The sequence below is a fragment of the Tenebrio molitor genome, chromosome 2, assembly GCF_963966145.1.
Source record: "Tenebrio molitor chromosome 2, icTenMoli1.1, whole genome shotgun sequence".
Classification (NCBI taxonomy): Eukaryota; Metazoa; Arthropoda; class Insecta; order Coleoptera; family Tenebrionidae; genus Tenebrio; species Tenebrio molitor.
Genome location: NC_091047.1, coordinates 7679354 through 8256069, shown reverse-complemented (window position 1 = coordinate 8256069; position 576716 = coordinate 7679354). Strand labels below are relative to the sequence as shown.

The 576716-nt window shown below is 35.8% G+C and overlaps 40 protein-coding genes and 5 long non-coding RNA genes across 65 annotated transcripts in view; 20 read left to right on the top strand and 25 right to left on the bottom strand.

Moving 5' to 3' along the window:
* LOC138123535 (general transcription factor 3C polypeptide 1) overlaps positions 1-2266 on the bottom strand; it is an 8610-nt gene extending 6344 nt beyond the window's left edge. The window contains exons 1-5 of the mRNA XM_069038287.1: positions 1549-2266; positions 931-1118; positions 749-882; positions 216-696; positions 1-162 (exon numbers count right to left, since the gene is read on the bottom strand). The exon at positions 1-162 is cut by the window's left edge and continues 7 nt beyond it. Of these exons, the coding sequence (XP_068894388.1) occupies positions 1-162; positions 216-696; positions 749-882; positions 931-1118; positions 1549-2122 (1539 nt within the window). The 5' untranslated portion in view covers positions 2123-2266. The remainder of the gene's footprint in view (positions 163-215; positions 697-748; positions 883-930; positions 1119-1548) is intronic.
* Positions 2267-2460: 194 nt separating this feature from the next.
* Positions 2461-4919, top strand: LOC138123539 (reticulon-4-interacting protein 1, mitochondrial-like). Its single transcript, XM_069038295.1, has 7 exons — positions 2461-2743; positions 2796-3033; positions 3086-3231; positions 3284-3442; positions 3492-3781; positions 3833-4247; positions 4480-4919. The coding sequence occupies exons 1-7, from the start codon at positions 2696-2698 to the stop codon at positions 4678-4680; spliced, it is 1497 nt and encodes a 498-aa protein (XP_068894396.1). The 5' UTR covers positions 2461-2695; the 3' UTR covers positions 4681-4919.
* A 112-nt stretch (positions 4920-5031) lies between these two features.
* Positions 5032-24708, bottom strand: LOC138123534 (protein 4.1 homolog). Of its 3 annotated transcripts, XM_069038284.1 has the most exons (15): positions 24358-24705; positions 17148-17302; positions 16944-17091; positions 16597-16891; positions 16209-16547; positions 15981-16153; positions 15782-15930; positions 15600-15692; positions 14791-14976; positions 8829-14606; positions 7295-7516; positions 6954-7061; positions 6424-6633; positions 6172-6366; positions 5032-6121 (listed from the first exon to the last, which is right to left on the bottom strand). In XM_069038284.1, exons 2-14 carry the CDS (start codon positions 17286-17288, stop codon positions 6178-6180), a joined length of 8031 nt encoding a protein of 2676 aa, XP_068894385.1. In that variant the 5' UTR covers positions 17289-17302; positions 24358-24705; the 3' UTR covers positions 5032-6121; positions 6172-6177. The 3 variants fall into 3 exon arrangements, with proteins under 3 accessions (XP_068894385.1, XP_068894387.1, XP_068894386.1); XM_069038286.1 differs by lacking the exon at positions 6954-7061 and having other exon boundaries at positions 24358-24708; XM_069038285.1 differs by lacking the exon at positions 15600-15692 and having other exon boundaries at positions 24358-24703.
* Positions 22329-23163, top strand: LOC138123547 (uncharacterized). The gene is made up of 2 exons (XR_011156850.1): positions 22329-22687; positions 22800-23163. It is a non-coding gene; the product is annotated as an uncharacterized lncRNA (long non-coding RNA).
* Positions 23906-25844, top strand: LOC138123546 (uncharacterized). Its single transcript, XR_011156849.1, has 2 exons — positions 23906-24229; positions 24294-25844. It is a non-coding gene; the product is annotated as an uncharacterized lncRNA (long non-coding RNA).
* A 570-nt stretch (positions 25845-26414) lies between these two features.
* LOC138123538 (protein DEK-like) lies at positions 26415-30976 on the bottom strand. 2 transcript variants are annotated; one of them, XM_069038294.1, is made up of 6 exons: positions 30633-30973; positions 29976-30392; positions 29274-29918; positions 27087-27341; positions 26880-27032; positions 26415-26821 (listed from the first exon to the last, which is right to left on the bottom strand). In XM_069038294.1, the coding sequence occupies exons 1-6, from the start codon at positions 30684-30686 to the stop codon at positions 26807-26809; spliced, it is 1539 nt and encodes a 512-aa protein (XP_068894395.1). In that variant the 5' UTR covers positions 30687-30973; the 3' UTR covers positions 26415-26806. The 2 variants fall into 2 exon arrangements, with proteins under 2 accessions (XP_068894395.1, XP_068894394.1); XM_069038293.1 differs by having other exon boundaries at positions 29274-30392; positions 30633-30976.
* Positions 30977-31213: 237 nt separating this feature from the next.
* eIF2alpha (eukaryotic translation initiation factor 2 subunit alpha) lies at positions 31214-32753 on the top strand. 2 transcript variants are annotated; one of them, XM_069038296.1, is made up of 5 exons: positions 31214-31367; positions 31482-31957; positions 32009-32241; positions 32289-32404; positions 32461-32753. In XM_069038296.1, the coding sequence occupies exons 2-5, from the start codon at positions 31488-31490 to the stop codon at positions 32632-32634; spliced, it is 993 nt and encodes a 330-aa protein (XP_068894397.1). In that variant the 5' UTR covers positions 31214-31367; positions 31482-31487; the 3' UTR covers positions 32635-32753. The 2 variants fall into 2 exon arrangements, with proteins under 2 accessions (XP_068894397.1, XP_068894398.1); XM_069038297.1 differs by having other exon boundaries at positions 31261-31424.
* Positions 32754-32770: 17 nt separating this feature from the next.
* On the bottom strand, positions 32771-33793 carry Prosbeta1 (proteasome beta1 subunit). The gene is made up of 5 exons (XM_069038299.1): positions 33612-33793; positions 33481-33548; positions 33298-33429; positions 32971-33245; positions 32771-32914 (listed from the first exon to the last, which is right to left on the bottom strand). Exons 1-5 carry the CDS (start codon positions 33681-33683, stop codon positions 32787-32789), a joined length of 675 nt encoding a protein of 224 aa, XP_068894400.1. The 5' UTR covers positions 33684-33793; the 3' UTR covers positions 32771-32786.
* A 1383-nt stretch (positions 33794-35176) lies between these two features.
* On the bottom strand, positions 35177-37889 carry LOC138123536 (dymeclin). Of its 3 annotated transcripts, none has more exons than XM_069038289.1 (8): positions 37731-37889; positions 37532-37673; positions 37339-37485; positions 36678-37285; positions 36442-36623; positions 36262-36387; positions 35580-36206; positions 35177-35530 (listed from the first exon to the last, which is right to left on the bottom strand). In XM_069038289.1, exons 2-8 carry the CDS (start codon positions 37669-37671, stop codon positions 35387-35389), a joined length of 1974 nt encoding a protein of 657 aa, XP_068894390.1. In that variant the 5' UTR covers positions 37672-37673; positions 37731-37889; the 3' UTR covers positions 35177-35386. The 3 variants fall into 3 exon arrangements, with proteins under 3 accessions (XP_068894390.1, XP_068894392.1, XP_068894391.1); XM_069038291.1 differs by having other exon boundaries at positions 36678-37282; XM_069038290.1 differs by having other exon boundaries at positions 37828-37846.
* Positions 37890-38646: 757 nt separating this feature from the next.
* Positions 38647-45841, top strand: Smox (Smad on X). 2 transcript variants are annotated; one of them, XM_069037268.1, is made up of 8 exons: positions 38650-39041; positions 39346-39548; positions 43161-43290; positions 43347-43691; positions 43742-43836; positions 43887-43997; positions 44110-44254; positions 44317-45841. In XM_069037268.1, exons 1-8 carry the CDS (start codon positions 38833-38835, stop codon positions 44438-44440), a joined length of 1362 nt encoding a protein of 453 aa, XP_068893369.1. In that variant the 5' UTR covers positions 38650-38832; the 3' UTR covers positions 44441-45841. The 2 variants fall into 2 exon arrangements, with proteins under 2 accessions (XP_068893370.1, XP_068893369.1); XM_069037269.1 differs by lacking the exon at positions 44317-45841 and having other exon boundaries at positions 38647-39041; positions 44048-44158.
* HINT1 (histidine triad nucleotide binding protein 1) lies at positions 45833-46429 on the bottom strand. Its single transcript, XM_069037273.1, has 2 exons — positions 46268-46429; positions 45833-46214 (listed from the first exon to the last, which is right to left on the bottom strand). The coding sequence occupies exons 1-2, from the start codon at positions 46376-46378 to the stop codon at positions 45945-45947; spliced, it is 381 nt and encodes a 126-aa protein (XP_068893374.1). The 5' UTR covers positions 46379-46429; the 3' UTR covers positions 45833-45944.
* A 196-nt stretch (positions 46430-46625) lies between these two features.
* On the bottom strand, positions 46626-47715 carry dUTPase (Deoxyuridine triphosphatase). The gene is made up of 3 exons (XM_069037270.1): positions 47041-47715; positions 46841-46986; positions 46626-46785 (listed from the first exon to the last, which is right to left on the bottom strand). Exons 1-3 carry the CDS (start codon positions 47423-47425, stop codon positions 46729-46731), a joined length of 588 nt encoding a protein of 195 aa, XP_068893371.1. The 5' UTR covers positions 47426-47715; the 3' UTR covers positions 46626-46728.
* An 87-nt stretch (positions 47716-47802) lies between these two features.
* Mlc-c (Myosin light chain cytoplasmic) lies at positions 47803-49167 on the bottom strand. Of its 2 annotated transcripts, XM_069037272.1 has the most exons (3): positions 49042-49167; positions 48922-48949; positions 47803-48487 (listed from the first exon to the last, which is right to left on the bottom strand). In XM_069037272.1, exons 1-3 carry the CDS (start codon positions 49042-49044, stop codon positions 48075-48077), a joined length of 444 nt encoding a protein of 147 aa, XP_068893373.1. In that variant the 5' UTR covers positions 49045-49167; the 3' UTR covers positions 47803-48074. The 2 variants fall into 2 exon arrangements, with proteins under 2 accessions (XP_068893373.1, XP_068893372.1); XM_069037271.1 differs by lacking the exons at positions 48922-48949; positions 49042-49167 and adding an exon at positions 48534-48823.
* Positions 49168-58311: 9144 nt separating this feature from the next.
* LOC138124266 (uncharacterized) lies at positions 58312-59228 on the top strand. Its single transcript, XM_069039253.1, has 3 exons — positions 58312-58471; positions 58526-58901; positions 58948-59228. Exons 1-3 carry the CDS (start codon positions 58457-58459, stop codon positions 59100-59102), a joined length of 546 nt encoding a protein of 181 aa, XP_068895354.1. The 5' UTR covers positions 58312-58456; the 3' UTR covers positions 59103-59228.
* Positions 59229-59561: 333 nt separating this feature from the next.
* LOC138124242 (uncharacterized) lies at positions 59562-61126 on the top strand. The gene is made up of 3 exons (XM_069039218.1): positions 59562-59714; positions 60388-60736; positions 60787-61126. The coding sequence occupies exons 1-3, from the start codon at positions 59616-59618 to the stop codon at positions 60924-60926; spliced, it is 588 nt and encodes a 195-aa protein (XP_068895319.1). The 5' UTR covers positions 59562-59615; the 3' UTR covers positions 60927-61126.
* A 3001-nt stretch (positions 61127-64127) lies between these two features.
* Positions 64128-74555, bottom strand: spab (space blanket). 2 transcript variants are annotated; one of them, XM_069038681.1, is made up of 5 exons: positions 74405-74555; positions 69383-69524; positions 68999-69131; positions 65087-65328; positions 64128-64976 (listed from the first exon to the last, which is right to left on the bottom strand). In XM_069038681.1, exons 2-5 carry the CDS (start codon positions 69515-69517, stop codon positions 64842-64844), a joined length of 645 nt encoding a protein of 214 aa, XP_068894782.1. In that variant the 5' UTR covers positions 69518-69524; positions 74405-74555; the 3' UTR covers positions 64128-64841. The 2 variants fall into 2 exon arrangements, with proteins under 2 accessions (XP_068894782.1, XP_068894783.1); XM_069038682.1 differs by having other exon boundaries at positions 65087-65325.
* A 7506-nt stretch (positions 74556-82061) lies between these two features.
* On the bottom strand, positions 82062-104883 carry flz (filzig). The gene is made up of 5 exons (XM_069037812.1): positions 104552-104883; positions 87435-89462; positions 83475-83846; positions 82542-82777; positions 82062-82490 (listed from the first exon to the last, which is right to left on the bottom strand). The coding sequence occupies exons 1-5, from the start codon at positions 104634-104636 to the stop codon at positions 82320-82322; spliced, it is 2892 nt and encodes a 963-aa protein (XP_068893913.1). The 5' UTR covers positions 104637-104883; the 3' UTR covers positions 82062-82319.
* A 10604-nt stretch (positions 104884-115487) lies between these two features.
* Np (serine protease notopleural) lies at positions 115488-131274 on the bottom strand. The gene is made up of 7 exons (XM_069037813.1): positions 130983-131274; positions 130365-130467; positions 126604-127842; positions 126127-126429; positions 121919-122096; positions 118503-118771; positions 115488-116366 (listed from the first exon to the last, which is right to left on the bottom strand). Exons 2-7 carry the CDS (start codon positions 130465-130467, stop codon positions 116050-116052), a joined length of 2409 nt encoding a protein of 802 aa, XP_068893914.1. The 5' UTR covers positions 130983-131274; the 3' UTR covers positions 115488-116049.
* Positions 131275-135198: 3924 nt separating this feature from the next.
* Positions 135199-157657, bottom strand: LOC138123855 (serine proteinase stubble). Of its 2 annotated transcripts, XM_069038691.1 has the most exons (7): positions 157411-157657; positions 151638-151715; positions 141802-141984; positions 136291-136468; positions 136026-136239; positions 135782-135973; positions 135199-135728 (listed from the first exon to the last, which is right to left on the bottom strand). In XM_069038691.1, exons 1-7 carry the CDS (start codon positions 157493-157495, stop codon positions 135552-135554), a joined length of 1107 nt encoding a protein of 368 aa, XP_068894792.1. In that variant the 5' UTR covers positions 157496-157657; the 3' UTR covers positions 135199-135551. The 2 variants fall into 2 exon arrangements, with proteins under 2 accessions (XP_068894792.1, XP_068894791.1); XM_069038690.1 differs by lacking the exons at positions 151638-151715; positions 157411-157657 and adding an exon at positions 148057-148401.
* Positions 157658-159029: 1372 nt separating this feature from the next.
* LOC138123256 (uncharacterized) lies at positions 159030-163534 on the top strand. 3 transcript variants are annotated; one of them, XR_011156753.1, is made up of 4 exons: positions 159030-159108; positions 159671-159896; positions 159961-160138; positions 163403-163534. It is a non-coding gene; the product is annotated as an uncharacterized lncRNA (long non-coding RNA). The 3 variants fall into 3 exon arrangements; XR_011156752.1 differs by having other exon boundaries at positions 159964-160225; positions 163403-163524; XR_011156751.1 differs by having other exon boundaries at positions 159961-160225; positions 163403-163524.
* Positions 163168-176867, bottom strand: LOC138123254 (trypsin-3). 2 transcript variants are annotated; one of them, XM_069037875.1, is made up of 5 exons: positions 176522-176649; positions 176262-176456; positions 170747-170934; positions 170554-170690; positions 163168-164271 (listed from the first exon to the last, which is right to left on the bottom strand). In XM_069037875.1, exons 2-5 carry the CDS (start codon positions 176453-176455, stop codon positions 163756-163758), a joined length of 1035 nt encoding a protein of 344 aa, XP_068893976.1. In that variant the 5' UTR covers position 176456; positions 176522-176649; the 3' UTR covers positions 163168-163755. The 2 variants fall into 2 exon arrangements, with proteins under 2 accessions (XP_068893976.1, XP_068893975.1); XM_069037874.1 differs by having other exon boundaries at positions 163169-164271; positions 176262-176460; positions 176522-176867.
* Positions 176868-177055: 188 nt separating this feature from the next.
* LOC138123255 (uncharacterized) lies at positions 177056-177753 on the bottom strand. Its single transcript, XM_069037876.1, has 3 exons — positions 177651-177753; positions 177298-177600; positions 177056-177242 (listed from the first exon to the last, which is right to left on the bottom strand). The coding sequence occupies exons 1-3, from the start codon at positions 177702-177704 to the stop codon at positions 177156-177158; spliced, it is 444 nt and encodes a 147-aa protein (XP_068893977.1). The 5' UTR covers positions 177705-177753; the 3' UTR covers positions 177056-177155.
* Positions 177754-179937: 2184 nt separating this feature from the next.
* Positions 179938-192786, bottom strand: LOC138123253 (uncharacterized). Of its 2 annotated transcripts, XM_069037871.1 has the most exons (5): positions 191313-192786; positions 190519-190731; positions 190096-190207; positions 186112-186271; positions 179938-182554 (listed from the first exon to the last, which is right to left on the bottom strand). In XM_069037871.1, the coding sequence occupies exons 1-5, from the start codon at positions 192415-192417 to the stop codon at positions 182063-182065; spliced, it is 2082 nt and encodes a 693-aa protein (XP_068893972.1). In that variant the 5' UTR covers positions 192418-192786; the 3' UTR covers positions 179938-182062. The 2 variants fall into 2 exon arrangements, with proteins under 2 accessions (XP_068893972.1, XP_068893973.1); XM_069037872.1 differs by lacking the exon at positions 190519-190731 and having other exon boundaries at positions 191313-192747.
* A 15083-nt stretch (positions 192787-207869) lies between these two features.
* On the top strand, positions 207870-210794 carry LOC138123289 (SH3 domain-binding protein 5-like). Of its 3 annotated transcripts, none has more exons than XM_069037926.1 (6): positions 207870-208555; positions 208608-208779; positions 208850-208915; positions 209011-209624; positions 210062-210305; positions 210360-210794. In XM_069037926.1, the coding sequence occupies exons 1-6, from the start codon at positions 208198-208200 to the stop codon at positions 210502-210504; spliced, it is 1599 nt and encodes a 532-aa protein (XP_068894027.1). In that variant the 5' UTR covers positions 207870-208197; the 3' UTR covers positions 210505-210794. The 3 variants fall into 3 exon arrangements, with proteins under 3 accessions (XP_068894027.1, XP_068894028.1, XP_068894026.1); XM_069037925.1 differs by having other exon boundaries at positions 207872-208555; positions 209011-209639; XM_069037927.1 differs by lacking the exon at positions 208850-208915 and having other exon boundaries at positions 209011-209639.
* A 1559-nt stretch (positions 210795-212353) lies between these two features.
* Positions 212354-225729, top strand: ced-6 (PTB domain-containing adapter protein ced-6). Of its 2 annotated transcripts, none has more exons than XM_069037931.1 (7): positions 212354-212511; positions 223586-223998; positions 224049-224450; positions 224499-224672; positions 224723-224858; positions 224909-225032; positions 225258-225729. In XM_069037931.1, the coding sequence occupies exons 2-7, from the start codon at positions 223587-223589 to the stop codon at positions 225330-225332; spliced, it is 1323 nt and encodes a 440-aa protein (XP_068894032.1). In that variant the 5' UTR covers positions 212354-212511; position 223586; the 3' UTR covers positions 225333-225729. The 2 variants fall into 2 exon arrangements, with proteins under 2 accessions (XP_068894032.1, XP_068894033.1); XM_069037932.1 differs by lacking the exon at positions 212354-212511 and adding an exon at positions 212838-212861 and having other exon boundaries at positions 225258-225572.
* A 930-nt stretch (positions 225730-226659) lies between these two features.
* On the top strand, positions 226660-230019 carry LOC138123283 (presequence protease, mitochondrial). The gene is made up of 3 exons (XM_069037918.1): positions 226660-226783; positions 226835-229191; positions 229242-230019. Exons 2-3 carry the CDS (start codon positions 226853-226855, stop codon positions 229972-229974), a joined length of 3072 nt encoding a protein of 1023 aa, XP_068894019.1. The 5' UTR covers positions 226660-226783; positions 226835-226852; the 3' UTR covers positions 229975-230019.
* Positions 230020-230402: 383 nt separating this feature from the next.
* LOC138123296 (probable methyltransferase-like protein 25) lies at positions 230403-240221 on the top strand. The gene is made up of 2 exons (XM_069037935.1): positions 230403-231139; positions 239636-240221. The coding sequence occupies exons 1-2, from the start codon at positions 230797-230799 to the stop codon at positions 239998-240000; spliced, it is 708 nt and encodes a 235-aa protein (XP_068894036.1). The 5' UTR covers positions 230403-230796; the 3' UTR covers positions 240001-240221.
* Positions 234715-239419, bottom strand: LOC138123295 (alpha-(1,3)-fucosyltransferase C-like). Its single transcript, XM_069037934.1, has 2 exons — positions 239303-239419; positions 234715-236341 (listed from the first exon to the last, which is right to left on the bottom strand). Exon 2 carries the CDS (start codon positions 235848-235850, stop codon positions 234735-234737), a length of 1116 nt encoding a protein of 371 aa, XP_068894035.1. The 5' UTR covers positions 235851-236341; positions 239303-239419; the 3' UTR covers positions 234715-234734.
* Positions 235490-283085, top strand: nmdyn-D7 (nucleoside diphosphate kinase homolog 7). The gene is made up of 2 exons (XM_069037933.1): positions 235490-235616; positions 281879-283085. Exon 2 carries the CDS (start codon positions 281889-281891, stop codon positions 283050-283052), a length of 1164 nt encoding a protein of 387 aa, XP_068894034.1. The 5' UTR covers positions 235490-235616; positions 281879-281888; the 3' UTR covers positions 283053-283085.
* Positions 240879-271156, bottom strand: LOC138123299 (RYamide neuropeptides). The gene is made up of 5 exons (XM_069037939.1): positions 271015-271156; positions 245540-245639; positions 245372-245486; positions 244535-244666; positions 240879-241102 (listed from the first exon to the last, which is right to left on the bottom strand). Exons 2-5 carry the CDS (start codon positions 245637-245639, stop codon positions 241063-241065), a joined length of 387 nt encoding a protein of 128 aa, XP_068894040.1. The 5' UTR covers positions 271015-271156; the 3' UTR covers positions 240879-241062.
* On the top strand, positions 271045-296814 carry LOC138123284 (beta-mannosidase-like). The gene is made up of 12 exons (XM_069037919.1): positions 271045-271182; positions 292342-292619; positions 292675-292824; positions 292882-293030; positions 293082-293281; positions 293329-293590; positions 293637-293781; positions 294563-294848; positions 294900-295198; positions 295249-295671; positions 295722-295942; positions 296353-296814. Exons 2-12 carry the CDS (start codon positions 292511-292513, stop codon positions 296794-296796), a joined length of 2688 nt encoding a protein of 895 aa, XP_068894020.1. The 5' UTR covers positions 271045-271182; positions 292342-292510; the 3' UTR covers positions 296797-296814.
* Positions 296815-296827: 13 nt separating this feature from the next.
* LOC138123285 (beta-mannosidase-like) lies at positions 296828-300523 on the top strand. Its single transcript, XM_069037920.1, has 11 exons — positions 296828-296979; positions 297026-297324; positions 297376-297581; positions 298030-298282; positions 298335-298479; positions 298532-298820; positions 298875-299173; positions 299221-299498; positions 299547-299909; positions 299958-300158; positions 300244-300523. Exons 1-11 carry the CDS (start codon positions 296874-296876, stop codon positions 300487-300489), a joined length of 2685 nt encoding a protein of 894 aa, XP_068894021.1. The 5' UTR covers positions 296828-296873; the 3' UTR covers positions 300490-300523.
* LOC138123297 (BAG family molecular chaperone regulator 2) lies at positions 300519-301641 on the bottom strand. Its single transcript, XM_069037937.1, has 3 exons — positions 301464-301641; positions 301149-301373; positions 300519-301097 (listed from the first exon to the last, which is right to left on the bottom strand). Exons 1-3 carry the CDS (start codon positions 301495-301497, stop codon positions 300748-300750), a joined length of 609 nt encoding a protein of 202 aa, XP_068894038.1. The 5' UTR covers positions 301498-301641; the 3' UTR covers positions 300519-300747.
* On the top strand, positions 301632-301971 carry LOC138123301 (uncharacterized). Its single transcript, XR_011156755.1, has 2 exons — positions 301632-301766; positions 301822-301971. It is a non-coding gene; the product is annotated as an uncharacterized lncRNA (long non-coding RNA).
* Positions 301972-302587: 616 nt separating this feature from the next.
* hop (tyrosine-protein kinase hopscotch) lies at positions 302588-323460 on the bottom strand. The gene is made up of 13 exons (XM_069037917.1): positions 322738-323460; positions 322431-322687; positions 322259-322378; positions 322039-322205; positions 321854-321985; positions 317311-317438; positions 317046-317258; positions 316869-316993; positions 305293-305443; positions 304370-305230; positions 304147-304316; positions 303051-303233; positions 302588-302994 (listed from the first exon to the last, which is right to left on the bottom strand). Exons 1-13 carry the CDS (start codon positions 323458-323460, stop codon positions 302859-302861), a joined length of 3366 nt encoding a protein of 1121 aa, XP_068894018.1. The 3' UTR covers positions 302588-302858.
* Positions 307413-309649, bottom strand: LOC138123286 (heat shock protein 68-like). The gene has a single exon (XM_069037921.1). It carries the CDS (start codon positions 309500-309502, stop codon positions 307568-307570), a length of 1935 nt encoding a protein of 644 aa, XP_068894022.1. The 5' UTR covers positions 309503-309649; the 3' UTR covers positions 307413-307567.
* On the top strand, positions 313743-315984 carry LOC138123287 (major heat shock 70 kDa protein Ba-like). The gene has a single exon (XM_069037922.1). The coding sequence runs from the start codon at positions 313890-313892 to the stop codon at positions 315816-315818; it is 1929 nt and encodes a 642-aa protein (XP_068894023.1). The 5' UTR covers positions 313743-313889; the 3' UTR covers positions 315819-315984.
* Positions 317445-321847, bottom strand: LOC138123281 (uncharacterized). Its single transcript, XM_069037915.1, has 2 exons — positions 321084-321847; positions 317445-321030 (listed from the first exon to the last, which is right to left on the bottom strand). Exons 1-2 carry the CDS (start codon positions 321502-321504, stop codon positions 317480-317482), a joined length of 3972 nt encoding a protein of 1323 aa, XP_068894016.1. The 5' UTR covers positions 321505-321847; the 3' UTR covers positions 317445-317479.
* A 197-nt stretch (positions 323461-323657) lies between the features above and the next one.
* LOC138123288 (potassium/sodium hyperpolarization-activated cyclic nucleotide-gated channel 2-like) lies at positions 323658-325945 on the top strand. Its single transcript, XM_069037923.1, has 8 exons — positions 323658-323794; positions 323859-323978; positions 324028-324266; positions 324318-324554; positions 324607-324790; positions 324838-324962; positions 325011-325183; positions 325233-325945. Exons 2-8 carry the CDS (start codon positions 323952-323954, stop codon positions 325901-325903), a joined length of 1656 nt encoding a protein of 551 aa, XP_068894024.1. The 5' UTR covers positions 323658-323794; positions 323859-323951; the 3' UTR covers positions 325904-325945.
* On the bottom strand, positions 325881-328653 carry AMPKalpha (AMP-activated protein kinase alpha subunit). Of its 2 annotated transcripts, none has more exons than XM_069037928.1 (3): positions 327311-328653; positions 327073-327260; positions 325881-326400 (listed from the first exon to the last, which is right to left on the bottom strand). In XM_069037928.1, the coding sequence occupies exons 1-3, from the start codon at positions 328500-328502 to the stop codon at positions 326200-326202; spliced, it is 1581 nt and encodes a 526-aa protein (XP_068894029.1). In that variant the 5' UTR covers positions 328503-328653; the 3' UTR covers positions 325881-326199. The 2 variants fall into 2 exon arrangements, with proteins under 2 accessions (XP_068894029.1, XP_068894030.1); XM_069037929.1 differs by having other exon boundaries at positions 327326-328653.
* Positions 328654-328879: 226 nt separating this feature from the next.
* Start1 (Steroidogenic acute regulatory protein-like) lies at positions 328880-331665 on the top strand. Its single transcript, XM_069037930.1, has 9 exons — positions 328880-329359; positions 329500-329675; positions 329725-329883; positions 329936-329989; positions 330040-330172; positions 330250-330431; positions 330482-330631; positions 330681-330961; positions 331072-331665. The coding sequence occupies exons 1-9, from the start codon at positions 329278-329280 to the stop codon at positions 331274-331276; spliced, it is 1422 nt and encodes a 473-aa protein (XP_068894031.1). The 5' UTR covers positions 328880-329277; the 3' UTR covers positions 331277-331665.
* Positions 331666-331693: 28 nt separating this feature from the next.
* SIFa (SIFamide) lies at positions 331694-332120 on the bottom strand. The gene is made up of 2 exons (XM_069037940.1): positions 331935-332120; positions 331694-331886 (listed from the first exon to the last, which is right to left on the bottom strand). The coding sequence occupies exons 1-2, from the start codon at positions 332071-332073 to the stop codon at positions 331798-331800; spliced, it is 228 nt and encodes a 75-aa protein (XP_068894041.1). The 5' UTR covers positions 332074-332120; the 3' UTR covers positions 331694-331797.
* A 519-nt stretch (positions 332121-332639) lies between these two features.
* Positions 332640-333424, bottom strand: ND-19 (NADH dehydrogenase [ubiquinone] 1 alpha subcomplex subunit 8). Its single transcript, XM_069037938.1, has 3 exons — positions 333243-333424; positions 333018-333193; positions 332640-332968 (listed from the first exon to the last, which is right to left on the bottom strand). Exons 1-3 carry the CDS (start codon positions 333369-333371, stop codon positions 332746-332748), a joined length of 528 nt encoding a protein of 175 aa, XP_068894039.1. The 5' UTR covers positions 333372-333424; the 3' UTR covers positions 332640-332745.
* Positions 333425-336196: 2772 nt separating this feature from the next.
* LOC138123104 (nephrin-like) lies at positions 336197-562523 on the bottom strand. 3 transcript variants are annotated; one of them, XM_069037632.1, is made up of 11 exons: positions 562356-562523; positions 528988-529516; positions 455532-455659; positions 450292-450600; positions 402154-402435; positions 373771-373863; positions 369838-370011; positions 347680-347980; positions 343807-344153; positions 338599-338734; positions 336197-336536 (listed from the first exon to the last, which is right to left on the bottom strand). In XM_069037632.1, the coding sequence occupies exons 2-11, from the start codon at positions 529388-529390 to the stop codon at positions 336361-336363; spliced, it is 2349 nt and encodes a 782-aa protein (XP_068893733.1). In that variant the 5' UTR covers positions 529391-529516; positions 562356-562523; the 3' UTR covers positions 336197-336360. The 3 variants fall into 3 exon arrangements, with proteins under 3 accessions (XP_068893733.1, XP_068893734.1, XP_068893735.1); XM_069037633.1 differs by lacking the exon at positions 562356-562523 and adding an exon at positions 559236-559573; XM_069037634.1 differs by lacking the exons at positions 528988-529516; positions 562356-562523 and adding an exon at positions 455795-457434.
* LOC138123105 (uncharacterized) lies at positions 396593-412046 on the top strand. Its single transcript, XR_011156721.1, has 4 exons — positions 396593-396801; positions 404640-404769; positions 404824-405546; positions 410649-412046. It is a non-coding gene; the product is annotated as an uncharacterized lncRNA (long non-coding RNA).
* Positions 562524-576716: the final 14193 nt, after the last annotated feature.

Genomic DNA, 576716 nt, shown 5'->3' with positions numbered 1-576716 from the left:
CTCTTGGCGCACTTCTTTGGCATCTTTGGCCTCCATAATCGCTGTTACGTTTGCACACGGATCCAGCATGCGTAAAACTTTGATTTGTTTTTCTTTTTGTTTATTTTTATGCAAATACTCGTGCTTGCTAGCATTTGGGTACAACTTTCTGTAGGGAAAAGCCTGCAAAAATATACCGAGTGAAAAAAAAAACAACAAAGACGGTAGTTTATTACGCAGATTTTAAAAAACTTTCGAAAATCCGCCGTCTTCACCAACTTGATGATGGACACATTTCTGCCAAAAATTTTTCTGAACTCGGACAATTCAACCTGGTAGTTCGGTTTCGTTCTGAGCAAGTTAGCAATTCGTTCCATGATGACGATGTGTTTGGTTTTTCTTTTGTTGTAAAATCGGGACAAGTGAACTAAACCACCGGAAATGTTTTGTTGCAAGGCGAGAGATTTTAAACAGAAATTTTGATGGACTATTAGAAAATGCTGGGTCAACACTTTTCTGTGGTGGTAAACTTTTTTATTATCGTTAACTAGTGACATTCTGCCTTGGGTGATTTCACCCTGGTCTCGAGACCGTCCTATTTTCTCTAGCATGCAGTATTCGAGATCTAACAGGTCAATGTTTGGATCGGTTTCTTCGTTTATTAACGTTTTATTGCGCACGGCTTGGTCAGCAACAAATACAAGTTTCTGGTCGTACCTACAATTTCACGTTAAAATAAAACAAACGGCAAGAATAAAAGAAAACAAACAATTTTATGGCCTTTTCCATGGAAAATTTTCTTACGCCATTATTTTCTTTTCTTGTATTGAAAGTTGAACAGGAGCCTTTGACTTCACTACCATTGACGGAAGCCAAAGGATAAATATCCTTGAACTCTATAAACTACAAAACATGTTACTTAAATGTGTAAATGGAGAAAAAAATACTCACAGGTTCAACAAACATTCCTGAATCTATATCTAAATATTTGCAACGATCAAAAAATATTAACTCCTCACGAGGTTCTTTCAGAATGTAAAAATTGATACGTTTGTTGTTGCAAATCATTCTCCATATGCGGTCGGCCACAGTTTTGTTTATGTTATTTGGAAATACATTTCTAAGACGTTTCCAAAAAGCTGAGAAATATGTTCACATGTTAGGTAATAGTTATTTATGTAACAAGTGAGTAAAGTAATACTTTTTTCCGAGAAGGAAAATTTGCCGGACGAGCGGACGGCAAATCCGCCGAGTAAAAAATAAGTTACTTTACTAACGAGTTATATAAAAAAATTTTTGGCGCCCGTAAGTTTAAATTTAATTTGACAACATCTGTATCACAATTTATGAATGACAAATTTTATAATTGCGTTAAAAAATTACACGCTACAGTACTTTTTTTAACACAAATGCGTGAAAAAATGAACGCAAATGAATGAAAAAACCTGTGCATTAATTTAATAACGAACGCCAAAAAAAATTATAAATCAAATGATAAAGTGCGTATTACTTATTTCCGCTAATCCAAATGATAAAAAATAAAATTAAAATAAAACATTTGAAACAAACCTTCAAGAGTGATTCCATCCAAGCCCTCAAGGGCAATCTCATCTACCACATGAAAACTCAAATCCAGCTTTTTAAAAGATTCATAATTACACTTTTTCTCATCATTAAAAAATAAATCGGTCTTGAGATAAGAGCGATGCACCAAATACGCGTTACCCCTGTCATCCACTTTAGCAAAATGCAATTTATGTTTCTTTCCAGCGACATTCTCCTGTTTCTTCTCTTCCACATCCATGGGTTTCACAATTTTGGGCTTACGCGGCTTTATCATGAATTTATTTAGAAAATAAAACTTCTTACATTTTTTGGGAGCGACGGACTCGGTTTTAAACACATACTTTCGTTTTCTTGTAGCAGTTTTGTCTGCTGGTTTCGCGGCAGGTTCATCGTCCGTTTTGGTATTAGAATTTTTGGATTTAGCTTGATCGTAGCCTTCGACAAAATACTTCGAATATAATTCGTATTCGGCCTCTTCTGGATCAGAACTCTCTTCACTCGAAGAGTCTTTCTCAGCACCTCTTTTTCTCTTCTGACTACGCGATTCTTCAATCGGTTCTTCATTTGTACTAGCCATTCTATCACCAATTAATTAAATAAAATTCAACAATTTAAAACTGTTCACGGACACATCACATAATAAAACAATCCAACTACAAATTACCAAAGATAATAAATGTGAGGTTATGATCATTGATATGAAAATATGGAAGACGAAAACAAAATATGTGGCGACGTTGCCAATTGCTGAGAATACCAAGGAATATTTTTGTAGGCTTTCCTAAACTCTAATACAAATAAATGATACACTAAAAAAACACATAATCATGCTGTTTTAATAACAGAATGTTTATAACAATCTCTAATGATCTTATTTATTTATTTTTTGACTCCCCCAGAAGCATTCTGGCAACGCTTTTTATATCCTGTCAAACTTGAAACGTCAAAAAGTCAATTATTAAAATTTTTACAATTTAATTTCCTTGACAATAAATACGACTGATTGTTGGGGCATTATTTGCTACAAAATTATGTGGAAATTACGCATTTGTTTTTGATTTTGTTTTTACTTCGTGCCACTGAGATGGCGGTTATGTAACACAAAAAAAATCATGTTTTTTATTTTTTAATTTCAGAAAAATGCTCTAAAATGGACGAGGTTCTGTTTAGAAGCTCACAAAGACTCGAAAATTTTCAGGTACGACTGATTTAATTAAAGCGCAAAGTATAAACTGTCTGTCATCTTGTAGGTACAATTGAGTCTCGCCGCATCTCAAAGTAAAGACATTTTACACCAGTATTCGGAACAAAGTAAGTCTGCAATTATACAAGCGTGGAATAGCTCACATACAACGCAGTTAAAATCACATGTAAATGAACTGTGGAATTATATTGTAAAATTGGGACTAAAACTGCGAGAAGAACTGTGGTGTCGTCTTGACCCCCAGGCACTCTACTACAATTTAGTCAAAGTTTTTTGGAAAAAATGTAAAATGGGTGATACATTTATAAAAGTAGAGACACTGTATGTGATTTGTAGGGACAAAGCGCGACGTTTGTTTTTTAAGTGCAGGATTCATTTGTGGGAGCATTGTAGGAGTCATTTTCGCGCTTTCAATAAAGAAAAAAGGTTCAGTAATCCGATACATGCAAGCAGTGCAATGTGTCAATTACTTGGGGACAGAGGTATAATTAATTTGTTAACAATATCTTCTGGTAACAGCATTTTTGTTAATAGTCGGCGATGGTTGTGGAAAACGCGCAAGCTCCCGACGTGTGTAGCGAAAATGACGTCATAGTCACTGTAAAAGCAGCCTCAGTTCACGTAATTGACGCTGAGATTTGTAGTGGATATGGTAAGACTTTACGTAAAATCCTCCAGAGAATATACAACAAGGTGTGTCTCATGACTAATGAATTTTTGCGAGACTGACCACATTTTTAAGCGTTCGAAATACGCCTTACCGGTGACTTTGGGGCGGGACTGCACTGGAATTATCACTGACGCAGGCTCAAACGTCAAACGGTTAGAAGTAGGCGACGAGGTCTGGTTAACGGTTCCGTTTTGGTACGAGGGTACTCTGTCTCAAAGCGTCATCGTACCGGAGTTTAGGATAGGGCGAAAGCCAAAAAACATCGGATTTGAAGGCGCTTGCAGTCTTCCATACGCGGGGACTTTGGCCCTGAGCGCTCTCAGGGAGATCGAAACCACTCAGGAAAACGCACAAGACAAAAAGTATTTTTAATTACCAAGCTTTTGTTATTCAGTATAATTTCTCATTGCAAGGTTTTTGGTGTTGGGGGGTTGTACTCCCGTGGGATGTGTCTTGATACAAGTTTTGAAACACTGGAAGGCTCACGTCACCACAACCAGTACCAAACGCGCGATGCCTGTTGTCAAAGCTCTAGGTGCTGACGAGGTCATAATCTTCCCTGAACCGGTCAAAACTGACGGAAAGTCGATTCTTAGCTTAGAACTACCCCAAGAATGCTTGAACGCGTTTCAGAAAGAACTCGAATTAAAAGAGAGATTTGATTTTATAATAGTCACGAAAAACTGTGCTTTGACAACGAAGAAATTGGAAGATTTTTGCAACGGGAAAATGGTCTCGACGGTGCCCAAGCAGCGGTATTCAGACAACTGTGGATTTTTGGGCGCACTTGTCATCAGAGGATACATTTATCTGAAGTCCTTATTTGAAGTGAGTAGGTACAGTCGGAACGTTATGGATGTGGATTGGGGACTTGTCGTTAAGTTGGCACTACCAGCAAAAGTAACTAGGCGCGCCAATAAGGTTATTGGAATTTATGACAGATCTCAGTAATGTACAGTACAATCATAAGTTTTAAGCGACCTTAAGTTTGACAATCCATATCCAAAACATTTCGAGTATAGCATTTTTGTTTGCTTTTTTTTTAATCACGTCGTTGTAGAAAGTATCCGGAATTGCTTTTAACGATTTTGATGAAGGCCACATGTGTTTCGTAACTCTGGACGAGTTAGCAGATCTAGTCGAAAACGGCAGTCTTCAGACAGTTGTGGACAAAGTGTTTCAACCCCAAGATATCGAAATAGCCTTGAACCACATCCAATCATATGACTCTATTGGGAGCACTGTCATAACGTTTAGATGATCTTTAGCGCAATAAAAGCGACAAACTAGTACAAAAGTAATTTTTTAATAAAAAAGAAACGCCAAAAACTATTTTAACATTAACGGAACGGTAATAATTGAATGTCTAGAATTAGTATATACAACAATTTTGACTTAACGTTTCCTATTAAAACTGTGCCTTTTTGTACTGCCAGTAACGTTATTTATTTCATAAATCCTATTGTTTACAAGTGAATGTTAATAAATAATTTGTTAGTAGTACTTTGATAACTTGCCTGATCCCGGTGACACCACCAGAAACGTGACGTTTAGGCTTCCAAATTGTGTTACAAGAGGGCGTCCAAGGCAGCGTTTTAAATAGCACACTGTGTTTTTGTTTTTAAAACATATTTATTAATTAAATAAAAAATTTAAAACAATACGTAAAAACAACTATCATATGTAACTGCTAGAGCTGCAATAGAGTAAATTAAAGCGATCGTTAAGATTCATACTCAGCTTAGAAGTCACTTAATATTTACAATACGGTTGAGATTTTATAATCGAGTTGACGCGAGAATGTTTGAGAAGCTAAGTATAAATCATAAAAATTCAATTAAAATAATAATACCACATAATAATATGATGCTATATCATAGAAAAATCTAAGAAACTAAAATAATAGACAAGCTAACTCTGACATAAAAATGCAAGGCAAATGTTCCCAGCTGATTCATCGGAAGAGAAAAGGGACCAAGTAATAAATTAATCGAACATTTAATGTCATGGAATATACATTTAATAATTGTTAGTAAAAGCAACATACAATATAGTGACTTTCTGATATATCCGTGATTATTGTCACTAAAACGGACAGTATTTGGGCCCCTTCATTACAGTGTAGCTTGCGTGTTTAAAACAATACATAAAATTTGTTAATACACAACAAATACATTTCTCAATATAATATCCACAATTTATTTATACTCAATGCATCAGCTCTTATATATTTTAAATATACAACATTATGGAATGTGATGGCTAATTTTTCATAATTTCTTTTTCTGATGAACACATTTGAATTTAGTTCAATTTCTTGAAATCCTTAAAATTTTGTTTTAACCTGAAAAGCACTTTTTTATTGCAGTTTTATCCACTTTAAGTTTACATTACATTCACTAAATAAATAAAACAAAACAAGTGAAATAAAGTTAGACTAATAAAATAGTGACCACACCAAGCATATGAGAATATTCGAATGACTTAAATAAAAAGTTAAAAAGAAACGTGATGTGAGGACAACTCACGGAGAAAATAAAAATAAAACAATCTTATCCCTAAATTATAAATATTTTATAATACACAAGAGGCCAGCTTCAGATAATTTTGTTGAATGCAAACACTAATAAATATTGATCGTGAAGCAAAGCTAATTCAAATTCAAAAAATTTCGGCAGTTTTCAAAGCCATTACGACAAAACCTGAAAATTCCAAATGAATCATTCAGAACTCAAATTGGTGGCTCGCTCACATTATCTTATTGTGGTTGCTGCGCTGTTTGCTGTTGAATCTCGATCTTTTCCACTGTCATGTCCGGATTCATGGCTGTGGCTTCTTGGATGGCTTCCGCCAGAGCTCTATCATGATCGATCGGATCTCCATCTGATTGAATGGTGATCTTCTGTTCGACTCGGGTCTCCACTACGCCATCGCGTTCCGTCTTATACTGCACAAAACAATTCCAACTTGTACCGATCCCACACGACCAACAAAACAAACTTACGGTAATTGTTTCGACAGTTCTAGTCTTGGAACTGATGGTCTGAGAGCTAACTATCTCGCCAGTCGCGCTGTAGTTACCGTCGTCTGAGGTCAAATGCACTTTTCTGGCTTCGGTCGCCACCACTGGCACGTTTGTGGTGCTAGTGTGATGGATGGTCGGATCGCCACTGTAGACCACGCTTTCGGTCTGAACAATACCGCCAGGAAGATCCTGAATCAGAGAGTAAGATGAATATGGGGTCGGCTTCGCATTCAGTGGAGTGTGTAAGCGGTGTTGAATAAAGGAAAAAAATAAAAAGTAAAGTGTGTGTTAGTGAGTGGTGTTTGTCGTATGACGGTGTGACAAATTGTGAAATAAAAATGGTGGATTCGAATGATTAAGCAATTTGTCCCATTTTTGAGCTGTTTCATGCCTACATTTATCAAATTTCCAAACAACTACACATCAATTATTAATCTACGTGTCACGTGCCTACTTACTTAAGTCAAAAATTTTAATCTAATAGGAGTTTTCTTTTGTTTGAGACGTACCTTGTAGACTTTATTGTTGTAATATGGGTGATTTGGATCGTCTGGTGGATCAATGGGTGTGCCTGAATCACCTGAACTAGTCGAGCTAACACTATCTCGTCTGCCCAGCTAAAAGCCATGCAAGTTAAGAAAAAGGTGAAGAAAGCGAACACAAATAAAAGTTAAAGACCCGAAATGGATGGCAAATCAAAAAATAAAAACAAAACAAAAAAATCCTCGTACTGAAAAAGATGAATCGTGATTGTCTCTTTAATGGCCACACTGATTAATTCGTTAAATAGCCATAAGTGAAAAAATAAAAAAAAATAAAACAAATAAAGAAACGAAAAAGGGATAATAACCTGATCTGCACCAACAACAGTACTGGTGGTTTTTACTTCCTGGGTAACTGTTCGCTGTTCTTGTCTCGTGGCGCTCGATGTCATCGAATGGGCCACGGTTTTCTCTTCGAGTTGTTGGGTGCGTGCGTTAGTGCCTAGATCTTCGTGCGTAGTAGCGGTACGTGTCGTTACAGCACGGGCGGTAACGAAAGGTGATTTACCATCGTCAATCGGTGCATCGGCCTTCGTACGTAAAATTAAAACAAAATAATATGAAACAAAAAAATTAAATGAAACAAAGGAAAATAACGGGAAACACGCACAAACAAACGAAACTGTCAAATTATTCGAAAATGAACACAGGAGTGACAATTGTGGGAAAATATCGTTAGATCATTTCGTGGTTTCCCACACCACACTTACGTAACACTAAAAATCGTAATACATAATGAAATTGTCAAGCACACATTATTAATTTGTGGTATTAAAAATTACAAGACTCTGGAATTCGGTGTTACATTTTTTGTAAATTTATTTGTTCATCGCTAATGCAGGGCCAAATATGGATTGTCTTTATTTGTCAACCATTTTGATTCGAGATTGCTTTTTACCTTCATTACAGTACTGAACTTGCATTTGCCTTGAATTTTGAAATCCGAACCCTGGTGGCAGCACCAGTACTAATTAAAGTCAGTAATTAGCGAACACACTTGTTTTTAAATACATATGTAATTATTTTTTCTTAATTTAGTTACGAAAAGCAACCATTGTGATGTCATTTTAGTTGTCAAACATGCTTCATTTAATAACTAGTGAAAAAAAGTGACATTAGTAGTATTATCCGGGAAAATTATTGAAATAGCAGATTTAAACAGAATTTTAATCAGAATGAGTGCTTTTCGTAACTAAATTAGAAAAAATCTTGTATGAAACACGTATCAAAATGGCTATTTTTTTGCACACGACATGTTGGACCCCTCGTTCACACTCGTGGTCCAATTGTCATGTCTAGTGCAAAAAGGGCATTCATTTTGCAACTCGTTGCATAAATAGCTATTTTAAATTTTAAACCGTCACTTTATGTAACTTATAAACCCAAGGACATTTTCCACCACGATTCAAAGTCTTCGATTTATATAAAAATATGGTTTTGCTTTATTTTATGCGACTTGGGTATTATTCAAAACTAGAACTGTACAAAAAGTGATTACGAGAAGTGTTTTTGATTGGTATCAGCCAGACGTGAACGAATACGAAATAAAAAAACAAATAAAAAACAGAAGCACTGCAATTGCATGTAACTGTAATAAAAATGAAAGAATATCATTAATTCACTTGTTACCAACATACAGGGCGTTTCAATTCACCCGCGTCCGGTCCGAACTGTCAGGAGCAACGTTTCGATCAAAACACCCTGAACATGTCCAAAATAAAATAACCAAAAAAAAATTACAAGAATTCCAGATTGTAAAGAGCAAGCGATTTTTCTTTTTTCTTTCTTTTTTTTTTTAGCTGAATATCGACTGAAACAGACTAGAAACTTAACATTTCTTACCTTGTTAACATGTGTTGAAACAATGACCTCTCCGGTGCGTCCGTCTTCAACTCGTTCTTCGATGTTCTGGACGACCCCATCCTTGTCTTTGGTGACGATTTGTTTCGTCGTCGTCTTGACGATGACCGGTGTCGTCGGCGATTTGGTCGTCTTCACCGAGAGACTCGGGAGGTCCTTGAGATTCTCGGTGGCGTATTCGTTCAGGTCGTCGTCGCTGGAAGCGTTCGAATCGTCGTCTTTGTACGTTTTCACTTTGATCTTGGTGTCTTTCAGGTCGGGGAAGTGGCTCAGGTCGATCTGGGCGTAGTTCAAGATCAGCTGGTTGGTCACTGGATCTCTTCTGGCCGTCTTCGGGTCGATGTCCAGAGTGTCTGGATCGATGTCGCCCCACTCGGTGTGGATCTTCCCGGTGACGGGATCGATTTCTCCCGACAGCGTCAACACTTGGGACACTTTCGTGTTCGAGCTCTTCACCATCGGGTCGTTGGGATTAACTTGGATTATCTTGCCGGTTTTGGGATCGAGCATGGTGTAAATGTACACGGTCTGAGTTGTCACGCTGACGATTCTTCCGGTGTTCTCGTCGAACTGGCAATCTTTCGGGTCGATTTCTTTGACCTTTCCGGTGGGATCCGACTCGGTCACCATGTATATCCTGATGATCACCAACTTTCCTGTCTTCGGGTCGATCTTGCCGTACTTGGTGTAGATGGTACCGGTTTTCTTGTCGATTTCTGACGCCGAGTACAGAGGAGCACCGGTCTCGTCGGTTTCGCCCGTTTTGGTGAAGACCTGGTTGGTCTCTGGATCGATCTTGGCGTTGCTCGGATCAACCTTGACAACTTTCGATATAGCACCGCTCTTGGGATCGATTGTACCGTAGACCGTTACAATATACCCAGTGACTGGATCGATGTGTCCAGTAGAGTACACGTCTTGCTTGCTGACGTTATCGTGATGGTCAAACACCCAAACTTGATTGGTCTTGGGATCGATCTTCAGATTTTCTACTGTCCTCGGCACAATCTCGCCGTTCTGATTGACCTGAGGATCGTTGACGATCACGCTCATGAGCCTGCCGAAATACGGGTCAGGCTTGCCAGTCTTGGGGTTGATGTAACCGCCCTTGAACAAGATCTGACCAGTAGCGGGATCGATGTGGCCCTGCTTGACCTCTTGGCGTCCAGTTTTGGGATCGACGAAAGTCAAAGTGCCCTTGACAGGGTCGAGCTGGCCATATTTGGTGTCGACTTTATGGGTGGTCGGATTGTACAGACCGTTCGAAATTTCTGGAGTGATGTTTTTAGTATCTATGGTATTCTTCTTGGGATCGAATTTCCCCACGAAAGTGACCACGTGCACTTCTGGTTCAACTTCGGAACCGACCTTGATGACTTGTCCCAAATCGGGATTCACGCTGTCGGTTTTTGGATCTTTCACGTTGGTAGTTATGATTATGTTGCCTTCTGGATCGACTTGTATCGGCCTCGACTCGCTCTTTCCAGTCTTGGGATCTGTGGTTGTGATCGTGAGCAATCTCAAGTCAACGGTGCCATACTTGGTCACCAGTTCTCCAGTCGCCGAGATTTTCTTCGCCTTGGAGCTCTCCATCTGCCCGTTGTTCACATCAATCTCACCAGTCAACGGATTTTTCCTCGCCGTGATTGTGGTAATCTCCACAACCGGATCGTTCTGTCCGGCGATGCTGATAACCTGTCCCAAGGAACTATCCACTTTTCCGGTCTTAGGATCAACGATTCCGCCAATAACCACGACTTGTCCGTTGTTTTCGTTGACTTGTGCCGTCTTGGCATCGATTTTTCCCGATTTCGGATCGTTCACGATCAGTTTGCCGTTCTTGGGGTCGATCAAACCGTACTTGGACTCGATGAGACCAGTTTCAGGATTCAGCAAAGCAGTCGACTGTTCGATCTGACCCTTTTCTGTGTCGACCTTCCCAGTCTTCGGATCAATCTTTGTAGTGATGACCGTAATCTTGATGGTGCGCTTTTTGGGTGTTGGGGCAGCGTTGGGATCTTGAGCTTGTTTCAAACCAACCACCGAGAAGACTTGACCCAAAGTATCATCGGGCTTGCCAGTCTTGGGATCGATCACTGGACCCCCGTTGACAGTGATCTGACCAGTCACTGGATCAACTTTTCCTGGAACCTTCTCTGTATTCCCAGTGGCGGTGTCACGCGCTATTAGCGATCCCGTCTTGGGATCGATCTGTCCATACTTGGTTTCGATCAGACCACTGGCGGGGTCTACTATACCGGTCAAATGCTCAACTTGTCCGTTCTCCGTATCGACAATACCAGTCTTGGGATCTTTCTTGGACGTTATCACCATGATTTTCACAATGCGGTGTTTGGGTATCAAGCCCACTCTACCAGCAGGAGCTGCTCTGACCGGGCTGACGGTACTGGGCTCTTTAGCCGCGACTGTTTCCGCAGGCTTGGGCTGAATTGTCGTCGCCACCTTCTGCAACTCCTTCTCTGAAGGTTGCTGCGAAGTGACGGGATCAATCGCTGGCTCTGTTATGTGAATGGAAACAGCACGACCCAGATCCTTCTCGACTTTGCCAGTCTTGGGATTAACAAATCCACCCTTGAAGATCAATTCGCCTGTGTTTGAGTCCAATTGGCCCGGTCTCGTGTCGAGCTTTCCAGATTTTGGATCGATGACCGTCAAGGTCTCCTCGACAGGATCCAAGTGACCATATTTGGTGTAGATCTTGTTCTTATCTGGATCGTACAGACCCGGTGTGGTGTCGGGAATAGCGTTCTTCGAATCGATTGTATTCTTCTTCGAATCGATTTTACCCACGTATGTGGTGATTTGAATCTCCGGATCGACTTCGTTGCCAACTTGTACCACTTGAACCAAGTTCGGATCGACTGTTTTTGTCTTTGGATCGACAACACCCACTGGAATTATGATGTTATCATCCTTATCCACCTGAACTGGTCTTTCTTTTGTCTGACCGGTCTTGGGATCGCGCGTGGTGATTCTCATCAGTTTCAAATTGATCGTTCCTTGCTTGGTGACGATTTCTCCAGTTTCTGGAATAATCTTTCCATTCGTGGTCTCCACGCGTCCATTTGCCAAATCAATTGCACCAGTCTTGGGGTCCTTTCTCGTCGTTATAGTTGTAATAACAACAGCCGGGTGTTGCGGATCGACAACGTTGATAACTTGGGACAAATTCGGATCAACTCTGCCAGTCTTGCTGTCAACAATATTGTCGTTGACATAAATCTGTCCCGTATTTTCGTCGATTTTAATCGGGGTGACAATCACTTTACCTGATTTATCTTTCTGAACGATCTTATTATTCTGTGGATCGATTTTACCATATTTAGACTCGATAATTCCACTGACTGGATCCACTGTAGCTGTCAACTTCTCGACTGTACCTTTCTCGGTATCAACTCTACCAGTCTTGGGGTCCTTCTTGCTCGTGATAACCAGAATTTTAATTACTCGCCTCTTGGGGACGGGATGAGACGCTAGAGAATTCTTGACAGGTTGTTTCGGCTCTTTCGCCACTTCCTCACCTGCACCCACAACAGTTATAAGCTGTCCCAGATTGTTGTCTTTCTTTCCAGATTTCGGATCCAGGACTGGACCGCTGACTATCTGGATTTGACCGGAGACTGGATCGACTTGTCCTTGAACCGTTTCTTGCTTGCCTGTGGCAGGATCGGTGAACGTGATCGTACCCTTTTTAGGATCGATCAAGCCATATTTTGAGTCGATCTCGCCAGTCGGGTGCAAAATACCAGCAGACTGGTCGACGTGACCGTTTTCTAGATCCAGATGACCCGTTTTCGGATCTTTCTTCGTCGTAATAACCAGCAACTTGATCACTCTGTTTTTGCCCAACGGAGCGACTGGGGGCGGTGTTGGTAATTTAACTGGAGAGACAGGAATCGATTTCTTAACGTCCTCCACTGATGTCGGTTGATTGACAACACCGGGATCAGCTTTCTCTCCCTTAACATCGACTTTAATCGTCCTTCCGAAGTTGTTATCGACTTTTCCAGTCTTCGGATTGACCAACCCTCTGAAAAGGATCTCACCAGAGGTAGGGTCACGCTGCCCTTGCTTAGTCTCAGTTTTACCCGTCTTGGGATCGAAATAACTCAAAGTCTCATTGATTGGATCAAAAACGCCGTATTTCGTGTAAACCTTGTTGGTGTCTGGATCGTACAACCCTGTAGATTCTTCAGCAGGCGACAAATTCTTAGGATCGAGACCTTTCTTATCGACCTTTCCACAAACCGAAACGATCTTCACTTCTGGATCACACTCGGCACCAACCTGAAGAATCTGGCTGAGATTATCATCCTTCACTCCCGTCTTGGGGTGAATCACTCCCGTCAAAATAATCACATTGTCCTGAGCATCAAACTGAACCGGTCTCTCTTCAACTTTTCCGGTTTTGGGATCGCGAGACAATATTTTTTTATTCCTGACATCAACCGACCCATATTTTGTCACAATCAAGTTGTGCTTGTTGTCAATTTTACCATTAGAGATTTCGTTGTGGGCTTGAGCGGGATCCAACTGTCCCGTCTTGGGATCCCGCTTAGCTGTGACCGCGGTGATGGGAACGATCGCATCTCCTTGTTCGGCAATCGTAATCAACTGACCCAAGCTGTTATCAACTTTGCCCGACTTGGGATCAACTACTCCCTCTTTCACGATGATCTGCCCCAGATTCGAATCAATCTCGATGGGACGAATGTCGCTTTTGCCAGTTTTGGGATCTCTGTGCGCCATCTTCTGATTGACTGGATCGATGGTTCCGTATTTGGTGTCGATGTGACCTGTCATTGGATCCAAAATGGCGTCCAAATTCTCTGTCGTACCTTTCTCCGCTTCAACTCTGCCAGTTTTGGGATCTTTCTTTGCAGTTATCACGGTGATCTTGACCACACGCTTCTTGGGCGCTATCACCAGCGGACTGGTGACTGGATGGTTCTGTTGTCCCGAAATAGAAATGATCTGGCCGAGACTCGAATCCTTCTTTCCTGACTTGGGATCAATCACTGACCCCGAAGTAATGATGATCTGTTTTGTTGTGGGGTCGATGTGACCTTGGACCACTTCCTTCTGTCCATTTGTCGGATCCGTGATGATGACGGTACCATTGGAAGGGTCAACCAGTCCATATTTGGAATCGATCAGTCCGGTTTCGATATTCTGCTGAGCCTCGGTGATGTCGACGCTCGCACTGTCCAAGTCAATCCTTCCGCTCTTGGGATCCTTCTTTCCTGTGATGACAAACAACTTGACAACTCTGGTCCTTTTGGCGCCAGGAACGGCGGGCACCGGAGTGGCTGCGGCCGCTCCAGGTTTCGCCGTCTTCTCGAGTGGGGCTTCGTGCATGTACTGTTCTCCGGCCAAAAAGGCTGCCGTGTCGTCCTTCGGGTCTTTAAAACCTGGACTCTTCTTCTTGAGCCTGTCCTCCTCCCCTGGGGCGTAGTTGAAGGCCACACCCGTTGCTCTCTTCGTCGAGGGGGACTGCTGCGACTCCAGATCGCCCTTGGGACTCGACGGGGATTGCTGCTCGTAATTGAACCCGATGGGAGTGAAAGGCTTCTTCGGGCTGCCCGGTTCGTCGTCATAATCGTACTCGCGGGTGTATCCGGGGAGTTGGGGAGAACCTAGAGGAGGACCACCTGGTTCCGCCTTTTCGGCGAGCGCTACTTTCTCCTTCTTCTCTTTCGGGGATTTGTCGCGTTTAGAACCGAAAAGGAAACCGGGACTCTGATTTGGCAAAGCAAACATGCAAAAAATTAATCTGGGACATGCAACAAAGTTCCTAAAATATACGAAATGTTCTCGACTACGTCTAAGTCGTCAATAATTCTACCATCGATACACAAAGCAAAATACTACTCAAATTGCAAATCGATATTACGGCAACTTCGGAATGAGACACGAAACTCACCTTAGACTTCTCTTTCTTGTCCTTGCCGGGCGTCTCGCCTTCGCCGCTCGAGTTGAGGTCGACGTCGGTGCCATTCTGGTCGGGGGCGGCGTTGACATCCTTGTTTTCTTTATCCTTATCGTCCTTGTCTTTTTTCTTGCCGAACAAGCTGCCCGTGGGTAGGACAGCGACGCCTCCAATCGGTTTCTGTTCGCAAAAGGCAACACAACACGTGAGGAAAAAATGTACGTTCGAGAATAGGAGTGGAAGCAGCAAAATTTATATGAAGCAAAGACAAAGCTACGGTCAAATGTACGAGAGTTCTTTAATTACTATACGGACAATATAAAAAAGCGAAATAAATACATGAGACTGAAGACTGTAATAGATTATAGAATGTTCTTCTACTCAAAACAGCGTTCATTAGACCCTTGCAGGAAATTATGCAATCATTTCAGTTTTCCTAACCTAAAATCTTGTACCAAGAACAAACCAACAACGGCTCAGGACTCCCAACACTTGCAGAAGACAATGAAATTCTAGACGGTCGTGCAACAATGTCTAAAACTGATTAAATAAAAATCTAATCTTGCTGGCACTTTAGCAACTTTGAACTGGAAGTCCTGATAATTTTACATTTGCAGCCACACGTTGACTTTAACGCACTGATTGTTTTTAACGACAAATAAAACATTTTATGGAGTCTTTGAATGGCTGCAAATTTGAAATGTATTACAGTTCTACTAGCAATCAAATTATATAAATAGCACCAAGACAAGGCGTCAGCAAAACACTGCTGAAAAATCATGAAAAATAAAATGTGAAAACACCTTCTGATTTTTCTCGGCTTCGTACTCTCCTTCCACAGAACTGCCGGAACTAACCGAAGCCGCCGATCCGGCGCCACTGCCTTTCCGAGCAAGCTAATTGTTTTGACGCCAAAATTAAATCAATTTTGCCAATTTGATTATTGTGAGATGACAATGAACACAAAACACGACACACAACTCACCTTCTCTTTCTTTTCCTTTTTCTCTTTCGGCGACTTTACTTTAGCAGGACTTTGACTGTCGATATCGGGGATGTGCTCCGGCGGGTGCGACATAGTATGGCGCTTATTGGCCTCATTATAATCATCTTCGGGTTGAGTTCCTCCGAGGGCTGCAAAACACAAATGCAAAACCAATAACGCGGAAGAAAAACCTCCTTACGGTCCATGCTGCGTGAAGCTAACCGTTTGCCGGTCAGAGACCTTTCGAAATGTGGAGCTGGTCTCTCGATAGGCGTCTTTTTGGTCTCGTAGTGTGTGCGACCCGAATACCTGAACTTGGAGCCGAGCTTCGGGAATAAAGAAGACTTCTGGTTGGTCTCTGGCGACATCAATCTTCAAACAAACAACAAAATTCACTAAAACGTCTTTAAAACACGTCCGACAGTACCTGAAGAAAGTGTGATGCTCCACACACGTCTTCCATAATTTTTTCGCGGCTCTGTGATTGGCCAACTTGAACCCGATGGTGGATTCGAACTGTTCGAACTCTCCGGGGCGAATCTTGATATAAAAATTATGCCTCTTGTAACTAATTTTAAGGATTTTGGGCCATGCAAATCGATTGATCCTAAGTCTGTCTCTGTAAACTAGGAGACCAGAGGCGCAAACACCCAACATGATGTCGACACCTTCGGAGTCCTTAGCCGGGTGCAGGTCCACTCCGTACATCGCCAACTTCTTAGCGTTCTCTAGGTAGTGCAGTTCGGCTTCTGCTGGAGTTTGTCCTCTGCAATTGTCAACTGTGAAACGGTAACGTTTGTTTGTTGTTCGCTTACTTGTGAGTTCGGTGAAGCTCGATGACTTTGTCCTCGAGGTCCTGAGTGTGATTTGGTGCAAATTTAAACTCTTTAAGATAGTTGCGGCCCATGGTCTCGGGGTCGTAATCGCCCAATTCAGACTGGACGAGGTAAGAACCGAGCAAGGCGTGAGTAACGAAAGAACAAGGCAAACGATTGGACAAAATATCGTTGCGGATTTGAAGACAGAGTTGGTAACGAGTGATGTCTTCTTGAAGCTGCGCGGGGTCTGGAGGGTAGAATTTAACTTCGAACGTAAACTTCCAAGGCTCCGCTGCAAACATCCGATTTAGTTAAAATTAAAACGCGGTGTTTCCGTCACGTACATTTTAGGAATTTCGAAATTCTCTTGTCGAGGTCCAGCCAGTTTCTAGGGTCGTGTCGGTCGGGATAAACGAGACCGAAATAATCCTTCTCGATCAAATTAATCGCTTCGCAAACTTTATCGAGTAAATCTCTTCCTTTGGCTTTCCGCTGCAATTGCACAAAACTCTCGGAATATTTTTCGATTTAAGCGGGTCGTGTTTTACCTCGATGCTGACGTCCAAGACGCTTCCATCCAGCATCGTCACGTGAGCCACGGTATTGCCAGTGCTTCGACCCAGGGTCGAGGTCTTGCTTTTGGCAGGAGATGAGTCGTTATCTACGGCCATTTTCTTCTCGCCAGGCATCGTCGCCTTCTAGTCTGTCGAAAGAATCAAAACGAAACGGTTTTACTCATAAAAGACAATTAGACCGCTGAGAAGATGCTTTATGCAATCGTAAACCTGCACACGCCAGATCGCGTGTGGAGCAGACATTTTATGTAGACAGACCGTCGCCTGTTCCCTTTATCGAGTCAAGAATTTTAGATTTAAGATAAGGTCTTGTCTCGTTTTCTTTTTCGGCATCGGGGGAAATCCGTGCCTTTTAAATGTCGCATCTCTCTCGTGCTTTGAACGCCAAATATTTTTCGCATGAAAATTAGCTTGCATATTTCAGGAATGTAATGTAAGATAAGACGCGTTTTGTCGAAAAACTCACGCAATATTCTACTTTTCTAATTTTTCTAAAAGGCCTGCATCCAAGTTTACTCCGGTCATGTCTCTGCTGAAAGACTTTTTATCATTTTGTTAACGCTTCGCAATACGTGTACCGCACAATTAAAATACATATTATTTTTAGATCTAAAAGAACTATCAAAATGTAATTAAATTAATCTATTGTTGTCGTAACAGCTGGCAATAAGAAACAAAAATTCCATTCATACAATAACTTCGCTCCTGTAGTAGTTACTTTGGACGTTTACGTCTCTTTGTTTTGCTTCTAAGTATACTAAAGATAGTTTTTTTGTTTACTTTTCGTTGTACATACTGCGAAATTGATCGAAACGAAAGCAAAATAACAAGACCTAATTTTTTTAGCGGATACATTTTTCAATTTTACGAAAACTTTTTGCTTTGACAATTTTACGAGTTGAATTTGGGCATTTTTGTTCTGGTTAGGCGCGAGAGCTTTAGCTCGAGGGTTTTATCTTTGAATAAAAATGTCCAAATATCAACGAGTAAAACTGTCTAAAGCAAAATTGGGTAATTGTTCACTTTAACTACTTCTGCAATTTTCGCGTTTTTTCTGGCTAGACAGCCTCAGGACGTCCTCCTACATCGTTTCCCACCAGTCAAACCTTGTGCAAATGAAAATTTTCCTTACCCTTTAGTTATACTAAGACTTGGCGTGACCTTGACGCGACCTTGAAACACAACAAGAGAAAAAGAGGCATTTGCACAAGGTTTGAATGGTGCGACACGATCTAGGAGGACGCCCTGAGACTGTCTAGTCAGAAAAAACGCAAAAATTCCAGAAGTAGTTAAAGTGAACAATTACCCAAAATTGTTTAAGTGAAAACTGGGAGATTTATCAGATATAAAAATTTAAGTCGTGTTATTTTTGGCAAGATTAATTATTTATTTATAATATAATTATTAAAAACACAATTATTAAAAACAATCTGAGAATCTGACAGGAGTAGCATGCAACAGGAGTAGTAGGACGTTTTTATCGAGATAAACATTTTTGATTGGATGAAAGCAAGCGCTCTGATTGGCTGAACACGCACGTTTGATGTATGTTGGAATTAATCACGGTAAAATCTAACATCTTTATTCAAGATATAAAAAAGATTTTTTCTAAAAACTATATTTATTGAAGATTATGACATAATAAACAAAATTTACAATTTTATGTAAGTAAATATATTTGAAAAAATTAGACTTTTCGATACACAGCACTTTAGTAATCTACTTGTTTGGTAATGTTTTCTAAAGAATGTTGTTCTGCAATATTATCTTTTGTCGCAGATGACAAAATTATCGATCAGAGGAGTGGTTTCGACAAAAACATTTGCGTCAAGTGCTACATAAATAAAACCAAATTCTGTTTGATAAATCTGGATTTACATTTAAACGTGTTTGGTTTTAAACTCGGTCAAAATGAAAACACCGTTTATGATATTTACTCGATGGTCCCAGAATTTCACAATTATATAAAATGAAACTATTGTAGGTACTGATTTTGGAAAAATGAAACAAGAATAATTAAAAGTTGAAACAATAGGCACTATCCGTTGCACCGTTTCATGACACTATTTGTTATAATTCTTGATGACTCTATGTGAGATTACTAATGTCACTAATAATGACCACAAAACACATTACTCATTATTGCAGTGATGAAACATTCCTGATTTGAAATGATGTAATTTTCAAAGAAGAAAGTCTATCTGAAAATTATATTTATTATTTCTTTCATATTACAGATTACCGCTTGTCAGAGGTGATTAATAAAACCACATAAATACATTTCGTGTCTTTTTCATCACTTAGGTAATACATATCCTATGATTCTTAACACGTTGCATTCACGAGAAGGATTTACATTTTCTCAAAAATCAACCAGAAATTAGTTAAGACATGATTTTTTTCTGTACAATGAGATATTGATATACACTTGGCCTGGATTTTTTTTTATAAGCAAGGGCAAAATCAAATGGGGTTATACAACGGAAACGAGTGCTATGTTTGACAAATAGTTACATCAAGTTTTGTAATTTGTGACTGTTTACTATGAATTCTTAAGAAAACCTGACAGTTAAAATTTTGAGTATCTATTTTTAAAAAGATTATCCGACAAGTAAATTTATGCGAATATGCTGAATTCATTGAAGGATCAATGCCAGTCAGAGGTGAACTCTGTGTGGGTAGACCCATTTCAGAAAATATATACGCTGTGCAGGGCGGATTTTGGAGGATCAATAAATAAAATACAGCAGATACTTTGGACATTCCGTATGAACGTGTCCTCCACGTTATGCGTTGTGAAAAAATTATCCGTGGTTTCCTAAATATTTCAACCCTGACCAAAAGCCGCTGACTCACCCAAGTCACTTTGCAGCCGTTTTGAGAATTTTTTACTCCTATGGTAACTACCGATGAACCGTGGGTGGATCCATTATTAATCAGAAATAAAATAATAATTCTCCAGGCCTAAACAAGTCTGTTATTTGGACAAAAACGGGATAACTGTGTTGCAAAAAAATTTAGAACTTGAACTCCCATTCGCCAGATTTGGCACCTTCGGATTACACTGGTCAATAGTTAAAATGTTTCCTAGACGCGATAAGCTAAAAAGTCTCTTTTTTCACTCATTTGCTTGATTAACTCGGGCTCTGCCCTCGTTAATCAAACTGCAAATTCATGAAAAAAGTATGACTTTCGTAACTAGTTGTACAATATATTATTTCGAATGTAAATGATAATAAGTGCTGGAGAAGTGTTTGGCTGACCAAGACGAACAGCCTTTTTTAAAAGCTCTAAAACTACTTTATGATCGGTGTGATGAACGAATTATTATTGACGATTTTAATTACAGGAGAGGATATTCGTAATGGTATTTTCACTTCATTTCATCATATTAGATGGTGTAGGAAGATCAAAGAGGGAATTGTTGCAAATTTTTATTTCAGATGAAGATTTCCGTATAAAATAAAAAATTTATAATAAAATTGTCTCATCAATCATATTTACGGGCTTTAATTCTTTCGATTCTTATTCCTGGTAACACAGCAAACTAATACATATTTGGAAATTAAAATCTGGATGCAATCAACACGCACATTCATAAACCTAATAATAAAAAAACTTGATTGTTAAAACATGAACAGAGAAGTTGTGAATATAAACACCGTATAATGGGAGGTCATGATTTATTTTGGACACACTGTTTGACTTCCGTCACTAAAGTGCCTAACATGCGAACCTATCAAAATAAACATAACCGTGATGTCCGAGTATTCTTCTATTGCAAACATGTAAAACTGACAACAATGCGCTAAACATTGACGCTATTTATAACCTTAAATTTAGAAAAACATAACCTAATTCAACAGACAACTTTACTAACCAAAATTTCCATGGCCCCTCATTATGCCAAAACAATGTGAATGCATTTTATTTTAAATTTTATTTGATATTTCCCTCTATTTCTTTCGCTTCTCTGACTATACCAGTTCGGCGTACCAATCTAATTTGGCACTTTCAATTTTCTGAATTAATTAATGAAAGCTTTTCAGTTCTGAAGAAAAACCTAAACTCCATAAAAAATTGTATATTTGACGATAATAACAAACTGCCAACCGAAGAGCGATGTGAAAATGTTTGTTTACATAAAAAAGTAAACAGAAGTAACGAAAGCTGCTATTTGTATCTATTAGTTCGCTAAATAAAAAAGAAAAGTACTTATTCCACTTCATTGGGGATTCATCAACCAATCGCAAAACTTTTCCTTCTTAACATGCGAACATTAACTTTCACTAATAATACAAATGACTAATATTTTTGACAAATCGATAAGTTTTTGCGTAGCAAATATTTACGGCGTCTTGCCTTCAAAAAATTATCTTTTAACTTCAACAAATCTAAAAATATTAAACGCGTACACGAACCCACTTTTATTAATATTTAACAATAATATCCGACTTGAATCTCTTGTCTACCCAGCCTCCCACATAAACATTCAGCAGAAAAGGACGCCAAATTGATTACGCCACATTTACAAACGCGACTGTGTAGGTAATTGTTAACAATCTCGTAATCCTGAACCGTCGGAACAGTATGCTTAAATAAATAGGTATATCCCTGCCTATTACGTAGAATGTGATCCGTGCAATAAATTCCTTCGTCTCCCCCAGCAATTACTTCCATTGTCAACGTTACCTGACCGGCGATCAAATTACTTTTAATGATAACCTGTCTCGGGTTGGCAAACAAACGATCATAAATCATCTGCATCTATATCACTCCATTCTGCAGAGCTCTAGCAATCACATACATACATGTGTACACACAATTCATGCGAAAATTTATGCCAGCGACTATCACCACCGCTACAATAACAAATTGAAGAAAACAGTTGCTTGTCTGGTATCAAAATGACCCCCATTTGTATCAAGACTTGTGTTCGATTCCCCTGATGATTGTATTAAATGAGTTAATTAATTTGCAATGTATGTAAAAGCACACACACCTTTAATTAAAATATGACGAGGACGGTGTCACGCATCTCGTGTGCATTATTACAAAAATTTGGGTCATCTTTTTATGTCAGTCATTAACAAACAACACTGATCATTATGGAATTTCACGAGTAAGGCGGTTTAAATCTGTGCAGAATGCATTTTTGCAGGTGTTGTTCGCATCTATTGTCTCAACTCGTGCTTTTGACTGCATTGTAACGGTTGGAAATAAATTCGCGTTCTTGTCCCCCCCAAACACCCAACAACAATGCCTGTTGCGTGTGAATTTTTCCAAATTCACGCATGAGGTGGCTACCTTTGTACGTCAACCATGAAACAACACTAGGTACGCCGAATTACAATATTTGGAAAGTAATTACCAAATCGGCATAAGTTTAGAACCCTCGCCGGACCCACCCCGGTCTAAAAATACATCGCTATCATCAACCAATAAATAATGGGTGAGTCGTCACGGTCATTGACCATCAACTTGTTAAGCTACGTTCCTATTAGAATCTACAGGTGAGTGTGATCGTTAAAACATAGGTACACACCTGTAGTCGCTATTCCCCAGTGATCCCACCCATCAACAAGATAGTAGATACGCTCGTTTGTTTTAACTTTTTTTTTTCAGTTTTCCATTAGAAAAGTCGGGTGTGGTGCGCATTTTCACCCATTTCCTCGACATTGTCGTCCATTAAATCATCACGACTTGCTTTAATTAACGCGCCAGCGCGACATGTTCTTTTGATCTTCGATGTAAAGCAAGAAAGTGGATATTTTAATCTAGTGCTCAATTATCCAGAAAATTATATTTTTAGTCAGTGAGCAATTTGAGGATGACCTTTCGTGAAATGGATATTATGTCACTGTGTTCAATCGTTAAAATAAAATTACTTAGTGATGGCATGGTATTCTGCTTGTCGAATGTTTATTAATAGAATAGAAAGTTGATCTGCACAAATTTTTATCTTAACATTAAATGCACATTTGCAAGTTATTAATGTTTTTTCTGTCAAAAAATTCTTGAACTAAATGCAGAAATAATAACCGTTCGTGGAAAGTGAAGCAACGATAATGAATAGTTTCAACGATTCTTATAAATTAGTCACTAAATACCTCAAATGCTCGCTGTTATCTTTTAGTTTAACGTGACTGTTGTTCAATTGGAAATATGTGTAAGAGACATTTGAAAAGAATTTCACACAAGTATCTTCTTAAATGATGAGGTCGTGAGGTCATGCGGCTATATATAACAATTTCTAACGATTTGTAAGTGGCTGTAATTCAGAAGCAGATTTTAAATGTCTTTGCAAGAGCATAATAATACGATTGAAACCGGTTGCTCTTGCATTAATTTAACATTTTTATCATTATTTGTTTTTGATCAACAAAACTGACGCAAATCCCAATTATTCACATCCTCTGTTAAAAGTTAATACAGAAATGACCCCAATGACATCATGCAGAATGGCTCTACCCCGTAAGTGACTTATCTGAAAATAAATTACTAGGATATTAATTTCGCAATCGGTAATTTCAAAATCTGAAGCTACACATTAGAAATAAATAAACTGATATATGGAACGGAAACGTCTCTATGGAAACGTCAAATATCGTGAACAGGAACAGGAAGTGATGTGGGTGAATCACCCCGTATATTTTCGAAAAGGGCAATGTTTCTAATTGTGCGATTTTCAAAACAATATTGGCAGAATCGATCAGTGGTAATCAAGAGCAGTAAATATTTGGAAAGAAATGCAAACAACATGGCAATTTACGCTGTGCCAACATTTCGAATTCAAACAATTTCTCGATCGATTTTCGTGCCAAGTATAAAATAATATCATATTTTGTAATCCCGACACAATATTTTGGGATTTTCAACGTACAACAAAGTATATTTTTGTAACAACCATAAACCGATTTCAAAACATGTTCTATTTAAAACAGTGCAAAAACAGAGTTGGCAGTTATAAACAAAATCGTGGTGAAACGCAATTTTCGAAAAATCGTCCTTTAACGACGAAACCAGTCCTGTAGATACGAATTTTTGATCTAACCGTAAATATTTTGACGTACCATCATAACAACAGACAATCGCCTTTTAATGGGCCCTGTATTTTAGGAGTTGGGCTCGTGCCGGGTCGATTTTGTCGAAAATCGTTACCAGGGAATCGAAAGGAACTTACTTTATCAGCAACAGATGTTATCCATTAATTTTTAATAAAGAATTTTCTTATGGAAACGGCACACACATTCACAGCGAACTGGGATGGGCCACACCATAAACAACAAACGATCAACGCTGCTGAATCGACTAAACTACTCTAACCTGCAAATGACACCTTGTTCTACATTTATATTCGCGAAGTGAACGTCATTTTTTAGATAAGAACACGTAATCTAGAGATAAATCGGCGTATTCCGCACACGAACTTCTTCCAACTGTCCCGAAACAAATCTTATCGATCGATTATCAATCCGTGCTACTTTTTTGGTTGCTCCCATTCCGCGGAGGAATACAAAATGGCGGGCAAACATTTAAAACATTACGTCATTTTATATACATAGCAATGAGTGCTATCGTCACGCCCCACAAATAATAAGATGGTCAACGTTATTAATTATTATAGTGTTGCATTTTCCTGGAATTGCAGAGTAAACCTGTACTTTGAAAATGGGTATGCTGTCATGCAGGATGGGGTGGTCTGACTTCTGAGTCAAACACACTTGTTAAAATATCTGTTCATGAGTTCATGTTCCAATTTTTTTTGTGTTAAGTGATTGCTTTACAGGAAAAGTTAAATAAGCATGTGTTGCCTGAATAAAAATAATAAATCATGTTTTTGTGCTGTGATTGAATTATATTAAAAAAAAAAACTTTTTTCTGATCCAGTCTGACAAAATATTCCTCAATATAATTGATTAACTGGTGACAGACGTTCACTGCAGAGAGCATGTTGTAACAAGTTCACAAGTTGTATACAAAAATATTAGATTTTTCATAGTTTTTATTGATACCACAGACGCACGTCGAGGCAGACTAAATAAAAAAACGTAAATATTTTTTAGATATATTTTTTGTTCTTGTACAAAAATTATGTCATCATTCACGCATCTGCTATGGTGACTTCAACCTCTACTCCAGGCTCGATATTGATAGAGGTGATTTGTTTGACAATTTCAGATGGTGAATGTAAATCAATAACCCTCTTGTGGATCCTCATCTGGAACCTATCCCACGACTTCGAACCCTCTCCGCATGGTGTTTTACGGGTGGTAATACGTAAGATTTTCGTTGGCATACGTACAGGCCCCTTAACGCGTAACTTTTGCTTTTTCGCGGCGTCGATCAAATCCGAGCATACTTTTTCCAGGGACTTGACGTTCCGGGAGGTCAAAGTGATTCTGATGTGATGAACTGGAGGGCTATCTTGGCCTGGTTTTTCAGGATTTCCTTCTTTAACAGATGCCTGTAAACAAACACGTGGTAACATAACCTATACTCGACGCAGCACATGTTTCTGATATTATAAATTAAAATAGAACTCTCATGGAATTAAGATTATATTTACCATATTCTGAATTATATTCTGGCCGAGATAATCAACTTTATTTCAAACAAGCTGACCAGCGCTGAACCAGAATGGTCAAAGCAACGCCGCGTTGATCGAAAGAGGTATTTAGGGAATTTTGTTTTACGAAAGAGAACCAAACGATAAATCCATGGCGGCCTGTTTAAGTTCGCTTCACACTGTAACAACATTTTGAAAAACGACAACAACTATAGTAAAGATTGTATTTTTGAAATTAATACAATTTAGATCTCTATTGTTAATTTCTAAGAACTACTAGCATAGACATTTTGATAATAAGACAACAAAGCATTCTTCTAAAACTGTAGGAAACTGAAACACTATAAACCTTACATATTTTCATCATAGAAGCAATAGATAATGAAAAAAGTACATTACTATAATTAATAATAAAGAAAACAATAACTGGTCATTTAAGAAATGTTACAAATACAAAAAATATATAATTTATTTTTGACACAATTTGTACAATCTTAATTTTTCACTTTACAATTTTTGTAAGACTTCTTGAAGGACCAATTTAAACAGACTGATTCTTATCTTTGACATCAAAAAAACGCAACTTTTTTGGCTACACTTTCATAAGTTTATATCGCACACACTTAAGTTTAAAAAAATCAAATAAAACTATGTAAATAATGAAAACAATAGATAATTAACAAATTTTATTTAGGTTCTCTCCAACAAAAAAAGGTGTTTATCTATAATAAACTCTAGTGTTAAGATCTCAAAGATAATCATAAACTATCAAACACATAAATACTATACTTTAATGCATGTGGAATATACAATAATAAACTTCAAGAAAACGCTTTCAGCAAACAAATTCTGAGAAAAATATGGCTCGGAACTTGGTTGCATAGATTCTTTTCCCAGATACGTTAAAAACTAACTTACTTATTAGTTTGCCAAAAAAAATTATCTGATAAAATGCATAGTGTAAAATATGAAAAAAACGAAATACAAACTTTGTACTCGGACATACACATGAAGGTTTTTTGTATTTTACAATATGTTTTTAACCTCTATCGCTTGCACAAGTTCACGTTGATATAAGCTGCAAGTAAAAAAAAATAAATAAAAGTCCGGCTAAATCATAATTAAAAAACACTTACAGATTTGACAGTGGATTTGATGAAATCCTTTTTGTGTGCGAGATCAAAATCTGGATAGTGCGCGTAAACTTGTTGACAAACAGTCTTCATGGTGATCTGTTCCAAATTCGCGCCTTCCAAGATTTCCTTCACGTAACTTTTAATCTCGTCGTCCTAAAATTACAAATTCATTTTCACGACTGACAAAATCGAAAAAAAAAGACGTACTGTAGGAGGTTGGGCACTTTTCGTCGCCTTTTTCACCAAAGGCTCATCTTCAGAAGAACTGCTCGCTTCTTCTTTGTGTTCGCTCTCTTCCTCCTCCTCCTCTTCTTCAGAACTCTCTTTGTTCTTTTTCTTTCCACCTTTGACAGGTTTTTTCGCAGCTGCTGGTTTTCTCCCTCGTTTGCCGGTTCCCTTACCCTTCGATTTGTTGTTGGCTTTCACGGTCTTCTTGCGCTTGGTTTTCGGCTCGTCTTGGAACTGAAATAAAAAACGAATCATGCATCAAAAACGTGAACCTTTGATGGATTACATCCTTTCCCATGTTCTTTCTGTTGTGTTTAACAAGTGCTCTAGTGTCAAACGGTCATAAGCTAGGATATGTTGTGACACTGTCTGTCATTTTTTCTTTGATTATGAACAATTTCGAAGAAAAAAACCTTGACCTTGAATGGACATAATGAACCAGGACAAATTTTGAACTTGTGACGGCCAACTCAAAATAAAGCGACCAATCAAAATGTTTGCATTTCTAACCAGTCAACCGATAGCCGTCTTTATTTTTTTCACTTTCGCAAGATTTACGTCAAAAATTCTTATAATGACAATATTAACGTTAAAGTACAGGACCATCATCTAATTTGTATTTCAAATAAAGTTATATTTTTAAACTTATTTGGTGTAATAATTCTCGTGAAATACACAATTGTTATAAATTACTTCGTTTGCTTCACTAGAGGGACCCGACCGCGGCCCTTAGACCGTATCGTTTTTGACATTTGGTCTTTGTTTAACAAATAATTTCAGCAATCATGGTAACGTCAAAATAAGATCACTTTTTCATTAGACTGTCTTGCTGAATACAATTCGTAATGTGATTATTTCTTCAATATTTGTCGCTCAGACCTTACTCGTGCAGATTTTCGTCACATTAGCTATTCTTGCTCTGAATTGCAAATGGTTACCACTTTATCTAGTTAAAAATAGGACAATTATTATCTGTTTTGAAATTATTACAAAGATCTTGTTAGTTTTTTTATCTGTCACTGTTAACCAGATACTGAAACATGTCTGTGTCCTGTTTAGGCTTTGAGTAGGTACTTTATTCATTTGTTTTCACCGCTCTAACCAAGTTACCTGATTTTTTTAATAAACAAAAAATTCAAAAAAAAATAAAAAAGATAAAAAATTCAAATTTATAACATGCAAAGTCGAATATCTCGAAAACTTTCCCTTGCAACCTATCACTTTTTTCACACAAACGTCCTCTTTCACAGTCCGTCATTAAAAATGTAGGGTGTCATTTAAAATTATGTGGATTTGGGTGCCGTGCAATGACAATTATACTAAATTCCATCTCCTTATGGGCTAAATCATCCTAAAATTTTAAGGTGGTAACGTTAAAGACACCAGAGCTTAACCCATCTGAACTTTTCACGCGGTATCGATGATGATGCATTATTTTTGTCAAATGTAAAACAAAGAATTCAATTATGTACTACACACTAGATGTACAAGTCGTATTAATTACGTAAAACATGATTTTCCAACAGAATAAAAAAATATTTTTTGTCGACATGCTGCACATCTTGATGGAAAATTTATTCAATTACACCTTCAGTATTGAGTACGATTTTTATTTGTGTGTATCAGTTCAAACAACTTTCCTTTTTCGCAGTTTCGTCCTTTTACTTCTTTAACCAGAAACACACAACCCACTTTGCTTGTTACAGGATAGCGACATCTAGTGAGAAAGACTCAACACAAACAAAACTTGCGACAAAGAACAAGCGTGGTCCTTCAACACAAATATACTCGTATTACTATTCTTAGTTGTCTGATTTAAATTAATATTCGCCAAATAAGATATTCCGTTATTTATAGACTTAACGAATCCTGATCGATTTCATAGTTTTTGCATGACAAAACTTTTGCATAAAAATCCGAGTTGAACCGACCAGTTCCGAGTTCAACCGATCTGAGCTAGTCTGGAACTGTAACTGTAGTCAGTCGTAGAACAACGCAGAATTGATCTCTCTTCAAAAACGTCATCAGAATAATGAATTTTTTCACTGCAATGCGCAAAAAATATGTTCTAATTTACATAAATTAATTGAGTGATGTTATTTTTATATGTCTTATTTATATTTTAACAAGAGCTGAAGTTAAGTCGTCGAGGCAACAAATACTTACGTCACTGTCGTCCGAGCTGGCGCTTTCCATGTCGCTGGCGTCTTCGTCGTCTGATTCGACTTTCTTGCGATCAACGCGTTTACGCTTATTGACTCGAGGTTTCTCGTCACTACCTTCGTCTGACGGTTCAAAATCTTCGTCACTAGCGCTAGAACTGTCATCTTTCAGATTGGAACGTCTACCTTTGTCTCTACCTGAACGCCCACTATGCCTCTCATCGCTTGAGTAATTATCATGGGACGAATATCCTCGATTGTTGGCTCTAACAGCGGCCGTTCTCTTCGGTCTACCGCCTCCTACAGGTTTACCTGAATCTTTGGGCTCCAAGAGGAAATCAAGTATCCTTTCGATGATGTCATCTTTGGTTCCCGTTTTCTGGAGGTCTAGCATTTCACAAATGCTTTTTACTTGCTTCAATTCACATTTATGCATTAACGCCACTTTTTTTGTGTACTCGTCAGAGTCTTTTTTAAACTCGAAACCGTTGAATTTCTTGATGTTTTTCTTGATCATTGTGCTCTTCCCTTGATTTCTGAACAAAATTTTGTGGAACAACTTCATGTCGTCGTTTTTGAACCGAGAAATTGAAGCATCAATGCGCGGTATGTTACCCAAAGCGATACCAGACCCATTAGGAAATTCAATCTTAAACATTTTTTTACACATTAACGCTGATACATCGTTACTTAATAAATTACTTACATCTTTTGTTTCTGCAGGATACTCGTCGTTGAAGCGTTGAACATTCTTGCGCTCCCTTTTCCCAGATTTTTCTAGTGGCTGGTCAAGTAATGGCACTTCTTTGTCTTCATCACCTCCTTTGTCGCTTCCCTCGTCCTCTTGTTCGCTGTTTTCATCATCATCCTCTTCTTTAGCTTTCGATTTGTCTTCTTTCTTGTCCGAAGTTTTCACATCGCTTTTTGAGTTTTCCGCTTTGTCTGTCGCTGTTTTACTGCTATCGGCTTTTTTGTCTGGCTCATCTGAAGCCTCTTTAGAACCCTCTTTAGCTTTGGAATTCTCTTCTTTCTTATCAACGCTGTTTTCTACTGAAGCGTCGGTCTTGGCGTCTTTTACGTCTTGGGAAGAATCTGTATTTTCAGCTTCGCTCTTCTCATTAGACTGCAATTAAATTCGATTAATTTAAATTTATTTTTCGATTATTTCGCAGTTTTTGTTGTAATTTTCGATTTCCCGCTTTTTCAAATATCAACATACGCCATGTTGAAATTTCTTTCACTAACATGTTGTTTTTTACGTGAAAAACCTCCTAAAGCAATAAAATAAAATTGTGAATTTAACCTTGAACGGCCTCCACGCGGTGAACTTTTTATTGGTAATTAAATAAATACGAGTACTTACCTCTGAAGAGAGATTTTTAGAAGAATCACCTTCACTAGACATCTTAACTGTCATATACCGCGTCTAGAAATGTCCAATAAGAAGTCACACGCATTGCATAATCAACCAATGCAAATGTTGGAGATGATTGTACAAGCAACTGGTTCAATGATTAACATGACTTACTGAAATTTTTCCAAAAATATGAGAATACAACTAATTTTCCAGTAAAATTATCATCGCAGTTTTACTTTCCCGCAATAGAAAATATTTCAATCGTTGTTCTTTGTTGTTAGAGTTTCTTTCTTAAAAATTTTCAAACAAACCATAGCAACAAATCTTTGGTTGACTCGGAAGTGGTTGAAGTATCAAATGTGCGTCGAGTTTCATATTTTTTCTTACATCCCTTCACAGCCTTGCGTGTACGTCCACCCTTATCAGAAATCTTTCTTAACCTCTTAAAATTAAAATCAACCGAGGTCTATTTTATATATATCATTTTCATATTAATAATGGTTGGTAACTCTCAACACACCTTTCCCTATTTTTTCTGAAATTGCCCTACGTCGTAAAGAGTAAGAGAACTGATCCCAACGTGCACAATACCGACAAGGATAGAAGCATTTACGTGTTGATGAATGAATAATGAATCAACAGTATAGCGAAAAAAGCTGTGTTGAGTTGAACTTCTACTGTCACACGTGAAAATTTTTCAACATTTCATCACTTTTTTTCTGCATAAACAACGTAAAATAGGTACTTAACCCTTGGGTACTAGTTTTCGATTAATTTAATTTACATTTGACGTCACCTGTAATAGAATTTTTGAAATTATTGTAACATAACCTCATGGTGGTTCCCATATTTCAGGTAAAAATGCCTCTCTCGTGTCGATTTTATCGGGAAAAATACCCTAAAATAGACGATGTCGTCATGGTTAACGTCCGAGCGATTGCCGAAATGGGGGCCTACGTCCATTTATTAGAATACAATAATATTGAAGGCATGATATTGCTTTCTGAGTTGTCGAGAAGGCGTATTCGATCAATAAACAAGTTAATTAGGGTAGGCAAAACGGAACCCGTCGTTGTCATAAGAGTAGATGAAGACAAGGGGTACATTGATTTGTCAAAGCGACGTGTCAGTGCAGAAGATGTTGAAAAGTGCACTGAAAGATATGCTAAAGCAAAGGCAGTCAATTCCATTCTCAGACATGTTGCAGAGCTGCTCAAATTTGAGTCTGACGAACAGTTGGAAGAATTATATCAAAAAACTGCATGGTATTTTGAAGAGAAATACAAAAAGAATAAATCCAGTGCTTATGACTTTTTTAAGCAAGCTGTTGTGTAATTATTGTGAAACATTTTTTTTTTCAAAATTTAATTTTGTGTTTGTAGTGATCCTGGTATATTAGCAGAATGTCAGTTGGATGAAAGAACTAAGGAAGTATTGTTGAGCAATATAAAAAGAAAATTGACATCTCAAGCAGTAAAAATTCGAGCTGACATTGAGTGTGCTTGTTATGGTTATGAAGGCATTGATGCTGTAAAAACTGCCTTGAAAGCAGGCTTGTCCCTTTCAAGTGAGGAGCTACCCATTAAAATCAATTTAATTGCACCCCCTCTTTATGGTAAGAATGTGCAATTGAGTGAACAATTTTTTAATATTTAATTCCAGTCATGACAACTTCCACACCTGAGAAACAAGATGGTTTAAAAATTTTAAATATTGCTATCGACAAAATTCGAACCACAATTGCAGAATTAGGAGGTGTTTTTAATGTCCAAATGGCTGTAAAGTTTCACAAATATAAAAAAAAAAGGAATTATGTTGACAATATTTTTTTTAGCCCAAAGTTGTAACAGCCACAGATGAAGCTGAATTACAGAGGCAGATGGAGAGAGCTGAACTAGAAAACACAGAAGTAGCTGGAGATGATGATGAGGAAGAGGAAGATGAAGGACAAATTTACAATGAGAATGATGAAGACAATGAATCTGAAGAGGAAGAAGAAATAAAATAACTGAAACCACTTTTACTAAACAAATTTTATGAATACCATGTGTATTAAGTATAAGTTTTTATATTGAAGTTTGTGGTTTAATTCAATATTTTAAACCAATAAAATATTGTAATGGTGAATGTATCTTTTATTTAAAAAAAATTGTAAAAAAATTATCCCTCAAAAAATGTCGGCAACTTGTCGCCCAGAACTACGCGACGCTCAATGCCATCTTCTGTAATAATCCCTAACCTGACGACGCCTCCTGAAGAACCATCTCTTGACATCGCAAGTGACAAAGCTGTAATGTTGCAATTAAACTATGTAGTGCGTTTTTTATTTAAAAAATCCTCTTACTTTCAGTGATAAACTTGACGCATTCTTCTTTTGTCATGCCAGGTTTATAGTTGGCATCGACAAACCCATAAACATAACTGGAACCTGAACCACCAATTGAAACTTGCTGTCTCACACACATTCCACCAATGGGAATTGAATACACCTGGCCACCTTTACGTTTATCCCAGCCTGCCACAAGGATGCCAGCCATTAGAGAATCTCTATAATTGTAGCACAACTCCTGAAAAACTGAGGCCCCTGTTTCCACAATAGGTTCCTCACCTAGCTCCATGCTGCAAACAAAAATCTTAAACCTTATAAATTAAATAGCCACAAAAAAAATACCCATGAAAATTCAGATGGTAAGCAACAATATCTGCAATAGCTTGGGTGTCTGCTGCAGATCCTGAACGACAACAGTAAATATGATCTGTGACTTTGGTCAGCTTGTCAGTGACTCGATTAGCTATGTAGGCCCTACAAAATATACGTATGCAGATTGGGACATGAGTAAATTTCATTTATTACCCTGTGGTGGTCCTTGAATCAGCTCCAATAACTACACCCCCATCAAATTCTGCTGCCATTATAGAAGTCTAAAATGAAGAGTCATGAAGCTTTTCTAACCTCAATGCATCTTTTTGTGTTAAAAAACTTACACCGGTACTATGGGCAGCATTCATCCAGTCACTTTCTGTATTCATGCCGTATTCGCTACGTACCGAGAGCATTTTGTGCTTTAAAATTACACAATTTACAAAACTGACTCCACACCAGAAAATCAGAAAATTGTAATAATATTTGATGACAGATGATGTTGCTGTGCAATGATCCTAACCTCAAATCAAAACTGCTTGGCGCAAAAATTTAAAATTAAATCGAAGTTACGTGATTCAAAAACTACACAGGTGTCTTTTTTCAGAATTTCAGAATTAAGATGTGGTTGATTAACTGCCGTTGTGTTACTACATAGTTGTGTCGTTACATAATTCAATGTTTAATAAAAAATTATGTTTTTTTTTTAATTTACATGATTTACAATCTTTTTTGGAATTTCGTTCAAAATTACTAGTTTTTTACATTTTCTAGTGTCCAGGAACGCATTATTTCAGACCTTAACTGGCAAAAATTCATTGTCTATCATCTTGTGCAACATGCAACAATCTAACAAAATTTTACAAATCTTTGAACTCACTCAGTTTATCAAAGCTGTATAATGAAATGACTATATGGGTCGTCCACGAAATAACATGAAACAAAAGGCCCACCGATAAACACAAAAAAAAAAGAAAGAAAAAGCGAGTACCTACTTCTGTCAGTTGCTTGCTGGCAAGGCCACGGGCCAGAAAGATAACAAAACCAAGTACAAAAAAAAAACGAGAAACTAAAATTAACAATTCTTAAAGACTAAAGCGTAAAACCATTAAAACAAACAAAGAGCGCGAAATAGGTCTTAATTTTATATAGATGAGAACTGCATCGAAGACGTCGGTATCCTTGGGCGACTCCTCGGGCCTTGGGGGACGGTATCCGTACGACTGGGGTGAAAGGTGAAATGAAATCCGCCACCAGGGCGTTCGACTTTCTTCAAACGTTCCACGGAGGGGTCTTCGATCCGCACCACGGCGCAAAGGGGGAGAATCTTTCTCTTGACACTCCTCTCGATCGAACCCTCTTTTTCAAGATCCCACTGCGTCTTCACTTCCAGTCCCCCGTCTTTCCAGAATTTGACTGTCTCGATTCGGATTTGGGCTTTCCTTTCCCTCACCTCGAGATTTTTAACAAAAACTCTTTTTCTTGGTCGTGCGCGCGGTGTTTGAAAATTGCAGATGTGTGGCCACTTGAGGCAAAAACTACATCTGATCCATTTTTCTCCCGCTTTGTCTTTAGTAAAAGGTTCGTCACAAAAAATGCACGGAGCATCAACCACTGAAAGGTGAATCATCACCTGAATCTTGAAAAACCATATCTACTTCAGATTCGGATGACGAGTCAAGGGTCATGATTCGTTTCAATCTTTTTTGTCGCTCTTTTTAACACTTTTTCTTTTCTTTAGGTTTCATTTTTCTTAGGTATCATTAGATTTCGTTTCACTCCTGAGGTAGATGGAGTGCCAGTTACGACAGATTTTCCTGTTCTAGCCTTTTTTCGTTGAACAATATGAGTGATTTAAAAAAGAAATGAATTGAAGATATAATTGTATGATTAAAAATAAACCAAAAAATTAAATAAGTAACAAATTATATTCAGATTTATTATACAAGATTATTCTGTTACAAAACTGGTGTACATACAATATGGAACAAATAAAATATTAAACATTTAACACACAGGTAATGAATATTTGAAATAATTTAACTCGAAATTATCAAACGTCTAACTCAAATTTAAACAATATAATAATAATAATAATAAATTGTGTTAAATAAAACTGTTAGCAAACGGTTGCTAGGAGCGGCGAGCTATCATTAGTCCAATGTAATATTGACTGTTGACTAACTAAGGTCCACACGTAAGGTATAAAAAATTCTTCTGGTTGATCTTCTTCTACATATTTAAACTTCAAATCGGGAAATTTCTGCCAAAAAAAAGGTACAAAATCTTTGCAACAAAACATCACAACGTACCTTTAATTTGTCTTTAGGCCAGCGTTTAGCACCTTGCTGAATGACGTTAAGAACCTGGTACGCGTCGACCTCATTTTGTTGCGTTTTATTATCCAGCAAGTTTGAAAAGTAATTGATGATGATCGCGATATTTTGTATGATATCTTGAAACGCCGCATTTTCCTTGAATGGTTCGAATATATGTTTATTGTACAAAAGTGTGTAGACCAAGTTTGGATTATTGACCAACTGGCTGGAAAGACATGAATTAAATATTTCTAAAACCATCCGTAACACCTCTTCTAAAACGGTAATATCCTGTTCCATATCATCACCATCTTGTACTACAGTTATGGCTAGTTCGGCGTGTTTAGCACTTTTCCCGTTCAATAATTTTGTGGATAGCTTTTGATATCGTTTTGCTAACGTCTCAAATAATGAAACTAAACGCTGACTAACGTACGGATGCAAGTCTCTAAACTGTGCGGACATATTCGCCAGCGCCGCCAGACAGTTCGTATGCAAATATTTATCACGCATTTTTAACATGTTGTACTGTACTGTTCTTATCACCACCAACACCAACAAGCCACCTAGTGACACTTCCGTAAGGTTCCGTTCCGTGTACCAGACGATGTTCTTCAACTTCTGCAAATATGAAGAAATATCAAGACAAGTCGAGATGATGAGCTGAAACTGTTACAATCTCGTGAATAGCCTTGTTGAAGGAATCGTCTTCGCTCAAAATCAGGAGGATAATCAATGACATATAAATATGGTGTGAATTACTGTTGGGAGCATTATATAAAGTCTTTAATATTGGGATTATCTAAAAAAATGTGACGAATTAATTTTTTATCAATAAATAATCGCGGAAATGTACCAAGTGATCTAAGTCCGGCCTACTTAAAAGAAACGCTTTGAAATAATCATTTCTGTGTAACAATAAATAAAGCAATAACGTAGTCACGTCCCCTGACGCCTTCTTACATATTGTTGTATACAAGTTTGTGTAATCTATTCTAGAAAAAATGTGAACTTGGGTTGGCCCTATCGGATTATTGTCTGAAAAAAAAAAAAACAGTTTTATTTTGTCAGCAGACCAGTACTCCATAATACCTGCACTATTCATACACAAAAATAGACTATTCCTATATGGATTATTTTTTGTGGTCCAATGATGCACTAAAACTAAAACCAGAAGCAAGCTTTGTGTAGCCAAGGGTACCTCCTGGTAGTCACTGCTTTCAGAAACAGACACTTCATCGGATTTCCTGCTGAACGTGAGAATAGACCACAGTTCAGCAGCAATCCCCAAGACAACGCTGTGCCCTGTATTAGCCCCATATCCCGCAGGAACTTTCTCCTGGTTCATATAATTAATCAAAAGACTTTTGATGAGTACAGGCGCATGTGTGGTGTGCCTACCCCTCATTATAAGTCTGTAAATATTGCTTTGGTCTGACTTTTGACCTGAATGTAATTGCACTGAGAGAAAAACTAATAATGTGGTAACAGCCTCTAAATGAATGCCATAAGTGGAGTCTTTAACTTCAACATCAACAATAATTTTAACAAGTGAATCGATGAAACTTTCAAGTCTTGTCCCATTTCCATTGTATTCCACTTGTTCCATCAACTGTTCCTCTGTCACAGTCTCGGTGAGGAATTTCAAAACGCACCGAATTATGAACAAAATATTAAACAGTTGCCATATAAATAAACTTCTAGAAGAAAATTGTTGGAAACAGAGTTGTACAATCAAACTGTGTGTTCTTACGCGTCAGTATTTGTGGCCGCCAATAGCTCCGAACTGCGTGCAAGGAAAACGTCAATTATTGAGCCAAAGTTTCCTGAGGTTTGGTTGTTTTTAAGTAATAATTGGCAAAGGTTTTCGATTTTTGACTCCAACGCAAGTTGATCATTACTAAAATGAATGCATGACGGGTTGTCTTAATAACTCGAATACCCACCTGGTCATCGGCGGAGAAATGTTGAAAGCCACAAATCTGTTCCAAAACGGATCATTTTGCGATATCGGCTGGCTGCTTACAAATTTCAGTAAATAATCGTTGGTTGATAAATCCAAATTCTTGCTAACTGCGGTACCCATTTCTAAAATTTAACGTACTGCGTACACGAGCCACTTAACAGTAACTGCAGTAAACTCACGTATTTACAAGTTATTTTAATTTACAACAAACACAATTATCATTTTTCAATAAATTTATACGACATAACCTTATCACTAAAAAAGTAAACACGTCACCTGTCAGTTGACACTCGATGACCGACGCCACTGCAAAATCACGGACCTCAAAATGTTGGATGGCCGATTTTCACTTCTCTCTATCAAAGACGACGCTATCAACAAACCAAAATAAATACAAATGTATTTTTTTTATCTTATCTACAGAGTAACCAGTTTGTAAAATTTAATGACCGATTTTGGCAAAAAAACCGAAAAGAAATACCACAAGTGACAGCAATGTTTGAAGAATAATTTTAAAGACCTCGTTAAAATAAATATATTACTCTTGTTAGTGTTTATTAGAAAATAAACAGAAATAAGTAAAAAAATGCGTAGTTTTTCTAGAGTCCTTTACTATATTTTAAAGAGACTAGAAATTACAAAGTATTTTTTAAATAAATGATACAATGTGTATAAAATTACAATAATATCTGTAGGAATTGTAATAAAAACAAATTGGAATCATGGAAATTAGATTCAAAATAGAATGAACACCTTATAGAAATAGCGTAGATAAGCTGCATCTTTGTATTTTGACTAAAAAAGGAAAAATTTAAAACTAATTTTAATTTTTTGTGGTTAATTGTTACAAAACAGCTTTAAGATCACTCGTGATTAGTGTTTTTCCTATTGTCTATTGTTTAGTTTAGAACAAGAAATAAAGGTTACGTAAATGATGGGAATAATTAAAAGTATAAAGTTTTCAATGTAAACATTGCTCCTTGAGGTTACCTTGTTGCGCCGACACTGTGTTGTTAATTATTGGAGAAAAGCGCATGCGCATTATGTTATCTCAGAAGTACGTGGGCACTTTTTTTCTTTTATTTTTGGCAAAGGTCGAAAAGAGACGGAAGCTGCGGATGAATCTGTGCTTGTAGCTCGATCGAGGACAATCATCGTCCGCCTGTCAAAGAACAATATGGCAGTGGCAAAGCAATAATTTTTGTAAAATTTTTGGCGATTTGTGGACGAGTAAATTTGTGATAGACGTGCGCGTGAAATTTTCCGAATAGTGTCTGTTTGATGGTGATGAGTGGGATGTTACCGTCGTTCACGCCGCCCGTCGTTAAACGATTATTGGGATGGAAAAAAGGCACTGACGCCGATGACAAATGGTGTGAGAAGGCCGTGAAGAGTTTGGTGAAGAAACTGAAAAAATCCGGCGCTTTAGAAGAATTGGAAAGAGCCATTTCATCGCAGAACCATAACACGAAATGCGTCACAATTCCTAGGTAAGTTTTGGGCCTCGCTGTCTGCTCATGCACCAAGTTTAAGGTCATAGGTATTATGGATTTGTTTAGACCCCTCTCACCGCGCCACGTCTGGCTTGCGACCTACCCTAAATGTCTGCAAAATGTGCTGGTTGGACCCACTCATACCACTTTTGCCTAAATTGCGCAATTTTCACATCAATTACCAACCCCATAAATCACTCACAGATTACTCTGTTAAATCGCTGCCATCAAGCAGATTCTGCTTTTTTTATTTTTTAATTGCTCGATCGTAATTATCGCGATTTATTGGTAATTGTTGCAGAATTCGCCCGGCTGCTGAATTGGGGAATGTCCAACAACAGAGGAAAGGGTTGCCCCACGTGATTTACTGCCGGTTATGGAGATGGCCAGAACTGCAATCGCACCATGAGCTCAGACCCCTCGATAACTGTGAATATGCATATACCTTGAAAAAAGAGGAAGTCTGTGTTAATCCATACCACTACACCAGAATCGAAAGTCCAGGTATTATAATCACTCATTAAGAATAAAATATAATTCAATAAATTTATCAAACACTGGCTAGATACTACATTCCTTTATCAAAAATTAACGATTTATTTCTGAAACTGGGATATGAAGTCTCAAAGATGTTGAAAATTCATTAAAATCATTTTTAAAGAAATCATGTAATTTAATGTATTACCATAGGTCTGTTTTTCTTTAATAATTGTTTTTATGGTGTACATACCAAATGTAGTCATTAAAAAATTAATAATTACATGATTGGTCTGAAAATTATAGAAGGATTTAATAATATGTATTTAAACCTTCAGCGTTTAATTTTTTTTTGATTTTTTTTAATTAAAAAATCTATCAACACAACGGAATAGAAAATTTCACATCTCTAATTAAATTTTTAATTTGGCGGATGGTTGCTGATAACGGTAGACCTTCGGAATCAATACTTTCATCGTTGTAAAGGTTAGTTAATTCAGAAAGACGAGCGAGTGACGAGCAAAATTTGTTCTGTGTCAGTTAATATTAAAAACGTGCATTACGTGTAATGTCTCGCTTGTAATTAATCTTACTCTCGGTCTCATGATTAAGCAAAGGAAGAGGTGTTCACAATCCACAGGCATTTTTAAATAATTACAAAAGTAATAAATAACCAATTTAATATTAACAAAAAAAAAGGGGAAGATGGCGTTAATTTAAAAGGCGGTGTCAGCTTTTATTTTTATGTATTGCAGTAATAAGTTCTTGTTTGCCATTTTTTAAATTTTTAGTACAAGTTGCCTGAACGTTTTAACACTTTGTAGTGCATATTTTCTGCCCGCTGGTAATATTTTTCTTGAAGCTTTTTAATTGCTGTATATGTTACATAAACCCGCAAAGATCCCGTCTTGAAATCGAATGGTTTTTGTGAAATGCAAGATAAAAATTTTGGATTAGAAAAAAAATACATTTCAAAATCTGGTATGTTGTGTGTCAAATGAAATTCGTAAGCTATATCAGATCCGTAGTTATAACGGTCGATTGATTTTTTACCAATTTATATGATTTTAAAAATTAAAAAAATCAAAATATGTGTAACAATTTTATGGTACATTATAAATACATACATTTTCATAACATCAAGGTTTTATGCATTATAGTTGATCTCTTGTGGAATAACGTAATAGAAAAAAAATCGTTTGCTGTTTGGATTGTTTAAGAATCGATTGTTTTCGATGTAGAATCTGTTACAGTCGGACGAGCAATGGATAATACATTATCGTTGTTATTTTTTTATGATTCTTTTAACATTGACTTCGAGAGAGAAACATTTATAAAAGAGCGGAAGGAATAATTTCAAATGTTGCTTTCGCAGAAATCGAGTATGACACCAATTACAAAATTTGATTATTGATTAATTAACAACAAAAGTTAGTAGATCGTGGTGTTTTCCTTCGTTCAAGAATAGACGGAGACGCCGAAGAAAGACGAAGAGTTTAACCGACGAACAAGTTCTTTTTTTTTGTTCGTTGATGTGGCGTAACATCAAAGTGCGAATTTGCGATGTCGGAACACGTTTTAATTAATTTTTTGTTCTTTGACTGTAACACTTGATATTAATTATAGATGCTATCTTCGTCTTTATATTAATATAGGCCGCAGTATTAACAATGATCGCAGATAAACTGAAAACGGTCACAGTTGAAGCTTTTAAATTAAATTCAATCGTTTTTCCTTTGGCGGCATGTGGAGATAATAAGTATATTTCTTTTTTTCTTATTCGAGTAAATCCCATTTCCCAAAGCCACAAGTCTCAGATGATTACGTAATGGTTCAGAAATTTTTATAACCCAATTGTTTTAGCGCCTGACCAAGTCGTCCACTTAATTATTTAAATTGCAACGATGTTTTAGCATATCATTGCACAAACTTGCACTGAGGAGAGTCTGGAAATATATAGTACACTCACCACTTGCTTTTGTATAAAACAAAAAAACGCATAAATCGATAATTGCTTTATTCCAACATGGATTGTTAAGTTCTTTCTTTTTTTATAATGTGGGGCGGGGGATTTGGTAATTGAAAGAAGATTTTGTGGAACGTGAATAATAGTTAGATGGTCTATTTGATTTTGAAATTATAACGAAAAAACAACGGGTATTATCTGCGGCAATCAGATGAAAGTACAATTAAAACAAACTACATTATCTAATCTCAATTATTGGGATTTATTCGATTTGAAACAAAAGTTACGGTTAACGATAAACTTTTATTCAATGATCATTTTCCTTGTGAAGCAACTGCCAGAAACTACATAAAATTGATTGTTTATGACGAAGAATTATTGTTCAATCAATCATTTAAAATTGACCATGCGAGCATTCTCCAGGAGATTAGAAATTACACACTATGGAAACCCGCTCCAGTCTTTTTGAACTTGGTTCAGAGGTCCAAGTTTTCCTTTTTAAATCAAAATGTGCATTAAGAGATGATTTCTTTGTTGAATTATATCGTGCGATCCATTAAATTTGTTATTAGAGTTGGCGCTGGAAATGCCAACGCATGTCTAGTTTTGAACTATCGCGACAAGCGTCACATTTAATGACAATTGTAAAACAGAAAATGGCGAATTAAGATTCGAGGAATTAAGAAAAAAGTTACAATAGTAATATTACAACAGAGTGGGGCACTTGGGTTTCTAATATTTTGATTAATCAGAATATAACTTTACAAGGATCTTTTTACTATTGGAGACAAAATAAATGTAATAATAAAAAACTTGTCTATTGTAAAAATGTCAAGATTCTTACCAAATTAATTTCTTAAAAAAAACTAACAATGAGATAAAAATGAATGAGTATCAAATTTTAAAAGTCTTTTTTAGTCGATGAACATCTAATTTTAAGGTACTATTGGGAGCATGGAATTTCGGGCAGCAACTTAAATGTCATTTAAAAAAACCCAATGTAGTCTAAGCTTTATTGTCATAAATGTCATAATTAATTTTGACTGGACTTCAAAATAAACTGTCACAAATATTATGCACAATTATTTTACATTTTGGCTATTGATTTCCAAAATTTAATAAAACACTGTTCAGTTTTTGGAAAATCACATCTAAGCACCTGCAACTTTTCAGGATTGATGAATGCAATTTGTGAAAATGATGTGTGACAATAGTGGATATTAAAATGAGGTTATTAATACGTCTAGCACCTAAAGTCTATTTCACATTTTATATCAGTCAAATTTCAAGTCTGCCCGAAATTCCGTGCTCGCAATAGTACATTTCCCAAGAGATTAGAAAAATGAAAATTTGATAAGGATTCCATTTTCTTGCCGGAACACTCTTCTTTTGAAGAAAAAACTAATTGAAATACTCTGTAACACTAATGCGATGAATAATTTCGGACACAACACACGAGTAAAATTTTGGATTTCATTTTTAGTGCCATTTTGACGACGTGTTTGTGTGAAAGTACCGTATTTAAAAATCAAAAATAAATCAGCAGTCACTCCGGAGCCAAGTTTATGTTGGAAATTATGTAAGGCAGAACTAAAGATTGAGACTAAAAATAAAAAATGAAAAAATAACTTGTGGCCGTCAATGTCGATTGAGATTTTTGCTCTTGATTCCAGCCCTCCCCGCAATTTTAGTCCCCCGTCACACGTTAAGCGACGAAAACAACCTCTTTCCGCACTCTCTCGAAGACCTCAGCACGTCGGTACCGGAAAACACCTCATTTCCCCACAACACAAACAGCCTAGGGTAATCTGCCACCTCGTCCGTTCAATATTTAACACCCTAATTATGAAAAATTGCAGTTTGCACATGCAACATTCGGGGGGTTACATGGACGCCGTCGGTCTGTGTCCGAACGGTGCGCCAGCAAACATGGAATCTCCCCACAACGCCGCACCACCAACCGAAACACCCCCTCCCGGCTACATGTCCGAAGACGGCGATCCCATCGACCCCAACGATAACATGAGCATGTCCAGGATAACGCCTAGTCCTCCCGTCGATGCGCAACCCGTACTTTACTGCGAACCCGCCTTCTGGTGTAGCATCAGCTACTACGAACTGAACACCAGAGTAGGAGAGACGTTTCACGCCAGCCAACCTTCGATCACGGTGGACGGGTTCACCGACCCCAGCAATTCGGAAAGGTAACCGAGCGCGAATCAGAATTCTGAAACAGTGTAAAGTTGTTCCGTAGGTTTTGCTTAGGGCTGCTGTCCAACGTAAATCGCAACACAGTCGTAGAGCAAACTCGACGGCACATAGGAAAAGGTGTAAGACTGTACTACATAGGTAATTATGGACGGACAGGGTAAAAAAGTGCGTTCATGTGATTTTTGAAGGTGGGGAAGTTTTCGCCGAGTGCTTGAGCGACTCGAGCATTTTTGTCCAATCGCCGAATTGCAATCAGCGCTACGGATGGCATCCGGCGACGGTATGCAAGATACCACCAGGTACGTTGGACTCGTTGAATAATAAATAACAAAACCCTACCAAATTCCAGTTGTTAACAGAACTGCAACATTATTTGAAAGGTTAATGTGAGATCGCTGCGTTCGATTTCAGGTTGCAATTTGAAAATATTCAACAATCAGGAATTCGCAGCTCTTTTGTCGCAATCTGTCAGCCAGGGGTTCGAGGCCGTGTACCAGTTGACCAGGATGTGCACGATAAGAATGTCGTTCGTTAAGGGTTGGGGGGCGGAGTATAGGTATTGTGAAAAGCAAAAAAGATAAAATTGTCGCTTTTGAGCGTGTATTTTTTTGATATCAGGAGACAGACAGTGACGTCGACGCCCTGTTGGATCGAGCTCCACCTCAACGGACCGCTCCAGTGGTTAGATCGGGTCCTAACCCAAATGGGCTCGCCGCGGTTACCATGCAGTTCGATGTCGTAAAGTACTGAGTGAAAGGAGTGACAAATACGATACGTGTCCAATTTTTCAGTCGCAACTCAGCCATTATTTTCGTTGGAAAAAATTGTTACAGAATCAAATTACGTCGTTTTGGGTGATATAAAAAAAAGTGTGGCGATTTTTTTACATATAGTTACTATTTAGCTTTACCAAAAGTTTTATTTTAAATTTAGAGAGATTTATTTTATATTGCTGAGTTTTTAAAATGTTGATGTTGTTAGTGTTGCAAATTGGGGGATGGTACGAGAGAAGGTGCCCTCTGGTGACGACTTCAAGTTTAATGCACTGTTTTAGCCATTTTGAAGTCGAGGAATTTATTCGTAAGGAAAACGTCTACCGATCGACGAGTTATATCGAGAGAATATATTCAAATTTACAGTCCCGGGGTCGATCTATTTGATTTTTCCAATTGTGCAATCTATTGCGAATTATTGGCGTCTCCACGTGCGCACAATATACGAGTATTTATCTAATTTGTAATTTATCTAAACGTGTCGCACGCACAAACACTATAAATCTTATTTTTGAGATTACATAAAACAAAAAAATATTCACTTTTGTTCTGAATGGAATGTTATATTCAACCAATCAATTGTTACGATTTTAAATTCGGAATTTCCATAATTAATTGAAGAAAAGTGTTGAAAATTCCCGACCTAGCCCAATGATAAATCTATATTTATGCTAATAAAGTTTAAATTTTACTACAAGGTTGAATTCATGTTGAATTTAGATGTTCTTCAGACTGAAATGTGTGTTAAGCTACCTGGTGTGTCAGATTTGAAGGCGATCGTTATCCAGGTAACGTCGAATTTTTAGTAAATTTTTTTGGCCACCTGGGACAATAAATATTTTATGAATGGCACGTTTTGAGAAGTTTTAAAAGTTTAAAGGATGGTTTGTGATAGAGCAATGTACATGCTGGGCGGGCCTTGCACGTGCATTAATGTAATTATATTTTTAACTTCAGAACATGTTGTGGACCTTGAATAAAACAAGTCCAAAGTATATTGCGAGTTAATATGGCCCATAACACTTGAAACGAACAAAGGCGGTGCTGTAATAAAAATGATTGCAATCTTTAGAAATATGTAGTTAAAATTTTGTGAATTTGCAGCAGTAACAACAGTTGTTTTCATACTGTATTGATGGAGTTGTTTTCTTATTGTGTGAAGTCAGTGTCACATGTGTGACATTTAGGTTTTATTTAGTAGTGTTTGTTACAAGTTTTTTAGCTTACCCATCTTGTGAATCACAATTGATGTTGAGCTCATCTTTGTACTATATTACTTTGTTTATTGCATAAGTATAGTTTGTATCTGGCAATTACCAAATTATATGCATTTTAATTGACAAAAAATATATAGCCGTTAATTTACTAAATTTTGGTTTTATTCTCCCACAAATTAAAACAATACCGATACATACATATTAACCAGAAAGAATCACAAAGCTACAAGTTTGATAAGTATAAACATGTTGGAGTTTAACCTGGAGGCCATTGGAGCTGTCTGCCCGATAGGACATGCACGTGTAAGTGATAAACGGATTGAGCTCCAATGGGGCCGTCATTAATTACGATACGAAATCCATTCTTCAAGTTTCGTTTTTGGGCTATTTTTCGAGCGACGACCAACAAATGTCCGAGTAACGGGCCGTCGTTGTCCTCGGCTTTGGACAGCTGAGGAATGGGCTTACGAGGAATTACCAAAAAGTGGACGGGGGCCTGCGGATTAATATCGTCGAAGGCTACGCACTAGAAAAAACACCAGTTAACCTCAAAAAATACGTACCTCGAAGGATACCAACCAAATTGTCTTCGTAAATAAAATTACAAGGAAGCTCCTTGCGAAGGATTTTACCGAAAATGGTATCGCCCCCAGAGAGGGCTGTTTGGGCCAACTGCACTTCGTTCGCCATGTTCCGACTGACAACCGGTGTCGGTAACTGAACAAACTGCAATACCCACCCAGCCAACAACTACTTACTTATTTTTAAACGATTATTTAATTTAAACTTTTAAACCAGAATTGCGATTCTGCACAAACTTAAAACTTCAAACCTGGCCAATAGTCCAGATATATTGAAAAAAAATTATGGGAATTAAATGTTCAAAGATAAGTGCATGTATGGTTATGTTAAAAATATGTATTCAAAAAATTTAGAATTATGAGTAAAAAAGCACAATCTCTTTATTTGAACTTAAGTAGGAACAACATAAAGTAACAAGAACAATGTTAAGCAAAAATAAACACCATAATACTGACAAACTAATTTTTTCCAGTTGATCCAAAGCCACCTTCTCCTCGCTCAGTTTCAGTTAGTTCCTGTAAAAACAGTACAATTGGAGCTTGAAAGTTTAATTTTAAACCAATAACTTGCCTTAACTTCCTCAAGGTCAGGATAATAAATTCGTTCACAAATAAATTGGGCAATGCGGTCACCACTCTTGACTTCAAAAGCACTATCTGAATGATTAAACAGTACGACTTTGATGACTCCTCTGTAGTCTTCATCAACTACCCCAGCTACATGCAAGGTCAAATTAACAAAAAAATCTGTTAAACGGCAAAAGTTCTCACCTCCAACGTCGATAAAATTCTTCACAGCCAAGCCCGATCTAGGGGCGATTCTTCCATAGCAGCCTTCTGGGAGTTGTACTTTAATGCCGGTATCCACTAGGGCTTTGCCCCGAGCGGGCACGGTGCAGTCGTAGGCGCTCTTGAGGTCGTAGCCGGCAGCTTTAACGGAGCCTTTGGTTGGAGGGTAGGCCTCTGGGACCACTTTGGTATATTTCATCACGATACTCGAGGAAGGCATTTTGGTTCGTTTTTCTAGTTTTGAAAACTCCGAGCAAATGTACCTGACGGACGCCACACACGAAATGCCGAATAACGCGGGAATTTGGGGTAGTAACATCAAGTTTTTACCGCCAATTCTTAACACCTGTCGCAGTGGTGCCGGCATCTTGCGAAAACTTGGCGAGTAACATCAAAAGAAGCGCTAATTGCTCGATTTGAACGTTCCATGTGTTTTTTTACAAATTAAAATCAATAACAAGAAAAGAATCCAAGGGTACTGAACTTTTTACTAACCTTATCAGCAACACGGGGCTTAAAATTTTACTTGCCTAATGCTACAAAAAAACTTTGCATAAAACTATTTCTTTCATAAACTAACCCCTAATGTATTATTAGCTTGAAAAGAACTGTACTGTAACAAGATTACTTTAAGCAATTTTTGAGGTTAGAATCGTAGCATATTGATTGATGTCACACAATAGCAATTGCGCAATAATTTATTTATGAGTGGAAAGCGATTCATATCTTATCAATAAGTAGTCACTCATTCAATATTAATATATTTTTATGGTTATTATGAACACACATGCTCTGTAACAACCTGGTAGTGAAAAATACATTAATCAACTTACAAATATTTTTGATCTCTAAGTACAATGACTAATACAAAATGCCTCTATAATATAATAAATTGGAATGAAGGCACTATAAAACACAAAATAAAAACAATAGTCAAACATAGTCATATGGATAAACTATAATAAATTACTTTAAATGCACCCGGTAATAAGCTACATTAGCCTCAACACTTAACATTAACCGGACATAATCAACTTGACAAACTCTTCATAGTTGACATTCCCTTGGGAATCCTCTTGTCCCTGGAGCAGCTGCTCCACTTCATCATCTGTCAACTTCTCACCCAGCGTCGTGAGTAGGTGGCGCAACTCCGCTGAGCTGATGTAACCATTTCCATCCTTGTCAAAGTGGCGCAGCCCCTCGATAAAATCGTCAGCGGTGTCCGCACTTCTCGACTTGGAAATTTGCTGGTAGATTGGCAGAAACACTTCAAATGACACTCGCTCATCAGGCTTGTGCTGATGGGTGTACTTCTTCACATCAGATTCAGTCGGATTTTGCCCCAAGGCCCTGAGAGCATCGCCAATCTGGGCCACGTGGATTTTTCCATCCCCCCGGTTATCGAAGAGCTGGAATGCCTCTTGGAATTCTAAAAACGGACAAAATGTATGTTAGTTGCGCGACAGTGCGATTACCTTCGACTGAAGTCAGGGTGAGTTTGCTAGGTGGTTCGTAAAGGTACATGGTGAGTTGGTGCACAGACTGCTGAAGAACATCTGCGCTTCTCACCAATTGGGACTGATGAAATAGTGGCAACTTTCAAAACAGTACCAAATATGGATAAAATCAACAGGATGAATCATTGCGGGCGCGCTCGTTCCCTACTATTTTTCTACATTGGGCCACATACGTACTAATTCGGCCTTAGAATTGAATGTGCGTGTTCACATGAATAAAAAATATTATTATTTGAAAAATAATTGGAGGAAATAGAGCGAAACTGAACAAATAAGACCGTGATATGTGTAAGGAAGAATGTAAGGCGGGGCTACATAGCCTAGTTACGCGTTTCTCTTTACTTACCGGCCATCTGGTCTTCTGTGTAGTTTGCCTAAAAGAAAGCAAAGCATTGTCAATTTAATTGTGCACGAATTATACCAATATCAGGTGAAATTAACGGTTTTTAGTGATAAAACTACTCACCATGGTCGTTTTGCATTCACTTGAATAACTGTCAAATTTTACCAGTTGATTGTACTTTGGCTAGTGTAGGCAACCAGTTATACATAAAAGCGGTAAATTCGAATTTAAACTCAACAAACGGGTCAGTTTTATCTGCTATCGCACGTACTAGGTTGCGGCTGCTTTGATAATTATTTAAAAATGATGTGCGAAAGTAAATAATTATTACTATTGCAATAAAGTGAAAAATATTTTAGAAAATTTAAACCTCTGACTGGAGTTATTTCGGTGCTATCAGCAAGGCTGCTAATGACGATACCATTTACAGAGCCGTTAAGACGGGGTGATGCAACAGGCGACTTAGTTTTGAAACCAAATTAGTGTAAAGACTGTTAATTACTTAATTAATTAGTCCCATTCTGTATTTGGCTTTGTTTGTGGATTTCATGGACATGCGGAAGACTGCGAAACGTCTAAATGATGCTAAATTCAACGAGCTACATTTTCAACGTAATTAAATCCATCATAAAGATATTTACAAGGTGAACACAGTGTGTAATGAATTCGTGATTAGCCACGTGACTTCTTTGAAATGCCGTGCCAAAGCATCGCACAGTGCACTCTAAAACCCACCCGGAGCTGAATAAACATAAACCGTCGCATTATTTTGAATAATTACAGAAACTAGATGACTTTTACCCACACTCACTATTCCCAGTTAATCAGCCATTGCAATGCTAATCGTTCACAACAATTTACATTAGGCTTGTAAATGTAGTAATTTTCGATAATTGGATTAGCCGAATGGAACCAAGGCAAAATTCCTGAAAACAATGTCAGAATGTGATTTAATTTTCGGCTTAATTAAATGATTTCGGAGGCATAGCCGAACGCGAGGAGTTACATGTGTCATGTGTGTTATTATGTAAATGAAGTTTCCTGAATGCGTGTACCAGTAGTTGTCGCGTCGAAGTAAGCCATGGTCTTATGACCTTGATATTTCAATCAAAGCTGGCCGAGACGGTTAGAATGTGACCATTTACCACGACGGAGGAGGCGCCCGATAATCGAAATCGTGCTCGGCCGTCTATTGCCATCCAAGAATGGAAATCTTGTCCGCCACTCCAAGTGAAATTGAAATTTTGACAAGATTAAAAATTCAATTAAAAAATATTTCATTCAAAATTCAAAGGTTTTAAACCGTTTAAATAAATAAATCAAAGAACTGGATCTGTGAGGAGTGAAACAGTAGTCATTTTCCTTCACTCATTAAGGGATTATTGTGGTAATTTCGGACACCGAGTAGAGATTCCAACGACTTTCCTTGCCCCGTCGCATATTCAAACCAGAACCACTAATTCCAATAAATTATCATTGCCGATAACTTAATGACAGTATCTAATTTCAGGCATTTAGCGTTTATTGGTACCTCTAACCCATAAAATCCTGAATCGATTAATCATCGATCAATTAAACTCAAATTGACTTGATTGAGATAAACACCGCGTGCCCCGTACAGATTATAATTTTCTTAAAGTGTTAATTTCTGCCTGACCATATTTACTACAAATTAGTAAATATTAACAGCCATTACGGATTAACAACAGGCACAGTACCTGTGCAACGGCCGCTTACTTAATTGTAAAAGCATAGGATACGACCCTGAACTGTCTCAATTGATTGTACCATTTGATCAACCATGCTGGGCGTAGGAATTTTGTACTTTTTAAAATTACTTTTACTTTTTATCGGTCCGAATTGAAATAAATATTTCAGTACTAATAATAATCTAAATCAGATCATAAATCATTCCAGTTGAAATAACTGTTTATTTTTTGGAGTAATTGTGGGTAGCAGGTCCAAGACCACGACTCAATGACGCGCTTCTGGGCAAATGCTGAAGAATGAAATATAGGACAATTTCTATCTGCGAACAGATAATATCTTAATCTGCATCACTCACGAGACGTAAACAAAAAGTCTAAAGGGTTTGGTCCAGCATGTTAAGATTTATAATTAAAAGTCTTGACCCTGAAATACTTTCTACACAACAAGTTTTTTTTCTCACATATTTTATTTGGTCGTTACAATACAATCCAGGTGCTGAGGCGCCTTCATTAGCACCACTGTTGGCACTTCTCCTGTAGGTCCGAGCAAGGCTATCGAAATTAATTTATTACCTGTATTGCGGCAAGAATGATAATTTACAGTCCACGCAAAGTGCAACAGTGATTGACTTTCTCGCCACCGGAGAAAATATAAGTGCAGGGCCGCGGAAAGGACACCCGCAATTTTTTCCTTTTATTTCGAAAATTGCAGCCGATACGGTTCTGGCGGAGATTGTTACGTTTTATTATCCGGTTAAACTTGACTCGGCCGTTTAAAGTACCGTCGGTAATAATGATTTTATCGGACATGTCATAATGGGAATCGGTACTTGTCGTTTGACATTTGTCGTTGGAAATTTAATGTATGTCTAGGTTTTACATAAATATGGAACGCACCCGTCGGTGGAGCGTGCAGGAGGGATGGGCGCGGAGTATACAAAAATTAAAATTAAAACAGTGATGAATAAATTTATCGTGGAAAATTCTGACCGTTCGCACCGCAAACCTGATAAGGCACTGTTATATAATGGCACTTATTAATATTTATCCAAATTTATGCGTTTTGTCTAATGTGTTATCAAAGTTTTTACTGCAAACAGGTGGGTGTGTCGGTCGTTATTCATTTATTTATTGGCCATACAGGTTCATGAGATGAATCGATTAATTAGTAGCTTTGTGGGAGGAATTGAGACAATGAGGAAATTTTGGTGGAGTTTTTAAGGCGAGAGTGTTCCAGATGCCGTGAAAATATCACGTTTTATCAATCTGCAACAATAAAAAAAAACATGACATAAAGTGTGTTTTAATTTCCTATGCATTTTCCACATTGCGCTGTAAATATGAAGGTATGTTCATTATTATAATATTCATTACGAATATTTTACATATTTACAATAGAAAAAAACACAAGGTACTGTTAAATATCTCTATTTAAAATTTTAGCAATTTGTAGGATTTGAATAGCATACATTATGTATGAGGTGTGAAGTGTTAAAACTGGTCTATTGTATGTATTGACGTTATTTATCTATTATCTTCACAATAATTAAGTCTAAAGTTAGATTTGAAGGCAAAGGCTACAAATTGTAACTGTAAAATTCACATCTATAGTACTGTATAAGTTGTAGGTTTGTGATTATGTATGTGGGAACTCTGTCTGTATTTTTAGCCTAAAATTATGCCAATAAAAATTAGTTTGAAAATATTGTTGATCTTGTATTGTAATTGTTATAAACTACTTTTCTTCTAATTATTATATCAGGTAAATTATTTACTTAGAGTCGATTTGGGACCATGTTTAGATGAAGACGTCGTAAAAGGAATGTTTTTTGTCTGTTTTATTAGTTAATGGTAAGAGCTGGGATAATAAAAAAATATAGTTATGGACACAGACTCTCTACCACGCAACACCTTTCACAATTTACTGTTTCATACATTTAAAAATAGCAACTGGTTGGTAAAAGAAATACATACGTTTGAATGTGTTTACGATTAGCTTGATCATACATTCTAATTCAAAATTCAAAATAATATTCAATTATTATGTCTTTGCAACAATCAAATTTGTTTCGATAGTTACTAATATAATTTTTTAAGGTAATATTATATCTACACGCGATTGGTCAATTAACAACGTTCTTATTTTAAAATCCAATGAGGATGGATTTTTTTAAATATTTTTCCTATTATTCCCAGAAGATGATGAATTCACCGTATTATTTTGATCCGCCAGTTCTGATAGACCCTGTATTTCTACGAATAGAATTGTATTTTTTTTTAAATTAAATCGCGTAACAAAATATAACAAAAAGTACTATAACCAGTATATTAAAAAAAAAATAACAAGTTGTTTTTAATCTGAGCTCTAGCTCCAGTGTCTTTGGGCAGAATTCTTTCTTTCGTCCTGTTTGTTCCTGTTTCACGAAATATTTGACAGAGCTATGAAATGTATCAGGTATTCATCAGCTCTGATGAAGCTACGCCACACGTTAATAGAAACAATAAAGCAAGTAGAGTTGATGGATTTTCTCACGGGCTGTGACCTTGGAAATATCTGCGCGAAGACGGGGCGATAAACCAGTGAAAAATCTATAAATGAAAACTGAAAACGTCGACTACTTTACATGCAAATAGACGATAGCGAGACGACAATAACATAACGAATGAACGAAATTTTCCGGTCGGTTTGTAGCGCCTACTTGAGACCGATATTCTTCATTTGCGCAGATATGGCTCACAGCCCATGAGAAAATCCAAGACGTTTATTAGGCCACTTGAGTACAAATCTTTTGGAAGACACGTTAGTTAACTAATCGTTTCCCAATCATTTTTCGCTTTTTTAAAATGTTGGTTTAAATTGTTGTAAATGACCTTTAATTAAATAATCAACACTATCCCACATGTCTTTTATCTGGTTTAAATTAGAGGCTATGAGAGCCCACGCATGCCATCAACTCTTTTCCTCTGGACAAATTTAAACAAATTTCGATCAATATCTTGGGTTACGTATTATTTTTCTCAAACAAATAGCGGCAATTACCTACTATATACCTTTGGTTCAGAAACCAATTTGTTTTATCTTATTGTTAGATTGGTCCATACCAAATGATTAATAACAACAAAACCATATAAACGCTAATGGATCCGCCTGCATATTAAATTCTATTGAAGTTTTTATATTTATAGATTGTACGGTTGGTTTAAAAAAAAAACGGGAACTGTCAGAAAAAGTTCTGTCAGATTTTATTAAATTTTTATAGTTTGAAACGACCTTTTAGAATTTAGGTTAAAAAACTGCACTTATGTGTCAGAAATACTACTGTCAAACAGACAAAAATTGACATAAATTGACAAATTAAATTTCCAATTCACATTAGGTCAAAATTCATTTCCCGTTTTTTTTGAAGCCAACTGTAATACATATCGTGTCCCATCTTCTTCGAAAGTCTAATGACCACGTGTCCTTAGACAAAATAAAATACTTAACGAAGAATCTACTGACTTTTCGTCAGCATGACAACCAAATAAATTCATTATTATTAGTTTTCATTTTAAAAGCATTTTTCAAATTTCTTGGCAAAATTAAATTACCTCTCCGATTGTCTTAAATATTGTTTTGGCACTACTCATTTCCAAATATGTACCCAATTAAAAATGTCATCGTCACCAATAACTGATGTTAAACTGAAAAGCTAAAAAGCTGAAGTGTTGCCACCTATTTGTTTTGCGATAACAGAAGTGATTTTAAATGGAAAGCAAGGAAGAAGAAATATAAAAATACACACTTAATCTATTTTTTTCCGGTAAATTTATGCTGCTCCGGTTCATTCACGCAAAGTTGTCTTTTTTTACCACAGCTCGGAGCTGATTTAATGGGGTATGATCTAAACCGCGTAATCGCACTTGTGATCATCGATTACTTCATACAAAATGGGTGTCGTCGAGCTCAAAATATCCCGTTAAAACGTCATTATCGACAACATCAAAGCGAGAACGAGTGCACGGAATTTAAAAAAAGGACGGTGGTTAAAATTAGAACTCCAAATATTTATTTTTAACAAAGTTTATTAAAAGACCCAATTACACGACTTGACCTAACAAAATAATAATGATCCAGGTGTTAAGTAGTGTGCTACAGGAGATATTTTCATATTTGATGGCGGAAACAAAAGACTGAGAAATGTCACAAATTTGTATTGTCAGTGTCAAATTTCTCAAAGACGTTCGTGATTTAGGCGCAGAAATGCAGCAAATTGGCAATAAGAAAGTTATTTATCGTCGAACTAGAGACATAATTTGTAATACGTTTGATTATATGAGAATAACTTTTCCTTTTGAACCATTGACAAAAATTGGTTTCTTTAGAATTTATTTTTTCAATCAATTTAGCGAAAATTTAAATTTACCTAGACATTTCTTTTTACGGCGTTTATGAGAAATTTGACACTGACAATACATTTTTGTGACATTTCTCAGTCTTTTGTTTCCGCCACCAAATATGAAAATACATACCTCTGGAAAATATTTTTCAGAGGTGACAAAAATGGAACCATCAAGTTAGCTGCATTTAAAAAAAACGGGAAATGTAAAAAAAATACACGTTTTTTTTTCATTTTTGCCATAGTTTGAAAATGGCTTTTAGAAATAGGTTAGAATTATTTGACGGTATGTCAGTTTATAAATAAATAATTCAATGACATTTAAAAAAATTATTTGATAGGTACTGTCAAGTAGACAATTAAAGTCCATTCAAAAATCAAAAAACCACGACCTGTTGCTTTAGGTTGGTAAAATTAAAAAAACCCTATGTAGATATTTTTTCATACTATGTTGGTAACTATAAATTATGACATGTATTTGATTCAAAATAAAATTCAATTGCTTTGAATTTCGTTCATATTGTTTATATAGCAGCACGTTTAATTTATTTATCGATTCTTATTATTTTTACTTAAACATGCCCAGAAAAACAAGACTCTTAATAAACATTTAACCTCAAAATTACAAGTCTCACCAAATTTTACACTAGACAGCGTTGTCAATCGTAATTATCGAGGAAAATGGGACGTTAGTGGTTTTTTGATTTTTGAATGGACTTTACATATTATGTAATTGACAAATATTTAAATCAAATTTACATTAGGAAAAATTTTATTTTCCGTTTTTTTTTTCAATTCAGCTGTATGTTTATAGAAATAACAAGTGATATTTATTTTAAAGCATTAGATCAAGTACATATCGGGTGTTCATTTAAATTTCCGGTCAAAGTTGGCGTTGAAGAGTCGATTGTGAACGCACCACGGATTACGAATCACGGATCAGTTGTCTTACCGTAGTTTGTGTTGAGTGGTGCGTTCACAATCGACTCTTCAACGCCAACTTTAACCGGAAATTTAAATGAACACCCGATACATTAAGAGCCGGTTTCACCAACGTCAGTTAAATTTAACTACAGATTAAAATGTACGAAAACATTGTTGTAACAATAGGTAACCAAAGTAACGAAGCATTTTAACCTACAGTTAACTTTATCTAACGTTGGTGAAACCGGCCCTAAGTAAATTAAATTAAATTAAAATAAATAAATACATAAATTGGGAGAAGACTGAAGCTGAGACATTAAACTAAAACTGAACCGTTATTTAATAGTGTTTAATGTTTCATTTGTAACATAATATTTTTCTAAAATACAATAACATGAGATACTCGTACAACCAACACATTTATTTGCATTACATTCAAAAAGCTCCACTTCCATCAAGTCTAATTTACGTGACTGCATTATTTTTGTTAATTTTTTAAATGTAACATTATTAGTGTCATAACCATAATTATGTACCTCATAAAGCCGTGCTTTTTCATTCCAACACAATTAATTCTGACTTGGTTTTTAGATGAAATCATCTACATATTTGCACGCAAATGGAATATTCATCACGTATTTTTCATAGATTTTGTCATTTATTGAACCACGTTTTAATGTATGAATTTGGCGTTGGTACTAAATTTATTAGTCATGCTCTGAACTACACAAATCATGGACGCGAATTGATGTTGCCCTTCATATTTACGCTTTGAGCCAATGCATTTTAAACACGATGCAAATCAATTTATCCTGATAAATTGTTCACATGCACTTTACCATTCGTATATTTAACGAAAATAAATGCAATACAATACCAACATATTCTATTTAGAAATTTTCTAATCTACATAATGTAATCTTCAGCCGCGACATTATAATAATGATTGTCTTGTAATTAGTTTTTTCCACATTACAAAAAGGATAGTTACTAATTCAGTTAGAAGTTTTTTTAAGTTGATACATTTAAATTTGTGCACTTATCATCAAGATTCTCTGGTTTAGTTAACAAGATTGTAGTCGAAACAAACTAGCAAGAACATTTGTTGTGTCTTGTGTAATTTATGACTACGAATTTCGTTTCAATGTCATTAGTAAATTTTCGTTTTATTGCAATTAGAAGATAAGAAATATGCCGGTATTGACGAAATTTCAAAGTTAATTGGCACAGGAAATGAGTTGTCGTTAAAATTGAAAAGGACACCACTTTCGAAAAAATATTTTTGATTCTAAATTGCTCAGGGAAGCATATTCGAAAGAAGTCCGATAAATAATACGTCAGACACAAGTGTTTAACATAATTCCTATGTTAATTCATTATTAACAGTTATAAAATTATGTAACGCCTAAAATGCATAATTGATTTTCGCATTAATAATTTTGAAAGAATGTTTTGTAATGTTTTCGTATTCCTTGAAACGTCAGTACCCATATTCGGCCTGATTCAAATTTCCCGTAATTTATTGCAGGATGTGGCATTAAGACGATAACACTATTAATATTTCGACAGTTAGTAACTAATAAACTAGCATTAACTAGGTGATTTTTATTAAAATTTTAACTCTGCATCTGGGTTATTGTCAAACTAACCTTGCCTTTACAGTAGTTGTTACACATTTCGACATTCTTTTAGTGCATTCGGTGACTTCCACTGCTAAAATATGCGCAAAGAATGTGCAGAGTCGAATTCTTTTCTTGAGACTCGCGAACGAGTTTCTCAGGAAAGTTACATTTCTGCACAGGTTAAAAGTGTCCGTTTATATGGTCAACGTAATCAATCAAGGACAAAAATAAAAAGTAAAACCACTTTTTATTTTGAAAAAATGCAAATCATTTTCCATTGCACCCATTGCCGTTTTAAGAAATCACAGTCATGAGTTATTTCATGGAGACGATCGATAAGTAGGAAATTGGAAAAAGAGTTCCGGTTTCCGCATAGCTCTTGGTTTCCTCCAGCGGACGCTGTCTGCAGCGATTGTTGTAACAACTCAATAAAGTTTCCGAACTAATGAGTAGGTCTTTTGCATAATTCAAATCAATCTTTAATTACACATACTGGAGGCTACACTTGAGGTCAGGTCTGAATTCAATACACGTCGCAAAGGTCATAAGTGGGCGCAATCCCTTTGAGTCAAAAGGCCTGAAGTGTCCGACAGTAAGAAAGACGCGCCTACTCCGACGCTCCGGTGCTCTTTCGAAAGGGCATCCGAGGCGCGGTTGGTCAATTTCGTTAAAATATTCTCCGATTTGAAATTGTCGGAACAATTACTAAATCCGTTACAAAAGCACATTTTACGAACTCTTACAGAAATTCCTTTAAAACTGTTCTCGTCAAGGTGGTGGTGGGCCATTGTTAATGTCCCATCTCGTAAGTTCATGGTTATCCCATGGGTAGGGTGTGGTACCGCTATAAATAGAGCAGATTTCGGCTGATTGTCATTATAAATTCGAACAGCAAATTACCAACATGTTTGTAAAACTGGTAAGTAAAATGTGCCGACAGTGAACAGTGGTCGCAGTGGTGTCTAAATTTCAGGCCGTATTAGCTTGCTCCCTCGCCGCCGCCCTGGCGGTGTACAACGGGCCCCTCGCCGGAGGTCTCCCCGCCGCCCAGTTCCCCGCCGGAGTGAACCCTCAGGCTTGCCCCAACTACCCCAACTGCGCCAACCCCTCCGTCGCCGTCAACCAGTCCCCCGTCTCCCAGTACAACGCCGCTCCCCAGTACAATCCCGCTCCTCAGTACAACCAGTACAACCAACAGCCCCAGTACGCCCCTCAACCCCAGTACAACCAGGCCCCGGCTCCCCAGTACAACCCCAGCGTGCAGAACGCTCTCGACAGAGGCGAATACATCGGGGACGGTGACTACCACGGTGAAGGTCTCGCCGAAGCTCTCGCTCCAGGATACCAAGGTAATTGGCGGTGACTGCCGAAAGTTGCGTTACAGATCTGTTTCAGGACAAGCCCAAGCGTACAACCCTGCTCCGGCGTACAACCCTGCTGCCTACGCCCAACCCCAGGCCTACCAGCAGCCCGCTGGTGTGGGACAACCCGCCCAGATCCCCGCCGGAGTGGACGCCCGCTCCTGTCCCAACTACCCGTTCTGTCACTAAAAAGAAGAAGATCAAGCTAGACTGCCAGCTGACAACATGTTGTTGCATTAATATATTTACAAAATTGTAAATCACCTGTAATATAGTCTAAATTAATTTAATTTAATAAAAGTTACAAAAAAATCATATTGTACGAGCTTTGTTGGCGTGATGTCATTACCCAGATGAGAAAGGCAAGTGCTGAAACAATCGCACGTTCTTGAAAAATGCTTTGTTTCACCGGTAAGGTCACAGTCTCATTATGAGACAGAATAAGGAAAGCCTCACCTAATAGAGGTATTTCAACTTTTTATCGGATATCTACAATTTTTTTTTGTTTAATGCTTGAATATTTACCATGGCAATGAAGCATGAAACCTTGGACACAATGTGACAGAAAGCAAAGGAACAAAGTTTAGATCTAATCAGGTTGATTAAGGCGAGGATCGTACCCTCCATTATTGCTCTACTTCTATATTTTATTCCACTTACGTGTGGGATCGGTATTAAAAATGCTGGACTGTTACATTTTCTATGCAACGGGTGGATAGGTGTGGTACTTATATAAATAGAGCACATTTACCTCCTTGTTCAGTTCATATCCAGCAAAATAGCAACATGTTTGTAAAACTGGTAAGTCACCACCCACCCCACTGACAATCTCAGTGACATCCTTTAAAAGTGCCAAAATGGATTATCTAGTGGTAGTGGTCAAGTGCATCGTGAGTGGGGGAGTACCCCAAACACGCTCGGGGACTCACCAGATTTCACCTAAATCTAAACACGTAGCAGTATCGCGCGTTCAAATGAAATCCTGGGCTGATTAGGCGTTGGAAAAATTAAACCGTTTAGAACAGTGTAAAGTTTGAATTTCCCGCCGTTTGACACGAATGTGTTTATGTTTAATCGGGACATAATTAAACATGTTTGTTTTCAGCAAAGGGTGGCCTTAGATAATAGGAATCTTTAAGTTATTCTATTTTAATGTAAAACATTGCAAAGAAAGAAAAAAACAAAGATTTTTTTGGCTCTAAATATTAGGTTAGCTGTCAACATGCTCCAATTAATCTACGCTTTAAAAAAGCACATCAATTGACAGCGGATTGTATAGTCACCAGTGCCTCTTGTCGCCTAGAATATATTATGTTCCTACCTGTTTTCTTAATTTCTTAAAAATATATTTGTTGTGAATTTAATTCCGGAAGTTGCGGGACATGTATGAAAATGTTACTTGTTGCGTCCAAAACCGGAATAGAATGTCGCTACAAAACCTGTAGGCTCGAACTGAAACCACGCTGTTTTGCAGACCGTGTTGGCTTGTTCGGTAGCAGTAGCCTGCGGAGTGTGGAACGGGCCCTTGGCTGGAGGATCGCCCGCCTCTCAGTTTCCCGCAGGAATAAGCCCGCAAGCCTGTCCCAACTTCCCTCACTGCTCCAACCCGGCTGTGGCCGCGAACCCGAACGCTCCCGCCCCTTACAATCCTGCCCCTCAATACAATGGGTACAATCCTGCCCCACAATACAACGCATACAATCCCGCACCTGTTCCACAGTACAACCCAGGTCTTCAGAGCGCTCTGGACAGAGGTGAGTACACTGGAGATGGTGACTACCGCGGTGAGGGACTCGCTGAATCCGGCGCTTATGGAAATAATGGTAAGGTGTGACGGGTTGGCGGAGTTTGGTTTGATTCGGACGTTTTGCAGGACAACACGGTGGATACAATCCTGCACCAGCGTACAATCCCGCTCCTGCTTACAATCCTGGGCTGCCTGCTGGAGTGCCAGCCCAGATTCCGGCGGGCGTGGACGCCAGGTCTTGCCCTAATTATCCATTCTGCCACTAGAGCAAGGTGGACAGTCAGCTGACAACATGTTGTCTTAGATTTAATTTACTCAATATCAATGCTGTGTTCGAAAGTTTCCTGTACGAAAAGGGTGTATTTTTTTTGACGCTAACTGTAATCCTTGAAGACTATTTTTTTGCATACACCTGCAATCAGACGCTGTAAATTATACAAGACATAAATAAATATATTTTCCTAAATATTCGCCTGTTTTTTCCCACAAAAAATCACAAGAACCGTTGAAAAATATTTGGAAATGTCAATGCATTAAAAAATGTGTAAAGAAAAAAATAAAAAATGGGAAGACAAAAAATGAAAATGGGAATTTTTCTAAACATGTACTTATGTGTATGTAAGAATTAGATTTTCCATAATATCGATTAACAAGTCTGGCTTAAGAACATTGTTTTTAAGCTGCTAAGACCTGACCTGACTTGACCTGACCTGATCCTTCAGATAACTTCAAATGAAAAATTGCTGCCAAATGCTGTGAAATTAGGCAGATGTAAAGGCCAATTGAAATCTGCATTTAGAAAAATTATTTGTTCTCCAAAAATCTACCTTAACAGCTGCTTGTGGTTTTAGTCATATGGGGAGCCGGCAAGTCGCCATATCTTGCTGCCACGTCTGTTTTTCACTGCATGATCAATGATCATGATGCACAACATTTTCCAGCATTTTTAAATTTCAAGTTTGATTTAAGTTTATGTAAGAAGAATAATTTATGAAAATTAATTTACATGCACGTAGGAGATTCTATAAGAAAATCGCAACACCAACTAATTACTAACTATTTATTTTAAATGTCAAACCTGAAATGTTCGATTTTTCATGATAACAGTCATTCAAATAATGTTCTGACCAATGATATGCAAGGAAATAGTTCCATTTATACGTTTTTTAAAATGCCCAAAAATTTCAGGTAAGTCAAGTAAGTCTTAACTATTTATAGTATTATTAGTTGTGTAATATAATGGAGGTGTAAACCAATATTCTAAAGCCTAAGGCGGGAAAATAAATTAGCCATAATTGTTTTACTGTGTAGGCGGAAATCAAGCGTCACGAAAGATAGATTTAAATGGAGAAAGTGTTACCTGGGTGAAAAACATCTGAAGGAGCTAAAAACGTTGAGAACGACTCGACGGAAGGATCAAAGAATCTCACGAAAATGTGAAAAAGTTTCAGAGAAACTCAGCAAAGCTCATTAATGCCGTGAACCATCAAGCAAAAATAATCTATTCCAAAGTGTATTTTTTAGTGTACGATGTGCAACCATTTTTATGAAATTTGTCTTTATTATACCATTCCTGGGGTAAAAATAAACTGATAATAAATTAGATACTGATAGGTGTTATTGTTACGTATGGATTGCTTAGTAAAATTTAGTAAGTGGATCACAGCAAGAAATAGATTGCTTGGTATAAGAAAGCACTTTACGAAATAAGACCGGCTAGAGAGAAGTCCAAGCCAGAATCAATTTGAATATTTATGGAATGCTCTCTGAAGACATCTCAAAGTTTCGGTACTTTCTCTAGCTGACTTATGGTATTAGAGTAGAATGTTCGTTGTTTTATTGAGAAAGTTAAAATCCAAGCAATAAAGAAGCTCCAAAGCGAGCCCGAAGGTAATTTGAAAAAAAAGTTGTAGGCGACAAGACAACAGTGTTTATTTCTTTATAACAATATTCAATAAATTAAACAAGAGTTAAATGGATCTCCATGAATGTAAAAAATGTCTCGAGTTCGGTAGAAACTCAAATATTTTTTTATTAAAATAACTAACCAAACAATATGATTTCAGTGATGAATATTTATTTACGTAAAACACAATGGTTGCGAATTTAGCAAGCAGAAGATTCTGAAAAAGCTTTTAAGATAAATTCTTGAAATTGTTTAAGATCTGTCTACCTTTATTGGACATTTTTCGTTTAATGGATTGTGTTGACAGAAAATATTTTTGTTTCTAGTTTAAATGTTATTAAATTTCGTTTTTGTTGTTATTTATGGAAGTAATAGTACTGTAATACACTCCTGAATATTTACGAAATTAAGCTCATCGAACGAAAATTTTTTATGAATTATAACAATGTTTTAGTTTATACAGGGTATAATATAAAAAACGGACATTATCATAGCCACGTTAAATTTCTCATGGAGATAAAATGGTTCTAAAAAGAATATAAACAAAAGTAGTAATTTATACTTTTTACTGTAAACCCATTGATGGGCAATGGTTTACTTAATTTTTTCAAATAGTGGTATACAGGGTTAGTCACGAGAGACGATGAAAATTTCTTTATATGCAACCGAAACTACAATTTCCACTGGTTTCTATTAGCTGCCTAAATTTATAAAAAGTAATCAATGATTGCTGGCCCTTATTTTCTGTCATGTCAGTTTTCACATTTATATTAACTTTTGCTCATAACCTCAATAAAGAGAAGGTGTCATGATTAATCTTATTTGCCAAGCTACTTGGATTGCAACTTTTTTCGAATTAAACAAAATATCAAGTTCTAGGGGTTTCTTGTATTTTGGGTTGCATATAACGAAATTTTCATCGGAAATCTCTCGTGAATAACCCTGTATGTTTATTTTAACTGATTCTGATAGACCCCTTTTTCTCTTTATAGTAACGTAAAAAGTGGACTTTACGATGAGAAACTTTACGAGAAAAAATTCTAAAAGTTTAAAATTATGTATTGGATAATTGACAAAAAAAAGAAGTTACCATTAACAAATTAAAAATTGGAATTCTTTCGAGCCTTTTTATCATAACTCAGTTTAAAATAGTGCCATTTAAAAACAGAAAATAAACCACTACCCATCAATGGGTCCTTGGTAAAAAGTTAATATTTGTTTATATTGAATCTGTTGTTTATACAGGGTTATTATAAATGTTTCTAACATCTAGTTGGCGTAGCGGCGCACCTAAAGCATAGCGCACAGCCACCTACGATGTTAGAAACATTTGTAATAACCCTGTAATATTTATATCTAGTATTTTAGAATAATTTTGTTGCTGTGTCTTTTTTTAAATTCGAATGAGGAACAACGTCGCCATGTTGGTGTACACTCTTTATATTACACCCTGTATATATTATTGTATTGTAATTTTTTAAAGTAAATTTTGTCCCAGACTAATAATAACGTCAGTTTTTATTTTAGTGGTGGGGAGTTGGGGTCGGGGCAATGAAAGATGTTTGCTGTAGACATTTATTTAATATTTCGTATATGTTTGTTTCACAGTAAAGTAATATAACATCAATATAATTATATGATATGTATATTATGATATGTATCAATCTCGTTCCATCGAGAAGTTTGCGCTCAAATATGTGAAGCAGTAGTCGAAAGCCTTCGTCGCGATTAATTCATCACTGCTGCCTTTTGTTTTCTGCCATTATTCATAAAGTTGAAAATTAAGTGATTAATCGCGAAAGGTTTCCCGGCGCAAATTATAATAAATCATCACAGTTAGACGGTTAAAAGTTTTGAAATATTATTCTGTAAAATATAACTCTCGTGCGTTCTACGAGAAGCACATTGAATAAAATCTTCCTTACAACTATTAAGTACCAACTACGATATGTATTTTTTATCTTCTCAATACTATATCTAGGCCAGATTTAAAATTTGATTGGAAACACCTTAAACACTATAAATACCTCAGCCAATACGTAAAATTGAAATCAATACGCTTACGGATGTTATGTTTTGCGATAATCGAGAACTTACGTTGTACGCTTTTGTTGGAGGGCTCGAAATAATAACGTTCTTGAAAGTTTTGAAATCAATGTGACCTTTACAGTATTGTTAGTGTACAACAAATAAACGCAAAATCGATGAAACCGTACGACGTAATTTCCGACGTGACGTAGAAATGTACAGGGTGTTTACGGGAAAAGGGTGCGATTTAGTGCATTGGTCTCTTGAAACTGGCCAGACCCGTGAGCCTCTTCTCCCCAGCCGTGTGCTGTATGGTGTTCTTGATCTGGTCGGACGCCACCGGGCCTATGCACACCAGAGGATCCTTGAAGTAGGAGCAGACCTGGAAAAATAGCCGCGTCTATATCGACCCGATTCCAGCTCGAATTTGGGTCGCGACCCCAATTCCGGATCCTGGAGGACCGCGGGTCAGTGGCAAGGACACGTGCTCACCTTCCTCGGCGCCTGTCGGTGGCGTCTCTGCAGCTGGCAGCACAGTCCTCTGGAGATGTCGCACTCGCTCGACATGTTGCAAGGTTCGGAGTATTGCTTGTCCTGGTGAACCGGAGGTCTGCACACTCGAGTGGATACGCCGGGCTCCGCTTCCGCACACACCAATCCGGATTCGCAGTCGCTGTCTCTTCTGCATAACTCACCCACTCTGCGCCCATAGGCGAATAAACACGATCCGACTACTGCAACAAGTTGGGGGGATTATTTCGGGCAGCTTGGTGGGTTGCACTTGCAAGCGAGAATTACTGCAGCTTTGATGCATCATTTTAAGAAATTAACAAAAATGCACGACAGGAAGGACTTGTATTGAAAAAAAATGTTAAGACAGTAAAGTTTTCATCCAGTTTGTCTGGTTTGATAGAGTTTTGGCAAAAACGAAATATTTTTAGAAAATAAAAATTTCATTAAAAAAGCGGACAAAAATAAAATGAAATTTAATTATAATTGCTAAATATTGGTCAAAATGGAGTACTTGACAGTAAAACTTAACTTGAAAAAGTTCTTTAGATTTTATTGAATTAACTTGACTGGATTGTTTCTATCCAAGAAAATCATCTCTAGAGGTTGTAAAATACAGACTCGAACCAGTGATATTTTAAGAAATAAGATTCCTTCGTGCATTGAAGGAATAAGTTTGCCTAAGAAGAAATTCAGGTCTGAATCAATTTGAATATTCATGGACTACTCTCTTTGGATTTACAAGTTTCTCTATTCTGTCTAGATAACTTTGGCACTATCTGAGAAATTTAATAAAACCGATGAAGAATACATGAAATTAGTTTAAAAGTAAAATTAAAACTCTATTCAGCTTAACCATTTTTTTTTTTAGTTTAGTTAGAACTTAAGACCGTTCATAGTTATTTACATAAAAGTCAGGAAAATCTCACGTTACTGAAGAGGAGCTAAATTGTGCCGAGTATTTTAAAGCTCCGAGTCAAGTAAGACATTTTACTGACGTATTTTGTATTAAATTTTTCCGAAAATCGTAAAAAAGACGAAATTTACAAGTTTTAGAAATTTTTTTTACAAATTCCACAAAAATCTAGTTTGTCAATTTTGTTGGCAACTATAGTTACAAAGTAAAAAACATCGAAAACATTTATTTTGCGTCTTGTAAAGTCTTTACAGTACTAGTCCGGAAAACTCAATTTTCCTGCGCGTAAATAAGCAGGAAAATGTTGTTTCCAAGACTTTTTCCGGAAAAATGTATTAAAAGAATTGAGATCATTTTTTCAGTTATTACATGTTAAGATCATTTTGAAGTTTTTCCACGAACTCTAATTATTTTTAAAAACTATAATTTTAAGATTTCTTTTAATAAATAAATAAAAGATAAGGGGCCGTATCACGACACCGTTATTAAAGTTGCCGATAATTAAAATCGTGATTAAATTAAACAAAAACGATATAGATTTATGCAATTATAACCTGCCAGAAAGAGATGAATTCGTCGCCAAGGTAATTAGAGTCATGATTAAATTTAATAAGGGTGTTGTGACACGGCCCATAGTTGTTTTCCACGACATCCGTGCTGTCAATTGTTGGCATCACTTGCTGTTTCAGTGTAGTAATTTTGAATTTCCTAATTTGGCAATTTACCGCGGCAAATTGATAAATTCAAATTATATGGATTTTGAAAGGCCTGCAAGGGTTTTACTCTTCAGTTATTGAAAAAAATCCAATAATGAAAAACGTTATATTTTACACGAGTATTTAGATAAAACATTTTATTTTGCAAAAAATATTTTTCAATTTGTATTTCAACATATGAAGGGTATTTTTTTTAAATTTGACGTTGAAGAGTCGATTGTGAATGAACCACCTGTATTAAAAAAGACTGATTTTTCAAACTGGACGCAAAAAGTGAGGTTAGATTTAAATAGCTGATCAGAGTTGTAATCTCCGGTGGTGCGTTCACAATCGACTCTTCAACGCCAACTTTGACGCCAAATTTAAAAAAACACCGGTTATTCCATTATGACGATACAAAATGCTTTAAAAATAAAGCCAAAAAGGATTTGCTAATCAACATACATATTTGACTAAGATAAAAATTGCTCAAACAGGAAGTCATATCTTGTATTTTGGGATTTCAAAAATTATCAAATATTTTTCTTTAATAAAGATTTATTAAAAGTTTCTTTGTGTTAACGTCAAAATTATCATAAACATGAAGAGAGTTTTAAATCGAGATTTGAAAAAAAGGAAACAATATTTTGATAAATCGTCGACTTGCTGCAAAAATTCAGTAATTTATTTTTAATTTAAATTCCCAGTTGATGCAACTGTGACATTTTTTACTCGAAATATTTCGCAGCTTGCAAGGCTCATCATCTCACTTGTTAATTAATCTTATGCGGTTTAAATGTGCTTGAGAGTTTTTACGACTCAGCGAGCCGACGAAATGTTTCAACAACGTTATTCTAGAGAAGGTACTTTAAGACGATTTCAAATATTTACTAAAGTTTCCGAACAAACTTTCCAAACAAACCTGAAGTTTTCATCAAATTGTTAAATAAATACAACAATAGAATTTTTATAAATGTAAAACTGCTGATCAGAAAAGAGTTTTCAAACTCATAATTTATTCATTAATTAGATGAGCAAATTGTTTCAAGGAAGTGAAGAGTCTATTTAACTTTAATCGATTATGTACTTTATTAATGAAATGTTTTGCAAACATTTCAAAATCATAAACTTGATGAATAATGGTATATTATACAACGAGCGTATAATGATGGCCATTGCCGATGAGAATGAAGTTTGCAGGCGAATACTGTATCGTACCATTACACGCGAGTAACATACGTTACTTTTTCTGTGATGTACAGATATCATCATTTTCACTATCAGAATTAATTTATTTTCAAAATAGAATGATGTAGTTAGATTAGTTACAATCCATGGAGTAATGAGTCGTTACTCACCGCCGTGGGTAATGAATATTATTATTTAACAATAAACACAATAAACAAAATAGGTATAATCATAATATTATTTTTCTTCAAACGTCCGTAAATTATGACATTATCCTGCTGCATTGATAATGCTAAAGTGTCACTTCATTGTCATGACATCTAACGAGCTGACGAGCGGCAGATAAAGTTATTATCTCCGCTGAGGGCGTCCGTGAAGTTATTATCTCCGCTGATGAGCGGCAGTAAAGAAAACTAGCTAAATCATTTGAAATTCCTACCTGGTTTCTTAACATGTCTTAAATAATTAAATAATTTGTTATGAAGGTTTGAAGAAAAAATAGTACATATATGTTATTAACAGGTGTGGAGAAAATAATCATAAAATACGAAAAACATTTAAAAAATATAAACTGAAAAATTTCTTAATTCGTGATATAATTTGCTCTTGTTCAGGTAATGTTTAAATCTTGGTTTAAATTTTTATATAGAAATTGAGTATTTTTATTTTTACCAAAATATAAATATATACAGTTTCCTTGAAATTGTTTGTCTCACTGAAAGACTTTTTACAATTTGTTCTGAAAGCATTATTTAAATTGTTCACGTCCACAAAGACATTAGCATTTTGTCAAATTAAAAAAATATTTTTAAGCTGAAAAAGCGAACCCTTTTGCATCAATTAGTTAACAAGACACGAAAGATTTCTCGGGGGCACCGAATAATTAACTCCCCAGTTGGAAATTGTTTCCTCTTTAATTCAGCAAGTGCGAAAAAGTCTAAGTTGTGAAACTTCCAAAATGAGCCATCATTTCCGCACACGCTCCCATTCACAAACCACCACACATTCCCGCCTTTTCGAGATTTCTCGCGCTTTCTTCGCCGCAGTTGCATTATTAGAGGGTGAAACGGAAACGACATAATTCAATGACATTACCTCCATCTACGTCGACACAGACCGAGCCTGGGCAGCAGTGCTCGTTTGCAGTGCAGCGCTTTCCGTAGCAGGGCTCTTCGTCACCCTCGCTCGCGTACTCCTCCAGTATCCCTTCGTCTCCTTCGCCGGTCCTCTGAAACACATTTTACATAATTTCCACGCTTCCAGACCGCGGAAGAAAGCTGCTTCGCAGTTAAAAGAATGACATTACCGGCGACAAAGGAAACGAACTCCGCGGTTTGAATATTTACGTTTGAGGGAAAGACGCAATATCCTGGCTTCTTGAGGCACAGGATCGATAATCCTGTGAAAACAACGGCGCTTCTCGCCGTGTTTTCCTCGGACTGATCGATTATTTACAGAATTATTTGTGTTGTCTCTGACCTGGATGAAGCCGCCGTGTCCTCCGTAGCCCATGTTTGCGAGCATCTCGGGGGAGAACCTATTGAAGAGGCCGCCCCAGCCATGTGCTTTATGACCCAAAAGGCAAGCCATAAACAATATGATGAGGGCACGCATTTTTTGTCTGAAAACAAGAAAACAACCCCTCAGTCGATTATCAACTCGCATGCTGGCGAGGGAAACAACCCTTCAATGCCCCCAGTGAGTATTGTGCAATTAGGGAAAAATGCAATTACTTTAAAAATAAACTGTTTGTTGTCTCACTGACAGGTGAAACATGACATGAATGAACACCTTTGAGTGTAAATCAATAATCGAGCTTTCCCTTGTCATTATTTTTGTGCCGAAGACAAGCGGATCCATTCTTCTTTCATGTTTTGCTTCTCCATCAATTTTGTGTCAATTCAAGGCTTATTTCATTTTGATTTATCACCCCAAGCCCTTGCTGCTTATACAACTGCGCCCTCTCATTGTTGCTGTGCCTTTCAATAATTTACTAGATTACACAGTGCCCGTAACATTATCCATTGTTCGACATTGTAATCTCCTTTGTAATCTGACAATAGCATTCCTCCCGATCCCCTTTTAATCGAATTTGTACAAATAAATTGTTCAGAGTGTTTCGCATTTATCTCATGCTACAGCCTTCTGTTTTATCTCCATTTTGCACAATTACCTAACAAGTGAGTGGCGTGAGCTGGCTCAAGTTGATTTTCTCATCAGATCTTGGGCGATAAAATTTTTCGAGGGGTGTGAAGCACCCTATTAAATTTTTACGTGTCTAAAATACAAATCTGCGGAACCAGATACGTAATTCTAATCTTTGTCAGAAAGGTCAGAGTAGAAAGAGAAATGCAAGAAATTGTTCGGCGTCAGTAGATGTTAAATATTTTGGCAGGCTTGTTCGAATCGAGACAAAGAACCACGAGATAATTCGAAGAGGTTTCAGGATAAAATAAACGTCTCAAGGATAGCAAAAAATTAAAGGTTTCGGATGCCTAAACTCAATTTCATTTGTAATTATAGGTTTGTTATGTTGGCATGACATTTGGTGTGTGTAATTGAAGTGTTTATAGTTACAATTAGAGTTTTTAGGAATATTTATTACTATCATTACAACAATTTAGTGTAATTATTTTCCATTGCTACAAAAATAAATGCTAGAGCTATTCCGTTTTTATTTTTGTTTCATTGTTTGTTTAGCCTTTCACATTTGAGACAATCGATGCTCTTTACTGCTTTGTCGAATTAATTGAGACTTTTGTAGATCAATATTGATAAATGGTAACAATGGAACATATTCATTACTATTATCACAAATTATGACGGGAGGGTATAAATCAAATAAATGCAGGTTAATTTAACGAATTTATTATTCAAAGAGTAGTGCGGAGTATTTCTGGTAAAATTAGTGCAATTCCATTTCAGCTTCTAGAGTATTTTGAGTCGCGTTTATGAAGATTTTAAATGTACGGAAGGATAACAAGAACTAGTTTTTCAATTCATAAGTAAAGTTTGAATTTGTTTAATTTTGAATAAATTATCTAGGTATGAAAAGGTCACTGATACAATTTATTTTTGTTCGACAAATGTCAAAACATTGAAAACAGACATATTTTGCTGTCTGTCGTTTTTGTTGTGGTTTAAGTTCTCAAGATCTCAAAATCTGAAGAATGATCTTTGCTTTAGAACTATCCAATCATACATTGTGAAATAATGATTTACGGCTTTTATTAATAATTAAGAATGACAACAAGAGGTGATTTGTGTATTTTTATTTCTACGCATGTTTTAGTATTGCTAAAATAAATACTTTGATTTAAAAAAACTATCAATGCGAAATGCTGATTTGTCAGACTTTTGCTGATATCTAGAAAATGTTAATAATTAATTTTGTCGTAAAACTTGTAATCATAAAATGTGAAATATGCTGTTCTGTCTAAAAAAATGTATACTGTAGGTAGCAAGGACCCATTTATTTTATTTCTTTATTATTCAAATGATAATATGAGCAAACTTACACTGTAAAGGAGGAATTTACGAGTTCGAAGATTTATAGTGTCACTTTTGAATTAAACAAGAAATGGAAATCTTTTCAAATGAGAACTGACTTTCTTTTTGTTGTAATAATAATTCATTTTAATTTAATTCTACTACGTTAAAATGTATACATACAGGGTGATTTACGAGGAATAATGAGCCTGACGGAATAGAAAATGCAACCCACAATACATTGCAACAAAAAGCCGGACATCGAAGCGGTAAATGTCCGGGTTTTTCTTCTGATGAATTGCGGGTTGCATTTTCTATTCCGTCGGGCTCATTATTCCTCGTAAATCACCCTGTATATGTTAACCTCGACCACATACAACGTAATCCGTTATTAAACATGTACTAAACAATGAAATTAAGGGGGTCTTCTACCCTTTGAACCCCGTTTTTCATGCGTTCGTGTTTTAGTTTTTATCGTATAAAGTTATCAAAATATGTAAGTACGATCTTTTCATTTTATTATCAAAGTAATGGTAAATGTAAACAATATTTTTTACATAAAAATAAAAGAAAATGGCGGCTCCCACAAGCTGCCCAAAATGGCCATGCGGGGCAAGATTGCGACACGTTTTCCGGGAACTCTGTTCGTCTGACAGAAAAAGTAAATTAATTTCGAACAGAATCCTCTTCGTTATCGTTGTACGGAGGCTTTTTTTGGTAAGCGCGAAATTTTCAAAATGAAGACGATTTAAAAGAAAAATTGCAATTATTGCCATTTTTTTTAAATAAAGGATTCAAATCGCAAAAATTATTTTCTCCACGACTTTTAAAGAATGAATGCATTCTTGTTGGATATTCATTGAAGAATGATATCAATTCCACGCCCCGTGTTAGAATATGCTGAAATCCACGGCTGTCGGCCAATCACATCCTTCGTAATATCATTTTACAACGGCAGATCGCCAATTGGATGCGTTTGTAAACTATAAGTCGCAGATCGCGTAGCAACCGCTAAACGAGGCACAATTTTAATTGTCAAATATTAAAAATGAAATTAAATTCAATTTTCAAAGATTGATTTTTCTTGGTATAGTGGTGGAGAAAGTATAGTCTTCAATTCGCGTATAATGGCTATTATTCACTCGGATGATTCCACCACTCGCCTACGGATCGTGTTGGAATTTTCATCCTCTTGAATAATAGCAGGCAACTTCGGACCCTTCAAAAGTACCGAAAATGAATTAATCGCAGAAAATCCTTCTAGATTAGAAATATGCAAAAAAAAATTAAACCGACAAAGGTAGAACTCCCTTAACGGAGTAAAAACATTTCAACAGTTTTCGAGACTCTTTGCAAAAAAAAAACAGTGCTCGAGTAACTAGAACAGAAAATTAGTATCTGGAGAAGAAGTTCGAGTGCAATTCGGCGAGATAATTTTGTGACTAGATTAAAAATCACAAAATAATAATTTTATTTTACAATATTTGTTACAGTTATTTATCATACCGTGTGAGCAACAAAAGTACTGATTGAGTTGGCAATAAATTCTGGTGATTTTTGGTGACTTTTATGTCATGTTCCAACGAGAAAACCATTTTATTAATAAAAGATTACAAAAACCAAGAAGTTTAAATTTGAAATGTATACCAGGTGTCAATATTGTCAATAAAACAAACCGAAATAGGTACAATTCACAGTCTTGAAAATTTTATGTAAAATTTTTTTTTTGCCAACTGTAACAGTTATTGTTGCTCACCCTGTATTTATTACAGTTAGTTTTTTATCATAATAAAAGCATTGATTTGCTAATAACGCAATTTAATAGTGGACTAAACCATTAAAATGTTTCAATTGTAAATTGATGTTTTCTGTTATTATTTCCATTATTTGCTGATATTAAAGTCTCTTTTCAAAAGCATTGTACCAGTTAGATCTTTTTCAACTATCATAATTTATTAAAAATTATAAAAAACTCTTCTAATTTTTTTTTTTTGTGAAAATACTTGAATAATGACAAACTAATACAGCATTAAGCTCACTTATTTTTTATTGATCAGTAAAGAATTTTTTTAAACCACTATAAACACACAAATGTCAAGTTTAATTTTTTTTATTTCCGCTTTTTTATGATGTAGACCCGGAGTTTCGTAATTTAATAGACATTACTTTGAACCGTACTCAAAGATAAAGTGTCAGCCCAGAGCTACAACATCTCAAATTAGTTTACAGCAAATTAAACTTGCCATCGCCAGCACATAATTTTCACCAATTTGTATGAAAACTCTGGTGGACTAGCCATACAGCTCCAAACTTACCACTAACTCAAATTATGACTTCCCCAACTCATCGCAAGCTTGTGCCTCACAGATACATTTCGTTAGTTTTCTTGTGGCAGTCGATTAAAACTTAGTTTTGTGCTTTTGTAATATAAATTAGTTTCCTGGGATTCTCTTTCCATAAATAATCAGGAACCAACATTTAGCCCTCAAATTAGCAATTAGTTTCTTTACGCCTGGGGACTACACACTGGAAGATGTTAACTCCCTCTTCGCGCATAAACGTGCATGCAAGTTGGGTTGTAATGAAGCGGCAAGAAGTATGGGGTTGCTCACCTCCCTTGATGAACCCGGAACGCCACATATTTTTGCTAAGTTATGACCCCCAGATTAATTTAATGAAGAGAAGACTTAATTAAATCTGAGTGGAAAGTGACTAATCCTCCCCCAGCGGACCCTACCACTTACCCCATCCATTCAACCCTTCGTGAATTTTACAACAGGTTCATTATTAAAATTTACGATTTTTAGAGTAAAACGCACTTTTTTCAGAGCGCGTCGGACATCTCCATTAGGCGCCAACACAGTTGAAAAATGTTGGAGAGTTAACAAAGAGGACGCTCGGAAGAGAGACATAAATAACGAACGCGTTATACTATGTTACTATAACTACCCCTTCAGTTTCATTCATGGCGTTGTTCTTAGCTAATACAGGAAACTTGACTAGCCTACTTACCCTTAGAGTTTACCGAGTGAAGGTCTAGCTAAAGAATAAGATTTTCACCCTCGAACTAAACTTTACGTTTCCGCTCGCAACCCTGGTACTATTTAAGGGTGACTGTTTCGGCACGCTACTGCAGTCTGGATCCATACAGAACTTTCAGTTATATGCCCTGACCTCGGGCGGCGTCGTGCAGGATCGGGTAGGATCACGGCGTGGGTGGCCATGTTGAATAAGGAAGCTTTTAAGCTCGCTATTTGGAATAATGATTTTTGCCAACTATTCTATTAATAATAATTATACGGTGGTGGATTTTTAGAGTTAATTTTCAAAGTGCACCTGGAACCCTCCCCTAGGCAGGCTTACAACTTGGACACAATTTGTCACGGAAATCCTTATTAATCCTCTTTTCTTTGTTGTTTGTCTTCGTGCCGAAAGGACCGCAATTTACAAATTGTGTGTTTTGGGATTAAATTAATGTGTTTAATTAATTTTTATGTTGGCAAATGGCATCATTAGTACCGGGACAATTAGTAAACGTTAAATTACTCGGAAGATACATTTTTCTGCGAGAGGGTTTGGCCCAAAGAGCCGCAATTCCTTCTGGTTTAATTCTGTCGACGATGTAGATAAATCACCTTTGAGATTCAATTCCACCCAAAGTATTACGAGGATATAGCGTCGCGGTGGTTATAAAATAAAAATAAAACTTTGCGGATTTATTTGTTGATAAACATAATTTTTGTCCCAGTATTTATCTTTTCACACGTAGATTCATAAAAAATAACGGCTTTTAATAATTCACACAATTTTATGGCCGTCGTGAGCTTCTAGATTTCTCTATGAATTTAATGAAAAATAAGGATACAAAGTCCTGGCATTTTTTAAAAGGTCAGGTCAGGATAAATCCGTCATTTTTATGTTCACCGTGTGAATGTTACATTTTTCATGGTTGAAAGAGCTCGACCAAGATTATTCGTAAAACGCTTTATTGATTTTCCTTGATGTTTATTTTATTCCGGTCAGGTCCTTAAGTTGAAGTTTGTTTTTGAAAAAGAGCAACATTTGGACGGGTTCGGGAGAATGGGAGACTTGCAATTTGGGGTTGAAACTCGAAATTTCACAGTGCTTTCAAAGCACTTTGACTGAACTTTGGCTCTGAAATATCGCTTTGCGAAAGTAATAAAATTGTATAGACGAGCTCTGGCACAAAAACAATAAAGTGAGCAAGTTAAGTGTGGCCATAACAACAGCAATGGAAAATATTAAAAGATTTCCCGTGGGGGTTTACTAAGATTGTAGGTTAAAAGTGCAGGAAGATAAATGTAAGAAAGAATTCTCGAGTGGGCTTTATACTGATGAAAGTAAGTCTCAACTTAAAATGTCATGATTCGTTCAACTGCTACAAGTTTAAAGCGGAGCAAATATCGAACAAAAAGCAACTAATAAATTTTGGATTTTGGATTTCATTTAGAAATCATTATCTCAATTAAAAATTGATCACGAGCGACAGTAGAGACAAGTATATCATCGTTACTTTTTTGTGCTGCCATTGTTGTAATTGACATTTTACGTTGACGATTACCGTGCGGCAATGGAAATGAGAAAACTCTAGTGCTGAAAAAGACATACGGGAAACCTAAGCCAAGAAAAATAAACTAATTGTGACAAATCAATTATTACTGAAAGACAATTATGTTTAAAATGTTAAAAAAAAACAAATGGTGCTTTGTAAATATTGAAACGATGCTAAACTGTGTTTTAGGTTAGGGGAGTTTATTTATAGAAATTTCGGTTGGTAAGGCTGCAAGCTCTGCAAAGTTGAATGATCTATTGACATTGATGAATTTTTGATATTCTGCTTCATATCGGCTTGCGGATTTTACAGGTAGTAAATTTGCAGTGGCTTTGTCTGCAAAATTTTTGATATCAGAGGGAATTTCCATTTTTTAAATACGAGTTTGAAATTGAAATTCGACCACTGACAGATTGACATTTGACATATTTAGCGATAAATTGAATACCAACTTAATTTTGTTTAAGTAATATTTATTATTTTAATGATTAAAACATTTTTTTTTTGTTACAAAAGGCACCACAAAAAATATTGTATGATACTCTTGTGAAAACTCCATTGCTTTACTCACTCACATCAGCACTCGACGGCGTCTCGTGCCATATTACCGTTCGTAAAAATGGATCATTTTCAACACTTGTAACATAAACAAAAATAACTATGACATTGCTGTTAATCTACTGTAACTTGAAACACTGTTCATTACAGAGTTATAAATTACAAATAAAAAAAATTATATTTTACATCATACCATTAAGGCAGTATCTTGAAATTTGAAGAAAATATTTAGAAAATGAAGACCATTATGTGTGAATTTTTTGACAATTTTTTGGAAACGGTTTCTAAAATATACTGATGGTCGTCCACTTCCACTTTTTCATCCTTCACTTCCTGTTCGCGAAATATTTGACAGCTTATGAAGATACGCCCTACGTTGACGGAAACAAAAGCAAGCACCAGGCCACTTGACCACATATTTTTTTGAACACATGTTACACTTAAAATACACATCTTCGTTCCAAATAATGTTTGTAACCAAAAAATTGCCAAGACAAAAACGTTGAGAATTGATGTACGATGTAACGAGCGTTCAAAAAATGTATTACATATTAAACAAACCGTGGTGTTCTCTCTCTTTTACAAACATAGGTCGTCATTTTAGTTGGTATGCTTCGACATTTCCTTCAGATACATAACCTCACTTTGTTCATCATTTTACCGTATAGAAATAATTAGGAAGAACAATCACGTTGGACAAGATAACCAGCAAAAATCTAGAAAGAAATGTTTTTTTGCAAAAGTTACAGGGCTTTTATAAATGATTTATGCATTAGGTGTGCTATGACTCCATTTATTAAAATGGGGACACAGGACTCTTGTGACACGAATTATTTATGAAAGCCCGGTATAACTCACATTATTGCTTGATCGCTGAACAAATTTCTTTACTTTGACGAATATAATGATAATTTTATGATAAACTACAACTTAGAGATTTTATACATTAGTCGGCTGAATATGGAGTGATCCTTATTTAATGTAATATTGTATACAAATACATACTGTAAAAATTTTTTTTAATACTTGAATTTATTTATCTGTAAACAAATTTTCGTTTTGAATCACCATTAAAAAAGTAGTTGTTTATTTTATTTTACACTTTAGTCACCAAATTTTGCCTGATTTGCAAGAAAAATAAAGAAAATCAAACTTTTGTTAAAATACTCGGTAGTGCACTATTTCCACCGTAACAAGCTTAGGTAAGTTAGTAAAGTAGTTTCCTTTACGTGCTGGATTCCAACTTCTACAAAAAGTAGTGCTTTACACCACTAGTTGTATAATTGGCAATTTTTTTCTTTTCATCAATTCGAAAATGCGGATAATTTCCATTTTGATTTATTTCATCTGTTACGACCCAAAGCGTTTATTTGAATATGGTAATTTGTTTTATTTCATAACAAAAATTAATTATAAAATAGAATAAATTTTAGAATTTATTTTTTTTATTATCGTTTATTATCATTTTATGTGGAACAGCATAAACAAATGAGATGTTTTTGACTAATAATGTATACACACATAAATACGCTGGGAAGAGGGAACAACAAACGGAAGGAATTTCATCCGGTTTTACATGACATACCATATTAGCTCCAGAGATACATACATGTCACCACTAAAACAGCATGAACAATGTATGTACATCGCACAGAGAATAATCTAGTTAACAAAGCTAATTATATTCACACTTGGGTCTTTTGTCACTACGCAACATTTTAGTTTAAATAAATTAAATTTAGACTGGAGGTTGCAACAATTTTGCTAACATTTATACAAGAAACTAGGAAAGTCACAAAATCAACACCAAAGGAATTTATAAAACGTGGAACCTGAGGATTATTAAAAACAAATGCGAGCAGTGATAATAAAACTTGTCGTCGTGCGCTTTCAATTAATCTATATGTATAAAACTGAATGTCTGTTTGTTTGTATATTTTGTATGCAAATCTACAGTTTTACTCCGATCTTGATGAAATTTTGTACACTTGATCTTCAAAACAAGAAGAAAATTACTGTCTACTTTAATTTTACAAAAACCAACCCCTACTATCATTTTCAACCCTGTTAAGAAAAAAAGACAGTTTTTTCGAGTTGGAAATACCCTCACCTCCGCCGCTTCACCCCTATTTCATCCTCTGAGTATATCGTCACCTTCGCCGCTTGACACCCACAAAAAGCAACCCCTATTATCATTTTTAAGCCTGTTAAGCACAAAAAAGTTTTTTCGAGTTGGAAATCGCGTTTGCATGATATGTTCAGGTGTCATAGTTACATTTGGTTGTTTATAAAAGTAGCAATTTCGCAAAATGTGTTTGAATGATTGTGTTTTACCGGAAGATGTCTTAAATGAAACAGAACAAGCTTCAAATAGCTTAATACCGGAAAAATCAAAAGGCAGGTATCTGAAATCAAACGAGACAATCAAACAATAGGAGGATCTAAATAAGGTTACAACTGATAATAAAAGTGTTATGTTGGCGTATTTTCATGAATTGGTATGTGATCATAGTGTTAGTTTCTTATCGTATTGATCTTTTTGTTTATACAGGGTGTCCCAGAACTCGCGGATCAAACTTACAGTGCGTTTTCCTTGGTGATAACTGAAAGCAATAGCGTTTAAAAAAAAGGACAGGGTATAATCGATTCTTTGTAATGAATAATTAAAGTTGACCAATCAGAAGGACGCTGTTAATTTGAATTTCACGTAAATTTAACCAACAGTTTGATTTGCCTAGCAACATAATTCTAGTAAGAGTGGTATGGAATTTCAAGAAAATGTTTGGGTAACTGTAAAGATTTTGACAACGTCAAGTTATAATTTGATTCGAAATTGTCAAACTTCATATTGAAATCATGAATACAGCTGCAGAGTATGCCGAAATGCTCATACTTTTTGGAGAGTGCGGGCGCAATGCACGTGAGGATGCAAGGGAATATGTAATACGTTTCCCACGACGTTTGCCACATCCAAATTATAACGTATTTCTACGGTTGGTGGATCGTGCTCGAGGCACTGGGTCCTTGGTGCCTACCTGACAAGAAATTGGTGGTCCCCCGCAAGAAGTTAGAACGCCAGAGACTGAAGATGCTGTTTTTCAGTCCTTTGATGACGACGGTAGATGTAGTATATTTGAAGAACTATATTTACCGCGAACTTATCAATATTTTAGAAGAACTAAATGACCAAATTCACGAATATGCTTAGACTGGCAAGGGAAAGTTTAATAAAACGAGCTCGCCTATTCCTTCAGATGAAAGGTGGTCATTTTGAACACTTGTTATAAATTATTCTTTTTATTTTGCATGTTTTTTATTTCATTTGTTGCATTCTACATCGTTTAAGTTATAAAATTTGATCTTAAATTTTTACTAATAATGATGCTAAAATAAATAGGTTAGTTCAATTCAGTTTTGTCTTCTTTCTTTCAGAACTGCCACTATGCTTGATCTGTTGTTCAAAACCTACGTGTAACTCCAGCTTTTTTGCAATGTCAAGAATGTTCCTAAAAGTCTTTTCTTTCATTTCGACGATGACGAGTCCCGCTCGTGTAGTTCCGCTAGTGCGCTAATACGTTGCAAATGTAGAGTGTATGCACAGGAATCAGGATAAATTTCTTGTGACTCCAATTCACTTCACAGGCCCTGCATATTTCACTTTTTACTAAGATTTTTAAGGTAGTAATATTACTCACTTGACGCTACGTCGCCATTTTACCTTCCATCAACAAAGGTTCAATTCATCATATCCCTCCCGTCAATTTCCCATGCCCCTCAAGGTTACAATTGCTCTGGAAATTTTCACTCATAACAAACCATATTTCACTCCTTGCCGGAAGAAGAAACTTCTTGCGTTCCCTGATTTAGATTCTATACATTTGTTATCCTGCCTTTGGCGAAATTATCCCATTTTGGTTATTTCAAAAGTAGCTGTCACTTTTGACGTTTGCTCCGACAAGTCGACCAGATAAATATTGAAAATAATTTTATGATTCGTCGAATTATACGTTGCTTGGCAATTGAGGGAAGGAACTCAATTTTCTCATAAAGGGAAAATTAGATCGAGGTCTATTGGTCAATTTGATTAATTCATAACTAAAAAGCTGTTGCACCCTGAATATTTTTCTAAACGTTTTTTACCTTCATTACCATCAAGGAATATACAGTTTAAATTTGACCCGCGATTTCTGGGACACCCTGTATAGTTGAAGAAAAAAGTAGTCTACAGTAAAGTTTTAATTATTCTTCGTAAAAAGACAAACTTCATATTGAAATTATTGCGTTTATCACAATACATGAAAGTAGAAACATAATTTTAAAACATTCTGAAATTTGCGGGCGAAGCCGCGGGTAAAAGCTAGTTAATAAATGAATTAAATAAATTGATATTAATTTAATTTTTATCGCATTGGAAATACAAATAGATGCAAAACATCCCCAGGGTGTCTCGGTTGCAATTTTTTATGTGAAACCAATCGAGACCAAAATGAAATTTTAAAGCGTCAGTCGACAACCGAAGCAACAATTTGTAAATAATAATCTCGTCAAACCCAATCATGACGGACACGAAATGTCGATCCATTCGTGTGCAATTAGGAATGTATTGAACGTCCTGTGAAAAAATTAATTAGAATTATGAAATTATTGCGGAAGCCTGTCTCTAAAGCAGAACCAGATAGGGCGTCAAATTGCTTTATTGATCGCAGACACATTGAATTCGTGCCGTGTAAATTAATTCCAGCCGGGAATACAGCTTAAAAAATGTCTAATTTTGGGCGAAGATGCACACTTTACAACGTTATCGACCCGCAAATTTGCCATGATGCTCGATCAAAGGCTGAAAGCTGCGTGGGGTGAGTGATTAATTAATTTTAATGTCAGCAAACCTGTGCCGTTGTTATTTACAGCATCTATCTAATGCGGGTAAGTAATTACTTTAGCGGGAATCGTTGTTGTTAAAGTAATATCGTGCGGCCCTGCATTAGAAATTCATGATGTGTTTGAAATTTCCTGGCGCTGATGGAAGGTGATTTCCGCTCCTCCTGATTGGTAATTTGGAGGCCGCCACGTGGAGTGCAGTTGCGAGACCCTATCAGATCTAGATTATTTGATTATTTGTCAAACACCACTTAGGGAATGACGATTTTCTCCATGCGAATGTTATTTGTTTCGCCACCTTCATCTGCACACCTGAAAAATCAATGATCATAAATTACCATTGCAACTGAACTGAGCTTCTCTCAGGTGACTTTTATGGTTGAAGCTGTGAAATGTCATTCGCCCCACCCACCATTATTTGCCACGAGCGGAGAGAGCTTCTGGCTCTTATTAGCAGAAAAGGTTGGCTAACGACCTTTCGGCTCACCTGAAATAATGGAACGGTCTTCATTTCCCATAAAAATAATTCCAATTTATTCCTGTATTGAAACGGATTTATCTGGAGAATTTGGAAGCACTACGAGTATTTATCATTTATTACTTTTGACGAAGTCGTTGACATTTGTTATTAAAAAAGAATATATAAGAATAAAAAACAAATTCATCGATGTAGCCTTTTTATTGTAATTAGTTTATGTACAAAGTTCGGTAAAAATCTTGGTATGTTTATAATTTGTGAATTACTGTAGAAATAGAATTTTGGTAAAAACAAAGAACTTTAAGATAAATTATTATGTTTCTTAAATAATAAATAAATAAATAAATACATACATAATTACAAAACGTACACATTAACAAGATTTCTATAAATATCTTTAAACACATTAAAGTCCATCACATGGGCACTTAAAAGCTCGGTTAGCTAGAGTCTATGCCAGTAATAGCGACGATCCAAGGCTTGAAAAACGTCGTCCTCATGTAAACCCCCGGTAGATACGGTGCGGCGCACTTGATGCCGTGGGAGACGGTCCCCGCTAATTGGTACCTTCCGTCGGGCCTCTGGAGCACGAGGGGTCCCCCGGAGTCGCCCTACAAGTTTACCAAATAACGCAACAAACAAAAACAGGAATGCGTGTTTACCTCGCAGGAGTCCTTTTGCCCATTTGCATATCCCGCACACAAGAAGGAATCCATGATAACTTTGGAGTGGCCAGCTGTGCGGAACATCTCCTGGCACACGTGGTTTTCCATGATCGGGACTTGCACTTCCTGCAGGACTGATGGGACTCCGCCGCCGTACTTGAGCCGGCCCCACCCCGTCACGGTGGCCATCCGCCCGGTGAAGTCTTCGCCATCTCGCGGCAGACAAATCGGAACTGAAAATATGTGTCGTGGAATTTGGACTTTTTTATTATACAGGGTGGCTTAAGATCATTTAATGCTTTTTCTGGAAAGGGTGTTAAGGTATTGGTCATTATGTTTAATTATTATTAATATTATCATTAACCAAATTCAAATTAGATTTTTTTGTTTGGAATTCAACGTAGATTCACGTGACATAAATAATATGCGGCATTTTGGATACACCCTGTATAGTGTACTTTACAAAATTCTGCTGACAGTTTCTTCTCTTTTAATTCATTTGAAATGTTTGGAAACTTTAACCTAGATTCTGATTGTTCTCTCTTCTTTACTTTAATATTCCAAAATTCCTTCATTTCAATTTTAGATAAAAATGTCACCACAGATTCATCCTTTTTGATCACATTCCAAAAAAGTACTTTTTGTGATTAAGGCTACATTTGAGTGTTGGCCCTGAACCAGATCTGTTCCACTTCGACTTTTGCGTGATGGTCGAGGAAATGAATGTTAATTGGCAAGTTTTGGGCGACCGCGCCGGCAACTTCGCCATGGATCAACGACCGTTCCATCCACGATCATAATAGAAAGTAGCCTGATCGCGCCCAAGCACAAACACACACTGAATCGTAATTGACCGTCTACCTACTTTCCGAATCAATTTGCAGAAATACCGTTTGTTGGGCAAACAACAAGAAAAAAATTGAAACTTACTGATGTGTGCGTCGAATTTGACCGGCGCTTCTAGTTCGAGCAGTGCCAAGTCGTTCTCGAAGGTGGCGGGGTCGTACTTCCTGTGGACCACGACTCTCCTCACGTTCCTGGTGATGGGCCTGCGGCTCTCCAGGTCTCCGGAGATGTCGAACTCGCCGAAGACGGCGACGAGGGAGGCGAGGAATCCGGGCTGGCAGTGGGCGGCGGTCATCACGTATTTATTACTGATCAGCACGCCCCCGCACTTGTTCTTCGTGAAGAGTCCCAGCCACGTGGACTCGCGGACCAGAACCTGCCAAGGGAACTCGCCGAAGCTCGCGCCCTTGCCACCGACTATTCTTCCGGATTTCAATAAAGGTCTTATGCCACATTCTGGAAAAATTATACCATTAATATACAGAGCGAAGGCCAATCAGTAAAACTCTTTTCGGGTAATTTTGTTTGCTGTTTTGTATAGTAATTATATAATTTGTCGCAGAATGTGGAGTAAACACTCGTTGTTGTGGACAAGATTCTTTATTAAAAAAATACAAAGACACAGGTACCTTTTACCCACATTGCGCGTAACAGTAACATTACATGTTAATAAGTAACAATAGCTCATTTACAAACATTAAACAAAATTACCTAAAAATTAGAATTGGCATCGTTACAAGTTAATAAATAAATAAATAAACAAATTAATAAATACATAACAATAATAGCCAAGTCGATTAACTCTACAAATATCTAAAGTGTATTCAATGAGAATTGCCCTTTCTTGTTATCACAATCGATATATAGGAATGGGGTGACGACCTCTTCGACTACCTAATGCCGCCGCTTGAAGGTTATTACTCGTCTCGTAGTCTTATCTGTGAATAATTAATTATTTAATTTGTTGAATTATTCCAGGCTAGATTTATGATGGGAGACACGTGACTCTCTGCAAATTCAGATGTGCATTTCTGAATATGCAGACTCAATTTACCGGAAAATGAAAGATGTTTTATTCAGGTTGCATAGACAACTTCAGAGGGAAAGCTCGCCGCAATAAAAATACAAAAGTTGAGTTAGGATATAACTTTATACATTTGTTAACAACGTGGAAATGAGAGAGTTGGCAAAAAAGCGAAATGCTTTATAAAAGTTTCAGGAGGGTGTTAGGACTGCTCTTCAGCACATATATTGTAGTCGGACAAAGCTAATTTTTTCGTAAAGTGACAAGTATGATCTTGCAAAACAGAAAACAACAGCTTTGACCTTTTGCATCTGAAGCTCAAGTGAAATTAGAATCCCGATTCCTTTTTTGCAACTGGATTATTAAAACATTTACTCCTATTTAATAATTTTTTTCTGTTTCTACTTTGCTGTCTTGGCACTAGATAATTATTTCTGAAGTCTTTTTGTAATATTTATTGTCTTTAGCGCTTTTCGTCAATTTGTTCTCGTTAAATTGCCAATGCTCATAAATATTAATTTGTTCCGACAAGAATTGAGCGGTCCTGATTTTACTGTTGAGAAGAAATCAAGGATGAGTTTTTTGGTAATATAAAACAAATGATCTGGTAGGACTTAAATCTGTCTCGAGCAAATTAAAGTAACTGGAGCAAAATATAAAAGTTTGTTAATGAAGCCATTAAAGAACTTGTTAAATATTTAAACCATGCTGATCCCATTTCTAAAAGCAAAATAAAAGCAAACATTTTTCAATAAATAATATAAAACGACATTTCCGTGTAATGGGTTTTTATTGTCATTATTTGTGAAAACATGTCTCAATGGTTCTTGTGTCGAAATAGAACTGTTCATTATTTCGGTTTAAATATACCTATTTAGGTATGTTCGGAAAATTGTATTTTTCCGTGCAAGAAATAGGTTTTGTTAATCAAATAAGTAAATTCAAACCATGTTTCCTTTGTTTTAGTGTGACTAGTCAGAATTTAACTGTAGTTTTTGTTGTTTTATATTATTTGCTAGTCACACCTAAATTCAGTTCTGAATAGTTATTAAGATAATTCGCCTAAGTCAACGATAATTAAAATACACTTAGATTTGTATTTACAAAAAATGTTATACAGGGTGATTTTGAAAGTTGTGCAGATATTTTAATCACGAGCTACTGGTTTCATGTAGAATTCGGAAAAAATATTTAAAAAATTCTATGTCAAAAAATAAAATGACATTTATTTTTTAAGCTACAATTTTTTTAAATTGCTTTTAGTCTTCTACGTTGTCAAACAACCTCGCAGGTAAAATTTCGGCACATTTTAAAAATACACCCTCTATATTATATTTTATAAAACGTCAGTGCCAATTATGAGACAAAAAACACCAGTACTTTTCAATTGTTTCATTGCCAACAGACTGAGTGTCTTTGTTGATCACGCTGTATAAAGTTGAAAAGTTTTTGTAGAAATGAAGAATTTTGGCGTAATTAAAAATTTCCAAATAAAAATATTCGAGTGGTAAAACAAAATACGTGAACCCAATAAGAAAAGAAAAGAAAAGATTTTCTCCCGTTGAGACTGAATGCAACGTTGCCAAACTTTCAGGTTGTATAGCTCATCCATCGTAGACGTGAATTGTCAAATTCAAGGTTGGCCAAAATTTAGTACTGTACCGTTCATTTAATGCATGATTGAACAAAAGAACAAAAATGTTGCTCATAGAAGTTTTTTACAGTAACAACCCAACAAATTATTCATAATTATATTATGAAAGAGGATTGTCTGCAATTTTGATGTAAAAAAATAATTGCAACAATTAAGAACGAAAGGAGAAGTTCATTCAGAATCTGATAATTCGTCACAAATGACGTAAAGGAGCTGTCAAAAGTTGACATTTTCATTTGATTTAAATTGCCGCTTGGAACAAAAAATTAAATACCCATTGGCGTAGCTAGTAATTTTATCACTAGTGCCAATCTAACGGCACTTTGACAATTCAGGTTTATAATGAGGATGGACGTTAATAATTGGAAATCGATATTCACGGCAAAGAGAACGATAACATCATTTTCAATAAATTGTTACGTAATGTACCTACGAGAGTTAAATAATGTAATTTTCACAATTTTTGAAAATTTTATGTTGCGTTTATTGTGGCTTAATTTTGTAATAATATGAATTTCTGTAAATTTTTCATTAACTGTTTATTAAAAGTTTCCTTCTACTGATTTATTACTCAAGAATTTTTTTGGATATTGCCTATCTAATAAAAATTCAGATCTTTTCTTGAGGTAATGGATTCACTTTAAAAAATGTTTTTACTGAAAAATTCATATTTAACAAATTTTAAACATTTTACAGTGTTATTTTTTTGCCGCAACCCATTATACATATTACAACAATTTCTTGATTTAAAATTTTGAAAACAATTGTAAGTGAATCTATCTTTGATATTAAAGCAAAAAATCTGAAAAAAGACTGACATGATCCTCATTTATGGAAAGTGTGGAAAGAATGCTGCTGCCGGTGTGGATGTTTACAAGCCGATAGTACACACTTCGAACACTTTTTACATTAAGTATTTGATTTAGTAGTTAGAGGGATTGGTATTGCTGGTTGCGGCAAAAAAAATCAGAAGTACCCCTCTCGTGAATAACCCTGTATATTTTTCTTTATTATACTTGTATAAAGCTTAAAAAATTTGTTTGTATGTTTTTGCACATTATTGATTCACAATTTTTAAAACCTCACATAATTTGTAATAGTGTGCAAAACTTTACGCTAAGTAATATGTTAAAGAAAATGATAACTGTTCTTTAAAGCTACCAGTTATTCAAAACACTTTCACCTTTTCAGATAACTGTATCCTGCTTTATACTTCTGCAAGTTTACTTGAGATATTTTCGTCTTTAACTCGTCACTTTTCTAATTTGTTTACTAACAGTAATGCAACTAAAGATGGTGGTTAAAATGTTAATGTATCTGTACAAAGATTAACTTGGCAAATTATAAAAAAAACAAAACTACTTACGATCTCTGAACTGCTCAGCATCCGGTAGCGTATTATCCTCCTCGATGTACGACTGCGTCGTAGTCTGCGGCCTCTTCGTCGTCTTAGGCTTCTTCGTGGTAGTGGTGGGCCTCCTCGTGGGCGCACCCGAAGCAGGCCTCCTCGTCGTAGACCTCCTCACCGTCGGCTTCGTAGTGGCGGGCCTCGACGTAACAGGCCTGACAGAACTCGGTTTCGAAGTAGGCTTCGCCGCCGGCTTCTTAGTAGTCGTACCTTGCTTCTTAACTGGTTTCTTCGTGGTCGTAGTCGACGTAGAATTCCTGTTATACACCACATCTTTCAAACCTTCGAACGGTTCTTGCAATCCTTGAATGATCTTGTTGACGAACGACTCGACTTTGCCGTTCAAAGCGTCGTCTTCTATGAACGCTGGAGTTGTAATGTCTTCATCCCCGAGAACCGGATTCGACATGTTCAAGTTGGGATTGCGCACCGGAGGGAAGTTGATCAACTGGTCGGGGTTTGTTTCTGATTCTACCGCAGCGGTGTTGTAGTCGAAGGGTGCATAAGAACTGGAGATGCTGGGTTTCGGGGTGATCAGAACGGTGGGTTGCGGCCGCTCGCTGGTACTGTATATGTTTTGAGTGACGTGGTTGTTGATGGTGACGCTGTTGATGGGTTTGTTGTTTGAGTTCAAGCTGGGTCTCGGGTAGGGTGGTCTTGGGGAAGTGTAAATAGATCCGGAAGAGACATACTCTGGGTCTGGTCGCTTCGTTACCAATTCGTCTTCAGTGGCAGGACTCAGTACTATCAGAGTCGGTGCCGGACTGGGATACGTCGAGAACTGACCAGGATTGGAAGTCACTGAAAAACCAGGACCTGCCACGTGGGTGTTGACAGTTGAACCAGGTCTTCTTGTAGGAATACTGCTGTACACGTAAGAGGTAGATGGTTTTGTTGAAAGAAAAGCTAAAGGCGAATTTGCCACAGTACTATGTCCAGAAGGTCTGAAAGTACTGCTGCTGACGTAGGGACTCGATATTCTCACTGGAGTAGTTTTCTTCGTCGAATTCTTCGTCGGTTTACTCTTCTTCTTGGTCGTGGTTGTCAATGGAGTTGTTGTTCTTCTTGGTTTGAAAGTAGTACTGTAGACGTACGAAGTTGAGGGAGGTTTTTTGGTTGTCGAGGGAGTATATCCTGGTCTTCTAGTAGGTGTAGCACTGAAAACGTAAGAAGTTGATGGTGGCTTCTTAGAAGTGTACCCGTAGTACGGATTGTTAGTAGAACTCTCATTCAACATTTGCAAAATGTTGACAATAGAATCGACTTCTTGTGTCTTGTTTGGTCGAGTCGTGTGCGAAATGGTTGGTACTAGAACGTACTTGTCTGCGTCCGATGGTTTCGATGGTTTTGGTCTGAAACCCGGTTTCTGGAAGCCCGGTGATGGAGTATAATGGGATGGAGCATTCGATATGGAAATATGAATGGTTGGAGTTTGCGAATATGGCACTGTTGTATCTTCGAATCTCATGGTAGTCTTCCTGTCCTCCATAATGGGCGCCTTCGTGGTGACTCTGAAGTCATTCGGACTAATACTGTTGCTGATTCCGTGCAGAATCATGGTTTCGGGAGCCGTGGTGTGCGTCACTCCTGTCGTAGTAAAGAGAGGTTGGTCTCCACTGATCTGCACCATCGCGTTATCCTGCGCCGTGGGTAAAATCCCCGGGTTTAATAGAGCTTGGGTGATTTGTGAGACTCCGTTCGACATAATATCCATCGTGGGAAGCGTAGGAGTTGCGACGTCATTACTGATGCTAGTGACGGGATTAATGTCGCTTTCTACAAGCTCTCCTGTCTCTCCTGCTGGTAACTGGCAGCAGGCGCCGAAAAGGAACCCGTCCATACAAGCTCCAACAACTTGTCCGTTTCTCTGACTGCATTCATGATTAAACATGCAAATGCTGGGACCCCCGAGAGATTGCGTCGACTTCCGTGTAGGTTTGCAGAAGCGGGGAGTTATCCTGTATCCTCCGAAGAGCTTTCGTGATTCTGAAACAAAAATTAATTTCAGACAAACAGAAACTCCGGATGTCATTAAGGCGTCCCAAACGGATTCGCCCTTTCACAGAAGAAAAAAACAAGTTGTAAATGTTTTAGGGACCCTCGTTTAAAGGGATAAAATGGACTAAAAGAGGACAAGAGTTAACGAATGAAGGGCCAGTAAAACGTCCGTCCGAACCGGAATTGCCCCGTTTCGTTACTTTCATCTTCCAAGGACAACATAACGGATGTGTTTGTGAAACATTTATGTCGATATTATTTAAATAGTTGGCAGTCGACGGCGACACATTTAAAATTTCACTTCCTCTGTTTCCGGGACGTGAGCCATTTCAGTTTACTATTATTTTCAGTTGAATTGCTTCGACAAACAGGTGCATTAAAACTGAAGCTTCATGGTTCAGTTGTCACCCCCGGCTAAATCCTCGATCCTTGTTTTTCTTTAAGGACCGAGCCGAAAAATTCAATTCAGGGTAAATAAATAACGCAGAAATGAACAATGTTTGTACAGTTTTATGATTTGGAAGGAAACATCCCCTAAACCGTCGCATCAGGTGTGTAAACGTTGAATTTGGCTCCGAATCGATCGCTATATTTATTCGAAAATATATACAGAGCACTATTTGGGAAGGAAATGGGGTTGTAAAACGTTGCGATACAAGCGTTAAATTGCTTTCGCCACTGGGTTCTCGCAGAGAGGTCGTATAAAAAATAACAGCCTGTTCACACCTAAGTTGAGTCATTTTTTGAATTTTGTTGTTACAAGCTTGTCCCGTCCCAAACCTGCAGCAACAGTAACGAAAGTAATTATTTTCAACGGTTATTTATCGAATATCGTTATAGAAAAAAGGTAATCCCAAGAATGGATAATAATTGGATCAAATACTTAATTAATGTTGCTATATTGCAAAAACCACTGTTTATTATTTATGTGTTAAGAAATAACACATTTTGTACCACAAAGTTATTCGATTGTGCTGACAAATACTAGCAAAAGAAATTGATACGAAATGTGATGATAAAATGTATCAATAGTCGGTCTAGAATTAGTAATCCTGTTGTCTTTTCTGTTTGGGAACAATGACTAAAAAAATCCTCAGGATGAAATAGTTATTTACGAGTAAATTACGTATGCGGTAGGTAAGCTACATTTTACAGCGCGAGGTTTTTAGTTTGAAACACGACCGCGAAGCGGATGTGTTTAAAAAAACCTAGCGATTTAAATTCCTAGCGCATTAGTAATCTTTTTGGCCGACGACCCATTACCCGTTTTATCAAATTTGAAATTTGTTATATGCAAGAATTTTGCAAAACCCGTCAACAGACTGACATTTGATAAATGAAATGGCAGAAAGTTATTCTATTATACCGATGGACTGACATGCTTAGGATTTATAATCACAAGATGGCGCCATCCGACTTCAGACGCAAGGTTGGTAGAACTGAAATGCGTTTAGGAGGTTGCCTCGTTCGCATTTAAAACAATAGTTTGAATTTTTTCCCCCTGAAAAAGTTACTCGTGGCGTTATAATGCACTAAACTTTTACGACAGTCTATCGATCACGCATTAGGTGTTCCCTCATTAGAATAAAACCTAAAAAACCACCCAATAAACCCCACGGAGCTTATAAACCTTGGGTTCTATTCGAACACTCAAAATTTCTGGATTGATTTTACGTCATGAGTTACTTTTCCCCCCGCCCTCCAAATTTTAACGAGACAACCTACTATACGCATTCCAGTTCTACCAACCTTGTTCAGACGAAAACAATTAAATCATGTTAATTTTTGAAAACTGAACGGATCAATGATCTTGTTTTAGTTTGGGCTTTATTTATGATAAGGTAACAATTTTTTTGGAGACATCTGAAAGCTTAAAATGTTCGTGTTAGTTTATACACTCCGTGCGGTAAAGTGACAGATATTGTGTAAAAATCAAGATACTGTAGGTGTTCAAAATGTGTAAACATGTTAATTATATCGCGCGTTCAAATGAAATCCTGGGTTGAGTAGGCGTTGCAAAAATTAAACCGTTTAGAACAGTGTAAAGTTTGAATTTCCCGCCGTTTGACACGAATGACATTTGTTTATGTTTAATCGGGACATAATTGAACATGTTTGTTTTCAGCAAATGGTGGCCTTAAATATTTGCTTCGAGAATAGGAATCGTTAAGTTATTCTATTTTTAATGTAAAACATTGCAAAAAAAGAAGGAATTTTTTGGCTCTAAATTTTAGGTTAGCTGCCAACATGCTCCAATTAATCTACGCTTTAAAAAAACATAACAATTGACGGTTTCCAACGCCTCCCCAGCCCAGGATTTCATTTGAACGCGCGATAATTGAGGAGGCCAAAATAGCAGTTTTTGTAATTTGCCTCCATTTTGATTCTCTAATAGACATATTAACGAACGCGACCTCATCATCTGGGATGTCCTTATAGCCATTATTTCACGGAACATTTTACGAAAATTTTTAGGTTGGCATAGCTTGATCCGTCATGCGTGTCAGTTTAAATTACAAAATGTGCAAAGAATTATTTATCAGGATTTATCAGGCAACAAATTCGCGACCGTATTTTTGGCAATTTCACGTATTTCAGCGGGCGTACATGACAGATTATCTTCCATATTCGTGTTTTGTGACAGAATTTGGATAAAACAAAAGGCGACTTTGAAGACTTGATCAAATTTTCACTTTTAAAATTAAGACATTACCAACCGCCACAAAATTCCCTAAATTGAGGAAAGGAAACATTTTTGTTTAAAAACGACTTAAAAAGGGCAAATTACAAAAAATAGTATAAAAAAACTCGTTTCATAAGACCTTGAAGCACTCATTCTTTAAAATAACTCGTGGTTATGCCACTCGTTTTTTAATTTTGAATTCGTGCTTCAAGACTGGTCTTATGAAACTTGTCTTTTAGTATACATACTATTATTTAACGAGTTCGTGTGTATTTTGGGATTTTTTTGACATGAGTGGGCCAGTTTCACTCGCGTTTTAAAGGCCCACGAGTGCCAAAAAAGGCCCAATTTACACACGAACGAGTTGAATACAACGTTTTTTGTTCGAAGAACCCCTTAAAGGCTCCAAATCGCTTAAAATCTTTAAAATTAGCTTGACGTTTCGTTTTGACAAGTTGTGACATTTATCAAAATCTGTTCACAGAGGAGAAAATTCTCAAATTCTGACAGTGTCGAACAAAAAAGTTCTTTATCATATGATTTACCAAGTGACTACAAAAGATTGTAACTTTTTTTAAATATGTTGACAATACAGACGTTGGCCATCCTGATGAAGTGACTACAATTGCGTATTTGACAATAAATCTAGAAATACTTGTTTAGAATAAGGGCATAAATCCCTTGAATTAACTGAAAAAACAAAAAAACGAATATTTTAATAAACATGTAAAAGTAAGTAGAGAAAATGATGCCCACCCTGCTGCAAACAACAATGATCACTCTCTTCTATTTAAATAATCAAAAACATTGGTCAGCATGCACATTTGCTATGGGATCTTCAATTGCTTCCTGCAGTTCTAGCAAATTGTTAATCATTACGTTTCTTAAAAGGGGAACCATGAAGAAATCAAGAGGGGTCGAGTCAGGTGAATGGCTTGACCGCAATCCTATAATGATCCATCCGCTTGGGAAGAACCCCTCGTGTCATGTGAGCAGCAACTGAATCTTGTTGTAAATAGCCGCTTGTTAGTTCCACATCAACCAGTTGATTTATAAATGGTTCAAGAAGAAGTCTTTGGTATCTTTGATCGTTAATACATAGTTTCATTATAGCCTTCGAGACGTTACAACCCAAAAACCAATCTTAACTGGATCCAATGGCAAATCAATAAGATTTTGGGAATTATGTGTTGACCAAGTTGTATAATTTTGAGAGTTAACGAAACCAGAAAGGTGAAACCAAGCCTCATCAGTAAATTGGTGCTGGACCAATGGCAAAATTGTATCACGAGGTAGGAGTTGTTGAATCAAAGAATATCCTGCGAATTCTTTCGTTACTCACTTTACTTGTCTGAAGGGCTCTGGCACTAATTGTGGTTTTCGTGAGGGGCCAAAGTACACTTGGTGCGAAGGTGAGGAGATACAATTTTAGGGGTGTTCCCTCGAACGCAATAATGTGATAAGTACCAACCTGTGGGTGATTGTGGCGAGATGAAAGCAATACGCTGCAGATTAAAATTTGCACATTGTGAGAAACAACAGCAACAAGTTTGTGTGTACGTCTCACTTAACACAGTTCGATTAGGCGTAAAAAATCAAACTTGTCACACTTTCTACGACATTAATCTATTGGTTTAATTAAATAATATTGCAGGACTAGTGTCAGCGCCATTAACCGTAGCAACATATGGTCTTGTGGAAAGCAGGACACGGAAGCGTTTTGTTCCGTTTGATTTTGGGCAGGTCTCGTTGGTCAAGATAGGATAACGATGACGTCACTCTTTGTTAATATTTCTGTAGGTTTATGATGTTGTTTTGTTTTGACCCAGAAATACCGGAAGCCCGATGAGTCGTTCAAGAATGTAACTGACTCACCTGAAAATATCTCTGCGGGGCCAAATTTAATCTCGCATGTTCACATTTTGGAACAGACTGACTCGCCACAAATCATCCTTGATCCTTCATGCGTTTTTAATTTTCATCGAGTCGTTCGAGCCTTTGATCTTCGAATTGTGGCCGGCAGGGGTGTGCGTGTTTTAATTAATTATCCGTTTTGGGTTTTGATTTTTTTCTTTTTGAACTGTCTGCGGTAAATATGTGTTTTTCGAGCGTAAATTCCTGTCCAGTTGAAATTTCAGGTTAGTGTTTTAGATTTAATCAGTTAACAGATTGGTTTTGAAAGTGGCTTCATGTTTTCAAATATCGTAGCCGAGCAGCGTGGTCTCTTTCACTTGGTCATTTGAAACTGCTGTTTCAGCCTGTTACACGCCCTCCAGGTGAAAGATAATTCGAGCAGATCGCTATCGTCCTTTAATCCGATTTTATCTGACCGACAAAGTATTTCGATCAGTATTCAAATCACGGTTTGATTTATGGAAAAGTGAGTGCCATTTGCAATTCCGAACGGGGCAATAAATCGAATCGTCCTGATTTCTAAACAGACCTACTTCACGAAAAGGAAACTGAAAAACCACCCACTGGCTTTTCGAGTGGCTCCCCGAAACCGGTGCAGCGAAAGTAAACGCTCCAATTTATTGTTATCGACGATCGGAAATAAAAAAGTGTCGTCCGTGGCGATTTATAGATGAACCGTAATAACGCGTCTCGTTTACCGGTTCGTTTTATTTTTTTCCGGTAAACATCCAGTTTACTTTTATTTATTTACTGTAAACTGACCGTGCCTGTTCGCAGAAGCCGGTTTCAGCCTCCGGAGCGTCCCGGAGCGATTCTTCCTGGCCAGGACCACGGTTTTGATGGTGTCCTTCACGGCGGCGGAGCTTTTTCGGGTCAGCTGCACTTACTTTCCTGCAGCTGATGCGGTCACGTAGTAGGCCAAGAGAAGTCGGAATCCGGCACACATCTCAGGAAAGGGAAGTCCCGAGAGTTGCGGTTTTGATTTTTACTATTATTAAAATGCGACTTACTGACCCAAACGCGCGTTTTCTGTGTCGTATGGTTTTTTGCCGGCCGCCGCTATCGCCCGACCTGGCACCCATCGGTTCCTCGTGGCGGTAATTTCGCGGTTCGGTAATTGGCGTACGGTTTAATTATCGAGCGGACTCTCGTTTTCAGTGTTGGTGCTGGCCGCACAAACGAACGGAACCTCGACTAGCTAATTTGAAACAGTTATTTTCACTGCTGGTGCTAAAAACAGAGCTAATGCCTACGATAAACGAATGCTAATGGAGGAAACAGAGGTTCAGGTGTCTCGCCGGGTCTGAGTGTTGTGTGTGTGGTCACTTTATTTACGATGGGAGAATTGGTAGAATGAGTAGCTACGAGATATTTCGTACACGAGCCAAATAGACCGTGGAAGGTGCTCTCAAAGCCTAAAAACGTGGAGTAGTGACTAGACAATTTAATCCGATGCGCTTGTTGAATGAAATTCCGGATTCACTTGGCCTTTGAAGATCGCATAAAAAATAAACTCAATTTACTGTCGATTCTAGTCGAGGTCTACAACAAAGGAAATTTGATGATCCTCATTTTTTCATCAAATTTAATTACTGAATCTTTTTGAAGCGATTTTGTTGTTTGTTACCTGATAGCTTTTTCAATTACTGTAACAAAATACAATTAATACATTACAGAGTACTTTTGCAACATTTCTTGTTGAATAAAATATAATTAAATTGATATTAAAGACAACATCACTTGGATTTTAAATTATCTAGCATCAACAAAATTAACAATGTACATAAACTATCTCATTATTTCAAACATGTTATTCAAACAATTATTAATTGCATGTCGTGGGTTTACACAAGTTTCTACTTAAAAAAATGTCACAGTGATCTTAAATGAAATTACTTAAGTAGTTTCACCTTCCAGTTCAAATTATTTAAAGTAATTTCATTTTTTCAACTTTAAAATTAAGTATGTTGCCTATTTTGTTTGTGTATCAAGCCCAAAAAGTGCATCATTTCCGTTCGAGTCCGAGTTTTCTGGCCGAGGCGCAGCCGAGGCTTGACACAGGCGAGAACAAAAGACACTATTCGACACAGGTGCACATAAATTTTTTAGGCAACTGCACGAACTATAAAGCAAAAGACATCATTGCCAACAAAACTAGAAGTTTACTATTTGCAACACAATTACCTATTTAGATGATTTATGGTGACAGAACAATTATTTTTTTTATCGGTATCGTTGCTAACTTACTAAACAGACCAACAGTCAGCGTCCGAAAAAATGCGCCCGAAAAAGTGCGTCCGAAAAAAGTTACTTTTCGTCCGCTTGTGAGTACGTCCAAAGCGTACAATCTGACCTAATGAGCGCTTACCTTAAGACTTCCAAATTATTAATGAATTAATTTAATCTGAGTTTATTTTAAGTGAGAGAAAATGTAACAAAATCCATCATATTTATTTGAATTCTCAAATTTAAGAAATGCTTGTTGATGATAAAAAAATGACATCAGTTTCCGATTTAAAACACTTTATGCAAGCGTCACGTGCAAAACTTGTTGATCACGGAATAAATCTCAAGAAAATGTAATGTTTTCAGAGAATGTCTTTATTAAAAGCTCACAAATGTACACCTATCTGAACAAAAGCAGATAAAAATTTTCATGTACGTGCGTGAAATTCTCTTGCCATCCATAAATCATACCCTTTTTATCTTATACCACCATTAAAGCCCATCAGGCAGTTAAAGTTAATGGAAAGGTCGTTTTATCGCAATGCCGATACTTCCAGTACAAAAGCTCAGGACACAAACTTGATAAAACTTACAAGGAGCCAGTAAAATTTTGCTCGTTTCTAATTCTTCAGAGAGCAGCTTAACCCTCCTTTGGTACATTTTTCAGCACATTTCCGGACCCTTCACAACCCGACTGCGCAGTTGATCATTTCCTCCCCCGTAATTCCACCCACCCTTGTTCTCCGAATTTTTGATTTACGAGCCTGAAATTCAGGGTCGACGAACTTGAAACATCTCCCGGCCCGTGAACTTTAAGCTCCAGCAGGAGGGGTTCAAAGCAGCCGGGTCCGAGTAATGTACCCCCAGCGCTATTTAAAATCGAGTGGAAGTAGAGAAAAGACGCAAAGTGTACTGTATTATTTATACATCACACATAATAGGACCACCGTTAACGAGCCATCGGCAATGTATGCCAGGAGGTCACCATCTAAACGGGTGTCCTTCACTCGTCTGCCGCTTTCAGACACGTTGTTATCAAATCGTTCGATTGCTGCACCAGGACTAAACGAATTATCAGGGCCGGATTGAGCCCCAGACAGGACAAAATGCACAAAACGAATTGTTGGCTCGAGGTAATTCGGTTAAGCGTCCTACGCTGACAAAATGCACCGGATTAAATTTAAATGAATATTCATTTCGCCATGGTGGTGACAGACGGCGGAGTCTCAAGTAATTCGGAGCTGTTCATGCATATTTCATCCGGTCATTTTTGTATTCGCGAACATTTTGCTTTCGATTCTGCGGTATCGTGGGATGAGTTCGTTAGCAACAAACCTTTCAACCACCCACCTGTCACGCGGATGGTCTTTTTTCGAAGCAAACCTGGAAATACGCTCTTTGTGACTCGACTTTTTAATTAACCCGTGAGGCGATTTTTTTAAATAAATTAAACAGTCCCTCCAAACGCACCACATATTTTGTGTTATCTCGCTCGTTCGTACAAGACCAAAATCGGTGAATTATCTCGGTGCAGGAAGCAGGTTAATTATGACATTTTTTCTACTACAATTAGCTCCAGTGGTGAATTTAGTGTTTTGATAAAACACGAGACCCGTAATTATTGTAAACTATATATTCATGGCACGTAAAGTAGTCTTAAATTTTAACACACGCTGGTTCTGATGAATTGATAACTAAATACCGTGGCTAATTGAGACTGCAGATTCCTTGTTGTTATGTAGTGTAGAACAGTGTAACACTTATGATAACGTGGTGCAGTCTACAAACCAGGGTTTCGATTTATCAACTTGTTAAATTATCGTTGAGAAGTCGGAGCAATTCCGCCCGAAACCCACGTTTTCGTTCCAAGGGTTTCGCTAATTGAGTCTGTTTTTATGGCAGTTCGTAAATAATAAATTACATATTTTCCCGGTCTGGCTGCGTCTAAAGGACGAACTGATGGAATTTTCCGATCCCTTGGACACGAATGAAATCAGCGGTTTGGTCCGCAATTAAAGACTTTTCATCCACATGATTCCGTTTTGTTGATCCACACGAAAAATGAAATTTGTCAAAGTTGACGTTAAGTTATGCATTAATACAAATTTTAATTCGAAATGCCGCGGTTTAATTAATTTTGCATTTGCATCGATGCAATATTGGATACACCTGTTCGATTTGACGGTTCGTGGTTTCGTCACGCACGTTTAAACATTGTTAATGTTAATATTGATGGGAGTGTTTATTAAGCTAGCAGCATCGTGGTCTGCTGGTAAGTGGTTGTAGTAATAATAGCAGCCTAATTTTTACGACGATCAGTTTTGCCGTCACTCGATCATAATCAATTTGCATAAAGTTGATGGAATTGTTCCATAATTGATTTAAAATTCAAAATATGCAGAGGAGATAGTAATTAAATTGGATGTAATTAGATGAATGAAAAGAACGAGCACCAATTAATATTAATTACTGCTAATTGGAAAAGTCAATCAACTTCTTTTCTCCTAAATCATTTAAGAGTTCATATTGTGTCGGAAAAGTGTACTTAACTGTCAAAACGTCTGGATATTTAATCAATCAAAAATGATAAATGATTTGCAGACTTGTTGAGAGATATTTCAAAAAGTAATTCAAATTATTATTTTTTTAAATTAAATACTTTTTTCTATAATTGATTCAAAAAATTGAAATTCACGCATAGTTATCTGTGCCTGAAGGGGGTCATTTTCTGACGTGTATTTTTTTTTTTGCATTGTTAGTAAGCTCGAAACCATAGAAACCATACAAAACAGTGTGTGAAATGCAATTTGTTTTTCATTTCACGCACTGTTCGTCTCGGCGTTAAAGACCTTTTCATGCACAAAAAACACTCTCTTCGCGCACTTAATATAAAAATAACTAATTACTCATACATTTTTACTAAAAATGATCATTTTCAAACATGGTTTTAAATTAAATGATTAATTATTATTTATTGAAAACAGTAATTGTGATTTTCAGGTAGAACAAATAACGAGCTTTGTAACATTTTTGGGTAGTCTGTTTAGATAAGGTCAAAAATGTTATTTCAGATTTTTTAATCAAAAGAAGTGACATTTTTAATCTCCTAATAGCTCTTGTTAATTACCTTTTCGAAATTGATAAAATAAAAGAAAGTATGTAATTGAAATCATATTTTGTGGAAGTTTGTTTCGTCACCATTATCAGGAAATACCTGATATCGTGATGACTCTTTGATGACTTTATCTCTATCCGCTCGTGAATTACTAATAGGGTTCAACGACTGTACCTTCGAAATCGATGTTATTTAAAAATTTAAGTCTTGAAATAATTTGTCGTGTAAAATAAATTTAGGTACAGTCGCGAGCAATTGATTTTGATCGTCAATGTCATTTCAGAATTTGGTTAGATTAGAGTGGTATATAAGAGAAAGTAGGCTCGATCCTGGTTCCTAGAGGAGTGTTTGAGAGTTAGATTTGAGTTGGCAGCCTGGTTTTCACAAAATTTGTGAAATTAATGCAAGCAAATCTAAATAGTTCACATAATATTTATATTTTATTTTCACTCCAGAAACATTTTGTTAACTAGCAATTTTATTTAAACGCAGATAACGACAATTTTGACAATAAAAGTGCAGCCAATTATCTGAATTATCAATCGAAAAACGCCCCTAGGAACCAGGATGGAGCCAACTCTCTTTAATATACTAATTTTAGGTTAGATTGCCACAAATTAAACATTTTTCCCTGCCTGATTATACCCATGTTAATAAAGTGTCAGAAAAATTAGAAAAAAAAATGACAATTAATGTCATACAACATGATGATAGGTTATGATATTTACAATGGAACATTTTCCATTGCCTCAAAGAATGACATTGTCGACAAAAATTTATTGCTCGCTACTGTACGTTACTAGAATTTCATAACTAAATGTATTTTTTACTTTTAACTATTATATTAGAGAAGGTTAAATAATTTTTTTTTCTAATTTGACATGTAATGTGTTACTTTTCACGATTGACTTACGTCACTCGCGTTACTCTTCGCAACTAGTGATGAAAAATATTTTTCAACTGATAAAAGAAATCATATTTTGTTTTTTTTTTGGAATTACTAATGATATTGCATTTTCTGCGGCCGCCTCTACATCAGGATTTAATCAAATATTTTTTATATACATACATACAAATTACAAATGACAGACGTGTCAAACTGACTGTATAAACTACTATACAGTTTAGAGTTTAAAGAACCCTTTCTGTCAAAATTAGAAAAAATATTGTATGAAAGGCGTTAGGATATGTCATTTTGTGTTTCTTGTGTGACTTAACATCCCATTCGTTACATAAAATGAGGCATTTCCTAACTGTTACATAAATAGCTGTTAACAACATTATACAGGGTTATTATAAATGATTGTAGTCGAAGCAGGACATGCCCATGTCATGAAATTTTTGCTTTCATGTGAACTGTCGCTGCCACTGTCATTTTTTAGGTGAAAAGTGCTGTGATGAGATTTTTTTTTTTAATTAACCATTGAATAAAAAAATATTGAGTTGTTTTGCACCCAATTTAACTCCTGTGTGAACGGTGTGTACTCTTATTCTTATCATATTCATATCATTTTATTTTTTTTTATATGGAGCGGCATCCAAAAATTTTGCATTCAGTTTTTACGCTTACTTGGACTACAATCATTTATAATAACAACCCTATATATAAGAATAGGTACATATTTCGTAAAGGTCCTCCTACACTTTGATTTTTAATTTTAATTGGGTATAATCTACCCTTTTTTTTTGCCATGATGTCTTCGCCATACGGGTTATGACTTCATCGACCTCTTTAAATGGAACACACTTATATTTTTTTCATTGTTAGGCTCTCCACGAAGAGATGATTTCTAAAATCTCACCTAATGGTTTGAAATCCACAACTTATAGTCCGTTTTTTTTAATAATCAATTGTCACTGTCAAAATTCAGAAAAAGACCAAACTGTATATTAAAAATCATTGACATTTGGTCCAGTTCTATCTCAATTTCCCCTAGATTTCCCCTAGATCATTATTGAGGTTATGTTGCATATGTTTATGAGTGTGAGACACGTGTTTAATTTAAATTTAAATTGTCAAATGTGATAAACGGTGACAATTTCAAAAATCATTGTTTCAAACTTTATTCACGCATTGTATATTTTATAAACTCTGAATTTTATAAAAAAACATCTAGTTTAAATATATTTTGCAACCAATCGTGTAAACTCACGTTTTAAGCTTTATGAAAAATTTTGAGTCATATCTACAGAGCGGCCAGAAATGCGGTAGCAAGTTTTTCGATTGGTCCCGCAAGATGACACTTTTTTACAGAGACTTTTTTTATGCATGGCAACGGCGCTATCTAAATTGAGATAAATAAATGTCAAGAATTGTCAAATGTAAAACATTCAAATTTAAATTTTATTGAAAATGTTCAAATTGACCACCATTATGCTCAATGCATAACTGAACCCTTCGAGCAACATCTCGACAAACTTTAGTGCACAAATTGGGGGTAAAAATTGTTCGGAAAACCTCCTTAATATATTTTTTTGAAAATATTCAAAAATTGAATGTTGCAAGATTGAACAAATTTGGGTTTTCGAAAGTGCCATCGTGTAAAAGTTGCTACCACATTTCTGGGCGCACTGTACATTAAGTTTTTAGTTAAATTTCTACCTTTGCATTATTCAAAAAAGATCTTCCTTTGTGTAATAATTTGTTTTGCAAACCTTCATATATTAACACGCAGACTAAGTACTAAACTGTAGTGTTATAGCTGCGTCTTCTTAAAAGAGTTCTGTTCGAAAATATTTTTAAACGTTACATCTATTTTGACAACGATTGTTGTACAGTAAATGGTCAAGAATGAAACATTTCATTAAGAAAACATTCCAGTTATTACAAATGTTAAATATACTGGGTGCTCAAATGAAAAGTTCATCAAGTTGGCTATTTTTTTGATGAAAGAAGATAAAGCGAAAAAGGGATGATGTCTTTTTTGACAGATGTCAGTTGTGTTTTGCGAGTGTAACGTCCTTTTTGAGTTGAGTTTCGTTTTCTGTGGAATTGGAATTCAATTAAATTTAATTTCAATTTAATTAATGCACCAAAAACATCTATCCGACAATTGAGTCAGCAAATCTGTTGGAACAAGCACCCAATGTTATACAAGAATTTACATCTTTATCCCTACCGTGTCACAGCACTGCCGAAATTGACGCCAGCAGATTATCCAAGATTACATCTTTGCAATTAGCTTGTCGACAAAGTAGGTATGTAATAATGTCTTGGTGTGCATTTAATGCTTTCAACATAAAAAACACAACTAACCTAAAATTTTGCAGATAACACATCGCTGCTACTTTCGTCAAATTAAGAGGTTTTGAATTTAATGTTACCAAACATGTGGTCAGAGACCTGCTCTAATTATAAACCTTTCTGATAACCTGGCATTCATATTACATATAAAATAAATTTAGTCAAAAATGTCACTTCATGTTGTGAAAAAATCAAAGGCTACTTGATGAATTTTCCAATTGAACACTCGATAATTTTGCAATAAATGCAACCTTACATTTTCCACCAATGAAGGTATTACTTAGCGATCCATTTATAACAACTATTTTAGCTCGTAGAAAGCAATTATTTTGAAATTTTAGGAAACACAATATGTACTAATAATTCGCGTGCATATTATGTTGTGGATAATTTTCTTGAATGCACGAATCTGCATGAGTGAAATGATTGACAGTTTGATATGCACAAGGGATATCTTGGCAGATTATTTCCTGAAACAAATTTACAACTCGCAAAAAATAAATTTATGAATAGGAAAATACATTATTTAATACATTTTTCTGTAGTGTTTTTATTTTCTTTCTACTAAAGTCTACCACTAGTGCACTAGTCCATTAGTCCATTAATTATCACCGTCATTTACTTGTTACTGGCTGAAATTCAAATTCAGCAACAATGTGATTGGATTAATTTTTTTGAAGAGGGTAGTCAAGTCTTTCAAAAAATAAACGAATATTAATTAAGTTTTATGTTTTCATAAAAGCCTTTTTGGTATTTTTGCATTGGTATTTTTGGTATGTACCGTCGCGAGCAAAAAATTCTGGTTGTCGTTGTCATTTCAAAATTTGGTTAGACTGTCATAAATTAAGAAAATTTGCCTGCCTGATTATACCCATGTCAACAAAATGTCAAAAAAATTAATTACTAATGTCAATTAATGTCATACAACATGATGATAGGTTATGATTCTTACGACCGTTTTACAATGGAGCATTTTCCATTGTGTCAAATCATGCTTTTGACGACCAGTTTTTTTTGCTCGAGACAGTACAATAAATTTAATAGTAAACAACTGACTGTGTGTAACAGTCCAGATTTGGATGAAGCATCTGATAACATCTCGAATTTTTCCACACGATGCACACGACTCGCCATAAAAAATGTCAGAACTGAAAGAACATTCCGTGCACCCATTTCGAGACAATTTTGAAACCGTACCGAGACCTGTCATCTCCACTTCTCTTCGACGTTTACAATAATTCGCGTTCGGTTACAAACCACCGTAATCATGTTGACGCACTTTTCCTGGCAACTGTTCGCTCGTGTTTGCTTTTAATTTGTTCGCAATAATTACAAGTTGCCTGTTTGTCTCCGTAAAAAAAACTTTCCATTTGGTGGTTGTGTCAGGAGAGTTTTCAGTCAATATGCATAAATTGACAGCTGCACCTGTCTAATCTCACGCGATCTTTGCGTTTGTACTACAAATGATACGTAGACGCTAATTTAGAAACATCGGTTGCGAGGTGGACCCATGATGGGTCCGCATCACGACATCGCTGGAATTAAGCTCGGGCCTAATTAATATAATGAATTCAACACGGAATAGAATTTAAATAATTTATTAAATTCTGGATCGGTTTTGGCAGCGACCGAGAATGTTAACCGTAATATCGACGTATCCGAATGACCATTAGCCTCGTTTCCGGCAACAAAACGTGTGTTTCCCTTTGTTGCAAGTTGCTGGAGACTTCCTGCAGGTTGAAACATGCGGGTTGAGATAGAGAGTTGAGAGATTAATTGTTCGAGTGCCGGTACCGGTCTGGTTCTGCAATCGCGATACCTCAGATTGCAGCGTAAGTGCAGTTATCGCTTGTTTCCTGGAAAAAGGCTCCTGGAAGGGCCTGGTCGAGACTTACCTCGTCGATCTCTACCTCCGAACTGAATTTCCACTGCCAACACACAATGCAACAGACACAAACACACGAAAACGCTATACTTCATTTTGGCAAAATCGAACAACAGATTAGACCGATTTGAAGCTAATTGACATGTTGTGTAGGACGTCGGCACTCATCGGCGAGGAGGCTCTTCGTGTGTTAAGGCCCGTGGTGGTGTGGAGCCGGTAGATGACTGAAGACTTGCTGCTGGTCTGTCGGCCACCAGAGCATCCCAAGTGGGTCACTGGGACAGCGTAGCGGTCTTCCTAGGCCGCCTCCTGCCCCTCTGGTATCGTGCTACACCTGCCACAAGACGATGTCAATTGTACGAAATTATAAGGCTCGAGCCTCTTCGGTGGAATGGAGCGCTTTCGCTAAACCGGCATTTTTGCATAACGTCGTCACACTTGTGTGGTGGAGGGTGCGAATTTGCGGTCCAAGCTCAGACAACGGATTGGTTCGGCGCGGACTAAAAACGCCAAAAACTGATATCATCTCCTGGCAGGACGGTGCTTTCCGAGAAAGTCGCGCAATTTTTGACCACTTTTGGGTCAATAGGCTCAAGGGTCTGCCTCCATAACGTGCCATTTGCGAAATTCCGCGCATAGCTGCATGATTTTGTGTCACTTTCTTCGCCCGGAATGACTAAGATTTATTGAAGTGGACACGGAGTCGTTCTTCTGATCGACAGGTACTCCATGAACACAAAAAGATGAACAATAGTGAAACCACTAGTGTTTTGTTCTTGAGAAAGTCGCTTTGAAAGTCAGTTTTTGAAACCAGATCGAAAAATCTTTTACTTCGACATTAATTGTTCATTTTAGGTGTCAGAGTCGTTGTCACCTCATAACTAATTCAACTTGGGAGCAACAGCGGCTGCATCTTGTCCCACTCCGGAGGAGTTTCTCTGACATCTTGAATAGCGACTGGAGCGAAATTAAATGAAAAGTGCGTTCTTTATGTCGGAATTCTGCGATTGTTGTGAGTGGGTCAGTGCGTGGTGAATACCTCAACTGATTTTGTTGATTATTCTCTAATTAATTGAGAAAGGAATAAATTTGTCGGTGAGAGAAAATTGAATTAGGGCGTTTGCAATTAACCGTGTTGCGTCAGAGCGTCGGTCCTGGAGGCATTCAGGAAGTAATCGATCTTAGCATAAAGGATATCCCGAAGCGTTAGAGAAGTTGTGTGTGTCTGGTGATCATTAATAATATTGGGGTCAGGAGTGGCCACTGCGTATCAACAGGTCAAGGAGTTAATGGGGACCATTATTCCGACTCTAAGTTTTCTTTTGGTAAACATTTTTCGAAGAGAGTTGCCGTAAGGAAACCTTAATTGACCGTTACTTGTCCAACATCGTTTCATTATCTTGCTTTCTTCAGTTTTCAGAAGAAAACAATCTTGTTTTAAATGTAGTATAGTTAAAATGATTCATTTGTCCAGCTCTAGGTGTTTTTTGACAAATATTAAATAAAACTTATTCTTGTAGAATAATGTTGTAAGTTATTTTATTACAACTAGATGCGGGTGCGGTCCGACAAGTTCCAAAATGACAGCCAAATATTTTTTACTGTGGGTGCGGTCAGTAGAATATCTACAAACTTTTTAATTAAACGAGAAATAAATAATGACATTAGTCATCGGAAATTAATTTAAATAATGATAGTTATTTTATGTGATTTTAAATTTGATTCTAACATTCCCATGAATAATTTAAATTTGTAATGCGAGGTTAAAAGAAGAAATATGAGGATCGTTCATGTTTTAAATGTTAGACAAATAAAAAAAAAATAAAAACAAAAAAAGTGTTTCCGTTACAATTCCATGGAAGAAAACGACTATTTTTCAGGGTCAATAGCCACATGTTCAAAATTTAACAAAATCTTTGTAGTAAATTAAATATTTGAAGATTAACAAAAAAATTGTTATTGTAGTTGAGACCAAAAAATAAATTGCTAAAATAATTTAGCTACTATGAATACATAATGATATTCATTTGAATGTCATGACATACTTTACCGCACTAGTGTGGGAAAGTGACTCTTTATCGTGGGCGCCAGCGTTGCTCTCAACATGGTATTTGATTTGATCTTTTCACTTTGCTTGAAAAAGAAGTCAAATTGATATCTCTCATAATATCTTTGCATTTCTTTTCGTCAGTTAGGATAAAATAAACTGTATACAAAATGTAATGTAACGGTAAGTTAAAAATGAATTTTGCATTATGTGATATATTTGAAATTAAAGAACAAGAGAATTAAGATCGGTCACGCTGTATATGCGTTCTCAAAAAGTGAAATAAATGTTTTTCTACTCTTATGCTTTAATTGGTTTATTAGACATTTACTCTCTGTACTGAGATTCATTAAGATACAGATTTTTGATTAAGATACAAGTTTATAACCAATAGAAATGCAACATCACGACAATATCAAATATTGCCATAAGCATATGACAGATCTAAAATTTATCAATTTTGACAGCTCATAGTTACTGTTTATCCTATCGTAGAAAAAATAGTGCATGCAACTCACACTCGTATTCATTCGACACTCGCCTACGGCTCGTGCCGTAATTGTCATACTCGTGTCTTAATAGCCATCATTAAATGCTCGTTGCATAATATACTATTTCGAATCAGACAACAAACTATTTTTCAAAACGGCTGCCAAAACAACTCAACTCTTGCACTGGTTAATTAATAGGCTGAACTGAAATTGTTACTATCCATGTCAAATTGATACAGAACGTGACTCACTCAGTATTTAGCCACGAATATTTTTCATGATGACCCAGATCCCGATTTCTTTGATCTAACGATTTCAGTGGGTATCTATTAATTAATAGTTGACACTGCGTAATGTAAAGTTAAAAGCAAACGTAACTAAGATATTCCAAACATCTACTTCTACTACTCCATGAATAAAACAATTTAGACCGTATTACCTCGTTTCACGAGCATTATGATATTTTATTAAACAGATGCAATGATGTCATATGTAAATCAAATATTATCTCGTGCTTATAATATGCGTTTCACCAATTAGAATTTTTTTATCCCAGCACATTAGCAAGACAATAACTTAAGAATATATTTATAACAGTTATTCGTAACTAACCTAACCTCTTTTAAATTTACTTATGTACTTCTGAGTAACTAATGCACTGTACTAAAAATAGTGTCAGTAACTTAAGATAATGACTTATCTGGAGTGTGCTCAAGTCCGATACACTGGATTATATAAAAAAAATTCACACAACTTATACATGGTGCTTAGTTTGCTCACTCTTGTCTTGATAACAATAAAAATCGTTGTTTTTACTTCACATCAGTAGTGTAAAGATAACTGATTCGCTTATACAGTGAGCGGCAAAAGTATGGAATAAATTCCTTAAAAATTAAACACAATTTTTTTCAAAAAAATCTTTGGACAGGTCAATTTTAGTTTATAAAAATACATGTTTTAGTACCAAAGAAAATTCCAAGCAGTTATTTGTTTTCGAGTGATGACGTCATCCATACTTTTTTTAAATGAAAACCCCCTATTTTTTTTCTTGATTCTGATAGCCCTTTTAATTGTCTAAATGACAGTATAAAAAATTTGTTATCTTACATAAGGAGATTTTTGAGGAAAAAAAAATAAAGTTGGAAAAAATAAATTTTATAACGAATAAAAACAAGTCAAAAAATCAAGTAGGTAAATGAAACAGTTAAATGTTACTGTCAATTTCATTCGTATGTGTTATTTGTTTTACAAAACGTTTTCGACAATGACTCATTTAACAGAAACACAACGTATAGAAATTTTAATTTTGATTGTGCTGGGATAAAACTAAAACAGGGGGAATTTCTTCATAAACTTGCTTATTGTCAACAAGCGGGAGGATGGCAATTCAAACATTTAATTCCATAATTTTAAGTACTTACTAACACAGTTTTTGATTTGTTTTTGTTCGTTATAAAATTTATTTTTTCCAACTTTATTATTGTTTTTTCTCAAAAATTTCCTTATGTAAGGTAACAAAATTTTTATACTGGCGTTTAGACAATTAAAAGGGCTATCAGAATCAAGAAAAAAAATAGGAGGTTTCTATTTAAAAAAAGTATCGATTACGTCATAACTCGAAAACAAATGACTGCTTGGAATTTTATTTTGTACTAAAATATGTATTTTTATAAACTAAAATTGACCTGTCCAAAGATTTTTTTGGAAAACATTTTGTTTAATTTTTAAGAAATTTATTCCATACTTTTGCTGCTCACTGTATAAAAATATACATACAGTAAAAACGTTTTAGATGTGGATTCCAAATACCTTGTAAGCGTGCCTAGTTACTTTTTCTGGTAGTGCCAACTTAACGACAAGTCTCCAATCCACATCTATAACGTTCCGACCATATCTTATTGTAAATACTTTCGAAATCCTACCCACTTACCAATTAATTTGGTAATGATCGATTAAACAACAAAATTAGAAGAAAGTAGTTTTCTCGTTTTGTTGATGACGATTAATTTTAAATCTTCCTCACTTATTATCTATAAATATAAAAGCAAAAGGTGAGGGTTGAAATAATTTTATATTTCAACATAGTCACTTAAGTCACTTAGATATATCTCCATATCTACTTAGTGTAGTGTAGCTGTAGTCCTGTAGTGCATTAATTCTCTGAAAGAAATGTTTCATTTGTGTCTGGAGTCAATTTATGTCCATATGTACATCTTACACTTGTACCTACATTTTAAACATATTTAAATTTAAATTTAGATTTATTGTGTGAGCATCGCATGTTTATTCAATTAATTCCACAGTTTAGACCGTTTTTTATAAATTTTAATTTAGCGTAAAAATCTGTTTAATTTCAATTTCAAATTAAAGTGCTAACAAAAGTAAAAGCTGTTAAATTGTCTGTGCTCCATTTGGCATAAAATTGTAATATAAAGTTCTAGAATTCCACTTATGAAAAGTCGATTAAACGAAGACGTAAAATATGGGCAAATACATTGTTTTCTTAATTAAAGCCAACCCCAATTTATAAAATACAATGACTTTTATCGCACAATAATTCACAATTAATTAGCAGCACAACTCCAAACGAATTCTGCTTTAACCCTGAACTCGCTTCCAAAATTGCATTGCTCCTAATAGCACAAAAAAATACCAACATTTGCATTCATAATTACAATTTATTTAGCATCCCGTCTGGTGCTCTAGTTTACAATTTCACGAAGAAGCAACCTTCAGAGTACCGAATAGAGCACAAAATTTGCTCTGAATTACTTCCACGCTTTATCATTTGTAATGAGAGAAAAACAGTCTTTAAAATGTTTATTCGTCCAAAAACAAGGCGACTGCAGTTATTTCTACGAAGAAAGTAAAACTGAATGACGAAGAAAATGAATAAGATTTTAGGGTTTTATTTTTATGGCACGAGCCTGTTGGTTTAGCGATTCAAGGCGAGAAAATAGATAAGTATAAAGTGTGGAAGCGGTTTTGGATAAATTGGTGTAATCAAAGAAACGAGACACAAATAGAGATACGAGGACAAATATTCTGTTTTCGCCAACCCACGCTTTTTCCGTTCAAAAGCAAATTAAACAGAACACGGACAATGTCATTAAGCCTGTGGTTCCCCGGAGAAAAAATAATGAATGTAAATATTAACAGCGTTTTTAGTTCAGTGATTAATGGTGCTGGGGTGCGAAATTTGGCACAATGTATCATTATTAGAAATTATGTTGCACAATGAGATTCAAAAACTGTAAAAAGTAATTAACAAAAATTTCCGTATAAAAATTTACCTCAAAGAAGAAATGTTGAGTTATCAGTTTTTAAATAACTAAATAAATGTTGTACTTATGACTAGATGAGAAGTTCATTGTTGTCAATAACATATTGTGTGTTATAAAAAACCAATAGAAAGTATGACAGTTGTAAAGCTAGAAAATGGAGAATAGTGGATGTACAAATACTTAAATATGTCTACTGTAAAGGCTGGAAAATTTTATAAAAATAATAATACAGAAGGCATTTGCCTTTTATTTAAATATTTCTCACGATTAAAGTACCTTTTCATCCCTCGTGTAATTATCGCCTTTGCGGCCCTCGTGCAATAAACTTACACTCAGGAAGGATAAAAAGATGGACTTTAGTTCCTTCTCGTATAATATACAGTGTGGAATAAAATGATTTACATCTAGTTACCTTTGGAATTTTTGCACATGTAAATTTTCCTGTACCGCTCTACTTTTTTTTTTTTGAAGTGCCGAACTATTAGTTCTGTCAATAAATGTCATCAATCGAATTGACAATTGTTACAATTTACGAAATTGAATTAACAAACGTTGGTGGCCACTTTCAACACTAGCTGTGACTTGCTTTTGTTAGCTCCTTTTTAATTTCAATCTCTACTTTGCATTCATATCATCCCTTCGCAATAAATCACATTTGGAATTTTGGAATATTTTGAGGTTAGGCTTTCTTTTTTTTGTAGAGCGGCATTTCGTATTTTTACAAGGGTAATGCAAAGGTAACTAGATGTAAATCATTTTATTCCACACTGTACATCTATTATTTATTTAAAACAACTTAGAAATACAAACAAAAAAATACAAATACTCGTATAGTTCAGTTCTGCTGTTGTGTTTTTATATATTTTTAAAACATTGTTACAAAACCGAAATAATTCTTGGCATGAAGATTTGATAGGCTCTTTTTGTGCAAAAAGTTAATCTGTTCTTAATTTGATATTCTTTTTCCTGAACTACTTTTAGTTGCATTGTTGAATGAATGAATTAGACTTTTATTTGATTGCTTTTAAGAAGGCAAGAAGAAAGAATGTTAACAAGCAAATTGTGCAGCCGACGTCGTTTCTCACACTATAAACCACTGCACACTATCATTATGATAATTTTTAATACCATTATTGAAAATGAGATGGGAAGTGGGCTTAATTGCTGCCTAAATGTAGACCAGCGGTCGACTTACTTACATTGGAACTCATAAGTATATTACAATCTTGATTTGCGTTTCGATCTTCTTAAAACAATAAGAGAAATAGGTACCTAACATGTCGTGGTCAATAACAAGCTGCACGGCAGACATTGACCTTCATCAGCCTAAGGGTAAGTCATGCGAACAATTTCCCTTATCTCCGTTACGTATTCAGACAGGATAACGAAATCGTTTTACCTTGTTACAACGTGATGCTAGGAATTTTTCAATATCACCCAAGCATTTAGGGGAGGCTAAGGGCTGGAATTAAATGAACAGTGCACCGGCGAAATTGGACCAAATAAAGATAAATTCTGGTTATTACGGATGGTGTCGTAAATTTTACATAATATTTCGGGATTTTATCGCGATCAGCTTTTCCATTTTGATGCTGGAATGAAATTTAATGTGCGTGGACTAACGATTTATGAAACAGGATGATTGCGTAACTTTATTATTGGTTGCCTATCTTTCAGATATGAGTGATCACTGATCGCTAATCACGATCAGTGAGGCAATAACGTCTTATGACGTGTACACAGAGATAGTTCTGCACAAATAATGAGACGAACCTTTGTATAAGATCTAAATCAAACTTGTGATGTAGCTCTATGTTGACACTAATCCCTCCAGCCAACGGAAATTGGATACTTCAGAGCGGAGCTTTCGGATTAATCAAAAATTATTCGAGTCTTTGTTACTTTAAACAAAATAGTGAGATTATAAATCCAGGAAGTAAAAAGGGTTTGATTTCAGAATTCAACATAAAAAATCCTAAACAAATTTGAAATTCTATCAATGGCAATGTTGAAAAAGACGTTACTTATTTTTTGTTGGAAGGTCTACGCAAACTGCCTCAGGTATTTTAAAATATGTATAAGAAAATTCCGCATGTTTGTTTGTTTTTGTTGCTTTCCATTCATGCAAATTTATTCGAACGTTTATCTGGAAATGTAAGCTCACGTTTGGAATAGCCTTTCATGTTTTACAAAGAGCCTGTGGCGTCATTTGGTTCTGGTTTCTGATTTCAGTCAAAAGCTTCCTAAAGTAATTTTATAAAAAATATAATGTTGCGAATAAATTGAGCTAATCAGCAGCCACGTTGAATTTCGCAACGTTTTCATCCCCGTTTCTGATTCTTCTTTTTTTTTTGTTGTTGGTACCTGTTTGTAACAAAGCAAATATGTATATGATACAGCTTGTCACAAGCAGGAAAAACGTGAAGCGAAAATAAGATTTTATTATTCCAAAATTCTTCTTGTTTGGATAGAGTGACATTAAATAAATAGCAAGTAGTTATATTTTATTGCTGCTGATTATTTGTAGCTGTTGGAGATCTCATTATCTGATATTGCAGCAACTATTGAAACAAATTCAAACAGCAATTTCAAACAAACGGTAACACAGGTCGTTCAGCTTTTATTAAAATTTTAATATTCCACACATTATGTTTTATCGATAGTACAATAGTTATAACTGTTTTGGTGTTAGTTTTTTGTGTAGTAAATCACAAAAACAAAGACGGGCTGTTCTATAAGGCTCCAATTATGTTATACGAGTACCATTAACTCCAGTTTAAAATTATTTCGGCAATCCTGCTCGACAGATTTAGTCTCAAGTGATTAGGTACTCCTTATTCTTAAAATTAAAGGAGTTTAATAAGTAAGCAAGAATATAATTTATTGAGAGCAATAAAGCACTCTACTAGCGTCCCACCTAAAGTGTCAATTAGTGTCATATAATTATACTTATTAGGAAATAAAGATATTTGATGAAGATCAACTTCAATTGCCGCCTTGAGCAATACTTTTCTTAAATGATTTTTTGTGTAAGTATGTTTCGTATGATTTATTTCTGCTTGAAATGACGTGACTGTCAAAAATCAAATATGACAGTTCAAAAGTAAAAATAAATCGAATTATCATTATTTATTTCTAGTCCAAGTGCCTAGGCGTAGAAATTGAATGTAAAATTTATGGTTACCGCTCCATATAAATAACCCTGTAGAATCTTAACCTAGAAAGCGAATCAAAGTAGAAAAAACAATATATTACACTAGTTTTATAGGACGCACTGACATTCGTTCTTTTGAAGCACTGCTCATTGCGTTCGTGTCACAATCAAGCGTCTTATAAAACTCGTATAATAATATACTATTTTCTCTTTCAGTGTCATAACTCATAATAGTATATTAAAGAACGAGTTTTATAACGCACGAGTCCCAAGTGTAGAAAACGAGCCGTAGAGAAGTTTTCTATGGTTCTATAATGGTTCTATGGTTTTTTATATTATTTTTTCGAATTTGCACCCCAAATTCTAGGGAATTTTGTATTAATTGGTAATTCAAGGTAACGGATGCAACTACATCTGCAACAGATGTTAAAAAGTAGAGTTTGAACATTAATATTGGAAGTTTTTTGGTGTAAATGACAATAATACACTGAAATATTGATATACATTTTCTTAGAGATCTATTAAACCACGAGTGCTTTAATAGATAGCCATAAACGACTTCAAATTGAATACAATAATAGACCTATTAGAGAGGCAAATTCTAAAAAGAGCATTGTGTGTAACTGAACACAGTTGCACAAAGTACAATTTTATATCACCGTTTCTAGTTATTATTGAATATGGGGTTGGTATTCATAGAAGAATTACTGAAACAATGGCAGTGTTAAATTAGATTAAACTATTAAGGGGGTAGATTATTATTGTAACCAAATTTAATTTTCATGAAATGCCATTGCTTGATAAATACCAACCCAATGCCATTAAAATAAAAGTCACTAGATAATTATTTTACATTTTAAATTACCAGACATGTTGTGGAACTCGTTCTTTTAAAGCATCGTTCGACAATAGACTGTCTTGTGCAAGTCGTATAACAATATTCTGTTAATTAGTCCAAAACATTTAAAGGAATTTCTTGATAGTTTATTTTAAAAATTCTTTAATAATCCTGGCCATTATACGTACTTTCTATCCATAAGTATTATCCGTTCACTTGACATCCGCACTGTCAGGTTGACAAGCTGTTGGTAATATTTAAAATCCCTATTATACTAACTTGGTAATTTACGTAAAATAATGTTGCCATATTAGAAAGGCATATGAGTCATTTATCTACTGCTGATGTTCCTCCAACAATTATTTCTCTTGCCGTGTCCGATTCAGGATCAGAATTGGAGTTCTATTCTGAGGAAGATTTAGATGCAATACCTTAAATAGCGTTAAATAAAATAATTTGAAACACCAGTTTATAACCCAACTTCTTCTATCTGACAGTAACAATTTATTTATCACTAGATTTAATGTACACTCAAAAGAAATGTCGAAATTTTGATGTACATTCGACCAATTTGAATAAAAAATGACACTGACAGTGCGGATGTCAGGTGAACGGATAATAGGTAGATGAAAAAAAATGCGTTTTTTTTTTGGTGTTATTAACATATCAAGACGGTGTTTTTAAACGAGACTTATCATTCAACATTCAAGGTTAATTTTTACCCTTGAAAAAATTCCAGCTCAGACCCCTTAGATTCGTAAAAGATTTGTAACGAGATTAGTCAACACCAAACCAATCTAAAATTGTTTACAAGGGCCAGAACTTATTTATTATAAGCATAAATTACAGATATTTAACGCACAACTCGTTTTTCAGAGCTATTTATATTTAGAAAAAAAAATCACAGTATCGCATATTATGTGGGTAGTAATTATATTCCATAAATTTGGTTCTCAATTAATTTTGAATGTACGACCAGTGGAAAATGTCAAAAGTCAATGTTTGCTGAAAATACAAACTCCTGCAATGAGTCGTGAGCAAACCAAATAACAAAAAATTAAATTTTGACTGGAAATTAAATTCGGACGTCCATCAAAGGAGTCCGCTTAGGGGATAATTAATTACACAAAAGAATAAATAAATATTTATTTTTTATAGTACAAAATTAAATTCACGCACCTCTATTTACATAAATATAAAAAATAACAATATCGTTCGTACATTGCATAATTACAGAGATGATCGACCAAAAAAGTTAAAGCGCACAAAAGTACTCTATTTAACTCTTTTTATCAATTTTTGTATAAATAAGTTATTACTGTATAATATATTACTGATTATAGTTTTATTTTTTACACAATCACTTTTACTTAAGCTACTCTTTTCTGTTGAAAGTTTGTTCCCTTAGTCGAAAAACAGCATTGTAGAAAAATTCGTTTTAATTATATTCCACAAGGTAAAAGTCTCACTACATCACAAAATCATTTACTTTATTATTTACTAGAAACCTCGGAGAGCGTGGACAGGCTGTTGCATGCATTCCTATTTATAGACCTAGAGGAAAATCGATATCGTCCAATTTGCTCTGCCGTGTAAATACAGATTGAGGGAGTTTGATTAGGAAAACCCGCACTGTAAACCATCATAACCCTCCGATTTCGGTTCAATTTCGTTCTACTTTCGAAATCACTACGTTAAAACTGCAGAATTTGGTTTATCCAGTCTCTGAATTCGCTGATTCTGGTGTAGACCCCGGGCTGGTTGGGCTCAGCGCAGCCGATTCCCCACGAGATGACCCCCGCGAGGAGGAATCTCTTGTCGTCGCGCTGGATCACCATGGGTCCCCCGGAGTCTCCCTCGCAGGAGTCAAACCCACCCCGTCGCCACCCGGCGCAGATGAAGATGTGGGGGATGTGCTCGATGTAGCCCGCCGAGCGGTACATCGACTCGCAGACCGAGTTGTTGATTACAGGGACGGACACTTCTTGGAGGATGCTCGGCAGGGGGCCGTCTGCAATCAGAATGTATGTTTCCTGTTATAGGTGGAAATTTCGTATTCCGGGAAAAGCTACAAGGGCGGATGTGTCCCGGGGCTTCCAGATAAGCTTAATGGTGCACTTAGGTAAAGGGTTATCTGTTTTTATTTTGTTGGGGTCTTTTGACGCAGATAAAATTATCGAATTTTCAAGTAAGTAGCTCTTATATGACTTTGCTAAAATGCCAAAGATATTTATTGTCCTTTTAGACGTAGGCACGAAGTCACTTTAGATAAAGAGAGTTGTAAATTTTCCACTCTTTTATTTTTTTTGTGGTAGGTACAGTTGCGGAATTAAAATTTCGGACACTATTGTCAATGTCATGATATAAACTCTAAAACAACCTTTACGTTAATATCCTTATTTTTTACTCTTGTCATGTTTTTGTATTTTTGGCATTCAAAAATTGTCATTTGTGGCATAATAACGGGTAGGCAACATATCAAAGCGATGATTACACTCAGTGCAACTAATTGAAATCTCAAAATTCAAAATTGATTGGGTGACTGACACACAAAAGTTTAATTTTTGAATGTCAGTCATGACGACAGTAGAAGGTGCTTTATAGAGATTTTGTTGAAATGACAGAAAAATAGTGCCCGAAATTTTAATTCCTCAACTGTACTTCTGTATGACTGTTATAAATGTTTTTTAACATCCTGTTGGCTGTGACTGATATATACAGCGTGTGGCATTTAAGTTAGTCTTTTCGTTATTATTAGGAATAGATATAGGGATTTTTCACAGTCATAGAACTTCATGAGATAGAGGGATATCCTTTGAGATACTCAATTCATGTGTTGAGTAACCATAGCCTCTTCTAAAAAAACGAAAATATCATGCTGACTGCGCCTTAAAAATGCGACACACTGTGTATATGTATGGATTTGCCGCTTTTAAATTTGTGGATTTGTGAATGCTAAATGTCAAATGTCAAATTTGGCATTTGTCAGTCTTTTGTAAAGTGTAAATTGAGGTGTTCTGAGTTGGTTAAAACAGCAAAAGAATGTTTTCAAGACTACCCCGTGCAGCATATTAGTTGTTAAGAGTAAGAAATAAACATTTTGTTTTCACCTAAACATAAACTCTCTTGATTTGGTCTTTAGTGGCTCATATTGAAGACGTAGGCAACAGATTTGTTCGAACTTGTGATTAAAGTAAAAAAGAACGCATTTTACAAGATTTGGACATTTGAACTACCATATACAGTGTGGAACAAAATGATTGTCATCTAGTTAGCTTTGGAATTTTTTCACATGTAAATTTTCCTGCACTGCTCTCTGTTTTCGAAGTGACCTTGAAGTTCTGTCAATAAATGTCATGAATCAAATTGACAATTATTAGGATTTATTGAATTGATATAACAAACGATTAAAATGTGTACCATGCAAGAAAACGCTTTCATTATTGAGGCGTATTTCCGATCTCATCCCTTTGGAATAAATCATATTTGGAATTTTGATGTATATTTTGAGGTTGGGGTACTGCGTGTAGAACGGCACATTGAATTTTTACAAGGGTAATGCAAAGGTAACTGGACGAAGATCACTTTGTTCCACACTGTATTTTAATAACAATTTAATGACGCAGAAGAGCTGTAGGAACAAATTACACTTTGCTGTTATAATATTGATCAAACGATATTACAAAACATTTTTGAACAAGAAAAGTAATAAAATGTCTGAAACATAACACTTTTAGTATTTTCTTTTGAAAAAAAATTCATTTGTTTTTGAGTTATGTGTACAATTTTCTAATTTTCAGTGAAATTTCAATGAACCAAACAGTCGAAATCAGTTGAGGGGTGATTTGCTTTTAGTTATTTATGACAATTGTTGTTAATTATTTAAAAGCCCCTTGTTTTTAGGCAACCAAATAATCACAGTAATTTATCAGATTTATAGAAGGTTCCCACAACACAGTGGCATGTTGGGTAGTTCTGATTCTGTCGTGCAGCAAATATCAAATTTAGCCTGTTATTTCATTTGCACGAGTGGTATTACTGTGATTATTAGATTCGATTCTGCGAAAATTTTCCCGTTGATAACATAATTAGCTTAAAAGAAGTCCGGGCTAATGATGTCGTTGGTGTCAGTTGTTTTTTTTTTTACCCTCGTATAGGCGTCCCCATCCCGTGACGTAAGCGGTCCTTCCTACGAAGTTCTCGTCGGTTTGGGGAACGCATACTGGCAAGATGTTCGGCTGGAACGTGACAGGTTCGTAGAAGCGTAACAGGGCTAGATCATACTCGAAAGTCCTGGGATCAAACTGGGGATGCGATGCAACGATTTGCACTCGACGTTCTTGGTGCAAGTAGGGCTCGGATTCCGTAGATAGGTCGTGTTCGCCCAGTCGCAGAAGTAGGTCACTAGGTGGAACGCTGGACAATCAATAAAATGATTAATGGCGACATTGTTTACTCAATTGGGGTTATAATTAATTTGATGGTTTTGGTAATGCATAGGTTTGTCATGGATTTGGCCATCAGGGACCAAGAGATAAATGGTAAATGCGCCAGTAGAAAATTTATTTTACGCTTCACTCACTTCAACTGTGTTTTCTTTTCAATTAAGAAAATCATAGCTAGAGTTTGTGCAAGAGAAATATTTTCATGGCGAATCTGCATAATTCGTTTATGGAATGGTATAAATAAAAAAATATTAATGTAGACTAAATTAAAAAGCGTCGCGTTTTTGTCCTCCATTTACGAAATGAAACGTTCATTTCCTTTTCCAGCCTATTCTTTTATTTCTCATTCATAATGGTAAACTTCTCATGAGTAAAATTCTCAACAAAAGCTGTGTCTTATCTTGAAGTCCACGACTTCATCTTAGTTTTCTTAAGTAATAAATAAAGAAATTGATTCCACAATAATGAATTTACTATTAATCCTGTGGCGAAAAGTAAATGAAAATTCAGCAATTCACTGAAATACAACGGGAAGTGAATAGCATCTACATTAGGATTTTAATTAAAAAAAAAAACAACTCATAAAATATAATTATGTTACTTGTGTTAATCTCGTTAAAAATGTGTTTTGTTTTACCAAATAAAAATGCGAATCCTGCAGTTTTATAATTAAATTAAAACCAAGGTAAATTACGAACGGTGATTACCTCTTTTAGCCGACTCTTTATTTTTGTTTAGCCTACTGTATAATTGAACTTGAAGATCGCTTTTTTAGAAGAAGGTAAACTTACCTACTTTAAAACATTTGGAAAATTACAGTATGGAATATTCTAATTATATTCACTTTGGTAATAACAGAGGAAGAGTAGTTTTGGGACAATGTCACAACTTCCTGACAGAACAAGGCGATTATAAAAGAGTTAGGACAATAATGGGAGACACAAAAATTAGAAAAATGTATTCAGAAGTTTATCTAATCGGTGCTTCGACAGTTTCAACTTTGACATCATTAGAAATTTATAACGAAACGAGCAAACGATTGGCTATAACGCTAAACGTAGCAGAAATTACTTTCATCAAAATAAGAGCAAAAGTATATGTTCATAAATATGAATTTGAAATTGCTCCCAACGGGGCTGTAAAAAGCTCTCCACTGGCGCCCATAAAAATTAATTTACTCAACATATCTGTTAACTGTCCTAAACGCAGCCAAAGAGTTTAATTAAAAATTTTTGAACGAAGGAATCGAACTGAGATTAAGATTTTAACTAATTCAGCTTCGCTCACGCGTCGAGCACTTCAGAATGTAAATTGTTTTCCTGCAACATAAAAATACTTGAGAGCTTTCTTGAGCGTGAAATTTCTTAAACAAATATGGGTTTTTATTATTTAATTTAAGCAAACTATTTGAATTTGCTCTTAAACATTCCATCTGCCGAGCGGTCGAAGCCTTAACCAGGAAGAAAATTAATAATGATTTAGTAAATGATCGCTAATTTGCATTTTTAACATGGTGGAAAAACGTTTCGTTTGTTTGTTCAAGGTGTCGTGTTCCGGTTGGTTTCTGAGATACAAGTGCAAACGATACTGCAAAGGATAACGGTGTTCGGCAGACTTCCTCTACGATACAAAATAAATATTCACACATGATAAAACAGAAGTAGGACTGCACCGGTGGTATTTTCGTTCCTCACCACACAATAAATTTTCACTGGATTGGACGTGGATATTGAAGGTGAGCTGTTTTACTGCCACGAAGTCACGCCACCACAAAAGGAAATTTTACGTTTCCTTTTTGTTGGCTTTATTCCAGCCCAGGCTTTTACATTTCTCACTTCCTCGAAAACAGATTAATTTTGCATCGGATGCAACCAGAAGAGAGCTTTCGCAATGATTCACTGACCCTTGTTGCTCTTGAAATTATTGTTTCATTCTCAAAAAACACAAATGATTATTTTTAGAGTATTGCCTAGACCCCGGGTCAACACGAGATTCTAATAACAAACATCTGCGTTTCCAGAAAAAGATGGGGAACATTCACTTGGAGCTCCATTGTAATCTCCGATTTCCGTCGCGTGACAATATTGCCTCCGACTAAACTCAATTTTGTTAGTAGACATTTTTGCCTCCTAAAGCAACCAATTGAATTACAAAAATAGTGGGAATTATATTATGCAAGACTGATTTAAACCTTTACAAGTAACATTCTATTCAAATAATTTCTCAGTCGTGTGTCTATAAATTATTACCGCGGCAGTAATCCTCAAGTTCACTCGAATGTCGCTGATGACCATTTGCATGTTACACTTCGGAATTTTAATCCGTTTAATCCTTTCACCTCAACAACTGGGTTTCTAGTTTTCCGTATTTTTGATCGCCTTTTATCAACATCGACATGCACCTGACGATTTAATAGCCCCACTGGTTAATTAAAATGTAAATTGAACAATAGTAGATGGGATAAAACAGCGAACTGCGAATAGAGTTTCATGAAAAGGAGATATGGCCAAAGGCAGTTATATAAATGTAAATGTTAAAACTACGTCAAAAGGAATATCGGAGGAACGGACGAATATTGCATTTGACTGCGAGCAGATACCTACATGTTTTAAATTTTCATTAAAATCTCCGTCGGAGGGCTTTAACCACCCGTGCAATTTTTAATTAACTGGCGCCACTCTTTGTTTGGATTTCATCTTGTTTGCATGAATTTTTTCGGAAATTCACAAATTACAGCCACCTCGAGCGACTGAACCCAGGAAGATGCTCAGTTGAGTTGGCAGAAAAGTCTTTGTAGTAAGTCGAGAACGGAAATGATTAGCACAAAGTAAAATATTTTAATAGCTAGAGGACATTAACCATTAACTGATAGGAGCGTAGCTCGGGGCGCAGGATGAGGAAGGCGGTAATAAAGTATCCTGGATGCAAAAAACACGATTAGACCAATCACGATCACAGCTTTTCAGAAAATCTATTTTCCGAATCCTGCGAGAAGATTTGATTTTGTTTGGACCTGAGCCGCGGTTCAATGACCACCGCTCGACGCTATTATGCAATTGTAATTGGGCTCTGATTTGGACAAAATGAATGCTTTACAAGATTCATAAATTTTACTCACTTGTCAACGCAGTGGGCCGCAGTTATGGCCCAGTTCTCGTTCAGCAGCGCCGCCCCACACTTGTGCAGGTACGTGGAAGTCCTCCATTGTCTCAAGGATATCTGCCAGGGCCATTTTCCGAAAGACGCTTTCTCACCACCGACGATCCTGCCTTCAGGATACATCCTTCGACCGCACACTGTCGCCAACAACAAAGCCGAACTTAGCATCACCATCGTGGATTGGACACATTAATGGTTCTTAATGCGAATTAAGTGCACCAACTCGTAAAACCACTCGTAAACTTCAGTATTTACGCTAATACGCGCTTATTAACGTTTTTTAAGCGATAAACTCGACTCTCTAGTGGAGTTTAATTAACCGTTTTGCAGGACGAGCATCACTTTAATTTTCTATGGCACTTATTGGCGACCAAATGCAAGCTTGTTTTGTATTGTCTTATTTTTAAGTGTCGAGGTTGTAGACCAACCAATGGTTGAGGCTTCAACTTACCTTGAAAGTTCAAGAACCATTTCATATGACAGGGACTGACTTTAATCGTTTCCTCTACAGCATCGCGAAATTTACTGCCACTAAATTCTTGGCTTTGTCTAGTTGCAGGTTCTTACAACTCGAGGACTCAACACCTGAAGGTCTAGCCAAGGTAAGGCCTTCGAGTTTTTCGCTGTGCAAAAATCGAAACGCGGGGATTTCGCAGTCCGGTCCTGTGCTTTAATAAAGCGAATATTTCATCTTTCACGCTCATTAACGTTAGTAATTGTCGCTCGGTGGTTGCTGTTCTTGTTTCAGTCTAGTGTCGGAAAAAATATGGAAGTACTTAATATGGAAATGGTCGTTTCCTTAATGGCGATAACACACCAGAGCGCGTTAATATTCCTACTTGTAGACAAACAAAATCCCTTTGCCCTTGATTCTATTCCCGTCCGCTATAATTTTGTCGATAACTTTGAAGTTTAATTGTTTGTCTAAATCACGGTTTAAAGTGTAATTAAAATAATAGGACGATTAACGACAAAATATGCAAATTATCATATCACACGCTTGGAAGGTTTAACGGAGCTGAGGTGCCAATAAATAACTGCACCGAGCTTGTTATGATGAATTTTGCTCTTTTTGGTTTATGTCGTTGGGAAAGTTTTCCAAGATACATTATTGATCCATCGGGATAAAATTTGCATTAGACGGGTGCCTTTGACACGACGAGATTATAAATGAGGACACTGTTATGTGCAGAAAACTTTTTAAAATGTCGTTAGGTAAAGTGGCAACAATATTTTTAAATTATCTGGCTCCTCTCGACTAGAAAATGCTGCCCAAAACTAGCGTATTTTTTCGTTTTTACGCAACTTTTGGTTTTTGATTGAAATTAAAGAATGGTGTGTAAAAAACAAAAGCATAAAGGAATCGATTTTGTGTCAGAACTTTGCGGATAAATTTCCACGTATTTATGGCAAATTATATTAGCGAAGTTTACACGTTACGTGTATCGTGATCTACCAAGTAATTTGTCACAGAACAGAGTAGAAAATTAAGTTTATTAAAATGTGGGAAAGATTAAAATGCGTAATATGGAAAATTTCTGTTTAAAAATTGCACGTATTTTTTGTCACTTCCTTAACACGAGTACTTGGCATTTTCGGCGTTGTATCTGATTAATTAAAATCAGAAATAAATAAATAAAATGTCAAAAGGGTGCTGACAATATAGAGAAAGATGTAAATTGTTAAAATGTAAATTGAACAATGGTAGATGGGATAAAACAGGGAAGAGTGTCATTTAAAAAATGGGTAGGACGTCATTCCACGAAAACGGAAAGGAGAAGAAAAATAACAGTTATAGGAAAGATTTATTTTTGAAAAGATATTTCCATTATTTCAAACTTTTGCCACCCTTTGTATGTTAAAAAGCAGATACACTATAAAAGAACTAAAGTGGTGATGAGTAATATGAAAATATTTGTATTGTTACTCATCCATTTTAATTAGTAAATACACCAAAGATAAAAATGTGGCAGATAGTATCGGGTGTTCATTAACATTTTCAGTCAAAGTTGGCGTTGAAGACTCGGTTGTGAACGCACCACGGATTACGGATCACGAATCATAAACCATCGTTTTGTTTTAAAAACCGAAACCACTGAAATAGCCACCGACTTGACTTTGCTCAGTTCAGACAATTCGCACCAGATGTCTCACTAATAAATTAATTTGCGAATAAGAATTTGATTAAACAGATGATTATTATTTACTGTTCAACTTCTGGAGTTTCACAAGGTCAAACCAAGGTTCCATACACGTTTTAGTGTTTATTAATCATATATATGATATTTTGCGTTTTAAGAAACAGCTATATTGAGATAATCTCAAATTTTTCTTTAAAATAAGGAATTCAGATTGTTATAAAGGAATGCCGATCAGGTTGTTGAATGGTGCTGTAAGAATCGTCTCAAGCTTCATGCTGGAAAATGCAATATTGTAACATACTGTACTAATAAAAATATCATATTATAATTATTATATCGAGATGTATCACACGAATTCTTTTGAATCACAGCAATAATAGGAAGATATCTCAGTGAGAATATAAAACAAAACAATCGATCACCTTATTTTGGTCGGTTTCTAACGGCAACGACATTTGTCAAATTTGACAGATATAAATGTTTCTTCAAATTGTGCCATTATAAGGTAAAAAAAGTGTGCTAGTCGTGAGGTCGCTGATATAAGGAAGCAATCGGTAAATTGATCTTAAAAAATACAGTTCTCACAAAGCAAAGCTAATGGCGTGGGTTTATGGATTTTAATTATCCTCATTTATTCATTCATTATATTCACTCATCAAATAAACGCGTGATATGACTCGTAACACCGGAGCAGCATCCTGCTGACTCATCGGTGTCACTCGTAGATTTCATCGATGATATACCAAATGTTGAGAGGGATTGCAGTCGAATCGTTAAAAACTAGAAGTATAGTGTCAATAACTTTTATAAATACATACACTAATTAATTGGCATGTGCTTTGTCGCTTTCAACATGTCATTGTTATTGCATCGAGAACTAATAATAATAGGTACCCCAATACTTTTCTCAGCCTCTAGAAGTTTTGGTAAAATTTCCACAGAGCGCGTTCTCTTCTCAAATACTCGTACATATTTATAGATATTCAAATTTTGTTAAATACTTCTCTGTGTATTCTTTTACATCAAATTAATGTGTTTTCATCTTGTAATGAATTCATCATTCTGTTATTGTTATTATTTTGCATAGAATCAAAATCGTTCTGTAAAAATGTTCTAAAATAATTGAATGCAAATTTTCAACTTATATCGCGCGTTCAAATGAAATCCTGGGCTGGAGAGGCGTTGGAAACCGTCAATTGTTGTGCTTTTTTAAAGCGTAGATTAATTGGAGCATGTTGACAGCTAACCTAAAATTTACAGCCAAAAAATCTTTCTTTTTTCTTTCTTTGCAATGTTTTACATTAAAAATAGAATAACTTAACCATTCCTATTCTCTAAGGCCACCTTTGCTGAAAACAAACATGTTCAATTATGTCCCGATTAAACATAAACAAATGTCATTCGTGTCAAACGGCAGGTGGCGGGAAATTCAAACTTTACACTATTCTAAACGGTTTAATTTTTCCAACGCCTACTCAGCCCAGGATTTCATTTGAACGCACGATATAATCATAAGAGTGGGAAGATATAATAAAAAATGTGTCACTAGAACATGAACTTCAACCAAAAATGGTAACGTTAGTGAAATCGTTTAATAATTCCTTAGTGGTGCATATTTTATATTTTTATTTTATAATTTGGATTAAAGAATCAGATCCAAAAAATGTGTCTGTTAATTGTTAACCACTTTGATTCCTACAGACTAAAAGTGCACACAACTGCGCAGTTTGTCCGATCGATCGTCAGTTTGATATTGAATTTTCGTTTGCAAAAACATAAGTTTCTAATCAAGGTTGCATTTGGTTTTTAAAAATTTTCGTCTCCTTGCAATATCGTGATCAGAACTAATTCAACTATGTGGTCAAAAATGATGATGTAATGGCAGTGAAGTTATACCTGAGCTGGTTTTACGACGGTGTATCGAATTTTGTGGGAAAACTACCAAATCGCACATTTTCAGCGAGCGATTAAAATTAACGACCGCGAAGTGCTCCGATCACGCTGACAATCTTTCCGATTCGCTTACCATCCGTGAAGTCGCTCATGTTGACCGGCCGGATTTCGGAGTCCGTCGTGGTCGGCGGAGGCGCTCCTGTGGCGGGCGTCGACGCCGACGTGATGATTTCTTCGGCGGTGGACGCATTCGGGGCTGGCGAAGACGACGTCGTAGGTACCAATGGTATGTAGGTGATGGACGGCTTGCCAGAGCTTTCGGTCGTGGCCGCACCGGTCGACGGAGGGGCCGACGACGACGACGTCCCCTGTGCGGGACTCGGCTGGACGCTGGGTAAAGGAACCCAATTATCCGGAGTCGTAATCGGCACCCATTCTTTAAAACCATCGCAACGTCAAAGCCACAAGAAAGTAGAGCAATGCCGAGTAAAAATAAACAGGAGACGTGTGGACATTTAACGGAATTTGTACAACAGTTAGCCAGTTACTACGCGAAAATTATCGATAAAGTCGAGGATGTAATTGGCTATTAAAAGGTATAATTACCTACCTTCACTTGTACTGTTACTGGGGCTGGAAGTCGTTGCTACCGAGACGTTTCTGTCGCTGATGGTCCAGGTTACGATCGTACCGCTGGTGGTACTCGACGGTTTCACGGTCGAAGACGCAGTTTCGATTTCGTTGCTCACTAAATTCCCACCAGTCACCGATTCTTCAGTACTATTCCTATCTAGGACGGTGCTCGGCTTAACAGTTGTAGTCGTCGTACTACTAGGTTTTCTCGTTGTAGCAGCTGTAATTTTTACGGGACGAGTTGTTGGCACCTTCGTAGTAGGTCTCGGAGTAGTCACCGGCTTTCTCGTCGTCACAGTACTAGGCTTCTTGGTTACAATTGTGCTAGGCTTACGAGTCGTACTTGTACTAGGTTTGCGCGTACCACTCGTACTAGGTTTGCGTGTGGCACTGGTACTAGGTTTGTGTGCAGCACTCGTACTGGGTTTCCGAGTGGCAGTCGTACTAGGTTTCCGAGTGGCATTTGTACTAGGTTTGCTAGTGACACTCGTACTAGGTTTCCGAGTGGCACTCGTACTAGGCTTGCGAGTGGCACTCGTACTAGGCCTTCGTACTGCTGTCGTGGTCGGCGTACGTGTCGTACTACTAGGTTTGCGCGTCGTCGTAGTCGTACTAGGTTTTCTAGTTGTACTCACGACCAATTTGTGCGTCGTACTTACAGGTTTTTTTGTAGTTGTGGTGGCTCTGGTAGGTTTGGGAGTCGCTTTCGTCGGTTTGGTCGTTGTTTTAGTTGGTTTAGGTTTAGATGTGGATTTGGGAGTTGTGGGTTTAGGTTTAGGCGTCGTACTAGGTTTCGTCGTCGTTTCAGGAGGAATGCTCCCATCGACTGATTGAAAAGTGGTCAGTTTGTAACTCACAGTCGTCGTTTCATCTTGCTTCACAGGTTTAGGCTTCTCCGTAGATATTTTGGTGGCGGAAGTTGTCTTCTTGGTGGGAGTAGTTTCAGTCTTTGTTGACGTCGTAGGAATGGGTCTGATGGTGCTCGAGAGTCGTTGTGGTGGTTCCCGCGCCGGAATTATGTCAATGTCTATCGTGTTTTCTATTATGTCGTGGACTGGCTCGGTATGGCAACAAGAACCAAAATAAAATCTGTCTATGCAGGTTCCCAGATGGGTACCGTTCGCTTTTAGACAGTCTATGGCGAACATGCAGACACCACTTTGGTTGGTCTTTCTCGATATGCAAGGCAGGTTCCGTATGTTCCTGCCTGCAGTACCTGGAAAAACAAGAATACTTAATGACTGTGGCGAAAAGTGTGTCAGTAATAAATTCCCAGTCATTACGAAAAACTAGTGATGGTATCTGATAGAGAACTCGAGCGACTATAACTGTTGTCATTGTTCCACTGTTCCAATTCCGTGGTCAATTTTAATTTTCGTTGCGTATGGGTCAGCCTTAACGGAACTCTCTGACCCAAATTCTAACAATCGCCTTACCTATAACAATAATGGAGTCTTTATTATGTAAGATTGAGGATTTTTGTGCATTCCGAAAACTGGTCAACTCTCCCATCAGGATGATGTTTGCTGCTGGTTAACGGTGCATGCATTCCGTACTAAACAGCTGACTGTCTCTTTCTAACCATGACGTTACTGGTCCCGTTACCTTGGCCCAGTGGTACCCACTGGTCGCCAGATTAATCCCGCCGAAATTGACACAATTACACGCTGGGGGTGGTACCACTTCCAAAACTTCCAAAATAGTCGAACCGAGGAATTCCGGCAGAACACCGGAGCGCATCGAAACGTCTTAATTAATTTAATCGGACGGGTCCAGGTTCTCAAAGGAAGAATGTCGCACAGTCGAGCGGACTGTTAAAATCGCAATTAACCGCTGGAATTTGGACAAAATCTACCGGAAACGCGGTCTCTCTGAAAAACTCCGCGAAGCGCTCCGAACTGTAAGAAAATATCAGTTCTGGTGCTTGCCGAGGTGGATAAATTCCGGTTGAGGATCAATAATCTGTCGAAATGTAACAAGACGGGAAAATATTCATCGTCTTTGCGAAATCTCATTTGCCGCCGTTCCGTTAGCTCTCCTATCTGAGCTGAATCGAATTATTTATGTGCAGACCATTAAGGAAGTTCACACAGGAGCCATCCGCTCCGGCGTCCATTATAAGCCATTTCCTTGCAATAATTCTGTCAATTCTGGTAATTAATGCAGTCGACCGTCCATTTCCCAAAGCGTGCATTACGCCGACATATTGGTAATGGCGGCACGTATCGCTGAATGCAACTGCGAGACCAGAATCGGCAATAACTGTGTCGTAATATTATGGAAATATCAACAACAATCGCCTTGATCCTGATTTACAAATGAAAGGTCGAGGCGATTGACAGCGATACCGCTAGGCTCACACCCATGTTATGATTCAGTGGGTGAAACCCAACTCTTCCCCTTTTGGCACCGCTGACCCACTAACAATAGGATCTGAAAGAATTTAACGACTCATTTTATCAGTAATGGTAAACAGGGGAAAGTTGGACCCAGATTGATATTGTTAATAATTTCCAGAAGGAAAGTTTGAGTCAGGGCGCCGGAATTCCAACACCGCGAGACGGAATCCAAGAAAAAAGTGATCAATCATCCAATTTAGTTAATCCCTCGTGGGACTGAACGGCGATTATGTAAAGAGCGCCGAAAAAAGGCATTAACTGTTTTTCCTTTTCTCCTAATGACTTTCCGAAGGAGATGGACAGTGCCAATTACAACAGTGGGCTTCCGCGTCACGTTGAAAAATATGATCGAACAAAATCTATAAAAGGATCGGAAAAAACTTATTTTAATTGGGACCAGTTTTTGTCAAATTGTATTTGCATCTCTTCGTACGGGTGGTTAATCTGCGAAGAGCTGTTATAACAGATAAAAAACAGTCTGGTATTTTGCCCTGAGACAATTAATTACGTTGGTAATCTCCAGTCATTAGGAAAATTTCCAGGAAAAAATAGCGTCGATCAGACTGTTGACACCTTGGCTTGGGTCTCCCAGTAGATTCGGATTTCTCTCTAAATCCGGAATTTTTTCAGGATGAGTTGAAAGCGAAGTTTGAAAACATTCCCGAAATTGATTTTACACAAACACGAGCTCGAATCTGACAAAGGGAAAATATTCCATCGTTGACGCCATTTCACAAGTGAAAGTCCCCCTTTTGAAAGGCATTACTCCAGTATAAGGGTACCGACATTCGATCAGATAAAGCTTTTAATTAAGAAAGTGATTTGAAACGGTGTCAAGTTGAAAGCTCACCGGAGCCGACCCCAACTCCCGGAGCACTAACAGAACTTCATGAATTTCTCGATTGCCCGTTTACGACTGTCCCGACTGTCTTTGAGATCGCTTAATAAAATCTCCGTGCATCTTCGACTTCCTGGTAAATTTACAATTTCACACCACGTTCTCGATGATCCACGTTTCACTGAATCATTCTTCCTCCTTTCTCGGTCAGGGTCTTTCATCGCCCCGGCCCAAGCACCGCCTTACATAACCTGGACCAGTAATTATCGACATCTAGACCTAGCCCAGCTAATTTTGCTTTTGTGCCACTGGAGCTAGGGTAAGCGGTATCGAGGTCGGAGTATCTCAAACATGTGTAGGCGAATGTGTGTCAACAATGCCAATTTCCGACTTGCCGCCAACGCAAATACCCATCGCGGTCGCTCAAACCGGGGAAACACCCATTTTGGACAGCCACGTGTCTGGTCGGGGGAACACCCCTGCATTCTTATTCGCACTCACCTATATTGGCGGTGATGAACGCTGGTTGCATGTTGTACACGGGGGATGTTGCACATAGCTCCAACAGGAAAGTGGCAAAAGTAACTAAAGTTGCTGGCAGCATCTGCAAAAGAGCGACGTTCAGGACCGGCTCGGAAGATTTAACCCGCACTACCCGTAGGTAATGGACCTCGCAATGATTGTGCAAGAGAGGGCCAATGCTCCACCAGGAGGTCACTGACTGCTCGGACACGCTGCCCAATCTCTTTTCGGAAAAAAATATTTGTCACTGAATTACAATAATTAGTAGCACATTTTGAAAGGTGAGATGTGGCTAATTGTTTCGGTTGTTGTTGTCACTGTGTAATGGGAACAAGAGTGTTAAATAATGACACCAGATTTGTTATTTGGTGGAGTTTACATCAATAAGAACAGTGATATGCCACTAATTTATGTAATACACACAAGCACAGGTTGATGGTTTATTAATTATGTATTCTAACGGAATGAATCGTTTCAAGAAGGTTTAGAGATGCCGTAAAACAAACCCCGGGAACCTGTTATTGTGATTATTCATGCATAAAATATGGGTCAATTGAAAAAAATTACAAAAAAAAATATTTCGCAGTCGCGACTTACCTTGTATTCGACTAGAAGACAAACAGACAGTTCGATAAACTCTACTTTAATAACTAAAGAAAATGAATCGATTAACACGTTAGCACAAATGCACCGGCATCATTAGGGATCATGACATTTTTGTCTTAGCTGAATCGGTGGTAGCGGTGTATGTCATAGTACTAAAGCGATGCGTCTTTGTGGGTTTAAATATTCGCGCGCTAGTTGGACACCATCCCCATGACTATACGCTCATCACCTGTCCGACGTTGAGTTGGGACTGGCTAAAGAAGAGTTCTGCCATCCTGAAGAGCAGGAGGGTCGTCGACCTCTTCGGTAGCGCAGCACTAGTGCTGGTGCAGGTACTCAAGGAGGGGATGTACCGTTAGTACTTTACTTTGGTGATCGAATTGTTAAAGAATAACGAGAGCTCAGGTGCTAACGTAATGGTGGTTAATGAGGATTCTGTGCGGCGCCTGCGATCAGGCAACAATCAATTCGCTCAGAAAAGAAGCGGTTCCGGTTGAGGGAATGGAGCGCATCCTGGAGAAACTGAGACACCGGCTGGAAATTTGGATGAGGCTGGGTTTGGTGCGGCTCTGGGTAGAGAGTGAGTCAAAGATAAACGTCAGAGCGGGCGAAATTGAGTTGTTTATTGACAGTTGCGGAAGGAATGAAGGAGCTTCTTGGAATTTTTGGTTACGCTTTGTGACCAGCGAGACACAAACATTCAATTTCCATTTGTTCGGTGAAGTAGCAAAATTAGAGTGCATTTAAGTATGGCAGGGTCGGCCGGAGCTAAAAGCACCTGTGGAGTTTCTGCTCGATAAAATTATTATTATCAAAGAAACTGAACGATGCTTCCATGTTAAAGATGTTGAAGGTTCAAGACAATTTTAACTATTTAAATTAACATGGCATTGACATTTAATAAGTAAATAAATAAAGTTTCAATTTAATTTCACATTTCGATGCGATATAAACAATTTTTTCAATTTCCGAAAAACAGTGTTTTTATTTCTGTACGCTATAATTACGTGTTTACTGAAGTTGTTAAAAATTGCTTTGTTGCTGGCAAGCGTGTTTTCACTTTGCTTTTACCACGCTGACAAAGAACTCTCATTAAACACATTTTTTGTCGACAATTAAAAAAATACTACAATTAAATTACAAAGAGCACATTTCTTGAAAAAAATATCAAATTAGTGAAACCTGTCTTGATAATTATTTTGTTGCTATTACCTACTATCTCCCGACACATTAGTCTAATAACATGCACCATAAAAATCTATTTATAATTAATATTCACGGGAATTAAATACGAGGGTGGTGAATTTATTATTTATCACTCCTGACAGGACACAGATAGGAGTGATTGGATCGAATGACCATTTTAAGAAAGGTCTGGTCAACTGTTCAGTGAAATCTGCGTGTTTCTAAATATGGCTTCAAGAAACCTAAAAGGATATTGTTAAAGTGTTAATCAAGCAATTAAAAATAATTGATCAAGGGCTATTGTTATAGAAGGAAATGTTGATGTAGTCCATGATGAAGAGTAAGCTGTATGATTCTTCACGTACGCAAGTCTCAAAAAATTTACAAGAACTTTTTTCCAGATACCTAACAGGGAAAAAAGTATCGTAAACCGAAGCTTTTAGACAAAAAAAATTGACTGCTTGCCGCTACAGAAAATATCAGTCTCAAATCAGAAGTACGACTTCTGAGATAAAATTAATCATTGACATACTTGTGCAGTTCTAAAAAGATTTATTTTAGCGGATGGAAATTGATTTAATCACTTTGGGCAGATTCAAAATACTGAATAATGGCGTGCAGATCTATGAATCCACCACATACTGGAATATTTTGTGCAACTACGTCAGCAGGAAAAGCCAACAAATTTTTGGAATTTTGATTATTTGTTATGCGAACAGTTTGTAAATCACTTCCAAAGTGTGCAACGCTATCAAGAAAAAAGAAGGAAAACGTGTTTGCGTTATGTAATCGGGTATCCGTATAACAATGTGGTTTTAGAATGTCGACGCAACCCTCATGTAGTATGTTTAAAAAATCAAAAAATGTCTAATCAAAGTCGCCTTTAGCATGTCTTGGTGTTAACTACAGGTTCTTTCGATTTTATCTGACAGATGTCACATATTTATCGTAAGAAAGTTGATATCAGTGTTAAACCACTTCAGTTTGACTTATAAATTCACATTAAACGATAAAGATGGTGTTGACCAATGAACAGAAAGTATTTGTGAGCAAGCAGTACTTGACAGAACCTTGCTTCAAAGAATTTAGAAGATGTTTTGCAAAGGTGTCCATTCTGCAAAATGTTTTTTACAATGCACTTGTCGCACCACGATGTTATCGAATACCTATGTGTGATAACAATTGGAGGAAAATTTGAAGAAATGTTAGTCCCTTACACTTTTTTTTCGTTCGGACATTTAAAATAATACCATCTTTAAAACCACAGTGGACACTTTGGAAGAATTGCAAGTACAGACCGTACAACAATTCCTTTAACCTTTGAACTCAAGTTTTAATTTAGATCTGTACATTCAAAGTAACATTCATTTTCTTTTCAAAATGTGTCTAACCTCAAAATTCACAAAAAGCGGATTAACTTGGAATTTGACATGTATGCAACCAGCCTTGCGAATACTCCACTAACTGCTGGCGGTTTCTCTAACTGTGAGCAAGTGCCTTGGAAAATGTATTTCCTCTAAATTTATACAGGGTGACTTAAGTTTTACCGCCCGATCGATTTAAAATTTTGAAAAAAATTAGAAATGATTGTGTATCGTAGAGTATTGTAAAAATTTTATAATTTTTAATGAAACAGGTAAATATTTCATTGCAATTCAATAACCGCCACATTAATTTACATTATTTTTAACTGAGAGTCCTCTCAAATATTTAGGAAAACATTACCGGTTTTTGAAATAAATGGATTTTGATATTAAAGTGCAAAATTTAGCTATGATTTATTATTAAATTGGGAGGTCACTTCCACAAAAGAGGTTGAGATGGATTGTTTATGGTACCCTTTACGGACTTAAGAATTATGTACTATTGCGATCAAAAAATTTTGGACACTAATGTCATCGTGCTGTCATACATTCTAAAACGACCCTTATGTATTAATAACCTCAATTTTGATTGTGTCAATTTTGAAAATGTGAATGTAAAATTTAGCGAGAAAATATTCAAAAAGTTGTAAAAATCAGACAAATGGAATAGAACGAGGTTTTAATTAATAAAAAATATAAAACAAATACCCAAATGTACTGGCATATTAAAAAAAAATATATTTTAAACCGGTGTCAAATTGACAACAGTTTCATCTTTCATGTGACAGTTTGACAATAAAGCATGATTTAGAGTAATTTTTTTAATGTGACAGAAGTTTGTTGTCCAAAATGTTATGATCGTAATAGTACTAGAAAAGTTCTCAACAGACGTTTGTTGGCTGTTTACCAACAATTAGGTATTTTTATGACATAGTTGTAAATCTTGATCATTTTTCGCTGTTAATGTTAAAATTGGAATAATTCAAAAAATAATAATTTTCTTTTGATGCGAATTTTTGTTTTTCACTAAACAGCCGTGGCTGTTGTAATGTTGGGTTAGAATGCAGTGTTGATGGTTCTTTGATTTTAGTATAAACTATAATGATAAATTCAAATGCAACTTTAAACAGAATTTTTTTAGACATTTAATAAAGAAAGCCAGATATAGATATAACATTAACTCTTAGCCATGAATTTTTGTGTGTGTATTTTTTGCGTAAAATCTATAACCAATAAGTGTGTAAAAGGTAATCCATTTGCTGCAACTGAAAATTACAAGAATTACTCTGCGGAGATGTTTAAATTCACTGGTAAATTTAATTTTTCCAAATATAAACCCATTAAAATATTTACTAATTGCAATTTCCAACTTTCAGTTTCTATTTTTGTAGTAACGAAGAGCTTGAACTGGTCGTTGCGATAACGACCCTTTGTAATTTTTTACATTCATTACGATACAAGTTAAAATTAAATTTAGGTTGAAAGGGTCCCTGACAGCGCCTAATATGGAATACGAAGCTTATTAGGACGTTCAAAGCGCTGAACTTAATTTTCATCCGAGAATACCAATAACGATAATTATATCCTGAAAGCAAGTTTCGTCTTTTCCTGCTTTTATCATTAAATCTTGTTAGGAGTTTTTTAAGAGAAAGGCCTCGCATTACAAAACTTTTAATGTTAATAATCATATTATAAAATTCCTTAATAACACCTTAGAAATTACGCTACCTACAATCTGATACAGACTTACAGCTTATTAGCACTATTCTGTTTCAATCCCTGCCGAATTGCACAATCGATCACAGGGGTTAAGTACAACAATAGTAATGGGAACATCGCTAAATTAGACTTGCCAGACAATCTCCTAATAAATACTTAACACAATCGAATCTACTTAAGTAAGCTGTTTTGGTATTTTCTTTAATGCTAAACAATAAATAATTTCGTTAATCACTCTACCCACCCATTACGAATAATTTACTATTCTTGATCACACTGGCACGCTCTATTCTCAACCCATTACTTTGTCTATCCAAGGCACGAATTTCTGGATGTTGGTGTACACTCCTGGCAGGTGCTCTCTGCCGCAGCCTATCCCCCAGGAAACTAGACCTATTAGAGTTCTTCTGCCCTCCACCGTGAGGGTCAAAGGTCCACCGGAGTCGCCTTGGCAGGAGTCTCTTCCTCCCTGTTGAAAACTCTTTTAATGTAAAATGTTGCAAAAGAATTGTCAGTACTGACTTCCTTGTAGCCCGCACATAAGAACACATCGTGGATGGTCTCTCTTCGACCAGCGGCGCGGAACCATCTTTGGCATCGATCATTGGTAATTACTTCGACGTCGACTTCTTGCAACACCGAGGGAACAGTCGCTTGGCCGTGGCGGGTCCGCCCCCAGCCTGCCACAGTGGCCATTTTCCCGGGCAACTTCAACTGAAATCATTCCACAAAAATATTTTTCATTCACTTTTCAGACAAGAATTACCGCTGGCGAGGGAAGACAGACCGGAATAATGTGCTGCTTGAATCTCACATTTCTATCCAGCTTCACCAAAGCCACGTCGTTCTTGAAATCCGATGGAGAGTACGCCGGATGGACCTCCTTCCTCTCCACCGTATACTCCTCGTGGGCCAGCTTCTCGTCTTGATCTCTGACATCCCACTCGCCCAGTCTCACTCGAATGTTCCCGTTCGCTGTCCTGCAGGATCGTTCAAAGGATTACAGGATTCAAACTAGTCTCACGACTCACGTTGCAACACAGTGTGCAGCTGTGATAATCCAGCGTTCGTTGAGCAAAGCTCCACCGCAGGCGAGTTTCTTTGTGAGGAAGCCCGTTTTGATGAGGGCCACTTGCCAAGGATGCGAACCAAAGCCTGTGGAATGCCCTCCCACGATCCTGTTGCTTCGCGTATACAACTCACCGCAACCTAAAATAATCATTGGGTGAGATTTGCATTTTAAACCTACCTAGTTGGAGGGTGCTGCAGGAACGTGAAACGAAATGCCGAGCTGAGGTTCAGGATTTATACATGAATAGGGGAGGATCTGTATAAATTTAAAGGGAGTTAACATTGATCTTTTATTACCCTTGGTGTAAAATTTTGTGTTCTCGCCTCCCAAATTATACAGCCAGAACAGTATCTTCTAATTATCTCACTCACAAGCAAAATAACAAAGACTCATTTTTAAACTTGTATTAATCAGTGGTTTCGTTGTAACAGCATTCTTATCTCACGAATGAAATTTCCCCGGAAAAAGATTCTATCAGGGTGGACGGACATTTTTGTAAATAAAAATACATATCAGTCATTGACCTCATTGTTTCCTTCACTAAAGAGGTTTTTAGCCTTTGATTTTGATTCATGTTCAAACGTAGTATCAAAATTGTTACTCCGAGGTGCAATTCATTAGCTAAATCTTTTATGAAATGTTTAATTGCTTTCGTCCAAGTTAAGCTTTTGCACCATTTTAATATGCAGATTAAGATAAGTTAAGTGAAAATTTAAAGAAAACATGAATAATACAACACTCTCGTTTGTCGTAAATTATTCGTTAAACCCTTAAGTAAATGAAATCTGCAGTACGACAATAAATTAACATAATAATTTAACCTTGTTATTATTGTTTTTACAGTATAAAATTGTTGCTTCACATTATACATTGCTGCTAGTTTAAACTGTAATGAACAAATATTTGTTTCATTAGTTTGGTAGTTTTGTCTGAAATATTTTAATAAGAGTTATTTATATTTGATGGTCTCACTGATGTCTCTAATAACGTACAGTTTTTTAAACAGAAAGTAGAATTTTGTTACTAAACTAAACACAAGTAAATATAAAAGGCAAACAGAATTGTTTTAATTAAAATCCTTTATGTAAAGAGATCTTTCCTTTAGTTACTGATATCATTCAGATTTTTTTTTGTGAGATTCTTGTATACAGAGTGTCCCAAAAATGGCGTACTAACGGTACACTACGGTGTAGAAGAGATTATCGTAAACATCAGAAAAATGTTAAAAAAATTCTATTGAACTTATTTGCTGATTTGGCGGTCTTTGAAAGTGGCACTTAACAGGTCAATTATTTTAAAATACCTATATGTATGAAATTGTCATGACAACTACCTCTAATCGTATTTATTATCACAAAGTACAAGATCACTCACTACCAATATTTAATCCTGCATAATAGAGAATTTAGAAGCTTTGGAAATCGAAAAAAATATTTTAAATCCACTACGGTAACATTGCAAGGTAATGATGTACGAATATATCTTTGTTTACATTGTATTACCGTTAATAATAATAATAAAAATAATTAATTTTTTTGTACGCAAATTTTGGGACAGCCTGTATAATATACATGTTTTTTATATCGGGTGTTCAGTTGAATTTATTCTCAAAGTTGGCGTTGAAGAGTCGATTGTGAACGCACTGTAGTCTGCAAAGTAAAAACACAACAACGCAAAAAGTGAGGTTAGATTTATTAAACAGCTTATCCCTGATCTGTATTCTGTGGTGTGTTCACAATCGATTCTTCAACGCCTTTGAGGATAAATTTAAATGAACACCTGATATAATAATTATATTAGATTTCAAAATGGTTATTCAAATTTAATAAATGTATTAATTAATGAAAAAAATGTCAAGAGATTTAATTCTCAATCTCGAGATGTTTACATACATTTTCCTTTTCTAACATTTTTTCACATGTTTTTAACAGGAATGGGGCCACTAGTTATGACAATTTTTCTACCCAGTGGTTTTCAAACGACTGCTTGTTTCTTGCAGTTTAATAAAATATTCCAATTTACTCGTAGATAATATTCTAAATTTCTTAGTGGCTCCTGCGTGCCATATTTGTATATTCTTTGACAAAAGCCAAAGGAAGACATCACATTTAGTTCTGACAGAGATCTCTCTTAACACATTTTTTAAAATAAATATTTCTTCTTGAATTCTTGACTTCTTCACTTAAAATAATATATTTTTCATTTAAAATTTATTTGAAGACCAACACTCTTGTCAACACTGATCATTCTGATTGGTTTGAATATTTAAGAGAACTGAACTATGCTCCTTATTCCCACTAAATATAATCTGTGCCAAAATGGAAAACCACCAACAGTGCATTTTCACCCAAAAGTGCAACAATTACAACTGACAACGGCGTTTCATCAAAAATAGAAAAGTAGGGTTAGATTGTCTCAGTGTATTACAAATTGATTATAATTATCCAAATTCTATTTTTCCCCCAGTTTCGTTAATAATATTATTGTAGGCCGATCTCTGGCAAAGAGCAATAGCAAACTTGGATTAAAAATAAAACCAACCAAAAAAAGAAAAAATTACTAACTGTGGTGAATTATTTTTATTTGACAATCTGATTCAACAGTTGGTGATTTTATGATTTTGGCACAGGCTTTATATTCTATTATGCAAATATAGTTCATAAAAAATTACTCCTTAAATTTCCATGTAATGTATTTTTTGTACTCATAGCCTTGAAAGCAACGCTTCCAACATCCAACGCTCGCTCCGAAACGAGTGCTTCCCGGTCGACTCGAATGTAAAAATTGCAAAAAACACTGGCCCTTTGAGGCATTTAAAAAAAAATCTGTCTTTATAATAATAAAATTTAGTTCATAAAATACAACTTCCCTGGGTTATCCTCCATTAAAAAATTACGGAAAGATTTATAATCGTTGAAAATTGTTCCTACAAAATTCACAAATTGTTGCAAAAATTGAAATATCAAGTGAAGCAATTGTTTCCAATAACCAAAGATCACTGCCTACTTGGTTTTATGTTCGTTTATATTTAATATATTAAAACAAAAAAATTTAATTTAATTTTCGTACAAAAAATATTGTACGAACCACTTGCGTGAAGACATCTTCCGTTCATTCGCGCATTAATTAAAGGCACTCGCTCCTTCGTCGCTCGTGCTTTAAAAAATGCGCTCATGCGGGAACATCGTCTTCCCGCACTTGGTTCGTAAATAACTATTCGGTACTGATACTGGAAAGAAAACAGTAGGCACTTAAAATATTTTTGAGATATTGGAAATATCGTATCTTCGTTTTAGAGTTGGCAGCCATGTCTCACATTGTTAGTAACATAAATCTTAATAATGTAAATGGTGTGGAATTAGGGATGTGTGAATTTCGAGCAGATTCAAAAGCAAACATTAGGCCCAGAGCGTATCAGGCTTGTTATTTGTATTTGGATGAGAATACCTGACTGCGAACACAAATCAAGATGGAGCTGTGCCGTGTTTACTTTTAAAACTTATCCTGCTATAAATTACCACGCCGTACGATTTAAATTTACATTTATAATATTTTAAAAGTCCACCAAACAATATTCTACCTGTTAAACAAACAGTCAAATAAATATTCAAATAAAAAGTTATCAACAACTAGCATCAATTAATTAAGCAATTAGCTGATCTTAAGTCAGAGAATGTTGTTTCAGATAAGCATATCAACTTAAGACGATCGCAGGTTTAGCAAACAATTCAAGAAAACTGGTTTGATCTTGCGGTCATATCAAAATGTTCCACAAAGGCTAAAAATGTGTATTTCACTTGATTCTATCGAATTTGAATCTACTCCAGGTAACTTTATATAAACTAGGCAAAAATGAATAGGGAATTTTTCCTTTTTTAAATTTTTTATAAATACAGTTTAAAATTTGTAAAGAAATGTGTTAGAATTATATCAATACATATACAATATCATTTTAAATTTATCTTGTGTTTAAGAATACGTGGATTGGGGCAATTATTTTGCTTTCCAAGAAAAATTGTGGAATTCCCTATTCATTTTTGCCTAGTTTACTTACTAAGTTTAAGACAGTATTCTTAGTGATTTACCTATATAAAATTTCGAAATTAAGAGCTTTAGTGATTGTAAAACAACTATTTTTCTGAGGTAATGGTTTTTAATCCAGATAATAAATTCAAATATCAAGTAAATTAATCTTCATTGAAAAAATTTACGCATCCAATTAAAGAAGCATTCAGGGTACTTTTCTAGATTCCGCGTTATTATCGGAAATTTGTGTATTGTACACCAAAAATGTTATGTACTTAAGTTGATTAATTGACATTGTCAAATAAATTAAAAAAAGAACAGATGGAAATACAGCAAACTGATATTATAATATTCATTTTTCATTACAAAATCTCATAACTTTGGTTTAATATTTTCAAACGTAAATAGCTCCCCTGTTGACTTTGATCTACATAACAAGATCTTGTTCTTTATTTCCTTTTTTCCTAATTTAAAAAAAAAATATGTGTAGGTGTTATCAAACAAAATCCCCCTTGTCTCAACCTTCAAGCTTCAGCTCTTGTACTTTGATTATTAAGAAAACAAACGATAAGTTGCGTCAACATTTAAGTTCCTCTCAAAATCGATAACTCGAAATGAAAGTAACTAAAAAAACCTCTGGAACTCCCGAACTAGCTGATTTCAATCAGACCAACACCGTGCATACCAAAACATTTTAAGTAATTAAAATTACGACACGTCTGAACACAATATGATATTCATACAGGATTAAGTGCAATAGCTTTCTTTTGAAAACGCGATAGCAATCAAAACCATAATTAAAATTTTTATGTGAGCATATTCTTCGTACATAATAGAGTCTGCTATGTTTCAGTCTTTCCAAATGTTTTTAGAGAAGACACTTTCCACCGGATGTGGAGGTTTCCTCTTTTCCGGAATGAGTATCTCACACAAGAACCAAGCTTAATAAAGCATTATTAATGAAATGGGATTCTTTTCGGGATATTTTTGGTCATTTCAGGGTGTTGTGAATGTTCAAAGGTCGTCAGCATCTCCGCACTGCTTGTGCATACAAGTAACTAACTACACAAACCAGACAGATGAAGAAACATTTCCTGTGACAATTAAGAAACCGTGCCTTTTAACGACGAGGGTGCTAAGTGTTAGTTTGTGTTAATGTTACCCCTGGCGTTGGGAGGTTGGACGTGCGGCTCGTTTTGGTAGCCCTCTTCGTGCGGGGGTGGTCTGTCGTCTCCGGGGTCGTGGTAGTAGGGTCTGTAAGGCGGTCTGTCCACGCTGTTGGAGTCCGGGTGGTCCGGGTCCGGAGGATAATATCCCACTAGATGATAAGTGTCTAGTTTTGTTAGTTCTTAATGTTAGTTTGATGACAACTGACACGATCGATCGTTAAGGACAACATGAACATTTTATGTACATATCCAGGGCCGCATCGGCCCGAACTTACTAGCATTATTGAGGACACCTACGTCAGGATGGTGAGTAGGTGTGTGCACGTCTCGATCAACGCAACATGCCCAGATCATCCCCCCGGAGCAGAGGTCGAGGGGGCGGCCGCCCCCCAGTACGCAGCTGATGGAGAGACCGCACTCGTATTTCACCCCGCGGAAACGGCACGACTGGGGAATCACTGAAAAAAGACTCAATTAACACAAAAGAACGGGACGTTATTAGCGACGACCAAATAAATTCGAAAGTTGGCCCCCGTTTAAAGGGGGAAAGGAGTTCAACAATGGCAGCGCCCCGATACTTGAAAAAAGAACTTCCGTCATTATTTTTCGGGGTTACGGTGCCGTAAATCCCACCTAATGGCCGGAGCATCAGGGTGGTAAGGTTTATTCGAAAGTTGAGTGGGTGACGGTGGAAGTGTTTGCGTTTACTTGAAACGAGTTTAGTTAAAAAACGGTGATTTATTTTGGTGGCCGGAATGCAAATGTGAACCGTATTAGGTAGATCCGCGGCGGAAAATTTCGCTCGGAAAATGACATCACGGAACGGCGTAATGAAAAAGTAATATTGCGATACAAAGTTATATTAAAAGCGGGTCATATTAAAAGCGAAGAAGATAAAAAAGACGATGAACTTGAAATTTCCATTAGGGACGCTCTGAAAGAGGCAAACATCGAGGATAAAACACGCGCAATGTAAACTGAGATTCTAAGCAATTTATTTGTTTCATTTGGACGATTAGTCTGTGGAGGGTGGCTATAAAAGAGAATTCGATGCAATTCTCCTAGGGGCGATTTAACGGGTGCACCCACATACCAAGTTCTTTTTTAGAACAATAAAATATGAATCGATGAAAATATTAAAACGTAAAACTAATTTTCTATTATTTTAATTGTATAAAGGATATTGCTAAAATTGTTAACTAATTAATGAAATTGTTTTAAATTATATAAAGTATGGTTCTTTGTTTTCGAGCACCTAGCTTTAAATATTCTGTATAAATAGGCAAATAAATACATTCTAAATTAGTAATATAAATACTTTATTTTGCCCTTTTCGGATACCTGTACAATATAAACATTACACATAACTAAACCTAAAATATCAATTCCAAAAGTTTCCAAAAACTACCTTTTTTATTTATATCCCCCATCCCTCTCTTTCTCTGTCCTTTCTCTCCTCTTCCATATCTCTTTTATCCATCTTACTTCCCTTCCGTCTTCATTCTGTATTGCTCCCAGTGCCTTTTTCTCCCTCTCTCTAATTTCGCTACATCCATTCCACATGTGCTCGATTGTCTCTCTCTCCTCATAGCACATTCTGCACCTTCCTCCAATACCTGTTTTCTCTCTCCTCGTTTCCAGATCTGAATCTCGCCATCATTTTTCTTTCTCTTGCGCTGTCTCTCCCCATGTACTCCGTCATACACATCTCATACTCCCTGTTGTATCTGGATTCTTTGATTTTTTCCCTTCTTTCTTCCTCGTCTCTGTCTTTGTTCCTTTCACTCAGCTCTATATTCATCCATCTTCCCTTTGCTTTCAATTTTTCCACTTCTTCACTGGCATACCCATTCCTTCTTCGCCGTGTTCTTTTTATTATCTCTCCAGAAATCCGTTAGTATCTGGCATCCATTTTGTCGTAAAATTTTGCCGCTCTCTTTCGCGTTTTCACTCTCAGCTTATTTCTCTTGTATTCTTCCCTCACTGTATAACCTGGCGTTTCTCTGTCCACTCCTTGCACCCATCTTAAATATTTTCCTTGCACTCTCTCTACCTCCTCTTATTCCTTCCGCCCCCAGATCTCTGCCCCGTACATCAGTATACTCTCTATCATGCTCTCAAATATCGTCATTCTCCTCCTGAAAACACCTCCCCACTTTCTCTCTCCTATTCCCCAAACGCATCCCACTACCTTATTTGCTTTCCTCACTGTCTCTCTGATGTGTGCTTTATGCGTAGCTCTTTCGTTGAATGTGTAACCTAAGTATTTGAAGTCGTTTACTCCTTCTATTTTCCTTCCTTCCCATTTCCACTCATTCTCTTCACTCTCTCCTCTTTCTCTTATTGAGCACCATCATTTTCGTCTTCTCAATATTCTCTTCCAGCTTTTTCTTCCTCACATAATTTTCCAGGCTCCTCATCATTTCGTTCATTTCTCTCTCAGTCTTTGCTACTACATATTACCAAGTCACCCGCAAATGCCAGGCTCGAAACTTTCTCTCTACCCACCACACTCCCCCCCGCTTGTGCTTTCTTTAACATTTCATCTATATCTGCCACATATATCGTAAATAGCAGGGGGCTGCGCGGGCAGACCTGTCCCTTTCCCTTTGTCGCCTCAAACAAACCATTCACCTTTACGTTGTCAAACGCCGCCCTGAAATCTACAAAGAGTGCACACATCCTCCCCCCTTTCTTCTTTTATTCGCTCTTTGTTAAATGGTCTAAAATGTATATATTGTCCATAATACCCCTTCTCTTTCTGATTCCTTGTTGACTGTCTGATACCACTCCTTTTTCCTCGATCTTCCTCTTCATCCTTTCGCTCAAACTTGACGCATACAATTTATACCCTGTCTGTGTTTAGCAGAGTTATTCCGAGGCAGTTTTATACTTTGTTTTTCTCGCCCTTTCTGCACTAGGTTCCTCTCCGGTGCCTTTCTCTTTTTCAGTTTTCTTATTTGTCTCTCTACCTCTTCTACTATGATATCTGTTTCCTCTGGCGTCGTCTGCTTCTTCTTCATTTCTGTTTCTGCCTTTCCTTTTTCCTTTCTCTCTTCCAGCAGTTCCATGAAGTACTCTTCCCATTCTTACATTCTAAATTAGTATTTTTCATTTTACACTCATTTCAACCTTCTCAGTAATAGATTCTTTCTATTTTTCTTACTTGTATACATTTTGCCTTTGTCTCTCTTCTTTTTATAACTGAACTTAAAAATGCTACTACTATTTTTTAATACAGTTTTAAAATTATCATGAAAGTGTCTTGTTTCCTTTCGCAGGTGAAGTTTAATACCCCACCCAGGAGTAGTCGAAGGCCATGATTACCCAAGGGGGGAAACCACACTTTACTTCAGAGCCATACATTTTTTGAACTCTTAAAATTTAAATTAAATTAATTCATTAATTAAGCGCACTTGCCGTTACGTTTTATAAACAATTTAATTTATATGCCTTGGTTGCAAGGCATAATTGAATTTATTTCCGAAAAGCTTAGGGAGAAATATGAAGTGGAACATAATTTATTCAAAAAACAACGTTGACTATTAAAGAAATGTAAAATCTATTTTAATAATAAGTGATTTTTTGATAGATTTTATCATAAAGTACACAAAATATTATTTTTCTATAATTGATTCAAAAAATTGAAATTCACGCATAGTTATCTGTGCCTGAAGTGGGTCATTTTCTGACGTGTATTTTTTTTTTGCATTATAGAAAAAATATTGTTTATATTTCGTGCGCGAAGATGTTTTTGTGCATTCAAAGGCTTATACTGCCTCGACCTTCGTCTCGGCGTAAAAGACCTTTTCATGCACAAAAAACACTCTCTTCGCACACTTAATATAAAAATAACTATTTTCGACAACTTCTTTTAGAAATTTCAACTTACATTTTTTACTTTTCTCCCTAAGAAGAAAACACCATAATTTCCACCCTAAAACGGGGAAGGAAATATCTAGAAAATATTTTCGTCATTTTTTATTGATCTTTGAAAAGATTAGCATTTTTCCATACTTACTTTGTTCTACTCAGATTTAGTTTTTAAGTGTGTTTTTTACTTGTTATAATGATTGTTGTTACGTGTTTAAAAGTTGTAAAAACGAATGTCTCATGTCTCTGTTGCCATTTAAACTTTTAACAATATACAGTGAGAAAAAAAATTGCAACAGTTCTTCTAACGCCCAACTAGACCTCTACGATAATTATTATTAAACCCTTGGTGGCATATTTTTCATCCTTGAAAATACAATTTTTGTATACTGTACAGATGTTAGACTTTCATTTTCATTATTTTTTTCTCTCTTCTCAGGGATCATTTCTATTCAAAATATATTTTGTTATTTCTACGAGTACCTTCTTTCCTCTGAATGCACTCGTATTTCGTCACAACTTTTAAATCAACACACGATACGTTTGCTTTTTAAATGTATTCCTTTTACTATTTTTTCTAAATACTCCACTTTTTTATTATCTTCATTCGCACAACTTTTGTTTTCTCATGTGGCCCCACATTTACACTTTCTTTTCCCACTGTAATTAATGATCGTGATCTTCATCTGAAATTACTACATTATTGTGCAAAATGGATCTGAACCCAGTTAATAAATCTCCATAGGAAAAAACAGCGATGGCATATCAGTCATCTCTTGTTAACCAACAATTGTGAAGGAATGGAAAAATATTATTTTCGTAAAATGCCATCGAAAAAATATTTCTTTACAGGCAGACGAGCGTCACAACAATAACAAATAAAACAGTCGGCTTACACTTCGCAAATAATTTTTAATTGAGAGATTTGTTTACAATCAACAATGCAAATTTCCAGCGGGTATATTGTCGGTCTAAATGTGTCGTCCAGCTCGTTTAAAAAACACTCAACACATGTTATTCAAATATTAGTTGCCTCCAGCTACCATGTTAAATATGATGTTACAATACAAAATCTGACAAGCTACATTATTAAACAATATTTAACGTACGATTAAACCACGGATTTTCTGCCTGATTAAGTCATTAATGTCCTAATAAAACTCAAACGTAATTAGATACAAAATGTGTATAGCAAGGTGGAAGCTGATGAGAATATACAGAGCCTCTCTAGGTATTCGTATAATGTGTTACAATCTGTCCTACTTAAAATTATTACCCGAATACTGCAACTAACTTGGATAAATGTTAATTGAGGGTTTAGCAATTTTGAGTTGTGTCACGCTATAACACTTTTATGCGGAATAAAAGAAAGCTGTTCGTATAAATTCGCAGTGAATTCCTTCTACACCCTCGATAACTTTGATAACGGGGCCTCGCATAAAATATAAAAATAAAACATAAAATTTTTGCTCGGAAATAAACTGTTCCAGCTATTTTTTATACGTCGTGTGTTATACAGAAATTCATAAAATAGTAAACATGCAGTGGACTGTTTCAATTACATTTTCTCTCCGTGAACTAAAATTTTCATAGCACGAGACGTTAAATTATTTCAACAGAGAAAATACACGTGTCTGAAAATCTGAACTTGTCTACTGAATCTACTGTATTAAATGAGCTTACAACGGAAGTAAGAAAAACAAATCGCGAACCGCTGGTTGTTGCAAGTTCCAGCTTTCCGAACAGTTTTGCAATTTGAAACACAAATGAGATCCCCGAATTGGCATAGTTAATAAGTCGCTCCAACAAGAAGAATCTGTCAAGAGGTACAAAACTGTGACGCACGATGTTCTAATGTTATGGCAGAAGAATTTACATAATTCGCGTAAAACACTTTGCAGCAATCATAATGCGCCAATAAGCACATCTTTCTGCGCCCAATATGAATTTAATTTTCCATCGATTTCACATTTGCACCATTAGCCGCTTGCGTCATAAAGCGACTTTGAGGATTATTATCCTTTATAGGAATCGGCGAACCGTCCTGTCTGAAGAAATGAAAATTGCCCCCGGCATCGAGCAGCTGTCATCGACAAGATCCCGGAACGACGTCGAAACAACCATAAATACCATTAAAAGCTTATTTTGATTTTGCGGACGTCAGAAATTTCGCGAATCAATTTTTTGCTCCAGTGACCCAACCTCGAGGATTTGTTGAAATGTGGTCCAGCATCACACAAAATAACTGTAAGGAGCAACCGATTCATTTGCCGCAATTTACAACCGTTTAGACAATGACAATTAAACGCGAATAGAGCGATCTAATTGTCTGCACTGTTATATAAAAGAAACTAACTGTTGTAGGCCGTTTTTGCACGCAACCAATTGTTAACAGAAGACGGTCCATCATTTGCGAAGAATGCGTTCAAATGGGCTTTTAATTGCGTGATTGAAACACCGCTCCAGACCCGTTTCCGGACTGACCTACATCAACTCCCACGGGTGGTGCCCCAGGTGACCTGGGGTGGTACCCGCGCCCCGGTGGGAACCGCATATGATACAGTTGCGTCGAGGATTCTTCCTGTGAGAACCGACAATTTTTCCGTTGGGATTAGACAATTTCGAAAGCGATTACGATAAGAGGCAGTTTGACGTACTTCGTCCCAGCATGTCGATGAGGCTGTTCTGTTCGGTCGAACCCACTCCTGAGCGCTTGCCGAGGGCGTCCAGCAAGAGCAGCTCCTGGGCCTGTCGCTCGTTGGGCAACGTCCTGACGCCCTCCAGCACCATCACCAGCACAAACACCAGCACACCGCGTCCCATGTTCACGGCACCGCACTCACCTCCTTACTAAGCACATGTGGAGCACAACTTTCCAACGTCGGAAGTACTAAGCGTGTGCTACTGTTGAAGACACCAACAACGAAGATCCGACACGGATGGCATGTAGTGCACTTACAACAAGTGAAAGCTGTTGGGGTTTTGCGCTATTAGAGGAGGCGATTCCGGATCGGGTAATTGCGATGGAATTGTACAGAAATGGGTGGTTGATGGGTGCGGGCGAAGAGCCGCTGGACGTAACCCTATGGGCGCGCGAGAGATTTTCCTCCAGGAATTTCGAGTTAATGCAGTGAAAGCTTCGCTTTGTTTGTTTGGTTAATTCAGTCTTTCACTTTTACCGGTGAGCCAGTTAGTACTGAAAGCGTATAGCGGAACGTCTTCTAGCAATGTCATCGATTGGCGATCGGGATGATTGCCGTTTTTCCCAATTTCCGGAGGTCGCAACAGGAAGAAGGAATAACTTCGCATGCGAATTTTCGGTCGCAGGTGATCATTATCGACATTACGAATTTTGTAATGATATACCGAAACCAAGGATGAGCTAGAGTGTTATGAAACGTTGCACAAGTTCCGAAAACTGGAAGGTTCCATCAGCGCAATTGATAACTCTTCGCAAAGTGCACACATTGGGCAACTCGCAACGGTGAATGCAGTTCTCGCGAATTCCGGATTTATTGAGGAATTCAACTTGAACTAGACCAAGTTTTTGAAACGAAACTTGGCGCTGCTTCCGTTTTTGTCGCTCTTGTTGACTTTTATTTCTGTGAAATGCGTCACACTCAGCTGGCGATTTGTTTCCAGTTTTTATTCAAATGTCTCTAGAAGGGACATGTAACAACGTCCAAAAAGAACGCGTTTCTCGAAAGGGACTCGGGAATTTCTGCAACAGGAGAGCGATTTTAATAAACGGCATGTTTTAAAGTGGATTGGAAAAGTTTGACGGGAAAGTTCGGCGACAATGCAGCAGCTTTATTTTCGTACAAATATGATTTATTTACTTTTCGGATTAAATTGGAGCAGCATTTAAGACACGAATTGTTCTCAAGAGCACTTATCCAATTTTATGGCAAAATAACTATTTGTACTTTCACATTTTCAATAAAAGAAATGCCTGCATTAACGACACTGAAATTTAAGAGAAATTAAAGCAAGGGTGGGGCCGGCTTTCAAAATTTTACCGCATCCAGGAACTACGCAATTATAATTTCCAGTTCTTGGACGAAATCAACATAAGCGGATCGTGTTGCACGTTAAGTACACCGAATAAAAAATTTCGACAATTTGAGAGAAAAAATTCTGGAAAGTTATTTGTAGGTCGTGTTAACTAAAAAAGTCTATTTTATCTATGTCAAACTTGCAAATACAGTCATACTCGGATTTTATTAGAAATCGCGGTTTTCCAAACTATTTGAGAATTTAAAGTAGCTCTGTCTTAAAACATGGACAGATCGTAAACTGCGTCTGATTGGTTGCTTTTAATGTTCGAGTAATATTAATTTATTTGCTCGAAAAGAACAAATTTACAACAACAAAAATAAAAAATAAATCTTGCATCAAGAATTATTTTTCTACTTGATTTATTACTTTTTTCCTATTTTCCTATATTTTCTTTGTAGTTCCCCTATTAGTTTAAAAAATGTGCGGTATGGAAATTTTGAAATTGTTGCTTCAGCTTGTTGACATCAAAATAACTTTGCTGATCATTTTCTTATTATTAAAGAATTTCTCATGGAAATTGAGACCTAAAATTGGAAATTTGCTTCCATCGTGTTTTCGCCTTTAAAAATAGAAATCTCAAGGACTAATCAATCCAAATGTCCAACGCGCTTCAAGGACATAAATCAGAAGCTGATGGTCTAACCAAATGTTCTAAAATAATGAGAGGACGCCATTTAAAAAGTGAGGACGATTTCTTTTAAAAAAGAAATGTCGAGAAAGAAAATATTTCTATTATTCAAAACTTTTGGCACTCATTGTATTTAAATTCTTATCTGAGAATTTACATGACGTTATGGAAATACTCCTATAATGTTCACGTCATTTAAAGAGTTATGGTTTTAGACTTTCACAATTTATTTGTGACAACGTCTAAGACACAATAAAATTTATTTAATTGATTTGAGAGGTAGAATTTTGTAAAATCACGCCATTTTGTAGTATGATATTTTATGGTTTTATGCAAGAGAAAATTTCTATGACTTGAAACAATAAACAAAGAACAAATATTACTCTAGAAGGAGCGAAAAATTATTAATTTCATTAATCCAAGTGACACCGTCTTTTTTAATTTAGTTGGCGTAGTAACCTGGTACATTAGGTGAAGAAATTTAGTACCAAGTGATTTTTAAAGAGTAAAACGAATTTAGTGGGTTGGCACTCCCGAGTAATTGGTATGCCTAGTCATTTGTCAATGAGTTGTCTGTTGATTGGCTTTCTAGGTTAAGATTTGGTTAAAATTTGATTTATTTTGACGTTTGACCTGTCATATTTGACAGTCACGTGTACCAACATAAAATCGTAAATGTGTCGTCAACCGAACAAAAATAATTTCAATCATTAAAAGTCCTCGGGAAATTATAAAAAAATCGGGATTAAAATTTAAATTGGATCTGAGTGGATTCTCCAATCGAAACAAATTAAAGTTATATTTTACGAATTGCGCAACAAGATTATGCATAAAGTTGCTCTAGGCGAACAGTCTTGAAGCAAATCAAATTGTAGACATAAAATCAAATCATCGACTTCCTTCCCTTTTCCATTTCAAGTTTTCTTTAAAGCAATTGAACCAAAAAGTAACAGCGTCATTCACGGCAAAACGAATTAATTCGTGAAAAAAATCAACGATCAGACACGCAATATCGCCCCAAGCGGCCCCATATTAAATTTTCATCCCCGTTCGCGCTCCACGAAATTTCGCCGGTTTCCACCCTGCCACAAAATGTTCATTCGCACCCCTTCGATCGGCTCGCAACAATGCGTTATTAATAATTTAGTCTGTATTATGGCTATTTTTATACGGCCGAGGAAATCGTTAGGAGCTGCAGATGATGACGATAAACGATCGGAAAATATGTATTCAGTTCTGTTGTTGGTGTGGTGCTGATTGGAACCTTGTCGAGAAAACGACAGCTGTCGACCCGCTGAAGACAACACACGTAACAAATCCAATTGTGTTTTCGGTTGGCCTGGATTACTTCTTCGACACTTTTCCGGAAACGAAACAAAAGACATTTTTTCGAGAAGCGTTGTCTTCATTTTAATGCCTAATTATTTTATGTGTGTCACGGCGGAAGGTGACAATAAAATGTTACGAGATGCGCACTATTGTAATCATCATCATTTACATGAGGCTTCATAATCGTAGAGATGTTGGATAACACTGGGTTAAGCTACTTACGGCCGATCTCGTCGAAGAAGCGCATCTTGGGCGGTGGGTACGCGAAATTCTTCTTGTGCGGTTTCTCCGGGGGAGTTTCTGAAACAGTCGGGATGAGACAATGCGACTCGCTCCTGTCAAGTGTGCAATAGGGGTCTCACCGATAAAAATCTATAGGAAAACTGTGTGAACCCTTTAAAGTGCTATAGGTTATATTCAGAGTTACGGTATAAAAGAGTAGAGATAGACGAATACTACGAAATTTATTTTTGTGATCTTGCCTATCAGTGAAGGAAATGAGTAACAGAAAAATAAAAAATTGTGATCACAACTAAAAAAATTACCAAGGCTCTATTTTAAGGCCTTTTTTATTTGAAAAAATCGAAAATTCGATAAATTTAAAATTGACATTTATTTATAAACAATTTCAAGTAGCATTCTGGATGTTCTAATTAAATTAAAAAAAAAAGATTTTCATTCAACCTCTTTAAGCAGAGTTCTTTAGGTATTATCTAAATAAAAAGTAAAGTTGGCAAAATTACCATCTAAGTAATGCTAGATGTAGTGAGTTACAAAATCAAAAAATCACCAACACTGCATTCTAATCCAAAATACAATCGGCAACCCTATTTAGTGGCAAATGAAAGAAAAAGGATTATATTATCGATATATCAACTTATTGGAAATTAGCTACTCGTATAATCGATTTAGCTTTTAGTCTCCAGACTCTCTAATAGTACTATTTTAGACTGATCCACTCCCTGACTTCGAAAATGTAGTCCCTGGACGGTATTGGGATCTATTGGGTGATTCAAAATGATTGTGGATAAGTATGGCAACTGTGTACGAAAATGTATGTGGCAATTCTGTAGGTAGATAAGAGTTGACATTTCTTTGACAGTTCATAGTCGCGCAATTTTGAAAATTGTCAATGTGGAATGGCATAAAAAATCAAATGCACGCATATGAAATGTCATACAAATGTCAACTCTACCCCACTCACACAGTTATGCCACCTAAATTTTCGTACACAGTTGCCATATTTATTCATAATCATTTTGAATCACCCACTACTTAGTTTGATTTTGTCGATTTGATAATTTATATTTTGATTTTTTACGAGCATTCAAATAATCTAAATAAAAAAATTAACTGTTTTGGTTTCTTCATTAGACAACTTAATTCAGGAAGGGTTTTAAAATAAATATTGTCCGAGTGAAAAGTTCGGATGGATTTATTTCTGATGTCTCTAAAATCACAAATCTGTATCAGTACATAGGGAGATGAAATCTAATATGGTTGTCACGTTATTATTCCATCCCCAGACTCCCATTTAAAAGTTTTTAATGGAATTGATTTTTCCAGTAAATAGAAATATACCGTTTTTAAAAATTCCAAATTTAAATTTCTCCAAAACATTGCTCCCTCACTTCTCATTTTTTTAGTGACTGAGGCGATTGGAATAATAACGAGAAACTATTATATATACAGGGTGAAATCGAAATACATCTGAATATTAAAACCCCAGGATCTTCAGACCATTTGTGAAAATCACATGCATTCAGTTTTGGCACATACCTCCGCATGAGGGCATAAATGTACAGTTTAAGCACAAAAGTTTAATACGCCACTGATATCATGTTAGGAAGAATGCTAAGAAAAAAGTTATGGAGTGCAATTCAAAAAACGTGCAAAAAGTTTTTCTTTCATTGTATTTTTACACGTTTTTGCGTTTACACGTTTGCGGTTATTCGTGTTTCCATTAATTAGCGCTTCCAGGAGCGTCTCGTTCGGGATGGAATTAAGTTAAAATGGATTTTATGAATCTAAAATGTTTAACCAGATTTTCGGTTTTCGGTTTATTCACGTATTGACTATACAATTGTTTATACAGGTTACAGGTGTCCCAAAAGTACCACCTTTCCTTGAAAATGCGTCATCTAGAAGTGTTATGGAGTAATGAAAAATAGTTTAAAAAATTCAATATCTACTTCTACGGTGACTCCTGAAATGGTTGAGCGCGTTCACAGCAACATCGTTAAAAGAATCAACGCATGTTTAGACGCAAATGGGCAAAATTTTGAACATTTATGTTAATAAAATAATTTTTGTTGAAATGTTTGATTGTTGTGTTTCCTCTCAAGCTCATCAAAATGGTTGCCTAGGTTTTCAATAATACAATGCTATTACGTATTTCTAGGTAGAGGTAATTCTCTAGTCACAGCGTTGCCTTTTTTATATTTTAAAATTGCGTATATTTCCTAAATGGAGGGTCAAGATTTTTAACAAATATTTTTTCAGCACTCTACCACATTCCTAAATGACGTAGGGTCGGTGGAGAAATAAAACTGGGACACTTAAAATTTAATCTATGTAAATCAGACCATTGAATTGTCAATTTATTTGTCAGTGTCTATATAATATGTCATACCAAAGTTAACCTATTTGTGATAAAGCCGTAATTAAACCATGCAAATCTGTAAATTTTGACTTATGTTATTGTCATTTTTGTCCCAGTTTTATTTGTCCATCGACTGTACCTTCAAGGAAAGGCGGTACTTTTGGGACATCTGTATTATGATGTATGTAATTCAATTTCACCCTGTATTTTATAAATTTTTTTTAATTTACCTATGAATTTTTTCGAGTGAAGTTGAAAATCACAAAAGAAAGAAAGAAAGAGTATTGACAACAAGTCTTCAAGAATAAATTTTCATGGTATAAATCTCTTCTTTCAGTACTGAGCCCACTTTTTTCTCTTTTTTCCAAGTTTAAACTCTTAAACAATTTTCTCCATCTGGCTGATCTCAATAAAAAAGTGAGCACGGCATCGAGACCGGATTCTGTTTTATCATTACGGATATTTCTATCAATTGAACACATCATTTCTTCTTGCACCGTTTTGGCTCAAAGCGAATATAAAAAACGTCATGATATATTCGCAAAAATTATACACATGAATTTAGCAGTTAAATTCAATTTATTAAAGGATACACAACCACATTACATTTATAAACCAGAAAGTTGTTTAGAAAATGACAATTACAAATTATATTTTGATCGCACAGTTTTAACTGACATTCACATTCAGCATAACAGACCAGACATTATTATTTTAAATAAACAACAAAAGCAAGCATATCTTTTAGATATAGCTGTTCCAAATTCACACAATATAACACAGACATATAATACAAAAATTAATAAATATTTAGAACTCTCAGTTGCTATGAGAAATCTTTGGTGTTTAGAAAAAATTTCGATTTTACCATTTATAATTTCAGCAACAGGAATTGTACCTCAATCTCTTTTTAAAAATTTAAAAATTCTGGATTTAGATAACACATTGGTAATTGAAATTCAAAAAGGTATATTATTATACTCATGTCACATCGTGAGGAAATTCCTTAACATTGACACGGAACATAAAACACAAAAAAGTCAAAATGTGGAGGCGAGACGCCGGTAATTATGTTGATAAGCACTGCACTATTACTTGATAGTATTATCCGTAATAGTGTATGTACTCCGGCAAAATTGCCGTGCCGCCGGGTGGAGGTGGGATACGAATAATAGTACATCTCAATTATTATTATTCCTCACGTAATAAATATAAAAATAAAATGATGAGTAGCAATAGCCCGAGTGCCTGTCAATTGGTCGATAATTTTCTTTCTAGTGCCTGAATGCACACGAGAGGAAATTATCGATAATTTGACATGCACAAGGGATGTTTTGGACTATTTTCTGAAAAAAAAATTAAAGTTGCAGAAAAATAAATTTATGAATACGAAAATGCATTACTTAATTATTAATTTTTCTGTAATATTTACATCTTGCTTTTTGAAAACATCTTGCAAATTATAGAGGTATACTCCGTACTCTGATAGATTGCACGTTTTTTGACAGAAGACAGACACAGAAACTGGTTTGGCGGGAATTAATCTGCAGGGATACAACGGTTTTCTACATAACGTGAAACAATTGAGATGGAGAGCTTAGTATTTTTCACTGTTTTATGTTTTGGAACTAGAATTTAAAAACGTGCAATCTATCACCGTACGGAGTATACCTAATTAATACAATAGTCCAATTAGCGCATATTGCATTAGTGTATTATGCATGAATTTAATTGATGCTCCAAAAACAATTGAATGCATAGTACATTTTTACATTCGTCGTTATTCCATAAGATGATTCCTTTTGTTCGCAATGTGCATTACAATATGTAATAAATAACTGTTTTAAGTGCACCGGTCAACTTTTGTCTATCTGGATGCAACAAATGTTGTAAATAATATATTTTTTTTATAGTAGCACATACACGTCTTTCAAAAGCAAATTAAAGCTAATTTTAATTATTTGGATTAGATAATCACTGTATCTATACTACACATACATTATTTATTTATAACATTTTGTGGATTTGGTAATCAATCAATAATAATTAATTAATTAAATGTTTGTCAGTGGCTAAAAAAATCAGATCAGATCAAATTTTTGAAGGGAACAAATAGTCAATTTTTCCGAGTTCTCGAGTGCTTTTGTTGTTGTGGAAATAAGCACGAGTCGAAGACAAGTGAAAAGTGAGGAAAAATTTACGGGAACTAAGTCACATACGTGGGAGATTGGACAAGAAAATCGCACGCCAAACCAAGTAATTAGGTGAAGAGATGCATTTATTTTAAATGTGAAATCTGCAATGTTCAAGTTTTCATGATAACAGCGATTAAAAAATTATTGTGGCCAATAGCATGCACGAAAACAATTTCCAGTGACTAATTCTTTTAAATGGTCAAGAATTTCCGTTGTTGTCACGACAATCACACCAAGTGCAAGCTTTCTATTGGTATTTTTCATTAAGTTTTATTGAAAGCAAATCCATGTTTTTAAATACAATATTGAGATAATATTTTCCTGCCTTTTTGTACTTTAAGAAAATTTTATTTATTTAAAATTTAAAAGCTTGTGGTTTTAAGTGATTTTTAATAATAGCACATTTTTAATTTAGTAAATTAGGTTGCAGTCATTTACAGTGAAACTGAAGGTGCAAAAACATGAAAGTTATGTCAAACGGTGATGCATCCGTATATCAACAGATTTCAATTTCTGGATACACCTATGTATCCAGAAATTGAAATCTGTTGGATACCTTATCCATCATGGTCATGAAATAGGACATTCATTTAAAAACTAATAATAATAATAATACAAGCCATGACAATGGATAATATGTAATAACAATTGTTAATGGTTGCATTTTTTAATATATAAAAATTTTTAATAAGCAAAAAGAATTTAACAATTTTGAAATTTTTGGTGCAGTACTTTGTGTTCTTCCGAATTAATCAGTTTATTATTTTTAAGTGAACAGAACAGAAGGTTTTTCCAAAATAAATAAATGGTTTTTATATCATTAAAAAATTGTCTCCAAGAAACGAGTTAATTCCAAGTTTACAAAAATTGTATATTAATTCAAAAATTATTTTTGGAGATATTTCAAAAAAATGTGTCTACCTAGTTTTTAATTTCTGGTCATCCATTTTACTATCATGAACACATCTCTGCAATTAATCCTAAACGTTCAGAGGTCCCTGAGAACAACTTGATGCATGTGCAGAAACTGCATAATAGATTTTTTTGCCACTTTAACAATCGCCAAACTTGTGCCATACCAAAAAAGCTTTTGAAAATAATTCTGCACTATAAAGGGCTAACCCAGCAACAGCGCCTCCGTTTCACTTTCTTCCCGGCTAAACAGATCCGTATTGCACCCACCGAACCTGCCTCGTACCTTTGATCTCATTTTCAGAACACTCTGTAAACACGCCAAGCACGGAACACAACACCAGCAATCTTAAGCGGTAATTAAGTCGCATTTTCGTTCCGGGAAGTAGAGCGTGTTCTTTTGTTTTCACTGATCGTCTTCCATGAATTATTGAACGCGCACCATCAGATCGAGCGTCTTCGACCGACCGAAATCGATAAATATTCGATCCTAATCCCGGCAGAGCTGCGGACACAACTGAGAGTAAAAACACCGAGTCACACTTACATCGGAGAAATTTTAATCTTAATTTTTAGACCGGTGGCTATCTCAAAACATATTTTCGTTTTTCAATCATTTCTCTTTTGCGCCGAGCGAAAAGCGACCTTAACACTGAAGACTTAAGGGCGGCGCCGGTCGACCGTGGAGGCTCTAATTAGAACAATCGTTCGGAAATCAAAAGTTTTTGCTAGAGCCAGGTTACGTAAGGTCTTCTGGGGCGGATGACTGGCGCCTTTCGGGTCGAGGGGCTAACTGGGGCAATGTCTCACTTCCATTTGGAAAAAAACGAAGAACTGGTCGGATGGTGGACGACGTAAGCTGGAGAAATTCGCCAATTTTCACTCGAACGTCCACATTTTTGTGGAAATCGTGCTCCAGATTCCAGGCGAGCATTACCACTTGTTTATTATTGTTAGTACCAGCGATTAATTGAAGGAAATACAAAACTTCAATATGGAAAGTTGCGAACCACGACGCGGTATAATTTACTGTTGTTTTCATCCCACTACCATTGAGAGTAGTAGGTTACAATAAAAAGTGACATCCACGCGATAATCTGAGTCTGATCTGAGCCAGGCTTAAATTTCTTGTGAGCCGAGAACGGAAGAGACCCTCGGGAGCGGGGCGTTCTTCGGGGAGCAAAGTTTGCCAACGATTTGTTTCACTTAAGATGGATTTATTACCTTTGCGTCATTTACGATACTTCCGGTCCGAATTCGATCAGTGTGATACGTACTTCGCTTTCTCTTGACATTCCTTGCACTGACTTAGACCTTTCTTTGGGAAAGTATGTCATTACTCTAACCTTAACCTACAGACTGAACGGCAGGCCTAACGATTATGATCGTCTTCACACCTTGCTCCTATACATTATTTTTTATTATTGTGACCTGTAAACTCCACTTGCAGAAACGGAACTTGCCCCTCGACAACTTGGCACAATGCGAACGCGAGATTAGCGTCGACGATGAAATATCTCACTTTGTACATTTTCTGGTGAGGTTCAAGTTTCGCGGCCTCGCTCGCACAACATACAGAGGATTTTTGGCTGTCTTGATGGCTTTCACGGCTTATTTTTGATGTGGAAACTTGAGAGTTTATGTTTTGAAAATTAAATTTGCACTACGTTAATGGCCCCAAGTTTCCAGATTGTTGTCGATCGTTTGTTTGGAAGTTGATGGCTTAAAATTGCCGGAATTTATGAGCCTTAACAAAATTTGAATTATTTATAGTGGAATGCCCACGTCAAGGGGAAAATGCGGAAAATTTCGATGATAAATTATAAAAGAAAGTCGTAAAGGGATAATGTGAATGGTAAAACCGAAGTTTAGGTGTAATGTTGGTTGCAGCATTTTATATCCGTTGTATTAAAAATAAATGGTGTAAATAACACTTTCGTATTTGTGATGCAGCAGCTTTTATACGAAAAGTGGTTTCATGACGGTAAGACATAAATCCTTTTATGTTTGTTATGTTTCGCACGTCACACATTTGAGAATAATTAAAAAATAACGTTGTTTTCATGTACCAAAATGTACTGAAGAACAAAATTTTGTGACTTTTGAATAATGGTCTCCTGTCAACCAATTACAAGCTAACTCCATTTATATGTAATATCGTTGCCAATTTGCAAAACAAAATAGAGTTGTTGAAAAATTCCTATTTTAACTTATATTGGGTGATTCAAAATGATTGTGGATAAGTATGGCAACTACGTATGAAAATTTATGTGGCAACTGTGTGGGTGGGGTAGAGCTGACATTTTAATGACATTTCATAGGCGTGCATTTGATTTTTTTTATACCATTGCGCATTTAATTGACGATTTTCAAAATTGCGCGACTATGAACTGTCAAAGATATGTCAACTCTATCCTACCTACAGAGTTGGCACATAAATTTTCGTACATAGTTGCCATATTTATCCACAATCATTTAGAATCACCCAATACATACATCAATTCAATTTATTTTTAATTAGTAATAAAATAATGTATTATTTTTAGTAATATCAAGATTGGGACGGGTGATTGATTACGTACGAGTATGTATATTGTTAAAAAAGACATGACCACAAGAAACGTTGAAAGCGACGTGGGCGTTACACTAGGAGAGTCTACATGTTAATACTATGCTAAAAAAGTGGCTAACTCCCTTCAAAATTAAAATACTGAAAAGTGAAGACGACCTGTAAGTTCTTAGATGAGAAGAAATGCATTATCAGTTATCACGGTTCGTTTTTAAAAATGGTTTTGATTATTGAGCATAATACATTTATTGTAATGGCATATTTTAGTAGATTGCCAAATGTAAATGAAACCTAAAAATGAATCAAGAGGTGACATGTTGACAATGACAAGGCGCATCAATTGCTCGGAGATACCAACCCACTAAATTTGCTTCAATCATTTCTAGTCATTTGATATACAGAATGTCCCAGAACTGCTACCCCAGGGAAAAAAGGGAGTATTTGGGTAAATGTGATGATCTGAATTTTAAATGAAAAAAGTCCTATCTCAAGCGATAATCTAGAAAAGACATCAGAGCTGCGCACCGTCAAGGTAGAATGACCGCAATTCTGCTTTTCGCTGATTGTTGCGATATCAATAATTATTTTTGCTGTCCGAGTTTTTAGTAACACCTGAGGACGAGCTTCTGAGATTGGTAAAATTGAAACCTGAGTCTCTTTTGCTGTCGGCACATGCCCGTTTTCTATGGGGTGTTCATTTAAATTTCTCCTCAAAGTTGGCGATTGTGAACGCACCACGGATTACAGATCACCATTGAACTGTACAGGGTATTTCACGAGTGATAATGAGCCCGGCGGAATAGAAAATGCAACACACAATACATCAGGAGGAAAAGCCGGATATTTATCACCTCCATGTCCAGGTTTACGTTCCAATGTATTGTGAATTGCATTTTCTATTCCGCCGTGTATGTACAACGTCAGTATGTAGTTCAATGCAGATTACAGATCAGCACTTTAAATCTAACCTCACTTTTTGCATTGTTTGTGTTTTTACTGTACAGACTGACGAGTGGTGCGTTCACAATCTACTCTTCAACGTCAACTTTGAGGATACACCCGATATAGTCATTTAATATAAAGCAGTCATCTTAACATTATACGTATAATACACATACACAAAAAAGACATGATTGCGGACAAGCAAAAGAAAAGCATCACGTGATTAAAAGAACGAACTGTGAATATTACAAAATGGATTGGATGGTTTGATCAAGTAGGGGTTGTGAAAGTGAGATGTTTTAGAAACATCTGTAACAAGCGGAACCACCGCAGTTCACTTGGTTCTTTCTCTTTCTTGTTGATCTTTGCAGTAGCTTGCGGTACCATCACTACCGAGAGCGGTTTCCTGTGTCCGCATTCAGGACAAATGGTTTTTCTTTAATTTTTGTATTCTATGTCCTTTCAAGATTGAATTTTGTAAAATTACATTAAGTATTTTCAATTAAAAATTGCGGAGGTCTATTACTCCAAACTTGCCCGAGTGATTTCACGGGGATATTCGCGAGGGATTAAATTTAACAGAGGAAACATTTCAAATCTATAGGATGACAGGATTCGTATTTTAAAATTTAATTTAAACATTCCTTTTATTTTTAAAAGCACATTTTATTTACTTTAGTCATTTGTTCGTTAATCAATTTTTACCTTGTTGACAATCAAATACAATTTCACTCAGACGAACACTTCAATTAAAAAATCCACCGAAATAATTCATTAAATTGATTAAAATGAAGTGTATTTAATCGTTTCATTTAAATAACTTTTTCGGTGCGGTCTCTCGGAGAATCTAAATTTTAACCAAAAAAAAAAACAACAAAATAACACAACGTTCGATCAACTGATTTTGCTTTGCTTACAAATCTTTGTTTTGCTTTTTCGCAAAAATATTATCAGAGAGCTCAACTCAAAAGTACCTAATTACTCGAGTGCAACTAACGTTTTGGTTTTGATTGGGCGATTGTGAACACACCAGCACACCACACCAGTGTGCAGAGTAAAAACACAAACAACGAAAAAAGTGAGGTTAGATTTAAACAGCTGATGGGTAATCCATATTCCATAGTGCGTTCACGATCACAATCTATTCAATGTATACAATGTATCAAGAAAACGACACTTTGTCGGTTAATATTAATTATAGATTCCTTCAAATTGTGATGTGAGTTCCAAAAAAAAAGACAAACCTACAATCTCGTTAATAGTCAGTTCTGCTTTTGTGTGTAGTTGCACAACACTGCTGTCAAATTCAACAAAGATTTCCTTTTGAAACATCTTTTTAAATCTATAGTCTATCAAACCATGTCATAGTCGTTCTTGTATTATAAATACAGTGTGGAATAAAATGATTTACATCTAGTTACCTTTGGAATTTTTGCACATGTAAATTTTCCTGTACCGCTCTACTTTTTTTTTTGAAGTACCGAACTATTAGTTCTGTCAATAAATGTCATCAATCGAATTGACAATTGTTACAATTTACTAAATTGAATTAACAAACGTTGGTGGCCACTTTCAACACTAGCTGTGACTTGCTTTTGTTAGCGCCTTTTTAATTTCAATCTCTACTTTGCATTCATATCATCCCTTCGCAATAAATCACATTTGGAATTTTGGAATATTTTGAGGTTAGGCTTTCTTTTTTTTTTGTAGAGCGGCATTTCGTATTTTTACAAGGGTAATGCAAAGGTAACTAGATGTAAATCATTTTATTCCACACTGTATCTCTCTACAAATTAAATTGATACAAGAATTAAAGACTTGTGGGGCCAGTTTATAAAAAGAGAATTAAATTTTAATGCGCGATTAACTCATGAATCCGAAACTTCGATTGACTCAGTATGATCACGTGTTCAGTTAATCTCGCATTTGATTACGATTAACTTAATTTCGCTTCTGTAAAATGGCCCTTAAAGTAATAGTTCTTCATTTTGTAGTGAATGGAATTTATAAAGTATGTATAGTATAATTCAGAATAAGTGGCATCGCGGTAGGCGTTGATTCTCTAAAGTGAGCTTTATGTTATGTCAAAAAATTTAGTAAACATGTGAAACCGTCATTACTTTATTCTGAGGTTATGCGTTACATAATTTTGACATGGTTTCCACCCACAGCAGAGATAACCCCCAGATAAATAATACACTTTTCATAAATGAAACAAGGAAATTCCAAATACTTATAACAAGAAAATAAACACAAAACGATTCCAATGATAATATCAAGGCCAAATTAAAAGCGAAGGTTACCAACAGCATCGAAACTAGGGTATTATTAGCAAGGGTCTTGCTGCCAACGTAAATTTGAATTTCCAACGCCTACCGAGATGCCACTTATTCTGAATTATAATTTATGTAGTATTATTTCAATGTTATCAAAAGATTTAAGGAATGTTGCAAAGGAATGAGCTAAATTCAGATTTATCAGGTAAATAGGCAATATTTTATTAAAAGCATATTTAATGGTAAATTTTTATATTTCTAAATAAATAATGATTTACACTAATAAGTACAATTTTATTTTAATTATTATTATTATATTTTAATTTACTAAGTTTTAGGAAAATTATTGACAGATTGCATCTGTTAATCACATATAATCTCAATCAAGTGTTATAAAATACTAACAATTATCGGAACATAGAGAAGTTAAAATTAATAATTGCCATCATTACAAGAAGCTTTCATTTATGTGTTTTGTATTTGTTTTTTAGAATATATACCCCCAACATTGCCAGACGTCACTTTGTTACAGTTATTGGCATTGTCACAATGCAGCATTATCTACGTAATCCAGCTTTCGTAATTTCCAATGAATAATATTAGCACAGCCCCAACATACAACTGTTAAGTCATCAATCCAAGTATTGTCGAATTGTTATAAATACTGATCCACTAACACTGAATTATGAACGTTTCAGTTTGCGAAAATTTAGTCTGTACAGAGTATCGTTAAATAATCACATCTCACTACAATAGAGAGGCGTCGAAGGCCATCAATCTTTCAGGAATAGTGTCGGACAGGCTGTAACGTCAAAACCCAACAGACGCCCGCCCCCATATTTCATTATAACAACCTAATAACAGATCTGATCCAGTCGGCTGTCACCGGAATTTTATGATATATTCCAGGTTGATGCGGTTCCCCACACCCGAACCCCGCACTGGTGATCCCCACCAGAGTCCACCTCCCGTTCTCCAGCACGATGAGGGGTCCCCCCGAATCCCCCAAGCAGGCGTCGTGCTTGCCCGATTCGTGTCCGGCGCAGACCATCTCCTCGTGCAGCTCCACGGAAATCTGCTTGATTTCGTGCCAAGCCATGCACTCCCTTATGTCCAGGATAGGGACGGTGGCGCTGCGAAGGACGTTCGTCCCCATCAGCTCGTTGGAGGGCTGGATTTTGCCCCAGCCGGCCACGACGGCGGTTCTCCCGGTCAGGATCGTGTCGCTGTCGGGGAGACATATCGGAGAGATGTGGTAGGAATAACCCGCTTCTGTGATTAGTTCTAATAGAGCGAGATCGTATCTGTCCGGCTGGGTCGTCCGAAATTGGAAGTTGGGATGGACGATTCGTCTGCGAACCTGAAAAGTGAAGGCGCCGGTTGGGATATGAGAGGTTACAACGAAGCATAAGCAAGGAACGAGCAATAAACACCTGCCACGTGTGCGGGGGTCCCGGGGGAATGGCAACGGGGTTCATACGAGATGCGAGGGGAATTTATGGAGATTGTTTCTTATACAATAAAGACACTGTCCGCAGTGGCTTGGCTGATCTATACAGTGTGTTTTACTTAGGTCAAAAAACATTAAGGATGAACTGGAGTAACATTGAAAAATGGCGAAAATTGCTTAAAATTGGTACAATAGTCCTTTCATCCATTCTAAATTACTGTGCCAAATTTAAACAAATTTGATCGAGGAATTTTAAAGTTATTACCTTTTAAAATTTCGGGATATTTTACACGTGTTCTATGAGAAATCAAGCAATGGTCGGATAAAAATTGATAAAAAACATAGTTCAAAAAGGCCAATTTTTCTTAAATTTTTCACACATAAAGCATCCATATCGTAGAATTTTCTAATGAATTTACAAAAAAAGTTGGTCGAGGATTTTTCATGTAATCGCTAATTATATGTGGAAAAACACGGTTTTTGAGGTTATGTATCTGTTTTAATTTCAATAAAAGTGAACAAAATGCATATAATTGACGTCGGCATGCAACATTACAGTCATATCGCACGTTTTACTACAGTTACGTTAAGAACTTTAACAGAAATCAATGAAAATTGAAATTCAGTGTGTTTCTGTTTACTTTCACGTACAGTCAAAAGATTGTAAAATCACATGTAAGTAATTATCGAAATATCAAGAAAATAAACACAAAATTTACTTGCAACTCATTACAATTCGTTTCCAAAAATTAAAAACTTTTTTTTCAAATATTGATTTCTCGTAATAAACGTTTCATAGCATTATAAGAATTCCGCAACTTTTTGCTGAGATTGTTACTCCAGTTCATCCTTAACAAACTTTCACAAAAATAATAATGTGTGTTGAAAAAAATGTGTGATCAAGTGGCCTAGTGCTTGGTTATGCTTTTATTTCCGGTAACGTACGCCATATTTCATCAGCTGTCAAATATTTAGCGAAACAAGAAGTGGACTAAAATGAATAGAAAGACCAGAAGCCGTTGGAAGAGTTAAAGAAATAATATAAAATGAATGAATAAACTGAAAAATTCAATTTGTCATTTGTCACAACATATAAAAAAAAAGTTATGTATTTGAAGTATTTGTCAACTAAAAAAACGACCTACGTTTGGAAAGCAGAGAACAAACCATGGCCCGCTTGATACAAATTTATTTTAACATTACGTAGTTACATTGATTTGATTACCTACATTAATAGTAGGTGGTAGAAATTTTTTTAAAAGCTGTAATATGTATTATTCAGTTGAGAGAACCAAATAAATTTGTTATCCTATTTACGCTGATAATAAATCATTTTGGTGGAATTCCAGTTTATTACAACAAATGTAGGGTTATTATGTAGATGTAGGGTTATTATAAATGTTTGTTGCATCGTTGTTACTATGAAATTTTCCACTTACAATGCATAGCATAACAGTACTATCTATACAGGGTGTATTAAAAATGGCCCATAATATTGATGTGAATTTAGTCTTGGACGAATAATTTTTAAATTATTATTATCAAAAATGACGTTAGTGACAATCCTTATTACTTTCTGACTTTACTCAAGTTCGAAAAATCACTAGCTTAGTTGCAATAGCTTCAAAATTTTTGAAAAGCATTTTTTAATATGAAATTACAAATGAACTAATAGACAAAAGGGTAAAATTTTAAATTACTTGTTGAATTATGTGTTATTGATACTATTTCTCTATTACAATCGAAGCAAATTTCCAAGTTTGACAGTTATATAATAACTCTATGAGCAGAGGGTTAACAGTAAATTGGTACTAGAGTTTTTTGCTCGTATTTCAATATAGAATTATGTGATGTAAATATTATGGGCCATTTTTAATACAGCCTGTATAAACTAAAGGAAAGTTGCTGTGATTATTTGGTTGCCTAAAAACAAGGTGCTTCAAGGTAAAATTAAAAAAATTAAAAAAATCATCTCAAAGCAAATTTCGTCTGTTTCATTGATGAAATTTTTATTGCAAATGAGAGAAACCAAAACATTACAGAAACAATATTGTTTTTACTTAAAAGCGGATCGTCTATTTAGACAGTCTGCACTTTTACAGCACGATTTATGATATAGTCAAGTTCTCTTTAACGGATTAAGTAAGAATTAATTCATTAAATTGCAGTTTGCAATTTTATTTGCCGCCTTGAATACTCCACTTACTAAATTAAAATCGTAAAACTAAAACTACCATTCCTTAAATTAAAGTAATGCCTATCTAGTGGTTTAATTAAACATTCTTCTAATTCCTATGTTCTAAAGAGTAGAGAGGCGTTCTGAATCTAAATTATTCTTGGACATTTTCTTTTTCTCTCTTTTTACTCTTGTGTTATCGAACAGATTATGTTACAGTTTGTGTGAATTAATCTACGAATTGACTTTTATTTGACATAACCATCAAGCCACCCTTCCACATTTCACTCGTTTATTTTAATTATTTTAGTTCTTACAACTTTTTGAGAAATGAAATTGAGTGTATCGCTGGCAAAGTCTGCAGTTTTGCGCCAAGTCAAGTCATCCTCGGTATAATGGATTAAATAAAAGTTAATTCATTAAATTGCACTTTTCAACGTGCACTGTCTTAGTCTAAATTGAATATTCCATTTACTAAATTAAAATAATCGAACAAAAGAAGTTGTGAAATTCACATTTTTTAAATTAAAATGTTACCTAGGAGTGTAATAAAAGAAGTACGAGTGCATCATGCATTCTAATTTTCTGTGTTTCCACTCTGCGTCTTGCGAGAACTGCACAAATGTATGTTGCATCTTACAATGACAGCTTGTATGAGTTGAATTACGACTCCTTTTTTATGTAAAAGCTGTTTTTCCATATTTTGCTTGTCTACTTAAAATACTATTTTATTTCTTGTATATCTTTGACAAATAAAGTTAATACCTAGAAAGTTAACGTTAATTTGTTTTCATCTTAACTAAATATACTCCATCCATTTATTATAAATTAGCCGAACATTAAAAAAATCTAATATTTCTAAGAACTGCTCGTAGTTCGATTTAAAAATGAAATTTTCTCATGTATAAATTTTAGTGAAATATCATAATAAATTATTGTTGATTAAGAAAGCGTATTATGGCACATTGTATATATTGTGGCAGTTCTGTGAATTAATCTACGACTCAACTTTCGTTTGTCAACACCAACCAACCACTCTCTTTCACATTTAACTTTATTATTTTATTTGTATTAGTTTTCGTAAATTTGAGACGATTTTTTGTAGAAATTACAGATTTGTTAAAATGGGTCGTAATAAATAATTTAAAAGTGCTTAGGGTTAACAACTTAAATAATGATTTCTACTTTTATTGATAGCGTGTTTTAACTAGTTGCACGATCACGACCACCTCGCAGATGATGCCAATAAATATCAGTTAGAATTTTTGCTTTTACTATAATAATTGGCAATTACTTTCATGGTGTTTACGACTCAAGATTGTACCTCTCCCACCGGAACGAGTAGTTAGATTCAACTATCTTTAACCAAAGCGAATTCTTAAATAATTACCGATATTCTAACTACCAGATCAATTAAATAATCTTTATGTACTATCATTAACATGTCAAACTTATGACATTCATTACCGAACTACTAACATTCTTGTACTTTTGTAGTGATTTTGCTGATAACAATGTTGCGTCGCTGCATTTCCTACAATCTCAATTTCCGAGGATATACTTTCTGGACGACGAAAATAATTAATAATAATAGATAAAACATTGTAGAGGTCTTGCATTTTCTCATGGGCTATGAGTCATATCTGCGCAAACGACAACTGTGGGTCTCAAGTAGGCGCTACAAACCAACCAGAAAACATCGTCATTCGTTACGTTATTGTCGTCTCTCTTTCTCGTCTATTTGCACGTAAAGTAGTCGACGTTTTCAGTTTTTATTTAGAGATTTTTCACTGGTTTAGCGTTCCGATTTCGCGCAGATATTTCGAAGGTTACAGCCCATGAGATAATTCAACACCTCTACGATATTCGTATCGTAACTTCATATTACGGTACTCGATAGGTTGTGAATGTCATATCGTAAAATGACAGGTTAAGATACTCATTTCGTAAGTGACTATTATTTACCTATTTTTGTTATTTTTATATTAATATACAGGGTGTTTCTGAAATACGTGTGTTAATTTTAACCAGTGAAAGAACTCGCCAATTTATGAAACTTTTCTCTATAACATTTTATAAAATTCGTAAAAGTATTTCAAGATTTTTTGCCCCACAATTTTTACCAAACGAGTCGTTTTGTGTGATTAACTAGTTTGTATTCTTTGTAACCATGAGAATCTAAATTTTGATGATTTATTTTTTCTATAACAATGGAACTTTTTAACAAAGCTCTGTTTCTATCACAACAGAAAATTTTCGCCCTTACCCATAGGCGGGTATACATTTTGATGGTTAATTTATTCCAAATTTTAAATCCATTTGTATTGCTTTTTCGTAAAAATGTTAAAATGTTAAAATTTATATGTAATTCCTTTAATACGAGTAGAACTCACAAAATCTAAAGATTTGGAAGTTTCAAAGAGAAAACTTTTGCTAAAACTGTTTTAATTCATATAGCATAACGTAACATCATTACACCAAGTTAGTTCCCACTTTGAATAAAGTTTTCTAATTTTCTAAAATGAGCTCAATATAATGTAAAGATGACTTTTACTCGACACTTTAAACTTGATCATGTACGAAATGGTTCAAGGCAAAGATTTGGGAAAATGTAATTTCTGTTAATTGTTTTAAAAATATTCTCATCATGTTTGGTAGTTGAAATTACAGGTTTCAACCGGTTCTTAAATGTAAATGCCACATTTAATAATATAGACAACATACCTATTTACATTTTCAATTATTCAAACAATTTACTTATAAATTGTGAAAAGACTGTACTCTATTCCAGAAAAAAAGCTTTAAGCTGCGTAGTGCCATATTCTTACCTTGCCTACATTTAATTTTTTCCAATCTTTTAAAAGTTCTTAAAAAAAAAACTAATACACAATTCCCAGAACAATTATTACAAATCTACCTTTAGAAAAAAAATTTCAAGTAACGTCTGGGCTGAAAGAGAGTGAAAAATTGGTAATAGATCACGGAAAACATATATGTAACTAGATAAACATCTCTAAAGTTGATTTTTTGTAACAAGTGTGGTAAAATATGGGAAGTTAAGTGAAGACATAAACTTAAAATTTGAATGTGGTAGCACGCTTGCAAGGAGTTTATTTCAGAATGTCTTTATCTCTGGCTGAAAAAAAAACTGATAAAGCTGTATGCAGATATCTGCATGCATTATGTACATGCATTCATACCGCCAACTTTCTACATTGAGAAAATAACAATTTCTGTCGCTGCGCTGCAAGAAATATTATAGGTATGTTGTTTTCAACGCTGCTAAGACATGTAATAAAATGTCATAAAAATCCATCACGCTCTTTTATTATAATCCTGAATCGACTTAGACAACTTTCAGCGGAACTGTACCAAACAAGGAAATAAAACTTTTCCAGAATAATTTTCCCAACATCCCCAATTTCGATCCTACCTTGCTTTTATTCCTCGTCCAAAAATATTCAACACATTCGCGTTTAATTTTAGGTGTTAGTAAAGCTTAAATTTAATTAACCACCGTAACCCCTAAACGAATTAACTTTGTTTAACAGCTTGATTAAAATTCGGTAGAAACATCAACGGAACTGTAACAATAAATACCTGGATCGTTAATTAAAATCAAACAATTAGAATTTCAATTACGATGGAAAGTAACAGTTACCCCGACTGTTATTGGAAGAATTATTAAGTGAAGGTGAAAAACAAAAACGTTTTTGAGATTATATTGTGTGCTTGCTAAAGATTAGTGCTTGAACTTTGGGAGTTCCACTAATGAAGCGGTTGGTGCGTCAGAAGATAAAAAAAAAAGTCCTGACTGTGCTACAGTGACGTCAGTCCTCCGAACTTGATCCGATCCTTTGACAAAGTTAGCGCTCCTCCCAACTACATTTGTAATTTTAATGCGACAAAAGAACTAACGGATCCGGTCCTAATTTCTCCCGAGCCTGCACAATAGACAACTCATTCCCCACAAACAATTTGTTTGTGTGTTTTAGAAGTTATGAATAATACTCTACCCTGTGTAATTCAGCCGGTTCTAATTCCTTTACTTTGCCCGTGTCCTGTGTGTCCAACTCGCCTAAATAAACCAGCGTGTCCTTAAGCCTGGCCGTAATAATGCAATGAGCGGCTGTGGCTACGAATTTGCGGGAAACTGAAAGCAGAAATCCGATTAAAATTGCATTATTGATAAAATCGAAACGGTCTCACCGAGGACCCCGCCACACTGATACGTGGCTATTTTTATGAAAGCCTGCCAGGGGAACTGCGCAAATTTCGCCTCATCACCTCCAATTATGCGTTTCATTAATATCCTGTCGGCGGATAATCCGCAGTCCTCGCCGAAGTCGTCGATGCGCTTCTGCAGGACGGGCGGAACGGAAGTGTCCTCTCTGATCCTGTCGCGCAAATTCAAAAATAATGCCAAATTAAACAGCGAGTGAGGGAAAAATGGTGCGTCGATATTGATTTCTTCGGGGATTTCGTTCATAATTCAACGACAGCGGTTGAAGAAGGTTTCGGATTTAGCTCTCGTGATGAATAAATGAGTTTTTACAAGGGACGGTGTTTAGGTTTTGACAAAAACTTCTTGCCAGAATTTCATTACACAAACCGCAAGAGAATTAATTGAAACGGCTTTGATTAAATTTTACGTAATAAGTAATAACTAAGTACTACAAACTAGTGGGATTTACTTCCAAGTCAAGAAAAAGATTATGAAGTAGAGACACCAATCAGATTTTCAGGAAGACATATCTTCTTATTGTAGATATGTTTAAACAAATTGTGCCGAGTGGGGTTGTTAAAAGCTCACAAAAAGTAAAAAGTTTATTTTGTGTTGGATCAAAAGGATTAGCAATGAGAACTATGTGGAAAATATTCATGTGTAGAGGAGTTGGAAAAATGAAGAATCCATCTTGTTTGGAGTACATATATGTTTTACTGGAGCAAAGACATATTTTTTAGACAATTTATTAAAAAATAACAAACAGAATTTGTTAAAAAGCATTCTTGACTAAATTTTTATTTAGACACTTATTATGTATTGCAGATTTAAAAGAAAGTGCGAGGATTTGAATTTTAAATGAGCCAATGAATTGTCCTGTAAGTTCTTCGACAGAAAAATGTGAAAAAAATTTAAGGAAAGAATGTTTATTGAGTTAGGTTCTACATAGCAATACAATAAATAATAATGAAATTCTTAAAAAAAAACATAAATGAAAGAGAATAAATATGTTGTACATAGAACTAAATTATTTTTTTCTTAAATAAGTATCGGGTGTTTCTTTAAATTTCTCCTCAAAGTTATCGTTGAAGAGTCGATTGTGAACGCACCACACATTACGGATCATCTCACTTTTTGCGTTGTTTGTGTTTTTATTCTGCAGACTGACGTGTGGTGCGTTCGCAATAGATTTTTCAACGCCAACTTTGAGAAGAAATTTAAATGAACACCCGCTGGAATATAACAAAGTACATAATCGAATTCGACGTAAAGTATATAAGGAGAGGAAGGACCTCTTACCCTGAATTTGACCAAAATGTTCAAAATATAAATAAACAAATATAATACATACAATGAGGGACATGGAATCCTGGGCAGTCTGTTATTGTCATTTCAAAAAGTGTCAATGTAAATGCACCTTTACCGTCATTATGATTGATATTTTCAAAAAAACTGTCAAATTAACTTAAGCTTGGTTATGACTAGTTAAGGTATGGTTTAGAAATTTTGACAACTGAATGACACATCTGCCCAGTTTTCCGTGTCCCCAATAGTACATATATTAATAATCGCGCAACAAAAATAGAAAAAAAAAATGTTTTTGGGATGCAGGGGAAGTAGAGTTAGGAAAAAAATTGCTTCAGTTTCTGTCATTAATTTCTGGGAAAAAAATTCCGATAGGTTAATTTGCATAATTAAATGATCATCTTTTGGCATAAATTACAAATTTCTATACCACCCAGTGGCGGCGCAATGAGGAGCGGCAACTAAAAATCTTAAATAGCAGTAGAGGTCAAATGTTATGTTTTTTGAAAGGTGTCGACCGAAAACCAAACGGTATTCAAATTTGTTGAAGACATCCCGAATAACTTCGCTCTTCAGTTTTCGATGTTATCAGATGATTTCTCTTTGTGATTGTAACTACGGAATTAAAAAATATTTGTGCTATTGGAAAGAAGATGAAATGAGCTTTCAAAAAATATAACATTTGACCCCTGTTAAGTATAATTTATGCTAAAAGACCAATTAAAAATATCGATTGACCTCTCCCAGGATTTTTGTTAGAAATCAAGAACATACATTTAAGGAAATTTGTTCTTGACTTTAGGCTTATACTGTATTCTTTTGAGTTTGAATGTCTTTGAAAAACAAAATTTTCACTTTATTCTGAAACCGAGAATTTCAGGCAGAAGTTGTTTGAAAACATGTTAGAAATTATTCATGAATTAAGGTCACCTTAAATATACATAATAGGTAAATACGAGCAAAGTACGACGAGATACATTTTCAGCAAAGACAAAAATGGAGAATCTGGAGTATTTGGTTGAATTAAATGAGAAACTTGAATCAAATGAAGAACTTATTTATGGACATTTCGGGGCCAAGCAAAATGAGAAGAATTTATTATTTTCATTTCTTATTAAAAAAAAAAAGTTTGTTAAAGCTGTAAAAGTATTCGACCGAATTAGAAAGTTTCACATCGAAATGTAAATAAAAAGGAAATTCGTTCAAAATCTTCATATTTAATAAGAGCTGCCTCAGAAAAGTATCTTATGTATACTCATAAAGAAACTTATTGCATTCTACATCAAAATGTAAAAAAATCTTCTTAGAGCTTACGAATGTAAGAAAACTAAATAAAGAGAGTGTAATAGAGGTAAATTGTTGCAGAAATTGCCGGATATATTATAAATTCCTAAATAAACAGAAACCAGCAAAACAATGGAAACCGACGTAACTAAGTATAAAGTGATCATTGTTTAGTTATCAAACGACAAAACGTTAGAATTCCTCTATTGTACAATAACATAAAGTTTCACTATACTATTCAACAAGGTTTATGTTATTTAGAGTTTGTTTCTGATGTTTTAATTTTATAAAGTACGAATTATCAAAAGAAAAGTATTATTATTGACTTGGTTGGTAATAGTATATTATTTAACGAGTTCGTGTGTAAATTGGGCTCGTGGGCCTTTAAAACGCTCGTTTCACTCACGTTTTAAACTGGCCCACTCATGCCATAAAGAGCCTAGTTTACACAAAGTTTTTTGTTCGACGAGCCTCATAAAGGCTCCAAATCGCTTAAAATCTTTAAAATTATCTTGACGTTTCGTTTTGACAAGTTGTGACATGTATCAAAATCCGTTCACATAGGAGAAAATTCTCAAATTTTGACAGTGTCAAACAAAAAAATATTTCAAGTTGTTTTAACAATACAGTTCAAAAGATTATCAACTTGATGATTGTAGCTTTTAGCTGTGAAGTTTAAATACACTGATAAAAAAAAACTTGTTTCTAGGGTTTTTGATAAGTTTAATGTCGAATCTCTGTTGATGTTTATAAATTTTAGGTAAGCTGTCAAGTTGTCAACATGCTCTAATTACAACTGTCAATTTACACTTTAACAATTGACGATTTTCAACGCCTTCCCAGTCCAGGATTTCATTTAAACTTCCGATGTATAGGGTGTTCATTTAAATTTCTCCTCAAAGTTGGGGTTGAAGAGTCAATTGTTAACGCACCACAGATTACAGATCACGGATCAGCTGTTTAAATCTAACCTCGCTTTTTGCGTTGTTTGTTCTTACTCTGCAGACTGACGAGTGGTACGTTTAACAAACGACTCTTCAACTCCAACTTTAACGATAAATTTAAATGAACATCCGATATATGGTAAATTCATTTTTTTAATGACGAAAATAAATAAACATTAGACAGTTGGCAAAGATTTAAATTGTCATATTATTGTGGCTGCCGTAATGAATGAATTTCCAAAACGGAGTAGAGCATCAATAAGCAATAAGTAGCACATTTTAAAGGCTTTCCACAAAATAAAAGTAATGAAAAAGTACAAAACTGTAGAAGCAAATGACGTGACCCATAACCTAACTTTTTAAAAGTCCAAATTCGCGCTAAAGAGGTGTGTCCACAATACAAAAGTTACTAAATTTAGTAACTCTGGGTCGTTACTACAAAAATGAATTTACTAAGTATATACAAATATCGAGCGATCAAATTAATTTGTAATCGAGTCATCTATGAATCCGAAATCATATGTCGTTACTTTAACTGCACTCTCCAATATAAACAGCGTGAAACATAAGTTAGGTCCGAGGTTAGGTCTTAACAGTTGACATTTGATGGAACATTATCAAAATTTTTGAAAACCAAATCAATTTAAAAAAAGTCTTTAAAATGACGTAACTTTTAAGCATATCAATCGCAAACGACATACGGATTCAAAATCATGGATGACTCGATTAAAAATTAATTTCATCGCTCGATATAAGCTTGGAACAGTTTTAAATGCCAAACATGGAAAACATCCTTTACTTTCGCGTTTGCGAGCAAGAACCAATCATGTCAGGAGAGCTTGTTTTATAAATAAATCCCTTGACATATAGGAGTAAAAAAATATGGATTTTCTTTTTATATTACATTTTTTAAGAAATAAATATTTATTAAAATTAAAAATATCGTTACAGCAAAAGTTTAAGACTGTAATACAAAGAAGAACTCAATTTGAAATGTAAATAACATTCTTGCCGGAACCTCACTTCTCAGTCTTCTTTAGGAATTTAACTCAATAAAAATAAATTAAATTTCCTACCACAGTTTGCCTTTGCGTTTAATTTCCAATGTAAAGAAAAATCTTGCACAAGCGTCACTAAGAATCTCAGTTTATACAGGGTGTTTCTGAAATAGGTGCATTAATTTTAACTGGTAATAGAACTCGTTAAACGGAACAACTTTTCTATTTACCATTTTGCCAAAAAACGATGTTTAATTCCAAAAAAAAATTGGAGAGATTTTTCACTAAAATAGCTCTACGCCACTAAATACTGCAATGGCTAATTGAGATAAGCGCTAATATGACAAAAACGTCAATTTTCATCCAGAAAACGTGTTTTAACGCCGAAATCGAAATTCAAACAAATCTACCCGTATAGCAAAAAATCCACTTCATAAGAATCTGGTTGTTTCACGTTTATAGGTAGCTTAGTTTTTGAGATATGAACGGTTTTAGGAAAACCTTTCCTACTTTTTTAAGCCATTACGCAACGTTTTTCGCCAAAATGGCAGAGAGAAAAGTTATTCCTTTTGATGAGTTCTATTACTAGTTAAAATTAATGCACTTATTTCAGAAACATCCTGTATAAAATGAAGCTCGAACAGCACAGTTTCCAATAAGTATTTTCAGAAAATGAATAAACTCGAAATTGTTATCGAAGCTTTAATGCTAATTGTGGATTTTTATGTCATTGTAAAAGCGCTCCAGACCGTAAAACCAATTGGAACAAGTTACGAGAAATTATGGTAACAACATCTGCTTAAGTTGTTAAAATATTCAGAGGAGAAAAATCTATCAACTGGAAGGTATTACCTACATTCGTCTGGTTTCCACGACTATTTTCTATTTTTTATAAGAATACGGTTTGTTGTGTCTAGAATTCAATCCGAGCTCAATTGATCTGTTCACACTCTCCACCTGAAACTTACTGAGGCCTAGCCAGCTCGTTCTTCCTGTTGATACTCTTTTTGGCGGTAACGCAGCACGCCACAATCCAGGGACTGGCGCCGCATCCTTCCTGACTCGACCCTCCAACCAGCCAACAGGCAAAAGACAACGTGCAAGAGTGCAAAATTCCCTTTCGTTCGCACTTCGGCGGGTACCCCAGCAGCGTCACAAACATTCTACCTGAAAAACCCCCATGAAAGCTTCCAAACTGTCAACTTCCACCTTTCCCCCGCAGACTCACCAGTAAAAGCGGCGCTCTTTTCAAAACCGACGAGACCCTCTTCTCTCGCGTGCTCGCGACTGTCCTTCCAGAACGCGAAGAAGGCCATAACGTGGACGTGACAAAGCAACAACAGGAAGATGGTGCGCATCTCTCACTCATTTTTAATTTTTACCGCACTGGTTTTAACACTGCCGCGAATTAATTGATTGTCAAGACATTTCTGTAAAAATGAGCCGAGGCATTGCCGACGAGAACGCACAGACTTAACTGTGTAACAGTAAACCAGGGTAACGGCACTGGTCCGAAAGTGGCCTACATTATGTTATAGAGCCGCTTAAGAATAATCGCCTTGAAGAACTGGAAGTGGTGAAATGACGAGTAAGCAAAAATCGATTGGGAAACGCGCCGATTTGTTTATTTGCAGAGGGTCAACGGCACCGAAGAACAAAAATCTCGCCTGCAAGACCCAGCGCTAACGGCTCCATCGGCCGGAAACGCCGCAAAAAATCCAACCGGTGAGACAACGTTTTCAAAATTTAAAACAACACAAGATGAGCGTCCCACTTTTGGATTTATTTCAAGGAATTATAAAGTATTACATTCACATCTAACTGTTTTGCAAAAACGCTAAATTACATCGACAGTGATGCAGTCAACGGCCACAGCCGCATCCACAACCTCCTCCCAGAGGGGTCAGGTTGAATCCGGGTCTGTGGACGCGAAGTTTGGACAAAGCCAGCTGAAAAAAACGATCAATGAAGAACTCACAAGTCACAACGCAACAGATTGTTTACCCTTTGGTTCAAAAGATTCGCCCGAGAAATGCAAAAGGGGTGTCTGATCGTCTTTCGCAAGCATCTGGGCATCAGCGGTAGCCAGCTGCCCCCATATCCACACGTCGGCGGCGGCGGGTACATGGGCGGTTGGGCCGCGATTCCCAATTCTTTGCAAATAGACGGAGGTGGAGGACAAATCGGCTTGTGCATCTCCAGAGGAGGAATACCATCATCGCCGCAGAACTTCACCCCTAGGTCCGAGTAGCTGAGGCCTTGGCCGAAGTCCGAGGGTGAACCGCAACCGCAGCCGCAACAAAATACCTATCAAATTAAATTCACAATTCGACCCTATCGAATGGTGCGAAACCTACCCCCTCGACCAACAGAAACTTAACAATCAGAAGATACGAAATGTAGCTCGACATTTTAATAAACTGCTCTGACTGTTCAATTTCTGTGATTTATATGTCTGCGCAATATTGTTATTTACACGAAGAACACGGATGTGTCGTCTTTTCGATTTGTTTTTTTACTCAGTTCCTGCTGATCAGATTCGACGTGCTCATTAAGGCAAATATAAAATTTTCCGATGATGAGCGTGAGGTTAACGGTCTCGTCGCATAAATTTCTTCTCGGGCGAGGATAATGGTAAAAGTTGCAGGATCGCGACTCGTCCACGGTTCCATCGTTTCAACTTTGCTTAATTACAGCTTGAATCTCTTAGCTGAAAAACAGGAAACTCCCCGGAGTTGCTGGATTCAATTTGAGGCATCGAACGTTGCCCGAAGTTTCTTTATTGTTGTTAAAAGTGGTCCCCGTTCCAAATACCGATTTGCGAGATTGTTTTCGTGACATTCATGCCAAAAGTGGGATTCACTAATTTAATTAACAGTTTCTTGGTACACGTTTGTCGGAACACGTTTCTAATAGTAATTTGTCGCGGCAACGACGATAATTACCAAATAATTACAAGGGAGATTAAAACAAAATGAAATTTTATTAATTCACAACGAATTCTTATCAAATACTGTGCTATAAATATACGAGCAGTAGGTTTCTAATTTACACTTTTTAAATAATTTAATGTTAATAATTTGCTGAAACGGCTCTTGTAGATTTAATTTACAATTAATTAGAGCGCATTCTTACCTACTTATCTCGGTAATAATAACAATGTAAGAATGCTTACAGCAATCACGTAGGAAAATTAAAACTTTTCCAGCCTACTAACAATAAGTTTTTCTTCAAACGTCAGTAAAATATGACATTATACTGCTGGATTTGGATTGATAATGCTAAAGTGTCACTTCATTGCCATGGCATCTGACGAGCTGACGAGCGGCAGACAAAGTTATTATTATCTCCGTTGACGAGAGGCAGATAAAGTAAATTAGCTAAATCATTTGAAATTCCTTACTCAAATTTTAACAAATTCGTTTCTAAATCTGACACATTGAAAGCTGAAGTGAATAAATAAGCTAGAGTCATAGTAACGCTTTCCAAAACGAGACACATTAATTTATCAGTCTACCCAATCTTCTACCTTAAAATAATTCCTGGTTTCTTAACATTTCTTAAATAATTTGTTATGAATGTTTAAATAAACAACAGTAACAGTATATTTTATTATATAGTATTGCCGTTATAACTTTTTATCTGCTCCGCCCACTAAAATTGACCAATCAGAATCAAAGCCAGATTCAATCTGTACAACTTTTCATCACATTTGCCACGTAAAAAAATTAAGGTTAGAATTTTGCTCTCAAGTCCACAATTATTGTTTTAGGTTCTAAAAAATAAAATGTCATTAAGACAATTCGAATGTCAGAAATTTTTACTGTGTAAATCAGATCGTCTTAACAACCTATTTGATTGGTAACTAAGAAAATGAAATGGGCGGGGCAGATAAAATGTTACGTTGTCCTTAGTATAGGAGTAAAAATGGTTTTACGTGCTTTGGCTGGTTTGCCTGCCAAACTACTACCCTCAGCACATAAAACTCCATTTTTGCTCTTAATGACAATATAGGTACTGTTTATTTTTATCCAATTGAGAACGTAAACTGTGGAGGTTAAGATTAAATTGTTTAATTTGTAATTAAACATTTTTGACTTTTTACTGATTCCTCTAATTTTTAAAATAAATAAAATAAAAAAGTCGATTAAGTTATTTAACTGGACAATGGCATAACATATTGGAGTGTTAAAAATTTGTTGCACAGTCTAGGACTGGCTTACAAATCTATGAGGGGCATGATGACCAACTCAATAGACCGGGACCAATGGCTTAACGTGACTTCCGAATCACGAGAATATAGCCTCTTTTTTTGCGCCCTGGGTCGGAATCGAACCCGCGACCCTCGCGTCCCTGAGCCGAAACGGACTCCCTTAGGCTATATTCTGTTGCAACCAAAATGAGAAAAATACATAAATTCTATTTGCTTATTTGTTTCTTTCTTTCGTAAAATAAAATTTGTGTCGTAGAATCCCTCTTTAGCACTTTTAACAGTTATTTTGCTCTTATTTGCTCTTTTCTAAAATAACTTGAACATTCTGTGTAATTATTGTTGTAAAATCTTAACTAATAAAAATGAAAAAATTAAAGACAATTTTAACTTTCCTAATAATACCCAAGGATACCAAATAATAAAAAGGGCGATTCAGACAAATTAAATTTTATTAATTTACAACAAATTCTTATCGAGTACAGTTCTATAAAAAAATAACATAAATACCTATACAGTAGGTTTCTAACTTACACTTTTTTACACAGTTTTAATAATTTAATATTAATAATTTACTAAAACAGCTCTTGCAGATTTAATTTACATAATTAGAGCGAATTGTTATTTATTTATTTCGATAATCACAACAATGTATGTTAGAATAATAATGCTTACAACAGTTTTTAATGACATGGGTAAATTAATACTTAACTAGCCGAGCAAAAGTAAAGTTTAATTTTTATACAATTGAGGATGTAAATTGCAGCGGTTAATGTTAAATTGTTGTGAAGCAATTATTTACACTAAATTAATGTTATAAAGAAATTTATTCCGTTCTTGTAAAATTTGTAATTAAACAATACAAACTTTAGGCTTTTAAAGCTTTACTGATTCTTTTACTTTAAAATAAATTAAACTGGGTTAAGTAAATTTGACTGGACGATGGCATATTAGGGTGTTAACATTGTTATAAATTTTTCTTTACATGGGGTAGTAGAAATACGTGGCTATTTGTTAAATCAAGAAAACAGAGACTAAAATAATTACGCCAGTAGTAGAGTCCCTCTTTAGCACTTTTAACAGTTAATTTGCTTCTTGTTCTTTCATAAAATAGGTTAAATATTGTGTGTACCTAACTATTTTTGTAGGTCTCGGTAACAGAAAAAACTCAAATGTAGGAGGAAAAAATTCAAATTTTATATTTACTGAAAAGCATTTTTAAAGGAAACAGATAGGTATCTTTAAAAAATGCACTTTTAAACGGTTTAGATTCTAATTGTTACACAAGTGCGTTTATTATGAGGAAACATTCACTATAGAAGAAATGTATTTTTGAAATGTTTTTTTTGTAGGTTATTTTACTTTTTGAACAACATTGATTTGGGACGTAAGTGGATACCATGTTGACGCTTTTTTCAAAGAATTTTTGACTGGTTAAATGATATACAGGGTGTATTAAAAATGACGCATAATATTTACCTCACATGATTCTATGTTGAAATACAAGCAAAAAACTCTAGTACCAATTTACTGTTAACCCTCTTCTTATAGAGTTAGCAGTCAAAGGAGTTAACAGTCAAACTTGGAAATTTGCTTTGATTGTAATGGAGAAATAGATAAATAGTATTCAGTAACATAATTCAACTAATAAAATATATATTCAAGCATTAAACTTACCATTTTAATTATTGGTTTATTTCTAATTTCATATTTAAAAATGCAGACTTTCCTGTTCATAAATTTTGAAAAATTAAAAAAAAACAGAGTTTTTGTTTGGTACTGAACGTAGATTCGCGTACATAAATATTATGCGCAATTTTTTATACACCCTGTATATTATTAGAAATTATGATTTTTTCGTCAAGATTTGCGAAGTTATTATTAGTTTTCTTTTAAACAAATCACTATAAAAAGTTTTGTATCAAAATGGAAAATAAATTAGTTGACAAGTATTTCATAGTTTTATCACGTTTTTGCCCAATGTCTTATCTGGATCCTTCCTTAGGAAGCTTTTTATGAACTTATAATTCTGAAAACAGCAACATTCAGAATAAAACAAACGCAATTAGTAATAATTAGTAGTCTTTCAGATTTAAAAGGAAATAACTCGTAAAAACAATTGTTGTGGCGCCCTTTCAACTTATTCTAAAAATGTTTCTTAAACTTGGACCTGTATAATGTTCCAGATCAAAGATATAAAAAACGACATTTATACAACATACTTACTTAAAATCAGATGCAAACTGTCATTTTATTTTATATAAAATTTTTTGAAAAATGTTAGCAGATTAGATTAAAATTTTACATAAAATAAAAACGTCCCTTGCGCTCTTCTCGTGCATTCTCCTTCCAAATTAAATCTTTTTCATTACTAGGAGATTTTTTCAAGTACAATACAGAGTCCTCAGATTCTTACACCACTCGTTCTGAATCGTGCTCGTTACATACTCGTACATTCCAAATTTTTGTGAAAAATTCATCGCACATGACAAGAGATGCCAGTGGTGGCGGTGGTGCAGGACGAGTGAAATTCGAGTTCTTGCGTCATTTATTAGGTAACTAAACACCGATGGCCCTCGTGATCCAGTCGACCGTGTGTGCCACCCTGTGATAAATTCCTGGTTGTCCCGGTTGCGCGCAGCTGTACCCCGCCGAGACTATCCCAATCAGGAACCACCTTCCCTGTTTCTGGAGCATGAGCGGTCCCCCGGAATCGCCCTGACAACTGTCTCTGCCCCCGTTCTTGTACCCCGCGCACATCATCTCGTCGTAAATAGTCACCCCGATCCCCTTCGACCTGTGCCAACGTTCGCACACACGGTTATCTATCACTGGCACTTGCACGGCTTGCAAAGTCTGCGGTCTCAGTCTGGAGCCGGGACTAAGTGCTCCCCAACCCGCCGCCACTCCCACCTCCCCCAGGAAACCCTCGCCGCGAGGGGGGAGGCAGATGGGGGTGATGTGTGGGAGCTGGTGAGCGGTGCGGTCTAGACGCAGGACGGCCACGTCGAAGCGGTCCGCTTGAGGGGTGAATTTGAAGAAAGGGTGCACCTGCAAACACAGTTGAATTAAAACAGCGGGAAGCTCTCTGCCTGAAGGAGGAATGTCGCCCCGGGGAATCCCGTACAAAGGCTGTTAGGGAAACTTGGCGCAGACGACGGGGCTGAAGGGGGTGCTTGATCAGGTCTTCAGACGTGAGTGGTCCTGCCGCACAACAGGAACATATTAAACTATAAATATCCTCTTTAAATTTGAAAAGAAAAATTCTTCTTGAGATTATGACATCTTTAATTTGTTTCAGACATCTTATTTCTTAGTAATATATAAAATAATTAACATATTTTTAACACTTTCAAGCTCTTTTCAACCTTTTTCTGCTAATAATTATATTGTATGTTGCGCTGCGCTCGTGCGTGTAAACTTCCCACTTGTAGACAAGTAGCATTTTGTACACACGACATTCAGCAAATTTACTTGCTTCCAAATAACATTTTAATTTTTTGTATATATTTTATGAGGAATGTGGGTAGACGCTGGCGCCATATAAATTTTTTAATTCTTTGTTTCTCGTAAAAATATGTGCTTTAATGCGAATAAAGCAACGGTAAATTCTTGTTATTCGCTGGTGGGTGTTGCAGCAATAAGTTATATCTGGACCAAATGCTTTTGTGTTTTTCGTAATGTAATGCGGGATCAAGCGGGTTAATAAATTCTTCTGGTGATAAAACAGCACAACAGTATCACAGGAACGTTTGCAATATTTACGTAATAATTTATCAAAAAAACTGCACTCGGATTACGTATTTATTTGCGTGTTTGTCGTGACACGAAGCAAACACGAAAATTAGCAAATAATGAAATGTGTTTGTCGTCAATGAAATGTCATGTTTCAACGGAATAAATAAATTACATTTACCTTTTGCCGCATATTTTTTAATGGGATAATTTTAGACTCTAGGCTTTCAACGTGTGTTTGTTTTTAATTTTTTAATATCCGAGCTAATTAATTTGAAAATGATCGTATGTATTAGTAAAAATCACTGTGCGTGTGGGATGCAACTTTCTGGGTTAAGAATTATTTATTCATGATCGTGTTACATCCATTATGTTGTAAAAGAATCCTTCCTTATGACAACGCTATGAACTAAAAATAGAAGGGTATACTTCAGCGACACATCAAAGGGAAATGCATCTAAAAACGAGTAACAAAGTTAACATCTACAAATATCATTAAATTTGAACGAGATTAAGTAATCCCGAAAGGATAAAACCGAAATGTCTGTCATAAAATGACAAACAAAATATTTATGATTTTTGCTTTGAGGGTGTCATTTCCAGTCAATCTTTGCAGAAACATTAGGTTAGGTAGAATGTTATACCGTAAGAGCAAAAAAATGACACAGTCCATAATGCGTTTGTGCAGTGTAAGTTGCAGCGAAAAAAAATGCAATGATACCTACAACTGTTTATTTAAATAACCCATTTCAGGATTCCACAAATGCATGACGAATTTCTTAATCAAAGACACGGTACTTTCTTTTTCATAGCTATCCTTGATGGCATTTTTTTTTTTGTTCATACGGTATAATTATTATTATTCAACATCCGGAATTTAAATGAAATACCAGTAAGAAAATCATTTTTAAATGAGCCATGTTTTTTTTAAATTAACTGAAAAGTAAGGGAGCTTTTGTAGTAAGAGTGCTTTTCAATTATGAAATATGTATTTTTGTAATAATCAAAGGAGAAAAAATTTTGTCCACAGCAGAAATCCCTTTCTTAAAATATTTTTTGTGCTGCCATAGCAGTAATTGCCATTTTACATCAACGATTACCATGCGGCAATGGAAATAAGAAAACTCTAGTGCTGTAAAAGACAAACGATGTGGCAAATCAATTACTACTGAAAGACAATTATGTCTCCAATGTTATAAAACAAAACGTGCTTTGTACTCTCGTGTCAAAAATGGATTACTCCCTAGGATTTAGGGATATTCGTTACTAGGTTGCCATAAATTTGGTTAGGTTGGAGGCTATGTGGTTTCTGGTGACAAACAAAAGATATCCCAAAAATGTAAGACAGCAAATTAATTGTAACGGTTGCAAATGACTAATTTCTCGCAAAGTGATAAATGATTTTTCGTTTCACAATCAATTTTGGTTACTGGCGGCATATTTATTTGGATTTAATCTCTCAATTCAAAGTAACCAACCTTAGGCATTCAAAATAACTTTTGAAAATTCTAGTTACACACAACATGAAAAACGTTATTTCCCTAAAGTTCGAATTCTAGGGAGTAATCCATTTTTGACACGAGAGTAAATATTTAAAAAATGCTAAAATGTGTTAATTTTAGGTTAGGGGAGTTTATTTATAAAAATTTCGGTTGGTAAGTTGAATGATCAATTGACATTGATGAATTGGTATTTTGCTTCATATCGGCCTACGAATTTTACAGGTAGCAAATTTGCAGTGGCTTGTCTGCAAATTTTTTGATGATATGTGAGAGAATTTCCATTTTTTAATATACCAGTTTGAATTTGAAATTCGAACACTGACAGATTGACGTTTGACATATTTAGTGATAAATAAATAATTGTTTTAATTCAAATTCACTATACGCTACCTTCACATAATTTGCTTTCCAAATATTTCCTCTACCTGGACATTCTTCGTGGAATACGACCCACGTTAATTTGAACAATATAAGTGATTTTGACAAATAATTATAACCTGAAACTAGATCGCGTTACTGTCATGAAATACAATAACTTCTGGGAGCGTTGTTAGGTGTTATATTACAGAATTCAACCTAATATTGTCAAAATAAATAAAACCTCCCACGAACAAGTAGGTGAACAGGCAACAAGAAAAACGAGTAATATGCTAATAATAAACATAACACATTATCATATTCAAGCTGAAGATTGATGAAGAAAATCATTTTTCACAGAAACAATATCTTCATGTTTGTGTATATTGTGTTACATTATTAAACATTAATATTCTTCCCAAAAGAAAGTGTGACGCATGCACAAACCGTAAAAAGTTGGAACTGGAAAAAGCATATAAACGTAACAAAAATATTCCATCAATTTTAAACACAAGAGAAAAAACAAATTGTGTGCGACATTGGAAATATGAGCAAATTGTTTTACTACAAGCAAAAAAACAACATAAATGTTGTTTCCATTTTTTGAATGTCAAAATGTGGAATTGCTTTTGAGTCAAAGGTATGATTAACTGCCGGAGCGACACTTCGAGAACAACTATCAACGACTCTGTCCACCTTTTTACCTCCTCGCCCTCCTTTTCTTTTAAAGTGCCGGTCTGTTTCAGTTAATTTAAAATTCCATCTGTGACAGCGTCGTTTTTCACCCGCAAGTTCCGCGAATCATTTTCTCCCATTACTTCCACCGGAATTACAAAAATTCACATCATTTTACTTTACGGTCCGCACTGATCATTGTACGCTTTTACGATCGCAGAAAGGCGCAATAATAAAATCGGTATCAATCTGGACCTGTAAAAAATTACTGGAAAAATTACCGTCCATAAAGCAACGCTCACGTCCACATTCTCGCCGTAAAAAAGCTTTTATCCCTACCTGTATCTGAGAAACCCCGAAGGTGTAAGCCGGCAGTGGCTCCACCGCCGAGTTGATGACATAATCTCCGAGGGTGACGTGAACCTGGCGGGGGGTGGCTCTTGCCACGCAGTGACCCGCGGTTACCACGTGGCGCCGGCTGACTAGCGAACCGCCGCACCTGCAAGTTTTACGGGTTGCATAAACTACACCACAAACTGACATTTACACAATGCCAGGACAAGCTAATAATACAAAATTAGAAACATTTAAAAGTTTATTTTGTCAATTGACACTAAGCATGTAAATAGATGACTCACGTTGAAGACAAATTAAAAAAACAATAAGGAAAAGTCATTCCTGAAACTCGATGAGTCAAGTTTGAGTCACACTCGCTAATTTTGGAAATATCCAAATTCTTTTGCACAGATAACAGCTCCCATACCCTTTAATTAGCACGATTTAGTCAGTCAGTTAGTTTTTGTGTTAAGCGGAAGTTCCACATTTCATTTTAATTGGTGTTTCCTTGTTTGCGTTTAAATCTCCACTCCCCGAACTGATTGGTTTGGATAAAATGCCAACTGTATTTCTGCGATGGAAAAAATCCTGGTGTCATATTTTTTAAAGGGGAATTGATGTCAGTGAATGTCGAATTCGACATTGTCCACGATCCGCAATCAGAGTGTGGGTGTATGAATTTATACTCGTTCTCGATTTACACACGAACCTGATGCAAATCAAACTCTAGAGGTGTATTTAATCCCCTATCAATTACGATTCTGATTCTAGCAATTATCTCACGTTTCCACGCATTCGGTGATTACAAAAGCCTTAAAAAACTAGCGAATCTCTCTTCTGGGAAATTGTCATGTTCCATGTGAAATCGTTATTAAAAATCACAATTCTTTTTTTCCTCTCGTTCAAGTTCAGAAAAAAGCGAGTAACCCAATTTTCCCCGTGATTGAATTACTGCGCTTCCTTTCGAAACAACAAAGGAACTGAATCGAAAATGCAGGAAACGAATTTCTTTTGTGGGTTTTATTTTCCTTTGCCGTACAGCCAAGTTAGTTGTTTAAGTTAATACCTGCCTTATTGTGAGGAGCAATTTTGTAATTAATCCGCTTTCTAACAAAGCATTACCGTATAATGAATGTTTATTAGCAATACATTACATAAAATAATATCGATGCATTATTCATAGATCTATCGCAATCGGAGGTCGATGAATTTTGTGCGGAAAATACAAACAAAGTGCACTGCTTGAACACAGACATTTGTCCGCCGAAACGGAATCATCAATTTGTTGCAAAATATATCCGTTTGCGTTTCTGCGTCTTTTGCAACGAGAACGATTTGTTAACAATAGTTTTTTTTTCGGATGGTATTGGGGAATTTCTCTTTGTTGCTGAAGTGGATCAATTTTGATTTGACAATAAAGCAACACAATGGAATGATTTAAATAGCGGCCTCTAATACCAGAACGCTCAAAGTTTGCAATCTAGAGGAAACAAAAGTTCCAACTCTGTCGGAACAATTTTCGACAATTGAGACAAAGTGACTCCGGGCCAGGACCTCACATGGTAATAAAATAGTCGAGTATATAAATTAGAAACGACATTAACGTGGAGGCATTGACGATTCGATCGTATTTCTCCACACAACAATCTAGAGAATATCAGGAATTTAGTTTAGGAAACATAAAAAGTTACGTTGCATTAGAAAGTTGGGTGTTGGTTTTTTTTACATGCACATCTGCGGGTATCATTGTAAGTCAAAACCTGAAACGCAATTCCTGTTCTAGATAAAGCTGGGATTTCCTGAACGAATCGTTAATATATATTAAAAATTATGTTTTGGAGAAAATTGCGACTGTATTTTAAATGGAATTGTTCTTTTATTTTTCCTACAACAGTGTACTTTAATCAAGTTGTGGCTCTGTTCCACGAGAAATACGTTGCATATTTATAAATGGGTATTTTGCCCCAAAGCTAGTGCATAATTTTGTTTGCAACTCGTTCCAAAATGCATCTGAACGTGTCATTTAAAATAATTCTCTTTACAAACAATATTTGAATTCTTAATGTTAATTTACATTGCTTACATGAAAAAATCTACTTTTTCAAAAATAATTCTTAATTTTTTGTGGAATTCACCCAAGATGGAATTGATTTAAAGCAGCTTTTTTGTTTTATAATTATATTTCTTTCATATTAGTTATTTACGCAACAAGTGAGATATAGACATTATTACTGCACACGTGTGAATTTGGCACAAAGGCATTACGTACCTTTCACTTCACATAAGTGCGATAATAATGTAATAAACCACCTTTTGCATATAAATTTTATCTACCACCTCTCATAATGTTTCAAAATTGACACATTTTTATTTAAAATAAGGTAGAAAAAAACAGGTGCTGATTACTTTGAAAATCATAGCCTAAACACCAAAATTTAGATTTTCGTTCTTATGAAAGTTTGCGAAGAGAGAATGAGTTCTTAAAGCTGGGTCCACAAGAAGTGAGCGAGCGAGGCGAACGCTAGTTAGAGCAATTGTTTGTCCAAAATAAAATAAGTTAAACGTGAAAAAGAGAATTGAGAAAAGTGTTGGAGAGAAGTTTCCAGAATTGTGTAACTTGTCCAAAGAAAAAAAAATTGTGTTAAGTAGAAACAAATTTTTTCGTTACAGAAATTAACAAAATCGCTTGGACGTGTATTACAGGGAAATAGCTTGTTACAGAGCCAGAGGTTGAAAATAACAACTTTATAAACGAAATACGTAAACACAGACATTGTGAATAAGTGAATAAGTCAGTGAAGAAAAATCGCAAATTCATTGGTGTAGTTTTGGGACATTCAAAGAAAACGACAAGAGTTCCTAAAGTTGGAAAAATGAAAAAACAGAAAAAAGATATATCAAAAACATGAAAATCTAACACAGTCGTGTTTGTGAACTTCTGAGAGAATGAGCGCGAGCAAATGCTCACTCTTGTTTGCTCACTTGGTCTGGATGCAGCCTTAGAATAAGAGCTGCTTTCAGATATAGAAGTGACAGCGTCAATCGTCATTTTAGTATTCAATTAGCTTGTTTAAATTTTTTTCATTATTTCCATCATTGAGTTAACAGCACGGTGTGCGGTAAAGTAAGTCATTACCTGTCTCAAGTAAGCAGAATAAATAGGATATATCGCACGGTCGCAGACAGATAATTAAATACAAATGATAAATGAATATTGATTGTTTTTATATGAAGTGTTTTTAAAAACATTAACCAAAGTTTAGAATTTCGCATTTTTTTAGAAAAATGCAGAAATTATTGTATGAATTATTTGTTAAAGACACTAATTAATTGTTAGGATTTAACTATGTTTTAATTGTAAATTAACAAATGATTCAGCTGTTTATCAAGGCGATGAGCGACTAATGGCATGATTTCTTTTCGATAAATTGACCGTGAATCACGAATGGTCGCTTTTATCATCGATTTATCACATCGGTTGGCAATTTATCCAAGTGTGAAACCCCAAAAAGCCAAGATTCTTCGCTGCTTGTTTCCCTCCAGTGTAAATGATTAACAAGACTCGACTGTCAATTTGAATTTGAATCAAAATCACATCAGAAAATGTTACAAAGGTGTGTCTCGTCTCGATCAACTTTTTATAAAGCACGGGTGACTTCTGCTACCATAAAATGTGCTAATAATTCGGAAGTTGTCAAAAATGTAGTCTTGAAACGAAATTTACGGTGCCGCCTGACAAAATCACGGCAATTAAGAATCGCCAAAGGGTTACGATCGGTTTGACGACCATAAACATAAAAATTTATGATCTGGAGCCTTTCTATTTTTGTCAATTGTCTAAATATTCATTTTTTCGGAGTAATTTCTAAAATTTCTAATTTGCAAACCACCGAAAGCCATTAGCTTACGGTGTGCTTATCTGGCGTGAAGCTACAGCAGCAGATCTGATTATAATAACAAACATGAGAAAAAACTGTTGGAAATTACCTCGACGATCCGATTCGGATGTACGCTTGCCATGGAAACGTCCCGAAACCTGCTTCCTCTCCTCCGACGATCCTCCTCTGGGCCTGCTGCCTGTTGGACGAAATTCCGCATCCTGCAACAAGCACCGATCACAATCGAGCCAGTCGCGCCAATCCGCCAATTGCGTTATTTACAGGTGAAAAGTTAATAGAAGCGGCCGTTAATTAGTCATGAATGTGTGTGTTAATTAAATTGTTGGCTTGAACCAAGCGAAAGTTCAAGATCGTGATTTACTGAAGAGATCACTTTCTCCGTTGTCGTTTTTCAAATTTCAAACACGCTAATTGGAGATATCACTAATGAAAACAGATCCCATCATGCACCGGTTCAAGAGAAGTATGTACACAGAGGCCTCAGCATGCACCAGCGTTCGGTACCACTTACGATAGTCGGCGTCGGCGGCGACGGATTTGGGGGATTCACGGGGCGCTTCGAGGGTACCGACCGCCAGGCTTGCGCTTTGCCCAGTCTTAGAGGCACCCCTCTGGCAGCAACCCCTCAACAAGCCGTCGCAGGGGGACTCCAGCAGGCCCCCCGACAGCCAGCACGTCAGGAAAAACTCGCACGTCACCCCGGAAGCACACCCCAGCTGCGTTCCTGACAGTGCAGCAGAATGTTAGTTCCCACAGTCATGCCGAAGACATCAATAATTAATTAAAATGCTGATTCTCAACTTTGACTTGTTAACCCCAAAGAGTGTTGTTTGGCCCAGTTGGCGAAATTTTTCAACGGTCGCATTCTCGAGTGAAACTGTCTTTCTCGGGCGACTGTCGAGGTTTCAGAAAAACTCTGCAAGGAGCGTGTCGACCTTGAGATTTCAAGTTCAATTGGAAACTGAAAGTGCCCGATTGAAAAACGTTCATCACGATTTAGACGGAGATAACGAAGCGAGCTTTCACGCAAAACCATCGCATTCTATCCCATCGGGCGGCAATTAGCGTTAATTTCACGAAAGTACTGTAACATGCCGCGTGTGCCAAATAAAGACGAATGCAGAATTGAAGAAAGTGAAACCAGCGCAAGCCAATAAGAGGTGTCCAAGCAGCAAAAAACAAATAAATAAGAAGACGCTTTCTTCAATCATCTTCAATGCAGCTCTTACATTTGTTATATTTTAATGATTCGTTACGTAAAGAACTGCAGCGGGTTAAACAACCGAAATAATGGCGCTCAATTACCTCTATCTCTGGTATCCGTTTCCTGTATATCTTGCAAATTATTATCTCCAGCCAACCAGTCGGGTTCTTCCTGGTTGCCGCCAGGCTCTCGGAACGCCACCAGATCCGACGGGAAGATCACCCTGGGCCTCCGCGCGCTGGCCCAAGAACTCTGCCAGTAGGGCTCCCGCGCGGTCGTAGGGAACCCCTCCGGGTGCCTCAGCCGTCTCGGCAGCCTGAACCCGGCGACCTCGCTCGGCGGCAGCCCCAGCCTGGTGGGCCTCGAATACGAGCTGCGACTTTCCTCGTTGGTCTCGAACGCATCTGGCCGGTAGTAAGGCCCATCCGATTCGAAACCCTCCGACGAGAACCCGCTGGGTTCGTACTCCGGGCGGAAACGCTCGCCCGGGAAGGTGATCGGTTTCCGGAACGGCTTGAACCCGGACTGCTCCTCGTAAGACTTGCGGCTCCTGACCGGATGCTGGTGGTAGAAGCGCCTGATGGGACCGAATCTGTGCGGCTTGGGGGCGGACTGGTACCGCGGGGGCAGGATCTCGCCGATGTGCTCGTCGCGGCTGGGTTCCACGGTGTCGTCCCTGCGGCTGGCGTGCTGGTCGTGGTTGCGCTGGAAGGTCTCGCCCCCGTGCACCAAGACGTTCAGCTCGTCTTTCGACAGGATCTTGAAGTCTTCCACGTAATCTTCTTTGGAAATTCTAGATCCGGAGGAATTTCCTATGATGTAATCCGGATCGCGGTGGAGCTGTCTTTCGTACAGCTTCAACAGGGGTCTTATGAAATCCTTCTCGAGCAACTTCTCGTACTCCGTTTTTCTTTCTCTTTGGAGAAATCGGTTGATGGCGTCATGATTCGCGGACCCATCGCTGTTATCAATCCGGGGATTTTCGGTGCGAGTTTCTTTTTCCGATGACTCATTTTTGATGTTGACCAAATAGTCATGAAACACTTTCAACTTTTCCGTGTTTTGTTCGACCGAACGCTCCACATTTTCGTCCTTCGGAAGGTACTGTATGAAGCCCCCTGCGGGTTTTTGCACCGGCGGATCAGCTGCTTGTATCAAAAATATGCTCAAAACCAAGGCCAAAAGTCGCGAATGTATTTTGTTCATTCTGACTCTGTTCCATTTAATTTTCACCCCTCCGCTGTTCCAACACCCTTATCCTAGCGTCAGTGTACTAAATTTTCATCCTACGATTGGCTAAACTCTAATATCACAGTACTTTACTCGTGCAGTATTGTCGTTTCAGGTTAATGCATCTTAAGTCTGATTTGTTGTGGTTAAGTGGTTTTGTTCGGGGTTACAAAACAAAACACAAATCACTAAGGCACATCACAGGCACCGATGAACACTGGGGGCCGACTGAAGCAACAAAGACGTCCATGCTAGAGAGTTAACTTTCACACACTCACCACTTTCACTTCAAGAGACTTCGCTCCCCATACAAACAACATGCAAGTAAAAGATTCACGACTCTTCGGAGTGCATAATAATTACGGTCGGAGATGTTGCCGGTCGCAAAAAAGACAAACTTCGATTGAGTCGAGCAACAAACTAGCGATATCGGTTCCGGCGAAGAATCCGCCAGCGGATGGAAACGTAAGAGTAGAATTGGCGACGAGTTTTGAAATTTTCTGCGACACCGAAGTCAATTAATTTAAGCCGCTTTTACTTATTGCGTTTTGTCTGTTTAATAACTTATTATTTTGTTAATACAAGTTTACAACCAAACAACTTTAACGAACACTACAATTAGTTAGTTATTATTATTAATATTCGCCGTGGTCGAAAGTAAAAACTCGCCGTTCTGCACTCGAGAACGGTATTTTTTTTTTTTTTTTAATTATTTGATATCAGATGGACACATCTTCTGTATTGGACTGTGGATATCTAAGTATGTTTTTATAGCCAATGGGTGCAATCATTGTCATTGACGTAACAACACTCTTAGGATTTAACATCCGGGAAGAACGTTTGCCGGCTTGTGCCACCTAAAAACAGGTCCGTATTGTAAATAAATTTTGGTGATTCTTACTTTTAAAGATGACGGTCGGAAACAATGTTAACATGCAAATCTACGTTCTTACTTTTTACACCAATTACTGTTGGTTTTATTAATTTTTTGGAGATTAAGTTCATTACTCTCTAGACAATAGACAAACAATTACTTCAAGTATTTTAATGAACTCCAAACAAGTTCAGTGAAATTAAGCACACAACAGCATGAGTCTAATCCTAAAACAATAACTATAGCTCTTCTCTTGTTAATGGTCCTTAATCCTATTAAAATCTTTAAGCTACATGTTTGTGAGCGATTCCTTCCTTTCTCGAGAGTGCAAATGCGTACGAGAGGGAATTATGGATGCATTGGCGTGCACGAAGGATATTTTGGTAGACTATTTCCTGAAAAAAATGTAAAACGTATAGAAAAATGGATTTATAAAAACAAGGATGCAAATTGTTCTGAAACATTTTTTCAAGTCTTTCAGACTGAATGAATGTATTATCATCAATTATCATTTTCTTGTAGTTGGTTGAAATTAAAATCAGCAATTTCATTGTGTTAAATTTTTTGAAAGAAATAATCACCATACGTAATCAAAGTTATAACGGGTGTTTTTTTAGATTTAGCGTCGAAGGATGACAACTCTGACCACTGATAGCTGGTTAAGTCTAACCTCACTTTTTGCGTTGTTGTGTTTTTAATCTGCAATTTGAAAAATCAGTGTTTTTAAGGCAAGTGATTCATTTACAATCGACTCTTCAGCGCCAACTTCGACTCCAAATTAAAAAAAAACACCCTTCATAGATCTTGCGAATGATGTTTAAGGCAGTGTTTTTAAGGCAAGTGGTTCATTCACAATCGACTCTTCAGCGCCAACTTCGACTCGAAATTTAAAAAAACACCCTTCATAGATCTTGCGAATGATGTTTAAGGACAAAATCACCAAATATGGAAAAACTCATTTATATTTTTTGTTGTTGAAATTAAGTGTGGTGTGAGTTCATTTCCATAACGAAAAGCAAAATGAAAATGTAATGTGGAAAAAATATTGTCGCTGTTTTCGAAGTTGAGGTGTTCCTTTTAACATGTGATAGTATGCGTTGTTCTAAAGAGTTTTAGCCAAAGTCACCTTAGTAAAATGTGTACGGCAATGAAGATACAATAAGTTAATTTTTTTGAAATTTTTGAAACCGGTCCTGCTCAAATTTGCGCTGATTTGTTAGAAATTTTTATTGACAAAAAAAATCAAATGAGTATGGACGTCAGAGTTCTTATCTCTTATATTATTAGTCGGAATGGCTTTATCATTACGAAAATAATGAGCTCACAGATATGTTGCTAATGTATGGGCAATATTATCACGTTATCAGAATGCAGTTGCGGTCTCCAAAGAGTACGCAGAGCGATTTCCACAAAAAACACCATCCTGGGCCACGTCAGTTATTAATCTAGTACAGCGGAGAAATAGACCGACCTTAAAATTTTAGAAAACAATAAAAATATACAATCAATTATCTCCGTTAATACAAACATTTTACTAAGAAGATTTAGGCTAAAATTCTTAAGAATAATGTATAGTATCTCGTGTTACGAGAAACCCCTCAACTTCCGAAAACACCCTGTATAAGAATATTTTCTATTGGTCGTAATAAAATAAGCATGATACTGCATTTTGATTGGTGAATTTGAACCATTTGACAGATGAGTTAAATTTTTTACCCTCTCGACGCAACACAATTTTTTTATTGAAAGAGATAATAAATTTTAGCTTCTTGGTGACCAATTTTTATAATGAGAATGACTATTTTTTTAATCTTACAGGATCATGATTCATGACATACATTGCATTAAAAAAAATTTAGTAGTTAAAATCTCACTAACGCGGTATGAATCTGTTTCACGATAAAACTAAGCATTTAATACGATATGAAAAAAAATTATAGCTTATGAAAATACAATTATTTTTTTTGGAAAACTAATCAGTAATCACTCTTCGGAATTAGATGTTGTAAATTCCATTAGTATTATTTGCTTTCAAATATGTAATACAAATTTTGTTTTAAACATTCTTAACTGTCTCTTGACAATTAGGTACATTACATATTTTTTCTAAGGTACCATAAACGACATAAAGATAAATATTGTTAAAATACAATTTTAAAATACAGGTTATTCTAAATGATTGTAGTCCAAGTAGGCGTAAAAACTCAATGTAAAATTTATGGTTGCCGCGCCACATAAAAAAACATCAAATTGATGTGAATAAGTGAGTAGACACCGTTCACACACGGGAGTTAAATTGGGTGCAAAACAACTCAATATTTTTAAAATTGATTGCAAAACAACTCAATATTTCTGGATTCAATCGTTAATTTAACAAAAATAAATAAAAATCACATCACCGCACTTTTCACCTAAGAAATGACAGTGACAGCGACAAAACTGACAGTTCACATAAAAGCGGCAAAAATGTAATAACATAGGCATGGCCTACTTCGACTACAATCATTTAGATTTAGAATAACCCTGTATAAACTGAAATGCTACCCTAATCTTGTATGTTAAAATCTACTATAGTATATTTATCTCCAATAGAAATATGTATTGACTAAAATCATAAATCACACCAACAAAGAAACAGTTTACAAACCACTTCCAGTCGACCCCGAATTACTTTACCTGCTTTCTTTGTTAAATAGCTCGATAGGGTTCAAAGATATCAAAAATATTTGTCTGAGGTTATTTAACACCCTGCCATAAACTACCGGGGTGGAGTACTTTAAGATCTGTATCTTTGTTGGTGTGATTTTAGATTTTAATCAATATGTATTTCTATTAGGGATATATTTTCACGAGTGATAATGAGCCCGACGGAATTGAAAATGCAACCCACAATACATTTGCAAGGCTAACGTGGATATTTGTTTTTTGATTTAAAAAACGTAAAACACAGTTAACTGTGCAGTTTTATAAATTTTGACATAAATGTCATATTCGCTTGGTTAAATGAAATTGTGAAAAAACAAAGAGTTTTTAAGATTTTGTTTATTGTTTGCATAAACGCGCAATGGCAGAGCCATTTTTATTACATTCACTTTAAATTAGGATCATGTTTCTTTTCTCATCGTTCGAATACATTTTAATCGTCGTATTTTAACCTTTTCGTAAATGTCAGTTGTGACATTTTTGGAAGCAAAGCTATCATGGATTAATAATTTCATTTTAAAACAATACGATATTTAAAATATCGACGTTAGCGTTGCAAATGTATTGTGGGTAGCATTTCAAATTCGACGGGCTCATTATCACTCGGGAAACACCCTGTATCTATACCTAAGTTTCAAATATTAGTAAAAGTTTAAAATAGGATAAAAAAAATTAAAAAGAATGACATTTTGAAAATAAAATATTTCAGTGGTTTCTTTCCAAAATAAATTCATTTAAATGAAAAATTACTGCATAATATTATTATTTTATAAAAAATATCTAAAATCTAGTTAAAAAAAACTGGTTATTGTTTCTTTACTGTCTTAAATTGTACATTTTAAAATTCACTGTTGCATATTCAGCATTAAGCCAAATTTTCTGAGTGGTGCATTAATTAAAGGAGTGTACTAAGAGAGCTGTCTACATTAATGTAAAATAATGAGAAATGATAAGAAGAAATGTTCTTTCAAGATGTTTATTGCGAGTAATAAAAAATGTACGTCGACAACTGAAAGAAATAAGTGCAAGGCAAAGTAAATAAAATAATTTCGAGATAATTTTTAATACTGTTATAAAATAGAAAGACAATGTGTATGTACATATTTTAATTTAACTGCAGATGGACTCTGACGATTCTAAAAATACCATTTAAATCTATTTTTAGTCTATTATAATAAGAGAAACGAGTTTGTAAATAAAAGAAATTTCTTCAAAATTTGACATTTCACCTAAAACTGTGGGCTGATGTAAATTTCCTCGTAAACTTTTCCCTAGATATTCCGAAATTTATTGATATTGTGACAGGGGAAACTAAAATAAACACGATTAAATTCAACGCATTAACTCAAAAGTATTAAATTTCTACATAAATAACAATGTCTCGAGCTTGCAGAACTCACCCGAAGAGCTAAAAGCCGCCAATACCTGTCGTCACATTGTTGAAACATCACATTGTTTAGCAGCAAAAAATAATTTCCTTTGCAATTACTAATAACAGTAATTTCTGTATTGCTTGAAAATTTCAGTCTTTGTTTGATAAAAAAAATATTGCTTAATCGTCCATCTTTTATTAAATTAGAAAGTAATCGCGACCGGTCGAAAAGGATCACGAATAATGAATAAAATGCGAAATAAGCACGAAAGTGTAACAACAATCGCAGGATCGTCTCAGCATGACATGTTCAAATATTTATTTTTGCAGGCAGGCTTTTATTAAATTTCTGCGAAACTGAACGTTTTCGATGCATTTTAATTGTCCGTTCCTTAAACGAATCCATCTGATTGCAAAAATGAAAGGATAATGAGCACCTGAAGGAGTAAGGGAGAGTCGCGCGACGAAATACGAGAAATTGTATGTAATTATTGTCGGTAGCGAATAGCACGAAATGAAAAAAAGAAATAAGAAAAGTTCTGGCAATTTATAAGCGATTTCGACAAAACGAGGGACCCAAAACGACCATCACGAAATTGCTCAAGGTTATAGAAAAAGGTGGTTGCGCAAGAGCAACATCCGTATTCTTGTGACCATATATGCGTCACTTGCGTTCTTTCCGGTGGTAATCGAAGAGCAAGGGAGAAAGTTTTCCATGTTGGTCCTCGCCCCGGAGTCGGACGCTCGTCCGTCAAAGAAAGCGTCATGAAAAACCGGAGTGAGCGATCTAGAAAACATTTTCTTCACCATTATGATAAAATCTCGTGCGATCTTCAAGGCCTGGCTGCGCTCTCAATGTTTGTTTAATTGTTTGACGACAACAATGGTTTTGTTTATTTTTTCCGTACGATTTTTCACCTTTTTAGGTTAAGTAGCGCTAAGAAGTTGATTGTGCAGATTTTTAGAAAATCGCTGGTGCGCTCCTCATCGGTGCTTATCGTTGCTGGAGATTGACCTTTCCCATCTTCTCGCTTTGTGCACACGCCGAATTCGAGATTCCCATCAAAACAAACAACTTCCCGCAAGGCACGGAACTTTAGAAAGTGAACGCGCCACGAAAAAATTCCGTACCTTTAATGCTCGTCACATCACAATTCCAGTGAAATTGAGCGGGTTATAAGTGAAAACGACGTGTAATGTGTGGGTGATCGGCCACGGGTCGGGGCAACAATAACTTGGCTTGGAGGAGACGAGTGAAAAACTCGAAAGAATGACACTTTCGTTTCTGATTCAACGTGTGCAACGGACGTGAAGGTACTCCTAATGCTGCTGGATCTGCTCTTCGGCTCGATAATGAAAAGTGCGCCTAGATCCAGTTACGTCACTCAATTTCCTGCTGACCAGCAGGAATTTACCGTTTCGTTTAGCCTAGTTAACCGGTCGAGTTTTTCCGAGAGAAAACTGCAAAGCACGCTTAAAAAAGATTGTATGGGGTGTGTTGTCTTGCAAGCGTCAATAACCAAGCAGATTTGACCACAGGTGGCTAATGAAATCGCTCGCAGCATCAATTTGATACGCAAAACGCTGCTCCGGCTGCACGTGAAGTATGTATTTGATAAATAGGTAAAATTTTATGGTTTTTGATTTTCTTTTTATAAACAACAACAGTTGTAACAAAAAACCAGTGCACCATCTTTGAAGGACAAAAAAATTTATAATTCAAAAAGGAATCATAATTTTGCGATAGATTGTTCACTGTTAAAAATCGAAAATGATTAGAAATTATTCCTCATTTGCATTCAAAATGTCTTCTATCCTCTATGCGAATTTACCTTTTTTTTTAACTGTTACTAAGCCGGTGCGAAACTGGAAATCATGCGAAATTTGAAATTTCGCCGTGCCGTTTAAATTTCTCTGGCGATGATTTTTTTTGTAGGAAAGTTTATGCTCTATGAAAAAGGTTCTACAGAATTTTGTTCTGTCTGCCGTACTTTTCGATATGGAGCGAATTGAGGTTCAATAACGTGATTTTTAAAACTTGTAACAATTTTTACAAATTGTCTAAATCATTTCTTGAGTAGGTATTTCCTCCGGCGTAGATGTATAGCAAAAAAAAATTATGTCAAAAATCATTTGGGTGCGTTTGATTCAATTGGCTCCTGAAAAGTTTTCTGCAGTAAGCTGAAATATGGAATAATGGATTTTTTTTCCGGGTGAGCTTTTCGATGGGAAGTTGGATAGATCACTTCTCTTAGCTTTTTCGATCCTTCTTATTTTTCCGCCTCTTTCCGTTTCAGTAATTGCTCATTTGTGAAACATTTTTCATGGCTCAATTTTGATATAAGTATCCATATCGGTAAATTAATTTGGGTATCAACAAACTAAAACAACAAATCAAAATAACGTCCAAAATGCATATTTTTTATCAATGTAATCAGCACTTTCAAAAATTTTATGCATATTTACTTTTATCCGAAATAAGAATTTTATTTCAAAAACAGTTGAAGTGATCGTTTGCAAATTTTAATCTTAATATTTTATTTTCCAAGGAACTGAACCCTGACAGGTTTTCTTCTTAATGAACGTCAATACAATTCCGGATCTACTTCCTTAGTAAATTGTGTAAAAACACGAAAAGATTTTTTTTTAATTTCTAGCTTCTTCACGTTTTGTTAGTTTCTTTCGTGGTCATTGCTTCGAGTTTTTAATTTTTCTTATACATAATATAAAACTGGTGATCTTAGTTCTGACACTTGCGACATTTCTATAGGTGCGTTCTGTTGGTGCAATAAATAAATCCACTGGTAGCAGAAGTTAGGGCTGTCGAAAGAACGGCTAGCAGCGGTTTCTCGGACAAACGTCAAACGTCATTCGTAGATTTTCGATTAATTTCCCCAATTCACTATAATTTCTGATCCTAACCTCAACTCCTAGCACAGAACACCAACACCTAATTCCGAAATTCCGTTAGTCCCATAGACATTAGTTCGTTCCGTTCTGTGACAGATTCCCTCAGTTTCGCGCGCAAACCCATCTTCCTACTAACGCCACAGTATACCTTCTTAGAAGGTATACTGTGCTAACGCTACGATGTTTAAACATGGTTTGAATAGTGGGAAGATTCAGAAAATGTTGATGCAATAGAACGCCAAATTTTGAACTACCGGTTTCAGTAGATTTAATTTATGCACCGAAAGAACGCACCTTATGTATGACTCTTCCTTTTCTTTTCTGAGATATTTGAAGAAATGGTAATCAATGTGGGACAAATCGGAGATACATGGTGGATCTGGTCGAGTTTCATAGCCTGCTTCAATTTTAGAACGATTATTTGTGAGATATGTGGTTGCGGGTTATATTGCAACCATGCAGGTTCCCTTCTCTTGACCAGTGCTTGCAACTTGCTCAACTTTTGACATATTTCATCAATTTATCTACAATAACTGTCGGCTGCAATGGTTATATAAAAATTAAAAAAAATATGGTACACAATTTCTGAGTCTACTGTACAGTCACCAGCGTTTTCTTCTGGTGATTTTATTAGTATTGAACAAAACCCGGGTCATTCATCTCTGTCGAACCGTTCCACCAATCATTTTCTGTTGCCATCTTTCATCGCACATAATAATTTTTTTCAGGAAACGATCATTTCTATTTCGCAAAAACAGTACAGTACAGACTAGATTTTGTAGTTACTTTTACAATTGCCAGTGCGTGCGGAACCAATTTACCCACTTTTTTCTCAGGAGATATTTAAAAAGCAGGATACTGTTGTAACGCATACCCACATCTAATTTAGGTACCAAACATAATCACAAACAAATTGCAATGATTGTTGTTTGTTTTCAACATACAATACGTGACATTTTTGGAAAATCGAAATTTATTACAAAACCAACTAGTACAATAAAAAAAAAGTTCAGATTCTTTCTCTGATACCCGGAAAAAATTCAAATAATAATTAGAGAGCTACCGGTTTAAAATCTTCATATTTTAAAACCGCAAAAAATGGTAAATCGACTGTGAAATGTATTAACAAAGAGGCATAAGCAGTGATTTTTTGTTAATAATTAAACCATGGGGATTTTTAACTGTATGTATTAAAATAATTTATGTTCCGCGTTAAACCGGTTAACCAAAAATTAGTTCTGTTCATCTATTCATTTTCATAATACGATTTTAGTTGAAATTTATTCCCACGGATATCTAGACGGTCCTTGTGAAATCCTAGATGACAACTAAGCAAGTATACAGGGTGTTTTGGAAGTTGAGGCGTTCCTTTTAACATGTGATAGTATGCGTTGTTCTAAAGAGTTTTAGCCAAAATCACCATAGTAAAATGTGTACGGCAATGAAGATACAATAAGTTAATTTTTTTGAAAATTTTGAAACCGGTCCTGCTCAAATTTGCACTGATTTGTTAGAAATTAGAATTGACAAAAAAAAACAAATGAGCATGGACGTTAATCAAAAATACTGTCAGAGTTGTCAACTAATTGGTCGAAATGGCTTTATCATTACGAAAATAATGAGCTCACAGATAGTTGGGCAATGTTATCACGTTATCAGAATGCAGCTGCAGCGTCCAGAGTACGCAGAGCGATTTACAGAAAGACACCATCCTGGGCCACGTCAGTTATTTTATTAATCTAGTACAGCGGAGAAATAGACAGGACCGGATTCAAAATTTTAGAAAACAATAAAAATATACAATCAATTATCTCCGTTAATACAAATATTTTACTAAGAAGATTTAGGCTAAAATTCTTAAGAATAATGTATAGTATCTCGTGTTACAAGGAACGGCTCGACTTCGAAAACACCTTGTGCCTGTATACAGGGTGAATTTGAAAGTTGTGCAGATATTTTAATCACGAGCTACTGGCTTCATGTACAGAGCGCCCAGAAATGTGGTAGCAAGTTTTTCGATTGGTCCCGCAAGATGACACTTTTTTACAGAGACCTTTTTTATGCATGGCAACGCCGCTATCTAAATTGAGATAAATAAATGTCAAGAATTGTCAAACGTAAAACATTCAAATTTAAATTTTATTGAAAATGTTCAAATTGACCGCCATTATGCTCAATGCATAACTGAACCCTTCGAGCAACATCTCGACAAATTTGTTCGGAACACCTCCTTAACATATTCTTTTGAAAAAATTCAAAAATTGAATGTTGCAAGATTGAACAAATTTGGCTTTTCGAAAGTGCCATCTTGTGACACTTTGTGTAAAAGTTGCTACCACATTTCTGGGCGCTCTGTAGAACTCGGAAAAAATATTTAAAAAATTCTATGTCAAAAAATAAAATGACATTAATTGTTTGAGCTACAATTTTTTTAAATTGCTTTTAGTTTTCTACGTTGTCCTACAACCTCGCAGGTAAAATTTCGGCACATTTTAAAAATACACCCTGTAAAACTGACTTTATTTAAAAAGTCTCACTTACCTATTGCTTATTAATGAATATTTATTTTTAGATACATAATAACATACCAGTACCTATTAGATTTAGTTGGAGCCTCTTTTACTTTTAACTATCAACTGGTCAATTGTTCAGTGAAGTTAATATTACTGCCAGGGACAATAGATGATAAATTATCTTCGTATTTCACCCTAAGCTTTCTAAATTCTCAATGAAAAATCATTCAAAACTCAACACCGACAACCCTTCAAAAAAAAATCCATATTCTGCGTGATAGCCTCGAGCTTCATGTCAAATTAATATTCTTTCAATATATATTTTTGAATAAGTTCAGCCAGCGGTGATAAAAAAAATCTGACGAACTATTCACTTTTACAAAAGTGTTTTTGAATGTAGGTACAAATGTATGGTCGGAACTTTATAAATGTGGACTGGGAACTTATCGTTAAGTTGGCTCTACCAGGAAAAGTAACTAAGCGCGTATATAAGGTGTAGTCCGTTTTTTTTTTATAATCAATTGTCAGTGTCAAAATACAGAAAAAGACTAAAGTGTATGTTAAAAATCATTGACATTTGGTCCAGTTCTATCTCAATTTCACCCTAGATTTCCCCTAGATCATTATTGAGGTTATGTTGCATATGTTTATGTGTAAGACATGTGTTTTAATTTAAATTTAAATTGTCAAATGTGACAATCGGTGACAATTTCAAAAGCCAATGTTTCAAACGTGATTTATAAAATTCACTGTTTCGAATTTTCTGCCAACCTGACAACACTTTGACAATTGAGTATAAAAAAACAGACTTTACCTATTTGACATTTATGAGTATGACAGATTTCTCACTAAATTTCAATCATAAATTTCAAGCGACCTAGAGTTTGACAACTCACATGTAAAACGTTTTTACTATGTATAGATAATTTTAATTATTAAAAAAAGAATAATACCTATTTCAATTAACTCGATATTGCTCTACTCCACTTTTGAAGAATTTTTAAAAGACTTGACAGAAAAAAAATCGGACATAAAGAAAATGTTTAACATGGCCAATGACTTCTCTTTTCTGTAACAACAAATATGGTTAAATTAAGGGAATGAAATAGGAAAGGCCTTTATACATGTATAAATTAGTTCACATTTGAAAGGTAAATAGAAAAATAGTTCTACAAAAAAATATTAATGTAAAAAAGCATCAGGAAAAGGCAGTTATGTGCAGTTAAGCTGCATTCATAACGAAGTAATGATAAACAAATAGCATTTTCTCTGCTTATTTAAATATCATGAACGCCAGTAAATCCTTTCTCCTCGCTATAGTTTGCACTAGATATATTTCCTTAGAAAATTTCTTTATTTTTATTACAAACACACCCGACTTGTCATTTAACATTTAAAATAACGTTTAAAATAAATTGTTTGTTGCAGGGGATATGTTAAAAAGAAGGTTATAAAATATGTTTTTAGAATCTGCGTCTCTAAGAAAATGTTTATCAATATTTCAGTGTATTATTGTCATTTATACAAAAAAACTTCCAATATTAATGTTCAAACTCTACTTTTTAACATATGTTGCAGATGTAGTTGCATCCGTTACCTGGAATTACCAATTAATACAAAATTCCCTAGAATTTGATAATTTCATTTTTTTATTTAAAAATTAAAACAAGGGTGCAAATTCTAAAAAATAACATAAAAAACTCGTTTTATAAGGTCAGTGGTGCACTCGTCCCATACAAAACTCCCCTACGGGTCATTTTCTACACTTGAGACTCGTGCGCCAAATCAACCCTTATAAAACTCGTTCTTTAATATACTATAATATGTGATATTTTTAAAAAAGTGTTGTTTATTAAAGCACTGAATGCGGAAAAATAAAAACCTTAGATAGGTACTGGAAACATTTACAACAGACCTCTACTCTAATTTAATTTTTATTGAACTTTATAAGTTATAACGTTGCTGAATTCATCTTCTGCCTGCTTCAAATTTTTTTGCTGCTGTCTTGTTCGAAAATATTAAAGAAAAAAATCTGGAAATATCCTTAAAATATGATCTTGTCTAATATTTAGACCTGTTGTGTTTTTGTTTGTCCTAAATTTGTATTAGCACGCTGTTAATAATAATAATTACTGTTATTATACTAATTTTACTAATTTGTTTATATTTGTAAACATCAAAAATTACTGTTCTCCGCCTCCTAACTAACTACCATTATAGATCACGACGTCCTGCTTTTTCATTTTCCATTTCCGATTTAAAAGCCGTCGTATATCTTCAGATTTCAATGGTTTAAGTGGCACATATCCAAATACGTAAGATGACAGTAATTATAGCCTATAAGTGATGTCCTTCCCGTTCAATATAACTGAACTTAACCATAAAACGGCCCACACAAATTCAAAAAATTTGGCGCAATTATAAACAGAAAGAATTTCGTATTTTCAAAAATCTGAAATAGGTCCACTAAAACCATAAGGATGGCCGGATGAGTCAAGCAGCACGTGTGCATGTCCATCTTGTAAACCTCCTGTTGAGATTTTTGTGTCAAATTCGAAGAGCAATAATTACGCGATCACGTGTTGTTATTCAACGCATAAAAAATTATACTGGACTTCCGTTAATGTTTACCTGGAAAATGAAAGTCGTTTGACATCATCAGCTAATAATAATTGTCAATAAATTAAATTAACATTAGTTTTTTTTTCGGTAACCCAATTTGGACAAAATCCGCACCACTTCCACTCGAAAAAAGTGATTAGTTGTTTTGCATCGGTTTTGAACTAGTTTAAGCGATCCGAAAGCGTCTTTGATATATTGAAACTGACCTGGGTCACGGTATTTTTTCTAATCAAAAACATTTCTACTTATTGCATTTATTATAATATGGTCGTTGGAAATTTGGAAAGTCGATTTTGGCGTCTCGCTTTTACGTGATGGAGTAAAATTTTCCAGGCGACCTCCTCAGCTGCTCGACATGGACACGACGTGTCCGTGGTTCTTTCCTACCGGATAAGAGCTCGCAGTGTGTTAACAATCGAGGAGAATTTTTTAGGAGTGTATTAATGTAAAAGTCGGTTCTGAACGAATTTCCCCAATTAATGACGAGTGTATGAACAATGCAATGTAAATTTGTAGCATCGCATGCGTATTTCGAAGAACTGGTTCCCATCAATTACACTCGATGCATGAAAATGAGACTAAATGTTTCCTTCTCACAATGGCTCATTATGAATTCGATCCCCATACTATGTACTTAATTACAATTTATTGAACACATAATATTTATAAACGTCGACCTACAAAGCGATAAATTGTTTACGTTTTGTTTATTGTATGTACAGTTTAAATTTAAGGTGTGCCTATTTTCCACTCTGTTTTCTAAAAAAACTGAAGGAACTCTGGTAGAAACCTTAATCACGGACAGTTGATCAAAAACAAACACGAGTAATTCTCGGCGAAACCGAATAATTATTTGCCACATGATATGAACGATTTAATAGCTTGTCAACTGGAAGGCAGTGTTAAAAAAGAAAGTTTGCAAAAAATTTCTACAGCAATTATAACAAATACAGAATTTCCAAAATTTATACATTCAAATCGATTTTTACTTTCAAAATTTATTATACGAATTTCAGCGTGCTGCCATATACGTGTACCACTCATTAATTAAAACGTGGCGTTTCCATTATGCAAAGAAAGTTTTCGTTTAACGACGGCAATATAGATCGTATTTGTGCGCGTGGTGTGTAGAGAGAAGTCATCGCACAGTTCGAGAGAAGAAAGTATGTGAAAGTATGGCCTAGAACTTGCAGCTCCCTGTCTTGCTTATCCAATCATTATAATGTTACTGTCAAGGCCAAATGTCTAGGCCCACAAGGAAATCGTTGACGAACTGATGAATATTTTTATTATCGTTTTCACTGTCACTTTGGAAAGAAATCACTGGAGCGAGGGCCTATTAGACAATCAAAATAACATGTTAGCCTAACGTGTATTTGTCGCAGTTGTTCCACCAATTAAGGACTCCGAAGGCTGCGATCGTTTCACATTTTTTCACTCTTTCGTCCGAAATAATGGCGTTTTTGGTCAACCAGAAATTATCATTAATCATTATTCGCCGCTCGAGTGAAAACGAATGTTTATTTAGTGTTACGAATTTCGAATTTTGAAACATCAAGAGCTGACGCACTGCTTCGTCTTCTTTCGAATTTGCATATGTTTTCATCATAGATTAACGTTCTCCGAGTTTTACTCGGCGGAGAAAATCTGAACACATTTTCTATTCTGGCGCCTTAATTTTTTTCAATTTTAAAACAGGATTTTCCACTCAATTAAATGCCAGTAGCGATAATTTTTCATTAATTTAATTTGCATTTACAGCACCGGTCATAATGACAACGATCATTTAAAATTTCGAATTCGTATGCATAGATGTGCAGTAAACCTACTGTTAAAAATTCGCTCTTTTGTCAACGTAACACGTTTCCAAAGAGTTTTTGGTTTTTGGCCCAGAAAACGAGATGACTCACCTTCCCAACATTTATTCATTTTTAGTTGTAACAAGTTAGTGAAGTTTTCACTAACTTTGCAACATCACTCTCCGTACAGAAAATATTCTGAAACCGAATCATTTTTCATACTGGGTTTTCAGACCTATAACCGATTTTTTCAGTTTCAAAGTTTTATTTTACATTTATATTCATTATCTATAATCTATATTTATATTCATTATCTCGACTTAAGCCAAATTTCATTTTTCTTGTTATCCTTGCAGCCAATTTTGACATTTCACATTCTGCATCTTCAAATCTTATTTTATTATATCTTATTGTAAAAACTGCAACTGTTGCTATTTCTATTTCACTTTTATCCTTTGCAAAATTAATGTAGCAACCAATAATTGTCAAAATGAAAGTTTCCTTTATGAAATAAATATACAAATTAAAGAATTTCTTGAAGGACTAAATTGGTAGGCAACCAATCTTACACCATTTGTTTGGATTGTTCGACAGATTGTTCTGTCAAAAATCATTCTGCTATATTTTGCGTAATACATATTTTAAGCTGCAGACGTGACAGACAAATTTCACCCCATAATACCACCCCACGACACTTCTCACCCTTTTTATTCTAAAAATGGGCAAAATTCGCCAAAATCTATATTCTGCAGATGACGATTATATTGTTGCGCCTGTAATGTAATGTGACATGGCCGACATCGCTGACATTCACCTGACTTGTCAACCTCAAATTTTGTTTTTATTTGTTAATTTGTAGTTCTAGGCATACGACAAGCACCAACAATGCAATAAGTCAAGTACCTTTCATTCACAGTTCGATAAGGACAAGAAATCAATTGACAATACTCTAACTTAATTATAATGTGTGAAAATGGTGCCGAATATGCTGACACAGTTGATCCGAGAGTACACATAGAACTGGAACGTTTAAACAATGCCACAGACGATATTAACAAGTTGGAAGTCGAATTAGATGAAAGCAGAAATTCTTTTCGCCAATTATTATGTGATAGTACGGCTCGAGTGGACGCGCTTCGAGCCAAGTTAGGAATGTGTGTCGAGAGGGCAAAGCCCTACTACGAGGCAAGGTTTTGTGCGAATGAGGCTTTGAAACAGACGCAGATCGCCGCGATGAAGTTTGAAAGGGCTAACAGTGCACACAGTGCTGCAAGAGAGATGGTTTATTTAGCAGAGCAGGGTCTAGGGGGGCGCACCTTGGGTAAATATGACTGACGTGACATTTATTTGGTGTTATAATTCATAATGTGCAGATCCCGCCTGGCAGGAGATGTTGAACCATGCCACGCAAAGAGTGAATGATGCCGAGCGAGATAGAGGTATTGCCGGAACCGAACACAGATTCGCGTGCGTGAAACACGAAGCGGCTAACGCTAAAGTACAAAGCTTGCAAAAGGATCTTAAAAGGGCTATTGCTAAGAGCAGGTAGCTTTGACACGTTACTAAATTTATTTTGAATTCACGTTATGTTCGTTATTTTATTTTGCTTTTATAGTTTATCCATTCGACGCTCCCTCATGACTCTCAGTAACATTTTATCACAGCACGAATTAATGCTGTTGTAAGTATTTTTATTTTCCGTTTCTTTCCATTAGTGCTTCTTAAATCTGCCCCATATTTATTTAACGCCCTTGTTGAATACCGTTATTTTTCAAGGCCGTATTATGAAATGAAAGCTCACTTTAACCACCTCCTGGAACAACAGAAATCTAAGGTCCAACATTACGAATCTCAAGTAGCCACCGCGAAACTGACTTACGCCGAAGCGCTAAGAAACTTGGAGCAGATATCTGACGAGATCCACCAAACGCGCAGAAAAGCGTCGCTCTTGCCGCCGCCGAATAAGCAGAGAAGCCAGGATTCCAACGAGTCGTTCCTGGATGACGCTCAAGAATTGGTCGATGAGTACAAGAGTCTTCCGTCGAATTTGGGGGCCTCAGCGAGTCCGGTCACGTCCAGAATGGAAGAAGTGGAGGGTTACAAGAACGTCCGCTTGAACGGGTCGCCGATTTCTCCAGTTGAGAATCCGAGCGTTGCTCAAAGTCATTCCAGTGAGTGGACGGAGATCAATTTGGATTCGTCCAGCCCCGAAGAGGATGTCCCGTACAGGAAGTTGGACGGGGAAGATGGAGATAAGCCCAGATTGGTCAAGCAAAAAACTTTGCCCAACCCAAAGATCGACAATGAGTTGACTTCCATCAAGAACAAAATGAAGCTGGACACCAACATCGCCAACTGGATATCGCGGTCTTCGGCGAAAAATGAAGATAGTGCATTAAGTTCCAGTAAGATCTACATTGTTCCACCCCCATTAAATAATACATTCATTATGTATGCGTTTATTAATTAATAATATTCATTACCACACTTCAGTCGTGACTAATGATTCATTGTGGGTTTGACCAATCAACTGTCACAATTATTGGGAAATGTCATAAATAAATTTTGATGAAGAAAATTTGTACTTTGTAGAAAAAGTGTCTTATTAACTCGCGTGTAATGGCTATTACCCACTCGAATGATTCGCTACTAGTGTTGCAAACGTCATGCTCGTGGGAAATAGCCATCATTACACGCTCGTCCAATAATATTCTGTTTTTAAATTATTCTTAATAACGGTAGATATAGCCGGCAGCATCACATTCTAAATCGTTTCTATTAATTGAAAAAAAAATACAGGCAACCATGAGTGTTCTGTGTGTTGTAGGCCGTCGTCAAAGCCTTGATAACATTCTGGGTCCAACGGGGGAAAAAGTAAAAGAAATATTTTCTCACGGAATAATGATGCTGAACATAAGCTCTCTGACTGAACGGCGAAACAGCGAACCCAAACCGGGTTTAACCGAAGACAAAACCAAAAGCAGTGCCAAGAAAATTCCCAGCCCTTTGGAGAAGACTCTGACTTATCTCACTGCAGAAGAAGATAATTCGGATACAGAAAGTCTCTCTAGGTACAGATGTCCGCCATTTTGTCGTGAACGGTAGTACAAGGATGCATTTTTTAGTGTCGATATGTTGAACGAGGAACAGATCAATTCGTTAATGTTGGACAAGGAACTGGACATAGTTTGCGAGCAAGTCCTGGGAACTCCGATCTCTGAAGTGGTTTCATTTCCGCAATGCGCTTCTTCTAGTCATCCAAACAAATAAATAGACTAAGTACAAGTATTTTGAATGGATTTTTTTGAATAAGTCGGGATAGGTAGACATATCAATGGAATTTTATTTATTGGTTCTAGTCATTATCAGTTGCATTTTCGATAAGCCGCACATGGACTGTAAAATGCAATAATAGTAAGTCATACCTGCCTATAGCTGCTACTATATGATAAATTAACGCTTTTATCTGTGGTAGAACTAGTCGATGAGTTTTAAAGCAATATTATAAAAGTTTAAGATTGTTATCGAACGTTTTAACTGATAATAAATTATGCCAAGAACTGCCTCAACTTATTAAAACACGCCACAACGTAAAAATACTCCGATTGGTATTTTACAAAAGCGAATTAACGGTAAAGCTTACGAACAAAACGTCTATACACACAGGTACATATTTTTTCACTTGGGGGAAAGCAACTGTTTAACATCTGTTATGTTCACATAGGTAGAAAAATACAAGAAGCACTACAAACGGTGCGCAGTTTATGTAAGTATGTACAATTCAGTTTTGAAATGTATGAGTACCTAATTTTAAATGTTAGTTGAAAAATAACCGAGTCACTGAGCAGCTGTCGGTTGTTTGAAGTGAAAGGTAATATCGGTCGTTGTAGTAGATGGGAAGGTAGGTATTAGATTTAAAAAATGAGATAATGAATTATAAATGTGTTTAATATCACGAATACAAAAATTTGTAAACTTTCTAAAACACAAAAAGATCGTAACGGTTCGTCGGGAACGCTTCGTCCCAGAGTGCAAAAATACAAATTTAATTTGGATAAGTTTCTCTTGCGACTGCGGCTTACTCATTTTTAAATTAGAACCCAATTGTTGTGAAATGACAGGAAAAGGGTGGACGACATTTTTTGGCCGGAATTGTACAGTTGCGGAAACAGAATTTTTCTGTCACTTCAACAAAATTTCTGTAAACCACCTCTTACTGTCATCATGAATTCATGACCGACATTTAAAAATTAAACTTTTCTGTGTCAGTCACGCAGTCAGTTTTTGAGTTTTGAATCAATTGCATTGACTTTACTTAATTAAATCACCGCTTTCATCTGTTGCCCACCCGTTATTATGCCACTAATCATAATTTTTGAATATCAAAAAGACAAAAACATGACAAGAGTAAAAAATGAGGTTATTAGCGTAAAGGTTGTTTTAGAGTTTATGTTATGATTATGACATTGACAATACTGCTCGAAATTCTATTTCCGTACAGTGACGAGCAATAAATTTTGGTCGTCAATGTCATTCTTTGACATAGTAGAAAATGTTCTAGTGTGAAAAAGGTATAGGTGGTAACATTTTATATCACATTAATTGTCGTCATCTTCTCTTTGTCAAATTTCAAAATATTTTAATGCCCTGTCATTTTCGTCAATTTTTATTAAGGTATCACAATAAATGGGTGACCGAGTGATCATTTATCGTAAGAGAACAAATTTCCTAAACACCAGAAACTCTTGAGAAAACATTTTTTTAAGATTATGTATCATCATTTTTGCCCGATGCCTCAATTCCCGTAACATTTTAGTGAATTCATTATTACATATTTTAGTGCATCAGAAAGACGAAGAGAACCTTTAATCAAAAAAATATTTCAAAAAATGTCAAAACGTAAAAATTATGCAATAAGTAAATGTTTTCTATGGCTTTGTCATTGCCTTAATGGCGCCTATCAGCCTATCACAGCAGCCTTGAAACTTATCTAAGTTTTTGCAAAATGAAAACCTCGATATTTGATGCTGACCCAGTGGAAAATGTTATTGTTGACATTGCGAATAATGTTTGAAATTTGCCTTCGCCCCTCCCTGGTCGACGTCCATGCCAGCTTGATAATTTCATGTTTACGCCGTCGCTGTGGCAGCACCTTTAACAACCTGTTTTCGAGGTGGGTGTTTTTTAGTTGCGCGTTAACCATGGCAGAGAAGCAGTACGCTAAATTGTTCAGTTAACTTTAGTTCTTAGTGTACAATCAAGTAATAAACTCAACAAGTAAGTACAATAGATTTACTCTTATTAATAGACACTCGGTGCTAATAATACGACAGTTACAATTCATAAATTGATGTGTATTAGAGATCGGCGCGGGTGAATGTTCTTTTATGCGGATTTTATTGTTTCGTTCCGATTAAATAATTTAAAAAAATGTGTTAAGGTGAAAACTTCCGAGGACTGTTTAAGGTATCGGTTTTGACTTTCTAGCGGACTTTTCAGTCACGTTTAGCGCTTTGTTCGGAATAGAAAGGTCTATTGATATTCGCAGGAAGTTACTCTTCTCAAGAATTTTTATATCGTTTCTGTGACCTACAAGCCGCAAGAAAATCACAAAATTAGTTTTTTGCGTGAGTACATTTTTTTTCAAAGCCACTTTCACACAGCCTAAAGGCGACCGCCACGAGCACACTGGAAAAAATCATATTCGTCCCAACATAAATTCGGTGAAAATCGTCAATTTGATAACCAACGGAACCTACTCGTCTGATTATAAAACCATAAAGTGGTATGGCAAAACATAAACACTCACTGTTTGCACTACTTTCACTTTGACTTATTTAGAAAAATTCGTCACGTTTTGGATTTGTTTTGGTAAAACTCCGGGACCAAAAAGTGTATCGTACCAGCTATGTTCTGGTACGGAAAGCACGTGCATTCCGGAATTATATCCAAATGGAGACAAAAGTTGTGTATTAGTTCACGACGGTAGCCTTGATCGTTCAATGACGATTGAAACATGGGTGTTATGCAGACGAAGAGGCGAGGAATTGGTTGTCTTTGGGCAAGGAAATTTTTGCAAACACCGACATCTATTACGTAATGGAAACGGCTGTCACGGTTTGTTTTCTGATAAATAAACAATGGGACCTGCGATGCAGGTGTGCCAGATGCACGACTTACAAATAATAAAAATAATCCATACCGATATTAATAAAAAATCACAGATGTGCAGCACTACCTGTCCATTAAAAAATTCCAGCTGCATATCCAACACTGTTCGATACATTTTTTGTTTCCACAATTATTATTTATCACTCCAACGAGAAATATTTCCGTATATGGGTGATGAATATGTATCAGTACGATCATTTTTATAAATACACACTGCTGTGAACATAAATTTAGATAAACGAATTAGTCTCGCTTGTTTTCTTCTCAAACAAAATATTTTCGCTTGTGCATATCATCGTTTTTTTTTCAAGGCAGACAACAAGCTAATAAGAATTATAATTAGTGCCGCTTTGAAGTTTTTTTACAGCGGGTGATATCGATGAAGCGCAGAATAATTCAGGTTTTCGAATAAAAAGTAATTAACACAATTATTCTACCAGAATTTTCTTGTTCGGACCGAAATCTTACTCAGCGACAGTGGAGAGGGAAGGACCAAAGAGCAGAATATTGTGCAAAAAAGTGATTAGTCATGGAGAAATTTGGAAGCTATTTTACAATGTACAAATGAGAAATGGATCAAGTTTCCTGTTAGCAATTTCATAATTCATCAGAAATATATTTTCTAATTTATTTATATTGTACAGAAGTGTAGAAGACACCGTTCTATTATTCAATCAAGTTTTTACATTTCTGAGTATTCCATATTTAGCTGCACTAAGAGAGAAGCTTTCTTGGAATCTGATTTTAAAATCAATCATACAACTGTTGGGTTTTTCTAGCAAGTTTTGTTTTTGTCTGATTGAAAACTGTACAAACATTTTTAAGTTTATTAAAGATGTACATTTTTGACAGTGAAGATTTAAAGAATTCTGGAAACTTGAACAATCTTCTAATTGTAAGATCTAAGGTTTTCTTAGCAGCTATCTTCAGTTGGGTCTATTTAGTAACTACCCAGAAGAGACATGTAGATTACAGGACTTTTAAAACGTGATGTTTTAAGAACTCTATTCTGTGCCATCCTTAATAAACAAAATAAAGTCTAGTTCATTACTATCCAGTATCTATCCATTAGATAAAAAGTAAAATTGGTGCAGCTACCTTCGGCGCTTTCTGTTTCTGTTTTATGTGGTTGGCAGCTTTGATCTTTATCTGTAGTTTACAAGCAGTATGCATGCTTTAGTATGACGCAATGTAAATGCTACTAATTAACGTTTTGAAGCTTTATTAATATTTTTTCTCATAATAGTTTTATTTTACAAAGACAATGATGTTGCAAAAATGCTAGTTATGTATAAAACATATTTTGCACAAGGATTACGAAACGCGCTGCGCTCGTGTGTGTAACCTTCCCACCTATATAAAAGTACATAGTTAATTATGCAGATGTTGCACGAATATCTATCAAACCTGATATTCGAGCAATAACATAAATAATAAAACTTTCCTCACTTTCATACGCACATAAAAAATAAAAATACAAACAATTACTAACAGTGTGTGTGTGTATAAACAACATTTTAAAATTTAAATTTCTAAAGCTGATGGATGTAGGGAAATTCTTTCTGTTTTACCTCATGGAACCTCCTTTCAGCCAGAAACAACATCAACACCACAACAATCCACAAAATTTCAATATTATCGATTGTTCGCATTGTGGTTAGAAATCTTCTTGGAATTTTTTAAAGGAACAGTAACCACTCTAAATCGTTATCGTGAAACAATGGAATGCACATTGTTGCATTTTTAATGGACTCTTGCGTATCTAATTGTCGCTAGGGCTATTACTCCGGTGTGCGATAATTTTGCAACATGGTTCGTTAATAATAAAAAAATATTTGTTACCACAGTGAGACTTTTCTCGTGCAAATGTACATTTTCCCATGACTCACTGCTTTCATTTGCTGACACAAAGGTCCATAATTCACGTTGATTCACTGTTCACTGGTCCAGTTTTTGTTGAACGAACCATACATACATTTGGCAATCGCACTCTTCATATCCATTTCCCAAAATTATTTGCTATCAGTGATAACCAATGTGTGTTACAATGCGACTAAATATTGAGTTTCAACAAAGAAAACAGATTGTGTTATTTGTGTTTAATTTGACAAGGTGCAATGTTAGTTTTACACTGTTTACTGGAACAGTTATACACACATAATAAACTATAAAAATTGGCGATAATTCCAATTCGTTGTTTGCGAATTAACCTCAATAATTCCAGATTAAACTCTGGCGACACTCCTTCAGAAATAATGAAAACGTGAAAATTGAAATTTCAGGCTTGTCTTTGCTTGAACAAATTTCAACAGTGGAGTACTTGTCAACTGCCTCCTTGGGCAATAGAATTCATTTTCAACATCCACTTTCCTACTTGAAAATCTCATTATATAAACATGTCCAAGTCTGTAAAACATGCTACTTTACATTCTATTTCAAATCCAGTTTTATTACAATTTTCTGTTCACGTGGAGGCTACCTACTTTTGAAAACTTGCACTTGTCAATCAGTTAACAATCATTTAAAAACTGAACGGTTGAACAGCGCTTCCCACAACTGTAAACCTGTTAATAGAGAACGAGTCATTTCATAACAATAAAAGAGTAATTTTTTATGTTGTCATCAACGATATTACCATTTACCTCCGACTGTAAAAATGCACTATAAAAATCCTTATGCAACAGTAATTATAGCGTAGCTTCTGTTCGAGTGAAACCTCGCAACTTGAACCGTAAGTTTGTCAAAAGGAACGGAAATCGATCTGACGACGAAGTCAAATTCATTTAGTAATGGATTAGGTTAAGAAATTGAAACTCAAGAAAAACGAAGCCGTACTGTTGGTGATTGATGCCCTTTTCAATAATGAAATTGTGGAAATGGGTATCGACATTATTTTCTTGTAGGCAGATTCTCTTTGACTCTGCCAACAAAATTTAGAGCTCCAAGAAAGGTTGATGAAAACTTGCATGATGAAACAATTCAGGTATCATAGTGTTATTATATTATTATCTATTTTTTAGGAAATCGGCTGAATTGGTGCTTAACATTGATTTGTTAATTTGATTCTTTTTAACGACTTTACAAAATGGTTTAAAACTGTTTATACAGAGCTTAGCAAAAAGTTTGTCCCATGCGGGATTTTTTTTAAATTTATTGATTGAGTCTGTATTATCATTTCATAATAACTTTCCTCATTTGAAGGAATTTGGGAGAACCTATTCTAATTCTGAATAACGTCCTTGTGGGCGTAGCACCTTCAGGCTCTCCAATTCCAAATTTTCCAGTTTTTAACATCACTGTCAAAAAGCAAAGCTCTTTTACGTGAAATTGGTATATGTAGATACCTTTTTGATGTCGATAAAATAAACCTATTTCGAGATAAACAATAAATATTTCAATTTTTAGTTTTCTCCAAAAGGAATATTATTGATAAAGAGATTCTTAACGTTATTTTACAGGAACCATTGCTTACAAGGGTAAATAACCCAACAAAGAAACCAATAGTGGACATAAACAAACATGATCGGTCTTTGGCTTGGGATATTGAACAGGACATGACTCGAATAGTGATTTGTATCTAATGTCCAGTCTGACTTTGTTTAAAAAAATTCGTGTTTGTGTTTTTCATATTAATTTTTAATATCCAGTCTTTTTTAAGACAAGTGGTTCATCAGCTGTTTAAATCTAACCTCACTTTTTGCGTTGTTTGTGTTTTTAAGCCGCCGTTTGAAAAACCAGTGTTTTTAAGACGAGTTATTCACTCACAATCGACTCTTCAACGTCAATTTCGACGCCAAATTAAAAAAAAACATGTTTATAGGTAAACGAATGAAAGGGGCTGTTCAGTGGCTTGAAGCAAGACTAAAAATTTTGCAAACCGGCTCTGCAGTCTATGTTGGTCTAACTAAGTGGTTGTTGTCTCAGTAGGAGGTGTCAAATAATAATTCCTGTCATTACAGTGCAATATAACTAACTATAGATGCAAAAGTAATAACTAGATACTTAACTGTCAGTTGACCCTTCCCTAGTCATAAATTTTTGTTGCGGTAACCTTTCAGTAGCGCCATAAGCGAATTTAATTCCTAAAAGTCATTTTCACTATTACCGCAACAGTGAAACATTTAGTCACAGAAAAAGTGTTCCACGCGTCCATTTTTTCTATCCCAGTGATAATCCTTACAATTTTGACAAAAACTTGATGTAATAGGTAGTAATTAATAATTATCTTCAATGTCAAATTTTTTGTGGCACATCCTTTAAAATCAGCTATTACAGTATGCCACTCGGTATTTACATACCCGTCCCCATAAATTATTCATCTTAGAAAAAATGCAAGAATTACAGCTTTGCAGGGCCGGCTCTTACAAACCGAACAATAGATGACGACCTTAATAAGATAGTGTGCACGTTTTGCACATTTACACATTCACCTTCGCCCGATCGAACGTACTTCCTAGCTAGTCCGGCCAGCAACAGCGTCAGATCAGCGAAAATCCGTGAAAAATTCGGTGAAAGCGGTTGGGAGCGATGGAAAACTGTGTCAGCGAAAATTTTTCGCTGTCACTCTTGATGTGTTATTACGATAAATCTTTTTCTTTATTGCCTTTTCCTTTCTTTTGTCCCACTAAACCGACGGTAACGAGTACGTTTCATGGTTGTTGCGTTTGAAATAATTGTTGTTGGCTGGATGTTTGCGGTTCCACGCCCGATTCAGATTCAGGACGAGATTTCGTCCGTATTTCCAATAAGTGTGGTGGTCGCATTCGGAGGCAGCCGTCGTACAAAACGGTCATTTACCTTGTGAAATTATACAAATTTATTCGTTCCAATGCCACTGCAGATGACGCTGACGTCACAATTGCTGTTTTTCAAACGCCACAGGAACTTTACATAATGTAGGCGGGCGGTACCATTGAAAGCAAATTCGTATCTGGTCCGCTCCGGTACTACACACCCGCATCTGGTACACTAATCGCTGGAATATGCAACATTTTCAGCTATTGATTTTTCAAGGTTTACTAAAAGCCGTAACTCCGCATTAATCGCTTGGTTTAAGCCGGATACGGCATGAAATGTCTTAATTGACCACATTATATCAACTAAAAATTATTTCGACTTGAGCCGCACTTCATGCCATTGTTTCACGTTTCCGTTACCGTAATAATCATTCTATTGTCTCTTCAACTTCACATGATTAAATTGCGATTACTCCTTGAGTGCAACTGCAACGCCAGCTGTTTGATAAACTTCTTCTTCGCCTCCTCCAAACAAATTTTCTTCACACTCCAGCTTTTGCCTGCTAAATACTAATGAGGCAGAAACGTCGACAAAGAACCGTTGGAATTGATGACCGTTTCATGTCTGGTCTGTGGACACATCCAGGAAAATAAGCAGTTCGCATCCGTTTAAATTACGCAACGCCCACTTTTGTATTACAATCGAATATCATATTTTTTGTACGCATTGTAAACACGCACAATTATATGTTTGATCGATTGATTCGCCGTGACGGGCTTAACAATAACACCAAAAGACCGAAGATTATAGATGTTGGTGGCGTGGACCGTCACGATCAAGAAGAATGTCGTAATTGAAATCAAAAGTACAGCCAGACATTTCTTGGACTGATGGCTTGGAATGAACTCGAGCTTCGGTCAGGTTCTGGTCAATGAAAGAACTTGTTACCGGTGATTACAGTAATGGCGGCCGTAATTGTTGTCTTGTAACAATAATTCGACCGCGTTTTGCTTTCTTTTGCCATTGTTACTATAATCAATGGAATTAGCTCGAATATGCAGAAAGAAGACTGGCGGTGCGGCCTTCCATACCAAGACGAGGTCGCCTCACCAATTTTGTTAATGAAAAATTCAAAATGTTCACCTTGGCATTGTCGCAATTTTTTCCTGAAAAGAAACGTAGATCACTCGCTATTATCGTGGTTTTATCATCTCGTGGCCAGGTACTTGGAATGTCAGACGATAAAAAGGCTCTGCTTTTTGTCACTTGTAAATAATTAGTGTCCAGCAAAGCCATTAGAAAGCATATCGGAGTACTTTCATTTAAAACCCCGTAAGTTATGGAACTGATAAATATGATTTTGTTGCAGGTCATGTATACTAAGTAAAATATTTTTATGGCCCGTTTCAATTAAGTGCAAGTTATTATTAATTTTTTAATGGTCGTAAACCTGCTTATGTCATGGCTTGCAGTTAATCTGTGGCCACAGCACAAGACGATTTTGTGCGGAAATGTAAAATTCTTTTGCACTCGGTGGAAGTGAAATTTTACAAGATTTCTCACTGGAAAAGTCTCACTTCCAAGACCTGCCACACTTCCGTTACGTGTAGACCTCCTGTTTATTTTCCTTATCTTAAAAGAAGTGCCATCATGCATACGTTACAACTTACACATTTTACGATTACATCCGAGTCTGCAATAAAAGCAGTCACCAACGTAAAAATTGTTTGTAGAAATTCAATTTTTGCCGAGTAAAAAGTTTCTAGGTTAGTGAAATTAGTGAGTGAAGAGTTGCGTGTCGCATTTACACTAGGCCACAATAGGCCAGTCATCTTGGATGTTATTAAATTTCGGCGGACATAATGCCTAAATTGACGTGGCGGTCTAAAGTAGCACTTGGATTAGCATCGAGATGAATACGCTTATTAAAAAATTCTTTTGCATGATCCACAATCTAGATACAGACGTCAGGTTAAGAGTCGAGCACAATTTGCCTTCAGCCTTCTCGCAGATGCGTTTGTTAATAATGTATTTACGGTACAAAATTACTACTGTCTGAATTCAGCGCTGTGATTGTCACTGATTAAAGACAATACAACATTTTCGATTTGTACCTTCACATCTTTACAGTTACTTCTCGAGAAAAAGTTAATTCGCAATTTTAACGACGAAATGCCAGTGAGTGGTCGTTAATTTATTTACGTGTAACAGATGTCCAACAGTTCGTCAAGTTTATTATCACACTTCCAAATTTGCACATCATGATTGTCTCTCTTTATTGTGATGCTCACTGGAGAGTTTTGTGTTGCGACATTGGAATGTTGAAAAAATTAATTTAGTTAAAAATGCCGATTTTCTACCAATAAAACGACTGATAACACATTACTAACATTACTGAGCGATAATTATTCATTGCTGATTCGACCATGAAATATTTCCACATAAAAATTCTATCAGTACAAGACGCCAATTAATAAAAGTTTCCTGGATTATATTCTTTGAAAAAAAAATTATACAAGCTTAGTGCTGTCAAAAATTACACTTCAGTAACTTTACCACATGCCAATTGTGACCTATATTTTATATAGTTTGTTATTATTGGTGCCACATGACATCACAATAGACCGTACAATAGAGCCCATAAATTTATTTATAGCACTCGATTGTACTATACGTCTGTTATTTATTCACCTATTAAATTTTTCTTTGGGGCAAATTTCCTCACTCGCCAAGAGTGCGAGATGATGTGTAAATTTGAACGAAGTGAACGTGAAAAATGAAATTAAATTTCAAAAACGTGTTACGTACGTCCATAATTAGTTGCTAATGTTCGCAACTTGGGTAACGAACACAATGGGACCATAATGAGAATATTAACACCTCCAACCTGCAATTACCAACATCCTGATTCCTACACTGTTCAGAAAATCAATTGCAACTGGACTGCTTCAATTAATGCATTTTTAAAAATAGAATTCAATCACGTAAAAAACTAAAACGGTTGTTAATTTTCAATGGAGGTTTGTGTTGCAAGATTGGCTGTATTAATTACGCCTCCACCTGAACATATAGGACCAGTTCACAGTGTAAAAAACGAAACAAGAGAGCGAGTTTTAAAGGAAACTAATAATTATCAACGTCGTTGAACTTGCAAATTTTTAATGACTAGCTTCTTGGCGCTTTGTATTATTTTTGGTGAGGAGTACACAAAAACGATTCCAAGTCAAAACGTAACCATTCCAGGGACAGAGTTTTTCTTGAAAATGTTTCGTTTTATAGACCTACATTTTTATAAGCGAAATTGTCGTCAACTCGGTTTTTATTGACATCTGATCCGTGTCAGGAGATAAATCCGTTTTATGTCTTGGACGATTTGGACATTTTTTGTTCGAAACTGCCACCACTAGGTACAAAATCTTGTTTCCAGTCAATATTTAACTATAAACTGATTGTTTTTTAATGAATGGTTTTGTCAACATTGAACACTTATTATATAATTCGAATTTTGACAAGTCATACACTTTGCGCAATCTCGACCAATTGTAAACAAAACTTAGTGTATATTTATTGAAATTTTTAATTAACTATTAAATCCACATACTTTAAACGGTCTGGTTGATTTTATGTAGAAATAAAAAGTTACTTTTCCTTTCGTGCCTTTAACGAGAACTAAATGCATTAACCTGTAAAAGCCCATCTAAACGTATCATTTAATAAACTCTGAAAGCGCAACATAAACTGGAGTGTTAATTCTCTTCAATATTTTAATCCAATTAACAATCGTGGAATTTGCAGCTTTCATTTAATTTATCGCAAATTTCTTCATTCCAGAGCACTTCTTGAAATGAATTGTTAAAATTTTTACCTCCACCGCTACTCGAAATGATTTTTAGATTGTTAAAAAAATTCACTTAATTTCTCCAGTCCAATCAAGTCGAAGAATGAAGAAGAACGTTGTTTTCTTTGTTTTCGGACTAGTAACAAGACTGATCAAGTCTGTCTGGTCTTGCAACTTTGGAAGATTTTAAAAAGACAGACGCGATGAGAAGAGTTTATTCATTTTGTTTGAAACAAGATGCAGCTTCGGATGTTATTTTTTACACAAATCCAATTTTACCAGCAATTTGTGTCGACATTATGGCCACTTAGAACGGAATCTTGCAAGTTATTTATTCAAATGAAGACATCAGCCGACAACAGTATGTTAACTGCACACAAATTGCCAGTTACAACTTGCCAGAATTTTTTTCTTCGCTTTGCAAGCTCTGTTTTCAATTACATTCACTTCCTCGAACTTTTTGTCGGACAGCATTTGTATGTTCCCTGACAAAAACAAGGACAACACGTGTTTGAAGTTTGAACAATGATTTTCATTTTATAAAAATTTGAAAATTCAAATTAGAAGAGTGAAAGGTTTGCAAGCATTTCCCCTCAAGGGCGATGTGCATCGAGCTCCATATTACAAGCTCTAACGACATTAGTGACAGTTGCACAAAGCTGACGTCATGCTATTCTCCGAATCGGAATAATTTCATGCAAATTTATTCGTTTTTATTTATATGAAACGAATAAATATGATCACGTGGCGGCAAAAATGTCACAGATATTGTTGTTCATCTCGCAATAATTTTTTAAACATCCTTGAGAACACCTCTACGGTATTGACTGCAACAAATTGCGAAACGCATTAGAATAACCATAATTGTTAGTTGATGCTTAAACTTGCAACTTGTTGCTTGTAAATGGGTCATTGCCGCAGTCTTCCTTTTTTATTACACTTTCTTGATGCGAATATAATGAGCAGAATCGTTGGCAGTCACCCAAATTAATTAGCGGCGCCTTCTGAACCAGACACCTTAATTGTGAGGTCCTCTTTCCCAACAGGAAACCAGTTGGAAGATAATTAATAAATGCTTTTGTACTTCATCTGAATGCCATCGTCGGGATTGTGTTCTGAGTCAATTTAACGCCGGATGTCTGCATTATACGAATGGAAACCGGCAGCATCCATGACACAATAACTACCACCGCGGAAGCTAGCAACGTGCTACAAACTGTATTTATCGGCGTTTTACTCAACGTTAACGATCTTCGGTGTCGCAACGGACGAACAATCCTTCCTTGTCGTTTTTAAAGCTTCCACCTAAATTCTTCTGCAATTACAAAAAGCGTAACAGGATTGGTTAGACGAGTTTGTCGCATACCACCCGTTAAAACCGGCGGAAGATTCTTCAGCCATTGATGTGTTCCAGTACAATGGGACCCCGCGGTGGGTTCTTTAACCTCGCCGTTTGCATAATTTGCGACTGAATAAAAGTGAAAAGTATTACTCTTTAACATAAATTGTTTGAAGAACTCCATTGTTCCCAGAATACTTTCCCACTCTTGAGGCAAACTGTAGCGGATCGCGAACGTGTCAGTTGACGTTGGATTTTTATTACAGAATGTCTACTTTGCTGAAATGGGCCCAAAACACACAAGGAAAGCTGAACAGTAAAAACACCAACGGAACGAACGGGGAACGCAAGTGGATCCACCCACCCGACGCTCTCCAAAAGGGACACATAGCATATCTGGTCAAATTCCTAGGCAACACAGTTGTAGATCAACCAAAAGGTATAGAAGTAGTCAAAGAGGGAATAAGGAAGTTGAGGTTCACTCAACAACTACGCAAGAGCGAAACCGGTGCCAAAACGCGGAAAGTCGAGCTCACGATCAGCATAGATGGAGTCGCCATCCAGGAGCCCAGGACCCACGTGATCCTCCATCAGTTTCCCTTGCACAGGATATCGTACTGCGCCGACGACAAAGGGGAGAAGAAGTTCTTCTCGTTCATCGCCAAACAACCGAACCAAGGTATTCCAATTGCTGGTCCGATTTTCAAGTGTTACAATTTTCTGTTGCAGTGGACAATGATGCTGAAGAGAAACACGAGTGCTTCGTCTTCATTTCCGACAAACTCGCCGAAGAAATCACGCTGACGATCGGACAAGCGTTTGAGTTGGCCTACAAGAGATTCTTGGAGACTTCAGGCAAAGACTTGGAGTCTCAAAGGAGAGCCATGATAACCCAGCAGAAAATCAAGAGATTGGAGCAAGAAAACAACATTTACAAACAAAGACTTTTGGATATTTCGCATTTCAGCAACATCAGACCGGAACTGGATCAGTACTTGAGGAAGCACGAGATGAAGAACATCCTCGAGGTTCCCCTCGCGACGAGTGTCAGTTCGAACGACAACTTCGAACAAGTGAACGGAACCGCCAAGAAACTGGTAGATTTTAGTTCGGACAACACCAACGGAAATGGTAATGAGCGGATTATGCCGGAAACGCAAATTACACTGTGACTTTTAGCTCCTCCCATTCCCCCGCGAGCTTTCGAGAATACTCCTGCTGTCGGAACCAAGTTGGAAGGACTGCTCCTGAACGAATTCGACCAAGACAATGATTTTGATCCGCGCTCGTTTGAAAACAATCACACCAACGCGTTCTCCAGCACGAACGGGAGCGCCTCGAGTCCTCCATTAAGTACTGTTGCGGCACACGCCGAGGACTCTCTTATTTACTGTTCGTTTCAGTTGCACCACCCCCAAAGGCCGCCAGGAGAGCCAATCTTAATAATAATAACGAGACGAACGCCGCCAGGACTGTAGGGCAAGATCTGTTCGGCACGGGTCCGTTCAGTCCACAGACGACTACACAAATCACCAACAAGTAAAATGCTGGCGAAATGTCCGAAATAAGTGCTAAGGGTTTTGTTTTAGTGTAACAACCAATGATAAAACTTTCGATCCGTTCGAAATGGGCGATTTTAGCTCAGCTGCTACTACATCACAAGATATCGAAAATGCCATCGGATTGTTAGATAAAAGAATTTTGGAAATGAAGGTAATAGAGATTCTGTAATGTGACCCATCTAAATTTGGTCTAATCTCACGTCCAGCCGTGACATCTACCTCACCACGAACTGTCAAAAACTATCAGTAAAAGTCCTGGATGTAGGCATCATATTTTTTTCTAATAAATGATGTGAGATTAGAGTAAATTGTTATTATTCAAATCAACAACGAGTATAGTTTTTTTTAATTTATATTTGTTTATTTTGGCTTGTAGACCGGATTTAGTCGTGGAATTAGTTTTGGAAACGATGATTTTTCCCTGGAAAGCTTAGACCCCTTGAAAAATTAGTCTTTACTGTGTAAATTAATTGAACAAAGTATTTTTGTCATATTGGCAAGTCATCTTTCATCGTGATTACTGTCTAGATCAAAATCGAATATTTTATGTATTATTTTTAGGCTGTATTTTTGTTATATCAAGTATTATAAAGTTGTATATCTGTTTAAAATAGCACTATATTTTGTTATGTATGAGATTTATATATAGTAATATTTTGAATATAAGTATTATTGGTAATTGGATTAATAATTGTTTGTTTTTGTTTATGATATTTAAAATTGTCAAGACAATCAAAATTGTGATTAACGTTTACGCAAAATTCTAGTGAAAAATGTCCAAACTAATCCTTTTGTTAATATATTATAATCTTCTCAGTTTAAACATGGTAATAAATTTTCACACAATACATTCATTTATTCACAAATCGTGATGCATCTAGGGTGAGTATGTGGCCCCTAAAAGTGTAGAGTACCCTTTTGGAGACGAGAACTTCAACGCTGACATCCGCGATGACCGAGTTCAGGAAGAATCGCGCGAAGTGAATATTGAAATAGTTAAGGTACATTTGACCCAACTTACGACATTATCTAAATTTTAACGATTGTTTCTGCAAGGATATTTATACATTTTGCCCCAACAAAAGCGAAGACGATGATCAAATGTATGGGGAAATACCCTACAACGACGATGAATGCTCAAAGTGTGACATAAGACCGACAGTAGACAAAACTGGAGTTCTTGTAGAGTGTTACAACTGCACTGATGTTTCAGTCCTGATGACAGCGTCACCTGAAGTCTGTTTTTACATGTTTTTCTCACTTTTTGTTAAAATATCTTCTGACAGGACTCTCCTTCGAGCCACATCTTATTCCTGACAACTTTCCTCGAAATAGCCAATTATTCAGCCCCAGAAGACGCCTAACCGCGCACTACATGCATATTGTAAAACAGAGAACTTGTAAAATACTTTAAAAAACAATAAAGTTTCAACCTATTTTGAAAATTATGCTTTCAATGTTGGCAGCACACGTCGAGAAAAGACGTGGATTATTTAATTTTGCAGGATTGACGCCCTGCTTTTTGAATTTGTTTGTATTCACTTGCGTTCCAAATAATTTAATTTTGAGTTCTCTTATTTCTCTTAAAGTTTGTGTGTAAAGCAAGTGCGGTTGCTTTCATTTGTTGTAATTTTCTGACTTAATTTCGTTTGGGTGCAGTGCTTTGTGTTGCGTTTCCATTTCAAGGTCACAATTATTTAAGGTAATCAACAATTATCCGAAAATCTGATGTTTTACACGCGAAAATCTGTTACAAGCGCCTTAAGGTCGAAATTATTTAATTGCGTCAAAGTTGCGTAACGTTGCTTTTGTTTTGTAAGGTTATGTCAAACATGTTCTGAGGTTATGTGTATGTCTCGTGAGCTGTGCTGAATTTTCGTTAAAATTTTGTGAAACTGTCCGGTAAGTTGGCTGTAATTTATCAGTAATCAATAGATTAAATTGTGTCGACAGTTTAGTAACTAGAGAAAAATGTGGTACAAAAATTTGGGACCGCACCTAAAATCGCTCACGACTTTCAACAAAATCCTCAGACAAGCTTCGCAAGCAGTGCCGAGAAAAGTAGTAACGGAAAACAATGACTTGAACGTGTTTAAGATCGGACACAAGCTGCACGGATTCGAGGTGAAAGATGTTCGCGAAATCTCCGAATTCCGACTCACAGCCATTTATTTAATCCACGAGAAAACCCAAGCCGAATATTTGCACTTGTACAGAAACGACAGTAATAACGTTTTCGCGATCAATTTTCGCACCACGCCTAGGAACAGCACGGGGTTGCCGCACATTTTGGAGCACACCGTGCTCTGCGGCTCCCAACACTATCCAGTCAGAGACCCATTTTTTAAAATGCTGAACCGGTCCCTGGCCACGTTCATGAACGCGATGACCGGTTCGGACTATACCGTGTATCCGTTCAGCACTCAAAATTTGAGCGACTATCGCAACTTACAGAAAATATATCTGGACGCTGCTTTTCGCCCCAATTTGAAAGAACTAGACTTTATGCAGGAGGGCTGGAGGCTGGAAAATGTGAATCCGAACGACTGTGCCACCCCGTTGATCATCAAGGGGGTGGTTTACAACGAAATGAAGGGGGCGTTTTCAGAAAATGAAAGTCTGCTAGGGCAGAAACTGCAGAATTTAATTTTGCCGGACCACACGTATGGTGTCATTTCCGGCGGTGACCCCATGGAAATACCGAATTTGACGTGGGAGGACTTGAAGAATTTTCACGAACATCATTATCACCCCAGTAACGCTAAGTTTTATTCTTACGGCAATTTTCCTCTGTCCCCATCTTTGAGTTACATCGACAAAGAGTATTTGTCTCAGTTTGGCTACCAAGATACCACTCACACCATGGTACCCAGACAGACGCGTTGGACGGAACCTAAACGTGAACACCTCAACTGCCGTTTTGAGAATATGAGAGAGCCCTTAGAAAAACAGAACACCATATCTGTGTCTCTGCTTCTCTCAGATATCACAGAAATTTACGACACTTTCTTGATGCAGTTTGTTGCGGAGTTGTTAATAAAAGGCCCCAATTCTCCCTTTTACAAATCGATGATAGAACCAAACTTCTCTGGAGGTTTCACGCCCTCCACAGGCTACGACACCCAACCGAGAGACAGCGTTTTCACCATAGGTTTGCAAGGTTTAAAAAAGGAAGATTTCGATAAAGTCATCGGATTGTTTGATAGCACCTTGGACCAAGTTGTCAACAACGGATTTGACGAAAAGCACATCGAATCCATTCTCCACCGTTACGAGATTTCCATCAAACACGAAACGCCTAATTTTGGCCTGAACTTGTTGTTGGGTCTTGTGCCGACTTGGAACCACGGTGGTAATATTTTGACTGCATTGCAGATAAATACACTGATTGAAAAGCTTAAAAAAGAAATGAAGCAAGACAGTCATTACCTGCAAAACATAGTGAAGCAATATTTTAAGGATAATAAGCATCGCTTGATTTTGACCATGTCACCCGATATGGAGTACGAAAAGAAACAAAAAGCGATGGAGGACGAGTTAATAAGGAAAAAGACTGAGAAGCTGCCCGAAAGCGAGAAACAAATAATGTTCAAGAAGTGTTTGGAGCTGCAGAAAGCTCAGAACGAGCAACAGAATACTGATATTTTGCCTACGTTGTTGATGGAAGACATAAGTAATGATGTGGAAAAGATTCCAAGAGAAAGAGTGACGATTAATTCGGTTCCGATTCAAATAAACAAGGTCAATTCAAACGGAATAATTTATTTCAAAGCGTTGCTCAGTACTGTCGAGCTGTCTCCGGAGCAGCAGATGCTCCTGCCATTATTTTGCTACGTCATCAACAAACTAGGCTCCGACAAGCTAGACTATCGCGAATTTGACAGTCTGATGAACAGGAAGACGGCAGGATTGACCCTCCAACCCCACATCGGCGAAAGCTTGTTCCAATTGCACAGCTTCGAACCTTCCGTTTACATTTCGAGTTACTGTTTGGAAAAGAACGCCGACGCGATGTGGGAGTTGTGGTCGCAGATCTTCAACATAAGCAAGTTGCGCGACGTGGAGAGGTTTCAGATGCTGACGCAGCTCTACATGGCCAATCTGGCCCACGGGCTGGCGGACTCTGGTCACGTATACGCAATGCAAGCCGCCTCGGCTCTAGTTTCCGGAAGCGCTTACCAGAAGGAACTCTTGTCCGGACTCCAGCACATCGCCTACATGAAAAGACTGATCGGGACCTCCCACTACAAAGCGGTACTGGACGAGATTCTCAACATGGCCAAAATTATTTTCACAAAGAACAATATGAGGTCAGTCGAACAGTTCAGTGTGTTTTTGTCGAGTAATCGGGACTTTGCAGGTGCGCTTTTAATATCTCGCAGGAGAACCAGTCGAAGATCATGAAAACGTTCGCCAATTTTACTAAGCAACTCCCGGAGACTGCCAAGAAGACGCAGGATCGGAACTACGTGGAGGGGAAAGTTTGGGCGCCTCTGAACGCGGTCAACTGCCAACATCACGTTTTGAACGTTCCCGTTAATTACTGCAGCAAGGCGATCTTGACGGCGCCGTACAACAACAAGGATTACGCCAAGTTGAGGGTCTTGGCGCGACTGATCTCAGCCAAGTACCTCCATCCCGAATTAAGGGAAAGGCAAGGGGCTTACGGCGGGGGCGCCAGGATAACGATCGACGGCGCGTTCGTCTTCTACAGCTACAGAGATCCGAGGAATTTGCAGACTCTCGACGTCTTCGACAACACTTTCAAGTGGGTGCAGGAGAACATTGACAAAGTGTCGGCCCAAGAAATACTAGAATCTAAATTAGGGGTGTTTCAAGCGGTGGACGCGCCCATTCCTCCGAGTGCTAAAGGCTGTGATGAATTCTTGAGGAGGCTCACTCCAGACATCTTGCAAAGGCAAAGAGCCGAGATCATGTCTGTCGACCAAAACGCCCTGCAATGCGTAGCGGAAAAGTATTTAGCAAGCGGCGATCCCGCGATGAGCGGAAAAGTTGTCCTGGGACCAAAAAGTGATAAATTTGATACCAGCAGCCGCTCCAGCGAAATGTGGACCGTCATGGAGAATGAATGAAATTCTATGTACTTTGTATTGTTCAATAAATTTTGATTTGTTCTATTACGATTTGTTTATTTGGGTTGTTGGTTGCAGAGGTGATTATGGCGCTGCCACCACGTTATGACTCGATCAAAGCGTACCTCGAGGACGCCCTCGACTTTCTCAAGGACTATCACTGGCTCTACAGCACCCCTAACACGCATATATTAGTGAACACAGTGTTTGAGCGGTTTCCTTGTGAGTGGTTATTGTTTTTAAAGGATTTGTCTGCCGAACAGTTGAACAGTTTGTCGTCGGGGTCATTACCGGTAAGCGTAATGAATATTTTTATAAAAACAAATGGATATTTGTCAGTATCTATTTGAATTGTTGTAGGACAATGCACCACCCTCACTGGAGGATTTTTTTCGGAAAGTAGAGCGTCTAAGTTGCACCCTCCAGAAGACAGGCGACGAAAGTTCAAAATATGCAAAAAATTCAGGTTTGAGTAGAAAGAAAGAGCACGAGATTGTGTGTCTGGCCCCCATAATACACGACATATGTGAGAAGAGTGGGTGCGACTTTGTTGTAGATGTGGGGACAGGTCTAGTAGGTCTAGTTCAGTACGAAGAATGTGTGGTTAGTGTGTTTAATTAATTTCAGGGATATCTCCCACGATTTTTATACGAAAGATACAAATATCGCATTTTGGGGATTGAGGGGTGTTCCGAGAAAATCAAATTGGCTAAAATTCACCAGACCAAGTACCCCGAATCCAGCGACTGTATAAAATATTTTGAACACTTTGTTACTGAGGATTCTGAACAACAAATAAAAGAGGTGTTGGACAATGTTCCAATGAAGCATGCTTGCATCACAGGTCTGCACGCCTGTGCCGATTTAAGCGTGACAATTTTGGAAATATTTGCCAAGTTGGACGTGGCCAAATCGATGGTGATAATGCCTTGTTGCTACCACAGGTTGAAACAGAAGGAAAGAGGTTTTGAAAATTTTCCAAAGAGTAAATTGCTTGGTCTGGTGGTGGGGGAGCGTGAAGCTCTAGATTTTTTGAATGTGCCTTTTTTACGACTGGCTTGTCAAAGCTCGGGGGATGGATTTGCTAGAATGACGGAAGTGGAACGCGAGGCTCATACCAATGGTTGCCTTTTTAGGGCCATTCTTCAGGATGTGGCAGAGGCAGGTTAGGAAAATTCAAACTTAACTTTTCCATGCACAACACTTGATTATAAATTTTCGACACGACTTCGTATTCATATGTATATATTTAGCGATTTTTTTTTTGTGGTTTTAGAGAGTATGAAATACACTTTTCAAGAAATTAACTTTTACTCATCTACTGCTGATTTATCTGTAGTATTGGCGATTCCAGTTATCAGTGAGGTATCTGGCGTGAATTAAAAAATTTTAAGGGACACTCAAGCCGATGGCTATTGAAATGACAGTTTAATTGATAAATATTATTTAAAAATGACTAAAAATAAGACCGATAAAACAAATTGTGTTGTTTTTGGCTGTAACACGTGTCGAAAAAACGAACCAGGAGCATGTTCTATGTATTTATTTCCGCGTTGTGGATTGTGACGTAAAAGCAAAATGTTTTCGGTTCAAGGACCGGGTAGAGAGAACGAAACATAGGGAAAACCTTCCTCTAATTATAATGAGGGTCTGTAGAAAACACTTTAAAAAAGACGACTACATTTGTAAGTAAAATATGTAGTATTTTAAGGTTATATTTTGAAATGATTTATATTGGGTGACTACTCAAGGCACTCAGCAGATGCGGCAAACATTCAGAAATCAAACGGCGTCAATCATTTTAATTTATGTGCAACAATTTGGAAGGTACGAATTTTCGAAGGGACCCCTGCAATTCGAAATTCTGGTAAAAAAAGCGCCACTGATCAAAAACGATGGCAGATAAGTAAAAACGACCTGTATATTTTTGATTCATAATTTAGCATAGAATTCAAAAATAAAATCAAACTGGGTAGGTTTCGTTTAAAAAAACATAACTTTAGTGTTTTTATAATATTGAAACACACTGTATATGTATACAGGGTGTAACGGAAATAAGTACATTAATTTTAACCAGTAACAGAACTCATCATGATGAACAATTTTTCTATGTACCATTTTTTCCAAATCGGCAGTTTTGTTTAGCGTACTTATTTGTACTTATTTCTGTTACACGCTGTATACCGCAATATTTTCCGAATGTGCAGTAGAAGCGTAGCTATCATCTATAGTATTGCCGTTATAACTTTTTATCTGCTCCGCCCACATAAATTGACCAATGAGAATCAAAGCCAGATTTAATCTGTATAATTTTTCATCACATTTGCCACTTAAAAAACTTAAGGTTAGGATTTTGCTGTCAAGTCCACAATTATTGTTTTAGGTTTTAAAACATAAAATGTCGTTAAAGCTAGTATAACACGATACTAAATTTCACAGAAAATTCTGTAAAAATGACAAAGACAGACTGTGATCCTGATCGTTCATTGGTCCTGATCGAGGGTCTCTCTCATTTTCTAACAAATTTTCTACAAAAATTAGCATCGTGTCAAACTAGCTTAAGACAATTCGAATGTCAGAATTTTTTTTCTGTGTAAATCAGATGGTCTTAACAACCTATTTGATTGGTAACTAAGAAAATGTAATGGGCGGGGCATAAATGTTACGTTGTCCTTGGTATAGAAAAAAGTAAAAGTTGATATCTTTAATAACAAACAAGTTATGGAGTTTTTCGCAACTCTGGGACACCCAGTATCTGTGCGATTAAGCTAAGACGGACGTTTCGATAAAACAAAAGATGAGGTAGCACTGTTGATTTGTTTCTTGTTGGTCACTCTGCACTTAATACAGTGTGGAATAAAATGATTTACATCTAGTTACCTTTGGAATTTTTGCACATGTAAATTTTCCTGTACCGCTCTACTTTTTTTTTTGAAGTGCCAAACTATTAGTTCTGTCAATCAATGTCATCAATCGAATTGACAATTGTTACAATTTACTAAATTGAATTAACAAACGTTGGTGGCCACTTTCAACACTAGCTTTTGTTAGCTCCTTTTTCATTTCAATTTTTACTTTGCATTCATATCATCCCTTCGCAATAAATCACATTTGGAATTTTGGAATATTTTGAGGTTAGGCTTTCTTTTTTTTTGTAGAGCCACATTTCGTATTTTTACAAGGGTAATGCAAAGGTAACTAGATGTAAATCATTTTATTCCACACTGTACCGGGTGACATGAGTTTTATCGTCAGTGCGAAAACATCCACTTCTAATCAATTTAAAATTCTCAAAAAATTCAGGAATGATTGTGTATCACTCTAGAACAGTCTGTAAAAATTTCAAAATTTTTAATAAAACAGGTAAAGATTTTGTTTTAATTCAATAACCGCTACATTAATTTACATAATTTTTCACTGAGAGTCCTTTCAAACATTAAGAAAAAATTTGGTGTCATTGAAATCATGAAAACATCACCGGTTTTTGAAATAAATGGAATTTGATATTAAAGCCTAAAATTTAGCTATGATTTATTATTAAATTGGGCGGTCAGTTCCACAAAAGAAGTTGACGTAGGTTATTTATGATACCCTTTAGGGACTTAAGAATTACTAGAAAAGTGGTCAACAGATGTTCCCAACAATGAGATATTTATTTATGACACTGCAGTTGTAAATCTTGGTCATTTTTCGCTCTTAATGTTAAAATTGGAATAATTCAAAAACGAATAACTTTCTTTTGATGCGAATTTCGTAAATGTGTTCTTTGAATTAATTGTGAATTATGAGCGTGTACGAAAAAAATTTTTTTTTGTTCAAAATCGATTTTTTAAATTTTATGGCTCTGAATTTAGTGATAACTGAAAATTGATTACACACATTTGAAGTCTTATGTCAAGGGAATGTAACCCTAAAGTTTCTTAATTTTTACTAATTTTTTAATAGGGTTAATCGTGCTGACGGTAAAACTCATCTCATCCGGTACAAAACTGGAGCTAATAATTATTATTTTCTATTATACTCGTATTCGTAATTATCAGGCACGTAATGGGCCTATTGCGTCCAGGAAATATTTTAGCTGTTACCAATAACAATTTTTATCCAAATTTTATACATATGGGGCCCCCGAACAATAAGACATCACTTAATGTTTACTAACCTCATTACCAATTTGTTTTGGGCGTTAAAATCCTTTATAATTTTACTGATCTGTGACAATCAAAATACCGAAAGAAAATTCATATATGATGGCGAGCCATCAAATAAAATGGATTCATAATTGCAGATCGCGTTTTACTACAATTAGTAGTGGATTAGTTAATTTCTTGAAGGAGTGTACAGGAACAGTCGCTTATTCATTATTGTTTCGTGCTTAACTTTCCACTTTTAAGTGAATATAAATATTTGGTTGTTAACATAACATAACGCAAATATGGTGTGTTATCATTTTGGAGGCCGTACGGTATTGGTGATTCAGAACATAGATAAAGATAGTTTGACAATATCGTTACCACTTTTAACAAGAGCTAATTGATACGACTATTTACTCGGGGTTACCACTGTCCACTCAAGGACTCTGTTATCGTGAAGTAAAATAGAGTGCTTTTATAGGTTTTGGTATAAAAAATTGTAACCGTTTTATTTTCGTTGTCTGGGTAAAGTCTGATATCAGTGCGATAACGAGACCTTTCGGTCACCCCAAATGGTTAAAATTTAAACGAACAAGAATAAATACACGGCGATAACAAACAAATGTATTGTCACAAAAAGTGTTTTATAAAATTATTATTGGAACACTTGTCTGATTTGTCTCCGCTCCACCACCTAACTATGTCACCGTAGGACTTCGGTTCTATTGGTTGATTTAATTTTTGGCACAAGGAACAAAGAGTGAGTTTATTACTCGTATCCGCTACGTAGTCTCTTTTCCATTGAAAATATTTCAAGTACTCTTCCGGATTGTGGTCCAGATACCGGATGTACTCCGCCAGATCCTTCACAGACTTGAAGTCCATCACATCTATCACAGATTTGGGAGGCGCGACGGTGGCGTAATCCGCACCCCCGTACACTATAGGAACAATGTTTCTTTTCAAAATGCTGTACAGTTTTTCCGTCACGTAGTCTTCACAAATCGAGTTTTCGAACGACAGATAGAACTTGTAGTCCCTCTCCATCATCTTGTAGCACTGTTCGCCGGTCTTCCTGGGGCAACTTAACTCGCCGCACACCCCGTACACGTCAACCTGCACGTACTTGCGGATTTCGTTGTAGAGGCGCTCCCGCTGGCTGGATGTGCCACAGTTCGAGACGAACCACGCGATTTTCTTCGGCCTCTTTTGGATCTCTTCTATTGTCGGCGGCTCGTAGCCGGTTTGTTTCTTCTCGATGAAGCCGTAAGGACGAAAGACGTCCGAGTCCAGTCTGTACGTCATGGTCCAGTTGTAGAAGTCGTTGTAGTGCTTGATGAAGCTCGGAGTGTGAACGGGAGATTCTTGATTGGAGAAAATGTAAACTTGGCCCGGACTGCGTTTTTCCGGCTTGCCAAACGCCGCTTCGTTGTATTCGATGGCGTGGAAGAGAATTGCGTTAAATTTTTCGATCGGGAGCGCCTCCTTAAAGTGGGTAGCGTGGCAGTTGTTGTAAGTACAATTTTCGAAGATTTTCTCACCCAGGCCGAGATTGAAATCCACCGCTTGGAACATCGGCGTCCAGTACAGTATCCTCTTCACGTTTGTTTTATTTGGTGGCGGTATTTTAATTTCCCCGATTTCGTCCATGCGTTGAGACAAGAATACATTTCTGTATTGCAGCAGGAGCAGACAGGATGTTAACAACAATATTAACGCGATGAATATTCTGCGCAATTGGTTCATTTTTGTGTTGAAGGAAGCACAGACTGCGAAAAACTAAACTGTTTGCGGTCGGGACGGAGTGTTAACTGCTTGCTTGGCCTCATGAACGGTCCCATCCTATCTCTTGGTATACGAACGAGTTGGATTAAGAAATAAAAATGTGATAAAATTGATAAAAGATAGCGTTGCGTGCGTACCCACCTTTATTATGAATTTTATTTCCCGGATATCCAGTGCGTGGCGGGTGATCTATTAATCGTCAGCGGTGCACCGCGCTGGGTGGACTACTCTAGTGAAAACGGACGTGTTCTACTATTCGTTCAAGTTAGCAACAATATATCGGCATGTTTTCGTAATTGTTCTCGCTTTCATTGTAATTTAACACGTGCTGTCGAGTGCGAAGTTTCGTTATGTTCTTAATCGGTGAGAAACCGCCAAGACTGATTTGTTATCGGGCGTCTCCTCTCAAATCTGTTCGCTTTATTCGGCAAAATTTCATTTTGATAGTCAAACTGGAAAAATAAAAATAGAATTATTAAATTAGTTGTGCGCCACAACAAAGCCCGCTATAACTTCATTTGAAATGGTTGATCCACCATCGAGATTCGACCGTGCAATTGAATTTCCGTCTGAAATTTGGTTTATCTAATAATAACTGTTAACATTTCCAGTACGTATTTACCTGTGGGAATTATTCGGGCGAGCGCAAAAGTTATTTAAAGAAATCGGTTTTCCGGGAAAAAATTTCGACGAGGTGGGATCAACTAATTAATTGTTCTTTAGGCGGAATATATTTTGTTTTTTTACATTTTAAGAATGTATTTTCATATACAGTAGTGTCCCTATTATCGAGATCGCGGTCATCCGAAGTCCGCGTTATCCGAAATTGTAATACATATGTGTAAAACTGCTTGGACAAATTTATTTTTTCAAGGAAATTTGTCAACTTCTTTGTTGATCATTTTCATTACGTTTAATATCAATTGCATTTTTTTAGTGTCTTTCCATCTCCGCGCATAATGTTTTTTTGCACTTTAATGAAGTCTCATTGATATAAACTCACGTAAATTTGGAAATAACAGGAATTATTTATTGATTTACTCCCATATACATGAAATGTATGTGTTCAGCCAATCAGAGCGCTTGCTTTCATCCAATAAAAAATGTTTATCGCGATGAAAACGTCCTACTACTCTGTCATCTGTCAAAAGTGATTAAAATTGCATGCTAAAGTCTGTCTCAATTCTAAATTTCCACCAACACTGCATTCTATACGTTGGAAATACAACCGGCAACACTATTTGGTGAAAAATGCGTCAGATTGTATTTGTTAGGTTATCTGTCAATCTCCGTTTTTACGACTCAAAATTTTAGAATAAAGGTAAAGAATGAAAAACCTTTTTTAAAATGCAGCAAATAAGTAGGTAGAAAATCAAATTCTAAAAGCAAAATAAACTCATGAACTAATTTTAATGTTTTCGAATCATGTTTATAAAATCATTATATTGCCAACTTTGGTTATAAGAATCCCCAATTTAGAAATATTTTTATTTTGCCAACATAATTCAACAGGTGGTGGCAATTTAGAATTGAGACAAACTACACTCCTGTCACATTCTCAAATTGTTTTTAATAACTGTATTATAAATAAATAATTACTGAACGTTAAAGTTTGTATTCTGGAATTAATCTTGCCAAAAATAACACAATCTAATTTTTTATAAATATTTCTGTGACATACTTTGTAATACATAGTTATTTGTCACACTAGAGTGAAAAACAACCTTCCTCACGTGTTGGACACAACATTTTTTCTACATGTTGCAATTTTTTTTCTATCTCTTTCGTCTTGTGAATATGTCAAATGGCTTTACGTTAACAGTTTCAAAGTATTGCCTATGTGCTCTGATTGCATCTGCAAATTATAAAAATAATGTACGGGGTGATCGAGAAAATTTTAATCAGGAAGGACTGTTTGAGTTGGTACCTAATACCATTAAGAACTTTTTTTTTCTGCTATTTGCAACACTGCAACCGGATATGCTTTGTTGGTGTATTTGACAGATATTTGACGATTCTGACGTAACATAACAAGGACAAAATAGTAGGTAAGAAATTTAATTTGAAATGCAGAACACTTATCTAAAAGAAACTAAAGGAAATACTCGAAGTGCTCCCCATTTTGCTCTAATGCTCTAAACATAAATTAACTCTTCTTTTCAGGCTCTCGACAGATTCACCATGTTTAATTTAATTCGAAATGTCAAATGTTACTTGTCAAGAATTCAGCTGTCAGTGTCAAGTCGTCAACAATCGAAAGTTGTACCATTTAAGAATAAAATTCAGTATTACCAACTCAAACAGCCCTTCTTGATTCAGTATTTTGCAGATTTTCGCTTAAAGTGCAATTTTTACCCTTTTGCGATGACGTCATTATCTAATAACTTCACGTATGTTTGAGCTAGGATCAGAAACAAATTTGAATTGATCATAAATAACTATTATGTTTCAAATTTGTTGACAATTGCTTCGAAAGGTTATGTTTTTAATCAATGTAATAAGTGAAAGAAATTAAAAATTGACAAATTGACAGGAGCATAAAATAACCACAAAGTAACCAACAATAAATAAACGTTTTTTTTTGTTTTTTCTGTTTCTGTCGTTTCAGTAGAGAGAAAGCGAGAAAGCAAATCGTGATCACCTCAAAAGGGTAAAAATTGGACTATATCTGAAATGAGTCCGGTCCGGATAATCGAGAGTCTACTGTAAGCACATATTTTTATTGGTTTTTCATAAATAATATTTGCACATTTAGGAATTTAGGAACATCATTTTTAATCACATATTATATCCCAAGTGCAAAATTTTTTATCGGAAAATTTTTTGCTAATGAACGAAAACATCCATAAATGAGACCAATTATTATCAAATAAGAGCACGAGATGAAGTCGAGGGCTTTTATTTGATAATAAAATTGGTCTTCTGACCGAATAATTTATGGATATTTGAGTTCATTAGCAAAAAATTTGCCGATATTAAAGTTTTGCACGAGGGGTATACGGTTGATTATTTCCTGAATAGGATGAAAACAAACGCATTATTTCCAATCATTTTTATTCAAATAATTTATTTAAAAAAAAAATCAGGTACCAACATTTTTTATGCGATTATTGCACAGTGTGCATTTTAGAGAAATTTTATCGGGTTATTTTTTGTTTTATCGTTTTGATTGGTCAATATTTTTCACGTAATTGGTTGCTAGACACATGAAGGAAATAATCGTCATAAAAATATAAAATGAGAAAACTGGACAAAATATTCCACACAGCATTTTTAGGATCTAATAAAATTTGTTTTTCTATTTTACGCACAGATAACAGATTCCTACCTAGATATTTAATGTTTTAGTAATTAGAGGAGAGATATTGAATTACATATTTATTTCTTGTTCAAGACTAAATACTAACACTTACCAGATAAATAGTAGTAGTAGTCGACACTGGCGTTAAAAATATTTACAAATGTATCAGTGGTAAAGCGAGGATTCCGTTCTTGATACAATGGATTATAATGATTATATACATAAAAAACTTGGGCGCGAAATAGTCGTTACCAGAGTTGTATGTGCATAATCGTAATGGTTAATTATCCCGTGTGGTGTGGGTTGCTATCAAAAATGCAATGAAACAGTGAGTCATCATTCCAAGTGTTGTTTCTAATTGTCGTAAGGTGAATTTAGTAACTTTGAAGCCGACAATCCCCCCATAATTACGAGTTAATCTGAATTTGAATCATCTTTATTGCAGAGCATTACCAGGTGAGGCGATTAAAAAGAAAATCTGGAAAGTTTAAGCCGTCCCCCGAAATCAGCGAACCCTTCGAAACTTACTTAACCAACCTGAAACACACCCACGTCCTAATCGGGGGCGAAATAACTGATCGTCAATTCTTAACAAAAATGCGTGAAAAATGGACGCAACATAAAGGGAAAGCTTACCTGATCGGAGCCCTAGCTGCGTTTCAAGCTGCCATGCAGAATATATGCGAAAATGTGGTGCTTTTAGATCGAGTTATGTTTTTAAAGGAGAAAGGGGTGGAATGTTTTGTTGTGAAGGTTACGGATCAGGGGATTTCACCCAGGTGTCACGCCCTAGTAGCTGTGAAGCCGTAAAAGTGGTTTTATTGGATACAAGTGGAGGTTTACGGGTCGTTTTTGAAATTGTTTCCATTACACTGTGTCTCATCTTCGATTTAACTGTGACCCAAGATTGGGGAAGTTGGGGGATTATGCTAATCAACAGCAACTAATTTATGCAAAGGATTAACATAAATTATTGTAAAATCGTTTTTACATTGTAGATGTTCAAATAAAACCGTGTTTTACACCCGAAAGGTACGTCATTTCCTTCTTTTTTTTCTATCGATTTTTAATTTACTCGCAACTAACATTTTACCGTATTGGGCAGAATGATAGTTATTGGCGCTCGCATTTAGTATAAATATTTATACTAACTTGGGAGAATTCGCTGCAAAGGAACTCAACGAGACACAAGGTGATTGTTGGAGCGAAAAATTATTCAATCGCAATGGCGAGAATTGGTGCTATTTGAGTTCATTATCATTTGTATTATTTGCAATAACGGGGAGTTATTTAGTCTTTTATTTTTGATGAAATTGAATTTTATTTTCACCTCCAATTTCTAGTCTGTGGTAAATAGAACAAAGTTGCAATATTCTCTTTATTTACCTGTTTCTAAACACACATTCCGCTCACATAACTTCATTCAAAAAGGCACAAAATTACGAGTGCATAATTTTTTACATTTTAATTTTTTATTATTGCCGCCCAGATGGAAATTGAAATTTTTCAGCCCGAGAGAATTCGTCTCGGCTTGAGACAAAAAGTTATGTAAATTTAACATTATCTAGGTGTCATCGGGGAAAAACTAACAAAGTTTCAGTAGGAGGTACAAGAATACTCGTGACTAGTCGGGAGCTCGGGCGTTTAGCTAGCTAGAGTTTACGGCGGGAGAGAAAGAACAAAGAATATTAGTGCTAGAAAGTGTGAACATAATCGTTTATTGCACATGAAATACATCAACGTAGTTTACAGTTTTAGTAACAAAATAATCGGAAGCAACTGTGCCTCGCCCCCAGCCCCAAGGCGAGCCCCAGTCTAACAATATAAGATAACGTCACATTAATAAATCTAATCACATGTCAGTTTTTTGATTCAGTTAGAAGACGTCGAAAAGTCACTTTCGCGGCCTTTCCTGCAACAAAGCAAATTTCCTGCTGTAATAAATTGTACACAGTTATGAATGAGACACCCTACACCGCTTTCGTCACGTATAACGGCTCACTAAAACCATAAAGCGACTTTACACGGCTTGTTTCGGGCCAAAATGTCAATGGGATAAGCTTTGAGGGAACCTAATCGCATCATCTCCACAGGAACGCACTTAATCTTGGTTGATATCCTGAAATAAACAGGCTAGTCCGACGCGTTTTCAATTTCGATGAATTCACATTAACGCTGACAGATTTAGAAGAATCAAATTGCAAGTGGCACGTCATTTTTCTCGATTTGATTGATTCGAGTGATTTTTTTCACCGGGAGTGTCACGAAAACAACTTAAATTTAATCGGCGTTTTATCGCTGTGTGATATCAACACCCAAAGGAAATGCCATTTATCAGTATTCTAGGCTCATGTGTCTCTATTTATAAAATATCGATATTCTTGCGATCGCGTTATTGTCCTGAATATAGAAAGTTCCAATTTGAGGAGCTGCGTTATGCAGAATAGTAGCTTCAACAGTATCGTGTGGAACAATTGAATTTGCCCAACAAATGTACGCGAATAGTGCACGCTCCTGTCGTATGAATTTTTATCAAATAAACCTTTCACTTTTTAAGCACCTCTTTAGCTCGGAGTGGTGGATGCGCCGGATCAGTTCTAATTCTGACAATGGTTTCTTGAGGGACCAAGAAGTGACACCGCGACCAAATCTATTTTAAATTGGGTGCTCTGGTTATTTACCAAAACGTCAGGTTTGTCCCCCGAGCCCGAACACACGTGTTGATTTTTATCATTGCAACCAGATATGTATTTGCTTTATGAAATAAAAATTCCATTACCTGAGGAACCAAAATAAAATGTTTTATTTGACATATCATCATCATTTCTATTGTTCATCATGTTATTTCTTAAGTTTGACTGAATATAATTAATTACATGTGTGTTTTCATTCCCAAATATTTGTTATGTGCCTCTTTTCCAGCTCGCATTTGTTTTTCCGGTAACAATGCAAACACGACTCGTGAAGCTAACGAAAAAACAAGAATGCCTCATTTTCCCAACAAACAAATATTTTACTGACAGTTATCAACATTAATTTAATTTTTTATGAAAATTGCCATGCGGTTAAATATTCAATTTCGCTTTATTTATTTAAAATTTCCATTTGTGGAGCTGAAGTGAAAGTTATTTTTATTTCATCAGTGCGTTGTTTAGTTTTTTGTCATGACAAAATTTACAAAAGTACGAGAGCAAATGGACTTCCCTTTGACATGATTACTTTTGTCTTTTACAGGACTAATAATCAAAAGTGTAGTGACTCAGTAAAAGAACACATTGTTTATGTAATTCTTGGACCTTTGAGCTGTTTCTGGAAAACAAGTGTACAATAAACAGGGCAAACCCTCGATATTTGCATTTCTTTGTCGAACCGGTCGCCACAATTAACGAATAACCAGCACTAATGCTTGTGAGCTGTCGAAACTGTCACATTGCCATTTATTCTTTCTTTACGCGAAATATGACTGTTTTTAAATTGGTTCATCACTGTCTCAACCGTAACAACATGCCATAAAAGTTTACTACCAGATTATTCAAAAAGTAACATCACACGGCAGTTTATACTCGTTAAATATTTGAAAGATTTATTAGAAAGGATGATGATATTTATTTCAGTAACACCTTCAAACTTAAGCTCGAACAATTAACAGAGTAGTATGCGGGTGAAGTTGCTGCTCCAGATCATTCTTAAAGGTCATAAAAAGTTTTAAGACAAAAGTTAAATAACATGCGACAAGCCCACCTGACAACAGCCATTTTGAGTAAAATCTCCACAATTAAATTTTATTTTGATCAATTCCGGTACTATTTTTAAGTGGATTTAATTAAAATCTCCGCGAAGGTAAGCGCTTTCGAAGACTCGGCGATTGCTTTTGTGCATCGGCGATTTTGTAGGTTTTTAATTAAGTTAGAATAAATGTTTATTTAAAAGTAGTGAGAAAAACGAAACAAATATTGTAACCGAAGGGTGAAGGAGTATAATTATTAAGTACCTACCCTAAAAGTAGGTGTAAAAGTATTCTAGGAGTTAATTAATTTTGTCTCATTTTGACATAATTTCGCTAAAATACAGGGGTATTCACGAGTAATAATGGGCCTAACAATGTCCCGACGCAACCAAATAATAGTTATTTGTATATCAAGGATGCGAAATCGTACTTTGACGAACCGAGAGAAAAATTGTCGTCAAGGCCGCTTTGCGGCCGAGATAAGACAATCTTGAGGTCGTCAAAGGATTTCGTAGCCAAGGTGTACATACACAACATTTTGTGTGCAACCCGAAAATTTGTGTTAAGTTCTGTTATGCTAGGTTGTATCATCTGCTCCTTTTTAGGTTATTTTAATTGTGGAAATATCAGGAGCCGTGCAAAGACACAAATAAACCAGAATGTCTGTTGATGACATTCAGGAATTGTTACGAGATATTTCTCTTTTTGATCAGTGAAAATTTAACCAAAATTAACCTAATTCACATGTGTACGTTTCATATAGATGATAGATCGATAATGGGGTTTTGGGATCTTTCTTATCGACTCCTCATCTCAACCTCATGCGGCTGTCTCATTTGAAATTGGCGGAAATTTTAAACGGGATGAAAATTCTGTAATAGTGGCCGTTCCTGACACAAAATCAAATTTTAACTGTAACCAATCCAGATTTTGTAAAATTACACCGGAAATATGCAGATAGATATGTTGTAATTGTAATAATAAATAAATATAAAAATTACTTTTACTTTTACGGCCGTCGTCAAGGCAACGGCTGCGAAATTTAATTTCTCATTTCGCGTATGGTTGCACACAAACATATTTTTCAAATGAGTAGATACCAATTGAAATTTTTATTTTTTAATGAATCCAAGATTGCTTTTATAAAGACAATTTCCAGTTTTCATTACGTGACATCTGTCAAACCTGAAATGTATTTGTGTTAAATAAAAATAACCTAAATTCGTGTTAAATTAAAAGAAAACTAAAATCAACTATGTATGTTTTAATTTTTTTTAAATAAATATAAATGGTCGACGAAGGCGATGAAAATGTATAACTGGTTGCATTTCAATGTTTGTAAGGCCCATTATTACTCGTATATAACCCTGTATATCACCTAAATTTTTTGCCTTTTACGTTGTTGAAAATTTTTAATTTTAATTTCCACCGTAATTTCGGTGTCATAAACCAATTTGGAAAACCATCGGAGCAAACACTGTCGAGTGCTCTTAATATTCGCCACTTTGCGCCACGATATGAGACTAAAACTCGATTTGCAAATCCCATCGACTCTTTGTATTTCGTTTTTGGTTTTGACTTTTGTCGTTATGCGTAATGAATTCTTCATAATCTTACCTCGGAGTGCATCGATACAAGTCTGAGATGCCGGTGTAAGCGCAGGATAAATCCTCATCTAAACCGCAGAGTGGAGTGGAGACAGGATAAACCAACGAAGCGTTGGGGCTCCAACTCGATCTCTTGCCATATCTGGAAGCAAGTAATTTTTTTAAGTCGCCACGAACATTATGCACTGTCATCGAGGCGCAAAATGCAACTCATTGTGCCCCATTCAGGACTAGGATCGAGAGGATCACGTTTACGAGGGCGTTTGTGGGGCGCACTTGAAAATGCGATTTAACGAGGAACGTGCTTTCGAGTCGGGTCTTTTTGTAACATTATTTTGGAGGCTGAGATTTCAATTAGCTTTGAGTTTAGGGGAGTTAATTCTTAATAAGCACACAAGCAGATGCGGCGGTAATCCTGGGGTTAATATTTGATTAGGTGTAGAGGATTTTTGAATCGAGGCGAGCACAATGTAAGATTCTGACCGGTCTGTAGTCGAGGATGTCGTGTCGCGCATTGCAAATATTTTTTAATCACTCGTTTCAGCTCAGCTCTCGTCTTATCCCTCAGCCATGCATAAAATCACTTCTTTGCCGTGATGAATAATGTAACATTAGACACAAAAGCGAGCACAAGGAGGAACGGAAGCATTGTCTTAACGAGCTTTTTTATTCGCCTTGTGGCTGATAATTCTGGAAAAGCGCAAACATGCCTTACATTAACTGGCTAACGTCGTCATCTACAATTAATAACAAATTAATTCCCTCAGGTAAACAGAAATTATGAAACGAATTTGTTGAGTAAATAACAACAAAAATCGCTTCTCATCAAACTTTCCTAATTAAATACCTGGGTCCGAGGAAGAAGGCGTCGGCTCTGGGGTGGATGTTGACTTTGCTCTCTTTTTCGTTGGGGTTGGGGCCTGCTCTACCATATCGCATCATTGTTTTGAACGTCGATAAATCTAAATGTGAAGAGATGAGCCTCTAGATTTTCCGTGGATTGGTTGCTACTTACTCTGCACTCGTTTATCTGACGTGTATCTTTTTGTGACAGCTACCGATACCAACACTGTTAAAATGTAGACCAGCAATACTATAACCTTCCGTGCATGCATCTGAAATAAAAAAATATTCCGTCCTTACAAAATGAAATATGGTATTTCATTATCATAAAATAATCAACTTTTAAGTGAAAACCCTTTAAAAAATCAACGTGGGCACCTTGCTGCCAGATGAATATTGAAAAAAACAAAAACGAGTGGAATAGAAAGCAAAATTCAGAAAAGAAAAACGTATAACATTTTCTGGTTATGAAAGTGGAGAAAAAGAATTTAAACCAATTACTGACGAACTGAAAAGAATTTATAAAGATATTTAAAAAACTTTATTACCATTGCCAAATTAGAAGAAAAATCAGCATATAAAAATTAATGAAGAATCTCCACAAATTACCCAATCAAATTATTAATATTAGAATGCACCGTACTTATTGTAGAATAACCAAGCACTACTATGGTAATTAGAGATAACACTAATAAAGGCAAGTCAAGGGTTAGCATTTAAAGAAGTGATTCTTGTACAGGGGTTTCATAAATGATTCGTCTCACAAGAAGGCTATGTTTCCATTTAAATACATGGAGTGAGAGCACACCTGATGTATGAATTATTTATGAAAGCCCTGTATAAATTTTGACCATAATTCTAACCTATCTCTCGTGAGAAGGTTTCACACTATGAAAAAATTGTAAAAATGTGTCAATTTTATTCTGACATTTCCCGTTTTTTTTTTTGCAACAATTGTACAATAGCTGAGAAGGATGAATATTATATGAAATATGGTTTAAATAATAAATAAGAAAATGAAAAGTGACCGAAATAGGACAAAATAGGTACTAGTTATTCCGGACACGGAATCTTGGCCAACTTTTTTTAGACATTTCTAAAAAAAATGATGTAAACCAATCACTTTGAAGTTGTTCTTGTGACATCAAAAAAGCAGGGAAATGGCATTATCGAGTCAAAAGTTGAGTTATATTCAATAAAGGCCAGTTCACACATATTTGTCAGTTAAATGTCAGTTGTGGCCAAGATTCCGATAAATACACGAAAATTTGTCTTTTGGTTTTGCTTTTTTTTATTACAAATTTAATTTGATTCTGACATCTTTCAAAAACTCCAGTCACCCACATATTTTTTAAATGTTTTTTTAATGAAATCCAAGTAACGTAGAATTATGGTAAACACACTTCGAAGCTGTAGATCTCTGATTGGTCAACTTTAAGTTGTCTTTTCTCGAATATCTTTTAAGTTAGATTTTTTTTTTCTACACAGAAAGACCAAAGACCCTGTATAATACTAGAATGAGCATTAGGGTGCTGATACGAGAGAACCACAGAAGGGATAGTTCAATCTTTCTTATATTCCAAGGACGGCTGCTGTACTACTCTTCAATTGCGTTCGTGGGAAACATGATAAAAAAGGACAAAACATCATCTCGAATTAAATAAATAAAACGAAGATAAAATATCTAAGATAAGGTAAAGTTTTGTATTTCACATATTATAAACCATAACTTCACTAGATGCAAAGATGCCGCACAACATGAATTGATGTTAGCCCTTAACACTTCCTGATTTAAATCCAACAGACAATACTGCAAGTGAGCTTTCACTTCACCGATACAACTATTTTTTTAAGTTAAATCAAATTACATACAGTGTAACGAAAAGTACTGAAACTAATAAATTACATTTGAAACAAGACCCCTCAAACTGATTCACATAACCTAACTTTGAATTTGCGAATTAATGTTATTGGACCGCACCTCCGGGACAGTGCCACCCTCAAATGTTAGCAACGATGACTCATTCATAAGGGAACCGTTCTCAAATCAAAATCTTTTTTAATTTTGCTGAAACTGTTCAAATACATGTATGGCATGATGACCCAAGTTAAGCCATCAGTTTTAATTTTTTTGTTGGTTTTTACAACTGCTCTTGATCGTTTCATTTATTTTTAAGACATTTTATCAATGTATGCGCTAACTACGTGATAACTGATAACTGTTAGTTGTGGTCGTTTCGCCAAGATTAAAAACATTATAGTTGAATAGTTTTGTTTTATGACCACCAACTGTTAGTGCATGCGGGACCGTTTATCCATTTTTTTTAAGCTGTTACAGTGCCTCCATTTAATTTAATTGTAAATTCCCTTTTTGTGTATGAGAGGATCGGTCTTCATTACTTTCTATAGAACGTCATTAACTTTCTTGTCCTTCCAAAATTCTAAATTTTGCAAATTTAATATCACTGGACGATGCATTCCTTAGCTGGACCTTGCTCAACGGCCTTAATTTTTTTTGATGTTTTAGCAAGATATTTCCTTTATTTTATACAGTGTGATGAATTGATGATAAAGTAAGGAACACAATTTATAATTGCGTTATGTGATGTTTTTAAGAAAATCGCTCAGACACGTCGATTTTATTTTAAATGCCCTCCTGTGAGGGGCAATTTGCTTAAATGACGTCATTGGTTTTTGCGCAATGACGTCACCACCAACTTTTTAAACGACAATCCCACTTTTTTCTTCTCTTTCTGATAGACCTTCGTACTAGCTAAACGATGACTGAAAAAAATTTGTACCGTACATAACAATTTTTTGACACAATTTTACTTCAAAAATGTAATTAAATTTTTAATGTAAACTACTATAATTGACCTCAAATAAAAACAAACAAACATCTAAGGTTAACAACAAAATATAATGCATATGTTGAAAAAATTATCCTTCGCCAACCGACACTTTTTGTACACTGCGCTCAATAATGTCAGAGTTTGTTTGTTCCATTTCAACGCGAATTCTCTGCCGTAAAGCTTCTAAATTGTTTAGTCTATTAAAGTAAATGTTGTATTTTAAATAAACCCATACAAAGACTTTTCTGCTTGGGATTGGTTGATCCAGAAGTTTATTGTATTATAATAATATTCCATTGAATATTTGAAGTGTGGCTTGAAATCATACATTTTTTATTGCAATTGCAAATACAATAAAATATTTTACTTGAAAATTGATAATTACATTTGGGTGAAAACCCAAAATTATGAAAATTACAAAAATATGTATGTATCTGTCATTTGCCTTCATTAATGTAATTATACTTTAGTGTTTTAACTGTTGTATTTGAATAATCGGTAAACAAACTCTAAATAAATTTATTATAAGTGATATTGTTGCCTTGCGGTTGTTTATGAAAGAAACGTCACACCCTAAATTATTTGATTTATGAACACAAAGAAACGTAAAATAATTTAACTTTTTTTTATTTGTTATTATTTGTCGACATTGAAAAACAATTCCGAAGTTAGTCATGTGTTTTCTAATAGTTTTTAGTGTGCGAATGAATCGTTTTTGCATTGTGCTAATCCAAGCGCCTAATTTGGAAGACGAATGATACAGACATTAAGCTGTTAGTTAATTAACGTTGTCTCCCTACGCTTAGCACATTTGATGTTAGCATTCATTCTACATGGAAAGAACAAAATACGCAATGTAATTAGCACAATTTACAATTAAGTCATAATTAAAAGAAGGTCAGTCGGTAGTCAAACGTTTAGGAATTGTATTAGAGAGACTACTTTCAGACCGCTGTTTGTACGATGAGCGTAATCGTCAGCTTATTTACACTCCTGCAAGCGAAACGATTCCTTATAAAAACAAAACGACTCAATATTAAACCAACCCATCCCGCAACAAGTTAATTTTGAACTTTCCCACTAATCTTTGATAACTTCTAACCGCCCGCTAAACCTCCACTATTGTAAATTCTGCATGTTTATACAACCAACACTCCACACGTGTATAGTTCTTGATTATTATTGCCAAGTTTCATTCGAAAAATCGGTCTGTTTGAGTTGAGCTTAATTAAATTGATCACTTAGGTATGTTACTACCGAGATCACAATATCTGTCTATACAGTACTGTACTTACACAGTTCCATTTTCGAATCTTTTGATATCATTGTTGCGGTTAAATGAGATATGATCTGATACGATTCGCACAAGATGTGGTGGCATTGTGGACCGGGATTAAGGTTACTTCAGCTCTAGTTAGAGTAAATTGGAGCGTCGATATAAAGACCATCGTTCTGCCAAAATATTAAAAATAAAATGCAACGAAAAATATTAAAGATTAGTTTTAAAACGTGCTCCAAAAAATTTACGACCTACTAAAGAGTAAATTGCCAAATGTGGGGGTATAATTTTTATAACATAACTTGATGAAAGTTTCGCCCTTTTTATTACTCGAATTATTGTTTTATGGGTAACAAAATCAAACTTCTAAGTTTATTACAATTAGCTAATGCCACGTGAAAGCGGCAGAGATGCTTAGTGTGGAAGAACAAAAAAATTGTACAGATAAATTTACCTCATCATCTGGGATATTTCTAATAATTTGGGTTTTATTTGCTTATTTGATATAGTAGAAAAGTTTTAGATGTGAATTGTCAAATTCAAGCTTATGGTGGAACTGTAGGTTAGTGAGAAATCTGTCATACGCGCGCCCAGTTACTTTTCCTGGTAGTGCCAACTTAACGACAAGTCCCCAATCCACATTTATAACGTTCCGGCAATATGTCTTCATAATCTTCTAATTATTAATTCAGAACAGACCGTTTGTTTTAATTTTTTTCGATGGTGTCGCAACAAAGAAATGTCTTCTGTGACCTTCAAAGTTTATTTTGTTTTGCAACTAAAAAATAAATAATTTCAGAAGTTTCCGCGCAATGTTTAAATATGACTGATTTGCTAATTAAATTACAGTGATTTTGCAATACGCTAATTCGGCAACATTTAATGGGGATTTAAGTGCCCCAATCCCTTGGTCTATCACGCCTCTGCTAACTAATGGAATTACGTATTTAAAATCGAAGTATTTTCTCTCTCCATCCGCAACTATAAATAACTGAAAAGAAATTGAATTAAGCCGTAGTGACTGAATTTGCAACAATAAACACCAAATCAGATTATCATCTGGGGAGTCATAACTCTTCTAATTGGCTTAGCGGCTAATAATTGTGTGGCCCACATGTAGCAAATGTTTTAATGACTTGTTACCGCCAAGAGGATGCCTTTGCAACAGTTTTAATGCGGCTCATAATGTCGAGTTAAGACGTAAAAGTAATTTATTATTAGACGATCGGTTATTGTCGTAAATCTTAATATGGAGCAGAGGCGTCGCTTCCGGGTGGTCCCTGGGCGATTAATGACCAGCCACCTGCGCCATAATTTTTCAGCTCCGGTGGTTTATAATGAACAGGATCAGGTCGTCGAGGACTACTTCTGACCAGATTATTTAGCGATTCCTTGTGGAAAATTAGCATGGAATGATGAGCACAGTTCGCGAAAACCGAGCTTTTATCATGTAAATTTTAAGTGACTTGTTTAGCGAACTAGTAATAATAGGACGAGACACCGGGTGCATTCCCGAATTTCGATTATTGAGCTTAATCAAGTTTAATTCCAATTAGCTTGTTTAAATGGGTGGGCGGCCGGAATTATCATAAAACGCGAATCATTTAATGAGATTTTATTCCACCACATTTCTGAGCTGCTCAGAACAAGACGCTCGGACACTTGACACCAGGAGGAAATTTTAATTTCGGGACAGATTAAATCCGAGCAACTCAACGGAAAGACATTTTTGCATGGTGATTACAGCTGAGAGATTCTCATATTTTTCTACTTATTGTTCATTCACGCTTCCTTTTATAAACACGTCCTGCTTTGTGCAGCGAAACAGTCCCATTTTTCTTGAGATGTCGACTTTACAACCATCGCGATCTCTTTATTAATGTTTCCATTTTTAATTTCTTCGAATGTGTCCGTGTCAAGTCAGGGTTTGCGATGTGTGTAATTAAATTATGTATTCATGGCATATATTCGTTTAAGTATGTATTAACTTTGAAAAATTGAGTGGAAGGGTGTCGAGGGAAATTGCCAACGTGCCGTCATTAAAATATGTACAAAATATTTCGTCCACTATTTTACTGAATGCGAATATCTAATCGACCTCAATTAAAATAACTGTAAAAACAGAAATAAACTCGAAAAATACGTGCTTCTTCGTACCTGTTTAAAATGGAAATTAGACCAGAACACCTAAATGACCGAGCTTTAGGTGCTTAATGGTTATTTTTCATAACCAGTAAATAAACAGAAAGCGTAACGAAATGGATACCATTTTTTAAATTTAGCTTCACTTATTAAATATTAAATTGAACGGTATGATCACCCACACAATAAACCAACAAAGAAAAAATTGAAACAATTATTTTTAAATCATCAGACATGCCGTTTTCAGTATATTTTATAATTCAAAAGAATAAATTGGATTTTGACTCTTTGACTTTCCTCTTATTTTTTTTTTAAATTAAACTTGAAACATTTTACAATAAAATATTGTGTGTTTATGTCAATATGTGTTCAATTTGAGCGTACCAGTGTTTAATGAATGAATGTATTTTATTTACTTTAAAATAAATGATTCACCATTTAATTAAATAACATGCATTATTATTTTAAACCCTTTCATAAAGATTACACCTGAACATGATGGAATGGATGAAAATGTTATTTAACCAATTTTCATAATTATAATATTAAATCAGCACAGAACAATTTTACTAGTGCAGTTCCTGACTTACTTACATATTCCTAAAGGTGTAATTAATGTAGAATGTGACTACTAGGAGGGCCCCCTTAAAACACTTTGTTTTTTTAAAGGTTTTGACATGTTTTTAAAGCATATTAGAAAAGCCTTTTTTCATGGACCCGTTCAGCACAACATTTAAAATAATTGCTCAATATCAATTGTCGGTCAATGTATTGTTCTAAACAAATTCTTATACATATAGAATAGTAGATTCATTTTTGTAATCACGAACTAAAGTTACTAAATTTAGTAACTTTTGTCTTGTGAACACATCTTTTTACCGCGAGTTTGGGCTTTTAAAAAGTTAGGTTATGGGGTCACGTAATTTGTTCTGTCAAAACTGGTCCCAATCAAAGTATTGTGAAATTAAATTTGTTTAATTATTTTGAAAAAAAAGCAAAGTTGCACTAAACAAATACGAAAAGGCAGTTGAACGTAACAATGAAATAATTTTGCATTTTGCAACTCATCCTCGTCATCGTCGTTGTTTTCTAAGTCCGAATCGAAATCTTCAACCAAATTAACATTAATTGGGGATATGTCATGGATGCTAAAGTTTCCCATAAGCCTTGTCCTTCATTTAAAATTGTGTACAGTCGATGGACAAATAAAACTGGGACAAAAATGACAATCACATAAGTCAAAATTTACAAATTTGCATCGTTTAATTACGGCTTTATCACAAATATAAACCATTCACGATTATTTCAAATTCGGACTATCTATGAAAATCTGACATTTTAGTTGGCAGTATTGTGATTTGTCTTAATAAATCTATTTTAGGTTATAATTCAACCGAACACTGCTTCCAAGTTGTTACATTTTTTAAATAATTGAACGCATTAGGAACAATAATCGTAAAATTGTAATTGAAATGAAACATACATATTTGTAGGGCAGTTCTGGGTAAATTCTTATTAACTAAATTAATGACGGAATTGACAAAAATGCGAATATTTATAAACGAAACGTCATATGACAGGACCTGACGTCAATCTAACAAAAAAATATCGCGGCCTCCTGCGTGTTTAAAATAATCGTGAACAGCATATAGGTTAACTTTGGTATGACATATTATATAGACACTGACAAATATATTGACAATTCAATGGTCTGATTTACATAGATTAAATTTTAAGTGTCCCAGTTTTATTTGTTCACCGACCGTACATAAAATGTCTATAAAAGAACATATATCAAGAGTCCTGTGGAATTGTGCGGCTCTATATTTTTTTTGGCCGAACTATGTCGAGTCGTTGAAGCTGGCAAATTAGATGTCAAATGACTGTTACGTATGCTGATAAGTTGTTCGAAGGACCGTTTTTGTTTAAGGTATAAACGTTTGCCAAAGGGCCGGGAATTAAAACGACGTGTTGTGTCGTGAGAAGTTTTTATTAATGTTCTGTTGTCTTATCGGTTTTGTTATTATAAAAAGAACTTAACAAAAAAAAAAGCTGACTACTGCCGGTGGGGCACGATATCGGCCAACCCGGTCGCTATTGAACGAAATTTAAAATATGAGTTCAACCATGACAAATGTCAAATTATTAATAATTAAATCTTAGCTTCAGTGCGTCAGTTTGTGAGTTCGGCGTCTTAGTTGTTTTTCTTGTGATTTTCTTCAACAGTCTTTATCAAGAGTAAAACGTTTTTCCACATAAGTGTGAACTGTGAATACCAAAAACAAGTTAGGAAGTAGCGAAGGTAAGACATTTATTTTCGTATGTTTACAGTAAGTAATAAGCAATCTTTTTAGTAAACCGCGATGGTTTTATCGCTAGGGCAAAACACCTTCATTGTGATGTCGTATTACCGAAATGGTACCCTGCAGAATGGAGAGTGGATTTATAGACGCTTGCAAGGAAGAATTTTTCGCAAAATTTCCAAATGACAACATCGTGGAAGCAAATTAATTCCACACATTAGAAGGATTGTGGATAGATTTGTGGAAACTGTTGAAAAAGGTAAAAGTGTAGGAAGAGCGCCAGTGAATGAAGAAATTGTTGAAGATTTACTCCAACGAATGGAACAAAGCTCAAAGAAAATCCCTCAGGAAGTTATCACTCTTCATTTGTCAGAAAATTGTTAGAAAAAAACTGAACTTTTAAGTTTGTTTGCAGATTATTAGACATCAGTTTTTTTTTTGACGAAGCACAAAACAGTAGAATATCGACATGCATTTGTAGAAACCAGATTGCATCCTATTTATAAAGGTTGGAGTATGGATTGCTGTCTCACAAAGGCGTTTAATTGCTTTTATTGTAAAAATCAAAGAACCTGTCATTAATGAAGTTACATAACCTCTGTTTTTCTATTTGGTACCACAATATGCTACAAAGCGGCAAAAATCAAATATATTCGAGTTTCACAGGATTCTTGATATATGTATGTTCTTTTATAGACATTTTGTAAAAGGTGTTTTTTTAAATTTGGCGTTGAAGAGTCGATTGAGAGCGCACCACTTGTGTAAAAGCGTAAGATTTAAACAGCTGATCCGTGATCCGTACCCTGTATAGTGCGTTCACAATCGACAGTTCAACGCCTACTTCGACGCCAAATTTAAAAAAACACCGGTTACTTCTGGGACTGAAGCCTGTACAGCACTTAGGGAGAGTTTTATTTTAGATTAGAATTTACCGAAAAAACATCCGCCACTGCTTCTACTATTTTGTACTTTTCGTACTTGCGTTTCCTTTATCTCCATGAGTAATTCTTTTATTTTGTTGAAAGCTTTTAAAATGTGTTGGTTCGTCTGCTTGCTTATTCATGCTTTACTCCGTTTTGGAAATTCATTTATTTTGGCAGTGACAATAATATGACAATTTAAATCATTGCCAACTGTCTAATTTTCATTTATTTTGTAAAAAAATCTAACAAAAAAAAAAGTTTCAGTTAGTTCGTCATTACAAAAATGAATGCATTATATTATATTATACACATTCTTATACTTATACATTAAATTAATCACATAGTTAAAAAAGTTAGCTTTCCTTTACGGACATTGTCTGATTTTACGAAAATTTGGCTAATGGTTGCATTGTAAATTTTTCCAGATAAATAGCCATCCTACTTGACCAGTTTGATAATTTTCATAAAATTCTTAATCTACTATTTCTCCATTAATTGGTTTGCATTTGTTGATTTGTGTCCGTAGTTGACCACCCTGGGGTGCTCTTAAGTATTGTGTTTGTGGATCTCTCACAGTGTATAAAACACACCACAAACATGGTTGTTTTTTTCGCTTTGTCTGGCGACTCCAGATGGAAAAAATGTTTTCGACAAAAAAATTAATTATTTTTATTATCATTATTAACGATAATACAATGTAAACAAAGATATATTCATACATCATTACCTTGCAATGTTACCGTAGAGGAATTAAAATAATTTTTTCGATTTCCAAAGCTTCTAAATTCTCTATTATGCAGGATTAAATATTGATACTGAGTGATCTTGTACTTTGTGATAATATGTACGATTAGACGTAGCTGTCGTGACAATTTCATACATATATTTCAAAATAATTGACCTGTTTAGTGCCACTTTTAAAGACCGCCAAATCAGTAAATAAGTCCAATAGAATTTTTTTAACATTTTTCTGGCGTTTACAGTAATCTCTTCTACACCGTACCCGCATACCCTGTATGCGCATGTTTTCTTCATTTTTTAGTGCATATAATCCGAGCTTTAGTAATTATAATAGGAGAAAGGATCACAAAGGATTGATTATTGGAAACCGTTTGTAGTTAGACAGCCCAGTTTTAACATTTGACAGTAATGCAATGTACAATGCGCTGAGGTGCGTTCATAACGTAATATCTATTCATTTTGATTGTGACCAGTCCCTAGTAACTTTTCAGTTGCTAGTTTATTGATAGGGACTTTTAGATAACACTAAATCCAGTCGCAATTGGCAACTCTCGGAGGCGCCATTTTGGCAGAAACGTCACGCTCTCTGTCTGTCTGTGCTTAATCTTTTATCAATTATTGTTGATTGTTTCACATCAAAAGCTTCGATTGTAAGTATCGGGTGTTCATTTAAATTTCCGGTCAAAGTTGGCGTTGAAGAGTCAATTGTGAACGCACTACGGATTACGGATCACGGATCTGTTGTTTAAATCTCACGTTTTTACACGAGTGGTGCGTTCACAATCGACTCTTCAACTTTGACCGGAAATGAAATGAACACCTGATACATCTTATGTTAAAATATTAATTGATAGGATTACTTTGTGTAATGTCACGCTTTAAGGTCCGGTTGCATAAAGCGATGTCAAGTCGTTGTTAAAGTTAACATAATGTCAATCGATCTGACTGGAGGATATTTAACATTGTATTTGAATCAGCCAATCAAATAGGCGGATTTCCGACTTGACGCGTTGTTAGCTGACACGATGTTAACTAAGCTTTATACAACTGGGCCTTAATGTAGTTTTGAGATAACAATTCTGGGAAATTGTTAAAATTGAATAATTTTGCTTATATTTGAAAAACAACAATGTATATTCTTCCACAAAAATATCTGTATTCTTAAATGAGTGTTTAAATTATTTGTTTTTGAATTTTTTTGTAATACTCGTAAATAATAAATCAGTTTTTATTTTTAACTTAAAATGCCTTGATCCCGTTGATCTCCTGATTCTGAGCTGTCACACTAAGCCGTATTAAATAATAAATCGTGTAAACCAATTAGCAAGTTTGATATTTGAATGTATGGAAGATTTTCAAATATTTGCTCCGAAAACAGCCCTTCCCGTTAAGGTGTAACATGATATTTTACAGCCTACAGCGTCAATCTTGTTATTATTAATGACACATGTCTGTGTCAAGCCGGGTTAACACATAATCCAAATTAGGGGAGGCAGATGATGAAACGTCCAATTGGAGTACCAAATAACACAATAAAAGTTAAGCAAACGCGTTTCGCTCAACTAACTTAGTTAAAGTCCATTTTAATAAAAAATCTATCATCCAAATAAATTCAATTTCATGATGAAATTCTTCCAAAAAGACATCGCCACACAATTTAGGACACAGCTTGCACAACGTGTAGGTGTTGCTGTTGCATTACCTTCCGAACATAACTCCTAAATTGTAGAACTTTGTTTCAGTTCTTGCGCTGATCCCAATAGATACTTTAATTCTACTTCTGCTAAATGTTCACTAAAATCACGTAATTTGCTGCGCAGACACCCTTTCTATATAAATTACAACCACTAGCTTTTAGTTTCGACAAGAACTCTTTAATTTGTTTATTACTTAAACTTTCACCTTTACTTTTCTAACGCAGAACAAACTTTTTAAAACAGACATTTGCTTTGAAGTTTGTTTGATGGTCTGGAGGCGGGTGTAAAATTTTATCTGTCATATTACGAGCTCAAAAGTTTTAGCAACAATTTCAAATTTACTTATTTTTCAGTTTCTGCGTTATTATTTATAACACGTGAATACATTACGTCTTTTTCATCTTTTAAAACACGAGTTCCGTAATTTTTCGTTCGCAAACATCTACAACACAGAATAAATAGAATACATTTTTAATGGGCGTCTTCCAAGTAATTTATCATTGCTCCAGATAAATATTGGTCTGGGCTAATTAAAAGGATTTTGAGTGGTTACACCAAGTAGTGGTCGGTCATTCACCTTTTAACAGAATAAACAATGAAGTGTGTCTTGTAAGAGTTTGCTACTTTTCTGAAAATGTAGAAATAGGGCCACAAAGGCGACGGTATTTACATTTATATTGATTCTGGTATTCAAACGGTCAATGTGCAGGATCGGGACTTGTTGGATGATTTCATGATTTATCCTTGTTAATTTTATGCTCTGTTGGCCCAATCTGTTTGAATTCTCTACGTCAGACACAATTTCTTGTGCCACTTAGGAATAGTTGCAGCAGAAATAAATCGGGCTCTGCGTTGTGATCCCATCCGACATTTACACATTTTTATTTTATATTCCATAATCTTGCGCCCTGTTACGAAGTACTTTGAAGGTAAGCGGCCTGTCACGATTGAGATGAAAGGAAGGTCTGAGAGGTCTTAAAGAGTTAGAGCCGTCCAGTCTAGACGGATTTGGTTTTTGACACATCAAAAATTGGTTAAATATTTGAAAATAAGGTCGCGATGAGACGCGACATCGGCTTTTTTATCGAGGGGTGAAATTGGAAACCTTTCAATTGGTTACGTGCCGCGACGTTTCTTTCCAGCAACAAGTTGGACTGGATCGGTTTTCAAGAGCGTTTCCTGATTTTAAAGAGTATGTACCTACTTTGGATGGAGGAGCTCGATGTCGCCATTGTAAAAATTTTATTGAATTATCGAGTCTGGAAGTCGGCTCAAATTCAAAGGTCGATTAGGCACTTGTCCGAGTCTGCGTAATTCCTTGACAGGATCTACAATTAAATGCAAATATTTTCACAGCAGACCACCGCTTTGTGGTCACCCCAAACTAGCGTTTTGTCAAAGTGGCTGTTTATATTTTATTTATTTTCATCCCGTCTTCATTCGTTCTAGTTGACATTTACTTTTTATTGAATACATGTGCAGCTTCCGCAAAACGACAAACTTTTAATCAGATTTGAACTTGGAAGGTTTTATTTCAATAATTTATTAGAAATCAAATTTTTCGTCGAAACGGATTCATGTTCCATGGACTGAAGACGAAGTCGATGATTAACTTAATTTTGCGTTTATTGAATGTAACTCGAAAATGGGCTCTAATTAATCCGCAACAAAGGAGTTGTATATGCCAATTTTTAGAGAACGCAATTCGGCTTTCATCAAACAGTTTTAAATTTGTGGGGTAATTTGGGACGGCGGCTCACGTCCTACGCTAACAAATGGAAAGAGCATTGGCAATTACTCAACTTATTTTGTACAATATTGGTATTTTTCAGGTGGTACCATTTGGTAAAATTAAAAATGTAAAAATTATATTAGCACTTGTAAATTGTAAAAGTGTTAACGATTTAGATAAAATAAGTGGAGAATTATATCCTTTGAATTTTGCTAATTGTTTCTAATCTAATCAAATCCACTGAAAGAGTCTTAAAACTTTATCTTTGTTCTATTTAAAAATTTAAGAGCAATATAGAAACATTAAATAACGGAAGTTCAGTGTCCACTGAAAAATATTCAACATTAATCATTTATCAGAAAAACGTAAATAATTCGACATTTAATAATGTCTGGTGATTTTTTAAATGACTGATTTCAGCAGAAGACGTATTGCTTAGACAAAACTGGCGTGATGTGTTGTATTTTAAGTTGCCTAAGGTCACCTCCGAGGTCACCTCACATTTCCGTGACAGCTTTGCCATAACATAACTTTATTTCTGTTGTCTTTTGTGTTTTTAAGGCCCGGTTTATTCATCTTCAAGTAAATTTATCTGGCCAGTAGCTGCTATGATTTAGAATATGCTATTGGTAATAACCGTTTAAATAAAGTTACTTGAAAGTGAATAAACCGGTCCTAAATGTCTTTTTGAGTTAGACCTTACTTATCTGAATTTGACTTGTCAAAAAAACGCAGGAGGCTAGATGCGATATTTTAAAATCACCCCTTTAGTAGGTAGGTAATAAAAAACTGTTCCTGCATCATTATCTTTTATTTTGGTAAATGAAATGACCCATATCGGAAATGTGGCGATTACAAATAGCTTAAAAAATAAGAATTTAATTATTGGATTACAAGTGCCTATAGTTCATTATTTTGAACTGCTGTTAAAAACCAAGAATTGTGTTTTGTTGATTTTACATTGAAAATCAAGTCAGAGAAATTCTAATTTTTTATCATTTCATATTATACATAAGTAGATAGTATTTAAAAGGTCAGTTAATCAGCGTCAAGAATGGTGGACGCGGCGAAAAACATTTGCTTGAATTTTTTTTATAAAAAAATTACAAAATGGGATATGTATGCGGAAATATTAAATGAAATTTCAGCAGTCACTTGACTAAATGAGTAATGACTAAAATGTTTATTCTACTAAAGAAAAAACTTATATTTTTTTCTAATAACGCTGGTGAACAAATATTTGCTTTGAATTTGATTCTCTGATGAAAGTAAATTTTCTTGCATTTTTAACTGCCGTAAGTTTAGAAAGAAAAAAAATCGTTAGCTATTATTTTTAATTTAGAACGTTCAGTATACAAAGTGATCAAAAAGAAAACAAATCAGAGTAGGTGTTGCCAATTATCGGTCACGTCGTATGCAAATAAGCGTTCAATGCATGGGCGTAGACAATTTGTGGTCTCAAACGCTGCTTTGTAATCTGATAATGAAGAAAATGTATAAAATAATCAAAAGCAACATTTTACATTCTTAAGAACGTCATGGTAAACATATTTTTCGGTGAAATATCAAACAAATGTCAGTTTTAAAGCAACGGTGTTGATGTTAACCTCGAAAATATTTTTCGATTTCGGCACAGTTTACAGACGTTTCCTGTAATTGTAAGCAACAATTATCCCAGAGTAAGTGGTAAAATGAGTTTTACTATTGAAGTTAAAACATTAATTATTATTAATAGATTTTTCGAGAGGTAGGCAACTAATAAAACGACTGTGTATAGTATCTAAGTATACATATGTGTACGATTAAGCTATTAGAGACGTTTCGATAAAACAAAAGATGAGGTAGTACTCTAGCACTCTTGATTTATTTTCTTGTTGATCACTCTGTATAGATATAAATATACTTTCTTTTATTTTGCCACCACTAACCCGTGGCAATTAGTTATTGAAGTAGTTGAAAGCTGAGCCTTCTCAATTCATGACCTCGCCAAGGTTTTTACAATTCACAACTTTATCTTATATGTAATACCTGTTCACGTTGTAAAGAACTATGGTGGTGCAAATCGCACACATTTGGCATTAACTTTTATATGAGTTGTCATAGTAACAACTCAGTCATTTGCACCACAGTGGTTCTTTACAACGTGAACAGGTATTACAAAAGTTAATTGATTTTTTGTTGGTTCAATTAAAGGAGTATTTTCCTTCAAGGAAGGGGTGATTATTTTTTCTAATGTAAAAAACGATATAGTGTCTCAATATGAATCTATGACGGTCCTATTTAATTTCATTTTTTGATTACCAGGCATGTGTTAACCTAAAATAGCTTGTTCCGTCCAGAAAATATTTTAACTGTTCACCACCGTAATTACATGAATGATATAATATGTAGATTAATTAAAATATGCAAATCTGAGTTTTCTTTCGAGCCTAATAAAATCTCAGAATTTTGTTATAGAGGAAATTGTAACCAATAAAAGCACCATAGTAAATGTTAGCAAATTAAAATTAATGTTTGTTTAAATACTTCGATATCTTTGTTATTTCAAGAGGTACAGTCCATTTTTTAATAATAGTCCGATGAGCTTAGTCGAAATCAAGAAGTCGACATGACCTGCGTCTGTTTTGGACAGCAGTGCATGGTCCTATACCAGTATTTGAAAATTTAAATTAGCAACTTGAGATCTCATTACAGATTTCAATTTTTGAGATTTTGAGCTGTGTTCTTTCGTGCTGGCATGGTTTTTCTGCAAATTCATTCCTCTGTTTTCATGTTGTTTTTCAAAAATAGTTCTTTTCAGAACTTTTTTTATACAGGGTGATTCTGAAATAAGTTTGGAAAAAAAACGGTAATCGGTGATGATGAGAAGAAGTCATTGACAAAAAATTTTTCTTATAATTTTTTTTTTTGTTTTCGAGATACAAATGATTGAAAATTTGGTCAAAATTGCTAGTACGCTGTTGAGTTAAAGGTGATTACCTGATTATCTTGGTAGTTTAGCAACAATAATAATCAAAGGTGCCCGTTAGTCACAAACGCAACCTTATTCCTCTCGATCATTTCCATAGAAACATTTACAAAGCAGTGTGCTTGCACCTACGACTTTATTATGGAGTTGATGTAACAATGGTTGCTAATGAAGTGAACAAATTCGGACAAATTTCCCTATTCATGGGTGTTGGAAATACAAGGATATAGGGTAATTTCCATCCTTTTGATTTCACCTCCAAAAGTCATTTAGCCAGAATTATTTTGTGTCAAGGATACTCCACATTCTTTTTCCAAACTTATTTCAGAATCACCCTGTATCTATTTATCAACTAATAGGTAAGATATATGTATTGTTTCTATAGTTACTACAGTACTAACAATGTAAAAAAAAAATACACACACTCACACAAAATACACAGCCAAGATAGAGAGATATCTCTTTTGAGATATCTTGGACACAGCCTACTAAAAATGGGTTCAAATTATTAAATTATTAGTGTAATGTAATAGCATTAAAAAAAATATCAAAACTTGTAAAAAATTAAGTAAGCTAAGTGTGCGAAAAATAATTTTGAAATTAGCAGTAGAAAAACCATTAACGCGAAATACAGTTTATACCATGTAAATCCCCATGGTTCATTGATAAAAAAATTCAATGTATAAAAATAATCCAGAATTACATCGGGTGTTTTTTTAAATTTCACCTCATAGTAGGCGTTGAAGAGTCGATTGTGAACGCACTATACGGACCACAGATCAGCTGTTTAAATCTTACGTTTTACACGAATGGAGCGATCACAATCGACTCTTAAACGCCTACTACGAGGTGAAATTTAAAGAAACACCCGATATAACAATTCCCTTTGACCGTCAACGGATTGAATATTATGTTAATGAGTTTGGGCTGCAGTCCACGACTGACAGGAAGAAAATATGGGATATTAAATTAAAAATAGGAAAGAAAATGTATTACTAAAAGCATGCGTGTTTGTTCGAAACGTTTCTTAGATTTTATACCACTGGTTTGGACGCAATATGCCCTCACTGTCCACTTGTTTGATAGTTTCGAGGTTATGCCGCACAGCAATAAATGTTCAGCCCGTAAAACAACTTCCCCGCAACGTAGCATTTGCTACTTGGGGTAGCATAAATAAATAATTATAGACAGTTGATGTACTTAAATGCATAATTTGTTATATACAATACAAAAGTAGATAAGAGAAAGGTAAGAGTAACGGGTGTTGGATCACCATTGATCGATTGATCACACTTGGTCTCAAAATCAGCTTTGGAGAGAAAGTGGAGGGGATAGCACGTGACTTTAAATTTCAATAAAGTATAAATGTACAACTCGCGTCTTGCTCTAATATCTATTCACGTTGGAATGAACATCAGTGGTGCAAATGACCTGACCTGTTACTATGACAACTCATATGAAAGTTAATGCCAAATGTGTGCGATTTGCACCACTGATGTTCAATCCAACGTGAACAGGATATAGTCGCACATGCCAAAGCGAGATGCATTGTGGATCGTAAGACGCGTACGAGAGTTCAACAGCTTGTTTTACATTATGTTGAAAAGAGATAGCAATAAACAGTTGTTCTGTTTATTAATTGATCCGTTGGACTACAATTAAAAAATGGAATTTAAATAAAATTTCTATCGACTAATGCTATCAGTGAAAATTTATAAAAATGCTGAATGACTTTAATTGTCATTTTCTCCTAATTTTTTTGACACTTTGTTGACATGGGCATAATCAGGCAGGGACATTTTTTTTATTTGTGACAATCTAACCAAATTTTGAAATGACATTGGCGACCAAAATTTATTGCTCGCGACAGTACATATAATCTATTCCATCTTTAAAAAAACGATAGGTTGCCATGCTTTAAATTTGTTAAATTGGCAGTATTGAGGGAAGTAGTAGTTATATTTAATTTCATTTTGGTTGTAAATCTTTTGTAACTAAATTTGAAGTGCTATGTTGCAAGATGATTCTAAAACAAAAAGTAAATAAAGTTATCAATAAATGTCATTTTGACGTTTTTCCAATTTATTTTAAATTAAACAACACAAAGTAATAATTTAAAGGGTTTATTACAAGTGCATAATGCCAAAAGTTGTGTTTGTCGAGACAAAATGTGGTGTGTTGAAGGGCTAGGACAGATTGATGGATATCTTCAATGTGAGAACAATGAATTTGTATTCGATGAAATCCTGAACTGTATAATGAATTTATAGGGGGAAGAACTGTTATATATTGCATAATTACAAAAAAGGATCTGGAGGATACTAGAACTACAAAAAGAGGAAAATCAGAAAAGTGGAACCATTTTTTAAAATAGATCTGAACGAAATTATTCGTGGACTAAACATTAGAAGATGATTCGGAGTCTAATGATGAAGATAATTCTGAAGATGAAATAATGGAGGAGATAAAGTGTAGATGTCTTTTAAAAAAGTGATTCCATTTTGGAGAACTTATCCGTTTTCTGCTTGTTAAACTAAAGCAAGCGTTCTTGAAACTCTTTCAACGACTAAAGCCTCCACCAGATGTTTACATTTTGATTTGGATTTTTTTTCAAAGCTGGGTTCTCTATTAATCTCTTGTAATACAGTTTCAATCGATTCGCAAAAAAGCGGAACATAAGTATGGCAACACTGTACCTTCAAAATTTTCAAAATTCCTAACTAAACTTTTATTCAGATATACAGGATGAAATCTGTCAGATTGTCATGGCCAAGCATCGTTTTTTTAAAGTTGGAATACATTATATCTATATTATTTTTTCATATGTAAGTATGTATTAATTAAATACGATGTATGTATTTATATTTTCATATTTGATTAGTTAATTAAAACATAAAATTTGCCGGTCCTTACCTCTAATTGACCCTTTAACAATAAGTTTAAACATTTATTAAGTTGAAAAAATGGTGGAGGTGCCGGGAAATAATTGTATCAATCATATCTGTATTTCAAACAGGTTTTCCAAACTATATTTAGAAATCTTTTATACATTTTGTGTCTCTGTCTCTAATTCAAGACGAGATTTTTTCTGTTAAGTAACTCTAGTGCAAGCATTATAAAGTTGATAAAATTTCTGTTCACTGTTATACTTAAAAAAAAGTTACGATGATTTTTAGCAGCCTACACACTTTTCAAGATTTTTTTTTCCATTTTGTCAGTTATTTTCGTAAATTTATCCGTCCATTAGGATTAAATATTTAGTTAGTTCTGTTATCTAGTGGCAAGCAAACCACGTATCTACATCTCATACTGACTGTGAATGATGGTGGATGCATCAGGAAATTAAACCAACTATTTTCAACTATTACTGATTTAATGGGATGATAATATCTGAAACGTACAGAAAGAATGTAAACCGCAAGTTGTAGTTTTGGTGATAATTATTAAATCTAATTTTGAAAGTTGTACAAAAATGATGACAAATTAACTCAGATTTTAGCTTTCTTCATATTGGTACTGGAATGGCAAGAAAAGATATAAACGCTCTATTTTTTATTTTGATGTGAGAAAGAAACGAAGAAAACTTTTACTTGTTAAATTGCAAAAGTGATGATGAATGGTCCACAAATATAATTTGAACATCCATTTTTTTTTGTTATTTCTGAAGAAGAGAACAAGTGTTTCTATTAAATTGATGACAAAAATTGTATTGAACTGAAAGAGAATCTCAAAGGTTATGAGTGGAAAGGAGACAATACCGCCACGTTACAGAGTATGATAAATGTGATTGCATAAAATATAAATCTTTCATTTATATTTTTGTGCGGGATTTTATTTGATAACTGTAACTGCCCTTTAAACTTGAAACACTAGACGATGAGAACTAAAAAAATATTTGTGTTATTTTTGCCCCTGGTCAGTAGCGGAGCTTTTTAGAGTGTCTGAAAATGAAATAACCAGTTTCATTACTTTTTTCCTAAATATTCAATTTGGCATTTCGATATTACACATCCAAACGTATTCGTCCGATTTCAAAAAAACTCCGAGTGAAATTGTAAAAATAATTTTTTGTGTAATCAGAGTGATTGATGGAAGAGTCCCTTTAAATTTTTTTATAATAACGTCGTCAAAGTTGGGGTCTTTTTTTATCTCGGCCGATGTATTTTTAAAGATATTTAAAAAGCGACAAAATAATTAACCCGCCCTTAATCGTTTCTCCCAACTCCAGCGACCTTAAACAATAACCCGACCCAGCTAATACGGGTGCAGTGGTCCATTCAAATTTCAAATATTGTAAGCATACGTGGGATCCCTCATGAATTGTTCGATCCGATTCGCCTCCAGAAGGTATTATATTTACAAGAAAATTGCATATGGAAGCAACGGTGTGCAAATGATAGATCGTTCCGACTGCGGTTCGATGTGTTAACAAGACATCTATTTAACATAACTGCCAGAAAGGACCATGATTACTCCATTTACTATTTTTGCGAATTTGCTTTTTGTAAATTAGCAACTGGAGGCGGTTAATTCCGCGGCCCTTTATTAAGCATTTTTTGTTAAACGATGTTTTCTTTGCAATTAGAGGCACCAAGCAACGAGTAGGGGTTTGAAATGATGTCCTGAAAAAAGTGCGACGCAGGTTTTTCATTGCTGAGAGGGAGTGCTTTGCATCGTATCAATTTTGTGCCGATTTGTTCCAGTGATTAATCAAAATGAACTAAAAACTGTGAATTTCAAAAAAAATTAGGCAGTTTGAAATGCTTCCACTGAGTGGTGTTGTTTGAAGCGAAAACAATTTCGTAAAACATTTTCATTGATTGAAAATGAATTCATCATTATCTTGATGATGTCAATCTAGATAGTGAAACGTTTATGTTGAAATTTATGTAGCTCGGCGCCTCCACCATTTCGCTTTATCATTTCAAGATCAAAATGGTTTATTAAATGAAACAATAATAAACGGCAGAATATAGCCTAAGGGAGTTCGTTTCGGCTCAGGGACGCGAGAGTCCCGGGTTCAATTCCGACCCAGGGAGAAATTAAAAAAAAAAAAAAAAAAAAAAGGCTATATTCTGTCTCGTGATTCGGAAGTCACGTTAAGCCATTGGTCCCGGTCTGTTGAGTTGGTCATCATGCCCCTCATAGATTTGTAAAACCAGTCCTAGACTGTGTAACAAATTTTAACGAGAATTACGTAATGTGAGTACAAGCTTAAAACACATTTTTGCGAACCGATTTAAAATTATTTTAGTTGCTACTATTGACACAAGCCTACTTGGCATTTCGCAGCGCTCGAGGCTTGCCTTACATAATAGATATCGTAAACGTTGCATAAATTAGATCTTGTTTACAAATATTGCAGTAATTTGATTAAGGGAAAATTACCATTAAATTTTAACGCTTAGCAAATATAAAGATTTCACTTGTTTTTGTGGAAATGTTTACCGCCATTTCACGTTTTGGAAACGTTAATGTTTACCGTTATTTCGTGTTTTGGATACATTATTTGAAAAACATTGCAGTTTGAAATGTAACAAAAGGTCGACTTTAGCCCAATTAAACCTATAACCCACAGTTAAAACCGTTCGTTGAAAAATAAAAGTCGCGTCGTAGATTGATTTATACTGTTTAAACTGTCAACATACACAGCTGCATTGCTTAAATAACTCCAATTGATAGCTCTCACTTATTTTTTTTTTTTAATTCCAAATTGTTGTTTTCCTTTGTCGTTAATCCGAAACACTAGTGCATAAAAACTGGCAATCATGTGCTTATCATTGGCAGAAATTCAAATTTGGAGTTATCTGATAAATTTTATGACAGAAAAAGGTGAAAAAAAATGTTACAAGACATTTATTTTACATAAGGGAGTTTTATTTTCATAAGAGTTTAAATGTTTTTTCGGGAAGTGGCCTACCAAAATATCCATCGTGCGTATCAAATTGTGGATAATAATTAACTTTCGTGTGCATTCGCTTACTTGAAATAGTTATCGACAATTTGACAAGCACTCGAGATATTACTACAGAAAGTTTATTTCTCAGGTAAATAATTCTTGGCAACTTTCAAGTTAATAGATTATATGAGTTTGGACAGTAAAAAGTACTAAAATAATAGCGGTTAAAAATTGTATTTGTTAAGATCGATCATAAAAATCAGAAAAGAAAATCTGATGTAACTACATCCTCTGTTTTAGCGTAGAATTGTTCAACAAATGTTTTAAGTTTAGATGGATTAAGGTACTTACTAAGATATTAACAAAACATGATTAAAAATTTAATCGCGTAATTTACCTCGTAGAGCTTTTAATTATAAATCTATCTCATTTTAATATCTGGTGCTTTACGTACAAATTTGAGTTGTGAAAAGAATCTGTAATGAAAATAGAAACTAGACTTGTAAAAATGACATTGACAAATTTTTTCCTTTACATTTTTTGTGATCGGTAAAAATTAAAAAAATCACACGTTTCAAATGAAATTTTTTGCATAGCATTCCAAAAAATGAATGAATTTTTTTGTCATCGTCTGTATAATATTATAAAGCACAATACAATTTTTAGCGAATTACGCTGCTCGCTCAATCTGTGTCACAGATCAGTGAATATCATCAGATTAGCACCCCTGTAGATCCAGGAAAATGCAAAAATGACCTGAAGGCTTATTTTTCTATAATGAAAAAACATGACAAAGATCTTGGACCAAAGAATTTCAATTTGCGATTAATAATACTCTTTATAATAATAAAATATTGTGTTTGCAAAATCTGAGCGTTTAATTAGAGATAAAATAAATATCTGAAACCGTTTCGATATAACGTAGAACCATAACTATTTCCTTCAATATAATCCAATTAGTTTACTGTCAAATTTGAATTTCAGCAAATGATAGCGGTAATTAATGCACTAGTTGAATAATCGAATATGGCACTAGTGCATGAATTGTTATTTGTAACACAAGGCCGGAAACTGCACGTTTGCGAGCATGAGTACGGTTTGCTGTACGAGTCGCAGACGAGTACGAATGCTCGCAAAATAGTTTCTGGACGTGTGATACACAAAATTTTTTGTTCCGACTTCTGCGGATTTTTGTAAAATAAAAGTTAAAGTACTTATTTTAATAATTGGTATTAGGGACATTTTTGTGTTGGCAACACTTAAACATTTAAAATGTAAAATCAACATCGCTCTTGTTTCCTGACATTTATTAAATTTAATTACATAATTTGTTTTTTTTTTTTGGTGTAAAGAATACAATTTCGTATTCATAAATACATTTTTTTGGCAATTGTAAATTTTTGAAAGTCGAGACATTACAGCTACATCTGACTATTTGTCATAATTTGCACATTTTTGAAAACTAAAAAACAAAGTAATTCTATTGATTTCAATTTTAATCATTTTGCATTTTCAATAGTTCACTTTTAGAAAATTTCCTTTCGACACTTTTTTTTTTTAGTTGCAGCTGTCGTTTAAATATACAATTTCATTTAATTGTGTTTTGGACATACACATAATATAGGAAGAACTCGCCAACTTTTCTCTAGAACGTTTTGCAAAATTCGCAAAAGTTTTCCAAAAATTTTTGTCCCCAAATATTTACCAAAACGAGTCGTTTTGTGTGATTAACTAGTCTCTATTTTCTTGTAACCATGAGAATGTTTATTTTAATTACTTATTTTTTTCTATAGCAATGTAACTTTTTTGACAAGGCTCCGTTTCTGTCACAACAGAAAGTTTTCGCCCTTAGCCATAGGCGGGTATACATTTTGATAGCTAATTTATCCCAAATTTTAAATCAATTTTTAACGGTTTTTCGTAAAAAAATCAAATATAAAAAACGTTTCATTTAACAAGCTCTGTTTCGTGTTAAAATTAACACGTATATTTCAGATACATCCTGTATATCGTTCTCTAAAAACATCAAAATAATGTTTAAATAGTTTCTCAAATTGCTTTAAACGGAGTTCGAAACATTAATAAGATAACAGTGTCGGGTTTGGTTAAATGCTGTGCAAAATGCAGGATATTCCTTCGTACAAATGTCAGAGAATGAGAGAGATCGGTGGTCATTCATTTCCGGTTGGACCGGAAAGGGTACCTACGCATAACGAGAATAAATACTTAAATTGTGTGATTATAAATAGAAATTTTACCAATATACAAACCCCAAAATGCCGGACCTACATTAAAGCGATTAAATCTAAACATTTACAGCCATTCTGGTGCAGTTTCATTAATTCATCTCCTGCATTTTTAAATACATTAAAGTGCATTTGTTCAGTGCTTTTGAAATGTTGTTTTGAACGCGTCAAATTTAGAAAATAGTGAGAGCACTGTCGAATGAAATTTTTTGTAACTTTCACAATAGGACTAAAAGTTACCTGTGTGGGTTCATAAATTTAATGCCACCATTTTGCGTATTAAATGAACCGCGCGTAAAGACCTAACGATAAATCGAAGGTCTCATTATGTCAGTTTCTTTTAAGTTCTGCTCGGTTCGTTTCGTCGCGATTTATTGCAAAATTTCTTAGAAATAAATAACAGAAGAAACCAGAATTCGAATTAAAAGAAATGAATTATTTACGTGACGAGAAAATAAGTAATATCTTTTTGAGCGCGGATATGTGTTGGAGCGCGCTAACAAAAATAAGACGACATTACTTCAAATGTGGGTCGAAAACAGGGTTGTTCAATTTCTGGAAATCTTGTATAAAAGCGACAAAGTGTAATTGGTTTTTTGAGTAAAACTGAAAGATCCGTGGCGGTCTTATTTGGCAATAAATATTCGTGAAACCCTATCTGCAGTCAGCTTTGGCAGAAGACACGATAGAAAAATTGCTTCTGAGATCGCGATAGCACCATCCGAACAATCAAAGAAACGAATAGAACGCATCAATTTTTTTCAGTGTTGCGCAAAAACTCGTAAGAAGTTGTCGTAATTTTTTCGAACGTGAATAGTTTTTATTTTCAGGGGAGATAAATCGGGTGAAGTTGTGACGGACTCACCTGTGCTGGTGGTGGGTTAATCCAGGTTCCGGCGGCTGGAGTTGGTTGCAAAAGCACTACGACACGAAGACGGCTTCATATAGCTGGTGGCCCACGTTATATAGCACCTGTGGACGCGGCGCAGCCACTTTACGCCGCCACTCACGTTTCGGGGGCGGCTTCAAACAGGTTAGTGCGCTACTGAAGATAATACGCCGGGCTTTCCCCTGAGAGACCACTAGTTAACGGCCACTATTACCGCTCATTGGCTTCGAATGGTCCCGCCGTTTGTTTGGTTTTTAAACAAATTCGGCGGCACTCGAGGCTATTGAGGGGGTGTTATCAGGACCTGTTGTTTGTTCAACTGTCTCCGATAGTGTCGAAATAATTATCTAATAATCAGGGGGAAGACGTGTTTTGTTAATAAATCCGACCTAATCGAAACCTTTTTGAATGATTAACGCCAAAACATGCCTGAAAGTGGGGAGCGTGACGGGACCATCTGTGTCTCTGAGCTTTGATTATTTCCGAATTTGTGCGTCGTCAAATCCGCCTATCTCTCTGATGAAGTCATTGGTTTCCATTTAAAAAATCGAGAATAAAATTACAACTCTGTTATTCACTCTTAATTATTCAGCGAAGGTGGTCTTGCAAATGATGCAAATGTACGCAATTACATCCAATAATTGCTTCCATTGTAGAAATTAATTGATGACTTTATATCGATAATTTTAGAAATAAATCACTCTTTCCCTCGAAGTTCCTTAAGTGCGGAAGTGTCGTATTAATCTTTGACAATTATATTTGAGTACGCCATTTACAATACTATAGTTTGTCCAGCGAGAGATTGGTTGACATAAAAATGACTAAATTCTACGTAGAGAAAGTAGTACCTAGCGCACGTAAAACTTCAAGCAGTAACGTTTTTGCCCTGAAATTATGCTCTAATTAATGTATTCTAGTACATTTTGTAGTGTTGGGTTACAAGCCTACAATTTAAAATCTTTCAATCTTTCGCTGGACGAAGTATACCAATGTTTCAAACAATTTATGATCAAGAATTAACTGTCGTAAATGTCACACGACAGTTGTCATGAACCAAGATCAAAAATAATTTTGGTTTGGGAAGGGTTCCTAGATGAATGAGTTACCGTTACCGACATTTGACCGAGTCCCCGTTCTTTAGATATTGTCCCGTAGCACCATAATTCGCAAATTCAAAGTTAGGTTATGCGAATCTTAGTTTGTAAACACCGTTCACGTTGTTTTGTCATAATGGGAGGCCTGGATTTATTTTTTAAAAGTTGGACACACTGTTTGATTTCCATCACTATAGTGCCTGACATGCGGACCTCTCAAAATGAACATAACATGTTGCTGAATTTCCCGCGCTGAGTATGCGTTAGACATTGACGCTATTTATAACCTCAAACTTAGAAAAACTTAACATAACCTATTCAACAGACAGCTTTACTACCAATTTAAATGGAAATTTCCACAGCCTCCCATTATGCCTCTTGATCATACATTTTTTAAAACATACGGTATAACCTCGTGTATTTTGATAAAGTAACAAAAAAAATTGTTTTTTCGTATGAGCTCAATCAAACGGATTAGCAAATTAGTTGCAACATACAGAGCCCAGCGTAAAGTAAAGAATACATTTTTTTGAATTTATGTTCATTTTGTGATTTGTATTTCTAAATTGTTTTGGTATACACTTTTATATTCCATCGCGGCGCAACGGCTGATAACTCAAAAATTTTAATGCAAGGCTTTTTTATTCTTTATCTCGTAGCGAAAGCATTTTTTAAATCGGTCGCTTAAGAGAAAAAGGATATTTGTAAAATAATTTTGATTACATCGATGACCGAGGGGTTAGGATTAAAAATTCGGCAAAACATTCTGTACATTTTGATAGATCCGCATGTCAGGCACTTTAGGTCAGAAATCAAACAGTGTGTCCAACGTTAAAAAATGAAATCATAGCCTCCCCTTATGCCAAAACAACGTGAATGCTTTATATTTCTGATAACCTTGTTTTTATCCTATAAGATGATATACTCGTAGAAATATACTAAGCCGTACAAATTTTGCTTCAGGCCATTTCCATTTACTAATGAAACTAAGCTTTCAACATGGTTCTATAAAGGATCATTTTACTTTTTTTTTTCAGATGTAAGTCGACTGATTTTTGTCATAATATGTACATTAATCTAGAAATTCTGTCTCTTAAGGTTGTCAAGTGTAATTCCTAGTTCTCTTCTTGCAATAGTGTTAGTACTTGAAGGTTCAATAATACCGTGCTATCGAAAATAAAAAAAATCGAGACGGCCATGGTTAATACACTTCAGTTGGCAGCTCCTAAAAATTTAATTCAAATGTCATCAGATGTCATTAATTACAATAGTAACTGTCATTCCCGACTTTCAAGGCACTTACCAACAACTTGCCTTGATTATTTTGTTTTTCCATACCTGGCCTGGCACAATTCCCGAATTAATGTACGTAATTACTGATAACTGCAATTTAATTGATGTCCCGACTTTGCGAAGGTCATTTGAAAACATGATGCGAAGAGAGTAGCATTATGTTTGGAAGCTGAAGGCAGACATTTCAAACATTTACTCTAGTTCGTAAATACCACTGGAGCTCCTCATGATACTTTACAACCGATAGGTCACACATAATGCACCCCTTTATGAGAATCAAGATATCAACGTTCTCAAAATCACTAACCTAACTTTTAAGACTGACATCTGATAATTGAAATTTTAATGAATTGCCAACTGAAATTTTTGGTCACAGCCAACTCTAATTTTTTTTCCATCTCACGGTATTAATAGTCTATTAAAGTTTACAAAAAAGAAGCCACTTCAACCGTTTCTACAGAGGCGTGATTTTCGACCGCTTGACGGCACAGATTTACCTAATCGTTGAAGATTATGGTTTTGTTAGAACGACAAACCTTTTGTACACCATAAATTATTTAACATTTATTACGAACGTCTTTGTCATTGGACAGCATTTCAAGATTTAGTAAAATATATTGAAGAAACTTTGTTTAGATTGTTATAGTCCTGTATAAACCAAACACATTTTATTTGCAATTACTCATCGAATAATCCTGAATACAGGGTGTTTCTGAAATACGTGTGTTAATTTTAACCAGTGGAAGAACGCGCCAAATCATGGAACTTTTCTCTATAACATTTTTACGAAAAAGCAATACAAATTGATTTAAAATTTGGAATAAATTAACCATCTAAGTGTATACCCGCCTATGGGTAAGGGCGAAAATTTTCTGTTGTGATAGAAACAGAGCTTTGTTAAAAAGTTCCATTGTTATAGAAAAAAATAAATAATCAAAATTTAGATTCTCATGGTTACAAAAAATAGAAACTAGTTAATCACACAAAACGACTCGTTTGGTAAAAATTGTGGGGCAAAAAATCTTGGAATACTTTTACGAATTTTACAAAATGTTATCGAGAAAAGTTTCATAAATTGGCGAGTTCTTTCACTGGTTAAAATTAACACACGTATTTCAGAAACACCCTGTACACAAAATATCAAGTGTTAGAAACTGTAACTACTCCGTGGAATGAACCTTTTGTGCTTTTTTTTCAAAGCTCACGTTGCAATTTTTATTCAAAGCTTTCCAAATTGCAATCTTGTTTTTCTTAATAAGATTCTTACTTTCACTTTAGAGTCGTCCATTTTAAATCGATTTGTGGAATGCTTTTTGCAAATAATGCCGCTTTGTAAACACATCTTTCAATTTAAAATGCGATTCTATTGGTTTCGGCTCTTTTAATACGGAGCTTAATCAATGTTTTGTATAACAAATTTCCATTTGGGCTGTAACGAAATTTGCATAAGAAACAACAATTTTTGAACTGCTCATCTAATTTTCTGTCTGTTGCTCTTACTAATGTAAATAATTTGATCAAAACTTCATTTCGAAATGCAATAGTGAACTATTTTATTGTTTTTAAAGGCAACTGTTGCGTGATATTTAGGAGAATAATCCATAAAAATCTGCATTGAAATTTGCATCTTTGAAAAATGTTTTAACTAAACTTTTGAGTGATGATGTGTGCGCATAAAATGCATCTTTTAGGAAGAGATTCGATCATAATTCTCACGAGGCTAGCCTGGAAAGCATTATTTTAAACAAAAAGGGCTGAAGTAATGGATCTGTTTTATAGTGTATGTTAGGTATAAGACGGTGTATATGCGCCATGAAAAAATTTACATTTATAAGTTTACCGAGTTTTAGTTTTAGCCAAAAGAGCAATTTTCTCTTCTCGAACTTTATGGCTTAACCACTTTGACAATAAGTTTGTAGTATTTCACGTTATACAAAGCACTTAAGATTACTAAAAAGGTTACGTATATACTATCTGGTTGTTGGCTGAAAATAGATAAAATCGTGATCAAAGCAATAATAAAAAAGAACAAAAAATTCATAAGGATATGAATGAAGTATTCATGCAAAATTTTGAGCTTAATTAAATTCGAAAGGGCCGAAGGACAACGCTCCAGTTCTAGTCCCTGTGATGAAATTTATAAATGAGTGGTTGGAATCAAAAACAGTTATTTACGAACCGAGTGCGAGAAGACATTTTTCGCACATGAGCGCATTATTTGAGGCACAAGCGACGAAGGAGCGAGTGCTTCATTTGCGCAAATACGTCTTTGCCCATCGAGGTTTGTACAATATTTTTTGAAACGAAGATTAGCATTTTTAAAATTATTACCCAATAGTTTCCAATTTAGTGAATAGATGACGCTTGCCCAATTGTCAATCGAATTAATAGCGATTTATTTTCATTCTATCGAAATTTTCAACATCCAAATTGGAGAAATGACGTTTTGTAAAGCAGATTTTATTATTATCAAGGCCAATGCTTTTTGGATGATTTTGAAGCACTAGTGCGCGAAATCTACGTTCGCGGTTAACTGTTGCGTTTGCGAAGTGTCATTTTGAAGTTAGCGAGTTCAAAAAGATTTTTTCTCCCTACCGGTTAGAAATGTAGGCTGTGGATACCTCATTTGAGGTGAGAAAATTCAACTTTCTCGCTAAGGTAAGAAAGTTAATCATGAAATGTTTATGGTAAAACTGTACCAAAATACAAATGTCAAAAGTGTCAAAAGTGAAATAAGTTATTGATAAATGAAAGCCAATTCAATGAAGTAAGTTGGTAGGTCAATCATATAATCTGGAAAATAAACAGATAAGCTAGGTAGGTAGATTACTTTACCCTGTTTATATCAAATTTTGGAACAAACCTCAAATCTTCAAATGCGATGACAAGTTAATTAAATAAATAACACAGCCTACTATTCAATTCTCAAAATTTTCGTTTTAATCACGAATATAACCATCTTTTTTGACTTTTTTCAACAAAGTTGTGCCGGTAGGGAAAAAAATTGTATTCAAACCTTGTTAAGAAAGTGTCCTTGCAGACCTTAGGCACTTACAAACCTCGTCTACGACTCGGTTTATAATCTTTGCCTGCGGTCTGCAAGAAACCACTTTCTTACCTTGGTTTGAAATATACTATTTCTAAGAGTAGCAAACCACGTCAGCAGCTCAAAATAAACATTACTGCCTTAAGTGACTACGTTGAGAAATAAAAATGTTTGAATTTTGTTACTCTTTTGTCTCCGGGACAACAAATGATGAACTACTTCGTACATAACACTAATTCCACACATTACGAAGATATATTACTATTTTTATTTGAAGTTATTTGTAGGTTGGCGGTTTCTAATTTAATATAGGGTAGATTGAATGCTTTTGTTTATTAGCCTGTATTACCTGGTTCCCAAGAAGTAAATATAGTTATAATATAATTTGAAGCGGCTTACAAAAAAATGTCTTTAATCATTTTACATTTTTATTGAATTTTTAACTTTCCTCCAAACAGATGCATGACTATATGAATTCTAAATTATTATCTGCACAAAAATCGCTTGAGGGTACGTGCGCATTTGATTTGTTTCTGGCTGTATAGTGTCGAGCAATACCGACCAACTCCCTCGTGAATCTGTCTTAATAGAATTTGGAATTTCAGGGTTTTTTCGACTGACAGAGATTCCTGATATATTTAGAACATGTTTATGTTTGCTAATTGTTAAATTTATCCGGAACATCTAACTGTTGATATTATTTGTGGAGTAACTCACTTCCTTGTTGAAAAACGGGTAATAACTGGGCGGGTTCTGCAAAGTAGTAAAATTTGTAGCCAAACTTGAAATATAATTATGCATTATAGATTTACTTCCTGTGGAAAATAAGGTAGCTTCTGCTTGCAAATTGCTAGAGGCAAGAAACTTTAACATTGTGAGAATTCACAACACTACAATTCACCATCTTTCTCTAATTCTGAAATCTGGTATTTTGTTAAAACTCCAGAAAAACTCGTATTATTCATAGATACAAAATTACATTGCGCCTTCATTAACTCCGTATGAATAATTAGTATTATTTAATGATAAAATTCGTTTTCTTTAACCGCCTTGTACAAGAAAGTCGTTTGTAAACAAGACAAAAATTAAATATGGTAATAATGAATTATATTTTATATTAGAGTCGTTCATCATTTTCCTTTTCCTTAACGTGGAAAGCATCAACTGGGTATTTTATTGACATTTATCGATCTCTTTTCGCTGATAAGGATTAACCAATCAGAAAATAAAAGTTTGTCTTTTTTATTTTTCTTTTGAGATCTGAGGCAAAATAGAAAATAGAAATAAATCGATAAGGTTTCGTGTCAAGTGGTTAAGAGATTTTAAACATGACACAGGGTCTTGTAAACACAAACCACGCTCCGGACACATTCGAACTGGAAGAAAACATTGATCTGGTTCACGTTGTAGTTTTCTACGATGGAGAAATCACAGTGAAAATAGCTTCTCCGTGGGTAGCGTAGAAAAAATATTGCACCGTGAAATAATTTGTATTGCCTGTTTTGGGTCCAACGGGGTGCTGCATTTCTATGACTGGAACAACTTCTCTCCTCACCATATCAAATACCAATGATTCCAAAATTTGTGGAGATCTCCGGTGTACTCATTTTCTGGACCCAGTGGTGACGGACGTAAATAAGTGGCTTGAGGCACACACAATTTATTTACGCATTAAAGCTCTTTATCTACGCCAGTGAGATAATAGTTATTTAAGATATAAGTGTAAAAAGTTATCCTTTATTGCACGAACGGGTTTAAAATACGACCTAGGTACGAGGGAGTATTTTAAAAGATGTGAGTGCAACAAAGGAACTTTTTACACGTATGTCTTACAACGTTTTATCTACGATTGTGAGATCATCACACCGGTTTCAACATAAATTTGTATAAAATAATTATCATTGGTTCAATATTTCATGAATAACCAAAGTCGTTTGAGAACCACGTCGTTTAGCAACCTACTTCTAAACAATGTTTCCAACAAATTCGATTGTTGTATTCTGACAGTTCTGTGCCATAAAAGCGAAAAATCGTGCTCTAAAACTTTTAGAGAATGATTCCGTCAGTTTCTCTAAACGTCAACTTTGACAACGATTTTTAGTGCAAAAAGTGCCTACTTTTTACGCGATCGTAGATAAATGAAATTTATCCCATCCATTTTGCGTGAGATAAGAACTTCATTACCGCACCCTTGTTATAATAACAACCAATTAATCAAAATTTAAATTTAATAAACACTTAACTATAACCTGTTCACGTTGGGTTGAACAGCTGTGGTGCAAATGACTGACCTGTTACTATGACAACTCATATGAAAGTTAATGCAAAATGTGTGCGATTTGCACCACAACGGGAACAGATATTACAAGAACAATTGATATAACTATTTTTTATAAATATTAATTACACAATTTTTGCTATTTGTTAAATAAACTCCCGATGAAGACAGTTGTTGTGATTTTTTACCTACTATATTAAATTCTTGGTTATTAGTAGTGGGAAGCACCATACTCGTTTCTATGTTTTCACTAGTAGATATTTTCTTGTCTACCCAAAATGCTCGAGGCTATTTTTTTCTATTTTCTTTCAGATAAAATATTGTACAATACACTTCTGATCAGTTCATCACGCATCATTAACAAACTTGTGTGATTACATAACTCGGCTTCGTCTCGTTGTGCAAATTTCGCACAGGTATCGTAAATATCTGTTAACATCGTCACGACAAATGTACTAGTATCTTAGGTGAACTATGGTTGTAAACTAGTTTTTTATTTCTGTATCAAGAAAAATATGTAACGAACTAGTTGTTTGTATCATAAATTTTACTGTTTTTATTTCTCTATACGATTTCAAGAAGAATTATTTTTCTAGATCAGTTTTTTAAATTTTCTCTGTGTATATTTTACAATACCACTTGTGAATATCAGAAAAAATGCAAGTAAGAAAATTGAATGTAAGAAGATTTAAATGTGGAAATTCGGTAAATGGAAACAAGTGTTAGTTGCTACAGGGCGAGGGAGTATGTAGGGTGCGTAGGCAGCAAATGATTATGATTCATAACAGAACTGAAATATGTGAAGGGTTTATAAATAACAGAAAACTACCAACACACGAAGGTGATTTAGTTTAATAAAACGAGTATTACAAAAACAGTTGTTTTATTTAGGTTCATAAACTGTCACTTTTTTTTACCTATCTGTTAGTTAACTATGAGAAAATTCCTAACTTCACTGCTTTTTTAAGTTTAGTGCCTAAACTAATAAATAAATACGGCACATATTTATTTTTATAGTTTTTTGTTTGTTTGGTATAATCACCAGTTTTCTGTGCACCTCGGGAGTAATAGTTATAGTAGCAAGGCCAAAAACTGCATCTTTTTCGTCCGAGTCTGAGTTTTCTGGCCGGGGCGCAGCCGAGGCTTGAAAACAGGAGAGGACAAATAGTTATTTACGAACCAAGTGCGGGAAGACGATGTTCCCGCATGAGCGCTTTTTTTAAAGCACGAGCGACGAAGGAGCGAGTGCCTTTAATTAATGCGCGAATGAACGGAAGATGTCTTCACGCAAGTGGTTCGTACAATATTTTTTGTACGAAAATTAAATTTAAATGTTTTGTTTTAATACATTAAACATAAACGAACATAAAACCAAGTAGGCATTGATCTTTGGTTATTAGAAACAATTGCTTCACTTGAAATTTCAATGTTTGCAATAATTTGTGAATATTGTAGGAACAATTTTCAACGATTATAAATCTTTCCGTAATTTTTTAATGGAGGAAAACCCAGGGAAGTTGTATTTTATGAACTAAATTTTATTATTATCAAGACAGATTTTTTTTTGAATGCCTTAAAGGGCCAGTGTTTTTTGCAATTTTTACATTCGAGTCGATCGGGAAACACTCGTTTCGGAGCGAGCGTTGGATGTTGGAAGCGTTGCTTTCAAGGCTATGAGTACAAAAAGGCACTTTTTGGCCGAGGTGCACATTAAATTTTTAGGCGACCGCACGAACTACAACGCAGAAGACATCATTGGAAAAATTACAAATTTATTTTGTATGCTTATACTTTTTTCAAATACATAAATACATTTATTAATACATATTAACAATTTTTTAACTAAATATTTGCAATACAATTACTTATATATTTACATAATTTATGGTGACAAGGACAATTATTACGATTATCCTCTGCGATGTCCGGCGGCGTATTAGACATTAGACATCACTTTGGCTGTTGTATTAGACATTTCTTCGTCAGTTCGTCATGCCGTTGCTATCAATTATATGAACGTTCATTTTCTTATTATGCACCAAATAAGCACCAGAAATAAACGGTACAATACTTTTTCGGGCAAATAAAATATGTACTTTATTTAAATTTAACTGTCAAATATTCATTTGTTTTCAGTCGGTTTACTCAGTTTTGTCGGTTTCGTTGTTAACTTACCAAACAGACCAACAAATGGCGCCACGGTCCATGCCCTGAAAAGTGCGTCCGAGAAAGAGTTACTTCTTGTCCGCATGGGAGTATGTAAAATTATCCTTTTCATTAAGGATGCCTAAAAAATTCTTTTTCGGCCGAACTGATTAATGATCTTGAAAATGATCATCTCTACAGCCATCGGTATATAATTAACTATGTATTACGATACAATTTAAATTTTTTTAGAACATAGAAAAAGATCTGCTATTCTTTGTCCAGAATTCATTAAATTTTTTCTCAACTCTACATAAATGACTGAAAACAATCCGTCAAAAAGGTTTCTGTCCTCGTTTAGGAATAATTAATTTTAAAATTTTCCTACTTCGCGTAAGGCTTTTCCTACGGATATTCTTATTTTAAAGCAATCTTCTCGACTCTACGTCCCAACCACATTCCCTTTTTAAAGAATTGATTCTGAAGAACACTTTCAAACAAGTTTGAATATTATCCGCACATCAAATGATTTATCATTGCGACCGCAGATTTTTAACTAGAGTGAAGCCGATAAATGTCATTTTGTTAAATGAATTTTTGCGGCTACGCTCCATTAAAATATAATAAGGTGATAACGTTTACGACATTAAAGAGCCAACATTTTAATAATGCTGCGAATTTACCAGTCGTGAATGAAAGCTGTCAGTGGCAATTTAGACATCTGATACGAACTACTCGAATTATTGTACAGTTTGCTTAGTTGACTTTGCGTTGGTAGTTACCAAAACATGACTCAGATTCTTCGATGGTGGATCACTTCAATCAGAATTACACAAAACAACTGTCAACTTAAAAATAATTCTCAGCATTTATTTGTGGCCTCTTGTTTTCATTTTAATTCAATTTTGTTGTTCGTTGAAATAGAAATAAAATACATTGTTAACTGACGTGAGCTGTCACCTGTCACATTCCATTTTTTTTTAGCCTATAAACAATGTCATCATCGTTCGGCACTGACTACACTGACAAATTATCCTTCCTGGCGGAATGGTTCGACTACGAAGTAGCCTGCCAGAAGAGACTCCTGCTGAATTATTATCCTTGCGACAGCACCGTCGAGCTGTACGACATCGACCTCAAGCGAAGTTTTCTCAAGAGATCGGCCTACGAAGGCCTCCACGCCAAAGACGTCTTCGTCGGTAACACAATTCGGATTTACGGGCGTCAACTGAAAATCACAGATTACGCCGACTGCCGCACCAAGCAGGCCATCGGCAACACCCGCCAGCACACTTTCGGACTGATCAAGCCTAGAGTCATTGACAAGATCGGCGAAATCTTCAACCAGATCCAAGACAGACAATTCGAGATCATCAAGGTGAGGATGTGCCACCTAAAGCAAGCAGAGTGTCTGGAGCTTTACGACCACCTCCGAGGCTCCGCGTTCTTGCCGTTCGTGGTCGACCACGTCACCTCGGGACCCGTGGTGGCGCTGGAACTGGTGGGGGACAACGCCATCGAGCGCTGGAGGGAGAACGTGGGTCCCGTCGACCCCATGGAGGCCAGGAAGACAAAACCCGACAGTCTCAGGGCCATCTACGGGTACGAGAAGGCCTCCAACGCCTTCCACGCGTCGGAGAACTGCGACGCCGCCACCAAGAAAATCAAGATGTTCTTTCCCGACGACGCGTCGAGGCAGCCACCCGAGACCACCCTCCAGCTGAAAAACAGCACTTGTTGCGTCATCAAACCGCACGCCATTAGCGAGGGGAAACTGGGGTACATTATCAGTTTCATAACGGATTCCAAGTTTAAGATCACGGCGATGCAGACGTTCTACTTGAGCAACGCTAATGCGGAGGAGTTTCTTGAGGTTTACAAAGGGGTGGTGACCGACTTTCACGCTTTGTTGCTCAGTTTTCTGGACGGACCGTGCATCGCTCTGGAGATATCGGGGAACAGCGACGGCGTGGAGGACGTGCACGGCGAGTTTCGGAAATTCGTGGGGCCGGTGGACTCGGAGGTGGCCAGGCAGATCAGACCCAACTCTCTGAGGGCGAGGTTCGGGCTGGACAAGTACAGGAATGCGGTGCACTGCACCGACTTGAAGGAAGACACCGAATTAGAATTGGAGTATTTCTTCAAAATTTTAAGCTGATCCTTTTATCTCAATAAAGTAATTTAACCTAAACTGTCTCTTTATTGTACTCTTGTGGAGAAATTTAAGGAGATGTATTTACTGGAGAAATTCAATATGACATTTTTCTCATTTCTCCACTACAAATAAATGTGTGCCGAGGACTAGAAATAGAATACTCGGAAATGTGGTAATACTTGGAGATTATTTTCTTCGTCCCACCGTTAAATTTTCAGTGGCGTATTTATTGCAAGCCGGGGAATTCTGTTTGAACATACGATAACCAAAATGATCTAATCAAGTAATTTCATGTAGCTTATCTGGTAATTTGTTGTTGCAGACAACATCCTGTTTTACAGACTGCTGTACATAAGTGACATTTTTATCACCTATTATTAACAGTTCTGGTATAATTGTGTTGGCAGTCTATTGTTGAAGGATACAGGTAATTGAATTGTGTTTTCGTAATCCGCCGAATAAATAATAATATACGTAACGTAAATGCGTAACACGCAATTTTGTAATAAATGAACATCTGGCTGGTATAACACAGATTTAAACATTTTGGAGAGTTCCGGAATGAATGATTGAAATAAATCTTACTTTCGATATAACCACATAAAACATCTACGGGGTAAAATCGGTTGACCTCGCTGGACACTCAATAAATCCTCTTCAAAATCCTAAATTATTCACTGATTTGGGGAGGTTTTTACCTTGAGAAATGTGCATTTTGGATGTTTTTTGAACTGTTTCAGTTTGTTGATCTCCAAATTGGGGGTTGCTATTTAAAAATATTGGCGATGACGTCAGTGCACTGACGGAAAAATGAAAATTATTGGAAAATGTTTCTTTTAAAAAATTATCAATTGAATCCAAGGCACTCAAATATAATTCTTACCTTCAAATTATTAACCCCTTCAGTGATGATAATTTAGGGAGTCGAGTGCGATTGCGTAACGCACAAGAATTTTAAAATGGCCAGAGGACCATCTTATCACTATGGTCATTGGTCCATAAAAAAGAGAAAACTGAAGATTGAAAGTTGGATACATGTTTCTCAAATAAATACATATTTAGTTAGTTTTTTCACTCACCTACGGCTCGTGTTGGAATTTTCATCCTATATTCATTTTTATACTTGCAGTCATGTGAATTGGTGAAATTTCTTAGTCCTGATTTAATAATAATAATAATCATAATAATGAACTTTATTCCAAGAGACATTGTAGGTAATTTATTTATTTAAGATTCAATAGAAAGAAGGAATACATTCCCCTTTTTATAAATTCCTTCGATAAATAAACTATACTACGTCCAGCGAGAGATTGGGAGATTTGTAGACTTTTAACCCAACACTACAAAATGCCCTAGAATACATTAATTAGAGCATCATTTCAGGACAAAAAATTTTACTGCTTGAAGGTAAATAAATAAATAATTTACGCTAGGTAGTACTCTCTGCGTAGAATTTAGTGATTTTTATTTCAACCAATCTCTCGCTGGACAAACTATACCAATTTTTAATGAAAAATCTTATGGACCAAAAACCTTTATCTTTATATTTGGTTGTTTTTGTTTTTAAAAAAGTACAACATTCCATTTTTATATCGAAAGACAACATTTACTTCGGATGGAATACCCAGAAATATTCCGTGTCGTTAGATTTCATCCAATTCAATGTAATAATAATTATTATCGTCAAATATAAAAGTACATCCTGTGTACGAATTAAAAATTGTTTGAATTTTTTATTTCTAGCTCATGAATGTTTCCAGTCTACTTTATTTCGTTCATGAAATAATAGTAGTTTATTCAACGAGTTCTTGTGTAATTTGGGCTTTTTTTGGCATGAGTGGGCCAGTTTCACTCGAGTTTTAAAGGTCCACGAGTGCCAAAAAGAACCCAAATTACACAAGAACGAGTTGAATACAACGTTTTTTTGTTCGACGAACCCCTTAAAGGCTCCAAATCGCTGAAAATCTTTAAAATTACCTTGACGTTTCGTTTTGACTAGTGTACCTATATAAAAGTTTACTAAGAGTAGGGCAAACAGCGTGATCCAATTTGATTGGTGGATCACTTTTACCACAGCCTATTTATTTATTTTATTAAAATATACGTCATTGTGACATTCATTGCCGTTCGTCAAATAACAACAATGATGAAGGAGCACCATTGACATGTTTTTTAAATTATATTAGAATGAATCAAGATAAAAAAAATTATAATGATAAGGAAACAGAAAGAAACTTGATATTACCGTCCGATTGGAATAAACATCAAAATGAACTTTCTTTGAGAGAAAAAAATGCTTTGTATAATTGTGTTGGATATGTGATAAAGACAATAAGGAAACAAAAAATTTGTCAGGATTGTATGTTGGCTTTAGGATCAAAAACTAAACGAATTACTATTAGACCTTATTCTAAATTTGTAGCTCTAAAGGAATACAAAGCAGGATGTCTGTTTTCTGTGACGGACAAGACATTTCAGACTGCAGTTTTAGTAGAAAAAGCATTTTCCAATTTAAAAAAATATTTAAAGAAAAATAGCTACAGCGGAAATATATTGAAAATTCTAAAGGATGGAGTTTTTGCCGATCCTGATTATCAGGCAATCAAATTTCGACGTTGTTGTAACATAAAATCAAAGTTTGCACTAAAATTGATGGTTTATCGTTTAAAAATTTATACTGCGAAATTAAAAAGGGAAATCAGAATCCGCCAAAAAATTAAATGGTCCAGCAAGAGTCATGCCATGAGGGATATGGTTCAAAATTTAAAACAATAGATTCGTATTTAGTATTTAAATGAATACATATTTATTATTGTTCAATAAAATATTGTTTGGTTTGGTTTTCCAGTATTTTTCATTTTTTTATTTATTCTGATCCGTTAAAAGAAACTCTTGTGACGCTACTGACCTAATGACATTAAACTGACATAAATTTGGATCAAAAATTGTTGTCAAATATACGCGTTTGCCCTACTCTTAGTAAACTTTTATATAGGTACACTAGTTTTGACAAGTTGTCAAATTTGTCAAAATCCGTTCACACAGGAGAAAATTCTCAAATTCTGACAGTGTCGAACAAAAACATTTCTTTTCACCTTTAGTTGCAACTTCTTCAGCAGATAGATAGATCTGAGATATTTCAAACGGTAAGTAAGTATTCAAATATTAATTTTGAATTTCTATATCGATTATCATTTATATTCATTATCCAAACCTATTTTTTATGAAATACATAAGTATACCGGATGTTATGGAAGTCCACGTAATAAATTCAATCACCAATAGAACTCTTTAAAATTAACATTTTTTACATATTGATCTTTTTTTAATCGAATCATCTTTTTTTACATTTTTCTAAGCCCGCCCTAATTTGACACTTCGCTTATGGGTAACGAAAGAGTGAGTGAAAATGTTTTTGTGCGACTAATTTCCACGTACTATTCCGGACACGGAACCTTGGCCATAACTGACATTTAACTGACAAATATATGTGAACTGGCCTTTATTGAATATAACCCAACTTTTGACTCGATAATGCAATTTCCCTGCTTTTTTGATGTCACAAGAAAAACTTCAAAGTGATTTTTAATAATTGACATTTATTAATGACACTAATGGTTGGTTTACATCATTTTTTCTAGAAATGTCTAAACAATGTTGGCCAAGATTCCGTGTCCGGAATAGTACATCAAACGTGCGTGTTCAGCCAATCAGAGCGCTTGCTTTCATCCAATCAAAAAATGTTTATCGCGATCAAAACGTCCTGCGACTCTGTAATCTGTCAGATTCTCGAATTGTTTTTAATAACTGTACTCGTATTATAAATAAATAATTACCTAACGTTAAAGCTTGTATTCTTGAATTAATCTTGCCAAAAATAACACGACCTAATTTTTTTATATCTGATAAATTTCCCAATTTTCACTTAAACATTTTTCCTTCAGACAATTTTACTCGTTGATATTTGAGCATTTTTAATCAAAGGTCCAAATTCAACTCGTAAAATTGTCAAAGCAAAAAGTTTCGTAAAACTGATTTTTTTTTTAAATTAGATCTTATTTTACTTTCGATAAAAATTTTACAGTTTTTTGAAGAAAGAACGACCGACAGTTTTTACTGTTTTCCACCTAGTAGGTACTACGGAAATTTGTACAAATTCTTAATTGGTTTAAGATGTTTCTTTAAAAATAACTTACATATTTTATTTCAATGCTTGCAGCCCGCCCAACCAGAAGAAGCCGATTTACCTTCCTTTGTGCTTTATTTATAAAAGCGCATCTTACAAATTTAATATGAACGATTATATTTAAATATTTATAAATCTCTTTGCATCTGTATAAGACATTCCGATTATTTTTCTCTGCAACTTTTAAATTTTAAATGAGATTCTTATACATTCTTAACCCTCAATCCAGTTGCCATCACGCTGAAACGTGTATTTCGCATAAAATTAAAAAAAAATGATTCGAGGAAGTGTTGGCAAGTTCTTATTCTAACATAGAAAAAGTTACTCCATCGCTAAAAAAGATCTCTTTTGTCAAAAAATGGTCTTGTCCATAGAAGATAATATGATTGTATTTTACAAGGTTCTTATCAAATACTTTAAAGATAAAACAACAAAGGAATAATTTGATAACATCACTTCACCCCGTGGACCAATAGACTTACTCGTATTCTTAAGATCCTTCTTGAGTCATTATCATTAAATCATAAATGAGTAGCAAGCAAATGTCAATAAACTCAATAAAACTGTTGTTGAAGTCTTCAATAAATGAACAAGGAAAACGGCCTTTTTTGTGGTTTGGTATCTTAATATTGCAAACGAAACCATCTGAACTTCTCAAACAGTTGGTGCGTTAATTATGAGGGAAAGTGTATTTACAATTGAAACTAATCATGAAAGAAGCTTATCCCCAGTTAGCCAGATATTTAATAACGTTATATTTAGGGAAATACGAGTTGATTCTCTGAAATTCAAATACTTATTTCACTTTTATACGAAATTAAAACGGAGGATAACATTTCGTGTACACACTTTTTATCCAACTCGACCCACCCTTACTTATTTACACAAATGATTTAATTTCACTGGTATCGTACACCTACATAGTTACTACGCATTGTTATTTGTTAAATGCAAGAAAACCATTGAAAACTGGCTTCAAGGAAACGTTCAAACAGTATCCTGTTGGCAAATTGCAATGATACGTGAGTCATTTTACAATATTTTGCTCTTAGGTTTAGAACCACCCGATTTGTGTTGTCACGAAAAACGGCTTTTCCAGAGATCCTTCTATTAGTTTATTGACAAAAGCTTCCTTTTCTGCTGTTATTTTAGAGGAATTTAATTATTAAAACAAGACCATCGGAAATGCTGGCGTATGTTCACAGAAAGAAACATTTCGTCGCTGACATCGAGCTGCAATATTTAAATGCATGTTAACTCGACTTTTTGCAGCAATCGATGCAGATGCACTGTTCTCTACCTGGTCATGTCGGTGTTGATCTGCAATTCAAATTCTACATTTTAAAAATTACAAAACAATGCATTATGCATTTTTCGAAAATCGCGATTGTTGACGTTCTCACGAGGCACTAGCTTTTCACAACACAAATACATTTTTAATTCTTGACATTATGAAATGCTGCCAAGGAGGGTGCATTACTCTTGATTTGATTTTCATTTTGTCACAGCTGATGTAGGCGACAGCACTGTGTTATGTCTCGTCTTATTCCCGTGAGTATCATATTTTTTATTGAGTTTAAATAAACTTTATTCAGTTTGTAAATGCAATTTAAGTGGGTGGAGGTTTTTTAAGAAGGCAGGCGGTGGGTGCTAAAAGGGCACGACGTAATGGCAGATTGAAATTTACACGGTGAATTGTCGTCTTCTTTGAAAAACAACGCCTTTGCCAGTGTTTGATCGGTCAAGTGTAGCTTAAGCAAAAAATAGTCCTTCCTGTTTGTAATTTAATTTAATTGAAAGGCTTTTGAAAGGTGTCCAATTCTTACGTAGGTTTGATTAATACACTGAATTGGTACATTTACTGTCTTTAGCAATTCACCACAAAATTCAGATTTTGATAGTGCAGGAGAATTCATGAATGCGGATGGTTAGTGTGTCCTACCCACAAACGCGCTTTAGGGTTGTTTGTATGTTAAGTTACTTAAATGTGGTCGTTGTACATTGCATCCATTTCTCAATTTCACCCTCTGATTCAGTCCTTCTTGGAAGATTATTCCATAAATGTCGTGCTTTTAGAGACAGAATGCCAGCATGCTTATAATTATTGTAAGTAATGATATTTTTTCACGATCGGGAGTAGAAATCAATTTTTCGGATGTCAACATCGTGACAGAAGTTGAGCATTTTCTCCCTAGGGAGCAAATATTTGCTCCCTAGGGAGTTTTTATTTTTTTGACAGTTGTGACAAAAATCTAATGGGAGTTTTCATTTTTTTTGACTGTTGTGACAAAAATCTAATTGTGTTGTCAAGGCAACTACTAATTCCATTAAATTCATCGAAAGATGACAACTCATTTGTCATCATTTTTTTATTCTTAAAATTTGAGATTTTTGTGCTGTTTCTACTCCCTACCGTGAAAAAAATAGTATATATACTTCTGGAGAGCATGCTCATTTTTCCCTCGGTGCTTTGTAGCCCTCGGGCTTCGCCCTCTGGCTACAAACTGCACCTTAGGAAAAATCATGCATTTCTCTCCCTCAATATATAGTTGAATTTTTTTAATAAACAATTGTCAAAACGTTGTCTTGTTGGTATGAGCCAAACTGTGATTTTCATGATAATACGATTGGTCACATTGAGTGTCAACATTTTTTTACGTAACTGAGCCTGCGTCCTAACGAGCGAGAGTTTATTTCAAATTCGAAAAGGTTTCTCCTGATTTCTCATTAAATTTGTTTTGAAAATGAATTCACGGAAGAAAGGTACGGGAAGTGAAGTGAACATAACCTTAACCATGATTTGGTGTCAAATTGTTATACAGCTGGTCCATATGTCCAAATTTTAGGGTGGTACAGTATGGTTTTTTACTTCATTTTGACACTGACAATTGTTTATTAAAAAAATTTCACTATATAATATACTATTTTTTGTTCGACACTGTCAGAATTTGAGAATTTTCTCCTATGTGAACACACAACTTGTCAAAACGAAACGTCAAGCTAATTTTAAAGGTTTTAAGCGATTTGGAGCCTTTAAGGGGTTCGTCGAACAAAAAAACGTTGTATTCAACTCGTTCGTGTGTAAATAGGTCTATTATTGTATTCAATTTGGAGTCGATTATGGCTATCTCTTAAAGCACTCTTGATTTAATAGATCTCTAAGAAAATTTTTATCAATATTTCAGTGTATTATTGTCATTTACACCAAAAAACTTCCAATATTAATGTTCAAACTCTACTTTTTAGCGTATGTTGCAGAGTAAGTAAATCACTTGTCTGGTTCAACGAAAAGATTAGATTGTGTCGGTATTTGAGCAGTTACCTTTTGAAACAATTGATGATTAATCGCCAAGCAACATTTTGTACACCCTTTAAAGTCTGTCAAAATTGGACGCGCTTTATTAGAAACGTCAAATTGTGAAAATTTATTGAAAATACTCTAAAAATTGACTACAGCGGCAGAAATTTCAATATTGTTGAAAAAGGAAAAAAAAATTGCCTATGGAGAGCGTCGTAAGAACTTCAATGACACAGTTCGTTTTCTCGTGGGACACTATCCAAATGTAGGCTTTACAAAATGTTAGGTTAAGAGAGTCGTCAATTTATTTGAAGACACAGGAAGCGTACGTGAACTAAATTACCTTGCTAAAATATCCCGATCGTGTTTTAGTCCTTTATGGAAGAATTAAAGCATCCAGTATAATAAATTACGTCCAAATGTTTAACTTTGTAAGTGTTTGTAAGGTTATCAAGATAAACGTCAAATATGTCACCTGCGCTTCTGCGAAAACGGATGACCTCTGCAAAATTGCACGTTTGTTTCATGCGCGTCTACGTTTTTGCATTTGCAGCCACGTTTAACACAATTTTTGGTTTTTTCTTACAAACCAGACGTCTTTCAAGGACGAGTTTTTCCTTACAGCATTTTTTATTGACGATCAATTTTTTATGTAAATCTTAATTGATTCAACATTTTAAAAAGGCATGTAAAAATTACGTTTTTAAACTTCACCGTCTAAAATATCTGCATTTTAAATTTCACAAAAATCCGCTGGAAAATAACTGAGTTATTAGGCTCGAGAGTCTTAGCTGAGACACCCTGTATAATTTCATCTTTATTAAGAAGAAACATTTTCCTATTAACAATAACTCTGGAATTCTAGACATTTATAAATTTTCAGAATTTTCTCGATTACACTAAAATGCACTCACGTTGTTTTGGCATAATGGGAGGCCCTGGAAATCGTGCATTTGTGGATTATCGGCAAATAAAACTCTTGAAAATTTAGACACTCGGCCGTGCGGCTCGTGCCATAACATTTTCGCGAGTTTTATTTGCCTTATAATCCATTCGTACAATAAATAACAATTATCCTCTCTCAGTACTTTTACGTATTTCATCTTGTTTTCGGTTTCCTTTCTTTCTCATTCTTTTTTATTTCCTTAAAAATTTTGTTGGTACTGCTTCGAAGCCCCTTTATTCTATTTCCCTTTTTAATTTTGATAATCCTTTCCGCTTTTGATTTAGAATACTTTCACGGCTGGCACAACTTTTGTGATTTTTTTAAATTTTACTTTGCTTTTTTCTCGACTATTATCTTAAACGTTCAGTTGAAACAAGTGGTAGGTACTACAAAATAAGTGAGAACAAATAAAAAAAGAATCACAACCACAAATATGTAACTTAATGTTCCAACTCTAACAAAATTATTTCCGGTCATACCGAGTACCAAGTTGCGGAATTTAATGCACAGTTGCGGAATTAAAATTTCGGGCAGTATTGTCAATGTCGTGATATTAACTCTAAAACAATTTTTTATTTTTTACTCTTGGTATGTTTTTGTTTTTTTGGCAGTAAAGTTTAATTTTTGAATATCGGTCTCAGTCAACATGACAGTAAAAGGTGGTTTACAGAGATTTCGTTGAAGTGACAGAAAAATACTGCCCCAAATTTTAATTCCGCAACTGTACATTAAATTGACGCAAAATTTGTTTGAATAAAAACAATATGTTTTTGTACTGTCGAAATGAGGTGAAAGAATAAACTTGAATTTATCTTTTGTTAATTTAAAGTGTTTCAAATCTTAATTGCCTTTGTTATAACAGGAGGACATCGCAAATCATACTGATAATCAACATCTTCTGACCAAAACAATAAAAATTGTATGACACTTGTTGACAAACAAATTAAGTTTATCAAACCGCTATCGTAAAAGCGAAGCAAGATTATAGTTTCAAGTCCAATAAGACAAACTGCTGGTAGTTATCGTTAATTATGGCGACTGTTTTGGTCGTTCTGTTCCTGTTGAAGGCTTTGACAGTGAGTTACAGTGCCGAAATCGCAAATTTAAGTGGAGAATGGACGGTTAGCGAAGCAACAGGAAGTATTTGATTGATGAATCGTTTTGTCCCTGTCAAATAACATTTAACAATTTTTAGAGTACGACAATTTGAAAGCAACCGTACCGGGCGGTATTTATACAGATTTGATGAACAACAAGATCATAGGTGATATATTTTATGGGAATAATGACACCGAAACTAGATGGGTGGCTGAGACAAGCTGGACGTACAAGCGCGAATTCTTAGGTTAGCTCAGATAATCTCGCAAGTCTTTATTAATATTCGCAACGACTGTAATTCTAGTCGATGACGCTCTTTTGAATCACAACACTGTCAATCTAGTGTTCGAGGGTTTGGACACTTTCTCCACAATTTTAATCAACAATGTTGAGATTGGCACAAGTCAAAACATGTTCGTGCGTTATATTTTCGACGTCAAAGAGGTCCTCCAGGTACCACTCGATCAGCTGGTCCTAAACCCCACATTATCAAGATTTTTCTAGAGTGGAAATAACACAATTGAAGTCAGATTTGCGTCCCCAATCAAGATGGCAGACAACTTGACATCAAAGCAGGACTATACAGTACCTCCCAAATGTCCTGCAGCCCAATACAGAGGCGAGTGCCACGTCAACCAAATACGAAAAATGCAAGCGTCGTTTTCGTGGGATTGGGGCCCAGCGTTTCCCTCGATGGGCATTTGGTACGTTTCCAGTTGTTGTAACTGAACCAAATATGCTCCATTTCAAGGAAAGAGGTGTACCTTGAAGCATTCAATTCCTCGGTCGTTCGGTACTTGATGGCTGACCACCAAGACGCTCCCAACACGACTGATTCTTGGTTGGTCACAATCTCCACATACCTGAGCGCCAAAAAAGGAGAAACCATCGTGGGGAAGCTTTTGTACAATCTGCAAACTGACGTCAGTCTGATACAAGAAGTCGTGGATGTTAACCGCACCAGTGACAACGGGGACGACGTCAGAGTTGATTTTTCAGTAGAGATTGCAAAAGTAGGTTGGACGCGAAGTGTGTCCCGCGATAATTATTTTTCCGCAGATAGCAGTAAGAAGCTGGTGGCCAAATGGCTACGGGGAGCAAAAACTCTACAATTTATCAGCGGAGTTTCGTAATGGTGACGAAACAAGCACCAAATCTGTCAGGATAGGGTTTCGGGAGATCGAATTGGTTCAGGAGAAGATAGGTGAAGTGTATGTCCATTCAAAAATCAAAAAACCACCAACGTCGCATTTTCCTCGATAATTACTATCGGCAACGCTGTCTAGTGTAAAATTTGGTGAGAATTGTAATTTTGAGGTTAAGTATTTATTAAGTGTCTTGTTTTTCTGGGCATGTTTGAGCATAAATAATAAAAATTAATAAATAACTGAATCGTACTATGGCGGACAATAAATTTAGGCCACAATTTTCTGACATTTCAAAAAAGTCAATGCAAGCGACCATTTATTGTCATTATGACTGATGTGTCAGTTTGTCAAACTTAAGGTTTTCAAGCTGTTTGGCGTTTCCTTTGCCCTTTTCGTAACTTACAGATCATGACGCGCTAGCATAACTGATTTGTAATAGCACTTCTCTCTGGTGCATGCTTCTTTTCCCAATTTTAATTTTGATTATCGCTGTCACGATGACAAGAATGACAAAAATCGAAAATGGGGTTAGTTGAACATAATGCCAGCTTTACATTTTGATGTCAAGCCAATGACAGGCCGGCCTAAATTTATTGTCCGCCATAGTATTGAGCAATAATAAAACAATTTGCATGAAATTCCAAGCAATTGAATTTTATTTTGAATCAAATGTCATAATTATTTATAGTTACAAACATCGCAAGAAAAAATAACTACCTAGGGTTTTTTAAATTTTACCAACCTAAAGCAACAGGTGGTGGTTTTTTGATTTTTGAATGGACTTTTTTTTTTAGTTGAAATAAGAAGTGTCAAATGATGAGTTGTCGTTGGTTGCAGGGACGGGTCTTAGTTTTTACTTCAAGGTAAACGGCGTGCCCATATTTGCGAAGGGTGCAAACGAAATCCCCCTCGATGTCCTCCCCGAAAGAGGGCAAAATCCCGAAACCGTGTCTAGAATTTTGGAGAGCGCTCACGCCACCAACATGAACATGTTGCGGGTCTGGGGGGGCGGCGTTTACGAGTCCGACTACTTCTACGATAAAGCGGACGAATTGGGAATTCTGATCTGGCAAGATTTTATGTTTGCTTGCGCCATGTACCCCACATACCCAGAGTATCTGAAGTAGCGTGCCAACAAATTTTTCGTCACGTTTCCATCAGTTTTTGTTTCCAGTAACGTCGCAGCAGAAGTTCGGCACCAAGTGAAACGATTGAACAGTCACCCAAGTATAGCTCTGTGGGCCGGAAACAACGAAAATGAAGTCGCTTTGATGACCAACTGGTACGGCACCCACAGTAATTTAACTTTGTACAAAGACGACTACATCAAGCTCTACATTGACACCATAGAACCGGAGCTGCGGAAAGTGACCGACAGTGTGATATTCCTCTCTTCTAGTCCAACCAATGGCAAAGAGTCCGTGCAAGAACACTACCTCGCCAGCAACCCGCAAGATCCGCTCTACGGAGACGGTACAACCTGGACTCTTCTCATTCTCTTTGAATGTCACGAGTGATTTCAGTTCATTTTTACAACTATTTGGTCAACAGTCTCGAGCCTGAGACTTATCCGATTCCGAGATTCGCCTCCGAGTTCGGATACCAATCACTTCCGGATGTCGACGCTTGGATGACCGCCACAGATAATTTGACAGACTTGGACCCCGACAGCAGTTTCATGGAGCACCGGCAACACCACCCCATAGGAAACGCCGAAAACACGCTTTTAATAAGTTACCAACTGACCCTCAACAATTCTATCGACGACTACTACAAGACTTACATCTTCTATTCTCAGATTGTTCAAGCTATGTCTATAAAATTTGAAAGTGAGTACTATCGGAGCTTCATGGGTCGAGTGGATAGTCAAGGGCGCGGCAACACCATGGGGGCGCTCTTCTGGCAACTGAACGACGTTTGGGTGGCCCCGACGTGGTCCAGCATTGGTAACGAGTCGCAACTCTGTAAAAGTCTTCGCTGATAACTGTCCCAATAGATTACACGGGAAAATGGAAGATGTTGCAGTACTTCGCTAAAGAGTTTTTCGCACCCACTATAGTCACAAGTTATTTAGATGTGTCCAGACAACTTCGAATTTATGCAGTTTCTGAAGTGGCGTCTTTGATCGGAACCACTCTAGACGCCTTACTTTTAGTACAAGTTTACAACTGGAACTCTTTCAAAGTTGTCACCGCAACAACAATGAATGCCACACTGGTCCGTATGCAAAGTCCGTTTTTTTAAAACAATTGTCAATGTCAAAATTACTTCAAAAACCACCCTAAAACCTTTGTTTCGGAACACCTGTATCGTAAAATCTCCCTAGATCAGGTTTGAGGTTATATCATTAATTTTCAAAAAAGTTTCAATTTTATACCAAAAGACAAGAAATAAAGACGATAATGACACTGAAAATATAACTGAACATATTCAGTAGAGTAGCACAAGCTCCTTTACTTTACCAAAACCGAAATGGCTGACACAACAATTGGACATTTTACCTTGCCAACTTAATAACCATCAAATAACTAGTGGCTTATACAAACATGACAACACTTTGACAATTGTTTTAAAGAAAAAATGAACTATAACACAAGCGTCGTAAAATAAATAAAAGAATTTGACAGGAATATGGAAAGTCGTTGGAAGTTGGCGTGGTAGATACTGACGTCTACCTCCAAACTATCGGCTGCGGCTCGCTTCCAGATGCAAGAAACAATTGTTTCTTCTACCTCACTCTGTCAGCTTCCGGTTCGGTCATAGCTCCGCACAACTTGGCGTTAGCAACGTCTCTCAAAGAGTCAAATCTAGTGAAAACAAAGGTTGAAGTCGCAGGTGTCAAGCAAGTAGATGACGAAGGCTTCAAATTCGAAATAACTGTCAATGCAGATGGAATAAGTCTTTTTGTGTGGTTGGACTCTCATGGAATCCGTGGCAGATTCGGTGAAAACGGTTTCGCGCAAGTTGTTCCCACGATGCAAGTCGTGTTTCAAGCCGACGAGAAAACTTCTGCTTCTATTTTAGAAAAGGCTATTACTGTGACACACTTGAACAATGAACAGTATCAGTAAATAAATCTTTGATAACGTCTCAAGAGTTTTATTTATTTTCTGCGAGTACACACACAGTTGACAACACTTCTTCAAAAATGAAGTACCGGTTCGGAGTGGTTTTTTTGCTTCTTGTGTGCTCTGCAAGCGGTCAAATCAGACAAGATTTGGGCGGCCAGTGGCTTCTCAAGGAAGAATCAGAAGGTAACGAGCCGAGAGATCAACCAAGTGATTCAATTTGTCTTCGCAGAATACAAAGATTTGAATGCCACGGTCCCAGGCGGTATCTATTCTGACTTAATGAGGAGTGGTGTTCTCGAGGACGTCTTCGCCGGGTTCAACGACAGAGAGTACAAATGGGTTGCCAGAACCAACTGGACTTACTACACAACTTTTCAAGTCAAAGAAGACGTAACTAATCGCAGTACCATCAACCTGGTTCTAGAAGGGTGCGATACTTTCGCCACCATTCTAATCAACGGTGTTGACGTTGGCACCACTGAAAACATGTTCGTGCGGTACATTTTTGACGTAACGGGCCAACTCAAGGTCGTTCAATTCAAACACTACAACTGTTCAGTTTTATTTATTTGATTGTAGGCTGGCGATAACAGTATCGAAGTGAGATTTTTATCTCCGATTTGGATTAGCGAGAAATTAGCTGAAGAGCAGGAACAGGATTACGTGATCCCCCCGCAGTGCGTTCCAGATTCTTACAAGGGAGAATGTCACGTTAACTACCTCAGGAAAATTCCTGCGTCGTTTTCCTGGGATTGGGGTCCTGCGTTTCCCTCAGTAGGCATTTGGTAAAATTCCAAATAGAACGACCACGATCTGCTGTATTATACCCGGCTGTTCAAAAGTGTAGTTTAAGTGATCGCCGCAGAGCGCTAGTGCACGGGCGCTTTTTGGGGAAATTATTGATCTTAAGTTTTTGTCACCGAGGATTTTTCTTGTTCAAATGACGTTTTGAATTTGAAGTGAAAAACTTTGTTTTTTGCTGCTTTGAAATTAAATTCGAGAATCTTTTCCTTATTGTTCGTTGTTTTTGTGTTTAGTGTTGTTATTGTTCTTTGTTAAATGTATTGCGCATTATTATTTAAGCGTGAAGCGCCCGTTTTGTGGCGCTCTCATCAGCGGAAATTACCTCTTTCTCGAAAACATTTTTATAATGCATTTTTAATGAAATGAACATGCCGGTTATAAAATATCAGGTCGTGAGAACGACGAACGACTGTCTCTTTGTCTCTGCAGGAAGGACATCTATTTGGAGGGTTTTGATCTAACCATAATTCGCTATGTCGTAGCGGAAGTCCTGGAAGAAGGAGAAAACTGGATTTTGTCAATAGACACTTACTTCGCCCCCCCAAGAGAACAGATCACGGGAGATTTAGTTTTCTCTTTGGAAACTGAAAACGAACCGATTCGCCTTTCAAACATGATCATCCTCGACGAACCAAACGAATTTGGAGAAGTAGTAAATACTACCAACATCACAGTACCCAAGGTAGGTAGGTACTTCACACAATTTGCATTGCTTTTTTACAAACGACTTGTAGACTTCGGTGCAATCGTGGTGGCCTAACGGTTACGGCGCACAACCCCTTTACACCCTTAGTGTGTCATTCGCCGGAAGTACTGAACCAAACACCAAACAAATCCAAATAGGTTTCAGAAAAATCGAAATTATCCAAGACGAGCTAGGTACGACTTGACACCTTATTGTCTCTAACTCTGACGACATTCTCTACCGCAGAATCTGGACGCTCTTTCTATTTCAAAGTAAACGACGCCCCTGTCTTTGCGATGGGAGTCAACGTGATACCCCTCGACATCCTCCCGGAGAAAAGCTACAATCCTGAAACTGTCGAACGCTTGCTCTCAGCCGTTGCGACCTACACCGAAATGAACATGTTGCGAGTTTGGGGCGGCGGTGTTTACGAATCAGACTATTTCTACGAGTTGGCAGACAAATACGGACTGATGATCTGGCAAGATTTTGTTTTTGCCTCGGCGATGTACCCCGCCAACGACGACTTCTTGAGGCTAGTTGGTCGTTTCTTCGAATTAAAACAATTTGAAAAGTGTTGACGTTTCAGCAATGTAAAGAATGAAGTTAATCATCAAGTGAAGCGGATTCAGAGCCACCCGAGTCTGGCTCTTTGGGGCGGTAACAATGAGAACGAAGGCAACTTGGCGTCAAATTATTTCAACACTGCAGACAATTTCGACGTCTACAAGGGGGATTACATCAAGTTGTACATCGAGACCGTGCGGGACGAGATGCGAAGGGTGACGAAAAACGCGAATTTTGTCGACTCCAGTCCGACCAATGGTGTGGAAAGTGATGACGAAGGATATGTGGCGAAAGATCCTGGCAGTAGTTTTTACGGAGACGGTGGGTTTTGACACATTCACGCTCAAAATCTCAAGTGGGTATTACAGATCACTACTACTCCAACAACAAAGACAGCTTCGACGTTGACATCTACCCCGTGCCAAGATTCAGTTCCGAGTATGGTTACCAATCCATGCCCTGCGTCAGCTCTTGGCTCACCGCTACAGACAATCTGACAGACTTGAACATCAACAGCGACTTCATGAACCATCGACAGCACCACCCCGACGGCAACGACCCCCTCAAGAAACTCACAGAATTCCAACTAGAACTCCCAAGTGAAGACAACGAATTTTACGACGAAGCTTTCATCTACTACACCCAGGTCAGATGCTTTTGGATAACGGGTCAAGTCTAGAACCCACTTTTCTAGATAATTCAAGCGATGTCCATCAAGATAGAAACTGAACACTATCGAACGTACATGAGTCGACTGGATGACCAGGGTCGGGGCCACACGATGGGGGCTCTTTTCTGGCAACTGAACGACGTCTGGGTCGCCCCCAGTTGGGCGGCGATCGACTACACAGGCAGATGGAAGATGTTGCAATATTTCGTTCCAGGTTTCTTCTCGCAAGAAATTGTCACAGGTCTCTACAATGCCGACAAGAAATTAGAAATTTTCCACATCTTGAACAAGGCCCACGGTGATGGGGAAAAGTGGCTCAACCTGACCGTTTACGCTTGGGACTCGTTCACGCCAGTCAACGTGACTCAACTGTCTTTGGGCAATCCCGTACGTGTTACCTCTAATTATAGCGAGTGCTTAAGATATTGTTTTAAGGAGGCTTTAACTGCAACGAGTGTTGCGACCATCGATGTCGACCAATACCTGTCGGATGCAGGTTGTGGGTCTCTGGATGATGCAAAGTATAACTGCTTTTTCCACATGATTGTTGGTATAGGGACGACGACGATAACACCTCCAAATTACTTCTTCCCGTCTAAATTTAAAGAAGCCAAACTGCAAACGTCAAGTTTAGAGGTAAAGAGGTTTTGTGTTGTGGATACAAAGTGGTTGCGTGAGCTGCATAACTGACCAAACCATGTGAACTCTCCTAATTTTCTAGATTATCGCTGTTGACAACTTCGACGCAGAAGGTTTGAGATTTTTGATCGCTGTGAAAGCGCCAGCGCCGAGTCTCTTCGTGTGGCTCGACGCTCACGAAGTAAAGGGTCACTTCTTGGAAAACGGGTTCGTCCAACACTCTATCGTCGCAGCTGTTATCTTTGTAGCTGACGAACCCACGACGGAGGAACAATTGAAAGGCGCTTTGACTGTAACCCACGTAAAAGATGCTAAATACTTTTCATAAAGTTTGGGGGAATAGAAAAATATGTGAACTTGAAGTAATTTTGTTTTATTTAATCAATTAAATAATTAATTATAAGAATGTGTCTTTTGACCAAATCACAGAGACTATTTTATTTAATTTTCAACACTGAAGTAACTTTCTATTGTGAAGCGGAAACGAAATTAAGCTCCAATGTTTTGTATACTGGTAATTTAGTACATTGTAGCAATGGCAATAAGCAGCACCACAGTAACTGTGTTAATATACATGGATTGAACTTCACTGAATGGAAGTAACATTTAATTTGTCAAAATAATTTAACAGACCTTGTAGGCGTTTCTTCACCCTTTTTTGATCATCAACAGTACATCCTAATAAAGCTGATTCAAACTTTTTATCAGTAATGCCATGAACTACATTAGATGAACATGCATTCATAAATGATGCACATTTAGCTTTTGCACTTTGAGGATCAGATTTCACGCACATTACAAGGCCATCTATTAAGTGATTTACTTGATGCAAAGCTTCTTCTTGCATTTGGTCGCGTTGAGTGAGGATTTTCACTTCAACTGTGAGGCAACGACTCATTATTCGTTCAGCATATCGGTTCACATCATCCCTGTCATCTGGAAAAATGGAAATAAACGTGGAATTCTGGGTACCTTCAAGATGCTTACTATCTGCTAATTCTATTATCATATCTGCATTTCTTACGGAGTCTAAAGACGACAACAAATTATCCCTATCTTCCTCTAACTGTGACGCTTCTCTTCGTAATTTTTCAACATGACTTTCAAGTTGATCTAAAATTTCTAAAATTCGTTCTTTGGGTGTTTTAGAGTCTATAGTATTGTTTTCGTCGATTTTTGGCAATCCCGAGTACGTTAAAGCCATTAATTCACCTAAAAACGCAATGTTAGCCGCACACAAAAATTTTGACATAACCTTAAAACATAACACATTTCTTGATGTTTTCATTTTGAATTATGTACCTGATGAAGTACCCGGCGATGGATCTATTTCCATTCTACTCCAGTTCTCGTTGCTGGTCGACGCCAGTTTATCGAATTTTTTTTTCAATTTTTTAAATTAATCAATTGGAGGGACAGTCATTGGTGGTTATATTGCAAAATGCAAAATCTAGAATTCCCTAGAAAGTGTAGAACGTTCCACGAGTCAGAAGTCTCATCCGATCAAATCAACAAATTGAACATGAATAACATTTTACAGCCAAGCCTATTTAACTATCTTATCAACATACAAAAGTGATGTGTAAACATTTTATTCCATTTACGGTTAGATAATTTAGATATACCTAATCTCCTAATCTCTCCGATTTCATAATTTTAGAATTCTTGGTACAACCTGTTGTTCATGTTCTAATAACATTAAATTAAAACGTAAAATGTTTTTTTTATTCCCTTTCTGGGTTTCTGTCAACAATGCTAATACATATTATGTTCAAATATCACATCTTTTTTAATAAAGCTGTTCAACCTTTTTCTGTCAAATTAGTTTTTTTTTAAACGCAAATGCGTGAAAAAATGAACCGCTATGGCACTTTTTGTAACTCTTCTGGACCGATTCAAAAATCACATTTTATGAACGCAACTGAATGAAAAAACCTGTGCATTTAATAACGGACGGCAAAAGATTTAATAAAAAAACAAATAAATTAATAAATTATAAAGAAAGTTACAGCAATGCGTTTTCTTTCTTTCAGTAAAAAGATTCGGAACCCGGAGTGTCGAGCGTTTGGGCGTTTCCTTTCAGGGTGGTGATATGTGCAGTCAGGGCAACCACTCTGATTTTTTTTTGTTCAAAAAGCCGTCGCACATCTGGCGACCTCTCCTTAGACGCTAACGGAATTCTCAAGGTTTCCGCCAAAGACATGAGTTCCGGTAACAACATCCAAGATCGACAAAGGTAAATTGTCTCAGATGAACATCGACAGGATAGTGCCCGAGGCTGGCAAAACAAGACGAAGAGGATGAAAACAGAGGCAAAGAATGCGGTGAGTTTGTTTGTGAAGAGTACAAAGACAAATAAAAATAGCTGACATCAATTTGCAGTCCCATAATGACGAAATTGTATCGATCAGGACAAAGCACTGCTACTATTTTCAATGAATTTTTTATTCACTTCTGAAAAATTACAATTTCTTTTTAAAATTATTTCCATATCATTTGTACATATTTACATCTTTCACAATTGCACTGACCAATGGCACGTAAGAGTGCATCCTTGAAAAAAGTTGAGCAAATAAAGAAAACAGGTACTTACTTTAATTAAAAACTAATGATGCGTTATTTGCAAGTTAAAAAATTGACAAATGTTATACCCAAGTGGTGGTCTTCTTGTAAAACTGTACACTTAGTCACGTAAATTTAATATTGAGTCAATAGATCTTGCGTTTCCAAAACTAGAGTGGCGAAGGTGGGTCTTTCGTGGGGGTTTGCGTGCCAACATGGGTACACTATGCGGATGTACACGGCTTGTGGGCACATTGGAGGACAAGGAAACCTACGACAATATTACATATTTCCATATTTGTAAAATTAGAAAGGAACTGAACTAACCTGGCTCCAGTTTGCAACGCGTGTAACAGTTTTTGTTGTTCTTGACCTTCGACAACGCAATCACCGAGGTTGGCTAATTTTGGCTCCTCGCCGTAGTTGAACGTTTCGCACATGGTGACTCCGTACGACCACACGTCCGAACGCGCAGAAAACTTGCCATCTTGTAAACTCTCAGGCGCGTACCTGTGGCAATTTACAACTGTTAAAACGAATCACGAAACAGACGATAAAAAAAACCAAAGACACCCATCACAACTATAAAGCGCCGAGAAACCAATTAAGTCATCAAATGACCAGCACAGAGTCCTGATCTCAACTCACCAGAGAAGTTGTGGGACAAAATTGCTTGGGAGTCGTTAAGGTGTTTAAGCATTTATCAACTGAGTTTCTTTATTTTTTTCTTAGATCTATACCTACCGAAGACTGGTCGCAACAGAATTAGTACGTAACAATTAGTTACACGAAGGATATACACATTTTTGTTTTGCTTTTCTGTTTTTGTTGAGTACTGAAACGATAAATAAATGTAAAAATGAAAGTGAAAATTAACAATTTTCAAATCTGGGGAATTTTGTCGTGGTTGGCAAGAAATGTCATTGTAACGATTAATGTTGTCTATTCCACGGAAACAACTTAAATTAAAATTCGTTTGTTTTGGCCACGGCCTCCTAGATTCATAAGAGACTCGTCTCTTATAAATCAAGGAGGCCGTTGTTTTGGCGTTTGTTTGACATTTTTTTCCGTCATGCGAAGATCAGGAATGCCAACCTTAAAAAAGGAAATTGCACTCGAATTTCTATTACAACACCCAAAATGAGTTTTGTAATAGTTTTCATACAGACGCAAAGTAGAAAAATAGTTATTGTACAACTAGTTATGAAAGTCATACTTTTTTTCATTAATCAAGCAAATAAGTGATATTATCCAACTAAAAAACAATGGACAAAGACTGTGTTCGTGTGCGGACTCTGGTAGAGCAGGAGACAACTTTTGTACGTTCCTTTTTAATTGTCCACTCGAAATTAACACGCCCAATTTATTTATTCGACGGAACTCTTGGACAGCCATTTTTCGTCCAGGATCCAAATTTACTCACCATTTTATAGGCAACTCTCTGTTGGTTTTCAAAATGTAGTAATCGTTGGTGCCCATGACCTGTGCCAGTCCAAAATCGGATATCTTGACGTGATTTTCGTCCACCACCAAAATATTTCTTGCGGCTAAATCTCTGTGCACGATATTCATCGTTCCCAAATAGTCCATCCCCTGAAAAACGCAGTTCAGTACGTTGAAATTTTTCCGAATAAAATTAACCACACCTGTGCTATGTCGAGAGCATACTTCAGCAACTGTTTCGGCTGGAGCGACTCCCGATTAATCTTCAAATAACTTTGAAGGGATCCGTGTTGGACGAACTCCATCACCAGAGAAATGTCCGGGTCCCGGGACACTCCATGAATTCCCACAATATTCGGGTGTTGCAACCCTTTCATTATGTTAATCTCTCTTTCGAAGTCTTGCATACAATCCGAGACGGCGGTCGTTTTGAGTTTTTTGATCGCAACAATTTTTGGCTCTTCCGAATTTTCCGGGTACTCCAGAGTACCTTTGTACACCTCGCCGTAGAAACCTTGACCGATGCGCCCTTGCAAGACGACGCTGCAGTCCGGATCCAACTCGAAAATGCTCTGCAACGAATTTATACTGTCGAGCGACGTTGTCGCCGTCGAGAAATTGAAATTCGACAATATGTTAGAAAAGTCGCAAGAGTAAGAGTCTTCGTAATTTAACAAATCCAACTCCTCGGAATTCACAAGCCAATTTTCCGACTGACTGCGGACGTTTGAGCTGGCGGACATGTCGTTTTCTACTTCGGTGGCCGCTATAAGATCGTCGTTGTATCCCATGAAGGTCGACTGAGTGGCAATTGTCAATGTCAAACTGTTCGTCGAAGAAGCTGGGACCGTCTGGAGGGTCTGGTTCGATTTGGCGAAGACTTTTGCGTAGGAGTGCGTACGTCTAGAGTTGTAAACTTGATACAAAATTTGATTGATATCTCGCATCACGGCTTGCGGTTGTTTCCTTCGGTGAGGATCTGCATCCCAACATTCTCTCATTAGATCGTAGATGTCTTTATCGCACAAACTAGGTTGCGGCAGACGCTTACCGCTCACGTACCACTAAAAAAAAATCAAATTGTAATTATTGACTTCTTTCTATATGAACAATGAACGGATCTTACCCTCATTGCTTCCACGTGGTCGGTGATTTTTATTTCTTCACCTAACGTGAAAATTTCCCATAAAGTTGTCGCGAAAGCCCACACGTCGGCTGCCGTGGAACGCTTGGCGTAGTCCAGCTTTGCGTAGCATTCAACAGGCACCCAATGGACGCTGAAAGACGCCGCATATTCATTAGAGGGAAACAAATTGAAAGCAGTAATAATAATAAGTCGTGTAATAAGGCATTCTTCAACGAGGGTATAATGATGGCTATTATTCAAGAGGATGAAAATTCCAACACGAGCCGTAGGCGCGTTCTGCAATCGCCCGAGTGAATAATAGCCATTATACATTTGCATATTTTCTCCACAACTATACGAAGAAAAAACAATCTTTGAAAATTGAATTTAATTTGATTTTTAATATTTGACAATTAAAATTGTGCCTTGTTGAGCGATTGCTACGCGATCCGCGACTTATTGTTTACAAACGCATCCGATTGACGGTGATAGAATGAAAATACAAGGGATGTGATTGGCCAACAGCTGTGAGTTTCAGTATATTCTATCATTGGATGTGGAATTGATATCATTCTTTCAATAAAAGAATGCATTCATTTCTTTAATAGTCGTGGAGAAACACACATTACAAACGCAGTAAAACGTTGTAGAATTTTCCATGGAACAAGATAAAATAGTGTTCTTCTAAATATCAAGCTTGTAAAGGGTGCACCGATCGATCCATCATTGATCGACATTAACCATATCTCAAATATCGAATCCGTAACAAAGTATGTACATAATTTAAAATCGCTAAAAACAACTGGTGAAAGTGATGTGGTGACCCAACTGTTTTTCCTAAAATTAATAAATTTCTTTTTCTACTCCTATTGTATAATACTGTAATTATTAAAGTGTTTTTTTATTAGATTACTCCCGACCCGTTAAATAATAATTTCAAAACTCACGGCAAATATTATAGCAACGATTTATGAAATCCAATCACAAATTTTAATGCAATAGTATCAAGTATGCAAAGTAATATGTAATTGTAAAACGTCAGTTACACTTTGTCTAATAATGAAATGTATTTATCAATTTTTCTTCATAATCGTAGAAAAAGTATAGTATTTCTACTCACGGGTAATGGCTATTGCTCACTCGGAAGAATTACGTCACTCGCCTTCGGCTCGTGACAAAATCATTCTCATGAGTAATAAATAGTCATCATTACCAGCTGGTTGAATATACTATGTATTTTGCTCTCTTTTTTAAATTTATTTTATACAGGTGTCCCAAAAAAAAAGACGAGTCCATAGCTCCCTTATTTATCGGAGGATTTTAATTATCTATACACCAAATTAAATGGTTGTTAATAGGCTACAAAACGGCTTAATAAATTCACGTATAGCTCCAACGGCTTCAATACTAAACTGTCAAAAAAAAAATTTTCAAATAGGATTACATACTTTTTTTTGGTAATTCTGATAGAGATTTTAATTCTGAAAACAACAATGTATCACAAGTATAACTTCACATAAAAAAAAATTACACTAACTTTTGAAACAAATGACGAGCACCAAGCAAAAAGCTATCAAAATGCATTGCGTTACAATGTAATAACCAAATTAAGGTAGCTGGAAAAACAAATGACAAATAATAACATGTGGGACTGCGCAGATATGCCGCCAATGTTTAGCGCAAAATGGAACATAGACGATAGTAGCGTTTTTTTTACATTTTTTTGGTGAAATTTTTGGTATTTAAGTGTATACTTGTGATACATTGTTGTTTTCAGAATAAACATCTCTATCAGAATTACTAAAAAAAATATGTAATCCCATTTGAAAAAAAATATTTTGACAGTTTACCCTTGAAGGCCATGGGGCTATACTTGAATTTATTAGGCCATTTTGTAGTCTATTAACAACTATTTAATTTGGTGTAGAGATAATTAAAATCTTCCGATAAATAACGGAGTTATGGACTCGTCTTCTTTTTTGGGGACAGCCTGTATATCAATTCTCTATTATTATTCATGGGGCGAAATTGTACTCGTAGATATGCCAATTTGTTCAATTAACAACACATTTTATATCTCTTTCATATGGTTCTGTAATATTTCAAATAAAGCGGACACGTTTTAATAAATAAACAAATTTATTATGTACTAAAATTGGTATAAGCAGTCTACATAAATAAATGTATATCACATATTCTATGGAATTAAATAATTATTATAATACAATGAGGACGACAAAACTACTGCAGAAGGAAAAGAACCAGGTGCTGCACTTTAATCGACTTCTTCAATCGTAGGTCCTCCTTGTTTTTGTCCTCCGAAACCACCTGCTTGCTGACCGCAGTTACCGGGCATGCCGCCTCCTTGGCCTCCTGACTGATACAATTTGGCCATTATGGGACTGCAAACTGATGTCAGGTGTTTTTGCTTGTCTTCATATTCTTCTTTGTCGGCGAGTGTGTTAGAATCCAACCACTGCAAACAACTGTCACATTCCCTTGTTACAGTTTCTTTATCGGACGCATTCATTTTGTCTCCTTGTTCTGTCACAGTCTGCTTCAGTTGGAAGATGTAAGCCTCCAACTGATTCCTGGCTGCAACTCTTTGCCTCTGCTTCTCATCCTCTTCTTTGTATTGCTCAGCCTCGGACAGCATCCTGTCGATGTCCTTCTGAGACAATCTGCCTTTGTCGTTCTTGATGGTGATTTTCTGAGAGTTACCGGAACTTGTGTCTTTGGCGGAAACGTTGAGAATTCCATTAGCGTCTAAGTCGAAGGTGACTTCGATTTTCGGGACTCCACGAGGTGCTGGCGGAATTCCGGTCAAATCGAACGTTCCCAATAAATTGTTGTCTTTGGTCATCGCCCTTTCACCTTCGAAGACCTGAATGGTGACAGCTGGTTGATTGTCGGAATAAGTGGTGAACGTCTGAGTTTGCTTGCATGGAATTCTTGCGTTTCGTTCGACGATTTTCGTCATCACACCTCCGGCCGTCTCGATACCCAACGACAGAGGAGCCACGTCGACTAGAAGGACATCTTGGATCTTCGAATCTGATTCTCCACTCAAGACAGCTGCCTGGACAGCGGCACCGTAGGCGACTGCTTCATCCGGGTTGATCGACAGATTCAAAGGCTTTCCGTTGAAATAATTCTGAAGAAGTTGTTGAATTTTCGGAATTCGAGTAGAACCACCCACCAAAACGATGTCTTGAATCATTCCCTTGTCCATCTTGGCGTCTGTCAAGGCTTTTTCTACAGGTTGCAACGTCCCTCTGAACAAGTCAGCATTAAGTTCCTCAAATCTCGCTCTGCTAATTTTAGTATAGAAATCGACGCCATCGAAGAGAGCATCGATTTCGATGGAGGCTTCGGTGCTCGAAGACAACGTACGTTTAGCTTTCTCAGCTGCTGTTCTCAATCGGCGAAGAGCTCTCGGGTTGCTTCTCAGATCTTTCTTGTATTTACGTTTGAATTCGTCAGCGAAATGGGTGACTAGCCTGTTATCGAAATCTTCACCACCCAAGTGTGTGTCACCTGCAGTGGCTTTAACTTCAAAGAGTGAACCCTCGTCGATAGTCAAAATAGAAACGTCGAAAGTCCCTCCACCCAGATCGAAAATCAAAACATTCTTCTCACCTTTCAAATTTTTGTCCAAACCATACGCTAGCGCTGCCGCTGTCGGTTCATTAATTATTCTTATGACATTCAAACCGGCGATAACTCCGGCATCTTTCGTGGCTTGCCTTTGCGAATCATTAAAATATGCTGGAACAGTAACGACCGCGTCTCTTATTGAAGTTCCCAAATAGGCCTCCGCAATTTCTTTCATCTTCGTCAACACCATCGAGCTGACCTCTTCAGGGGCAAACTTCTTCACCTCTCCTTTATACTCGACTTGAATCTTCGGCTTGCCACCATCGTTGACCACTTTGAAGGGCCAATGTTTTAAATCTTGTTGAATCTTGGGATCGTCGAATTTGCGGCCGATTAAACGTTTAGCGTCGAAGACTGTGTTGCTGGGGTTCATGGCGACTTGGTTCTTGGCGGCGTCTCCGAGAAGACGCTCCGTGTCGGTGAAGGCGACATAACTTGGGGTTGTTCTGTTACCTTGATCGTTGGCGATGATCTCGACCTTTCCGTGCTGCCAGACTCCGACGCAGGAGTAGGTCGTTCCCAAGTCGATACCAATTGCTGGAGATTTCCCCATTTTTCTTGACGTTCTTTCACTTTCACTTGATTAAAAAAAAATACTCCTAGACAATTCAGTAAATTCGCTTTGTGCGGTACACTGGGTTTGTTTTCTTCTGCTTCTTGTTTATTCGCTTATCGCTTGTTTTCAAACAACTGACGCAGCGCGGGACTGGTCGGCTTATTTATATGAATCGCAATTTCGTCGCGAACATTCTCGAATGCGCTCGAAGGTTAACTGTCAGACACGACGCTCTCGAATTTTCCAATGTTTAAAAAATTATTTATACACAATTAGAACCATATTTTCCGCTGAACTGATACAGAAATAAATTTATTGATTGTTTTTTATTGGCTGCTTTCTAATTTTATCAAAAAATCGAAACCTGATAAACAGCAACAGATTTATTTATAAAAAAAAGTTTTTATTTCCAATTCATTTCTGAGACTTCAGAACACATTTCCAATGATTCTTTTTGCATAAAACTGAATTTATGATGTTATCAAATTAATATTGATCGGGAAAATTCCAGAAGGTGAGGTTTCGAACATGTAAGTGTGCTAGATTGTTCCCTATTTAAGCGCGTAATGCCGAATGTTCTCGAAATAACAAAGGGTAAGAACAAATATAACAAAAGATATAAATATAATATAAACAAGATATGTATAACATAAACTAAGGCATAAACACCAACAAATTTATTTATAAAAAAATTTTTTATTTCCAATTCATTTTTGAGACTTCAGAAGACATTTCCAATTATTCTTTTTACATAAAACTGAGTTTATGATGTTATCAAATTAATATTTATCGAGAAAATTCCAGAAGGTGAAGTTTCAAACATATAAGCGTGCTAGATTGTTCCCCATTTAAGCGCGTAATGCCGAATGTTCTCGAAATAACAAAAGGTAAGAACAAACAAGATGTAACATAAAATAATGCATAAACATATTTCTAGAAGATTCGTCAAAGAAAAATACAACACCTACACACTATGTGTATCCGGTTTTTTCTTATTGTGAGTAGGTTGTTATACAAAAGGAAACAAGAATAAATAATAATATTTAAAAAATCACAATACAAGGTTTTCGTGCATATCAACAATGGCAAAGCCAAGAAACTGTATATGTAGTATTAGCTATCACAAAAAGCAGATACCTTTTAACACCATAAAACCTATTTTTTTTTTTTAAGTAAAAACTTCTTTAGGCGCAGTGAATTAGTTTCATGCGATAGGGTAAAATCGTTCGCAGCACAAGCTAAAATTGGAAAATCGTTCGCAGCACGACACGGCCAGCTAAAATCAAGGGAGTCGAGTTTTTAGCGGAGCGAGCGAAAAACAACCAACTGTGCGTCACTTGTCAATTTGAAATTTTCATTGTACGTTGTGTTGTGACCTGACTGACCTCGGTGCGGGGTGTCCCAGAACTCGCGGATCAAACTTACAGTGCGTTTTCCTTGATGGTAATGAAGGTAAAAAATGTTCAGGGTGCAACAGCTTTGTACGGTTGGCTTCAAAAAAAAAAAAAAACGGGAACTGTCAGAAAAAGTTCTGCCAAATTTCATTAAATTTTTATAGTTTGAAACGGTCTTTTAGAATTTAGGTTAAAAAACTACACTTATGTGTCAGAAATGTCAGTTATGCAAATGCAAATACTACTGTCAAACAGACACAAATTGACAAATTAAATTTCCAATTCACATTAGGTCAAATTTCATTTCCGGTTTTTTTTGAAGCCAACTGTAATTATGAATTAATCAAACTGACCAATAGAGCTCGATCTAATTTTCCCTTTACGAGAAAATTGACTACCTTCCCCCAATTGCCAAGCAACGTGTAATTCGTATGAATAATAAAATTATTTTCAATATTTATTTATCTGGTCCACTTGTCAGAACAGACGTCAAAAGTGACAGCTACTTTTGAAATAACCAAAAATGGGATAATTTCGCCAAAGGCAGGCAAACAAATGTATAGAATCTTCATCAGGGAACGCAAGAAGTTTCTTCTTCCGACAATGAATGAAATATGGTTTGTTGTGACTGTTGTGAGTGAAAACTGAAAATTTTCAGAGCAATTGTAACCTTGAGGGGTATGGGAAATTGACGGGAGGGATATGATGAATTGAATCTTTGTTGATGGAAGGTAAAATGGCGACTAGCGTCAAGTGAGTAATATTACTACCTTAAAAATCTTAGTAAAAAGTGAAATATGCAGGGACTGTTAAGTGAATCGGATAATCGGAATCACAAGAAATGTATCCTGACCCTGTGCATACACTCAGCATCTGTAACGTATTAGCGCAGCTACACAAGTTGGACGCGTCATCATCAAAATGAAAGAAAAGACTTTTGGAACATTCTTGTCATTGCAAAAAGCTGGAGTTACACGTAGGTTTTGAACTACAGATCAAGCACAGTGGCAGTTCCGAAAGGAAGAAGACACGTGGTGTTGGTCAACTCGCTGCGCTCGTTTTCCAATCTACCCCACTTACAAAATAAAATCTCACTTTTAACACTTACATCATAAATAACTATTATAGAATACTTAAAGTTCATTCAAAAATCAAAAAACCACCACCTGTTGCTTTAGGTTGGTAAAATTTAAAAAATCCTCAGTTGATATTTTTTCATTCTATGTTGGTAACTATAAATTATGGCATTTATTTGATTCAAAATCAAATTCAATTGCTTTGAATTTCCTTTTCATATTGTTTTATTAGCAGCACGTTTCATTTATTTATTGATTCTTATTATTTTTACTTAAACATGCCCAGAAAAACAAGACACTTAATAAACATTTAACCTCAAAATTACAAGTCTCACCAAATTTTACACTAGACAGAGTTGCCGATAGCAATTATTGAGGAAAATGCGACGTTGGTGGTTTTTTATTTTTGAATGGACTTTACATATTACTTAAAATCAGTAACGAGCATCATAGAACTTTTCATTTCTGTCGTGCGGTCTTAAGCACACGCTCTTTTTTTTATATTCAACTACATATGACATTTCAATTACACAACCATATACAAAACCACATTTAAAATTCTGCGATAAAAAAAAAGAATACACATGTACAGTTGCGGCCGTTGAAATCTCAGGCAGGAAAGATTTAAACACTCTGTATAAATTCCGAAATTTGATTAGCGTAAACAGGATTTTCATCAAGGATTATAAAGTCAGTGTCATATTTGACATATTAGGTCAGAATCGCGCGTAACTTTTGAAATGCTGCAATTATCTGATTTGCAAAAATGTGTTTGACTGAGGGACGGTGTGAGTATAAGAGCCATTGCGAGAGAAATTAATGTGGATAATGTTTGAGTGACATTTTGAGAAACGTCACTTTCAATACCATTTACAAAGCTAAAAGTTTGGCGTTGTCAAAGTGTCTGAGTTTTCAACGGCCGCAACTGTACATATTTTCAATTGTTGTTATTTTTATTTAAACATTGTAATAACTGTTGGCGGCGTTTGCTAAGTAATATTTATGCTATGTAGGAAAAGTAAACAACTGTAACTAATTTTCCGTAAATGGTTAACATACAGTAACATCATCAAAATTGTCCTTCACATTTATTAATTTTATCCACACTTTTAAAAACGCAAAGTGTGTTCTAAATAATATTAAGTACACACTTTATAAAATAAGTAAGTATAACGACACACGTATTTAACTCATTTATACCGCGAGAAAATTTGTTCTTGTTTTTTCTTTTGTAAAAAAATTCAATTACCAAAACCTGAACAGTACAAAACAAATTTCTAACATCAATAAATTAACGCGTTTCTTCTATACATAAAATTATTACACGGTAAAAACAATGAAATTTCTTTTAATTGGTTCTAAAAATATGACTCGTAGAATAATATTATTCTAGACCAGACGCACGGAACACTTTTCTCCAGAATAATCTAGCACGTTCGATTCAGTCCGAGATTGAGAAATTTTTTCGTTAAATTTTCCTGGGCCACAAAACAAAATTAATTTATATAATAAGTACAGTTATCGTTCCTCAAACGTTAATTATGTAATATTATTTCTTGTATACAATGCCGTTTGTATTGAGAAAAAAAACACCTCTTCACTTTTAGTGAAAATTAAAACGAATCTTTTGTTAAAAAATGTGCGTCATTTCATCATGTAATGCAAGAATAATCTAGCGCATTCGAGAACTGATACAAGGTTCGAGAACGTTCGAGAGCATTCGGGACGAAAACATCGATTCATATATAACTCGCGTCGCTCGGCGCGACTTCAGTGATTTGAAAAGAAGCAAACGAGCAACAAGTTGAAGAGAAACAAACCGAGCAATCTTCAAGTTATTTATACAACGCGAATTTTATTAAAGTGAATACGAGTGAATTTTTATCAAGTGAAAGTAAAAGAACATCAAGAAAAATGGTGAAATCTCCAGCAATTGGTATCGACTTGGGAACGACCTACTCCTGCGTCGGAGTCTGGCAGCACGGAAAGGTCGAGATCATCGCTAACGATCAAGGTAACAGAACAACCCCAAGTTATGTCGCCTTCACCGACACCGAGCGTCTTCTCGGCGACGCTGCCAAGAACCAAGTCGCCATGAACCCCAGCAACACAATCTTCGACGCTAAACGTCTAATCGGCCGCAAATACGACGATCCCAAGATTCAACAAGATTTAAAACATTGGCCCTTCAAAGTCGTCAGCGATGGTGGCAAGCCGAAGATTCAAATCGAGCATAAAGGAGAGGTGAAGAAGTTTGCCCCTGAAGAGGTGAGCTCGATGGTGCTGACGAAGATGAAGGAAACAGCTGAAGCTTATTTGGGTACATCGGTCAGAGATGCTGTTGTCACAGTTCCAGCATATTTCAACGATTCTCAGAGGCAAGCCACAAAAGATGCCGGTGTCATCGCAGGTTTGAACGTCTTGAGAATAATTAACGAACCGACAGCCGCAGCCCTCGCATATGGTCTGGACAAGAATTTGCGAGGTGAAAGGAATGTTTTGATTTTTGATCTGGGTGGAGGAACTTTCGACGTTTCGATTTTGACCATCGACGAAGGATCACTCTTTGAAGTCAGAGCTACAGCAGGTGACACACACTTGGGTGGTGAAGACTTTGACCACAGACTCGTCAATCATTTGGCTGAGGAGTTCAAACGCAAGTACAAGAAAGACCTGAGAAGCAATCCCAGAGCACTTCGACGTTTGAGAACAGCGGCGGAAAGAGCCAAACGAACATTATCATCCAGCACTGAAGCTACCGTTGAAATCGATGCTCTGTTAGACGGCATCGATTTCTACACCAAAGTCAGCAGAGCAAGATTTGAGGAACTTAATGCTGACTTGTTCAGGGGAACGTTGCAACCTGTAGAAAAAGCCTTGACAGACGCCAAGATGGACAAAGGAATGATTCACGACATCGTTTTGGTGGGTGGCTCTACTCGAATTCCGAAAATTCAACAACTTCTCCAAAACTACTTCAACGGAAAGTCGTTGAATCTCTCGATCAACCCGGACGAAGCCGTCGCCTACGGTGCTGCTGTCCAAGCAGCGATCTTGAGTGGAGATTCCGACTCCAAGATCCAAGATGTCCTTCTAGTCGACGTGGCTCCTCTGTCGTTGGGTATCGAGACGGCCGGAGGTGTGATGGCGAAAATCATCGAACGAAATGCAAGAATTCCATGCAAGCAAACTCAGACGTTCAGCACGTATTCCGACAACCAAACAGCTGTCACCGTTCAAGTCTTCGAAGGTGAAAGGGCCATGACCAAAGACAACAATCTATTGGGAACGTTCGATTTGACCGGAATTCCACCAGCACCTCGTGGGGCCCCGCAAATCGAAGTCACCTTCGACTTAGACGCCAATGGAATTCTCAACGTTTCCGCCAAAGACACAAGTTCCGGTAACTCCCGAAATATCACCATCAAGAACGAGAAAGGCAGATTGTCTCAGAAGGACATCGACAGAATGCTGTCCGAGGCTGAGCAATACAAAGAAGAGGATGAGAAGCAAAGGCAAAAAATTGCAGCGAGGAATCAGTTGGAAGCTTACATCTTCCAGGTGAAGCAGACTGTGACAGAACAAGGAGATAAGATGAATGCGTCTGACAAAGACACTGTAACAAGGGAATGTGACAGTTGTTTGCAATGGTTGGATTCCAACACACTCGCCGACAAAGAAGAATATGAAGATAAGCAAAAACAGCTGACATCAATTTGCAGTCCCATAATGGCCAAATTGTATCAGTCAGGGGGACAAAGCGGTATGCCTGGAAGTTGCGGACAACAAGCTGGTGGTTTTGGAGGACAACGACCCGGTCCAACGATCGAAGAAGTAGATTAAAATATTGAAAAATGATTTTATGTAGTTAGCTATTTTTTTAGTACATATATATATTAGTTTTAAATATTTATTACATTAGTTATGTGAAAGGTACAGATATTTACTTGTGTAAGACTGATTTTTTGTATTATTACATTTGTACATAATAAATTATTTTTAGTTTTAATTTGTTGTTTTAATCAATATTTCTGTGCTGATAAATAAAAAAAACTCACATCATATAGTGTTATATACAAGTTGCACAAGACTTTTTTCTATTCCGCCTTCATTAATTTAATTTTTTATTAGAAATATAAAATAATCATCTAGTGACTTTGATTTTAATGGCATTGGGTTGGTATTGATGAACAATGTCATTTAATTGAAAATTTAATTTCAAACTGTTTCTCAAATTTTGTTACAATAATAATCTACCCCCTTAATAGTTTATTTTCACACTAAAATAAAAAAAAACTAGTGATAGAACTGATAGACCACCGATAATGCCAAACTAAAAGACTATGAATAAATCGCACATTTCATCGACTTGAAAAAGTAACTTTCATATTAAAGTTTTTACGTTGCGCAATTAGAGGTATTTTCATATTTGGTGGCGGAAACAAATGACTGAGAAATGTCAGAAAATTGTATTGTCAGTGTCAAATTTCTCATAAACGCCGTAAAAAGGAATGTCTAGGTGAATTTAAATTTTCGCTAAATAGATTGAAAAAATAAATTCTAAGGAAACCAATTTTTGTCAGTGCTTCAAAAGGAAAAGTTATTCTCATATAATCAAATGTATTACAAATTATTTCCCTAGTTCAACGGCGAATAACTTCCTTATTGCCAATTTGCCGCATTTCTGTCAAAATCACGAACGTCTTTGAGAAATTCGACACTGACAATACAATTTTGTGGCATTTCTCAGTCTTTTGTTTCCGCCACCAAATATGAAAATACCTCTACACGTTTTTATTTAAATCGCAACAATTGTTCTTTCCAACTTAACCCTATGTAATATCCGTTAGAAGAAGCACATGCAGGATTACTTGAAAAATGTTAATTACTTACTCTTTCGATGTGTACGTAATGTGGATTCCCGGATCGGTTAGCTTCACGGTGAACGAATTTTCGTCATGAGAGCTCACCATTAGCTTCCTGCATCTTATATTTCCATGGACAATTCCATTTTCTTTCTACAGTTTAGCACATTAGTCCAATCGAGGCACAAAAATGCATGAAACTCACCAAATGCCAAAGAGCTGAAGCCACATTGCTAGCTGCTTCAATCAAATCAACTTTTTTCAAGATTCCTTTATTATTTCTTAAATACTGGTCGAGAGGACCTAATCGAAAATATTCCAAAACCAGTGAAACATTACTGGATAATGTTATCCCATACAAACGAACAATGGCACTAGACTGGAGGTACGCGTATTGACCGGCCAATTCAAGAAATTCCTAAAAAATAAATTTTCTTTTGGTCCTTCTACTTCAACGCACCAACACTTACCTTCAAATACTTATCGCACGACTCTTGTTTCAAAATTTTCATAGCAACTTCAATCTTTTTACCCTTGGTGACTTTCCACATCGTCCTATAAGTCATGGTAAATCCTCTCGATCCCTCTTTCTTCTGTCCTAATTAATACAAAACAAACACGTGCACGATTAATATACATTTATTGCCAACGAGATTGAATAGTACAATATTTAAAATAAACGAATAAAAATAACGCAACCATAAGAAGAACAAAGGCGACGATGAAGATCAAAGCATAAAAAACATTGTCTTCCGTTTCCAGCCAACCAAAAAATGGTCTACTAAAGTCATCTTCCATCAAGTTCGTGTAAAAATTAGGCGTTTTTTTAACTTCGATCCTCACGTAATTGGTTACCCACGACAGTTTCAGATCTTTTTGTTCGACAACGCATTTCCAGTCTCCGGTATGAGACTCGTTCAAATTGTCAAAATCTTCAGAATTGACAGCTGCCAGCATCGTCGTGCCAAAATCTTTATAAACTTCACCGTTCAAGTACAGTTTCAAGCTCAAGTCAGAATAGATGTAACCCAAAACGACCGATTTACAGGGCAAAACCAACGATCTAGTCGCTCTAGTCGTAATGCTATAATCTTCGCTGACAACAGCAAGAGAGATCACTCTCAGTACAACCTTCTTCTTGTTTATCCTGTACAACATACACACGTAGACTCCAGAATCACCTATGTCGACGTTCCTGATCACCAAATTGTCCTCTGTGAACACGATACGATTTTCTTCCTCTCGAAGGAAGATCCCGTTCAACGTCCACTCGTGGTACGCATCTGGCGATTCCGTCGCAATTATTTTCAACATGTCGTGATCATTCTCCAACACCACCGACCGCCCTTCGTTAACAACGAAACTGAACTGATGCGTCTGAAGGTTCGCTATAATCTTGTCGAGAGTGTTGGGGCTGACATCTCCGCACACGAAATCGTTACAAATTCCGGTCGACTTGTGCGAACCCGGACACAACTTTCCCATGATGTTCGGCGTCGGATTGGAGCAAGTGCGAGTCCGAAACCCTTCGCCGCCCCCACACTTCACCGTGCAATGCCAAGGGGACCACGCCGACCACCCTCCGTCCCTCGGGGGTCCGTCTATGTCCAGAGGGTCGCAGTTGGCACTCCAGATCACCGAACCCCTCTCCATCCCCAACGAAAACCAGTAGAACAGCAGAGGTTTGTCGCTGTGATACGCGAAAATCGTCTCGTTCTCTTTGCTGATGTTCAAATGATTCTCGCTGAAGCTGAAGACGAAAGCGGTCCAGTTGTGGGCGGTGAAGAGGGTGTCTTTCGACTTTTTCGTTTGCAAAATTTCGCCTACGTAGCTTAGCATTATTTCGTTGTTTGACGAGTCTAGTTGGAGCATGTGCGAATCCACAGTATTCGGTAAAGACATGAGGGGTATCGTCACGAGTCCTTCGCCACGAACCAGCAGACTGAAATTACGGTGGACGGGTCTTTCTTTCGGTGACCACAAACCAACGGGCATGGTTTTTGTGAAGCTGTTTATGGACACGTTCTCGGTTTGACACTGGTCGCTCTTCAGGAAAAACCCGATAGGGTTACCTTCTAATGTGCTGAATGATAGGAACATAGGATCGAAAACTTCTTCGCTTACGTATTCGAAGAAACTGTTCGGCACACCTTTGAACCCCAAAGAAATCTCCCCCTTGCGCATCACCATCCAGAAATCTGTCCACTTTCCGGGCGATATCAAGTGAAGAAACGTCTTCTCTTTTTTCAATTCGTTGTTGTAATGGAAGAGAATTTTTTCGTTTTGTTTGGCACCCAGAATTAGCTGTATTTTTTTATCTTCCTTCATCGGGAAAAAATCAAACTGGATGCCATCAGACAGGTCTGGATTCCACTGTTTCAGTCCGAACTCCAACCCCGTTATCTTCCACTGGGGGAGTATGTAAACCTTTCGACCGTGAAGAGCTTTAGTTACGATGATGATGTTCTCTTCGGGTCTGTCGCAGTCTCTGACGTTGCACAAGTCTTTGGGGACCGCAGCATCGGTGGTGTAACACCAACTTCCGGCCATATCTCTGGCGGGGTTGCGACAGTGGTTCTGAATGTCGTTCACACTCTTGTCGGCGTACAAACTTTCGTTTAAATACTTCTGCTCTATATTGTGAACTGTCGCGTTATCAAACCAAAAATCACAAGTTCTGTTCGAACGCGTCACCGAAAGAGTCCCCACATAATCGTTTCCGGTCCCCGCCATTCTGCATTCCTCCGACTTGCATTTTCTCAAACGACAGTAATTTTTTTCGACGTTTTTATCAGGTGCGAATGTGTAACAGTAAGTGCCTTTTTTGTCTCCAGACGGATCTCTGCAGTAATTCCAAGACGTCAAGGCAGTGTTGTTTGGGAAGTGCTCGATTTCGCTGGGTGGAAGCTTTCTGGCGGACCACGGCAAACAAGGCATGCCTGAATAAGTGACGTCTTGGGTTCCCTTGTAGTCTTCTTCTTCTTTGTTCAGAGCGCATTCGGGTGGGAGGGCTGGAGGTGGGTTCGAAACTGGAGGTGGCATACAGAAGAAAGTCCAATGCGCTATTGTGTCAGAGCTGGGAGAAAACCAACGCATGCTCCTGAACAATTCATGTTTTATTTCGAAGATCATGTTAGTACCGACGCTTTTAGTCCAATAAAACTGCATAGTATCCGCGAAGAACGTAATGGAGAATTCGCGCCAGTTCCAGTAGTCTAGCATGTCAGGTAGGGGCAATTCCTTGATGATGACGCTGGAATCTTCTTTAAAACTGACCGTGATTCGTGACATTTGGTTCGAGCGTTGAATTATAAATTTTGTGTTTGGATAATTCACAGTTGGGGTTGGCACAAAAATGAGGTACACAGAATGAAACGCTCTCAAATAAAACTGCAACTCCTGCCCAACTTCGTTGCTCTTCAGGGGCCAATACTGTTGGAACTCAGAACCGGTGGTGGTTTGGACGTCGCATTCGAAGTCGTCCATGCAAAACGGGAACGACCAGACGACGTCGGTGCCCACAGCCGAGTAAAAATTGAACACATTTTTCCGATAGCCCAGGAGGTTTTTCTTTGTTTTGTACTCGGCCAAGAAAATCGGTTTGATCTGGCCTTCATATGACAAACTGATGAACGGAGCGGTCCACGACAGAGTGAACATTGTAAAATCCGTCGACTGTAGAACGTCGCGAGTCTCTTCAAACTCCGGTTTGTCTTTGTTACCAAAACTCAAAGCGCTGCCTTTATTCGAGATGAAAATTTCAAGTCCAATGCCCAAATCTTCGATTTCTTGTCCGTTCAAAGGCAGAGCGAGTTGCGAAATTATCAACTTGGCGCTTGCCTGCATGTACGCATCGGAATCCCACAATTTCACGCCAAAATTGAACTGCGTCAAGGTATCGTTGAAATCGGTGTAGTGGGTGTAGTTTTGGGTGTTTCGCGTAAAAACCTCACACTCAGAAACGTGACAAAAGGGTACGTCGCAGTACTCTTTTTCGATCTCGTCGGTGTCTTCATTTTCTACAAAGCACCAAGGGCCTCCTGTGTCACCGTTGGGGTTCCTGCAATACTTTTTCGCTTTCGAGGCTGAACCTTCGGGGAAGCGTTTTTTGTTGAAAATGTCGTACGACTTATACCCATCCCCTTCTTTAACTTTACTCCGCTCTTTATTCCATTTCAAACACTTTTTGTCTAAAAACTTAACACTTATCTTACGGTCTAATGAATTAGAAACGATTAAAAACCTGACAGTCCTCTGTTGTGCTTTCCCGAGTATTCCATTCCAGGACCTGTCACTCTACATTCGCTCACTGAACACAAAGGTATCCCGCAAGTTTCAAATTTGAGATCCATGTTCATTGTATAACACCATGGTCCCTCGGGATCTTTTGTTGGATTTCTACAGTAATTTTTCGCTTTCTTTCGGGATAATTCAGGAAACATGTCATCGACTATAGTATCGGCAATGACGTGGGGGTCATTTGATGTCCAAGATTGACATCTGACCCACGATTCGGTCTTAGCGATGTCACCCATATATTCTAAGCCTTTGTGACTTAATTTACAAGCAGAGATATCTGTGAGATTTTCAACTTCTTCACCGTCACCCATATCCGTCAAAATCGGTAGCAAAAATGATAATTTCAACCAGAAACGGAACTTCATGAAGTTTTCAAACTTAAACGAAGTAAAATGAAAAAGAGCAAATCTCGTTTGTTGTTCTCAGAATTTTAGATTTGTCCAAAATATCTAGGCTGTAGAATTTTAAATTATTACTTTAACCTCAACTTTTAAATATTATATTTGACATTTCTTGATAATAAATGTAGAAGTAGGCTATGATGTGTGTTACTGTGTTGTCAGGTTGGCATTACTGATTTGGCAACTGCTGACAGCTGACCTTCACGTTCATCCAAAATTACATTACACATTACATTACACCCCTTGACTAAATTTTACATCAACTTAACGTTTATTTGTATATTTTTGACCTGGTTATTTGCATTGGCTTTACCTTTAAAAACTTGAAGGTCTTTACAACTGATGCACAATGGTGTTGTTGGCATGACTGTACTCAAGTGTGAACTATCTGTCACAGATTCTCCAGGAAAATTATCACTTCTACAGAGCAGCAGTGGTGAATTATCTATAAATAAAAAAAATAACAACTACAACACATCAATAACAATGTTAAACTACCATATTCTGACGGCGGTAAACATTCTTGTAAAAAAATAGCACCATTTGGATCATTGTAAGCCTGCATCAGTTGTTGAATGCTCTTGTATCTTGTCAAATCATCACTAAATATAAATTCGTCGCCAGTTATTCGTTCCAACTTGAATGTTTTTGGTTTTGAATTTGAACTGCAATAAAAAGAAAATACCACAACTCTTTAAAAATTTAAATGACTGTCTACCTGTCTTTGGTACAAACATCAATGTAGTAGTCATTGTATTTTACAGCGCTTTCTCTTATAATAAAGCAACCTGGACGGTTGCTTCGTTTTTCTTCAAGTTTGGCATAAGAAAATTCGCCCCTGTAAATTGAAATTATTTTTATTTATCAAAATTGATCAGCAGGTTCTTTACCCTATGGGACCATGGCACTTCATGGCATATAGTTTTTGAAGTGATGGTGTTGGAACATCCTTGCAAATATTAAAAATCCATTTGCAGGTGAGTCTATAGTAGCCATCTAAGAGACTTATAAAAGAGAACATGGTCAAAACTGAATTAAATTTCAAATAGAAAGGGATTCCATTTTTCCTGCTGATCTCCACAGTACCATCATCATCTCTTATTGAAATGAAACCGAGCTCCTTAATTGTACAAATCTGATGCCATACCTAAAAAAAAAAAATTAAAAAAATTATCCACTCAAATTTTTCTCTTTTACGTCTTTCTTTGATTCCAAGCAATATTTGATGTCAGTTTCCACATTAACCACAGAAGCGACCTTAACAAAGACAGAACAAATGGATCCATCTTCCTCAGTGACTGCTTTGTACACTTCTGAAAGATATTCTGGAGCTATATTATCAAGTTGCTTCAAATACTCTGTTTTCACATATTTAGCTTCAAGTTTAGACTTTTGTAGTTTTCCCAGAGTATCATGTATGGGTTTTTTGATAAAAAAAGAATGTCTTTTTATAACTTCTTTAGGGATGTATTTTTTATATTCATTCTCTACAGTCTCTCTTGGAATATCTTTCTCCAGCATGACTCTGTACATGTCTGTGATGCCCAAACCCACCAGTTCACGTCGATATTTCTCATAGACAATATCAGGAATCTTGTTCTCCAAAACATCGTTCCTGGCTTGATGGAAATAGTAGTCATAAGCTTTCTCATCAATTTTTCTCAATTTAGTTATACTTGGCACTTTATACCGAATGCGCAAATCGAAGCGTGTGCCTTTCTCGTTAAATTGCGACGACGGACGTAAGAAGTTTTGTTTGCCCGGCACCCGTAGAGCGAACAGGTGTCTCGCGATTGTTAACACCCCGATCTGTTTACAAACATATGTACAAACATCTTCCGCAGTTGTAGATAAATTGTAGGGAACTTCGAATACTTTATTATCTAAAATTGTGTAAATCTTCAGGTGCGGCTCCGTCATTTTTCGTTTATATTCCTTGGCCTATACGCGAGTGAAAACACTGACTGCAGTTTTTGTTCATGAGGCTCACAAATGTTTACTATACACTTACCACAAAACGTTCATAGAACATACTTACGGGTTTACGCACAATTTTTTTTTACTATTATCAATTCACTTACTGGAAAATGCAGCGCACTTCTCCGAACACGCGAGTCGCAGCCAGATAACAACATTAACAAGTTATTTATTGTTGTGATTGGTAGTACTTGCTGGTGACATTGGTTAACCTGCTGAGGCGGCATTTTCAAAAATGTATTCTTCTGAATCTTTTTAGAATAGAAATTAACAATAGGTGCAGTTTTAATGGTTTTAATAAAAATAATTTGGATAATTTTACTCGTAAATTGAATTTTTAGTTGGCGTAAATGGCGTTCCTATAGTAAATATTCAAGTCAAGATAAATAAGCAAAAAGTTTAACTTGGAGTAATTTTACTGAATATTCGTTAAAATGACCACTCCGAAATACAACAAAGTGGTGAGTTTGCGTTATGTGCATTTTATTTCCTATCTAATATTGGGACAAGTTCTCCACCTTGGGCCATGAGTGTGAAATGCTGGCGGAGGACGACGAGGTCGAGAAGCGATTTCCTGGTAATACATACTGGGATAAAATAAAACGGGGTTGGATGAGAAGCATTCTGGTGCACGAAAAAATCTGCAAATCGTGTGCGATTCATCTGAGAAGTCACGGGGCAATCGAAAAGGAGAAGCAGCGTCACATCCGATACCACCCCTCAAGCATTCATCCCTTTAGCAGTGCGCGGTAATTTTTTATTTCAAACAAAGTTCAAGTTTTCACTCGTATTTTACGCAGGATTTGGTGGGAACTGTTCATGACGTTTATTTGCTTTGTTCAGTTGATTTTGGTACCGTTGGATGTTGGGTTTTTTGCATTCAATGTGACCATGCCATTTTTTACCTCCGTTTACTTTCTCGCTGTAAGAATGGTCACAGATTTGATATGTTGCGTAGATATCGGCGTCAATTCCATAACAGGCTATTACGACGAGTCGAAAAAAGAAGTTGTACTTCATCACCATAAAATAGTGACGTAACAGAGACACGCTTTGTTTGAACTATGTAAATCACACTTCTTGATGCAGGCACTATTTGAAAACCAGATTTCTGATAGATTTTCTGTCGTCTATCCCGACCCATTTCGATTTATTCATATCTATGAATTATCACTCGCACCAGCGTTTGGAAATAATAATGCTACAGTTGCTCTCCACTCTTAAATATATGCGTTTCTTCACCTTCAACACTCTTGCGACAAAACTCTGCAACGTATTAACAACTATTTGTATCCGACCGTTTCAAAAAACGTTTTGTAGATATTTGGCGTGGATTTCTATGTGCGCCACGGCGTCCTCATGGTTCTCACGATGCTCATATTTTGGCACATACTCTCCTGCACACAAATATTTGGATATCTATTGTTCGATGACAAAAAGAATTAGTATGAATCTGATAAGATTAGAGCTGCTCAGCAATTTTCTTCTTGCAGCGCTGCCTACAAAAACACATCGTCTTTCAAAGCCATCTCGCGGAGCCTCTACGACGGGGCCCTCCTTATTTACACGGCTTCGTACGGTGTCGAAGAGCCAGAAAACAATTACGAATTCATGATGACCACAATCTTGTGGTTCCTCTCCAAATTCGTGCAGATTTACCTTCTAGGTTTAATCACCACAGTTTCTTTGCGCAAAAATCACAAACTATCTTTCAGCGAGGGTCATCGAGTTCTTGAGAGCCAAAACTTCCCCCAAAATGAAGTACTCCCAAATGGTGAAACAACTGGTCGAGTTCATGCGCCACAAGCAGCTCCCCTTATACACGCAGAAGAGAATACTGACTTATTACGAATTCCATTTTCAGAAAAGCTATTTTAGGGAGAACGAAATCTACGCAACTATTTCCGGACAGCTGCGGCAAGAAATCGTGATGCAGACGTGCAGGCAGTTGGTCGAAAATGTGGAGTTCTTCAGAGATCTTCCGTTGAATTTGCTCGTCCGGATAGTGTCTTGCTTGCGTTCTGAAATTTACTTGACCAATGATGTTGTTGTTAAAGCCAACTCTCCTGGGAATTGCATGTACTTCATATCCACCGGAACCGTAGCTGTGTACACGACTTCCGGCAAGGAAGTTTGTCACTTGGAGGACGGCGATCACTTCGGCGAGATCGCACTGGTGAATCCGGAACCGTCTCGAGTCGCTTCCGTTATCGCCGTAGAAACTTGCGAATTGTACAGACTAGACAGGAAGGACTTCATCAAGGCCATACATCCCTATCCTGACTTGTTGGAGAAAATCCAGAAGATCGCCGCTGACAGAATGGAGAAGACGAATCTCATGGAGGAACATTACAAGAGAGACATGGCTACTAAGAGACTATATTAATTTGTAATGATAACCGAATTACAATAAAACTGTTCTGTATTATTTTACAACTTATTTACACAACAAAAACTACAAGATAATAGTAACATAAATATTATCACCAAAGCTAACCAGTTTACAAAACTAATGGCTTTTTAAAAGCGGCTAATACCTTTGTTTCATCTAATTCATATCACTGATAAAATCACTTAAAAAATTACTACACAGCTAAAATCAAACAATCCTTCCAATTATTGTTATTACAGATAGCGATATTAATTTTTTTTTTTTAATTAGTACGATTATTTTGTCTTAATTTAACGGGCTAACTGAATGATTAAGGCGGCGCACATTTCGAAAAATTCCATAGTGTAGTGTCCCTTTGGTTTTGTGTTTAAAGTCGTGTTGCCGGACTGTACTGGGGTCGCCGCTGACCCCAAAATGGAAGTCGCTAGGTTTGACTCCGCCTCTTCGTTCACCAAACTTTTGAAGTCCAAAAGGTAGCTCTTGTAGTCCACCTATGTAATAATAAAACTCATTACACCAACGTCACAAGACTGTCAAAAAAAATGTTTGAATATGAAATGTTATTGGTGAAATAATGTCATAGAAAGTAACGATATGTATTCCAAAATTTGGAATAGTCTATGCCAGAACCAAAAAACACCAACATCGCCTTCAAAACCAAAATTACAACAGGCAGCGCTGTTTGGAGAAAAATGAAAAAGTGGGGTTATGTTATTATTAATGGTTGGTATTGGTGGGATCCACTCATACTCATCGATCACAACCGTTCAGTGGTTGCCAAAACTGTCAAAATTAAATGTTTTGATCAACTATTAAATATAAAAATACCATTTTTAACCAATATATCTTGTTAAGGATCTGTTATCTAGACTCCAATAAAAATTGCAACATGTTTTTTACGTAAATGGATTTATTTTTTAAGTGGTTTGATTGAAAAATATAAAAATTGTTTTTTGAACACTGTAACGATGTCATCGTCATTTTTGATTTCATTAGATTTAGTTTAATTATATTAATAAAAAAATAAATGTTAAGATCACCTTAAAAAACAATGAATTATATATTTTAAAGGACAGTACACGTTTTAATCATATTTGATCTTTGTGGAAAACTTCCAGTTTAATAACATTTTTACCAAACAAGTTTACCTTGAAGTTACTTACCTGATACAGTTGCAAGGACATCATGACGTATCTTTCATGAAGAGGATTCTTGTGGCGCACCCTCACGTGAAACGGATTAATCACTTTCCACTCATAATCCAAAGCTTTCATCGCCCTGTACACCTCCATCATGATGTCATTGGGCTTACTCTGTGACCGAATTCCTAGATGCCACTTTGCCCGCTTGACTGCAACCCAAAAAATTAATTGATCAATACCGTTATCGCTGACGACTTACCTCTTCCTCTGTCACCTGAAGCCGCCTGATTTGACGCCATCCTGTCCCGCAACGGAGCGATCCTTTCTGGATGCGGTTTTAAAGGACTCGATCCAAAATCGCAAGGACTGGGACTGGGGCTCATACTAACAGGCGGGGGACTACCGGCTATGTAGAAATCTTTGAGTTCAGCTTTAGCTGCTTCATCAGCAATGCGTTTGTTGTCGATGATCAAGTGATAAGCTATTGCAAGTTGATCGTGGGGGTTCCCACTCAAGAGAGCGTTGTGTACTTCTTTCTCTTGAACTCCAAATTTGTCACAAACTTCGGAAACTGCGTCTGTGTCGATAACAGAAGAGTCCTGGTCCACAGGTGATGGGAACAGGTAGGCTGGGCAGTCTTTTTGGAACCACTCATGCTTTTTAATGTCCTCGATTGAGGCTCTTTTCATGGGATCAATTTGTAACATTTGGCAAAGCAGGTTTACTACAGATTTATTGAGGTACTCTGGTATAGGGAAAATGCCAGATTTGATCTTTCTGAAGAGGGTGGGGACGTGTTCGTCGTCAAATGGTAAAGTCCCACAAAGCAGTGCGTAGAGAATTACACCACATGACCAAATGTCTACCTCAGGACCAGCATATAATTTGCCGGAAATAACTTCAGGTGCTGCATAGTTCGGTGACCCACAACTGGTCCTCAAAAATTCACCGTCCATCATCATGTTAGACAAACCAAAATCAGCAATTTTGACGTGCATGTTATGATCTAACAACAAGTTTTCAGGTTTTAGATCTCGGTGAACGATCATGTGCCGATGACAGTAATCAACTCCGGATATTATCTGTTGGAAGAATCTCCTAGCTTCGTGCTCTTGCAGTTTCCCATGTTTCACAATATAATCAAATAACTCACCCCCAGACACATATTCCATAATCATGAATATGTCAGTTGGTGTACTGATCACCTGATACAATTTAATAATGTGCGGGTGACGGAACAATTTCAAATTCTGTATTTCTCTCCTGATCTTCCCCACAACATCGAGGCTTTTAATCTTTTGACGGTTCAGAATTTTGACAGCCACCTTATGTTTAGTCACTTGGTGCTCACCAATTTTCACCTTGCCGAAGGTACCGACCCCCAAAGTTTGGCCGAGAAGGTAGTGGCCAATCTTCATTTGGCACTGCGCCCCCTGATTGGAATCCCCCATTTTTCGCGAAGATTCTTATCCAGCACCACTAAAATCGACCCACGTAAGATATCGACAAGCACTCATTGGCCTCTGCCAGGAATTTTACGTATTGAAAGCGTGAATTATAAAATAAATAAAATGCGTATTTCAACAATTCACTTTGACAAGAATGACAGTCAAGGTACACAATTCGCCAAAGTCGAGATTTCAAGGTCACGCCCGATTACGTCCATAAATCTTGTTTTTATCTTTGTGCCGTTAATGTATTTCATTCGAGGGTGATACTAGCTCGTGTGTACATTTTACGACACCTAAATCATGGTCGATCGCGCCTGATTGTAAAAATTGTTTATCGGAAAATTTATTTGTTGCTGCAGTGAAAGTTGGCAGCGCTGCGCCGAGGCTGTCATCGCACAGCAAGGTCTTAAAATTTTCTTTTTATTCCAATTCCATAAACAAATCAATCTTCAATTTTTCGTACATAAACTAGTGAGTTAAATGAGTTTTAATGTAGTGGCTTAGGTTACAGAAGTCGTATTCGTTTTGAATCCCCAAATGATAAAGTCGGAATCATACACAAAACCAAAAAAATTTTGTTGTTGCAATGGGCAAAAAAAATGTTAAGGCCATGTTAACCGTTTGGTGTTTTGCCGAGATATAATTAAATTGCAACTAAATAGTTGCAAATTCTTCAAGAAATGAACCAAATCTCTTGTTGCAAAAGATAGGTTGTTATCTGATCATTTCTGCTCTTTGTTTTCAATTTTAACCAGTTTGTTGTAATCTGGAAAAAATGGATCAAGAAATTCGCCAAGTTGCAGAGCAACTCATACACTCCGGTAGTCACAATATTCAGTCACCTGGAATAGAAATTTGTGAGTAAATTTTGTATTATTTATTTTCCCATAGTTTTAATCTCTTTGTTTATTGAATAAACAAATGATATCATCTGTGGACTATTTACTTGATCAATTTTAAACAATCATTAAGTATTTAACTGTCTTCTTTTATGTAGCTCATTCACATAGTATCCACACAATACCATCCCTCCATCCCGATTATATAATCTCAGAAGACTTATTAGCTGGGCACCGAACCAATGGCAGAATGTCCACAGTCAGAAGATTCTTCTGCATGTTTGTAACGTTTGATTTATTATTTATTAGTCTCATGTGGCTTATATGTGTGATGGTAATATATTTTTACAATACATTTTCCATTTTTAACGTGTGACTTTCAGTTAAAAGGTGAAAACATTATGAAAGCTTTAAATGAACAAATTTATCATTATAACATACACACGTCACTGTTTGATGTTGTGTTGGCCGCGGTTTGTCGTTTCGTAGTACTGCTGCTCTTTTATGGTTTAATTTACATGAACCACTGGTTCATAGTCTCCGTAAGTTACAAAAACTACAATTTTACCAAGTGTTAAATTTATGTATTTCTAGATATCAACGACCCTAACTTGCGTCTTTCTCATTTCAAAAGTTTTCGTGTACGACGTAAGACTTCAATGTTTTTTACGTAGCCATGTCTAAACTAGAGTTTCCAGTGGCCCCATTCGGCCCAACCCGTATTTGAAGTGCTGTTGGTGCTGGCATCGTTTGTACTATCGTGGGGTGAAGCTTGGTTTCTTGATTTCCGCGTGTTGCCGCAAGAGTCTCACGCTCGACGATTCCTCATTTGTGAGTCGCATAAATATTTAACTGTTTTTTAAAATCGACCGTGATTGATTTTGTTTTGTGAAAATGTAAATTTCCAGCTAATTCGGATTCAGAAAGGGCCCCATTAATTCGTAGCTACGTTAATGGATTGCCGTCGTTGTACACCGAGAGTGTCGGCAATTTTTATTCTCCTCTTGGGTCACCTGAAGGTTCGATGTATCGGTTTAATTCGGGTCCCGTGTTGGGTAGGTACCCCCCGGTGCAACTGACGAGTGAGCAAGTAAGACTTTTTATCGCTAGCCGATTATTTTTTAATCAATTGGTCGATAGGAGGACAATTACAAAAGCTTGGCGGCCAGGACGATGCAGGAAGCGTGGGACCTGTTGCACAAGAAAGACTGGAAGCTGGAGAAAGCGTGCGGGTCAGACTCTGTGTACACCATGACAGTGCCTAAGATAGGAAAAGTATTTAAACTAATTGTAACTACCTCGGATGTTGCCGAATCGCGCGCTGATTGATTTTTTTAAGGCCTATCTTGACGTGACTCCCAAATTCTTGCTCGACGAATTGTTTTATCGCGTCGAGACTTTGCCTCAGTGGAACTCCACCTTGCTAGAGTCCCACAAGGTGCAAGTTATCGACGAACACACAGACATCAGCTACCAGATTGGCGCCGATGGCGCGGCCGGTGTCGTTTCCAGCAGAGATTTTGTTAATTTGAGACACTGGGACGTGATCGAGGGTCGTTACGTCATCGCTTGCGTCGGCACCGAGCACCCATCTTTGCCCAAAAATGACAAATACATCAGGTAAGTGAACGCAAATGAATCGCCGGACCGCGGACTAAACACCATGAACTAATAATAATAGTAATGTGAAATCGAAGCGACATTTTACAATATTGAATGCGATTTGGTAGGGGCGAAAACCGCGCTGGTTGTTGGGCGATGCAAGAAGACCCCAACGACCCCAACAAGTGCATTTTCCAGTGGGTACTGAACACCAACTTGAACGGTTGGATACCGCAATATGTTCGAGACACTGCCTTCGTGGGGATGATGTTCGACTACGTGAAGCATTTAAAACAACATATTGCCAAGCAACGTGAGAATGGAAGACTTTAAGATTTACTCCAAGTCCAAAATCGAGTGTAAATGTAAGACTCAAAAATAATTAAGTATGTTACATTTGCTTCCGTACACATACAGTAAACTTCTGACAAAATGAATAAAAACAAAGATAAAACTAATGTTTATTGCGTTGTTTTATTTTGGGAGTACGTTTTTTATTTATTTTTGGAGAATTTATTAATTGTGATCATAATCATGTAATTAAAACGCATTTACTTTCAAAGTGGTGTAAAACGACTGTGATCATTGTAGGTAATATCGAAAAACGTTCACAGTGAGGTGCTTTGTATTGAAGCAATTTGTGAGAACATTTTTTACATTTAAGTTTAGAGAATTCTGTATATTTAAACTTAATTAATGACCAATAAAGTTTTTTTATTGAAGTAGTTGCTCTTTAAATAAAACCTGAACTTCTTTCATTGCATTTATTCGTCTACTAGCTACATTTTTGCCCTTATAAAATAATGGAATAAATTAGGGGGTACCATGTTTCGATGCGTATTGTCCAATAAATTCTATTTTTCTTGTGTGGGGAACCAGGTCTGACAGGCTTCGCTTGCTATTTCGCACATGGCCGAGAGCGCTTTGCTGGCACTGTCGTATTCTAAAAGACAAGACGGTCACTTCCGATTAATCTAAGACACTGTCTTACCATTGGTGGCGCCCCTTTTGCCGAAAATGGATCCGTTGAAAGGCGGCTTTCTGTAAGTTGCTTCGGCCATCACCAACCAGCTGGCCAGGAAGGTGGCGACGATGCAGACGGTCAAGAATTTGGCAAAACCAAGTTGCATGTTTGTTTTTTTGTGTGGTTACTTTTTCGCGTTGTGTTTGAGACTGGTGTTGTGAAGAATCGGCTCAGCTTTTATAGTGGCGATACCACAAAGTGGCGCATGTTCGAAGTTATTTTGTGGAAAACGAATTATGCACCCATTTAACCCTCTATTACGAGCTAAATCTAATAAGAGACTGTATTTCCCACGTGTGTGGAGTTATTTGCTGGGCTGTCCGGTGCCATTTAGGCGATTTTTATTAGATTATTTCAGATTTGTTGTGGGAGACCGCGCAAATGCATTCTACGCGAAATACAACTACCGTTTTGTTTTTTGTGCATTATGCAAATGTTTTCTTTAAAAATCGGTGGACTTGTCAACGTCTAAATATCGAATTGTTTGTACATTTTTTTTTACTTGGTAAAAAGCTTTTAAATTTCCTGTCCATCCCACTTTCCACCTACTAATTTATTTGTCGCCAGTAATTTTTTTTATGGAAGTGCCGCATTAAACAAACTCACTCAAGTTGATTAATTCTTTTTTTCTAAACGTGTATTATCATAGATTACACAAAAAACGACTTCATAAATTCATAATTTATTTATTTACAACATACCTAACAAAAGGGCGCTACGTCATCGCAATATTGTAAATTATCTAATTCAAAATATTGTGACTAACAATCGAAAGTATCTACCACATGAACAGATAACGCGATCCATACTTTGCTGGTGGTTTTTCAGTGCCTTCAGGCAGATAAGGTGTGGCATCTGGATAAACAGCAGGGCCCTCAGCTTCTGGCTTAGGTCTCTCAGTATGATGAACTTGAACTCTTGAGTAATGGTCAAATGGGAGTCTCTCAATTCCCATGTCATCCTTAGCGCATTTATCAAAAACTGCCTGAGTTTTGCGGCATCTAAAATTGTCTATTACAATTCAATTTCACGACTTATTTGGTAACGTACGGTGCGTATTGTTGATTTGGACTAGACTTGTCCAAGCAGTTCATGTATTGCGTAAATTCGCCAGCACAAGTGTTCTTCACTTGGCGGAAAAAATTCAAGGCGCAACTAGTCACCGCCCTGCCTTCTGCGAGACAAGCTCTAGGGTCTTTTAATTCGTTTCTACATAGCATGAATTCCTGAAATTTACGATTTTTTTGTGATTGATTAGGTAACACATAACCTCACATTGTTTTCATGTAAGCACACTCGGCCCACATGAAAAGATGCAGCTTTTAAAACGGGGCCCGAAAGGTTTATTTCCTGGACTGTTAATTCCTCTTCTGTTGGTAAATCAGTATCGTTTGTTATAACCATCGTAAAAAATAGTTGTATTTATTTTATGCAACTGTGGTGCTCTATGCTCTGCACAGAACAATGCTCTGTCTAATGTCAAAGTTGTCAATTCTGCGTTGGCACTGTGGCGCCCTCTTACGAACGCAGGCTTTAAACGAAGGTACAGGATTCGATAGGATGTTGGACAGAAATTTTTGTAAATAGAAACTCCATAATTCTTTACTGGCTAATTCGTCACCTCATTTTATGTCTGTTGTACATATACATAGATTGCTAAAAAGTATGGATACAAGTTTAATGTAATGTATTTAGTGCATTTTGTAGTGTTGGGTTACAAGCCTACAATTTAAAATCTTCCAATCTCTCGCTGGCCGAAGTATAGGGGTTCATGGTTTTTTTCGATTTTTTTTTTGTGGCGAATCCGAACCAAATTGCGATCAGGGGGGCTTTATTTGAAGTCATTCGCAAAGTTGCGTGTCCGCAAATCAGCAACATGCGAACGGTATTGCGCATATCGCTAAGCGACCGTTCACAATACCATTCGCATGTTGCTGATTTGCGCGCACGCAACTTTGCGAATGACTTCAAATAAAGCCCCCCAGTTATTGTATAGAATCAGTTGAATTCAGGTATAGGGAAAGTTCCGGCTATAGACCCTATTTGTTGGTGTGGGCCCCAAAAATATGAGTTTTTTTGTTTTTTTGCGAATTTCTCCAAAACGGAAAAAGCAAGGTAAAATTTTTTCGACACAGAAGAAGCGCGTTGACAAAGGGAATCCAACGGTGCAGAATTCATTGCTATATGTTTCTTAATAAGGGAATTATGGACGTTTAAATGTTTTTCTGGGGTGAAAATTCGATAGGTCCGGTTCGTGTTTTTTTCGAATTTCTTTTTGTTGCGTTGCCAACGTTTAACATAAGAACTTCCAGTTCTTATAAATATTAGATGTTCTGTGGTTCCAGTTATTACCTCCATTTCAATGGTAGCTTAACACTTTACCTTGACGCCTGACCTGAAACGACTGACGTTGCCACTGCCAGTATAACAAAGCTAAAAGTTACCAAAACAGTTTAATAATACGATTCATTATTAGGTATTATAACCTGTTTTCGCTATAATAATGAGCCCATTAGTAACGTAAAGTAGATAAAATGACATTGACGACTACAATTTATTGCTGGCAACTGTACAATATATAATTGATTTCATATAAATGTTCATCAAGTGAGCTGTGCATTTGTAAAAGCACCTTTAATTTAGTTACATTACAAAAGTCACATTTATGAAGGTCATGTCCAATAAATCTTTACTTGCTAAAAATACAAAGACAAAAACAAATAATAATTACTTTAATTTAATCAGTAAAAAGACGTAACATTACTTTTGACATCAGCAATGTTAAAAATGGACAAAAACTGAAAGATTAGTCAAATCGGGTTCGCGCAGGACAAGCAACTTTGAAAGTCAAAGTCACTAGCTTTAGCTTTAATACCAACAGAAAATCAGATTTTCATGGCTTGCTTAGATGCACATTTATATGAAATTGAGTATATTTGTTTTTTTATCTCATACATTTAGCATTTAGTTAACTAGCTTAAATGCATAACACGTAGCTTGTTATTCGGCTTAAGTTTTTTTTAAATTAAATACTTATGACATTTATTAAATTAGGTGCTTATTAAGTGCTAATATTTGGGTCTTGGGATCTTCGGATGTTTCATTTCAAGGTCCCGAGTGTCTTCCTTGAGTGTATCCTTTCTGATTCTTGGAATAGGACGATCTTAATCTGCACAAAATTGTCTTCCTCTCTGTAAAATTTAGCAAATAATACTTATTTTATTTTTAAGTAATAAAATACTGAATAAATAAATTTAACAAATTAGGAATTTTTTTCCAATCAGTTTTTACTGACAAATTGAATTTGATTTCATGTTTTGTTTTTATTTCTAAGCTTTAATATGTTTCTTTTCGTTTGTAACAGTTTGTGCATTTTAGAATTTGCTGATTTGCTCCTCTTGTGTTTATATTTTTGAAAATTCACGTTATAGTTACCATGTTTAACATTGGTAAAACTCTAATTTAAAAATGGTGGATGCGCCGGGCAAACAATAAAACCCTTTAAACTTCTGATATTTGTTAATTGTTAGAGTGATGGAACGAGACATAATTTCACTTTTGAGAATTTATTTGATGAGACAAAGCTAATTAATAAAAGATAAATGTACATTGAGTTCACTTTGATTTCATACAACTTTTATTTGTTTTTAATTGTTTAGTGCTTTATGCTTTTGTCACACACAAAGGAGCAGCCACTGTTGTTCAATAGGGATGATTTTTTTTTATTTACTGTCACAATTAACTGACAATTGTGTCAACGATTTGCAACAGCAGAAATAATTTTTACAAATCGCCATCATAACATTTTATTGTTGGTCTTTATTGCGTTTTGTCCAGTGTTATCGATTAACTCTTCGCAACTGTTCACAATAAAACGCTGTAACGTCATTGTTACATTTTATCAGATAAATTCTGAAAGCGTATTAACAAACGATATGTCAAAAACTGTGGAAGGGGTGACATGCAGAGATCTCTTTCATTCCATTCGCGTTGCGGCTAAAGCTGTAATTGTCAATCGTTTTGTGCAATTCGGTTTAAGTCAATTAAAATAAATTTCTGCAAAATTACTCTTCGATATAAATTAGAACTGTAGGCGGCTAACCACCTAATCATCCCTTTGTGCCGCAGTGTCAGCTGTTTTATTTGTTCATCTTCCCTTTGTTTCGACAGAAATAGCCAATTTGACTATGGTTTGGTTGCGATGATTAAAGGAGAAACAACAAAGGCGATTTACATACACATGTAATGATATTTTATTGACAATGAAATAATAACAGCGTTTAACAGTTTTAGTTTTGATAATGTCAATGCTTAAAAATATGAGATATTCACAAATATCACAGGTGGTATTGGTCCCGGTGCCGAGACTGTTGATTGGGGTCGTTGGGGTAGACTAGACAGAACTCTCTTTGTGCGGGGGTGGGGTCTGTGTGGCACAATTTCGCGACTGCAGAATAGGAGCCCAAGTAACGTGGTAGGGCTTCACTGGCATCTGGGTCGCGCAATTCCGCTTGCTAGATGGTCGGGCCGTTATCGTGTAAGGTACCATCGAGGCATCCAGCAGGCTTTCTGCAAAATAAACGTTTTACGTAACAGAGTTGGTGTCTATTGAGTTTTCATGGTTTTGTTCACTTTATGCTTAAGGATGTATCGGACCTGTCGAAATTGATGAAAATTGATGAGATTGTTATTAAATTACTACGAGTACATAATAGCCAAAAAATATTGAACAAATGGTACAGTCGCGAGCAATAAATTTTGGTCGTCAATGTCATTCTTTGACACAATGGAAATTGCTCCATTGTAAAACGGTCAAAAATATCATAACCTATCATTATGTTTTATAACATTAATTGCCACTTCTTTCTCATTTTTTTGACATTTTGTTGACATGGGCATAATCAGGCGGGGATTTTTTTTAAATTTCTGACATGACCACTTAAATTTATTGCTCGCGGCTGTACCTGTGTTTTATTTTTTTGTTTGATTGCTTAGTTTAACGAAAGTTTGAGAAATTTGATTAGTCAAAACACGTTTCAGAAAAATTAGTTATAATTAACACAAAATTTCGATTTTTTCACAATGCGTTAATTGATGGTTTGTGAAAGTGCGGCAACATTGAAATCAGCTGAGCAAATGAAACAAATTTGGTCGAAATTTTCTACAGTAGAGTCACATTGTAAGGCCCCTTTTGATTGTCGTTGTTCTCATTTAGAGATAGCGAGTGAATGTGAGAATTATAGCGGCCATATAACATTATAACAACACAACTTGGTCGCAACTAACCTCAAACTATGCAAATGACGTTTTTGTGCCAATTAACGAAAAGTGTTACAGTGTTGTCACGTTTAATCCCTTCCAGAGACAGTTAAATATCAATGTTAATAATAGTGAGTGATCAAAATTGGATGAAACTTTTGAAATAAGTTGGGACACATGAGCAGTTGATAAAAACTATTTATTGTCAATAAATAATTGTTATAAAGTGATAATAAGCCCGAGGGAATTGAAAATGCAACCCACAATACATTTGCAAAGTACACCTGTATATCGTCCGCGTCCATATCCAGGTTTACCTTGGAAATGTATTGTGGGTTGCATTTTCAATTCCGTGGGGCTCATTATCACTATAAAAGAGGTTCCAAATGTGATCCCCTGATTGTACAAAGTGTCTATAAAAGAACGTACAGTCGCAATCTAAAATGCTCCATTGTAAAACAGTCCTAAATATCATAACCTATCATCATGTTGTATGACATTAATTGTCATTTTTTCTCATTTTTTTGACACTTTGTTGACATGGGCATAATCAGGCAGGGATTTTTTTTTAATTTGTGACAATCTAACCAAATTTTGAAATGACATTGACAACCAAAATTTATTGCTCCCGACAGTAGGTATATCAAGAGTCCTGTGGAATTGTCGGCTTTATAACTTTATTGTGTCGAACTATGTCGAAACGTAACAATAAATTAAAATTGGGCATCTATTTCAAAAAGGCGGCACAATAATATTTTTTCCAAAGCTGGTTTGACCCGACAATTATTTATAGATGCTCTGTATTGATGATTACGAGACATAGGCCGCAGATATTTAAGAATTTCGAATGTCAGGTACTTTTGTCGAAGATTATATGTCCAATACATCCTTAAATTACTATTATTCAAAATGAAAGAGAGAAAAAGAAAGTCATTACACCTGTTGTGATGCTTGTAGTAGTCCTGAAACAAATATTCAAAAAATTCAAGCTAAAATGGAGTTAGTGTGGCCATTTTGTTGAGACACTGCGGTGGTAAAGGTACGGTTCGGTGGCAAAATGGCCGTCCCCTATTAGAGAAACAACGCACTTTTGCAGTATATCATCGTGCAAGAGAATAAAGTCGTAAGAACATCATTCTTGGAAGGTTTTTTAGCTTCATGAAACTGGGAAGCATGCGTTAAAAGTTGTCGCGTTTTCCGTGTAACCATTACGCCCATGATTAATGGCCCTCTCACTTTGCTATATTTCTAGTTTTCACCTCGGAACCATTCTGTCCTATCGCCTCCTACATGTTTCCTAGTTTAAACGAGTTTTTCCCGAGTTCATAAGAGTGCGGCTATCAGTCAGGGACGACATCCCGGGAGGACTCACCGTTGGTGGGGGGAATCAGGTCGGGGTTGTTGTCGTCTGTAATGGGGTCCGTATAGGGCGGCGGCACCCGGGGATTCAATGGACTCTCTTCCCTTTTAGGGCTGCGAGGACGGCGCTCTCTCACAGGACTGTCCACCTGGAAACAACAAAACTACTGAGAAAGTTCCAATGATTTGTACCGGAAACGGAACGTATTATCCGGGGAGTCCCCCGGGAACGGCCCGACGCCGTCCGATTAAATAATCTGGCAACGTGTGCTGCCATTTCGCCTCGACAATATTCGAATTTAATCGTTTCAGCGAAGAGCACAATGGCCACTCGAGCAATAAAGACGACACAGATCGCACAATTTACGGTTTACGATATGTATCATGATAAACCGGTTCGTAAATTATTCATTCGCCTCGAAAACTGGGGGTGGGTGCGGAAATTCTCTCACAAATGAAAATTTTAATCAGGCTTTTTATCGTAAATTACCTCACTGAATTTCCGTATTGACGATTTAAATTAGAAAGGAGGGAGATTCGTTATCCTTTACAAAGATTTCTTACATAATTTATTACGAATTTACATTTAATGGAAAAAATGAATCCTGGGAAAGATTCGCAAAAATAAATTTACGTGTCGCGCAAAAATCCACTTTGTCAAGATTTGTAGCTTTAATTATAACGTACGGATGTACTTTTGCTAAAACTGATTTACTTCAGCGATCTAACAACACTTTGAAATGCTAACAACTAACAAAAATTCGCCCAGTTGTCGACCTCGACTTCGTCTCGGTCTTCAGTCTTTGCGCTTAGCACAAAAATACTCACTTCTACTCTTAATGATGTAATCTAGAGACAGTAATCACAACGTAAAGATTATTAAACTTCCATTAACTTGGTAGTGGACTTTTTTTCTGAAGTGAACAGTCTTAAGCATAATCCAGTATTTGCCAAAGTTACTGTAAACGCTTGCTTTGCAACACGAATCGTTTGAAGCGAGTAAAAAGAAAAAGAAGTGGATTGGGCAGCTTCGAAATAGTTCAAGCGTGGCCCTATTAATTCCTAGGGTAGCGTTAGTCACAGCTCATGAGAACGGTTGTCTCCTTAAATCGGGGCGAGAGAAAACTTTGCAAAAATCGGGTTTGCCTTTAAGTATACGACGGACAAATATTGATGCCGACATGTTCTCGCATGCATTCACTGGATGCGACACTAGATCTCTGTTCAGTTGACAAAATCAAGTGTAAATGCACGCGGAACGTGAGAATTTGAGAGCAAAATGCACAACCGATGTCATAACCGATGTTGTTGAAACAAGAGCGGCTGTGAGAGGACTCCGATTATGCAGTGATGCGGATTAAATGACAACTTAGAGATAGGTGTGTTGTATTTTTTGACATTGTGTCTATATTGGATTTGGTAATTGTTCACTTTAACTACTTCTGGAATTTTCGCGTTTTTTCTGGCTAGACAGCCTCAGGGCGTCCTCCTACATCGTTTCCCACCAGTCAAACCTTGTGCAAATGAAAATTTTCCTTACCCTTTAGTTATACTAAGACTTGGCGCGACCTTGACACGACCTTGAAACACAACAAGAGAGAAAAAAAAGGCATTTGCACAAGGTTTGAATGGTGGGACACGATCTAGGAGGACGCCCTGAGGCTGTCTATCCAGAAAAAACGCGAAAATTCCAGAAGTAGTTAAAGTGAACAATTACCTTGGATTTAATTGTGATTGTAGTCAGATATCCGCTAGAAAACAATCAAAATCGGCGAAAAAGTGCAGTCAACAGTCTTAGTACTCACCATTCAGTAGTCCTGACATAGAATCAAAAGATTAGAAAAACTCAAACAATTTTATTTCTTATGCTTGTTTCACACGGTCAAAAAAATTGATGAATTTTTTGACCTTGAAATTATTGTTGCGTGTAATACACAAAATTCTCGTGAATAAATTCACGACAATAAATTGATGAATAAATTGTCAAAATAGAACCAGCACTAATTTTTCGTGAATTTTTTTGAGAATTCTAGTTACATTGCGGTTTATAAACTTGTACCAACTTTAGTGTGAAAACTGTCAAGTCACATGTGAGGGTATCGTTTCGGCAACCGGCGTATTATTGTCATCGTTTATATTATAGTGTTTATTTGTTTTGATATTGAAAGGTGAGGTAATTTAAATAATAATATAGCATTGTCATAACATTGTCACCCAGACAAGTTTAGTGGATAAAGTTGGCAACACATTGGCGGTGCAAAAGTCCCTAATTTATTGTGCGCAAAACTTTGATCGTGTAAAACACTTTCACATTTTCAATTTATTCATGAATTAATTTATGAATTTATTCGTCAATTTCTTTGACCGTGTAAAACAAGCAGTTTAGGTGCATTCGGTGTGAGAATGATAAAATTTAAAAAACATTATTTCGTTTTTGTCTCCAGTCACTCATTTAACTCCCTGACTACTGATTTTCTTCCGGAAAATGGGCACCAAAGTGTTTTGTTCATAATAAATTGAAAAAATAAATATCAACTACTGCCCGAAAAGACAGTTGTTTCAATATCTTGCAACTGGCATTAATGGAAATGCAAATCTTGTGAGTGAGGAACTCCGTCCTGATTCCCAGAAGCAGAATAAAGTCTTCTAATGCATTGTGTGGGCGTAAGAGAACTTTTAAATTCATGTCAATCACGGTTTTAAATTTTTCTCTTCTCAAAAGCACGCAACACTTATTTTAGGAGTTTGTAGAAAACTAAGGTTGACAGTTATTGTATCGGGTGTTCATTTAACATAATCCTCAAAGTTGGCGTTGAAGAGTCGATTGTGAACGCACCAGTCGTCAGTCTGCAAGGTCTGCAAAGTAAAAATATAAACAACGCATAAAGTGAGGTTAGATTTAAACAGCAAATCCGAGATCCATAATCCGTGGTGCGTTCACAATCGACTCTTCAACGCCAACTTTGAGGATTCATTTAAACTCCTCGCAAGCTGAGATTAAAGAAGAGATATCAAGGAACAAGTGAGTGCTTGTTGTTCGTCAGTGCTAGCATTTACTGATGAGTTATGAAATCGGAGACATTATTTTTCATTCACCCTTTGCATTAAAAAAAAAAATAAAAATAAAGCATTTTTTTACTTCCAGGTTGCGTAAGAGAATTGAAGTAGATATGGTGATGTAATCGAAAAATCGTGTACGAGATAAGGTCCGATGCAAAACTGATTTGAATTTTTCTTGTTAAATTTTTTGTCTTAGTAAGAGCTTCAGGTCTTTTCTCTTTCGTTCACAATAACTTTTGTAAACATGCACCGATTAAATTTTCCTTTTTACAAAATTCTTGTTAAAATGCGCGTTCAAATGAAATCCTGGGCATGGGGAGGCGTTGGAAACCGTCAATTGTTGTACTTTTTTAAAGCGTAGATTCGTCGTCCGCGCCGATAATAACAAGTCGTGCCATTCGATGTGAAATGGCCACCAGAGGCACTTGGATCAGTTGGATCGCGAATGAATGGAAACTGTAATAACCACGGAAGGTTTACAACTAGAATAAATGTCAACCGTTAATTCGTCATTGATTATCAAAATAACAATAAATACAATACGAACTTCAATCATAATCGGTGCAAATCATTTTGTGATATTAATTTGTGTTCGCGAGAAACAGCTAGGTATAAAAAGGGTTTGAAACTCGAATAAGTATCAATTGTCATTGATTGTCAAAATAACAAATACAATAAGAACTTCAATGACAATAATGCAAATCATTTTGTGATATCAATTTGTATTCGCTAGAAACAGCTAGACATTTAAATTTAGACAATTTGAATAAATTTTTCCTTCTGTAATTTCTGTAATACTATTACAGTTTCCCATTATGCGCGAGGTAGTGACATCTACCGATATTTTGACTTTTTTTCCGGACGCAGAGTTTTGAGCGATTGGCACGACTTGTTATTACGATCAGCGCAGACGACGCGTAGATTAATTGGACCATCATGACAGCTAACCTAAAATTTAGAGCCAAAAAGTCTTTCTTTTTTTCTTTCTTTGCAATGTTTGTTTTACATTAAAAATAGAATAACGTAACTATTCCTATTCTCGAAGCAAATAACTAAGGGCACCCTTTGCTGAAAACAAACATATTCAATTATGTCCCGATTTAACATAAACAAATGTCATTCGTGTCAAACGGCGGGAAATTCAAACTTTACACTGTTCTAAACAGTTTAATTTTTCCAACGCCTTCTAACCCATGATTTCATTTGAACGCGCGATAGTCCGGACTCAAGGGTAATTTTTTTTAATGTCCATCGGAATAGCCGTTTTGGAAATACATGTGCGTAATAATAGTTATTTACAGTAAAAGTCAGGAAGGCAAAGCTTTCGTTCACGCGAATTACGTGACCATGCAATTGAAGTGAACGAAAGCCGCCTTACTCTTCAGTGCTGTATTTGGTTTTGTTCGATACCTCCTTATAAAATGTGTCTGTAACTTTGTATTCAAAATTTTAAATAAAAATAAATCACATTCTGGAAATAGTGGAATTGGATGAGTTATATTTATGTTCCTGATGATGTCCTGGAAGAGACAAGTGCCGCGAGGTACCAAATGTTGCCTAAAAAATCAAAATTACGTTATCAGAAGGAATTGGAAAAATTATGCGTGAATGAAAACCAGTGAGTGAAAGACAGTGAGCGAAAAACGGTGAGCGAAAGTGAAGTGAACGAAAGAGAAACCTTCACCCACTGGTAACTATGGATACAGACTCATTTTCTAGGGAGGTATCGAACAACATTTTTTTAAGATAGCTTTGAATCGTGGAAGTGATATCGCTATTTTACTTTTATTAAAATTTTTAAAACAAGCTGTTGTTTTCAATATCTAGTATCCAATCCCGCAGTACAACGTACAGTAACAGGTATTCAGTAAATGAGATAAATGAATTAATAAAATTACCATTAATATTAAAATATAAATATTTCATTGTGCTAAATTAATTGCATAAAGTAATAAACAAACATTTTCAATTATTGCAGCATGAAATACATAATTATGTTACGAATCCATTTTAAATAGAGTCTGCTAGTTGGCACGAAAATAATGAACGGTGACAATTGCAGCCAAACTAAACAATGCCCTGCAAAAACAAACACTCGCCCTGTGCCAACATTATTCAAACACATTTTGACAGTTTTGAAATATCTAGTTCCAACCCTCACCCGAAATCTTTTGACGACAATTATGATCGCTCCAATGGCACCGGCGACAATCAGTGTAGAACCTGCGGCAAGTAAAATGTAGAGCCACGGTCCAGTTCCAGATTTCTCTCCGTCGGAGGGTCCCGTGGACCTCCTCTGTTCCTTCAACCCTGGAGCGGGCAGGGTGCGAAACACGATCGGCGAGAGCGTCTTCGCCCAGCCCTTGGAATTGAACGAGTACACCGTCGCGGAGTAATCTTGAGCAGCGTCCAGGTTGGTGACGGTGAAATCGGGCACCGACGACGTAGACATGTTGGCGATGACCTCATCGCCGGAGCTCAACAGCATCGTGAATTTCTGTCGTAAACCTGCAATAAACGTTAACAAGAGTTAAATCAATCCGCATTAGCGCGACGACTGCGTTTAATAATTGCAATCCAGACGGTTGAATAAGTTGAAGTGCACTTACATGAAATTTAGATTAAATCCTGATCCAGAACAATCCCCTTTGTGTTATGGACGAGGCTAATTTACTAGCTTTATTGTACGAAATTTATTTGATTTATTTTCCATTAGGTTTGAGCGTAACGCGATTCAGCCAGTATCTGCACGAAATTAAATTTACAGCATTCTTTCAGCCAATGGGATACACTTGTCATTTTCCTATCAAATTGCCAATGAATAAGCCAATTAGCACGCACAATTGCTTCCAATTTTGCATCACATCTGACTCGTTAATGTCATCGCCTGTTCAACAAAGTTTCTGACAACCAGATGAAAACTATTAAAGTGCATGTGTTTCATCGACTGACAAATGCAATGTAAATTTGATGTTGTTTCAAAGCAAAGATGAATAATTGTGTAGTTAAGGAAGTACAGAGAGCAAATATCAAGGCACACAGAGGCACCGAGTCGCCACATCGCACCATTGTCTCAATTATTAATAAACTAAAGTTTGAAGCAATTACAATTCTCTTAAACTTACCTCGTAGGAAGCATGAAACTATTAGTTGCTCCGTCTTTAGTTCAAATTGTCCGTTTGCGGTTGTGTAAGAGGGTAACTAAGAAATTTCCCCAAGAGAATTATTTTGTTTAAGGCTGGGTTCAGAATGGTGTTCTTATATTGATCAGTGTCTTTAAGAATCGTGAAATCGTGGCACAAAAGCGGTAATGCTAAAATAATTCTTAATTAAAACTGAATAAATTCAAATGAGATAAAGATGAATAAGTCTAATTATAAAGTCTTTGAGTTTCTAAATTTTGAAACAATTTCTCTCGTTCGTGTTTTGTAAACAAATTTGGAAGTTTAGAGGAATTCTGTTCAGTATAATACACGAATAATTACTTTGCAAGTATAAAAAATGTACGTTGAAAGGATTTAAAATGTTAACTAGTAGTACTCGAGTTTGATATATATTTTATTGGTGATAACTTTTTATTTTATTCCACAGTGTTGGGAAATTTGATGTAATTGCTTTTATATGATGGAATTTAACCTACAAAGTAGCAGCTAAAAGTCTAAAAATTCTTTTTATTATGGACTAAATCGACAGTGAAGTAAGAAATGGTTTTCATTACTTGTTCAATGGTTTTGTGGTATCTGTCTGTCCATATAATACTGGGTGTTCATTTAAATTTTTCCTCAAAGTTGGCGTTGAAGAGCCGATTGTGAACGGACCACTCGTCAGTCTGGAGATTAAAAACTCAAACAACGCAAAAAGTGAGGTTAGATTTAAACAGCTGATCCGTGATCCGTGGTGCGTTCACAGTCGACTCTTCAACGCCAACTGAGGAGAAATTTAAATGAACACTCGATACTATACTTGCTGCAGCGAACAACTGGAGTGATCACGAGATGTTCACGTGATAATTCGTAGCGACGGACGTCATGAAAAGTCTGATCTACACTGCCTCGCCAAATTTTTGTTTTGTGCGGGAAATTTAAATCTTACTACTTTAAGATTGGATTAAAATTTCGGCTGCACACTAGGAATATTAAAAAAATTATTTAAAAAATTAAGAATTTGTTTTTACCAATTTTATGAGACTGCTTTTTTCTGATTTATTTTGGGGTCCACATTTTAGGCCTAACCGTTATAAGGAAAATCCGTTGAAGAATAACGACGACAGCGCGTTTATTTAAACATGAACTTCTTCGGAAAGTATTTCTCAAACAAGATAAAGCCCCTCAATACGGCTTAGGACTGGAGTAAATCAGAATATACAACTAGCTAAATTTATGAGCAAGCAGGCTTTGGAGTTCATCTGTTCTAAAAATTGTTTATCTTGTCAAAGTTTGCATAGCGAAATTTAATGACTTTGATTACCCAGCCATACTAGTTTAATGCTGACATCCGGGTTCTACTCTTGCTTTCAGAAAACACTTTTTAAAAGTGTACCTTTACTTTGATACATCAAAAGCACCTACATCTACATCTGCTTCCAATTTAACACTTGTGCAGTTGTCCACATTTTATCTGTTTCTTATTAGTTTAACTAACTCATTGTTGAGTATCATGGCTTGCTTTTATCCCTATACAGGGTGTCGCAAAATTAACGTATTCCAAGTCGGGAGTCTTGTAGGGAAAAATCTCAGGAATCTCGAAAAAATAAAATAAAAAATATAGAGGGGGGTCTTTTACAAAGATCTGAAAGTTCAAAGTTTTATCATGTTTTCTTCAAATAAAAAATATGAATGGTTGACATTTATTTTGAAATATGGTGAGGATGATTATGTAAAATATTAAAATATAAAATGAAAAGACATTTCTTGAAAAATCAGCTTTATCTCGAAAAAATAAAAGTTTTATTTTTCCAGGTACTTTTGAACAAATATTGGCAACTTTGATATTTTTTTCAAAGTGACAGCAATTTTTTTTTTTAACATTTTTACTTGGTCAACAGGATGTCCTCTACTAAGCCCCGAACTCGGAATACGATAATTTTAAGACACCCTGTATAACTGTAAAATCTTTTTATTTTTGATATAACTTTTTTCAACGGATTAAAACATGGAGAGCCTTAGGAAAGCGAAACCCTTCTGCGATTTGCTTGTTTATTGTTTTAATCGTTTTCCTTTCTCCGCTTTACGTTAATTTTGAAAATAAAACAGTGACTTCCATTTCTATAATTGTTTGATATACACAGTGTCCCAAAATTTGCGGAACAACTCAAAAGTATGTTGTTGTTACCTGGGGATAAAACAACATTAGTAAAATGTCTATTATCGAAGAAGAACGTTAATTTTTTTTATTGTGAATTCATTAGTCTTTGAGTCCTTGTCAACATGTGGGGATGTGAAGAGAAAACTCAGGATTATTATTTTTTATCAAAACTTGTCGCTCTGAGGCACATTCTGGTTGAATTTATTTGTAAAGCGTAGTGCATAGGACGTAAAAAGTAATTTTAATATTTTTGCTTTGATGTTTTTTTCCGGAAAGGGTAGACTCTTTTATATTTATTTAAATTGTACGAGAGATAAAGAAAATCTCTTGACTTACTGGATTATAATTAAAGCTGACATGTAATATTAATTTTTATTTTAATTAAATGTTAATTAATTAAGAGATCTTTGAGAAGCCAGTACAGAGAAGATTAAAAGTTCAACCGCCTCAAATTCTTACACAAACAAACAAAAATGTCCACATCGTAAAAATGGTGGATGCGCTGAGAAAATTTTTGAAAATGTATTGTTTATCTCTGATGTTTTATAAGTTAAAAAAAAACTAGTTTTTTGTCATTTAAATAATCTGTGGTGCAGCAACAAAAATCTGTATTTATTTTGATCGGAGCAAGGAGTTTGTGCACGTTGGATGAAGCGGGCGCTGTAAATTGCGAAGATTAGCATCTTATGGGGTCGGGGTGTATTTTCTAGTTATAAAACTTTGCACTTACCCCCATCGAAGCCCTTTTTGCACGTGAGCAGCACGGAATGGTGCGTGACGTTGGCAACCCCGCACGTGTGCGGCGGGTCGGGTTTTCCTGCAGGGACGATATGGTAACTGCAAGGAACGCTTTGCGAGCCTATCTCGTTCCTTCCCCAGCATTGCAGAGTGCCATAGTCCGCAGCTTCCCTCGGCACGTACGTCAACACGCTACATCCAGCCTCCGTCGTGAACTCGCTCAGCTCCCGGGAGATCCCCGGAGTGCTGTTAAAGCTCCACCGGAAAAACGACGCCGGCGGTTCGGCGTCGACCTGAAACCAAACACGGACCGTCACAAGACGGCGAATTTGACGGCGTCTAAATGAACAATCAAAATGTCAACGCGTCACGTCGGATGAAGGGAGATAATCACCGGAGCAATCCGGGTCCTGGATCATCGAAGCTTAGACGCCTCATTAGAGAGCGTGGAGCTGCACCCCGCGAAAAATTTGTTTCAAGGGTTGTCTCGTCGTATCTTCATTGTACAGCGACGCTCAGAATTAATGACGCGACGCGGGATGATGCGCTGCCAGGGGTGATTCCTTGATGGTTCGCCCAAAAACGGGCTTGGATTGATAAACTAACGAGAGTTATGCAGACAACAAAGCAATCAATGATGAACTCTCCGAAGGATAGTCATTTGTATTCATTGTTACGTTATAATGTTATAAATCTAATTATTGGAATTCACACGCAGTGAGTCGTGGGGATTTTCAACTGGAGCTGTAACAATGGATCGGCATACTTTCACGTACTCATTGTTACAGTATTATTAATCGAGTGTTGATTGTTTGGAAAAAATTTGTGGTTGAATATGACGATAGTCTCGTAAACAATATTAAACATGCAGTGCCAACACTGGAGGAAGAAAGAAAATTGGTCTAGACAAATACATTGCATTTTTAAAAATGATGAAAGCTCTAGCATATGTTTGAAGTTACTGCAGTACCCAGAAGCCATTAGATAATTTTTGGTGAACCAGTCGATATTTTTTAATCATTTCTTTGTAAGATTTGCTACGATTCTTATTTATGTACCTATATTTAATACAAAAACTTAATTACTAAAATGATGAATGCACCATGTACTCGTAATCTATAGAATGTGATCAAGAAGAAAACAAACCAGAGCAGGCGTTGCAAATTATTGGTTATGTCGTGGCGGAATTCTATACAAATAAGCGTTCAATATGCATTGAACGGGCGAAGACAATTTGTGGTCTCAAACGCTACTTTATAATTAATAAATCATACCTCATGAATTTTACACGTCGGAATTATAATTGTGCATTTTATTATCTGATAATGTATAAAATAAACAAGAGCAATATTTGAAATTCGTAAGAATGGGTAATTTAGCAGCTTTATTGTCAAACGCGACGCCACTGGTAAGCAGATTTTGCGCGGAAATGTCAAAGAAACGTCAACGACCTGCTGTTGTTAACCTAGAAAACAACTTTTCGGATTTCGGCAAAGTTTACAGATGTTTATTCTAATTGTAAGCAACAATTATCCCAGAATAAGTGGTAAAATGGGTTTACCATTGAAGACAAAGCATTAATTATTATTAAATAATGAACTAATCGTTAATATATTTTTCGAGAGGTAGGCAACCAATAAAACGATTGTGCATAGCAAGCATATATATGCGTATGAGCAATCTAAGACAAACTTTTCGATAAAACAAAAGATGAGGTAACACTCTTGCTTTGTTTTCTTTTTGATCACTCGGTATAATTCTGCGTAAGAGTCAAAGTAAGACAAACGTTTCGATAAAACAAAAGATAAGGCAGCACTCTTGATTTGATTTCTTTTTGATCACTTGTACATGGACTGGGAAACATTGGGAAGAGATATGATGGGATTTTTGAAAGAGCTAGAAGGTAAAAGCTGAAATTGTCAACTCTTAGTGAGTCTTGTTAGGGTAAAGTGAACTTCATAAATCGGAAGAATCCAGTTTTTCTAAATTAAATTTGCAATTTTAAAAATTATTAATTCATTGACCGCCACGTAAAATTTCATTCAAGCTAAATTTTAAACCAAAAATTATGTATTCATGAAGTTCTCTCATTTATTTATCCGACGTTCAAATGAAATCCTGGGCCGGGAAGGCGTTGCAAACCGTCAATTGTTTTGCTTTTTTAAAGTGTAAATTGACAGTTGTATTGGTAGGTATCTAACTTAAAATGTATCGGGCCTTCAAATAAATATATATTTAGAGTAGGCGTAGGCGACATTCTAATTCTGTTAACAGTGTAAAGATAATTTTTGTAGGTAACCAATTCTTCTCCGGAGTTACACAGGTTGCATAGTAAGCTTTTTCCCAATTTCATATTGTCATATTCCGTGGAGGGAGAATAGGGAGAATGCACTACAAAAATTAAAAATATTATCTAACCTAATTTTATTTCGTTAAATGTCAGACGTTTCTTGTGTCATTTTCTACGCTGGAAAAATGTTGCGAACAATTGAATTTCCATAGGTTGCTCTAAATATAAATTTATTTGAAGGCCCGTTATAAACAAGAAATCTTTCTGTTCCTTTTTCTTTCTTTGCAATGTTTTGCATTAAAAATAGAATAACTAACGATTGCTACTCTCTAAGCAAATATCTAAGGTAAACAAACATGTTCAATCATGTGCCGATTAAACAAAACAAATGTAAATGTGATTCGTGTCAAACGGCGGGAAATTCAAACTTTACACTGTTCCAAATAGGGTACTTTTTTCAACGTCTACTCAGCCCAGGTTTTCATTTGAACGCATGATATTTTGTTTTGGTTGGATCGCACTCCACCAAACCACGTTATTCTTTGTTAAATGAAATTTAAGTGAAGTTTTCAATCGCTTCATTTAAATAACTCATCCAACAGTGCGAAAGGTGAATTAAACCACAAAAAATAACAACGTAGAATTTTTTTCTGACACATTTTTATGTCGTATTTTTACACAAATATTCTCCGAACAGAAAATGAGAAGACCCCAAACGGCGAAACGTTACAATATCATGGAGATATAAATTTAAAAAATACTCAACGCTTTCTCTTTTCTTGCTTTTGTTGAATTCACATCATCAAAAGCATCAATATTGACATTTTCATATTGTTTTAAACGATTTTAGTTCTATCGAAACGAAATGTGATATTGTTGTGTAATGTACGAAAGATATTCCAACACATGTTTTTTTACAAATTTTGTTCTTTACAACATTCAGTTTATTTTTAAAAACTCTGCAAACTTGTCATTATTCCAACCCATTAACATTTCTGTCTTGAGTATAGTGTTAATGGAGGCAATGTTGTGTACCCGTATTATTCCAGTAAATTAAATTCACACTAAAATTACTAACTTTAAAATATGCAACCCATAAGAAAACAACAGCTTTGAAATCGAAGATCTCGTCCAACATAAGAATTCCTTCATTAAAACGACCCACAAATACCTACGCTTTTGTACAGACGGCTCAAAATTTAAAAAAAAAAACGTACTGTTGCATCTTTGTGAACAGCTGAAACCTGAAGAGTTTTAAAAGTTGTCTTGAAATTAAACCTACAAAGCACACTTCATTTACGTCTTTTTGCAATTTCAGATTTGTTGTAAATATCTCTTACATGAAACTGAAGCTCACTGTTCTGTGCTAACGAACGCGCTGAATCCTGAAAGCACGCCATTTAATAAACTTACACACCATTAAATAACTTTAACGAGAATCAATTTCTTTGTTGCCTCTTGAATTTAACAATATTATTCGACTGTATCAAAGGCAGGTACACGAATTCCTCCGGACGAATAACTGATAGCGATCTTAAATTAGTTCGAGTTTTGGAATGGACCTGAAGGAATCTAATTTAAATTCTTCACCGGACCCGATCGAACGCCGCTTCCAGAAGCAAATTTATCGGGAATACCGAACTATGACGTACATAAGTGTAAAATCAACGTAGCGATCCTGACGTAAGTTTGTTGTTTGGTCCTCGGTCAAATCAAATTAACCGCCTGGAGCGTCCTTTTCGGGAATTATCTCCACGTGAAGGCCAATCGTGCGTGCGTCCGATTAAAATGCGTGATGGTGGTTTAATATGTTAATAGCGTTGTCAGACGAAGAGAATGTAATGAAAATATCCGTAAAATAAATATTTTCCGTTGTGGCAATTCAGCAACAAACAAATACATATTTTTGTGGCGTTCACGAAACAGTCTAATTAATCCACCATTAATCGCTTATTGTTCCAAGTACAAACACCATCACATGCACATTTTTTATTTAACATATTTTTGTTCATCTGAACGGTCGGCTGCACCGGATATTTTTTATATCCGAAGGCCCTTCGTCCTGGATGTATAAAACAACACTTCGTATATTTTAAAGCTGATGCTGGTGTTGGCAACAGTCAACACAGTTCACCTAAGCTGATTAATACTGAATATTTTAAGACACGCTTGTGATAAAATGTACGGAAAGTTATAAAACGTCAAACATTTATGAAAGTTGCTCGTTTCAGTACGTGCTAGGAGATGCGTAGAAAACAATACACCAGAAACTGTTCCTCTCTGTAAGTTGTAAAACACGAAGATACGACTGTAATGTAAAAAAAGAGTGTGTGCTTAAGACCGCACGACAGAAGTGAAAACTTCTATGTTACTGATTTTAAGTAATATGTTCCTATTCTTATTCTATAAAAAAAATATATCATTATGGATAATAGTACTTGGAGGAATAAGGAGCAAGGCATAAATAATTAATGTCAAAAATCTGTATTTTTCAATAGAAACTGCAAATATGTCCGCTTTTAGAGGTACACTCTGGCAAAATTTGTGAGGTTAGGTTTGGATGTTTAAGTTTTATTTTCTTGACGATGATATTGAACACAGCACAAGTTTTCATAGCAATACCCTGTATTATGATAATTTGTCCATTTTCCTCTTCACATTTTGCTACACCAATTTTTCCAATAGATAAATTGAGAATTGTTGAAGCCATATAATTGAGAATTACGTATTAAATCCTACATTCATCTGTAAACTTACAATATTTGTCGTGTCTTTATCGTTTATATTATATAAAACTATACAAAGCATTTCACGAGTGATAATGAGCCTGACGGAATAATAAATTCAGCCCACAATACATTTTCAAAAAAAGCCGGACATTTTAATGTCAGTAGCCAGCTTTTTTCGGAAATATAGTGTGGGTTGCATTTTAAATTACGTCAGGCTTATTAACACTCGTGAAATATCCTGTATATATATACAGTTACTCCTGCAGCTCTGCACTGACATTACCACCTCGAACTCCAGGCCTTAAGCCAGACAGCGTGTGACGTCACGAGGAAGGCCAAACGTCAAAATTTGACATTTGTTTGCATTTTCAGAAAGTATCAAATACGGTGTTTTAATCATTCTTATGGAAAATTGTGAGATAAGCATAAGCTTGGTCGCAAGTGTATATAATAGTGTCAGTTGATACCAGGGTATTTACTGTTCATCGAACGTCGCAAGAGACGTTGAATCCTGGGAAGTATTTTTATACCCTATCAACGTTTTCGTGATTACAAGTCGTTGTAAGTACAATTTAGTTGAAAAAATATTTGCTACACATATAATGAAGATGTAAGAAGCATTTGTTGCGATTTGGTGTTATTTAAATGATTCACAAAGTAAGAATTACGCAAAAACAATAAATAGACAAACTTAACCTCACTTGTAAATGACAATTTTCGCGTCATTAATGACATTTTACTCCACGAGGCAGTAATTCTAAAGCCTAAACACATCGTTCTACAAAAAAAAAAGAGTGGTAACCAAAAATTTTACTGTTTTTATTCAATTCTGGAGGTTTAAGGATGAACTGGAGTAACAATCTCAGCAAAAAGTTGCGGAATTCTTACAATGCTATGAAACGTTTATTACGAGAAATCAATATTTGAAAAAATAGTTTTTAATTTTTGGAAACGAATTGTAATGAGTTGCAAGTAAATTTTGTGTTTATTTTCTTGATATTTAGATAATTACTTACATGTGATTTTACAATCTTTTGACTAAGACTGTACGTGAAAGTAAACAAAAGCACACTGAATTTCAATTTTCATTGATTTCTGTTAAAGTTCTTAACGTAACTGCAGTAAAACGTGCGATATGAGTGTAATGTTGCATACCGACGTCAATTATATGCATTTTGTTCACTTTTATTGAAATTAAAACAGATACATAACCTCAAAAACCGTGTTTTTCCACATGTAATTAGCGATTACAAGGAAAATCCTCGACCAACTTTTTTTGTAAATTCATTAGAAAATTCTACGATATCGATACTTTATGTGTGAAAAATTTAAGAAAAATTGGCCTTTTTGAAATATGTTTTTTATCAATTTTTATGCGACCATTGCTCCATTTCTCATAAGAACACGTGTAAAATATCCCGAAACTTTAAAAGGTAATAACTTTAAAATTCCTCGACCAAATTTTTTTAAATTTGACACAGTACTTTAGAATGGATGAAAGGACTATTGTACCAATTTTAAGCAAATTTCGCCATTTTTCAATGTTACTCCAGTTCATCCTTAATGCGTTTTTCGATGAAGCCTTTACTGTGACGTCACGATCAAAAACAATTGCTGCCTTAAGGCTTTGTGTTCTAGATGGCAATGACACTGAGGTCTGTCAGGTCACAACACAATTATCACTGAAAATTGAAAAGTGACAAGTGACGCACAGTTGATTGTTTTTCGCGCGCTCCGCAAAAAATCTCGACTCCCACGATTTTAGCTTACCGTGTCGTTCTGCGCTGCGCTGATCTGCGAACGATTTTCGCTTGTGCTGCGTACGATTTTACCGTGTCGCATGAAACTAATTCACTGCCCGGGAATAAAATGTATGTAGTGCGCCTAAAGAAGTTTTCATTTCAAAAAACTTGTGCGGGAGATTTGCTCTTGCTGATGATGTGCCGCTTCCAAGAATTAACGGCTCACCGCAGGTTTTTGCGCGCCACAGTTTGATACAGTACGGCAACTAATTCTAGTTTTTGTAAATAAATTGGTGGGTTCGCGTGCATTCAGTCTCATCCATTGTATGGCACGTCGACTCTATTATATGGAAAACTGTGTGTGACAGCGTCATGACTATCTGGCGGGGAATAATCAGATTGTGCCATAACAATGGAAGATGTGGCATACTCCAAGCAATTCTCCGGATTAAATTGAAACTAGATGTAATTTCGCATAATTGCACAATAATTCACTAGACAATGGTGAGTTATTCGTAGGTGCAGTCGATCTTGGTCTTGGAAAAACCGTCGAATTATCCTCGATGGTTAATTCCGGAACCGCTGCCGTTACTTGAGCCTAATGCGACGTTCTCATGTGCGAGGGATGGATGATGCGGGGTGGGTTAAACGAATGTGATAATAGCTTTAAACGGACAGAAGTGAAAGAGGACGACCCGAGAGAAAATGATTAGGAAGATCTTGAATTATGGTGCTTAGAAGTCGAGCGACGACAACTTTATAAACTCGTGCCGTGCGTATAATAAATTAATTATTCGGGAGCTTTGGAAAATTTGTCACTTTTTGCGGTGACAACGTCGGGTGGTTATTCAAAAAATAACATCACTTACTTCGGCTTATCCTTTGTGTTTTGTTTTTTAATTTAATTCCCCGCTTTAGAGGCTTTTATCTGAAGACGGCACAACACGGAATGCTTTACCATTTTTAAATGTGACACTCGCCATTTATCAAGTTTAATATCAGCATGTTTAGAGAAATCACCCCCACTGCGTCGTCGAGCAAGGTGCGGTTTAATCCCCATTGTACTCCCGCAGGAAAAATGAAGACGGGACGATGGAGTTCTGGAATCAAAAAGGATAACAATTTTTGTTTACGAGTCGGGTAATTTTCAAAACAATGCGGAAACTTTTGTGTCGATAATTTAGTGTGGGAGGGATGGAAACAAACATATCTTTTGAACTTTACGGCTGGGTGGTGTCGCGTCACTCCTGTGTGGCATTTCATTTCCTGCGATCAACCCCATGTCCTCTCCCTTGCATTCTTCCGCTGCGTCCTGGGATGTGACGTGATTATCACCCCCACCTGTTATGCTAACAACCGCAACAGATCGATGATGGTGGGTCACGGGCTGAGACGTCTTTATGCATAACAGCCGAAGAAACGTCCAATTCTCGTGCAATTAAGCAGAAACGTCCCCGGATTGAATCTGTCCTTCAAGCCTCGTTAATATTCCACGGTTCCATTAAATTGATGTCACAAAAAGGGGGAGGGAAAAACAACAGCTCGCAGCGGTCGACGGGAGCAAAAAGGGGTAGGTACACTTTTGTCAGTTGACGCTTACGGTTCAAGGTGTACAATCTCTGTCTCTTTTCACTTTATGGGGACAGAGGAAGGGTCTTGCCAGCATAAAAAATTTAGTTATTTGCAAAGAACTATGGAATAATTTTCTTTATAAAATGTGTTGTAACATCTGAAAATATAGAAATTGTATTTATATGAATAAATAATTTTTAATAACTTGTACGCACTTATAAGTATTAAAGAATACATTTTTTTGCATTTTCTTAGTGTAAACAACCTACTGAAAAAACTGTAATTTATGACTTGAAAGAAAGCTACGTGTTTGAAAAATATTGGAAAGAAATACAGTGTGTCTCAGCTAAGATTTTCGACCCTAATATTTCGGTTATTTGCTAACGGATTTTTATAAAATTTAAAATACAGACATTTTAGACGGTAAAGGTTCAACTAGTAATAATAGAATTACCTCAAGTTAAACATTAAAAAATAGGTGTCTACACAAACAATTAACTAAATCACTCGTCTGATTCAACGAAAAGATTAGATTTTGTTGTTAAAAATTTAATATAAATTTTGTCTTTAACTCTGTAAGTATTTGTAAGGTTACAAAGATAAACGTCAAATATGTCAATGCGTTTGTGCGAAGAAAGGTGACCAAAATTCGGCGATATTGCGCGTTTGCTTCATACGCGTTTACCTTTTTGCATCTGCAGCCACGATTGACACAGTTTTTTTTTTCTTCTTTCAAGGACGAATTTCTCCTTGCAGCATTTTTTATTGACGATAAATTTTTTGATGTAAATCTTGAGTGATTCAACATTTTAAAAAGACATTTAAAATTACATTTTTAAGACTTGGGTTATTGCATTAATGGGGTTTTACTATTCACCGTCTAAAATATCTGGATTTTAAATTTCACAAAAATCCGTTGGAAAATAACCGAGATATTAGCTGAGACACGCTGTATATTTTATTTAAAATGGTGGACGCGCCGGGATATTTTAAATTTGTCATTTCTATTAATTCTATTCTTTGGTATTTTAACATTTTATTTGTTTTATTGCAACAAAATGAAAGAAAAGAACTGTATTTTGATGTTCTAAAATGGAATAAGGAAAAGAAACACTTCCATCCGTAATAAAGAAATTCACTTTTAAAGTTGAGATTTGAAAATTTCTTTTACGATAAGTAATTTATTGATTCATTGATTCTGATAATTTTTGAATGGGTGCCATATCATTTGATGTGTTATTTAGAGTGTATTCCATTAAATAAAATGTATATTCTTGCAGTGGATAAATTGTATTTTAATAATTTTAATAAGTTCTTGCCATCTTGTTGCTTGAGGGCTACGATTGTATTGAAGACGTAATTTTTCCAATGATTACATTAGATTTCCTGGGTGAAACTTATTTGACAAAATGGCGATTATTGACAAAACTTGCCCTTTTCGGTAGGTAACAATGAACATTTTGATAAAAAACTGGAAGTTTTAACATGGAGTAAATATTCATTAGTTTGAAATTTTAATATTATTAGATATCATGCGTTCAAATGAAAACCTGGGCTGAGTAGGCGTTAAAAAAAGTAAACCATTTGGAACAGTGTAAAGTTTGAATTTCCCGCCGTTTGACACGAATGACATTTAGATATTTGTTTCGAGAATAGGAGTCGTAGTTATTCTATTTTTAATGTACTTAAAACATTGTAAAGAAAGAAAAAAAAACAGAAAGAGTTCTTGTTGATAAATTTAAGGTTAGCTTGCAACATGCTCTAGTTACAGCTGTCAATTTACACTTTAAAAAAGCAAAACAAGTTATGGTTTCAACACCTTCCCAACCCAGCATTTCATTTGAACGCCCGATATACATATCTACCTTCACGGAGAGAAACATTTCTAATTTTGAAACATTTTATTTAATAAAAGCCAATGATTGTAAATTAACAAATAGTAAATAACTAAATAATAGATAACTAACTGAAAGTGCGATTTAACAAATATGACATTTCATGGATGAATTATTCTAATTCGAAATAACATTAATTTTTACCAAGAATTCTACAAATTCTGTCAATTTCCGATTTGCCTCATATTGCACGTTTAATTTGTAATTAAATTTTTTATAAATAATACGGTGCGATCAATTAAAAAATAAAACGAGTCGGCGTGTTACCTATGGCAACCCATGCTATAGCATAGGCTCCAAAGCAAACTCGATTTATTTTTTAAATGATCGCTCGGTATTAAGTTCTCTGTTCTGTTATCGATAATATTCAAACAGCTTCGACAACTTCAAGAGTGGGTTTACTAGGCAGGTCTGTCAGCATTTGACAGGGTTAATTTAATGGGTCAGGTCGCTAAATTTCATTATAATGGGTTTAGTAATAATATTCCAGGACAGTGTACCTAATCATTACCTGTTAAATTTCCCAAGTTTATTAATTTGAGGCGGTTGCCCCAAGACAATTTGTTAAGTATTTGTGATACAATTTTGTTTACGCGTACTTATTGAACAAAAATTATTATTTATTAGTAATATGTACACACGCGGCCACCCAAAAGTGCACGATTTTTTTTCCCATAGGTATTATATTTCTTCAAGACTAACTTTAGAATCTTGATTTTTTTAAACAAAGCATACATTTGTCATAAAAAAATGCTTTAATCACAAACGCCACTGAACAGGTCCCGTTTTAATCTAGGGAAAAATTGAGTACTCTGCGCCAGCTATCGTGCACTTTTGGGTGGCCGCATGTGTACATATTAAATTATTGCTGGTAAAATCTTAACAGACAATTCTAGGAATATCGAATAGCAATGCAGAATGTGATTGGGTGAAAAAGGCAATTCTTAAAAGTATGGAAGAAATCAAACTAGAGGGAAGTTAAAAACTTAAAATCTTCTTAAGCGAATAACCCCAAAATGTTAATTTGTAATTCACTGACATTTCTCGGAATAATTGCACTTTGCGAATGAGTTTTAAATGATCTACGTTTTAATAGAATATTTTAAAGCTCCTCAGAGAATGTCTTTTTTCCTACCTCGTCAGGCTTCCAAACAACTAGACAAAAAAGCAAAATTTTATGAGTGAATGTTGTGTAAATATTTAACCATGTCTCTCTTATTAAAATGGGCGTTTCAAGGCCACTTTTTCGACTGTCTTTACCCACGCCCACTTTTAAATTCCAATGGGAATCCGCCATCGCCCATCATATTTATGTTTCATGGGAGTTACTAGGTATTTTATTTTTATTTCTTTCATATCTTAACAAAATTTTTCATCTTACTGTCTGCACTGGCAACACCAAAATTTTTAGACAAAGTAGTCCAAAGTTACCAATATTTGTTCAGAAGTACCTGATTAATATTCTAGCTATGTTGTACTTCCCTTTTGAATAAAAATTGGAAAAATAAAACTTTTATTTTTTCGAGATAAAGCTGTTTTTTCAAGAAATGTCTTTTCATTTATATTTTATTGCTTTCACCTTTCATAAATTCTCATTTTTCTCCTTTGTAAACTGCCTCCTAACTGCTCTAAAGTAAAAAATACATAGCAGATAACCAACCGTTGCCCTAGACAGCACATTCAAAGTGACATTTCTCGAAAAATTTGTCAAAACTGTCAAAAGGAAATGCGAAATCATTTTAAATAGATTTGGAAGCTTTGGGGCGTCGTTTCAAACAATAAAAGTTTGTATGCAACTCGTTTCTGTGCAAATTGGACTTTTCTAATTGCCCTCGAGGCCTTAAAATCCTCACTGCCCTCGTATTTCAATCTATTTTTTCGAGATTCCTGAGATTTTTCCCTACAAGACCCCCGACTTGGAATACGTTAATTTTGCGACACTCTGTATATTATACATAAATGCCAATACAAAAAAAACTGGGTCATCTGGAGATTCTAAAGAGTCCATTTTTTAAAAATCTAAAACAGTAGGGATAAACTAACCCTGTCCATGCACATTCTACGCCACAGACACAACAATAGTAAACAATAAGTTAAACCATAGCAACCCTACAATGCTATGAACAAAAATACCACAAAATTATTATTGTTGCTTCACAACCCCAATTACGTTTAATTCAGTAACCAAAATTTAATTTATTTTTATCTTGAAAATGAAAAGAGTTTTATTGGATAATTTTTTTGTGTATGAGTTCTACTTATCCTCACCTATTACCAGTCTTTTTTTTTGTATTAGCATTTAAAACACCCCGTATAATAACTTAAATTTTATTATGCCTTTCTTTTTGCCTAATATAAACCACGTGTTTTGCTGTATTATTCACAAAGAAAACTGTTATTTGACAATTGTTATTTTGTTTCAAAAAGATTGAAAAATTGAATATTATCTTGTTCCCATTCCTTCTTCTGTTGAATATAAATCGGTGCAACTGTTTTTACGATAAAGAGCGATTTATATAATGTATTTTGATCTTTTTAAGAAGCAGTTTTTTTTTAGATAACTTAAAAAACCACCCACATAATTTATTCTGTTGCAAAATTGTTCTTGCAGCTGACTGATGATTTTGTGTTTCCAGTTAATATATTAGGTACTTAATTAAAAATAAGTGGGATGGATATAATTTATAGAATTAAAAAAAAATGTTTTATTATAATAATTTTGGAAAATTTCCTGCTCGAACTTTGAGCTTTGGTAATTCTTCGATCACATTCAGAAGTAAAAAGCCTTCGGATTCGCTTTACCGCTCCGCGCCTTCCTTAATACTCCCATTGCAGCGAATAAAGACGGCTCGTAATGAAATATTCCTGGAAAAGGGTTGCTAAAGCTCGGTCCTGTTCCGATTTATCACCGAAACGAAAGCGTCTGCTAAGTTTCGAGCCGTCGAGGTAACTAACACCGGCCGCTTGGCAATTCCAGACAAATTCACGACATCCTTTAGAATTTCCGTCCATGCCATTGTGGTAGTTTATATTGTGGAAAAGTTTAAGAAAACTCCGGAGAGAAAAGCGGAGTTCTCGAATCGATAAGTGGTGTCCGTGCGGCGGTGGAATGGGGCCGCCGCCGAAAACGACGGAGCAGATCCGGACTGGCACACCGCGACCCACAAAACGTAAAATATAACTTGCCAAAGCAATCATTGCTCCCTGCTCCCTCGTGTAACCTGTAATTGGGGACCGGCATGAATTATAAATTTTCTTCGGCTTCCCAAGGAAAAACTCTCCGGTTTCATAACTCGCAACTCCACTGGAAAATTAAGTTAAGCGATCTAACACATACGTTGTCGTCGTGTATAGTCCATTTTTTTATTATAGTCCGATGAGCTTAGTCCGAATCAAGAAGTCGACATGACCTGCGTCTGTTTTCGACATTTGACAGCAGTGCATGGTTCTACCAATATTTGAAAATTTATTTAGGCAACATGAGACAGATATTGTGTTCTTTCGTGCTTTCTTGGTATTTCTGCAAATTCATTCCTCCGTTTTAATTTTATCTTTCAAAAAACCGCTCCCTTCAGAATGCTTTTGATAACTAGGTATTTACATATGAACTTAATAGGTCAGATATATTAAAAATTGTTGAAAACAGCACTAAACAACCACGTTTAGACTGTCTTTCTTTCTTCCTAGATTTTGTTTCGGCAACGCCATGAACACAAAACAACCTCTATGAATTAGTTTACCCCCTTACCTGTTAACTTCCAGTCTTGCAAGTTTCCGCGCAATTCCAATATTGTTTTTGCAATTTACAAATTCTGTAAAAGGATCCGTCCACATGCTTTTCGTTGGCATCATACGGAGGACATTTCAAGCAAAATTAAACAAAATTATCCCAAATAACGTGGTTAAAACGTAACCTAAAAATTTGACGTCGCTAGTGGAATAAACGTACAATTCGCGTCTTGCTCTAATCGCACATGCTAAAGCGAAATGCATAGTGGGACACGCTTAATACAATACGTACAAGAATTCAATAGTTTGTTTACATTATGTTGAAAAGAGATAGCAATATGACAGTTGTTCTGCTTTTTAATTGATACATCGGACTATAATTAAAAAATGGACTATATATTTAATTTCCGGTGCGAAGTACTTGCAAAAGTTGGGACAATCGTGGGAGTTCGATGGCGTTGCTAAGGCTCGTGTACATCCAATTCCTCAGAGTAGTGTCGATATTGAAGGCGGTTAAAGAGGTCACAGACTACGGCAAATTTTAAAATGGATGGAGGAATCTTTGATAAATTTCTACCGTAATGTTACCGCATTCTGCACAAAAGATGGTCTCTTGCGCGCAACGTAATAAAACGATATGTCTTGCGGTTCATTGGTCCGCCACCGAGAAAATCTGCAGAAAACTAAAATAAATAAATCAAACATCGAGAACTGGACAAGTTTCTTAGTGTTCTTAGTGTAATGAAATTATAAAACGTGCATCCCGCCCAACATAAATTACCATCATGTCTACGAGTTACGACCGGTTGGGATATAGCGACTGAATTTAGAGAAGATTGCTCTATTTACAACTATTCTTACTTTTATTAGCGCTGTTTGTCCCAGATTTAGAACTAAATCCCCAACTCACATTAGTTTTATTTCTAGATCAGATTTCCAAGTTTCGGTAATGCCAAAGACCTGAGGAAAATGTCCCAGATTTATCGAATCACGAGTAACGCTTTCAGTTCAACCGCTTACACGTAAGGGGTGCTGTATTTTATCGTGGTCCTTTCTTTGCGAAGATAATAACTTGACAAACGTCAAAGGAAATTAAAGATTCTTTTCGTACTTATGCAACCAACAATACACACTCGAGAAATGGTTTTCTCCCGACTAGACTCAAAGTAACTTCTTGTAAACTTGTGACAGAAGAAACGAGGTGATAGTTTTGTTATCTGCCGTAGATGGTAAAGTGGCACACGCTTCTTATATAAATTTCTTGGCAACCATACAGAAAATGCTCCAGAGCCTGGAAGAACTCTCTCGTGATGCAGCTCTTGTCTAGTGAAGTTATAAAACGGATGATTATTTTTGTGTTGAAAGAATTTTTGTTTTTTAATGACCAGTTGACCACAATCGTTGCCAACAAAAGGGAATTTTTTGTGGACACGAGTATCACGACCGCTGGACATTCATCAATCTTTCATCCACAACATGACAATCAATTTCTTTTATTCTTGCGCGTCGACGGACGGTCATCAAGCTCTACATTGTGCGTAGGTTTTGAAGAAATATTAGATAATAGCTCCCTTCCTACGACGTCGCTAATTTAGCAAAAATTGGGTCAAACATTAACATTTTGAATCAAGTATATGTCAACTTGCCATTTTCGCAAAGCAAACAGCGAAGAGATAATTTATTGTTTTGCAGGGAACGCCTCGATTTAATTATTCGTTTGAAACTGGTTTAGTATTTCTCGGGAATTATAGAATTGTGTCAGAAGGAAAAATTGGAGAGGCGCGATCGTTGTAATTTCATATGGAAGTATAATTTTTAAAAGTGTGGCTCTTAACAAACTCTTTTGCATAATAGAACGCCATTTGTGTATATTCCGCGTAAAATAAAAGCTGTTAATATCAAGTTGCTTTCATAAAATTTAAATAAATGATAAAACTGGGGTCGTATTTCAGGCTTAGGATGCACGAGGATGGCGTGTAATTTAATTAGTTTGTCTGGGATCATTTGTCTGGAGTTTTTCGTGTTCATTTCGGTCTGGTCTTTAAGCGAATTAAAATAAGACTATAATCGAAATGTTGTCGGAGAAGAAGCGAATAAAAGCAAATACCTCCTTTGATCCATGACCCCTCTGTATAGATCAATGTTTTCCTTTTATATGACGATAAGAATCCTGTACCAAAGGGCCTCAAGTCCGCTCAATGCCACTCTTGCTCCAATACACTGTTCACGTCCTCTTTGAATTTATCGCAAAGCTCGCGCCATGCAGGTAGATTAAGTCGGTATTTCCGCAACAGTTTTTAACACAACAGCGGGACACGTGCTTCCACAGTCCCGATAAGCCGCTTCTGTCACTCCTCTTGTCCCCCTCGAGTTCTTTTGCAAAACTTAATCATTTCGCTTAATCCCCAAAGCGTCACAGTTTTTATCTTTTATTAAGCCGGTGCCTGCATCGATCGCCGCCATTTTTGAAGTCGACTCACTAAAATCGAGTTAGATTCGTTACAGCAAGCTTCGTCGCTCTCGATATAATCCGATTGATGGAAAAAATATTTAATAAAACAAATTCCTCCGTAAAAATCGAGGAGTATGCAGCGGCGGGTCTGCGCTCCTCCGAACCCGGAATTCTTGCAGCGATCGCGTGTCCTCCGGGCTGTTCCGGACCGCATTAACAATTTAAACAGCCGAACTTCATATCGAATTGATGTGACTGTAGGCCGGAAATGGCGGGATCACCATGCGAACGCTGTGTAAACCCGTGATCGTGCTAGATTTTTCACAAACGACTATACAAATACGCCGGAAACGGAAGCATTCTCTAATGTTTTACTCTCGCTGCTTATCTTGCGAAGATATATAAAACATTTCTGTTTTCGGATACAAGCAACCGGTGAAATGTCTCGACGTTTATTTCGTTTGTTTGTTTTACACGCCAAGCGGAAAATTGAGCAGAAACGATCCATACGAAATTTGTGAGGGGTAAACTTGTTTATAATTATTAGACAACAGCATTTTCACCGATAACAGATTATTTTCATACATTCGCGACTGAAAGCTTCCATAGCAAATCTCCAATAACAAGGCGCTGGAAAGATACAATGCAAAGGAACGGCAGGCGGTGTAACGTTTAGTAAATGCCACCAGTTCATGTAAACGTTGGAAGGTCCAATGATATATTTTCTTTTTCTGAATACGAGGTGTATGATGACTCGTTCAGTTCGGGAAAATCAAAAGAATTTTTATCCAATTTGCGGTAGAGGAATTGGGAGAACGTGCCAACAGAAAACGATTTGGTACTTGGTATTTATTTATTATTCGCGATGTACAAAAAGTCGATTGACAAATGAGAAATTGTTTATCAATGAATGCTCTTTTATTTACATATTATCATATTATGTATTTCACTGGATCTCTTTTGGATTTAATAATTAATCGGTCAATTGTTGTGCAAAGTTTGTCTTGTTTCACGAATAAATAAAATGGAAATACGACCATGTATAAAATGTAAAGAGCTTATTGTTATAAGAAATATAATTGTAACAAAGTACTGTCGCGAGCAATAAATTTTGGTCGTCAATGTCATTTCAAAATTTGGTTAGATTGTCACAAATTTAAAAAATTTCCCTGCCTGATTATGCCCACGTCAACAAAGTGTCAAAAAATTGAGAAAAAAATGACAATTAATGTCATACAACATGATGATAGGTTATGATATTTACGACTGTTTTACAATGGAGCATTTTCGATTGCGTCAAAGAATGACCTTGACGATCAAAATTTATTGCTCGCGACACATATGTGAATTGGGATATTGGCAAGTTCTTAGTTTAACACAGAAACAGTTATACTACATAATTTCTCAGAAAATTTATCCAATATACAGGGTATTTCCCGGCGGAATCGAAAATGCAACCCACAGTTAATATTTTCCCAAAAACTTTTCGTTTTTTCACAATTTCATTTAATCAAGCGAATGACGTTTATGTCAAAATTTACGAGACTGGACAGTTAACTATGTTTTATGTTTTTTTAAATCGAAAAAGTACACGTTAATTTGCAAATGTATTGTGGGTTGCATTTTCAATTCCGTTGGTGCTCATTATCACTCGTGACGCCCTGAATATTCATTTAATTTTATACAGTTGGTTCATCGGCCGTACAGTAGGTCCAGATTTTTTAAAAAGTTGTCCCTCTTGGTTTTATTTGGGAAAACTCCTTTCTTTTGGAATGTTTTTTGAGTTTTGGAAATACACATGTTGATGGAGATAATGCAAAAATGCCAAATCTTCTGAATGTGGGAGGTGGTCGTTCAAATTATCAAGCTTAATTTAGAAATTCACGAACCTGTTACTTGCAAAATTTAGAAGCTTCACCAAGTTTTAAGATCTCTGTCGGAGTTATTTCGTTCATCGATGTTTAGATAGAATATCACACTTCCCCAATATTACATATTTATGAAGATATTTTTCATATTAGGAACAATCTTATTCTTTTTTCGTTAATTATTATGTAACAGTAGCTGTGGGTTCGCTTCAGGTGGGTGAATTTCGCTGCATAGAACACATAAAAATGAGGTATTTTCATAGATAGATATTCAGGCAACCATTATTACTAATAAATGACGAAGATTAAAAATAATGCGTTTTCTACATGTAACAGCTTCTTTGTAGACCAATTTTCATTTCCCCTCGTGGAACAAGTTAAAATGGATGACCGCTCTCACTCGCTACACTAAGACCACGTAAAACTGTCCCTGAAGCAATTTTCACGTAGGTCCAGATCAATATATTATTTCACTGTTTTGAAAAAACAAATAAATAATAATGAAAAAGAAACGACGTATATAAATTGTGAAGATTGTGAAGATGTATTTGGAGGGAAATTTAATTGAGGTTACGACATTTTCATTAAACTTAAAATTTGATGAGAATTGTAATTTTGAGGTTAAGTTTTATTAAGTGTCTTGTTTTTCTGGGAATGTTTAAGCAAAAATAATAAAAACTAATAAATAATTGAATCGTACTGAGCAATAATAATACAATTTGAACGAAATTCCAAGCAATTGAATTTCATTTTGATTCAAATGTCATAATTTATAGTTACAAACATTGCAAGAAAAAATAACTACCTAGGGTTTTTTAAATTTTACCAACCTAAAGCAACAGGTGGTGGTTTTTTGATTTTTGGATGGACTTTAGATACCCTGTATTATGATAATTTCTCCATTTTCCGCTTCACATTTTGCTACACAAATTTTTCCAATAGATGAATTGTTGAAGCCATATTATTGAGAATGACGTAAGTACATCTGTGAACTTACAATATTTATCGTGTCTTTATCGTTTTTATATGTTGCTACTCCTGCAGCTCTGCACACGGAACAATGAAAATTTAGAAGTGACAAGTGATGCACAGTTAATTGTTTCTCGCTATTATTCTCTTTCATCTATGGTTTCTCGCTCGCTCCGCTAAACTCGACTCCCGAGATTCTTAGCGTGTTGCGAACGGTTTTAGCGTGTCGCATGAAACTAATTCACTGCCCGGGAATAAAATGATGTGGTGCGCCCAAAGAAGTTTTCACTTCGACAAGTGATTTTCTATTGTCCTCTTCATTAAAATTGTTTTGTTGGTTTGTCCTCTCATGTGTACGGGTGATACTATTTTGACCACTGGTTGGTAGAATGATTTTAATACAAAGCGAAAAAGCACTGACTTATAAATGAATTGACACAATTTTGTCTATATTTATTGTGTGCCACATAATGTAGCGGTGCGTAAATTATACATATTCATATTCATTCCATTCCAATTATATTTCGGATTATTACTGGAAATAATGTATTTAGTTTAGTATTCTTTGAAGCGACAAAACCGGGCGTAAATAGTATTACAAAAATAAATAATAAAACCGAATTGGGTTATTAGTATCCATTTACGGAAAAAAACTCAGATGGAATATTTTATATTAAATACAAATACATACAATATTACATTTCAGTCCTACACCTAACGGTAAATGGACTTACTGAGTAAATTAAAATTAAAAAAAAAAAACAAAAACAAAAAGTATTATATTACATTTTAGTAGTTGTTTCAGTTTGGAGAGTACATTAAGTTTAATGAAAACAATCTTTACCTTCATTATCACTGTTTCAAATAAACTTGATTTTTTAACATTAATTTTGTTATTCAGGTATCGGTTATTATTTGGTGGGTAAAAATTATATTAGAAGATTTAAACATTGACGACAATCATTGTATTAATTAGATACTAAGAAGACACTATTTTCAAAATATTCTTTTAAACAAAAATAGTTATATAACATACAGTTTTCTCAAAATTCGCGAATTCCGAATTCAGAGCGTTGTAGGGGATCACTTCAGTAGTCCAAATATGGAAATAAAAAAAAAAAAAAAAATCGGGACATTTCTCTGAAAGTGCACTCTTCAAATACAGGCTGAAAGTTCAGTGTTTATTGTTATTATGGTGTAGATGATTGTGGAAAATAATAACGTAAAACAATTTTTTGAAGAATAGCTTTACTTTGGAGTAAAAAAATCAAAAATTAAAGTGCTTATATCTTCTTCAGGAAGAGCGAATTTTTTTTTCTAAGTATTTTTCGAGCTCCACTGGGTCCTTCCCTACCACGCTCTGGATTCGGAATTCGCGAATTTTGAGACACCCTGTATATCACGTTTTTACTTTTCATTTTGTTTTTTATTACACATACTGACCGGGTATGAAAAAACTTGGATTAGGTTACAATGTGAAAACACCAACACCAAACAATTTTTGTTAATAAAATTTAATACATAATTAAACACATTAATCGAATATTTAATTTATTTTCAGATAATTATTTTATATCACTTTAACCTAAAATGTCTTTACATTTTATTAATAATTCGGAAATGGTAAATATCCCAGTAAAAATATAATATAAAAGTTTAATTAAAAACACTCCTGGTTCCTTCTTGACTGGTTGTCAAAAAAGAATATAACAAACGGAAGCGGAATTTATTTCTCGTCTTTCGTCTGTACCAGCCAAGCCCATTCTTTTATTTTAATTCAAATCCCAGTTGGAGTTCTCTGTCAATGTGTTTTTACGAAAATTTCAATCTACGAAATTACCGAGAAATTCACGTTTTTTTTTCGTTTCTCTTATGCCAATTTCTTTTGATGAATATAACAACCTTTCGTGCACGACAAACTTGCACCAGGTGTTAAAAAATGTGGAGGCGGTATTTTCCAATTTAATTTTATGAAAAATCGTCTTTGCACAAAGCCATTGCTTCGTTATATCCGCGTGTTCTCTATTCAACCGTTTCGCCGAAAGTGAACTTAACTTCATTTTACATGTCATAACATGCATTATATTTGCACGAAAAAAATGTACAGACAAATGGGCGTTTGTAAAATAAAACAGGAATAGATAAACTAAATGACTATGCATTTGTTCTCTAGTACTAATTGATCATTTTTTTGTAGAACTGAGAATCGCTGAAGGGTGCAAATTGTTATTAGAAAGATCGTGGCAAATCCGTTTCAGAATTAAATTAGTTAAGCTGATTAAAAAAATCGTTTTGGAATAACTCGTTGATTGCATTAAAACCACAAATTTCCTTTAGTTATTTTTTTGGAATGGTTATTGAAATCCTCGTCGTAAAGAGCTTCAATGTTCTTTCCTGAACAGTTATGAAAACTGGCGTCTCTCTATAGCCACCTTAACGGAGACCGCTGAAATGAGATCGTTTTCAGCTGGAACAGGTCGCTTTAGAATCGTCTTTAATTGGCAAAAACGGCGACCGGCGAACATTTTTGGCTAATCCGCCGCACCCCAATTCCCATTAACCATTAATTTTGATTAAAGGTTTAACAATGCCAATTTCATGTGGCGCTATTGCATTAGTTCAGTAGGTATAAGCTACTGATAGGTAACGTTTCGGTTTGCGGTTTCGTTTCGCAGCGTGTTTGGCCGACGAGCTTAATATATCATTCAATGGGGCTAATTGACTTATGGGCGCCGCCGCCGTAATTATTCCTCCATGACTCCGGCCGGACTTGCGAAAAATGTCCCCACCGAACAAAGACCGTCGGCAGATCTCGTCAACCGAGTTAATTACGCGGAATGCCGCCGAAGAAGAGTAGTCTGTTGATGTTAATTAAATACAACAACAAGCGTTGCTTCCTCTTACCTTGCATTCCACCTTGAGGGGCTCGTCCTTAGCCGCTCCCAGGACTTTTCGACCGCTCCGCTCCGCACACACCGGTGGAAATTTGACTCGCAAGTGGAAAGGGGGGCTGGTCGAAGTTCCCTCTTTGTTCGTAGCTTCGCAGCAGTAACGGCCAGAACTGGCACGGCTCACGCTCTAAAACACATCTTCCATCAGGACGGGAATTATTTCATTAAAATTATGATAAAAGTGTCAAAGTGAGGAATTTGATGAAATTGGAAACGGAGTAAGTTGAGCTCGAAGTAGAAATTATTTAATTCCGGAGGGGATCGGCGCCGGGAATTATTTTCGAATTTTTCTCGCGAGGTAGTGCGTGACGAGGCAACCCCAAAAAAATTTAATCTAGTTGTGGAACGGTGCAATTTTGGTGGATGCGCCGGTCAATTACTCCGCAGGGTCTCGCAGACTACAAGAAAACTTTCAAATCGCAAACACAATAAACAAGAGCGGACACCGTTTATGTCCGAGTTGGTGGAAGATCAACAAGTTACGAATTCTTCACGGCTGCTTCGCTGTGTCCTTCGTGACGGATAACACTTACACGCTAAATTTAGAACAGTTGCTGAAAGAGTCGTGAAAGCTGCCATAAATATTTAATAAAAATGGATTTTCCGATAAAATGTTTACCAGATAAGCGAATCATTTTCTTTCAAGTCACATCATTGTCTGAAAGGGTTTATTAGTCATTTAAAACAATATGTATATATAAAAGAACTGCCATTTTGAATACAGAGGGTATTTCTCGAGTGATAATAATGAGTCCGACGGAATTGAAAATGCAACCCACAATACATTTATTGGATATTATATAGTCCATTTTTTTTTAAATCAATTGTCAATGTCAAAATTCCCTCAAAGACCAGGCTGCACCACCCTAAAACCTTTCGTTTCGGGACACCTCTATCGTAAAATCTCCCTAGATCAGGTTTGAGGTTATATCAGTAATTTTCAAATGTCAGAAAATTTTCAGGTGTAACCAAATTTTATACCAAAAGACAAGAAATAAAGACGATAATCACACTAAAAAGTGCAACTTAACATATACAGGAAAATGGGAATTTATTTAATGGGTTATATAAGCAGTTTACCTATTCATTTTCAGAATCTAACCCCCAATCGTCTTCCGAATATGATTCTGCGGAAGAGGAATGTCCTCAGTTAGTAGATTTCCCATCAATTTTTTCCAGTCCTCTCTAATCAGTTCCTCGCAGTGACGAACCCATATATTAAAAGAAAATACCTCGAATATGATGTGTGCATCTTTACTGCAATTTAGCATGGTCGGTTTTTCTGTCTGCATTTCTTCACGTAATCTAATCATAGCCAATTTTTCTCGTTGTGTTAGATCCTTGTTTTCGGAAACTCATTTAACTTTGTATTTTTATTTAAATGTAATTGTGCCTTCAATAGCGCAAGCGTCTTTACATCAAAATGACTGACATATAGTTGACATTTTACGTTGCCAATCTAATAAACTATCAAATAACTCTACAAATAACCAGTGGTTTATACCAACATGACAACACTTTGAAAATTGATTTAAAAAAAAATTGGAGTATAATGTATTCCAACTTTAAAAAAACGATGCTTGGCCATGCAATCTGACAGATTTCATCCTGTATATCTGAATAAAAGTTTGGTTAGGAATTCTGAAAATTTTGAAGGCACAGTGTTGCCATGCTTTTTTGCGAATCGATTGAAGCTGTATTACAAGAAATTAATAGAGAACCCAGCATTTTTTATTAAAAATAGCAATTGAAAAAAAAAGACAAATCAAAATGTAAACACCTGGTGGAGGCTTTAGTCGTTGAATGAGTTTCAAGAACGCTTGCTTTAGTTTAACAAGCAGAAAACGGATAAGTTTTCCAAAATGGAATCACTTTTTTTAAAAGACATCTACACTTTAACCTCCTCCATTATTTCATCTTCAGAATTATCTTCATCATTAGATTCCGAATCATCTTCTAATGTTTAGCCCACGAATAATTTCGTTCAGATCTCTTTTAAAAAATGGTTCCACTTTTCTGATTTTCCTTTTTTTGTTGTTCTAGTATCCTCCAGACCTTTTTTTTGTAATTATGCAATATATAACAGATCTTCCCACCTATAAATTAATTATACAGTTCAGGATTTCATCGAAGACAAATTAATTGTTCTCACATTAGTCACATTGAAGATATCCATCAATCTATAAATAGCATCATTACTTAGATCGGCCCTACCTCGTTTAAAATGTGTCTAGCCCTTCAACACTCGACAAACACAACTTTTGGCATTATGCACTTGTAGTAAACCCTTAAAATTATTACTTTGTGTTGTCTAATTTAAAATAAATTGGAAAAACGTCAAAATGACATTTATTGATAACTTTATTTACTTTTTGCTTTAGAATCATCTTGCAACATAGCACTTCAAATTTAGTTACAAAAGATTTACAACCAAAATGAAATGAAATATAACTACTACTTTCCTCAGCCCTGCCAATTTAACAAAATTAAAGCATGGCAACCTATCGTTTTTTTAAAGATGGAATAGATTATATATCTAGCTTATTTTCAATCCGTTGGGCTCATTATCATTCGTGAAATACCCTGTATAATTTTTTTGAGAAAATATTTTCTTGTACGGTTATTATAAATGTTTCTTACATGACAGCGCTGTGGGAAATTTGCCACTACTGTTTACATACATGGATGTGATTACTTGGTTGCATAAAAACCAGGGGCTTTAATTCAACCCTGTATAAGAAAATAATTAAGCCTTATGAAAGTTGTGCAAAGAAGATACAAAAAACAAACAGAAAGAATCAACTGAAATGTTTTCATTTCTTGCATTTCTTATTCTAATTAGCGTAGATTTTGTTTTTTCAAAAGTTGTAATTTTTGTTTGCGTTTTACATTTTTAATCAATTAACGAAAGAGATGTTGGCATTCAAATGTCACCTAATGATTGCAGAATAAAGATAAGAATCAAATCGATCGTAAAAGTCTAGATTGATGACATTTTCTGAGGGTATAAAAATGGCACATCTTATTTTTATGTATAAATTGCATCAGTATCACAATGTTGGTTCAATCTTTCCCTGGTAGATTATGATTAAAGGTCGTGTCGTGTTATGCAGCCATCAAATTTTCTGGTGATTGCTACAAAGTAATTTTCTAATGCATAACATTCTGTCGAGTTGTCGAGACATTTTTTCCGGGAGAATAAATGTTTACGGCCTATTTATGTTCCGCATTATTTTATGCTCTTGGCTAAAGGAACTGTCTGATGAAAGTTTATGTCTTCATTTTCAGGAGATACGTATTGCTCTTTACATTTACGTACCCTCACAGTGACCGTAAAATATTCCGAAAACCTTAGATCTCATCTCGTTCATCAACCACACCTCAGATAATTTTAGGAGAGAAATTCTTTGAGTCTCAGACACAGATCCAAGTAAATTAAAATTTGAGATATAGTTTTTGAGCCGTTCATCAAGAGAAATCTTCTTAGCTTTGGTTTTATGATATTATTCCATTAAAATATCTCGTCGGACGTAATTTCGCCGTCCAGGAACTCGGAATTAATTCATTTAAAATGAGAAAAAGTCGAGGTTTGTTCCGAATTGACACGACTAAATAAGATATTCTGAATTCCGGGGAGGATGTGCCATGCTGCTCGTGCATGATGCTGTGTACGTCCTTGACTCCATTGCGCATCTTGCGTCAGATCGTTATGATTCCAGTCAAAATCTCGTAATTTGTTGTTCCGCGATAAGATCAGAATTTAGTGACAAACATCCCCGACTAGACTCCATCCCTCGCGCACGTACGCGTTATTAAGAGCTCGTCGCGCTCGTGATCACGCCTTATTGTGCGCCTTCTATTATGCAAATGACTCACGAATACCCACCTGGAGGACGAGCGTTTGGTTGCTGACGATGACGCCGGCCGTGGAGTTGCTCAGGAGACGGACGCCGTCCCTCAGCCACCACACTCTATGCACCTGCAATCAGTTCCAGAACTCAATTAAAACGAATCCGAGATCCGCTTCGTCAGATATGCAAATGAGGGCGAGGGTGCGCCGGCGACGACGCTAATTTATGCCGCTTGCAACAGATACACCCTCTCAAACAAAAATTACCAACTTGGATCGCGCCGAGGTATTACTCAAGCGACCGGAAACCCGGAGTTAATTAGTGGGGAAAAATAGAGGCGCGATTTTTGCCCGCAGATTCGTGAAAGGACGCCTAAACGCCCGGAAAATTGGAGCTTTCGTGATCTTTGTTTATAAAGGGCGTTAGTTTATTGGTAGAGCCGGGGGTGCGGAATGTTATTACAATAGCCACCGGAATCGGGCTCCGACAGAAGGGTAGTCAAGGGAGTTGGCTAAGAAATTGTTAGGACAAATAATCAGGTACTAAATACCGTGATTTACAAGTTTTGCAAAATTTATTAACAAAGATAATAATGCAATAATCTTACAGAATTCAAAAAAGAATTTTTGAAAAGTAAAATAGTTAAATAAAAACAAAGAATATTTTTCTTTTTAATAAACTCCATTTTTTTGTAGATTTCAAATTTTTCCTTTGATAATTTTTATACAGGATGTATCTGAAACACGTGTGTTAATTTTAACCAGTAGAAGAACTCGCTAATTTATGAAACTGTTTTTTTAACATTTTTCCAAGATTTTTTGCGCCCCAATTTTTACAAAACGAGTCGTTTTCTGTGATTAACTAGTCTCTATTTTTTTGTAACATTTTTGACAATGCTCCGGTAATATCAGAAAATTTTCGCGGGGTATACATTTTGATAGCTAATTTATTCCAATTTTTAAATCAATTTGTAACACTTTTTCGTTAAAAATTCAAAAAGAAAAAACGTTTCATTTAACAAGCTCTGCTACGTGTTACAATTAACACACGCATTTTAGATACACGCTGTATATGAGAAATTTCCCCTACTTGCAAATGAGGAAAGTCGATTCGAATCTGTTACGCTTTAAACAGTTTCAATCAATGTTTTTCCATTTCTAATAAATACTTTTTGCAAAGAAATGCCAAATTACAAAAATCTCACACCGATTTGCATTTGTAGCATATCATAAGAAAATTTCAATTTCTCTTAGAAACGTCAATTGCAGCAAGTTGAACTTTGCTGCTTTTTGATTTTTCTTTACCACTGGCAATATGCTAAGGTAAAAAAACATTCAATTCTAATCGAGGCTATTTTTTCTTGCAACAGTATTTCCAGACGATTATTCAGCACCTTTCTTTCGTTCAGCATAAATAAATTTGATGAAGTTATCGACTAGAAATGGGCTAATTGACATTTTCTGGTCGTGTTGTGAGTGGGAAATTTGTCAGAATGGTAATATTTTCATTTAGATGTTAATTGAAATCGATCAGTGCTAGTGAAACACTTCAAGCTAAATTGTGTTTGTAATAAGGTAGTTAACTTCGACGTCGCTAAGTACAGAAAACACGAACAATGAAAGTGGAGAAAATGAATTGCAGCTGAAAAAATTACACTGCAGGGGCGTATCCTCGACATATTGAAAGTTGAGAAAATATGAGCAAACTCATAAGAAACAAGGACACTTTTTTACTAAACTCTGTCAAAACTATAGTGGTAAATCGTGTAAAATGGATTAATTAAAGTTTATTTTACATCATGATAAATATTTAAACTGAACACACCGAACATACAATGACGCAGTTATTATTCCAGCATAATCAAAACCAACAGAAATTTTATCAAGAGAGGCTCGAACAATATCACGTTTGTTGTTGCAGGTTTTATAATTTAAATTGATAACTGGTTAATGATAAAATATTTTTTTAGTTTGATTGCAACACTGTTGGTGGCTTTGTATTCGGCTAATTTTCACTAATGCAAAACCATTTGGAATAGTTTATTTAATTATCTGTCGACTTTAGGAAGACAGTCGGTAAAAGAGGAACAAAAAGTTTATTGTGCTTCTTCGAGGCGAGCTCAGGTTCAGTTTGATGGCCAATTTGTGGTCGTTTTTGCTCCTAAAATATTCCACCTGGAAAACACATCATTGCTTTCAATTTTATCGCAGCAATTAATCCTCGGAGTGAAGCAGCAGAAAAAATTAAACAACTCATTTAAAATACTTGTTTTTTAAATTTGCAGATTTCGTTGTCACTGACAACAATCCATAGTAAGTATCAACGTAAATTATTCAATCATTGGGTGAAAATCGATAGAGTGAAACAGGTGTAACCAGCTTTTGCATCCTTGTTATTCGGTGATTAAAGTAAGTTGGATAATAATTATTGCAATGTATCAAATACATACATTACCAACGCGAATTATTAACATCATATTATTAATGTTTAAAATATCGCGCGTTCAAATGAAATCCTGGACTGAGTAGGCGTTGAAAAATTAGCCCGTTTAGAACAGTGTAAAGTTTGAATTTCTTGCCGTTTGACACGAATGACATTTATTTATGTTTAATCCCCACATAAATTGAACATGTTTCTTTTCAGCAAAAGGAGTCCTTAGATATTTGCTTCGACAATAGGAATCGTTAAGTAATTCTATTTTTAATGTGAAACATTGCAAAGAAAGGAAAAAAGAAAGATTTTTTTGGCTCTAAATTTTAGGTTAGCTGTGAACATGCTCCAATTAATCTATGCTTTAAAAAGGCACAACAATTGACGGTTTACAACACCTTCCCAGACCAAGATTTCATTATTTTGAACAAGCGATATTTAACTAAATTTCATTGTTATTTTTACTAGAATATTTGTACATTCACTTCATTAAAACGTCTTTAATTAATTTGCGTTATTAAGAAAGTCTCTTCCAGATTTGTCTGTTTAATTTTATTTAATCTAGCTAATTGGCGTATTTGATTAGCAAAACTAGTGTTCAGAGATGAGCTTTGGAGCGACAAACGTAAGTCTGAAGCAAATCTGAAATAATTAATATAGCGTCGTTAAAACTTTAACGTTGACCTCTTCGATCGGTTTTGCTGAATTATCAGGACACATTTCGATGGGTTTTAACAAAATACCTTTTGTAATAATAACGTATACACATCTAGAAGTACTTTATGGTCGCGATTTTAAAAAGTAATACCCAAGGAGGTATTGCATTCAGCATCTGATAAGCGGTTACGACCTCGCATTACAGAAATGCTCATAACTCGTAAATTTAAGTTAAATTGTAGGGAGTGCACTCGGTGAACTCGTACATTTTCTAATGTTTCTTGAACCAACTTGAATACATTATTGTTGTTAGCATGTAAGATATCGTTAGTTTTTTCTTTCTTCCACAACAATATATTTTGAAGTGTTTTTGATATGAATTTTATTTCGTTTTACGATATCTACAGGTTACAGGTTATGGTTTTACATATTAGGTAATCTCGTAGATTCACCGATAAAACAATTTTTGAACTTACTACTTTCAAAATGACATTTCGCGATTGCATAGTAGTGCGCGAAATCGATGTTCGCGCACTACTATGCGCTCGCAGGCCATTTTGAAGCACTAGTGCGCGAACATAGATTTCGCGCACTAGTGCTTGAAAATCATCCAAAAAGCATTCGCCTTTTTGAGCATTCTGAAAATAATTTGACTTGAGAATAATAAACTCTATTATTTCGATTGACACTTTGGCAAGCGTATGGACAAGCGCCATCCTATTCACAAAGGGTATACGACAAATCAGACATAATGTTCGTTCCTCAAATAATGCGCTCATGCGCGAAAAATGTCTTCTCGCACTAATTTCGTAAATAATTATAATGGCACATGTGCCGTAAAAGAGTCTGGGCACTCAAAAATGTTATCCTCTTCTAGTAAGTACATCAGAAGATAATTGATTTTTAAAAGGCCAGAGAAAAAAATATTTTTTAATTAAATATTTATAAGTCGTAATAACAGCATTGAATGATAAAAGGAGATCAATAAATATCTACAGATTAGTCATTATTATTATTATTTATTTATAAGTATCTGGTCAATACTTCATACTTATTTATAGAAAGTATTAATTTGTGCAATTACGTTTCAATTGTTGTGGACAGTGCGGTGGATCTTTCCATTCTTATTTCTACCGTCCATGGACATACTTTATGAGCTCTTGGGGTACTGTCCACTGTTGAGGAATACGTTAAGATTTAATAAATTCAAGAAACAGATTTTTTTAATAGCTATTGCTGCTGAGGAATCGAACTGAAAAGTTATCATTTTCTTCTGATATCATTTTTATAGTCGTCACACCAAAGAAATTCCAATTCTTTTTATAAGCAGGTCTAAACATTTATTTTCTCAACAAGATAAGGCCTCGTTCACGTGATAAAAGTTATGCGATATTCAGAAACTTTCAAAATAAATCTAAAAATGTTTTGGGTTTCAAAAAGTTTGTTTACTTAGTTCTCTTCAGCTGAAGCATTATGTTGGATAAAAAGTTAATTCAAAATTTAAATAGAATCAAAAACGATCTACTTAGATATTATTTTGATCTGTTTTATTGTTGTGTTCGTAAACGTGGCAACGTTTAGAGGGAAACAAGAAGGAAACCTAGTTATCATTTCAGTTTGTCTTCTGATGTTATTTACGATGAGATACAATTTACAAGAGCTAACGTACGTATTTTAATGAGGAAACGAAATGTTCCACTTTAAATAAGTTTCTGTTTCTAAATATTTTGTTAAGTTCAACTCTGGGATAGAAAGCACCACAAAGGCTAACTTAGCCAGTTATTACGCATGAAATAATTTAACTTTATAATATTTTGTAATAAACTAAAAATAGTTCCTAACGTGGAGTACTGATAAATAAAAAAACTGCTTATTAAAGAATGGTTATTGACAATAGCAAAGTAAATTTTGATTCGTGCTTGTTTTTGTGTCTATGAATTGGTCAGTTAAATTTATCTTTCTACAAAAATTGATAAGATAAGAGAAGGCTATGAACGTGTACAATACATATGATGCTCAATAACCAACAATCAGTAAAATGTTTAGCAGAGAGTTAAGTTTTTGAGCTAGTGTAGAAAATGGTGACATTGCATTCTGTTAATGACTTTTTAGGCATTTTGCCAAAATTAAAAAGACTTGGAAGTTTTTTTTTAATGTAGAGTCAAAAGTATGAAATAGAAACCTAAAGATTCACCACTTCTAAAAATATATAGGAAAAGTAATGCAACAGTTTGTAGTATTGTATGCTTTGATTGATTGTTTATCTAGGGGGCAGATAGTCTTATGATAAATTAATTGGAAATATAGGTGATGCCATCAAGGGAAAAAGGGATAAATTGAGACAAAGTGTGCTGTTTGAACCAATATGTTACAGTATTATACGGGGGTCATTATAAATGATTGTCTCGTCGCAGTAGGCGTTGGTGACGTAGTTGAGTGTGCCGCAAGCTTTATAACATGAGTAAGACTAGCATCGCCGATGGGTAGCGTTGCTGGCGGTAATGTAAATTTGTCTACTAGTTTGTCTAACGTTACGAAGCTAGCGGCACATCCCAAATTTGTGTGGGTTTTCAACACCAACTGCGATGGGACAATCATTTATAATGACCCTGTAGATTGTACATTGTTATATTTATGCCCAAAATTAAAATAAATGGTACACACTCAGTTTTCAAATGTTGAAGCAGTCATGATACAGGTAAATTTGTGGCTCAACACATAAAAAAATAATTTTCTCAGGTCAATAAAGCACTTCCTGTGGTTTTAGATGTTTATCTTGGGAAATAAAATCGTGTGGATTTCCCTAGTCTGGTTTTCGTGTCAAGGACAAAAAATGATAAGCCACGCATGAACACAGCTGCGTATACAGGGTGATTTATAATAGGTGTAAAAAACTTTGACATCGTGTTCGGGAAGTCATTTTAAGAAAAAAATGTTATATAAATATAGGTCCTAATTTGTTTATTTGCAGAACTACAGCAGATTTAAATTTTATTGAAACCATTATTGAAGTACCACTTTAAAATGAAAGAAAAATATTGCGTATAACAAAAACTCTGTGAGAAGGTTGACGTCTATCATCAGTAAATCTTCGGTGATACTCTCTAGACACCTGAAGACCGTTACCATCACAATACCCATACAGATAACCAATATCTGCATATTCAGGTACACTAAACTCATTCATTTTGACAACTATTAATTAGTTATAATTGTTTACAAATTATATTGTTTATTTCCATGGCTACTATTTAGGTTTTAAAGGTGTAGTTTAATAATTTATTTCAATAAATTTTAAATCTGTTGTAGTTTTGTAAATAAACAACATAGCACCTATATTAATATGTATAACTTTTTTTCTTTAATGACTTCCCTCCCGAATACGTTGTCAAAGTTTTTTACACCTATCATAAATCACCCTGTATAATGTAACAATACATTTTTTTACTCCCAATAACATAATATACTATAATTCTTATCTTGATCTTTATAATATAATTTGATCGGCCCAAAACTCGACTGACCTTAAAGTAAGGCTAAAATCTGACATCCTAATGTTTCAGACGTGATTCTAAATGTTTACCGCGTTACTGAAAATTTCTCAGTGAAAATCTAGACAGAAGAACCGAGAAATATAATTGTCTGCGGAAGAGTCAGTAATAAAAAATTTATGAGTGTATATTTTTTCTTATGTGTGGTGTCGGAATACATTTTCCTGTTCGTGCGTTGGTTGCACCTGGAAAGCCGTGTTTCTTTCGAGAAAAAAGAATTATGATTGGTTGAATTTATTACTTATTGCCGCTTCTATCTTCCTTGGCACTGGGGCAATAACGATATCGTCGAAGCTGATGTTTACGAGTCCAGAACATTCTTCCCCTCGTTGTGTACGGATGAAATACGATACATTTTTGCATTATTAAATTTCTTGTTTTTACTGCAACAAGACGATAATAACGAAATGGAGACATTCTCGACCGAGATGAGGTACATCATTGATGCCGAGTGCTTGCTTACAAAATAAACTGGGGAGAAGAAAAATAATGCATGAAATATAGATCGCAGTCTTCTTTGGTGCTTCCCGGTATTAAAATAAACAGTTGCATCGTACTCCCGTTTGCATTATTAGAGTGGGGAATTGGAGGAATCCGCTCTACTGTAATGCAATAAGAGACTTGTTACGGAAACATTCAGTTCTTTCGCATCGCCAGGATTTGCGAGCGGCGGCGTGGGGCGCCGCCAAAATTGGTCCCTTTGAGGCGGTTAGCCGCACACAAGGGCCAATTTTCATTGGACTTTATCTTATCCGACTCTAATCCTCCAACTTTCCAATTTAATCTTCCATCGTGTACGATGCCGAATCTAAGGTGAGTTTTATCGCGTTATTTATGGTCGCGGAATAAATCACCCTGAGTTATATACGGGAGCAACTACTTTTCAACTTTACCCTTTCACTTGCCGCCCCTTTCATTAAATCTCCGCCACTCCAATTATGATTATTATTTGTTTATCTCGGTATCATTTCGACAAATATTATTACACCAGGGAGCCAGTAAATACGGCCGCGGCACCCCTAAAACTCATTTTCTCCGTGACTTGGAAATTAATTTTGTAATTAACATATGTATGGAGACGCTTACTAACGAAATTTTCAGTCGACGACTAATTATCCTTTATCTTGATAGGATTTAGCAGGACCGGAGTCTCGGTCGCACGCTTTTATCAGCGATGTATTTGTCGAGGGGTTGCAGTGCGCCGCTGCATTCCTATAATGGATCATTACTGCGGGGAGGTTTTACTGGCGGTCAGGGTGCAAACTCCAACCCCATGCTAATTCTCCAAATATGTTGATGCGCTTCGCTGTTGTTTTTGTCGGGCTAATCTATATTTGTGTTGTTTGTGCGAGTGCTCTCAACCGGTTCCTCTTGCGGAACATTTCATCACCCAAGTGACGGAAATGAGATATTTTTGTTTTGCAAATAACAATGTGACTGCCATATTTTCAAATTTAATAAAAGCGAAATTGGGGAAGTCGCCGCGCGAAATGATGCAGCATTATGTAAGGGTTACGGAATTGCACCAACGGGAAATTTATGGAATTAAAAAAAAAACAGAAAATTTTAACGAATGGGTTCAAATGTGCAAAGTCTGCTTTTATTTTTTTATTTAGAGTGAGTATTAAAAATCTTCGGTTTTAACCGCCCCTCAGTTTACAACAGTTCACCAACTCTCCATTTTATGCATCAGACAGATTGATTAAATGAGATACGTTTAATTTATTGTTCGTTATGTTCACTGGTTCGAAACGCTCGATTTTTTGGAAAAAATTCAAATATTTATTCGTTGGGGTTGCTATGTTCACAGAGTATTTGGTAATGTTTGTATATTTGTTTATTTGTATACAGGGTGTTTTTGAAATGCGTGCACAAATTTTAACCACCAGCTACTGGCTTCATGTAGAACTCGGAAAAAATGTCTAAAAAATTCTATGTCAAAAAATAAAATGACATTTATTTTTTGAGCTACAATCTTTTTTAATTGCTTTTAATCTTCTACGTTGTCAAACAATTTCGTAGGTAAAATTTCAGCACATTTTAAAAATACACCCTGTATATCATATTTTACGATTTTGTATTTAAATTAAAATGTAGGAAATCAATGTTTGTTGCAAAGTTCATTGTGTATTAAACGTGGATGCACGTAAGAATGTTCCTCTCGAACAAATGAAAGTAACATAACATAACCTAGAAATTAAATGTCTACTTCAGACTAAAATTCAGACTATAATAATAATTTGAGTTAAGTTTTGTGGGCGCATTTACATAAAACAACTTTAAAATAAAAACATTAGATTCCTATTGGTTAATGGAGTTTAATTAGCTAAGTTCTAGCACCGAATTTGTATTTGAAATGGAATTTAAATTGGTTTAAGCCATACACCTCTGACGCAAACGTTTCTAAGACATAAAACGAGTTTAGCTCTCCCTCCTTTGTACTTGGAATGTTGACTGTTTTTGCAAGATTAAAACTTTAAGATTTAAGCCTGAAAAACAACAAATAAATATCTTCGGGCGAGATGGAGCATTTTTACACATTTATTTTAATTAAAAGTTAAATTGAAAAGGAAATTCTTCAACGCATTTTAAAAAAACAGGAAGTGGCTTTACTTTAATTGGATACGTCACATACAAACCCTCAATCAGATTCTTTGCCTTTAGATCTCCAAATAAAATTTTACTCCGATGCCGAGTAAGACGGTTTTATCATAGTCTTCTTGTTTTTTCGGCTTATATAGATTTTCTTTAAAAGTTTTACGACACTTTGTGTCCCCTCCTGAAAGCCGTTATTCCCCCAGGTACGGATCCAGAGCACATGTTAATAGGAACTTTTTATCACCTTTTATGTCCTTGATTCAGCATCTTTTTTTCTGACACTTTGTAAAGGTGATGGAACGGTTCTCGCGACCTTCGCCGAAACAAAAGTCGGTAAATCACCGGTCCTGAAGGAAGGCAGTCGATAAATGGAAGTGAAACCGATGGATTGTTATGGAGTGGAGGATCTAACAAAAACAATTTTGTTTGAATATTTTATTGGGCCGCGATAAAAGCAAAACACTGTTAGTTGAAATTATGAAATCGAAAACAAAACAACAGAAAGGGAGATTAAGTGCTTTGAATCTGCTTCGAGCGGATTATTCTTCACATCTGTCTAAGTTCAGCGGGCCACTTTGTCCCAGCACCCTTCCACATCCTTATTCGCTAAATAATCTTATCCCCCCAAATAAATTCCGCCTTAGGAGAACTTAGCAAGCATGAATTTGAAACTAATTAATAGTTTAAACGTCGCCTTGTTTGGCTTCTGGCTTCTGGTGAGGCTGGCGTATTGTCTTGTGAGGATGTACTTTGTACATACTGTATATTACGGGGGTTTCACTTTATCGGAAGCCAGTTTTTCCCCGCAGCCGCTGTTAACACAGACGCTGCCTTATCTTTTCCCTCAACACTGATTTAGTTTGGCAATTTAAACTTACATCAGCGCGAATTCACACCGCCATTTAAGTAAATACGGACAATTATTCAATTAAATTACAGATTAGCACCAACGCTGCAACTGTTTATTTTAATTTTATGCAAATTAACCCCGGTTATCTGCGACCCTCCCCGCTCAGACAATGGCATCTGGATGACGTCGTGACAACCAGCGAACTATGTCATTTGCAATAAGCACGACTTACACCATAAAAACAAGAGGACGGCTGTAATTCGGCCCGTTTGGCTAATAACAGACCATCACTGAGGTCGTTCCGTTGCCAACCGCAAGCGATGACGTTAAATAAATTTCGAAGGTCGGGACGTGAAAAACCAAAGTTCATTCGTAGATTGACCCACACGAAAAATTAATCTTAGACATTCTCTCGTCATTTCTTCAAATCTTATAACCGAAAGCTTTTAACTCGCTTCAAAAAACATTTAAATCTTTATGAGTTATTCTCGTGTGGTTATTGATGGGGCAGATGCTATCCGCGTGAATTAATCTACGAGTGGGTTTTACCGTTTCATCGCCGGGTGTGTTCCAAATTGTTTTGATTATACGATATCTGTGCGATGGTCTGTGTTGGGTCACGCAAAAAAGAATGTTTAATGGAAACTTTGGGTCACTTCCGGAAATTCTATGGGTGAAATATTGACTTTTCATTCCTTTCCCGTTTCCACAAACATACAACGTAAATGGAAATAAATCGCGGCTACTAGTTGATATAGTAATATTTATTTTTCCGGTGGAAAGCAAATATTTTCCGGAATTTCACGCGACCGTTCCAGACTACACTGGCCCCATAATGCAGCTGAACGTTCTGTCATAGGGATTTATGCGGGAATGCTGGCCGGGAATCGAGCTAGACTCGTCACGTTTTTTGACAGCGACGGAATTTGTTTGGGCATTAGAATTTTTTTGGTTTTTGCACGATGTGTTTGAACGTTACAAAACCGGGGGAATGTTTGACTTGCGTCCATAAAGCACGACCCGTGATGCTTCACACAAAAAAAAAAGAAAATGAGATACGATATTGGCAATAATTTTGTTCATGTATCTTTCCATTGCTTTGCGAGTTTCATCCGCCTACGCCTTGTTTACTCGTTTATGTGTACAATATGTTCATTTATTTTTTATTAAAATGAGATGAAATTATATCGAATTGTGTATTTTTGCGCTCGAGTGGATAAAATAACAGAAGCATATTATACTCCGGCAATAAATATTGTATACTCTTGGGAACAAAACAAGAACTTAAAATAACATTACCCAAGCGTTATCCGAAAAAAATTTACAACATATTGCTATCAGGGAATAATTATTATTCATTGATTCGAATTTTAACTGGAACAATGTTTGTACAGATTTAACATGAAACTAAAAATCAGATCCTAAATGTAATAATAACAACTATAATCTGTTTCAAAATCAAAAATCCACCACCTACTAAATTATGTTGGCAGAAAAAAAGAAATCCCTAGAAAAAGTTTAATTTTTTTGGGTTGGCTCAACCTCCCGCCAAAATTTGACATTCAACTGTTGAGTTTATTTACGAAACACAAAATAATTATTATGTACAAAAAGGTTTTAGCTTCCATATCATACTTTTTGAGTGAAATAATAAAATGAGAATAAAAAAAACATGATGAACTACGACCAAAACGACTGTCCAACAGTTTTCTTTCATAACCCCCCTTTTTGCAGACACACTAAAAACAAAAGTCGGCGACGTTGTCGGTTGTATTTTCGAGGTAGAATGCACCGTTGGTGGATTTTTGATTTTGAAACAGATTATATTTACATTTATTTCATTAATATATATTTATTTTCAACCGGTCGAAAATCGCGCCTTTGTGTATCTCCATAGAAACGGTTAAAGTGGTAATTTTTTTCTGAGCGGAGTAGAAGTACTTCAAGTCCTAGGAGTAGAAGTATCCACACTCCACAGGCGGCTCCATCGCGTCAAATGTAAGGTCATTTGAAATAATAAAACTATTAAAGAAAAGGCTCTAAAAAAGTGAAATAACGAAATTATTACCCAATATTTAACCGGCTCCCCTAAGGTCTATCACGAGCCGCCCGTTGTGGGCGTGTCCACGGCATGTTTATAACTCTTGCAGGTTTTGAGGATTCCTAATTTTTCCACCACCAATTTAAAAATTGTTTTATTGTCTATAAATTCGCATATCAGAAATCTAATCATTAATTTAGCAACAGGAAGCTTCAACTCTGCAGTGACATTTGGGCGATCGAAATTTCTAACTGCATTATCCTGAAAAATATTAGTCGTATCAAAATAATTATTATGACAAAAGTTTCTCAGAATTTGATAAGCTACATAAAATGTTTAGGTTATTTTCACGTGAGACCAACACAAATCAGTGCTATCTGATTAACACCTTTCTCTTCCCTTCCACCCCCGTGGAAGGCGTGATGGATTGAATTAGACTAGAAGAAGTCAGTGACCTTTATTAGTACCACTTAATATAAAAAGTGGTAAAAATTTGTTTCTTCAAACGTCCGTAAAATATGACATTGCACTGCTGCATTGATAATGCTAAAGTGTCACTTCATTGTCGTGGCATCTAACGAGCTGGCCAGCGTCCGTGAAGTTATTATCTCCGCTGAGGAGCGTCCGTGAAGTTATTATCTCCGCTGAGAGCGTCCGTGAAGTTATTATCTCCCCTGATGAGCGGCTGTAAAGTAAACTAGCTAAATCATTTGAAATTCCTACCTGGTTTCTTAACATATCTTAAATAATTTGTTATGAAGATTTGAAGAAAAAATAGTATATGTTATTTTGTTGGAAATTGTTTCCATCCAGATCTTCTCTCTACTGGCTCTTGGAAATGTTTGTTTCTTATCAGGAACAACAAAATTGGTAGTTCAAGCAATCCAAATCAGTCAATAGTTTCAAATCATCATTGCGAATGGTTTAACTTGTTCTTTCAAAATTTTACTTGTCTATTTTGCGAAAATATTTTAGGTGTTTTTTTTTCAGTGAAAACGACGATATTTCTGTTATTGCTCCAAATAAATCACATATTAGACTGTATTTTATATGTAGTTTTATGTGTAACGAATCGAATGTAAAAAACTGTATCAGATTATCTTTATCATTAGTTAAAATAAAGTAAAGCGGTTTTGAGTAAATGGTGGAGGCGCCGGGATATTTTTAACTAAATCTGACAAAGTTTTCCTTGCCGATTGAGCTAGATCAAATTAAAAAATTTTATTCTGTAGACTTGATTGTGATAAGTCGACTGCAAGAACTTTTTGTTAGGAATTTTTTCCATTAGCATTCCCTGTCTGCTAGACTGTAACGGCTCTCGAAGATGTTTTTTCTTTAACAAGGAACAGCAGAATTTATAATTTAAGCAATTACAATCAGTCAAGAGTTTCAAATTATCATTTATCTGACCCATTAAGTAGGAAGAACGAAGAGTTTTTAATTAAAATTAAATTTCTTTTTAGATGCTCTCACTTATTATTTCAATTTATTATTATTTCTTCCTGACTGATCGTCTTTCATTACATGTTGTAACTGTGGAAAGTTTGGTTTCCCCAAATAAAATAAATATTATCGACTACACTTTGGTTCGTTATTTAAAAATGTTACGGTTGTCAGCTGCTTATTTTTCGACGGTGTTGGTAAATGATAAATTGCTAAAATTACACCATTCTTGCCTGAAAATTCAATAACCTGTTTAGCGTAAATATGGTGATGCATTTTCAAAGCTGCTGCATTATGCAACTTCCTTAAATAATTTCCCTAGAGTATCTCATCTAACATTATAAACGCATTCTGAAGACTTGATCCTTTGAAAAATTCCTACCAATACCCACTGATTTCTCAAACCGTTTATTAAAATTAACGGTACAAAGAGTCTAATTAAAACCACTGAGTCGATTACGAATGCCGATTAAACCCGGTTAGGAAATTCTGTTGTGATTAAATCGCTCCTCTGATTTGTTAACACGCTTAACATGTAGGCTAGAGGTACAGTTATTTGTTAATTTAGCTTTATTAACTTAAATTTTCCACGGATTTATTTTGATTGGTGTTAATTATACCTCTGCGGCAATTGTTGCGAAAACATCTCGCAAACACACAGGGGGGTAGAAAGAAATAAATGCCGGTGGAAAAAGAAAACACTTTTATAAACTAGAGCTCGCTCAGCCTGATAAGCCCTAAATCGTTAATTATAGTATTTTACATTACAAGCCAGGTAAAATGGTTTTTACTGGCGAATGGAGGATATAACTGACGAGTCGAAGACGAGTCAGTTACCTCCTTGAGCCAGTAAAACCAGTTACCTGGCGTGTCTTGTATAATATTTTATTTGTTACTAAATTGTAAACAACTAAATAAAATTAAAAATGATCAAATTCTGTTTTCTTCCAAATTATTGCTCAAAACTCAGAAACCTTAGAAGTACAATTACTATGACAACGCGCCGTTTGTTCAAATTGTTTATTTCCGTCAAGATTTTTTCTCAAATGAACGTGCCAGAAGAAATCAAAAAGGAAGCTATAAACGTGGCTTCCAGTTTACTGCCAGCGAAGTCTTTAGCAAGATATGAACGAGAATATGAAGAATTTAAAAATTGGCAGAAAAACAATAACGTAACTGGTGTAACGGAAGACGTTCTTTTGGTGCATCTTCACCAACTATCAGACAAATTTAGCCCCAATTCTTTGTGGTCGAAATGGTCCATGTTAAAAAGCTGCCTGGAAATTAAAGAAAATGCTGAAGTTCGCAGGTTTGTTTTCCTATTACAGACGTTGTCAAAAAAAGTGATATTTTAACTTGACATTTGTAGATTTCATAAGGTAATTGCTTTTCTCAAGAGAAAGAATGAGCGTTACGTGCCGAAGAAGGCAAGGGTTTTAACAAAAGAGCAAGTGGAAAAATTTCTTGTTGAAGCTCCTGATGACTATTGGTTGTTATATAAAGTGATTACAATTTTTGGAATTTTTGGTGCTTGCCGGTGTGACGAGCTTCTCTCGTTGACGGTGAAGGACGTAGAAGATGTTGAGAAATATATTATCGTCACTTTACGGAATACAAAGAATTTAACAACAAGGAGATTTACGATCACAGATGAGGGCTGCAGTTTTCAACCTTGTGTTTTGTACAGAAAATATGCAGCTCTTCGTCCTCGTCAAGCAGACCAATTACTTTTCTTTTTTCCAATGACGAGCGAATTCACTTCCGCCTCAGGAATGTTCGACATTAGCGGAAATTCTAATTGTACATTTAATTTTAATTTGTATGAAACAAAGAAATAAAAATGTTGAAATGTTAAAAACGCTACTATCGTTTCCAAATTTCAAATTTCTCTACTAACTTGTTAAATTCATAACTGGTCTGCTGTCAATTTAACGCTACTAGCCAGTTAAAATGACTTTTCAACGTCAAGTGACAGTTCGAATAAATGACGTTTACAATTTAGTAACAAATAAAAGTTTTAAGATGAGCTAATTACGCTTTTTACAAGTCGTAATCTGGGATTTACGTAATTGAATTTGTTTACAAACGCAATCGTTGGATTTAATAAGAGAGGGGTGCATGAAATTATTGACCCTTGCAAATTACAGTCGGGTCGTCGTGTTAAATGTATTTTTTCTAAAGAGTTGTAACTTATCAGATGACGAGCTTTATTTATGTGCTGCATGCACGGTAAGATGGAAAGGAGTAAAGCGACAAAGGGCGTGGATTAAACAGCGACCTTTTTAATTCCGGAGTGTAACCGGAGGTACAGTTCCGGTATTTGCCTGTAACTAACATTACTTAATTAATGGCACAAAAAATGTGGAGGTTTTAATGAAATTAGTTCAGGGCGGGTGCCCTTCAAAGGCACGAATTATTAATTATTCACTGTACTCTCGAACAGATCTGAGGATGTTTCTCTTGTTCTGGATGGGCGACTCCCAAAAGTGCCGGCTGAAGCTGATTAAAATGGGTGGATGGTGTGAGTAGCGCCGGATCGAAAATTATTTTGAGGCTGATCTGAGAGTGACAACAGTAAACCACTGAGGGCATATTGGAAAATTCTCTGGATTAAAGGTGCAGATAGTATCTTCGAAGCAATCTTGTTACTGGAAGAGATTTGAACAAATCGCGTTTTTCGCCACTTCTTTTATTAAACACGTTCAAGGTTTTAAAGTGACAATTTTCCGCAGGGTGCGTTACGGACTCCCTTCACATCCTGCACCAACTGCTTAAATATTGACTGGGGTACTAACAAGAGACCAAATTAAATTTCTGGAACGATCAATTTTTAAATTGGTACCCACTAGGCAATATTGACAGTTTTTATTACAGTCTCTTTCAGATTCGCCCCAATACAATTATTACAATAATTGTTAATTAACTTCATGTAGGTATTTCTTGACATAAACATTTTTTTAGGCATCCCTAATGAAAACGGTAATTTTACGTACTCACAAGCGGACGAAAAGTAACTCTTTTTCGGACGCACTTTTTCGGACACTGACCCTGGCGCCATCTGTTGGTCTCTTTAGTAAGTTAGCAACGAAACCGACAAAACGGATAATTGTCCTGTCATCATAAATTATGTAAATAAGTAATTGTATAGCAAATATGTAGTAAATTTCTAGTTTCGTTGGCAAGCTGATAACAAATACTATAAAAAAAATTTGTTAATATGTATTAAAAAATTTATCTATTTGAAAAAGGGAGATACAAAATTAATTTGTAATTTTACCAATGATGTCTTTTGTTTTGTAGTTCGGGCGGTCGCCTAAAAAATTTAATGTGCCCCTCTGCCAAAAAGTGCCTTTTGTCCTCGCCTGTTTTCAAGCCTCGGCTGCGCCTCGGCCACAAAATTCAAACGAAATAGATGCACTTTGTGGCCTTGATACAGAAATATCTATTTTTATAGCTGTATTAAGTTAAAATTAATAGACAATTTAATTATAAAAATAATGGCAATATTTGAACAAGATGAATAATCTCTTGAAATCTGTTGTGGAAACCCTTTCGATATTTAACGAATTTTATATTTCTAATTTAATCTTCATGGGTATCTTCTTCTGTTCTCTTACACCCCATATACACTCCTTTCCAACACATTTACTACATCTCGTTTATTGTCCTTTTTGCTCTGAATTAGTACTTTTTTGTAATTATTTTATTCTGTCTCGAATATATCCCCACACATTTTTACCATTACTTTGACATTTCTTCTTCAGTTCTCGAGAGCTTTCTGGACTTCTCTAATATTACTTGGAATTAACACAGGGTTAGAGCAGCTTCTCGTCTAATTTTGTATCCCATGACCTGCACTCCATTAGCAGTCTTTTCATAAATCTCTTTCATTTTCATTATCATTACGAATGAAATAGTTTTATTTTTGTGTAACGTTGAGAGATGATTTATGAATTCTAGGAAGTAGTATTAGCTTCAGCCATTAATAAACGAAAGAACACTAAGTCGAAAACGTATTAACATGGAAGCTTGGAGCAATATCTTTCAGAGCTGAAGGTAATAAAGCAACAAAATTATTGTAGCCGAGAGAAAAGCAAAAACACTTGTGTAATGCAACAGAGACATATTTAATCTTGTTGTTGGTCAACTTTTTTTCGCTTTAATGTCAAATCAAATTGTAAAGGAAGCGAATATAATTTTCGATAAAAATTGTCTTTATACAGGGTGTCCCAAAATTGGCGTACAAACTACTTACTACCTTATCGAGGATGCTTAAATGTACATGAAAAAAATATGGAAAAAATGTTTCCGACAAAAAAATCAATTATTTTTATTATTATTATTAACAGCAATACAATGTAAACAAAGATATATTCGTACATCATTACCTTGCAATGTTACCGTAGTGGATTTAAAATATTTTTTTCAATTTCCAAAGCTTCGAAATTCTCTATTATTAATATTGGTAGTGACTGATCTTGTACTTTGTGATAATATGTACGACTAGAGGTAGCTGTCATGACAATTTTACACATATATTTCAAAATAATTGACGTGTTAAGTGCTACTTTCAAAGACCGCCAAATCAGCAAATAAGTCCAATAGAATTTTTTTAACATTTTTCTGACGTTTACGGTAATCTCTTCTACACCGTAGTGCACCGTTAGTACGCCATTTTTGGGACACCCTGTATTTTTCTTTGATATCCATTTCAGGCTCTGTTTGATTCACTAAAAATATCATAATTTTCAAATGAACGTGTTAATAGTTATTTACATTAGAGTACGGTAGGGGTATTTTACAGTGCGAAAATTAGGTTTGAGACTCGAGGCGAAGCCGAGGACCTGATTAGTTTGAGCACTGTAAAATATCTACCATACGACATTTCTTTTAGACTTTTCTGCTAACTAAATGTTTTATTTTACATTTTTGTCTGTTTACCAGTTAGGGAAGCCGAAAATTAATTTTTTATTCTACTCATTTTACAATCGTTTTTCTCTTTTGTTTACTGTTTTATACGAATTTGTTTGTCTTACAGACACTTTTGTACTAAGAGTATTTGAAATATGAGATCGTTTTTGATACATTACATGCACTTTAGTGAACATCTACCATGTACAATAGCGGAGACAGCATTACGATGCATTTTCTGTGTCACTAAAGACAACGACTTCAAATTGCACAGTACACCTAAAGCTTGACATTACAGTCTTTGTTGTTTTCCTCCAAGAACTAGAGCTTCATGACATTTTCCATTTATTGCTTTTATAATCTGTAAGGTACTCGTAATATATCCTGCATGCAATTCCACTGAACTATAATGTTCCTAACATAATGCAAGTCATGATTATGAATGTGATGAGAAACTGAAGTAGCTATTTATCAGGATGTACACTGGATGGCATGCAAGGATCAAGATACATAAATGTAGAACAAATAACACTTCAGTTTCAGGAGCAGCAAGCTTTTAAAAGCTTTTTTACAAATATCAGCGACGTAAACTTGCGCACTTTATCATCCGCTGGCATTTGCGTTATTTTTGTTGTTTTGCGCCTTTCGTGCGAGAGGTTCGCAACGGTCAAAAATTAACTAGTCCGTCGTCGCACCCTCTCCGAATAAACGTATCGTTTACGCCGCCCCCATTACGCGTGAATGTTATCGCCGAGAAGGGTCCTAATTGAGTGGGGCTCCACATCCGCACCTGGAGGCGTTCTTTGGAAGTGAGACGAGCGTCTTGAATCGAGTCAGCTTCATAAAAATGCACTTTGTCGCAGGTATTTGTACAGGGCAAAGCTACAAAAGTTCCCGCGCTAGCTCTCCGAATCAGCATAAAAACCACCCCCGGAACAGCCCTGAGCAGCATATAGAGCGCCGAAATCGCTGGTATCCAGCGAAATCTCTCTCTTGCGGTTCAATTCAGCTTATGCGTGAATTTTTCGCCTTTCGAATTAGATTATTATTAAAATTCCATCCGTGACATGTTACTTTCCGGGTTGTTTTTTCACGGAATCGTGTTAAGGGGAATGTTGATGGAAGGTGCGGGGGATTCTGGAGGTCTCGAAGGACAATCGTAAAACCCATTTTACCACTTATTTTGGGATAATTGTTGCTTACAATTGGTGTAAACTTTGCCGAAATAGAAAAGTTGTTTTTTATCGTTGACGTTTCTTTGACATTTCAGCGAAAAACTTACCAGTGGCGTCACGTTTGGCAATAAAGCGGGTAAATGACCCGAATGTAAAATGGTGCTCTTGTTTATTTTATAAATTTTTTCCATTATCAGATAATAATAATAAAATTGTCTACGGTCATGCATTGAACGCTTATTTCCGTAGGATTTCGCTACAACATGACCGATCATTTGCAACGCCTGCTCTGATTTGTTTTCTTTTTGATGACATTGTATGTTTGTTCATTTCTTTCATTTTTTTATCGGGTCTTGCCTAATACAATTCGTGCTCTGATTACTTTTGTTTTGAGCTGCAAATATTGTCAACAATTGTGTCAGACCAACTAAGCTTATCTCGTGTGACAAATATTGAGATGAAGAAATACAAGACGACATTTAATCTAATTTCACTTGAGTTTTGCTATTTGGAGAATTTACAATTAAATCGAATAATTTAAATTTAAATTTATTTATGAAGCTTTGGTAGATTTCCTTCAATAATAATTTCGGAAACGACGGTACCAAGGAAATCTTAATTTGAGTCTATTTTCTTTTGTTAATCAACCCAGCCCAGTTATTACTTTTACAAAATCCATTAAACCAATTTCATTTTATCTTACCTTTTATTAAAATATTTTTGCATTAATTAAATTATGTCAACACTTTTTTCTAATATTCTGCTTCTATTTTTCCATTTTTCACATTTCCACGTTACGTTTGAGTTTCATCTTGGCAAGAAAAAATTGTAGTTCTCCTTCCATTTTCTTGTATTTAATTTTACGAAGTAGGTAATTACAGCACAATTGCTCCAGCAAGCCACTTCTTGTCCTTTGCCTCAGACTTTCTTTAAACGCTCTATATCGATTCTTACTTCACTCCTGTTAATTTCTTATAGTATTAGAAGGGTAGGTACTTCGCTGTTTACTCGTCGACCCACTTTCTTGCTGCTTTAAACTCCACCTTGACTACACGTGTACAGACGTTCCTTGTCAAGCTTTTTTCTAATTAAACCATATTTTTTAAATAGAATCTTTTTCTATTTCCATAAAAAAAATATTCCATCAACAAGCTACTTATATAATTTATTTCATTTAACAATATTTATGTCACCAAAAGATGAATTTTCTTCTGAAATGTCTGGAAATCTGATTAACTCTGGTTTCTCTTCATAAAACTCTCGTCCTTAATCCCAGTGACGGTTGACATAAAATAAATAATTTCTTTTGTCATCCTTATTGTCTCATCGATCTGTTTTGTTTTCTATTTATAAATCTTAAAAAGAAATATTTATCCACATTTTCAGTCATAGTCCTGATTAATTAATTAGCCGAATTACATTTTCTTTGCACGTGAACCAGCTAATCAAATATTTTATCACGGATTTGGAAGAACTAGAGCAAAATTGTTAGCCATTTGCTAATTAATTATTTTTTTTATTACTTTTTGCCTGAGGTAACTCCTGTTCTGGAATTTGCAATGAAAATGTTGCAAGAATTTAATCCAGGCGACCGTAGTAATTTTATTTTTGTGGAATCGTGTCCGGAGAATTATCGCCGGAATATCAGATGGTGGTCGGCCTTGTCCTGGGGGTTTTACGATTTTTAAAAGGCGATCGTTCAAGTTCCGCGCTTTGTAATTAACCGGAGCAAAGATGTTGCATGCAGATTAGGCGAAGGTAAGGCTGAATCGTAAAAATCATCCACGTTCCAGGCGCGTTCGATGATTTGCATGTGGCGGATGCGGAGCCCGCCAGAATGTCAATAACGTCGGCGGGAAGAAAAATTAAATGAGGGGAAACTGTCGCGGAGCGTTGCCTCCAGCGCCACCAAACAAAACCACCCCCGCATTGTCCTATGAAAAATTGCCGCGGTTAGGTAGACCTCATAGAGCATGTCATCCGTCAATACAACACAAAACGAGCGTACGCAACCACCGGATAATGTTCGCCCCCGAGGGTGCATAATGGGTGCGGAGCCGCAGATGACGGTGTCGCTTAAAAACCTAAACATAAATTTCGGGAGCGGCTGAAACGCCATAATTAAACTCGATCGTTTAAGGTTCGTTAGATGGGAATTAATCACGACCCGAAGGAACAACGCAAATATTATGCGTTGATGAAATTAAAGAGCAAATTTGTAATAGTACGACTTGGTTTTGCAAGAAGTATAAAATTTCAGCGGAGTTTCGTTTTATTAAAACAATAATTTTTGGGTTCAATTTTCGCTTCGGTTTCCCTTCCCCAATGAACTAAATTTATCAAGTCAAGTAGTACAGTCGAAAATATGATGGACCGGCAATCATCGGCCCTAATCAAAATGGGGCGCAAACCCCTCCATCCGACAAGGTTCGAAATTAGGACTCGGTTTGTTTTAGTTGATTTACCGTTTTCATTCACTAATAATATTGCGGCTGTATTCAAATGGCAGTGATATACAGCATCCCATTTAAGTTTACAGAGCGATTGGGGGAATAGTGGCGGCACTAGTGGGCCTCTGTGTTCATTGTTTCGCCATGTGAAACATGGCTGGTGGCGGAAAAATTCCACATTAAAATTAAATTTATCGATTCGCATCTTGAGATTCTACAAACATCTCGGGATCATCATTAATTATTTACTGCCAGATCGTCAGAATTTGTTATTTACATCGTTGCCAACGCCGGATGGGAAAGGGGAGCCGAACTGGAACATGTTTGCAGCGATTTCGACATTCAAAACATGTCTTTATGTTCGTAATTGACTGATTGAACATTTTACAATTGAACTCTGATCCGATTTATGCGGAAATCTCCGGCAGAAATTACATTTATTTAACATTTTAAATGGTGCTCGCTGTTTCGCATTGACAACCACATAATTAAATTGACATGAAGAAAGAAACTTTCACAGATGCAATCATATTTCAATTCGTTTTCTAAGTACGAATAAAAGTAACATAAAACAGATATTTATACTTGGGTTTTCTTTTAATGAAAGCTGAATGTATTTAAATGATGTGCCTAATAAAATGTGTAATGCAACCAACAATACATGTGCTCCATAGTTTTCTAAAAATGTAATAGAGAGTTCTTTATGCATCAAGGGAATTACATAGGTCATAATCATAACGACAGAGGACAACGAGTACTATCCCGAGGGTCCCTTTAGGGCCCGAGGGGAAGTAACGTTGCCCGAGGTCGTTACTGACCTTGTATTGACGCGATTCATAAAATTCCATAGATACTAATAAAATGAAAAATTGTTGAGGTTAAATTGAGCGAACTGTCATGTAATGTCATGTCATGCCAGACGAAAAAAATGCGACATCAAAATCATGTTTAAGCACAATCGTGAGTACTAACAGCACTTTAATGGACAAATTGTTCAATTTTAGCAATGCGGGAAACAATTTTAGTGGTAAATTCGAGAATTCTCGCTTTATTTTTGTTGAATTCTTCTGATATTACATTGAAAGGAATTAAGAATTTATAAGTATGTATTTTGTACTTGTACAATTTTCTTTATTTCTTTTTAGTTCTTTGTAATTTCCCCTTAATTTTTAAATTTTAATAAAACTGCAAATACTTACTATTAAAACAATCGTAAAAAATCAGTAACTGCTTGCTAAAATTTAATTACCTTTTCAAGAGCTTCCACTTTTATTTTAAATTTTATATGCTGGTCTATTACAAGGAACAACTTTCTCATAGAATTAAAGTTTTTACTAAAGATGAAACGTTCGAGACCACCTCAAAACTTTGAAAATGTTCTAACCTAAGTTTAGTTTCCAATTTCAGCAAGCTCCACTTTTCAAGTGATCGAGCTTACATGCCCCCACTTTGTCCATGATACTTTGTTCCATGTTTTATACTGTTATAGGACCGTAAGAAAAACGATTACCCTGAGGTTTAAGTATCTCGATATAGATAATAACACAGATAGTAATAAAAGGCGGATTTTAAGGCACCACAGTTACACTATTGCTTGCAAATTATTCCTAATCGAGTGGTGAGGCAAATCCATCGTAACAATATGTCGGTTTTTATTCGGATAAGAGCGTGTCACCCCTTAATATAATAAAACAGGCAAGCGATCCCCCGTGGAGATGGGTTTTCAGGAAAAACCCTACTAACAAACAATTTCCCTTGCTCAGATAATTTGACAAAGCCACTTTAGGCACTAAAAGTCAAAACCGTCCCGAGAGATTTAGGCGTCAACAAATAACGCTTCAATTCAAATTTCGCTTAAATCTGAATCCCTTTTATCGTCCCTCTAATTTTAAAACTGAGCGACATGAGCGGTCCTACAATCGCGATTCTAGTTTCTGGTTACAAAAAATTCGACGGATTTGCTTGCTTTACAATTTTCAGTTATGAAAGTATCGAATTCTGGATGAAATTCAAGTCTGGGAATCAGATTCCCTTCTTTCATTACGCCCTTGTCCTATCATATTTAAGCAGTAAAAAGGATCTCCCATATCTGCAATCTCGGGATGGTCATAAAATTTAGTTGCGAATTATCTATTGATCTCGCATAAGAAACGAGGTTATCTATTGTATTGTGGGGTGCGGATCCGGCTCGCCGCCCCCGGGAGCGGCCCTCGAAATAACTACCCATTTTGACGTAATTTTGACCGTGAGAGGGTGGCGGCCAGCGGGACACGTGTGACAAATCTGGAATTAAATCAGGATCCCGCACGTTACGTCTCGTCTGTTTTCGCCTTAATGAAAAGTCTCTATCACATCCGTCCTCGGGGAGATATCCACATCCAGACGTACAAACATCGGGATGCCACATGGAAGTGATAGACCCCTAATTGCGCATCCGTTCGTCGAGAGCTGAGACTTGGGCGAGAGGCCACCCCTAATGAGATTTGTGTGCTTATATGTTCATTAGTGATGTGATTAAGGTGGGAAAGCTCGCAGCATTATTCCATCGGACGGATTACAAATATGGCCGTGATTCGATTTAGGACCCGGGCCGGACAGCAATGCGACCATTTGTTTATAAAATTGGTCGTTTCTGTCGACGTAATTGTGCAACAAATCTGGAATAGAAATAAAATTATTGGCAATATCGCCGGACACATCCGCCCTGCCGCCTAAATCGAAATAATAAATAGGGATGGGGCAGGTAATCATCGGCGCTGAACTCCAAATTGCCAATCAGAAACTTTAAAAAACTTGTGTGCTTCGATTTAGGGAGCGCACGATACGGCATAATTGGTTTCGGGAAGTTTATGGAGTCCGCCCCGTTTCATAATGCTAATTATTCTTGTTTCGAGAGCAGCTGGGCCATTAAAATTAATTTAATTAACGAAATTGTTTTTTAAATTCATCGGAAAATCGACAGGTTTTCATTCGCGGATGAGCGCCGGACGGTTTGATTTACGTTTTGTCTTTCGCCATTTCCTGCTCCGGTGGTTATCCCGCTTTTCATCAGGGTGAAACAATACATTATTTATCCCCGCGACCCAATTTTCCTGTTTGTAAACCGAACTATTTCGATAAATCAGGACGAACACCTGTATCGCTAACGGCCGAGATTCGCAGATTAAAGTTGTCAAAGTTCACTACAGTCCGGTTTCAATTTTCTCCGGAGCGTAAAGGTGCACTTACGTCTGAGAGATGAAAAGCGGTTTGTTGCTGACAGATATTCCATCTCAGAACTGTGTTTAGGAAACTATTTTGTTCATAGATATACAATTTCCCTAAAAAGTCGAAACAAAATGCCCTAGAAAATTGTATTTTATGTTTAATATTTAAAAAAAATTGACAATTGAAACTCCCTTAACAGTAACAAGAATTTAGCGTTCTTTTTAATTTTGTAATTTAACAACAAATTATGTAAATTGTTCGTTGTAAATTCATTATCGTGAAGATTGGAGAAACGCGTTCTCGCTAAGGCGACCTTTTCTAAAATAGATTTTTTATTCCTTAAATAATTATTCTTTCCTTAGAACTCTCGCAGTCGGGGAGGCTCTCCTAATGTCTATCGCACTTATGTAACTGTGGTGCGGCGCAGAGCACAAAATGAACACACGGCACCTATTAATGGGGCAATGGATCGAATTTTTCTTTTCTCACATTTTTTTTTCTTTCGTATTTCCCGGCAAAATGTGAAGAATGATCTTAAAATAAATCACCCACTAACCGGGAAACTTTTCAATATCAAAAATGTACTTTGTTCGTAACTAAGGAAACAAAACGGAAACAGACGAAACTCAATAAATGAACAATGTCATTACTATATTAGAATGTTGTACATTATTTTTAAATTGAGTAATTGAGTTCAAGACGTACAATAGGGTCATCAAATAATCATTTCCGATTTTGTGTGAAGTCAAATGATGAAATTGACAGAGCAGAGCAATTTTCTGTGGGATTCTTTTAGTAAATATATTTATTTATCTTTTTTAATCATATACAGGTATTTCACAAGTGTTGCTAATACCCGGAGGAATTGGAAATGAAACCCACAATACATTTCCAAAGTTAACGTGGCTATTTTAAATATAGTATTGTTTTTCTTTCTTTTTTCTTCTTCGTTTTTTCACAATTTCATTTAACCAAGCGAATGACGTTTATGTCAAAATTTACGAAACTTCATAGCTAAGCATGTTTTATGTTGTTTAAATCAAAAAACAAATATCTACGTTAACTTTGTAAATGTATTGTGGGTTGCATCTTCAATTCCGTCGGGCTCATTATCACTCGTGAAATACCCTGTATATATCGGCCGATTTTTTAAATTTTACATCCAGCTTGCTATGTCGACACTAAAATACAGAGTTTTTCAGAGGTGTGTGCTGCCACACGCAACAAAACAATACATTTCAGTTGAAGTAGGCACATTCTTCATTTGGATTGGTATTTGTTGTAGCAAAAAATTACTTTTTAGATTCTTATTCTAATTGGAAAAAATCCACTTGGTTGAGTATTGATGAACAGTGGTCCGTCGTTCCGAGAAATATGAAATGGAGATGCAGAGAACCGAAAAATCAAATGGTGATAAAACCCAATGTACCACAAAGTTATTTCAAGTGGTGTAAATATTTACTGTGCAAAATGTAAATCATAACTTACCCATTCTGTCTATTTATTGCTAATGTACTATAAACACAGTAATTATTGACGACCGATTTGTGCAATATATCGCTGTAGAGTACCTGTGCAAATCTGAAACTGTTCAAATAGAAATGTTTTATCGGTTTAAGTATTTGAGAAATAAATTAAACGTGCCAGAGGGGAAGCATCTATCGTTACTGTTGCAGATTTAATTTATCATAAAACACGCAAGATACGTTTAAATAAAAAAAAAGAGTGTGTGCTTAAGACCGTACGACAGAAGTGAAAACTTCTATGATGCTCGTTACTGATTTTATGTAATATGTACCTACCTATTCTATAAAAAATATATCATTATGGATGATAGTATTTGGAGGAATAAGGAGCAAGGCATAAATAATTAATATTATTTAAATCCAATGCTCTTTTTAAATAAACATGAAAAATCTGTATTTTTCAATAGAAACTGCAAATACGTCCGCTTTTATAGGTAACCCTCTGCAAAATTTGTGAGGTTAGGTTTGGATGTTTAAGTTTTATTTTCTTCACGATAATATTGAACACAACACAAGTTTTCATAGCAATACCAATACGCTGTATTATGATAATAATTTGTCCATTTTCCTCTTCTCATTTTGCTACACAAAGTTTTCCAATAGATGAATTGTTGAAGCCATATAATTGAGATTTACGTATTAAATCTTACATTCATCTGTAAACTTACAATACTTGTCGTGTCTTTATCGTTTATATTATATAAAACTATAGAGGGTGATAATGAGCCTGATGGAATAATAAATTCAACCCACAATACATTTTCAAAAAAAGCCGGACATTTTAATTTCAGTAGCCAGCTTTTTTCGGAAATATAGTGTGGGTTGCATTTTAAATTATGTAAGGCTCATTATCACTGTCTTATGTACATAAGACATTATAAGAAGAGAATGAAGGGTGTTCATCACGGATCAGCTGTTGAAATCTAACCTCACTTTTTGCATTGCATTGTTTGTGTTTTTACACTGCAGACTGACTGGTGCATTCACAATTGACTCTACAACGTCACCTTTGATGAGAAATTTAAATGGATACGCGATATCATACATAAGAACATGAAATGATAATAAAAATAACTTTAAAACTCTTTTATACCACCACAACAATAGATTAACAAATATTTATTTACTGACACGAATTCTTGTTAAAACTTGAGCAGCATTAGTTTTTAAGCCAATTTTAAAATCGCTTTGTCAAATTTGTTTCTTTATTAGGTTCAGATAAGTTCATCAGTGGTTGATTCTGGAGTCAGCGCTTTTATGTGAAGTTGCAGCCAGCGAAGCCTCTTAAACTGTGTTTTGCTGCACCATTTCTGGCTAATATATCTACAATATGCCACCGTCCTCGCTTGAATGGAGCAAGGAAGTTGTTATTATGTCCCAGTGTAAAAGCGGAACTTACGGACGACTCGACATATTTATGTCGTCTCGCTGGACCGGACAGCGCGCTTAATAGCAGCGGGGGCAAAAACACAACTCCAAAGATCAACACGACCGCTGCAGCACGAATTGATTCGGAGGGTGTGGCTCGTGCTCCTTCGAAAAACACCCCTCGACGCATACCTAGCCCTTTACCACTCACCCAGGGATTGGCCGTGAGGTGACACTCGAAGTAGACATCCGATCCCTCCTTGATGACGCTCGTGTCCAAGCCGTGGCCCAGCGTGAGCGTCACCTTCGGGGGGTAGTTGACGCGGAGCATCCAGGTGCGTTGCTGCTCGCTGAACGGAATCCTCTGGTTCGACGCCTTGCACGTCAGGATGAGGCCGTGGTCGGCGGCGGTCGGGGTGAACGAGAGGGCGCTGGTGGTGGTGTTCCCATCGGCGCTGACCGTCACAGTCCCACCTTCCAGCGAAACTCCGTCCTGCAATGTTAAAACGGACTCAGTCGCTGTATGCACAAAGTGAAGTTAATTGGACGTTGCACTTCCTGCAATTGCGTCGGGTGGAAGTTTCAACTCGATTTGGGACCTGTGCGGTTGATACAACCAATAAGGGAGGAAACGCGTTTTTAATTTTACAGGAGGGGTGCCAATGGTCAGATAAGTGGCGAATTCGGGACGCCCGCAGCGAAGGCACAAAACAATGAGTTCCTGCCGCTGTCAAAGAGGATATGGTCGCGTCGATCTCTGATAATCTCTTATGATTTATTATGCCCGAGTTCAGGACTGTTTACAAACAAAACTGTGGGATGTGCAGGCTGAAATATTGGCTTTGTTGGAGGCGAATGAAGACTTTAAAAAATGTCTCGTGATGGATAGTTATTCGAAAAGTAAAATTGGTAACGGTAGCCTGAAATAATTTTCTCTTTTTGTTATTGTCAACACGATTGACTAATTGAAGCGGCTATTAAGTAATTTAAATCAATAGTTTTGGAAACTTTTCCAATTTGTAATTTAACTAAATGCTACTAGCTTCTCACATCTCGTATCGTTACGATACTTGTATTGTAAAAAACTATTACTTCACGCTGAGATTTGATGACCACTTTAGACGTACGAGTATAATCAAAATAAACTATACAAAGTGATTCACGACTAATAATGAGCCTAACGAGATTTATGATGCAACCAACATTACATTTGCACCGATTATGTGGATTAAAAAATATACAGGGTATTTCACGAGTGATAATGAGCCCGGGAGAATAGAAAATGCAACCCATAGTACATTGGAACGTAAACCTGGACATGGAGGCGATAAATATCCGGCTTTTCCTCCTGATGTATTGAGGTTGCATTTTCGGCTTATTATCACTCGTGAAAACCCTGTATTTCAATTTTATAAATATAGTCAACATGCCCAATATTTCATTTGTCGAATTTAATCAAAATCATTGTGCGGAATCATTCTTTAGGCTTCAGCTTAAATGGGGGACATGTATTGTTGGTTGCATCACATATTTTGTTAGGCTCATTATTACTCGTGAATCACCGTGGACAACTCTACAAAATATTATTTCCCTTCATTCTATTACCCTTTATTACATATTATTAAGAAATAATTGCACGCTGCGTGAAACACGGAGAAGACTCTTTGGTTTCATCTTTGATTAAAACCGAAGAACAATAACAAAACTCTGCTCTATTTCTCATAAAACTTCATCATTGAAGTTATTTGTTGCATGCTTATGTGTAGGAGTTCCATATTACGCGTAATCTCCTTCATAAATTGCTATAAAAAGAAGAAAAAACTTCTTGTATCATGAAATATCTCTTGTTTAGCGCAGGCCGCCGAAATAATTAGTTTTTATTTTTATTCATGTCTGATACGCAGAAAGTTGCAGTTATGTTGGAAAGTAATATTTTAATGCACTGAACCAAAACAAAAAGTCACGTTTATTTATAATGATTTTTCTCCTTTGGCACAGTAGTACAAATACTCAGGTACTGTTTCAATTTAATTAAATTCGACTGCAATACCCACTCAACACAAATAACATTTCAAATTCTCTTCGCTACATATTAAAACTTTCAATTTTATCCTAGCTGGAGTTATTTATCGAGGAGTTGTCAAACAGGTCGGGAGATCTATGGATAAGAGGAAACCTGAAAGATATAAGAAAGTTTATTTTCTCTTTGCAGCAGCTTCTCTAAATTATTACAGGCAATATTTTAAAAAAAGTACACGTAGGTTCATGACTTATTCAGACACATGGCGGAATTGTACTTTTTACAATTTCATCTAGCTCTGTCATTTCGCGGAAACAATTACGGACGACGTAACGTGCTCACGTTAAATTTTAAGTTGTAACGGTTTTAGTACTTTTTTTTACAATTATTTTAAAACAGGTAAAACTTGCTGGGATGGTAGCGCAGTCCTGAGACATATTATGTTGTCTGCTCTGGAGACCTAACTCGACAAATTAAAAATCTCAGATATCATACAGAAGCTTAATGAAATCTTACATTGCACTTTTTAGTTTTGTTAGTGCAAGGAGACGTTATTAAGACCCAACAGTCTCCCGGTGTACAATTACAAACTGTGAAGAGAAAGAATGACGTCTTGCATGTTGCTTATTACAGCAAACTACAATGAGATACTAACTCCCAGACATCTTTTGTTACAGATTTATCTGTTGTCAAGTGTGTGACCAATTAGTTGAAATCTGGATGAGATGTGGATTATCGGAGGTGGCGATAGTCAATTAGGTATGAAGTATACAAGAGCGGCTACAAAGGACTGGCAGGAATTAGATCGTGTGTGTAGCCGCCCCGCTATTAGCAATGGTTCTAATTAAATATCCCTTTTAGATAATCGACCTAATTATGGCACCCATTAAAATACAATACCAGACGTTATCGGCGAAATGGGACGGTAAATGGTTCGCTCGAGCCACATTGTCCACTAATGTCTGATGGTAATGACCGGACTTTGTCAATCGCGTTCTTCCAGTTCTTGGGATCGAGTGATGGCCGCGAGCCAACACCACCACCACCACTACGTCTCCATTTTTCTAATTCAAGTAGAGTAAGAAAAGTTTGTTACCGACCATGATCACCGGACCAGGGTAGCCTCGTCGGTGGCGGCGCCCTCATTTATTTATCGACTCGCAATCTCGTCCGGAAACGTCCCGAAATTTGCAGGCATCTCCTGGATGTGTCGTCTTATTACTTTTTAAATTTCTAGCAATCCTTCGGAACTGCGACCTGCATAATTCGAGGGATTCAGGCCGGAATTTTATTCAAGATCCCTCCGGTCTGATACGAAACATGTAGCCGTGAGAGCGCTCTCCGTCCTCGTCCGGCCTTTTGGACTCGATAACTTCGAGATATCACTCCACCACCACTTACTGAAATCACTTTTGAGATGTCGTCCATAAACTCTAATTCGGGAGCAGTGACCGAGAATTTTATCGTCTTGCATGGCACTTTTTATTGCGACAGCCATTGTTGAAAGTGGAACACAAATCGGAAATTTATCGGCCGGTATGATGGAGGACCCGAGGCCGCCAAGAACGACCCTCGAACCCGCAGGTAAATCCCCCAACGCCATTCTGCTGACAACAGATCAATTTACCGCCAGAACGCCTCCGGGCTCCATTTCTAACACTGATAGAAAGTGAGTTAAAACCTATTTATTTAAGAAATGCACAGAAAAATCCCGCAGAGGAGTTGCCGCCGCCGCATTACCTTTTCTCGGTGAAATTCATATTGCAAACAAATGAACGTCGAATTAAAAAAGTTCCTTAAATAAATATCAAGGGCTTCCGAAAGAAAGAACAGTCATCCAAAGGGAAATAAAAATTAAGGCAAACAAATTGTCGCCAGGGAAAAACAATAACGATTTAGATATTTGTATCAAGTAGAGGTAGAGTCAACACGAAGACACTGTATAAACACTTTTTGCGTTGTTAAATAAAGGATACAAATTTAAGGAAAATGTTGAAATGCTGTTAGCTGATTTTGCAAAAGAAAAACCAAACAAACAAAGTTTTATTTGCAACGTTTACACGAATATTGTAGATTTTAAAGAAATAAAAACAATTTATAAATGTTAAATATCGCAAGAAGACAACATATAGAAATGTAAGAAAAATTATTCTTTTCAAAAAACAAAATAATTTTCTAGAAATTTTTTGGGGGGAAATGATAAAAATGCGATGTGAATTAGTATTGGAAAGGACCCAGCGGAATAAAGAATATTAAGAAAAATCGATAAAATAAGTACAGTCGGAACGTTATGGATGTGGATTGGGGACTTGTCGTTAAGTTGGCACTACCAGCAAAAGTAACTAGGCGCGCCAATAAGGTTATTGGAATTTATGACAGATCTCACTAATGTACAGTTCAATCATAAGTTTTAAGCGACCTTGAGTTTGACAATCCATATCCAAAACATTTCGAGTATAAGTAAGATTTTGGCAACTTTCAGCTTTGTTATATTGGCAACATCAGCCGTTTCACGTCAGGCGTCAAGGTAAAGCGTGAAGCAACGAAGTAAATTTAATAAATATAACCTTACATTTTTGTCAAAAATGTCTGTTACCAACCCACGCAAAAGTCCCTAGTCTAATATGAAAACTTGAGCAGCCGAAATTTCAGGAATTAGTAACGTAGAGTAGATGAAATACATAAAATAGTATATTACCCTCGTTTAATAAGACGTATTATCACATGAGTGCTTTAATGGAACGAGTGTGATAATACGTCTTATTAGACTCGTATAATAATATACTACTATCATGTTGGAGTTTTCTTCATTGGTCTTGCAGTAAAAGATGGCAAATAAGGATAATTTGAAATGTTGACAAATTTGCACAAGCTGTAGAAAGATTATATAATTTTGTATCTAATGATATTTAAAAAAAAAAACAAAAAAATAGCATGTTAGCAGAATATATTGGTAAATTGGTGTCTTTTTTCCCAAACTTTTTTTATCTTCATTAGCGCTAGTATGGTTCAAGACAAATTGACCTCCAATCGAGATTATTGAAACGTATTCGACTCGTCGGTCGGTCGTTTTTAACAATATGAGACAAATGAAATGTAGCAAGTTGAAGAGATTAATCCGAAACAATTCCCAATAATTTCTTTGAGCATGATATATGTTGGGTCACTTTTGTAAACGATGTTATTATTCAAATTCATTTTGTAGTCTAGACAGAGAAATCAATGCCGAATTAAGTTCTTGAAATATCACTTGTAACATCATAAAGTTCTAGTTTTAGGAAATTAGTTTTCTTGTAATTTATCACTAAAATTATGCCCCAGTTAAAAGAGAAGCAGCGCAATGAAAGGCATACGTTGTAATGAAGAGATGAAGCGATAAAGAGTTTGAAGTTTAACACGGCGATCTCCGAAGAACTTTAACAGAATTTTTAATAATGCAAAAGTTAGATCTTTGCTAAATAACATCTCTGCTATAAATCCGTTTTTTGTTTTGTTTTGTTGAACATGCAGATACATAACATTTTAATGATTTTTTGACTTTCCAATTCACGCAGTGATGGTCTTTATGGTAACTGAAAAATAAATTTGGTTTTTCAGTGACATTTCTTCTACACACTGATAGATTGCATGTTTTTTTGACAGACCCAGAGACAAATGTCTACGCGGTAAAAAGTAGAATAGCGCCCAAAAATTTGTTATTTCAACAACTTATAACAACATCATAGGCGTAGGATTACTACTGGCGGGAAATAATCTGCAAGGCTACAACGGTTTCGTAAATAACCTGAAACAATTGAAATAGAGAGTTTAGTATTTTTCATTGGGTTATGTTTTGGAACTAGAAGTTAAAAACGTGCAATCTACCAGTGTACGGAGTATACAAATATTTTCTGATAGATCTGCAATTGTCATAGTTTTCACAGTTAGTGTCATTGACTGACAAAGGGTATTAGTTTCGCATTAAGACTGCACAGTCTTCAGCAAAGCACAATTTCTGTTCAAATATGTAATTATAATTTTATAAGAGAAATATACAAAGTGATCAAAAAGAAAACAAAGCAGAGCAGGCGTTGCAAATTATTATCGGTCACGTGGTAGCGGAATCATATCCAAATAAACGTTCATGAATTTTAAACGTTAGAATTATAATTGTGCATTTTATTAAAATTATTATCTGATAATGGAGAAGATTTATAAAATAAACAAGAGCAACAGTTTACATTCGTATTATAAATATGTAATTTACCAGTTTTCTTGTCAAACGCGACGCCACTGGTAAGCAGATTTTTCAGTGAAATGTCAAACAAACGTCAGTTTTAAAGCAACGGTATTGGTGTTAACCTTGAAAATAGTTTTCGATTTCGGCACAGTTTACGGATGTTTCCTGTAATAATTGTAACCAACAATTATCCCAGAATAAGTGGTAAAATGAGTTTCACCATTGAAGAAAAAGTATTCATTTTTTTTTTAATAATTAATTAATAATAGGCAACCAATAAAGCGATTGTGTATAGCAAGTATACATAATATGTGTACGATTAAGCTAAGAGAGACGTTTCGATAAAACAAAAGATGATGTAGCACTCTTGATTTGTTTTCTTGTTGATCACTCTGTATAGATGAAAATATTTTCTAGCTGCTTCCTATTTTTAGAAACCAATAAAACATTGTTTTTCAGAATCATGTAATTTGTTCAAGAACGGCCGTGTCAAATATAAACTCGTGATATGATTAATAAACCGATGACGTGTTATATTAAAGCTGAAAATGTTTTGCAGGACAGAACAAATCTGAAGTTCTGCTGACCTAGCTATAAATAAAAAGAAAAATACAACGAGGAGTAAGTAAGGAATACAATTCTTAAAATTTAGGTCGTTGATTTCTGGCAGAAATCCTCCGACAGGTCAATTTGTATTCGTAATTTGTAAGTCGGTATCTTTTGTCATAAATAACACTTTTTTATTCCTCCGACTGGTGGCGGAATGGGAACAATGTTAAAATTTTAAATGGCAACAAGGGTCAAATGTTTTATATTTTGAAAGGTTCTTTTATCCTCTATCCAACAGTGACTTGATTTTTAATAGGTGGATTCTAAAAAAAATTATATCAATAAATTTTGGATGACATTCACAAAACTGTCTCATCAAACTAAACTTATCAACGTGACGTCGACTAGTTTTTTGACATTAAGAATAACATGTGGTTCAATTTTCAGAATTTGGGGTCTAATATTCGCCCTTAAGTCATCGATGTTATCGAAATGGACGGAAATCCTTTTAATTTTAATTAAGCAATAAATTAGGGTTTGGCTTAATGCTTAAAGGCAGGAAAATCCACAGAGTCTGAGTCTATACAAATGTAATCTCCAGGTGAAAGTGCGTGCGCAAATAAAATTTCGTAGTGTCATAGCGGAAACTGATTTCTTTACACGTTTTTGCAAATGTTTCACGGACATTTAAAATGTAGGTCAGTGTATGATGGCGCAGTAATTGCAAACTGCTACACCGAATCCTGTTTCTACTATTCTTTTCACAAGTTAAGACACTCATTAACCGTAATTGGAAAAATCCTGTCGTTCTGTTTATTACCTATTTGTTTTTGTCGTCAAAACTAATCAGTTCTCAACACTTCAATTTTTGCAACTACAAGAAATCAATTTACAGAAATTTCATTTTTTGTGGGTTTTCTAAAACAACCCAATTTTTAAATTCCACTTAAAAACAGATTCAACTATTTCCCGGCGCATCCACCATCTTTCTTTCCAAAAATATGCACCTCTTTTAGCTGTATCATAAATTGTTTAACCAGGAATCCCATGACAGAGGTAAAGTAACTGCAGAGGACTATTTTATTTGTTCATATCAATTCATGGTTCTTTTTATCGGGCCAGATTGTGCTTCACGTCGGGAGTGTTGGCGTGTCCGGGGTGAAATATTTATTCCACTATTAGTAGAGAGTGCGGGAAATAAGAACGTGGTGAAGGGTCGGTTTTTATTGTTCCAGAGTAAAGCTAATCCGTTGTACTTTACTGCGGCGTTGGCGTCGTTCTATTTATTCCTCGAGTCGTTTAAAAAGTGGCAAGGTCACGGTAGACCGGTGACAAATTGGTGCAAAAACGGTTGTTATCAACGTCCAACTTCGGCTCAAGTAATTTCGAACTTTCCTCCTTCTAATTCATTTATTTCGGTAGCTCCTGCACCCCATCCCACCGCTCGCCGGTATTAATTAGGAGGGATGCAGTTATCGGACGGTGGCGATTTTCCGGTATGGTAATGCGTCCCTCGAGCTTGCGCACACTTCGCCTTTTTTAATTGTCCAATGTATCTCCTCGACACGTTTGATGAGGGTAAAACTTCGACCGCTCCTACCGCATCAGTCCTGATGAAAGTCCAGCACCTGTGACCACGTCAACAGCCCCTTTTTCTTCCCTTAAATTATTCCGGTCTATAACAGAGTTTCCTCATTTCGTACCGCAGCATTAACCCGGGGCTCTCCCTCGACACGCGTCTCTTAATGCCGACGCTTTATAGTTGAACTGTCGCCGAGAGACACCATTTTTCCTCGGACACGGAATCTTAAGTGGCTTGTCTTGACGAAATTCCACTGACTAGTGCGAGATTCTCTTAATTTAAGGCTATAATAAACTACTAAAAGTCCGACGACGTTAACTTTGTTTTTTCTTCCAGACCGATCACGGACAAGAATTCCACTTTTAAATTCCGCCAGCTTTGTTCCATTGAAGATTAATCAGGCCACTATTCTCGATGGAATGAGCAGGATCGCGTGACTTTTATTTGAAATTTGGCTGAAATTTTCAGGCACGAATCTGAAACAGTGATTGATGTTTGCTGCCCCGAACTTGTTTGCCTAACACTTTGGAGCAATTTATTAGCCCGATAAGACAACCATAACGCGTTCATTCGAATTTTTCTACCTGTGCTGCTAACACTACTACTACTATCAGCAGACAGACATCTATGAATTTTTTTCTTTATAATAAATTATTAAATGTGTATAAATCTTTCCTCCTTCAATTTCCCTGGTTGTAATTTAGACTGTGAGCATTGCTTCGGAATTTTAGATGTTTAAAAATAAGAAAGTAATCCGCGAGAACCGTCGACTGTTCTTGTTCCTTGGAGTAATGTGGTAATAGACCTTAATGAGCTAAGACATTAATTTTCAATTATTCGTGCAGTTAATCTCAAAGGTCCAGATTCTTTCAGGTTTCATCTACTTTGTGAGACTCCGCAGAAGTTCTATAATTTGTACTTACAGAATTCATCCTGATTATGTTAATACTACGATAAAGGTTTTTTTAGTTTTAATGAAATAATTTTGAATTTGATAAAAATTATTAGTCTAAATTATTAGATAATCCGGTTGATTTCTGATTTCTGTTTTGCGTTCGTAACAGAGCAGTTACGATTCCAAAAACAGTATCGTAACAGCTGAAAGCGGTTCTATAATAGCGATAGTACAATTTACGGTTATCATGTTGGTACTGCCAGACTCCTCTGCTAGAATCCTCTAAAGTCTAGAGGGTTCTGGCAGCGTCAGCCAAAGCGCGCGAATATTTCAAAATCGACAAGTGTTTAAATTGTTTTTTGCCAACCATCATAAAATTCCCCAGAATTCTTACTTTTGATTTAAAAACGGCTCAAAAGGTGTAAAATAGAAAAAATATGTAGTATAAAAAATCCATTTCATAAGGCATTTATCCCATTCGTCCTTCACGACTCGTTTTATAAACTTGGACTCAGGAAATAAATACTTCCTTATGAAACTCGTTTTTTAATATACTATGTCGGGATTAGTCTTGTAAAATTATGTAGATATAAAGTTATTTTGGAAGACTGTAACAGTTAATTGGTGTTTCTTGTAATTGTTTTATACGTTTGTTCCACGATAATGATGTACACAACACAATTGCTTTTATGGTTTTCATCTACCTCGTCAGATGTCAAAGATGTGAACATCGTTACCTACATTAAGTATTTCCCGGCGCATTCACCAAGTTTGTATAATTAACCTGTACAATTAAATATTAGGAGTAAAGATGTATCATTTAAATTTTCTATTTGCTTTGATCCATAAAATACAGTTCTTGAATTCTAGATTTTATATTTCACAGCAACAATAAATAATATTAGCGAAATAACAAACAGTACTTAATAATAATATGGAACTGTGGAGATGTTTAAACAACCTATTCAAATATTTCCCAAGATATAACTATTTTTTTTCACTATTAGTCTCAGAAGGCGTCATTATTTACTCCTGAACTGAGCCCAGAGTAGAATTTCTCTCCCGCGGTTAATAATTTTTCGTTATTAACCCAGGGTTAATAATGAACAACTGTCACCTAGCAACGAAAGATTGTCGTTGATTTCATTGGTTAACGTAGCCGATTTTCATAGCAATCGTTTAGAAATGATAATTCGGATCCGACGCATTTGACAAAATAATTTTATTAATAATTATTATTAGAAATGGTTTTAACGTATCTAGTAGTGAAAAAAATAGTATATAAACCACGATAGAGAAGTCCTTTATAGCCTTCGCGCCTTACATCCCTCGGCGAGCCTCGGGATCTAATCTTGGCGCTCTGGGTATAATCATGAACTTCTCCACCTTGGTGTATAATACCTATACTATTTTTGTATTTACAAGCAATGTTCATAAAAATAATTTTGAAACATTATCACCGTTTTTACAATGTTTTTCGCGATTAATTACAATTAAAAACAAAAAAAAGCTAATAAAGGGGTAAAGATGTTAAAGATACTAATACTACTTTTTTGTGTTTTAGCTCATTTTCTGATAATAAATTTTAATCAGTTTTGTTATTAATTTTGTCGTAATAAAATTATAAAAAAAAATTTTTGAAGGTGATGTAATTTATAAGTCAATAAAGAAGGTATTATTAACATTTATGTAGTTTAGTCGGAGCGTTTACTCACAATTAAAAAATAAAAAATTCAAATATTTGGATAAGATTTTCAGCCGATTCACCAAGTAATTGGTTGGCAATTAGATGTAGAAGCGCTTGGTTTTTCAAAGTTAATTTCACATAAAAATACACCTAAAAATACAGTTTTTTCAACAATGACGCGGAAATAATAATTATTCCTCATTGTCTCGTGCAGAGCTAGTTTTACAATTACTTTTTTAGGCACCCTTAATGAAAAAGGTAATTTTACGTTCTCCGATGCGGACAAGAAGTAACTCTTTTTCGGACGCACTTTTTCGTACGCACTTTTCAGGACATGAACCGTGACACCTTCTGTTGGTCTGTTTAGTAAGTTAACAACGAAACCGACAAAACCGAGTAAACCGACTGAAACCAAATGAATATTTGACAGTTAAATTTAACTAAAATATTTTATTTGCCCGAAAAAGTGTTTGTATCGTTTATTTCTGGTGCTTATTTGGTGCATAATAAGAAAATGAACGTTCATATAATCGATAGCAACAGCGTGATGAAGAAATATCTAATACAACAGCCCAAGTGATGTCTAATGTCTAATACGCCGCCGGACATCGCAGATGATAATCGCAATAATTGTCCTGTCACCATAAATTATGTAAATAAGTAATTGTATTGCAAATAGTAAATTTCTCGTTTTATTGGTAAGCTGATAAAAAATACAATAAAAAACCGTTTTTACTCTTACTCTTTGTTTTTCCAAATGATTCAAATAAATAATTTAATGTAGCAATGTAGATATCAAATGTACCTATTTTGTACGGTAATTCATAATTAAATTTAGCTGAATCTAAAAAAAGTTGACGCAAATTATAAGACATCGTGGAACGTACTCGGTTAGGATTATTTTCTAAAGGATAATTTCAAAGGACTCATCTGCAACAAAAGCTTGAACCTGGGGCGAATAGACTGTTCTCAATCTGACTTAATCTGAAAAAAGACATTTAAGGGGCGTACGCCCAAGAATTTATCGCAAAAATCTAAGAACTAACAACCACTGTGAAATATGTAACAAGGTTTTTTCGCTTTTTAAAGGTATGGGTAATAATTTTTCTTGCTACCATGAGTATGTTTCGGGAAACGACTTCTTCCAACAAAATGGATGAAATCGCAACATAACAAAATGTAATAATTAAATTTAAAGAAATGGATTGGATCCACCAGTAACTATTTTAGTAATGTTTCTTGCGAGAAAAAAAAAAACAGGAGAGTTTCATTAAAAACTGGCAATTTATAAGTTGTGAAATTGGAAATAGTTATTTACCTAACGTATGCGAAAAGTGAAATTTCCCGCGTGAGGATTTTGTTTGCGGCACGACCGCGGGGAGTGCTGCATTAGTGCGAACGCGCGAAATATCTTCCCGCAAAAGTTAGGTACAATATTTTTTGTAACGAATAACTCACAAATATTTAAAAACAAAATAAAAAAGTAAATAATTTAACATTTTTTCAAGGCCCTATTATTATTCTTACCTTTTTGAATTGTATTCTTAGTTATTTTATAATAAAATTACATATTTATTGTGTTTTTGACGTCTGTCTACGTCATTAAACACCAATCTTACAATGCAGTTTCTGCTAGAAAGTAAAAAAACCGCGTGGGGGAAATCGTTGTTTCCGCACTTCGAGGACAACCGGGAATACAATTTATAAATTGCAGTATGGTGGATGCGCCGGGATAGGTGAGATAATATCTGAACAATGTATTTTACAAGTCTCATTATGGCAAAAGTAATAAAACAAACAGCAAATGTTCTTATCATTATACACGTACATACGTTACAATGCTTCGGAAAGTATTTACAGTAATTAGACATATTTTGATAACTTTAACAAAAAGAATTTCATTTAAAAATTGCTTTTTATGTATCTTGTTACACTGAATGACTGAATATAAAAAAAAACACGTTTGTGTCTCCGATACTATCTATCAAAATTTACTATGCATTAATTACGAAAATTCTGGAATCTGGAATCGAAAAATTTTAATTAATTTTGTCGAGAAAGTAAAAAATGTTTGAACCGAACATTGTTATTGTTTCCTATACGTTGTATTTGGTAAATTAATTTGCTTTAACATAAAATTTTTCTACCTACGCCCAGTTTATAAATTGTAAAAGTGATGGATGTTTAACGTTCATTTTTTGTGTTTCTTAATTTTTTAAACTGAAATCATTATTTCCAGAATGTGTAAACATTTTCGGATCGGTTTGGATCCGAATGTAGAACCCGTGTTTGTGCAGTGAATTAAAATGTTGTTCAGTTCTCCGCACAGCATCGGTATTGAATGAATAATAGAAACACGCGTAAAAATAATACCATCGGGGGATCGGCGCGTGAGTAGAGTGAGAACATTTGGGAGTAAGGACTAAACTGCGAAAGAAAGGATAATTAGCAAAGCGCAAAGTGAAACGAAACAGAAAAAGCGCAATTCCGTGGCACTTGGGCCCCGATAATGAAATTAACTATCCGCTTGTACCTGCATGTTATACACAAAAGTTTGGAAGTTAGTTTCACCGTTGGCTCATATTAAAATTAAGCGAAAATTAAAAACTTCCCCGCTTTTCCGCAGGAATTCCATCTCGACGTGAACGTAATTATACCGTCACGGAAAGAGTGGTTTGCGGTTTCTTTGCAATAGCTAACAATTAATTAAGGCACTAAAATGTAAAACAGACATATAAAACAAGTGGATCCTTTGTTCTTGTTATCCTCGTAACTTATTTTGTCGGGAGCGGCAGATATAAATGATGGATAACATCCGCACAGTTCCGCATCGATTCAGAACCATATTTCCACCTTGAGGAACACCCTGTCCTGTGTGACAGCTAAACCTTGTCCACACACAAAAACAATTAACTCGTGGGTCATGCAGGATTAAAAATTCGACCCTCGACAGAATTATTAAGCCCTTTGTAGGCGCCTGCATCGGAATTAGACATTCAAAACAATTTCACCCGAAATTATAGCGTTATTGTTTTTGGGTCCTTTGTGCTACAAACGCGATTAAACGAAGAACGAAAAGTATTCACCCGGAGCAAGACCAATTAGACCCGAATGCTTCACCTCTTATTTGATGTCATAACAGAACCATTTATTCGACCGGACTTGTAGCGAAATTGGAGACGGTTCGAGGTCAAGCTCATATATTTGCGCTTCCGGAGACCAATTAACCGGAGCATTAAAATTACAGTCCGGTGACGGAGCCGCTCTCTATGCAGGTCAAGTATGACCTTGTGGCGGATCTTAGTGGAACATGTCGAGAATTTCCGGAGGGAGTCCGGAGCGAACGCGATTTCGGTAGACAAACACTTCGAACGCCAACTGTAACAGGAAGAAAAATGACGCCGCGTCATAAACTTTTACGGATTTTTCCGGTGTCGTATTAAATGTTTTCTTCCCCTTATTTTATTTGGGAGCGACACACGCCCTTCTGTCACTTCCAGGCGCAATACGCTTTACTGCGACTAGATTAAAACGTAAAAAATAGAAGCGCCGTCGTACTGATAATCTCGTTTCCCCAAAAGTGGAGTTAGTAAAGCGTTAATTCCGGAACGATGTGATTTTCCAGTTCCGTTCACGGTTTTATGACGAACCGAGTAAAACAAAGCCGGCAAAATGTAACTACGCCCAGTTACAGAAAAAGATCAACATGTAAACCACCCTCGCCCCTCCAACTTTATATTTATTTGTTTGCCTCCCGGCTTTGATTTATGCGTTTAGTTTTTATCCGGAGCTGGCAAACTACAAAAGACAAAGCGTTTAAAAAGCCGTTTGTGTTGGAACTTTGTACTTGACATTTCAATTCCGACTCTTACACACCGATGTCTTTCTTAATCGCGTTATTGCCATATCTGAGACTTAATTAGAACATAAACATTCCGCACTAACCCAATATTAGTACTAATTTAAGAGGCAAATCAAACTTTTCAACGGCTCGCCTCGCAACTTCATTCAAATCGAATTGAAACTCCGTTTGAAACTAATTTCCTAAATATTTTCTCGTGCGCTAACCCGAATTAATTCGATCGTATTCATTACTCCAAATTTCCACCGGTCCTTCAAATTCGGATCATTCAAATCCGATCAATCAGACAAGGTAATAAAATTATCAAATTCGTTGGAGATCCTGCAGGAGAATGCTAAAAAATGATTTATCTGTTATTCGGCCCTGCACATGATGAATTATTTAGTTCTGGAACGTTCCAAACTGTAAATTCTGGCTCAGCGACTTTCCATCTGAAAACAAAGCAATCCCACCTTTTATGACCGGTCCCGCACTATAATAATCATTAGGAGAGAGCATTCATCGTCGATTTGAAAAAACTTTCGCCATAAATTCGGCGACGTTATTCGAGTCTTAAAAATTTTTCCCGTGTCACGACACGCAATATTTTTGTTAAAGCTTCGTTGCAAGCCCAATATATTAGCCTAGAAAAATTGCCGAACGCGTCATAATCCTGCACGACCTATATCAATATGACGGCGCTCTCAGGACGCGGCGTTAGTTTTGATTTATTCTTGGCGTTAAAAGTGATGTCGCTGCAGGCGAAGAGGAGCTCTCGGGGCGAAATGTTAAAATTTTAATTACGAGCCAAAGAGAGGCTCTTGAGGTGGCAAGTGCGCCTTTAACTGAATCTAAAAATAATTGAAGTGGAGGAAGCTCCACAAAAATGCTAAGGGATCAATAGCGCTCACAACCGTCAGGAAAAATCCGCGGCTGTATTTAATTTAGCAAGAATACAAATTCGGGAATGTATAAATAATCGGTCCTGTTTTCAATTTGCTTTCATTAATTATTATTCGCAAATATCGATAGGTGTATGAATATAAAGGGTGTCAGATTTATCATGTAAATCAGCGACCCCGATTTAATATTCATCACTGATTGTTTTATTAACAACAAATTCTACAACCAGCGATGTTTACAACTTTTGTTGCTCTTGCGGCTTAGTGATGTTTCTCTTCATTACCTTTTAATTGAAGTTTTGTTATTCCATTTGCTCGTAAAAATGGAACGGGAGAAAGCGACAAGTCGGTTTTTGCATTTTTGTTTTATAGCCGAACTGCTTATTGCCAACACCGTACGGGGTGTAAAAAATATATAAGAATTTGTAACAATAATATAAATCATTCTGGTATTTTATTATTCGTTCCAACTTTAAATTGCATTCTCTATTCAAGACGTTCGAATGTCTGATTTTGTATTCAGCAAAGTTTTCCGTAGTAACAGATAAAAGTATTTCGTATTTTCTAGCCTAGATGAAAAAAATTTAGGTCAGAGCATCCAAGTTTCTAAAGGAAATAAAGGTGTACGTTTTTATATTTTCCAGATTTAACTGTGAAAGGTAACACATTGTCTGGAGATATTAATGGACTACCTTTTGAACTTACTGAACTGAACTAAATATGAGTTCTATTAATAAACTGACAATATTAATTTCGTTGATCTTTAAGATTGTAAAACTATATCCGTTAGCAATAATTCTTATTTCTGAGTATTTTTTCTCTAAATGGTGACATACTTATATTGTAAAAACATAGATGAGCTCACTAAGATAAAAAAAAATATTGGAAAACAAATGTTAAAAACGGCCATTGAAAGGAATTTGGAGATAATTTTCTTACCTATAAATTTTAGAACATTTAGGTACTTTTGTTATTTTAGTTTGGTTACTTTGCTAAATGACAGTTACACATAACTTTGGGACAAATATATCGCGCGTTCAAATGAAATCCTGGGCTGGGAAGGCGTTGGAAACCGTCAATTGTTGTGCTTTTTTAAAGCGTAGATTAATTGGAGCATGTTGACAGCTAACCTAAAATTTAGAGCCAAAAATTTTTTCTTTTTTTTCTTTCTTTGTAATGTTTTACATCAAAAATAGAATAAGGTAACGATTCCTATTCTCGAAGCAAATATCTAAGGGCACCCTTTGCTGAAAACAAACATGTTCAATTATGTCCCGATTAAACATAAACAAATATCAATCGTGTCAAACGGCGGGAAATTCAAACTTTACACTGTTCTAAACGGTTTAATTTTTCCAACGCCTACTCAGTCCAGGATTTCATTTGAACGCGCAATATTAACACAACAAATTTTTTGGAAGAAAAGACCTAGTTTTTAGCAAATCTTAGAGTGGGAAAGTCATTCATTAGCAATTTTTTTTTAATATAATAAATAATAAATAAGGTGTAAGTATTGGGTGATCCAAAATGATTGTGGATAAGTATGGCAACTATATACGAAAATTTATGTGGCAACTGTGTGGGTAGGATAGACTTGACATTTTTTTGACAGTGCATAGTAGAGCAATTTTGAAAACTGTCAAATCAACGTGCAATGGTATAAAAAATCAAATGCACGCATATAAAATGTCATACTAATGTCCACTCTACCCCACCCACACAGTTGCCGCATACATTTTCGTACATAATTGCCACATTTATCCAGAACCATTTTGAATCACTCATTATTATTAGTAAGACAACCTCCGACAAGTTCATTTCAATTTCACAAACAAACTTTTTATTTTTTATTTTCACAAATTACATTATCCAAAAATATACTTAAGGTTAATAACGTTAAAAAACTAATTATTATCGAAACTATGCGTTTTAGTTTCAACTAAGAGGTTTAATGAAGCACTTTAACATTTTCACTTTCAAAGCAAAAAATAAGAGTTTTCGTAAGTCTGGAACGACGGAAATATTTTTTTTGTTTGACACTGTCAGAATTTGAGAATTTTCTCCTATGTGAACGGATTTTGATAAATGTCACAACTTGTCAATTTAAAACTAAAAATTGTTTTCGTCCGACACTGAAAAATTAAACAATTTTTCTTGTTTTTTATTTAAAAATTATTTAAAAAATATCAAAAAATGGGTGGATTTTGGGGAAGAACTCTTTATTTATTTAATAGTCATGTTTGTAACACCACCAATGATAAAAACATTACGTCAGGGGGTTGAATACCAGGGGAAGGACCGCTAACCGCAATTGGTTATTTTTGTATGTACATATTTGTTTCCGTTTTCTGTTCTTTCCCTACTTGTTTATCGCATTGTTTCAGTACTTTTTCCTGAATGAGATATTTCATCGAGATGCAGAGTCAAAGAAGCTATAACATAAAATAAAATAGTTTGTAACTTCCGCATTTCTTCGAATAAAACCACTTTCTGTTCTTTATATTTCGAATAAATGTCACATTCGTGTCATGTTTTTTGTTTGTTTGGTATTTTTCTTGCCTATTTAAATGTTTTTTATTTGTTTTTTGTGTATTGATAAAATTCTTCATATATTTACCTGGTTTCAATCATTCCTTTGTTTTCTTTTTTCTTCAGAATTTTACATTATATGCAATATGCCATACACAGGTATAGCATAACTAACTGACATCATCATATCGACGTTGGTCCTCATGCGAATTTAAAAAACAAGATGTTTCTAAATAGACGAATGTATATTAATGTACACTTTTCCCATAGACCCATTGATGGTCCATAATTCACTTTTTTTTTTAAATAGCAATATACCTACATATACTTTTTAGCCTTTCTTCTCTTCTCCCTTTACCTACGTAAATATACGTATTTTAATTTGGTGTTTATTAAAAAATTTATACAGGCAACAGCCAGCAACTGTTTTTTTGCCGTGATTTTTTACACTCAATTAGTTTACTGTTTTTGTCACGTTACCTACGCATCACAGTCTCGTTTACGTGTAAAACACACTGTAAAAAGCCAAACTACAATTAACAATGACAAATAAAAACGAACTGGAGTTTACAACAATCAATTCGATTTTTTGTCGAATAAAATTTGGAAAATCGTACGGTAGATTGCAACAATTAAATTCCAGTTAAATTTATGTTCGAGCGCCGGACGAACCGCTTTGTGGGGATTAAATTATCGGAAAAAACGTCATTTGTGTATTTTGTTATTGGGTTTGGCTAGTTATTGAAAAAAATTCGCAACTGACTCGACGTGCGAAATATAGGAAAACATATTTCCCCGTGTAAACACACTCCGCTCCAAGTTAGTAGATTTAACACATCGAATATGACATTTCTTTATTGATGTCTGTTTTTTGTTTCCCTCTGCTACTTTACTCCACATATATTTCGATAGACAGTTTGAAAAATTGTATTTTTTCTATTCCTTAGTCTTAGTAGCCTTATATTTTGCAGAAGGGTTCGGTAAATAAACTCCATATTTTATGTGAAAGTGGGAATAGAAATTTATAAAGTTAGACAGAGCTCCGGTCCACTTAGCTCGGTGAAAAAGCGTCCACTAATTTTTTCTTATGAAAAATGTAGGCCATCATTTTTGTATTTTATCGACAAGACGTTTGTCAAATATTTTTTACAACCAACTCACTGTAAATTTTTAAATACATTAGCGGTAAAATTCTAAATGGGGGATATTAACAACACAGGATATAACACCGACTTTGGTGTTACTGAAGTGGTAAATTTAATAGTTGAGATTAATCAATGTCCTGTTATATAATTTTACAAGTTTTATGTGAGATAAAACAGAGGTAATAGCGACAATAATGCGCCATCTCCTTTATTAGGTTAGTTTTAACGTAAATTTCCCATTGCTGTTTTTACTCGTTAATGCCGTCGTAAACTTTTAAATAAAATGTGAAATAGTGATCCGGCGCTCACGTTCATGTCGTAAGCTTTGTTGTAATAAACTTTCAACTCAATTTACTTGTGTGTAGGTTCGGAAAATATTTTTCTACCAGTTTAAATCTCGGATTTTAACTCCCCCACTAAAACTTATATTTGCCATAAAGAAGAATAATATTTTAGTTTGAAACTCGTTCCTCTTAGAAAATAACAGCAATTGCTCTTCGCTACAATAAATGTTATTTTAAGTCAACATGATTTTGCAAGCGAGAATGTAAATTTTTGTCATCTCGGATCTGTCGTGAACCGACAAGCATATCAACTAAAAGGCAAAAAGCGGAGGAATACGATGCGAGGATCCTTAAAATATTTTTTAGAAATCGCAACATCTGAAATTTTTCCAAGAAATAGGAAGTGGTAAAAATCGGGAAGATCATTTTTACAATTCTTGTTCCGAAGTTTATTTATAATCTTTAATTATTTTTTTTATTACAATTGTATACCGAGTGATCAAAAAGAAAACAAATCAAGAGTGCTACTGATCTTTTGTTTTATCGAAAACTTTGTCGGAGCTGTCGTAAATATGTATACGGATATGTACTATTCCGGACACGGAATCTTGGCCAACATTTTTTAGACATTTCTAGAAAAATGATGTAAGCCAATCATTAGTGTCATTAATAAATGACAATTATTAAAAATCACTTTGAAGTTTTTCTTGTGACATCAAAAAAGCAGGGAAATGGCATTATCGAGTCAAAAGTTGGGTTATATTCAATAAAGGCCAGTTCACACATATCTGTCAGTTAAATGTCAGTTGTGGCCAAGATTCCGTGTCCGGAATAGTATATAGTCCATTTTTTTTTTAAATCAATTGTCAATGTCAAAATTCCCTCGAAGACCAGGCTGTACCACCCTAAAACCTTTCGTTTCGGGACACCTCTATCGTAAAATCTCCCTAGATCAGGTTTGAGGTTATATCAGTAATTTTCAAATGTCAGAAAAGTTTCAAGTGTAACCAAATTTTATACCAAAAGACAAGAAATAAAGACGCTAATCACACTAAAAAGTGCAACTTAACATATACAGGAAAATGGAAATTTATTTAATGGGTTATACATATAAGCAGTTTACCTATTCATTTTCAGAATCTAACCTCCAATCGTTTTCCCAATATGATTCTGCGGAAGGGGAATGTCCTCAATTGGTAGATTTCCCATCAATTTTTTCCAGTCCTCTCTAATCAGTTCCTCGTAGTGACGAACCCATATATTAAAAGAAAATACCTCGAATATGATGTGTGCATCTTTACTGCAATTTAGCATGGTCGGTTTTTCTGTCTGCATTTCTTCACGTAATCTAATCATAGCCAATTTTTCTCGTTGTGTTAGATCCTTGTTTTCGGAAACTCATTTAACTTTGTATTTTTATTTAAATGTAATTGCGCCTTCAATAGCGCAAGCGCCTTTACATCAAAATGACTGACATACAGTTGACATTTTACGTCGCCAATCTAATAACTATCAAATAACCAGTGGCTTATACCAACATGACATGACTTGCTATGCAGTTGTTTTATTGGTTGCCTACCTCTCGAAAAAAGTATTATTAATTTTAATTAATTATTAATAATTAATGCTTTATATTCTCTGGTAAAACCCATTTTACCACTTATTCTGGAATAATTGTTATTAATAATACATTAAACGTCTGTAAACTTTGCCAAAATCGAGAAAAGTTGTTTTCTAAGTTAATAATTAGCAAAAAATCTGCTTACTAGTGGCGTCGCATTTGGCAATAAAGTTGGTAAATTAACCCATTCTTACCTTCCGACTGTACTAAATGTAAAAGTAAAATAAAAGATTGTTTAAAAACTTGTCATTCTCTACATTTGTAGCAAATTGTACTGCTCTTGAAGTATTTATGAGAATGTACAGATTTGTCGAAACAAAAAGTTTCTAGAATTTAAATCACATTTGAGCCACGATTACTCGTCGAGGATGATTTATAAAACATTCATAAAACCGACTGCAAGTGAAATCTTTTGAGACTTTGTCCGCCTTTCTCTCATTTGACTTCTTCGAGTGAAAATCTGCTTAATTCATATGAAAAACTTGAGCCAGCAGCCTCTAAATCTGGAGAACATCGCCGCCGGTAACTATACGGAAACAAACTTACACAAGTACATTATTAATGCCTCGAATATTTCTTTACAAACTCGACGGCGAATATTCATCTCCCCATTTTTGTTTCACTCGGTTTAGCTAAAACCCCGTTTTCGCAAAAAACACGCCAAAAGGAAAATAGCCGTCAGAAATTTAACGCAACCGAAACTCCGCACAATCGATGTAATCCAATATGGACGATTAAAAAACCTCCAGTTCGGGTTATTGTTCAATTTCAAGAATAAAAGCGTTTGTATGAAAGGACGGAGGCCTCGGGGACGGCGCTCTCGACGTGGCAAAGCAAACAAAAGAATAATTTCATATGCGACCTCTCTGTTCGACTCCTCGTTTCCCTAAGCACTCTCCTGCATATTAAGAAAATATGTGTACGCTCAAAGGAAAATAGTCAGGGGGGACGGCCAGTGGCGTGCGAGGGAGGCGAGTCCCCCACGACTCAACATGTCTGCGGCCGACACAAACGTACATGTCATCGTGGATTTGTTTTTCCCGCTCGCGTACGCCACTGATCTCCCGGGACTTCCCCGATCGCGGCGCCCCCCGTTTGATCTGACGCCGATTACAGACGGGGGCACAGCGTAAAAATCTTGCCTCAGCCGGCGACGGAATGATTTACATTTCTTGCATGCCTGGAGTGGGGGCGTTGTATTTTCCGCTCCCGAAGCGCGGTCCTGTCCCTGGAAAGGGTCGCGTTTTTCGGGCGAATCTTTCGTTTAATTAAAGCGGAAGCAAGTTCTAATTGGAGTCCGGGTCATTTCGCAAATAATGAAGGCCCGGGGGCGGCGTTATTGGGAAATAGTTAGTCAATTTGCGATGATCGATTGCCGTTCGGGAGGGGATAAAAATGTATGTCTCCCTTGGGCCGAAAGGGGGAGCGTAAGTATATGCAAAGTGAACCATAAGACCAAACAGAATTTTTCAGCGAAAGTAATTCAACAAGAGGGAGAGGAGCGATATGGTGGTACGGCGCGCTATAAAAATATAAACGCCCCCAGATAATCTCTCCACAATCAATCTCAGTCGGAGGATCCGGACGATGTCGACACGCAAACAACCCCTAAACTGGAAATTAGCCGCGGAAAATTAAATTAAATCAAGCGAAAAAACGACGAAATCCGCAGCGGGAGGACCAAGGGCGAGCGGGGTTAATTTCTGTGGGGGTGCGATTTGACACTAATGGTCCCACAATACGGATGAATTATGATGATGAGCCGAAAGATTCGATTCGGGGAACATGTTTAATGCATGTTTAGGATATTATGAAAATAAATATCCATTTGAAAACATTTATTATGACCGCCGCAAACATAGTGCACCACGACGTAAAAACGGATATTATGATTTAAAAGCGATGCCATAATTCGTTATAAAATTATACAGGACGATTTTAAATGATATCGCATAAATTGCCCGGAACTGCGTAGTAAAATCCACGGTGTAAAAAACGCCAGTTTGCTCTAATATCTTTTTTTAAAGGGGAAGATTCCGTCCTCCGGGGAGCGAGCAACACACATTTTTCTTTCGTAATGTACGAACAATTTGTTTTGGGATATTTCCAATAGACCATGCAAAAAGTCAAGGGTGCATAAATACTGATATTTGGGGTGTAAACTCGCTTCTTGGCGGAGGGCTCTTTACAAATAATTTGTGTCAAATTTTTTAGGGCTTTCGTTCTGCCTCCGACTCCTTAATGTCCACTAATTTTCCAGCCTATTCAACAGTGATAATGGCGTTCATTTAGAAAACGTGCTCGTTCCGAGATATCAGTTTCTTGTTTACCAAAACTGCCATAAACGGTTCAAATGAATCGATGATAATCTCCGCAAGCAGTTTGTCCTGGGTTATTTTTATTTTATTTAAATAATGCCACATAAATATGCTACTACATGACAGCTTTCCGCGTCCGTATTAGCAAAATTTATTTTATCGTCTTTTCTTTGCGAAACTCTTAATTTATGTAGTGGGAGTGTTTCAGAGAACTGGACAAGTATAAGGAGAAAATACACAAAATATTTTTTGCTTCACATATTTGTTAAAGTGCCAAATCGTCACTGAACATTCATTTTGTAGATTTTTATTACCTAAAAAATGTTTTGTACTGAAAAATTTCGTAAAATCTGGGCTGCTGTTAAAAATCCGGGGTGGATGAAAAATTTATGTAAATCACAGAGGATCGTAAAAGGAATTCTTACAGCTTATGCCAAGAGGATTTTGTAAAATAATTTATTATTTACTTTGTACGTCTAAAAGCACCAAAGAATTAATTTTTCCCTAAAATCGTGTCTTAATTTACATATTTTTCAATTAAGTGCTGTTGTGTTAAAAAATAAAACTATTACTGATGTTCAAGTTAGTTTGACGTTTTGCTGTAACTTACTATTTAGAGAACGTAATATGTTGGAGATTAAGTATACAGGGTGTGAATTTGTGATGTAATCAAACCCGATAAGAAGCAGTACATTATGCTGAGGGACGGAGTAATCCCGATGATGTAAATCAAGAGTTACAACTTATTAACAAGGTCGATTGAAGAGCATATTAACCCAGGCAGGGCCCTTTCTCAAGAACAAGAGATGCGTTCTACCATGTAAGGAGGATAAGGGTTTCTGTAATACTGTTATAAATCGACTCCATAAAGCAAATATTTGAAGGGCGTGTTGATCTGTTTCATTAAATAACAACCACAGGAGGGTTCTCCTAATATGGTATTAAGAAAGACCGAATTAGTGTCAACACTAACGTGCCGTAATGTATATGGATGAGTTTTAGGACACGCCACGTTAATTCAATGTAAAAGTACTGCAACAATCTCGTTGAAATATTTTATGGCAGTTGGAGAGGACACTAAACCTGCGCTAAACCGCAACCTTAATAATTTACCTTCGTTTTGAGATACCGAAATTCCAAGCCGACACAGTTTCACTGCAAAATTCCCAACATGTTAAAATTAAATCTGGATTTACGCAGTAGATTCAATTATTTATCAATTTATTTATTGCTGTAGTGTTTTGAGGAAGAACAAGTATCGCGCGTTCAAATGAAATCCTGGGCTGGGAAGGCGTTGGAAACCGTCAATTGTTGTGCTTTTTTAAAGCGTAGATTAATTGGAGCATGTTGACAGCTAACCTAAAATTTATTGCCAAAAACTGTTTCTTGTTTTTCTTTCTTTGCAATGTTTTACATCAAAAATAGAATAACGTAACGATTCCTATTCTCGAAACTAATATCTAAGGGCACCCTTTACTGAAAACAAATATGTTCAATTATGTCCCGATTAAAGATAAACAAATGTCATCGTGTCAAACGGCGGGAAATTCAAACTTTACACTGTTCTAATTTTTCCAACGCCTACGTCCAGGATTTCATTTAAACGCGCGATATAATAAAACGTTTAATATTTGATACAAATCAGAGTTTCCATGCACCAAAAATATTGTCGTGTTGGCCGCGAAATCTTTCAACATCCTCGAGGTTGTCTCGGTACGTTAAAGAATGATTTCGCGGCCTTGATATACAAATAACTAAGAAATAACTTAGAAATTAGTTTGCCAAGGAGAAGAGAATATTCTCATTACTTCTTCTGCTTTAACATCATTACCTGCGTGTTCTAGCAAACTTAATTAGTAACAAATATGTGGAAATTAATTGTAAATTACATTAAATCAAAATTTGCCTTGAGATTAAATTTGATCCAGATTGTTTGAACTTCGTGTCATTCAAATTACAGGAGACGTCAGCAGACAGCACTAGACATTTCAGACACTTGAGATGTATCAGTTGCAAATCTAATAAAGTTCATACGTAGTCATGTAAGCAGAAGATTTTATTGCCCCACATTATTACATATATTCCTATAACGTCAGTGGCGCAATTTGTCGTACAGCTCTGCGTGTAATTCTAGTCTCTAGAGCATTTAATTTTGTTCCAAACCCTAAATCAGCATTATTAAAACCCAAAACTTAAATTTGTGGATTAAACAGGTTGACTTATTGGATTCAGAGATTTTCCTGTTGTCTGAGTGTCGCGGTTTACTGTAAACTTTTAATTTATTGCCGTCGGGAGTTAATTTGGATTGCGTCTTTGTATCGGCTAATCTTGGAGATTTGGAATCCATCCGAGAGCAAGTCGTGTCGGTTAATTTTTCGCCATGTTCAAAGCGAAAGAATGCCGTCGAACAACGAGATTCGTTAAGCAGTTAAGCGGAGATGAAATATGGCGAGCTTAAATTGAACGTAGAGGATCTATTCATGGAGGAGGACGTCGGAAAACACACGAGCTCCTCGCGGTTATCCTTTACTTTTCCATTATTAATATGTGTTTATATAAAGTTAATTAGGCATAAAGCAATCTCGCTGATTTAATAAATGATTCATCGGTGCGATTCGTGAGGGCACGTGTATAACCTGAAGAATAATGAAACTGAGGCCCTTTCTACCGGAATAATTCAACCATTTAGGGATTGAAAGAAGAAAGTCGAATGCTAAAGAACTGATCTCGCCTCCTGACAATTCCTTCATTCCGACATTATCGGCGAAGCTTTGTTCTTTTTTCCGTGTGTAAATCGCGCACTTTGATGAGAGGAACACGTTTTAACATTAACCTTAATGTTTACCATCAATAAGGAAAAATGTCCGTTTTTGCGCAGATAGGAGCGTCTTTAATTAAACTTTCCGACATTAATTATAGAGAAAATGGCATAATTTCAAGAGGGCGTTCTAGTTTTTGCAGCCGGGTAAAAAAGGGAGACAGCGAGTCTGGAAATATGGAGTTGCGTTTCCTTTCGCTATCGTTTTTGTGTCGATATGTAATGCCGGGAATTTTTCTCCAGATATAAAATTCCGGTGCCATTCCTCGGATCGGCGACAAAAACAACTGTTACAATAACACGAAATTGATTATTGCACGGGCGATACAGGCGTGGCGGGATTGGACGGCACAAATTCTTATTATCGTGTCAAAATGTCGAAAATAATTCACCGGCCCGATATTTCGCTGATGGTTTTGTTAACTTTTCATTTAAGTTTTCTCATCAGGACGTGAACCCTTGCAGATATTGCCGCCTACGCGTTAACGTCCATTCAATTTAATTATGTCGGGGAATATCTGAAAGGCCGTTTCGTCACGGCAAATCCAAGGAACATGTCTAATTAAATTCTATTTTGTTTACATGTTTCATCTATCCAGTAACTAAAATACTTCTGACTTTTCTTTGGGGTTGGCGACGTATTTTAAGTTTCATGTTGGCACATCCAATTTTCCAGTTCAAACATGTCAAGTCAAGTAAAATAAAGTTGTCATTATCACTCTTTATTTCTTGAAATGGTTTTTACTATCAATTTGCAAGAACTGCGTCACATAACTGAGAGGCAATTGCAATTGATTGTCGATTATTCACAATAACATTGAACTTGGAAAACCCTAACCTAAAAAATGAATCGAAACGTCACATGTCGACAACGACGAGGCTTACCAATTGCTCATGAATGCCAACTCCTAAATTTGCTTCAAACATTTATAAATAGTCACTTATTACAAAACTGTTTGAGTTGATAATACTGAATTATATTTTTAACTGGTACAACTGGAGTAACTTCCGGTTATTGACGGTTTGACACTGAAAATAATTGTTCTGTATTTCAAATTTAATTTCTTTTCACCCTTAATTTTTACTCTCATAACGTCATAACCTACCATTTTGTCGCTGTTGGTATTACGTCAGATATTTGTCAAATAAACCAACGACACATATACGGTGGCAGTGTTGCAAACAGCCGAATAAAAAATGTTCTTAATTATATTTCCAACTTAAACAGTTCTTCTTGATGACCCCGTATTTACGATATGTGGCTCCATACAGCAAGTACGCCAGTAATGATTGAGACAAATTTAGTGGGTTGGCACTCCCGAGTAATTAGTCATTTGTCAAAGATATGTCTGTTGATTCGCTTTCAAGGTTAATAAGATTCTAAACCATTTTTGCAAATTAATAAATCGTGATAATGACAACTTGATTTATTTGGACTTTTAAACTGCCAGATTTGAATTTGACAGTTAAGTGTACCAACATAAAATCCTAAATGTGTTGCTAATCGAACACAAATAATTTCAATCAATAAAAGTCACCCGGTATTTCTGATTCGGTCTGATTTGTTGAAATATATTCTAATAACTAACTAAAAGTGTATTTTTTTTTTAAAGAATATGTATAAGAAAAATATAAAAATTAAAATATTTTTTGACGAAAAACTCATAGCCTATTGCCTATACCTAAGCAAGTTACTTCCAAAGCAGCATAAATTTATAACGTTGCTTGTTATAATAAAATGAAATAATTAAGAAGAATTAATTAATTAATTGAAAACATATTAATTCAAACAAGCAACTCAATCATCTTTAACATTGAGTGTCTAAGTAAAAATCTGATCTAAAGTACTCAATTGATGTCCAATTTTATCTCTAATCTGTAAGTCTCTTTGTTTTTTTTTTTTGCTGCATTACAAAATAGTTTATGGATTTATGACAGAATAGTATACATATTATTACATGAGCAAGGAAAGAAGGTTTTTGTCCATCAAAATGAAGGTTGCTGCACGAGCCGAAGGGGAGTGCATGTAATCATTTAAGTGGATAAAAACCTTTACTTGCGAATATAATACTAAACTTTATCTACGATCAAATATGTATACAAAGAAATAATTAAACAAATTCTTAGCTCAATATTTTAAATTTTTAAAATTTTATTGTTCCTTGCTACAATTTCTAATTTTGATTGGTCCAAGTCCGATGCTTAAAAGATCCTGGCAATTTTATCCATGATTTGGAACCAATAAAAGCTCTGCTTTAATTTATCGGTGGATAAAATGACAATTTAGAGTAAATCTTTGACATCAATGAAGTTGCTTTTATCTGATGATCTTAGATAAAGTAATTTTCGTATTTGGTGCAAGATCAGCAGCGGATGGTTTGTCACTTGGCTAAATGTAGCATATTATGCTGGACATGCGTGCGTATTATGTTTCAAAGCACTCTTGATCAAATTTTAATTTAGACACCTGATAGCGAATACTAAACTAAAGTCAACGTGCGTTTTGACAGCATTAAAGCGACGATACTTTGCTGTCGAAACGCGCGTCTGTTTTAGTTTAGCAATAAAGCGTTTTGGTGCAAGGAATCAAAAAACTTTACAATAATCACTGAAAAATATTTAGATAGACATTTAATTCTTTCAATACTGTGTTTAACGTGATGTTCCTTTAAAGATAGAGGAAACAACAAGCAGAAAATTAAAGTGATATTTTAAAAATGCTGCTGATGTTTAATTCAAATATTTAACTCATCTCATAAATGTTAGGGAGATTTAAAATTTAAATAAAGAAAAACACACAAATTCTATTAATATAGCAGTCCAAGAATGTACGGATCGTTTTGTCTTTACTGTCTCTGACTTGAATCAAAAGACTAGAAAAGCGCAAATGATTTATTTACGATATGACATTCATTTGAATGTTGTAACGGCATGCTTTACCGCATTAGTATGGTATAGTGACACTTTACCGCACTAGTGTAGTAAAATAAATTGGTAAAGATAAAGTAACAATAAAATGTTTGTATTTTTGTAGTGATTTCGCTACAATGGCCGGATTTACTGCAATCTGGTTGTCCAAGGAAGTATTAATTTTGTCTGAATCACTCACTTTCGCAATAGTCAGAGAAACGTGACAGAAATAAGAATGTCTCCAGCAAACACTTTGGTTTGTGTAGTATCATTTCTTGTTATCTGCCAATTATTTCTTACGATAATAACGGACAGTAGAATAAACGTTGTACGATATTCACAATGTAACTTTATGTTTATGTTATGAATTAGTTTCTGAACACAGGCTACATTTAAAATTGATTAACTTTGGTTTAATTTTATTCATTATCAACATGTTAATATCAATATTTTATAATTTAAAAATTTACAATTGTTCTATAGTTTTAAAAGACACATTCAAACTGTACTTACCAAATTATAGGACAATGTTTTATCTTTTAAATATTTTAAATTATTTAATATTAATTATTTACTATTTTAAATATGCAATCTGGAAACATTTTCAGTCTACTTTTGTGTCAGGAACTCATGCTGTTCTGTCATATTTTCCATAAATCGGATTAACTGAAGACCTGCCATACATTGTAATGCTTTTTATAGTTTATTTAAATGAAAATAATGGAAAATCCATTATAATGTGAACTTTTAAAACCACCACGCATAAATACGACTGTAATACAGTATTACAATGTTAATATTGAAATTTCGCGAATGAATATGTTTCATGAGTAGATTATCGGTCGAGTAAAAAATTATATAATTCGTAATGAAATTCAAAGTCGTCGAAGTTTGCAATTTATATTAGGATAGATTCTAAAATAATACTTATGCACCAGTGGTGTCGATTTAAAAATAGAATAAAAGCAGTTTGAGTTGTACGTTAATAATTTTCCTGTTTAATTAATTTCTGCGATGGAGTTCTGATACCATTAAGCCCTATCAACACTAACTCTCCGTCGTTTATCTCTTCAGTCTTGACGATTTCGTTCCCTTGACCTTCCCAGTTTCATTACCCAGTCCAATAAATTAGTTTTCTCGTCTTTTCGGCCATCGCACGAGATCCCAAGAAAACAAATCGATCGGCCCGGACCTCACTACCCGGAACCCGTCAACCCGGAATCTCCAGGTTTATGATACATTGCGCGCACAATGATGATCTATTTATATTCGTCGAGTTGAGTTTACGCGTAGTGATTTTATAAATTTTGAATAAGATAAAAATCCCCTTTCAGTCTGGCAAGCTGTTCGCCATCGATTTCGCACCGAGCCGAAACCTCACCCCAAACACCATATTAGTCAGTTGAAATTAATCAATGATCGAAAGAGGAGATGTGTAATGCGCAAAATTGAACGTCGCTTCTTTTAAAGGTAAGCTCGCTGCTCGGGTGAATATCCCCAAGCTCCTTCCTGTCAGGATTCTCGAGACCGGTGCGGTTGCATTATTGAAGAGAAAAAGCGGAGATCCTAGATGCGAAGCGTTGCTAATTTTCTTCTGGCGCGCTGAAAAAATGAAGGAGCAGAGCAAAGGAGGAGAACAAAGCGGACTCGGAGAGGTAAATTTAATTTAAAAAAGCTTTTAATTAGCGTGTGCAGCCGACACGTGCAGTCACATGGGGGTGGGGATGCTGAACCCTGCTGCAGGAATTCCCGAGAAATCCCATTAGATTCTTTTTTTATACAATACGTCGAACCCTTTCGCCGCTTGATGGGACTTTTTCCACAGTAGCGAGTAAGTTTTTGTGGACAGTGCCTAAAAGGAGGACGACAAGATGAACAGTAATTGTAAACCCAAAAAGACTTTCTGTGTACGTTGAATGTCGCGCTTCTACCGAAATTACTTTGGTGAATTTCAAGTGATTTCACAGTCGCTGTATCAGTTTTCAGCGGCGTCGACTTTTGTCAGCTATTGATCTCGTTGACAGAAATAAATCTGCACGTTTACTGTTTCCAGGTTTATCAAGATGTAAAGAACTTACAATCAGTTAAGTGCATTTCAAAGGAAAGCTGCCTAATAAATTAGATTAATTCAATATAAACCGGGGCTTATTCATCTGATTCGAGTAATACGTTTGAGAAACACCATTAAACCTCATTAGACGGTAACTTTTTAATCCAATATTCCCGAATTTCGCTCAACATTCGGGGAACAATAACGACATTTATAACACGAGATTAGACAAATATTTTACAATTCATAAACCAAAGCTACTTTTACCAATTCTAGATATTTTTTTTTGTGATTAAGAAAACTTTACATTTATACAGGATAAAATTATTGGAAGCAAAACCAATAGATACGATATTTAAAATAGCTACGTTAACTTTGCAAATGTATTACGGGTTGCATTTTCAATTCCGCCGGGCTCATTATCACTAGTGAAATACCCTGTATCTTCTTCTTTCACACAAATAAAACCTATTTCGTTGTTATACTGATAGGACACATGAATTTATTTACTTATAAAATTTTAAAATAATGTAACTGTAATTGTAGTTGTAGATTTTGTGGTGTTTGGTGGCGTATACTTTTTTTTTTTGCTAAATCTTTAATATAGTCAAATTTTTACCCTTTTGAGGTGACGTCACGATTAACTTTCTCGCTTTCTCTTTATTGAAACGACAGAAACAGAAAAAAACAAAAAAAAAGGCACTGTCAATTCGACAATTTTCAATTTCTTTCACTTATTACACTGATTACAAACATAACCTTTCGAAGCAATTGTCAACAAATTTGACACATTTATAGTTATTTATGATCAATTCAAATTTGTTTCTGATCCTAGCTCAAACATACCTACGTAAAGTTACTAGATAATGACGTCATCGCAAAAGGGTAAAAATTGGACTATACTATAATGCAAATAGGTGTCCGTTTCGTGTCACAATATGGCGGTACCCACGAAACTGTGTTGCTATGACACGTCCCTTTTGACAGTAAAACCTGTCATCAATTTTATACGAAAAATATTACAATAATGGATAATTTAGACGAACTTGAGCGACAAAGAGCAGAAAATAGAGAACGACAAAGACGTAGGCGGGAACATAGAAGCTAAGAAGAAAGAGATGTCGAAAATGAGCGTAGAATTTTAATATTTTATTAATTTTAGTGCGTAAGCACGGGCCGTTCCACTGGTTGTCATAACAGCTCAAATTTTTGTGATATTTTTAATTCTGTGTACACTTTCACAACATTGATTTTAACCGAACTTGAAAAAATCTAAAATGTTTCAACTGTGTAGCCTAACATGCTTATATGCTTGTATGGAAATTTTTATTGGGTTCCATCAACACGGATTTCTTTGGAAATTGTCAATATTAAAATCAGTCGTATAAAGTCGAAATATCACACAGAAATAAAATTTATGACGTGGCAATAAAACAGTCGTAACAGAAGACGCGCCTAGTCGGAGTTGAACTAATCTGATGTGAAGCTATTTTGTTGGTTTTATTATTAAAATGGTAATAACGGGTGACTATTAAAATTTTCACTTGGAGTTGGCTTTGAACGAGTTGTTATTTTTTCTGTTACTTTAGACACACGCAAGAACGAACGACAAATGTCAGTCAGTACAATTGAAACATAACCAAATTAAGAGAAAAAACATTTATTGAAATGTCAAACTTGTCAGTGTCTAAGGTGCAACGGAAAACAAAGAATGATCCATAGCCAACCCTAAGTGAAAATTTTAATAGTCACCCGTTATATGTAACAAATAAAAATACAGGGTCATTATAAATTATTATTGTCCCATCGCAGTAGGCGGTAGTGGAAATCTGTCTACTAGTTTGTCTAACGTTCCGAGGCTGCGGCACATCCAAAATTTGTGTGGATTTTTCAACGCCATCTGTGATGGGACAATCATTTATAATGACCCTGTATAAGAAGATAATTTTTATTGTGGAGATTCTCGATGTATTTTATTTTTAGAAATGAAGAATTAAAATAACACATTCTTCAATGAGCGTATAATGATGGCTATTATTCAAGAGGATCAAAATTGCAAATGAGCCGTAGGCGAGTCATATCTTCGATTATTAATTACAACACGAGTTTATATTTGATGAGAGAATCTAATGAATGAATAAGTGAGAACATTTAGATCCATAATCAGACTCCACTGGCTTTGTTTCTTGGTAACTGCATTGTTTGGGACCGATTTACGAATTACTTCCTTATATCAGCTTATAATCACGCAATTTGAAGAAACATTTGTAGCTGCCGTATTTGCCAAATATCGTTACCATTAGAAACGAACTAAAAGTCGTTGAAAAAGGATCATGTGATCCATGAATTATATTCTCACACTCACAGTCAACTCAAGGTCGCTTAAAATTAATGACTGAACTGTAATTTAGTGAGAAATCTGTCATAAATTCCAAATACTTTATAAGCGGGCCTAGTTACTTTTCCTGGTAGTGCCAACTTAACGACAAGTCCCCAATCCACATCTATACAATCATACTTGAGGGTGTCATAAATATAAACAAAAATTTTGGTGAAAATGTGTGTTTTGAATTACAAAAAGTTGTGAAAAATGTTTTTCTGAACCTGTGAAGGGATTTCACTTGATGAAAATCCATACAAAAAATTTTTACCTATTGTTAATAATTTTACCAGAAAATACCATTCAGATGTAAATTATGTACTTTAACATAATGGGGGTGGATCTTATTATGTTCGATTGATATAATATTTTTTTGTTCGACACTGTTAGAATTTGAGAATTTTCTCCTATGTGAACGGATTTTGATAAATGTCACCACTTGTCAAAACGAAACGTCAAGCTAATTTTAAAGATTTTAAGCGATTTGGCGCCTTTAAGGGGCTCGTCGAACAAAAAAACCTTGTATTCAACTCGTTCGTGTGTCAATTGGGCTTTTTTGGAACTTTAATTGGATAAATAAGTGAACACCAGAACAATAATTTATTCGTTCACTAATGTGATTACAAACATTTCACTTTTCTACGTCATTTCTTCTTACATAAAACACATGACTTCAAGTTTGTAATTACGTTTACAAGATCTTACTCTCTTTTGATCATGCAACGTAATTTGTTGAGATAGAGACATTTTGTACATTTTTTCGTTGAACGCGCTTGCCGTGCACTTGTCAATTTCACCACGTATCGTTTCCCTTCCGGAAGGTGATTTAATTTTGCAATTGCAGGCTTCGAGACCCGATCGTTTAATGTCGAAGGTGCGCATGTTCCCTCACCTAATTTATTTAAAACGTACCATGTGAGTCCATTAGGGCCGGTCGGAATTAGGCTACATTTGTACAAATCATCATCCGTTCTCGAGCTTCCGTTTTTGCCCTTCTGTTTTATATTAATTACCGGTCCCCTATTGTTTTTGCACGTTTCCGACTTGATCACGACGCAATATGATATTCTGGTGAAATTTATGTAGTGCACGAGCTATTTGCGGCTCTTTTCAGGGAACCGTGGCCGTGCTTAACAATACAATGGGGTCGCTCATTCCGGCAAGAAACGGGGAAATACTGTACGAGTACGAAACCATTGAGTTAATCGATACGTATCTCGACGTTTTTTATGTGACTTCTTTTCGCAACGAACCGCGCTGAGACAAAACAGACGGGATTCTATCGAAAAATCAAATCAATTCATTATCTCGACGTTTTTGTGCCCCTTTCTGCTCAGGCCTGAACCACCACAACGTCCCACAAACGAAATTAATTTTATAGGAAACCCCTCCACGTAATATACGACCGAAAAATTTGATGATCATTTTGAAGGTGTCGAGGGCCACATGTGGCCCTCGGAGGGTTTTCATTAGGAAGCATTGCAAGGCACCAGATTTAACCTTTATCTGATTTGCTTCATCTGTGGCAAGGTTTGCAGAAATTAGATCTTTGCCAAACATTTTTGGTTAGACAGAATGGAATGTTGACAACCACTTAATGACACTTTTAAAATTCTGTTGAAGGTTGAAGGTACATTTTTGTAAGTACCAAAGGAAGGCAGAGGTAGAGGAAGACTTACTTGTATTGTTGGTTGCGTACTCTACATTAGACGATTTTGAACAATCATCACTAATTTTTTTTTGGCCTTATCAACTCTAAATGACATATTTACACATTTTGATCTTGATTTTTACAAACTAACCAAACTATCTGTCATTTGCCGCACGAAATGTGTAAACTATCACGAAAATTTTAAGCTTTCAGGGCCCTCCAAAAAGACTGTTAGCTTATCATAAATAAAAACCACAAGATACCGCTACCATTAATCCGTTCCGTTTTCAAAAATGAACATAATTTAATTGTTTTCGTCTAAAGTCTGATGCGCCATCTTGTGGTGTAAATCGTAAGCATGTCAGTTGATCGGTTAATAGATAACTTTCTGCCATTTCATTATTCAAATGTCAGTCTTTGACAGATTTTGCAAAATTATTGGTTACAACAAAATTCAAATTTGAGAAAACGAGTAATGGGTCCAAAAAGATTAACTCGGTTTTTGTTAAAACACTGCCGCTATGTAAAAACCTCGCGCTGCAAAATGTAGCCTACCACAATTGTAATGTAAATAACTATTCCTGGACAAGCTTCCTTTCAATAATAAATTATTTTAAAAAATGTGTGTTTTCATGGAAAACTATCGCTTCTAGGTTGAGCCCGCCAGATTTGGGCGAACGGCGGCCAGCTGGTCCCCATAAGCCACTTTGCCAATAACGTCAAATTCGAATTAGATTCCGTAAAATATGGGCGGAGGACGTGCAGGAAGAATCGTCAGGATCAGCGTCATCTTTTAGCGATACTGTCGGACCGCATATGCGATACCGATGGCTTTATAATGACGTCTCTTTCACTGGGGTATTTGTATTCGGCACCGATCGAGACCTAAACTTACATTGAATTTTTAAAATATGACACTTTTTCAAATGACGACTTGCCACAGAACCAACATAAATCGTCGGCGGGCTTAAGCTCGCTTTCATGCGGGGATCGCGATAACACGCCTCGGTTTTTTTCGCCGTACTACATAATTTGATTCGCATCGAGGCGTGGATGATGTATTTGACAAGCCATTCAAAGGGTTGCTTCGTGTAAATTGCCCCAGTTGTTTAGAAATTGTCGGAAATTTGATGGATATTCAATTTTACATACAAAACGGTTTTTAAATTTCATTTAGAAGTGGAGATGAAAACAATGCGCTCGATGGGGCCCGGATGGTGCTCCAAAACCACACCGAGAGGTGTCAATCCCCAATTAAATGTTTACATAAAATAAATTAACAAAATTGCGGCCGAATGAAATGTTGCCTCCGTCACGTGATGGCACTCGATATATCCCATTTTATTCTAAATTAAAATGTTTGCTGTGTCCACTAACATGTGCTAATCCCAAACAAACAAGAGTCCACCATTACATTTTTTGTATATTTTTTTTTTATTGATCGATCCCGCTGATATTTCCAACTTAAACAAGAAAGCTTTTATGATTTTTCACAAACAAATTGCTTAATCTGTCAAAACATTCGCCATTTTGAAACACAACAAAGATGATTGAGGTTGTGTCGCAATACGTTTCGCAATTATGGAGGTGTCTCAACTTAAACACAAGTTTCGTGCCAGACGTGATTAAATTAAATTTGCTATTAATTAATTATTTTTGCCACGTAATGTCACGTAAAAAGTTGTCTACAGTCGTTGATTAAAAATTAATAAGTTGTTAATTTAGTTTATAGTAGAGGTTGGAGCAAACAACCCCACTGGGATTTCGTTTGGTAGTTGTGTGTATTAGCGGGCAAAAAAGGACGAGGCACGAAGAAATTTATTAATTTCTTAATTAAAGTAAATTAGTGGCGAGACCGGGTTAATTAGTCAAGGAAAAAACTAGAGCTTTGTATTTCGCAGTGGTGTGAAACAGAAAAACTCGCAACATAACCTCCTCATAATTAAATAAAGCCGGCTCCCACATTTTATTATCTCGTAAACTAGGGGCGACATAAATCATTTCCAAATTCTCATCTTAATTAAGTCTGAAACCACGAGAGCATGCACAAAAAACTTTTCGCCTAAATAATTCAAACTTCAGGTAGTTTAACTTAAGTAAGTACTTAAAGTTGAACAAGGCAACGCACTAAACACTTCCAACTTGCAATTAGAGTTGTAGATCTGAATAATTTAGAGATGCGATTTTTCTCAAAAATGAAGCTTTGGATTTGCAAGTCGTTATGACGCCAGGTTTGTGTTGCTCGCTTGACTGCTTTATTAAAAATTATATTTCAAGGTTGAGATGATTAATTGTCGAGATTAGATTAGCTCGGTAATTATTTTAATTGTTCTGATTTAGCAGCAGCTGTTGTGTCATGCACGTAATACCTGTGTCAAGGTAACTGATTTTTTTTACAACTTTTCTTACCATATTTCTCATTTTGACTGAATTAGCAATAAAAAATTCTAGCTAAGAAAACGTTAACATTTAATCCAGGTCTGAAGAAAAAGCCATGAGCTATTTAAAGTTCAGGACTGGTTCAGGCTTAGGTATGATTTTTCTGAAGAAACTAGCTTAATGTGTACGTGAAACCGCACTTAGTAATACGGTCAACGTTGGAAAGGTTCTGCAACAGGATGAAAAAAAGATGTAACAACTTTTATTAGAGATGAGGAAACATTGATGTATTGAAATTGATAAAGGAGACTGTCGTATTATAATATACCGGGCATTTTACGGGTGATAATGAGCCAGAGGTAATTGAAAATGCAACCCACAATACATTTCCAAAAAAAGCTGAATATTGAAATTAAATATCCAGCTTTTTTTGTATTGTGGGTTGCATTTTCAATTACCTCGGGCTCATTACCACTCGTGAAATACCATGTATAGAATTCCACACATAATTAAATTAAAAGTATTATGTTTGTATATTTTGTGAACAATAGAATCTGTTGTTATATTGTGTACAGGATTTTTGAATAAAAGCAATATTTTTTATCTGAAATATTTATGCTTAGAGTGTAGATGATATCTACAGCTTCCAGAATTCCATTTAATAAATAAGATAAAATCTTCAATTCTAACAATCATTGACATCCTGCCCTTAAAACTAAAAAGAATACCTATTTCCTTGTATTATTTTCTAACACAGTACCTACTACATAAGGATATCACGCCACATTCGCTTGATTACCTCAGTGCGTTTTATGTCGACAGACTTTTCAGAATATTTGGTGGGAGACTTAAATTATTCATGCTATTTATACCTACTTTTTATAGAGTTGTCAGAATTTGAAGTTAATAAATGCAAAAAAATTCGTCAGCGTCAAATATGAGACAAAGCAATCGAATGTAGCAAAACGAAGGAACATAAAAGAACAAATACTCAGAAAGTTTCTGATTAAACATTAGTCGGTCGGAGATTATCCGAACTGTTGAGCGCTGCGGCAATAAAATGTTGTTAATCCGTGCGCTAATACGCGAAAGACACCACTTCGGCTAAAGAAGAGCAAATTGTGAAAGTTTTTTTAATAATGGCCGAGGCCAAGTAATCATTTGAAAGGGCACAGTTCTCGAATGAAAGGCGCCTTAACCAAAATTTTATTAAAAAAATAAATGACGCGTTTTCGCCGTAATAATGGCGCCATTCTCAAAGCAAAAGATTTCGGCACATGGCCTCTTTTGTGTGGAATTTTATAACAGGCCCAATGCTCGAGTTTAATGTACTCATTTTTCGTGTGCAAGAAACTCAATAAAACGCCTGCCAATAAACCGTATAAAATTGAGGGGGCGCACACGCACCTGCCACGATTTAACAATAGCGGCCTCGTCATTCGTTCCACCGCCACGCACTGCATGACGGATTACTTTTCGAATTGCCGCCACCGACTTACGTTTTAATTTCAGCACAAACAAATTGAAACGCAAGATTAAGTGTAATTGCCTCGAGACGAAACGCATTAAGGAAAACGTCCAAATGAATTCCTCCAAATTACTTTAAATTAGCTGGAATTTAAACATGCCGGAATTCGCGTCCGCGCTACTTTTTCGCCGTAAGCACCTTTAAATTTGATTTATTTATTTTACAAATGGGTTTTATGCTTTGGGAAATTTCTTATATTCAACGTATTGTTGTTTTTTCTTCCGCAACTCGCGTTCTCCATAAACGCTAATTACATGTCTCGATAACTATGTCGGGACTTAAGCCGGGAAGATCTCGTCTTCGTGACGTCTCTTTTATTTTTGAGATCGTTTTTACTGCGATTGTGCACACATTTTCGACGCAGTTGGCAAGAATTTACAGCTTTTTGCTATTTGCGCTAAGTGTAATCCATCGTAACATTTGTTCTTAATTAGTCTTCCGTGAAACTAATTTTCCGGGTAAATGTTTGCTGTTTTTGATTATTATTTAAAACGTTCAACTTTTATCTAGCTGTATAAAACGTTTTCTCTCTTTCGTCTTAAAAACACTGATTTTTCAAACTGCAGATTAAAAACACAGACAACGGAAAGAGTGAGGTTAGATTTAAGCCGCCGTCAATCGTTTTGCTTTTTTAAAGTGTAAACTGACAGTTGTAATTAGAGCATGTTGACAGCTAACCTAAAATTTATAAACAAAAAATCTTCCTGTTTTTTTTTCTTTCCACAACTTTTATCTTCGTTCATCTCCAAAGCAGTTTTCTTGTGTCCTTTTCCCTGTTAAATTAGGTTTTCTGTCAGTCGTTATAATTTCATTTTTAGATCCAAATCCTCTATTGACTATACCACCATCAAACATTTAACGCAATTACCGGGCTCCTTATTTAGACAGTCTCAAGACCAGTCCCAGCTCCTGATATCCTCATCTGTGTTAATAGAGAATGTATTGAGCAAACACGAGCAGGCACCGTTTCGATGGCTGCCGAAATTCACCACCCACGCAATTAATTCCGACATCCTTAATATCCCCATAAAGGACGAGCTATCGGCGAAAAATTAATCCCTCTCGCCACGCCCCGACCGCGTTAAACAACACCTTTGATAACTTGTCAAATAATAATTAGGCGAGACGAGCACGGATTATCCTTGTGGCGAGGATTCGACGGTGGGAAGTCGTAATGTACAACGTGTTCAAGTGCAGAGGGCATCGATGTCACGCCTGATTGGCAGACTGTTAGATTGGCAATATATTAAACCAATCATCCCACTCCTCCAGCGTTATCAATATGCAAAATATGTTTGTGATACATGACCGACAATTAATGGGGTCCTTGCGTATCGATTGGCGGCACCCCTCGTCGGCGAAAAATTCGCCACCGTTAACAATGCACAAACTCTATTTATCACCCGTCTGAGGCCGGCGTTTTGTCATAATATGAAAAAGTGGGAGCGTTTAGACACAAGATGATGATGTCTGTGCACGGACAGACACTTTTTGAGATTGGATTCTTTTCAGGAATTAGATTGGAAAATCGATAGCTTTGTCCTTCGGTGTTTTGCGCTGGCTTTTTCACAAGACGCCTTTATTAGCTGCTTATGGAATAATTCAGACAGAAATTTAAACATTGCGGGTTGTCTCGGGGGACCACACGGATGGGGCGGACCCCCGAACTGACGACCCCCGATGGAGCACAACTTTTTCCAATTTTTAATTAACGCCACATTCGGAATTTTTATTCGCCTTTCCTATTTTTTTCAAATATCCTATTCCAGTTTCAGCTAGGTAGTTTTAAAGTTAATTAAACAACGAGACTTTCAGTTCCAATTTAAAATATAATTAAAACGCTAATGCAGTTTTTAACATGGAACACAATGAGAATAAGAATGGCGAGTTCATTTTACAGACCATTGATAACCCCTTGATGTCTTGGGCGAGAACAAGAAACAAGAAATTGTCAGCGCTCCGATCAGTCGGATCAATCAAAATTTCGCGATTTCTGCAACATATCTTGATAACTTTTTTTTAGTAAATTAGACACGTTTGCGTCGTGCGCAATAAAAATGGAGCAAATTGCATTCAAAGATGATTGGAAGAGCGTTTTCTATCTCAAATCGGACAAAGCTTTTTTCATAGTATTTGCCAAGACGTCCTACCAATGATTGACAAAGGAATTTTGTAGTAAAAAGAAGAAGATGAAGGTTTACACATCAAAGCGAAAGAAAGATAAGTTTACGTTGGAGGTTGAAACGAGTTTAAGAATAAATGAATTTTAAATTCGCATTCACTTTTAAAAATTCTTGATTTTTATGTCCGGGATCGCTTCAGGAACATACATAGCTAGACGCTTGTATTTTATTTACTACTAATAAAATATAGCAACATATTTTGGTTTCATTATATCAGTACAATGGACACTAAAAAACGGAATTGTGATGGATTCGTGTTTAATTAAATTTAATATACAGGGTATTTCACGAGTGATAATAATGAGCCCGACGGAATTGAAAATGCAACCCACAATGCATTTACAACGCTAATGTGGATATTTGTTTTTTTTTATTTTAATAATGGGAAACATAGTTAACTGTGCAGTTTCGTAAATTTTGACATAAATGTCATATTCGCTTGGTTAAATGAAATTGTAAAAAAACAAAGAGTTTTTGGTAAAATCTTTATTGTCTGCATAAACGCGCAACGGCAGAGGCATTTTTATTACATTCCCATTAAATCGGGATCATGTTTTCTCATCCTTCCTTCCTACATTTTAATCGTCGATTTTAACTTTTTCGTAAATGTCAATTGTGACAAATAAAATTATTGGAAGCAAAGCCGTCATGGATTCATAATTTCATTTTAAAATAATACTATATTTAAAATATACACGTTAGCGTTGTAAATGTATTGTGGGTTGCATTTTCAATTCCGATGGGATCATTATCATTCGTGAAATACTCTATTAATATCTGTTGAAAATCTTTCAGTTTCTTTTTCAATAATGTACCGAACGTTGTCGGTTTAAAAATATATTTTTAATAAACTACACACATTTTTCTTTAAAAATACTTGTGCCGAGATATAAACACTTAAAAACCAGATATAATTTTTGTCATATGCTACAAAATATAATTTATTCTGAAAGTTAACAACTCGTGACCAGCGCTGGATCATATTCAGATAATAAAGTGCACAGAAGACTGAACGTGAACATGTAATAATAGAGGAAGTCGCTCAGTTGTAAGAATAATGGACAATAATTGTGATTGTGGTTTGTGGAAGAACAACAAACATAACATAACAACAGTCTTTATGTTCAATATCATCAAAAGTTTTACATCCAATAAAACACCTTTTTTCCATTATCCAGATCTGCAGATTTTTTATTTGCGCCAAAGTACTTAATTGTTACTTAAGTACATAATCTTTACTACTAAATAACTACCACTGTTTTGAATAAAATTAACACTCAAAAATGATGAAAATGTTAACAATCAGTCAAATATATTTTCTTCAAGTTTAAAATTTTTAATTTTTAAAACATCTTCCATATTATGTGGTCAAAAAGTGGTAAGTATATCTAGTTAACCATTAAACTCATACACGTTTTTGAAGTGAAACTCCTTTAGCGAGACTAGTGAATCCGAATAACCTTGACGGAAATCAAACATGAAACGGAAGTGAGTAGCGCATGCGTAAGATTAGCGCTGGCGGGAAAATCGCGAACGTCCCAAATAATCGTTAGTAAATTTTTAATTATTATCGTGTTTCTTCTAGATTATGTAAACAATAAAATACATTTTCAATAGGACAACCTTGGAATTCACAATTGAACAGGACACCGGAGTTTAAAAAGCTTCTCCATAAAACTTTGTACGAACCAAAAAAAAAAACTGTCATGATCATGTATGCCTGAATTGTAAGTGAAATAGATGCAAATCTTTCTTTGTAAGTTAATCTAAGAAAACGAAATGGTATTAGTGTAGACTTTTGCCTGACTTTATGAATGATTGATATCGTTTGCCAATTTGGATATCAATGATTGCTAAAGCTAAAAGCGTAATATTTGGAGCTTTGGAGGTACTTCCTGTGTTGCTCCCATAAACGTTTTATCGCGGATGGAATGATTAATAAAAATATATCCAAAGAAGAAATCCCAGTATAATTATTTTCTTAATAAATTTATTATTGCTGGATATTGACTGCTTGTTAAATTTTTGTAAATTGCCCACAGATGTGGAAGCTTCAGAAAGTTGTAGAATCGAGAATTCGCTTAAGCCAGATCGCAAATGGCGTTCGCTATCAATAATGTATAAGTGAAAAATTAAACTCCACCAAACTTTCATAATTCAAGGGTACCCGAAGTGAACGACTTCATCAATTTTTTTGTTCGACAAAACGAGATTAAAGCCCCCCCGAAAAATTTATGGAATACATAAAACTTTGCAGAATCAGGAACCGGACTGGGATAAGTTCGACCGTTGTATTGCACAACCAAATTGTTATGTTTCTCAAGCTGATACATTAAGCACCTGTCGGTTGCTCAAAGCTTCCTTTTCGACTCGCGCCCAACGCTCGATAGCTTTCACGACAATTTCACAGATAATTTAAGACATATTCGCGAATTTCGCAGTGATCCGCTTTGAATTTGCGTCCATTCAAGTAACATTTTACCAGAGTGAATAAATAATTCAAGCAGGAAAGCTCAGAGCTTTAATAATTTCGCCGCTTCTGTAACTGTGCCAGCACGAGTTTTTGTTGAATTTTTTCGTTGCATGCATTAAAAAATTGCGAATTCGGCGCGGGTGTGAGTGTGCGTACATAAATTACGTAATCATTGGGACGGAAAGCAATTCATAATCTGGTTGTAACATTAAAAGTAAGGGGCGCGTTATCAGTACCACGTAAAAACAGGAATCCGTAAATAATACATATTAAATATCCCTTGTTACCATAAAAATGTCGTTATTTCATCCTTCTTATCTGCCCACTTGTCAAATTTACATTTCACTCGAAAGGCACGCTCACTTTTTTTGGGAATTCGTGTAAAGTTATTGCGAGCAATATTGCCGCGCGTTTTATTAAGACACTGAAATTTTATATACACAGGGCCACGAGAAATCATCTCGAGCCCCGTTTAATCTTATCGCTGATCTTTATTCTTTTTAATATTGAAACAAGTTCGAGCCGGGATTATATGCATTTTGTGTGTTTTGTTTACAAGCGTGGAGCGGAAAAGATTCGTTTTCGCCTGCCCTTCCCGGACTCGAATTCACTGGAGATCTCAAATTTAAATGGAGGAATTGCACTCTTTTTCTACGAACGTTGCATATTTGATGCTCCTCTGTCGAAACAAATTCCCAGAATTTCCATGGAAAAGTAATACCCCGACATCTACTTCACTTATTTCAAATTACACCGAAAAAGCGTTGTTATTTATGTTGATTTGCAAAAGCGGATGTAATGGAATCGCTTCTTACAAAGCAAGAACTGAGGAAGAGTACCATTGTTTCTGTTAAAACGCAGCATCATAAAATGAGTTTTACAATTAGTCTGGTTGAGTATTGAACTGCATTTGTTGCTTCTTTGTAGGATTAGTTGAAATATTTCTAGTGGACGAAATTTGAAATCATGTCTTTGATTCAAAACTGAAACGCCAAAATACGAAGTGAAGAAGTAAGAATTCACAGGTTCCTGGAACATTTCGTGCAACCACCTCAACAGGTAAAGTTATGATAAGGGGTGTGGGATTCCGATGAAGTGCTTTTGATTGAGAATTTGTCACGCAGATGGAATGTAACGGGGGATATTATGCGAAATTTATTTCCTACGTATGCGATACAAGGAAATGAGAAAAGGGGAACATTTTTGTTGGTCTGCTGTGCCGTCAAAGCAACGCTCTGGTTCGATTAATTAATGCCGATTTCCAAATATTGGAGAAGCTCACCTATTTGCCAAATAAACTGATTACTGTTTATTTCCGGAGAATGAAGCAATGATGACGGAGATAAATGATTGGGTCAAGGCATAAACGAAAGAATTTCTTTTTGAGGAAATCGAAACGTTGTAATAACTAGTAAAAATATCGGTGTCTTAGTTACAGGGTGTCCTAAAAATGGCGTACTAACGGTGCACTACGGTGTAGAAGAGATTATCGTAAACGTCAGAAAAATGTTAAAAAAATTCTATTGGACTTATTTACTGATTTGGCGGTCTTTGAAAGTGGCACTTAACACGTCAATTATTTTGAAATATATGTATGAAATTGTCATGACAGCTACCTCTTATCGTACATATTATCACAAAGTACAAGATCACTCACTACCAATATTTAATCCTGCATAATAGAGAATTTAGAAGCTTTGGAAATCGAAAAAAATATTTTAAATCCACTACGGTAACATTGCAAGGTAATGATGTACGAATATATCTTTGTTTACATTGTATTACTGTTAATAATAATAATAAAAAAAATATATTTTTTTCATGTACATTTAAGCATCCTCGATAAGGTAGTAAGTAGTTTGTACGCCAATTTTGGGACACCTGTATGTGTTGGAATGAAATTGTTTTTCCTCAATCTTTCGTGCATATCAAGAATAATAATTAATAAATGATGAACCACCCTCGTAATAGTGGAGGAATAATATATTGTTTGAATAATTATCTTTTATGTTTCCCAATAGATTGTTTAAGGATTAGTAATTTGGTCATGATTGTTAAAATCATTATGCAATTTGCTATTTGATAAACAAATTAAAATATTTTGTTTTTTCCATAACCCTAAACTAAATGATTTAAAAATGTGAAGATTATTATGAATTAATTATAATTTATCTTCATTAAATAATGAACATTATTTTAAAAATATTTATATTTTGCCTAATATTTCCGTTTTATATTTATTTTATGATCCTCTTTTTATTTTATATCCTAAATTTCCCACAAAAAATAATATGTGCACTAAAACGTCCTATAATGCTATTTCCAATATGTTACACATATAATTTTTTTTTTCGTGTTCTTTTCCCCAGATACATAACTAAATATACAAACTTTTCAGTTTATTATTCGTGCGCTGTCAGTTTTCAGGCATTTGGCCTGTTTTGCATCACTCGGCTGACGCCTCGTGCTTGAAACTTAGGCCTCATATCTTAAAAGTGATCTGACTGATATGAAAATAACTATTATTTATTCATTTTATTTCGCAGTCTTTAATTAATTATTATTATTTTAAAGGTCTTGAAAAATACTTGCAATAAAAAACAAATAAGGAATTTAATGAAGAATGCAACAGACAAACAATGTATCGGGTGTTCATTTAAATTTATTCTCAAAGTTGGCGTTGAAGAGTCGATTGTGAACGCACCACTCGTCAGTCTGCAGTGTAAAAACACAAACAACGCAAAAAGTGAGGTTAGATTTAAACAGCTGATCCGGATCTGTAATCCGTGGTGCGTTCACAATCGACTCTTCAACGCCAACTTTGAGGATAAATATAATTGAACACCCGATATTAGACCTACATTTAAGTGAATAGGAGCTAACAGAACGTCTCAAAACTGATCGATGATTTTACAACTGCCAAATCAATCAATAGGAATGTTTTTGTTGTTTTTTTTTATTTCCCACAAAATTTAAATTCCATAAACTTTGCCCAACGTTAAATTTTTATTTTTACACCACTCTAACTTTTATTTTTCAATAAAAGGAAGAATTTTATGGAAGATTGAGTGAATGTCAAATATGTTGCGAAATTTGTTTGATTTTTATTTATTTTCTTGGTTATAGAATCATTTTAAAATAAAAAATTAGTTGTCCGAAAAACCAATCACGGGATCTGCTGCTTTTTACTTCCTCGTCTTACTACAGCGCAAAATTGGTTTATATTATTTCGGGTGTTTATTTAAATTTCCGGACAAAGTTGGCGTTGAACAGTCGATTGTGAACGCATCAGCTGTTTAAATCTTACCTCAATTTTTGAGTTGTTTGTGTTTTTGCACGAGTGGTGCGTTCACAATCGACTCTTCAACACTAACTTTGACCGGAGATTTAAATGAACACGCGATATTATTGGTTACTTGTTACCGATTATTTGTCCAATAAAAACTGAGCGATTTTGAAACGAGCTTTAACCAATTTGTAATTTTGGTGGTTATTCCATTCTAAATTATTCTCCAGTTAATTTGCAATGAATTCGTATCTATAGGATGTATCATATTTTACAATAATTAAGAGATACGAGTTGTTGGCAATTATCTGCTTTGTAATATTCATTTTTATTCTGTCGGTATAATACACTAATATTTTAAACCAACTTATTTAATAGCTTTCGCGAAAGCTCTATTATAACTTTTATAGGACGCTACCTTATTTGCCAAGATCGTTTTTGTAAAAACATTTTCCTCATCGTACATGTTAATGAAATAAATGAAGTAATCCCGGAGTTTATATTACTGAAACTTATAAACACCTGACCAATATCTTACATTCTCTGAGGCATATCGTCCTCGTCTTTGTTTTGGCAAGAATCTTTAAATATGAGTTTTAATTAAGAAAAGTCAAGATAAAATTCAGCCTAATAGCTTGCGTAAAGAGAACAGTGAGATAGTCCTTTCTGATGTAATTTTTTGCTGCTTTAGCAAAGGAAAGATTCAGGGGTGGATTAAATGTATTTGTAATCTTCGTTAACGTGTTTTGTTGTGGATTTAATACCTGTGCTGCGTCATTTTCTAGTAGGAATAAATAAATTGGACTGCACCATTCTTTTGTTGTTGGCATTATTCACAAAAAACACAACAGAGATGTAACCAAGTGGCTGTCTCCCGCAAAATTAAATTGCACTGCACATGTCAGTTCCTTCACAATAGATAAAGACACATGTTTACGTGTGTTTTGTCCTGGACAAAAACCAAAATCTCATTATTTTTTTTATAAGACATTCCCTCGTCAAAGTAAACAAGACGCTGTATTAGCGCTCCCGTTATTAGTGCTTACAATCCGCAACAAGAGACGTTGCTCGGGAAATTCAAATAAGAAACGATCCTTACCTTCCACCAAGTGATGATAGCGGGTGGTCTGGATCCCCTGCACCTGCACGTAATATTGTAGCGCTTGCCGGCGCTAAATTCGGGGTTGTTCCCGAGTAACGTGACCTCGAGAGGTCTCAGGTACATGTCGATGGCGACGCGGACTACCAGAGGGGGTTGTAGTCTGCTGTTGCTGACTTCACAGCTGTAGATGGCGAGGAGGTGGGACCTGGTGAGCTTGTCGATTTTCAGCAAGCTTTGCGATTTCCTTCGATCGGGGAAGAATTGAGAGTCGTCGGTTACCAAGTCCCCGTCGCGCCACCAAGAAACCTGAAACAGGGAAATCATGACGGTCGCTACGTGAACAACAAAATCCTTAAAGATGATCGGAGATGACACAGTTTAGCGTAGGGGAGGAATGTGGGGGTGGGGGTAGAATTAGGCTCGAATGCGAGCAATCTGAAACGATAAAAGGATTAAAACATATTTGACGTATGTCAAATCAGAATTCAGAAGATTCATTTTTCACGACCGAGGGTAGAATGCAGTTTCTGAGGTACAAGAATCGTGACAGAAATAACAAATTATTTTCTAGGTAAAGAATTTTTCAAGAATTTTTTAGGGTGGTTTAGTTCTTAGAAATTGTACATTGAAGTTATAATTTCAAAATTAGAACAGTAACTTCTTCATGTTCTTCTCTAAACTTCATCTTTTGCCTTAAACAAACTCTGTATAAACTTTCACGATTGTCAAGGAATTTTATCAAATAATTTAAAAATTTGTAAATGACAATTGAAATGTCAATAAATCTGGTTTTAAAACACTACTTTTTCGTTTTTAATCTTGCTTGTGTCGTTAAAAAATACCTACACCTCGGGAGGGAATGTTATTTTTCCCTCGGTGCTTCGTAGACCTCGAGCTTCGCCCTCCTTTACAAATTACACCTCAGAGTATACTAAATTATACACCTAGATGTATAATAATCTACATTACATGTTCTATATTCCAGTAGGTACACTAGTTTCGAAGTTGTTTAAATGTCTCTAGAAAATAAATAGTTTTTCGGCTTCCCTAATTGTAAAACACACCATTTTAATTTAGGTTAAGGTAGCTGCGATTTACCGATGTTGTAAATTTCTGGAGGAGTGCGGTAGCACGCACGGTTAATTTACGCTTTTTACGGTTACTGTAAAATTAAAGTGTTTATACATTACTTTAATTTAGTGTAAAAAAACACATTTACATTTATTATTTTTCCGATAAATGTTTTATTTTTTATTTTTATTGACTTTAAAAACAGTTCTCCAGAAGTAGAGATTAACACAAATAATTAGTCAAGCTGAATAAATGTTTGATGTGATTAATTGCATTACGTTATGAAAATATTTACGAACAAATAAATTTAAAAACCGCAATGATTACATAGTTGTATACTCAATAATTGATACAAACAAAAATATAACGTGAAATGTTGTTGAAATACTTTTTTGTTCTACTTTCATCAAAATGTTGTTAATTGATTTGTTCAGCATTAACATGCTTTAAAATTTAAGTTAATTTATTAGAATGGGCTTAAGTATTTAAATATTTTCATAAGAAAACGTACACTTTATGTTATACTCGTATTTCAGTTCATTTGTTTGACTGAAAAAACAAACATGTTTCGCTTCAGCACAATATTTTAAATATGAATGATGCCTTTTGTCGGAACCATAACATTCAATTCCGCAAACATTTTGCAGTTAAAACAAAACGGGTTTAATTTGTACGGCGAGATAAATGGACATAACATAATTATTTAATAATTGAAATGAAAGAAATACGAACAATGTTTTCAATAACCCTTGGAGTTGTACAAGACGAAACCATATAGAAACAAACTGAAACTTTCAAAAGCTTACAAGTCTCGATACTTAAACTGTAAAGAATACAAGCGAGGCAACAGCAGATAAAGAAATGGAGAATTGCTTGCAAGAAACTTGGCAGACCTATTTATTTTAACCTGAGAGCAACAGTAAAAAGATGAAGACTGTTTCAGACCTGTTATACTTGTTTATTTATTTCACGTAATTAGCTGAAATACGGTTGGAAGTTGTTATTCAAAGTATGTTGCTGGTATTTTTGGTATAAGAAAAAATTAAAAAAATATTCTGTAATGAATGCTTTATACTTTATAGTCTTTGCATCTGAAAAATGAAGATAAATCTATGGCGATGTGGAGACATTTTATTTTAAATTACCTAACTAAAAACCTAACCAAAAAAAGTGTACAGAGGTAGGGTGATGCATTGAGTAAGCATCGTATCTTATGTCACTGATTTGAGTAAGCATTGGAAACCGTAACTGGTTATAATTCCTAGTTTAAACTATCAAATCCGATAAGCATAGTCTCAACAATTTTATATTAATAGAACCAAAGCGTTAACTATAATGCAGTTAAATCCTTAATGGATCACAACATAAATAATTATATGATATATTGGATTGCAGACTTAGCAAAGACAGAGATGTAATGCACCTGCAACACTGAAGCTTACATTGTGATATACAGCAATAAACTTGTTGTTTATCCAAAACCTGTTTATTATGAAGTCATAATAATGCCGATTTTGAATATATTATGGGATCTATAAAACACTAGTGGACTCATAATTAAACTGTTTTTATAATTAAACAGTTTATAGAGAATTAAAAAGTTTATTGAACATTTCAGAATAAAATTTTCTATTAGAATTACAAAAAAGTATGTGTTCGCATTTGAGAAAAAATATTTTGACAGAGCTTTAGCTCGAGGGTTTAACCTTTGAATAAAAATACCTAAATATCAACAATAAAATTGTCTAAAGCAAAAATGTTTAAATGAAAATTAGGAAATTTATCAGATATTAAAAATTAGGTCGTGTTATTTTTGGCAAGATTAATTCCAGAATACAAACTTTATTAACGTTAGGTAATTATTTATTTATAATACAGTTATTAAAAACAAAATTATTAAAAACAATTTGAGAATTTGACAGGAGTAGCATGCAATTTTAATAACTTTTGACACATGACAGTGTAGTAGGACGTTTTTACCGCGTAAACATTTTTGATTGGATGAAAGCAAGCGCTCTGATTGACTGAACACGCACGTTTGATGTACATGGGAATTAATCAAAATAAAATGATCATCGCTTAGTGTACTTAAACAATAATGCAGGGTTATTACAAATGATTGTAGTCGAAGTTGGGCGTGGCGCTTTCATGTGAACTGTCAATTTTTGTCGCTCTCACCATAAATTTTACACTCAGTTTTTACGCCTACTTGGATTACAATCATTTATAATAACCCTGTACAATGGATTCTCAAATTAAAATTTTTATTCATTTTGAAAATTTTCTGCCCAACTTGATTTTTCTAATCGACAAAAATATCCAACTTTTTAAACATCAAAGTCTCAAACAGTTTCCTTTATTATCTAACATTTTTTTGCAGACGTACTAAAAAAGATGTCCTCTTTCAGAACCGTAACTAAAAATGTCGGGTGACATTTAAAATTTGGAAATGGAGGTGGTTACGGTGACGTGACGTGGCAATAATACTAAGTTACGTCACTAATTGATTACTCACATCTTAAAATTTCTAATTTATAACGTAAAAAATACACAAAATAAATATGTACATCTGAATTTATCCATCGGACGCCCGGTATAAAAGTCATTATAACTAATGAATAAGTATTATAAACATACATACACAATGGTTCACAGCTCACGTCTCCCATAAAGTTTGATAAGATAATAAATCATTTTTTATCAACTAAAAAATAATAAAAATTCGGAATTTATTATAAATCAGAAAATAAGCAAAATTTCCATTTACGAGTATGTTTATATTTTTGAAACTGGATGTATAAACGTCAAAATAAATTAGTTTACTACAAGTAAATTATTACTAGGTAGTGGTAGCAAAAAATCTCCTTTAGAATTAAAATTATGAACATTATAAATAATATTATTAAATGAACAATATTTCAAATACAGAGTAATCAACAAGAAAATAAATCAAAAGTGCTGCCTCATCTTTTGTTTTATTGAAACGTCTCTCTTAGCTTAATCGTACACATATGTATACTTGCTATACATAGTCGTTTTATTGGTTGCCTAGCTCTCGAAAAATGTATTATTAATAATTAATGCTTTATCTTCAATGGTAAAACTCATTTTGCCACCTATTCTGGGATAATTACTTGTTGCTTATGATTACAGGAAACGTCCGTAAACTTTGTCCAAATTGAAAACTATTTTCAAGGTTAACATCAATACCGTTGCTTTAAAACTGACGTTTGTACGACATTTCACCAAAAAATCTGCTTACCAGTGGCGTCGCGTTTGGCAATAAAGCTAGTAAATCAAAGTGTTGCTGTTGTTATTTTTATAAATTTTCTCCATTAGCAGATTCCTATACCGGGTATCAACCACCAAACCTGGCCATAGGCACATTACACATATTAAAATAAAATATGAGTTGCTATGAAATATATTATTGTGTAATGTCATATTGACAGCTATAATTATCATCCGTACAAACAATGCCATCAGGAAACTTTTGATGTAGGTAACGTAGAAAGTAGAAATACTTTTGAAATTTGGAAAAGGGAAGAACGAACAAAGAGCAGTATTATGCTCAATTATTGGGCAAATTTGACGAAACAATAATATGTTTCATAGCAACTCATATATTATTTTAATATGTGTAATGTGCCTATGGCCAGGTTTGGTGGTTGATACCCGGTAGAATAATAACAAAATACACTATTATAATTCCAACCTCTAAAATTCATGAGATATGATTTATTATAAATTTATAAAGTAGCGTTTGAGACCACAAATTGTCTACGCCCATGCATTGAACATTATTTGCATATGATTCCGCTACGACATGACCGATAATTTGCAACGCCTGCTCTGATTTGTTTTATTTTTGATCACTTTGTACATACATACTCAATACTCAGATATTCCAAAAAAACATGTGAGCATTTCTTTTCAAACATAAACATTGTGGTAGAATGTAGGAATGTTTTATTGTAGCCAAGTTCTGCATGGACTGGATAACAATCTTATATTAATAATAATTTGTTATTAATGTGTGGTTTCCATCTGGTACATACAGTCTTTGTATTTAATAATTTTATGAATAAATTAATACTTCAATGTTGCAATAAATTTTTGGGGCCGCAAAAATATTTTTGTGGGCAATTAAGGAATATGCGACTTACTTTGGCCAGGGGTTTGCCTCCGGTGGCGGTGCAGGTGAGCGTCAAGCTGGCTCCTTCGGCGTACGCTGTCGTGATGCCATTTTTCACGACGTTGAGGTCATCAGTCACTTGGACACCAGTCGGTGGCACTGTAACAAATAAAAAGCGGTCAACTGAGTCGGAAGTTAAAACTATTCGGTATGCTAGCCGCGATCGATCTGGCACTCTGCCGAACCCTTTGTTTTCGGGATCACCGCAAACTTCGCCAGGATCAGGACTCATACCTGCATAAAATATGGAATCTGGCGGTTCACTCCTGGCAATTATCCCGCACTTTTTCGTCGCGACTTCAGCGAAAACTCGCGACTTAATTAAGGCGATGATCGAGGGCCTCATTAGGATAAACCTTAATTAGATCGAGAAAGCTCCAAACTTTCGGTGTCGACCGAGCACATCACAGTTTGTTGGTTCTGGATGTCGGCGCAAGTTGAGTGCAGCTTTCTGTGCAACTGCTTTATAACGTAATCACTCTCGACAAATTACATCCAGTTTTGACGTCTACAAACCGAATTACAGTTTCGTTAAAGCATAAAAGCACAGTCGCCGGCGTCTCCTGTTCACGACGTGAATTCCTTTAAATGCACCAACGTGCATGCCAAATATGGAGAAAGAACGAGCTTTTAATTTGCATATACATGCCGTCGTATAACTAGATCGATTCAGGAGCAGAGCTTTTTAGTTTTCTTGCACGAAACGAGCACTCCACTATTGTCGTCGTGTTCGTGGGAATTATTAAAATGTCCCGATGTGAGACGCTTAAAAGCTGCACTTCAAGGCTAAGCATACACCCAAAGCGTTCGTTATATCCAGACGCTTCAGATAGTTTGCAAAGTTCAATAATAAGTGTTTTCATAAATTATCAAGATGCTGCCATGCAAAATAATGAGCTTATAGTATAGTCCGACGAGCTTCGGAACTTTGGCTTCTCTATTAAAGCTGCATTAGAGATGGAAAAATATTTTATGCGCAAACTAACCCAACATAAACCACTGAACGAATTTCTTGGAAAATATTTGTCAATTACTTTTCTAATATCCGACTTGCCCACTTTAAAATCTCCATTTCGGTGCGCAGACAAAAATAAGCCAGACAAACAAGTCGCACGTCAATTAAAATTTCAAGAGAATATAGCACGAAAAGCGAGACAGATCGGTCTCAAAGACAACGTTGCAGCGAGGAAATTGCACATTCCAAAAGGACGGGAATATAAAAATTGATGCAGTTTGATGCAGTCGGGCATAAAACTCCTGAATAAATTTCCGCTCACGTAAGTAATATTCAACATTCGATGGGGTCACAAACTGCTCTCGGTGTTCTGAAAAACTATGAATTTATGGACAGCGTCCGCATCGATATGGACTATCCTCGAGGCCACGTTTATGAAGTGGTGGATGATAAAAAGACATCTAGCTGGAGGAAAATCTGATATGAATTTACAACAATCCCTAAACAAGAACCATCCACGTCTTTTACGTCGCCAAGATATGAACAATGTAGTAGCGTGGTACTTAACAAAAAATTGTAAGTATAATCGTTTAATCTCGGCACTACGGCCGGGGTATTGTTGCGCAGACAACAAATAACATTTTTATGAGGAGATATTCAAAATTTACTGTCAACGAAAATATCGTTGAGCAAAACGAGAACATCTTAAAAAAGAAATACTGTTGTTAATGGTAGAGCTGGGTTAATAAAACTAGCTGTCGGGGGTTCATTTAAATTTCTCCTCGAAGTTGGGGTTGAAGAGTCGATTGGAAACGCACCACTCGTCAGTCTGCAGAGTAAAAACACAAATAATGCAAAAAAATGAGGTTAGATTTAAATAGCTCAACCACTTGTCTTCAAAAAGACTGATTTTTTAAACTGCATACTAAAAACACGCAAAAAGTGAGGTTAGATTTAAACAGCTGATCAGAGTTGTAATCCGGTGGTGCCTTCACAATTTCAAACCAATCATCAAAATAGTAATTTCACTTCACAAGTTGCCACTTCATGAGAATAACGTGGGCGTTCTAATAATTTTACTCCTGAGGCTTCTCGAAGGTGTCTTATTTGTTGCGAGATAGATACGAGATGAAGTGTTTATTTTTTCACTTTTTGGGAGCATTTAGTATTAATTAGGTATGCACTGACTCCCAGATACTGACTCACTTTCTAGGGAGATATCGAACAAATTAATTCTACTGCTTCTGAACAGCTCTTTCAGAAGGTTTTTCATTGCTAAAAGCAGAACGAAACTTTCCGAAGCATTCTTTCGTTGCGCAAGAAATGTATAAAATTTGTTGAAAATTAAGAGTGACAGGTATTGCAACTACATAAATGTACAATGCGAAAAGAAAATTTCTCAATTATGAAGCATGTTGTCTCAATAATTCTTGCGGGAGGTACATAAGACATATTCGCTCTCTTTGTAAGCCTAACTGATTGTTCATAGTCTAGATTTGTTGCATACGGTATAAGAAGTAAAGTAGATTGTATGTTGTGAGTTTTACTTTATGTGGATCACGCAAGCGTTGATAATCCTTCATGTTGTGTCTAGACATATTGGTTGTGCAAAGCTCGCAATGGTGCCCGCGTGTCAGAGGATAAGCGCCGTGTTGTGGCCTGGCAGTGTTAGATCTTGTTAAATAAGTTGTAAAGTTTTTCCATAACGCACGCCAGCCCTCGGTTTAATAGAGTTCTGTAACTACGCGATAAAATCTCGTCTAGGTCACATGATCCTCTAATGCAGGCCACTAACAAAGTTTCCATTAACATGTTTAAACGTAAATCTGGCCGATAGTGTGAAGCGCCGTTCCCCGGAATGGCGGCATTCGAGACCGAGAAAGGGTCTGCACTAATTAATACAATGATTGTATGACTGCTTGTCCGAACAAGAGCGAGACCCGTCATGATCGATAATTTGGTCCAAGTTTCGGATATTATAAGCGCCGGGAGCCGCGGCTGCCATAGTTAAACTGGACGTATCAGCCGAGTCCTTGATGTCTAATTGAGACCTACAACTTTGAGGGATTATAACTTGCCATTTGTGCGACTACTGTCAAGCAGTATTTCATTTAAGGAGCTTACATCCTGAATAATGCACGCCGGGGAACAGCCACTACAAACTTTAAGCACTTCAAAGAATATTGATTAAAAGATCTGCCATCACACGCGGGATTAGTTGGGAGAATAGTTCTTTAAAAAAGTAAAAAGTTGCGGAGCACTCCCGGGAAAATCTCCTTTCTCGCGTAGGTGGGCCCGTCGATAAAAATTCTTAGGTTTAACGCAATAGCTCACGCAAAGCTACACGACTTTTCTTTTACACGACCCACAATGAATCTTTACGGTGTCGGTTCATTTTATTCCTGCTCTACCCGGGGAACCACTTCACCGACGACATCAGCTTCTGTTTTATGCCCGTTTTCACTATTGCTGCCTCATAATTTCACCCGAAAATAAAATGCACGCCTCCGGTCGCCCGTCAGCTTGTAAACACTCAAAAGAACTCTCTCCCCGAATCCAATGTGTTAATCGCACCTACATGTTAATAATTACTTCTGTTACTGCCAACTATCAAACATTTATCGCCCACTCAGACCTAATTGAGTGGATCCCCGAGCGAGAAACTGTTTGACTGCCACTGCTACTATTAAATTATTGCCGTCATGTCAATTAACTTCGTTTTATACGTTACATTAGCGAAGAAATCACTTTCGTTATTACAGCCGTTTCGACGAATGGTTCCTTGTTCAACCACATACTTCTCTCTTTATTGTTTCCTATTGATCAAAACCAAACTCTGCGCCGGTGTGAACTCCAACAAAAACAAAGAACAAGCTATGAAAAAACACATTAACAAAAACAAACACAAAAGAAAAAATGTCATTTTATATTAACCCCTTCAATACAGGCAACAGGTAATACACGTGTGTATTGAGAATTGCCTAAATTCTCTTCGCAATTTCAACATCTTATTTGAATTTGTTTTGTGTTGCTCTAAAAACACAACATTTTCTCGCCTTTCTGTCGTTAAGCACTTCCTCGTTTTACTCTCTCATCTTTTTTCACATTTTCATACGCAAGAAGCTTTCGTGGGACGCGTTAATCACGGCAGCAGTTAATAACAATCTCCTTAATAGTTAACAGTTAAGCATTTATTGCCTACTCGAGCTAAATCGAGCGTCACCTAAAGCGAGAACTGTTTAGCTATAGCCGTACTATTAAATTATTTCTGTCATCTCAATTAGCTCTGGCTGATGCGCTCTACGTTTCCGTGAAGAAATCGCTTTCATTATTGCCACCATCACGAAACTCCGTGCGCCAACAGGTTTGCCTCCTGTTTCGTGTTTATTATTGATCGGAATGTAGGAAATGTTCAGTGGCGGATTTGTTATCAAAAAACTTGCACAATCATTCATCATTCATCATGTTAAAGTATTGGAAATGTTATTACGAAGAGGTGACCTGTTTTAAACACGTGCGGAAATTACTGCAAAATGTTGTACATGCAGCCAGTCGGGAATTTTTGCAGGGGCGATTTATACATAAATCTGTGAAGGCTGGAGGCGGTTTTCAAACGAACAAAAGAGATCGAACGCTCGGACGGTCCAGCTTGACATCAACAATTTTAATTGCTCGAAATGAAAAGGGGCGCTCTCATATGAGTAAGTTAAAAGCGGACAGAGTGGATGAATAACTGAAATTTCTAATGAAAAATTGAAGCTGAGAACTAAAATTGCTACAACTTCACAGTTTGTCACTTTATTACACCGTTTTCCAGTCCTTTTGTCTCGTCGATGCAACGTTTTTCATTGTACATTTCTTTCTCGATATGCCCTGCACTTTATTCTTTTCTTCTCTGATCTCTTCTTCTCTTTACTCACCCGTCTAAAACACATCTTGTCATTATTATCCATTGCAGATATTTGTCCAACCATTTCTGTTTATGTGACATATTCTTCTCAGTTAAAAGTTGCTCCTTTGCTTTATTCCCTTTATTCACCTTGTTACTATTTTACCCAAACTGTTTGTATCTTTCTCACAGGCAGCTTTTAACCCTCCCACTCGGTTCCTCTTTACAAAACAACATTTTTCGCTTGGCAATCATGCAAAGAAAGCTCCGGCAAGACCCGGAAAGGTGTTTTATTTCCTTTTTATTCTGCAAATTCCGTGCTCCCAAAAATGAATGGCGACGTTGCTAAATAAAACCCAAATAAAATACTCTCTAAAATAATCGTAAATTAAAAATTGAGTAATAAAGAGTAAAACTAATTGCAGAACTTTTATGGAGGACCCGCCTAACTCAAATAATTAAAGCAAGTGTTCCTGACGTACAATTTCGCTTTGTACAAAAATTATTCTCAATCCAATCCTGCCACCTTGAAGTGCTTGATCCTCAAGGACTGGAAGGGTCTACCATAAATTTTATATTTGCTCTCGTTGGACTCTTCTATCTCGGCTACAGCACACCAGTTAAAAGCTGTACTGGTGCAAACTATCCTTGTAATGCATGTTAAGGCAAAAAATATGCAGCAGCTTATGTCTTACAGCGCTTTATCGCCGCTGCAACAGTCTTAAAACTGGTGTAGGTGTCCACTTATCTTTACGGCGTTACTTGTAGCTCTGACGAGATTCTAGAGGTTTTGGGCGAAAGTAGAAGGCGCATTTAATGAACCAAAATGTTTCCATTAGACGAATTAAGCATAGATATAAAATTTTAGTGTTCATAAACCTGCGTACGCCAGGGGACAACGATAATATGCAAGAAATGCTCAGGAATATTCATTTTATAATGGAGAATGCTAACGCAAGCCTCTGTTTATCTGTTTTCGCACCGTTACTGTCATTATTAATGGGGCAGAGCCAGCAAATAAAAGGTAACTGGCATATGTGTGAGTCAGATTAGGGAATAACCAGATACCTCTAATTTGTTTGTTGTTGCGCTGCTTAATTATTTATTGTTATTGTCTATTGTTCAAATCCCGTAATCCAGTGGCGCTGTTCGTTCCGGTGAATATTTAACTTGGTCCTGAATTTATTACGCAGTCTGCGTTTGGCTTCGATTAAAACTCAAATTTAATCTCTCGAGACACGAAACATGGAATATTTGCATGAATGCTTATGTGAGTCTGGGGTCCGAAAAGATTACCGCCTGCTTTTTCACTATCTAGCCTTGAAAGGTGCCACAAAACACTCTGTATGTTTACTCGACGTTTGCAACGTAAATTATTCGTTGTTCAAGCCGCGGAAGAAATTAAATAAACGTTTAAATTACAATTCGCATTGTGTGGTGGATTTCGAAATGACCAACCGTAAAAAGCATTGTTTTGCGACCGGTGAAGAGTTGCTTTTGAAAGTGTGCGCTTGAATTTATGGACCGCCTTCAAAAATAATAACACGATAAATTTTTGCAGACGTATACGAGCTATTAGTTGGGAAGCAAATAAATGTCTTATAACTGGGGCCGCAGTTTTATAGCTGGAAAAGCTTAAGAACGTAAGGAATGAGCGTCTACGGTGAGGCCAACAATGTGTTTCCAATCTAGGGGAGTTTTTCAAGGAATTAACCCAAGAACTGTTTCAGATTATCTAATGGTGATCTTGGAGTATTGCTCGGGGAATTCAATTTCAGGTCGTGACCTCGTGAAAATTCAACCAACAGATACTTGAACAAATGTAAAGACTCGAGTTTGGTTTTTCTTTTCAGACTTGTAGTCGCAGTAGCGGCACAACATTAATACATCACTGGAAGGTAAATTAATCCACAATTATACAGCAACAATCGACGTAATTACGCCATAAAAAATTAACAACCTGATTAAGTAGGTAATAAGAAAGCTAAATATACATATTCATTCCAGTAGTATTGATTGGTTGTACACAAATATTTAGCCATAAAATATGTTATCATCCACACGAATTTACGCTAAAACCAATCAACGTAAAGTAAAATTTTAAAGCATATTCGGTACTTGAGATATATCGATTATGGTATACATAAATGATGCGTTTATTGATTGGTTAAAAAATCTGACCCGGCGCCTCCACCATTTCTGACCAACTCTACAATGCAAAGCAGTTGTGTTGATTTAGTTGTTAAATATTTACTCTAGATTTACTACAAATACCGGTTCAAACTGTCTTAGTTAAAGCGTTCTACAGAAAAATCTGAAAAATCTATCGTTGATACTTGATCAATAAGTATTCGGTCTAATCTGTACTTACCAATGAAGATAAAGTTCAGTACCTATAATCTGAGATAACTCTGATGGATGTCAAGACATAAAAAAGATTAAGACGAGAATTTTGAATCCGTTTTGAGATGTTTGTACTTAGGGGTTAAAACACAAAATAAAGTTGTTTCAAGGAAGACTGTCGATAGTGAAAAGAGTAATGATGTAATTGGAGAAACGAATGTTTTTTTATAGTTTTTGAAGTGAAAACTTCTTTAGGCGTACCACATACATTTTATTCCCGGGCAGTGAATTGGTTTCATGCGACACGCTAAAATCGTTCGCAACACGCAACACGCTAAAATCTCGGGAGTCGAGTTTAGCGGAGCGAGCGAGAAACCATAGATGAAAGAGAATAATAGCGAGAAACAGTTCAGTGTGTTTTCATTGTGTTGCTAAATTTAGGTGATGTGCAGAGCTTCAGGAGTAGCAACATATAAAAACGATAAAGACACGATTAATCTTGTAATTGTAATAAATATTTTCACAGATGGATGGATAGGTAGGTAATTCTCAATTATATTTCTTCAACAATCTTCATCTATTGGAAAAATTTGTGTAGCAAAATATGAAGCAGAAAATGGACAAATTATCATAATATAGGGTATCTATAAATTATTGGTCCCGCTTGCTATGAAAACTTGTGTTCTACTCAATGCAAAAAATCATCGTCAAGAAAATAAACCCAAAATAAAACTTACACATCAAAACCTAACCTCACAAATTTTGTCAGTCTGTTTATTCTCTAAAAGCGGGCGTATTTGCAGTTTCTATTGAAAAATACAGATTTTTGGTGTTTGTTTAAAAACAGCATTGGATTTAAATAATATTAATATTTGCTCCTGATTCCTCCAAGTATTATCATCCATAGTAATATAATTCATAGAATACACATTACTTAAAATCAATAACGGGCGGCATAGAAGTTTTCCCTTCTGTCGTGCGGTCTTAAGCACACACTCTTTTTTTTTGCTGAATTAAAGTAGTTATCTAATAAATTCACAGATAATATTGACTAACTAGAAAGCAAAAGATGCTTTATATCTGTTATTGTTATTGTCGTTAGAAAATACAATAAGATTCAAGAGAAGAACGAAACAACTAGAGATATTTTCATATTTGGTGGCGGAAACAAAAGACTGAGAAATGTCACAAATTTGTATTGTCAGTGTCAAATTTCTCAAAGACGTTCGTGATTTCGACAGAAATGCAGCAAATTGGCAATAAGAAAGTTATTCATCGTTGAACTAGAGAAATAATTTCTAATACGTTTGATTATATGAGAATAACTTGTCCTTTTGAAGCACTGACAAAAATTGGTTTCCTTAGAATTTGTTTTTTCAATCTATTTAGCGAAATTTTAAATTTACCTAGACATTCCTTTTTACGGCGTTTATGAGAAATTTGACACTGACAATACATTTTTGTGACATTTCTCAGTCTTTTGTTTCCGCCACCAAATATGAAAATACCTCTATCTAATTTTCGTTGTGCTAAAATGCAATGGGAGGCCATGGAAATTTTGCATTTAATTTGGTAGACTGTCTGTTGAATCAGGTTATGTTTTTCTAAGTTTGAAGTTATAAATAGCGGCAATGTCTAGTGCATTGTTGTCAGTTTTACTAGTTTGCAATAGAAGAACACTCGGGCATCGAGGGAAATTCAGCAACATGTTATGTTCATTTTGATAAGTCCGCATGTCAGGCAAACAGTGTGTCTAACGTTAAAAAAATAAATCATAGCGTCCCATTATGCCAAAATAGATTTAATAATAAATGGAGAAAGATTGTAATTGCAATAGAAAATTTAAATAAATGTAAATTGTAACTTATCATGTTTAAGAGTTAAAACAAAAGAGTTTCAAAGAATTATAACGGTATTCAAGGAAATATAGATGTTTTCCTTCCTCAATTTAAATTAAAGTAGAAATTCTCATCACAATTTAATTTGCAAAAATGACAGTAAAAAATTAAATAAACTTGAAAAACATTTTTTTTCAATCACAGGATTATGTTTTTTAATGTAACAATCAATGTAGTGTTACAATATAAATAAGAGTAAAAATGTACCTACTGATGTGTTACCTATGCTGCATTTTCAAAACAAGCCCTTATAACTATTTTTTTAATTATAATCTCAATTGGCAGGTACATATTGAGCAAAATTGGTTTACTGTGTGCAGAGAACATTTCAGTGTTATTAACAATCGAGTATCAAATATATTTAGTCGTAAAATCCACATTACACACAATTTAAATTTGTGGATTTTGAAATTTAACGGAAAAATAATTTTTAAAACCAGAAAGTTTATGGACACAAGTTTATTCAGTTAAACCAATATCCCTGCAATGTTTTCGATAATTAAATTGTACTACCACAGAAATAAATTGAGAGTAGTTCGAAAACGTGATGTACTCTGATCAGACACTTTCACCATTTAAACAGGCTGGATTAAATGAAACAATTGTTTTGTTAAACACAATTTGAAATTTACATTATGAAATAATTAAAAAAAATCAAAAATGGGGAAATTTTTAAAACTCGTATTGCTTTCTACTTACCTAGAATTTTAAGATACAATTAATTTTCTTTCAAAAACAGGTGGACATGTAATTAATGATTTTACACCTATGAAAACTCACTTAGAATTGATATTAATAAAGATTAAGATCGTAACCTGTCAAGTTTAATAAAATAGTTTCACTAAAATTTGTTTATGATGTGAAAATTGGTCATGCGATTGGAAAAACTGAATGCTCTCATGTAGCTAATATACTCGTAGTTTTCAGATCTAAAATGTGTCATTTAACAAATATGCAGAAAAGATCCAATAATATTGAAAAGCAAGACGTTTTGTCTCTGCATTATTACGATTCTTAAGTTGATAAAGAAATTAATTGGTATTTGGCTTAATGGCTTAAAGTGGCTCTACCAGCAAATTATCCACATAAACAATTATTTGTTTTACCAGTATTGAATAATTGTACACAAATATTTGGCAGTAACATATTTCATCATAACAAATAAACCAATTTATATTGACGCTAATCAACTTAAGCTGCAGCTCGAATTTGCACTGCATGTTTTTGAAATTTGACGCTAAACTAAACTTCCTGAAAGTTTATCGGCACAAATCACTTCATTTAAATTAATATATGTAGGTTGAACATAGACGATAATTAAATAGTGCTATATCAGTACTTAATTGAACGTTTATAAATTAAATAACCATGTATTTACTAATTATTTGATAACTACAGCCCGGCGCATCCATCAGATTCAACAAACCCGATTTGTTAAAATTTAACTTCGGTTAAATCAATATTTTTGGGGTTTATTCGGTGATTAAATAGTACTTTAGCAGTAACTGATTCGATTTAGAACGGAATATTGAATTACACTACAAAAAATGATACATCCACTGAGTGTTGAATTCTAACTCGGCGCCTCCACCACTTTTTACAAACTTGATTAAACATGACATATTGGTCGACTAAACAACTACAATTTAAGTTTATTTAATACCTGCTTACCTTCCCATAGCCTTACACCAATCAATTTTTTAAGACAATGCTTTGCATTTATAGGGCATATCATTAAAGATATTAAGAATCTAATTTGCTTTTGAAATTTAATTACCGCAATATTTTAAGTTTTCATTAATCAGATACTTTGATTAATTATTATTTAGACGTGATTTTCAGAGGAGGGAAGCTTTAAGAGGAAGAGTGATTTTTATTTCGCTAATATTATCTCGTCGAAATTATGGGAAACAATCTCCATGTAATTGGTGCTCACTAAATTAATTAAAGTAGACTTTGATTGATACAGTTTTGTTTCTATTAACCTATATTCACCAAGAACGACGCTTTATTCGTTTTCTGATAAAGTCTATTCTTTTTCAAATAGTTGTAATACTTTTCCACGGGAAACTAAAGTCCATTCAAAAATTAAAAAAAAACACCAACGTCGCTGTGTAGTGAAAAATTTGGTGAGACTTGTAATTTTGAGGTTAAATGTTTATTAAGTGTCTTGTTTTTCTGGGCATGCTTAAGTAAAAATAATAAGAATCAATAAATAAATGAAACGTGCTGCTAATAAAACAATATGAACGAAATTCAAAGCAATTGAATTTTATTTTGAATCAAATAAATGTCATAATTTATAGTTACCAACCATTCTATCGTGTTATCAACATAGTATGAAAAAATATCTACCTAGGGTTTTTTAAATTTTACCAACCTAAAGCAACAGGTGGTGGTTTTTTGATTTTTGAATGAACTTTAATTAAAGAATTATTGAAATCATTCTATTCAGTAAAATTTGTAATGCAACCAACAATACATGTGCCCCACTGTTTTTTAATTTGTGTTTCTTATTGATTATTCCACATAATGATTTTGATTAAATATGACTAATGTAATGTCGGGCACGTTGACTATGTTTTATAAAATTAAAATATATATTTTTAAATAGACATAATCGGTGCAAGTGTAATGTTGGTTGCATCACAAATTTCGTTAGGCTCATTATTACTCGGGAAGCACCTGTATAAATATGATCACGTTATATTGCGGAAATAAACGTGAGGGAAAAACTTGAGAAAAAAATATTTGTTTAAATTTAGCACCAGTGATAAGCAATTCAGCAGATCTAAACGTCACAGTAGAAATTTGTGTAAGTTATTATTTATCACTTCATTAGAAAATGTTATTCTCAGGAATGTTTTTTTAGCCTGATTTGACTAACTTTTACTCTCGTTATTTTACATTCGTCTGTTTAATTTGCTAATAAAATTCGCAGACATAATAAAACTTTTGAAAAAATATTTCAACACTTAAACCAGACTTAGAGCAGAATGATACTTTTCAAAAATTGTTACAAATTCAGCTATACCCAATTAAAAGCATCTCGTTTATCTTTGTTACAAATAAATGTATTGTATAATTTAATCACATTTGGACATAAAATTTTACTCAAAATGTTTGTTTAACGAAAACATCTGATCCCATCGTCATAAAGAGCAAGTCCCCTCGCTCTAGAATTTTTCATGCGTTAAACATAATTCCAAGATTTATCTGGGCTGGTCAAGTTTTCACGTTGTTACTCAGACGAGCTTTAATTGAATTAAAAATGGCCGGAAAGCTTTTTGTTGTACTTTAATTTTGTCATTTTTTTTGCTGAAGCGAACTCGCTTCAGGGGGATCGGGGAAAGGATTCTTTTATTAGTTTAGAATAAAAGTCCCTTTACAGCGTGAACTTTTAATGGGTCGTGTAATGTGTGCATTTAAGTGGGTGAACGCTCTTCAAGAGTCACTACAAAAGCCGCAACAGAAGTATTTACGCTGGCATGAGTAGTTGCTAGTTAGTCATGTCACTAGCAGTGAAAGCCTTTTAAAATTAGCTGTTCATTTTTCAGCGTCTGCGGCTTGTTTCAATGGAATCCGGCGGCATTGTTCCCTAATAAAAGGTGAGTTTGGGGTCGGAAAAACGAAAATAACACACCGACAATTAAATTAAGGGCCGCGTCTTTCTCACCAGCCGTCTCGGATTTTCTACCCAAATCCCGGACCACTTGAAAAATTATTTCACAACTTAGACCGTCCAAATTAGAACTCGCCGAATGAATTCCGTTTTAACTGTGTTTATTTTACGAGTTATCGCTAAAATTAGCAATTCTCCTCCAAATCGAATAACTGATACGCTCAGCAACTTCCGTTCAAAACATAAATTCAATTTTTGCCCCGCCACAGTTGGAGGGTTCGGACGGGGCCGCTCAAATATTTGGTTTCGGCGGTGTTTTGCGACTAGGGACTAATTAAAACGCCTCAAATTTCACATGTAATGGACGGGGGAAAGATGAGATGCCTTGAGTTAATTGAAAACCGCGAGGGGAGGTTATCGATATGGCCGGGGGATTTTTAACCGGTTCGATTCTGTTAAGCAGCCATATTTCAGGACATGAATACCGCCGTAGATAATTACGCGAAGCTCCCGGAAAATTGCCCCGGATCGGGCCCCGTTAGACCCTCTTCGGGCGGCGGATTGAGCTCGAGGTCCATTAGCACGAAAGCAGTGACCTGTTGTTTTCTGTTTTGTCAAAATTTTCACCAATGCGGAGGCAAATCCACCCCGACACTATTGTAATCGCACTTGAACCAGTCGCCGTAATTTCATGAATTTCAATGAATTCAATTAAATCCGAATCAGGACATAATCAAAGTGTAATTCTGGCTCTTTATGAATTCACTGGCGGTTTTTACGCGATGCTAACGGTGCGAAGTGATTTGTTCTCCCACAAGAACTAAAATCGCAAAGTGCCTCAAAGAGACACTTTTTCTTTGCAAAACAGATTTTATTTTTGTTATCTCCGTTTCGAAGTTTGCTCGTCGATGCGGAAGATTTTTATTCATGCACAGTGAAATTCGTCAACAACTTGAAACTTACACTGAAAGTTTTCAGATTTTATCTTATAATCGCTATGGCAGATATCGCCAAACTTTAGCAGACAGAAAAATAAACAAATTGGGAGAAATTTCTGGCGGGGGATTTTTCGGTTAATTCTGCCACCCCCCGCGAGCGTATTTTTAACTTTAAACGAACTCGCGGAGGAATCAAGTTTGGGATCGTATCGTATCCGCAGTCCTTCGGAAGGATTCCAGTCAAGGTTTCATTTTCGAGGAATATTCGTGGCCCCAATCCCACACTGCTCGAATTATCGGACATTACATCAACCTCAGCTTCGCTACCCGAAGTCTAATTATTACGGAAAGCTCGTCGGCGTTATTTAAATATTCGTAACGGTCAATTTGGGCGCTTCCGTTGCTTGCTTGCGTAAAAACGTTTCAACAAATCGATTTGATTTCCGTGTTTTAGATAGGGCTGGATGCTGATTGAGTTTTCATAACTGGCAGAGGTCCGCTTGGAAAAAAGGGAAATGTGTTGAAGGAGATCAAAGTGCAAGAAATCCCTCCGTTTGGGCTAAGTGTGGTCATTAGATAAATGTTTTTTGTGTTTTCTACTAAGTGGTACACATTACCGAAGTGGTTAAGTATACATTTGAAAGAAAGCGGAAAAGACTTTGAGACCTTTCGGCGAAATTGGATCCGACAGCCAATACTGGAAATTAACTTTTTGAAACTTTGTCGGGTTCTCTCTTTATTTAGATGTCTCATGAGCTACAAATCTTGCTTGCGATCGACAAGCACCCTGTAAGTTAGCGGAAGGCAATTTAAATGGAAGGCGGCATTAAATATTCAAAGATTTGTAAATAGAGTCGAATCACAATATCAGGCAATAATTTACTTTAAAATTCCAGTTTCAAGAATTTAACCACATCTAAAATAATGTTTAGAGAGCAGTTAGATCTATGACGCACAACAAAACTAAAATTTATTACTTTGCAATATGAGTAGAGTTAAAAAAAATCACAAAATCTGTAAACACAATACATATCATGAAATTCGGTATCCGGTGGGATTTAAATTTATCCTCAAAGTAGGCGTTGAAGAGTTGATTGTGAACGCACCACGGATTACAGATTACGGATCAGCTGTTTAAATCTAACCTCACTTTTTGCGTTGTTTGTGTTTTTACTCTACAGACGGACGAGTGATGCGTTCAGAATCGACTCTTCAACGTCAACTTTGAGGATAAATTTAAATGAACACTCGATATACCGGGTGTATTATGAAAAACCTTTGGTGCTATAACTTCCTTATTTTTTATCCGATTTTAACAAATGATACGTCACACAAAATCGTTTTAGAAACACTATAGCCCGACATGCTATGATTTTTTTTTAACATTATATTTTTTGACAGACCGCAGCTAACTTTGTTTTTTTAAGTTGCACTGTATATTTTTTTATCTTTATTCTGATAGATGTTTACCTTCTGAATACATAAAAATTAAAATAAAAAATCAAAAATTTGTTTTTAATTTAAGAAAATAGAATTTCCAAAAATCAAGTAACCATAACTTTAGTATAGCAAATGTTTGAAATTACCTCCATTCTCTCTAAGGCACATTCGACACCTTCCACTGACGCCCATTGAGGCGTTTAATAAAAATTCTGGTGGTATTTGTTCACATACTGCTACGATTCTTTTTATTAAATCATCTCTGTTATAGGCCGGAGTCAAATAGACATTGTCTTGAATGTCCATAGCTGTCTTAGTCACTTTGCAAAATTAGAATGCACTTTTGTTACTGTATAATGTGACTGCTTAATTTAAAAAAAATACATCATTTTTTAATTTCTTCTTTTTGTTTCTATGCATGAGCATGGCTGTTTACATTTTCATATTTAAAATAAAAATCTCTATAAAACTGAGCAAAAAAAGTTAATAGTGCCATTTGAAAAAAAAAAGTTGACTATCATTTGTCAAAAACAGAACTCAAGAACAAATATTGGATCAATTCAAATTGTACCCCATTTAAAACGATTTTGTTTGACATATCATTTATTAAAATCGAATAAAAAATAAGGAAGTTATAGCACCAAAGGTTTTTCATAATACACCCGGTATATTTACATCTACAATAGAATTAGTTGTGGGAATTAAAATTTTGTTCTTAATGTACCTATTTGTTTTGTGAGAATCGATATGCATTTTTTCATTGTGACAAAATTAAATATTAATACAATTAAATAATAATACAAAAATCTTTAGAATTAAATACATGCTAGGAAAATTGGGAGGAGCACATTCCTTATTCACCAGATCCCTAGTGATTATGGTTACCTTCATGGTACTCGTTTTCCGAATGAAAAATTAAGGGTAAGATATAAATTTGTGGCTCGACGTACAAGCATTTTTTTCTCTAAATACATCAAATAATTCTAAATCGTTATACTAAACGTGTCTTACGAGTACGTGAATATTGAATTTTGCTTATTGCTTTTGGTTAATTATCTAAAACCACCATCCTGATACGGTCTCTTCTCTGAATATATTCCAGATATTTGTATCATCTTAACAATGTAACAAATTAGTTCAAGATATTTTCAGTATGCGTTATCCACTCCACATTTGCTTATTGATCTTTATAATACATCTGATGACGTTGAAGTGAAAATTAGGATTTGGAATACTTGTTACCTGTCGAGCTTTGAATCCCAAAATATCCACTATACAGGGTATTTCACGAGTGATAATGAGCCCAGCGGAATATAAAATGCAACCAACAATACATTGGAACGTAAACCTGGATATGCAGGCGATAAATATCCGGCTTTCCCTCCTGATGTATTGTTGGTTGCACGCCGGGCTCATTACCACTCGTGAAATACCCCGTATCTACATATTTATCGTTTGTATTTCTACTTTTGTTTAAACTCATTAATGCACAATGTGTTTAATAATTTATTATTTTATACAGGATGTCTCAGTTTTCGAGCCTAATATCTCGGTTATTTTCCAAAAGATTTTTGTGAAATTTAAAATGCAGATATTTTAGACGGTGAAGAGTAAAATCCCATTAATGCAATAACCCAAGTCTTAGAAATGTAATTTTTACATGTCTTTTTAAAATGTTGAATCACTTAAGATTTATATCAAAACATTGATCGTCAATAAAAAATGCTGTAAGGAGAAGCTCGTCCTTAAAAGACGTCTGGTTTGCAAGAAAAAAGAAAAAACTGTTAAACGTGGCTGCAGATGCAAAAACGTAGACGCGTATAAAACAAACGCGCACTATCGCCGAATTTTGGTCACCCCTCTTCGCACAAACGCAGGTGACATATTTGACGTTTATCTTTCTAACCTTACAAACACTTACAAAGTTAAAGACAACATTTGGACGTAATTTATTATACTGGATGTTTTAATTCTTCCATAAAAGACTTAAACACAATTGGGATATTTTAGCAAGGTAATTTAGTTCACATACGCTTCCTGTGTCTTCAAATAAATTGACGATTCTCTGAACTTTAAATTTTGTAAAAATGTAATTTTTTCGTTAAATCAGACGTGTGATTTAGTTAATTATTTGTGTAGACAGCTATTTTTTAATGTTTAATAACAATCTAATAATAATTGCGCTTAATTTTCAATAAAGGAAACATATGTTAAAATTACATTTTTTAACTTGAGGTAATTTTATTATTGAACCTTCACCATCTAAAATATTTGTATTTTAAATTTAATAAAAATCCGTTGCCAAATAACCGATATATTAGACTCAAAAATCTTAGCTGAGACATTCTGTAAATTCCATTTTTGATTTGATTACTAGTGAAAGTCAATCTCTTAGTGCTTTGTAAAGGTTACTTTAATAAAATCGATGAATAATAATTTATCAACCTGACTTTAATTTCCCAATTCAAAAAGTTTCAGAAATTTTGAATATAGGAGGAATTGTGAAGTTTCTAGCCCAGCTTAAAAACAGACCACATTTACAAAACAATATTATTTTGTTGAACAATCACCTTCCAAATGTTACAAAGTGCCAAGACAGGCCAATATTTTGGCCGGTTGAAAATTATCAATCTGATTTCATTGATTTTTTACAACGCAACAAGTGAGCAGGTGTATCGTCTTCCAAACACAACACACCTTTACAAAGTTTTCCACGACGTATTTCCACAACTTTGGCTTAAAGTTTTGTTAATAAGAGCAATATTCTCTCGAGATCGATTTTCCTTGCTACATTTTCTTTGTATCTTCACATCTTCATCTGGATGTTGTCACGCTTATTCGCTTTTGATCAGCGTTCATTTTGTTCATACCCAAATTATTTATGAATGATATGAAAAACACGTTATATAACATGTTCCAAGTCTCTGCTAATGACGTTAGACCGATTCGTCGATCTTCCAGAATCAAGTAATGGCCGTAAATAAACAGACCTTTAAGGGTTGGACTTAGAAAAAGGGCAGACGGTACCAGGTATTCTCTTTTGGACCAAGTGCTCCTCTTCTCACTAGGATCTGTCAAATACTAATCCCCTCGTTATTAGTATTGCCTATCGTAAAACGTCCTGGAATCACTATAATCAAAAATTTTCTTGATAGATAACCCGTTCTAAAACGGATGCTTGATGACTTAATTGGACATTATCAAAATTCAAATTTCACCCGACATGGCTTCTTAGTAAGATACGGACTGCAAAATGTTGTAAGTATATTTAATAGGTTGGTGATACTTTTGAAATATTGCTTTCACACAGCTAATCCTTAAATCAAAACACTGGCGTGTACACAAATCATTTTGACATTAATTGCTAATTGAAAGTTTTAATTAATTGATAACATAATTACATAACATTTTTGATTTACAATGCAAAAATTTCCGATAATAATGCGGAATCTGGAAAAGTGCCCCGAATGCTTGCAGCGTTTCCACGTTGAATGGCAAGGGAAATCCTCTCAAAAAGGAATTTCTTTGATTTTGAATCGCCTGATTCCGCGATAAGTCGGTCTCCGATGACATTAATGAAATCGATGATTTCTTTGCACCAAGGGCCTAAGGTTTCAAAGGCTAAACCTTTAAATATTGATTTTCTAAAATAATAAACTTTGCTAAAATGGATTTCACCGTTGAGCACAGCATATTTATTATAACGACTTATTTGCGAGGTGGTTTTATTAATGAAAATGATTTTGGGAAAGTCTCGACAGTTGGTGTATCATCAGTTTCTTCTTTTGTATCTGGAAGAAGAAGTAAAATATCGTGTTGCCTCACAACGTTGTAGAAGAGTTGAACACTTTTCAGATACTGTTAGTGTAGTTCCAAGCAACTCACCTGGACGTGCTACAATAATTACACCAGATGCTGTAGAAAATTGTTTAACGAAGGCCATACGTTTGCAACAATTAATCTTTTTTTCCCTCTTTTATGACTTATGCAAGAAATTTCTTTTTCCTGATGAGGCTTGGTTTCACCTTTCCCGCTCTCTCAAAATAATAGTCGACATAAAGGGTGTTTTTTAAAATTTGGCGTCGAAGTTGGCGTTGGAGAGTCGATTGAGAACACCGCTCGTGTAAAAGCGTAAGATTCGGACAGCTGATCCGTGATCCGTTATACGTATAGCGCATTCACAACTATTAACGCTTAAAGACACCAAAGACACTTTCTTAACACAGTTGTAAATCAACTAGACGATGAGAGCTAACCAACGAATATTTCCAACAAGATTCAGCTACTGCTCACATGGCACGAACGATAAAATTAATTATTTATAGCAGTTCTTACGAGGCCAATTGATAAGTGTAGGATTGTGGCCAGGCTGATCACCTGATTTGACTCCCCTTGATTTCTTTTTGTTCCCTCATTTAAAAAACATAATGTTTGGAAATCCGATTAACATTTGCACAACTGCAAGAAGCAATAGTTGAAGATGACATAGCAAATGTGGGATCTGAAATGCTGACTATTATAATTAATAATTTAAATAGAAGTGTTCAGTGTTGTTTCTAGCAACATTTTCTCTTATCAGTTACTTTTATATGTATGTTTTTTATTTTTTCAGTTAATTTAGTGAATTCTTATTTTCTTATCACCATGTGTACTGTCAAATTGAAAAAAGATCACAAGCTTTCATAGTCGGTAATGTTATTTGCTTTTGTACTTTATCTATTGATGATATAATATAATGAGATAATGTAGCAGAACCCATCAGACCACAAAATATTTTCGTTAAAAGTGTAAAATCAATTTTGTGCAGTATCCATTCCGCCTGAAAAATCGCTCGATTACGCTTTGCTCTTATCTCCGTAATTCGAAGATTTTCATCAAAAATATAGAATCAACCGCTTCTCGCCTTCGCCGAAGTTATTGTGTGCCAACAGCGAAAGCACATCGAACAATTAAAGTCGCGATCAAAATTCACTGTTGCACGTCTACCCATAAATGCACATTACGCAGAAGTTTTACTGAAATGGCTCCGGCAAAGTGCTATTCATTAACCGTGGAACAATTTTAATTAAATCTCTATGCAGGTCTCGTCGCCGTGCAGGCACAATGATACGCACGTTTTGATTGTCTTTGATTCCCACTCTTCTCGGCACTAAAACTTAATCAAATCAACAAAGAAACTTAACTTTTCCCTTAAGTGCCAAGTTTGTTCCGTTGGATTATTCCCCGGATTTACTATAGGAGTCAATTTTTTCGTGGGTTTTCCGTCCAATTTTACTTCGACGAGAATTAATTAACATCAACATGTCATTCGAGCCCGGAACTCTTAAGAATACAAGTCATGTTTATCTCGAGCGGCACCGACAAACACCCTTTGTTTGCTAAATTCACCCCACTTAATTTATTTGTCGCGAAGAATAGACCAAATCAACAAAAATGGGCTCAAGAGAGGCGATTTGCAAAAAATATGACCCCGTTAGCGTCGACGCCGTTCGATAATCAACCGGATCCAAAAATCCGGACAAAACCGAAAATTAATAAACGTCAGCGTGGCGCTTTGCAAATTATTTTTATAAAAACGAAATTACCGGCGCCGTTGTTGTTGACAGCGACTTGCATTGTTCGACGCGAAAATAATTCGATAATCTCCGCGAATAAATGCATATTATAAAACTCTCAGGACATAATCCTCGTTCCGGCACTGACGTCGCTTTTATTAGCCCCCCTAATAAACATAACGAGTATTAACGAGTCCGCACGCTCCGAATAAAAAGGGCGCACTTGTCGAAACTTTGTATTTCCATCGGCTCTCAAAGGAGATGAGACTCAACAAGTTTCCAACGGCATTATCCGTGCATGGCTGGTTGCCTATTCATCTCGTTTTGGGCCACAAAGAAACTCGACATTTCATCTGAGACAAGCTGTACTGGTGCAATTGTGCAAAGTATGAAAATAGAATTTGCGATGATGCGGCTCTGCCGACGACTTCATTATGCGCCTCAAGATTCCAAACTGACGATTCCTTCTTATTCGAAAATGATGTCGTTATGTATTTCCGCAGGATGGCTTCAAGCGCACAATAGGTACTCTTTCTTACCACATGCATTTGTTCTTCCTCTTCTCGACCAATACCATTTACTCGTTGTAAAATTTTAAATATTCATTTCGATGGAACCGCTCCATTATTCGCTGCTCCAGGTAAGCGGCGTCGAGTGGATGACTCCCCTCATAATCTTAATAAAACCCTTCCGAAGTTAATTGAATTATTATAACAAGCCTGTTTGATGTCTGATTTAACGGGAGTGTGAAGGTGGCAGCGACTCAATTACTAATTAAAAATTATTGCCTAATTAAAAGGCGACACCGTTGCCTTATTGCTAAAGTGTTTGTCTTGTCGCCGTCAATCCTTTTTGTAAATAGGCCCTGACATGATTTCGCTTGTGACACGGTCTGTCAGCAAATGTTTGTTTGGTTGATCTCGGTAAACAAGACGTGCCGAATATTAAGCCAAATTTAATTTTTTGCCCGCCCCTCCATCTTTATTTGTGTAATGGCGAGTGGCACGCGATTCCTAAATTTGCCCCCAGAACAACAGAACCATGTTCCATCAACGTCGTTAGAAAGATGTTCGCTGCTGCACGAAAAAACGTCGCAAATTATTGTTATTAAAAAAATTAAATTAGCCGGGCTCATATCAAGGCTCGCCAATTACGGATATTAACTTTTCGTCTCTTTGTAAATTGTTCCGGAGAGATTTTCGCATTTTTCTGGCCACTTTCGCTGTCGAAATCAAAAATGGACAATTTTTAAATTTGCGCGTCATGCTAAAGTAATAACATCCACCGCCACCCTTTTGATCTTTAATTTATTTGTTGCGGACGTGACAGCACTTGCAGACCTTTTACCAACATGAAACACCCGCTTTTTTAATTATTTTTGTTTTTACGACGTACAGTTTTCATATAATATAATTACTTTACGTGGAAAAGTTGCGCGAATCGTCCTCACTCCAGGACTAACTTTAAATTTCTCGTTTATACCGGACCGCGGATGTCACTTTCATAAATAATTTATTCGTAATTAGTTGCGTTTTTCAAGTTCGCCCGATTAGGTTCACGTCCAGTAAAAATGAGGTTTACTTTTCAAACCTCACGGAATTGGAGTTCGCATTTTTCATGGAAATAACCGTAATTATTCAAATAACTAACAGACAAGGTAATAAAGCTGCGACCCCAACAAAACTTTATTACACTCAAGAGGAAAATAAGGTAAATGTAACAAAGGCTAAATACATCTCTATTACCGGGGTTAATATTCAATTTTACTTTCTGCAAACGGGAAAAATTACGATGGGTTCTACGAAGCGTCGATTATTAAAAATCTACTAATCGGATTTTTTAAACGACATTAGATACGATCTTGGACAATTTGTACATAAAATTGTGGATCCCTGTTTCTAGATAAAAAAATTGATAAACCAGGACGTTAAAAACAAATTAAAAACTCATCTACAAACGGCTATATTTTTTAAAATCATTTATTTAAAATATAAAAATGACATTGAAGTAGTCTACAAATTGAATCCAGGTAATGTTATCTAGATTAATAATTTACGTATGGTAATTATGTATTTTCATTATGACAAATAACCAACATACATAATTCAATTTGATGATTTAGAATATCACTACAAGATAACTTATGATACAGTGATGGTTTAAAACTAGAGTAATTAAACAGGTACTCAGGATGTTATCTGTTTCAGTCTAGATTATTCGGATAAAGTTTCGACAAGCAGATTTAGCCGTTTTGAAACTGGAACAAAATATGTTACAACTTTGATGCCGTGATAGATGGATTACCTAGTTAATTCCTTATTTTCATGAATATTTTATAAGCCATATTGGAATTTTCTCATTGAGTTTTGATTGATCATAACAGACAAAGTCATCAATATGAAACTTATGCACATATATTTTCTTACATTCTTTATGGTTAAAGTTATATTAAAATACATTTAAAATAATATTCGCTAGACAACTGAACGTATAATAGACGGGTACATTAGATGTAAAACTTTTTCGTGACTGTCCAAATTGTACTAAGGTATCACATTTCATGTTGTCGCAGGTGTACAACTAAATTGTGCACATCTGTCCAATAAGTTAAGACATCTTGCACCATAACTCTTAGCTTAATCCATGTACGACACTAAATAACAACTTTATATTTAAATCTCGATGTGCCTAATTATAATCGAGGGTTCAAAATAGTTATTTGTGCCCAAAAAGTAAATCTCTTTCGTCCGAGTCTGGGTTTTCTAGTCGAGGCGCAGCCGAGACTTGAAAATAAGCTAGGAGAAAAGGCACTTTTCAAAAACGAATATTTGCATAAAAAAATAGATACATACATGTTTATTCTTCCACTAAAATAAATATATAAAAATTTAATCAGGTAAAAAAATAAAAAATTGTTGGAAAAAGCAAATCAAATAAGAAAGCAAAGAAACGGAAGTAAAAAAAAATGTTTAAAATTAAAAAAAAATAGCAAGAGGTCCGTTCAACGTTAAAAAGTAACTGTAACTGCAGCAAAAGAAAATAAACGAGTTCATCTCCGCTTTTTTTTGGGATTCGCTTGAAGTATAATAAAATAGTATACATATATCATTCAGAGTAAAAGGCCTCGACTTCGTCTCGGTCTTCAATCTCTGGGCTTAGCACAAAAACATTCACTTCTACTCTTAATGATATAATCTACTATTATATTAGTGAACGACGTTTGAGAGTCTTGTTTACAACAAATAGGTACTGACTTATGACAAATAAAATCAATTTCAAAGGGCTACGTAAGTTTGACACTTCTTCGGCAATAGTTAACACACCATTAATAAATTAGTTACCTTACCTTAAATTAAGAGCAGTTCATGATGAAGACTTAATTTTCTTTTAGAAAACTCCGACTTGAATAAAATTTAAAATTCACAGTGGGGCTGGTTTTGCTATTTTCGGACGTATGGTCAACATAATCTATATTTATTTATCTATATTTTATTTCCCAAAGATAAAACAAGTCAATTTGTTTTTAATTCTTTCATCGGAAATATTTTTTACGCATTAACAATTCCATCAATATTTTTGACCGAAATTCTAATTTCCGGGAATTACATTGGTTTGTGCTTGTGTAGGTAAGACAAAATGAAAGGAAAGCCTCAGGTGACTGTAGCAGAGTTTTTAATTCAAGAATCATTCGAAATGGATATTTGAATTTTGATTTTTGATATTTGCAGTTTAAACGATGAAGAAAACGGTGTTTTTTTAGGGTTGGACAAATTTTGTCGCTTTAAAACCATTCATTACATATCTTGAATGCAGATGTCCAATGTACAGTCGTTGACCAAAATAAAATAGGACAAAGTGTTACCTTAGACAGTTTCACAATTCAAAGATTTGTGTAGTGTAACTGAGGCGTATGTGTCTCAAATTACAACTTGATTTGACTTGAAGATTGGTTTACAAAAAGTTAGGTTGTGTTTTTTTTACTTGTCATCTCATCACTGTCACTATGTTCAATTGAATGATTATGAGTTTTTGAAATATTGTCGAATGATGACACTTATCAGAATTGTTTTTTTATTTTTGACACTTTTATTTCCTAAGAGATGGATTTCGCAAAAATATCGAATTACACAATCAAAATTTACTTTGTCCTATTTTATTTTGGTCAACGACTGTACCTATCTTAGAAAAGTATGTATTTACGAAAATAAATGAGAATTTAGAAAATAGGTATTTAATACGATACATTGAGGGCCGGTTGCAACAACGCCAGTTAAAGTTAACTGTAGGTTAAAATGCTTCGTTACATTAATTAATTATTACCTATTGTTATAAGAAGAATGTTTTCGTATATTTTAATCTGTAGTTAAATTTAACTCACGTTGGTGCAACCGGCCCTGAATATGTTTCCCCTTCTTACTCAATTCAGGTTTTGTCACCTCTCAACTCTTCGCAGTACCGAATCAGGGCCCTTTTTCAACACTCTGTGACTACCGTCTACCGTCTACCTTTTTTTCGCAAAGGCATTTTTTTCAAATTTTGTGCGTAAATTTTTCAACGCCAACGCAAATGACAATCACGCGCAATGACAGCGCCCATGACCTTAAACCGCTCGACGTTGCCAACCTACATTGTGAAATGCACTATTTACTAAACTCTGTCCACTCATAGATTGCTTGACATAAATGTTAGGTTAGGTTTACACGTGATGTTTTATCGAGTGTTCAAATGAAATCCTGGGCTGGGAAGGCGTTGGAATGGAAACCGTCAATTGTTGTGCTTTTTTAAAGCGTATATTAATTGGAGCATGTTGACAGCTAACCTAAAATTTAGAGCCAAAAAAATGTTTCTTTTTTTCTTTCTGTACAATGTTTTACATTAAAAATAAAATAACTTAACGATTCCTATTCTTGAAGCAAATATCTAAGGGCACCCTTTGCTGAAAACAAAGATGTTCAATTATGTTGCGATTAAACATAAACAAATGTCATTCGTGTCAAACGGCGGGAAATTCAAACTTTACACTGTTCTAGACGGTTTAGTTTTTCCAACGCCTACTCAGCCCAGGATTTCATTTGAACGCGCGATATTATTGTTTTGCATGTTTGCAGTTAGGAAAAACGAAAAAAAACTTCAGTATAGTAGGAGTAATATATTAGGTTTTATTAATACAGTGTGTATTTCACGAGTGATAATGTGCCCGACGGAATTAAAAATGCAACCCACAATACATTTTCGAATTTCCAAAAAAAGCTGGCTAATGAAATTAAAATATCCAGCTTTTTTCGGAAATGGCTAAACACAAACAAGAGATTAATATTTAATATTTAATGCATGAACAAAAATTACCTCGGTATCATTTTCGATGGTTGTAATGTCACTTAAAGTGTTCATTATGCAAGATTCTTGAGGCACGCGCAACGGAACAGATCAAAACGGCAACACGATCAAAATTAATAAACGCAAACCAAAGCTCTAAAGAAGAAAAATCGCAAATCTAAATGCTTAAACCACTTGACAGCACTGACAGTTTCAAATTTGAAATGTCATATAATTTATTTTTCGCGTGGGTTTCATAACAACCAATGAGAATCAGTGGCGCGAATGTTTCAAGATATTACCAACACAATCTATGATACTTTTTTAATATTTCAGTGTTATGGTTTGGGGATTTTGTTATCTAAGGATATTTAAAAAACTGCATTCCATCAGTGGACGTAGTCTACTTTCAATTCCTCGTAGTCGGACCAACTTGACAACACTTTGATAGCTAATTTAAATAAAAAATAGACTTATAAATATTAAATCCCTCCATCATCAAGCCCTAATTATGCAATTATTTCGTATTCTAGTACGTAATTAGAAATTCATTCCAGCTGTTGACTGACCGCACGTTATTAACTTATCGCGAACACTTTGCCGATAATACGGTATCCCCTTCTCGATTATCGCATTGTAATAATTAATTGCAGTCGTGCAGACAAACTGTTCGTTAAGCAACGCAATATTTCGTCGTGAATGACGTGTCCGCGATAAATTTGAGAAACTAAATTATGGAGTTTTAATCATAGTTGTCGTGTTATTTTCCCGACTCCTGAAATGGCGAAAGTAATATGATCACCAGGTTGGCAGCCATGATTTATCTTTCTATAAAAAATGAAGTTACGACGCCCCATAAACTGTTATTGGCGTTGTCTGATTTGAATATTTCAGATTATTATGATGACAATAAAGTGCGGCTTGTCGAAAGGCCCTAAAATTTTTTCATGGTGTAATATAGACGTTTTATGCGATGTTTATAAATTAGAACCGCCATATTGCGGACGTTATTACTCTTATTGATATTATTATCACATGGCTGCCACCCTAACAAACGTTGATAGGTCTCGACGATAAGTTTTTCGTTTCTGACCCCTGACGGGAAGCTTGCTGGAAATGATATACCGGCGTGGCTAATCGCAGGTGACGTCACAACGGCTTTCCAAGACCGCGCTTGATTTACGCCCCCGGCTTCATTAGCCCTTTTAGCCCCCAGTCCCGTCGGCCCCGATTTATCGAAATTTAACGCCCTCTTTTCCGTGCGTCCGTATAAAATTTCTTGTTGATTTGTTTAGGGGAGCGTGTGTTGAATTAATGTCTTCGCTGCGACCAACTCTCGTTCAAATCTGGGCTTTATGCAAACGTGACCTGAGTTGATCAAGTTGCGCCTGTATCGACATAATTAAAGAAATCTGTGATCAAATACGGTCGCGATGCCGACGCAACCAAATTACATAAAGCTCCGAACTCTGGGTCCTGTTTGATCAATAAAAAGGTTATTATCCTCGTTAACTATGTTTACTTCCTTGTGACCCTTCCGTTTGTGCGATTTCGGCGACGTCGACACTTTTTAAATAAGAAACACAGGATTTTCTACAATAACACAAATTTCATTTTGCCGGATTTAATATCGACGGGCCGGGGACGCACCCACGGCGCATACCAATGGGAGAGTGTCCCCTTCACAAATCAATCCCGAGTGTCCCGCACCCATTAACGAGAACATTTTAAAACCCAGCGACGGAAAGCGATAAATCTGGCCGGAATTATAAATTCATTTAACGTTAATTGCTTTATTGTATCTATTAATGGAATAAAGAGTCTCGTACAAAAGTGTCACCTCCATATGATTCGTCCATTATACAGTGTAACGCTGCCGCTGAGAGTATTTCCCGTTAATTGCACCATTATCTAATTTAAAAATCAATTACACGAAACACACTTTTTCATTTATTTCCGAAAATGAAAAAACAGGTAATTTCCACGTGATGCGATTATTATTCATTCGGAAAGTGCCACTGTTGAGTAAACCATCAATAAATGTGACGTTTTAATCGGCAAGAAGAGAAGGAGAACTTATTATTATGAATGTTTGCTTTGGTTAATTAATCAAGTACGTTGACGCTGATTTAAATATGTTTTAATGTTATTTTAATCGCGACACGAAATCGGCAAATTTATCATTCATTAATTATAATTAATCATGATCACATTTAGTACACGATTTTGCTCGCACAACGTGGAAACTCTTCTCATTAAAACCGTTTGCTGATCTGAAGCACTCGAGAAACTTTTTCTTTGTCAACGCAAACACGTGAATTATCTTCCTATGAGTTTTACGGCCACTTTTTCCAGAATTTTCGCACCTTAAATATAGAGCTTCATTCATTTTTCCCCGTAAATGAAAGGCAATGGCAAACAGCTACGAGCAGGAAAAGGAACATTTCTGTTTTTCAGGCATGATTTATTTTTTTAACGTTGGACACACTGTTTGATTTCCGTCACTAAAGTGCCTGAGATGCGGACCTATCAAAATGAACATAACATGTTGTTGAATTTCCCGCGATGTATGAGCATTCTTCTATTGCACATTAGTAAAACTGACAACAATGCACTAGAACTAGACATTGACGCTGTTTATAACCTCTAACCTAGGAAAAACATAACCTAATTCAACATGCAGCTTTACTACCAAATTAAATGCAAAATTTCCATGGCCTCCCTTGACGCCAAAACAACGTGAATGCATTTTAGTTCCCAATTTTGCAGTGATAAAAATTCTAAAATCAAAAGCGCTACTTTAATTGGTAAAATACAATAGTTTCAGTTAACTACCCTTAGTGGCGAGTTGATTTGTCATTCATTCATTAAATAGTTATTTTATAAATTTCCAAAAAAAGTAGCTTCTAAACCTACATAATTTTGCATCATTTTCAACACAATTATCTTGCTGAAAATTATGCTAGATTATGTGCGTTCAAACAAACAAAATAATGAGATCACCCTTTAAAGTGATCTCGTTATTTTGTTTTTCCTTTGTCTTCAGAATCTTACAGATTTTTTCTTCCTAAGAAATATTATCCTTGGTAATAATAAAGGATCAAATGTTGCAACATTTGTACCCCTTGAGGACCACGTTGCCAAGTGGTGTTGCAAAAATATGTGCAGAAAAAAGACAAAGATAATTGTGTGTTGTTAACTGTCGGAATACAATTAATTTGAATTTTATTTAACCAAAATGGTTTTGAATGTATCATAGTCGAAACAATAAAGAATGAACAAATAAAAGAAATACTTTAAATTTTAAATAGAACCTCGGATGGATCTGAATTGAAATTAGTCATTATATTAGTTGCATTTCGCCACCCTTTTACATTTACTTCCGACTTTCTTCTCACATAATTTCTCTCCATTTGATTTATTAGCCAGTTTTCAGCATTCTACCCTAGGCATAAAATAGTTATTTACGAACCGAGTGCGAGAAGACATTTTTCGCACAAGCGACGAAGGAGCGAGTGATTCATATGCGCGAATGTGCCGAAACGTCTTCGCGCATCGAGGTTTGTACAATATTTTTTGAAACAAACATTCGCATTTTTGAATGATTACCCAATAGTTCCCAATTTAATGAATAGATGGCGCTTGTCCAAGTGTCAATCTAAGGTACTATATCTTTAGAAGGTAGCGCCATTCCGCTCCACAATTTTTTGCCTGGAAATTAAAAGAGAGGACATTATTGGTAAATCCCGTAAGTGTGACAAAGATAGAAGTATACACAATTTTAAGGGATGTTTGTATCGAGTCAGACAGATTCTATCTTTGTCACACTCACAGGATTTATCGATAATACCATCTCTTTTAATTTCCAGTCAAAAAATTGTGGAGCGGAATGGCGCTACCTTCTAAAGATGTCAATCGAATTAATAGCGATTTATTTTCATTCTTTCGAAATTTTCAACATCCAAATTGGAGAAATGATGTTTTGTAAACCAGATTTTATTATTATCAAGTCAAATTATTTTCAGAATGCTCAAAAAGACCAATGCTTTTTGGATGATTTTAAAGCACTAGTGCGCGAAATCTACGTTCCAGGTTAACTGTTGCGTTTGCGAAATCTCATTTTGAAGTTAGTGAGTTCAATAAATTGTACACACTTCACACTGTACATTTGATGTACAAATATTTAAAAAAGAATCCTTTTACAGTGTGTTATGGGAATGCTCGCATTCATTTTGACCACCTGTATAGATGAGAAGAGATGTAAGACTTTTTGGTAACTGTCAAAGTTGTTTTAAGATATCACATTTCGCTTTGAAGCAGGTGTTAGAACTTAGTATAAATTGTTCACGCCTGCTCAAATAACTTATGAGTTATGAGTACGACATCCTAAACCATAACTCCACGCTTAGTAAGTATATTATAACTAAATAACAACTGTGTATTAAAATCTGTTAATTTATCTAATTACCTCACTGTTTTAAAAGATAGTTGTGTACATTTTTTGCAAATATTTTGTAATCAATATTATCTTTATTTTTTGTAAAAATTGCGAATTCAAATAAGATGTTAAGCACAATTTTTAAGGAAACTCTAATATACCTAATTGCGATAAAAACATATTCCGAAGACCGAGACTAAAATTAAAAAAAATTATAGTAGATTATATGTATGTATCATTAAGAGTAGAAGTGAGTCTTTTTGTGCTAGGTCCAGAGATTGAAGACCGAGACGAAGTCGAGGTCGGCAACTGGGCGAAGCACAAAAAAACGGACGTGAACTCATTTTTTTTTTTTGCTGCCGTAACATTTACTAATTGTTTTGGTATTGTAAACATTTGTGTAGGAAAAAAAAACAAAAAAATAATGTGTGTAAAGCAATGGAACACGATTATGTAACTTGAATTTTATTTAACAAAAGTTGGCTTGAATGTAGTGTAGCGCAAACAATTAAAAATGAACAAATAAACGAAACATTTTAAATAGAATTGGGTGAGCCTGAACTGAAATTTTCCTCATATAAACTTTTCTCATTGGTCGATAAATTGAAAATTAAATTAAATTTTAATGATCATACAATTACATATGTGATTTTACATATTTACATCGTCACTCTTTTCCTTTATTTTCACGACTTTCTTCTCATGTATGTGGATATTGTTTTTTGGCTTAAAAAAACACAAAACAATATCCACGTAAACTTACCAAATGTATTGTGGGTTGCATCTTCAACCCCGTCAGGCTCATTATTACTTGTGAAATACCCAGTAGAATACCATACGAAATTCCACTTAAAATGGTTGTTGATGTGAATATTAATTTTTGCCGAGTAATGTAACATAACTGTAAGCTCGACTCGGCGATTTCATTAGTTGTTATCAATAAGCAGATATTCAATAATAATTAAACTTGCTGCAGTTTGGTAAATTTCTAGTTTCACTTTAGATATATTGGTCTGAATACGGAGTTAGTTTGCGGCTAAGTACAAGTTAATTTAGTTAACTATGACCATCTAGTAGTATTAAGGGTAATGGTTATGCTACGGTGTTAATAGTGAAAATTGTGCTGTTAAGTTATCTCTATGGCAAGTACCTTCATTACCAGGTCACAGCATTGACACTTAGAAATGACGACCAAAGTGGAAAAATCATTATCTACGACATCGCCCCACCGTTAAAAATTTGCATTATTTGTGTGGAAGACGAATCTAGAACATTTCAGTAATCCAATAGCTGGAAAAAGCTTGAAGAGGAGACTGTTCTAAGTACTTTTAAAATAGACCCAACTCACTCCTGGTCAAATATGTGGACTGCAGAATTTGCTAACAGAAACTGATTGATTGGGGATTAGTTGCGGAAATACCTCCAAAGTTGTGTTTTTGTTGTTGTGATCTCGTTACGAGCATGTCTGGAATCTCGGTTCACATTTATCAATATCATCATTTACGTAATAAATAATACGCGCGGAAACGTAAACACTGCAGACAACTCAACAACACGGAAGGCTGAGACGTAATTAATTGTTACGGATGGAACATACTGCGCCCAAAATACGAAAAAAATTTCAAGAAAGCTCACGCCATATTTCAGCGAAATTGATTACAGTTTAATAAATTTGTCACCGGTTTGACAAATATTTCAAGATGATTATTGAAGACAATAAATAGGACATCGATCCATAAACATGGATAATTATAGCCTCATCCACTCTATCACTTTCGGCACCATTCATCATTACCGTTGCGGTAAGATTTATGAAAGTTTTTCCGTGATTATTAAGATTGATGTTTATGAATGATTTAAAATTCAAGCTCCATTCCGGAGCGAATTTCTCCGAGTTCTGCCCCGAATGTTTACTAAAAAAACCAAAAGGTTGCTTAAGTATTCCGAAGAATACTTGCCATTATCCGCTTACAAATGTGAGAGCCAATTATTCAGCTGAATTTCAGGTGTGGTCGCAAGGACTTTCCAGGATTCCAGACTCACTTTCCACTTGAGTCAACAGTGTCGTCGCTCTGAATGAGATTCCTGCGATTCTAAATACCTCGAATGCATAATTCGAATTGTTTTATTTGCGAAAAGCGTATTCCTCCGGTGTTAAACCTTTTGTTTTGATTCTTTCAAAATGCTAATTAGACCGAGCTTTCATTCGATACGTTCATGAATAACGTTCCGGTGAGCTGTTTTTCCCTAATCCGCGGCTTTTGTAGCTTTCGAGCATATTGGATTTTGCAACATATTGCTAAATCGCAGTGAGATAATATTCAATTCCGATAAAAAACACAACAGACGCACTACCTGGAGCTGTATTGAATCGGGCTTTATTTGGGAAAATCCTGTTACTATTAATCTTATCCGAGGCGGTTTAACTAATTAAGGTCGGTTTAGTTGGTTGAAGTAGTTTGAAACTCGAAGGAAGGACGTATAGTGGTTTGTAGTTAGTGGCCGCTCAAAACAACATGTGCAAACAACTTTCCATAAAAGCAACTTTAGTTGAGGTTAAAACAATCGAGAAAAAACGCACAACCGGCTACAATTGGGCCTTAATGTGGCGGATTGTGCCTCAAGTTGTTCACTCAATTGGGAAAAGCACATTCAGGCTTTGATGCCGCTCATATTACTGCAGGTACTATTAATTAACAGTTATACATTCCCACTCATAAATAAAGCACTCGGCTTCGCCTCGTTGTGCAAATTTCGAACGCGTTTGTTATCCTCTTATCCCACTTGTATCGTAAATATTTATTATTACACTTTTAATACACATTAATTCTGTTTTGTTTTTTACTTTCTTCCTGTTCACAGTTCGTGAAATTTCACTTTCGTACCTTGTCAACTATTTTCCTATCATAAACAAAAATGCCGTTCAATTGATAAGAGGATGGTGGCAATGAAATGGTAGACTCGTACAAATAACTAATTGCATATGGAAATGAAGCCCCACATGAATAAGTTAACGGCGAAGGAACGTCCTTTTTTCCTCGCCAGGAAATCACATCAAGTCCCTTTCGATCGTCGACTGTGCGCCCTTCACTCTTTGCTTCCCTTCTCGATATTAAATTTAATGCATCGTCAAAGAAAGCGTTCTCAATTTAAATATTACACGGGCCGGCTTTACTGTTATTATATTGTAACAAACGACAGAAATGAATTTCTTGTGTGTTTGAAGGGCCGTCCAGGCGCAGGTGGATAAACAACTTCAAAGGTCGCCAAAGAATCGTTAAACAAATATGGGAAATCACCATATTTTCGGGAACGCGAATTTCCTCGGTGCAATTTGATCAGATTATTAAACGGAAAAGGTAGCAGCGCGCTACTTTTTTCCAGCGACAAGTGCGCTTTCACGACTAGATCAAAGCTCTCCGCTCAGATGTAAAGTTAGCGAAATGTTCTCGTCAGTTCCATCTAGTCAACGTTTTTATTAAAAACTTGAGCAGGCGTTTATAATGCGAAATTGAAATACTCCTAAATGGATCCAGTTATGGCGAACATTTCGCAAGTATCATATCCCGGAAGTGGCACAACTGGTTTCTCAAAAATTTAATAACGACGTATCGCTTCTAAAAACCGAATTCACGCATCCAGATTCCTTATTTTCCGTTGCGGGATTAAAGTCGGGACGGTTTTACAATACTCCTGTAGGCACGGCGCTCGAATGGGTTATTCCGGGAGCCGCTACTACCAATACACATATTGCAGAACATCAGATCAGACGAAACTGCTCTCCGCAATGGACTTCCGATGGAATTGTCTGCTGTTCCGTTTCCGGCGTCGCATCTGTCCTCGATCAATTAAATCGGAAATTTCTTTTCGAAAATTCACGCCGCCCCATTAGCGTCCATTTCGGTCATGTAAATCACTGCCTCCCACCGTCCTTATTTATTTTTAATCCGGTCGAATGTGACACATCGCTCCCCTGACCCAGTCACAAACCCACCCCCGAAATGTCACATCCATTAATAACGGGCACAGGTGCAGTTAGTTTCGAATAAAAGTAAACGAGCTGTTTTCTAAAATGTAAACTCGCCCTTTATTGGCAAAGAGAGCCGGCGGTGATGTTTGTTCCCATCGTGCGAACCCATTCCGGGCAGGAAAGAACTTGCATGTCAAGGCGTGTTTCTTTTGAATCGAGTCGGGAGTCGTCGCCATCAAGATTGACGTAATTCGGTGAGTTATGAAAGAATGTCGATCATAACAAAGGAACTTGGGAATTATTGCTTTTTGCAGACTTGGACTCGGCGGAATGGATTCGGGGGGAGGTTTGTCGGGGGAATGCGACTCGAGAATAAAATTTTGCGTATTTGGTTTGGTCGTAAAAGGGCTGCAAATTTTTCATGCGATTTTAACTGACTGTTCAGTTTACTGAATCGGGTTCGGCAAGTAATGCTAGATCAGAGTTTACTACCACTGAAGAATTTTGTGATCGTCACCTTTATACTCCGGGCTATTAAAGAATGAAATTGGTGACTGCACCAAACTGCAAATTTTTATGTTTAAAGAATTTTAAAATAATTGGAAATATTTCTTCCTGTTCTGCTTCTGCTCGAGACTGTAATGTCGATTCTGCCAATAATTAATTCATTTACCGTTAATATACAGGGTGTGTCTGAAATACGTGTGTTAATTTTAACCAGTGGAAGAACTCGCCAATTTATGAAACTTTTCTCTATAACATTTTGCAAAATTCTCAAAAGTTTTGTGTGATTAACTAGTCTCTATTTTTTGCAACCATGAGAATTATAATTTGTATCATTTAATTTTTTTCTATAACAATGTAACTTTTTTGACAATGCTCCGTTTCTATCACAACAGAAAGTTTTCACCCTCACCCATAGGCGGGTATACATTTTGATGCCTAATTTATTTATTTTTGGTAAAAAATATAGCAAATGTAGAAATATTTAAAAATTTAATCTTTTTAAAACCAGAGTACATGGCACTGAAAAATTAAAAAAAATATCTTATACAGGGTTATTCATACAAGACTATGCGCCTAATATGCATGCAACCCAAATTACATTACAGGGACCATGGTTTTTGTAATGTAAATGTAATTTGAGTTACATGTTAGGTTGCTAGACAAAAAAATAATTAATGATATCGCAACAATTAGCGAAAAAAGATTATTTGGAATTTTGACGTTTTCTGATGCGGATTTTGTTGAAATTGTATGTCTTAATAATAGATACGGAATTTAGAATTCCAGCAATGCAAAATTGCGATCATCCTACCTTGGTGATTCTCACCTCTGATTGGTCAAGTTTAGGATGTCTTTTCTCGATTATCGCTTGATATAGGAATTTTTTTCTTTAAAATTCAGCTTATCATATTGATAGTCCAATTTTTACACTTTTGAGCTGACGTCACGATTTCCTTCCTCGCTTTCTCTTTATTGAAACGACAGAAACAGAAAAAAACAAAAAAAAAGGCACGTTTATTTATTGATGGTTACTTTGAGGTTATTTTATGCTCCTGTCAATATGACAATTTTTAATTTCTTTCACTTATTACACTGGTTACAAATATAACCTTTCGAAGCAATTGTCAACAAATTTGACACATTTATAGTTATTTATGATCAATTCCAATTTGTTCCTGATCCTAGCTCAAACATACGTAAAGTTACTAGATACTCCCTTTTTTCTCTGGGGGAGGCAGTTCTGGAACACCTGTATATATTTTTAATTTGTTCATGAAATTGGTTGAACCTTTTGGCCGTCTATTATACATTTAGGGATATTTGATTCGTAATAAAAACTCTCTAGGGAATTTTTTGAAATAGTATATGTTACTAGGAGCAAAAATGAAGTTTTATGTGCTGCGGCGGTAATGCAGCAAAAAATTAAAGCAATGACAGAACTTGTGTGTGTTAAATCTGTGGCGGTCGTGAAAAAGTAGGTAAGTCAAATTATTTCAAAAATGAGTTAACGATGTTTACACCTTAATAATAAATCATGGAGTTAAATAATTTTCACAGTTTAAAATTTACTTATATTGAAAGCAAGTACAGGTAGAAAGAAGTTTCTATTTAATTACAGGATTTTAGGAAAGATGTGGAATTTTGAATCGTTGCCCTGAAAAATTAACATTTTCGACTTACCTACTTTTTCACGACCGCCACAGAAATAAAATGTGCTTTTTCGTAGAATCACTCTTAAGTTGTTAAACACTAATTAGCCTATTAAGCTGGATTTTTAAGTAAATCGATTTAGTTTGCCGTCCGCCTTCTCGAAGAGTTTGAAGTGTTCAGTAAAAACAGCGCCGGCTAAAATTGGCAAATAATAAAAACACCTCGCACCACATTTTTCCCATTTCTCTGTGAAAGTGGCATATCATTTATCATCCGCAGTTGTCGATAACTTTGCCTTCAATCCGTCTTGTTGTCCGGAAGCAGTCCTCGACGATCAAGAGCCCTGAAATATGATCCCCTCGTCCTATTGTCGATGGTTATAAAGTTGTTGCAGTTTTTAAATAAAAATAAAACTTGCAAGAACACTTGAACGAAGACCAATTTTTCCCAAATGAAAAAATAATAAAGTTTGACCAGCAGCGATAAAGCTGCTGGGGTAAAACGGCGGATGAAGTAGTGAAGTAACCGATTTTTGAAACTGATCGTGCGTGAAATTTCTTGTAAATCCTTTTATCTCTTAACAATTTATCATATGGACAGATAGACCGAGGATGCAATATATTATTTGGTCGAAACAAAAGACAACGGAAGCAAAGTGAATGAAACCAGATATTTAGGATCAGAGATACGCTCCGTCTTTTAAAGTGGCGACCCCGAGATGTAAATCCCAAATAATCCGCATGAAGACAGAATTTCACAGCGTTTGCAGTTTTATTTATGGATAGAGAGAAACAAAAACAATTTGTTGGATCGGTTGTTGGCTTGTAGTGAGATTGTTTCTGGACGTGTGGCAATTACATAAAAAGTGGAAAAGTGCAGCGGTTGACAGTCATTAATTATTGTCACCAGCAGTGCAGATGAAGAAGGGATTACAAAAAGTCCAGCGAAAGCGATCTATCTGAAAAGTCTCAAAAAGTATGTTAGGGGAACCAACAAACGTAACTCCATTTAGGCCTCCACTTATTTTCCTCGGTTCCAAGAAACCGCAGCACAAAAGCTTTAAACTAGGATGAAACTTTCTACATTGTTATTTAAATTTAATTTCTTAAAGTTGTTACCCCTAACCTTTTAACGCATGTTAATTTAAAGCTGATGTTTGATTTGTGACCTGCACCGAACCTCTCCTTTGCACATTTTTATCGAACTTGTCTCGACGGATAAAAAGATCAAGAGCTTTTACCGGCGACTAGACGGTTATGACTTTTGTTGTCGTATTATTGAATTTAAATAGATTTGTTCAAACTGTTGCCAAATGTGCTCCATCATGAATCAAATTTCCGACGAGCGGTCGCGTGAGTAAAAGGAAAACATCAAAACAAGTCAGCTAATCATGTTCATGTTACGGCATGTCGGTTCGAGTACGCTTGCAAAAGGTCAAGAAATACAGTGAAACTCCCAGAAAATGATAATAAAATAACGAAACGCTGATGCACCAAAGTAGTTTATTCTACTGGAGTCCACTGAGGCGAAAATCTCTTTCATGTTGATGAAGGAGCGGAATAAAAAGCGTTTGCAGTTGGAGTTTCGGGGATATTCTGGACGCATCGGGATCGATCGTGCCAAATTTTTTTTATTATCTGGTCTCGGTACAGCATTTTCTTGTCACTTTCTGGCACTCACACACATTAATCTCAACCAATAAATTACATACATATTTTATTTTATTAAATACTCCTAATAATTTTTAAACTTTCGTAACAACTTTACACTCATCATTCCGTAGAGTAAATTTAAATTATGATTAAAAACGAGATTAAACGAGAATTCTGACTAGTTTAAAATGGGTTAAATTAAAGCTCTTCGCTAACAAGCTTCCGCTGACTTAAAATGTTTACAACTGTTCTATATCCAGCCAAATTTGTCATCAAGGTGTTCTACTTCTATTTTTGTATCACTCTTTGTTTAATGCTGGTTACAAATAATTAACATTTTTAATTATAGTCCGATGAGCTTGGTCCGAATCAAGAGGTCGACATGACCTGTGTCTCCTTTTGACATTCGACAGCTGTGCATGGTGCTACCAATATTTGAAAATTTATGTTAGCAACCTGAGACAGATCTCATTACAAATTTCAATTTTTGAGATTTTGAGTTGTGTTCTTTCGTGCTGTCATGATTTTTCTACAAATTCATTCCTCCGTTTTCATTTTGTTTTTCAAAAAACAGTTCTTTTCACAACTCTTTTCATGACTACATTTTTATCAACTAATAGGTAAGATATATTAAAAGTTGTTGAAAACAACACTAAATACCAGGTTTAGATTGTCTTTCTTTCTTCCAAGATTTTATTTCGGCAAGGGCACGAATTAGTTTATTCCCATACACGCTATTAAGAAATTTTTTAATGTATTTTACACGGGAACGAGATAATAATGGTTCGCTTCTACCAGTGGCTGCTGTTCAAGAAAGAGTTAAGTACGTAGCTTTTCGCTGGCATCATACGGAGGAAGTTTCAAGCAAAATTAAACAAAACCGTCACAAAAATGGTTAAAACCTAACCTAAATATTTGACGTCGCTAATGCAATAAACGTACAACTCGCGTCTTGCTCTAATCGCACATGCCAAAGCGAGATGCATAGTGGGACGCGTTTAATACAATACGTACGAGAGTTCCACAGCTTGTTTAACATTATGTTGAAAAGAGATAGCAATATAACAGTTGTTCTGCTTATCCATCGGACTATAATTAAAAAGTAGATTTTATAATCTGTTTTTTTATCAAAGAACCACGACCTGTTGATTTAGGTTTGCAATAATAAAATTGTATTAAATGTAGGAAATTTAATTATCTATTGGCTATACCAGCCAACGCCTGTCATTTTTAATAATAATAATAATAATAATAATATTGTCTTTATTCGATAATTGTAGTTAAAATTCAATAAATACAATAACAGTTATTTCCAGAAAATAAATCAGTTACAACAGTAACAATTCTAAGAATACTAATAATAATAACTGGGGTGGCGCCTTTCAACAACGTTGCTCTTCCAAGTAACCACCCCCCCCTCCCCCCCTCAAACTTAACCTAAATTCTAAAAAGAGAAAAAAGAAAAAAAGAGAAAAAGGAAAAAAAAGAGAAAAATAAAAACCAAAATATGCATTATAAATCAAGATTGTGTACCATTTGTGTACCATTACATCACAATGTAATTGGTGTAGCAAAAAGATATTTTTTAAATTTGGATTTAAAAACAGAAATGCTAGGTGACTGTTTTATTTCACTGGGAATCAAGTTATAGATTCTTGCGGCGCTATAGGAGAAACTTCTTTGATATAATGTCCTTGTACGCAAACTCGCATTTAAAATTTGAACGTGTTATTAAAAATGCCTCGCAAAGTGAGACATTTATTAAACTCTCAAATTAGTTGTTATTAACTTTATTAACATGCTGCGCTACTAATATCTCTACATAACCTCAATTTTTATATTAAGAAAATTTTCACCGTAGGTCAAAAGTGTACAATGTTGCCAGCTCTATTTTGGGTGTAAATTGCGGTGTTGGTGGTTTTTTGATTTAAAAAAAACGGATTATATTGGGTGATTCAGAATGATTATGGATAAGTATGGCAACTATGTATGAATATTTATGTGGCAACTGTGGGTGGTAGAGTTGACATTTGTATGACATTTCATATGCGTGCATTTTTTTTATACCATTGCACATTGTCTTGACAATTTTTAAAATTGCGCGCCTATGAACTGTCAAAGAAATGTCAGCTATATCCTATCTACAGAGTTGCCACATAAATTTTCCTACATAGTTGCCATACTTATCCAGAATCATTTTGAATCACCCAATATGTCCTGAGAAATATTTTTAAAAAATCTGTCGTTGGATGAATTAATCAATAACAAAAACTTGTATTTTATAATAATTTAGACATTTTTTACTAAAAGAAAAAAATCACCGTGTCCTATTTATAAGTGTGTTTAATAATATTTATTATAGTCCTACAACTATTTCATAAATGATGGATGTGCCCATAGAGTTTGAAGTAGATTTCCTTATTTTTATTGTTAAATAAGTTAGAGAAATAACTTGAGACAAGTAAAGATTCTTTTTTTATTACCAGCTAGGTAAAATATAAAACTGTATTTTTCTACTTTGGTATCATAAGTGAGTCTTTGTGAAACTAAAAGTACTGTCACAAAGGAACTTTTTGTGAAACTGTTTCTGTTTCTTATACGTATTACGTTGGTATTGCTCTAGTAACACGCTGGCCGGCGTCCGGCATCTCTAGCGAGCTCCTGTTAACAATTAAAACATTTGAAATTTGACATACATTTCACAGAAATGCCACCATAACTCATGCCACACAAAAGTCCTTAGATTATTTCATAATTAGATTTTTGAGTTTTTATCAAATTGATGCGACCAAAGTAGAAAACTGTATTTTAAGGACTTTTATTCGCTATTTTTAAGAGAAACTGTCAATTGTGAGGCAACAATTATTGTCATTAAGTGAAAAAATGAGTAAATATCAGCAAGCAGTAGACTATCAGAAAATTATTTGTATTAAATAACCTCAGAACTATAGTCTTTGGAAAGCTAGGTAAGATCTTATAAGAGGAACACATATTTTATGCTGCCCATAAAAAAGTTACAATAGCAGTTACTAAAAAAAATTCCAATTTATAAATTGCAAAAATGGCGGAGACGCCGGGAACACTTTCAATATATCATTTAATATTTCTCGCATTTATTGATCAAGATGAGATTTGAAAACTCTCTTTTACGTATTTTTCTTTCCCTGATGGCGAACGTAAAATTGTCCAAGGCGTGAGCGTTGGTAAACACGCCCGAAATTATTTAAATTTATATAACTCCGTTTTTAATGAGTCTGCTTTAAAAGCAGTTTTGCAGAATTCAGTGTAGAAGAACGAACGGAAAATGTCACAGGTTTCTACGTCGAACGTTAACGGAGAAGCGTTGATTTGTGTGTTACTGAAATGGTGGATGCGCCGGGATAGCTTTGAATTATGCATTTCAATATCTCTGTTGTTTGATGTTCTAAATATGATCTAGAAACTGTGTTTTGTATATATTATTCATGTCTTTGAATATAAATACTTTCTATATTATGTAAAGTGCACAAATGGTAAATGCACCGAGCACATTTAGTCGGGTAGATTGTATTTCTGTCTGCAGCATTTTTTTGGCAAAAACCATCACCCGGAGCAATTAATAAAAATGGCCGCATTTCCCACAGCCCGAATAATTGCTTCGCACTTATCCCACCTTGTTTTAGGTGCCAATATTGTTCCGGACCACTTGCGCCGCTTTAATGAACAAAGCTTAGAAATCTCACGGGTTCTCTTTCGGTCCCTACGTGCTTAAAAGTCTCATTTCGATATAATCTGGCTTAGGAAAACAACATTTATTTGAGATAGTCTAACGTCGCAGATATTACATGTGTGGCTATACGTAGTAATTCCCTCCACCTCGTTACTTTCACTCGAGTAATATGCTGATGAGTTTCAATAACGACGAATCCGGTTTTATCACCTCCGCGACGCCGGAGCCGCCAAACCGGATTTTTCAATTACTCAACCCCAATCCGTCTCGAGATAAGATCAGGTGCGCTCGAGTCAGGTGAAGAGCAGAAATATAGAAAGTCAACAATGGCGTTTTGTGTTTTCTCGACGACTCTACAGACGCCAAAGCGCAAAGAATAAAGTGTCCGCAAAACTTATACAGATCCCATCTCTTCCTTCGGTATTGTTTTGATCGCAGTGACTGATTGTTCGTAATATGTGGGAAATGCTTGCGGAAATTTATTTGATTGAATCCTTTAATTGAAGTGGTCGAGAACTCATTTTTTAAGAAGCTTCAACCGTTCGCGCTGCAAGATTGATCGTTGTTGCCTATCCGATTTATACAAAATTTATGTGGAAAGGTGCGCAGGGAATAATTTATTGATCACGGGTCTTTCGATTCGCAGGCCCTTCTAAATCTAGACTAACTGTGTCGCTAACCACTTTTAGCAACTTTTCGACAGGGTTGGTCCCGGCCCGTCGCAGAATATCCGAACTGGAATGTGTCGCAGATTCCGCAAGTTATAGCGTGACAAAATGCATTACAATCAAACTTGGCTCGCGTGGAAATTTTCTCAACTGTCTGATGCTGTGCAGGAATTTAGTTAACTGCACTGTGCTTGTTGTGGAACTAGTTAAAATAAACAACGAAGGTGTAACCTCGACTGAAACCGGCGACACTGCGTTAATTAACTTATTTTATTGGATACACAGACACATTTTGCTTCAGATGTGACACAACCGACTAGTTTAAAACTTGTTGACACATTTGTTCTCCTCTGCTCCGCTGTGATTGCATCAGGCGCAAGTCTTTTGTCCCGAGTAGCTTGTTAATTACTTAACCAAAATTGATTGCGCCATTACAAATTTATTAGTTACTTAAAATCCCAAGAAATACATATACTTTAAAATTTTGAAGAGAAAACCGCTACATTATTATTCCCGGGCGCGAATTCGTTTTCAACCGTCACGCGTCATGTCACACGCTCCGAGGTGAAAGGCTGATTCGAGTAAAAATCAAAATCACACCATTATTTCTTGAATCTACGTTTTCTCGTGGTGCTTGAGTGTCCAATTAAAACTTTCCACTATTACCTGGTTATTTTACGTAGTTTTTACAAAAACTCACATTAGTTACTTAAAATCTCAAGGAATATACTTTGAAATTTTTGAAGAGAAAACTTCTTTAGGCGCACCGCTACATTTTATTCCCGGGCGCGAATTCGTTTTCAACCGTCACGCGTCATGTCACACGCTCCGAGGTGAAAGGCTCGAGTAAAAATCAAAATCACACCATTATTTCTTGAATCCATGTTTCCGCGTGGGGCTTGAGTGTTCAATTAAAACTTCCCACTATTACCTGGTTATTTTACGTGGTTCTTACAAAAACTCACGCACGTCAGGAGTCTAATAGAGCCCACCGCGTAATTAATGCGTCGACGAGATCATCAACTGCAATGAATAATGTCGTGTCACATCGGAACACTCAAGCGTCGCGCTCGAGCAAAATATCAAATTTATTTTTTGCCTAAACACTCCATCTTCTCGAGATATAAATTGCGGGCGACGATGAAAAGTGACGAGTCAACATGTATATTTGGTTTCTCCCATCCCTCTATGTACATAACCTCGCTGCGATCACACTCCAGATTTATGTCGGCGATGTATCAGGGAGTTCGAGAAGAGCCGGTTTATTCAAACACATAATTATGCGATGTCCCATTATTTGGCCGGGTCCGTGTCCTTACCAAAAATTGGTCCTTCCACTACATATAAAGACGCAAATTGCCAGCTAGTAAATCTCCGGGGGTTTTTGCCTCCGCATGTTGCCATGTCGTCGCTGCCAGACCTGACGACTTTACAACGACCAACAAAAAGGTTTCCTTCTGGTGGAGTAAAGTGGAACGAAGGAGATTCGACGCGAAATTTTCTAATTTTAATTGTGTTGCCGAGCGTGAAGTGTTTAACTTAAATGAATTTGCGGAGAACGTGCCAGGTTTTCACGTGGATTTTTTGTTTGTTGATCCACCGCATCTATATGGAAATATGGGAAGTAAATTTTCATGTTAAATTGAGTTTCACTTGAAAATAGGGGATTTTTTGAGGGAAAATGCAAATTCACTTTCTAAACTCAGTTAGAGTACAGATGCATTGAATTTCATCGACGGTAGCAGTTGGCTAGTTGACTGTGCAAGTAACGCAGTTTGCCTTTCTCGTTTAGAAGCGCATTGATCTTGCCAGGTAAACAACTTTTCTTTTATGCTGTTTGGTCCGTTCAATGTTGTATCAGAAATCGCGAACTAAAACGAGTAAAAGAGTGTTACATTCATGCTCATTTTTCAGAGCTTTTAGTGGACAAACGCATTCGGTTCATACTGATTTCGAATCTCTACTGAAATAGCTATCGGTGCAATAAGCTATTTACATTCGAGTACGGTAGGGGTATTTCACAGCGCGAAAACGAGGCGAAGCCGAGCGCCTGATTAGTTTGAGCACCTACCTAAAGATGAGGTAGCGCTCTTTTGTTTTTGTTTTTATCGCCTTGTACACTAAATGTGTGTCAAAATCAAATCTATACGACCCTGTTGCAGTATGCGTAAATTTGTTGAGCCACGTTGTGTTGCTCGGCAAAGTTTTAATTGGATAGGTGCTATTTAATAAAAACCGGAACCAGAACTTCACTGGGAACTTTGACAATTATACAAGCTGCCAACTAGGCAGCTCCGTAAATTGCCTACCTTCTTGTTATGTAATCAGCAAATTAAAATTTCACGGCGTCTTAGCGTGACGCGCTATTAAATTTTTTAATATTAAGCCACCGAGGACGCTTCGTCGTCTTGAGCAAGAGTTTCACGAACGTCAGTTTGTTAACAAGTCCGAGTAAGAAAAACCAACCGCTCCACTAAATAATCAATTCGAGTAAATTAACGCCCCCGACCGTCTCCTTTCGAAATCAAAGAGCCGCTCGATTCGGCTTTTATGGACGCAGTATACGGCGGTTTTTTACAACGTATAAAAATCAAAATGGTTTCCACGACAATATTGACGACAACGAAGTATTGGCGGCAAACAAATTTAATTCGCAGCGAAACACCATCTCCTCTGCGTTTATGGCCTCATCCGGATTCTCACACTAGTGAGCAAAAAATTTGATTTTAACTTAGGGGAACGAGATCGCGAAACTTTTAAGTAGATTTCCTTGACAGCATTATCCAGATAGGATAGTACTTTAAAATCTCGAAGACATGTGGAACTGGATGAAGTTTTACGTTCGATAGAGAGGTGGTGAAAGAACTGGCTGCCGAGGCGCGGATATATTTTTTCTTTTTCGGATTCAAAGTGACGCATCACGTAGGCACACGGGCTATTTTACGACGACAATATATAAATAAACCCTCTGTCGTTTTTGACGGCACAATCTTAAGCTACTGTTTTGCATAAATATACCGTTACCAGAAAATACTGCGCCAAAAGATTTCTCTTCCAATATGGCAAGAAAAAATTGAATTAAGCCGATTTTGACATAAAGCGACAGGAAAATATTGTCAATGAAGGGACGGAATCGAACATTCGCTTTGTCGTAAATCCAGCTAAAAGTGTCGCAGCTGTTTCCTCACCTGAAGCTGGAACTGTTAAAAGCCTGAATTACTTCTCATCTGCTGATATATTTATGTAATTGCATAATTTTAATTTTTCTTGACAATACATTTTATCACATATTATATCCCAAGTGCAAAATTTTTTATAGGAAAATTTTTTGCTAATGAACGAAAACATCCATAAATGAGGTCAGAAGGCCAATTATTAGCAAATAAGAGCACGAGACGAAGTCGAGGGCTTTTATTTGATAATAATAATTGGTCTTCTGACCGAATAATTTATGGATGTTTGAGTTCATTAGCAAAAAATTTGCCAATATTAAAATTTTGTACGAGGGGTATACGACTGATTATTTCCTGAATAGAATGAAAACAAACGCATTATTGCCAATCCTTTTTATTCAAAATAATTTATTTAAAAAAAAGCAGTTACCGACATTTTTTATCCGATTATTGCAGTGTGCATTTTAGAGAAATTTTATCGAGTTATTTTTTGTTTTCTCGTTTTGATTGGTCAATATTTGTCAAGCAATTGGTTGCTAAACATATGAAGGAAATAATCGTTATAAAATTTATGGTTTTCTTTTCAGATATAATCAATATTAAAAAAAAAAAAAACTCATTATATTCAGGTTTTAAATACAAAAGTGTTTTTACCATTTATTTCCATTTGATCAAATCATGTTAAAAAGAAATTTTGCTAAAATTATTTTCGGTGCTTTCATCAGGAAAGCTCCTCCGGCGCCTACACTATTTTTGTTGAAACCTGAAGCCCAATAATTGCGAAGTAAATTCAAACGAATATTTTTCACTCCCAAATAAGACGATTAAAGGCAAGATCATTACATCAATTAGAGTCATTGGTTTATTACACCCACAAAATCAAAATGAAAGATTTTACTTATTTTTAGAATAAAACTGAACTACCAATTTTATTTATACTGTAGGAGCATTTTACAGCGCGAAAACTAGGTTTCAGGCACGAGGCGAAGCCGAGTGCGTGATTAGTTGAATTTATTTTATTTTCTCGCAACAACATTTTAGATCTTTAATAAGATTTCGGAGGAATTCTCGCGTGGAAATAAACCCTAGATAGAATCACGTAATTCGTGTGTCAAAAATAATTACAACAGTTTTAATTAATTTTTTAAATTTCAATTTATTTTCTTCATTCATTTAATTTCACTCTACTGCCCAAAAAAAATTAAACCAGAATCCGTCACAAAAGTTCAACACATTAATCGAAAAAACAGAAAATGTGAAACTCATTTGCTGTCTTTACCTGTTTTATAAATAATAAATTCTTGTCAAAATTACCGCACGTACCCAGGAACGTTAATGCATCAATTTAAGTATAATTTATGTGAGCCCTCATGCGAACACGTATTTATACATACAAGTCCATAATTGTACGATAGTTGTGCTGCTATTTAAACACAGTAATTTATGATCGAAAACGGCAATTGGTGATTAGTCCTAGTCATATTTTACCTTTATTTATATTTGCTTCTCCAAACAGGTCAAACAATACGATTTTGTTGCCTGAAAATAATGATGTCTTCCGGAATAGAAATGTATCGCTTCATTATCCTAATTAAATTGGTAAGCAGGTCAGGTCTCTGCTTTGCAGAAGAATCTAATTAGTACTAAATCCCTTTTAAAAAGAATGAATGCAGGGGTACTATTCATAAGAGGACATTGTTTCCGCTTATTCCATTCGCTAATGTTGTTATCATTAATTTATTGTAAAACACAATAACAAGGCGAGCTCGATCGTTCTGTTTTAATTATTAACTGCGATCTATTTTGCTGTCGCCATTATTTTTATATCGGGAATATTTTCGCCGGTTTACGACGAGAATCCCGTTATGGGGAAACCGAATTAAACGTTCTGAACCACAAGTAATGACGTTTTTATTCAAACCAATGAATAAATATGACGATCCTTGACCCATATCAAAAGGAATTTAAAAACGAATTCCGCCACCGAAGAGGAATGTTAAGTCGTTCTCTTTGTAAAACTGAACACACTCCTTTGTTATTAAAATGATTCGTAGTGGAGCATCAATAATTAGGGGATCGACGAGGTTCTCCTTTCGAAAGAGAGTCGTTTCATTTTTAATCTGGCCGGATCTTATCCTTTGCCGAAAACAGGGTGCGCGGCAATTAAAGGTGGAAGAGGAGCGGCATAATTGCGGAAAAATTTATTGGGGTTGGAGAAGGCGAAGAGCAGGTCTGCAAGAGGGCGGCGATATTTTCCCGGAGTGTCAAGGAAATGAATCGAAATAATGCAGTTTTTCTTTTATAAAACGGGTTACATTTTTATGTAAAGAAAGTCAGTCGTTTATATAAAAAGCCATTACTTTTTGCCGGCTCTCATTCTTCGCGTTTGATAAATTGCGTTTTCAATACAGCACGATGGGATAAATGGTAATTTATTCGGCGACCCGGCCGAGTAGAAAACGTAACCGATTTTAATCGAGATCATTTTTTTAGTTTAGCTTTAATTAAAATAGATGGGGCGGTTTTATTATGTCCCCGTGTTGATTGGGGGCGGCGATCGATCGATGCAAATTTTTTGGCGCAATCGCCGTTTTTATTAATTTCTCCGAGTGAGCCACGTTGTTTTAATTAAAACGGTACTCCTACGGGCCACTCTCATTATTAAAATTCCGGCAATAAATTTAAATTAAACGAATAATCCTTAAAACTACAAGTGTTATTAAAGTAAATTGCGCATTAAACAAGGTCTAAATCGGGGAAAATCCTCTCCCTCGGGCTATTAATATGCGCGTAAGTGTCCGCCCCGTGTAATGTCCCGCCGAGTAATAAACCAAACAAAACAGAAAAAGTGATGCGGAGGAAATGCCAGAAATGTAAATGTCGTCGTCTTATTTGCCTGACCCATTCTGGCCTGCCGGAGTCGTGAAACGGCACAAACTGTGTAACGAGAACGACAGATAGTGGAATTTTTACAGCTTCGACCCGCACTGTAGTTCCTCGAACTTTTTCATTTCGCCAGGAAATGTTTTAGATTCAATGCGCCTCGTGTACCGGTTTGTGGACTTGAATTGCTGCAATTCAATTACTCACTCGACGAGCTGGACTCCATTGCGCAACTTTCACCAGATCTACAGTAATTAACGCAGCAAATCATTAAAAAAGCTGCATTTCAGCAGGTCGGCGATAATGAGCTGAAAAAATTGAGCGCACACAAGTTTGCTCTCTCACGTTTGCACTAATTCGAGAACACGCACTGATGATATTTTCAGCTTGCAGCAAATAACAGATTGCTTGTGGATAGATGTGGATTTTTTTAGTGACTTTTTTAATCCCACTAATCGCTATCGTGGACTGCACACAAGACTGGCTGTTTAGCTAGTCCTAGTACAAGGTGATCAACAAGAAAACAAATCAAGAGTGCTACCTCATCTTTTGTTTTATCGAAACGTCTTTTTTAGGTTAGCTTCGTTTGACAGTTCACCGGAAAATCTGCTTCGGACAAGGAGAACACTATCTGTATTTATCATATTTTGTTCTTTATATTTATCTTATTTTTTACTAATGTTATGTAATTCAAAAAATATTTACAAGGTGATTCACGAGTAATAATGAAGCCGACGGAATTGAAAATGCAACCCACAATACATTTGGAACGTAAAGCTGAATTTGGACGCGGAAAATATCCAGCTTTACCTTCCCAATGTATTGTGGGTTGCATTTTCAATTCCGTTGGGCTCATTATTATTACTCGTGAATAACCTTGTATTTATAAAAGCTGCTAAACGTAAAATTATTAACAATCATAAAATATGCTTGCCCGGCGCCTCCACCACTTTTCAAGTAAAGACTCCTTTTAGAAATGAAAGCCTTTGTTTTATTAAACATTAATAATAATCAGATACTGCGCTTCAAACACAAAGTAAATATTTTTGAAATATTGTTTTTTCTCAAATAAATGAAAAACTAAAATTGGGAATTCATCACGAAGTTGTCTTCAAACATATTTCTTAAAATAAAAATAACAATCATTAAAACTTTTTCATAAGCAATTTTCTCTCTTATTTGTCAACAGCGCGACAAAAATATCTAAGAATATTCAATGAGATCTCAAGAAAGTTCTAATTAATTTTCGTGCGTTACTAAAAATTTTTTTGAATATTTTATGGATCAGTTTGAGTATTATACCTCGCGATTTAAATGTAATTTATGGAAATGATAACCTACTTATATATTTTACTATATTTGAAAGAATTTTTCATAAATGTCCGGTGCCTCCACAATTTAAAAAAGAAGCCTGAAAGTTGGAAACAAAATAAGAGAATATTCTTGCTGCAAAATAAGACGATTAAAAGCACAACCTTAAATTGCAAACCAGCAAAATATCCTCAAACCATAATGAAATATTAGATACAATTTCCTGAGAACAATTGCGGAACATTAAAAATAATCTTGTTGTTTTCATTCATTAAATTTTACCAGAAAATAATTAATTTCTTTTTTCTTTGGGCTAAATTTCTTTACTACACTCACCGGCAGAAAAAGCGGAACACCATTATTATTTAAAAATCTATCGTCGCGGTATGTGGTTGCTTTTTTTCAATCAGTCTTTTGAAACCTTCTAACAGTTCGGTGAGGACTAGCAAGAGGAGCCTCAATAGCATTAGCTGCATAACGGAAACAACAACAGTCTTCAACCAAAGCTACTGCTACTGCTACTGCTCTGGCAATATTTACACCAGCTAGAGAAATTTTTTTACGTTCTGCACTTAAATTGGAAGTTAACAACAATAAAAAATTATAAAAGTTATAAAAATCTAACCAGGTTGCTTGATTATTATAAAAATGGTAAATTTAAGAAAAGAAGGTTTTTAAGCAAAAAATGTGTTTTATGCGAAATTGCTAATAAAATAGCCTATGCTAATGTTCAAGGTTATGTTTGCTATCATCGCCTCCTGGTCAAAATACATCAAAATAGGTATTATGGGAAAAATTTGTTGTTGACTAATTAGTGTTCCGTTTTTTTTGCCGGTGAGTGTACATTTTTTCTGTCATCATAACATTATAAAAATGTTCTTAAAATAATAGTACATTCTTCAATCAGCGTATAATGATGGCTACTACTCAAAAGAATGTAAATTCTAACACACGCCGTAGGCGAGTGGTGGAATCATCTGAGTGAATAATAGCCATTATACGGGAGTTGAAGACTATACTTTCTCCGCTACTTATTGTTTACAAACGCATCCGATTGGCGATCTGCGAAAATACGAGGAATGTGATTGGCTGACAGCCGTGGATTTCAGTATATTCTAACACGGGGCGTGGAATTGATATCATTCTTTCATTGAATGTCCAACAAGAATGCATTCATTCTTTATCAGTCGTGGAGAAAATCCTTTTCTAACATTTTTTCTACTTTGCAACATTTCCATTTCACAATCTCTTCAATGTTGACATAATTATTTTTCTTTTAACCGTTAAATTTCAGACATTTTAACAGGTATTCAAGGGATGACAGTACCCCTTTTTACATACTAGTCGCTACAGAAGCCAAACCATTCCATAAATATTCATTCCTCGAAAAAAACCTTCGAGCCATTCTTGCCATAATTAACACAACGCAAGCTAAATTTAAATTTCCAACTACTGCAACGTCACAATTTAAAAGTTTTCATTGAATTGTATCGCTCAAGAGTGCTTAACGACGAATTAAGGAAATAATTGAAAAAATTCCTTTCCTCTCGACACCATATTTTTCAAGATTCAAACGCTCACTAATTAGTTTATTAAACAAGAACGTGGAAAACTGTATAATGTTTTTGTCCCTCGAGCAGAAAGTAAGTTCGCCATTTCTAATTAGATTTCCTCTTCCTCAAAGTCAGCACTCCCATTTTTTGTTTGCGTATCAGAACCGCTAATTAATTTTAAGACTTACAACAACACTTCTGATTACTTTACACGAGCGCGTGCACGTACCTTGTCGCAATAAATAAATCTCGTCTTGCATCATTCCCAGAGCTGTTGACGTTCTCTTTTCTGGAGGAACAAAAGCGAGATTTAAACGCAATTGTAACACTCCCGACGACGTCTGCCGTCAACTCCTCTGCCATCGAGTTCTGTTTCCGTCATCTGGAGCCGTGTTAAGACGTCTCCCAAGAGTATCGATTGGTTCCGATAAAACTTCATAACTGACGATAAGACTTCGGATCAAGATTTTTAACCAAACTAGATTGATACCGGCGCAATCTCGCGGAGCGAATCTTCCTCGACGATTCTCTCAAGGATATTGAAATCTGATGTAGCCAAACGAACCACTGAACTGTGTTTATGTCGACATCTTTTATAATCTGATGACCGATCAAGGCGTCTCAAAACCGAATCTGCCAACTTCTGTGCACGGTTATTATTGGCCATTCACGTTATCATCTGCCTCCCCAAAGAAAATGCTGTTCTTTATTGATTAAGTTTTTCTCTTTCGGGTTAACCCGCAATGGAGTTTAGGAATGTAATCCTGTTTCGCACAGAGTGCTTAATCTAAATCCCGAGGAATCAGCACCCACCAGACCGGTCCGCTAATTGAGATAAACCATTTTTAATTTTTCAGGCACCCTTAATGAAAAAGGTAATTTTAAGTACTCTCAAGCGGACGAAAAGTAACTCTTTTTAGGGCGCACTTTTTCGGACGCACTTTTTCGGACGCTGACCATCTGTTGGTTTGTTTAGTAACAACGAAACCGACAAAACCGAGTAAACCGACTGAAAACAAATGAACATTTGACAGTTAAATTTAACCAAAGTATTTTATTTGCCCGAAAAAGTGTTGTATCGTTTATTTTGGTGCTTATTTGGTGCATAATAAGAAAATGAACGTATATTTAATCCATAGCAATAGCGAAAGTGATGAATAAATGTCTAATACGCCGTCGGACATCACAAATGATAATCGCAATAATTGTCCTGTCACCATAAATTATGTAAATAATTAATTGTATTGCAAATATGTAGTAATTTTGTTTTTTTAATTTGATTGCAAATAGTAATTTTTCGTTTTGTGGGCAGCTGGTAAAAAATACTACATACATATAAAAAAAATTGTTAATATGATTAATAAATTTATCTACTTGAAAAAAGTAGATACAAAAAAAATAAATTTGTATTTTTTCCAATGATGTCTTTTGCTTTGTAGTTCGTGCAGTCGCCTAAAAATTTAATGTGCACCGCTGCCAAGAAGTATCTTTTGTCCTCGCCAGTTTTCAAGCCTCGGCTGCGCCTCGGCCAAAAAACGCAGACTCAGCACTTTTTGGCCCCGATACACAAATAAGTATTTAAGTCGGTGATGGATTTTTAATATAGAGGGTAGAGGCAGCACGTTTGAAATTTTGTTGGTATCGTTTGCGGAAGCCATAAGCTCGCCTTATCGAGCTTTTGCCCATAAATATTAGGGTGAGGCATACTTTATGTGTGTCTCGAAATTAGCTAATTATTTTTCGGGTACCGAACGTTAAATTGGCGCCTGACAGAGGGCGCATCTGCAAGGACGATGTCTCAGTAATTGGGTTATTTCTTAGGCGGTCCCGCTTTATGGGGAACGCATTTAATATGTGTATGGAAATAAGATCATCAATATCGTCCGGGATATAGATACTTTCGGCACCTCCGTCGAGTAGATTAATTTTAAAATTGCGGCCGTCGCCGCCCCCACCTGTAACGAGGAGCGTGAACAATGGCGGCGCAAGTCGGCGGTAATTAAAAGGCGGTAAAATCGTCGATGTGGTGGCGTTTTAATTGCTCGCGATAAAAGTCAGTGATTATGGGAAAATCCGGCGGATGAGTGAACGTGAAAAATCGCTCCTCGAACGGAGTTTACGAGTTACTAATATCCAAAGCCGCCCTCGGAAAATGCCCGGAATTGATCCGGGAGACGCACATGTCGATCCTCGGCCGGAATGCAAGATGAGGTGAAATATTCGACTCTCGTGGAGGCATAAAACACAATGTCTTGCGGGAGAAATTGACCTTAAAATAACTGAAAGCTTTCGGGGACATAATAAAATTATATTGACCTTTCAGGGATGCGGTTTTTGGACGGCTGTTTTTACCGCCGTCAAATTTGTTCAGCGCCGATGAAATATTTCACCGATTCGGATATTGATTTTTTAAAGCCGCAGTATTAGATAAATCGCATCAGCCGCCATCTCCGACTCGTAATCAAGCGAAATTGCGAAACACTACACGTATTTTCCTCGTCGGTCGCAAGGACTCGGGCCTACTTTTCATAAGGCTTTCCCATTAACATAAATTTTCAGATATGAGGCGGAGGGTCACGTGCACACCATCAAATATTTTTCCACATAGACAACAATCGGATAAATATTTATCTCTTCTCTGCCACTACTGGAAAAATTGCGATACACGCTTGAAAATTACAGGTTCTGACACACCTGGTGACACGGCATTCAGGATTTCATAATCCCGTCATGGTAAAATCCATCAACCTTCAATAGCGATCCATTTAATTTGTTGTTAGCAACGAGCGCTGCTAGAAAATTCAAGTTTAGCTGTATAGCTGTTGGATTTTCTCATGGGCTATGAGTCATATCTGCGCAAACGATGAATATCGGTATCAAGTAGGCACTACAAACAAAATTTACAAGTTTTTCACTGGTTTATGGCTCCGCCTTCGCGCAGATATTTCCAAGGTCACAGTCCATCAAAGAATCCAAAACCTCTACCTAGCTATTTTACAAAAATTCCAATAAAGTATAATTCGACCATAATCTTGTGTGTTTGTGTTTGTTTCCAAAGTGACTGTTCGTGTATGTTATTCTTGTTTTTTAGAAGTATTTAGGTGCAATGTATGTTTGTATGTTTGTGCAACCCTGTAGCTTTAAATAGTGAACAGATTTCGACAACACTTTCACTGATGGCTAACTAATTTATTCAAGAGTGACAGGATAAAATTAAATCCAATAGTTTAATACAAACAACATGATATTGATAGAATGTGTCAGATCCAAAGGGTCTATTAAAGCTGTCTCTTTACGTTAGTTTAATTTATTTAAGTAAGTAGAACACAGGGGAAGTAAATATTTCAGACTTTGTTTTGAAAAACAAACACAAGAAAATTTAAGGGCATATTAAATCAGGTGTAAAAGTTTCCTCAAATATCCAAGCATTTAATGAATCGTAGGTGATTCCCTAAAATAAGAGCTTAAAAAATAAATAGTAAGCTGGAAGCTCTTTTGGACAAAATAATCTTTTTCTACGGTATATTTTCCAGTTTCTGGTAATGAGAGTAAGCATATACAATAGAATTTTTTTGATCGTTGAAAGTTGAGGATTATGCACCTGTGCTGCGGCGGATTTGAATGCACAGCCGGTGCGGCTGCTCTTGAAACGAAGAGAAAAGAACAAAAGGTCGCGCGTCGAGGGCAAATAAATAATATTTATTTCGCCACATATATCCTCTGGGGTTGCAGATATTTCCAATAATAAAAAAGCACCCAGAAAGTCCTAGTTGCGATGCAAAAGCGCTGTATCCTTATGGGCATCGAGGCGAGCAAGGATAGCCATAAATAAGTCTCCGAACTCGCTGCGTAACGGGGCACTAGGCCAAGAGGATGGAATTTTACAAGCGTTTTGAAATACGATGAACACTTATGCGCCATAACAACAAATTCCAAATTGGACAGCTCCGAACCGGAGTAATCGGCCCAACACAGATTTATACCAAACCCCAATACTGACCCTAATCTCCCGAACAGACACTCCAGATAAAAAAATGACATTAACTGCAGAAGAATTCAATTGGAGCCACTGGGCCCCCGGGTTAAACCCCAGCTTTGCGGCGAGGAGCATCCGTTGCGGCGCGTCCACTCTGACAATGGCGAAATGATGGAGTGCCTTGTTGAGGCGATTTAAAACAATAACGAGGTTGGATAAAATTCCACCCCGAAATCCGTAATTAACCCAGGATCTGGGCCACGAACGGTCCCTAATCGGCTTTCCGATCGTGAGGGCGACGTCTCCGGACTATTGAAATTTCAAGTTGGGTCGGTGGCGGACGGTGATAATTCCGTTTCGGCGGGAAGTTATCGCGGGTGATGAGAGGTGATGTTTTCTTTACGACCCTCGGCGAAGCGAAAAATTGGCAACGTGGGAATCGGCGGCTCTTCACGCTCGAAAAAAGACAACCGAAACAAAAAACAAAGCCACAGGTTTTCGCCACATGCAAAAACTGCAAAGGGGGTGTTAATAATAAAAGAGGGAGCGCATACGTAACATTTGATTTGGTCGCGAGATATCCCGACGAAAGTTAAATACGAGATGCAGATTTTAATATTGCAACTGGTAGACGGTTTTCATTTTTTTAAGGGAGGAAGTTTGGAAATTCAATAAAAAGTGTCGTTCAAGAACAGGAGGGAAGAACATGCCTACTGACTTCAAAGATTTGACGTTGACACAGAATTTTATATTAAGGGGAGCGAGCAACGATTGAAATTGTTTTTTTTTTATTATTATTTATTGTACAAGTGACTTTTGTGTCAGACTTGATTGTGTTCCACAAAGAAAAAGCGAAATGGGGCAAGAAATGGATTATTTCAAAAATAAATTAAACATGAAGACCCTCATGCGACGCCATCTGCGAACAAGTAAATAACTTACGATAAAAATTTTAATTAAAATGATACAGCTTTCTCATGATGTCACCAATACGTGACACTTTGAATCAAGTTATAGGGATTACCTAGAGTGTTCTGACATATTCCCAAATAAATATTTTCAAATAGGTATCACTGAGAAATAATTAGGATAGCTCTGTATACAATAATATTGAACATTTTATAACAACTTAAGATTTTCTTGAATATTGTTTGTCCTATCATAAATCGGTGGAACAGAAATATCTAAGTTGTCTTTTTATTTTAATTTTAGAAGAAAAATCATTATATCCTGAATAAAAAATTAAAAAGTGAGATGTTACGCTGGCAGAAAATTCAACAAAGTACCCCATTTATTTGGTAATACCTAATAGATGTCCAATTTGGCACAATTTACGGCACAATAATGCAATTCTTTTTTAATATGGTTGATGGTAAAATCATATAAAGCGTCAACGTCCATTAAGACAATGTGCATCAAGGGCTCCTTGGGAGATCAGTAACGACCCCCTGAGGGTCAGTAGTCTTTCCGAAGGGGTAAATCCTTCACAAGGGTGGATTTGGGGTCAATGAACAATGCCTTCATTAATAATAATAAGACTTTATTGAACATTTGAAAAGGGGGAAGTTAGTAATTCAAGTTCAACGTTGCTATTTTCGTAACGAGGAAAATAAAAGATGAATAAATAACATGAAATAAATATAGAAAATGCATCATAATAATTAGATATTTCAAGTCCAAAAATATTTTAATATTTAAATATTTTTTTTTGTTCGACACTGTCAGAATTTGAGAATTTTCTCCTGTGTGAAGGGATTTTGATAAATGTCACAACTTGTCAAAACGAAACGTCAAGCTAATTTTAAAGATTTTAGGCGATGTGGAGCCTTTAAGGGGCTCGTCGAACAAAAAGACGTATTCAGCTCGTTCGTGTGTAAATTGGGTCTTTTTTGGCGTTGAAGAATCGATTATGAACGCACCACTCTGTAGAGTAAAAACACAAACAACACAAAAAGTGAGGTTAGATTTACACAGGTGATCTGTAATCCGTGGTGCGTTCACAATCAACTTTTTAACGCCTACTTTGAGGATAAATTTAAAGGAACACCCGACATGTATTACAAAAAACAGAAAGCCTGAAATAGACTTTTGCTGTGCCAACAGACCAACATCAGAAATGTCATTGCTGATTCTAACCAGTCGACTGTGAGTAGGTACTTATATCAAAAACAAAATGGAAATACCAATATTATAATAACGACTGTTCAAATAAATTTGTACTCAAGCAGACTCTCTCTTTTCCAAACGTAGATCGTCGGTTGAAAAATCCCCCCGATCCACAACCTCATTTTGATAATACCTTCATTTTTAGGATAAATGACAAATTGCATTTTTCCATTCATTTTATTTCCCTAATTCTTTCAACGGTTTCTGAAATTCGTATTGATGATCCTCCACTTCCACTCTTCCATTCTACACTTCCTGTTTTACAAAACATTTGAAAGCCGATGATGCTACGCCATGCGTTAATGGAAACAAAATCAAGCACCAGACCACTTGACCAATTTTTTTTTGAACACGCGTTATTTGAATTCACTGTCTAATTAACAAAACATTATTTCGTTTTCACAGGTATAAACTGATAACAAACCTATATCAATTTCTTAATAAGACGTCAGTGATCACTAATCAGTTATTAATATAAATTATGTAATACAATATTGTAATATTATACAGGGTGTTTTCGAAGTTGAAGCGTTTCTTTTAGCATGAGATAGTATGCGTTGTTCTAAAGAGTTTTCGCCAAAATCACCTTAGTAAAATGTGTACGGCAATGAAAATACTATAAGTTAATTTTTTTGAAATTTTTGAAACCGGTCCTGCTCAAATTTGCGCTGATTTGTTAGAAGTTAGAATTGACAAAAAAAAAATCAAATGAGCATGGACGTTAATCAAAAATACTAATTCTAATTAGTCGGAATGGCTTTATCATGACGAAAATAATGAGCTCACAGATATGTTGCTAAGGTATGGGCAATGCAGCTGCGGCATCCAGAGAGTACGCAGAGCGATTTTCGGAAAGACATCATCCTGGGCCACGTCAGTTATTAATCTAGTACAACAGAGAAATAGACAGGACCGGACTCAAAATTTTATAAAACAATAAAAATATGCAATCAATTATCTCTGTTAATACAAACATTTTACTAAGAAGATTTAGGCTAAAATTCTTAAGAAGAATGTATAGTACCTCATATTACAAGGAACGCTTCAAGTTCGAAAACACCCTGTATAGTATACGCGTAATTAATTTAAATTTAAAACCGTCTTTTATTATTTTTTCATTAATGTTACGTTTTATTAAAATCTTATTTAAATATTAACAAGAGCTATAACCTGAGGCAACAAATTAACTTTTTGAATAAATTATCTGGAACGCAGTATTTTTAAAATAACAAATTTAAATACTACCAAAGCATTGAACCATGGTTCAGATATGCTTCGCGCTAATGACACTGCAGTTATGGATCGTTTCACAATTACCAAACATTTAACACTGAAAATACATCCTCTCTGATTATTCTAGTTAGGCCACTCATAATTCACTCCCTCTTACCCTACGCTTTTTACCACTTCTGACCCTTGACATTTTGATTTTCATATTTCCCGACGCTCCCTGTGTGTAACTTTAAATTAATTAACTTCAGCAAAAGAGACGCTTGTTCGCTGAGGTGGGTGCCAAAATTCTCCATTACACAATTTTCTCGACAAAAAATCAGGTATGATACAAACAAACGGACGCTTCTCAAACTTTTTTCTCGAAATGCGTCTGTTTTCATTTGTTGCGTAAACAATTTCACGCATTTGTGATCGGATCCTTTAACCTTTCTGTCTGTTGGTGTTCCCGTCAACAGTCAGGATGTTAAACAAGCAACAATACTCGAACTGACACGTGATGAGCTGGGCATCATGTTATACGCACTAACTTGGTTCTCTAAGGTCTAAGATATCGCAGAAATAAGACAATACGACAAGAATTAATTACCGCTGCGTTTAGGGCGTCATCAAATTTAATAAACACCGCTTAGGGCAAGAACTCTGTGGATTCGGCTGTTTGGACCCTCCAGTGAGTAACAAAAATATTCTGACGATTGTTATTTTCAATGCTTAATTGTCTAATAGCGTATGGTAAAAACTAGTGTCGTAAACTGATACGTTACGATACTTGTGCGGTAAATAACTATAAAACAAATATTATACATTTATCAGCCATAATATAGCAACCTCGTAGGTAAAATTTCAGCACATTTTAAAAATACACCCTGTTTATCATAGTTTATAAAACGTACACCAATGCGGTTTCCTTGTTTTAAAGCATTTTTCCCAGATGTTACTTCGCATTGGCGAACATTTTATAAAATATTATATACACGGTGTATTTTTAAAATGTGCCAAAATTTTAGCTACGAGGTTGTGGGACAACGTAGAAGACTAAAAGCATTTTTAAAAAATCGTAGCTCAAAAAATAAATGTCATTTTATTTTTTGACATTGAATTTTTTAAATATTTTTTCCGAGTTCTACATAAAGTCAGTAGGTCGTGGTTAAATTTTGGTCACGCATTTCAATAACACCCTGTATAAAGGCTTGAAACGCACGTTCATTCTAATTCCTGCGGAACTACAATGCGGATAAACTTCTTACATACGTGCATGTTAGAATCTGTTAGAATCGTTTTAAATTTTATTAGCCCCACCTGTTTGAAATTGACGAAAGGCAATAAAAGAATCAGCCGACGCTGATGTTGCGTGTCGTGCCATAATTTAGCCACCCCTTCGCAGGGAACGGACTCGCATGAAGAACAGACAACTTTCTACAGAGCACGGGGTCATAAATAATATCCGAGTCTTGAGAAGTTGCCCTGGCAAGGGACCGAAATTCTCGACAGGAGACAGGGCAAAAATTGCTCTTTTTACGTTGATTAATACGTCATCAAGATTCATTCGAGCCGCATTTTCCGACAATTTGAAAACTTTAAATAGAAGCGATGTTTTCGGTTCGTAAACGGAAAGTCTAAATTTCAACCCTTTCAAGTGATTTAGCACAAATTTATACGCGTCTCGAGTTGTTAGCGGTGGTTTTATTCGTTGTCGCTTTATTTTATCGCTATTTCGTGAGTTGCCCGAAACTAAGAATAAAGTTGTTATCGCTGCTAAAAAACTGCCCACACTGTTAACAAATGGTTTGTTTTAACCAACTGAACAACTAGTACAATTAGTTGGCTGCAAACTCATACAACAAAACCTAACTCCCGAATCGAATTATGCTTTTGTACGGAGTATTTCAAATAAATTACTCTCTACCTATTACAGTAGACGTATTCAACAAAGTTAAATACTCTCAATTTAGAAATATTTGTTTCATGTGGAGTTTTGTACGAGTTGAAACATGTTAAAAGAGTTGCTGAAAAGCTGACTTGTTATTAGTAGTAGGTACAAATAATAAAAATATGTATAGAAGTGCTGTGAAAAATTAAAGGTTTTGGAAATACAAAGAGGAAGTCTTGCAAGTGAATCAGAGGGGAGGAATGTGCAGATCATTTAGCAGTTACAGCCGTGGGAGCATTTATAATTAAATAGTTAGATGATAAAGTGTTTGAAAGAGTATGAGCATAAAAGTATCAGTTCTAGTCATATTTTCAACAAAGGACCGAGCAAGAGACGTTCATAAAAGAAACAGCAGGGTGGGTTTGAGAACTGAGAAAGAGAATAGTAAAGAGAGCTACGGAATGATGCTATTTTAAAGTTTTATGAAACGTATAATAATGTATAGATCAGAGATGTGGGGATACAAGGGACAAAAAAGTTTGATGGCACTGTAACGAATAGATAAATCAGATATCTGCAGGTATAGGAAGATGTTTGATTATAAAAGAAAAAATAGAAAGATAGTGAAATCATGTTCAAATGAAGATGTGATTGTTATATAAAAAGAAGAGGTAAAGAACAAATATTCCCATGTAAAAATTAATAATGCGAAAAAGAAAAGATATCATGGATGAGCGCTGAAAGGGAGTCGCAAGAGAGTTAAGAATAACCACATTATATGGTATAGTGGTGGAACATTTAAAATTAGTAAACGCAGAAACCCCAAGATATTAAAGTGAAATATTTGAAAGGAGACAGAGGAATATTTGTCAAGCTGACATGGTAAAATGAGACAAATGGGAATAAGTTGTGGTTCAACGAGAACTAACTGAGGAGAATGTGTGAATAATTAGAGAGATTGACTATCTTAAAAATGTAGAAAAGAAGAGTTTGATAAAGGTAAATAGGAACTACATATTGCAAAAAGATAGAGCAAAATAATATTAAAGAGAACGTAAAAATAACTAAAAATAATAAATAATAAAAAAAAATAGTGTCACGCCAGAAATATTTATTATTTTGCAATAAATCGCAAATAACATATTTTGTAATGAATCTCAAGACTAATGCCTTTTTTTTTAATAACAAAAATATAGACATTAAATTACAGATTTCACACGTCATTGAAGAGAATTTAATAAATAATTTTTGGTGAATTTTTTTCATCTAATGACTTTTTACGTGGTGACCAATAAGTTGAAAACTGATGAGAAGACGGCTAGAAAAAATACAATTGTAAAATGTAAAAAGACCAAATTTTAAAGCGTGGAACATGTACAAAGTGATCAAAAAGAAAACAAGTCAGAGCAGGCGTTGCAAATTATCGGTCATGTCGTAGCGGAATCCTATACAAATAAAATAAGCGTTCAATGCATGGGCGTAGATAATTTGTAGTCTCAAACGCTACTTTATAATAAACCATTCCTCATAAATTTTAGACGTTGGAGTTATAATTGTGCATTTTATTATTATTATTTGATAATGGAAAAAATGTATAAAATAAACAAAAGCAACATTTTACATCCGTAAGAATGGGTTATTTACTAGCTTTATTGCCAAACGTGACGTCACTGGTAAGCAGATTTTTCGGTGAAACGTCAAAGAAACGGTGTTGATGTTAACCTTGGAAAAAAGTTTGCGATTTCGGCAAAGTGGTAAAATGAGTTTTACCATTGAAGATAAAGCATTATGTAAATAGTAATAATTTAAAAAAATATTATTAATTAATTAATTAATTAATAATGAATTTTTCGAGAGGTAGGCAACCAATAAAACAACTGTGTATACCAAGTATACATATGTGTCCGATTAAGCTAAGACAGACGTTTCAATAAAACAAAAGATGAGGTAGCACTCTTGATTTGTTTTCTTGTTTATTACTCTGTATTCTTCTAAAGGTCTAAATTGCCCTATTAAATATTGTCCTCCGCGAATATCCCACCATAACAGTTCCGTCAGAGTTCACCTAAATTTGTCGATGGCTTTTTGTGCTCTGCGCCGGGATCACCTGCTAATTGAGAACGATGGACACTGGGCAGTCCTCCTCGGACGACAGGAGTTCCAAAGGAACAACAAATGGAGAAAAAAATCTTTTAAAGATCCTTGAAAAGTCTCCCAATTCTTCTTCTTCCTTTTTTTTTAAATAATTCTCAAAGAAAATAATTTACGTTCTTTTAAGGAAAGAAACGAGATAACAATGATTGTCAAATAAAATCTTGCGTGGATAAATTATCTTGAAATTTAAAACACGTTGACACAGAGACTGCTTTCGATACTGTGGTTCTGGAGAACCAACTGATTTGCAATATAAATATGTACCAATAAAACAATTACCTACGTATTTTTTCAGGGAAATTCAAATTTCTGTGGAAAAGAAAACATGACGTGACACTAAGTAAACTCAATTATAAAAAAATTATTTGATTTATCTTGAATATGCCTTACCGGAAAATAACTAAATCAGACCAACCACATTCCTTCGAGAGTTTTTAAGGTGGTGTAACATTGTAGGTATAAAATGAACCTTGACAGACCGTCACGACATCTGCGTGTAGTCAACCCCTTCGTGCGTTGTTGCTTTTTTGCCAGTGTCTCCGGACATTTCCCTCCATTCTCGTGTTCGCAAAAATGCTGAGTCGTAATCGGAGTCCTGCCTCTCCTTGACCTGTGCGGAATTAGTCGGGTCGTTCAGACCCTGCGAAGAATCAGATGGCGGGTATCGGTTTGCAAAAGATTTTCCCCGGAAAGTTTCCTCTTCGCAATAAATGATGGCCCTTGATTTTCCCAATAGACTCTTATCTCAGTCATTAGTATTACCTTTTTCCACGTGAGAAACCATTCGCCGTGTTCATATCGGCTGACGAGACGCGCCTACGCAGCCCTACCTAACGGAATACAAATTGTATGAGACGGGGACATTTTCCGCGACGATAACCCTTGCGTAAGTAATCCAATTATCATCTTTCTCAGATTAGGGCCTCAGACAGCCATTTGTTATCAGAGATAAACAAAGGTCGAGGCACGCGCCTCGCCTGATTAATTACGCCAGCCGAACATACGCCTAACGACTGCATAACCCGGAATTGACAGGCTGCCGGATTTTTCTCGACGCGAATTTATGGTTTTTAATTAACCAGTCCGGTCAGCACCGGCCCACATAAATTATTGAAGAAATGAAATTTGTCCCGGACAATTTCGCCTCCCTGTAAATTTTTATTAGGGCCTTAATTAAACTCCACGTGAGAATTTTTCCGGTGCATGACGTCTCTGCTGCAATTATCGCCGCTACGATAATGCCGCCCAGTGAATAATTCAGCCACCCTCGAGGTGACTCACCCCTCGGCTTATTTATTTACGTCGGTAAAACGCCGCGTGCCGTGACAAAAAGAAAAGGGGATGCAGGTGTATGACGGCGGCTCCCTCACTAATATTTCGTGACGTTGCAATTCCACCCTTTTGTTTTATTGCCGCGGCGTTTTAGCCGAATTGCGTCATCATCATCAACCCCCGATCCCCGAAACGTCGCGCATAAAGCCGTATTTTACGGGGCCACTTGTCCGGTCTATATATTAGCTTTAGCAGGGCCGGACCCTGCTCTTCTGCATCCGATTCGGTGTTAATCTTGTCACTTGGAGGAGTAGACGTCGCATACCTAAGGCGATTAAGCGAGGGATGCTACCGACTGGCATTAAATACAGCGAGAGGGGGCAGACCCACCACCGACACTACTATAAGGGAGGAGCTTTTTACGTATACGTCACATTAAGAGAAGTGAATTCGATCGAAATTGAATTATAACGAGAGCTCTTTCGAGTTCGAGGCGGTAGTAAATATGTACGGGGGTGGTAAACGGGCTAATACGTTGTGAAAGTAAAAATTTTAAATGCGGTAAAATGTCCACGTTGATTTGTCCCGGTTTGTGCAAGAGGATTTAACACTGACGGCTCTAAATAAATATAAGCGCAGACAGGCAAATTTCGTTGGGGAAAAATCTGCTTTGAAGATTTTCATTGGCGGGGTTTTTCAGGTAGTCTAGGGCAGACTAGTCGAGTTAATAAATTTGAAATTTAACCTTAATCCGCGTGGCACGAGCTAATTAAAAATTTGCATCCGTAACAAAAGAGTTTGTTTATTAACAAACTGTCATCGCTCAGTAAAATCTTAACGAGAGTGGATGCGAGCTGTCATAAAAATTTCATGTTTAAGTAACACTGTCAGCACAATTAGAGCATAGCAGGCTGAACAAAAATGTGTTGTGAAGTATTTATAAATGCAAATTGCAGCGGTATTAAGTTTCATGGGAATTTGAAAAATATTAAAATACGTCAAAGCATTTAGCAATTTTTTAAAAATAATTACTTCAGTCCAGTGCGGCCGTTCTATTCGAAGCTTCTGAGGCACAATCGTTATTTTAATACCTCTAGAAGGTATTAAAGCCGTTAAAAATTTTTAATAGTTATTTACAGTAAAAGTGAGGAAGGCAAAGCTTTCGTTCACGCGAAGCGGAGCTGAGTGAACGAAAGCGGTCTTACTCTCGAGTGCTGTATTTGGTTTTGTCCGATACCTTAGAAAGTGGGTCTGTAACTTTGTATTCAAAATTTTAAATAAAAATAAATCACATTTTTGGACGGATCTGTTGCTATGAAACAAAATTAAATACAAAATAAACAAAGTTCTGTAACGTCAATAAAACGGTTGTATGCAATTTGTGGAAATTGTGGAAAGAATTGCAATTTGCAGTGAGTGAAAGACAGTGAGCAAAAAATGATTAGCGAAAGTGAAGCGAACGAAAGAGAAACCTTTACCCACTGGTAACTATGGATACAGACTCACTTTCTAGGAAGGTATCGAACAAAATAATTTTATGTCCACAAGTCTCAGAATCAATTTTGTGACACGAGCCGCTACTGCTACATATCAACTAGATAAGAATGACCCAGCCGTTGAGAATTACTTATTGACCAGACCTCTTAAATATTTATTATGTCGGTTATCCCCCACCGTAGTTAGTATATTTCATTTTTTATGTGCCGTTCCAAGAGAGTATTTAAGTAATACTGTTTTCTTGATCAGTGAATTGGAATAATAAAGTATATCAAAAGCCACCAAACAATGTTCAGGATTTGGAACAAGAAGAAGGCAAAACTGAGTAAATATCCTAATTCCACTTGAGTTAATGCCAAGAAGTGAAGAAGCATCATTTTGAAAAGTTTCTGGAATTATGTATACATGGATGCAAATTGACTTGAGTTTTGGAGTTGTTAAAGGCTAAAAGGAATGAACTAGTAGCGTGTGCAGATGCAGTTGAACGCGTACACAAGGTATGTTGATACAAGTGGGATTATGACCGTAAACTGTATTTGAAGTTATCTTGTAATGTGGACGCGAACAAAGCAAAACCAATTTGGTACGAACCGTTACTACCACATTATTCAGAATGTCTGTCTGCCGGTTTTAGTTAGCAAACAAAGGCCTACGCTTGAGCCCCCCATTGAAAATTATTAGCCCATTATTCCATCGAATATCTTAAAAGTATTCCCCTTTATACCTTTAATTTGTAATTAAACACTTGAAGAATGTTTAAATAATAGCACATAAAAGGACAGGAGATAAGCTCGATGCGATTTATAACGAGAATCCGGATTTCCACTGTGAAAAATTCTTTTTATTTGTTTGCACCCGGTAGATTAATCGAGAAATTCGTTGCATGTGAAAAATTTCACTGCAGAGTCGTTAGTAATTGCGAGCGAAATAGAGTTTGTCAGCACTAACGCTTTTATGACCGAACAGAGGATCGTGTCAATTAACACATTGATCCACTGCAAAAAAAAAAAAAACAAAAATAAATTCTATAAACAGCAAGCGGGACTTCTGGTATAATAGAGTTGTTACAGCAATGAAATAAAATTCTCGTCAGTTGATAATTAAATTAGGTGTGTTTCGTGCGTTATACAAAAATGCTTTTTATACGCTATGTTGTAAAACAATTGTAACGAGCGTTGAAAAAATTGTTGGCGAGTAGCTTGGTGCTTGCCTTTGTTTCCCTGGACGTACGGCGTGTGTCAAACGTCAATTATTCAACGAACAATCGGTGACGTGAATTCTTTCTTTTGAAAAAAACAACTAACCAACGAGGGTTTTCTTAGTGCTACATAATCGTTTTTATTTTAAATTGCAAACGCAAACATAGCAAATATAGTTCAATCATTTCGTCACACTACGTGTTTAAAGGTTTAGCATTTGAAACCTTAGGCCCTTGGTGCAAAGAAGCCATCGATTTCATTAATGTCATCGGAAACCGACTTATCGCGGAATCAGGCGATTCAAAATCAAAGAAATTCCTTTTCGAGAGGATTTCCCTTGCCATTCAACGTGGAAACGCTGCAAGCATTCGGGGCACTTTTCCAGATTCCGCAATATTATCGGAAATTTTTGTATTGTAAAACAAAAATGTTTATGTAATTATGTTATTAATTGATAATATAATTTAATTTGTAGTTAGTTTGTAATTTTTTGAACGCAATGTAGATAGTCCTAGACTTATTAATTGAAAAATGTATTCATAACTTTTACTTGTATCTTTTCGAAGAGTAACTCAAGACACTAAGACAGTACAATTACAAATTTTTATAATTTTACTAAATTACTATAACTACCAGCAAACATCAGAAAACTGCGTAAATTAATAGTTGACAATCATAATAAACTTTGAACTACTCCAGACGTTGTGATTTTGCATTTTGTCTACTTCAGTTTGCTGTATCTACTAACAACTGGAAACATTCAATTCGCAATCGTACCACTTGCATCACAAAGCACTCTCAATGAGTAATCCATGTTCATCAAGATCAAAAGCTTTCTGTAGTCCATCAATAAACTCGCATGTTTAAAAGGGCAGAATGCTACTTTATGACATACACAAAGCATACAAAAAATCAAAATCTGAAAATATGTTCACATTTAATCTCTCGAGTGGCGTATTGTGCACCTGGACATGACTAGACAGTAAGCTCTAGTAGGAATTTATAAAGTGGTGGCAGGAGTAAAATAATTGAAGAGTTTTAGGAAATCTTGTCAGTAAGATAGAGCAGTTAACTGGAAAGTTAAAAATAGGATTAAAGAATTTTAAATGAAACTACAAGAAGGTAGGAATGAGCGGTTGGTGATAATGACTTCAAAAAGTTAAAATTAAAAAATTAAGGCGAGATACGGACCTAAACTTATTCATTCTGAAAAATTGATGGCTACCTATAAATTAAAAAACGGTTCATTTGTAATCAATCCAAGTGACTATAAAAGGTTGTGATATTCTTTCATATATTGAGAATCCAGATGTTCGTCATTTTGAAGATGATTCCATGTTTGACAATAGACATAGGCGGGTGCCCTTATTTTGAAAAAATAATTAAGAGTAAGTGTAAAACATTAAATTCCAACAAATATTTGTGCAGTTTTAGTAAATCTGTTGAAATATGAATATCGTACAGAGAATTGTTAAACATCGATCAATTTATAATTTCAAAAAATATTTTATGTTCGATTGTATTATAATTCATGATTTATAATATCGTTTAGTGTCCACAAACTATCTGTTTATGGACTAGTCCATAAAGATAGTAAAACGGCCGCTTGTCAATTTTGGGTATTACTTCAAAATAAACGTCAAAATTTTCCTAATTTTATTTAAATCAGGAATGAATAGAATTAATAGAAAACTTTGCAGTCAAGATTCTTTAGCTTTTGCCGCAATTTCACTTACTTTGCTCATTATTACAACTAGAAATAAAGACGATTTCAGTTCGTATTTCAAACACAAACACTGTTCGTTTTCAAATAAATAGTAATAAATAATTTCGTAACCACAGAAACAAAAACAGAACACTTCGAAATTATCGTAACTTTTAGAATCTATTAATTTTGTATCTAAAAGAAACTTAACTTCACAATCGAACATAAAGCTTTGTATGTAATTCGTACATAATTAGGCTTTGTGAACTTGCCCTATTTATTAGCCTCGCTCGCAAGCTCGCTCTGCCATAAAATATAGGGCTCGTCCACAAAGACCTATATTATGTACTTATTACATAAATAGCTATTTTGGCCTCCTGCAATGGAAATAAATCGACTTCTTGATTTTTCAGGTGTACTGTATAATTTTGAAATTAACTGTACCTTGTGTGTGAAACATTTTGCAACACTCAGTTTCAAATTAAACTTCGCGCTGCAAAATGTAACTTCCCACACTCGATTGTAAATAGCTATTGCAAAGTAACCGATCTGATCAATACCAATCCATTGTGGCATATGAAGAAAAGAAGCCAAAAAAAATCAAACACCTCCTAGTTCTGAAGAAATCAGATTAAGATATTCATAACAGTTGTAAAAACTAATGAAAAATGTCATTCTATATTACGCTACAAGTTTGGTAAGGAATAGAGGGAAAGAGAGGCACTCGTTTCACTTTTAACCCAGGCTATTCACCGTAAACACATATTCTTCAGGTGTTAATTTAGTTAAAGAAAGAAATAAATAACATTTTATGATAATACATTTATTACACTGAATCTATCATCATGAAATTTCTCATATTTACATCAATAACAAGAAACTTTGTTTAAATCCCAATTGTACTATTTACCTACCTGATGAAGCATTTTATATCAACACTCCATGTTGTTTATAATCAAAAACCTCTAACTAAGCCGTACATTAAAAATTGAAAAATAATAGAGTTATAGAGTGTTCTAAAAATCACAATCCCAGAAATGTCAATATTTATCCTCTAGCAGTGTTCACAGGTGTTCACAACGTGATCAAGAATGGCTGAGTCTGTTGGTAACAATGAAAATTTGAATGATTTTGGTACCACTGTAATCTAAACGCATTTCTGGTTGTCAGCTTTGACAGAGTTGACAGGCGAATTCGACGTTTACCATCAAAGGGTCATTTTTGTATTAGCATAAACCACGACCTGCTAGATAGTCAGAGTGTCTATAGCGGCCTGGGCGTAGACCGAAAAATCCTATGTTCTCATGATTCTGACGTTTAGGGTTGATTTCGGGGGTTGCTGTTAGCAACTAACTGTCATGCTATCACATCGTCATGTGCATCGTGACAATTTTGACATGCAGTCCACACACATGTATCTGCATGATGCATGCAGTCATGCGTAGTTGTCCAGTGATAAATGATACATTACTTTAATTGTAATTAGTAATTACAGTTTGGATATTCTAAATGGCAAAAGTAAAATGTTGCGCACTGGTTCGGTTGTGCGGGAGGGACAAAGTTTCGGCGCCGCGTTTTTTGAAAATATCTCGGTCAGTGGCGAGTGCAAATTCATAGAATAATAATTTGCCCAAAATGATATTATATTCAAAACTGTACAAAACGTAAAATATCCTTTCCACTGATTTCCACCAAGAATGGCACGGATTAATTAAGCAAATATGTATAGGTAATTGTTTTGTTGTGAGCCCATCTTTATCTGAAATGACCCGCTTAGGAAACAATGTAGGTACTGCAAATCCAAGATTGAGATTATAATTTTAATATTAATCTAGAAATAGGAATTTGTTGTTGCTGCATTTACCGCAATATCGGTTCTAATATGATAAAAAAGCCAGTTCATAAACACTAACAGCAAAATGCTAAAAACCAGACACACCACACAGAACTAGCATCAACAAAATTAATAAAATTGTTGTTATTAATGCTACTTTTAAACTGCGACACTCTTTGAGTCTTTGACACTGCATTTTGACAACTTCACTGAATTCATAACTTTTGTTTATGAGGTTATGATTATTTAGTGACATTCCCCCCTAAAGTGGCGCTGTGGAGATCACAGGCACTAAAGCTTCGCCCAGGCAGATGTATAGTGAAATATGTCAATCATCAAGACGGCGGTGGCATAAACATACCCGACATAACCTAATTTTTTTTTAATGTCGTGTCAAGTTAAAACATCCGCTCAGTGCCAATAACGAAACAGAAAAACACCAATATTTTTCAGTTGTTTCATTGCCAACAGACTCAGTCATTGTTGATCACGCTGTATAATTTTTGCACTCCCCAGTTGTAAAACGTCACAATTGGAACGCCCACTATCATACCGTAACATTCAGATTTCACACTATGGTCGAAAAACCTACCAAAAAACTGAACGAATGAGGCACTTTGCTACAAACTCGAACATTCGTTTGTAAGAAACAACTTACCGAAGTATTATAGTAAAATTCCTTCGAAAACAATCAAAAACATTAATAATTTAATTAAAGAAGAGCCTTGACGGAATTGTCAGATGTCAGCGCCACCAGGTCGCCGAACCGAACGGGACGCAGCTGCACGACACTCCACACCTCATCTAATGACGCTAAAGCAATTTGAGTTTTTTTTTTACATAAAATTCGTGCAAAAAATAGAATACGTAACTCATGCGTTAAGGATGAACTGGAGTAACAATCTCAGCAAAAAGTTGCGGAATTCTCATAATGCTATGAAACGTTTATTACGAGAAATCAATATTTGAAAAAATAGTTTTTAATTTTTGGAAATGAATTGTAATGAGTTGCAAGTAAATTTTGTGTTTATTTTCGTAATATTTAGATAATTACTTACATGTGATTTTACAATCTTTTGACCAAGACTGTACGTGAAAGTAAACAAAAGCACACTGAATTTCAATTTTCATTGATTTCTGTTAAAGTTCTTAACGTAACTGCAGTAAAACGTGCGATATGAGTGTAATGTTGCATACCGACGTCAATTATATGCATTTTGTTCACTTTTATTGAAATTAAAACAGATACATAACCTCAAAAACCGTGTTTTTCCACATGTAATTAGCGATTACAAGGAAAATCCTCGACCAACTTTTTTTGTAAATTCATTAGAAAATTTTACGATATCGATACTTTATGTATGAAAAATTTAAGAAAAATTGGCCATTTTGAAATATGTTTTTTATCAATTTTTATGCGACCGTTGCTCCATTTCTCATAAGAACACGTGTAAAATATCCCGAAACTTTAAAAGGTAATAAATAAAATAAAAGGTATAACTTTAAAATTCCTCGACCAAATTTTTTTAAATTTGGCACAGTACTTTAGAATGGATGAAAGGACTATTGTACCAATTTTAAGCAAATTTCGCCATTTTTCAATGTTACTCCAGTTCATCCTTAACAAAATTCATAAATTCATTCCGAATTGCTTAACCCTCGTGGGCAGAGCCCACTCGATTAGCAAAATCGGCACTCATTTGAAAAATATCTGTTACCGGATTCGCCACGTAATAGTAGTTTATTTAACGAGTTCGTGTGTAATTTGGGATTTTTTGGCATGAGTGGGTCAGTTTAAAACTCGAGTGAAACGAGAGTTTTAAAGGTCCACGAGTGCCAAAAAAAGTCAAAATTACACAAGAACGAGTTGAATACAACGTTTTTTTGTTCGACGAACCCCTCAAAGGCTCCAAATCGCTGAAAATCTTTAAAATTAGCTTGACGTTTCGTTTTGACAAGTTGTCAAATTTATCAAAATCCGTTCACACAGGAGAAAATTCTCAAATTCTGACAGTGTCGAACAAAAAATTACTATTTATCTAATTGGGTCCTTATAGTCCTGTTCTTCTTGTGATTTCTTGTTGTTAATTAGATTAAAATACAAACTTCTAACAGTTGAAAATTTCAAAAACCATATTTTTGAAGTGACTTAACGATAGAAGTTTTGTTTGCATCGACCTATAATCTTTTGAATTGAATGATAAATACTCGTACATACTTTGAAATATAAAAATTGAAATGTTTTTTTGAAAAATAAGATTCGATTCATTAAATCGCACAATTTTTCCCCTTGTATTACACCCACGACAAGAACTTTCATTCAATCAAACTGTAGCATTTCTGTTGAAAAGCGCTTTATGCAAATCTTCTATGCTGTTTAAGATCAAAAGCTTCCTTCATAAACAAACCTACACATTTAAAAGTGAAAAATAACGCTTGTTAGAATAAACACAAAGTATTTTAAAAATAGCAGCCAAAAAATTTCATTTTTATTCTCTCGTGTGGCGTCATATTTTACATTGTACACTGTTGTAAAAATAGGGAGAAAAATCGGAAATAGGATTGTTTATTTTTGAAACAAGCCAAATGTTGATGTCTCAAAGATACTCCCGATTATTAAGATTTCTTGGAAGTATTAATTCTGTAAAATGTATCTTAGTCTGAAATATTTGTTTAACATAAATTAGTTAGGTACTTAATTTTTAACAGTAATATTTCCGTTATTAAAAATTTCAGAGAAAGTAAAATAAATAATGCAGGAAGCTGTCAAAGGAGCGAACTTTGGCGCCTATCATTTCCGCGTCGAATTAAAAAATTAGTCCTTTTGGGAGTTCGTTTAAATATATGGCGCCATTTAGATGGGGCAACTTTTTGCGGAGTTTATTTGCGTCGCGGCAAACGTTTCAAGTTAAACTTAAACATTCAGTTTGATAGCCTCTCGAGACGTTTCAGGGGTATTTCTCTAGCGCATAAAGTGTACATTTTTTACCGCCACTCTTATCCTCGCCCCTGAATGTTTGATAAAATCGATAAATTGTGATCCGTCAAACTCACCGACAATCGTCAAATTGACATGCGTGATTCTGGTGGGCGACTTGTTAAAGTCCACCCGACAGTGGAATATCTCTTCGTCGGTCAATTTGGTGGGCGAGATGCTCATGACGGCCCTCTCGTCGTCGAGCACCCTCAGGAAATATCGGTTGTCGAGGGACGCGTCGGCCCAATGCTGGGGCCGACTCCCCCGCAGGTCGTACTTGTAGATGGGGCTCTCCTGGACGCCTCTGTACCACAGCACCACAGTCACTTTGTCCGGGGGGTGAGTAGGGGCGAGGCTGCATGGCAAGGACGCCGTGCCCCCGTCGGAGGCTTCCGCGAACTCTGTCGCCGGTTCCGCCTCCGAACAAGTCACTAAAAGGACGAGGACTAGCACTAGGAAACCCGCACTTGACATCTTCATGCTACATGACCGGAAGTTTTGAAACTGTTTAACGCTTGGACACCGAGTCGACACCTTGGACACAGAGGGAGGGTTTTTGGGGTTACACCAACATCTTGACGGCGATGCGACAACAACACAGCGACTCTGCGAACAAAACACTCACATTAGCAACTTGCACCGGAGTTTACACAAGCTCTACAGATTAATTCATAATCGATAAGCCACAAGAAAAGACTACCGAGCTTCCAATAAACCTTCGAAGAAATTGAGTCAAATATACAACGGGAATGTACTCGTAATTCCGAAACTGATTTATTTCTTTTGTTGTTTCACACAATAAAAAACTGGCAGTTAATTCAAACAAAATGTTTTGTCAAATAAACTCTTTCATTCAAAACAAACACAACTCTCTATTATGTCGAACAAAAATCGGCTGATTATAAAAAAATTTAAAAATTAAATATTTTGCTAACAAAATATTAAATCCAACAAGATTAAAAACATTTTCGAGCACAGTTGACATAAAAAATAAAATTCATTTCATAAAAACATCCGCACAAGCATAATTGTAGATTATATCATTAGGAGTAGAAGTGAGTCTTTTTGTGCTGAGCCCAGAGATTGAAAACCGAGGCGAAGTCGAGTCGGCGACAATTCATAAAGGATGATTAGCAAAAAGATCTTGCTGTTTTTAATTGATTATTTCCTTCATGTGTTTAGCAACCAATTGCGTGACAAATATTGACCAATCAAAGCGAGAAAACAAAAAATAACCCGATAAAATTTCTCTAAAATCCACACTGTGCAATAATCTGATAAAAAATGTCGGCACCTGATTTAAAAAAATATATATGTATTTTGTATAAAAAGGATTGGAAATAGTGCGTTTGGTTTCATTCCATTGAGGAAATAATCAGCCGTATACCCCTCGTGCAAAATTTCCGATAAAAAATTTTGCACTTGGGATATAATATGTGAAAAAAACCTCTTGCATATTTATCAGGAATAAAATACAATTGTATCTGGTTGATACAAGATCATCACTGGAACTATCAAATTGTTGACAATCACCAAAAATACAAATGGCAATGTTTTCAGACCTGACCCTCGCCCTATATCGAGTTTAATCTTAATGTTTCGCAATGTTGTGCTATTTATTTCTGCTCAATTCCCCATCGTGCCATTTACATCGCAAAGCGCTTTTTAAAAGTAATCTATGTTCTACAAGATCAAGAGCTTTGTTTAACAAACCCACACATTTAAAAATGAAGGATAATATTTGTTGTGACTCACAAAGAATTCTTCAAATAATCATCCCAACAAATGATTGCACTCCCTTTATTGTGAACAAGCACAGTCTCCTGATTACTACCAGGCAACGAACGTTGTAGGAAATTCAAACATCTTTAAAAGTACACGCAGTGAACTTAGTTAAAATCTCTTTGTTATTTATATTGTAAGAGCTTTAAAGATGCAAAAAAGAATGAAAATCGGCTCGAGTGGTTTTAATTAGAGTTGTATTAAATTTTCTAGAGCAACTATTAACTTTGCGTACGTGCGCTATCTTGTTGAAGCAAGAGCTTATACTTCGTTCACTTAAGCAATATAGTAATCACGTGCAGACCGACCAATCTCTGCGTGATCAGCTGCCGAAAGGCTCCGCCCCTCATTGCGACGCGTCTGCGACGACAGACGTAAGTTGTGTGACTTTTTCGTTGTCGTATCTCAATGGTGATTAAGTGAGGTTATGATGTTGTTTTAAGCTTACAATTACCTTTCTAAAACATTTTTCAAAACAGAATGATTCTAAAAGACCGAACGGGAACGAAAGATTTTTATATTTTTTTCTGGAAAGCCAAACGATGAGTCAAACTCATTTCAGCCAAGGCATTCATCTTTCGAATCACACTAAACTCCCCTCTATAAAACAACCCCACGTAAGCCCCATGTTATTGGGTTGGGGTACTTGTATCTGTAAGAGATCGTTTTCGTCGATCTGGAACCCCTCATATTACGAGGGCTCCACGAAATCTAGATAAATGGGTGTCATAAATTTTATAATTTGACAGTTAATAAGAGTACGAACAACTGTCAGTGTCCCCTGTGGTATGCCGCATAATAGATGATTGTGGGAGCTGTCAGCGCGACTTGGACCATGGCTGCATTATTAAATTTTTTGGAAAATGCGAAGCCTGGAGGAAAGTGACGCGAACACTGAAACAACAAATTCGTTTCTTTGTTCGGATGGTGGAATACGTGTCGGGATAATTAACAAGAATGAGCAAATATTTGCCGTCTGCACCTAACAGTCATTTCGTAGTTGTGGTGTGAATGAGAGCCGCAGTATAAAGCATCCGTATCACCAGGATAACGAGAAAACGGAGATGAGCAGGATGGGGCTCTAATAGCGTGGGGCGGAAATGATTCTAAGTGCAAACAGTGGTTGTAATTAGAGCGACATGGCTAAGTTGTTTATAAATAAAATCAAGTTTTCAGCCAAAGTGGTGTCATTGAGAGGGGGCCCGAGATCCCACCCCGTTTTACGTCTTGTTATGTAAAATTATAATTTCAGACGAATGTCACTAGTCCTGTAGGAAAATTGAACGAGCGAGAAAACGGCTGTCCCACATTGACGAATTTATAAATTACCGTCTCGGTTATTTTTCGGTTAAATCTGTCAAGTGGTTTCAATAAAAACATCCCGAAGATGAATGGCCCGTTCTGTTGAGGATTCGGTGATGAACACGCCCGAAAACAAACAGAAAAACCGTTGTTGAGCCACAAAGTGGCAACATGTAGTTGCGTGATTGACACTAGTGATGCTAAATCCATCCTTGCATAGATTACACCTGACGTTGATAAATGTTCGCAGCGAAGTCTTAATAAGAACTACTAAATTAAACGTCGAGTTTTAAACTTAATGAATTTATATTGTTAAGTTTAATTTATAAGCGTGTCTCACTAACTCGCACCAACAAGAAAAGCTAATAAAAGTTGATGAAGTTGTAAGTATTTCGTCGAATTATTGCCTCTTGCTCGACTGAAGTTGGCAACTTTTTCCACTAGAAGCGACATCTAGGACCTCATTTAATACGTCTAAATCTACAGAATGTAGGAGAATTCAAGTTTTTTCGCAGAAAATTTGATCGGCACAATAGAATGGCCATAATTTGACAGTTACAATTAAAATATTTCGTACACAGCTCTTTGCAGAATACTCACGAAAGGACAAAGTCACTTGCGACGACTTTTTTATCAAAGTACAATAGACGTTCACTTAATATTGGCACTGTGATATCATGCGTTCAAATGAAAACCTGGTCTGAGTAGGCGTTGAAAAAAGTAAACCATTTGGAACAGTGTAAAGTTTGAATTTCCCGCCGTTTGACACGAATGACATTTGTTGTTAATATTTTAGTCACAATTTTTAGTCACAAACACAGAACTGCTTTCGAAACTCTCACACATTGGTGCAATTCAGAAATTTACTTTTTCAAAAATTTACGTCAACGTAATATGATTTAGACTTGCCAGATCTAATAGTGTATGTTCCATTTTTAATTAAAAAAAAAACCTGCTTAAATCAATTAATTGATTAATAGTGCTACTTTTCATTTCCACTCCTACCAAATAATATATTCAGTAAATATGTACATATGTACTAACTGTTAATTAATAATATTCATTACTCAGGGCCGTGAAAAAGAAGTAATAAATGAATCCAACAAATAAATAAATAAAATTGTACAACACTGAGAATGTACTGCATTTACTCGCATGTACGAGTAATTGCTATTGCTATTACCCACTGAGATGATTACAGTACTCGTCTACAACTCATACGATAAACTTCATCCTCGTGAGTAATAGCCTTTATTACAGCTCATTCAATAGTTTACTATTTTACGACCACATAGATCTGAAACTGAAGCTAAACGGCCATTAGCACAATAGATGCCTCTCAGAGATTCATTAAAGTTTGGTAATGTTGCTAAAAATATGATTGCTTCAGCAACTATTTCTTTCGCAAATCAATGCTCAATGCAGAATGATAGACAACAATATGTCTTTCCAAAGGGTTTGAAAATTGTTATGACTTATGACCTTTTAAACACCAACACCACGACTAGGCTTCATCTCACGCTTTCAACAAAAAAGACACTTTTGGAGGTCTTAAGGGTTAAACATCTACGTCATTGACTTAGTTTCTTTGTTTCTAAATGAACAGAAATTTTCAAATTCCCATTATTGAACCGAACGGCGAATATTTTGAAAAACAAAATTAGAAAAGTTTTTTGTAAAATGTGTTCTTTGATTTCATATATCGGGTGTTCATTTAAATTTATCCCCAAAGTTGACGATGAAGAGTCGATTGTGAACGCACCACTCGTCCATCTGCAGAGTAAAAATACAAACAACGCAAAAAGTTAGGTTAGTTTTAAACAACTGATCCGTGCTCTGTAATCCGTGGTGCGTTCATAATCGACTCTTTCAGGATAAATTTAAATGAACACCCGATACTTTTTAATTTGCGAACTGATTTTCTTTTGCATTAAGATTGATTCAACCATTTAAACAAAAATTGTTTTATCTATAGCAGCAGGTTATAATTATAGCAGTAAATACATCGATATAACGGAATTTTCAGTTAACAGGTCTTAACTAATAATTTAGAACAAATAAATCTCCCTTCTTTTATAGAAAGGCACCGTAAGACTTTATCAAGAAGAATCATAGATGATGTACAGAATTATTATTAACGTTTCTTACATCGTAGTTGGCTGTGATTTATGATATATGTATAGAATTCGCCGCCTTTTTTGAATTTGTAAATTTAACATTTGACAGCTCACACTTGTCACTTTACCGTTTTCGTTATTTATCATTTTTCAAAGTGTCAATTAAGATGTTCTGAGTTAGTTGATGAAGCATAAAGGTTTTTTTAAGATCATCTCATAACAGGATATCAGTAGTAAACATTTTCTTGACACCTGAATTTAAACATTTTCTTACTTTAGCGATATTGAAAATAATGTATTCCTTAAAATAAGATACATTCATTGTGATGTCTTATTATTAAAATGTAAGATTCAACAATGACGAATGGACTTATTCAGTGTTCACCTGTAAGAACCTAACCTTACAAAATATCCCAACATTCTAAACTAGGAAACGTACATTTTAGAAAAATGTAATAATCAATACAACTGGAAGGCTTCCAAAATCTGAGCAAATAATAGTTGAAGATTAAAGAGATGAGTAAAACACAACGGATAAACATTAAAAGCAATATTTGGGTATTTTAAAAACTAAGTGTTTAAATGACATTTTAAAGACTGCAGGAAGAAATTAGAATTTCTTGTTTTTGTGCCAAATTTATATTTTTATATTTTTGAGTTTAAATTATGATATCTTAAAGCCCCTTGTTCTTAGGCAACAAGTTGATCACAGCAATTTACCTTTAATCTAGTATAAATACGCTATTTTTCGCAGGTGGCAAATTTCACAACCAACTAGGATGTAAAAAACATGTCTGATAACCCAATACTTATCGAGACGAATATTTTGCACAAAAACATTCTGGGAGTACTTTTTCTGCAATTCATTCGAAATGACAGGCCGTCGAGATGGATGTGGCGGTCCGCCCCGAATTACCGAAGAAAATGGCCGTTTTAATTTGACATTTGGAACTTTTTAACCGGAGCCGCAACAATAAATTTGCCTTTTCTTGTTGGTATTGTTAACAACAGATTGATTGGTTCCGTTGTACCAAGTTTGGCAGTGATTGATTTTTTTGTGCGTGAAACCCCGAGCGGGTTAATCTCCTCGGCGCTCCTCCCCCGGGTACGTTTGAATGAAACTGTACCCATCTCCAAAACAAACAGTTCAGTCATGCAAACCTTACAGATATAAATTCCGTAAAGATTAATGACGTGCCTTGACGGCGTCGGCAGAAAATATGTCTCTGACTATGTGTCGGTATTGATTTTATAAATGTGCGGTTTGCGAATTCGAATTCGTCCCAAATATTAATCAAACATCGCAGGCATTTGTATAAATTAATGATTTCTGTTTCTGTTTTACGGCCCATTTGGAGCCTCGTGATGAATATTAATTGCGCCGAATGACAGTGGCAGTTGTTGATGGTTTTAAAGGGTGGAGGGCCACGTTCGCGATCGCACCCTTCTTGTTTATCATCATCATCGAAAAAACGTCATAGGAATATTACGCCGGCTCGGTTGCGCCACCCCCGGGGGCCGAATAAATTTCCCCGAACTGCAGATAACTTACTAATGACAGTTTGATCTTTGGAGAAATTAAAAAAGGAACTGACGCCATGTTTTATTCAACATTTCGGATCCGCACGGAGAGCCTGTTTGCATTCGACGAACGGATTCGTTTATTTGCGCTCTCTTCCCCCAAAAACAAAGGGATTTTTAGTTTCTATTGATCACACATGCACGGCTACGAATTACCTCCGCCGAAACCTTTTGTCCAACGCACCAAGTAATTACACGTACAAAGTACGAATTTGACAAGCATTTCGACTATTTTCGTCTCTGACGATCTTTTATTCGAATCTCGAAACAGCACCATTAAAGGTAATCAAACCCCTCGTGGTGTTTCGCAATCAGGAGGCGAATACATGCACGAATTTCCTAATGAATACACCGAGATATTTTCCAACTACGTGCGGTTATTTCTATTTGTGTTGCGAATTAATGGAATGTTTTCTGTTTCCCCCATTGTTCTGAGAACTTGTGGGTGTTACACACAGTTTGACAGATAACACCGAACTCGATGAACTTCAAGTTTACTGTTGTTATAGAGTTGAAATCAATCGAGTTCGGTGTGGCTGGCGCCCCCTTCTTCTCTGTGGAAACCCTTTAAGAGCTGAATTTGACCAGCCCGCTGAAATACGCAACTACAACTACCATAAAAAGAAGCTTCGGAAAGAAAGATAAAAAAATCGGATTTTGTTCGAATTGCAAAGTTAAACTCATAAATTTGCGTAACGTTTTCATCATTTTTACTGATTCATACCAATTTACAGTCACAGATACCCAAAATATTTTCTGCATCCACTAAATAATTATTTTCAAATTCGGGTAATAATAGATTATATCATTAAGAGTAGAAGTGAGTCTTTTTGTGCTACGCCCAGAGATTGAAGACTGAGACAAAGTCAAGGTCGGCAACTGGGCGAAAACAAAAGTAACTAAGACCAAAATTTACAATAGTTATTTGTGTATCAAGGCCAAAAAGTGCATCATTTTCGTCCGAGTCTGAGTTTTCCGGCCGAGGCGCAGCCGAGGCTTGAAACAGACGAGGACAAAAGGCACTTTTTGGCAGAGGTGCACATTTAATTTTTTAGACGTCCGCACGAACTACAAAGCAAAAGACATCACTGGAAAAATTTCAAATTTATATTGTATCTACCTTTTTCAAGTAGATTTATTAGTACATGATGACAATTTTTTTATACATAGTATTTTTTTATGAGCTTGCCAACAAAACTAGAAATTTACTATTTGCAATACAATTACTTATTTAAATACTTTATAGTGACAGGATAATTATCGGGTTTGTCGGTTTCGTTGCTTACTTACTAAACAGACCAAAAGATGGTGCCACGGTCAGTGTCCGAAAAAGAGTTAGTTTTCGGCCGCTTGTGAGTACGTAAAATTACCGTTTTCGTTAAGGGTGCCTAAAAAAATAATATATCTGGAATCTCTAATTCATTTAGATTATTATTGGGTCTACTATCTCTATCTAAGTCAAATTGGATGGAATTATTTTTACTAAACCCTTGAATGGTACAGGAAATTTTATAAAATATCCAACTCTGATAATTTTTTTCATTTCTTGGATCCATCAAAAAATTCTAGTCAGATTAACAGACAAAAAAATCCTTTAAAACGAAACATTGACCTCCAAATTTTAACAATTATTTGACTTAACTTTACCACAAATAAGCAACATATTCAATTATTCATAATATTACCACTAAGCTTTTACATTAAAAGCTTAAACGTGTATTTTCTGTCCGCATTAATAAAGTGCGATTTTATCTCTTGATTCCGCATTAAACCCCTGATTTATTAGTAGTTCGTTTTTTATTTTTTAATGCAAATTCGTATAACCGACAATAGCTTACCGCTTAGTGCACCTTGCTCGATGCGCTGTGTAAATACTCCGGTAAGCCCCTATCTCCTTGTAATTTGTGGATATAATCCATACTTTATGTCACCTGCGTTAAGCACGATTTAGATCACTTTGCGGCGCGACTTATAAGAACATAATTTAAACTGTGGACACGGTAATTCTCCTTGGACACATCCGAAACACAGGTTGATGCCAGTGACGTATGTGGAGTTAAACAAACGGAAAATTTCGCATCAGAAAACGAGCTTTTCCATCCTAAACGTTTACCTTTTCCGCTCCACATTCTAAATCTTGGTCTAGACGCTGAGTCGTGAGCTTATAAACATTAACGACCTTTAATAAATTTAATTCACTCACACAATCCCACTTTTATGGGGTGGTTCCGAGTGGACCGGACGACTCGCAAATGGTGGAGGTGCCGGGCGAGTTAAATTAAAAACACAAACACGAACGTTCAGCAAAGCATATTAAAATGCTTTTTTCGGTTAAAATATTAAACAATAATGCGCTGACTCATGCTGTGGAAATTTTCACCTGGCAGAAATTACGATAAATTATAAAATGAAAAGTTCAGAGGTGGGTTACGAATTAATTGCGTTCAGTACAGCAGAGAATTAAACGGAGCGTACAAATAGAAAACGTTATAGATTAGGAAATATGGTGTCGATTAAGCTGCGAATCCAATTTTCTGCCATGATGATGTTTTTTTAAAAAGAAGCAGAGTGCAGTTTTGGCTCAGAGGGAGAATTTGGTATAATAATAAAAACAAGCTGGGAGTTTTTGCTATTTTAGCGCTAGGAAAATCTCTAATGATAACATGTTGTGCGGGTGAAAGCTAGAACTACTTTGTTAAACAAAAAAATCAGACTGTGCTTAGAGTGGCACAATAAAAACAATACAAAAGCATTAAACTAAACACGGTAAATTTGAGTTCAAGACAGCAGGAAATAAAAATATTAAATTTTTTTGACAGGGAATTTTAGATAACACTAAATCCAATCGCAGTTGGCAACTCTCGGAGGCGCCATTTTGGCAGAAACGTCACGCTCACAGAGACCAGAAGACAGAACGGAGAACGACTACGTTTTTCGACGTAGACTTTGTGCGCATATCTATAAAATTGAGTGTTGGTACGAAATTTCAGAATTCAAAAAGGAAATGCCACGTCGTCTTCTCAAAGTTGAGACCAAACGGTTAATATTGACTTGTTTCGAGACATTTTATTGAAGCCAAGGGAAAACAACTCACAAAGACGAACATCACCGATAAAGTTAACTCTATTTGTGCTTTTTTGTTGTACATTTTGGCTAGTAAGTGCTGTAGTTTGATGCCTTCTGCCTTTTCACCTCCTATAAAACATTTTTCTAAACTTCATGTTTCTTTCTGTCTGATTAGTTTTTATCTGAAAATATTTGTACGTATTAATCAATGCAATTAATTGAAAGGTCTGATGACCTTTAGTAATCCCCAGACATTTTTCGCGTTTGTCTTACTGCCAAATGACCATTTCCTTCGTTCTTCATTTATATTGAGAATTGCATGAGGTGATTTTGAAGTTTTGACATTGGTGATCTGTACCTGGATATAACCCCACTTTTCAACAGATGTGATCACAGAATCGGACAGACGTTTTTAGTTTCTTCTATTTCAAATATGAAAAGTTATTTATTAAAATTTAACATAAAATAACATTTTTAATTTACAATGCGAAAATTTCCGATAATAATGCGGAATCTGGAAAAGTGCCCCGAATGCTTGCAGCGTTTCCACGTTGAATGGCAAGGGAAATATTGATTTCCGTTATTAATTTTGATAAATACGGTGCGATCAATTAAAAAATAAATCGAGTCGGCCTGTTACCTATGGCAACCCATGCTATAGCATAGGCTCCAAAGCAAACTCGATTTATTTTTTAAATGATCGCTCGGTACATTGAAATAATTGCTTTACTACCATTGTCAAGTTTTGACAATTCTGACATTTTCACATCATGTACATAGGTACAATGTTGTTGCCTGTTTGGTCGAGTTTCAGTAAAAATTCCCAAATTTAAAACAGGTATATGCAACCTAAAATACTTCCGTGCATCCAGAGCATCTGAAAGTCTAGATTTGGAAATACGTTTCAAAATCCAAAGCCTTCTTTGATCTAAATAATTGTCGATCGCATGGTATTTACAAATATGCTTAATAGTGTAAATTATGTCACATGTCATAAAATCAACTGCGACTCCTTTCTAAATCAATAAGCTCAGCCAACTGCACGCAAGTTAAGATTTGGGCCAGATTCCAACAATCAATACAGCCCAGCAGGATTAGTTATGATTTTTCTTAACTCTGCGTCAATCTGTAGAAAAGACACTTCAGCTGGTCTCGTAAGTTTCACTTTGATAGAAATTTATATCCGATTTGGTCGGAATCCTTCCCGTAGATGAAAAAAGTGTCTATATTTGTGTTTTCTCATTTGCAGACAAATAAAATTTTATTAAAAGTGCAATCGCTTTTCAGTATTTCCTTTACTGCGTTTTAAAATGTCAATTGCTCAAATGAACAAACAGAATTGTATTTTTTGGTTGCAACTAATGTTATAAATTGATCAATATCATATCCTGTCCTAATTTATCTGAGAAGTAGGTTAATAATATTTTCTTTGTAAATTGTTTACTGGGACATGTAGGATACATTGTATTAAATGTCATCCTCATGTCGACAATCATATTTCAATCCGTTTGCTTTACCAGATAAAAGCACCGGAGCATACGATCAATCGGTTTCGAAAGGATACTTCTAAGAAAACAAAAGAACTAAATGTCAGCAAATGTTTCCAAGAAATAAAATGTAAAAGTAAAAATGTCACACAGATTATTATATTTTTATGAGTGGGATGTTGTGAATCATTTATGTTACGCTAAGTATATTATACATATTTTGAAAATATATTCTTCTTGAATTAATTGTGTGATCTATCATGCTACATTACCACATAATTTAAACTTGATCTTTAATATCAAATAAACTGGTCCTAACAAATCGGTCCAAAAAAAGAAGACAGATTTTTTTTTTCATTTTTACCTGATATTTTACGACTACTTAACAACGTACTGCTACGCTGATCCACGAATTTTGGAGCCCCCTGTATATATTAATATTATACAGGGCATTTCATGAGTGATAATGAGGCTGACGGAATTGAAAATGCAACCCACAATTATTTTCAAAGAAAAGCTGGATATTTTAATTTCAATATCCAGCTTTTCATTAAAGATGTATTGTGGGTTGCATTAAAATTGATAAATAAAAGATAAATTTGAAAACGTTATATACGTATTCAAGTTTGACAAATATGTATATTGCCGGACATAATTGTGGCACAAAGGGTGCCTCGTCCACGACGTACACCCCTGACCTAAGATACGGCAGCCATTTATTACTGCGTATTTAAAAGATAAAACCTACACCTCTGCTCCATGTTGCTTGTTCATTACTGTCACATAAATTTTATTAGGAAAATGGTTGTTTTTTATGTTATGGCACGTTCGTGTTAGGAATTTTGATAGAGCACCAACCGAAGAATAGTAGCGCTGGCACTTTTCTTTTCGGCCGATCCGCCGATGCAGTTCGCAATACACCTTCGTCATCATAAATTCCATTCTTCAGCGGACGGAGTGGATCTGCTCGTGTTGTAAAGAACAATCTGGGTGAGGCATTGTCGGCCGATGCAGGAATTATTTGGAAAACGTTCCTTTGCCCTGTCACAACGGCAAATCCGCACGGAATTACGTCGTATACGTAAACACGAATCCGTGCACATACGGACATGATTAAGTACTAATCGTACACCTGCTCCCTTTATGATCAAAATTACATTAGGTACTACAAATAACGCTCCGAGCGTGATTATCAAGAATTCCAGAGGGCGTCGGATGATTCAGAATTTCGGGGATTAAATTCCACACAACACACGGAAACAACAGAATAGTAAATTGACTCAGACACGACAGCGACGCAAATTTGCGTGCTACTACTAATCAACAAACTAAACTAAGTATATTGTCGCCATTTAGAGGTATTTACAATGGACCGGACCTCGTGCGAACACACTCAGTCCCCGCTATTCTGGGCATGAAAGTCAATTTTAACGTTACTTTTACTTCCATTCAAGCATCGAATTAATTAATTCCGCTCCAGATGGCAAGGATACTGATTAAATTGTCCTGCATTGTGTTTACTGCTTGCCGCGTAAAAAGAAACGACTCCTGCAGAACACCTTAACGAAACTATTTGTTATTTAAAAGCGCGGACGAACGCTTAATTGAAAAACTCTAGAGTCAATTTAAAAAGTCGGAAAAGTTTTGATCAGATTTTGTCCGCCCCCGCACTAAGAACACTCGCGCCCTGTCACTCCGCTAATTTTACACAATCATTTTTCATCGAAGATCGAAACTATCCAAGACGAATGAATGTATTAGCGGTGGTTAGTGAAAGCTGGAAGTGGAGCGCCGCGGAGGGATGAATAATATGAAGTCGTTTAGGAAATGCCAAAATAATTGTATTGCTGGTTGCAACTGTCACCGTTCTTTACGTTTTTGCCCGTTTGAATAAATGTAAGCAATTGTGTAAAATGATGGAAACACAGGAATTGTTTTTTAAGTGCAGCAAACTGAATAGGTTTTTCTGGATCTGCTGCAGATGTAAAGCAATTTGTACACGTTCCGTTTAGCATAATGGGGCGAAATTTTCATTTTAAATATGAATTTTCATTTTAGAAATGTTAATGGTACACGGAGAAACAATTTAAGTGGGCTACGTAGTAATCAAATCGAAACACGAACACTTTCTTTATGTTTTTAATTGTTGCAAAAAAAGTGGAAATTTAATTTGAAAAACAAAGAATGTAATATGGTTTGTTTTTCGTTTTACTTTTGTAACAATCAACAATCAGAATGAGAAAGAACAAATTAACAATGTGAATTATTTAAACAATAAACTTGAATACTACAAACACATTTTATTTTGTTATTATTATTATACAAGGTATTTCACGAGCCCGCCGATGGAATTGAAAATGCAACCCACAATACATTTCCAAAAAAAGCTGTACATTGAAACTAAAATATTCCGCTTTTTGGAAATGTATTGTGGGTTGCATTTTCAATTCCGTCGGACTCATTATCACTCGTGAAATACTCTGTATTATTAATATTTGATAAATATTTCACAAATTGAATATGTATATGTATCATGAAAAACATTTAAAATGTATAAGACACAATACAATATTACAGTGTTTTTCTTTTGGTTGAACTCTTTTGTCAATTGTATTTCACTATTTCTCAAAACTATTTCCTATCTCTATTAAATGTTAAAGTGAGGTAAATATGAAATAGTTTTGAAAAATAGTGAAATACAATTGACAAAAAAGGAAAACCAAAGGAAAAACAGTGTATTTTTAAACAAGCAATAGAACTAAGAGTGATCTAAATAATAACTAAAATCTAAATTGAAAAAGACAAAAAAAAATGGCGCAATGATGAACAAAAACAAAGAAGAGGAATATCATCCTCTACAGGGTTATAATTGGTCATTACACTTACACAATTTTTTCTAGGGAATATAAATAAGATGTAATGGCTATAAGGTCAAGCCATCATGGATTTTTTATATAAAAGAAACTAGACTACTACTTTTCATCAAATAAAATGGCCCAAGGATTATGCTCTGAGGAGCACCGCTATATTAGTTAATCACGAAAGACACAAACTCTTACGGCCAAAGTTCTATAAGCCAAGAAAGATTTTATTAATTTGTTGAAGGAATCTGAGACCCCAAAGCATTCCTTATATTTTCGATTAGCTCCAAACTGATCTTTATTAAACCCTTTTCATAAATTAGTGTAAATTAAATAATCGACTATCCAAAACTTCTGATACATATTTTTAGTTTGTTGTTTTGATTTATTGATGTCAAACTACTTTTCTGGTATTGAAATATCAAAATCAGCCAGGTGGGTGTCATTTTATTATTAAAGATTTGTTACGGAAATTTTGGTGTAAAATTGGAATTTTTCTTCCCCCCTGTTCTCATATTTGAAAGTCAATATCTCAGGAACTATCAGTGCAAAGACGCAGAATGGGGGTATAACTCAAAATTTGATAAACTGTCCAAATCTACAAGAAAATGGAGAAGTGGGTGAATGTTTTTGTTAATTAAAATAATAAGTTACAAACGAGTGTCTTATTTTCGAGCAACAAAAGAATGAGTAAAAGGCTTCGATCACAAACGATCACTTAGACGTCAGGATTTAACAGATACCAAAGCAACAAGTCAAATGGTGTAAATAAACTTTTAAAAAATATCAATAAGATCTCTAAAGCGATCTACCACATCGTAACAGATATCGAAACTTGAATACATGCATTGGAACTGGAATTTGAAAGGCAATTGGTGCTGTGAGTGTTTTCTGAAGATCCTAATCCAATCAAAGTTAAGCAGTCTACAAGTGTAAAAAAACATTATTGCTTCTTTCTCAAACCTGCAGATTTTACAAGAACTAGACTGTTATGCGAGCATCTATTGCTCGCGGAAATCAATTCACAGTTAAAGCAAAATGGACCACAACAAACCTTCCAAAACTGTCACAAATTGTTGGATTTAAATGATATTTTAAATCTTGTTAAAGAACAAATCTACGGAGGTTATTACTTAATTTATTAATCAAATTTATTTTTCTCCGCGGACCATTTTATTGAGATAATTTATTACATACTTGAATCATGTGTTTATTTTTGTAATTAGCAATTTCATAATCCACTGAAGAATTCCTCTCATTGTCACAAGTTGAGCAATAATAAAGTTAACGGCATTGATGAAATTCCGTCTAATTGCGGCAATTCGCTCTATAAAGCCCCAATAATTAAAATTTGTCTAGCTGTTTAATTACTCCGGAGTTTATGGCACCCACTCTAAGCCCGACCATTATCAAGTGTTAAAAACTGCGTACGCATTAGCTAGGACAGGCGGCCTTTTACGTTTCGTTTTTCATTCGAAACTGCTGTATAAAATGATAAATGACAGCAATAACGGCAAGTTGTACTCGACTAATTTAAGTGGGTTATTTGAAACAGAGCTGATGAAAAAAAACTATGTTATTACGATTTACGGCATCAGCCTAATACGTTAATAACAATGAAGAGATGGCTCGAGAATTTTGCTAATAAACTTCAACGCCGAGATGCTAGTGAAAGCTCAGATGGAACGTTAAATTTAATAACATGAAAGCACACGGTCAACCCCAAACAACAACCGTGATAACTTACACTCACCCACAACAGCGTCATTTAAAGGGGCGAGATGTGTGTACCACTGGTTGCAGAAATTGAAGTTCTTGTACCCCATTTTTTAGCTCGATTTTAAATTACGCTCGTGTAATTATCGTAATTACTTGAAAATTTTGCCTTCGCCGACTAATCAAAATCATTTTCTGAAAGAAATGAATCTCCAGGACGCAGCTTTCAGACAAAACAACATTACAAGGACACACAGGCAGAGTATTGATTAGAGCAGCGTAATTACACCAAATTATGTTTATTAAATTCCATTTCTGAGTGCGTTGAACTTGTTAATAAATGACATGCCAATTTATCAGCTAATTAATAATTTTACCCTTTTACATGTCAGTGCACAAGAATAGACCAAATAAATTTCGTATTCAACCACTGTCAGCTGTTTAACATGTTATTCTCTACCAGTACAGTATACAGAGTGATCAACAAGAAAACAAATCAAGAGTGCTACCTCATCTCTTGTTTACAGAAACGTCTGTTTTGGCTTATTGTACACATTTTACATATTTGCTCTACGCGGTCGTTTTGTTGGTTGCCTACTTCTCGAAAAATCTATCATTGATTAATTAATTGTTAATAATAATTAATGCCTTATCTTCAATGGTAAAACTCAAATTGTAACTAAAATATTCTAATTTCTTTTATTGATTAAAATAAAATAGTCAAGATAGATCCAGTCAGTTAAATTTTGTACGTTTAGTTGTGCTGTAAAAAATGTTTACAGAATAACAGATTGCTTCGTAGGCAAAATGTTCCACTCTGCACCATAAAGAAAAGATTAAGTTGTACAAGCTTTGCTTAGGCACATTGTCATAAATGCACATTTTATTTTATGATACCAATTCGTTTGTTATGGCAAGTTCGACCAGATAAAACATAAATTTACGTAGTTTATGTTTATGTTCGGGTCATGTTAACTGCCACTCTACCTCCATAATCAATCAACAATCGAACTAAATTGCTGCTCTTAGACCTAATCGCATTAAATGTGTTATGTAAATCAATACTCGCGAATGATAAAAGCAACTCCCTTTTAATTTCCAGTTCTAACAGAAAAACTGGAGAGTTGTCGACTCAATCATCGGTGTAAATGTGCAAGCTTGTACCGAGTAAAGTTTTCACATGCAGATGTTTGCAGCATTCTTGGCTTAATTTTAGAGGGAATTAGCTGCATTTGTGTCTAATATGAGCAGTCTTATCTGAATGCATTTCCCCATTCAAGTAGTTGCAGTTCGAGCTGCTACAAGAAGGTTTGAATTTGTTCAGCTTTGTTGTAATGGTTTCCAATTTCGTCTCATTTTGAGTAGAATTAAATTTTGTAATTTGTCGCGATCAGTCGAGCATTATCCAGACGTACCTACAAGTTAAAAATGTTTTTTTCTTTAACAGTGAAGTATGTCTTCGCGTCGCGACAAATTTGCTTTTAAGCAAGATCGAGGTATTTGTTCAAAATGACAGATGACAGTAATAAAGCCTAGACTGTTCTTGCACTTTACCAATTTGAGTGAATTTTATCAATAGTGCGCCTGATTGCAACTGTCACGTCGGAGAACAGCAGAGTCCCAATCTGACTAAAGTAATCGCGAAGTTTACGTCATGTGGGGTCTGATTTATAACGAGAGCTCTTTAATTTTTCTCCAGGTTTGTTTAAAATGATGGCGGAGTCACGTAAAGAAGTCGTGACAATTTGTCAAAATTCTTATTGTAAAGATCAAGCTCATGTGGTGCCCAGATTTATAGAACGCACCATCCATCACGCGATTTAACGACTTTAAAAAGTTAAGCTGCACCTCAAGAGCCGCTTTTTGTAACAATTTTTCTTTCGAATTTCCCCCGTTTAATAAATAAGCTCTCCCGATGTCTAATTACTCAGCTAAAATATTATATAATTAAAGCGGCCGCGCCAAGATCCGAAAGAACTGAGATAATAAATCACTCCTTCTGATTTAATTTAATTAATTCGGCGATAACCTGGAGCAATGAGGTGATTTCATTAGGAAATCTGGACCCGGAATTGGGGTCGATAAACATGCCCCAATTATTCACACGCCACATACCGCACCCCCAGTTATTTCTGGCGAAAAGTATTCTCCCTCCGAGCAGCGTTGTCGAGGTGGATGTGACTGATGAGGCCCCGCTTCAGGGAAAAATATAAAAGATGAGCACCAGCAGCAATCCAATTATTATTAAGACAGACAGGGCGAGTTTCGAAATTATCGTCGGTAATTCGAAAAGAATGAAGAGCGCGGAGAGGAGTTATTGAATGGACGGAAGGTTAAGAAGAGAGATGGGCGGAAGCAAAAGGGCGCGTTTCGCCGGAATCACTAAACCCTTTTACAACATAATAAACGTTTTAGAAATTATTGCCAGTGTTTTCCGGCTTTCACTTAGTCGGTAAACAACGGCATCATCAGCTTCCGGATTTAAACCATCAAGTATGCCGAATTTTTCGCAATTAAAAATTTTATCTTGTCCCGGATCCACCCTCATGTTTATTTTGATTCAAGCAGACGTTTCGTTTTTTTATTTTCCTCTTTAATGCCGCCCGTAAAACGTTTACTGTTTGTTGCGTTATCTCTTCCTATTTAAATCTTCATTGATGGCTGATGAAAAATCACTCAAGAAACGGGTTTTATCCCTTTCCAAAATCCGCTTTTTATTTCAGGGATTATTTAAGAAAACGCCCCTCACTCAACGCCGCAAGTGTTAATCTCAAATTTCCATAAGATCCAATCGTACTAAATAATGAAACAGAATTATTATTCTACTCTGGACCTCTCCTGTTTACAAAAGTGGACTGCTCCCGTTTTTCTTTGATGCATTATAAAAAATACATCGTCGTTAGGAAAGCTGAGCCCGACTTAGAACGAAAGTTTTTTGACAAGATTTCCTCCCTTTATAATAAATACTTGACGACGCCTTTCTCCTGCAAACATCTTTTCATCAACTAATTTTAAAGCGTCTCCTTACGGAGCTCAATAATAATAACCGTAAGCACGAGGCCAAAACGTCTTCAGGATTATGGACAACAATTTGGCACTCGCACTTAAAGCACTTGGAATTTCAGTGCACTGTACGTAAAGAAACATTTATCTAATCCACTACAACAGCTGCATTTCCACTTTCAGAATTTGTGCCAATTCTAAGTTTGATTAGATCGTTGTAGCGAATGGACTCGAGTGCTCGAAGCTATTAGCGCGAATCATTTGAGAGATTCTGATCGAATGTAAAAAAATATAATCAACTTGACGAGCATTTGTATTTATTTCTGCTTTATCGAAGCTGTAAGATGAGACTACACGCTGCGTAATTATCCCTTCATCTCTGATGAAGTGAAAATAAATCAACACAGACCAAGAGATACATCAACCTACGTCCAGCAGTTATCGATCTCGGAGGTTTTTTTAGTAAATTCTTGTTAAAATCGAAAAGCAATATCCTCACAACCTAATTTTTCCGGGGGTAAGAAATTTCAAACAATGGAGCAACAATAAATCAAAGCCATTTTTTATGGTCATTTGACATGAAACTGAATACGCACATACTCGTATTTACACCAGGTGTCGCACCAAGAGTGGGTGAATAATAGCGCAAGGGAAATTTTTTACACCTGGTGCTAAGCTTATGTGAAATAAGTAAATAGGGGGAACTGAAATTTTATAATTTGCTAATCGAAATACGATCACACACGCAAGTTGTTCAAATTTAGGGTTAATAATAATTTAATAACATTTAAGGCGTTACTTTGAATTTTACTTTTACTCAAAGTTGGCGTTGAAGAGCCGATTGTGAACACACCACCATTGCCATCTAGAACACAAAGCCTTAAGGCAGCAATTGATTTTTGTTTTTGATCGTGACGTCACAGTAAAAGCTAAAAACGAACGAAACCTCCAGAATTTAATAAAAATAGTAAGATTTTTGGTTAGCACCTTTTTTTTAATAAAACAATGTGTTTAGGCTTTACAATTACTGCCTCGTGGAATAAAATGCCATTAATGACGCGAAAATGTGTCATTTAGAAGTGAGGTTAAGTTTGTGTATTTATTGTTTTTGCGTAATTTTTACTTTGTGAATCATTTAAATGACACCAAATCACAACAAATCGTTCTTACATCTTAATTATATGTGCAACAAATATTTTTTCAACTAAATTGTACTTACAATCACGAAAATGTTGATAGGGTATCGGTATAAGAATATTTACCAAGTTTCAACGTTTTTTGCGACGTTCGATGAACAGTAAATACGCTGGTATCAACTGAAATTATTATATACACTTGCCATCAAGCTTTTGCTTATCTCAGAACTTTCAATCTTCAGTAAGAATGATTAAAACACCGTATTTGATATTTCTGAAAATGTAAACAAATTTTGACATTTGGCCTTCCTCATGACGTCACACGCTGTCTGGCTTAAGGCCTTGTGTTTTAGATGGCAATGGCACAACACGTTAGTAGAGTAAAAACACAAACAACGCAGAAAGTGAGGTTAGATATAAAAATGCTTTATTTGTTCTCCGGGTTTTCCGATTCCTGTCATGCAGCTTTGTCTAAACAGAAATTACAATTCTCACAAAAACTAAATATAACATTTTCTTCTCTATTCCTCACCCCTTTCCTTCTCTCCTCTTCCATATCTCTTTCATCCATCTTTCTTTCCATCTTTGCTCAGTATTTCTCCCCGCTCCTTTCCGTCCCTCTCTCATTTCAGTGCATCCGCTCCACATGTGCTCTCACTGTCCTCGCGGCACATCCTGCACCTTCTCTCTTCTCCTTCCGTCCAATTCTTGCTCTCTTTCTCCTTGTTCCCACATCCGCATCTCATCATCATTTTCTCTCTTTTGCATTATCCCTCCCCTGATACACTAGAATTTCCTCTGTCACACACCTCTCATACTCCCTGTTGTACCTCGGTTCTCTGATTCTCCCCCTTCTCTTGCTTGTCCGTGTCTTTGTCTCTTTCGCTCAGTTTCCCACTCCTCCATCTTCCTTCAGTTCTCATTCTTTCCACTTTCCGTTTTCCATTTTCTTTGTCCACCTACCTTTTTATTCACCTTATCGGTGAAGGTCAAAACCTTTTCTCGCCAGACCGTCTTCTCTTCTTCTCTCCTTCTTCTTAAAAAAATTTCTTCAGTTTCTCCTCTCTCTCCCATCTAAGCCATCCCCCGTTTATCTGTATCTTCCTGTATCCTATTTTCACCCATTTTCCTTTATCTATCGCTTCCCTAGCCACCTCTCTTAACTTCTTTTGTATATCTCTTTCTTCGTTTGTCAAATCGTTATCTATATACATCATTTCATCTTTTCTTTCCTTCAACTTACTCTTATTTAGTATAATGTTCTTCTTCTGCTCCCAGCTTTCTATTTTTGCCAGCATCATCTTATCTTTGTTTATTTTAAATGCTTCCTTTACATTCACTTTCACCTCTATTTCCCTTTCTAACCATTCTTCCACCCCCTCTTTTAATCCCCCTATTCCGGTTATTATAACATTACTATTCCTCTCCTTCTTCTCTCTTTGTTCCATCTCTTCCTCTATCATTTTCATCCTTTTCATCCAATCTGCCTTCTCCGCCTGCCATTTTTCTTCTCTTCCTCTCATCTCCTCTCTCACTGCCGCTAATTCTTTCCTTATCTCCCAGTCTCCTCTCTCACTGCCGCTCATTTCATTCTTAGTATGTACTTTGTTCTCCTCTCTTATTCCCGCCGTATCCTCGCTTATCTCTGTAAACATGGTTTTCATTTCATTATCCATCTCCTTGCTTGTATTTCCTTCTTCGCTTCTACTTAGGGATCTTCCGTTTCTGGAACTCTTTCTGAATGGGTTCGTACCTTCTTCCGACGTGCTACCCTCTTCTCTTTTTCTCTCTTACTGCTTTCTTTCCTTACTTTCAGCGATTTCGTCATGCCCTCTCTTACTTGCCCGCTGCCTTCTGCTTATCACCTCTCACTTGCTCGTCGTTGTTTACGTTAGCAATCTCTGCTCACTATCGCTGCCAGGAATCCGAAAGTGAGGTTAGATTTAAACAGCTGATCTGTGATCTGTAATCCGTGATGCGTTCACAATCGCTCTTCAACGCCTACTTTAAGGATACATTTAAATGAACACCTGATATCTCTCAATTGAATTGTTCATCAAGTTGGCTATGACTTTATTTAAGAGACAACAACATCGTAAATTAAGTTGGTTAGACAAAGATAGCGACAAAAATCAAAGCCAATTTGATGAACTTTTCAATTGAACACATGTTATAATTGTTACAATAGGACCATTTCTGATTTTTTCGTAGGAAATTTTGTACTCTGTAAATTATAAATATCGGGCCTTCAAATAAATATATATTTAGAGTAGGCGTAGGCTACATTCTAATTCTGTTAACAGTGTAAAGTAATTTTTGTAGGTAACCAATTATTCTCCGGAGTTACACAGGTTACATAGTAAGTTTTTTCCCAATTTCATATTGTCATATTCCGTGGAGGTGGAATAGGGAGAATGCACTACAAAAATTAAAAATATTTTCTAACCAAATTTTATTTCGTTAAAATGTCAGACGTTTCTTGTGTCATTTTCTACGCTGGAAAAATGTTGCAAACAATTCAATTTCCATAGGTTACTCTAAATATAAATTTATTTGAAGGCCCGTTATTTTGTTTAATTTCAGCTTCAAGGGATTTTTTTTAGTTAAGAAATATTTAAGAATTAAATTTTGTTATGATTATGTATTAATTTGTAAACTGGGGTTTTCCGTTAATAAATGTCATTATTAACATATACCCTTAGTCATTACCGATATCTACAAATTATGACAACCTACATACAACAATTTAAAATTTCAAACTGATATCCAGTAGGGACAATATTAATCGAAACATTGCGTGAAAAATGTTATGTATACTCGCATTTATTCTTATCTTTTTACCACAATTTGTTGCTATACAAATGTATACAGCGAAATTTATTTAATTCGACAAATACTAAACATTTTTATAAATGAAAATAAAAAACTAATCAACATACAAAATGTTTGCCTTCATAGAAAAAATATTTGATAATGTAGTGATAAAATTGTTTCAAGTGACCATAATGGTGTAACGATAATATCCACATTATTAATTGCACCCATTAAGGTCAGCTCAAATTGAGCATTCAAATCTCGTGCGTCGTTCATTTTTAATTCATTTGTCACTTATTGGGTCTCACTTTTATGTACCTTAGTTTAGTGTTATACCGGATTAAATGAGTCCACCTGTAGTGAGAGAAACCCGCAAAATAGCTGCGCACTGCAATCCCGCCATCCCATTCTGTTTACACACGGAAACGACTTGAAAAGGTCGCATAAATTTCAGAATCCTTTGTTGTGGGTGACTTTCTTTCGTTAAGTCAGTAAATTGCGCTCCACTAATGCTGAAAAGCATCATTCCCTGAAAGTTTCAGGTTCGGACCGGTCAAAATCTCACCAATTGTAATCAAATACCGTTTTGCTCAAGTTTCATTGCCACATTCTCCCATCAAGTTCTTTTAAAAACGGTCTCAGCTAAATTGTGTAAAAATTCGCGTCGAGAAGTTCTCTGTGACGTCGGTGAATTAGACGTTTTGTCACCTAGGTGGAGAAACCGTCCTAATACGATTATTATGCCAGATATGATATGTCTCGTCGTATTATAAGACGGAGGGGTTGTCTCTCTGTAGGGAAGTTTACAGTTATTACTAGTTTTATAGGGTTGGAAACCCCCACGCACTGTTTTCTCGCAATCCAGACCCTTCAAAGATCTACAAATACTCGGCTTTCGGCCCTCTCTCGAGGGATTTGTCCCTATAATTTTTTGCCATATTGCACCTCTTGTCCCTGATCAGATAGATGAAAGTTCAACAAGAAAATATTGGATGTGTCAAGGATCGGAACCTATTGGTTATCTGCAAAATTAATTTGTTTGTCCGCCTAGAGTGCTGATGCATTAGTTATGCTAACCACACTGTACGATGTCGGATCGAAGGGTTAATTAAAAGCATACACGCGAATTCACACATTTTTCACCATAATGTAAACAAAACCAGATTAAAATGGAGTAAACTGACTACCACTGGTACCATATTCCCTTAAATTATCACAAGAATTGTTCTATTAGAAGCTTGAGTAAAAATATAAAATTTGTTACGTATTGACTTTTATTTTTTAATTTAATTATTTTTAAATGAGGTCACAGAAACCTTTTCAGTCGAAATATTATGTAGTAACAAAAAAGAAACTTTACACAAGTTGCTAAATGAGCATCAAATAAATACTCCAACGTACTAGCCACTAAAAGATCTTGATTACAATTTAGCAGAATCCCAACAATTTGATGAAACACATTTTGTAAATACACGTAATGGTATTTATTGTTTTCAACTGTCATAAATTCTCATTTTTTCCTTTGTAAACTGCCTCATAACTGCCCTAAAGCAAAATGAGCAGATAACGAACCGTTGCCCTAGACAACACATTCAACGTTACATTTCTAACAAGTCTCGAAAAATTTGTCAAAACTGTCAAAAGCAAATGCGAAACCATTTTTAAAAGTTTTGGAAGCAAACGTCGTTTGAAACAATAAAATTTTGTATGCAACTCGTTTCTGAGTAAATTGGGCTTTCATAATTGCCCTCGAGGCTTTAAAACCCTCGCTACGCTTGTGTTTTTTTAATCTTGTCCCTCGGGCAATTAGAAAAGCCCAATTTACACAGAAACAGTACAAAGCTGTACTTCGTTTTACAAGTGGGAAATTTACACGCAAGAGTGCAACGACTGTTTCATGCCACGCATAAAAAGTGAAGTGAAGTGAATTGAAGTTGGTAACTTTATTTCACACTTAATAAACTTGAACTTCACCAAATTTTGCACAATTTGCTACAGAAATGAAGTAAATACAAAATTAATTTCTGGTAGGATAGTACTGTCAACTTCATTATTACTTCACCACCGTATTCTTTAATTTTATGGAAATAAAAAAACAGTAAAAAATTAATGCTACCTGATCCATATTTTGAGTTTTAATAATTTAATAATTTTATTTTACAGAGAAAATGACATTAAAATTATGTGTGCAGCTTACATGGGATAAACTTCCTACTTCTACAACAAGTACACTACACATGTTGTATAAATAACTATTATTTTACACACTGAAAAAATACTCCCTCTAAGCGCATAATATCGACTAAAATGGCATAATGGGAGGTCATGGAAATTTTGCATTTAATTTGGTAGTCAACTGTCTGTTGAATTAGGTTATGTTTTACTAAGTTTGAGGTTATAAATAGCGTCATGTCTAGTGCATTGTTGTCAGTTTTACTAGTTTGCAATAGAAGAATACTCATACATCGCGGGAAATTCAGCAGCATGTTATGTTCATTTTGATAGGTCCGCATGTCAACCACTTTTAGTGACGGAAATCAAACAGTGTGTCCAACGTTAAAAAAATTAATCACGGCCTCCCATTATTATGCCAAAACAACGTGAACGGTGTTTATTTTCAATCGTGGTGCAAAAAAATAAGATATTTTCCAGTGATGAAATCAAGATTTTCTTTTAATTTCAGACTTAAATTTAGAGGGAAATCGATCTCGAAAATTCTAAAAACTTTCTCACTTGACCAATAAAATGCAGAAAGCTGTAAAATCTTATTTCTGTTGAATAAAACAAACGACAGGACAATTCTCTCAACCACTTTTCATAGTATCGTCTTTCCACCAAATGTCATTTTAGACACATCTTTTATTTTATTAAGAATTTGTTTGTTAAGGATAAGAATGTCTGGGTGTAATGTTACAAATAGCTTATCAATCTCTCCCATCACGATCTTTTGTTGGTTATAATGAGATATTTCGATTGAAAAAATGAAAAATAAGACACATTTCTTTGACGACAAATAAAATTTAAAAAATGGAAGCAATAATGGGATGAAAATGCCAATTTCACAGTGAAAGCGGTTCTCAAACGTTTTAATTATGTAGTTCCGAATGCAACACGGAACATATTAATTGAGAAATTGATTTTGTATTCATGAATTCACCATCAACGACGAAGTTTCCTAAGGGCGTTATTATCAAAACAAAGGAGTGGCTGCGTTGAGAAAACCTCAAATTAAGGAGACATCTTAATTGTAATTATAAAAATGAAAAACTCATGCTCGTTCAATAAAAATTATTCGGAATAAAATAACTTGATAAAATACAGGAGGGGTATTACAAATATTTCTAACGTCGTTGGGTATTGTGGAAATTAGTTGATTAACTAATTAAAAATAGCGTGTACTAAATGTCTGTAAAAGAACGTATATCAAGGAATTCGAATATATTGCCGTTCTGTAGCGTATTGTGGTACCAATTAGAAAAACAGAGGTTATGTAAGTCGATTAATGACAGGTTTTTAATAAAGGCTGTTGTAATATGACAAGTAATTAGAGTATAGAAAAACTGAAGAAGACGACAAGCAAAACAACTAACACGTCGAACTCACAACTGACGCTAATATTTAATCATTTTACATTTGATTGTTGACATCTGATTTGACAGCTTTAACGACTCGACATATATAGTTCGACACAATACAGCTAGACAGCCTGACAATTCTATAGGACTCTTGATATACGTTCTTTTATAGACACTTTGTACAATTTTTTATGTGATTAACTGGTTGCCTAAAATCAAGGAGCTTCTAAATTTTCATACCTGAAAATTATTCGAAAGCAAAATTAAAAATTGAGTAACAAAGAAACCAGTTCTCAATTCTGTTCAACTTCTGTGGAATATTTTAAAAGCAAAGTCGTTTTCCTTCCATAATTTTGTTTCAATCTTAATAAATTTCTTGTTATTCTTAAAACCATCACAGACAACGTGAAACGAAATCATAAATAGATAATTATTTTTCTTTTGGGTTTGTGAAGCTCGAGGAGAGCGTTTGTTATAATAATTTTGTTTTTGGGATATTGTAGGAAATTCAAAACAAGAACCCTTGCTTTTTATAAACTCTCTTTAAAACCGCCAAAGGGCTTTAAGAAATCTTGAAGAATTCAAAAGCCCTAGAAGCCCCAAAGCCCCTAAAACGCTATTAAAGTTCACAAGAAATATATAAGCAAAAAAGTTTCACAATTATCCCGATTTCTCCTCCTCTCGCCTTTATCATATCCACAATTCCGGAGCTCCGGAGCCCATAAAGCGTTTAAAATACGCCGCCTGATTATGTCATTATTACCGGCAAGTTAGAAACAGAGCCCCTTGCTTTGTATTTTTTAATCGAATTCGTAGACTTGTCCGTGTGCGGCGTACCTTACGTCTCCTAATTTTAGCTCCGGACTCAAAGCTTTACCTCTGACAAAAATTTTTCCGGGCTGTAAGCTCACCGTGTAATTTCTATTAAAAATACAACGGGGAACGGATGTAAATTTGTGAAAACATCATTTTCGAACGTACTGACGTCCATCTGATGCGAACCGGTCCTGACGAGCCAGGATGAGGAAGACGTTCGATGGGAAAACATCGGCGGACCGTGCGTTTATCACATTAGGGAGTCAAATGGGCAACAAATGCTCAAAAACTAGAGTATTCATTATGATTATATTAAAAGCCCGCGCAAACTCATTTGCATGAATATGCGAGGTTGATGTTTACAAACTTCTATGAATAATGCAAATTGCAAAGGAGGAAACACGAGCAGATTGTTTAAATTTTTTTAAGCGGCTCGGTTCGCCCTTCTTATATGAGAAATCGCGCGATATTGCGTCGGGCTTGCAAGTTTTTTATAACTAAAGTGCCAATAGAAAGGGAAGAAATCCGGCTAAACCCCCGAGACGGGGACGGCGAACCGCCCCGAAGACAAGTATTATCGGATTGCCAGTTTATGTTTCCTGGCCGGCCGGACTATGGGATTTTTATGTGTTATCTCCAGTATTGACATTTATTATTATGGACACCATCGGTTAATTTGTTTGTTTTAAGCTGGATAAGTCGTTAAACCAATTTCCCAAATTGAATCTCAGCAGCAAAAAGGAGAAAATAATGAAGAAAAATCACTAATAAACAAACCGAAATGGCGCTTTTCTTTTTGTCTTGTACACATAAAGTGTAAGAGTGGCGTTTATCATCAATCCCGATGGTGCACCGCCGCCGAAACACGTGCTGAATTCGCAAGACGGCACCGCTGCTATTTATTCGCTAAATAATCACTATCGGCGTGAATTATTATTTGCACGCCGGGACCAGATAAATAATGGAAATCCAGCCACGGCTGTCTAACACTCATTTAAATTCAAATAAATGCGAACTTACCGGTGAACATGCAATTTTAATTTTACACCCAAATTAGTACACACAGAGTGAAAGATTTAAGGGCCCCAACCCTCAACCCGCAACTTTCTTAATTATTGAGGATGTACAGGGCGCCAAATTGGATTACCCTAATTCGGTTTGTTTATTCCGCGCATATCATATTTACAATTTGGGGGAAATTACGTTGAAAACTTTGACGGAACATCCTCACAAATGAGACAGTTAACTTGCAAAAGGCAAAGAAAGAAACACTCAATTATTTTCATTAACATTAACAACATGGCATTAACAGGTTCTCCAATTTTATAACAATTGCAAACTACTGCCATTTCACTCTTTTTCAGTATAAAATTGCATTTTGTCCTCGCCTGTTGTCACGCCTCGGCTGCGCCTCGGCCAGAAAGCTCAGACTCAAATGCGAAAATAACTATCTATTATTGAAAATAACATATTATTTATATCTGGGCATGTATATTTCCATAAAGTAAAAAGATCAAGGGGAACTAAAATTGAAAACATGAAATCAAAGGATTAAAAGAGAATTCATTTAATAAACGTTTCCTAGCAAATAAAATCCTCGTTGTGAAACCGCTTGAAAAATATAGAATGAAAAACATTTGCTTCGGTACACTTTAAAGGCTTTAACTTTCTTGTCAGTGGGTTTTATATTAATTTGATACACTGTCACGTGCCGAGCTTTACTTCCATTCATTTCAATTCTATTTTCAAGTGTAGACAAAAATATTGTATCATTAACACGTAGATCGCACCGAAAATGTTTAATCTATCATGATTTTAAATATTCTGTCAGCTCAAGAAAATGCAAAAAGAGTACTTTCTTTAAGATCTATTTGCAACTGGTTCGTTTGAAATAAAAATTTATTATGAGACATAGCAACTTTTTCTCTGCTAGGGCAAGAACTTGATTCTTCGTAGTTTGGCATCATACCGGACTGAACAACAAACAAAAAGCTTTTAGAGAACTTACAAGTATAATAATTAGTAGCACAGCCTCATTACAGTCCTGACCTGACACCTTGTGAATTTTTTTGATTGAACGATGCGATCCAGATTCACGCTTTGCAGAAACACCGCAGCTTTTGTCGATTGTCATATACATGGATTTCAATTTTCATGAAAAAAAAATATGGAAAAACCGTAATTGGTATATCCGCTACATCCGCTAGCACAATACGCTTTTGAATTAAAAATGACAACTAAGTGAATAATCAATCATAGTTTTCAATTAATTTATAATTCAATTGCATTTATTTTGCCACGGACGCCACAATTTTTTAATCTCGTTTCGTTCAATTTTACTCACAATGCACAGACAAAATTCAGTTTGCAATGAAATCACCATTTTTTAATCCATCGATCAAACACGATTTGCCAGTAACTGGTTGAAACATGTTGCAAAACACTGTGTACGAATTTGAATGTGATTTAAAAGTGGAAGAAGATGTCATTTTTCGGTTGGCGCGCAAGTTACGATTAACATCCATTTATGTAGAAATATGAGCAATACGTTATGCCATAATTTCGCCCAAAGGACCACCGTTTTATAATAAAAAGATCCCCCGAATAGCGGCAGAACGTGACCGGCCAAATATATGAGTCCCAACATGAAAAAAATAATTTTACAGTGGCATTAAAAAAATCGATGTAGTTGCTTTGAAAGCTCACACCGCAATTTGCTGCATCAGAAGTCAAATGGAAATAGAATTTAAAAAAATAGGTTGCGCCGTATAAAATTCGCATAAACAAAGATCAAAGGGTCGAAAATTGTAAATATTTTTACGCCTGTGTCCCAGTTATTTTAAAGTGCATAAAGTATCTAAAATAGAGTAAAATAAATATGCAAGAGTGAGGGAATTGGTTTGTTTGTTGCAGTGTGAGGGTTAGTCTAATGAAGGCGAGAAGTCCGTAGGTGGAGGAGTATGAGAAGAGATTAGAGGATGCTTCGAAAAAAATGCGTGGGTGGATGTTAACGCCGCAAAAACATATTCAAATTTGGCGTAGTTGGGCTTGTTAATTGCGTTTGTGTACCTTTGTTTACTTAGGATACCTCAGCGTAGCGGCTGGACGCCGTCGTCGTCGTGGGCGTAAGCTGCCGCCTCGCCGGTCCGCGGAACCGCCGCCAAACACATGCTAACGTACACCAAAACAAAACACTTCGAAGTTAATATATCGTTGTAACGTTGACAAGACACATAAATTGACACGGAGAACACTTGTAGTCCTTGCGTGGAGCTGGGGGCGGCGTGCGAAGCCCCGGTCGTCGACCACGCGTTTGCACTTAACCAGGTGTTGCGCTCTGTAAATCCGGAGCAAAGAGAACTACCCCCATGCTGCAAAAGGACTGCAGACTGACTCCGCCCGGACGGCAGACCTGAAATCCGGACCCGGACGAGTCCGGGCGAAGCCCGACGAGCCGAGTCCCGGAAACGGCGGCCGTGAAATCGGTCCAGAGCGTCGCGAACGCCGCGCCCGCACGCGAGATACCTTCGGCCAAAGATATCCGAAATTAATTTACAAAGCTTGTTTGTACACACAGCCCATTTCCTGAGCCGCAATATTGGCGAAGTTGGGACGCGCCTCGACGGGTTTTTAATATACAATCGATATCGTCGAATAAAGACCGGGCTCTGATCAAATATTTGGGGTTTTTTAAATCAAATTCGGTAATGGAGATTTGTTATTTATGGGGCTCGGGGCTGTAATGCTATTATGATTGTGTTTATTGCAGGGAGGCACTCAACTCCGACTTAATTCGTCCAATAAAAACACTTTTTACAATCCCACCCACTACCCTTTCTCCTCAAGTACGAGTATTTTTTATATCAAATCTTCTATTTCAACTTACAAAAATTACAATTACAATTTTTATAAAAAAAAATATATACAGGTGTCCCAAAATTCGCGGAACAACTCAATGGGGCAATGTCAATTCATGTTAGAAAATTATGAGAAAAATAATAAATAAATTCTATATCTTTCAGATTTGAAAATATGGGGACCCAAAGGTGCATCTTTGATCTCATTTATTTTAAATATTAAAAAAAAAAATTGACTATTTGCTTTTTACTAGCCAGTGATTAATTATTCTGAATGATTCTGATCAGGTTTGTATTTCCAAGAAGTGATTTTATGTCGGTTTTACCTCAAAAAACATATGAAATATTTCCACGGATACAAACTTTAGAGGTATAATTATTATTATTTAAAAAAAATCGAATATCGAAACAATGCTTTTGAGTGGGTTTTACTTACAATTAGCGACGGTTTATTTGAAGGAAGAGCTAATTCTGTTTTACAAAGAACACAGCCGTTGTTTAAATAACACTATGTAAAAATGCACTAAACATTGACGCTATTTATAACCTCAAAATTAGAAAAACATAATTCAACAGACAGCTACCAAATTTAATGTAAAATTTCCAAAAATATCGATATTCAAACAGTTTTAGCACCTCTTGAGAGTAGTTTAGTAAATAACCGTTCATTTGTAGGCAAGTTTACACAGACGTAAACATAAATACAACAGTGGATGCGATTTAGTACACTGTCAAGCTTAAAGCTTGATAACTAACAATCTAAAAGGACGCAAAATTCTGTGACACTAATTTTAATATAGCCTCAACTAGGGCCAGAATTATTTATTTAAAAAAAGAATGACAAACATTTTTCTAAATTAACTTAAATTCGTCAAAGTGGAAGTTTGTTTCAGTTAGCGGAAGGATCTCAATTTGCTACGTCGGTCAAAGCAAATGCAATAAATGTATTCCTACCGTGCATGAAATCAGAACTAACAAGATCTAACAAGTGTTAAGTGTGCAATTCGCTTTGTTGAGGGTACGAGCTTTTTTGATCGCCCACTCTAAAATCAATTAATACAACTCCTACCCGTTTCTTATGTAAAGTACCTCAAAGGCAACCGAAGCATAGGCTTTGAACTAAATACGGTTTATTCATCAACGATCTCGAAAATATGTTTTAATTAAAAAGTATTTTCGCAAACAAAAGGAAATTTCAAATAATTCACGATACATCTGCCCAAATCCATCTCTACGTTATGGAAAAAAAGAATTACTTAAATTGCATAGCAAATTTGTTGCTATATACAGAGTGAAACAAATCAGAACAGACGTTGCAAATTATCGTCGTAGTGGATTTCAAAGCGGATCTCAAAGAAATCTCAACAATGTGTTGTTACTTAGAAAACAACTTTGCGATTTCGCCAAAGTTTACAAACATTTGCTGTAATTGTAAGCAACAATTAACTGTAAACAACAATCCCAGAATAAGTTATAAAGTGGGTTTTACTATTGAAGATAAAGCATTAATTATTAACACATAATTAATTAATTTTAATAGATTTTTCGAGAGCTAGGCAACCAACAACACGACAGTGTATATTTATTTTATTTACTTTCACATTAAATTTTTTATATAAAATTCTCTTCTCTTTGCCTGCTTAAACCAGCTCCACTTCTCCACTTTTTCGATTTTTTTCCTCTCATCTCTTACCCAAAATCAGTTCTTGACCTACGTTTCATTTATAATTCAATTTTTTCGATGCTTCAAGCCCCGCCGTCAGCACAAAAATTGCAAAAGTTCTTAATTTTCTTTAATTTTCTCTTCTTCTTTTAATTTGCAAGCCGAAATCGTATTCCTTGACATGACCCTGACAGGTGACATCTGACCTGAATTCGGCTTGTTGTATAATTTATTATAGACAATCCGGAAATTTAAATTTGACTGTCAACACAGATTCGTCACGCACTTGCCAACAACAATGATAGTTGGTAACACTATCTGATTATAACTTTTCAAGCACTGTCATAACAAGCGACCTCTAGTTTAATTGTGATGTTAAAGTTACTTAACTAAACGTAAGTCCTGAAATTGAATTCTTTGGTGGAAACCACTTAGATGTTTATTAATAATGGACAAAGACTCAATCGATGGTCCCAATACTCTCGACACTGACAAGAGATAATGGACTTTAAAGATTTAGCAGAATATGAGAATGGGTCATTTCTACTGCAGCGGAATAAAAAAATGACGCCTTGACACGAAGAGTAATTTTGCAAACAAGAATCTGTCGATATCATCGGCTAATTTATTGCAAACACTAAGTAAAGGAATTACCAATTCATACATTACCCAGTTGGTTCAAGAGCTCTTCATTTTTGTTCAAACATTTTCACTGCATTTTAAAATTTGCATTAAACAAAATCAAATTGCAACACACATTGTAACCGACGTTGTCACAGCTGTTGCTTATTTTATCTCGACTGAAACCGCTTTCAGTTTCAGTTGACTCTCGATAGGGATAATGGAGAGATCCACTATACCAATCATCATTATTTCGGACACGTCCTTCAAAGTTATTAACGATTCGTCCCAGACCCGCTCGTAAAGCGTCTTCCAGACATTCTAAACGATTTTCAAATTTTGCAGCTCAACTATACACTTGTTTTTGCGTCTCACAATTTCATCATGCTGTAATAACATCCACTGAATTTTCATTGGTACGGCAACGCTCAAGAATACAAATCCAATTACCGACACTACTTCCAATTCAAGAAAAGCATCGTCATCGATCGGAAATTATTTTTTAAATATTTGCGGTTCGGTTAAACTGTGTTTGTTGGGTTTAACAGACGTTAAAGTTAATTCCAAGTGGTACAAGGCTCGAACAAATAATTAAAAGTGTTTTGACGTTATTTTTCAAAACAAGTTTAATTGCTTTATGCAAAAACGATAATAATTATGCCAGAAGCGACGGCGTATGCGAGCTTTGGCCAACACTGATTTATGTAAACGTTTTATGATTCTTTCACTTTTATAACTAATAAAAACTTTAAAGTAAGTTTACTCATGATAACGGTTTTAAAAAGAACATTAAAACTCTCGTTCGGTTACATTTTTATTCTTAATTTTATTATTAGAAACCTCCTTAAACATGCTATAAAATTAATTACAGTTCAATGGTAATAAAATTGAGCAAAGTTGAATTTCTAGCTCAAACTTTTAATAACTTTGAACGTTTTGTATTTCTTTTGTACCTATTTTAGAAGTATCGAAAACTATGAGCATTGGATTGCCATATTTTATCCTCTTCGATATAATTAACAAATTTTAACTGGATTTTTCATTTTCAGCAATATCTTTACACAATTGAAATAGTGCTTTCAAATGAATTATCATTACTTAATAAAAATATTTTATTTTTTTAATTAAATTCAGCTGCAATTTCATAATTTTTTTATATACAAGGCGATTCACGAGTAATAATGAGCCCGACGGAATTAAAAATGCAACCCACAATGTAAAGTTGGATGTGAAGTCAGCAAATATCCAGCCTTGTATTGTGGGTTGCATTTTCAATTCCGTGGGGCTCATTACTACTCGTCTGACTTCTTGAATGTTTTGTCGGTAAATCTGACATCCACATTTTCAAAATAGTTTAAAATTAAGAAGAGTTTAAAACCTTGGTTACAATTATTAAAATCGTAGCAACATTCGTTTTTAAGCTTGGTTTAAAAATAAGGAACGTCGGTGCAAACGGCCATTAAACCATTTAATCCTAATTCATTTTTTATTCTGCAGTAAAACGTCTTCGCGTTTATATCAAATCTTCAGTTTTGTTTTATTTGACAATCTGATAGAGATATTTTCATATTTGATGGCGGAAACAAAAGACTGAGAAATGTCACAAATTTGTATTGTCAGTGTCAAATTTATCAAAGACGTTCGTGATTTCGACAGAATTGCAGCAAATTGGCAATAAGAAAGTTATTAATCGTCAAACTAGAGACATAATTTGTAATACGTTTGATTATATGAGAATAACTTTTCCTGACAAAAATTGGTTTCCTTTGAATTCATTTTTTCAATCTATTTAGCGAAAATTTAAATTTACCTAGACATTCCTTTTTTACGGCGTTTATGAGAAATATATATTGGGTGATTCAAAATGATTGTGGCCAAGTATGGCAACTATGTACGAAAATTTATGTGGCAACTGTGTGGGTAGGGTAGAGTTGATATTTCTTTGACAGTTCATAGTCGCGCAATTTTGAAATCTGTCAAATCAATGTGTAATGATATCAAAACAAACAAATGCACGCTTATGAAATGTCATACAAATGACAACTCTACCTCATCCACACAGTTGCCACATAAATTTTCGTACATAGTTGCCATACTTGGCCACAATCATTTTGAATCACCCAATAATCTGTTTCAAAATCAAAAATCCGCCAACACTGTATTCTACATCGAAAATACAACCGACAACGTCGCCAACTTTTGTTTTTAATGTGTTTGCAAGTGTCAGAAAAAAGTGGGGTTATGAAAGAAAACTGTTCTCCCATTTGCTCCTTTTATTTTTTTAATTATTATCCTGCTTGATAATTACTCAATACTTTTTTCTTTCTTCCTTCTTTAATTTGAAACCGTTTTTTTCTTCCTAACTAAATAATATCTTTTAAAACTTCTACCACTTTCTAGAATGTTCAAAAAACTGTATGTATAGTCAAGTGATTTGTTTTTGACATGGCTTCACAAGCTGTCAAACCATAGATATTAAATGAGAAGATTTCACTTTGTTCGACGCCGTAGATGGCAAACTCCCTTTATCAAGCAGTGGAGTAAATTAGTTCTTTCGCAAAAACCAGATCTTTTTATAAATAATCAACGAGAGTTTTCTCATTACTACATGATGGTTCTTACTTAAAATTAATGATTTACCTATAATAATTTACAACCAAATTATGATCAGAGTGAGGTTATGTGAGTGAAAGAAATGTCAAAAAGTAAAAGTCAAAGCATAACAACTATAAAAAGCAGATCTGCGTTCATATTTCCAGGGTAAGTAAAATTTCGAAACTTTTCTATTACCTCCTCCCTCCCTCATCTTTATCTTTATTCTAGCAGTAACACCACATTGTCTACATTGAACCACCATATTTTTCCTTTCCATTTACTGCACCTCCCATTTATTTTCATCTTTGCACGTTCTCCGAGTCGAATGTATATAATACGAATAGGCTAGGAGTCTCTCACCCTCTTCTTACTTTAAAATGTTTCCATTTCTTCATCCCCTTTTTCATTCCGTCCGCTTTGCCTTTCACTTCTTTTGTATAAATTTCTTTTGTATTTGTCCGTTTCCATCATCCTATAACCAACTTCATCTATTATCCACTTCTACTATGTTTTCTCTCCCAAAATTGTTCTTGACCTACATTCCTTTTCAATTTTTTATTTTAATCCTTTCAACTCTTCTCTAATTCTCCAGTACATTTACTAAATATGTTTCTTCTATTTTTTAATTCGCAACCTACAATCAACACATCTTTTTTAAATCACATTTAAAACCTTTTAACTATTCTACTGGATCTCGTCAACTGCTAAATTTAGATAAAAGGCTTTATCTGGCTTAGCATCTAAACTTGACAATATTTCCGTGTGCGTCGTTGTTTAGTCGTTGCATCCCTTTGTTATCGTTATTATTAATATTAGTTGGTATTCACGGTCGGCGGTGGAAGTGGCGAGCCGCCCCTTTATCTGCCTGTTCCTGGCTATAGATCAGCGTCACATATCTGGAAGATTCCCTGCGCTCATTATTAGGAGGATTACCTGAATGGCTTTCGGCGGTAGCAGGGTCGGACGTGCTCACTCTGCGGGCATATGTTTTAATTTTCTCGCAGCCGACAGAGATGACTCATGGGGGCAGACGCAGTGAGAGCGGCGTAGGCGGCGTTCTCACGTTACTATGGCTACCACCGCCGGCATCGCAAGCTGTTTCTAGTACGCCGCAAACACAAATCACCTAGTCATTAACGAGAAAAATTGAAATCTAGCACCGGAAATCGGCCTGACGTCATATGAACATTTTTCACCGGATTCGGGATTGATGCATCAGCAGGTATTGCGTTTCCGGGGGGTTCGGCCCTGTCACCGACTTATTCGTTCTACGAAACGGCGCTTTTATTGCGAGTTTCTTACGGTTCGACTGAGCCTCGCCACGAATATTAGATTACTGCACGTGTATTACTGGTTGCGTCTGAAGTTGCTACCTAATTAAATTACTACATTAATTTATTAATATAAGGTAAATGGAAGTGGTTATGCATGGTTGTTTCCACCAAACTGTCAAACAGCCTGTCAAACTTTCAACTTGTGAAGTCTCTACTTAATTAGTCTCTTAAAATAATTGGATAGGATGGTGTCTTTGGGGCAACTAAAACTGGAACGGCGTGTTTCAAAATAATATTACCACCGTGCTCTAACCTACTTCTTCTATTTACATAAATTTAATAAGAATGTAGATGAAACTGATTCATAATTTATTCAAAAATATTTGTCTGTTCTCTACAGCTGTCATTTTCCGCTCCGTGATGCTCGTTCCTTCCACTGTTCTCAACTTGTTGACAACCCCTAACGAACTTCGATGCAAATAAAGATTTCTTTAAAAATACTGAAGCCACAGATGAATTATGTTTCTTGTTGCAGAACTTGCTGAAAAATGTAAATTCGCAAAGTTTATGCCGGTACCCATTTATTAAACTCATCAAGTATGACAAATTTGCTCTTCGCTAAAAATGACAGCTTTTATACGGATTTTCTTATGATAAAATGTACAAAAATACACCATTTCCTAAATCATTTTTTAAATTATTATTACCAGAGAAAGCAAACATGTCTTCGTATTTACTAGGGCCGGCTCTAGGGCATCACCAAAGCAAACATTTACTTAAACACATTTCGAGGATGACGGACAGTCAATACACGAAAATACGCTGTTTATTTATTTAGTACGAAGCTAAAAGTATTATAATCTCCGTATTTTTTTTTTTATTCGAAAAGCCAAACTACAAGAAGCACAAAAATGTATATGCGTAGATTGAAAAATAGATTGAAGCTCGTTCAGAAAATTTGCTGTACACTATTAATAAACAAATTAGTTTTAACATAAAAATAATGTGATACTTTCAGATTTATTTAGTGACTGCCTAAAAATGTTTCCATTTTTTAGAGGATCGTGAATAAAAGATCGGGAAATATTTTTCACCGCTTCTACCTCGGGCGCAACATCAACGAGCTGCATTTAGAATCGCAAACGTTCATTGTTTAATTTTTCCACAAAAGCATGAAATCGGACAAGTGCGCGGTTGTATTGTTGCTCTTTTATATTGTTGCAAAATGTTGCGTTTCTACTGTTTGGTGATGTACGTCAGTCAAAACTAATATTAAAAAGTGTGAAAGAAGGGAGAGATGTCAATTTGAAAAATCTGAATAATTGCGACGGTGACAATGGTGCTCGGCTCTTTCCACTACGAGTAGGTGCAAGTTTAAAACAAGTTTTTTGAGAGAAGTTAAAAAGACACAAAAAGCACGAACTGTCGCACCGCCAACCGAAGATAATTTGTGACAATGGCATTAATTCCGGAGGCGAATCCTTTTTATGTGTCTTGAGACACGTGCCTTAAGAAACGTGACGGTCGAACTATTTACTGTTTCAAGAGATACTAATGAATGTATTTGCTGTCTCAATGCCGTTGATAATCACATCTGCGGCTGTTAAGTTTTCAGATCGGCGGATTCAACACAAACTTTTTTCATAAACAGTATAAAGTCGCATCTGACACAGCGTTTTCAGGCTTTCTTGTGTTTTATTATGAATGACTAAGCTCCTCTCCGGACGTATTGTCTGGCAAGTCGAGAGATAAAGAAACTGAATCGGGAGTTAGTTCATAACGGGTAACAAACATAATAAATAAACTACTTGAATGTGCATGTTTACCACGTACTTAACCTGCAATTTTCTGATCGCTGTCAACAATGTCGTTGGATGTAATTGTTTTCGAATTGTAGTAGTAACTCGGTAATGTTCTGAAACTTTTAATTATTATCGAAAAATATTACAAAGAGGAAAATGTGTAATCCATTACCGACAATATTGTTATTTACGTTATTATTTATTAATTATTACATTCAGAAAATGTCAAGTGCACGCAAGTTTAACACGAGTACATTTTTTTAGTATGTGTATGTTTACAACGACGATAACGGATACAATGCATGATTAATTCCTTCAAGTAATTTTTAATTTAGATATTTTGATCAAAAGTAAATTTTTACATTTATGATTAATTCTAAAGAAAAATCGAAGGAAAGACGATTTTCAATTACATAATACACACTCTTCGTGTGTGTAAAAACAAAAAGAAAATATTGGAAAATGAGAAATAAGATAATACAGGGAATTTCACACGTGATAATGAGCCCGACGGAATAAAAATGCAACCCACAATACATTTGGAACGTAACGCTGCATATGGACGCAGTTGATGTCCAGCTTTAGCTTCCAAGTGTATTGTGTGTTGCATTTTCAATTCCGTCGGGCTCATTATCACTCGTGAAATACTCTGTATACTAAAAAAATAAAGATTTAACTATTAACGTTATTATTTTAAGTTTAAGTATTTGTAAACTGATAAGGACGTTTAAATAACATTGTCTTTAATCAAAAAAACTTTTAAGGTATTAAATACTTCAATCAAATATATGTTTTTATTTTATTCGTTTATTGCAAATCCTTTTTGACATCAATAAGAAAATTATGCATCATTTCAATAAGTAATAAAAATTCAATTCTTGCAAAAACTTTAACAAAATTTCTGTTAGCCCCAGGAAATGTAAATATCACGTGGACCAAATTTCCACCTTAAAATACATTATCGTCGTATTCCCGCTATTAAAATAGGAAATATTTCAAGTTCCAATTGCACAAGAAATAAACGTTCATTGTTATGAGCACATTGCTCAAGAGAGCATACAGGCAATCAATTACAAATGCAATTGGAGCACTAAATGTAAGTGCCGATCTCGTGCTGAAAGCAGCTCCATCAAACTCTGAGGAATATCAAAAAAACAATCGTAATCTATGCAATCAAACTTAAGTATGCATTTTCCTGGGACAAATGGCAAGAACTGAGAGCCGTTATTTGCCAACATTTTTCATCCCCCGGCTCCAAGGAAGTCGTCTAATTTGTCGTCTCTTGACGTGTATTAAATTGTTAGTCGTCTTGTATTGCTGATGTTGATTAATTTTTGTCGACTAATTTAATGGCACCGAAGAAAGCATAAAAGACCGACGATTCGTCTAATTTCATTTCTTGAATAGGTGGTCGGGTCGATGGTGATTTCACGAAAACAAATCATTCGGAGAAAGTTTCAATTTTCAAGCTTCATAATTAAAGCCTAGAGAGATGGAATGCTCAAGAGGACAATTCGTCATCGGTTATAATAAACCACCACCGCCTCCACTAATTTCTTCTTTACCGCCGACACTCCAGAGACGATTCCCGTCCTAATCGTCTCATTTGGATGGAATGCGTCTGATCTATGGGAAAAATTCGATTCCAAGTTTGTCGTCTTAATTAATCGCCCCCGAGGAGGTCCTGCGTTGTTGCGCTCTTTCCAATTCTCTCTTTCGCGACTAACCAACAATAAACTAGTATTTAATCTAGTTGGAACCGCTGTGCCGTCGTTACCCTTCACATAATATCGAAATTATCAATAAAATTTCATTCTAGTCCGAGCTGCGTTCCAAGTGCATCGCAAGCGCATACAGTCCAAATTGATTTTACTCCTAGAAAGTCTCTTTATCTCTTGCAGACAGTTTGTTCTAAGTTTGGCTGTAAGCACCTGGGTTGGGCGGGCAAATGGCGCTTTCCCCCAGCACAACTTGAGGAATAACTCTTAAAAAGTGGTGCAACTGCAGTGCCCTTCCAAGTGTGATAAAATTTATTATCGTGGCCAAACGATAACGTCTTCTTCTCCGTCCTGATTATTTATCGATTTATTACAAGAAATAATAAAGCCCTCATAAGATACTGTAAAATTTTAAAGCCGATGAATTATTTATGAACATTTTTCATTGAGCTTTGCATAAATATTTATGAAATCCAGTTGTGCAGAAGTTTCATTTATTTTGGCACGAAATAATGCAAATTATTGCCTCTCACAGATTTTATGAAAATTACGACAAATATTTGTGCACAAACGTTTCGTTATTTTTGCCAAAGTATCTCCACTTTTGGTGGAATTTTTACAAAAACTTCAACGCATCAAAACTAACACAAATTTTATACAAATCTGTTATTTTATGTATTCAGGTTAGATTTTCAATTTTTACGACACAATACACGTTTGCGTGCAAATCGCAACAATTTTTTGCTGGAAAAAGAATAGTTTTCACTTTGTGCGTTTACGAGAACAAAGCCGCATTGAAATTAATTGTGATTATTTAACTGCATAAATAATGGTAAAGTTAACAGCAGCTAAACATGCAGCGTTGTTCACAACTTTTTTATTTAGATGGTACTTCGCAAGGGAAAGTGAGTATTGAACCATCTTCTGGAAGTAGTATTTTAACATCGGCTGCTATATCACTCAGTTTTAGTGATGGGGATGATAATATCGAACTGTAAAATTGTGATGAATCTGTGTTGAACATGATTCATAAATCAGCAATTAAATTTTCATTACGTGCAAACAGATGACGTTTAAATAATTTGCCCCAAGGTACACGCACTTCAACCCGATTGATATTTTATGCAAATTGCAAGCGCTAATTATCACGTAAATATCATAAGAATGTCAACATAATAAATTCCTTTTTCGTGTTCCCATAAAGTACGAATTCAGGACTGGAATATACAAATGTGCAGTAAATATTTGGCGGGTGCGTGGGGGTTTGCAAAATGATAAAATATTTACTCATCTACTGCCATTTATTGAAGTTTACCATTTTCAACCGTAAATAAATAATATGTAAATGAGTATTAAATATGTACTAAAGCACTCTACTATTTTTTTTGTTTGGTGTTTTTAAAAATTGTACCGGGCAAGTGAAGTTTTACCGCCCGCACGATTAACCCTATTAAAAAATTAGTAACAATTACGAAACTTTAGGGTTACATTCCTTTGATATAATACTTCAAATCAATGTTCTCTTATCACTTAATTCAGAGTCATAAAATTAAAAAAATCGATTTTGAGTACACAATTTTTTTTTTCGTACACGCTCATAATTCACAATTAATTCAAAGAACACATTTATGAAATTCGCATCAAAAGATAATTATTCGTTTTTGAATTATTCCAATTTTAACATTAAGAGCGAAAAATTACCAAGATTTACAACTGCAGTGTCATAAATAAATATCTCATTGTTGGGAAACATCTGTTGACCACTTTTCTAGTACTTCTTAAGTCCCTAAACGATACCATAAATAACCTACGTCAACTTCTTTTGTGGAAGTGACCGCCCAATTTAATAATAAATCATAGCCAAATTTTGCACTTTAATATCAAATCCCATTTATTTCAAAAACCGGTGATGTTTTCATGATTTCAATGACACTAAATGTTTCCTAAATGTTTGAAAGGACTCTCATTGAAAAATTATGTAAATTAATCTAGCGGTTATTGAATTAAAACAAAATCTTTACCTGTTTCATTAAAAATTGTGAAATTTTTACAGACTGTTCTGCAGTGATACACAACATTCCTGAATTTTTTGAGAATTTTAAATTGATTAGAAGTGGGTGTTTCCGCTCGGGCGGTAAAACTTCACTCACCCGGTATATCTGGACAAAACCAACAAGGAGAGAATCAAGTCGCCATAAAATATTTCAATTATGCTTATTTTGGCATCAGTAATTCTGATAGGAAAGGATAAGTAAGAAAGAACAAAACAGTAAAGAAAATTTTAAAATACGAAACTAGGTGGTTTTAGCTCAAATTTTTTTAAATCGCTTGAAAAACTAAATTGATATGCTTAAAGTATCCAGTTTGTTACGAATCTTTTGAATTTGCCAAGTTTTACAATTTTGAAATATGTACTATCGCGGCCATCCAAAAGTGAACGTTTTTTTTTTATAGGTTAATATTTACTTTAAATCATAGGCATCCTAAAATGTCAAAGTTTGACACTAGCGATAAAAAATTTATTGAAACTATTTTTTTTAAATACCACATCTCTCTCCGATGCAGACAGCTAGGGCTATTGCAAAGCTAGAAGAAAATTGGTCGTTGGCTGCTGTGGCGAGTACATTACATTACATTGCAGTGCATATAAAGAGGGGTTGGCAAGAAAACAGGCTTGAGAGGCCAATGCGAATAGGTGTTAGAAAGGTTTCTTTACTAAAGTTTACTTTCACTTTAATAATGTATTAATTACTTCTCAGTCTCATTTTTATTATTACAACTTTTTATTATTAAAATAGTAACGCCTGTTGCAGGAACGTCAATGAATACAGCCTGATTTAATCTAACGAAAAATACGGAAATTTTCGCAAGCTATCGTTCACTTTTGGATGGCCGCGATTGTACATAGTTATATTTTTAATAAATTTAGGGCCCGTTTACAGAAGTGAAATTAAGTTAATCGTAATCAAATGCGAGAAAGTCAAAATAACTTGTGTATATTTTTAGATCTGATTTTATGGTTTTTTTTTGTTCAATTTAAGATATTCCTATATCGAATGACATTCCCAGCTAATTTAAATTTCTGTCAAAATTAATATGATTTCTACTCTACTCACTCAATTTTAAGTCATTTAGAAAAATTCACTCTTGTGGTGATAGTAATAATAGGTTTTTCATTATTTTTAGCACGTTACTGGTCGAGTCCCATGTGTATACAGGGTGTTTTCGAAGTTGAGGGGTTCCTTGTAACACGAGATACTATACATTATTCTTAACAATTTTAGCCTAAATCTTCTCAGTAAAATGTTTGTATTAAGGAAGGATTGTATATTTTTATTGTTTTCTAAAATTTTGAGTCCGGTCCTGTCTATTTCTCTGCTGTCCTAGATTAATAACTGACGTGGCCCAGGATGGTGTCTTTCTGGAAATCGCTCTGCGTACTCTCTGGACGCCGCAGCTGCATTCTGATAACGTCATAACATTGCCCATACATTAGCAACATATCTGTGAGCTCATTATTTTCGTAATGATAAAGCCATTCCGACTAATTAGATGACAACTCTGACAGTATTTTTGATTAACGTCCATGCTCATTTGATTTTTTTTGTCAATTCTAATTTCTAACAAATCAGCGCAAATTTGAGCAGGACCGGTTTCAAAAATTTCAAAAAAATCAACTTATTGTATCTTCATTGCTGTACACATTTTACTAAGATGACTTTGGCTAAAACTCTTTAGAACAACGCATCCTATCACAGGTTAAAAGGAACACCTCAACTTCGAAAACACCCTGTATTTTCACTCTGAGAAGAATTCTTATACAATTCTTAGCAATAATGTAAACATTTTAAAAAATGTAGGTACATTAAGGTCCTTCAAGGACTATAACGGGTGTTCTTTCAAATTTGGCGTCGAAGTTGGGGTTGTGTGAACGCACCACCGTATTACAACTCTGATCAGGTGTTTAAATCTAACCTCACTTTTTGCAGTTTGTAAAATCAGTTTTTTTTTAGGACAAATGGTTCATTAGCTGTTGAAATCTAACCTCATTTTTGCGTTGTTTTTGTTTTTAATCTGCAGTTCGAAAAATCTGTGTTTTTAAGCGAGTGGTTCATTCACAATCGACTCTTCAACGCCAACTTCGACGCCAAAATTTTAAAAAACACCCTTTATAAAAATGGTGGAGGCGCCGGGTTAAATTTAATGTTTTCCTTTTAAAAAATTAGTAATTTACTTAAATTAATTTTAAATCAAGTATACCAATGAAGTAATAAGAATGGTTGGAAAGCAATAGTTGATAACATATCGAGTTATGTACTTTGGTTGTACCTAATTATTGTTCTCAAAAAACAATTAATTACATATTATGAATCTGTTAAATAGCATTTAAACGAAATGCATCCATTTTCAGTAAAAACAAAATATTCGAAGCTCGTTATACCCATTTTTTTATGAAAAATTCGAAGATAAAATTCAGATAAACTGTAATGGTTCGGATAGGTTTGCTAAATTATGAATTTTTATTTTTTCCTTAAGAGCTATTGATGGTGGAATATTTGTTAACTGTAAATCTGAGTGTTTCTCAAAATATTTTGTAGCCATAATAATCCATAAAGTGGTGATTTAGTACTCAAATAAAATTTGCGGACCTTCTTTGATAATTTAACGCTCCCAAAAAACATGAAAGCGTAATAAATACTCATCGGGAAAAAACGTTATAATAGAAGTGTTCAACAATTTTTCAAATTTTAATCCGTTTTATTTTAATTTTCTTATTAAATGTGACAAATTGTGTAATAGGGTCGCAGAGACTTCTGTTGCAAAAATAGCTACAAGAATCCTGACACATTTAATTTGATGCAATAATTTTAATAAAACCATTGTACATTTGAAACACAGAATCATGACTAAGTAATTAACAAAAACTAGTATTTCACATTCCGCTTCACTGCATTTCTAAAATAAAACCACTCCAATAAAATAACACTGACTGTGTCGAAAGAACGCGATATTTCAGGAGATCCTTTTGTTGCAGCTTTTACATGACGAGTAATTTCTGTCAGTGCATCACAATAAGAGTTTTTTTTAAACATGTAACGTTTGCTCCCAATTAATATTTAGAGTTTGGGTTGCCCCCCCCCCTTGCGCCGCCATTAAGTGGAATAGGAAGGTCTAGTTTATGCCAAAATGTATCCATTTACTCGCACTATACAGGCTGTTTTTTAAAAACTATTACAAAAAAGGACTGGTAATAGGTGAGAACGAGCTTTATCTCGACCGTTTTGGATTAAAAAAAAAGGTTTCCTGGACTCTTTAGAATCTCCATATGACCAGTTTTTTTACTAGCATTTAAAGAAATTCTGTATATTCAATCAAAAAATAAAAACCCACAAATAGACAAATAAAAACTAGATTGCAAACATTGATTGTGTAATAAAATTCAATGTGGTGGTGTTACTTGTGTGTGTAGTGAATGTGAATTTTTATGATAAAGTATTTAAGGTAATGGTGAAAGCTGGACTTGGGGGCGCTTTTAATAAACTGAAAAATTTCATCAAGTGTCCAATGAGACCGCATGAAAGGCTTTTTGTAAAACGCTGAAATTAAATCTCAGTTGATGCGCATTTTCCTTCAGTTAATAAATCTGGCATGGTATGTCGTAGAGGAATAATGTCGAAAAACACATAACGAGAAAAAAGAGATGTATGTGTACGTACGTAATAAATCATAAATATACTGAACAAATCTTCCTGAGCGTAATCGAAAAGAATGTCAATATCAAAGAGCTCCCTTTATGACATCGGGGATTTCCGCTTGTACTATTAAGCTTTACCAATTGTAGATCTGATAGTTGAAAACTGTCGAACGTACTCATCTTCACAGAATTCTCCTGGGCATGTCACAGCAATTGCCATTCTTGTCTCGGGAGATTTTTACATAATATGTATTTGCTGAAAGGTCTTGTTTAATTCGCATCCGCCCGCCCACATCGAGCAACGTTTCGGCGAATTAAGGCACATAAATTGATTATTGCGCTGAAATATGCATCGAGCTTTCGAAGAAAACTGCACCGGAGGAAAAACCGATAAATCAGCAAGTTGTGCAATTTAGTCGGAAACATTTCTAGCGGAAACTAACGTATTTACCAGGCACTGGAAGGGTAGTTCGTAATTTGTAGGCAAATTCGCGTATTATATCGTTGAATTAACAATGTACGCACAATTCCCGGGTGGAAACGGTGAGGGATGTGCGCTTTTGGCCGATGCAAGGCGTCGCACCCATAAATATGGAACGGAATTCGAATACCATCCAGAAGTTTCGCGCCGCGAACAACACCTCATCTTAATAATTGATTTCATTAGGAAATTCGATCAACTAAACGCTTCCGAGGGCGGCCAAGACACTGACAATTTATTCCATCAGGACGTCCCCGGGAAACGTGTTTTTTTTTCATGAGGAACGGACAGGAGAGCTTTCGCCGGTAATTCGCTTGATAAACATGATTTCGATTTATAACGAAGCCAATACCAAACATCAGATCAAAAAAATAATTTTGATTTATTCGTCGACTCGCTCCAAATACCCATTTCGTCTCACGATCAACTTATTCGCGATGATATTAATGAAATTTCGCTCCCCTGTTCCCATTTCAATTCCATTTTTAGTACAAACAAATAACTGAAGAAAGCTGCACGGGAGGGAAATTGGACGATCTTTTGATGTTTGTCTTTGCGATAGGTCGAACAAGCAAGGAAAGAAGCAGATCTTTAATTAAAAATAAAAACTGTTAAAAGGGGGACTCAATTTCCCAGCGCCCTTCCAACTATGAATCAGTCCTTTATCCTTGCCGGCTCACCATTTCCCGCGAACTAGAGCCAGAACGACAGAGCTGTCAGCTGCGCTTCTCACACCAAACAGGCAAAAATGCCGTTACAAAAAGAACACCTAACCTCCAAGCACTGGCGCAATTGAGTTCGTGCAGCGCCAACGGCCAAACCGTAAACTAGTCAAATTATCAGT

Bases quoted from the DNA above. Each gene is read 5' to 3' on its own strand.
- nmdyn-D7 (XM_069037933.1), top strand. From the start codon at position 281,889: ATGTCATCATCGTTCGGCACTGACTACACTGACAAATTATCCTTCCTG.
- hop (XM_069037917.1), bottom strand. From the start codon at position 323,460: ATGACGGAGCCGCACCTGAAGATTTACACAATTTTAGATAATAAAGTA. The intron at 322,206-322,258 runs GTAGACAGTCAT...TTTTTATTGCAG, and splicing joins GATGTTTGTACCAAAGACAG to TTCAAATTCAAAACCAAAAA. The intron at 303,234-304,146 runs GTGAGTAAATTT...AAATTGCCACAG, and splicing joins AGAGAGTTGCCTATAAAATG to GTACGCGCCTGAGAGTTTAC.
- LOC138123536 (XM_069038289.1), bottom strand. From the start codon at position 37,671: ATGGGTACCGCAGTTAGCAAGAATTTGGATTTATCAACCAACGATTAT. The intron at 37,486-37,531 runs GTGGGTATTCGA...CATTCATTTTAG, and splicing joins ATTTCTCCGCCGATGACCAG to TAATGATCAACTTGCGTTGG. The intron at 37,286-37,338 runs GTAAGAACACAC...ATTTTCTTCTAG, and splicing joins GCGGCCACAAATACTGACGC to AAGTTTATTTATATGGCAAC.
- dUTPase (XM_069037270.1), bottom strand. From the start codon at position 47,425: ATGCCGGCACCACTGCGACAGGTGTTAAGAATTGGCGGTAAAAACTTG. The intron at 46,987-47,040 runs GTGAGAACTTTT...CCTTGCATGTAG, and splicing joins GAATTTTATCGACGTTGGAG to CTGGGGTAGTTGATGAAGAC. The intron at 46,786-46,840 runs GCAAGTTATTGG...CTGTTTTTACAG, and splicing joins CTGACCTTGAGGAAGTTAAG to GAACTAACTGAAACTGAGCG.
- HINT1 (XM_069037273.1), bottom strand. From the start codon at position 46,378: ATGGCGAACGAAGTGCAGTTGGCCCAAACAGCCCTCTCTGGGGGCGAT. The intron at 46,215-46,267 runs GTTGGTATCCTT...TGTTTTTTCTAG, and splicing joins TTATTTACGAAGACAATTTG to TGCGTAGCCTTCGACGATAT.
- Np (XM_069037813.1), bottom strand. From the start codon at position 130,467: ATGCTGCCAGCAACTTTAGTTACTTTTGCCACTTTCCTGTTGGAGCTA. The intron at 126,430-126,603 runs GTAGGTAATTAT...ATGGTTTTAAAG, and splicing joins CAGTAACAGTACAAGTGAAG to AATGGGTGCCGATTACGACT. The intron at 116,367-118,502 runs GTAAAAAAAAAA...TTCTGATTGCAG, and splicing joins ATGGGGACGCCTATACGAGG to ACGGCCCCCTGCCGAGCATC.
- AMPKalpha (XM_069037928.1), bottom strand. From the start codon at position 328,502: ATGGGGGATTCCAATCAGGGGGCGCAGTGCCAAATGAAGATTGGCCAC. The intron at 327,261-327,310 runs GTAAGTCGTCAG...TTTGGGTTGCAG, and splicing joins TTCAGGTGACAGAGGAAGAG to TCAAGCGGGCAAAGTGGCAT. The intron at 326,401-327,072 runs GTAAGTAACTTC...ATTATTACATAG, and splicing joins TGTCCTTGCAACTGTATCAG to GTGGACTACAAGAGCTACCT.
- LOC138123289 (XM_069037925.1), top strand. From the start codon at position 208,198: ATGTGTGAAAATGGTGCCGAATATGCTGACACAGTTGATCCGAGAGTA. The intron at 209,640-210,061 runs GTAAGATCTACA...TGTGTGTTGTAG, and splicing joins AGATAGTGCATTAAGTTCCA to GCCGTCGTCAAAGCCTTGAT. The intron at 210,306-210,359 runs GTACAGATGTCC...TGCATTTTTTAG, and splicing joins GATACAGAAAGTCTCTCTAG to TGTCGATATGTTGAACGAGG.
- LOC138123287 (XM_069037922.1), top strand. From the start codon at position 313,890: ATGGTGAAATCTCCAGCAATTGGTATCGACTTGGGAACGACCTACTCC.
- eIF2alpha (XM_069038296.1), top strand. From the start codon at position 31,488: ATGCCTCTCTCGTGTCGATTTTATCGGGAAAAATACCCTAAAATAGAC. The intron at 31,958-32,008 runs GTAATTATTGTG...TTGTGTTTGTAG, and splicing joins TTTTTTAAGCAAGCTGTTGT to TGATCCTGGTATATTAGCAG. The intron at 32,242-32,288 runs GTAAGAATGTGC...ATTTAATTCCAG, and splicing joins AATTGCACCCCCTCTTTATG to TCATGACAACTTCCACACCT.
- LOC138123281 (XM_069037915.1), bottom strand. From the start codon at position 321,504: ATGAAGTTCCGTTTCTGGTTGAAATTATCATTTTTGCTACCGATTTTG. The intron at 321,031-321,083 runs GTTTTTAATCGT...TTAAGTTTTTAG, and splicing joins GCACAACAGAGGACTGTCAG to ACAAAAAGTGTTTGAAATGG.
- LOC138123299 (XM_069037939.1), bottom strand. From the start codon at position 245,639: ATGCATGCACGGAAGGTTATAGTATTGCTGGTCTACATTTTAACAGTG. The intron at 245,487-245,539 runs GTAAGTAGCAAC...CTTCACATTTAG, and splicing joins GTCAGATAAACGAGTGCAGA to ATTTATCGACGTTCAAAACA. The intron at 241,103-244,534 runs GTAAGATTATGA...GCTTTGTTGCAG, and splicing joins TTGTATCGATGCACTCCGAG to GAAAGGCCGCGAAAGTGACT.
- LOC138123285 (XM_069037920.1), top strand. From the start codon at position 296,874: ATGAAGTACCGGTTCGGAGTGGTTTTTTTGCTTCTTGTGTGCTCTGCA. The intron at 297,582-298,029 runs GTAAAATTCCAA...TTGTCTCTGCAG, and splicing joins TTTCCCTCAGTAGGCATTTG to GAAGGACATCTATTTGGAGG. The intron at 299,174-299,220 runs GTGGGTTTTGAC...TGGGTATTACAG, and splicing joins CAGTAGTTTTTACGGAGACG to ATCACTACTACTCCAACAAC.
- LOC138123255 (XM_069037876.1), bottom strand. From the start codon at position 177,704: ATGTCGAGCTACATTTCGTATCTTCTGATTGTTAAGTTTCTGTTGGTC. The intron at 177,601-177,650 runs GTAGGTTTCGCA...TTAATTTGATAG, and splicing joins AGTTTCTGTTGGTCGAGGGG to GTATTTTGTTGCGGCTGCGG. The intron at 177,243-177,297 runs GTAAACAATCTG...CGTTTTTTTCAG, and splicing joins CGAATCTTTTGAACCAAAGG to CTGGCTTTGTCCAAACTTCG.
- LOC138123283 (XM_069037918.1), top strand. From the start codon at position 226,853: ATGTGGTACAAAAATTTGGGACCGCACCTAAAATCGCTCACGACTTTC. The intron at 229,192-229,241 runs GTCAGTCGAACA...GGGACTTTGCAG, and splicing joins TTCACAAAGAACAATATGAG to GTGCGCTTTTAATATCTCGC.
- Start1 (XM_069037930.1), top strand. From the start codon at position 329,278: ATGGATCAAGAAATTCGCCAAGTTGCAGAGCAACTCATACACTCCGGT. The intron at 329,676-329,724 runs GTAATATATTTT...TGTGACTTTCAG, and splicing joins TGTGGCTTATATGTGTGATG to TTAAAAGGTGAAAACATTAT. The intron at 330,962-331,071 runs GTAAGTGAACGC...GCGATTTGGTAG, and splicing joins AAAAATGACAAATACATCAG to GGGCGAAAACCGCGCTGGTT.
- flz (XM_069037812.1), bottom strand. From the start codon at position 104,636: ATGAAGTATAGCGTTTTCGTGTGTTTGTGTCTGTTGCATTGTGTGTTG. The intron at 89,463-104,551 runs GTAAGTCTCGAC...TTTTTGTTTCAG, and splicing joins CGGAGGTAGAGATCGACGAG to AATCACGAAAGCTCTTCGGA. The intron at 82,778-83,474 runs GTAAGTTTCAAT...ACATATTTTCAG, and splicing joins CAAATTCGACGCACACATCA to TTCCGATTTGTCTGCCGCGA.
- SIFa (XM_069037940.1), bottom strand. From the start codon at position 332,073: ATGCAACTTGGTTTTGCCAAATTCTTGACCGTCTGCATCGTCGCCACC. The intron at 331,887-331,934 runs GTAAGACAGTGT...CTTGTCTTTTAG, and splicing joins CAAAAGGGGCGCCACCAATG to AATACGACAGTGCCAGCAAA.
- LOC138123286 (XM_069037921.1), bottom strand. From the start codon at position 309,502: ATGGGGAAATCTCCAGCAATTGGTATCGACTTGGGAACGACCTACTCC.
- LOC138123253 (XM_069037871.1), bottom strand. From the start codon at position 192,417: ATGAACAAAATACATTCGCGACTTTTGGCCTTGGTTTTGAGCATATTT. The intron at 186,272-190,095 runs GTAATTTCCAAC...TAAAACTTGCAG, and splicing joins ATCCGAATCGGATCGTCGAG to GTGCGGCGGTTCGCTAGTCA. The intron at 182,555-186,111 runs GTAGGGATAAAA...CTGTGTTTGCAG, and splicing joins TCGGGGTTTCTCAGATACAG to GTGCACCCTTTCTTCAAATT.
- LOC138123288 (XM_069037923.1), top strand. From the start codon at position 323,952: ATGACCACTCCGAAATACAACAAAGTG. The intron at 324,267-324,317 runs GTAATTTTTTAT...TATTTTACGCAG, and splicing joins CATCCCTTTAGCAGTGCGCG to GATTTGGTGGGAACTGTTCA. The intron at 324,791-324,837 runs GTATTAACAACT...AACGTTTTGTAG, and splicing joins TTGCGACAAAACTCTGCAAC to ATATTTGGCGTGGATTTCTA.
- ced-6 (XM_069037931.1), top strand. From the start codon at position 223,587: ATGTCTACTTTGCTGAAATGGGCCCAAAACACACAAGGAAAGCTGAAC. The intron at 224,673-224,722 runs GTACTGTTGCGG...TGTTCGTTTCAG, and splicing joins CGCCTCGAGTCCTCCATTAA to TTGCACCACCCCCAAAGGCC. The intron at 224,859-224,908 runs GTAAAATGCTGG...GTTTTGTTTTAG, and splicing joins ACTACACAAATCACCAACAA to TGTAACAACCAATGATAAAA.
- LOC138123538 (XM_069038293.1), bottom strand. From the start codon at position 30,686: ATGACAGTTAAGATGTCTAGTGAAGGTGATTCTTCTAAAAATCTCTCT. The intron at 30,393-30,632 runs GTAAGTACTCGT...ATTTAATTGCAG, and splicing joins CTAAAAATCTCTCTTCAGAG to TCTAATGAGAAGAGCGAAGC. The intron at 27,342-29,273 runs GTAAGTATTTGT...TTTTTATTTCAG, and splicing joins CCAGCTCGGACGACAGTGAC to TTCCAAGACGAGCCGAAAAC.
- LOC138123297 (XM_069037937.1), bottom strand. From the start codon at position 301,497: ATGGAAATAGATCCATCGCCGGGTACTTCATCAG. The intron at 301,374-301,463 runs GTACATAATTCA...TTGCGTTTTTAG, and splicing joins ATCGCCGGGTACTTCATCAG to GTGAATTAATGGCTTTAACG. The intron at 301,098-301,148 runs GTAAGCATCTTG...CCATTTTTCCAG, and splicing joins GATAATAGAATTAGCAGATA to ATGACAGGGATGATGTGAAC.
- spab (XM_069038681.1), bottom strand. From the start codon at position 69,517: ATGCGTGCCCTCATCATATTGTTTATGGCTTGCCTTTTGGGTCATAAA. The intron at 69,132-69,382 runs GTCAGAGACAAC...AATGTGTTTCAG, and splicing joins GACACGGCGGCTTCATCCAG to AGGACCGGCGAAGGAGACGA. The intron at 65,329-68,998 runs GTAATGTCATTG...AACTTGTTGCAG, and splicing joins CTGTGTCGACGTAGATGGAG to TAGTCGGATCGTGTTTATTC.
- ND-19 (XM_069037938.1), bottom strand. From the start codon at position 333,371: ATGGTTATAACAAACGATACTGATTTACCAACAGAAGAGGAATTAACA. The intron at 333,194-333,242 runs GTGAGGTTATGT...CGTAAATTTCAG, and splicing joins TGTGCTTACATGAAAACAAT to GAATTCATGCTATGTAGAAA. The intron at 332,969-333,017 runs GTACGTTACCAA...AGACAATTTTAG, and splicing joins CCAAATCAACAATACGCACC to ATGCCGCAAAACTCAGGCAG.
- LOC138124242 (XM_069039218.1), top strand. From the start codon at position 59,616: ATGCAACGGGTGGATAGGTGTGGTACTTATATAAATAGAGCACATTTA. The intron at 59,715-60,387 runs GTAAGTCACCAC...GCTGTTTTGCAG, and splicing joins GCAACATGTTTGTAAAACTG to ACCGTGTTGGCTTGTTCGGT. The intron at 60,737-60,786 runs GTAAGGTGTGAC...GACGTTTTGCAG, and splicing joins CGGCGCTTATGGAAATAATG to GACAACACGGTGGATACAAT.
- Mlc-c (XM_069037271.1), bottom strand. From the start codon at position 48,582: ATGTACCTTTACGAACCACCTAGCAAACTCACCCTGACTTCAGTCGAA. The intron at 48,488-48,533 runs GTAATCGCACTG...GTCCGTTTTTAG, and splicing joins CACCCTGACTTCAGTCGAAG to AATTCCAAGAGGCATTCCAG.
- Smox (XM_069037268.1), top strand. From the start codon at position 38,833: ATGGTGATGAGTGGGATGTTACCGTCGTTCACGCCGCCCGTCGTTAAA. The intron at 43,291-43,346 runs GTAATCTGCCAC...GAAAAATTGCAG, and splicing joins CACAACACAAACAGCCTAGG to TTTGCACATGCAACATTCGG. The intron at 43,837-43,886 runs GTAATTATGGAC...TGATTTTTGAAG, and splicing joins TGTAAGACTGTACTACATAG to GTGGGGAAGTTTTCGCCGAG.
- LOC138123254 (XM_069037874.1), bottom strand. From the start codon at position 176,651: ATGCGCACCATCTTCCTGTTGTTGCTTTGTCACGTCCACGTTATGGCC. The intron at 170,935-176,261 runs GTAAGTTTCAGG...TTTGCGCGACAG, and splicing joins AACGAGCTGGCTAGGCCTCA to GATCAGAGAGGACACTTCCG. The intron at 170,691-170,746 runs GTGAGACCGTTT...TTCTGCTTTCAG, and splicing joins TCAGTGTGGCGGGGTCCTCG to TTTCCCGCAAATTCGTAGCC.
- LOC138123539 (XM_069038295.1), top strand. From the start codon at position 2,696: ATGGACGAGGTTCTGTTTAGAAGCTCACAAAGACTCGAAAATTTTCAG. The intron at 3,232-3,283 runs GTATAATTAATT...TTTTGTTAATAG, and splicing joins TCAATTACTTGGGGACAGAG to TCGGCGATGGTTGTGGAAAA. The intron at 4,248-4,479 runs GTGAGTAGGTAC...ACGTCGTTGTAG, and splicing joins ATCTGAAGTCCTTATTTGAA to AAAGTATCCGGAATTGCTTT.
- Prosbeta1 (XM_069038299.1), bottom strand. From the start codon at position 33,683: ATGCTCTCGGTACGTAGCGAATACGGCATGAATACAGAAAGTGACTGG. The intron at 33,549-33,611 runs GTAAGTTTTTTA...TCTTCATTTTAG, and splicing joins ATGCTGCCCATAGTACCGGT to ACTTCTATAATGGCAGCAGA. The intron at 33,246-33,297 runs GTATTTTTTTTG...TTTTGTTTGCAG, and splicing joins TACCATCTGAATTTTCATGG to CATGGAGCTAGGTGAGGAAC.
- LOC138123104 (XM_069037632.1), bottom strand. From the start codon at position 529,390: ATGAAGATGTCAAGTGCGGGTTTCCTAGTGCTAGTCCTCGTCCTTTTA. The intron at 344,154-347,679 runs GTAAGTGCAAAG...CGTTTATTGCAG, and splicing joins CAAAAAGGGCTTCGATGGGG to GTTTACGACAGAAATTCACG. The intron at 336,537-338,598 runs GTGAGTCCTCCC...TTTATTTTGCAG, and splicing joins CCTGATTCCCCCCACCAACG to AAAGCCTGCTGGATGCCTCG.
- LOC138123855 (XM_069038690.1), bottom strand. From the start codon at position 148,222: ATGGGACGCGGTGTGCTGGTGTTTGTGCTGGTGATGGTGCTGGAGGGC. The intron at 136,240-136,290 runs GTGAGTCGTGAG...ACGATCCTGCAG, and splicing joins GCTGCACACTGTGTTGCAAC to GACAGCGAACGGGAACATTC. The intron at 135,974-136,025 runs GTAATTCTTGTC...GAATGATTTCAG, and splicing joins TCTGTCTTCCCTCGCCAGCG to TTGAAGTTGCCCGGGAAAAT.
- LOC138124266 (XM_069039253.1), top strand. The intron at 58,902-58,947 runs GTAATTGGCGGT...GATCTGTTTCAG, and splicing joins TCTCGCTCCAGGATACCAAG to GACAAGCCCAAGCGTACAAC.
- LOC138123534 (XM_069038284.1), bottom strand. From the start codon at position 17,288: ATGCCTGGCGAGAAGAAAATGGCCGTAGATAACGACTCATCTCCTGCC. The intron at 15,931-15,980 runs GTAAGGAGGTTT...TGTGTTTTGCAG, and splicing joins AGCTTCACGCAGCATGGACC to CCCTCGGAGGAACTCAACCC. The intron at 6,367-6,423 runs GTAAGTTTGTTT...TGTTTTGTGCAG, and splicing joins GAACTGTCGAAACAATTACC to TATAAGACGGAACGCGATGG.
- LOC138123284 (XM_069037919.1), top strand. From the start codon at position 292,511: ATGGCGACTGTTTTGGTCGTTCTGTTCCTGTTGAAGGCTTTGACAGTG. The intron at 293,031-293,081 runs GTACCACTCGAT...AGATTTTTCTAG, and splicing joins ACGTCAAAGAGGTCCTCCAG to AGTGGAAATAACACAATTGA. The intron at 295,672-295,721 runs GTAACGAGTCGC...CTGTCCCAATAG, and splicing joins CCCGACGTGGTCCAGCATTG to ATTACACGGGAAAATGGAAG.
- LOC138123296 (XM_069037935.1), top strand. From the start codon at position 230,797: ATGAAGCATGCTTGCATCACAGGTCTGCACGCCTGTGCCGATTTAAGC. The intron at 231,140-239,635 runs GTTAGGAAAATT...TCTTTATTGCAG, and splicing joins TCAGGATGTGGCAGAGGCAG to AGCATTACCAGGTGAGGCGA.
- LOC138123295 (XM_069037934.1), bottom strand. From the start codon at position 235,850: ATGAACCAATTGCGCAGAATATTCATCGCGTTAATATTGTTGTTAACA.